At 34.5% G+C, this 576,716-nt stretch overlaps 1 protein-coding gene, 1 long non-coding RNA gene and 3 pseudogenes across 8 annotated transcripts, besides 4 other annotated features; 3 read left to right on the top strand and 2 right to left on the bottom strand.

The window, feature by feature from the left end:
• HNRNPA1P8 (heterogeneous nuclear ribonucleoprotein A1 pseudogene 8) lies at positions 15,987-17,331 on the top strand (annotated as a pseudogene).
• SEMA3D (semaphorin 3D) lies at positions 28,045-282,735 on the bottom strand. 7 transcript variants are annotated; one of them, NM_001384903.1, is made up of 21 exons: positions 282,607-282,650; positions 282,345-282,461; positions 224,139-224,280; positions 186,100-186,231; positions 154,233-154,423; positions 130,297-130,457; positions 114,009-114,071; positions 105,454-105,573; positions 100,683-100,776; positions 97,916-98,044; positions 88,209-88,351; positions 74,663-74,777; positions 73,165-73,234; positions 69,381-69,525; positions 54,883-55,105; positions 52,725-52,813; positions 50,744-50,785; positions 47,551-47,708; positions 45,274-45,338; positions 39,294-39,433; positions 28,045-32,357 (listed from the first exon to the last, which is right to left on the bottom strand). In NM_001384903.1, the coding sequence occupies exons 5-21, from the start codon at positions 154,381-154,383 to the stop codon at positions 31,932-31,934; spliced, it is 2,334 nt and encodes a 777-aa protein (NP_001371832.1). In that variant the 5' UTR covers positions 154,384-154,423; positions 186,100-186,231; positions 224,139-224,280; positions 282,345-282,461; positions 282,607-282,650; the 3' UTR covers positions 28,045-31,931. The 7 variants fall into 7 exon arrangements, with proteins under 7 accessions (NP_001371832.1, NP_001371831.1, NP_001371830.1 ...); NM_001384902.1 differs by adding an exon at positions 256,738-256,933 and having other exon boundaries at positions 282,345-282,650; NM_001384901.1 differs by lacking the exons at positions 186,100-186,231; positions 282,607-282,650 and adding an exon at positions 282,692-282,735.
• Positions 31,939-33,138: an enhancer, noted in NCBI's record as "BRD4-independent group 4 enhancer chr7:84628763-84629962 (GRCh37/hg19 assembly coordinates)". NCBI's record gives its function as "activates an origin of replication core promoter dependent on BRD2, P300/CBP, MED14 and CDK7 cofactors, and independent of BRD4, by STARR-seq in HCT116 cells {active_cell/tissue: HCT116}" and the evidence as "EXISTENCE:reporter gene assay evidence [ECO:0000049][PMID:35650434]".
• Positions 51,005-51,299: a silencer, noted in NCBI's record as "tiled region #13705; HepG2 Repressive non-DNase unmatched - State 24:Quies". NCBI's record gives its function as "represses a minimal TATA promoter and a strong SV40 promoter by Sharpr-MPRA in HepG2 cells {active_cell/tissue: HepG2}" and the evidence as "EXISTENCE:reporter gene assay evidence [ECO:0000049][PMID:27701403]".
• HSPA8P16 (heat shock protein family A (Hsp70) member 8 pseudogene 16) lies at positions 60,243-62,432 on the top strand (annotated as a pseudogene).
• Positions 219,360-219,419: a silencer, noted in NCBI's record as "silent region_18338". NCBI's record gives its function as "represses an Ori minimal core promoter by ATAC-STARR-seq in GM12878 lymphoblastoid cells {active_cell/tissue: GM12878}" and the evidence as "EXISTENCE:reporter gene assay evidence [ECO:0000049][PMID:35858748]".
• On the bottom strand, positions 413,597-413,963 carry DYNLL1P7 (dynein light chain LC8-type 1 pseudogene 7; annotated as a pseudogene).
• LINC00972 (long intergenic non-protein coding RNA 972) lies at positions 453,614-521,830 on the top strand. Its single transcript, NR_134240.1, has 4 exons — positions 453,614-453,750; positions 482,352-482,481; positions 507,744-507,852; positions 521,374-521,830. It is a non-coding gene; the product is annotated as a long intergenic non-protein coding RNA 972 (long non-coding RNA).
• Positions 456,391-457,249: an enhancer, noted in NCBI's record as "H3K27ac-H3K4me1 hESC enhancer chr7:85053215-85054073 (GRCh37/hg19 assembly coordinates)". NCBI's record gives its function as "activates a minimal SCP1, AML or CMV promoter by ChIP-STARR-seq in naive H9 embryonic stem cells {active_cell/tissue: H9 hESC(naive)}" and the evidence as "EXISTENCE:reporter gene assay evidence [ECO:0000049][PMID:30033119]".
• Positions 521,831-576,716: the final 54,886 nt, after the last annotated feature.

Consider the following 576,716-nt stretch of genomic DNA (forward strand, 5'->3'; position numbering starts at 1 on the left):
GTGGAGACAGGGTTTCTCCTTGTTGGCCAGGCTGGTCTCGAAATCCTGACCTAAAGTGATCCACCTGCCTTGGCCTCCCAAAGTGCTGGGATTACAGGTGTTAGTCACCGCACCCAGCCAAAAAATATTATTTTTTTAAGATAAAACAAAAAAGAACCAAGAAAAGCTCATTTCATAGAATTTGAAGGTGAAATTAGTTCAAGAAGGTCAGTCATCAGTGCTAGAAGTGGTACATCAATAAATAAAGAGAAAACTAAAATGTGTCTGTTGGAATTGAGACCTCCTAGGTCATTGGTAATCTTAGCAAAACTTAAGTTTTTCATGGTTTAAGAAATATAAGGAAAGATGCAATTTGTAGTACCTTTATCTTAAAACATTACTGTAAAAGAAAGGAGATTGGAAGGGATATAACAAAAGAGTATAGGCAAGGAAGAAGTGATGTTGAAAATAGAAAAAAAAATGATTGCAGCAGTAAGTTCTGGCGAAGGCTGAAGTGGATGAGATGAAGAGCACCATTAGAAAGTTATCTTCAAATTCTAAGGCACAGTTTAGAGATAATAAGGGCAGGTATAATATATATAAAGGAGAAAGTGAAAAACTTTGCACTAGATATTTTCTTTTCTTTGAAAAATAAAAAATAAAGCATATTTGTATTTTTAAAAAGAGATGAAATACTTTATCCTTAAAAAACAACTATACCCATTTCTAATAACAATGTTGTCAACCAGCATAACAGATGAGTAGGAGAGAAGGTTCTTTGGTCAAAGGGGATTTTATAGTACATCTTCATATCATGCTGTTGAGATGACTAAACTACACCTGACAAGCAGAATCTTGACTGAAAATTGAGTTATTTGGCAGAAAAAGAAAATTTAGTGCTAGGAAATTTTCTAGTGATGTTTCACTTTATTTATCTTAACAAAACCCAGAGTCCCAGGCTAACAGTGAAGAGCTACTCTTCTCTGGGTACTCCCATGTGTAAGCAAAATACACATAGGAATAAAGTCCCATTTGTTTTTGCCTGGGGCTTTGTAAATTAGACTGGCCAAACACCCTTAATCTGTGTTTGGCCAGTCTAATTTACAGAGCCCAGCTGGGGAATGTAAGATGGGTAGAGGAAAATATTTTTTCCTTTCCTACAGTTTTTATGATGAAAATGAGATAGCTGAGACACTTCGCTTGCTCCAGATGCAGTAGAAATCTAGGACCCTCTGACAACACCAGCCCAAGATGAATTCTTATTAAAGTCAGCGTCCCAGATTTCTGTCTGCAGGTTTCAATCAAGTAAGAGTGGGAAAAAGCCTCTGTCTTTTTTTTTTTTTTTTCAAATTTAGATTAACTGAAGAAAAAATAATTTGCTAAAATTTGTTCTTTGGATTGTGACTCCTGTGAATTTGTTCCCAGTATTTGTTGGTTATTGATCCTTTCTTTCCCTGGGACAGCTATTTCTATCCCAAGTTTCTCAGTTTGTGTCATGAGTACCTGGCTTGACTTTTTGCAAGGTTGTACATGCTGTCGGGCCTACACCTTAAGGCAGTCAAATGTCTGGTTGCAGATCCTGAGAATATGTAGATGGAGGGGCAGAAATGTGAGATGCACCTCCTTTGTGGCTGATATCCTACCAGTTGTTACCAGCTCAGAAGGTTGATCGAAGTCTTTGAGTCTATCTTTGGGAGTGAATCTGGATCAGAAAGGCTGCATCTTTTGAATACTCTTTGGAGACACCTCTTAGCTAAGCTACAAAGTGACTGATTGGTTTGGTGTTGGGTCACAATTAGAATAGGTATACTTTTCGCTTAAGAAAGAGTGAGGAGTGAACTAAATACTGCCAGGAATATTTACTGTTTGTCATGGCTGCATTTTTTCAGTACGCTATGGTCAGAAGTTGGCCTAATTCGGGGCAAATTTTCAGAGCCTAATATGAACTATGTTTAAGGCCTTTTCTCCTAAGCTAAAATATAATTGTGTACTTAGAATGAAAGAAAACATCCTAAAGTCTTTGTGGAATGATTTATTGAAACAGTTCAAAGGCACAAAGTTCTAAGTCTCTAACACGGGAATCTTTACATTTTCATCTTAGTTGGAACTCTTCTCCCTGATATAAAGAAGCAAACTCAAGGTAATATAACTGGATGGGTGGGTCCACCCTTTGATATCATTCAGGCTGCAACCGAGTTCTTTGAGGAATTAAAAACAACTGTCCAGTATAACAGCAACAAAGGAGAGAGGAATGAGTGCCTCCATCTGTCCACATGGCTGAAGCCCTGATCTTTGTTTCCTTTCTTGCCTTTAACACAGTTCTCCAACCCCTGTCATGTAGATGTGAGAAACACCATCATTTGACTTACATGTTGGCTTTCATCTCTGTTTTCCCTAGGGTTCTTCAAGCTGACAACCATTTCTTTCTCTGGATTAAAATCTCTATGCACCATAACTCCACAATAATTCATATAATTCTCCCCATATCACTGTCCAAAATACCAGATTCTGATGTTTATATTGTGCATGTGTCAGTCTCAGAAGTTGAGTATCATCATTCAAACCTCCCATTTGGCCTTCTTTCTGGTCTTTAATTTGGCTTCTTATCCAGGTTTTATTCCCTGTCCATTTTCTAGCTGTAATCTCTACTACTATTTGTTTTACCAATTCAATTTTCTTTTCTTTCTTATCCCAATCCCCTTGCTGTGTTTACTAGTCTTCCCTTCTACTTTTAATATTCTTATCAGATATACACAAGTTATGTGTGTATATATGGGCATAATGTGCAATTAAACATGTAATTGATACCCACTATTCAGTGCAGGTATTCATGTCTACCTAGCAAGGGCATGGGCCATAAACTGAAGATTTGCATCCCCCAAAAATTCCTATGTTGAGACCTAATATCTGATGTGATGGTATTTGGAGGTGGAGCTTTTGGGGGTGGGTTATGAGGGAGCAGCCCTCATAAATGGGATTAGTGTCTTTATACAAGAGGCCTTGAAAAATTCCCTTGCCCTTTGCCATGTTAGTTTATAGTGAGAAGATAGCTGTGTATGAGCCAGGAGGCAGGCCCTCACCAGAAACAAATCTGCTGGCACCTTGATTTTGGACTTTTTAGCCTCCAGAATTGTGAAAAATAAATTTATTTTATTTATAAGCCATCCATTCTATAGTATTTTGTTATAGCAGCCTGAATAAACTAAGATGGCATATGTAAGTAAGTTGTTGAACATTTGTGACTTGCTAATTTGTGGAGACATGGCCAGGAAATATATTGTATAATTTGACTAAGCTGGAAGGAACTATTGAAATCTTGTGGAAAGTTATGCCAGGAAGAGGTAGAGATAAACCTCTGCCAACCTCTTAGCATATCAAGATTCTCATAGAAAAGCATGGGATTTCCCATACACTTTTTGCTTTCTTTTCCCTGGCCAGATTCAATTCTTTCTTCCCATATCTTCAAAGCAGAAAAAGTCAGAATGATGAGTAAAGATTGCCTATGAACACACATACACACACAGAATCTGAAGAGTTTAGATTCTGCTTCTAAAAAGATTATTATTCTAATGGAAATATTTCTGATCCTGTTGCTTTAGGGATATCTCCACTTCAACAGTGATGTGAGAACTTTCCACAAAAAGGTCTAAGAGGGAAGTAAAGATACAGTTTGACAAGCCTCTCTGGGAAGCTTCAGTCTTTCTTGTAATATTGGATAATTGTGCAGTATGTATTAATCCACGGTTTGTTCACACAAGTCATTGTCAAATTTTAAGAAAAATGGACAGGAGATCATTTGGAATAAAGCATAAAATATTATTTATAACATTAATAACCATCTCATATCATGTCTTTTTCAATTTTTGTTCCTTGTAGGTCAGTCTTAGAACAAGATGTTCTCTCTAGTTCATTGTTTTTCTAAATACACATTGTATTAATTGCCTGTGATTCTCTTCTAGAATTCACTCTTTGGTGTGTAATCAATAGAATATAATCAGTCCTGCACTTTGGTCAGTTCAGACTATACAAATGCTGTTCTGGAAAAAAGTACAGCCTGCTCCCGCTAATAGTGTTACCTAACATATGTCCTGATTACAAACTTGGCTTCCTGGGGAGAAAGTGATCTATGCCAAAATGGAAAGTGTAATTTAGTCCTCTAAACCTCCAGGAGAGGTGGTTCTGTCTAATATGCCTCTTAGAAGGCAGTCATAATTTACTTAGCTTCTAGACACTATCACTCTTCACTTCTAGGCAGCAGAACAATATTTGACAAACAGACCCTCCTCAAACTTAGCAAAGAGCCTTTATTTGATATTTATTTGATACTCATTCCAAAAACAGCAATTGGTCTTAGCTGAAAGGCTAATGTTAAAACAGAAAAGTAACTAAATGTTTATGGAAATAAAAGGGCTTTGACTTCACAAATGAGAACGAAAAACTAAGTAGAGTACTATTAACAATTTCTTGACTGTGGTGAAATAACATAGATATTCTTATAACAGAGTTTAAGGGTTGGACTTGAAAGTCAGGGCTTGCTTTGTCAATTTGCAGCCTAAACCAATAGAGAATAAATGTCAGAATAACCCAATTTGGGTTCAAGTCCTATCTTTGTTCCCATGTGGCCTCAGACAAGATATTTAACCTCTCTGTGCCTCATTTTCCTCGTCTGTGAAATCTAGATCAAAATGGTACTGATTTCAAAGAGGTTGTAGGAATTAAATTTGCTAATATTCTTAACACACTTAGAACTGACACAAACTATGTTTTATATTAGTATGTGTAAAATAAAATATCCTTGGATAATTAATCTAATTTGGAATTCTAAGTTTTTTCATTAATAAATATAAATTAAAATTGTATTTACTTTATTAGATTATTAATGAATTAATATTTTACATTACATAAATACTAGCTTCTATAATTATAACCTATTAACAAAAACAAAATTAAATATCCATTTAGCAGTAGTAAGAATACTTATTACTGACATTTCCAATTTACTAATGGGCCAAAAGACAGTATTATTATTGTTAACAACTTGGAATTTAGATCAGACAGCCCAGATGTATATTTTCGTTCTGTTATTTACCAGCTTTGTGATAGCTGTAATAGTGTTAAGCCACACATTTACTCTCTGCCAGTCTTAGCTGCTGCTTCTGAAAAATGGGGCTAATAATTCCTATGTCTAAGGGTGGTTTTGAATACTAAATGAGATTATATCTGCAAAGTAGCTGGCACATAGTATGCATTCAATAATTGGTGGATATTAATAATTTCTTTAATTTTTATTATGTTCCCAGGTTTGAAAGTCATAACACATTGTTTTCCAAGAAGCTATATTTGAGATTGTTGCCAGTAAGTATCCTGGAACAGTCCATGTGAGACTATTTCACTCAAAAATTAACTAAAATGAAAATAACATTCCAATGGAAAATATAGTGGTCTAAGTAGTTACTTAGGAATTCTGGACTATGGGTACCCTCACTGGAAAGATCCCTCTTTGTGCAGTAGCATCTGTGGTGAGTTCTGTGTCCACAAGGGAGCAGATGCCCCCGTGAACAAGTAGCTCAGTAGCGGTCCTCTCTCCTGTGGATCTGCACAAACTGCATTGCTATTTCTCTCCCTTTAAAACCTCAGTTACAGAGTCTTGAGTTGAATATAGCCCACAGTTCATCACACATTATTATCATTGGTTTGTGCAAATCCACTCTCTTAGCCTAGCCCGCTATGTTTGTTGGGCTGGGGCAAGAGTATAAATGGAGACCTCAAGCTTCAGGTTCATAACTTACTTCTCTCTGCTCCCTGAACCACAACCAGCCTCAAGCAAATGCATGTGAATACCTCAGGCTACAACTCTGTATTCCATCCTCCATCACTGACTTCCTTTTTGGGCCTGGGAGTGCCACACTGAGGAAGACTCTCCTTGATCAAACTTTAATCAAGCTTTCTAATCTCTCCTCTCAACTAGGCTTTTACCTTGGGCTTTAGTGTCTATCCTTGTTGGGCCTGCATTGCCGAGTTTTAGCAATAATCCTATCTAGTCAATGTACCTAGGATCACTCACCCTTGATATTTTATCCCCCTAGATATCTAATCAAATTCCTCATTCCCAGCATCCCCCAGGTAATATCTGATCACCTGGCCTGCCTTCAGCAGGAATACTGTCAAGGCAGTTTAACCAGAACCTGCCACTTACCCTGATATTTCCTTAGTAATTTTCCATCCACTGGCCTCCCATGTAGCTCCTTGGCTACAAAACTCCACTTGTCCATGTCATATTCAGAATTGAGCCCAGCTCTATACTAAGGTCTCTTTTCTCCTATTGCAATAATTCCTTAATAAAATCTATTTTTACTGCTTTAACCATTTTCCAGGTCTGGGTTTTCTTTAATAACATCGTGGATTACTAGACTCAAGAAACAGAAATGCACAAGCCCTAGAAGTGTGCTTGAGTTTCAGGTACTGAGAAGAGGGGCAGAGCATGCTGCCCAATTCCTGGGGTCTTATGGCAGGTATTCCACTTTTAATTTCCTCTCTCTCCTTAAGCTATCATTTATTTATGTTAAATTTGTATATTTTGAAGTTTAACGAATATATTTGTGAACATGAGTGTTTCGGCTTTATAGGCATACATTGTTAATGTATAAAATGATAATAGTTTGGATATTTCAATCATTTCATTATTAAGTAAAAATATACTGTTCTTTTCCACTTACTTTTCATAGATTAGTTCTTTGTGAACCAATAAACCACAGTGTAAATATTCTATAATAATTTTGATTGGAATTACACTCAATTTATCTTCTGATTTGGAAAACTTAAAATCTTTTATTATAATATTAATAATAGCTTGTTCCATCCTAGCATATGATATCTCTACATCAATTTATCATCTGATTTGGAAAAACAAAATCTTTTATTATAATATTAATATTAGCTTGTTCCATCCTAGCACAGGATATCTCTACATTTGTTCAGATCATATTCCAGTTAAAGTTCTAATGTTTACTCCATAGAAACTGTATGCATTCTTGGCTAAATCCAAGATGTTTTATAATTTTTGTTATTTTTGCGTTTTAGTCCATTCTCACATTGCTATAAAGATGCTACCGGAGACTGGGTAATTTATAAAGGAGAGAGGTTTAATTGGCTCACAGTTCCACATGGCTGGGAGGCCTCAGGAAATTTACAATAATTGTGGAAGGTGAAGAGGAAGCAAGGCACATCTTACATGGTGACAGGAGAGAGAGAGAGGGAGAGGGGGGAAATGCCAAATACTTTTAAAACCATCAGCTCTCATGATAACTCCCTCACTATCATGAGAACAGCATGAGGGAAACCACCCCCCATGATCCAGTCACCTCCCACCAGGTCCCTTCCTTGACATGTGGGGATTACAATTGAGATGAGATTTGGGTGGGGACACTGAGCCAAACCATATTATGGTGTGATTAGAATTTATTTTTAATTTGGTATATAATTTTATTTGCTAATTCTGTTTTAAATAAATGCTATAGATTTTTAGGCTAATTTTGTATTTATATTAATAGATTTTGTTGACTAATTTTCCCCATTAGAAGATAAACATATAATCTATCAATAATGATGCATTTATCACTTCTTTTCCAATCCTTTTAATTATTGCCTACTTATCTTTCTTTTAATATTGAACAGGTCTCTCAGTACTATGTTAAACAGTAACGTTGATAATGGGCATCCCTGTTTTGTTCCTGAATCTAAAAGGAATGTAACAAAATTTTGTCCATATATTTGCTTTATATATTTGATTTATAACCTTTGCCGCTTTACAGGTTTTTTTTCTACTTAGAATTGGCTTAAAAATTAAGTAAAAAAATTATCGTTAATCTCTATCAAAAGTTTTTTTTTCCAGTTAGGATAATAGCTAGGTTTAATTCTATGTAGTCACTGGTAAATTGCATTTATCAATTCTTTTTTAAAAAATTTTATTGGGATATAATTCATGTACTATACAATTTACTTGTTTAAATTGTACAGTTCAATGGCTTTTAATATGTTCGCAGAGTTATAGATTCTTTTGTTATTTAACTATACTAGCTTTCTGGGATAAATCCTTACTTAATCAAGTTATTATCTGTCATTTTTAATGTATATTTTATTCAACTATTAAGTATTTATCAATTGATATGTAATGCAAAACTCAAAATTGTCATAAATTAAACTCACTTCTGCATCTGTCTTCCATATTGTGAAACAACATTCTTAGAATCCCAGAAGCCCTTATTCTCTTCCTGTTATTTCCCTTTCCCTGAGAGAAACCACTATGTTGACTAGAGATTACTTTTGCCTATTATTTCTTTATATAAATGGAATCATAAAGTGTTTATTTTTGTTCCTCACTTTTTTTTCAACCCTTATATTTTGAGATGGATCCATTTGTATGCAGTTAAAGTTTACTAATTCTCATTCCTGCCTGAAATTCCATTTGCATAAATGTACTATAATTTAATTACTCATTCAGCAGTAGAAAGAAATTTGGGATGTTTCCAACTTTTGACGATTAATAGTGCTGCTGTGAACATACTTGTCAGTGTATTTTTAAAAATGCAAGTATGCCTTTCTGTAGGGGCTGTGCTAGGAGTAGTATTGATGAGTTATAAGATATATCATGCTCAGCCTTTGCAGATTTTGCCAAACAGTTTTACAATATTTGCTTCTGTTGGCTATTTTTTTTTTTTTTGAGACAGACTCTTGCTCTGTTGCCCAGGCTAGAGTGCAGTGGCATGATCTTGGCTCACTGCAACCTCCACCTCTCAGGTTCAAGTGATTCTCACTTATAATTGGGAGGCAAATGATGAGAACACATGGACACATAGAGGGGAACAACAAACACTAGGGCATTTCAGAGGGTGGAGGGTGGGAGGAGGGAGAGGATCAGAAAAAAATAACTAATGGGTATTGGGCTTAATACCTGATGATGAAATAGTCTGTATGACAAACCCCCATGACACAAATTTAGCTATGTAACAAAACTGTACTTGTACCCCTGAACTTAAAATAAAAGTTAAAAAAATTAAAAAAAGAAATAGAAGCTATGTCTAGTGATGAGAGTGAAGGAGGAGTAGAGAAGAGCAGAGATTTAAAAAAATATTAATGGAATTCAGATCTCTCCTTCTAGTTATTTCTGGGGTCCAGCCACATCCTTGTCTTGTATCTTATTACGCATATAACAAATTCCCTTTTTAGCTTAAACTAAAAAATAAAAAATCTTCTTATAGGCTAATACTTGATCTATTTTTGTGAGTCTTTTATATTTGCTTCAAAATGCATATTATCTGTCTTATGAATGTGTTGTTACAGTATTATATATAGTTACTGTATTCTTCACTTATTCTTTTGCTACTTGTACTATCAGCTCCCAGGAATAATGTATTAAAATAGCCAACTAGGAGAAATAGGAACACTTTTACACCATTGGTGGGAGTGTAAATTAGTTCAACTATTGTGGAAGACAGTGTGGTGATTCCTCAAGGATCTAGAATCAGGAATACCATTGGACCCAGCAATCTCAGTACTGGGTATATACCCAAAGGATTATAAATCATTCTACCATAAAGACACATGCATACATATGTTTATTGCAGCACTAATTACAATAGCAAAGACTTGGAACCAACCCAAATGCCCATCAATGTTAGACTGGATAAAGAAAATGTAGCACATATACATCATGGAATACTGTGCAGCCATGAAAAATAATGAGTTCATGTCCTTTGCAGGGACATGGATGAAGCTGGAAAACACCATTCTCAGTAAACTAACACAGGAACAGAAAACCAAACACCACATGTTCTCACTCATAAATGGGAGTTGAACAATAAGAACACATGGACACAGGGAGGAGAACATCACACACCGGAGCCTGTTGGGAGGTGAGGTGCGAGGGGAGGGAGAGAATTAGGACAAATACCTAATGCACGTGGGGCTTAAAGCGTAGGTGATGGGTTGATGGGTGCAGCAAACCACCAGCGCACATGTATACCTATGTAACAAACCTGCATGTTCTGCACCTGTTTTGCAGAACTTAAAATAAATTTTAAAAATAGCCAGTTAAAGTTATTGATTCATTTAGTTTTTCCTAAATGAATCATCCAGTTATTGCTTAGATTTTGTGATATTCAATACATATGCATTTAAAGTGGATGTACTTTGTCTTTCTATTATGACTCTCCTCTGATTTTAATACCATTTTTTGCCCCTTTACATTTGCAAACTTATTACGCAAACCTTCAAAAATACATAGAAATAGGGAGAAAATAAGTTCCCTGCGTCCATCAGCTAGCTTCAGCAACTATTATTTCAAAAGTATATATTCTACTCTTTCTTTTTTTTTATTCTAAAAATTATTTCAACCTTTAATGTTTGGCTTAACAGATAAAAATGTCTTTAAATATAATCACTAAGCAGCTTATATTTCTTCACCTAGAACATATTTTGTCAGATATTAACTATTTTTTGCTCATTTTTGCTCTGCATTTTTTCCTTTAAATAATACTTTATTATTTAAAGCCATTTTAGGTTTGCAGCAAAATTTAGTAGGAAGTACGAAGATTTTCTACTATCCCCACACATGCATAGCCTTCTCCCACTATCAAGGTTCTCTACCACCATGGTACATTTATTACAATCAATAAGCCTACATTGACACATCATTATTACCCAAAGTCCATAGTTTACATTAGGGTTTACTCTTGGTGTTGTCTATTCTATGGGTTGGGACAAATGTATAATGGCATGGAGCCACTCTTACAGTATCATAAGAATAATTTCACTGGCCTAAAAATCCTCTGTGCTCTGCTTCAATTTCATTTAGTTCTGTTCTGATCTTAGTTATTTGCTTTCTTTTGCTGGGTTTGGGTTTGGCTTGTTCTTGTTGCTCTACTTCCTTGAGGTTTGACCTTAGATAGTCTGTGCTGTTTCAGACTTTTTAATGTAGGCGTTTAGGGCTATGAAATTTCCTCTTAGCACCACCTTTGCTGTGTCCCAGAGGTTTTGATAGGTTGTGTCACTATTGTCGTTCAGTTTGATGAATTTTTTAAATTTCCATCTTGACTTCATTTTTGGTCCAATGATCATTCAGGAGCAGGTTATTTAATTTCCGTGTATTTGTGTAGTTTTGAAGGTTCCTTTTGGAGTTGATTTTCAGTTTTTTTCCACTGTGGTCTGAGTGCTTGATATATTTTCAATTTTCTTATATTTATTGAGGCTCATTTTGTGGCCTATCATATGGTCCTATCTTGGAGAAAGTTCCATGCTTTGTTGAATAGAATGTGTATTCTGTGGTTGCTAGATGGAATGTTCTGTATATATTTGTTAAGCCCATTTGTTCCCAGGTATAGTTTAAATTGATTGTTTCTTTGTTGACTTTCTGTCTTGATGACCTGTCTAGTGCTATAAGTGAAGTATTGAAGTCCCCCACTATTGTTGTGTTGCTGTCTATCTCATTTCTTAGGTCTATTAGTAATTGTTATATAAATTTGGGAGCTCCAGTGTTAGGTGCATATATGTTTAGAATTGTGATACTTTCCTGTTGGACAAGGCCGTTTATCATTATATAATGTCCCTCTTTGTCTTTTTTAACTGCCATTGCTTTAAAGTTTGTTTTGTCTGATATAAGAATAGCTACTCCTGCTCACTTTTGGTGTCCATTTGCCTGAAAAGTCTTTTTCCACCCCTTTACCTTAAGTTTGTGCAAGTCCTTATGTTTTAGGTGAGTGTCTTGAAGGCAGCAGATGGTTGGTGAATTCTTATCTATTCTGCTATTCTGTATGTTTTAAGTGTCGCATTTAGGCCATTTACATTCAATGTCAGTATTGAGATGTGAAGTACCATTTAATTTATTGTGCTATTCATTGCCTGTGTACCTTGGTTTTTTGTTTTTTAAATTGTTTTTTTTTCTAGGTCCTGGGAAATTTATGCTTTAAAAAGCTTCTGTTTTGATGTGTTTCCAGGATTTGTTTCAAGATGTAGAGCTCCTTTTAGCAGTTCTTGTAGTAGTGGCTTGGTAGTGGCAAATTCTCTGAGCATTTGTTTGTCTGAAAAATACTGTATACTTCATATATGAAGCTTAGTTTCTCTAGATACAAAATTCTTGGCTAATTGTTTTGTTTGAGGATGCTAAAGATAGGGCTCCAATCCTTTCTAGCTTGTAGGGCTTCAACTGAGAAATCAGTTGTTTATCTAACAGGTTTTTTTTTTGTTTGTTTGTTTGTTTGTTTTTTTATAGGTTACCTGGTGCTTTTGTCTCACAGCTCTTAAGATTCTTTCCTTCATCTTAACTTTAGATAACCTGATGACAATGTGCCTAGATAATGATCTTTTTGCAATTAATTTCCCAGGTGTTCTTTGTGTTTCTTGTATTTGGATGTCTAGGTCTCCAGCAAGGCCAGGGAAGTTTTCCTTGATTATTTTCTCAAATATGTTTTCCTAACTTTTAGATTTCTCTTCTTCCTCAGGAACATCAATTATTCTTCGGTTTGATCGTTTAACATAATCCAAGACTTCTTGGAGGCTTCTTTCAATTTTCTTATTCTTTTTTCTTTGTCTTTGTTGGATTGGGTTAATTCAAAGACCTTGTCTTTGAGCTCTGAATTTCTTTCTTGTACTTATTCTATTGCTGAGACTTTCCAGAGAATTTTGCATTTCTATAAGTGTGTCCATTGTTTCCTGAAGTTTTTATTGTTTATTATTTATACTGTCTATTTCCTTGAATATTTCTCCCTTCACTTATTGTATCATTTTTTTGGATTTCGTTACATTGAGCTTTGCCTTTTTCTGGTGCCTCCTTGATTAGCTTAAAAACTAACCTCCTGAATTCTTTTTTAGGTAAATCAGGGATTTTTTTCTTGGTTTGGGTCCATTCCTGGTGAACTAGTGTGATTTTTTGGAGGTGTTAAAGAACCTTATTATAGTACCAGAGTTGGTTTCTGGCTCCTTCTCACTTGGGTAGGCTCTGTCAGAGGAGAGGTCTAGAGCTGAAGGCTGTTGTTCACATTCTTTCGTCCCACAGGGTGTCCCCTTGATGTAGTATTCTCCCCCTTTTCCTATGGATGTGGCTTCCTGAGAACTGAGCTGCAGAAATTCTCTCTTCTGGATCTAGCCACCCAGCAAGTCTACCAGGCTCTGTGCTGATACTGGGGATTGTCTGCATAGAGTTCTGTGATGTGATCTGTCTGTGGGTCTCTCTACCATGGATACCAGCAACTGTTCTGGTGGAGGTGGCAGGGGGGTGAAATGGACTCCATGAGGGTTCTTAACTTTGGTGGTTTAATGCACTATTTTTGTGCTGATTGTCCCCCTGCCAGGAGCTGCAGCTTTCTCAAAAGCATCAGCTGTGGTAGGATGGAGAGGAACCAGTGGTGGGCAGAGCCCTAGAACTCCCAAGAGTATATGCCCTTTGTTTCCAGTTACCAGGGTGGGTAGGGAAGGACCATCAGGTGGGAGCAGGGCTAGGCATATCTGAGCTCAGATTCTCCTTGGGCAGGTCTTGCTGCAGCTGCTGTGGGATATGGGGGTGAAGTTCCCAGGTCAATGGAGTTATGTTCCTAGGAGGATTATGACTGTTTCTACTGTGTCATGCTGGTTGTCAGGAAAGTGGGGGAAAGCCAGCAGTCACAGGCCTCACCCAGCTCCCATGCAATCTGAAGGTCCGGTCTCACTCCCACCATGCCCCGCCCCCAACAGCACCCAGTCTGTTTCCAGTCAGTGGGCGAGCTGTGCTGAGAACTTGCCCCAGGCTACCCACATCCCAGCTGCAAAACCAAATATGGCTTTCCTTCTTCCCCTGCCTGTGGAGTCTGTACACTGAATTCACTCCCTCCCCTGAGTTCTGGCCAGGAGGCTTCTTGATCAATTCAAACTGTTACAAAGCTCAGCTGGAGATTTCCTTCTCCCCGTGGCCTTTTTGCAGTGCCTCTGGCTGCCATCCCAAAGGACCCCTGTGAGGTCAGACAAAAACAGCTTACTAGGGAACCCAGGAAGCTCCCAGGGCTTTTTCTGCTGCTTCCTCTACCTCTGTATTTCACTCGGTTCTCTAAATTGACTCAGCTCCAAGTAAGGTCAAAATCTTCTCTCATAATCTAGGCCCTCAGTTTCCTCAGTGGAGGGGTGTGTTCGAGGATGGATGATCCCCCTTTCCCACTTCCACAGTTTGGGCACTCATGGTATTTGGGTTGTCTCCCAGGTCCTGCAGGAACAATCCACTTCCTTCAGGGGCTCTGTGAGTCCTCTCAGACTTGCTGATTTATATCTGCATTCATTCTGGAGCAAAAATTCATGATACAAGCCTCCACACACTGCTCTGCCCATCCCAGTTGGAGCTTCAATCTAGTCCTGCCTCCTGTCTGCCATGATCCCTGTGGACTCTTTGCTCAGTATTTTTAATATATATTTGTCTTCATTATTTCTGTATCTTTTTGCTTTATATTTATTTCTTATTCATAACTTGTTAGAATTTTTTAAGCCCATCTGAATTCTTTGTCTTTTAATTCATAAATTTAATGTTTTTTTTTTCCATTTGTTCTACATATCATATTAGGTCACATTTCCATTCCGTTGTTTCATATTTGATACATATGATCCACACTCATTCCTTTCTTTTGTTCTCCTGCTTTTTCCTGGATAAAAATAGTTCTCTTCCATTAGTTTAAATGACATTATTATTATTTTATTTCTATAGTGGTTGTCCTTAAGACATACATGTATTCACTGTTATGATTTCTTACACTTATTAGTATCTATGTTTCCTCACTTGTAAAATAAGAATTGAACACTTTTATTTTCCTTTGGTTCCTATCACCCTTCACACCATCCTGTTGACATTGTCTTTAGCATTTCTTTAGGGTTAAATCAGAACTTTATCTAATTTGCCATCTTGGCAAGAGATGCCACAAAATACTTCTCTATGTTATTCACTCCCTTGGTTAGAGTAAATGGAAAATAGAGAAGAATTGTCTAGGCAGTGTGATTTTCCTTCTTAGATTGCATAGATATACATCTATATCATATAAATCTCAGTTAACTCTCTACATACAGAAATATATTAATTTTTATATTTTTGTTAAATTATTTGTATACTTATATAAAATGATGCTGTATGAATATTAAATAACCAAAAGAGATGATTTTTGTTTGTTATTTGTTGTTTGTTGTTTTTATGTAATCACAAAGCAAAGAGCTCCAAGTTTTATTAATGACTAGAAATGTTTGTTTCTGAGGAGCTGGTCCAAAAGAGCTGTTTTCTGTTTATCAAGTTACATGTATCATTTTGGTTTCAAATTCAAATCAAAATTCTCATATATCAGTGTTTTATTTTTTAAAATACATAATGCATTTTATTGTTACTCTTTAAGTCAATGACAGAAATTAACTTTATTATTAAGTTGGTGTAAAAGTAATTGAGGTTGTTGCCATTACTTTTAATGGCAAAACCACAATTACATTTGCACCAACTTAATATTTTGCTGTTAACAGATCAAATATGTAAATATATCCAATATGCCTAATTCAACTACATTTTTGAGACAATAGATACTGGTAGAAAATGGATGAGAAACTGTTATAATTTTGGTTTGGTCTCATTTAGCACTGAGATTTAAAGTTCTAATAGAATTTTTTCAAGAAGACTGTATCTAAGACTTTGTGCTCTTTAATGTAAATAAAACAGAAAAATACTATGAAAAAAATAATTTAAAATATTTTTAACCAAAAGCTGTCAGAGAAATCTGTCACTATTTTACTGTGCCATGAATTTACATCTTTAAAGCCATCTTCAAAGACCTCTTCAAAGTCCCTGTGCTTAAAGAAACCATCTATTACAAATTCTATGGGCCCCCTGTCTATCAGATTGAAACTGTGTATTTTATGGCACTGAGTCCACCTAAGTCAAAGCAATTTGACAAAACAAAACAAAACAACAACAACAAAAAAACACATCAGTTTGTAATTGTTTTCTTTAAAACAGATGAACACCTTTCTGCCCGTGGACGCCGCCGAAGAAGCATCGTTAAAGTCTCTCTTCTCCCTGCCGTCATGTCTAAGTCAGAGTCTCCTAAAGAGCCCAAACAGCTGAGGAAGCTCTTCATTGGAGGGTTGAGCTTTGAAACAACCAATGAGAGTCTGAGGAGCCATTTTGAGCAATGGGGAACGCTCATGGACTGTGTGGTAATGAGAGATCCAAACACCAAGTGCTCCAGGGGCTTTGGGTTTGTCACATATGCCACTGTGGAGGAGGTGGATGCAGCTATGAATGCAAGGCCACACAAGGTGGATGGAAGAGTTGTGGAATCAAAGAGAGCTGTTTCAAGAGAAGATTCTCAAAGACCAGGTGCCCACTTAACTGTGAAAAAGATATTTGTTGGTGGCATTAAAGAAGACACCAAAGAACATCACCTAAGAGATTATTTTGAACAGTATGGAAAAATTGAAGTGATTGAAATCATGACTGACCGAGGCAGTGGCAAGAAAAGGGGCTTTGCCTTTGTAACCTTTGACGACCATGACTCTGTGGATAAGATTGTCATTCAGAAATACCATACTGTGAATGGCCACATCTGTGAAGTTAGGAAAGCCCTGTCAAAGCAAGAGATGGCGAGTACTTCATCCAGCCAAAGAGGTCAAAGTGGTTCTGGAAACTTTAGTGGTGGTCGTGGAGGTGGTTTCAGTGGGAATGACAACTTTGGTCATGGAGGAAACTTCAGTGGTCGTGGTGGCTTTGGTGGCAGCCGTGGTGCTGGTGGATATGGTGGCAGTGGGGATGGCTATAATGGATTTGGTAATGATGGAAGCAATTTTGGAGGTGGTGGAAGCTACAATGATTTTGGCAATTACAACAATCAGTCTTCAAATTTTAGACCCATGAAGGGAGGAAATTTTGGAGGCAGAAGCTCTGGCCCCTATGGCGGTGGAGGCAATACTTTGCAAAACCAAGGTGGCTATGGCAGTTCCAGCAGCAGCAGTAGCTATGGCAGTGGCAGAAGATTTTAATTAGGAAACAAAGCTTAGCAGGAGAGGAGAGCCAGAGAAGTGACAGGGAAGCTACAGGTTACAAGAGATTTGTGAACTCAGCCAAGCACAGTGGTGGCAGGGCCTAGCTGCTACAAAGAAGACGTGTTTTAGACACATACTCATGTGTATGGGCAAAAAACTCGAGGACTGTATTTGTGACTAGCTGTATAACAGGTTATTTTAATTTCTATTCTGCGGAAAGTGTAAAGCATTCCAACAAAGGGTTTTAATGTAGTTTTTTTTTTGCACCCATGCTGTTGATTATTAAATGTAATAGTCTGATTGTGACACTGAATAAATGTCTTTTTTAAAAAAAATAAAATAAAACCGATGAACATTCAAAATGAAAATAGAGCTTAATCAATTTACCAACTGTATTTAAAAATAGGTACGGGGGTATGAATTTTAGAAAATGCTTTCATGTGGTGGAATTTTTTCTTACTAGTTTTTATAATAACAAATCATAATTTAAGGAAAACTTGTTGTTTTGTAAAAGTTTTAACTTTTTAGTTGATACAGATTGCAGTAGATATTAAGAATAAAGATTTAGTCCTTAATAAATTTAGTTTCTGATAAATGGAAATTCATCAACTTTAAGCTCTTAAATACCTTAGAGACATCTCATTGGGATAGAGAGAAATTAATGTTGACTTACATCAAGATATACACTAATTTTAGCACCAAGTTGACCATCCCTTTCTGTTTATGTTCACTGCATTCCCTACTACATTGCTTCTGTCATCTCTAGGCCAGAAACCACAAAGTAACCCCAACTTTCATTTTGTCTGAACACCAAACCCATGTATAAAACTGCCTACCAGATACACCTCAAAACATCTCAGACTCATAGAGTTCAATGCTGAAACCATGTTCTCCCAATCCCATCCTGTTTCCCCCACTGTACTTCCTCTTATTTTTAAATGGCACTAACATCCACCCAGTTGCACACCGGGAACATCAAGGAGTCATTTTTAATTCTATGCTTATTTTTCACATGTGAAAATGCTGAAATCTCACTATGCCACTTCTCTGCTTAAAAATACCAAAATGTCTCCCCCTGCCTACAGGATTAAATTGCTACATAGTCTGAACAAGCAACTTTCTAATAATCAGACCCTTGTCTTGTCAAACTTTCTGTAATTTTCAACACATGAATAAAATGTGGTAATACTCACTCTTACTTTTGGCCATAGCTACTGAAACCGAAGGCTACTTCCAAATATCTTTAAAGACTAATTACAACAACACAAATTACCACAGGAGATTCAAAGTTTTTTGTTTATTTGTTTTTCAGTGGTAAAAATGACTTGCAAGAAAGAGCTAGAATTTAAACACAATTCAATAATTGGAGATAATTGCACAACAGTAATTTGTTTTAATGTATTAAAAGCTTAGAGAAATATCACCCATTAGACAACCATTTTCCTGATTCTAAATAACTTTTCATCTAGTAAATTAGTCTCATTTTCTCCTTATCTATGTTTTTATACTTTAAATTAATACTATCAGAATATGCTACCCTATACTTCTAAAATACTTGTTTAAATATTCTAGCTCCTCACTAGCAGAATCCAATAAAATTGAGAATTTGCAAAGGTCCAAAATGTTGGGCTAAATTTTGGCCTATGTCTACACATAAAATTTTCATAGCGAATTAAAAGTGAAAATTAAATTGATATAGAATCGTTCTTTAAGAAAATAACCATGTATGAGACTATGTAAAGACTTCTAACATGATGTAAATATTTCTCTTTATGCTTCTGGTTACATAAAGAGCATGAGTTGGTTTATAAACTTGATTTGTAAGCCAGGAAGAATAAACTTTATATTTTAAACATAAACCTTAAACAGTATTCAATCCAAGAAAAGGCCAGCTCAGCTGTTCAGAGTCTTCTGGAATATTAAGCAAATAGCTTGATATCCTAGATGTCTCAGGCATTTTCATAACAATATGCTGTTACTTTGAAGACTAGACATTATTCCTGGATCTCTGAGGTCAACCAAGGTCTTAGTTGACATATTTTTAAAATAATCAGGGCATCCAAGAAAGTCCATGTTGTAAGAGCAACTGGAACTGTATCTACTGTATAATAGCTGAATTTTTACTATTTCTGTTATTCTTTTTTCTCTTTACCTCTCTGTCTTCAGAATTTACTACTGAGTAATTTGTTCTTTTGTTGAGATAGAGATCCTTTATGTACTTTTTATTTGAACTATTTCAAGCACACAATTATGTTGACAGTAATATAGAGTACTAAAATTGTAATCTAGCACTCAACTTTTTAAAATTCAACATTTTACTATATTGGGTTTAGATTTAAAAAAAAAAAATTTTAGGTCAGGTGCAGTGGCTCACAACTGTAATCCCAGCACTTTGGGAGGCCGAGGCGGGCGGACCACAAAGTCAAGAGAGGGAGACCATCCTGGCTAACACGGGGAAACCCCGTCTCTACTAAAAATACAAAAAAATTAGCTGGGCATGGTGGCGGGTGCCTGTAGTCCCAACTACTCGGGAGGCTGAGGCAGGAGAATGGTGTTAGCCCAAATCGTGCCACTGCACTCCACCCTGGGTGACAGAGCAAAACTCTATCTCAAAAAAAAAAAAAAAAAAAAAGAAAAAAAAGAGGAATTTTAAAAGCTATTGAAACAATTGTAGCTCCCTATGTCCTCATCTTTTCCTTAGATACTTAGAGGAAAATTTATTTCCAATTTAGTACTTAACTTTTCCAGAAATTGTTTTTATATGTTTACTACTTACATATGAGCATATGTACCATAAGCAGTATCATTTGCTTCTTTAAACTTGATATACCCAGGACAATTTTTTTTTGTATCCCTAGACTCCTTGATTTTATTTGTTTAACATTATGTTTTTGAGATTTTTCTATGATAATACATACAACTTTTTTCTTTTATTATTATTATTATACAAGTTTTAGGGTACATGTACACAACATGCAGGTTTGTTACATATGTATACATGTGCCATGTTGGTGTGCTGCACCCATTAACTCGTCATTTAGCATTAGGTATATCTCCTAATGCTATCCCTCCCCACTCCCCCACCCCACAACAGTCCCCGGTGTGTGATGTTCCCCGTCCTGTGTCCATGTGTTCTCATTGTTCAATTCCCACCTATGAGTGAGAACATGCGGTGTTTGGTTTTTTGTCCTTGCAATAGTTTGCTGAGAATGATGGTTTCCAGCTTCATCCATGTCCCTACAAAGGACATGAACTCATCATTTTTTATGGTTGCATAGTATTCCACGGTGTATATGTGCCACATTTTCTTAATCCAGTCTATCATTGTTGGACATTTGGGTTGGTTCCAAGTCTTTGCTATTATGAATAGTGCCGCAATAAACATACGTGTGCATGTGTCTTTATAGCAGCATGATCTATAATCTTTTGGGTATATACCCAGTAATGGGATGGCTGGGTCAAATGGTATTTCTAGTTCTAGATCCCTGAGGAATCACCACACTGACTTCCACAATGGTTGAACTAGTTTACAGTCCCACCAACAGTGTAAAAGTGTTCCTATTTCTCCACATCCTCTCCAGCACCTGTTTTTTCCTGACTTTTTAATGATCGCCATTCTAACTGGTGTGAGATGGTATCTCATTGTGGTTTTGATTTGCATTTCTCTGATGCCCAGTTATGGTGAGCATTTTTTCATGTGGTTTTTGGCTACATAAATGTCTTCTTTTGAGAAGCGTCTGTTCATATCCTTCACCCACTTTTTGATGGGGTTGTTTGTTTTTTTCTTGTAAATTTGTTTGAGTTCATTGCAGATTCTGGGTATTAGCCCTTTGTCAGATGAGTAGGTTGCAAAAATTTTCTCCCATTCTGTAGGTAGCCTGTTCACTCTGATGGTGGTTTCTTTTGCTGTGCAGAAGCTCTTTAGTTTAATTAGATCCCATTTGTCAATTTTGTCTTTTGTTGCCATTGCTTTTGGTGTTTTAGACATGAAGTCCTTGCCCATGCCTATGTCCTGAATGGTATTGCGTAGGTTTTCTTCTAGGGTTTTTATGGTTTTAGGTCTAACATGTTAGTCTTTAATCCATCTTGAATTAATTTTTGTATAAGGTGTAAGGAAGGGATCCAGTTTCAGCTTTCTACATATGGCTAGCCAGTATTCCCAGCACCATTTATTAAATAGGGAATCCTTTCCCCATTGCTTGTTTTTCTCAGGTTTGTCAAAGATCAGATGGTTGTAGATATGTGGCATTATTTCTGAGGGCTCTGTTCTGTTCCATTGGTCTATATCTCTGTTTTGGTACCAGTACCATGCTGTTTTGTTACTGTAGCCTTGTAGCATAGTTTGAAGTCAGGTAGCATGATACCTCCAGCTTTGTTCTTTTGGCTTAGGATTGACTTGGCAATGTGGGCTCTTTTTTGGTTCTACATGAATTTTAAAGTAGTTTTTTCCAATTCTGTGAAGAAAGTCATTTGTAGCTTGATGGGGATGGCATTGAATCTATAAATTACCTTGGGCAGTATGGCCATTTTTACGATATTGATTCTTCCTATCCATGAGCATGGAATGTTCTTCCATTTGTTTGTATCCTCTTTTATTTCATTGAGCAGTGCTTTGTAGTTCTCCTTGAAGAGGTCCTTCGCATCCCTTGTAAGTTGAATTCCTAGGTATTTTATTCTCTTTGAAGCAATTGTGAATGGGAGTTCACTCATGATTTGGCTCTCTGTTTGTTATTGGTGTATAAGAATGCTTGTGATTTTTGCACATTGACTTTGTATCCTGAGACTTTGCTGAAGTTGCTTATCAGCTTAAGGAGATTTTGGGCTGAGACGATGGGGTTTTCTAGATCATGTCATCTGCAGACAGGACCAATTTGACTTCCTCTTTTCCTAATTGAATGCCCTTTATTTCCTTCTCCTGCCTGATTGCCCTGGCCAGAACTTCCAACACTATGTTGAATAGGAGTAGTGAGAGAGGGCATCCCTGTCTTGTGCCAGTTTTCAAAGGGAATGCTTCCAGTTTTTGTCCATTCAGTATGATATTGGCTGTGGGTTTGTCATAGATAGCTCTTATTATTTTGAGATATGTCCCATCAATACCTAATTTATTGAGCGTTTTTTGCATGAAGGTTGTTGAATTTTGTCAAAGGCCTTTTCTGCATCTATTGAGATAATCATGTGGTTTTTGTCTTTGATTCTGTTTATATGTTGGATTATTCTGTTTATATGCTGGAGCATTGATTTTCATAGGTTGAACCAGCCTTGCATCCCAGGGATGAAGCCCACTTGATCATGATGGATAAGCTTTTTGATGTGCTGCTGGATTCGGTTTGCCAGTATTTTATTGAGGATTTTTGCATCAATGTTCATCAAGGATATTGGTCTAAAATTCTGTTTTTGTTGTGTCTCTCCCAGGCTTTGGTATCAGGATGATGCTGGCCTCATAAAATGAGTTAGGGAGGATTCCCTCTTTTTCTATTGATTGGAATAGTTTCAGAAGGAATGGTACCAGCTCCTCCTTGTACCTGTGGTAGAATTTGGCTGTGACTTCATCTGGTCCTGGACTTTTTTTGGTTGGTAAGCTATTAATTATTGCCTCAATTTCAGAGCCTGTTATTGGCCTATTCAGAGATTCAACTTCTTCCTGGTTTAGTCTTGGGAGAGTGTATGTGTCGAGGAATTTATCCATTTCTTCTAGATTTTCTAGTTTATTTGCGTAGAGGTGTTTATACCATTCTCTGATGGTAGTTTGTATTTCTGTGGGATCGGTAGTGATATCCCCTTTGTCATTTTTTATTGCATCTATTTGATTCTTTTCTCTTTTCTTCTTTATTAGTCTTGCTAGTGTTCTATCAATTTTGTTGATCTTTTCAAAAAACCAGCTCCTGGATTCATTGATTTTTTGAAGGGTTTTTTTTTGTGTCTCTATTTCCTTCAGTTCTGCTCTGATCTTAGTTATTTCTTGCCTTCTGCTAGCTTTTGAATGTGTTTGCTCTTGCTTCTCTAGTTCTTTTAATTGTGATGTTAGGGTGTCAATTTTGGATCTTTCCTGCTTTCTCTTGTGGGCATTTAGTGCTATAAATTTCCCTCTACATACTGCTTTGAATGTGTCCCAGAGATTCTGGTATGTTGTGTCTTTGTTCTCACCGTTTTCAAAGAACATCTTTATTTCTGCCTTCATTTCGTTATGTACCCAGTAGTCATTCAGGAGCAGGTTGTTCAGTTTCCATGTAGTTGAGCGGTTTTGAGTGAGTTTCTTAATCCTGAGTTCTAGTTTGATTGCAGTGTGGTCTGAGAGACAGTTTGTTATAATTTCTGTTCTTTTACATTTTCTGAGGAGTGCTTTACTTCCAACTATGTGGTCAATTTTGGAATAGGTGTGGTGTGGTGCTGAAAAGAATGTATATTCTGTTGATTTGGGGTGGAGAGTTCTGTAGATGTCTATTAGGTCTGCTTGGTGCAGAGCTGAGTTCAATTCCTGGATATCCTTGTTAACTTTCTGTCTTCTTGATCTGTCTAATGTTGACAGTGGGGTGTTAAAGTCTCCCATTATTATTGTGTGGGAGTCTAAGTCTCTTTGTAGGTCACTCAGGACTTGCTTTATGAATCTGGGTGCTCCTGTATTGGGTGCATATATATTTAGGATGGTTAGTTCTTCTTGTTGAATTGATCCCTTTACCATTATGTAATGGACTTTTTTGTCTCTTTTGATCTTTGTTGTTTTAAAGTCTGTTTTCTCAGAGACTAGGATTGCAACCCCTGCCTTTTTTTGTTTTCCATTTGCTTGGTAGAACTTCCTCCATCCCTTTATTTTGAGCCTATGTGTGTCTATGCACGTGAGATGGGTTTCTGGAATACAGTACACTGATGGGTCTTGACTCTTTATCCAATTTGCCAGTCTGTGCCTATTAATTGGAGCATTTAGCCCATTTACATTTAAGGTTAGTATTGTTATGTGTGAATTTGATCCTGTCATTATGATGTTAGCTGGTTATTTTGCTCATTAGTTGATGCAGTTTCTTCCTAGCCTTGATGGTCTTTACAATTTGGCATGTTTTTGCAGCGGCTGGTACCGGTTGTTCCTTTCCATGTTTAGTGCTTCCTTCAGGAGCTCTTTTAGGGAAGGCCTGGTGGTGACAAAATCTCTCAGCATTTGCTTGTCTGTAAAGGATTTTATTTCTCCTTCACTTATGAAGCTTAGTTTGGCTGGATATGAAATTCTGGGTTGAAAATTCTTTTCTTTAAGAATGTTGAATATTGGCCCCCACTCTCTTCTGGCTTGTAGAGTTTCTGCCAAGAGATCAGCTGTTAGTCTGATGGGCTTCCCTTTTTGGGTAACCCGACCTTTCTCTCTGGCTGCTCTTAACATTTTTTCCTTCATTTCAACTTTGGTGAATCTGACAATTATGTGTCTTGGAGTTGCTCTTCTCGAGGAGTATCTTTGTGGCATTCTCTGTATTTCCTGAATTTGAATGTTGGCCTGCCTTGCTAGATTGGGGAAGTTCTCCTGGATAATATCCTGCAGAGTATTTTCCAACTTGGTTCCATTCTCCCCATCACATTCAGGTACACCAATTAGACGTAGATTTGGTCTTTTTACATAGTACCATATTTCTTGGAGGCTTTGTTCATTTCTTTTTATTCTTTTTTGTCTAAACTTCTCTTCACGCTTCATTTCATTCATTTTATCTTCCATCGCTGATACCCTTTCTTCCAGTTGATCACATTGGTTACTGAGGCTTGTGCATTCGTCAGGTAGTTCTCCTGCCGTGGTTTTCAGCACCATCAGGTCCTTTAAGGACTTCTCTGCATTGGTTATTCTAGTTATCAATTCGTCTAATTTTTTTTCAAAGTTTTTAACTTCTTTGCCATTGGTTCAAATTTCCTCCTTTAGCTCGGAGTAGTTTGATCTTCTGAAGCTTTCCTCTCTTAACTCGTCAAAGTCATTCTCCATCCAGCTTTGTTCCCTTGCTGGTGAGGAGCTGCGTTCCTTTGGAGGAGGAGAGGCGCTCTGATTTTTAGAGTTTCTGGTTTTTCTGCTCTGTTTTTTCCCCATCTTTGTGGTTTTATCTACCTTTGGTCTTTGATGATGGTGACGTACAGATGGGTTTTTGGTGTGGATATCCTTTCTGTTTGTTAGTTTTCCTTCTAACAGTCAGGACCCTCAGCTGCAGGTCTGTTGGAGTTTACTGGAGGTCCATTCCAGACCCTGTTTGCCTGGGTATCAGCAGTGGTGGCTGCAGAACATCGGATATTGGTGAACCACAAATGCTGCTGCCTGATCATTCCTCTGGAAGCTTTGTCTCAGAGGAGTACCCGGCTGTGTGAGGTGTCAGTCTGCCCCTACTGGGGGGTGCCTCCCAGTTAGGCTACTTCAGGGTCAGGGACCCACTTGAGGAGGCAGTCTGCCCGTTCTCAGATCTCAAGATGAGTGCTGGGAGAACCACTACTCTCTTCAAAGCTGTCAGACAGGGACATTTAAGTCTGCAGAGGTTATTGCTGTCTTTTGTTTGTCTGTGCCCTGCCCCCAGAGGTGGAGCCTACAGAGGCAGGCAGGCCTCCTTGAGCTGTGGTGGGCTCTACCAAGTTCGAGCTTCCCGGCTGCTTTGTTTACCTACTCAAGCCTGAGCAATGGTGGGCGCCCCTCCCCCAGCCTCACTGCCAACTTGCAGTTTGATCTCAGACTGCTGTGCTAGCAATGAGTGAGGCTCCATGGGCGTAGGACCCTCTGAGCCAGGTGCGGGACATAATTGGGTGTGCCGTTTGTTAAGCCCATTGGAAAAGCGCAGTATTAGGGTGGGAGTGACCCGATTTTCCAGGTGCCGTCTGTCACCCCTTTCTTTGACTAGGAAAGGGAATTGCCTGACCCCTCGTGCTTCCCGGGTTAGGCGATGCCTTGCCCTGCTTCGGCTCACGCACGGTGGGCTGCACCCACTGTCCTGCACCCACTGTCCGGCACTCCCCAGTGAGATGAACCTGGTACCTCAGTTGGAAATGCAGAATTCCACCAGTCTTCTGCGTTGCTCATGCTGGGAGCTGTAGACTGGAGCTGTTCCTATTTGGCCATCTTGGCTCCACCCCCAACTTTTTTTTTTTAAATTTAAACTTCTGTATCTATTTAGTAAGTATATTTCAAGTTATTTATTCTCCTTGTCTTGAACATATAGATTGTTTTGCTTTTCTATTATAATTATCCTGTAATAGAGTTTCAAAAATGTCTACTATTACACATGTGGAGAAGTTTCTCAAGGTTATATACTAATTGTGAAGAGCTTGTTCTTGAGATAATTATACTCTAATACAGCTAAACATATAGATGAGTATTTTTAAATAATCAGATGGCAATTGGAAACTTTTTTTTTTTTTTTTTTGAGATGGAGTCTTGCTGTGTCGCCCAGGCTGGAGTGCAGTGGCGCGATCTCGGCTCACTGCAAGCTCCGCCTCCCGGGTTCACGCCGTTCTCCTGCCTTAGCCTCCTGAGTAGCTGGGACTACAGGTGCCCGCCACCACGCCCGGCTAATTTTTTGTATTTTTAGTAGAGATGGGGTTTCACTGTGTTAGCCAGGATGGTCTCCATCTCCTGACTTCGTGATCCGCCCACCTCGGCCTCCCAAAGTCCTGCGATTACAGGCATCAGCCGCCGCACCCGGCCAGAAACTTTAAAAGAAGTAGTAACTTGTGGTAATAACGTTCATCTCAATCCACTAAAATCCAACTTCATTGGATATTGCCAAATCACTTTCCAAGGTGAGTGTTTATGCCAACATATATGTAATGTAAAAGTATATGAGCTTCTGAAACAAACAATAAATGTATTTTCAACTTCATCTTCTTTGCACAGGAGTTCTTTTGACTAGGAAAGCCAGGTTAGTAAAGACAGCAAGTTGTGTGGTCTTACATGCTTTCCATTCTCAACTAAACTGTTACATTCTTGTTTCTTCTGTCTTGAGAATTACTTAAGTGTCTTTATGTACTCAAATAAATATACCTGAAAATTTCTCAATTATTAATCTTGCATTTCATCTACAGTAAAAGCTTGGACATGATCTAGTACCTAAGAACTCTGCTATGGTCTGAATTTTTGTGTTCCCTCTTTCCTCAATTTAAGCATTGAAATCCTAACTCCCAAGATGATGGTGTCAGAAAATGGGGCCTTTTGGAAGTTGATTAGGTTATAAGAGTGGAACCCTGATGAGTGGGATCATTGCCTGTGTAGAACAGGCCAAAGAGAACTCATTCACCCCTTCCACTATGTGAGGACACACAAGAAGGCATCGTCTATGAATCAGAAAGTGGCCCTAACTAGACGCAGAATCTGCCAGTACCTAGATCGTGAACTTCTCTGGCTTCAGAACTGTGAGAAATACATTTCTGTGGTTTATGAGCCACCCAGTTTACTGTATTTTTGTAGTAGCCCAAAAGAAGTAATAATTTTTAGGTGTTTTATGTGAAAATTATTTGTTCTTTTAAAGACTATTACTGTAAACTTATGTTACAAGCTTGTCAGTGACAGTTCTCAACACGGTTTCTCTCTTTATTATTTGAGTACCACATTTGTAGGACATTATATTATTTATTTGCACATATAAAATATTCTTCACGTGTGCACCAAATTGGCAAGAAATATGTGTCTGTAAAATAAATTTTAAAAATGTTTTTATGAAGCAAAATTAAAGACAAAATCCATACCTTACTCTTTAATAAATTATACTCCAATACAGCTAAACATGTAGATGAGTATTTTTAAGTAATCAGATGGCAATTGAGAACTTTAAAAGAAGTAGTTATTTGTGGTAATAACATTTATCTCAATCCACTAAAACCTAAATTAAATCACAATAAAGCTTAGCAATATAATGGTATCAAATTGGGTGGGACACATTCTTTTCTTTCATAAATGAAATTACTGCATACTTACAGTGTAAAATACATCTACTGAACATTTCAGAAAATATTGCATCTTATATTTTCTTTAGTCCTATTTTATATATAAAATTTACTGTATTTGGGGTTTGAAAACAAAATTTGCACACAAACCAGTAGTTTTTATAATCATAGAACAGTCATGTTTGCATTTTATTATAATACAACCAAAATATACATTTAACAATTTTTAATTATTTCATACTACAAGACTACATTTCTTTTAAAATAGCAGAATTATAAATTCAAAATTGATTGCTAACCACTCACAATACCAGAATTAAATTACATGATTAACTAGGGCATCTGACACATTTTGCCCTTTCCCAAAAATCATCTATCTCAAACCCTTTCCATAAATACTTTATACTATAAAATATTTAAATGAGAGGTATAAGTCATGTGTATGATCCTGTCTTTGCACTCCTAATGTATGGAATCTGGGAATCGATTTTATTTTACCTGACTTGTAAGATGAATTATTTAAAATTGTGATCATTTACTATGATAAAAATACATCTCCTATAAAAACACTTCAAATATCTTTTTTTTTTTTTGGTTTGTTTCTAAATTATCCATTCCCAATAAGGTTAACCAATTCCAAAATGTTTTCTAAGAAAAATGTGACATTCTAAAGGGAGGCTATTTCAGTTTTGATTTCCATTTGTATTATATAAATAAATATGAAATACAACATTTAAGTTTAAGAAAATCAGTATTTAATGAATGCTCTTATTATTTTTTGGACAGCTGAATGATATCAAGTTGTTCTTGGAAATTCAATTATGATAATGAAAACAAGTGACTACTAATAACTTATTGTTTAGCTGAGTCTGTAAAATTCAGCAGGAACAAAACATACTAGAATATGAAGAACCAAAATATGAACCAAAAGCAAAATTCAAGAGTAAGACCATTTTGTAGCCAGCATATTGTAAAGAGCATTATTTTAGCCAACAGAATGATGAGACTTTATGAATTTTAATTCTTCCACTACTGTTGTGGCTTTTGCAAATTACTAAATTTCTCTGTGACTACTTTTCCATTTCTTAAGTAATTTGGTTGGTTTCCAAAAGTCAATAATGTGGATGTAGTGTTTTGAGCTCTTTGGAAAAAAGGACTCTACATAAATTAATTAGACAATTCATTTCTAAATAAAATCTCAAAATTTACAATAAGTTGAATGTAAATGAATGCAGACATGCGGGATTCTATTTAGCAGCATAAATTGCTGAAATGAAATTCAGAAAAGAACACACAAGGCAGACAAAGACAAAAGTATTAGAGACAAGAAAAATACGAAAACATGAGTAAACAGGCATTTTAAGATCCCCTCCGCAGAGTCAATTTCTTAGCATATTTGAAACCATTAACTATACTTTTCTTTTTCATTATTTTAAGGCAAATTTGATAAAATAGTCAGTGGTGAGGAAGTATATAGTGTGTTTGTGGATTTAATATATTCATACTCTTTCTCTAAATGTTCTAGACAACTAAAAAGCTAAGAAAAAAACACATTTTAGATATTCTTTATCTTTAAAAATACATATAAATATGTGTACTCTATGTTGTTTTTTATTGTGTGAAATTTTATTTTACTAATAATATTTTTAATATATTTTAACTAATTATCATAAATCAAGAGTATTGTATCCAAAGCAGCCAGAATATTAGATGTGGTCATAAAATAAGTTTCCAAATTTTGTCTGAATAACTAGGATTAGAAAGAAGTAACTAAAAAATGGTTTGGACATTCAAATTTGGATAGAAATAAAATTTATTTTCATAAGTCAATCCTAACACTTGAGCTTCATGTAAATTTTCCAAAGTCATTCATATTTTGATCATTACTGTCGGACCCACAAATATTTGGAAATTTTTTTTAAATTAAAAATGTTCCCACTTAATTGCTTTGAGCTCGCTATGAGTTCCTGGAATATTTTGTCCAAGCAAATCTATAATTACAAACACTGTTGTTACGCTATTCAATTAGAAGTCTGATCATGCCACACTGTTCTTCTGAATTACTTTTTAAATGAGTGATTTGTTCTGGTTCACTTTTATTAAAATTATTCCTTAGCTGTTCCTTATAGTGAAACACCTACAAATATTCATCAGTATAATATCAAAAGGGAGTACTCAATCTCATATATCAGTTTGACTACTTTGAGATAGGTAAGCAATGCAAATAAAATAAAAATAACAGAGAGAGAATGCTCTCAACATAGAGCCACAGATCTTGCATTAAGTTGCCCTCTAATCACAGGGTTTTCTCACAGACTTTTCTTTCAAGATATGTAGAATGCATGAGAAACGAGCAATGTCTGTTATTTTCTGAAAAGCTGCCTTCCATGTGAGGAAGTGACTAATTTTTCATTTCACACTATAAAGGGCGTGAAAAGGCAAAACAGAAGAAGGCTAAGGGTTCTGTGTTACAAGAAGGAAAGGTGAGTTCTGCTTAAACAGACAGGAAACACACCATGCATATTCAGAGGGAAAGTCAAATTGAAAACATTTGAAAGTACTAACAAAATATGAAAGATGTTTATGTTAATATTGTGAGTTTGGTTCTTTTTACATGTAGCAGGCTTATTTATTGTTAAATTACAAAAACAATACTACAATTACAACAGATTAACTCAGCAATGAGAAAAGGTTGAGTGAAGATGTCAAAGAGTTAATTTAACCCTTTCCGTTGTTAAAATTTTACACTCGTTCTGTTATTCAACAAATATATATCCCCACTCCCCAGAAATGTCATTTTCTTAATTCTCTGTGTGTTATATATTGTTTTCTCCTATTCACTCAAATATAATCACAAAATCCAATATACAGGAGAGAATAAAGGCAGTAAAAAGAAATAATATACAGAGTATGATAAATATTTTTTAAAAGAGAGAAAATATATACTGAAATATCATTGGTTATAAATAAAATGTCTACTCTTCCTATGATTCTTCAGAAGAATTTATGTTTCCTCAGATTTTGCTAGCAGTTTGTTATAATCTAGATTTTTTTTAACAGATGAATTACAAATTGGCAGCTACTTATACCCTAGTGAAAAGAGCTCCATTACATTACTCTCACTTTATTTGTGATTGTTCTTCCTTTTCATGGGGATATGAGTTTTCCCCAAAGCCAGAATTTATGGCTGTCTTTCCTTCTGTCTTCTAACAAATCCCATCTGCATGCCTTCCCATCAGGATGCATTATACATCATTATGTTTTCCTTGTTTTATTAAAATATTTTCCCATATCTTATTAAAGTATTTATTAAGCATTCTGTCCCTGTAGAGCTTAGTATATACTCTAAAAAACACATAACTAAGCACCAACTTCTCTCTGTGAACCTGTTACTCCTGACTAGTCAATAGAAATCCTGGGGGAAACATTAGTGCCCTTCAGTAAATCAATGTTGTAGTACACTAAATTTAACCCCAGTGGCCAGAAAGAAATAATGCACCTCTCCAAATTCCTATACCATTCTCCAGGAGTGAATGGCTCACTGAGAAAGTTCCTGTTGATAATGGGAGTTGTCTTAATTTGTGTCTGACCTCTTATTCCCTACCACAAGGTAGCTGGTTCTCAATAGGAATGATATATCTGTTCATAAGAACATAGCACAACTGCATGGTAAATTCCATGCTTAATGGACATTCGAGGGAATAAAGCACCTTATACACTATCAAATTCGGGGCTTGCTTAGCTCAACTATTTACATGACAATAAATTCCAAAACTCAAAACATAAAACATTTACAACTGTAAACCCCCTATTTTTAGGATAATTCTTATACTTTGCTTGTGCAAGATTTGTTCTTGGAAAACTGGTTCAAATGAATTTTTTGCCCTTTCTTATATTCATCACATATTGTCTTATTCAGATTATTGTCTTGTGCCTTAGCAAAACTCCATGGGAAGCATTTATGAATTACTATAAGGGATATACAAAACAGAAGGCAATGTTTTTATAGGTAAGGAATTCTTTTCTTTAAATTAAGTAGAAAACTACGTGGCTACAGCTCTAGGGAGCTCATCCAGGTCTCTGTGATGTCTTCGATTTCGTTTCTTCTTCATTTCCTGCATGTGCTTCCACTTTGGGCCCCCCTTGTTTCTCTGTCTCCGCTTCTCCCTGTGCCACATCTGTTCGCAGTACTGGTCGAGGCTGAAGTTTGGGCTGCTAAGGATTTGGATGTAGTCTTTGTATCTCAACCGTGACTCAGCCAATAGATCCTTGACCTTCCCCTCCTCATGCTCTGCCCTCTGGGTATTTTCCATCTGTTCATTCTCAATGACATTCAAAGTCAGCTTCACTATGGTGTGGATGAAAGTGTGCTCCTGGGCTTTGCAGTAATACATCCCAGAATCCTTCTTCTGCAAACTTCGAATCAGTAGCCCATATTCCGTTTTGATGATTCTTTCATCGGGCTTCAACTGCAGAATTGGAAAAATGTAGGTAATAAATTAAACACAGAGAGAGCTAAGAGCAAATGAAAACAGGCTACATAGTTTTACTTAGATGAATATGAAAGACATATTCATTGTCTCTCTGTCTCTGTCATCAAGCATAATATTGTCAGCCATAGTTAAAAAGAGTAAAAAAATTCAACAAAAGTAATAGCCCCCAAACTATATCCTTAATTTTTCACATTTGAATCTTAGTAAGTCTAACTGAACCTTTGGAATGCAGTTATTTTTTTTCTCTCAATATGCAGATAGGAATGAAAAACTGTGAAAAGTAATGAAAAACTGGAAACCATCAAGTGGCCTTCTTTACAGAGATTTCATATACAAATTACTGTATCAAGATCATAAATTAGCACCTGAAATGTGGAGCAAGAATGCAACATTTACAATTGTATAGAACACATTGTATAGAAAACGAGCTTCAGTACATGCTACTACCTATAATGTAGAATAGAACAATAATTCCAAGTGGAATTTACTGCTTTCCAGATATCACCAAATACGTTCTGTGAGTAGCATATGAAAGCCATAAATGATGACGTCTTTAAAGTCAAAGCCAAAGGTACGGGTATAGTCTTTTGGACGTTAGAGCTGTAATTGAGTAGGACCCTAGTCAGAAGATTAGCAACATTGAAAGCTGAATTTCTCTCTTTGCTGTGGATTGAATTTTCATACTGTATATATATGTGATACTTTATACTGTCATTTGTGGAAATATTTGCCATGCCTTTGTATGCTATGACATGGTAATGTGATTTCAAGTGTGAGAAAGCACAATGAACACAAAGAACTTCTACTGAAATGTGATGCTCTCCAGCCTTTGAAGCATTATTACTAAAAGACAATTCTAACATTAAGCTTGACTGGCTCATGATATGGTGTGAATAATGAACCTATCTTCAGTAAAACTAGAGGCATGTTTACCCACAAAAGAGCCCTGCTTAATGTGGAGTATTGTTGAGTGGTTCAGCATTAAGTGGAATAACAACAACAACAGCAACAAAGAAGTTCTGGAAGATTTCCCAGTTTACACATCTGCCCCTGTATTGTAGACTTTTAGATGATGGAAATCAAGGAGGCATAAAGATGGCTAAATTAAATTTATTCACAGTGGGTGGATTGTACTCTGCATCTTTATGTGAAAAATATGTAGGAAAAAATCTCCCCAATTCTGGAAATATGAGAAAAGGAAAAGAAACATCTCTGGCTACCAGCCCAGTTAACTAACAAGTATATGGCAAGCCACCCTCTGTGCCAGAGAAGTGCAGCTGGCGGGGAACCATTTGAGGCCAAAGGCAGGTCACAGCTCAGATCCCTGGTTAATGAGGCTGAATGGTCTCCAGGCCTGCCTTTGCTCTGCACTGAATCCACACCATCAGAGTTTTGTTTGTTTGTTTCTCTTATGTTGCCTATTTGGTAAGCTGGATGTGGTATTCTTTTTCTTATGGATTTATTCTTAAAGCCCAGACATTTAGAAATGCTATTGTAATACAAACTAACTTTGAATTAATTTACATTCTCAGAAACCATAGAAGTCTCATGCCTAAAATAAATGTGAATTTGAATTGGGAGAGTTCTAAATGGCCAATCTTAAACATAACTGACAATCTCAAATTTAATACACTACGTATAATTGTTTTTTTCCCTTAGATAATTTCATTGTAATTTTTTAAAATTTAATACACTTTAGGTCTCAAAATGCTAGCTTCATAACCTAACCTTCTGGTCTCTACTCTGTTTCCTATGATGACTCATTTTTCTTCCCCCATTGGTCTCCCATCTATCAAGTTGGTGGCACAGCATATGGTGTGTTTGGGGGATTAAAAGCAAAGCTCTTTGAAGGTTAAAATGTGAAGTATTATTAGCAACATTACATACTACTGCCATGCTGCTTGAGAGGTAATATTTTGAAGCCTTTATTACTGTAATTCTCTTAATAGAAAATGGCCTGAGGTTATTAGCATGACAATCAAAGTGGATATCTCCACTTCTAGTTCATCTCTAGATTTCCTTTACATAACTGGTACTCTTGCTTATGTTTAAATTACATTTAATGTGGCTTTTAGAGATTATCACAGCTCTGACTAGGACTTTTTATTGTTCTCTTTAATCTTCTGACAGGAAGAAATTATGACTTGATCTCACCCATATTGTGTAACACTTCATCATTACTTTTGCTATTATCTTTTTGTATCCTGTTTATGTTGTTGTACTTTGAGGTCTGGTTCCCTTCCATCCTTTCCCCTCTAGTTCTGTCCCCACAGGACTCAGGATTCCATAAACACCTGGCATTCCATTACACGGTCATGATCTTTCAACTTTCTTTTCTTCCGTGGAGTGCTGGATTTGTTCTGTGGTTTTTGACCTACAGATATCATACTTGATTTAATAAATTTTCAGCTTTCTAGGTCTAACTAATGTCTGTTAGATCATTTAACTATTATTTTTCTTGCTAAAATTTCAATAATATGCTTTCAGTAAACTGGCAGCTCTAATAAAAGACATTTTGAATAGATATATTTACAGAGAATTTTTGCAATTTAGAGATAAAAATCTGTGACCCAGAAACTAAGTAGTTGATTAACATTTGCCTACTTTCCAGTCTCTTTCTCTGTAATGCTTTCATTCTTTGCTGAAATAGGATGCATTATGCAGACTGTATCTCAACAGTGAAATGTCAGCACAGTCAATTTAGAAAATTCAGCTCCTCAACAAAGAGATAATGTAATCTCTGGCCATTGATTTAAACTCTTGGAATTTTCTCCACTCTAGAAGTGATAAGTAAAAACTGCTCAACTTTACAAATTAAAACCACGTTTGAGCTGGGGTCAACTATCCATTTGCCTAATGTGAACAAGGATAATATAACTGGCATTATTAAATGTAGATCTTCAGTGAAGGGCAATTCATCTAACATGAGAAGAGTAACATGGAAGGGACAAAGGACATTTAAGTATTAAGCAGCAGGTAAAGGTCAGGGACTTTATCTCTTATAATAGCAGCCTAATAGTAGTTCTTTTACAGATAATTCACCTGTCAGTTCTTTCATAGTAAAACCACTGCACGTGCCTTGGAAGAGATCAGGGCTTCAAAAATATCCCCTTTCTCTAACAAACACAAAATATTACTAGAGGGAAATTAGGATTAAAAAATAAAGAAAGCTCCTTGTGTGAGAAAACAAATGTCTGCAAAACTGTTGCAAAAATTTTTCTGTATTTAAGAAATAGACTGAAAAGTTTTCTTATTTAATTTGGAAGAAAGGAAAATGAACTGGAATGGAATCATTTGTATACATGTTTTTAAATTTATCAGAGTTTACTTACATGACACTGTATATCATCCATCTATTATACCACAAAACCGACAATTAATATTTTAAGTAAACATTAGAAAAGGGAAAACTTACTAAAGGGGATGCTGGAGCAATGAGCTCGTTATTAAAAAGAAAAAATCAAATATACACATACCTAAATAACTACTAGATTAATTTACTATCTTTGGGTACATGTAAATACAATATGCAAAATGTAAAAAAATCATAAAATAACTAGAAAAATATATAATTGCTGTCTCATTGGGGAAGGAGTCTTTAAGCATAACAGGTGAGATATCACAGAGCCATAAATCAACAGATTTGCCTATATAAAACATAAAATGTGTCAGAAAGTCAGAAATTGTCAGAAACAAAATAAATGTAAAATAAAATAAATGTATATGTATAACATTAAATTATTAATATCTGTAATATATAAATGACATTACAATTATTATTAAATAAACATGCCAATATAAAGTAAGCAATGACAGACAAGACAATTCACCAAATACAACCGAAGCCAACAACCAAGACACATAAGAAGGTAAGTTCACATTCACTAATATTCAAAGAAGTAGATATTAATGCAATACATTTTTTCATATTAAACTGATAAAGATTTTCTTAAATTGTGAACCATAATTTTGCCTCAGGGATTCATAACAGACACTAATACAGTGATTTTTATGTGAAATTAGCAATACGCTGTTGTTTATCAAAATCCATAAAGATAACAAATGTCTTTAACTTATTTATTTTACTTCTAAGATTTTTTTCCTAAGAAAATAGTTAGAAAGCAGAGAAAGACTCAGATATAACAAAGTTCATTATTATTATTTTAAGCAGGAACATGATCTAGTGAGAGAACACCTGGAATACCTATGGATAACTACGGCATCAGGGTAGGATGCGTGGGAGACAGAAAAAACATGGAAGTGACATTAAATGATAATGGAAAATGCTCACAGTGCAATGGTGAGTGAAAAAAAAGCTGGAATAGACATCAAAATATTATTTATGCTTATCTACACTTAGTGGCCTCATAGTTCTTTTATGTGTTACTGTAATTTTAAAATCATTTATATTGCTTTTAGAATAAAAAGAACAAAAATAAAATAAGGCTTACAAGTGGAATAATGCAAGTATTTGAAGATTTTTTAAAATGTTATTAAAATGCACAGAGAAAATATAGTATGGCCTTGTTTACTTATTCAGATCCCAAAAGTTCAACAGAAGCCTGGGGACTGCCAATTGACTTGCTAGTTATAGCATAAACATCATCAATTTTAAGAACAGTTTTATAAGAAAGTCAGCAGATAACTGACTCATGACCTCCCGTACAGCACCCAACTGTGAAACAGCTCAGTAAGGAAATGTTCTCCTCCTGGCAGAGAATAACCTGGTGACAGCCTCTGTGCCACAGGAGATCATGGTCCCTCCCGCAGGCTGTTTTTGAGTGGAGGAAAGATTCCAAACTGTGACCTTATGGGTAAGAAGCAGAAGGCATCCTGCTGGGAAAAATGCTTCAAGTATAATCTGGATATTGCCCTTTTCCTCAGCTCAGGAAGCAGTATTGCATACCCTGGACAATGTGAAACTCTCTATTTACAAAGATAAATGAAAATACCAGTTGAAATATTACAGCAAAGATACTTCTTTTAAGTAAAATTCGATAAGTATTTCTGCTCCATTGAAATTCATGGAGCATGGTACCATTATGAATATATAATATACTTTTAAAAGGTAAATTAAAGTAATGCACAGAATTTTCAAGAAAATGAAAGATGTGAGTGCAAACAACCACAGGCAAATGTAAGTATCTAGAGCTGAGAGCTGAACTCAAGCAGAGGACCACATATTTTTAAAAATCAGATTAAATTTCCCATGAAGAAAAAAGCCATTTATTAAAGAATTATATTTAACTGAAAAGCAATTATCCAACTTTATTCGCTATGAAATTCAAAATATTGGTTTGTGACACTTAAGATTAAAACATTGCAATGTAACAAAAAATCTGCAAGTTAAAAAATTTCAGTATCATTCTTTCAATATTTCTTGGATAGTAAATAAATGCCTTATATTTTGAAATTAAATAATCATTTCTGTATCAAATAATATTTCAATATATAGGTAAAAAATGGGACCCTTAAAATAAATATTCAGTGTAACTATGAATCTGCCATAATCTTAGGACTTATAGAAGTCAGGAATGATGACGAATCTAGTTTTATTGGCGAAATTTGACTTAACAAAGCATGAAATTATTCCTTTATTTTTGTATTAAGTATGTAAAGAGTTAACATTTAGAAAAAGTTATTCTTGTAGCTGTCAGATGAAGAGAATTATATTAAATTCTTCATGTAACAGTAGAGCTATATCTTTAAATTAATTTCTTATGATAAAATTTGATTTTTTTACTTGAAGGTTTCTTAACCTCTCAGCAGCATTCACGTTTGGAGTGAGATTTTTCTTTTACTGTGAGGGACTGTGCATTGTAGGATTTTTAGAATCATCTCTGACCTCTACCCAGTACACACCAGGGGCACCCACTTGGCCACCCACCCACCCAGCTGTGATGTTCAAAAATGTCTCCAGACATCGCCCAATATTGGCACTCTGGAAACAAAATTACTGGAGGTTGAGATCCACTGTTATGTACTAATGTTTGACTTAATTACATGTACTATTTTAAATGTTTATAGACTTTTCAATAAGGCTGATATTTTAGAGAAATTTGATTTATTTACATAAGAGAGAAACTCAGTTCTAGAGAAGTTATGATCTGCTCATGAATTCTCAGGAGTCAAGCCAAAGGTAGAACCAGTATTTTCCAAACACATGATTAGTACCCTTTCCTGATCCACATGTAAAATACCCTCACTAATAGGGTATCTGTAATTTTATATGCATATTTTACAGTTGTAAGAGCCTCTTTTTTGAAATTCTACATTCTCATATGCATTTTGCACTTAATTTTATAGTAACTTTTGAATTTATTTTGTTCACTTAGAAAATTGGGGGCTCAGGAACATTACCAAAGGTTTAAGGACCATGTTTCAACTCAAGATATGCAGTTCTGAATCCTGTGTTCATTCCATTATTCATTATAGTGTCCTTAGTTTAACATGTCTGGATACTTATCTAATTTGCTCATATAATTTGATAAACATAGATATTTCTGTTTTAATATAACCCTCAAAATGTTTCATTTCATGATCTAAATTAAACACAATGTGAACTAAAATGTAGTCACTGTGCTACTGTGGGAAGAAAAATACGGTGTTCTTGTTATTAGTCAGGGATTTGTTCCTAAATATAGGCAATCTATGAAATATGGAATTTGGAAAAAAAATGTAAATTTCTTTAAAAAAATCAGTCTGCTTTCAAATATATTTTACGAATACATTTGTGTGAAGTTGGCCTATTCTTATCTCAAAGCTATTGTTACCTTTGGTGTTAGTGAGTAAAACCTGTTATTTTTTTTAATCAAATAATGATGAGAGTAGCATACAGAATTAAAAGTTGAACATCTCTCAATCGTACACTATTTCCCTCAAAGTGAGTATTCTTTGATGACAACAGCTTACCTCCTCTCGATGCTCATCCCCTGACCTCTGGATATACCATTTAATAGTTGCTTGTTGGGATTTAGGTATACATTCCAGAAAGGTTGAGTTAAATTCAATGCCAAAAATCACCTTTTCATCAGCAGTTTCATGACTAATGCCTGGAAAGCAAACATGGAATAAGAGATTAACCTTGACCTGATTTTAAAAGCAATGGGAAAACAGACTGATTCAGAACAGATGCCATGGGGAAAGAATCATATACATTATTAAAGAGAAAGGAAATTCATGTTATAATATTGTTACCTGAGACAAATATTACACAACAGATTGATTTTTAAAATTTGATCCCTGTATTGTAATTTTTATTCTTTCATCAATATATTAGCTATTTGCACTTGATTTTAAAAAATAGTGTTCATAATATCAAACTCTATATATTGAGATTTTTTTCTTTGAGCTGAATAAATCTTTTGCATCTTTTAGTGCTTTAATACTTTTTTGTTAATATAAAATATAAACAATTTTGTAGATAGTTCTGGAGGGGCAGTTTGCTTTAATTTAAAGATAATTTCTATCATGAATTGGTCCACAGAGCTGATCAGATAACAGAAAATTTTGATATCAGAAAAGTAAGTTATAGTGATCTGCACCTGACAAAATTCTATGATGATGATGATGAGCCAGATGCACTAATACTCAATATCTGGGCCTTATCTGTATTAATCTACCATTTTTTTTCTTTTTTATACTGAGGGATTTTTTAAACCCAATATACATTTGCTATGAGATAGTTACTAGGATGCTTAAAGGAACAGTGTCTCAGACACCTTATTCTCATAAATCAATGCACCATCTGAAATACATTCCATCTAGAGTAGCCAAAGGCTGTGTCCCTTGTGTGATCTAAGAGCTCTAGCTCAAATTTGATCAAATAAAAAATGACAGCTGCTCAGCTTGGCCCAAATATGCACTATTTCATCATATATTCAGATATCTCAATTTTACAGATTGGCTTACTTAGCACTATAGACATCAACTAGAGTAAGGTTTAAGGGACCAAGTGAATCCTAAACCTAAGCATACAAATGAGCAGCAAATGGCATAATTGCACATATATTAGTTAGGCTTCTTTTCAAGAAACTAATTTTGAATTTATTTGTGTTTTATCAGCAAGGATTAAGTCAAGCATGCTGACACCATTATGAATTAACCTCATCTAACCTTCAAAATGTGTGGATTCCATTTAAAACCTGTAGTCTATCAACTATCTCCACCAATTCAACAGATTATAGCTGTGATTTTTACAGTTAATAAATTCCTAATGCACAGAAAGATCACTGGTGCCAGTCATGGAAAAGAAAGACATGCACCATCTTATAATAACAGATACAATTTTCCTGAGAAAGGGATTTTGTCAACAAAGTAGGGGACGATGTAGGTTGATTGTTGGGATATGGGGCAAGGGTTCAGGAGAAATGCAATTAGACTGACTTAACCAAAGAATTGGTCAATTTAGTAAAAGATAAATTGGTGAAATCAACTGGAAAAGTAATAGTGAGCTCATTATCTGAACTCTTTTTTCAAATTAATAGAAATAATGTCTGACATCTCTGCATCAGTTTCACTGAAAATGAAAATGAATTTATTGTTACTTCCAATAATGTTTGTTTCACTTTTGAATTTTAAGTTTTCCACTTTAAAAGTTTTTAAACGTACATAGATGTATGCATATTATATACACATACACACACACATACACACACTATCATACACAAAGGTTAAGCATCCTTAATTCAAAAATCTGAAATCCAAAATGCTCCAAAATCCAAGACATTTTCAGCACAGACATAAACCACAAGTGGAAAATTCTACTTGATAGTTGCAGTCAAAAGGCAGGGACACAACACACAGTTTATGTGTGAATAAGTGTAAGAAAATGATTGCTTATTGGTAACATATAAATTCAGAGTCAGGAATGATGGTGATGCCATGCAACCACAGATTGTCCACATTGGTGGCTGAGAAAATAACACCTTTACTTTCTTATGGTACAATGTACACAAACTTTGTTTCATGTACAATAATATTAAAAATACTATACAGAATTACCTGAAGGCTATGCGTATAAGGTGTATATGAAATATAAATAAATTTTGTGTTCAGATTTGGGTCCTATTCCAAGATATTTCATTATGTATATGCAAATATTCCAAAATCTGATAAAATGCGGAATCCAAAAACCTTTTGGTCCCAGGCATTTCAGATAAGGAATATTCAACTTGTTTTGTTCTATCATGACCTAAATTTTAAATGTGTAAAAGTTATATACCATAGTGTTTTGAAATAGTTAAAATAGCTTCTTATTACATGTAAGATAATTGTGGAGTTTTTTTTTCCTCTAGATTGCAGTCAAAAAAATTTTTATAGTAAAATGCCTAGAATACCTCTTTATAATAAATATATAGCTTGTCATTAAAGTGCAAGATTGATCTGTTTAATGTTGTTGAACTATTTTTCTGCATGTATTGCTGATTTTATGTCACTGATAATCATGCAATTTTGTAGCTTTTAACAATTAAAGCAATAATGAAAGAAAATAAAGAAGAAAAGAAACATCTTTGCCCATTATTCAAGACTTGACTTTCTAATAAAATGCAGCACACATTTATGGTGGATTAGAAACAAGTCATTTAATTTGTAAATATCATTACAATCTCTACTCTAACTCCCACAATTGATTATTTGCCTCTAGTGTTTCATACTCCAATCAATTTTCTATACAGGTGTCAATCACTTTTATTTAAAAAAAAAAACAACTTTTCTGAGCAATATGAAATAGCTCCTAGCACCTATAAAGTAAGAAATAAAATTAATAGAATCACATAGACCCTTTCACAAACTTTACCCAATCTATGTGAGGTCTTTCTGATTTTAATTATTGTTACTTCATTTACTTTATAAAATCTAACTTTCTCCTGAAGGTATAGCTCAAATGCTATCCATCTGAATATCCTTCCATTTACCTGTCTATTGCACAACTGTTATTGTGTGCCTAACACACTAACATCATTTTAGGTGCTAGGATAATATGACAGGACGAATATGAAATTCACTGCCCTCTAGAAATTTACATTCTAGTGACATAGACAAAGTAATCAAGTAAATGAATAAAAAAGGAATATCTGCTGCAAAACAATAAAGGAGATGAGAAAATACCAAGGGCAAAAAAAAAATGTATTTTAGATGAGATGATCAGGAAAGGTGTCTCTGAAGAATTAACATTTAACTATAAGATTAATTGATATAAAAAGATGGAGCTAAGTAAACATCTGAAAAACAAGTTCCTCAGGTACAGAGGACAATGAATGCAAACATACATAAGGCAGCAACCCATTGATGCTTTTGAAAAAGAGAAAGCTACTAAGTGAATCTAGCAACAGTGATGTGAGAGAGGGTCAGAGAATATACTAGCGATCAGGTCAAGAAGCATCTTACATGCCATAGGAAAGCTTTCCGGTTTTTCACCAATTGTTCTAAGAAGCTATTGAAAAATGTTGAGTAAGGGAGTGACATGCCCTGACTGAAGTTTTTAAAAAGATGACTCTGGCTAGTAAGTGGGGTATACAACTAAGTGGGGTACAGACAGAAGTGGTTCAAGTGTGGAGGCAGAGAGACCAGTGAAGTAGCTACTGAAGAGCTACTGTGGCCTCAGTTAGGCTGGCATCTGTGGGTATGATGAGAAGTAGGAAAGCTTGGCCATGAGCCAGAAGGACTAACTGAGAGGTTGGTGATAGGATGGGAAAGAAAGAAAATAATATAAAAGTGACTCCTAGCTGCTTTTTGACATAAGTAGCTGGGTGAATTGTGTGCAATTTATTAATATAGGAAAGTCTGCTGAACAAATAAGTCTTGAAGAAGATAATAAGAATTCTTTCTCAGACATAAGTTTGAAATGCTAATTAGGCTTTCAAGTGGAGCTCTTTAGTAGGCATACAAGTGTCTGTGTCTGGTACGTAAGGGTGAGTTCAGAATTGGACTATGAATTTGGGAGTGAAATAGCCTCTGATAGTGTTGAAATAGACAGTATTAGGGAGTCAGTAGACAGAGAATGGAAAAGTGGCTGGGGACACTCCAATATTTAAAAGGTGAGATGAAAAGGAAAGTTAAGAACACTCAGAAGGCAGTCTGAAAGGTAAGAGGTTAACCAGAAGGATATGGTACAAGGGCACATAGGTATGCTGGAATATCATTTCTCTGAAAACAAAACAAAACAACAAATAACGTAATTTGTAGCGCTTGCTGATTTTGCTGTTGTAAATACTCCCACCATGTCTGATTCAAGCTTTCAGTGGTTTAAAATCAGCTCACAAAATTTCAAAATTTTAAGCAATCAACTTATATGAGGCCACATGAACTGGCTCTAGCACACAAATGCATGGAAGGCAAAAGAAAGTGTTTCAAAAAAGAGGGAGTTAGAGCTTAAGTAAAAATGAGAACCGAAAATTGGCCGTTGGATTTGGCAAGGAGGAAATTGCCGGTGACCTTGACAAGAATAGATTGGATAGACTGATGATGATGATTATTAGAAAAGACTGTGTGCAGTGGGTTATAGCATGAATAGGGTATGGTAAAGTGAAGACAAAAATTGTGGGTGCCTAAGGCAGCAACTACGTTTTGTATCAGTTTCTTTGTAAAATTTATCATTTGACATAGCATTTATTTTACTTGTTTTGGTATTTATTGTCTGCTCTCTCCCCCAACACACTCTTGAATATAAATATCGTGAATGCACAGATTCTTTTGTTGTTTTCTTTGTTGTTCATTGCTGTATCCTCAATACCTATAATCATCCCCGATAAATTTCATATTCATATGTAGATAATTGCATATGTATCGCACAGTAATGATTGCTAACTAAAATAACGGACATCACAATGAATCACCTACACATTAGAACAAGAAGCCAAGCACACTAATCTGGACCAAGGCTTATTTTTCAGAAGAATTAAGTTATAAGTTAAAAATAACTGTTTTGTTTTTAAATCAAGCAAACACTACCAGACCACCAGTTATAGATTATGAAATTTGGGTTATTTACATCACTGGTAGGGTGTTTAGTAACATTGTGATAAATGTGTTCTTCTTCCACCTGTTCGTGTGTGTGTGCATGTGTGTGTGTTTGGTGTGTGTGTGTGCATATATTTTCGATCTTAAGGCAGAGCTTGAGAGTGTAAAGTAGCTGCAGCTCTGGAATACATACTTTTATAGATTTGTTTTCTCTGTTCTCAGACTCACTCACCAGGCCTCCTCTCTTTTCCCCCACACTGGCCTTCTCCTTCTTTCAAGATCTTCTATTCTGTGATTAATTTTTCTAAACAATACAGCCTTTTGGTGATCTCTCTTTCACTAAACTCCCCTATCACTAATTATGCCTTATGACACTTCCCAAAAGATTCATAAGCTCTCTAAGGAGTTTCTTAGTCACATAGTATACCCAGGACAATTACATGCACATGGAAGTCGCTTAATAAATATTTATTGATTAAGTGAATATATGATTTGATAGGTGAATATAAATAAAGTATAGACTACCTAAAAACTTTTTTCTAATAAGACCTACACTTTTACCAGACTTCTGGGAGGTCTATTTGAGTTTACTCTAAATGTCCAAATGTTTTCTGTTATATCCTGTTTTATCTCTAATAGCAGTTTTCAAACTTTATAAGGATGGATAAGGTAGTAAAAAAGAAACAAAAGCTACAGTTTAGGAATTTTAAAAGACATATGAAACAAATAATGATATAACAAAGGATTATTCAATTAGGCACGTAGACAGGGGTTGATTTATAAAATTTCCTGTTGCTCTTCCAGAACACATGCATTACACAAAATGGAGATATTCTTATATAATAGATGGTTTAAGTCATATAATAAAAAGATACAAAGAGTGGGCTTAGCATTTTAAATGGGAGAAAAAGCATATCAGAGCTGTACTTACTGTCTTCGATGTCCCAGCACTGGGTGATTGGGTCGCCATATTTTACATCTTGGCGTCTAGCTCTCCTGCGGAAAGGGGATTAAACTTATTAGAACTTCAAGCATGATTACCATCATATAGAAAGGCTACATCTAATACTAATAACAGTGGCAGATGCAGTACTATGCTTGTCTTACAGTTCAACTTAAATGCAAGTCAATATTCCAATCAATCTAACATTGATTTAAAAAACTACTGGTAATGAGGTCCAAATAGAAGAAATCCTTTTCAGACAATGAGATGACATGAATTTTATTTAACTACGCTTCTTTTTCTCTATTTTTTTCACAAATTATTCAACAAAAAAGGTTAAATAAAAATACAACCTAGGTTTTATATAATTAAAATGAGGATAGCTACTCTCTTTAGGAACTCTCTTTTTAGTCAGTCATTGAGAAATAATAATATATAAAAGCGTTCAGTCAGTGGCTAGGAACATATACACAAATACAAAACACCTTGTCATGTAAAGATTCATTATTGCATAGATTTAATTAAGCAACAAACTAAATACTGTAACTTGAAATAGAATTATAAATTCAGTGTGGTATAAAAGACTACCTGTTATTTCTATCTGCTGATGAGTAGCTCAAATTGTTTTTCTCATAGTTATGATCATAATAATAATAATAAACAATGGCTTTTGTATCACATCACATATTTTCCTTAAAAGAAAGGAGTAATTATTTTATTAAAAAAAATCCCTGCTACATCTAAGCAGGTCTTACACTCTTACAGCATACTTTCATTTGCTTTGGCTATTTTATTTTGTCACTTCAGAGATCAGAAAAGTACCAGTAAATGTTCTGTGATATCTATAGTGTTCCTTGAGGGTAATGCTGAACAGATGACAACAGATGACAAGATTCATCCATTATACACATCTTTTGGCTCACATGACATTATGTTAGGTAAGGGAAAACATCACAGTGGCATGTCTGAAAGATCAGAGATACAGTCTTGGGAAATACAAGAAGAAAAAATTATGATGGTATAAGGTACATAGGTCAAGAATGTTTTTAAATCTTAGCTTCTTAAGGAACAGGGTCAATTCATCAAACTGAAGGTTTATTACCAACTAATGAGCATTCTTGTTTTTCAGCTTCTAGGAAAGCATTCCCCAAAGACTATAATGAGCAAGTTCTTGGCCAAAAACCATAACAAAATGTGGGTGACTTTTAACTTTTAATTTCTAATAATCATATGTACCCATTTCAATTTAATTCATGGATTTCAGGGAATATAAAATGTTTTCTAATTTTAAGTAATATTTGCTGTTGAACTATACATTCAATTTGTAATTTCCTAGAATTTAGAATTTGAGAAATCAATAAAATTCCAAAAAGAAAAAAGTGTACTTGTGGTAATGAGACTAGCATGTGCCTGTTAGTTTAAAAACAGACCTAAAAATAAATTTGCTTACATTTCACCTAGAGGAAAATATACTTCGAATACTTTAGAAAATAATGTTACTATAATCAACATTTTAAAATAATTAACATAGTATATTTAGCTAGCATCAGGCATATCGATGGGCATTCATATTGTTTCCAGTTATTTTGCTATAAAAATAATGCTGAAATAAACATTCTTGAACATATAACTTTGTTGTACTTTTGCACATGTGTATATAGAACAAATTCCTAGCTTGGAATTGTTGGCTCAAAATAGCATTATTTCTAAGAGCACATAAAGCAATGAACTACAAACAGCAAGGAAACCGTTTGTTGTTTAATTATATGAGTGGCAGAAATTGACCAAGTTATAATTATTAGAGTAAAAATAAAATTATACCAAGTCACTAGGCTGCACTGTGGGTTTCATACAATCTGTGCTTGTACAATCATATATATTTATATATTATTTGCAAAACAGTGGGCATCAGTATATACATATTTAGAAATAAGAAATAAGGAAGGAACAATTATAAAAAAGGCAAAATAGTGAATAAAAACAAACCTTTAATAGTGCTTGACATAAATGAAAGAAAAGAATATATAGAATTTATTAAAATTGTTTGAAGTTCCATATTTCAGAATTTCAGAGCATCTGTTTTACCCTCCTTCAAAATTAAGTTTTATGTAAAAATATAAAACAACATTTTGATTTTAATATTCCTTCCATAGGACATGTTAGTAATATATTTTCTCTTTAACTTAAACTATAAGACAAAGCATTAATGTGAGATATTCAGCTTGTAGAAAGGAAGCCTTTATATTAACTCCATGTGCCTCTTACCTTTTAGAAGTAGGAGCATATCGAGAGCATGCATTTCCATCCCAGGCACAGTAGGGGTCTCTGGCAAGACAACAGTCTGCGCAAGCTTTCCCATAAGTGTCGCATCTGTGCAAGGAGAGCTGAACCAATCCATCTCGGGAACCAATGTACAATTGTTGCTGCAAATCGGGCAAAACAAATGAATTAGAAGCATCTTTCAGACTAGTCTTAAGAATTTCCTTTTCTTGAATATCACATAATACATATAAATCTGTTTCTCTGGGTGTCCTGCCCATTGTAAACACTTGTACAGAAACATAATGAGGAGTAAAATAAGTCAATCATTTCTATCCTGGTTAGATGGTAGTTTGAAGATTTTGATGCTGAAATGGACAGCATTCTACAAGCTTGGCAGTAATTTCAGAAGGTCAAAAACCAGCTGCTAGACAGGAATTAAGATGTCAAATTCTTTCTCAATACTAGAAAATGTACTTTGAGAGATTATGTCCAGCACAGATGCTATAGGCAAAGCTCACGGTCTTCCCAAGACTTCCCATGGCTCCTTATATAAGAGACGACTGAAAATAAATTTATAAAGCATTCCCCTGATTTCAATTAACCATTTCATTTGTTATTAAAGTACTGATCCTTGAAAGAATGTGAGTTATTAGTGGGAGAGAAAGTATTTGTTATCACTCTGAAGAAAGTATTAAACAGGCTTGAGGGATGCTATATCACAAATGAAAGGCTGCATGATACTGAAAAACCCAGCAAACAAAATCACATTTTCAATATAAGTCCTGAAAGTAATGCATTACTTCCCTTATACATTCTTTTGAGTATCTGTGGTAGTAGCGGTGGAGGGGGAGGGGTGATACAAGTGAATAAGCCACAATCTGTGCCTTCAAAGAACTCATGGTCCACTCTAGTGGACCATTTCAAGAGTTAGAGGGGGGATATCTATGTTAGAAATAGGTATTGGCATAATAACATAGTACTCAACTTACAGAAATGGGTCTTACACCTTTAGCACCCATTAAACTGTCAGTTAAGACTTCCTAGTTGTTAAATGCAATGAACACTGTTTAGTATTTGTTTTACTGAAATTCTCTATACTGTTTGACACTAATGACTATATGTTCCTTGAAACTTTCTCTGCTTTCTATTCTCCCTCTTCATTTCGGATTAAGACATTTGTCTCCTTTGTGATTCCTTTTTTTTTTTTTTTTGCATTAAATGTTGGGTTTCCGTCTTTTTGCTTTATTTATTTACCTTTTATATTGTACAAAAGACTTAGATATATCTTGAAAACAATATAAGTATAAATGTAATAACCCCCCCTAAATCTACTCCTCCTGCCCTACCTTGGAGAGTAGCACTCTCATCCACCAAGTCATCCAAGACAGAAATCTGGGAGTTGTCTTTGAATCTTCTTTCTCTCACATTCAGTCTGTCATCACTTCATTTCCATTCTCTCATACAGAATTTTCTAATCTATTTCCTCCCCTCCCTTGCTACAGCCACTAACTTTGTTTCAGTCCTTATCACTTCTTTCCTGGATTACTTGTAAGTGTCCTATTTCTGCTGGCTTTGATTTTGTTTTCCAACAACCCCCATCTCTACCCCAGTACCCAGTCTATCTTCCACACTGCCACACCAGACTAATCTTTCTAAAAAGAAAATCTTATTATAACACCCTCCTTCTTAATCATAAATGTATTTTTGTTTGTTTGTTTTCCTTTTCAATGGCTTTTTTTTTTTTTTTTGAGCCAGGTTCTCACTATGTTGCCCAGACTGGACTTGAGCTCCTGGGCTCAAGGTATCCTCCCATTCTAGGCTCCTGAGTAGCTGCACTACAGGTGAGCATTATCCAAGCATCCAGGGGCTTTCATTGTTTTTAAGATATGCTGCTAAACTTCTTAGGAGGATATATAAAGATATATAAAGTTGTGCCTAATCTTGTTCTGTCTTACTTCTCCAGATTCATTTCTAGCCTTCCTGCCCTTTGAACACACATATGATCCATACTCTAATTGTACACAAACTTATTACAATAAGCTATAGTCTCTCACTCTTCACACTTTTGCAAAGATTCTCCCCTTCTGGTTGGCATATACTCCTCCATTCCATTCTCCTTTTAATATATCTGGTTAACTATGACATCCTTCATAATTCAAGCTGTATGTCTCTTCTTTCAGTTATCTTTCCCTGTTCCTTCTGGCTCCCTTTAGGCCACTTTCTTGTCTCTGTCTTTCTAGACTCTATTATTACTGTGCAGTGTAAGTGTCTTCCTTTGACACTCAGCTATACTGTGAGCTTCTGGAGGTTAATGGCGAGCTATGTTATTCATTCATTCATGTACCCTCCAAGCACCTTAGGCCTTCAAGAAATAAATGATAAGTGAATGAACAAATAAATGACAAAGCCCTGAAGAAGAAAACTATTTAGATAATTTCCTAAAAAAATCACTCTGCCATAGGAACAGTAATAGATTAAGTCAATTTTAGCAACACCTTGATGTTGAACATGTCATATGGCTTTCTTATATCTTGGGGGTGCAAATAGAAATAATAGTGCAGTTTGAATCTCTTGAAACAATTGTAATTTGGAATATCATATCAGAGAGTTATGAAATAATGTTAAAGATTATTACTATTATTATAATTAGTTACCATTTACTTTACACTTATGTGCCTGCTCTCTGTTTAGAATGTTGCATGAAGCATCCTCTTTAAACTCCCAACAAACTCTGGAGGTGGATATTGTTTTTCTAACTTTACTGTTGAGGAAATTGATTCTGAGAGTTCGATATTATGTGATATGTGGAAGGTTGGCTGTTGGGCTGCCACCACAGTTCATATTCTAACTCCTAGACCCCCAGATTAAAAACCCTTTGTAATGGTTAGGGTTGATATTCTACATGAATGTCTAATGGGCTTGATAGAATGACATTCTCATGAGACTAGGAAAGTGAGTTCAGTTTTTAAGATCCAAAGGAAGGGGAGAATGCATCATTCAATTAATAAAATTTGGCTCAATTTCTCCCAAGGCAAGGCTGAAACAATGGTCTCTAATGAATTACAAGAGAAACAAATAATGTTTTAAATTTCTTAAAATTTAACTCCCAATTTCAATGGATTTTTTTTCAAATAAAGTTTGATTCAAGCAGCCCATTGCTTTTGTGATTAACTTTCATACAAAAGTTAAAAAGTACCTGCTTCAGAGACAATTCCATGTTCAAGATGATTGATGAGTGCTGAAAATAGAAGTTAAATGTCAATAAAGATAATCATTAACAGGTTTTTATATTAAACAATATGTTGTTTTATCTGATGCCATATATCACTGAAGTAAACATCAAGTCTCTGTTACATAAGGAAATAAAGTTCTTATTGTTTGCTATTTTCTTCCAAAATGTAGTGATTGTACCTTAACAGAAATGATAAAAAGTTATTTTGTAGTATCTTATTAAAGATAAGTGACTTAAATGTATAAGAAAATACTCTGCATTGAAAATTGTTCCCAGTTACTCACAAGTGTTCTTCTTCTAAATCTGCTTATCTTAACTGCTTCCATATAAGTCAAACTAGTGTTGACAAGAACATCTCCATAATTATTTATTACCTCTTTCTGCTCTTACTTAGATCAGTGGTTCAAAAAGTTGTTTAAGTAGCAGAGTTTTGAGAAGTTATAGTGCTCCTTGTGGATGATCATATTCTTTACGGAACACTACACAATACTGGTGCACATGATTTCACAATATGAACTAAGGCTAGTTTTGTTTGTAAAAAAATATGGCTCAATGCATGCAAGATAAAATCAGAAACATGAACACAAAAGCTAACAAACTAAAAAGGACAAGATGGCTTAAAAAATTTTCCATCTACCTATCATCTATCTACTATTTATTCATTTAGCACCAGCTCATATTTGCTAATTGACAAGCAGTATTAGATGTTAAAGATTTAAAGAAATATATGAAAAAAAATTTCAGTGAGAAAGTTCTATCAAATAGCATTTTTGTTATCAATTTTAAAAACATGGCCAAACTTATCAAATTATATACATACAATATGTTCAGTTTTTTGTTTGTATCTCAATTATACCTCAATAAAGCTGATTTTACAATAAGAAAAGAAAACAAAAGCTGGTCATTTATGTAATTTTAACAGCAGAATCCAAGTAATTCTTCTTGACCACTGTCTAACACCATTGAACGAGACTTGTTCTAATGTGCTTATGTGTGTTATAGGCACTGTATTTTTGGCCTCTGGGTTCACACTTATGTTTGACATCTGGCCTTCCCCTAGGAACCACCCAAGATTTTGTTTTGGTAGACACCAGATAGCAGGTCTTGTTCTTGTTAACTCCTTGACCACTATTATCATCACAACATAAACAGGATCCTGTGGAACTCAGCATGTTAATTAACTTGAGCCCCTCACAGAGGAAGGCTTTATTCTCTTTTAAAGCATTATTTACATGGAAACAATCCATTTTAATAAACTGTCTCAATAAAAATGTTATAATAAACAAAGCATATTTTTAAAAAAGTTTTTCTGAGAAAAAAAGTATTTCAAATGTTACAATCAGCAAATAATTGTAAACTTAATTTTACTGAGGATTTACAAAGCATGCCACAATTGAGAGTTATTGTTAAAAGTCAAAGACATTCTCCAAATCTGGAGAACTATTCTTCTAGATCTACTAACTCTTTTTGCCGGGTGAGAGGAGTTTAGCATACATGAAGACTTACTATGATGCAACCTATATATTTTTTTAATTTCCTTACAGAAAAGCAGGGACACATGATTTATACACTGGTCTATTTTTCTCAAATTCAATTGGGGAAAAATTGAAAAGTAAAATTTATAAAGTAGAAAAGCATCTGGATAGTAAAAGAGACCCCAGGCTTTCATTTAATGTGGCAATTTGTCTGACTATATGCTTAGAGAATGCAGTAATGAGAGGCAATCCCGGGAGCCCTGAATTCAGCGGTATTCTACAGAGGAAGGTGAGTCCCATTCCTAGTCGCTTATAAAACTTTTTCCACTGCTTTGGGAAAAGAAAACTAAGAAAGCTAATTTCAAAGGCTTCTTCAGGTAACCTGATGATGTATTAAAACAAGGGTGCCCTATAACAAGCGCTACTCAGTTTCAACATCTTTTCTCCTGGCACTCTGGACTGAGTCTTACCTTGAATATCTGCAACTCCTCCAGCACTACCTCTTCCATATTCCACTTTTCCTTTGAAATGCTGACAACTTTGAGGACAGTTCCAATGTCTGAAAAAATGCATAACCCATGATCCCATTGTTTCTATCTCAAAAATTAGTGGTAAGCATATCCCTAGAAACCTGCAAATCATTCCCCTCACTTCTCTTTAAATGCCTTTCAAAAAACAGATTAAATGAAACATGCATGAACTGAAGCTTAATGTTTAAGTTTTGTCCTCCCAAAATATAGCTTTTAGCTAGTAGAACACCCATTTATAGAGAGAATGTTAAAGGATGCATATTCAGAGTATATTCTTAACAAAAGTAATATATAGATATATATGTATAATTTAAATATTGTTTGAAACGTTAATAGAGCAAACGTTTTGGACCTTAACTGAAAAAGTTAAAAATATATTAAAATAACAAATTCTCTCTCTTCCTTCCATGTAATATATATTTATTAAGTAGTTATTATATCCAATTCACCATGAAAGACAGATATATATTCTTTTAATAATGTTGTCAAATGAACAAAAAAATCATTGAAGCTATCTGAGGGAAATTGTAGCTCACTCTTCAAATGTATTCTATCTTCAGAATCCTTATTAATAGATGAGAAATGGAAGGTTTGTTTAAAATTATTTAAGTTCAACTTAATACAAGGTTGATAATGCAAACCAAAAATTGACATTTAAAAGAGGTATCTTAAATACATCATCTTACATTGAAATTAAATGAAGTGTCAGGTTAGTACAGAAAGAAAATTAAAAGAACAGTTTAGAAAAAGAAAAAAAAAATCCCACTTTAATTTATATAATATAGGCATTTTTAAACTTCTGAGCACTGGGGTTGGAGTATAGTAACGTATATAATAATGATCCTGTTCGCACAAAATAGTCTGAATTATTTAATTGTTTTTAAATAACTCTGGGATCTTTAAAGAATATTAAATGTACATTTTTCCAAATGTCAAAATTAAAAACCTATCTTAGCAGTCTATAATTTTCTCAGTAAAGGTTAGATATTACCACCTAGTGGCTAAATGACATTCATTGCAGTGAACTGTTGAACACCTAGTTTTGGGTGGACAGTACAAATTAAGCGTCAAACTTGTGGGAATTAATAGCAACTAATTAATTCTACTTTTGACCCTTCAACAGCCATCTCTTTTGTCTTGGGAATATCCCTTATTTTTCTGGTTTGTGGAATTGCCATCTTCAAAATAATCAGGTTTGACAATCAATGACAAAGGTCCTCTGATTCCGTCACACACATACTTCCTAATAAACCTAACTTCTATAAGATCCATAATTTTTAAAAATAAAATTATTCTAAAATTGTTTTGAACTCTTAAATATCTATTCTAATAAAAAGTCTTGTTTGTTGAAAATTCTTAATTTTTAATTCTTTATGAAATGCTTGATCCATTAAGTTATATAATATGATATGGAATACAGTGCTTTTGTTTTAATGATACATGTTATCTTTACTGCCAGTAGAATTCCCATGACATTATTAGCTAATACTTTTACTTTTTTTGAGATTAAGTTTTTCTTTTTATAAAAACATTTTAATCATTTTATAGTTACTGAGTTGACAGACAAAGAAAAAATACAATGGGCTTAAAATCTGAGTCTAGGAAATACATTTTAATGCACAAAATTCAAGAAGAAAGATAATCTCCAAGAAGTTTCTATTTAAAGGTCTTTACAAAGTAATGTTTAATGTTTCTGAAAATCTATCTTAAGTCAACTAAGTCAGTGATTCTCAAAATCAGGTGAAGGAATCTTTTGGGAATATACTTGCAAAGAGAGGGAAAGGCAAAGTTTGAAAATAAACATTACTTTGCCCTACTTGTTTAATTGTAGTTCAAAATCATTCAACAAATATGTATTGAGCATGTAATGTAGAGTAGACACATTGCTGTCAAATACATTTTGAAATCTCAGATTTGAAGTTGGGAGATATTTATGATTATCAATTAAAAGCTACATAATTTTAAGAAATGCTGACAAGGTTTTATCTAATAATTACTCATTTTTATTTTGACCAATAAATATTTTTGAAGTTGTTCTTCTCTTTGTCTAATAATGAAAAATTCCTTTTGAAAAAATCCTAATCTAGTTTTAGCTTACCTGTTCCAAGAAACATTACATCGTACTGGCCATCTTCTGCAATGACATGATCCACCACTATCTGTGTCAGTCTGTAATCCACATTGATTCTCTTGAACGTTGGTCCTCCTGCAACTGGGTATACGGACTTATACATCACAGAGTGCCGCTTTATGAAACTGATGACATCATCTGGAAAATCTCGGGTGGACTTAATCAGTGGGTCATAGGTTTTGCTTGGACACTGAAAATAAATGTGGAGGAAAGTAAAGACATTGTTTATGCACCTGAGAAGTTCACACTTATTTCCAATAAAATTTGTATAGCTTATCATCAATAATATTAAATGAATGGACAACAGAGTCAATATGGAATCATGTGTACTTGTAAATAAATGCAGCGTGCCTCTAATAAATTTAAACCCAGTTTTCTCCTTCAAAAATTTTCTAAATTACCTCTGCATTTTATAATGTTTCCATAGTGAATTCTTTTCTTATGAAGATTATTTCTTCTGAAGATTGTTTCTAATGAAGATATTTGAAATCTAACTTGAAATAACTGTTAAGAAACTGATCTATAAACATGAGAACACGTGGAAAGCCATTATTTTCAATTTCCTTTGAGTAATTTATAATTTCAGTTCAAATGAAACCATGTTTAATTAAAAAATAAAAAAGGAACAAACAGTTCACAAAAATTAATTTCAAAGTATTTAATAGTTTGAAATTGTAATTATGTAGTTTCTTTTATGATTAGTGTGAAAATTACACTTTGAACAATTCAACAGCTCTTCTCCTAAAGAGTCTGCAAAGAAACTGTTAGGGAATTTTATACTTCTTTCTAAAATTGCCTTATGTGCCTTTCAGCATCCACTAAATCAATAGTTAGCATGACCTGCCCCCTGGTGGTAAGAGTAAAAAGTTCAAAATGGTTCAAATCAAATGAATTTTATGTGCCTTTATCCAAAAATAAAGGGGAAAAAACACCTTATAATTAGACTTTTTTTTTCCAGAAAATATCACCTCTCCCACATCCTAAATCTATTTTATGTTTAAACATATTGCAATTTAGGAAGGTACCTCGTATAGAACGATTCTTTTATCACATTTGAATTCTCAATGGACTAATGCATTCTTTTGGAGAGGAAAACTTTAGTCAATTGATGCAGTCATAGAGAATAAAATGATTGACAGTAAGGACAGATTTTTTTAATGGTGCTTTTCTTTGTTTCAGTTTTTAGAGAAGTTGGAAACAGTCTCCATGGAACTGAACCATTTAAACTTGGCACTAATTAGAATCATGACAAGGCTCCAAAAACATAATGTACTTCTCAAAATATTCAAGAGGGTCATTCTTAGGGAGCTGAAGATACTAGAACTAGTCCCAATATTTGACTTTGACCCCAAATTTTATACCAATAAAATCATAATGGCTTATTATGAATTAGAAGAAATATCAAAGAGGTTGTACTAAAAGTCTGTTAATGTTTTTCTATAAATAATTTAAGAATATCTTTATCTTTAACAAAAATTTTCAATGTCTGGTATTAAGAAACTGATACTTTCTGGATATTTAGTTATTTGTCCCAGGTCTGTACCAGAGAGATTAGAAACGTCCTAGAATATTATCCACTTTGCATTTACTTAACATATTCTTAACTGGATGTTGGTCTAAAGATCTAAGTCTGCACGTTCAGTCATTATTTCCAGCACTTAACCTTCAGCCAAGCGGAATCCGTCAACTCAATAATGGAAGAACCTTGCATTAAATAGATTAAGCAGGGACTCAAAATGGATATGGAGCTCAAATGATACAAAGCTCTTGTCCAATTATAGGCTGCATGTTTGAGGCTCAGTCAAAGACAATTCATAGTAGGCTTATAATGCCTATGGTTCAATCTGGTTGGTGTATCATTAAAATCAAACCCAGAGCAAGATTTTGCCTGCACACAGTTTTTAAAAAGCCCTCCAACTTAAGAAAAAATCACTTTTGACTTTGCAGCTGTAGTTGTGCAGTAGCCAAAGTTTTCAAAGAAATAATATCATGACATTCAAGCCGTAGTTTTTGATATCAAATTGTTAAATAATTAGAAATTTTAATGCAAGAAAGTATAGCTGAATGAAAATATGAACACTTAGAAAAAATAAATATGAATTTTCCTCATTGCTCCGACAAAAATGGTTTAAGTGTAATAAAATCTAAGGCGGAAAAAAAGGAAGGAAAACCTGGTTTCTATTGACTATAAAATGATCTTTGAAAATATATATTTTTTCTTATGGCAGCTTTTCCTCATGGCATGTTGCCAGTGTTTGGACAAGATCTTTATCCTCTCAATTGCTATGCATGATATCTCAGGTCTGCGTCTCCACTATGCTTGCACAAATGAAAATGATTTGGTAGAGTTACTCTCTGAGGTTTAGGATAGTACAGTTTGAATCAAATATTGTTATTTCAGTACATTCAAACCAGTGGAATTTTTGCGTTGATATCATATAGCTGTGCTGCACACAGATCTAAAAATAATGAGATGCCAAGCAATGTATGTAGGTAAGAGTAAAGTAGGAAAGAAAAATTTCGTAAAAGAAAAGAGAAAGTGTAGGGAAATGATACATCTAAAGCGGATGGTCATTCATATTCAGTTATTTTCCTTTAACAAATTCTAGAAAATTCTCCTATGGCAGCTATACATCTCAGGTATTAGAAATCTAGTGGGTTTTTCTCCGTATGTATGTACTTTTAATTTCTAGGTATTAACACAGCCCACCTGAACATACCATACGGGGACATTTATTTCTGCCTCCAGTTTTCTTAATTTGCCAGATTAGCTCCTAGGAGAGTAGGAAATAAATCAGGAAACTTATCTGTGTCTCTACCCGCTGTTGTAAAATACTCAAAGACAGTATTCTTCTCTTGTGCTGGAAATATTAATACCAGCACAAAAGAAGAAGAGAAAATAGAACCTGCCTAGACACACCCTGAGATGAAAGTGGAAACCCAACAGCAACCAGCCCTGGTTCAGGGCCTATCTCCCATGGCTGGCTGCCATAGCTGGCTAGGTGTGATCATGTTATGCTTGGCAAGTCTGCGTGTTTGTCTAGGGCCTTTAGTAGTGGAATGGGAAGCAATGGATAAGAGGAGAAAAATGGTTTTTATCCAAAGAGAGAACTTTTCCCCTTGGCAAAGCCCCAGACAGCTGTCAAAGGTTTTTTCTCCCCGCAGCTTCAGGCTATTCTCTACAGGTTGCAGTTTCCTTTGAAACAAGTCAGAGGAATGACTAATGTGAGGGAAGACATGGCAAAAGAAAGACTGAACTAGGCTTTCATTTTCAGAAGCCTGAGTTTTATTTATAGAGTAAAAATGCAAATGTAACAGTTGCCGTCTTATACCCCTGCTTATTCATCGAAGAGTCAACCTACAACAGATAAAGGCAAGGAAAGACCCTGTATTAAATATCAGAGACAAAGAGGCCGGGGCAAACATACAGAGGTAATTTCTCTCCTTCCCTCTCCCTCTCCTTTTCTTTAAGGTTCCCTTTCTCTTAAAGGAATTTCTATGCCAGAAAAAGCAAAACACTATTGAACATAGTAAATAGCCTGGGATTTGAAGAACTTCATTTTAAAAGCAAATTGTTTGCCCTCTGGAAAATAAAGCTGAAAGCCAGTTGGGAAGGTTAATTCCTTTTGGAAGCCCCTTGACTATCTCCATTTTAGGGAAACATGGCCTACACACAGTTAAAGGGAAATGATAGTGATATTTTGTGATACGTGTCCTTTAGTGTAATCTGTTTTAGGAATCTGGACTCAGGATATCCAGAGTCTAGTCCTGCCTCTGCTTCTCCCTTCTAGAACCAACACCAGGAATGAATGAACAGAACTAGAGATATCCTCAGTAATTTAGAGAGATGATAAAGTAATTGTTATCCAATAAGTGGAAGGTGATGGAGTGAGCAAATATTAAAGAGAAAATAAAACTGTGAATTCAATATGATAGAGAGACATGAGTGAGCCACTGATGCCTATAATGAGATATCCCCAAAAGTTTTCCACAGATTTTGAATTAATTAGGAAAGACTTGCTTAAATGAAACAAACAATAGCAATAAGATGTTAGCTACATTCCTCAGGTACACAAATGGGAAGATAGTGTGAGACATTATGAGAGAATTCCTGCATCATACTCTGTAGTTTTCAGTCTCCTTTGGTAAGACTATCATAGTCTAACACTAGACAAATTAATAGAAAGTTCTGGATATTATTTTTGAATTACATTTTTTTCTTTGGTCAGTTACACCTATGTTTGAAAGTCAACTATAAAACATGTCTTTTAAAACTCTTACTTAATGGGATCAGCATAGTTTACAATTAAAATCTAATGTATGAGGTTAAGAAATACATATATTCTGAGAACCATCAGCTCCTTAGGAAAAGAGTGTATTTAGAATCATGCTAAAGCTCAAGTAAAATAGTTTAGGTGGGGCAGAAAGAGAAAACAGGGTAGCTAAAAAGTTTTGAACTTGTGGAATCCATGGTTACCTCAAACCCCTGCTGTTGAGAAGATTAAGCAAGGTAAAAATTGGAATTTCTAAGCAATATTCCAGTTCTAGTTGAAGAACACATTACATACTTCAAGTCCACTATGGAAACCCAATTGTTGATATTATGTATTATTATCCTATGATCTATCTTCTCCAAGATTTACTTCTGTAAAGCAAAATCAGAAACCAAGCTCAGGCATGGCAGTGATGCCTTGATATGTTAGAGTAAAAAAGATCTTTCTACAACCGAACGGTATGCCAGGGCCCAGAGCTGGTTCAGGGTAGTGCATTTGTAAGACGAATTTTTCAGTGGACCCAGAATCAAAAGAACTTTATAATTTTTCAATGACTCTTACAATGTTAGAAAGTCTAATGATTTAGTGGGAAATAAATGACTGTCAGACACATCTACACGTATATCTCAAGTTTGGAGGTTTTATCTTATAGCAAAAAGGGGGAACAATAAAGGCCCTACAGCAAAGAGAGGAAATTTTTAGCATTTGCCATTGATTTTCTCCAGTGAAAACCAATGTGAGTTGTACATATGGGGCTTTTTGTTAGACAAAGATTTGAAATCTTGCAGAGGGAGAGATATTTCATTATTTTACATTGGTGGTAGTTGAAAATATTTTTTTCTTAATAAAGTTTTACAGAATATTCTTAGTCAAGTTTTGTTAACCAAGATTTATAGGATATTTTATTTTACTTTATTTTCTCACTAAAAGGACATATTATATTCAGAAGTAAAACCATGGAAGACAGGAAGAAGGAGGTTAGCTTAGTGTTTTTGATGTTTTATGCGGCTTAATGTTTGTTTTCCCAACATAAAAGGAATATTAAACAAGGGTCTCATTGAACACAGCAGCAGCTTTTGGGGTTCTGTGTCTCACTTTGAAATCTGAGCTGACCATGCACACAAACATCTGTGTCTAAGTGACCTGCAATTGGTATTGATCTTGGCACCACCTACTATTATATGGGTGTTTTCCAGCAAGGAAAAGTAGAGATAATTGCCAATGATCAGGGAAACCGAACCATGCCAAACTATGTCACCTTTACGGATACCAAACAATTGATTAGTGATACTCCAAATAATCAAGTTCCAATGAACCGTGCCAGCATGGCTTTTGATGCCAAATGTCTGACTGGATGCAGATTTGATGATGCCATTGTCCAGTTTGATATGACATATTGGCCTTTCACGGTGGTAAATGATGCTGGCAGGCCCAAGGTCCAAGTAGAGTATGAGAGAGACAAAAAGCTGCTACCCATAGGAGGTGTCTTCTATGGTTCTGACAAAGATGAAGGAAATTGCAAAAGTCTACCTTGGGAAGACTGTTACCAATGCTGTGGTCACAGTGCCAGCTTACTTGAATGACTCTCAGCATCAGGGCTATCAAAGATGCTGGAACTATTGCTGGTCTCAATGTACTTGGAATTATCAATGTGCCAATTGTCGCTGCTATTGCTTACAGTTTAGACAAAAAAAAAAAAAAAAAAAGGTTGGAGCTGAAAGAAATGTGCTAATCTTTGACCTGGGAGGTGGTGTTTTTGATCCTCACTATGGAGGATGGAATCTCTGAGGTGAAATCTACAGCCAGAGACACCTACTTAGGTGGAGAGGACTTTCACAACTGAAATGTCAACCATTTTACTGGTGAGTTATAGTGCACACATGGAAGGACACCGTGAGAACAAGAGAGCTGTCTGGCACCTCTATACTGCTTGTGAACTTGCTAAACATACTCTTCCAGCACTGAAACCAGTACTGAGGTCAATTCTCTTCATGAAGGAATCCACTTCTATATCTCCATTAATTGTGCCCAATTTGGAGAATTGAATGCTGAGCCTGTTCTGTGGCATTCTGGACCCCATAGAGAAATCCATTTGAGATGTCAAACTAGACAAACCACAGATTCCTGATATTGTCCTGGTTGGTGGTCCTAATTGTATCCCCAAGATTTAGTAGCTTCTCCAAGGCATCTTCAATGGAAAATAGCTGAATGAGAGCATCAACCCTCATGAAGCTGTTGCTTATGATGCAGCTGTCCAGGCAGCCGTCCTATCTAGAGACATCTCAAAATGTTCAAGATTTTCTGTTTTTGGATGTCACTCCTCTTTCCCTTGATATTAAAACTGCTGATGGAGTCATGGCTGTCCTCATCAAGTGTGATGCTACCATTCCTACCAGGCAGACACAGACCTTCACTACCTACTCTGACAAGCCTAGCATGTCATTGCCAAGGATAAAAACCTACTTCGCAAGTTTGAGCTCACAGGCGTACCTCCTGCACACCATGGTGCTCATCAGATTGAAGTCACCTTTGATATTAATGCCAAGGGCATCCTCAATGTCTACTCTCACTGATGACAAGGGCCATTTGAGCAAGGAAGACATTGAGCCTATGGTCCAGGAAACTGAGAAGTACAAAGCTGAAGATGAGAAGCAGAGGGACAAGGTGTCATCCAAGAATTCACTTGATCCCTATGTGTTCAACATGAAAGCAACTGCTGAAGATGAGAAACTTCAAGTCAAGATTAACAATGAGCACAAACAGAAGATTCTTAGCAAGTGCCATGAAATTATCAACTGGCTCGACAAGAATCAGACTGCAGAGAAGGAAGAATTTGAACATGCACAGCAAGAGCTGGAGAAGTCTTCAAGTCCATGATAACCAAACTGGACTAGAGTGCAGAAGGCATGCTAGGAGGAATGCCAGGGGGATTTCCTGGTGGTAGAGCTCCTGCATCTGGTGGTGCTTTTCAGGGCCCACCACTGAAGAGGTTGATTAAGACAACCCAACTATAGATGTAGCATTCTTCTACATAGTTAAAACACCGAAGAACCCAAATTTGTATCAAATTCTATGGCAGTTTTACGGTCGAGCTGCTATACTAAATTACTGGGCATTCTCAATACTTGAATATGGAACATGAGCACAAGGAAAGGAAATAACATTGCACTTTATAAACATTGTATTGTAAGTGGAAAATGCAATGTCTTAAATAAAACTGTATTTAAAGTTGGTATCAAAAAAAGATTAAACAAAAGAAAACTAACCACAACCTCCACCCCTGAATAAAAAAAAAGATTTTGAGCTGAAAATGAGCATTTATTTAATGTCTCTAGTGTTGGACAGTGGAAGAGGCAATGCTGGCGTGAGAAGTCCAGTCTCTAGGTACTCTACCCAGGATGCTTCTTACCATGTTATGATGTTCCTTAAATATGGCTTTGTTTCAAATTTTTGAACCAAAAAATTTTCAGGAATCCTTAGAATCACCATTTTTCACCACCTATTTTTTTTTTTTGAAACTACCTAGATAAAAAAAAGTAAAAAGAACAGGCTTTTCTGGTGTTTGAGCTATTAATAAAAATTATCATGCATTTATGTTCATCAGTGTCCACATAGTAAAATGAATTTATGAAATATTTAAAAAGTACCTATAACTACCTCCTTTTATTTCCCACCAAAAAATGGAGACTTAGTTGGGAAATCCACGTGTAAGCTTTCATCTGTAAAAGTAAAACTAAAACAACTAACATTTAACGCGGTAACAATTTGGGAGCAAATGGAATTTAAAAAGGAATCATTATTTTTACAAAATCAGACATTTAGTAGTTATTTAAAAATGGTGGCAAAATGATTCAAGCAAAGTAAAACATGCATTTTATATTTGAACTTCAAAAACAAGTATTTTCTCCTCACCTTTTTGATAAGGGAATGGTTTAAAACTGAAACTCACTTTTGAGGAAATATTTACTAATACTTTACACTTATGCATAAATCTTAAAAATCCCTTGGCTACACAGAATAAAACTGCAGAGTACATCAGTTATAAAAAACCAACTATCAAGTTGGAAATTTTCTGCCTTTACAAATCTTTCTTAGATTCTGGGTTTTCTAGCAGTCTGTTATTTTGGGCTGGATTCAATTTGGTTTCTATATCTGACCTGTATGATTGATTCACTGTATTATGGACTTTTTAATATTTTATTTCACTTGGAACTTCTTATTACCAAAACCTGGCAGGGCAATAATGATTGAAAAAATCCACCTGAACAAAATATGGCTTGTTCAAATATTCTATTTGGACACCAGAGGGCAGAAGAATCATTTGAAGTGAAGGAATTCTATAATATATCCTTTTGCATTCTTGCTTTTCTAGGCTTATTAACATTGCAGAGCAGTGATGTCATGGTTAAGCTAGGAGTTTAGGTTTGACTTTTTGTCAAAGAAGTACAGCATTCTGTCAAAACCAAAAACTTAAAGTAAGCTTGACACACTGAAAGTTGTAGTGTTTATTTAACTGAGTGATAATGTCAACAGAAGTCTCACCACTGGGAGAACAACTTAGAATTCAATCTTAATAGCAATACAGATGCAGAAAATGTAAAAACAATTTTTTAAAAAATAACCTACGTTAAAGCTTTAACTTAAGTGTAATATGGCTTTTAGTAAAGGTTCTAACAATTTCATAGAAAGCAAAGTATTCAGCAATACTTTTATTAAAGTAAGATGTGTTCCTCTGAATTGCAGTAAGAGAAATGGTAAGTGTAGTAAAGTTTCAAAATTCATTATTACTTGTGCAGAGAATAGACAAATCTCTGGAAAAATAGCATAAAGTTCTGTTTGGTTGCTCATTTGTTATCCCTTTGAAGGTAGAACAAAAGGTAGGTTAATGGCTTTTGATTTGGAGTTAAGTAGAGTAAGTTTCATTCCAGTCATAACAATTCATAAACTGTGAGAGCATGAACATATGTTTACCTTCGCTGGGCTTGTTTCTTATCTATAAAATTGGGATAATAATACCTACTCTGTGTGTTTATTTTAAGAATGTAGTGAGATAACGTATACGGGCTTATCAGAGTGTCTGGATCATAAGAAGTGTTCAGTAATGAGTTTGATCAAAATATTCTGGATATTTAGAGAGATAGAATCATAACTTTATATAAACAAAAATTACTGAAATTGGGCTGCTTTTAGAAAACAAATAAGAAAGAATGCCAGGAAATAATGTAAAATTCAATGCAGCTAATTTTAGGTGGGACATTCGGCAGTATATCAATCAGATAAATATTAGGAAATAAGTGCATATTACAGAATATTAACGAATAGAGAGAGAAGACTGATCAGAAAATTCAACATCCCTCTTCATTCCACTGTTTTTGGCAATATGATATTGGGAAAGTTATTTAATTATTCTGGGTATTCATTCCCTTCCCTGTAAAATGAGGGTGAATTACGTGGTCTTTATCATTCACTCCAGTTCTTACATTCTCAAATTTTACAGGCATAGTTTATCTGATACGCTGTGAAATATAATTTCAATGATTTAATGTGTAGTGTTATTAATGGTAAAGTGTATTTGTATAACAGATTTTCACATCACATATATGATGCTCCTAAATTCAACATCAGTATTCTAAATATAAAACATAATGTAGAAAAGCACACTAATAGCATTGAGTGCTAATAAGAAACAAGATGTTGTAAAAATGACTGAAGAAGCAATGAAGTAAAAGGCTACCTATCTATGCATGATTTCAGACATTTTCAAATTTGGTCACAGTGATTTCAAAGAGAATACATAAGTAGCTAGTTATTTGGAAATAGCTGATGTCCTTAGCTACCACGGATTTCTAGATAAAGCCTGCAAACATGTTAGTAGAAATGATTGTCACTATACTAACACAAAATCAATTGGATAGGGTTGATCAATAAAAATATTTAAAAATACCTCAACATTATTAGTCTCATACTAATAAATTTATATTATGTGGTTTCTGCTTATCTAAAGAGAGCATAGATATAACAGTTTAACTCAGTACAACCAAAAAGAAAATCCTCCTTCTTTAACCACAACTGTAAAAATAAATAAATTTTGACAGTAACTGGCATGTTTAAAATCTCTTTAAGTTCTATAAAAGGACATAATATTTGATGAAAGAGAGTTTTCTTGGTGGAGTCTTTCAGAAGGAGACTTGGTCTTTCTGTCTCTATTACTGATTACAGCCTTAATAGGGGCTACGGTGGAAAGATTCTTTATTAGGCATGGTTCTCAGAGCTCAACTTCAGGTGCAAATGTGTTTACATATTTTTAAAGGCATAAAAATTGTATGATAAATATTAATGTTGAGAAAAAATTGAGTAATAACTTCCTTAAATGACCCTTCTTTAGTCCTAATCATGCTTTTGTTTTCCCAAGTTGTTAGAAAGTAAAAATTAAGTATTTATTTGATGGTTTAGATGCAGGCTATTTGCTAAATAATTTTGAACTTTTCAAGACAATTTCTTACAGCATAAAGACTATATTCTGAGTAGTCGGCAGAAGAGACCAGTATGTTGAACATAATTTGGTGTTTATTTTCTCATTGATGAAAAACACTTCCCACTGACATTTTTATTTTCCTACTTTCGGGGAGTCTCTTACTCACGTTTCAGAGAAGTGTCTGTGTGCTTATGAGGACAGTCATGTAAAACGTGAGTTCTCTTTAAGCCTCGCATGACATTCACAGCTCTTTTAGGCAGCAGCAGGGAAGGCGGTGACAACCACCACTTGTAAAGCATCTTAACTTACACTCGAGTTGGAAAATAATGTAACCAGGATGCATCAGCATGTAGTCATTTCGATACTTATTTTCTATTTCTGAGTATTATAGGACTCAACTGCTGGGTCTACATATGCAAATAATTTGTTGTTGTTGTAATTAATGTGAATAGTCTCAGCTTCCAATTCATTCTCCTATAATATCTAGATAATTGAAAAATAATATGGCCTGAATGGTGACAGTCTTTATTAAAAACAAATAAAAACAAACAAAAAACCCCAAACCAAAAAACTCATGTAGTAAGAAAAGGCTCAGAATGTGACAGTCTATAATATTTAACCCCAAAGTATTAACAGAGTAAAATTGATCCTTCTAGAGCTGTTTTCCCAATTTTAATCACACACATACACACACACACACACACACACACACACACACACAATCTCCCAGGGAAGGTAAAAATATATAATTTAACATTTTTGTAGTGCAACATCATAGTGTAAGAACTAATAACTGGGAGTTATTGTAAGAACAATGACCTTGAATTTACAGTATGATAGTAAATAGCCAAGAATTTGGAGTTTGGGGTTGAAACCCAGCCCTATCACTAATTAGCTTTGTGACCTTGGGCAAGTTACTGTACCTGTCGGTGCCTGACATTCCTCATCTGTATAATGGAATTAATAATAATAGCATGTGTTTCATGGGATTATGATCAGTATTAAGTAAGTTAATGTTTGTAAAACCTTTAGAATAATATCCCCATATCCTAAGTGCTATATTACTATTAAAATATAAGTAAATGAAATGAGTAAGTACAGCTGTGATATTCAATGAATAAAAAATAGTTAAAAAAGCATTAGAATGACCTAGGCCGGGCATGGTGGCTCACACCTGTAATCCCAGGACTTTGGGAGGATGAGGTGGGCGGATCATCTGAGGTCAGGAGTTCGAGACCAGCCTGGTTAACCTGGTGAAACCCCGTCTCTATTAAAAATACAAAAATTAGCTGGGCATGGTTGTGCACACCTGTAATCCTAGCTACTCTGGAGGCTAAGGCAGGAGAAGTGCTTGAACTCGGGAGGCAGAGGTTGCAGTGAGCCAAGATTGCACCACTGCACTTTGGCCTGGGCAACAGAGCGAGACTCTGACAAAAAAACAAAAAACAAAACAAAACAAAACAAAATTAAAAAATGGGCTAAGTACTTCAATAGACATTTCTCCAAAGAAGACATACGAATGGCCAATGGGTACATGAAAATTATTCATCACTAATCAACAGAGAAGTTGAAAACAAAACCACAATCAGGTATCACTCCACATCTGTCAGGATGGATAATATGGATAACATCATAAAAACAAAAGATGAGTATTAAGGAGGATGTGGGGAAATTGGAAGCCTTGCACACTGCTAGTGGTAATGCAAAATGGTACTGCCACTATGGAAAACAGTGTGGCAGTTCCTCAAAAAATTAAAAATAGAACTACTACATGATGCAGCAATCCTACTTCAGGATATTTATCTAAAACAATTGAAATTAAGATATCAAAGATATATGAGATATTATCACTCTTAGATTCATTGCAGCACTATTCACAATAGTCAAGACATGGAAACAACCTAAATGTCTGTCAACAGATGAATGGATAAAGAAAATGTGTGTGTGTGTGTATGTGTGTGTGTTATATGTATACAATATATCTAGGATTATATATCATATATCCTATATACATATATATGAGACTTGTATCATATATAAATGTATATATGATATATGATACATTTATACATACATCATACATATATTTATATATGATATATGCATCATATATGTATATATCTATATACAGGTGATGCATATATAATATCTTTATATGTGCATATAGATATCATATATATGGGATGTGTGTATGTGTATATATATAAAATGGGACTGCATTCATCCTTGAAAAACAAGGAAATTCTGCATACACTATGCAACAACATGAATGAATCTTAAGGACGTTATGTTGAGTGAAATAAGCCATTTGCAGAGAAATAAACACTGCATGATTCCACTTATATAAGGTATCTATAATAGTCAAAATAATAGAATCAAAAAGCAGAATGGTGGTTTCCAAGGGCTAGGAGGGAGCAAAATGGGAAGTTACCAATCAATGCACACAAAGTTTCTGTTAGCTAAGAAGAATAAGCATTAGAGATCTGCTGTACAACATTGTACCTATACTCAACAATAATGGATGGTAAATTAAAAAATTTAAGGGGATAGGTCTCATGTTAAATGTTCTTATCACATTATTAAAAAGAGAGAAAATTAAAAAAATGAGTCCTGAAAATCATATTGTTTGAAAAAAAACATGTTTCCACAAACATCGTTATTACTTTATAATCAAGTTAGAAACCATCCTTGAAACAAATTTATATTGGGGAATTATTAAGGGGAAAATAGAGATGGTTGTATAGCATACTTCCCAAATTTAATTAAGTTATATAGCAGGAAGATGGAAACAGAATTCGGAAAGCATAGCTACCAGCTGGTTCTCCTTTAAGAATGAACATATGAAAAGATAATATTCAGTAAAACTTGAAGAGTTAAGTCAATATTTTCCTCAGATATTTTGGTAATTATTTTAAACCTCTTGGTAGTAATATTCAGAATAAATCCAAAATGAAAAAAAAATTTTTTTCCTCTTTAATATTAGGTCAATAAATAATCCTGATGTTAAAATAACTTAAACTGTCATAATAATATCAACAAATGTTTTAAAAATCCCTTCACTTAAAATGCATGTAACAGCATTTTGAACTGCAGTTGTTTTTTGTTTTAAACAATTGTATAAACTCTAAAATACATTCTTACTTACATCATTTGTGCTTTAAACATGATTCATACTATTTGAAAAAAATTTTTGACTGAGGGTTTTCTAAAATTCCTTTCCCATTTAAAAAGTGCATGTTATTCTAAGGTACAATTAAGTGAAGAAAAGATAAATGCATACCAAAAAAGAGATAAATTAAGTGAACCATTATGATGTGTTCTTTTCAAAGTAGAAGTGGGGATTAGAAGACTCGAGCTATCTGCAGAGCTGTATGTGAGAAATAATACTTCTTTGACATTTCCATCTAATTTAGAATAGCTGTCATTCTAGATAACTAAATCTTTCCAATGATTCTATAAACATAAACATGTTGGGGATAAGCTCCACATTGTCCCCGTGGTTAGATACTTATGACATAGTCCATTGTTTCTCAAAGTAACTAAAATTCTTACTGAAATGTTAAATTTCAATGAAGGATGAAAATGCTAATACTTCACTGCAAATAAATGTTATTACAGCACATGTGGCTCTGGTGAATAGCAGAATTTATTACAATTAAATTAAGAATTAAATATGAGCTTAAGAAAATAATTTGATTATTAAGTTGGATACATACTGTACCAGGCCGTGGATAAGGAATTCTCCCATCATACTGCACCCAACGATGGTCTGCACTTTCCTTATGAGCATATGGACCATTAAAAACTGCTCTGATGTCAGCCATGCTATACACACAAACAGCAGAGCCTTTGAAGATGGAGCTGGAAAAAAAAAGCATCATCATTCAATCATTCACTGATGAATTCAATAAACATTGACTGAGCACATACTATCAGCAGGTGCTGTGGACAAAATTTACTTAGCACATTAAATTTGATGGGTACTGTAGACACAATGTGCCTACGTCCTCAAGTGGCTTACAGCCAAGCAATTCTAAATAAAGTGTAATAATAACTTCATCGCCAGTAAATATAGTAAGCAAAGTAGAACATGCATGGGTACCCAGTATAGGGCTGCCAGGTAAGTTTTCAGGGAGGAGGTGTCATCTAAATTGGCACCTGATAGATAAACAGAAATTATATAAAACAAACCCTGGAGGATAAAGAGGAATATGCATGAAAGAGTGTTATATTTATTTACATGTTCTTCCATTTTATTTAAAGTTATTATGGCATAATGCCTTCCAAAGGCTTACAAAATAAAAAGTGACATTATTTACTTATTAAAAAGAATTATTTAAATATTTGAATAATAATCCTCTCGTTTGTTTTCTTACAATGAATGAATATCCATAAACATTAGTTGCTAAATGATATATTTATATGATTTTTATTAAACTGATTTTAAAATGTTGAAACAATCTTTTTCTTTTTGGTCCTCCTTGAATTTATGAGTTTATGTATTACAGTAGCTCATCTGATACTTAATTATAATTACACAGGATTAGAGAAAGTATTAAGAGGCAAAAAACTCCAAAGGAATTTTTTCAAATTTTTGCAAACTACTAAAAATTAACACTATTCAGATGTCTTTTTTTGCTTTATTTCTAGAAATTAAAAGATATTTTCTTTGAGTTGAAAACTTTTAATCATTCCCATTTTCAAAAATGAGATCAACCTTTATGATCTAAAAAATATATTAAAAATCTTAGCATTTCCCACCTATGAGTGAGAACATGCGGTATTTGGTTTTTTGTCCTTGCGAATAGGTGGGAATTGAACAATGAGAACACATAGACACAGGAAGGGGAACATCACACACCGGGGCCTGTTGTGGGGTGGGGGGGAGGGGGGAGGGACAGCATCTGGAGATACGTCTAATGTTAAATGACGAGTTACTGGGTGCAGCACACCAACATGGCACATGTATACGTATGTAACTAACCTGCACGTTGTGCACATGTACCCTAAAACTTAAAGTATAATAAAAATAATAATAATAATAACTTAGCATTAACAAATAAGCTAATGATTCTCTAGCATAGTAACTCAATTATTAATATTCTTGGAATGATATTAATGGGAACCTTTGAGAGGTAATGGTAAATAGGTAGGTGGAAGAAAACTAGCTCCTGAGAATGGAGGTGGCGTTGCCACAGAAATCACAGAATCTGCCTAGGATATTTTAAAGGTATGATGCCTCATGCTTAATGGCATTGCCATTATTGCAGGTTTATTATGTCTTCTTGTTGGACAAAGGATATGACATACATTCCAATGTCACCTTGGTCTTTAGGATGGCATTAAAAACAAAACAATAAAGTATAGGAAGAACAAAGAGCTAACTTGTAACTTCACACTCTGGGTGGGCAGAAACTTAATAGGAGAAAAAAACGAACTATCTTGGGGCTATATTTTCCTGGCACATATCCGTGCCTTGTGTGTGGAGCACAGTGACTTCAAAGAAAGTTCTGCAATTGGAAAGGTGCCAAGAGAACTAGGATTGAGATACTTGACCAGAGGCACTTCTTGTACCTTTTTATATTAGGATATAAATTAACAGGAAAATGGAGTCCAAAATAGCAGCTTCCTAGGATATCTTCTTTATTCTCATATTTGAACATTCATATTCTGTATCTTATAATTAACCAAACAGTATTTTGTTTTCTGATCTATTCTGAACCAATAGTGCATTTCAGTTTATGAATAAGGTATTGTGAACAAAATGAGGATTGTGCCACAGAAAAAAGTTAAACTATATTGTTCATATAAAATAGATTAAAAATTTATTCACTAGGAGGCAGTAAGACCTTTTCTTCAGTACCAATATCAGTATCTTCAATTCCTCCTATACTGATGTCAATATACATTGATAAAGTTTGAGAGCAGAGCTGTGGAAAATGTGAAAACTATTTCCAACAATATAGGCTGTAACAGGGAACAGGAGAAAGGGTGTGCTTTGAACATAGTCAAATTTAAGTTACTGAATATTAAATAAAATTAAGTCTGTGGGGCCCCCATATTCTTTGAGAAAGTTTCACAGATGCTAGTACAACTTGTTTTGTTTTGTTTGAGACAGAGTTTTGCTCTTGTTGCCGGGGCTGGAGTGCAATGGCACAACCTGCAACCTCCGCCTTTCAAGTTCAAGTGATTCTCCTGCCTCGGCCTCCTGAGTAGCTAGGATTACAGGCGCCCGCAACCACACCTGGCTAATTTTTTGTATTTTTAGTAGAGATGGAGTTTCACCATGCTGGGGAGGCTGGTCTCAAATTCCTGACCTCAGATGATCCACCCGCCTTGGTCTCCCAAAGTACTGGGATTTACAGGCATGAGCCATCGTGCCCACCGATGCTAGTACAACTTTTAAGGAAGTCGGAAGGTCTCAATGATAAGTACAGGAAAGCATTATGCAAAAAGAAGACAGAAATACAGGAGTAGAAAACATGAAATTGTCTTCACTTTCAGTTTTATTTTTACTACTAATAGTCCGCTCCTCTTTGAGCAAGTGATGAAAACATTCTTTGCCTAAATTAGTAAAGCAGTGAAATAGTCATAACAGCCACACCTGTCTTTGTAGGGTAACTGGGAAATGATAATAGGACAGCATGTGATGATGTTTTAAAGGTTAAGAGTGTCCCATCTCATGATTATAGCCTTACCAATGAACTTAACCATTTATCCACGTATTTCCTTAGTACTATCACTATGACAACACATATCATGTAAATACTTACTATGATTAATATATACGCAAACACTTTTTTTTTTTTTTTTTTTTTTTTGGTGACAGGGTCTCGCTGTGTCACCCAGGCTGGAGTGCAGTGGTACCATCATGGCTCACTGCAGCCTCTACCTTCCAGGCTTAAACAATCCTCTGACCTCAGCCTTCTGAGTAGCTGGGACTACAGGCATGTGCCTCCATGCCCAGCTATTTTTTTATTTACTTTTTGTAGAGACTGGGTCTCACTATGTTGTCCAGGCTGGTCTTGAACTCCTGGGCTCAAGCCATCCTCCCCTTGGACTCCCAAAGTGCTGGGATTATAGGAGTGAGCTGGTGAGCCCAGCCTGCATATGCCTTTTATACACAGAAAATTTATTTTGGGACTTTATCTCACAGATACGTTTGTTCCTATGGGGAAGGTATATGCACAAGTTTAGTCACTGAAGCATTATATGCAACAGTAGGCATTTGGAAATAACAGAAATGTCCATGTTCAGAGGAGTGGTTAAATAACTTGTGGTAATCATTATAGCTAATGCTATACTGGCTTAAAAAGAAAAAAAAGAATTTTTTACACTGATATTAAATGATTTTTAAGGAACACTAAGTGAAAAGGTAAAATGAAAAAAAAAGTTTACGATATGCTACTACAAACGCAGGGACAAAAAGATCCTATAACTATATTGGCTTGCATACATATACAATTCTCTGAAGCATTAAAAGCATTTTGTTGAACATACCTGGTTGTAGTAAAGACTCCATATACTACAGGATTTCTTTCATCTCTTGTGGGGAGTAAATAAATATCTTCTATTAAAGGGGAAAAATAAATATTTACTCTTATTTTTCAGTATTACATTGCTTTTTTGTTAATAACACAACTGAAACTCTGAAAATCTAAACAGTTTATACGATTAACAGAGGCACTATATTATGCCTTGAGAAATCAAATATAAGATTGTTTTTTCTCAATGACTATGTATGGTATGGTACAATTGATAATCTCCAAGGTAGTTTCCAATTGGAAATCTGATTTCATAGAAAATATAAACCAAAAAATAAGTAATTTTTACCCTCTAGTGTAAAAAAATTCTGTCCTATAATTGTGTCAACTTAGTAATTAATTTGCCTTTTTTTTTTTTTTTGATGGAGTCTTGCTGTGTCACCCAGGCTGGAATGCAGTGGCACAATCTCTGCCCACTGCAACCTCTCCCTCCTGGGTTCAAGCAATTCTCCTGCCTCAGCCTCCCTAGTATCTAGGATTACAGGTGCCCACCACCAGCCCGGCTAATTTTTTTTTTTATTTTTAGTAGAGATAGGGTTTCGCCATGTTGGCCAGGCTGGTCTTAAACTCCTGACCTCAAGTGGTCCAAACACCTCGGCCTCCCAAAGTGCTGGGATTTCAGGTGTGAGCCACCACACCTGACCTCATTTACCTATTTGGTAACAATAAGAAAATAGCTACCCCCAAATTAGTGCCGTATTGACAGTAAGTTATGTGCAAATAATATTCTTTAAAAGATTAAGATGTGAATGTGCTTACATACAATAGGAGAGGTCATCCACGATTACTCAATGTATACTTTAAGTTGGAAAATACACAATACTGATGAAATAATTCCATGATATAGATTATCATTTTTACATTACATGGCAAAAATAAGAACAAGTTCAAGAAGCTAAAAGCTAATGATGCTAACATTATACATAAACAAAAAAGAAAAAAATCATTGTAGGACTTGGAAGGAGTTTTTGAGGGAGTGAAGAGGAGAAGTGAAATAGAAGAAGCTGTCTACTGCTTCTGATTATTCTTTCATTAACAAGTCGGAGGGACAGTGTTCACCAAATCTCCTGTACTTGCCAGCAGAGGGCACCCGTGGAATAAGGAATCCAAGATTTTCCTACCTATAGAAGGTGGCTCCTTTCAAAATGAAAGACTGCATGGAGAATGGATGAACTGTGTAGTTCCAGAGCTCACACCTTTCTGTGTCTTGCTGTAGTTTTGTTTCCTTCACTTACTTTGAGGACTCTTACAAAGAGAAGAGTTACTGCATTATGACGTGTGCCCAGACCTAGAGCACTTCCGTGTACTTTGCGTGTGAATTTTAGTAAGAACCACTCCTGTAAGGTTTGCTCAGGTAAAATTAATCAGGCATTTGGAGCCAAAGGGAAATAAATGCCAAGTTACTTAATTAGGCAGTAAGGCCTTTCCAAGAAAGAAGGAAAGAAGGAACTTACGAAGCTCATCAAAGTAAGTATCTGCCCCATCACTTCCAGGAATTGAGCAAATCAGTCTGGCCTTAAGAAAAGTCGTCCACTTGTTTATCAGGCTGCGTTGTCCTCCTACATCATTCTGACATGAAAAAAAAAATAAAGATAAATATTTATCAACACAATTCTACCACTCACTAAAACTGGTGGCTATTACAGGTAGTGTCTTATTGATGTCATTGTTTACAAAGACACTGAACCCAGATATTGAGTCCTTGAACTTTAAAATAAGGAAAAAGACAGTATTAGCCCTCAATATTAAATGTTTTTCTCATAGTTAAATGAATTAAATACAAGCAGTTCAGCTCTATTGGATGAGTAGATGCATACAAGGCAATGGTAAAGGCAGCTTGAAATCAAATCCCACCTGCCAATTTTTTGCTTCATGACCTGCAAGAGACTATTTTTTTTAAGTCTCTGTTTTCTCACTGATAAAAATGATAAATCTCTTGAAATACGGTTAGTTAATTTTTGTTGTTGTTTTTCAGAGATGAAGTCTTTCTATGTTGTCCAAGCTGGAGCGCAGTAATTATTCACAGGCAAGATCATTGCCTCAAACTCCTGGGCTCAAGTAATCCTTCCACATTAGCCTCCTAAGTAGCTGATACTACAGGTGCATACCACTGAACCCAGCTGAAATATGGTTGGTTTGATGAGTAAATGGGGAAAAAAAGTCTATAAAATGCTTAGCATAGTCTCAGGCAACTTGAGTTCAATGAATGCTGGTACTGGCTTGTATATTATTTATAGGATTAAAAACAATATTTGCAACCTTTAGCAATATGTCTCTTTATAGGCTTAAAAGTCTTTTCCAAATTTAATGTCTTACTAATTAAACATCCATGCAACATAAACATATGCGTAATAATACACATATAAAAACCATCCTTTTGCCTATAATCACAGCACTTTGGGAGGCTGAGGCAGGAGGATCAGCTGAACCCAGTAGTTCGAGACCAGTATGGTCAACATAGTGGGATCTCATCTCTACAAAAATTTTAAAAATTCAGTCATGTGTGGTGGGGTGTCCCTGTAATCCCCGCTATTCAGGAGGCTGAAGGAGGAAGATCACTTAAGCCCAGGGGGTTGAGGCTGCAGTGAGCCATGTTTGTGCCACTGATTCCAGCCTGGGTGGCAGAGCAAAACCCTGTCTCAAAAGCAAACAAAACAAAAACAAAAACAAATCTTTTAAAGAATATTTATCTATATTTTCCATACTTTATTTTTACTCTGAAATGGTTCATTAAAAATGTTCTTTAAGCATTTAGTAAAACATAAACACTTAAATCAATTACACGATAAACAGAATTACACTATTCAATAATTCAGCATAAAAATTTATGTCCTCATTTTTAAATTAATATATACCTGTTGATATGGTTTGGCTCTGTGTCCCGACCCAAATCTCATCTTGTAGCTCCCATAATTCCCACATGTTGTGGGAGGGACTCTGTGGGAGATGATTGAATTATGGAGGCGGGTCTTTCCCATGCTGTTCTCGTGATAGTGAATGGGTCTCACGAGATCTGATGGTTTTAAAAACAGGAGTTGCCCTGCATAAGCTCTCCTTGCCTGCTGCCATCCAGGTAAGATGTGACTTGCTCCTCCTTGCCTTCCGCTATGAATGTGAGGCCTCCACAGGCATGTGAAACTGTGAGTCCAATTAAACCTATTTTTTTTAATAAATTCCCCAGTTTCTAGTATGTCTTTATCAGAAGCGTGAAAACAGACTAATACACCTGTGAACACTGAATAAGCATGATTTTTCATTCATTTAACCCAACTAGCTCTGCTGTGCTTATAATAAGACTAATTTATTTAAATTACTATTGAAGCCATCTTTTCCAATAATTTATTTATATTTAAGTATAAATTATATAAAATCATTTATCCTTCAATCTATGTTCTGTAAAGTTAATGAGAAGTTAACTGTTAAGTTTCAAGTCTGAATATCTAGAAACTTTCTTCTTTTATCTCTGAAATTAAACTAGAGAAAGGCATTTAAATGACTACAACAAACAAGAGAATTTGAAATCTTATAAATACTATGCTTGAAGAAAGGGGGAAGGGGAGAAAGAAAGGAAACCAGAGACCAGAGGTATCTTTATAGCCTTAGCACCTAACACCAAGGGCATCTATGGTATGTGATACCCAGAGTGAATTATTTTTTACATTCCTTTCTCACTAAACAAAAGATACATTTTCAGTAACAGTTCTGTAAAACTCAGGAATAATTATTATTTTCTTTATTTGTTCTTTAGGTTTATAACACACAATTTTAAAATAATAACTTTGAAATCTAAAAGCAACAACATTCAATAGAATATTTCATGTAAGAACTAAAAATTGGCACTTAAGGAACAAACTATCACACCTCCTAGTTTGCACTATGTCTCACTGTTTTAAATTTTAAATGATTCCAAATCATTATGAACTTACTCTTGGAACATGTGTGTAGCTGAGTTCATGTGTGCTGGAGGCTTACTATCCACACAAATATCCATATATACATATACATAATAGATACACAGTAGTAAACCACAGTTTAAAATCTAGACCAACAAGACTCTTTTATGATTAGCATATTGTCACTGACACTGTTTACAATTACTGGCATGTGGCAATAATAAAAAGCACAATAATTTTTAGTTGGTTTTTGAATAATTTTTAATTCTTGTAGACAATGCACTCCCTAAAATTCCCTCTACTCAACTCCCAATATGTCACTAAATCCCTATTGCTGTTGAATGAAGACATGATTAATAGTTAATAAATAACTAAGAATAAAACATAAAATTGAAAAAAATTTTCAGAATGGTATAGACTAAGGGCCAAGGATTTCATTATAGTGGGAAAAAGGCAAAAACTTCACTGAAGAGTTGGGTTTAATGTTAACTTTTTACAATAATAGATGGGACCAAACTACATATGTAGAGATTGGTTCAGGTAATACTGTCTGTGCTGGAAACTAGGGAAAAGGACAATGGGTGGAACAATCCAGGACATCTAGGAGAATCAGGATAAACTGTGTTTAGTTGAAGACTGAGATCAATTAAAATAGTGAAGGAAAAAGTTATGAAAGTAAATTGGGGTAAGATCAAGGAAAGCTTTAATGCCAGGCCAAAGTGTCTGTATGTTATTAAGTGCACATGAAGAACTACTAAAAAATTTAGTAATTGGCAAAGAAGTTAAATAATCAGTTTCCTTTTAAGAAAATGTATAATATATTCTATATAGTGGCTCTGTCATAAAAAGCCTGTCGGTAATTGCTCTTACATTTATATTTTATATACGATGCCTTTATTATGAGTATCATTGTTAAGAAATAAAGTATATTTCAGCCAGTTATTGGATGATTTCAGATGTCTGCAGATGCAGACAGATTTATCTAGATATGACCTGTTTTTAATGCCAATATCCTCAGAACATTTATGAATATATATCTGTACGTTAATAAGAATAAGCAAAAATATTGACGCTTTCTCCTAATGTAACAATGAGTTCTGTGTTCATGTATAGTAGGATTCCAGTGAGAAGATGTATATCTGGAATTATCAGAAACTAAGATAATTTTAAATGAATTTAAAAATGTAAGATATTTCCCCATCTTTCTCATGGCTCTTGATTTAGATCTGTTTAAAGTAACGTATCTAATCTTTACATTTTTTTATCAGCTTTCTAGTTGTGATAAGAAGAGCACTAGTAAAAACATTTTTATTTTAATGAATTCTTATATATTGATAGTATTTATTAAATTTTCTTTGCCTAAATTTGTATATTTTGAGAGGATCAGCAGTGAATACTAAAAATAATGTTGATTCAATAAATATAAACAAACATATCAGTGATCATGAATATAATGCCAGAGACTAAAGTTTGTCTTACCCATCACAGAATATATGCTGAAATTATTTTGTTATGTGAATACATATATAATCAGAATATCTGCTTAACGACATTCCTTTAATAGGCATATACAGTATTCATAAAAATGAGCAATCGTATCCTCTTTTAAACATTTTACTATGTAAAAGTGATAATAAATGTTCATTTTCAAACATTTCCTCCCTTTCTATTTACAATTATCACTGATATTTAAGGTAACCATGAGAACATTCTAACTAGCAGAATAATCCCATCTAGATTTGTAGGACAGAAAAGGGATTTATACTGTACTGCATTTCTTTTAACCTGACCAAAAAATAGAAATTTTTTGAACAAAATAATCTTACCTACCCATCCAACAGCCTTCTCTAGCCCCTCAGGAATAAAAAGATAAAAAACCAAGACAAAACAAAACAAAAAAATCCAAGCCAAAGATGAAAGCCACCTGCTGTCAGAAGGGAAGCAAATACAGTTCCTGGGATAATAGCACTCAGGAATGGATTATAAGCATTTAATGACTGGATAGTAACTCTTACAGACATCCAGAAGCATGACCTGAGATGGCAAAGTTCAATTCACAAGGAGTTGTATTTCTCCTGTAGGGAAATGTCAGTTGGGCTGACTTTGTTGACCAGTTTCTCAGTCCCTGGATTTGTTTGCATATCCACACAATCTCCTCTAAGAACTTTAAGCCCAGAAGAGGGCTGAAAGGGAGGTAACCACTTTTGTACTAAATTGTCACCTCCTTGCTTATTTTTGTGAAGTTCTAAAGAATATAACCATCTCACGAACACAATAGATTTATCATTAAGATGTCAAAATCAGCAGTTTTTAGTCACCAGGCACTTCTGTGGGTCTCTACACTATTTATCATTCACTTTTTGTAGTTAAGTGTTCCAAAAGCCTTGACACCCTCTACACAAAGATGCAGATGAAAGTAACAAAGAAAGTATATGTAAACAAGCCTGATCACATGTGTTCAATTTGGGTGGTAAGTACAGAGGGTGCCTGTTTTCCTGTACTTGTTATATGTTTGCAGTATTTCTTAATTTAAAATGATTAATTAAAAAAAGAAAAAAAAATTAAAGACAAAACAAACCACAATTTGCAATCCTTCAGCAGCTTTAAAATATAGTACATCTGAGTCATTTGATTGTATGATGGTTGCATGTTACGAATTACTAAGATCTTCTAATCATAGCATCTACTGATAGGTAGATCAGACCTAAAGCAGGGTAATATGGCATTATATTTTCCTTCTACTGTCCCAGCAAAACTTAAACCCTTATAAATCTTATATAGACATGTAAAGTAGCTAGCAGCTGTCACACATGAACTTTTATTGAGTGTGCCTTTTGAACTTTGGGTCACTATGCTGGGTTCCTCTGTTAAACGTGATTTTATCTGTATATACCATCCTCTTCAAGGATCCCTCAGTACTTTATAAACATTGTCATTTTAACCTATATATTAGATAACAGTGGCTTTTGGAAAATGTAATAATTGACTTTCGGCTCCTATGCTCTTAAATCCTGAAGATTTTGTAAAATCAGTTTACTCTCCAAGACATTTGAAAACAAGTATTTTGTTAAGCTACTAATTTGTGTGCAGAGATTTGTAACCCTATTCATGAGTTTAAGTTGAAGGACACCAGTTTCAAATCAATAGAAACTGGATAATGACAAAGTTTAAGAACTTTAAAAAATAGTTGATGCTGGAGTTAGAGGTTATAAATTATTCTCTGCTTAAAATTTAGTTATTTTGCCTAATACTGCTCTTCTGTATCTTTGTGCAAGCAAGAGAATGAAATTCTCAGACACTTTGAAACCATGATATATGCATTCTTTGTGTGCCCCACTCCCTGTTCTACCCATTAATAACACTTATGCTTATAGATTTTAGTTTGAATTAATACTACTCACCTTCTTTTGAAGTGTGATATAAATACTACAGTATTATAAATTAAGAAAAACCTATTCCATTACCCAAACTAACACTGAGGCAAACACACAGGCTTTCTGTTGGCCATTTTTACAAATTCAACAAATAAGATTAGGGAAATTTAATACTTTTGTCTTTTTGATTTAATGCCTGTTATATTTCAATCCATCATTCATATTCTTTGCTTGATTTGTCATTTATAATAGATCCCACAGCAACTGTCCAATCTACATCTATCTGTGTTGTCTCAATCTTCAGTGGGTTATTTCTAGAAACAGATTTTAGAATCTTTCTTTGAAAACTTAGTACAAATGATCTGCATGGGGCTGTATAAATAAATAATAATGATAAGGACAATCCAAACTCAGGGTGGTCTATTCAGAAGTTTGAAACTATGACCATGACATGGTAGAAACAAAAAGTGAAACCTGGCATAAGCCCCCAAGAGACTCATTAGAAGTGTATGCCTTATATTGAACTATATTACTATATTGTGAAGATCTTAAATGAGTATGTTTTGATACATTAAGTGAACTAATGGAAGATAGTGAAGTTATGCTCATTAAATCAAATGAAACAAACTTTGTTGAACTACCCTTTTTAGCCTGTGGGTTTTCTTTTGCAATACTTGCAATGCCATAACTATGTTTCATGTACCTGGTTCATTGGGATTTTTAAAAAAGGATCTGACCACTAAAAAATGAAGGCAAAAATAATAATATGAATTTTAAAAATACGGTTGAGAGTTTTCACATAACCATATTTGGCAGTCAACTCCGGTAAGTTAAGTTGTAGAAACAAATGTAGAAACAACTGTGTAACATAGAACATGTAGAAATATAACATGTAGAAACAAATATCTCTTCACTTACTTTCTTTGGCAACTTAAATTATAAGCATTTTTTAACATAAAGAGAAATTTATGGATACCGTTTCTCTTTACCAGAGGAAGGTCTATTGGCACTTGCTCTTTACTGTTTTCAAAAGTTTTTTTTTCCCACTTCTGATACTTAGGATTCCCCCCAAAATTCTTGACATATAATAACATAGAGTCCTTTACCTCACCTACTAATAATCTTGAAATACTTTAGATGAAATAAAAATATACAAACTCAAACATCTAAGGCAAAGGATAGAGGAGAAAAAAAAAGAACAACAAAAACTTTTGTGGCAGCTATTAAACACACTAACTTTTAAGGGATAAATTCTATAGAGGCTTTCAAGGCAATTTTTTTTTTCTGAAAAATACACCTAGTATTTAGAGACGACTATTTGTGATTTGCCGTTAATGACTAAGCAAATAGAAGTGGAGAACATGTTTTTCTAACTACTTCAGAAACTCATAAAAATTATTGGAAATACAGGACTGGTGTAATACACTATCCTGAACAACTCAGTTTCTAAGATTTAGCACATTCAGTTAGGTAAATCTAGGAATGTTAAGCAGTCCTTTTCAGGTAGAATCAGAGTTCATTCAATTAAAAAAAAAAAGCTGTAGCAAACAGTATAAACCCCTTCCTAGGAATTTCTCAGACAGGAAAACAGATGGAAGTGAAGCAAAAGCACATCTGTAACTCGTGGGCACTAAATCTCTCATTTAGGTTGTAAGTGACATGCTGAAAGTAAGCACAAAAACCACAGCTCAACAGAGATCAATAAATACGGAAAGTGTCATCGGCCTAAAAACACAAATCTTCAAAGGCAGTAATTGTCCAAATAGGACCATATATCAAAATAGACAATGCAAGTGGAATTGAAGCAAAGGGCTATTAATGAGACCCCCAGGCAAGTTATGTGAAAGGGCCATCCAAACTGAATTCCTGGCATGGGGAAAGGAAATACTGCAAAACAAAAAAGAGAACTGGCATAACCTACAGCTGGAATCTGGAGTAGACTTGCATAAGTATAATGGGCAGCTCTTCCAAAAATGAATAGAATTCAAAAGTAATGCAAAACAGCCTTGAGGTGAAAAATTGCAAGCAAGTCTCACCGAAAGAACTAGTATTTCCACCCATTGACTTAAAAGGTGGGTCTTGAAGGGAAACACACACACACACACACACACACACACACACACACACACACACACACAGAGACAGAGTAATAAACATCAGACAGACATAAATAATGTATTTTGAAAGTACTAACTTGCAAAGTAAATAGACACAAATCTTTTCAGTGGGTTTATTTCATGTGGTTTTGCCTATTCATTCAATTAGCATTTAATAGCTCATCAAGAAGATCTGTGTTATTTACCATCTACGAGAGCAGTTCTTTGGGGTGTAAGTTGCACCATTTCGTGCTTCAAGATATTAACTGTTTCACAAAATGAAAGAACTGTAGAGCTTGACAAGGACTTTAGAAATCCTTCAAGGTTAAACAATTTATTGGAAAAATAGAGTAAGTAGTTTGACTGGAAAGTAGGAACACTACTAAAAATAATTCATTAGGAAATGTGCTCTACCATGTATAATTATAAACATATTAAGTTTAAAAGATATTCTGTGGATGAAGGCACTTATTCGCCTCAGGCTCTCATTGATCAATATTGCCCAGTAAAATTATCTTTTAAGTCAGTTTATTTATTGTGTCTCTCTTCATTGATATCTCTTGACCAAAATTTGCATTGTTCAAATCATTTATGCAACTTTCTCCAAATACAGCTCCAAATTACTTTGACTATGTTCAGAAATAAGATCAATCTTCAAAGCACAAATTCTCCTAAAGATAAAGAAAAATAATAATGTAACTTCAGCCTTTAAAACTAATAAAATGACATATCTCTTTGATCACCTTTGGTAACTAACCTGCCCCTAACACTGCAAAATACACGCACCACTACCATCAACACCAACTTCTTCCATTCCTAAGCACAGGTACGCTGATCTGGCTCCAAATGTATGTGTGATGTGTGTGTATGTGTGCACATGCATGTGTGCATATGTGTGATTTTTGGGATTAAATTCACTGTAGTGTGACCAGATATTTACATTATTTACATGTCAATCTCTTATAGTAAATTGTTACATGCTTGTAAACTTAGATATCTAAGTTACCCTTGTTTTTGGCACCTTCCTCAGTTATCTGTCACATCCAAATTCATATGATCTTATTAAAGCCTTACATTTGCTTGGTAAAATAGTTATGGAAGCAATAGGTGCCTGCTGTCCTCATTTTTTAGGTTAAGAAACTGAGAGAATGGGAAGTAGAGCAAAATGTAAGCCTAGATCTGATTTTAAGTTGAACATTCACATCATCCAGGCAAAAGTCATTGATGATATCATTACTGCAAAATCTAATACCTAGTCTTTAATCATAATCTTACCTGACCTCTTTTTGATAAGCGACATTTTTGACAACTGCTTTCTTCTTGAAGCAATCTTTTCCCCTGACTTGTGACAACACTCTTCTCCAGTTTTCCCACTCAGCAATGACACCATTTCCTCTCAATTGCCTCTGCAGACACTTTTCTCTTCTATTTCCTAAATGTCATTGTCCCATTGGATTCTATCCTTGCCCTTTGATCTTGCACTACAAATCTTCCTGAGTAATGTCAGGCACTTCCATAACTTCAAGATCTGCCAGTGTACTGCTGATTTTCAAATTTATGAGTCCAGAGACTACTGAGCCTCAGGTTATATTTTCAACTGGCTATTGTGCCCCCATATCTCAGAACCACATCAAGTTCTTCATATCCAAATATAAAAATCTGTGCTCATAATTTTTTTTGTTATTTACCATCTCATATCAAAATATATCTCTTTGCACATGTTCCTGGTCCATGTTGTATCTTCCAGGAATCACAATTACCAAGGATAAAAGGGTACTTGTCTACAGGGTAGGTATCAAAATCTCTATGATAGGAGCAAGAGAATTAAAATGCATTAAAAATTTAGCTCATGAGTCATGCCAGTCATATTTGAACACTAACATCTACATGGCGATTGTATTGGATAGTGCAGGTGTAGAATATTACCGTCATTATAAGAGTGCTCTATTGGTCAGCCCTATGTATACCAGGCAAACAATAAAAGAGCAGTAATAAAGTGAGGACTTTATAGAAATCTACATATACACCTACATATACTTTCTATCTGAACTATCTCTTGAACTTACTCTTAGTGCTTATCTCTTTGTTCCTGTTATCTTTAGGGAACAACCTAACAGGTCTCCCAGTCACAAATATTTCTCGATCCAGATACATTCTTCAAATTGCTGCTAACTATATTTACCTATCTTGTCACTTCTCTGCTTAAAACATTTTATAATCCCTCATTGACTACAGGATAGAGTTCACACTGACTAACATGGAAACAAAACTTCTTATCAACCAACTTACCACTCTAATCTCAAAAGTCATTGCTCCCCAGACACATCCCTTGAATTCCAGTTACAACAAGATTTCACTGTTCTATAAACAAAAACTAAAACCAAAACTAAAACCAAAACCAAAACAAAAATAAAAACGAAAAACAAACAAACAAAAAACAACTGTCACAACGCTGCCTGAAATGCCTGGCCTCCATTCCTTAGCGTAGTCCCACTTCCTCATAGAACTCAACTAAAGCACCACTTCCTTCATACAATGTTTTTGGGCTTCACCAAATCCCTAGAGTTCTTAGCTCATAACTCTATCACATCACATTATGATTATTTGTTGATATATCTATTGCCCTCACTATACTAAAAGCTTTGAAAGAAAAGGGACAGTGGTTGATTATCTACACTAATTGTCTAGTATAGTGCATTTTGCGCAGAAATTATTTCATATTTTGTTGCTGTTGTTGAAATAATTAGATAATAAAATAATAAACAAAAGAGTTATAAAAGTGAAAAGATTCACACTTGTTGTGAGAATAATCCTTTACCCATTTTTATATAATGTTTCTCTATTGCCAAAATCTTTTCCCCACCAATCACAGTATACTACTTAGTCTAATAGTATCTTTGACCGGTCAATAAAACTAGTTTTACAAGTCAATAAAACAATTGTTTTTCAGTTAGTAGCTGAAGATGAAGGGAGCTCTTAAATTGTCAGCAGTTCTTTACTGTGCTAACTTATTCAGTGAAAAATGAGAACAAATGAACTATAACAGCAAGAACAACAAAACCTGAGTATTTCCAAATATGTTCTGTGGGAATATGCTGGTGGAACAAATAGAATAAAGGACTCTCATGTTACTAAAAAATCTTTGTAAAACTCAGTGAAGCATACACAGTTTACTCTTAGTTTCCTCTAACATGATCTGTTGCTTCTTAGATCTTTACTTGTATCTACTGAACTCAATTTTGTTTCATAGCATAGATGTGCATTCTGTTATTACTTGTCAAAAGAAAAAAACAGTATTATAATGACGCTGGGGGGAAGAAACAACAGAAAGGAATAATAAGTTTCAAATAATGTCAAAATAATCTTTTTTATGTGAAAATAAGATTACAGCAACAATGATGCTGAGGTCTTTTTTTGTTATTGCTAAAGTTGTTATTGTTTTGTAGGCCATCTTGTCATATTTTAAATAAAGATTTTAAGTCATTTTTCATGTTGTCAGTGAAATCTCCACTTGAAAATGTTCACTTTTTGCCACAACTTAATCTTAGATTATTAAGTTAGAAACATGGGCAGCATGTGATGCAACTGAGAAACTGCAAAGAAAGCATTTAGAACCAAAATATTGTAGACATTTGACCAATGGATCATATGTATAGTGAGAAATTCTGAAGATGTGCTCATTTAAAAATGTGATTGAGTGGAGATACACTAATTAATGAAGAACCTCTTTTTTTAAAAAATAAATTCATCCATCATATATTCTTTTTTGATCTCACAATTTGTTAGCTTTTTAACCAAGAACAATAGCATGACAGAATCTTGCTGTGTGGCCTCAGAGGTTTTGTGTGTGTGTATGTGTGTGTGTGTGTGATGAGAAAACTCATTTACGACAATTTTCTCTGCCTTTCCAGTTCTCTAGGTGTTTTTTCATAATATAAATAAAATATTACATGGTTGATGTTTAGAGAATAGGTTATAATTTTAATATAGGAATTTATATATGGGATAACTAGATTTTTCTTTAATACACTCTGAGATTAACTTTCAGTATATTTATACTAGGGTAAGACATTACTTTGTTACAAATACATTTCTATTAAATGGATTATATTTATCAAGAAATAAGCATTGAACTGGTGCACAAAATATATATTTACTTGCTATATATATTCATCAGAAAGTGACTCTTGAAATTCATTTAATTGATTGTAAATCCCTTATTCTTTATTTAACATAGCTCATTTATACAAATAATGTCAATCCACAACACAGCTTTTCAGGGTCAGGATACTGTTGCTATAAGGCATGCTTCAATACACTAACACATTAGGACTACTCCAAACAACAGGCATTCATCTCTAGGCAAGAGGCTTCAAGAGAAATTACTGTGAATTCTTAGAGTCTGAAAGAATGAGAATGCTTTTTAGAGAATCTGTCCCCTGGGGGTGAGGGGATCAGTGGGAGACAGCATTATTGGCTAGGACACTAGGTAAAGAATGATCTGGGCTCACAAGTTGGCCTCATTCAAAAGCCATGTTTTCATTAGCACTTTTAAGTGCAATGATGGTTTGTATTTCTGTCCCTGAAAGTGTTCAGAAGCCTGAGGGTACAGATTGAAAGAAAAACGTGATAGGTTCAGATAGAAGAAAATGAAAAGTTTGTACAAGACCAAAGAAAGCTTCCTGCTGAGAGTATTTATTAACAGCTCTTCCCCTTAATAACTGAGTTGATGCTAAAGGTGTCTTTTTAAGAAAAGTTATTTCAGTGGAGACAAATCTAAGCAGAAAAATAATATACTGAAGTTAAAGTATGATTCTAGTAGCAACATTATTCCATAAAGCTTGTATTCAGTCAAATGAGAGCTTTGATGGCACAAAATGGAAGCCTCTCATAGAGTATCTGTGTTTATTTATAATTTACATAAAATGGCAAGATTAAAAACTAATTGCAGTATTCTTCAAAATAAATATTTTGCATTGTGGTTGTTTGTTTTTTCCTCTTTACCTCATTTTCTCTCAGAACCTAAACTAGATTACAGGTCTAGAAAATATTTAATAGAGTAATAACGTAACAAAATTTCAACTGATTTGATGCATGTAATGATATATAATTTTACATATGTGATGTGCGTGATGATAAAAATGTAGAATATACATCTGATGATGCTTAAATTACTCTAGGGATTACGTTAAGTTACTTTCATTTAGATTATTTAACATTATATAAAAACATTTTAAGCTCCAGGGATCAGGACAATGCAGTGATGTTACTGGGAATAGCAATCACTGGCAAAAGAATAGACCTTCAATAAAAGAAATAAGCTGCCAAAGATGTGTAACTCACACCAGGGCAACAGTTCAGGCACTGTTGGAAAAATAAACTGTAATGTTTGAAAAATGTGAACTCTTTCCTTTTTCTTTCTTTTCTTCTTTTTCTTTTCTTTTCTTTTTCTTATTTTTTACATTTGGATCTCAAAAATTACACATCTAGGGTAGTATGAATCATACCATTTATGAATAATGAGCATTAACTTTGGCTTAAACCTTGCCAAAGTTTTTTCATATACATATATATATATATATATATATATATATATATATATATATGTTTTAAGTAAAATATATAAATATATCTTGCCTTACAAACTCTTCCAACTCGAGAAAGGATGGTTTTATCGGAGGTACTGCCTTCTTGAGATGATTCACGAAAGAAGAAATATATTTTATCATCATCTGGATTGTAGGTGTCTGGTATGAAGAAAGTTCCAATAAATTTTGCTCCTGTTTGAAAGAAAAGAAGCTATAAATTAAGATACTGAAACAATCCAGTCATCATAGTTTGATGATATTTCCACGTAAAAGCAATTAGCAGTAGAATTTTTAAAAAATGAACTATAAGCCAGATGTGGGAAATGAGATGTGTATACAAATGAAGATGACACAATGTAGAAATATGTATCAGCATAAAGAGGTACTGAACAAGTTCTCCAGGAATTCCAGAGAGCAGGTGAGAACATGACTAGACTAAATTGCTTGTAGATCTTTTCAGATATGGAGATGCTATCATTTTATATTCTCTTTCTATATAATGGAGTTTTCAACCACCATGTCTTTCATAAACGGCTTAGGAAATAGTAAAAATCTAGCACTGATTTTGACATACTGTGATGTATTAATACTTTGATGAATTTTGTGTAATTGCCCTAGGGGTATAAAAATGGAAACAACCAGTAGTGTTTGGTTCAAGTTCAATATGACAGTATAGGCTCTAGATAAACTTTCTGAATTTATCTCTTTCACTGCCACTCACTGGAATGGTGACCTTTGACACATTATTTATCTTTTCAATGACTCAATTTACTCATATGTAATATAAGACTACCAACGTCATCTACCTAATAAGATAATTTATATTATTATCAAGTGGATTTATATGTGTATATACATAGCATTTATATACATATAGCATATATAAGCATTAAATTCCTTTTTATATGTGTATATATGCTATATATATAGCATTTATATAACATTTTATATATATAGCATATATATAGCATTAAATTTCTTTATACAACAAACATTTAGCTTTAACACCTCCAGTATTCCTCCAAAACAATTTTTTACAGTACAAAAGCCAGTATTTATGACAGAGTTCTATAAAATCAATGACTGAATAAACAGAATAAGGCTATCCGTGGTATATATTAGTTGAAAGGTAAAATAAATAGCACTTGGAAAAATATCCATGCTTTTTCCTCCTCCCACCTCATTGATGTCATACTGAAATTTATATAGCATACATATACAGCATATATATATATATATATATATATGTATAGCATTTAGCATCAGGCAAAGGCTGGTTATATAATAAGTATTTAATAAGTGTGATTATTATTAAGATAGTTATGGGGCTGATAAGCATTATCATTACGATGACAATATACAGGGGTTAATAGAAAATTGAGTACATCCATGTACTTGTAAAAATAATATGTCATTATTAAAAATTTAGTAGATCTGTAGGTACTGACCTGGAAAGATGGCCATAATATATGTACAGTGTAAAAATGTTTGCAATATGATGAACCTCTTTTCACTGTATCACTGAAAAATTTATTTGGGTTTCTAAAACCTTGTTTAAGAGGTATTCGGCATTTTAAGTCTTGGTTTTAAATAATTGTGAATTAACCAGGTAACAGATGCGTAATAGGATGATACCAGTTCAGAAATAATTGGATTAAAGCAAAGAAGACAGAGAGTATGGTTATTGAGAAATGAAGGAAAGACTTCAATTAGAAAATATGTGGCACCTGGAAAGAAGAACAGAGCACTGACTTTTTAAGAAGCAGAAGCAAGAGAAAAGAGAAGCCAAAAAGTTTTAACAGAAAAATAAATTGGCGGGAGGTGAAAAAGATCAATATTGCCTTTTCTAGAGTTTTGCCTAGAGCTCTGATTGCTGTGCGCCCCAGGTGTTATGAAAATCACTCTCCTGCAAATGTACAGCAATTGGCCAATATCCCAATAAAGCTTCACAGTAGCCTTCTTTAATAGACAAGTTAATGTTGGGGCTGGGTGTGGTGGCTCACGCTTATAATCCCAGCACTTTGGGAGGCTGAGGCGGGTGGATCACTTGAGGTCAGTAGTTTGAGAACAGCCTGGCCAATATGGTGCAACCCTGTCTACTAAAAATACAAAAGTTAGCCGGGCATGGTGGTGCACATCTGTAATCCCAGCTACTTGGGAGGCTGAGGCACGAGAATCCCTTGAACCCAGAAGGCAGAGGTTGTAGAGAGCCGAGATCACACCAGGGCACTCCAGCCTAGGCGACAGAGACAGACTCCGTCTCAAAAAGAAAATAAGTAAATAAAAAGTTAACGTTGGATTCCGAGTGATGGGTATTCAGTCAATATCGTCTCAGCCTCTCTGGGTTGGCCCTGTGTCTCCCATCCAATCTCTTCTTTGCTTTAATGCAAAGCTTTGAAAGGAAAAGAAAGGAGGGAAATACATTCATGAACTTTCTTCTCCTTATTCTATATTATTTTCCTGTTTTCTTTTGTTTGTTTTGTCGGTAATTTAGAGCTTCAATGGACTTTTATATTCTTGATAATCTCACTTTGGTATGGTTTTTCAAAAATATATAAAAATAAAATTTTAGAAAACCACATAAAGTATTTAATTTTTTTCTAATTAATCTCAAATTGGCAAGGCCCATTAAAAATTCCATTCAATGTCTTCCCCAACCCCTGCCCCGGCCCTCTTTCAAATTGTTAGTAAATCACGAATACTTGGTTTTGATCACTGAGCAAAGTAAAAATCTCTTTTTTTTTAATCGCAAACCAACACTTCAGATTTTTTATTTAAACATGTTTTCTTTTAAAAAGCACCTCTTGGTGTGGCTCACGCCTATAATCCCAGCACTTTGGGAGGCCGAGGCCGGCAGATCACGAGGTAAAGAGATAGAGACCATCCTGGCTAACACGGTGAAAGCCCATCTCTACTAAAAATACAAAAAAATTAGCTGGGCGTGGTGGCGGGCGCCTGCAGTCCCAGCTACTCGGGAGGCTGAGGCAGGAGAATGGCCTGAACCCGGGAGGCGCAGCTTGCAGTGAGACAAGATTGTGCCACTGCACTCCAGCCTGGGCGACAGAGCGAGACTCCACTACAAAAAAAAAAAAAAAAAAAAGCAACTCTTTGTGGGATCAAATTGTTCTATAAATGTGAGATTCGGGTTTCTGAAATTCAAGAAAACAGAGAAATAATGTATTTCATTACTATTATATTCAAGGAATTTAGTGCAAAAAAAAAGAAAACTATTTGAATTAAATAATAAAAGAATGAATAAGAACTGACACTCTATATCAAACCAAGTATGATCTGGATTAAGGAAATATTGACAAATGGTCAAGACATGGCTAAAGAGAATGCATAGCCATGATTTTTCCACTGACTTGATATTACAACAATGAACAGAGAAAAACAACCAACAGTGGGCTCCCACAAACACAGACCAGGGATGAATAATAATCTTTAGAACTTTTTGAATTTACAGATGCTTAAATCCAGTGCTGCCAAACTGGATGGAATTCTCTAGCTGAACTGCCATGTGTATTTTAAACATATACAAATACAAAAATAAATAAAACCCTATCTATATACGGGATGGGAAAAAGATACATTTAGACTCATTAACTCAAGGTCAATAATATAGTTCTATGTATGTATATATGGGGGCGTGGGGAATTAATAATAAATTCTTAAGTAATTTGAATGGGAAAAATGTATAAAACTGAAACTATGCAGAAATTATAGGAAATGATTGGATTTCCTTATCTTCACAAATATGTGGGATTACATCGGTATTAACATGAGTAGAATTTATTGTAGCACTTGCATATAATTAATGTAGAACTTACACATGCAGCATGATGTCCCTTGAAATTTCAGTGTCCTGTCAAACCTACAAAATGATTGAATTGAATTTATAATTTAAAAAATAACATAGTGGTACAAAGTGTAGAGAATCTTCTCTCTAGAGAGAAAATGAGAACTCAGTGATTCGAAACCGAAAAGCAGAACAGTTAAAAGGAATACCAATATGAAGGAGAGAGTTGCTTATAAAGCTTTCCTCAATCACTCAAATGGGAGAAGGGGTTCCATGAGCTGATTGTTGTTCACTTGTTTACAGAGTTTAATTAAAAGAAAAAAGAGCAGAATAATAAAATAGAACATAATGATAAAAGAAGTGTAAAAGGGGTATAAATAAATATGGCAATTCATTGTCATAATGCAGAAATGCATAGGAAAACCCACTTCAGATATGAAAAACATCATCCAAGTGTTGACAGGTATGGCTATTTGAAATGGCCAATAGGTAGGCTATGATACTAGTCTACATTTCAGAAATTTCAGTATGACATCAATGAGGTGGGAGGAGGAAAGAGCATGGATATTTTTCCAAGTGATATTTATTTTACCTTTCAACTGATATATGCCATAGACAGTCTTATTCTGTTTATTCAGTCATTATTGATTTTATTGAACTCTCTCTTAAATATTGGCTCTCTTGCAAGTACTGTAAAAAATGTTTTGCAAGGGAATACTGGAGGTGTTAAAGCTAAATGTTTGTTGTATAAAGAAATTTAATTATGAGAAAAAGAGTTAGTGTCAAGTAGTGCTTTATTCTGTGATTTAAATAGTAAGCATACTTGAGAGTTAAAAATAAATACAAGTTGCAAGCACAGAGTTTATTTCTTGCAGATTCTGTTGAGGTCCGGTCTTAGAACTCTGATGTTAGTATTTTATGACAGAAACTCTTCCCTGATTTACTGCCAAATTTGGGTAAAAATAGGTATCATTTAATCAGTGCATACTTGATCAATTAAACAACTTAAAATTATACCATTAGGCACCTGGGCTTTATTATAGCACATTTTCTCCATTTGGCACTTGAGTACATGCCCCAGTAGGAATGCAGCTTGAAATCATGCATTTTCAGATGAACTTCTAGCATGACACCAAGAGGCACTGCCAAAAGAACATGGCATAAACTCATGTGGCCTGCAGCACACACTACTTCCCTTTCTCCCTATGAAACTCTTTTCACCCAGATGAGCACACTAGCATTATTTAATAGATAGTAAGTTCCTAACTTCCTTTTATTACTTCTTATAGTCTCATTTTCCTATTATCATTTTTTGATGTTCTCCTTTCATGTGGAAGGAGAGTTTACAGACAACAGATCATCCCAAGAGAAACTTCAAATGAAAACTGTCTCCATATGTTAGAAAAGAAAATTTAAAACAAAAGTTCTCATCTATTCCAAGAAAGAAAACAAAAACATCTGCATGCATCTGAGGCGTTATTGTTCGCTTTCATCTTCCAAGTGGTCACACTTCTTAGTTTTATCCTAAAATTGTAACAAAAGCTCAACTGCATTTGAGTAAACACCCTAGTTTGCATCTATATTCCTATTTCCTATATGTTTTAAGATTAAGTTGATAAATCAAAGTGTGGAACCATCAAAGACTTCATTTAGAAATGCCCATAAAAATACTGTAAAAAAAACACTTTTTACAACTTCAAATGAAAACTGCCTCAAAGATGAAAAAATTTCATCTTTGCCATTTTGTATCCTCCTCGTAAGGTATTTGCTAGATGGATTAGTATCTTAAGGAAGGAATCAGGATTCCTACTTTTTAAGTCTAAACTGGATTAAACAGTCCTAGAAAAATTCTGAGAAGGATCCTTGCACTGTTAAGTGGTTAGCTGATCTCACTCTGGTTAATGCCAAGTGGGGCACAGAACATAATATGCCATGCACACCTGTATCAAGAATTTTAAACCCCCTAAGTGCTTCGGTGATAAAAATGGATTTATAAAAGATTCATGTAGCATCATATGAAAAATGATAACTCTTTAGAATCTGCATCTTAACAGTTAAATACTCACTTGTCGCAGTTCATCTGTATTCTCTCCCCTCCCACTCCTGACTCCAGACAGATGACTCCATTGACTTTGGACCATAGGCTGACTGTATCTGGAAAATCGCCCATTTCTCATAAAGGACAGAAATGTTCTCTGAGCAAGCCAATATTTTGTCTTAGTCCATCAGATCCCTCTTCATTATAAGAATATCATCATTTCTACAATTTCTCCCCTTACTCTGCCCTAGTTTCTGTGGACTGGGGAACTCCTGAATGACTGAATCTCCTGAAGCATTGTGCTCTTCTAGCTCTGGCCTGCCTTTCCCTCAGCAAATATCTGAATGGCTGCTTGCACTTTCCCTGCTTTCCCTGGCTCCAGCCAGACTGCCTAGGTCTCCCTCATTGCTTGCGGAACTCCATCTTCTCTATCTGTCCCTGCTTCCTGCTACCAGACCCACATCCTTGATTTGCTGTTGCCCTACATGGCATGTCCATATGTCCCAGTTTGTAGTGAGGCTGCAAAGAGCAGGGGACATGCCATCAAAAGAGCAGATTTTGAGCCGATGAACTGTATTATACAATGGAAATGATACAATATCAGGGGCGAGATACACATATTCGAGCTTCAATCTCACCTCCGCTAGCTGTTTAACTATGAACTATTATCTGACATCAAATATATCATCAAATGTAAAATGTAAATAGTAATTCTCTCAGGTTTATAACAGTCAATAAAATAGCACTTTAAAAGTGCCAAAGATAGGACTAGCATGGATATTATATAAAATAATTTTGAATGGGAAGAGATGAGAGATGGGGAGATCAGTTAGTAAACAATAAAATGGTGGCAATAAACCAGAGATGAGGTAATGAAGACCTATAGGAAAATGGTAACCATAGAAAGAACAAGGTCAACAGATATTTTCAAGGAAGTAAAAGCTCTTAGAAATAGATTAGATAAAGGAGAGGAAGAAGAGGAAGGAATCAAAGATAACTCCAAGGTAACTGGGTGGATGAAGTTAGGAAAGTTAAAATAGATAAAAATCAGAAAATGGATATTGAAGGACAGGTTTGAAAGAAGAAACAAGATCTATAACATTCACAAGATTTTAGACTTTAAATCCAATTAAAACAAAGGGTCATTAAACCACTTGTAACAACCTTAAAGCAATTTAACAGCACAATCAAAACTAAGGCTTACATATCTTGATTTTTATATAAAACAATAATCTTTTTTCTTTTAATCTAGAATAAAAATGGAAGTCATCCAAATAAATTATTTTTGAGGCCACTTAGTTACAGGAAAAGGTTGGAAATACAATTTTAGGAAACACTGGAACACAGGAAACAGTTGAAACTATTCGGATGGATGAGCTCACAGAATTATGAAGTGTAGAGGGAGAGAATGAAAAGGCAGTCAATAATACAAAATGCTAAAGAGATAGTAGAGAATCACACAGCATTCAGGTTTTAGCCTCACTTCTACCTCCCACTGCTACCTTCATGGTACCACATGATACCTAATAATGATCATGATGATATTGATGCTAATTCAGCTCTTAAAATTGTCTTCTAATAGACTTCCCGATATGATTTAATTTTATCCTTATAACGCCCTGTGAATAGATTCTATTGTTAATAGATTCCATATTTACAGACAAAGAATTTGAATGGACATTAAAGTTTGACCAAAGTCACCATTCAGGAATTAAGCACAAATAAATAAGTTCCACAGAATCAATTTTAGTCTAAACAGGGACACTTTTAAGAGTAAAAGAACAGGAGCAAACTGAAAATGTCCTGGGCAAAGTAGGTCATATTATCACCCTGGCTTTTAACTGCTAAGCAGTCTGCCTTGAATCTCCTAGAACCATAAAAGTCAGTTTTTCTGCATCATAATTATTTGCTTGAAGTCAGTCAATTGAGACTTCCTCTACCATTTGTCTTTTCTCCTACCTTCAATTTATTTTATTCTACTGGCTTCTTTAATTGCAAAGTTTTCCCAGCATACAAATCTCTTGAGCTCTGTCTCATGTCCTTGGATTCTTCTATTTACAAAACAGTATATTCTCTCTCAAATATTCTTTGCAGTATATTCTCATATACTTCCACTACTTTTGTTGCTGTCCCTTTCTCATTTCCCTATTTTCATGCAGTGGCCTCTTGTCTCTCTGTCCTCGTCCTTCTTTAGTCTTCCATTCATGCTATTAAAAAACATGCTATTGTTTTTGTAAGTTACCTTTAGAAAAACAAAATTCTGACTCCTTGATTAAAAAGTAAGCCATCATGGTTTCAAGATAATATTTACAGCTTTGTAGCCTTGTCTCCTACTCCCGCTTTATGCTTCAGGCTGAGCAAGGCGTTCATCATCCCTGAGGTCGGTGACCCTCCCCTATCTATCTATGCAGGCCACAAGGGTAGAATAGCACCCAGTAGGCAATAGGGTCTCAGAAGTTGTTTATTAAGGAAATTGTTAAACCAATTCAAAGGCTTCCTAATCTCTAATCTTCTTCATACAGTACTAAAAATAGCATATCTAGGCAAATAATAATTGAATGCATATTTCCTACATTTATTGTATTGACAATGCTGCTGACTTATTAATGAATATGTTACAGTAATGGAAAAAATACTACTGTCTTTTAGAAGAGGAGAAACATGATATTTGCCATCCCAAGACAGAGATACAATCTTATACTTCATTTTAAGCCATAAAAATATCTTTTTACTCAAATAGGTATCTAAGCTATTCTATAGGTGACATTTAAGAAGTTACTCTCAAACCAAATAATTCCACAAAAATCTGACAATGCACAAAAAGATAGCTTTGCTTTGCATGTGTGTTAAGAAATTAATGGGTAATCACGTAGTCATGGATATTCTATATTTGTTTTCCCTTTTAAGACTACCTATTAAGGGTACTTTTTTTGGCTGATGAGAATCACATTGTTGTATAAACAAATAGATCTGGAGTTTTTGACTAAAGAAATGTTTTCAAAGTGTTTTTCCTTTTGTTTATGTTGTCACTGCTTAAAAGGCACTGAGAGATAGAGAGATAGACCCTAGGAAATCTCTACCCTCGCCTCCTTCACTAAGGCCCAATATTTATTATGGGAATGAAAAATGCCTGCCTGCTTAAATTACAGTGTTATGTCATTCTGCCATGCAATGGAATAAAATCACATGTTAGAGAATCATGATAAAATTTGATCTGTTGTAAGGCGGTGGTGGGGAGTGGGGTGGAGTTAGGTGCCTTGTAGTGTTCCTTGGATTAATTAAATAAACTCATTTATAATATTCTTATGTTTTTTAAAAAATTTGAAACTCAAAATATTGTATGATTCTTAAAATAGTAATCAGACAAAATTATGTCAATATTAATATGCTTAAAATTTTGAAGAGAAATGTCTTAACCCAAGTGTATATTATTTTTAAGCAACAGAAGTTACCATTACAATCTAACCCGAGTTCATTGGGCTAACAGACAGTACATGCCTTGGTCTTTACACAGACTGCAAGAGTAAGATTGCCTGCTTGAATTCTCACTCTGCATCTGACAAGTTATAAGACCTTGACCAAATTATTTCTCTGTACTTCAGTATTTTTATAGCATAATAGTTTATGCGTATTAAAGAATAAAATAATGATATATCCCAGATGTCATTGTGAATATTTAAAATATTAATTAGAGCACAGAAGAGTGTTGAGGAATAGCAGACACTCAATAAATATTATGTATTACTATATAAACAAAAGGTTTTGGAGATTTTCTTAGTGGGGAATTATTTCAAATGTATTTTATAATGTTGAGCTAAATTAATTATTCCAAAACACATTTGAATGAATAATAATACACTTCTTATCTATCTTAAACCAAAGCAAGACAATCAAAAGTAAACAAAAAAAAATCACAAACCATTGAGCCAGTAGTGCTCTGAAATGTCAGTTCTGATGTAGTGGTGGTCATGAGTAGGCCCAAGGGATCGAGTGAATGCAGTATCTTTGCCAAGGAAATCAGAAGCTGTTCCAGAGTAGAGGTACTCATCTGAGAGGGAGAAAAAAGTACACAGAACTTTTAAGAGTACAGCAGTAGATGCTATTTAACATGTACAAATTTCACAGCATGACACCAAAGATGTTTGTTTCTTAATATCAGAATGTATTGTTTCATAAATTTCACAGATTTTGAAAATTTATCTCAGTTGAAGAAAAGATAACTCAATTTACTTTGGTAAGCTGATGCTGAATACTTGAATATAAACAGGCCAAATTCTCTGAATTAATAATTGCACATGCATTAGCTTCCCTTTTGAATAAATAATAAGTGTTTCCTCTTTCTCTTCTCCCCACAAATAATTCAAATAAATGTCATAATTAAGAGTTCCTCTTTAGAATAAGACACAAAAAATATGAAAAGCTAAATGCCATAATGAGGAATGGATTGTGTGATTAGTATTTACTTAACTGACACAACCTCAATGACCACAAATTTTCTTTGCCTAACCTCTGGTGAAAGGGAGCTTTCAGCACTGAAGTCATTCTTTGTAATTATAACATGTTGCATTCCTTGTAGCTAATCATGTCTCTAATAGTTCTGATAAACAGGAATTCTTGAAAGGGGAAAGATGTTGCCATTACTGCATACCAAACTTCTTTGTTCTGCTATTTGTGTAAAGTACATGTTCTGTTTCACCAGAGACAGAAAGGAGCAAAAGAGAGAAGGGGAATGTCAAGGAGAAAAAGAGAGAGAAAGGAGAGAAGAACAAAGAAGACAGGAGAAGGAAAGGGAGGAGGAGAGAAGGGATGGTGAGAAGGAGGAAGAAGGGAAGTAAGAGGAAGAGGGGGAAAAGAGGAGGCAGGAGAAGGGGAGGACAAAGAGAAAAGAGAAAAGGCAGATTAGAGAGAGGAAGAGGATGGAAAGAAGGGGAGTGAGAAAAACATAAGGGAAGGAGAAGAAGGCAGCAGGGATCCATGTTCCCTAATGTTAGTCAGGGTGTTGGGAAGGGGTGGGGCGGAGGGGCAGGAAGAAGGCTGTTCCTGCAGGAGAATATGTTGTCTCTTTGAGAGCTAAACCTCTACTATTTCAAGAAACTTCTTAGTCAACCACTTTGCTTTACATTTAATAGAACAATGTAAAAAATGGCAAATCCCTACAGAGCATTTAGACTTTATAAATGCCTAAATATGAGAACAAATACATTGTTTTATCACTGAAATTTATTTTTGCTCAGAAACATATCTTTAAAATTCTGCCTTGTATAAGAAGGGATTAAGATACTTTCTGTAGTCCCTGTTTATATCCATCTAAATAAGCTTTCAATGAACGATCAGGGATAATTCAACCTTAAGAATGAGAATAGCTAACTTCTAAAGGAAATGTGCGCTCACACACACACACACACACACAGAGAGAGAGAGAGAGAGAGAGAGAGAGAGAGAACTCCAGCTATGTAAAGTAGACATAGATAAGGTACTGCTTCCATCCTCTTAGAGTATTTCCCTACAATGTATCAGATAAATGGCAATATTTCATTGTGGGCATATTTTTTAAAAAGAATAAAATAATAACAACAAAGACATTATTAAAAAGTTTGGTAAAAGAAGTGAACTGTCACTTTGAAACCTATAAAATTGCAAGTATTTGAATGTTTTGTTAGGAAAAAATATATTTCAACACAAAAATTAGATCTGAATATCCAGGCTTTCGAACTTCTTCCTTGTCCCTAAAATTACTTGGAGATTCATCAGGAGAGTAACAACTGCCGCCAATCTATTGTTTTGTTTTGTTTTTTTATTAAGGGTATGCCAACTCCATTTCACAGAGCAGAATCACAAACCATCTATCTCATTTTCTGAGAATAATGACTGATCATTAGTCACATAATTTTCAAAAAACACAAATACACACATGCTGTCACTTCAAAGCAAAATCACTAGTTCTCACTAAGTGAAAATTAAAATGTCATGGTGCTTCACTCTTATCGTCTATTCAAACATTTGACAGACAAGTTAAATAGAAAGAGACTGAAGTCATGACCAAACCAAGACAAAAGGAGTCCTTATAATGGTTGAAATTCAGAAGTCTTGCTGACATTCCTTGGAACAGACTTCAGACCACACAGTATTGCTTCTTTGAACAAGATAGTTGTCTCATAAGAGAATTTAAGATGTATACAAAGTGAGAGAAGACTAGCTATGCTAGCATAAATTTCATGTTTCCACTGATATAATCAGGTTATAGTGAAATTGCAAAGGAAGATGTTATAACATTCTATTATCTGTATTCTATAGCTTGATTAATTTGGTTTAATTTACCCACATATGGAATTGCCAAATTTAATTTCTATAATAAGTCAGATAGGGAGATATTACAACATAAGAAAATCCCCAGACATCTAAATATAAAATTATAAAACAAGTAATTATCTGTTCTTTGACATTATAAATATTCAATCAGAAGTTAATTTAAAAAGTAACTGTGCAGACACCATGGATTGCTGTGGCCTTCCTTTAGTGAGAAGGATGCTCAGTACAGACAAATTTGGCACTAAAATAATGGAAACAAATCGCTTGTGGAAGATTAGTAAAAAATTACCTTTAACTCAATAGGAAAATGCGGTTCAGTCAAAAAATAACTCTTAGAAAACCATTTAAGGATAAGAACTGCCTGTCATTGATCTTACCTGTCATTACTGAAGCAAAAGGCTGCTGAGGATCGAAAGGACATTTCAGTCTGCCAGACTCCAAATTATGTGTGTCTAGTTTGAATATAATATCCTGTTATGAGAAATATTAACACTAGTGAACTTTTTAAAAATATTACAAACAGTAAGAATGTGGGAGATACAAACTAAATTCCAACTCATGAATTTGATAAAACTAATTGAGCATATAGCATGTGCATAATGCTGAACTCCTTAACTTTTTAGCAAATATATCTGGCAAGACTTAATAACCATGTTTTGGTCTCCCTTGGCCCAAAGTGGCAATATAATACTGAGTGAATTTTTCAAATGGAAGTAGTAATGTACTCATCAATACATTTAGTCTCCACAATTATCAATATCGAAATCACCACTAAGAACACATATTTCTTGAGCTTTCATGACTAACTTATTGAGCCTAATAAAACCAACTTCATCTTTTAAGAAATAGATTTGCTATAATAATCATACTTTCAGGATAATGATTACAATTTATATAACTAAGCATCTTCAACTATGTCAAATGACTTAAACCCTGTAATAGTTTTTAAAATTATAGTAACATAAAAGTGTTCTAAGGCGGGCAGTTCATTTTCAAGTTGTTGATACATCTGGGTAACAAAAAAATCCTGTTGTAGTATTTCACTATGACGAAAACACTGTACACATTAAACCACATAGTTATTTTGGCTGAAACATCTATTTTTATAATAGTGACCACAGACAGAATGACATTGGCAGACTTTTAGTATTTGGGAAAATAAATAACATCTTAAGTTGAACTTTCCAAGAAAAAATATGAATGTATAATGAATATGGCCCCATGAGATTGAGTGTTTCATAACAATGACAACACTACCATCCAGCAGAAAGGATGATGACTCACTCTGTGTATGCACTAGTTAGAGAAATCCTGCACTTCAGACATTCTGTCTAGGTGATGTATCTATGAAGTTATATCAGAACACACATGTAATAAAAAAGGACCATTCAGTGCAACTTATGTAGAACACAAGCAATAAAGCAAAAGGGACAGAGAAAATTATGTGTTATGTTGCACTTCAGATCTTTGTTTTTCTTTTGAACAAGACCAATAGTAACTATTGCCTCATTTAAAAAAATACTAAACACTAATAGCAATTTAAATAGCCTGGTTAAAAATTTATGGTTCATAATTTTAAGTAAACACACTTTAATACAAATAATAATGGTACCTTTATAATCTACTGGAAATAGGAGATAACAAGAAAGCAAGTTTCCTTGAGCCAGTCAAGGACTCATACAAGAAAATAATATAAAAAATAATGGATGATTCCATGTGCTTCCTGAAATAAACTGACTGAATTAATGGTGCTCTGTATTTTGAGACTTCAACTTTATAAGATTGCTTCTATGAAGTTCCTTATTCTTGATTAATTATGCAAAAAGCACCTGTCTGAGCTACACAGATGGAAATATGGGCAGAGAAGTAAAGATGATACAAGTAGGTAGGAATGCTAGTAAGAAAACATTTATTTATCACAACTCAGCAACATTATTGTTAATATCACGCCTATTTAAAGATACGATCTGCAGCAGCACAGGGGAGGTCCCAGAGGAAATGATACCAAGCCAAGCATTAAACAGCTTTCAAGTTTTCCCAGCACTGTGGGATACAAATATTATTTTATAGAAATATGTAAAATATACATATTGTGTACATCCATGCCTCTTTACCTTTCTGTGTTTCTGTTATCTAGAAATGGATGAATGTTAAGTGACTAGAATGAAGCAAGTGCTATGCCAAATAGTATACAATCATTTTCTCATTTTATTCTCAAAATAACTCTGTGAAATAGTTACTATTATCATTATTTTACTGAATAAGCAGAAGCATAGAAAGTTTATACAGTATGCATACAGCCATGGAGTTAGTAAATGACTGGAACCATATTTCAAACTATGGCCATCTGTCCTCAACTTACTATTAGAAGTTGTTGACAGCAGCACTGACTTCCTTCCTAAATTCCAGCTCCAGTTGCCCACTTGGCATGACCTACTGAACATGCCACAAATGCAGAATGTGCAAAACTAACTCACCATATTTCCCTCAAACTTGCTACTACTCTCACCTCAATAAATAACACCACTCTTCAACTCACTGGCAAAGTCAGGAATCTGGGATTCATCTTAGCTTTCCCTGTTTCTTCCCATTGCCCCAGCCACACTGCATAGCAGTCCCTGAAGTATACCTTTTTCCGCTCCTTTTGTGTATTGCTATTCCCTCTTCCCAGCCACCTTAGGAGGAGCCTTATTTATTTGAAAATGGAAGGTCCTTCTAAACTCCCTCTAGAAGTACAATGATTTCTTGGGACTAATGATTCATTAAAAAAGTTAACAATTTTCAAGCAGGGCTGCCATACAATTACCTGTACGCCAGACCAGCTAAAAACTCAAGGTTCAATGCCCCTGTTTACCCATAATTCTCTTATTCATGGAACTTGTAAATTTGACTGCCCCAGGGCTTCTTGACAGTCCCAAGTTGCTAATTAGCTCCATCTAAATCTAAATTCCCTTTCAGCACTTGTGACTTTTTTTTGTTGTTGTTTGGAGACAGTCTTGCTCTGTCGCCCAGGCTGGAGTGCAGTGGCACAAGCTTGGCTCACTGCAACCTCCGCCTCCCGAGTTCAAACAATTTTCTTGCCTCAGCCTTCAGAGTAGCTGGGATTACAGGCGCATGCCACCACGCTCGGCTACATTTGTATTATTAGAAAAGACGGGGTTTCACCATGTTGGCAAGGCTGGTTTGGAACTGCTGAGCTCTGGTGATCTGCCCACCTCAGCCTCCCAAAGTGTGAGCCACTGCGTCCGGCCAGCACTTGTGACTTTTAAGGAGCTATAAAACACTATTTGCCCCCCTCAGCAGGTTGCGAGTTTGGCCTTTATCCTTAGGCCTCAAAACACACTCAAACTGTGGGGCTATATCAGATAATTACACCCTATGCTATGAGCTAATGTTATATATTACCCTTCATCAGAGTTAGACAAGAGAACATTACACCACCAACAAAGAATGATGGATTCAAGTTACCAAGTCTCCTAGTGGCTCAGAAATTTAACTGTCAGGGTTGCTTTATTTTGAAACAGTTGAGTCTGGGCTGGTTAGACAAGTTGGTTAGAAAGGAAAATCCATCCATCCATAGTTGTGGGTTTGATCTCTGTGTGAATCAGCTAAGTCAATGTAAAGAAACCTTTTCCATAAGCCCAGACTTTACTTTCAAAAACACAGCGAATTATCCTGCAAATATGTGTGGTTACTCACAAAAAGTACAGTCATGCATCACTTAAAGACAGGGTATGTTCTGAGAAGTACATCATTATGCAATGTCATCATTGTGTGAACATCACAGAGTGCACTTACACAAACCTAGATGGTATAACCTACTGCACACCTAGGGTATATGGCATAGCCTATTGCTCCTAGATTACAAACATGTACAGCTTGTTACCGTTGAATACTACAGGCAACTATAAGACAATGGTAAGCATTTGTGTATCTAAATATATGCAAACATAGAAAAGATACAGTAGAAATAGGGTAATGTAATCTCATGGAGCTACCATATTGTATGCAGCCTATTGTTGATGGAAACCTTGTTATGATGCACATGACTGTACTTACATAAACATGAGGATGACATTGCACATCACCAAGAAACAACTGGGGGCACTTGTCCTAAAGCTCAGTTGCTCATGCTTGCTCTAGAGATAGACTGCCTTGATTCAATTTGTTGCAAGACCATTTATTAGTTGGGTGATGTAGCATGTAATTTATTCCATTGAGACTTAATTTTTACTAACCTGTAAATTGGTAATTATAATGACACTGGCTTTATTAAGAGTGTTGTGAAATTCCAAAGCAATAATCCATGTGAAGTGGATGGCATGAAGTCCATAACACAAGGACAGTAAACTAAAGTACTGGTAAATAATTTAATTGCAAAAATATGCATGTTTTTCACTTATTAAAGCACTCATTGAGATCTGGAATACATGACTCCTAATTAATACATCCTTTATTTCCATTATGCCAATTTGGTCCAGCTGAAACAATAAAGTCATTGTGCCAATGACTATACACTTTTAAGAAAATTATTAAAATATTCTTTACTTAGTGTCCACTATTATACATAACAGGTCAACTTTATTAGATAGGAAAATGAAATTATTTATATAATGCAATTCCACTGCAAGATCTTATGGAAAATGAATTTTTACCAATAGCAACATACTATGTATATCTAGTTAAAAAGGAAAGTCAAGAGAATATAAAGACATACATGGAGCCCATAGAAAACAAACACTTTTAACATTTTACACTATTAATTTTGATCATCCTGCTAAAAACAACTTTTAATAGAAAAAACATTTTTAAACATTTTTATTTGGTAGATCAAGTATATGGTGAAAATGATAGTCCATAGAATGGCTAGGAACATGAGTTACTATATCGTTCATAAACTATTCATTTTTTGTTTTGTTTTGTTTTAAAACAGGATCTTACTATGCTGCTTAGGATAGATTTGAATTCCTTGGCTCAAGGGACCCTCTGACTTCATCCTCCTGAGTATTGGCATTACAGGCAGGCACCTCCATGCCTGGCCATATATGTTTCAGTCCTTATATTCAAATCTGCCTGTTTTATGTCATAGGAATTAAGTAGTAATGTATTACAATAAATTATGCTTTTCATGCTTTTTCATTATATTACCTCCTTGTAGACTCCAAGATCAATATACCCACATATTGGATGAAATGCTCCAGTTCCACACACATATATGTGAGTTTTGTTATAGGGCTGAAGTACTCTGATGAAATTTGCACATTCTGTCTGTTGGGCACAAAAATTAAAAGCATTAACACACAATTCAGGTTTTTGAAATATTATCATTTATGCCACCTGTTTTCCAAGTAGATCAATCTTCAAAAATAAGAGCACAAATGAAAAAAGATTTATGAGAAATTCTAGACATCTGTTGTAGCAAACGAGGCAAGACAAATATAGAAACCATGGTATAAAGGAGTAGCTTTTTAGATTTTTGAAGTTATAAAACCATTGAACTAATCAGAATTAGGTTAATTAGAATGCAAGTCTATAGTGGTACTCAGTGAGCCCTAGAGAACGGATATAAACAGAATATGAATTAGACGTCCATATTTAAAATTTTCTCTTTTTTTTTTTAGAGATGACACCTCTCTATGTTGTCCAGACTGGCCTCAAACTCCTGGACTCAAGAGATCCTCCTTACTCAGCCTCCTGAGTAGCTAGGACTACAAGCACCCACCACCACACACACCTGGTATCCTTACTTTCTACAAGAAATACATAGAACACAGAATTTATCATGATCTGTTGTTACCACATAATTTATACCATATAGTTACTACTGTTTGCAATGTCATCTGTCTCAGCTACACTGAACAAAACACTGAACACAAACGTGCATCTCTACCTATGTATTCAATTCTTATTGACCAGATGCCCTACCACTTATTGCCATTTATTTTCCAGTGTTACAGAGCCTCTAAGAATCAGATTATTTCTTGATAATTTCCATAATCTCTGTTTTTTCTCATGGACTTTTTTTACACCAAGTCAAATTTTTGAAGAAATTTTTGTTTCTTTCTGTTCTGCATATGCTTATGCCTAAAAATATTTCTTTATGTCATCATTATCTTTAGAACTTAATTATTTCATATGCTTCAGATAGCAGTAAATAGTGGCTCTCTCTCTTTTTAGAGTATTTATTCTTGTTATTGTATATTATTTTCAACCTATCTCCTGCAAGTGATACTCTATCTTTACATAAATGTTACATGCAATTTCTTAACCGTGGCTTCATGATTCTTGGATCCAATGACACCTAAGTAAACACTGGGCTGGAGCAGACTTTTATTCTAGGTTGGCTTTACCCAGGAGACAGGCAAGTGTTGGGTTATTAAGGAAGTTGGTAACCTGAGAAACCACTGGATTGCATAGAAAAAGTCCAGTTTCTTTCTGCCCAAGTGGCCATAGGTTACTCACCAGTCAGGCATGGACCTAATGGTCCACTGTTGCTGTTGGGGTTCCTAGGAGGAATATATTAAAAAACAAACAAATAAATAAAAAACCCAACAATAGACAATAACCTAACTGGTAGGGTGGTTCTTAGAATGAAATAAAATTTTTTAAAAAGGCAGACAATGACTTAATGATAGGATTGTTATGGCTGTTATGTAGATTAAGTGAAATAATATAAATTTAATATTTGTTTATTCCTTACCCTGATTTTGAGCTATACAAAATACTAATATCCTAGTGGTTGCTTTGATTTTAAAGTGAATAGCTATGTCTACAGATCTGAAGATCTGAGGTACAATGTTTCAACTGGCATATATATATATATATTTTTTTTTTTTCTTTGAGACAGGCTGCTGGAGTAGTGGTGCGATCTTGGCTCACTGCAGCCTCCGCTTCCCAGGCCCAAGCAATTCTTTAGCCTCAGCCTCTTGAGTAGCTGGAACTACAGGTGCAAGTCATCAACTCCCGGGTAATTTTCGTGTTTTTTTTGTAGAGACAGGGTCTCGCTTTGTTACCTAGTCTGGTCTTGAACTCCTGGCCTCAAGCAATCCTCTCTCCGTGGCCTTCCAAAGTGCTAGGATTACAGGCATGAGCCACCATGGCAGGCCGATACTAATAGTTTCGAACAAACAATTAAGACAAAGTAATATGAGAAAAGATAAGATAAAAGTATGAAAATGTACATGATCACCAGGTAAATTTTATTGATGACCTCATGGCTAGAGTAGGAGGTTTTATAATCCAGCCTTTGCGCACTCATGCTCACTTTTTGAAAAGATTTTTATTCCTTGGTTTTTCCTGCACAAAGACATTCGTACATAGGGGAGAGTATGCAGGGCAGGGAAGAGTAAAATCATATGGCTGGAGTGAGGGAGGACTGACTCACCACCAATTAGTTCACCATTTTTTCAAAAGCTCAGTTAGAATTTAGAAAGTAATTTTGCAAGATTCTGAAATAAATATTTGGATAAAGAAATATAACTCCCTTTCCAGATTTTAAATTATGGAGTCAAACAGATTAGAAGCTACCAGTGATGCAGCACTGTTTATAAAGACAAATATGGTCCAGGGCAACATTTTATACACAATGGGGATATAATTTTGGTGATTATTAAAAAAAAAAAAAACCTCTGAATCACACCTATTTTATTTCCTTTCACTTTTCTAGGAGTATTTTATTAAAATGGTGCTAGTCCTAGAAAGTAGCCTAATATGCCAATTTCCTGACTTGACAAGGCATACCTCAGATTAATTTATGAAATTCCTCCCTTCTGTCTGATTGGGCTGACATGGAATAAAAAAAAAGTATGTGTGAATCTTGAATTATCTGACACAGTTTACAAAAATGTCAGTTGTGCTCAGTCAAATTTTTCTGTAGGGAATTTGAGAGAGGATAGTTCTCTAAGCAGCCTAGAGGCAATAGAAAGGCCTTGGCTGCCTGGGCAAAAGAAATCTGTGAACAGAGATCGTAAAAGATAAGGTCTCCCACTTTAAATTTTACCTGAGGTTGACATTTAAGCCAAACAATACTTGTTGCAAAAAAACTTTACAATGACTTCCCTTTCAACTCATAACTTCATTTTTTAAGTCTCAGAAATCCTATGTTGTTTTATTCTTACACACAAAGTTTCAAAGATTTGTTTAAATAGCATGATCAATAATTAACTTGATTTAATTCACTTAGTGACCTGCAAGGCTATCAGTGGTAGTGTAATTCTGTGAGGCACGAAGAAAGATAACTTTGAGAAGCAGCCTTTGTAACTTTCCCTGAAAGCTAATTTGTCAGCTATTGCCCACAATGTTGATCATTGCATGTGACCAAACAATCCAGGGAGTAATGTATTCAACTTAGGACAAGTATTGAATTTCTCCTTCCTTCCTTTATTCCTCCTACCTACATGGCTTTCCGTAGGCCCTACCCTACCCCCACTGGAAGAGAAAGAAAAAGGGAAGAGGGGGAGAAGAAGAGAGAAAGAACCAAAGCAAATATCAACTTTTTAATTATCTTAAGTAATATTAGATGTTTCAATATTTCATCTCTCATATATATTCATACATATATAAATAACTAAATAGACAAGTATAAAACTGAATTCATACTTGCAGAGAAAAAAAGCAAAAATATATTAGTCTATGCATTAACACTTAGAATTTTAGTTTCTCCCCAGATACCTGGAAAGATAATAGCAAAATAGAAGTACTTGTAATTCTCAAGACATATGTAGGGTCCAATAAAATCCAAAACAGCTTTATATCTATTCTGATAACTGACTTACAGTAGCTAATTTTAATTTATTTATGTTAAATATTAGAAGATACTAATGATTTTGGAATCTTAACTGGTTTTATTTTTAATGTGTGTTGCAGAATATTGTGATCATCAAACATTTTTTGACTTTTCACCTATCTCTGTCTCTGAGCTACATGTTAGGCTTGTCTAGAAGTTCTCGGACAGGATCCAGGATGCAGAGATCAGTTTAGGTCTTAAAATCTTTAAAATAGGGCTGTGCGCGGTGGCTCACGCCTGTAATCCCAACACTTTGGGAGGCCGAGGTGGGTGGATCATGAGGTCAGGATTTCAAGACCAACCTGGCCAAGATAGTGAATTTTCTCTACTAAAAATACAAAAATACAAAGAAAAAGAAATAGCCTGGCGCTGTGGCAGTTGCCTGTAATCCCAGCTACTCAGGAGGCTGAGGCAGGAGAATCGCTTGAACCCGGGCAGCAGAGGTTGCAGTGAGCCGAGATTGCGCCACTGCACTCCAGCCTGGGCAACAGAGTGAGACTCCGTCTAAAAAAAAAAAAAAAAAACTTTAAAATATTTTAATAGATTGTTAATACTTCAAAATAAAAATAGAAAAACTCATATATCACATTTATATCTTAAAAATGAGAGATCTAACAGTGAAGATTTCTACAGAGCAATAATCAGTTACGGTAAAAGTGCAAAAGAAAACATTTTAAAGAAAAAGATAGAAATGACTATTTAAATAAAGTGTATACATCAAATAAGGTAACTGATAAAGTGATAAAGAATATGTTTTTCACGAGTGGAACACAAGGTATTATACTGTATGTATACTCTATACATATTTATGTTATACAAATATGTCTACCTATACGTGTGTGTGTATATATATTATATATGTTTTATAAGTCTGTAAATAATCAGCACGAAAAAGGCAAACAGGAAAATTAAAAAAATATGGGCCGCAGGGATATGCTATTTAAAAATTATATTTTGCAATCATATAAGATGTTTAGTGTTGAGAGTAATGAAAAAATTTCAAGCTAAAACAGCAAAAATAATTTTCTTTTTATTGGCAAAGAATAAATATACATATTTTATTCATTCATATGCATTTGTATTAAGCATTAAATGTATGTTGTATTCAATATTAACAATGGTATAATAGGTAAATACACCCTCCCTTGATCACATACTGCTGGTAAGAGCATATGAGGCATAAACTTTCTGGAGGGCAATTTGGCAATATGTTTATAAAAATTTTTATGTCCTTAACTAGTAAAAGTCTACTCAATAATCAAAGATATTCACAATATTTACATAAAATTTTTTCATGTACAGTGTCATTTTCAATAGTAAAACTGGATATGTACCAAACTTCTAACAATAGGGGATTGATTAAATAATACATAAAGAAATGCAGTGTAACTATTAAAAGTAGTGTTAAAGAATTTAATGACATGGGAAAATGCTCATGGCAGTCTGTGAAGTAAAAAAAAATAAGTGTTTTAAGTGACTATGTATACAATGATTTCATACTGAAAATTAGTAAATAGATAAGATAGAAAAATAAACATCAAAATGTCACCAGTTATCTCTGGTTAGTGTTCATGGGGGAGAGGTATTTATAAATGACTTGTTTTTCTTTTTTTGCTTGTATATAATTTGCAAACTTTCTACAATGAACATTCTATTTTAGTTTTAGACTTTCTTGAGAGAAAAAAAGGAAGAAAAAAAGAAAGTGAGAGGAAGGAAGGAAAGAAGGAAGGAGGGAAGGAAGGAAAGAAGGAAGGGAACGGAAGGAAGGAAGGAAGGATATAATAAAAAAACTGAAGTTCCGGAGGACGCTTTAACTTTGTGTAATGTCTGTGTGGACAGGCTGTGCCCCTCTGTGGTTGAGCTGACAAACAGAGCCCAGGCTACCCTCACCCTGTGGTTTCTTTTGCTTGGAGTAAGCTGTTTAACCCACAATTATATAGTCAGAACTAAAGACATTTCTTTAGTTACTTTCTTTTGAATAACTTTCCTCTAAATAGAAGCAAAATACTACCAAATATCTTTCTGTCATCTCTACCCTTCTTTGGATTAAACTGGGGACTATGTTCAACAAAGTGGAATAGTTCCCTTTTGTTTCCTCATCTTCTACTATCCCCACCCCAATTAGCTAACTTTCATTAGGGTAAATAATTCACTGTTTTGCAGTTACATAGTACCTTTGTGTAAAGGGACAGTCTTTCCAAACAGTTGTTAATCCTAAACACACTCTTGGGAAGTAGGTAAAAATTACTAGAGAGGAAGAAGGAGAAAGGGTAATGCCAAACGTAATAAAAGATGTCAATAAAACCACAGAGCTGTCTCAGTTTTCTGTCCGCCAAAATCTATGTAATGCTGTTAAAAATGAGGATCTATGTTCTGGTGATATTATAGAAAGAAATAACTTGAAGGATATAGTTTTTGGATCTTATATGGATATTTTATAATGTTATGTAAGAGCACAGACCTTGGAGCAAGCTTTTTGGATTCAATCCCCGGCTTTACTATTTACCAGATGCATGATATTGGGCAAGCCATTTAAGATTTTTTGCTTTAGTTTTCTCATCCAGAAAATAGAAAATAATAATAAAATCTAGCATATAGTGTTGTCATAAGGATTAAATGAGGTTATACATGTAAATCATTGAAAACAGTTCCTTGAACATGGTAACTGCTACAAAAATGTTAGCTATTATTAGAAGCTCTAAAATGAAACATTATTTTAAACGAACAAGTTAAAATGAGGCAAAAATTAAAAATTATCACTACATGATTCAACATCAAACTACAGACTTCAGCAAAAAGCAAAAAGCTCCTCATATATTTAATCCTGGGTTAGCAGCAAATGTGTTTAAAGGTTAGAGGTGGTTACTAGCTCACAATTATGACTGAATTGGAATAATATGTTCTATATACAGAATCCTACATGGTCAAGGATATCACCTCCAGAAAAGTTTATCACCATTTGCTTTAACTTAATAAGAGGGGCAATTAAGTTACTATGTAACTGGAATTAGTGAACATACCCAAGTGAGAGCACTGTCAGAATTTAAACCTTCACTGATTGTTTGACCTTGACTGTTTATCCCTGATCTGCTCCATGGGAAAACCATTTTACTGGAGTAAATTGAAAACATCCTTTTCCTTCTTGCCTCCTTATCGTATACTCAATACTGGTGAAACACAAATACAAAAATGTTCATGCTGGTTATGCCATGCTTATACTGTCCATTAAATGACATAATTTGAAAAACTCTCATAACCAAAGCATTTCATTCTCTGTGAGTGTTCAGTAAAGTATCGGTGCTTTTGCAGACCTTGGTACCTGTTTGGTGTTGGACTATTGAACTGGATGAAGATACCAAAGCCGTGGGAGGAGAAGAATACATTACAGAATAGTTTAATTCCTTTCATTTCTAGTGACCGAAATGTAAAAACTGTTTCCCACTGCATTTTATGTTAACACTCCCTGATATATTTCCGCTAATATAAATATGCCTGAAAGGATGACATTTAATTATGTTAATAACTGAATATAAAATCAGGGGTCACTACAAGTTTGTTTTGTTTCATTTCAACTATTTTGCTTTGTATTTACTATGTAGAAGTCATCATTTGAGCAGTATCTGTATCCCCCATTAGATTGAAAGCTCCATAAGGACAGATATGATGAGTTTCATATACATATTTAGGATCTCTAAAAATATTTTTTGAATAAATGAATAACAAATGAGTGAACTAACCTGTTGTCTGAGATTATTAGCCTTCTGAGCGTCCCCTCACAACCTTAGGCATTATATGTCATATTTTATTTCTATCACATTGATAGAGGATTCTTTAATCTATTCATCCTTTCATATAACAAAGACTATTTGTTATTATTAAATATGATGGCATAACTGAGCTTAATACCCCCGCATTATTGTGGTTAGAGGTACGATTAAAGGATGGTGCAAAAGAAGCCTCAAGATGTCTATGTTTCTGCCCCAGGTTACAACCTGTTTTCATCTTGGGTTACAATTTGAATGTGATTTATTTTGCCAAAAAAAGGAGCAATTCTCCCCATTACCATAATGCAAGAAGTCAGGACAGAAGACAGAATATCTGTCCTGAATCAGAGCACTCGGATGAGGAGAGGAGCCAGTCAGAGCCATAGCCCTCATTGCTGGAGATAAATCAGGTTACATGATTAGAGGGAGCATGCAGGACAACTTGGACAGTGCAGAAATCAAGACAGATAGGACCATACCAGAGACAAAAAGTCATACCTAAGTGTTTTCTCTGCTCTTCAAGGCAGCTTAAACTAAAAGTTTCATTAGTACCCTCTATTTGTCTTTTATGAGTTATTTTATATAATCATTATTACTAATACATAAATTTCAGAGGAAGTAGTTACTAGTTCTTACGCCAGAATGCTGTCATTCATTATTAACTAATTCTTATTGTTCTTTCCATTATGTCACCACATAAAGGAATTCTTATAGATATTTTAAGTTTAATTTGAACTCAGTTGAAATTATGTATCAATTCTGTTTGTGATGCTAAAATAACTGAAGGTTTTGTGTACACTTACAAAAACATGTATGCATAAATGAAAAATACATGTTCCTAGAACTACAATCTTTTGGATGGTTTATTTTTGAATACTTTAATGTGTTTCTAATCTTTTTTGTGACAAAAATAATATTCAGAATTAATACATTAGAAAGTAGAGTGTTTCTACATTTCTTAAATTTTATAAATAATATCATGGCTTTTGGTAAGATAGAGATATTTTATTCCACATTAATATTCACATAGAATATGTTAGTTTAGTCTGAAAAATAATACACTAATACCATTAATTCAGTAAAGCCCAATATAAATATTTGCTATCATATCAGTAGAAGTTTTACAAAGATAATTGTTACAGTTTCATACTTACATTGGCATCTTTCCCAGCTAATTTACATAATTCCACCCGTTCCTTTGCAGCAGGCCAATAAATCTGCAAAACATTTCAAAGTATGTTACAACCTGAATATCTGAAACACCCTAACACTCTGCAATTCTGCTCAGAGAGTGAATGTGTGAAATTGAAGAATGAGTATTAAGCATGTTGTTAGAGTCAATGTGGGAAATTTGAGATTTAAATATTTCCCAAAGCCACCCTGAAAGTTTCTAAAAGAAAAGTGTCTAGTACTATCCATTTTTGTGAATCTTCTGGTCTCTATTTTAATGTCTGTAACAGTAGATACATTATGTTCAGAGGTCCATAAGCTTTATCATGATGTCAACAGAATTTCACATGAGCATTTGCCTAAATAAGAGGCTGTATGTACCATGTTTTTCTGTGTTTACTCAGAGTAGTAGTACATTATAAACATGTGCCATGAAGTGTTAGAAACAACTCTCTGTCAGAGCATAACTTCTTTCTCCAAGCCAAGGACCAGTGTGAATTTGTTGACAATATTTAACATGCTTGGAGCTCAGATGCATCTGCCACTTAGCTAAATGTTTTATAAGCATTCTCTTACTTAAATTTCACAATGACCCTCTGAGATGGCTGTACTTATTCTTCCCATTTTGAGATCAGAAAACTTAGTCACATAGCCTTTAAATAACGTGTTGAGGACCACAAAACTTATGGCAGAGCCACAGTCTGACTCAAAGTCCATCTGACTCTTGAACTGGGGGGGTCTCAACCATTACATAAGTCAAGGGCTCCAAACTCATTGGTTGATAGCTTTCAATTATGCTTCACGATCTTGAGTTCAAGGCTTTTTTCTTTCTTTTAAATTCTGTCAGGAAGTTTTTGTAGGAATTCTGTAAGAAAGTTTTTGCAAAATAAATTTTAAGCAGTTATGTAACTCCATTAGCTTACAGAAAGAAATGCTCTCTGTTAAGCTATAAGCAAGAAGGAACAAGAAAAGCAAGCTCTAAAATACTTATAATATATGCTCCAGGAGTTCCCGATAGACTTTTATTATGTTTCTCACCAATGGTAGCAGAAAATATTTTAATAGGTGACAAAAAAAGAAAATATCCTGAGGGAATACACTGAAAGAGACTTGTTAAACCTGGAATTAACAAAGGATTTAGAAGTCATCAATGTTTATATGATATTATCTTTGTGGTGAAATTTTAGGGTTTTATGTCTCTAAATAAAGAACACAGTATAGCATTCAAAATAGACAAATACAATGAAATTATTGAGATTTTAAACCGGAGCAAGATTGTTTACTTAGAGAAGATCTTAACATTCACAAATTACAATCCAGATATGTATATAGGCAGGTGGTGGAGGCAGCAGAGGCTCAAGTGATCAGCTAACCTTGATAAGGTACACAATGCCGACTAGAAAATGCTATTTATTCAGAAATGGTTTGAATCACTGTAGTTCTACTATCACACAACTTTAAATAGTAGCCAGCAGTCAAATATCAGTGAGCTGCAGCAATGAAAAGCAATATGAATGGAAATTAGCAACTCATTATTAGGTCTAAAAAGAATATCTCCTCAAATTGCAAACCGCACATCTTGCTTTAGAATAAAGTTAAAAGCAACTAAAATAAAATGGTTACATTTCAGGTGTATAGGTGGGTGGATTTAGAAAAATGGCCAGCCAAAATGGGAAACGAGGGGAAGGATGACTTGGAGGTAAGAAACAGGTTATTTACCAGATTCTAGCATTTGTGCTTGAGGGTGCATTTTTCACGTGTTTAACAACATAATTAAGAAAAAGAGAATAATGTAAGTTAGTAAATAGATTAACTAAAGTGGGCAATGCATGGACCAATGGACAATGGTTAGTCATAAACCCAGAATCGTGAAGCCATAACTCAATAATCCAGATGGAACACTGCAGCTGGCCCAAAATTGGAACGTTTCTTCAAATGTTGTTTGTTTGTTATTTTTGTTCTGGTTGTTCCTTTGTTATTCATCATTGCTGGCAAAAATACTGGACTGAGTGCTTCTTAAAAATTGCATCGGCCGGGCGCGGTGGCTCACGCCTGTAATCCCAGCATTTTGGGAGGCCGAGGCGGGCGGATCACGAGGTCAGGAGATCGAGACCATCCTGGCTAACACGGTGAAACCCCGTCTCTACTAAAAATACAAAAAAAAATTAGCCGGGCGTGGTGGCGGGCGCCTGTAGTCCCAGCTACTCGGGAGGCTGAGGCAGGAGAATGGCGTGAACCCGGGAGGCGGAGCTTGCAGTGAGCCGAGATCGCGCCACTGCACTCCAGCCTGGGCGACAGAGCGAGACTCCGTCTCAAAAAAAAAAAATTGCATCGGCCGGGGGTGGTGGCTCACGCCTCTAATCCCAGCACTTTGGGAGGCTGAGGCAGGCAGATCACGAGGTCAGGAGATCGAGACGATCCTGGCCAACACAGTGAAACTCTGTCTCTATTAAAAATACAAAAAATTAGCCTGGCGTGGTGGCAGGTGCCTGTGGTCCCAGCTACTTGGGAGGCTGAGGCAGGAGAATGGCGTGAACCCGGGAGGTGGAGCTTGCAGTGAGAGGAGATCGCGCCACTGCACCCCAGCCTGGGCGACAGAGCGAGACTCCATCTCAAAAGAAAAAAAAAAAATTGCATCTTGAATTCAGAGTCTTTGCTTTAGATATGAGCTTATGAACTCTCAAGGTATCCTCTCACTTTTTCCCCCCTCCACTGGTCCAATTTTATTATTATTTTTAATTTTGGTTAAAAACGCATAACATAAAATTTACCATTTTAACAATTTTCAGTGTAGAATTCAGTAATGTTAAGTATATTTACATTGTTGTGCAGCCAATCTCTAGAACTTTTTCATCTTGCAAAAGTGAAATGCTGTACTTGCTGGTTCTTCAATAATACAGTGATTTTACAAAGGACAACTTTATATCATTGGACTGAAAATAGTACACAGAATACTTTTCCATAACCTGTCAATTGATTTAATATTTTTAATGCACTCAAAATATATTTATTGATGCAGACCTTGTGCCTAGGAAAGGTTTTTTTTTTCAATAATATTTTCTTTTTTTTTCCTTTCTTTTTAACTTTTACTTTTAAGTTCAGAGGTACAAGTGCAGGTTTGTTACACAGGTAAACTTGTGTCATGAGGCTTTCTTGTAAAGATTGTTTCTTCACCCAGGTATTAAGCCTAGTACACGTTAGTTATTTTTTCTGATTCTCTCCCACCTTCCACCCTCCACACTCCAAAATGTCCCACCGTGTGTTGTTCCCCTCTCTATATATCCATGTATTCTCATCAGTTAGCTCCTACTTATAAGTGATGAGAACACATGGACACATAGAAGTCCATTTTGTAAGTATTTGGCTTTCTGTTCCTGTGTTAGTTTGCTAAGGGTAATGGCCTCCAACTCCATTCATGTTTCTGCAAAGGACATGGTCTGTTTCTTTTTTTTATGGCTGGGTAGTATTCCATAGTGTACATGTACCACATTTTCTTTATCCAGTCTACCACTGATGGGCGTTTAGGTTGATTCCATGTCTTTGCTATGTTGCCAGATTAATATTTCTTTGAATCATTTCAGCATGTAAGATCCTGTTCTTTTTTTGTTTGTTTTAGATGATAATCAGGTTTAATCACATTTAAGGAATACATGTAGGGCAAATATCTATAGATTTTTTCAAAATTACATATCATACAAATAATAATGTAGGAAACAAAAAAATATATAACTCTTTCATATTAAGTAAATGAGTCTTAAAAAGGATAAAGGCCATCACAGGGTTTTATTTTTTACTTCAAATCATAGTATTGGGTGATTGAGTTAAATTAAATTATGAGATAAATGATGCCTCCAAAATTAAATGTGAATATATTCACTAGTGCTTCTAAGAGGAGGGGCTTATTTAAAGAATGACAAAATGTGGAAGCACTCTTTATATCGTTTTTGAAACCTAAATAAAAGTTTCAAAGTTAGCACCAAGTAGTTACTCTTCATTAACTATTTGTTCATTAGACATATAATTATGAAAGGCCTTCTGTATGTCAGCCAAGGCATCAAATTGAGGTGCTTGGGTCTGAGTTAGGATGGGAGATACAGAGTGACAAGAGAGTACACGGGATGAAATCACCGTGCCCAGGGAGCACTGTGGAGCGCTTACTGGCAGTCTCTACTTTTGATCCTCTGTTTTAAAGTACTTGCTCTTAATAGTTTCAACTCTAATATAATAGTTTGGTTTAGCTAGATGGTTTCAACTCTAATTTTGTCTCAGGGACTTGACACTAAAATAGCAATTGCACATATATTCTCTTTGTAAAGGAATACAAATCTGTAAAAGATGCTTTAATGTTTTTGTTGTACATTTTCAGTTATTGCTTATAAGTCACATAATTGTAATTTGAGTTGCACCATCCTAGTTGATGAAGCCATACAACTAATTACAAGCTTCAGAGAACTGACTTTTTGATTAGCAAGTAAATGTTATATACAAGCACAGGGATTATGAGCTAGGATCACAAAGAAAATTTTACTTCTTAAAGTAAAATTAAAACCTTCAAAAATAAGGATTTATTGAAATTATACATTGGCTTATTTTGACACAATGCTGCCAAGGTTTAGTCATCACTAACAGAATTACCTTAAGCAAAAACAACCTATGATATATCTGATTGTCTTTTAGACTCTAAACATTTACTTAGAAGGGAAAAATAGTCATTATAGCTGTGTCAATATTGAAAAGATGTCAGTTTAATTATGATTTGTGGTGGATTTTTTTTCTTACATACTACCTAGTCATTAAAGAGATTTTTTTTAAATATTCATTTTTATTCCTAATTGATAAAGAATTTAAAGAGACAGAATTTCCCTTAATTCAATCTAAAAACACGAAAAACAAGACAAAATCATTTTTAAAGATCCGCTCTTATTCTTACATAGAATTGGCAAAATTTTCAATAATCTTTTGAAGTGTTATATGTATATATATATCACATTATATATAATCTTTATATAATGCGATATATAATGTACAATATACGCACATATATAACAGCATTCCACTATTTTCATATTTTTCTAGTCTCTTTCTCTCTCTCTCTCTCCGTGTGTGTGTGTGTGTGTGTGTGTGTGTGTGTATAGATGCATGTGGAGGGGGAAAATAGTAAGAGAGAGAAAGACAGAGACACACGCAGTTATATAAAGGGAAAAATAGAGATGTCAACTATAGGGTCATTGGGTATAGAATAAGATATGTTTCACATACAGGCTGAAGTTCCAGCATTGTTGTACAAGAGCCCAAGAGGTACCTGTGTTCCTTGGATTATTTTAGTGGCCTAGTCAGTACACTTTGAGATTGCGTCACTATTAGACAAAAGTCACACCATATAGTTAAAAATATAATGTCCACATTATCTATTAAAAGTCAGCCCTCAGGATCAATAGTTAATATGAACAATTTTGAGACAGTGATTATTAATATTCTTACTGCCTTTTGAATTTATCAGCAATAAAATGCCACATAAATCTTCTTACACTGTAGTGTGTCTTGCACACAGTATCCTGACATATTAAAAGTTGCATGAAACAGCACACAACAAAGCACATGGCCCTGTTTCTAAAAGCTGATGCAACCGTATTTGTCCTTTAGAAAGTCATCCACAGATATTTTTCCTTCACTTATCAAAGAGAGTCATACCAGAAACAGAGATGCCATTGCCTAATGGCCAGATTTTAATTGCTCTGAAATATTCCCACAAAACACTAATTCTTAACTAACCTTGTGCTGATGCACCAGATACAGATTTTAAGGATATAATTTTGGTGGGTTGTGGTCTTTGGGACCTTAGAGCCTTGATATCAAGGACTGCAAATATGCAGAGAGCTTACTGTTGCTGTCTACCCACGTGCAGGAGACATCAGAAATCAAACGGAGATCTTTTCTGTGGATCCAGAAGAACCTAAGAATTCCTCTCAACTTACTTATTCAGGGTATAGCTAGTAATTGAACAATTATTAAACAATACTTGCAAATTGGTTTTAATTTGAGTGCTAATTCTTACAGATCTAGTTGATAACAGAAAACTGGCAAACAGAAGTAAATAAATTTATAAAATGTCTTCACTTGGAAATAAGAGTTTATGGGTCAACACTGTTAAACAAGTATGTCTCATAAGCCAGTCCTCATATTCTATAATTTACTGACCCATATTAGTATATTTATGTTGCCTTTATAGTATTTCACAATTGATTATTTCCAAAGGATTAATTTTTTCATGCTAACCTTGGAAGGCTCAAATATTATTATCTAAACATATATCTGTATATTTTCTTTTAGAGTTGTATAGCTTACTAGTATGAAAAGAGACCATATTATTGAAATAAAAATTGTCTTCAGTGCCTCCTTAAATAGGCTTTGTGCATAAAGTTATAGTTTAAACATATTCTTAAAAAGATTTAATAATACTTTTTTATGTAAATATAGTGTAAACTGTCTGAATTTATATTGATTTTATTTACTTTTCTCTGTCCAAAATCCAAAACAACTTTTTGTCCTTTTAATATTATTTTTACTTCATTTTGAAAAAATACTTAGAAGGGACTCATAAAATATTGCAGTATCCCTAACAATTGTTGTTTCACTTATCTTTTAGTAAGGTGAAAATGTCAGACAATTAATTTTTAATTATTCAGTGTTAGGCAAGTTACAGAAACATTCAAATAATGATAAGACTTTATAACAACATCCAAAGGAAATTCTAATTATATCTGCTCTTTGTTTCATCTTTGGAGAAGCAATTTAATTGACTCAAGTTAGCAAGTGCAAGGTCAGTCAAATGCCCCTCAGCCTAATTCAGAGATGTCAAAACAACTGAATGAGACACACAAAAGGAAGTTGAAACTTATTCATAAAAACCTAATTAAAGACAAAAATTCAGAACCCTTGAGATAGTGGCCATCTCTTTCAAAAAACAGGATACAAGTTTTTAAATGGCTTTAAAGAAAAAAATGTCACTCTGAATGCTATATGATACAAGGATTTGAACAACTAAAAGAGCAATGGTTACTCTGGGTTCCCAGGACAGGGAGGTGTTTTCCTGTTGCAAAACAAGAGCAACAGCGCCAAAGGTAAAGCTTGCGCAGTGGGTATTGGCCTGGCCTAGATAGAAATTGTTACAGAAGGGAAGTTTAATTCTCCATTTTTGTTTTGTTTTGTTTTGTTTTAGATTTTTATATAAGGGCAGGCCTACAAATTTTCCAAGAAAATGTGCTTCAATACAGAAGATGGAGTTCCAGGCAAAGTCTAAAGTGGTCTTTTCCATGATTTTTCTGCATGAAGCCTTGGGTGACAATTGTCTTTCCCTTTCCCTTTTCCCGACTCAGCTCAGAAGCCTCGCTTGCATTTTAGCTTTCTTCCACGAATCATCTCTGTCTTCTACTACACTTTTGCTTATCACATCCATTTGCACTTTCTTTTTCAAAAGTAAGTTTAGTTTGAGACCTTTTTCCAGGTGTAAAGATCAATTAAATGCAGTGCAATCAGAACACGTGAATGTGAGTCCCTACTGCATCGCCGCTTGGTTTGTGACCTTAGGTAGGTGTGAATCTCAGCAGCCCAGCCTTAAAACACAAATCATCTCCACCAAGTTAATACTCATTTGAAAGAAACTTGCAGTAAACATTTCTTGAGCTTTTTTGTGTATGCCAGCTAATGCTGCTCTTTAAAATAATACTTCATTATTATCTTCTAGGTAGAGCTTGTTCTACCTAAAATACATCTGACCTCTTCTAGATGATCCCTTCTTATAAATACCTGTCAATTTTATTATCATCTCCCCAGAAAGGTCTTTTCTAATAACCAATCTGAAGTAGTTTCCCAGGAACACCACACATTTTTTAACATAATACTTCGCAATAAGTGCTATTTTGTTTCCTTTTCTCCATTAACTCTCTATTCCCAAATTGAAGACACTATGAGCATGAATGTCTGACCTGTTTTATTTTTCACTATATTCTCAGCATCTAGAAGAGTATCAGGAATATAGTAGAACCTCAATAAATATGTATTGCAAGGCCGGGTGCCATGGCTCATGCCCTGTAATCCTAGCACTTTGGGATTACAAGTGAGGTGGGCAGATTTCATGAACCCAGAAGTTTGAGACCAGACTGGGCAACATGGCAACACTCTGTCTCTATGAAAAATAATAATAATAAAGTTAGCTGGGCATGGTGACAAGCACCTGTAGTCCCAACTACTCAGGAGGCTGAGGTGAGAGGATTGTTTGAGCCCAAGAAGTTAAGGCTGCAGTAAGCCGAGATCACATCACTGCAGTCCAGCCTGGGTGACAGGAGTGCGAACCTATCTCATAAAACAAACAAACAAAAAAACACCTACAAATATGTATTGCATGAAAGAGAGAGAAATGCTAATATACCATACAAATTAATATAAATCTAAGAAGTCCACAAATGGTCAGTAATTTAGAACCTGTGGTCCAATTACTCTTGCGGATGGACTTCAAACTTTTGTAGTGAATACTATTCAACACCTCTAATCCATGACTTACTGAAGTTTAGTAAGCACTGATGTCTGGTGTCAAGGAACATTGCTTTTTCTTCCTACCACCTTTAGCACCTGGCACAGAATCTGGCATGGTGAGCGCTCAATAATTATTCTTTGAAAAGTAATCTGCAGAGTTTCCCATAGAATTGGACACAGAGAAGGAGTTCTTGTGAGAGTTCTGGCGAGGTCTGAGCAGTCTGACAACATCCTGACAGTCCATTACAGTAACCAGATGGGACCTGCACATCAGCACCCGGGCTAGGGAGCCAGCACATCCATGAACGAGTCGATTGTTTTAGCTCTGTGATTACTAGACAGCATATGCTCGGCAGGCAATGGAAACAGATTAATCACATGAAACTAAGCAGGGTGTCTTATAGCAAAAGTTAATTTATTAGGATGTCCACATGCTTTCCAAGTATTTCTATTTTCTTAATTTCAAGTATTAAATAAGAATTAAAAGACTGATGATTTTGTTTTACAAATAATTTGATTTTAAGTGAGAAGGTTATTTATTCTTTTCTTTTCCCACTATGTAATAGACTTCTTAGAAGCTAAAGCATTAGACAGAAATGTCTTACTCAGCCATAGAGTAAGTTAATAGAACTGGAGTCAGAACATCATTCTGATTTATAATAGTATTTTTGCTTATACTTAATATCAAACAAGCAAGTGTAGAGTCCTCATGTATCAAAACTCTTGTTCTAGACTTCCTTAAAGAAAGGGAAATAACAAAGCTCTTTTTATGTTAGACAAAGAAGGGTGTTTAAATATTCCACTGGAAATTATTATATGTAAAATTATAAATTCATTTAGGTTAGTTATTTTCACAATATAAATGCTCAAACATAAAGGTGTAGCATTATGGATTTCAAGTAATCTTTACAATTACATGCAAAAAGAAAGAAGAAAGAGAAAGAAAGAAACGAAAAGAGAAAAGGAAAGAAAGAAAGAGAGAGAGAAAGGAAGGAAGGAAGGAGAGAAAGAGAAAGAGAGAGAAAGAGAGAGGGAGAGAGGGAGGGAGGGAAAGAAGGAAGGAAGGAGGGAAGGAAGGAAGGAAGGAGGGAAGGAAGGAAGGAAGGAAAGAAGGAAGGAAGGAAGAGAAGGAGGGAGGGAGGGAAGGAAGGGAAGGAAGGAGAAAGAGAGAAAGAAAGCCAACAAATAAATGCTTGAATAATATAGACACAAAAGCAGTACTCAGCTTGGTAAGCCATACGTCATTCTCTTTGTGACCCTTTGCTTGCATCCTGGTTTAGAGACTTGTTCCATCCCTGCAGGTTTGAACCGCTTCCAAAATAAGTAACATTTTCATATGGAAGGATCCCAACAATTCATTAACTCAAAAGTCCAACTAAGTAACATAACCAAACAGAGAGTATTGCATATTTTTTTTTACCATCAACTATGACTCCATTAAAAAAAAAAGAGTGAGAAAGAGGGAGGGGAAGACTTTCAGCTTGTATACATTATTCTTGAAGTTTACATAGAGAGGGCTCTGGATTTTATATGAATTATTACTAGGACTACTTAAGGCTGGCTGAAGTAGAGAATGTTCACTTGTAGTCAAACTGACAGTTACTATGTCGTTTCGAATAATTTGTTTAGAAACCGTGGGTCCTTAAACCATATTGTACAAATGTCAAACACATTCATTATTATAATGTCTACACTGAACAGGCTTCTAATGCATCACTTGTAAATGAATGATAAATAGATATAAATGTCTATTCACAGTTGGCCACCTTTCCGAAGGACTATTAAAGTTCTTCTTTTATATACTTTCTCTGACTCAGGAGATAGAGTAGGATGTTAAGGGCTGGGGCAGGAAAATGCAGCTCCCTTAATTTAAACTATGAGAAATCTACATACAATCACTTCTGGCCTTTTGGCTAAGATCAAGTGAAAAATCTGCATACAGAATAGACAATAGACTCTTTTCTGCTCCATTTCTCAAACATATTTTTCCCCATTCGAACTGAACAACAAGGAAACAACAAACCCCAAGTTCCAAATTTAAATGCAAACATTTTAGATTAACCAGTTAACATTAATCCAAATTTTACTCATCCGTCTTGTACTAGTTCAAAACCATGAACAACATGTAGTTGTTTTCCTCTCTCTGTATTTCTACCATATGTGATCTGTCTCATTATTTTGGACATTTAAAATTTTCTAACTTTCCTTGTAACTGTATTATGCCTTGTCTCCCTAACTAAGATTAGAGCAATGACAAGATCTGAGTTTTATATTCTATTACAATATGCTTAGTGCTAATAATAGATACTCAATGGATTTTTGTTGAACTAAATGAAAAAGAAATGCTGGCTCAAGTAGAAGGGCAAAAGAAAAAAATATTCAAAGTGTAGTCACTTATAAAGTATCCCAAGTTTTATTTCTATAATGCATATAAGTTGTTTCGGCTGCAGAGACTGACAAAACCAAACCAATAAAAGTGGCATTATTTTATGTATAATTACACTAAGATATATATTAAATGATGCTTAAGTCATATTTAGTTATTTGATTTTTTAAAAAATATGTTTTCTGTACATTAACTATTTAGTGAATAATGCTAAATACTATGACTATAGAATAACATATTATGTAAGTCTTTGAACCAAGTTATAAGACACTCTTTCTTATCAATGTCACACCCCTAAAACAGTCAAAATACTAAAGGGAGAAAACTTATATGTTTTCAACATAATTAAAGAGATTTGCAGCAGACCAGATTTCATGAAGTTTATATTAAATCATGAATCGAGAAAACTTTTGCAGAGGCAAATAAACTCTTGTACAAGCAAAATAATTATTTATGAGGATTAGCAGATTTTTCAATTTTTACTACACAAGATGAAAAAAATACTGGAAACAAATACTTTCCAAGGCTATCTACTGAAAGAAAAATAAATTCTTCCAGATAATTTTCTTGTAGAACTAGCTAATCTTTGTAAGTCTTTCCAAATAGGCAATATATATACCTCTTTTTGTTTGGCTGAGAAAACTTTTATGTTTCCCTTGGGTTACCTTTGTTAAATTGAAAAAGAAAAAATCAGTCTTCTAAGTCAATTAATTTTTAAAGAAAGTTTGTTTTCTGTTCCCTCTGTAAGTGTAGTATTCAAAGTGTTTCGTTCCTAAATATTCCTTCAACTTGAGGTGACTGATATCAGCAACTTATAGTTACCCTCCTTTCCTTGCAAGTTTGAGAGTTGAAACTAATATATTTCTGGCCAACGAGATGAAAGAGAGGGTTTTGCAAAGTTTTTTTGCTCCTAAAAAAGAGATATAAGTGATGATCTATTGTTCCATTTGTATTTCTTTGTCTGGATGTGACCCATGAAGACTGTGGCAGCCATCTTGCTACCAACCTAAAGATAATGCCAATCCCAAGAGTGGCCGACAGAGAAAGAACCGGGTCCTCGATAACATCATTAAGCAGATGATATTTTCATCTTTGTAGTCACTCAAACTCTGAACATATTCATATTATATAACAAATTTTCTTATTTTTAAGCCAAATTCAGGTGTCTTTTATTCTGTTAGCTATCTATTCCACGCTAATTGATAAAAGTAATATAGTGGTTTCTTACTCAAAAAAGGAAAACTAACAAAATCACAAATTCAAAATTTAAAGAAACACACTACTTAGTGTATTTTATGTATCAGACATTGTGCAATGCACTAAAAGAGAATCAGAAGTGCATAAAAATCATCCCCTTATTCAAGGAATGTATAATGTGGATGAAGGCATACTGACACAAATGAATACTGACAACACTATCAGCTAGGACATCTGACATTGGCATAAATATATAAAATGCTCCTGTAAACGTGAAGAACACTTAAATTTCCCGAGGGTGAGGTGAAGCCTTGGAGAGCAAAAGGTGAAAAAAATATAATTCGATAAAGCCTTTCAAGAATGAAGAGCAGTGAAATGAGCAAGAAAGTGAAATCCAGGAAGTTTTAGAAAAGACACAGAACTTGATAGTAAATTATCTATTTTATGAAGAATAAACAGGGTGCTTTGAGTAAAGGAGAAAGAGAGGGTGGGGAGAGAGAAGCAGAAAATAGAGTGCATGTGAGAGAACAATGAATAGTTAACAGTGAGACTGGAAACAGGGTTGCAATGGGCTAGGAAGAGCCTTAGAAGTCAATACTAAGAAGCCTGGAGTTTATTCAAGTTCCTAAGAAAAACTGCCAGAGTTGTACAAGTGAGTGAGATACATTCAGACTTTTAATTTTGTGACGATAACTCTTACCGTTGTGGTGAACAGATTAGATAGGAGAAAAGGATAAACTAAGTTAAAAATGGTATTATCACTCACACTAGAAAAATATATTGAAATATTTGCCACATTATCAGCTTGGCCTGTCAGCTGAGGCTTTTGCTGGGGCTACGTCACAGCTCAATTCTCCCTTTGCCTAATACTGCTTCCTAGCTTTCCTCCCACTGGGCTGATTCCAAGAACACTCACTTATGAGCTAATCTTCATCTCAGAGTTGGCTTCTGGAGAAACTGAACCTACAACAAAAGTGTCATAACTGGTAAATACAGTTCTTGATCCATGTCCTTCTCTTACAATGTGATCACTTCTGGTTCTGATTGTTCCATTTTGATCTAGTGTTGGGGGAATGGACTGTCAAATCAATGGGCATCATCTTTCCAGACCCCGTCCCAGAGAAGGAGTCCACGAGTATTCCCTAGCCGAAGAGAGGCCTTACGGACCAACTTTGGAATCGTTAAGCTTCGGGATAGTTAAGTTGTGAGGTGTCACATCCTTGCAATGTGTGCTTATACTTGCTTTTAAGTCTAAGTCCCTATAGAAATAGTCCTTCCTCTCAAAAAAATTTTCAAAAAAGACAAAAGGTCATAATATCATCCATCTTCTTTTAATACCAGAGAATTTAAAAAACAAAGAAATAAAAAACAACTCAGTCTACTTAATTTTTATTTTCTAGATAGTGGAAATGTTCCCCAAAAATCTAATTAATTTTGACTTTCTTCCTCTGCAATCATTTATTTGTCAAATATTTACTAATTATATACCTGCGCTATTCACTCTAGTAGACTCAAAATCTAGTCTAAACAAGAGTAAAGATAGTAAAAAGATATTATTAAATGATTATTACAAAATGAATTTTGTGAAGGATTTTGCTATAATTTCTGGTGATTCTGCACTAAATGCCCATGGCAAATATGAATGATAATGGCCTTTTTTTCAGTAGGCACAGCCTTGTTTGTACAAAACCTCCAAGTTCACATATATTGCAAATTTTGCTAACTTCAATTGAGTATTTTCTACAGATTTTTTTTTTAACTTTCCAAGGGAAAAAAAAATCCCAACCAGTCACTGATAACTCAATTATATGTTGTAGATTGCTTTAACCCTAAAGAGTACAAAGGACAGCCTTCAGCCCCTCAGAGTCCCAACATGTGTGGTTTCCTCCGCAAAAGAGTTTGGATCTTTGCCGAGGGGCACTGAGCCAATGAAAACCAAGTGGGTCTAAACCTAAAGTACTGCATTTTGACACTTATGTGCTACTGTGGAGTATCTTTAGCAATAGAGTGATTTATATAAATTGGAATGGTGGATACCTATATAACATAAATTATTACCTTTGCATACATAATCCCCTTATGAATTATACATTTTATAGAGATATAAAGAAATATCAGTTATGTAGATAACATCTAATTTCATAATGTATTCAAACAACTTTATTTTAATAATATCATAAGATAAATTGATACTTCATAAACATTTACTTTTTAAAATATTAGCACATTTCATGCATGGAACATCGCCAAAGAGAGATTTGCTTAAAATAGTCACAGCAGGAAGTTATAAGAATTTATTTTAAGCAATGATCTAATACACTCAGTTCAGATAAAGGGAATTTTTCTTCCAATCCCTGAAGGCAGAGAACAGAACAAGAACAAATTCCCTTAAAAGTATGAATTGCTTTTTGCTAGTATGGTAAAACTGAGACATATTTGGAAAAAATGCCTTTTAAGCTATGCAGCATCTCTTAAAGCAAAATTGCAAAGTTAGCTAAGATTTTTTTCCTTGGCCACTTTCATAAAACACGTCATCCCCTGCTAAGATATTTACTGAAAATTAAGATGTTACTTGATGCCATCAATTGGCTCGTACTAGGAGTATGAGTATTTTTAAAAGAAATTCCTGAAGAAAAAAATACAGCCTTAAGAAAAAAATGGAATGGAGCTATAATTTTAGATTAGAATGGAGGACAAACTTTCAAATTCTAGTACATAATCAACTGCTTATTTTATTTTATGTTAAACAATATCCAGGCTACCAGATACTTTAATTTTTTTAAAGATAATCATATGAGGTTTTTAGTGTGTTTGGATTAACAGAAGTCAAAAACAATTGCTAGCAGTATTTTAGCCCTCATTTTTTCATCCAAAAACACAGATTACATGAAATGTATGTGTATACATTTGCAGAAATAATTTCTTTATTAAGTATGAGCCTTTATAAGAAATAACTCCTTTTCCTTTGGTAGGCCTTAAAAATGTGTGAAAGAATTACTTAAAAGTTAATTGACTAAAAACCAAATATCATTGTTCTATTTCAGAAGTGAAGTAATATTACTACATATGAAGATAAATATTTTGTGTAGACTAAAGCCCTGAGAACAAATAATTCTAAAATAATTGAACAACTGATATTTGGCTATTAAATCTCACAATTAGAGGGTTAAAGTGGTCATTGTAGATTAATACTGTATGTAGCTTCAAAGTCCAAAGTCCTAGGATGGCCTATAAATAATTCTCTTTGAAGAAGAAGAACTCAATATTGGTAACTATTGGATTTAAACCGTGCAACTGCTCCTAATCTTTTTTTTCAATACTTCTGACAAAGATGGGTTAAAAAGACAATAGAAGATGTTTCAAAGATGCAGAAGAGATCTGATATTATGTAATCTTATCAGCCACTCGATCTCTGCCAGTCTTAGCATCTATCTCTGCTTGCATAGATATTGATATTTGCTAAAGTACTAGTTAATAGACAATGTCTAAAGTGTGGCACCCTTTCCTCCGGGTTTCACACTGGTGGTTGAAAATGTAGGACATAGTAGTAATTGCCTTAAGAATTTTAAAGTACTAGTGTATGTTTCTTTGTCATGGTGAGATTGTCTTAATGAACCCATAGTTGGGGAATTATTTATCTTTACTTGCTGAGAGTGATTGACTTGTAGGAGAAACCTGTTCAGATGTGAAATGAGAGTTTGGAAAAAGCAGTATGGTGTTTGTTATTATAGCCACATTATCATTTGAAAGTATGCTTATTTGTGAACTGAAAGTTAATAAAATTTAATTTTACAACTATTGTTAGGATATAAATATTCATTCTTGATGTATAACTAATTTGTCATTTCTTCAGTCTCAAACTTTCCATTTCTATTATATGGCCTAGTGTATATTAACTAATTTTTTATGTTTTCATTTATATTTTCAAAGCTTTTATTATATTTATTCACTCTAAATAAAGAACATGCATATGTACTTAAATCCATAAAAATCCAGAATGTGTATCAGAGGCAATATATTCTTTATGCTGCTTTTTGACATGTATGTGATGCACTGCATTTGACACTGTGTCCCTTAAAACAAAGCAAAACAAAACGGGAGAAGAAGAGAGATGAAAATAAATGAATTTAACCAAATGTATATATAAATATACTGACCTTCTTAAAATTTTTGTTTAAGTCAACCAGACTGAGTAGAAAGATGTGGTCTTTGGCTCCCAAGAGCAGCCTGCCTCTTTCCTCATCTAAGAGAAGAGTTTGAAAATCCAGTCCTTCTGATGAACCCAAAAAGGGAATACAGCTATTTGAAAGCAGCAAGTCTATGGAAAGCAAAAAAAGAAAAGAAAGGAGAAAGAAAAAAGAAAGAAAGAAAGAGAAAGAAAGGAGAGAAAGAAGAAAGAAAAAGAAAGGAAAGAGAGAAAAGGAAAGAAAAAGAAAGAAAGAAAAAAGAAAGAAAGAAAGAGAAAGAAAGAAAGAATTAGTAATAGGCAAAATATTTACTTGCCTAAATATACATATTGTCCCACTTTGTAAATGAATACATACAGCATAAAAGGGCCAATATAGCTATATGTAATTACAGTTTTCAACGTAATTATTTAGAAATAGATGTAATATATTATATTTGTACCTTAACACAATATTTATGTGTGAAAAACACACAGTATTAAAATGAATAAAAAACATGTAAATATACAAAAAATTAAATACGAAATATTTTACAACCCTGTGTTCACATTCTTAAATTATCATTTAAAGCATCTATATATATTAATATTTGCAAATCTATAAAATTAATTAATGTATACAAAGTAAACATCAAATCAAGTGTATCATAAATCTCTTAGCATTTTTTTCTACTTTTTAAAAAATACACTTTTTTTGGAGCGGTTTTAGGCTTATAGCAAAACTGAGAGGGAGATACAGAAATTTCCTGTATACTTCTTGCCCCACACATTCATAGCTTCTCCCATCATCAGCATCCCCCACCTCAGTGTTATAATTATTACAATCAATAAACCTACACTGGCACATATTAATCTTCCAAACTTTATAGTTTAGGGTTTAATTTTGGTGTTGTATATTTTATATATTTCAACAAAGGAATGATGACAAGTATCAACCATTGTAGTATCATATAGACTACTTCCACTGCCTTAAAAATTGTCTGTGCTCCACCTATTCATCCTTCTCCCCCACCCCTCCCCGTGGCAATCACTAATTTTTTTACTGTCTCCAAAGTTTAGCTTGTTATAGGATGTCACATAGTTTAAACCATACATATGTTGCCTTTGCAGATTGGCTTCTTTCACTTAGTAATATGCATTTAAGTTTGCTCCATGTTTTCATGGCTTGATAGCTCATCCTTTATTAGTGCTAATATTTTGTTGTCTGGATGTACCACAGTTTATTTAAATTTTCACCTACTGAAGGACATCTTCGTTGTTTCCAAGTTTTGGCAAGTATGAATAAAGCAGCCATAAACACCTGTGTGGAGGTTTTTGTGTGGACATAGTGATATGGTTTGGCTGTGTCCCCACCCAAATCTTATCTTGAACTGTAGCTTCCATGATTCCCAAATGTTGTGGGAGGGACCCGGTGGGAGATCATTGAATCATGGGGGTGGTTTCCCCATACTGTTCTCATGGTAGTGAATAAGTCTCATGAGAGCTGATGGTTTTATAAGGGGAAACCCCTTTCACTTGGCTCTCATTCTCTCTTGTCTGCCACCATGTAAGACAGGACTTTTGCCCTCTGCCATGATTGCGAGGCCTCAGCCATGTGGAACTGTGAGTCCATTATACTTCATTTTCTTTATAAATTACCTAATCTCAGGTATGTCTTTATCAGCAGTGTCAAAATGGACTAATACACATAGTTTTCAACTTTGTTGAGTAAATATTATACTAAGGAGCATGACTGTTGGGTCTTCTGTTTAGATTTGTGAGAAACTGCCAAATTGCCTTCCAAAGTGTCTATACCACTTTGCATTTCCACTAGCAATGAATCAGAATTTTTATTGCTCCCTATCTTCATTAGCATTTGGTGGTATCAGTGTTTTCGATTTTGGCCATTCCAATAGGTGTGTAGCAGTATCTTATTGTTTCAATTTGTATTTTGTTGATGCCATATGATATGGAGAATCTTTTCATACGCTTATTTGCCATCTGTATATCTTCCTTGGTGAGATGTCTGTTAAGGCCTTTTGTCCATTTTTAAAAATTAGGTTGTTAGTTTTCTTATCATTGAATTTCAATAGTTCTTTGTATATTTTGGATTATAGTCTTTCATCAGATATATCTTTTGCAAATATTATCTCCAGTCTGCAGCTTGTCTTTCGCCCATCCTAATTTTGATAGTATTTAGATTGATGCCTGTGTTTGGAGAATTGAAGTTTTTCTATTTCATATGTGCAGAAAGATGTAAAGAAAGAAACTGAATCCCAGAAAATGTACTCTGAAAGAGATATGACCCTGAACCAGTAATCCAGTAATGATATCAAAAATTTAATGCTAGAATAGACCTTGAAATTAAATTAATGCAAATGCATAGTTATACAAATGAAGCTCTTTAATCCTTTTCAGGTGAAGTCACATGCCCTAAAGTTACAAAACTACGTAGCAGCAAAGTTGATAATTGAATTGGAGTCTTCAGTGTTGATTTTTCTTTTTTTTTTTTTGACACTTCTCTTTAGGTCCCAATTCTTTGTTTTATTTATAATTGTGATATGCACAGACTCCTATAAGTTATCCAAATCCTTTCACTAGATTTTACCTCAAGTACTTACGATATTATCTTATTTTTTAAATCCTAGAATACTGAATGCTAATAAGGTAATAATATTCATCATTTTATTAAAGCCCATTATATGCTATCTGACTTTTAACCAATTCATTATTTAAAAGTAGCCTATTATTAATTGATGAGAAAGATAAAAAGAGATAATGTCTAGGATATAGGCACTAAGGTAATTCTAAAAAGTATCATGGCAGTTCTAACCTCTGTAAAAATGATATTTGAGTCCCTTAAATATAATGGCCATATATTCCGTCTATCAACAATGGGCTTTATTATTATTTCATATTTTTTAGCATTTCCTTCCTTCTTTTTTTCTACTTTATAACGGTTAAATGTTATTTCTCTTAGTTTCTAAGCTGGGTTTTATCTTAGTTTTTTACAAAGCAAAAGGCAGTATGCTGAAGAAGACATGATATTTGAAATCTCAAATGAGCGTGACTTTACTGAACATAAATGTCTTACTAACATTTATGGATCATGCTTTGTGTATTGGATAGAAGTCTGAAATTGATACTAATTATTTTTCTATTAAGCTAAATACAACTTCAATCATTTTTCAGACTAGAGACCCAATGGTGTAATATATTTTAGCAGTTCCGAATGCAGGGATAATATCCAACAAATACGCCATACTGATTGTAAAGTAGAACTGAGAAGAATGGAACCAAGATAAAAGGTAAACAAATATAATCTAAAGCCTTAACAAGATAATGCATTTCACACAAACCTTATTTCAATCAGGCAATTCTATGTCTTCCATGCAATTTCCCTTATTTAACTAAGACTGAAATCAGCAAAATCAAAAATATGTAAAAGCATTCCCAGGGGTTTATTTTGACCCAACTAGTAGAGTAAGTAGTTTATACAATCGAAATCCTTATTGTTTCAAGTGCCTATGAATAATATTCAATTATTTTGAACCATGCATTGCATTGTTAATTACAAAATGAAATATTACTTCTCATAATGAGTAAGAATATGAATTTTAGGTTCAGGCCACCAGGGCATTATCCTGCCTCCCAACTCACTGGCTATGCAATCTAGAATGAGTCACTTAACCTCTCTGTGTCTCAGTTTCCTCATCTGTAAAGTGAGGATAAAACCGGAAATGATGTGATAAGCCATGTTGGTGTGAGGAATAAACGAGTTAATGCATGATCAGCATTATGAATAGTGTCTGGCACATAGTAAGTGCTATGTATCTATCAGTCATTATAATAACAATGATGTATTTTTAAAAGTCTATACCAAATGTATAAAAAGGAAATCATAATATTTCCCAACTCATATAGTTCTCATGATGATTCAAGGAGGTAATTTATATAAAGTTCTTAGAACCATGCTTGGTAGATAGGAAAAGTCAATAAATATTGTTTTGAGTATGATTATTAAACTCTACTTTGGGCCAAATAAGATATATTTAAAAAGCATGTATCTTATCTTCCATTAAATCAGAATTAGTAAGATAAGAACATCTCTGCATTTTTTATGATAATGGAATAATATTAAAATGCTATTAAATCCACAAATATTTATAAGCATTTAGTGTGTATTAAGTGTTGAGTATGGGGTTAAGGTCGTGAGATTAGTGAGCCTTGTCTGCAAGGGGCTCACAGATCAGTGTGGAACCAGTTATGTATATAAAACACAACATACGTGAAATAAATTCTAATAGAAGTATATATAAAATGTTAAACCTTTCAAATAATTAATTATACATCACCTTCTAAAAGGAGGTGATATTTGAGCACAGCCTTGAAAGACAGATAGAATTTTGAGAGGAAACACATAAAGAAAAATTTGTTCCAGGCAGAATGAACACTAGGCTGTACAGGAACACATGTTACTCCAGGTTGCACGTACATACTGCACTTCTACTATGTCTCCTACTCTGGAGTGTGACCTGTGTCAGGGCAAAGACCATGGTGTAATTATTTTGGAATTCCCAGCACCTAGCTCAGAGTCTGAGACAAATTCAGTGCTTAATAATTGTTTGTATGACTGAGGAAATGTGCTCTGCTGAAATATAGGGACTATGTTGGGTGGAAATAAGTGAGACTAGACATAAAGCCAGCATCTAGATGATTACAGCCTATGATGGCAGGTTGAAGATTTTGGTTATTATGCAGGTGATTTGAAGCTACTAAAATGTTTTATTCAGAAAAGTGGCAACAACTATAGCTGAGTGTTACAAAGATAAGTCTGGCTAAATTATCCAAGTGGATGAGAATGGGGAAAGGTGGGGTCAGGAAGACTATCCAGAGGTTCTGAAACATGGTGAATCCCTGAATTACGGCAATGAGAGGAGGAAAATGTTTAAGAGCTGTTTATGTCATTTTTTTGTCTTTACTTACACAGTGAGAAAAATAAATATAAAGTTGATATAGCCACTTGCTTTATTTTCTTTCATCATAACCAATTCTATGGGGTTTAGTTTCAAACCAACTTTACAAGAAAAAACAGCTGAAAAAACAGTGACTAACCTGGGGTATTATCATTTCCAAATGATTTAACATTGCCCTGTGACAATGCTAGCAGCAAAACGATTAAACATCCTTCAACAATTCATTGTAGCCAAATTAAATAATTAGATTTAGGCATTACATATTAAAATTTCTTAGGCTGACACACACATTATGAAAAGACTTTGGGACAGGGATTGGAACAAGTTCCCTCTTTTCCAACCAGCTTATCTTTCTTGTATTTCTGCCAAACCAAGCAAAGTCATTTTTGTTTCCACAGGATTATCAACCAAAACAGAAAAAAAATTGGTAATTTTAGAGCCTGTATCTTAACACGTAAAGCTAAGACACTCAGTGGATTTCATAAATCAGAAATGGATGCTGGCTCTGCTGGGTTCAAACTCATCAAAGTTGAATAATAATAATTTGGCAATACACTTCAGAGCTTTTTAAAAAAAATTCTAAACTGGAAATTCTTGGGCATGCGATTTTTGAGATTGTCCATAGTTTTAAAGCTTTTTGGACAGGAACTTTGTTTTTTTATTTTTCCCCTTGGGTAAAAGGGTGAGTGTGTTGCTTCACACGTGCCATTGAGAGGAGGCCAGCTCTGTGCTTGGTTAAACAGCCCCACCCTTCCTCGGGATGTCAGCAGCACTTACCTCTAGGTCCTAAATGACTCCTTTGTTTTATCTCCCTAAACCTTTGACCTAATCCACCATAATTCTTCTTTTTCACTGTTCCTTTTAGCAGTGCATTCTCCTATTACCTTGTTCCCAGTTTCTAATCTTAATCACCCAGATGTTCAAATTCCCACTTTTGTTCTAGCAACACAGTTTTGGAAAAAACTACAATCTCATTATTTCCAAAATTAATGAAGCAAGGACACGATTTTTTATTTATCTACTTGCTTAAATATAGAAATCATTGCATATTACAAATTTTGATGGATGGATGACACAGAGAAGATGTTCTTGACCCAGTACCAGTAAACCACCATGGGACAATGAAATGGTTCCGAGGATCGAATTTCATATAAACAACATGAAATTTTCACGTTTGTATGTATGTGTGCATTTTTTGAAGAGTTTCTTCATTTGTCTTTATTAACACCTCTTGATATCTTACCAGAAGTCACAGGGAGAAATATATGTTTTCCACATGTAGTTAGTAATCATATTTAAAATAATTTCCAATTGCTAGCACAAGAAAGTGAGTCACTACCCTCCCAAAATGTGACTTTTGCAGGCAATGACTGACTCATCTAAGAATACCAGGTATCTGCACATGCTGGAAAGACATTGATTACAAGTTTGACACACTCCTGTCCTCATGGAACTCACAGCCTAGTGGAGAGAAAATGTTCATCCACAACAAAAATGAAAATATACTTGTGACAAAGGACAACCATATAACATAGTAGACCATTAAGTATCTCTAATAGTAAAATGGAAATATCTTTTTATCTATATTTCCTTTAGCAAGCCTAATAAAATGAATCTCCTAATTGATAGCCAGATGCTCTGCTATTTAAGGGGAAGGATAAGGATTAGGTAATCTCTGCTCTTATTTGAAATAGTTTTGTTCTAAAAATAATTCTTTGTATCTCCCTTTTAGTGTCCCTTAATACAATTGTTCATTCAGCCTGGGGAAACATTTGACCCGATGGTCTATATTCTTCCTCTTCACCCCAGAAAGGAAGGGAGTGGTGAGTCATATTGAATCTAATAAATTTAGGATTAAGCAACACAGACTTCCTCAGTATTTGAGTGTTAAATGAACAAGATCCTATAACCTTGAAATCTTGCATTTATTGCCAGAGATCCCGAACTGGGTGGAGTTGTCAGTTTCTCTCACGAGAAGACTACATAGATTAAAAAAAAAAGAAAAGAAAAGAAAAGAAAAAAAATGCTTCCCACATCCTTTAAAGAACATTTTATGAAAGACAGAAATTCATGGGGCTAAAAAGAAAATCAGCTTTGGAGAAGCTTAACTTCCAATGTATTCCAATCTAGGGAGTAAAATTCCTCAGCAGAGAAACTTCACAACTAAAAATAGATCCAGATCAAAATACAGTCACCTTTCCCTGCCATCTCAGGATATTCAGCACAAATTATTGCCCTGCCCACTTTTCTTTTTCCTTCAGGAAATAGCAGTTTTATCAGTAGGGCTATTCTCATGTTTCTTTAGTATAGTCAGATCTCCAATGTATTCTCTACAAAGCTGTGTAAGTAAAAACGTTTCTCTTTAAGCCTTTCAGCATCCTTTCTATTTCTGCCTTCCCCCTAAATTCAGCATTTCTCCTCTGATCTCTAAAGTTCCAGGGCTTTTTATGCTGAGTTAGTATCAGAGCATCATTTCTATGGAGTGCCTTCAAAGCTTCTGCCCATAACTTCCAGAAATACTACAGCTTTTTGTCCAAGGCAAGGCATGGATTCTCTCTTAGATTTAACATTGGGAAAATTAGCTCATCTTAACTTGGCATCAGCTGACCTCCAATATGCTTTCTGAGGCTTGAGATCATGTGAAAACGTTCTGTTTATCAAGATAACTCATAATTCCCCTTTAGCAACACAAAAATACCTATGATTCTCCACTGTGTACATTTAGTCTCTAAAGCTAATTGTTCAAAGCATATAAAGAAAAAATATTAGTCAAATCTAAAAGCCCTACAAAAGACTGCTTCAAAATTGCAGGTGAATATTATGTTATTATTATGCTCTCTTAGATATCATTAAGCTATCCACACTAACCATTATTTCCTTGCAAATGCAAGTCCAAATCAGAAAGAACACAAACAAATCAAATTCTCTTGCTTTTCTGTGATGGAATGTTATAGATCATTCTGTTCATTGGTCTTAGAACATTACCTATATCAATAATAAAACAGATGATATCACATAGGGAAACATAAATTAGAAACAAATTAAGCTTATTATGTCATGGGGTCTGTGTTCTTGCCAAGACAGGTTGTGGAGTAGGAGTGTGGCAATTACTCATGGTCACATTTCTATCACATCCATACTTTTAAATTACATTTTGTTCTTATTTGGCCAGCTTTCAATAGTGGATGCTTTATATAATCCATCATTGTGAGATTTATCATTTATAGTTACGGAGTAAATTCATACTTTGAATGAGTCCTTTTAAATTTTCAAAAGCTTTGCTGGGATCTTTTTTCCTATTGACCTGTAAAAAAGTTAGTATTATAAATATCTAGTACATTTCCAGAAAAGCAATGTCACGATGGAATAAACTTCCTGGAAAAAAGTTGAGAGTATCATTCTGAGCACGATTGATACTACTTTTACAATTGCTTCATAGCTTCCTTCAAGTTATTCAGAATTTCTCCTTCTTCAAGTTACAAAGAATGTTTAAAATTAAACGCCATGTCACACATATTTGGTATTTGTTTCAATCAAGTATATAAATTTAATGTAGAAAACATCGGAAGGTCTTAACTTAATACAACATCTATTATTGACTCCAAGTAATAGACAAATACGACAATATGACAAGACAAATAATTCCTCAAACTAAGATCACTATAAATTAAGGAATAAAGCAAAAAGTTATGTGTGTAATATAAAACAGATAACATTATTTTATAACAATATTGTTTTATAAAATTAATTCTATTAAAATCAAGTATATGTATATCAAAAAATAATGTTAAAAGGCATATGTGAAACTTCTCAATTGTGACAGTCACAGCTGAGATGTCTCATGCCATCTGTAGTAGTCTGTCCTCAAACTGCTGTGAAGAAATACCCGAGTCTGGGCAATTTATAAAGAAAAACTGGTTTAATTAACTCACAGTTCCGTATGGCTGGGGAGGCCTCAGGAAACTTACAATCATGGTGGAAGCCACCTCTTCACAGGGCAGCAGGATGAAAAATGAGTGCAAGCAGGGGAAATGCCAGATGCTTATAAAACCATCAGACCTCATGACAACTCACTCACTAAGAGGAGAAAAGCATGGGGGAAACCGCCCTCATGATTCAATTACCTCCCACCAGATCCCTCACAGGACACGTGGGGATTACGGGAACTACAATTCAAGGTGAGGTTTGGGTGGCAACACAGTCACACCATATCACCATTTGTATTTCCAAGACTTTGAATGTGTCTTCTCTTTTTCTTGGAAGCTGTTCAAATCACACCCTCTCTCGGTATTATGAAATTTAAAATAATTTGCCAGAATATATATATGTGTGTGTATATATGTGTAAAACTGATCATTGATCATTGCTCATACTGGGCACTCAGTGTGACATTTTATCTAAAATTCAATTTTCATAGATTCAAGAAAATTTCAGTTTGGCTTTTCATCTAAAACAAATAAATGTCAATCATCTGTGAGACTTTTCTCTAGGTTTTCTCCAGATGAAAGTTCTTAATCACTTGCCCAAGGAGCATCATCTGGTAAAGGTGTGCAGAGAATTTGCATCAGAACTTGCACATACACTTTCAAGAGGGAAATTTAAAAATATCATCATGTAATATTGTTCTCTTCGATTTCAGGTACTATTCAGCAGGTATAAGCAATGAGAAAATGCTTTCCATTTTTACATTATCTTCCTTAGTTTCTCTCCCATAAATTGTTAGTTCTCTGCTGATGACTTCAAAATACACACCCACAACCCCATCATCTCTCCCAAGTGTTGCAGTTTAGAATTTGCCACAGCTTGCTACGTATTGTCAATTTTTCCTCCAATCATCTGATCTCATTGATTTTAATGACTTCAATGAAATGATCTAATCCTCAGGCTCAACATTTCTGAATCACTTTTAGTTTTTCTTCCTTACTCTTCTTTCCTCTGTTTATATAATCCATCACTTTAAGTCTGTTTAACCCCCCTCACACAACATCCAGCTAAATTTAAAGCCTTATAGATTTTATCAAGCAAGTTTTCTATTCTCCGTTCTTGAATATATTTATTCCTACTGCCCGCCATATTACTACTTCTCTAAATTACTGTAACAGGTTCATAAATTATCTTTTGCTACACCTGCTCTCCCACCAGTCTCTCCCACGTGATGCTGCCTATTTCATTTTCCCCCAATCACAATTAAATTAGGTCAATTTCATGATGAAAATACTCCAATACCAACATATGCTTCATTGAATAAATTTTAAACTTCCTCCAGTGCTCAAAGTTCAATTTCATATCCAAATTCTTCTAAATAATTTTAAAATTTTGGTTTTATTTATACTATGGCACTGGTATTTTTGCAATTATTTTGTCTATTTATTTTGTCCCTTAAAAACACTAGAAGCCCTTGAAGATAAAAATAATGTCTAAATCATTTCTGTATTTCAACACCACCTCTTATACATAAGTCTAATAAAGCTTTAACTCACAGTATTTTAAACTACTGATTTTTGTTTGCCTTGGTTTATCTACCTTTGATCTAAATCAGGATTTATTGCCATCTTATTAATAATTTAGAGAAGTTAATGTGCTATTTAGAGACCCAATTGTGATAATGCTTTGCAGTCACAAGGGGTTCCTTTTCTAATCTTCATATTCTCACATGAATCATGGGAACCCTAGAACATTACTTTTCAGGGTGTAACATGCATTCGAGGATTCTTGTTGAAATACAGATGTTTTTGTTTAGAAGTCACAGAGTATGTCTGAGATTCTGCATTTCAAACAAGATTTCAGATTTTGCTGATACAACTGCAGCTTGAACCACACCTGGAGTAGAAAGGTTTAAAATACACTGTGCCCCTGTTATTCTCAGCTTGCCTGCATTAAAGAGCTGAATTCCTTCATTCTTCCTCACACTAGAATTTCTCTCAAACCTTTACCTCGTGGTGTGTGTTAATTTATGCAATGTGGCCACAGTATTTTTTTCTGTTACAATTCTAAATTGGTCAAATTTGTACATCTCTAACTAGCTTATTCCTTAATTGCTAGAAGTGATCAATGACCTGTTTAGTTTAAACCAATGATATATAAGCTTTTTCCCCTCAGCTTTTTTTTCATACAAAGAAGTGAAGTACAATAATTTAACATGCATTTACTTGAAAAAAAAAGGTGTCAAGATGAGGACGCATTGTAGACTTTCATTTCAAATATCTTTGCTGTTATCTGTGGTAGCAAAAATTCTACCCAAGATGCTCAACTACAATTATATTCTTAAATACCTTAAATTTTCTTCATATATTCCTTCAATTAATTAAAAACATGTATGGTCTGTCTTTGAAATCTGTCACAACCTCCATTTTGTGGTTTGTAACATCTGAGGAACTTTCCCATTTATTATTTAATTTGATCCCCAAGAAGAACTTAATTTCCAGATGAGAAAACCTAGACTCAGAAAGACAATTAATTATTCTAATGGTACATAGACTGTTCATGTGACAGAAAGAGCTCAAACCTATCTTTATCTTCTAATTCTAAGCCCCATCACCCATTACAGCTATATTTTATATTTTAATGTTTAGCATTACTTAGATAAACAAGATTCTTTTTCAAAAGGTCTCTACTTATATTTCCACTGAATATTCCGACAGGTTCACTTCTATTGCTTCTTCTACTTCACCACTCCATCGGGATTACTGAAGTATTTATCTTAATTTCCAAACTGTTTCTGGCTCACTGTGGCTTTAGTCAAATAAACCCCTTTATGACCATCTTTATAAATAAAAAGGACTTTCGTTCTAATTTATGCCTCTTTTGAATTAGTTGGATTAAAGCAGTATGTTTAAAGGATTATTACAAAAATGCAAACTGTATATTACTAGTTCTTAAGAAATCAGAGAAGTGTTTTTCAAATCTTCTGTTTAAAAAAGACCTAAGGACATTATTTTTAAAACTGTCATTGAATTTATATTCATACACATGTACGGAAAAATCTCACTGTGAAAATTCCTTTAATAAGGCTCAAGAAATTAGAGACAAATTTAGGGAAGTTGAATTATGAAATGAGCAGTTGCACATAAAAACTTTTGCTCCTCAATAGTTTATAGAATAGTAAACCAATTGCTTACAAGATCTATTCAAAAAGAGTTTTCCACCAAAACATAATTGACTGGATTTTATCCCAATAAAAATTGCCTTTAGACAAACCATGCCCTTTCTAAAATTATTTCCACATTTATGCAAAAACAAAGACACAACCCAAGTGCCTCAAGGCTGAGCTCTCTTTTACCCTGCTAGGAGAACATAGATGATCACTGTAGCCCTTAGTGATTTTTATGTATCTTCTTAATTCCAGGAAGGCTTCTTGTATGTTTGCATGGCAATAGTGCATCATATATTACCTTATATTATTTTGTCACTTCCACCACTCTGTGAAGCTCCATAGACCAATAATGTTTAGAGCAATGTTCCATATACAATGTTAAATGGATTGCAATTATTATCATATAAAGGGGTTGCATACAGGTAAGTTGTATTAATAATACAAACACAATTTTACTAAAAAAGAGTGGGCTTAGATCTGAACATCAGTTTTTTAAATTATCTACTTATGTGACCCTAGCATTATTATTTAATCTTTCTGGATTTCTGTTTCCAAATCTTTACATATTAATCTCCTAAACATATATAGTGCCTACAGCCTGTATCATATCATACTTAAACATTCCTCCTTGAAAACTTTTTTATGTTTAACCTAGCTTTCCTTCTAGATAACAGTTGCAACTGATAATGAACAAGATGCATTTATTATGCAAAATAAGCCACTTTTATTAATACATGTTCTAAATGTACCCTGTTTTTAGGAAAAATAATCTCATCAATACTGTCTTCAATAAGGTGTAGATTATCCGGCATGTCTCCTGTATTACCAATTATTCTTCTTCTAGATTATTTCAATTAAAATACAAATATGCTGTTATTTCTTGCATTAAAACAAGTCTCTTGATCTCTTTGCTTCTCCAGCTAATGCCTATATCACAATTGTCAAAAATTTCCTTAAGAGAATTATCTATAGTCAATGTCTCCAGTCCCATGCTCTCAAGAATCCATCTTAATCGGGCTTTGGCTGTCACACTCACATGCTGCTTTTATCAAAGTCAACAGTGAGGTCTGTTAAATTTAATGTTACTTTTTAGTTGTCATCTCTCTAGACATATTAGCTGACTTTGACACCACTGATTATCTCTTTCCTTTTACTTTTTTCATTTAACAACTTCTATACTAGAACTCCTAATTTTTCTCCTATATACCTGGGCATTCCTTTTCAGTTCACTTTGCAGTTAATTCTTCCTTTCTCTGATCTCCTGACTTGATAGTATACCAGAAGCCAATCTTTTGAATTCTGCTTCATCCCTTAATTATTTCACAGTCTTGTAGATTTAAAAATTTCTATATGTTAATGGCCAAACTCATATCTCCAATTGACATCTCCGTGAACTTCAGGGTTATATATGTACTCAAATGCCTTCTTGGCATCTCACTTAGGTGTCTAATACCCTTCTCAAATAAAATATGTCCACTTGATCTTCCCACAAAACGACTTCTTCCACAGTATTTCCCACTTTAATTAATGGTAGCTCCACCTGTAGACCACAACAAAACAAAACAAAACCACAAAAGCCATGGAGTCATCTTTGACTTCTCTCTCACTTTGTATTCAGCTCATCAGCAAATCCTGTTGGCTCTATCTTTGTGTATCCACTCCTATCACTTTGTGCCACAGACCATTAATTCTCACATGAATTATTACAATAGCCTCAAACTTGGCTCCCTATTTCTCGATCTCTTTCTTTCTGTGTATTGTCAACATAGAAATCAGAATGATTCTATTATTCTGAGAGTCAGATCATGTCAGACTGTGCTCAAAATTCTCCAGTGGATTCCCATAATACTCAGACTAAATGCCAGCAGTAGAAGATCTAATCCCTCCTCTCTCCTGTTAATTGTCTATTTAGTCAATTTTCTTCTTTCTCCCATCCCACTATTTGTTTAGCCATACCATCTTCTTTAGGATCCTTACACATGCCAGACACACTTTCACTCCAGGGCCTTTGCACTTGATGTTCTTTCTGCAAAAATATTCCTGATATCTGCATGACTAGCTTAAGCATTTGTGAAAATATTCTCTCAGTAAGCGCTTTCCTGACCACAATATTTGATTACTACATACCCACCACTACTGAGCTCCCTGTCTTGATTCATTTTTCTCCATAGTGTTGGTCACTTTCCATCTTGCTAAATAATTCACTGCTATATCATACTGAATCCAGATAAAATACATATTATTAGATGTATCAAAACAAATCAATACAAATCAAACAAATCAAACAAGTTTAGATGAGTTAATAACTGACATCTCTACTTGAGACACATGCTTAATTTCACAGCTAAATAATTTGTAAATTACAGAAAAAGATATAGCCTTACTTATTCATTTTTTAGAAAATTCTGATTAAACAAAGAACCATTCTATCAGATACATTAATCCCTAGTTATAAGATAGGCAAATAAAAATTCAAAAAGGAATTTTGAAGTTTTTCTTGTCAATGAATATACGTTTAAGAAATGTGGGAGGTTCAAAACATAATTACTGCTATTAGAAGTTATTGAAAATAGCTTGCTGCTAAAGAACTAATGGTAAAACCTTGTTATTTTTTATATCTTAATATTTATCCTCTTGAAAATGCAATGTTTTCCTCAAGGGCATGGCAAGTTGACAATAACATGGGCCTTGAACTAGATAAATAAAAGCACACAGCTTGGTTGTGCTATTTAATAGCTTTTTGCTTTTGGGCAAGAGATTCAGGGTCTGAGCCTCAAGTATCTTATCTATAAAATAGGTATGAAAACAATGGGTATAAAAACAATGTTGTGAGACTTATACATGATAAAGTCTGAATAGTGTACCTGGGCCCAGTCATTCTCTGGCTTTATAGCCTTGATAGCACTTAGCACTGTCTGAAATGATATTCACCTGTTTGTTTGCTTCTTCACTGTTTGTCTCCCTAACTGAAAAATAAGTTCAAATGAGACAATGACTTTTATCTAAAACAATGCCTGGTAAATAATGATTCCTTATTACATATTTGTAGAATGGGTGAATATATGGTAAATACTAGATGAGTTACTTTTCTTGCTGATGACTTATACCTATCTCATCTTCTGGAGTTTTCCAAACAAATAACATTACAGACACCAGTGATTCCTGAGTATAAATATCCCCAACACATTCAAAGTCCTTAGTGATGATGGCGAGATAGAAAATACATTATTGTGCAATTTAAGAAGATCATCTCTCAAAAATTATTTTTACAATTGCAGCGTAAACTGTAGAAGTCACTATGAGAAGCCCAATTTGTAGGACAATATTTATAGTAATAATCATATAATACGAAACCTGGAAATATAGAACATTCTGACCTCCATGATTCCTTACTTATTATTCAGGAAAAAAATTTGGTAGTCATAAATATGCGAGAATTCGCCACATGAACTGAAGGGAAATTTCTTTGCACAACAATAGAATCAAACAACCAAGCTCCTATGGATTCAGAGGTTCTAAGTTAAGTCTTCATTAAAGAGTATTATTTGGATAAAATGGTTATTACAACTCTATTGTTGTTTAAGAAATACTTTAAGAAATTCCTCAATGGGCCGGGCGCGGTGGTTCATGCCTGTAATCCCAGTACTTTGGGAGGCCGAGGTGGGCAGATCACGAGATCAAGAGATGGAGACCATCCTGACCAACATGGTAAAACGCCATCTCTACTAAAAATACAAAAATTAGCTGGGCTTGGTGGCACGCGCCAGTAGTCCCAGCTATTCGGGAGGCTGAGGCAGGAGAATCGCTTGAACCCAGGAGGTGGAGTTTGCAGTGAGCCGAGATCGTGCCACTGCACTCCAGCCTGGTGACAGAGTGATATTCTGTCTCAAAAAAAGAAAAAAAAGAAAGAAAGAGAAAAAAGGAAAGAAATCCGTTAATATTATCTTGCAGCTATTCCAAGTAGCTAACTACTACCAGAGATACTGCCTGCAACTTGGGTTTACACTGAGAAGGTATGAATTATGGAAAGCAAAGAAAACAAAGCTAATTTTATGCCCATAAAAGTTAATTATTTTTAAAACCAATATTATTTTTTATTTTGGCTGATTATTTTTAACCTCACATTCTACCAGTGTGTTAGTGCCCAAGAATAACCTTTCAGACTCTCAATACTATCTAAGCAAAGGTTAGTGCCAGCTGATCTCAAGTCAATAAGTTGTCATGAGAGACAAAATGAAAATGTCAAGGGAATGTTGTGATTCTTACTTCAGAAGCAGGAACGTGGTATATAAGCAATTTGCCCCACCATAACACAAAATTAATGGTAATTTTTGTGTCATAGCTTTTTAAAATTCAGGAAAAGAGTTTTAAAAGGTGGTATGGCAGGATTTGAGCTACTTTACTTCTAAAGTGCTTGATTTTATAAAGAAGAGGTAGATAGGAAAACTTGAAATTTTTGGAAGTGAATGGGAAATATACGCTTCATAGTGTTGAACAATTGTGATTTCCAAAATGAAGACTCTGCATTCTTTAAAATGGTTCAGCATTCCTTAAAATGGTGTGCTGTGAGCAGCAAAGGATTATCAATAATTCTCTTAACAAAGGTGACTACTCTATTATTAGCATACAACCTAGAAATGACTCATAGTAGCCCTGGAGAGCTGGTAGGGAAGTATGGGTGTGTGCTGAGGGTGTGTTGGAAGATATCTAGGATTTCTATCCTGCATTCAGTCTCTGCTTCTGATTACCAGCCTTTGACATGCAGACAACCTAAAACATCTGAAAAAATTATAAATTTGAAACGAATACTGAATATAAGAAGCATCAAAAGCGTAGAGCTTTTTGCGTTTAATCCAAGAAAAACATATCAATTCTCCTTATATATAAGAATAAGGGCTGAGATGAATGAAAATTTAGAGAAAGATAAATAAAACAAGATTTTTAATCCTTACAGAGTTGGCTCTAAGGCCAAAAACATACATTAATACAAGCTATTATTTTCAGATGATAATTTATATATTTGATTTAATATTAATAATCACTTTTCTATGAAATTTTGATTACAAAGACAATTTATCACAATTGACTTTAAAAAAATAAGTTTAGCAAAGGGCATAAAATCCTACAAAAATCAAATAATCTTTTTGGCTACCCAGTGATCTTAAAGAGTACATGTAATCTTCTTCAACTTCATTTAATGTTTACAGTTGAAAATCACATAATCAGTTTTGGTCAAATATCAGCATGATGATTCTGTATATTTATTCACTATGACAGGTAAATGCCTCAGGAAAGAAATACTTATGTCTACAGTGAGCAAGACAGGGCTAGCATCCTAGGCTGTAAGTAGACTGGGGTTGACTCAGGAGTTGAACCACGAATTAAATTTGTGATCCTGGCAAACTGCTCAATCTCTCAGTATCTCGGTATCCTCATACATAAGAAAGGGGTGATAATACTCATCTCACAGAGAGGTAATGAGATAATTCACACTCAGTCCTTATGCCAATGTTTTGCTCAATATGAATCTTCAGTGAATATTATCAGTTATTAAAATTTATTTGCAAGTGTGATGTTTGCATTACCCACGTTTGTCAATGCAGTGTTTCTGTGATATTCACTGTATTAAAGAAACCGGAGTTTCCCTTTTTATGTCTTCAATTCCTTTAGTTCAAACTTTCCATATCTTTTTTTATTCCTTGGATTTTAATATTTGTTTTCTATTCTTTTTCTTTTTAAGGCAGTATTATATATAGTCAAATGGACAGACCTTACATGTGCAATTTAATGAGTTGTGACAAATCTGTACACTTAGGCATTCAACATCCCTATCAGGATAGAAAACACTTCTATACTCTCAGAAAATTTCCTCTCATGCCCCTCTCAGTCAATCCTCTCTGCCCCCCAACAACAAAGGCAACTGTTATCATATTTTTAAACCGTTGATTAGTTTGGCCTGTTCTAGAACTTCAAATGAATGGTAAGTGCATGTTTAATAGTATAAGAAACTACCAAAAAAATTTTCCAACTTAACTCTTGCATTAGCAATGTTTCCAAGCTTAAATTTTTCCACAGATTCACAAATATTTGATATAGTCAGTGTTTCATGTTTTTAGCTATTCCAACAGATATATAGGAGTATTTCATTGTAATATTAATTTGTATTTACCCAATGACTCATGAGGTCCAGCATTTTTAAGTGTTTATTTGTCATGAATATGTTTGTGAAGTGTCTGAATAAGTACTTTACCCTATATAAACTTGTTTTCTATTATCAATTTGTTTCAGAGAGAGAGATATATAAAACTATATATGTATATATGCACATATACATATATAAATACATATATGTACATACCTATATAAATTGTATATATAATTGCATATGTATACAATTGTATACATATACAATTTATATATGTATATATTTATATATATTTATATAAATGTATATATTTATGTATATTTATATATTATAATATATTTATATATATTTATATAAATATATACATAAATATATACATATACAATTTATATAGGTATATATTTACATATGTATATACATATATAAATACATATATATACACCTATATAAATTGTTTTATATAGGTGTATATATGTATGTATGCATGTATGTATTCTGGATTCAAATCTTTGCTCAGATATATTTTGTGAATATTTTGTAGCTTGCCTATTCCTCTTATTGATGTCTTTGGTAAACAGAATTTTGTTTCACTTATGCTGATATCTAGTTTAAAAAGTATTTATGGTTATTGTTTTTGTGTCCTAAGACATTTTTGCTTACTCTGAGGTTCCAAAGATATTATTCCATGTTATATTCTAGAAGTTTTAGTATCTGAGCTTTGACTTTTTGGTCTATGATCCATCTTGAATCATTTTCTGTGTATGGTATAGAGTGAAGATTGAGGTTCATTTTTTTCCATGTTGATATCAAGTTGCTCCTGCACCATTTGCTTTCCACACTGATTTGCATAGGTGTCTTTTATAAAAAGTAAAAGATTGTATAAAAGTTAGTTGTGGCTGTTTGTGTTTTACAGTGATATACACAATACCTCCCATGCCACAGTTCCTTACATATGTGACTTCAACACTACTATCATTGAGAAATATAGTCTTTGTGCTCTCCTTTTAAAATTGAGTAAGGCTTTCTCATGTTGCAACCAATAGAATACTCTGGAACTAATACCATGTAACTTCTGAAGCTACGTATAAAAAGGCAATGAAACTTCCTCTTTGTTTGTTTAAATATACGCACTTGAGGCCCTGAGCAAGCCCAAACTACCGAAGTGAAAAGACTCCCTTGGAGAAACCTGAGGATACATGAAGGAAGAGATGCCAGCCAGATCCTTACTGCTACAACTGCAGCTGTCGTCTGATTACAACTCCATTAAAGAGTACAAACCAGAACCACCCAGCTAAGCCTTTCCAAATTCTTGACCCAGAGAAACTGAGGGATATAGTAATTGTTTTATTAAGGGAATGAGTTTTATGATGGCTTGTTATACAGCAATAGTTATCCAAATTACATTTTGGTTTTAGAAATGGGCACTGCCATAACAAAACCTAAAACCTTTGGCTTTAAAGATTATCTTTTGGCCAGGTAAGGTGGCTCACTCCTATAAGCCCAGCATTTTGGGAAACTAAGGCAGGCAGATTGCCTGAGCCCAGGAGACAAGCCTGGGCAACATGGTGAAACTCCGTCTCTACAAAAAATACAAAAATTAGCCATGCCTGATGGCTCATGCTTGTAGTCCCAGCTACTCAGGAGGCTGAGATGGGAGGATTACTTGAGCTTAGGAGGCCGAGGCTGCAGTGATCCAAGATCTTGCCACTGTACTTGAGCGTGGGAGACAGAGCAAGAGTATGTATGTATGTATGTATGTATGTATGTATGTATGTATGTATGTATCTATCTACCATATATATAGATACTATATATAGATACATATACATAATACATATAGATATAAAAATATATCTTTTTGTAGATATATATAGATATAAATATATAGATATCTTTTTAAAACAATAGAGCTTGTAAGAATTTAAAGATATAATCCCATGATAGTCACACAAAGAGCATAAGGAATACAAAAGAACTTTCTAGATATGGCTCCAGTTTAATGGAATATCTTATAAATTGACATGTAAAAACTCAGGTGTTCTTTTTATTGGATGATCCCTATTTCTCTGTCTTCAGGTTTACTGAATGTTGTTCTGCTATCTCCAATCTTTAATTCATGCAGTAAGTTTTTAATTTCAGATATAATTTTCATTACTGGAGTTTTCATTATTTTTGTTAATACATTTCACTTATCTATTGAGATTCCATATCTGCTTATTCCTTTTGATATCGTTTTCTTTTAAATTCTTGAACATATTTATGATAGCTATTTTAAAATCTTTGTCAGCTAATGTGAACATCTGCATCACTTCAATTTGCCTTCCATTAACTGCATGTTTTCCTTGTTATTAAATTTTCCTGTTTTTTTGTATGTCTAGTATGTTTTTATTGTATCTGGACATTATGGATATTAAATTGTTGAGAATATGGTTGATTTGGGTTTTCTTATTTTAAAAATTGTTGAGATTTTTTTCTGGCAGATATTGAGTTTACTGGAAGATCATTTCAATCCTTTTGAGACTTAGTTTCATGTTTTTTAAGGCAGGACTAAAGTATCCCTTACAGTAGGAATAGAACAGCTGAGCTCTTATAATGTGACCCTTGTAAATTTGTTTAAGTTCCTCATAGATGCTTTATATTAGATGTTTGTCAGGTGCATAGTTTGCAACAATTTTCTCTGATTCTGTAGGTTGTCTGTTGACTCAAGCCTGCTAACTCACTGTCAACTGTTGACAGTTTCTTTTGCTGTTCGGATGCTCCTTAGTTTAATGAGATCCAATTTGTCAATTTTTGCTTTTGTTGCAATTGCTTTTGGCAACTTCTTCATGAACTCTTTGCCCATGTGCTGAATGGTATTGCTTAGGTTGTCTTTCAGGGTTTTTATAGTTTTAAATAAACAACACCACTAAAAGGTGGGCAAAGGACATGAACAGACACTTTTCAAGAGAACACATACATGTGGGCAACAATCATGTGAAAAAAAAAACTCAACATCATTGATCATTACAGAAATACAAATCAAAACCACAACAAGATACCATCTCACACTATTCAGTCAGAATGGCTATTATATAAAAAGTCAAAAATAACAGATGCTGGCAAGGTTGTGGAGAAAACGGAATGCTTATACACTGTTTGTGGGAGTGTAAATTAGTTTAACCATTGTGGAAGACAGTGTGGCAATTTCTCAAAGATCTAAAGACAGAAATACCATTAGAACCTGCAATCCCATTACTGGGTATATACCCCCAAAATATAAATCTTTCTATTATAAAGACACATGCATTTGTATGTTCATTGCAGCACTATTCACATTAGCAAAGACATGGAATCAACCTAAATGCCCATCAATGATAGACTGGATAAAGAAAATGTGGTACATACATACCCTGGAATACTATGCAGCCATAAAAAAGAACGAGATCATGTTCTTTGCAGGGACATGGATAGAACTGGAGGCCATTATCCTTAACCTACTAATGGAGGGGAAAAAATACTGCATACTCTCACTTATAAGTGGGAACTAACCAATGACAACACGTGGACACCTAGAGGGGAATAATACACCCTGGGGACTATCAGAGCATGGAGGTAGGGAGCAGGGAGAGGATCAGGAAAAATAACTAATGGGTACAAGTTTTGATACCTGTTTGACGAAATAATCTGCACAACAAACCTCCACGACACAACTTGCCTATGTAACAAACCTGGGCATGCACCCTTGAACTTAAAATAAAAATTAAAAAACAAAATTACCCTTGCAGCATGTCACCTGAGTGCCCCAGGTTTGGTAAACTTTTAAAATTCTGGGTGGGCAGAACTGCTATATCATTCAGCACTCCTTGACCTCCAATATTTCAGCTCAATATCTTGGCTCAGCTCACAAATTCCCCGTTTGCCCCAAACCCTTTCCGAGTCGCACCATTAAGTGAATTTTTTTTTTTTTTTTTTAGAGACAGGGTCTTGCATACAATGATGCAGTCCTAGCTCACTGCAGTCAAACTCCTGGGCTCAAGCAATCCTCTCGCTTCAGCCTCTTGAATAGCTGGGATTATAGGCATGTACAACTGGTGGTTTATTTCTTTCATCTTTGCTGCCTATTGCTCAATATCTAAAAATAGTTGCTTCATGTAGTTTATCTAGTTGAAGAGTTGTTTATGGAAGAAGGTATAATTCAATACTATTTATACTGGCAAGGTTAAAAGCCTTGACTTTGTTTTTAATTTATAGCCTAAACCTTACCAAAACTGTTAATGTTCACTTGAAACTAAGATAATTTTAGGGGAATGACAGAAAATTGAATATATCTATGATTAAGAAATGGAAGACATTCAAATACAGGTTTTAGTTATCGATTGTGGCCAGGCGAGTTGGCTCACTCCTATAATCCTAGCACTTTGGGAGGCTGAGGTGGGCAGATCACTTGAGGTCAGGGGTTTGAGACCAGCCTGGCCAACACGGTGAAACCCCATCTCTACTAAAGATACAAAAATTAACCAAGCATGGTGGTGGGCACCTGTAATCCCAGCTACTCAGGAGGCTGAGGTGGGAGAGTCGCTTGAACCCAGGAGGCGGAGGTTGCAGTGAGCCGAGATCATGCCCTGCCCACCAGCCTGGGCAACAGAATGAGACTTCATCTCAAAAAAAAAAAAAAAAAGGTTTTAATTATTGATTAAATAAGACATCAATAAATGATATTTCATAATGTGATCAATTTTTCCAGATAAAAACGTCCTAGATTACCAAAAAATATACTTCCAATTTAAATGAGTTTGATACATATAAATACATAAGAACTCAAAAATACATAAATTATTGTTTAACTCTTTAATACATGACATATATTCTGTACAAATACCAACATATAAAATTTATAATGGATATAATGTGCTAATTCAACTTACTCTTAGATTTGACATCCAATTTGCTTTTATTATTGGTATTTCGTTTGTCTATAAAATGTGATCTTAAAGATATCAGAGGATATTCAAATTGCCAGCATAATTTTTGCCTATCACATTGAGAATAAAGAAGTTTTATTCTCCCTACATCCCTTTTATTTCTTGAGGTATTAATGAAGCCCGGAGTACATCAAAAAGGAAAACTAAAGTAAAAACTATTTGGGCGTGAAACTGGACACAGACACACACAAAGTTGACCAACCATAATTCATATAAACTTTGCTTTTATATCAAACATTTAAAAACAACTAGCTTAGCAGATTTCATTTCTTAGAAAATTGTTTCATCTTTTTTATATTTAAACCTTTCACATTGTCTTTTTCTATTACCAAGTACATATATAGTTGAGAACTTGAAGCTATCCTGCTGTCTTAAATTCTTTTTGAAGATACCTTACTGTGTTTTAAAAAAAATCCCCTCTAACTAGGAATAAACTAGTAAGAGTTATATGAAATGTGTTAACATTTTTCTATTTTTAGGAATTTATTTGTTTTAACACCAAACTGTTTACCACTTGCAGATCAAATTGAATATTATAAATACTGGGCTGAAAAGGGTACTTGAATAGCTTTAGCATCTTTTTCCTCACAAAAATGAGTAATTGGGCTTCGTGTTCTATAATTCTATTTTTATGAACTGATGCCAAAACATTTCACAGAAGTCAATATGCTTTTCTAAAAAGAAAAAATATAGCAATCAAAAAAGACATTTCAAAATCTTAATAAACAATTTAGAAAATATGTATATATTTACCTTTGTAGGTTAGCTTGAGTCTTGGAATATTTTGCTTCAAAGTGCCAGTGACTGGAAGAAACAACATGGTCATGCTTAGCATCATCAAAGCAGGAAAAAGGTGAAAATCTTGGCTTCTGGCTTTAAGTCTTTCATCTTTATTAGCATTCATGATGAAAACAATGTTCTCTTTCAAATGGTGTTAATTTAATCTAAAAAAGAGTAAAAAAAAAAAAACTATTAAGGTATCAGCAAACTGACACAGGAAGAGAAAACCAAATACCATATCATCTCACTCTTAAGTGGGAGTTGAACAATGAGAACACATGGACACAGGGAGGGGAACATAGCATACCAGGGCCTGTTGGGGGCTGGGGGCTGGGGGAGGGAGAGCATTAGGAGAAATACCTAATGTAGATGACAGGTTGATGGGTGCAGCAAACCACCATGGCACGTGTACACCTATGTAAGAAACCTGCACGTTTTGCACATGTATCCCAGAACTTAAAGTACAAAAAAAAAAAACTATTAAGATAACAATTGGTAGACTTTCCTCAACTTACTAAATTATAATGTTCTGAATGTATATAGATTTTTAAAAATAATTTTCCCATCGCTCTTGTTTTACTCTTATAGAAATGAATCAGAACTGGGGAATAAAATTAAGGACTGGCTTTGCTCAGATGTAGAAATAAATGCACCACAAGAATTTAAACTATTTTGTTATTTAACATTTTTTCCTTGACTAAAGTTGTTTTTGTGTTTTGTTTAAGCAAATATCTGAAGAACCAACTTTTGTCGAAACTTGAATTATTTGATCAGACGAGACCACTTTCACTGGTAGAAGCCTATACGTGCCCCATATCATCCCCAAATGAAAAGATCCACCAACTAAAACAGACAAAAGCTGTCATTTTGAGACAAGTTCTCTTGTTTCTGAGTTTAGAGACATCTAAAAATTACACTTAAATGTGAGAAACTAACTTTAATTAGGTCAGGGCCCCAGTATAGGTGTTAGGCCTGGAACAATGCAATGTTACCTGAAACCTGTATTATTCCACACAGGGAAGTAATGAATAGAAAAACAAATTCCAAAATATAAGGGTTTATAAGAGGGAGGAGGTGGTAATTAACTGGGTTGCCATAAAATAGGCTAACTTGGTTGTTTTCTGTAAGATGTAGAGTCAATCAAAACACGTATTCCAAACTAAGCCTGGTAACAAAAATTACAAATCATATTATCGAGCATTTATATGTTCCCAATACTTTTTTAAAAGTGCTTTACATAGATTAAATGATTTAATTTAAAAACAGCCATTAAGGGTGGGTAATTATTTATCTCACTTCACCGATGAAACAAAATTGAGGTACAGAGTTAAATAGTTCTTCCAGGGGTACACGGCAAGTAAGAGATGGATCAAATCAACACATCATCAGGACTTTAGCTAGAGTCTGCTTTCTTCACACCTAAGTCTTCCAGTGCTTTGCATTATGGTAGAATCTAGTGATCTTCAGCTCCTGCCAGAGTCTTCAACTTCTCTTCCATGTTAATTAACTTACTGCTGTTACTAGGAAATAGGCCACAGGACCAATAATTTATTTGATGATAGATTTATTGGTGATAGCTTTGATCATAATAAAAAAAGCATTAGACTTTAAGTAATTTTGTAATTAGTTAACATTCAAAATAAATATTTTATGCCTATATTGTTTAGTTTTAAGAGAAGGCCTAATAAGGGTTGAATTTTTCTTAAGTGAGATCAGCTCTTCAGTGTATTAAAATGTCTCCCAGACTTTGAATATCAAGATTTCAGTTACCTTAAATCTCAGTAGTTAAGTCAAGTCTTGGGAAGTAAAATAAAATCAAATTTTGATGTGTATTATGTTTATACATGATAAACATTTAAGGATAGACTTCAAATTTTATGCTGCATTTCTTCATGAAATGTTAAACATGAGTGCTTAATAAGTTGTTTCATCAATCATTACATTTCATTACATTCAAAGATACCTATAAGGAATACTAAATTATTCTTTGTATATAATCTGTCAACATTTAATTCTTCTTTTAGAAGGTTACTACATATGCATATAAGTTGGTTTAGATTCTCTTTCAATCATGTTGTATTAAATATAACAAATATTGCATATTTTATTTACATTTAATTGACATTTCCTGAACGTTTCACCTAAATTAAATAAAATTTGAGAGACAACAGGAATGTCTTTCTGACCAAAACCTACACCATCAGCAGCCCTTTATGAAAATTTTAGTTTTAAAAACTTCAATTATGCTAATTTTAATATATAACACTAATAAAGCCTTTTTTAAAAAATAACCTAAAGTCCTAAAAATTATATTATTTAACTGCCAGTAGGAACACATTAATGCCATTGCCACAAAACAGTCACTTTAACTGATCTACAGAAAAAAATTTATCAGATTAGATTTGAATATATGAGTTTTGAATCATTCAATCTCAATGCATTCTTGCAACTTGTTAGTTTTAAAAGTTAGTTTCAACTTGTTAGTTAGAATACCAGTATTCTTTGACTTACAGATTCTCCTTAAAAACTTGCTGCTTTTATACAAATTCCAATACAAGTTTTAAATATGTATATATTTATATGTTAATAAAGATATATTTATATAACTTGTGATGGTATTTGAATATATCTAACATATATTCACTTATATATATTCTTATCAGCCATTGGCATCATATCTAATCGCTGACCATTTATAAGGTGAGGAAATGAATAAGATTATTTTTCTGAAGGGAATGGTTGATTATACACAATAAAGTACCATAAAATAAATTTAAAATGGAGACATTTATGATACGCTATGCAAGATAACTCAAAGGAGTATCATATAGGCTTAAACAAGACAAGTATACTTTCATGGAGGACAGAGAAAAGAGACTGGAAAAGCAAACAGAGACAGTTCCAGAAAACAGTGAAACCTTGTTAAGGACTCCTGAACAGCAAGGCAGGTTGCATGATAGACTTGGTTATATGGCTATGAGAGGGAAGAGAATGTGGCATAATTCAGTGGCATAGAACAGAAGGACACCAAAGAGAATCTTGGGCTAACTCTTAAATTTGGCTCTGCGTATTCTGGTACCTAATACATTAGGACTCAAAACAATGCATATGGTCACTTCGTACTGCCTTTTGGTATTGATCAAGTGTGCTGTTCCACCCACATTCATCAGTGCTTCTCCAATCGCATTATCCTGTTCCTTCCATTATTTCTTGTATTCACATTATTAGCAAAGCGCTGATATCTGATTGCAGCAGACTCACAGCTGTGGCATACAAACATGTATTCTCCCTCCTACCCATACCCTCTAAAAAAAGTGAAAGGTAAAATGAATGCAGAGACTGAGTATATTGAATTTCTCATTACACTTTTTTTTTGAGCTTCTGGACATGTGAAATACCTTTTTATGACATGTAACAATGCATGTAACGTGAATGTATGTTTATATACATAGGCAAAAAAGAGGGAACTTTCCATATGTGCATTTTATTAGCAATAATGACCTCAGTGCAGGACATTTCCTGGGAATTAATGACTAGTTGGGGTTAATGGCCCTTGGCTATGCATTGAGATACCTACTCCTCCAACTGGTCATTAATCGCTAAGACATGCCCTGTGCCTCTAACATCGTAAGTTAAGAAGATTGATGTTTTGGTTTTCACTGAACAGTAGTAACACTGTTCCTTGTAACCAAACTCATTAATATTGTTAAATAAGTTAAAAATCAAAGCCCTGCTTTCCTTACTACTAAGACATTCTGAGAAGTGCCCACGTGTGCTGAACCTGTACTTGGAGGAACAAAATAAAGTAAAAATGGTGAAACTGCTGGAACTTAAAAGCCTTTATATATTTTTCTACTATAAAACAGTCAAGACCTACAATCTACTGGTCCTGATTCTTTGTTTTTCTTCCCAACAATCCTATAAATTCAATAGTTAATCCTTTAATTGAGATAATTTATGGGTTAAACGTCTTGCCAACAACCTCCTTCCTACTCTATTGATATTTTGCTGTCTTCGTGTGTGTGTGTGTGTGTGTGTTGTGTGCACATGTGTGTGTGTTGTGCATCTGGGATGAATTATGGAGAGAAGTAGGTGTGATTTAACCAAAAGTGGGTGGATTTAGTGAAATGCATAGGTTATACTGCATGCTACTGTCTGTAACAAGCTTGACCTGGAGCCAATTAACTGCATATAATCTATTCCAGATGCTCCCTGATAGAAACAGCACTCTTGGGAATCTTCAGATGTGGAGCCAATAGGGAGTTTTCTGATTATGAGAGACTTTTACACACTGTTCCACTAAATCAGAGATCCAAATGCATAATCTAACCTCAAGAAGGCCTTGTGCCATTTCCCTAAGGAACACAAAGAGTCCAGAACTTACTAGATGGATGGTAAAATTTATTTGAGGAGCAAGAAATATGAAATTTTACATGTGAACTTCATTGATTTGCTTTATTTATTCATATGCATTGGTTCCAAAAGTCATTAAGCCAGGATCAGGTACTATTAATGTGAAAAAGTAGCTTCTATGCACGGAACAATGATTAAAATATGTAAGTCTTCTTGCATGAAAATCTAGAACACTTAGATTTAGGATTCTTTCTCGTGTGTGTGTGTGTGTGTGTGTGTGTGTCGTGTGTGTGTGTGTGTGTGTGTGTGTGTGTGTGTAGGTTGGGGAAGGGAAGGAAAGAACCCCTGATTTTTTAATTTTATAAAGAGCTCTTTGTTCTTTATACCTTAGTGGTACATATAAGGTCACTTGAGAATGTTTTTTACCCAATTCAGAAAGCACAAGGAAATATGCCTATCTCAGCATTAAAAGCAATATCTGTATTAACTCACTTTTGCCAAATTGCTGCTCCTATTTTGAGCTATTGTTTGATTAGATGGTTTTCCTGTAGGGTGCACATGACTGATCAATTATTGGTAACATTACTTCCTGGCATGGCTGTGGACAGCACAACAAAGAGGGATTATAGAAAAAAACTCGAAAGCCAAAGGGGTAACATAGGCAAACACAGAGAAGCTTTATGTTACAGGGGGCTATTATTTATTCCATTGATCAAGTGCAATAATATCAAAGTAGGATTCAAGTGGTATGTGAAAAGGTCCACAGGAAAAGAGCTTGGAATGCTAGAACTTTCACATAAATTTATCCTATCCTTTCTAAGTTTCCTTCTGTGTATTTTCTAATAGGCATATAAAATATCCTACTACTTTAGTAAGATAGCAAGTATTTGTTGAAAGACTAATTGTCCATTGTCTTCAGATGCCATGAATTCTCCATCAAATGATATATTCTAAAGGAGTCTGGAAGGCCATCTGACTCCTCAGAGATCATGAAGAGTCTTATATTTGATTAAATGCTAATCTACTTCCAAACCTCTTTATGATGGCCAATGATATTTCTCCACACACCAAACAAATTACGATTATCATCAGAAATTAGTTGTAGAGCTGAGCTAAGCTATTTGTCAGTAAATATAAATTACAGTACCTACATTTTTATTTTGTAGCGGTTTAAACATTATGTTTGCATTGCTAAAATACACTGAGAGTATATAGTTTATAATCCCTGTTCAACAAAGCAACACTGTTAACATTTTACTTGGGTTTGCATGCCTTATAGCCATGTACTAAGAGCCAAATAAAATTCTGTAAGATCTTACCTCTAATGAATTCAACAGAAAATAATACAATTGTGAGATTTTAGAATATATGTGTGTAATCTCTTAGGTTTAAGCCTTGTGGGTTTCATTTTTTCCTGACCATAACAGTAACAACAAAATAATTTTTAAATTGTAAAGAGGTCCCAAAGAAACAAAGTGCCTCCAAGGTCTAAACTGTTGAAGTTAACACATTTATAAAAATTTAATAAAATATTACTGTGAATGACTTTATTGATATTCATTTTCCTCATCCTAAATCTCAAATCAATTTGCTCTTCAAAGCAGCAATTGATACTTATCAATTTGAAGGGTCAGAGAAAGTACTAACATCATCAGAGTTGACCTTTCTTCAAATCAGATTAATCGACAGCCCAAAGTTTCAATATTTTCCTTTTCAAATTCTTATACCCTCGGGAGCATTTTAACTCATACAACTTTTCATGACCCAGATAATCTTATAATATGCTTTTGGATAATTGTAGAACATTTTGTCAACTTTTAATGTCTGCACTCAAAACATAAATCGGTTGTTTTTTAAACTCAAAAGCATCAACCTCAAATATTCTGATATGTGCCTCTTAGGTATATCTGCTTTTTTTTTTATGAAGAGACTTGAATAAAGCAGAGTAGGAATTATTGAAAATATGAAAGGAAAATTATTATATTTTCTTGGAATAATGAACTAAGAATTAACTATGTTTTTATTTATTTTATTTTATTTTATTATTTTATTTTATTTTATTTTTGAGGCAGAGTCTCACTCTGTCAACCAGACAGGAGTGCAGTGGAGCAATATCTGCTCACTGCAAGTTCCACATCTCTGGTTCAAGTGATTCTCCTGCCTCAGCCTCCTGAGTAGCTGGGATTACAGGCGCACGCCACCATGCCTGGCTAAATTTTTTGTATTTTTTAGTAGAGATGGGGTTTCACCATGTTGATCAGGCTGGTCTCAAGTTCCTGACCTCGTGATCCACCTGCCTCAGGCTCCCAAAGTGTTGGGATTACAGGCATCAGCCACTGCACTGGGCCAACTATGTTTTTATTATTGAGATATGCTTATTTCTAATTTAGTCAAGCCCTTTTATTTTTTAGAAATGTCATTTTTATCAAAACTAAGCAATATTTTGGCAAATATCCAAAAATTTTAATTTATTCCTTTCTGAAATTCACATTCAGTTATTCATTCAGCTGTTGAATTATATGTCCATTTAATATTTCCCCAGAATTTATAATCTATATCTAATATTATAAATATTCTGCCTATGTGAATAAATGGATTTGAATTGTAAAAAATTGATTATTCATAATAAAATGTACAGAATATTCTATTTTATAACCAAGTTAGTGGCTCCATGGTCTCTGTATCAGCATAAATAATTGGGTAGTTGGAAACTTGTTTTTCAAAGCAATACAGATATTTTTATGATATATATATATTTTTTTCCTTTTTTTTTTTTTTTTTTTTAGAGATAGATAGGGTCTCACTCTGTAACTGAAGCTAGAGTGCAGTGGCATGACCACAGCTCATGGCAGCCTGGACTTCCTGGGCTCAAGTGATCCACCTGCCTTGGCTTCCTGAGGAGCTGGGATTATAGGCATGTGCCACTTGCCCAGCTAATTTTTTTTTGTAGAGATAGGGTCTCACTATTTTGACCAGGCTGGTCTGCTCTTGAACTCCTGGCCTCAAGTGATCATCCTGCTTCAACCTCCCAAAGTATTGGGATTACAGGCGTGAGCCACTGTGCCTCACCTACTTTATTATATTTTAAAATATTATCATGGTGTTTCTTTCAGCAGCACTTATTCTAAGGTAAGATCAATGCAAAGATGCATGAAGAGAAGAGCACAACACCTACATAGGAACGACAGATAAATTTGTAAAACAGAATTTCTTTTTATTTATTGACATGTGTGGTAGTCATGTTTTTCACAATCTTCATATGTATATTTTAATTTTCTAATTAAAAATATTTACTGAAAAAAATTAGTTATGTCAAAGGAGGAAAAATTGAAATTTTTTTGTTATTTAATACATATCTTATCAGACTGTGAGATGAGGATTTCATCTTATCATCAAAACAACATACAGAAGTTATAGTTGCCAACATGTAAAAATATGTAAGCCTGCTTATACACAACCACTTATGTATAGGAAATAGCATTTCAATAAATTCCTACACTAAGACTAAATGATAACATGGGGTTATACCTACTTAGTTTAGAATTTTAAGGTTGTAACTACTGGAAAGCAGTAAATAATTATGAAATAATTAAATTACGTTTTTGGATGTATGCTGTAGGACAATATAAGGATTCTTCATAAAAATCCTAACCTTTTATATAAACGGATAAAGAAATGCCATCAAATCTACCATCAATGCCCATATTTAACAGCAAACATTTAATCTAAAAAAACTGCACGTAGCAGGAAAACTATGACCTTGAGTTTCATATTCACATAAATTCTCCAGGAACACATGTACTGTTAAGATCAAAACACTTATAATGAGTTAAATGAATCCTATATAGCCTAATTTTATTTTTTTAAAAAAGATGTGCTAAATTTATTAACACTATTTGTTTCTTTCTTCACTATTTAATGAAACACCTTAGGGAAGTAAACACCCTAGGGAAATAGGATAAAAAATTTAAATAATTTTCATAAGCATAACGCTATCTGGGAACACAAATAGGCAGATGTGAAAGGAACTTAGCATCACATGTGGAATTTAGGAACCAAGTCTTCATATCGGATTTGAATTTCATGGTATTTGACCAAACTCAGCAACTATCAATAACTAACATTTTAAATTCAACAATTGATGATGACTTATGCAATCAAAAAGGGCAGCTTTTCTTTCAACAAATGAAAGAATTGTCCAGCACTCTTAGCAGTAATAGTTATTTAGTGAACATTTTTTATATTTCTAATGATAATGACATATGTTCATGCATTCCATCTTGTTTTAACATGCTTCAAATGCAACTGTTCCAACCCACTTGTATTTCTAATTGTGTCACTATAAGGTAAACATTATAGAATAAGTTTGCACATGCTCATTGTTGGGGCCTTCTGGCCCAGAAACGAGCTGGATGTCTGGAAAATCGTTATCCCTAGGAGAAATCTGAATTTTGCTATAAATAATTTACCAGCTTCTACCAGAAATTCAAAAGTTCTCGAATCCCTGACTCAGTAAATATTCCTATGTTCGGTTTAACTCTGCTATTGAGAAAGTTAAAAATAGCTTAAAACAAATATATAAGTTTTATAAATAAATTGATATCATAAGTTCCATTATTTGTACCTTATATGACTGCCTTGTCATACAAGGTAAAAGAAGTTTCTTTTAGCTACACCTCCACATATCCCAGGTCATATCTTCCGTAACTCTTCTGGGACATGTCAAAACACACTAGCACAGTGGTTAAGCGCACAGGCAAAAAGCCAAGGTCTGTCACTTGCTTTCTGTTTGTCCATGGGCCAGTTACTTAACCATACTGTGGCTCATGTTTCTCACCTGAAATTGTGGATAACAAGGGTATCTGATTCCTTCGTTGTAAGGACTAAGAAACCATGATGTAAAGCACCGCACCCTGCCCAGTACACAGTAAGTGATCCATGAGTGTTAGTCATTTAAAAATCATTATATTCAATTTGTCTTAATTTTCTATTAAAACTCGATTTAAGAACAAGAGAAAATTATGGTTTTAAAGACAATTCATGATTATCTGAAAGTACAAGTACAGTTTGTAAGGCCTGTAAAGCAGAGTTTTCAGGAAAATACTATATAACATCCAAGAGTATGAAAGCAAATGAAGAAAATAATTTTAATTCTTTGAGATCATAAACACAAAGAAACAAGCAAGCAAATAAATTCCATTTGTATAGTTTAAACGGGGAGAATGAAAGTGATGGTTTGAATCTGATTATGAAGGATATAACATAATTGTATTTGGAGCACCTCTAATGCTACTCATTTAAATTAAATCACATAATTTATCAAGAAAGAGAAAATAACTAAATACCCGATCAACAATAACCTCATATAAAACTTTAAAATCAAAGTAGAATAAACATTGGTGAATATGTGTAGTACTTGACTTTTAAGATTTTTACTTGGATTAAAAAGATTCAAAGAAGTGTGCTTCCTTTAATGCCTTCTCCAGAAAGGATACTAGTTTCTAAAGGGGAAAACAAATTTTAAAAATCTTGTGGATCTTGTGAAATACGAAGATATAGTACATTCAATGGTATTTTCAAAGTATAACAATAATGTATGTCTGCAATTCAATATATCCTTTGTATTGAATCTTAACAGGTGGTAATTTAAAAAAAATTTATGCATCTATGAGACTTAATTCAGTGTTCTAGTCTCCATTCCCACACCTAGTATTTAGTTTTACAACTAGTATAGTATGGTTTAAAGGTGTAAAGTTTTTTAACAAACTCTTTATTAATGTTTTCTGTTTTCAGCTTTCTTTAAAATTTATTCTTCCTAAATATGATGCCACTTAGGAACCTCACATAATTTATATTTTAGTAGTTGCTGACCATTTTTGAACATATGTCTGAAATTATTTTAGATAGTTAATTAAAATAATTTTTACATGAAAAAGAATCATGTTTAAAAACAGCTATATTTGTTTATGATCAATTTTTGAAACTATTTTTACTTACATTAAAATTGTCATGTTTTTACCAAGTATATTTAGACATCCATACCAGCTTATAAAACATAGTTTTGATCAAATTTCATTTATAATACCCTGTGATTATATATCAAACATAGCAAAACTTTCATAAATAGCAAGAAAACAAAAATTATTTTATTGACTATGGAAACTCGTAAAACAGTGAAGCAATGTCTCCTAACTTAAAACATGGCAAAATTGGATATCATATTGAGATTGAATTAGGTTTTGGTAGGTTAAACATAAAAAAATACTTTTAATAACATTTTAAACCATTTCAGATCTTGAACATGCCAGTATTATTTGTAACAGTTTTCAAAATTACTATATTTGTAGCATACCAAGAGTTGAAGTTGTCTCTGCCACAGATTCAAAGAGCTAGTATGTATCTTAGAACATCTTAATATTTCTGGTGGTTCTAACATGGACTATTAAAAGAACATATTAAAAAATACATATTTGCATAAGGATGAAATGTTTCTCTAGCATGAACATTACTGTCCTCAAATCAAAATTAATAAAATTAAAAATTAATGTCAATGTATTATATAATTCCAAATAACATAATAAAATGTAGAAATATCATCTTATAATTAATACAAGTTTTATACTATCTTTATATATGCCTTCACATGAATTTATTATATTTTAAAGTATGACCTCATAACACTGTTTTAGAAACATTATTTGATGTACTGGACATGCAATATAGAAGCATAATATGGATCTTATTAAAGAGCTTCTATCATTAATGCTGAATTCATCTCTTTTACATTCTCTTAATACGTATAAGGGAGTAGTTCCTGGACTAATATATTCGTGTTCAGAAAGTAACTTGCAGTTCCCCAGTGCATACGCAATATGTATAGAATGAGTTGGGGTATTGTCTTGTGACAGTGAGACTAATAAAGTGCCAGAAATTTCAGCTTCTTTATCAGGCAGCCACATATTTATAAAAAAAACCTCTCTGGTCTTCCTATGTAGATATGTTTTCTTTCTTTCTTCTTTTTGCATGACTGTTCTGTTGAAGTCATGTGTTGAATATTTGTGCTATCTAATTTCCCCTCCACCCTTATCGCCCTCCTTATCTAGTTCTCTATCAACATAGTAGTATCAGTTTCTGAGCTGTGTTTAGTCTCATCCTTATATCCTCAGCTACATCTTAAAAACTGGACTTACATGAATATTAAAAAGTGCCTCAGTCAGGATAAGCAGGGGATTCCTGGGTTGAGCATACATACAGCTGCCGATGGATATTTCTCCATTTTTATTTTTTACATCTTTCCCTCTTGGAGAAAATATAATACCTCTTACTACATGATCTCAGAAGTTGACTTGAAAGCTAGCACGATGTTCTAAAACTAGCGCAACGTTCTGAATTTTTAAATACAGAGTTCAATTCAGATAGTCTCTCAAAATCCTCAATAATTAAACTTATTTGTTTTTACCATGTGTTATAGCAACTGAGATAAAATTCTTGAATTTTCCAGGGATTGCTCAGCCTACTGGTTAAAAGTTCAGTCTCTGGCTATAAGATGGTTTGGTTGTAATTTCTATTTTGTTACTTATCAACTTTATCCTCTGAAAGAATTCACTTAATTTCTTTAAGTCCAGTTTCTGCATCTACGAAATAGGATTATCAGTTCTTATCAAATATGATTGTTGTGAGAATAAAATGAAATAATGCATGGAAAGCACTTAGTATCTTCTCTGGCACATAGCTAGCTCTAACAAATGTTAGCTTAATGGTCTTCCATTTTTACATGGACTATGATAGCAAGTATTTTCTAAAGATAGTAAGTAAATATGAAACTTAAAAGGAAGTCTGGAAACTCCCATATTCTCCTATCATATTTACAAATGTGTTTGTATAATTTGGCATTAAAATTCTCAACTCCCATTCCACAGTGTACATGTTTTTCAATGCACAATTAGATAAGGTCCCTATTGCAGTATTAACAATACATTATTTTCCTCCGAACTTCTAATTCATTGAGCCTCTATGCACTGCCAAACTGAAATCCTAATAAAAAGAACATACTTAATTGCTTTATTGGATGTGGAAATTGTTAGACTATACAAAATAAAAGGCAGAATGAAAAATATTTTTTTAGAATTTTCAACTAGAGACTACTAAATATGTTTGAAGAAAAGTCTATGAGGGAGGTCTTGGAGCTGATATAAATGCTTAGAAATGGTTTTGACAGAAAGCCAACCTAAAGTTATTTTTGAAGGCTTATTTGGATATTGTAATAACCAAAAATGTTTATGCATATCAAGAAATTTAGTTTTAATTACAACTTCTGTACTTTTTTAGAGTATTCAAAACATGAGTTGTTATAGCATAATAAAAATAACAGTTTAAAATATATTTCCAAGTGATAAGTAGATCATTCCCTAAATCTTGCAAGATTTTCATTTGTACCTTCCAGAACAAGCATAATCTCCAACTACCGAAACATGTACTTTTACTTCTTTTGAACCACATGAATTCGGGATATCTATTACATTTACCACGGTATCCCCAAAGCTTAACACAGTCTCTGGTATGGAGTCAGATGTGAGTATTTATTTATTAAATAAATGAAAGAAGAACTCAGTCTCATCTTTGCTTCACCAGCCCACTTCTTTGACATATGATGGAGAAGCTTTTCAAATCTCTTTACAGTATCATTGTGTATAATATCATAAAAACTCAAAAACTTTGTGTCTCCCCAAGTGTCCAAGGAACATATGGGAATGTGGGGACTAAACTAGAAAGAACTATAGATGTTATAAAGATTCATACCCTCCAAAACGGGAGGAATAACTGAGTGATTCAGGGACATTCTTTGTAATTCTGGGTATCTTTTTGCAAGTTTTTAGAACCACATTTTTTTTTTCTAACATCACTTGAGAATATCCTAGAAAACCCCTGTGTGTAGAGAAGGGCCACGAGATAATGGTGAGAATTTGAACTTTGGAGTCAGACAGGCTTGATTATGAATTCCAGTTTTACCATTTCCAGGATAAGATTTTCTTTGAAATTTAGCAGGTAACGGCAACTTTGCTATGTTTTTGCATTTGAATTAATGTACTTTAAAATCTGTATCTACATAGTACTTGCAAAATAAACAATGGCTATTATGACAATTATTTCTTTCTTTTTGATACAATTATTTCTTATTATAGACTAGGAGAGTTCCTTTCCCTCAACTGGTTATGGTTTGCACATGAATCATGTTGGTAGTTATAATTCAGAAGTGAGCAAATGCTCATTTAACTGTCGCAAGAACAAAAAACCAAACACGGCATGTTCTCACTCATAGGTGGGAACTGAACAATGAGAACACTTGAACACAGGAAGGGGAACATAACACACCGGGGCCTGTCGTGAGGTGGGGGTAGAGGGGGAGGGAAAGCATTAGGGGAGATAGCTAATGTAAATGATGAGTTAATGGGTGCAGCACACCAACATGGCACATGTATACATATGTAACAAACCTGCACATTGTGCACATGTACCCTAGAACTTTAAGTATAATAAAATAAATAAATAAATAAATAAATAAACATTAAAAAAGAAAAAATTAGAAAAAATTAATTAGAAAAAAATCAATTTGCAAAGTTTTGTCAAGTTTCTCCCTCTTCCTATCCCTGTTGGCTCAGTAAAAAAAAAAAAAAAATTATAATAAGAAAATGATATTTCAATGGGATTATTTACTATCACGTTTCTACTTCTCCTTCTCTCTTCCTGTGAATTGTTGAGTTGTATCCAGAAGACAAAGCATAAAATTAAGTAGAATTTAAAGACATATTTGAGAACTATCCATTAAGCATTTATCCTGTCTATACAATTCCCACATTTATAGAAAATTCACAGCACAGACCTTTTCCTAAATAAATGCAAACCCAGATTAAAAAGAGGATGAGAGAGCAATGTCTAATTGGTAAAATATGCAAGCTACTCAGAGGAAAAATGTAGAGATGTAGAGATTATTGCTATCTTGGGTAAGAAAGAATGTAGAGTTCAATTGTAATAGTGCATGCGTGTGTCCTTTGGAATGCCAATGAAGAGCAACGAATTCTTGATTATAAAACAATGAGAAAAAGATATCTTTCTATCCTTGGCACTTCAATAAATCAGTTTTTCAGACAATGCTTCAGCAAAATTCTTGTACTGCATTATCCTCATAAAATCAAGATTTCTCCTTTAAAAAGTTGACTTCTGTACTATTTTACTTAATCATTCAACAAGGGCTGCCAACTTCCAGGGATTATCATAAGCATCAGCATTAAGTATACACAGAACTTTGATTTTCCAAATATTGCATTTGATTTATTTAAAGCAAGCTTATATCATCTATCTATTGATCAATCAATGTAGCGCAATATGGTAAAGTAACATATTAAAAAACATTTTTATAATCTGTAAATGGTATTTCAAGATTATTTTAGTTTAAAACAATTGAATTATACAATTGTCTACAATATGTTTTTATTTAAAATATTAAAGGAAAGTAAAATCATTATGCATTGAAAGGCATATTATGCTTTCTCTTGCTAAAAAATATAATGTGTATCAACTGGGAAAATACATTTTTATTTTTTACTATTTACAGATTTTTATTATCATTTAACTTGAACAATTCAATTCTGATGTTTTATATAAGTGTCAGATTTTCCAGTTACTCTTTGATAAAGAATGCAAAGGGAACATGAACAGGGATCCACCATGCTTTAGCGGAAAGTGCTCTGAGTTAAGGGTCTAAAGACATGACTGTAGTCCTGGACATCTTATTTTCAGGAATTCAATTAGCCACTCAGGGTCAGGGTTTTTTAATGTAAATTTAGTATGTTGATATGTCATCAATATAACAGGAATGTGACTTATGTAGTTTTAGCCAAGCAAAGTGTCTATGAATATTTTTTAAATGATTAACAACATACATAGACTTTTTTCTTTAAAAAGAGATTAACCTTTTTGACTTAATTCAGTTTTACTTTTTCAGGGATCAATGTTATTAAATCTTATTTACAGCAGAGTCAGATATGAGAAACTCTGATTTCAGATATTATAATTTATTTTTATCAAATAGAGAAGTAACATGTATTACATATGGTATATATGATATACATAAAAGGCATATATGATGTGTATATATGTGATGTATATATATGACATAGATATGACATATATAGTATATACATAGGGTATATACAGGATATGATATATAAGACATATATATGGTACATACATAGGGGTGTGTGTGTGTATATATATAAATCTCATATATACTCACACACATAACACAGACACTACAGGGATATGGCAAGGGAATATCTGCTCTTTATCAAAGTTGTCATCAGTATTAATGATACCTTTAATAATGTACACGCTATTTTTTACCTACGATTAATTTTTCTACTCCATTTTCATGCCACTAATGTAGCACCGAGTTCCTCTGATTGAATGCCTGGGTTGCTACAATTGGTATTCTGGACTTGACCCATAGACTTCAATCCTGGAAATGGATAATTTGTTTTCTGTGCTTGTTTTCTTCAAATGTTTGCTTTCATAATGCCATCTCTAATTTGAAATATAAACTCCCTAGGTTGGTATCCAAATCCCTTCTTTAACTACACAAATTACTTTCCTTATTCCTCAATGTGCACTCCCTGTTCCAGGCAAAATAGTCAATGAACACATCCCATCTAAATTATATTCATTTCCTTCTTCCTCTGTGTGATGTTCTGCTGTCCTGATCCAACCTTATCCAAAAAACATTTCTGGGTAAGTTCGAGGTCAACACACTCACACACTTTCTACCAGGGTAACTACAGCAGATTTTTCTCAACTACATCGACTTACAGTCAAATTTTCTTGCATATGGCCTGAATTTTACATGCCTCTTACCTCTCCAAAAAATTTGGAAAGATGCTTAGGCACAGAAAATGTATACTCTCTTAAATCTACTTCAGATAGCCCATAGAAGCTGAATGGGCTCAAAGTAAAAGCATAATAAATGTTTAGTAGACAGATAAGAAGTCAAACAATTATACAGAGGAAACATAATAGTTATCTGCTGTTCTGACTCATTAAACAATTAATTAATTTTAGGAATAAAATGTTCTGTAAATTTTATAAGAGCAATAACTGATATTCTTTTTTAATTCATAATTTTATTGTTATTTTTTGAGACAGTCTCACTCTATCACCCTGGCTGGAGTACAGTGGCACGATCTCTGCTCACTGCAACCTCTGCCTCCCCGGTTCAAGGGATTCTCACGTCTCAGCCTCTAGAGCAGCTGGGATTACAGGTGTGCACCACCATGCCTGGCTAATTTTTGTGTACTTTAAGCTTTTTTTCTTATTTTTTTGTTTTGCTTTTTGATTATATAAAACATTTACATAACTCAAATATCATAATTATATTACATGTGTATTAACATGAATACCTTTCACCCCTTTCTTTCCATTTTGTGCCTCCCTTTTATAATATATAATTTATAATATATAAATTAAATTATATATATTTAATTTAATATATATATTAAATTAAATATATATAATTTAAGTTCTAGGATACTTGTGCAGAATGTGCAGGTGGGTTACATAGGTATACACGTGCCATGGTGGTTTGCTGTACCATCAACCCGTCATCTACATTAGGTATTTCTCCTAATGCTATCCCTCCCCTGCCCCCTACCTGCTGACAGGCCCCGATGTGTGATATTCCCCCCTGTCCATATGTTCTCATTGTTCAACTCCCATTTTGGAGGTTGCTGGAAGATCAAGATTTGGTTTTGGATATGCTCTGGCTTTCTATTGGACGTTCACCTGGCAACATTGAGAAGGCAGCTGAATTAAAGTCAAAAGGTGAAGGCAGTAGTCAAAGATAAATGTATAATTTTGGCAGTCATAAGTATAAGGGTGGCATTTATGAGAGGTGAGATTGCCAAGGGAAGAAATTCAGATAGAGGAAAAAATAGGTGCAAGGACTGATCCCTGGCACACTCCATTATTCAAAGGTCAGAGAGATGAGGCTGAACCAGCAACTGAGACTGGTAAAATCTACTTGTGGAGAAGGACAATGAGAAATATGTAAGACTCTGGATTCCTGTGAAATCTTCACAGGAATCAGAAATCAGAGGAAGATAAAGTGATCAGCAGAGCCACTGGGTTAAATGTTACTAATATGTCAATAAAGTAAGATCTGAGCACTGATTATTAGATTTAAACAGTACTAAAGAGTTATGCAATGTAGCAAAAATATCGTTATTCAAATAGATATATACATTTATATATACTATTTTATCTTCACAATGAAAACATCATTTTATATCAGCAAATGCTTTTAAGTTAAGATTTATAGCATCCTGAAATCCATGTAATAATATTTCTGTCTTTTTCACAAAGGGACTACAGATGAATGCTATTCTTTAAGAACAATGCTTTTGAACTTATAATGAAAATGTTTCTAAAGAAGTGAATAAATATTATTTATTATAACATTTAATCTAACCTAAGATGTCATTTTAATATACTTCATTATTTTATGTCTCACTAAGAAAACAATCTTGTCAATTTTAACTATGACATGGCATTGGTTGTAGGATGCCATTGATTTCAGAGATATTGAAGTGAGAAAAAATAACCATTTTAAAACTTATGAAATACTATTGTATTTTCTTCTTTTTGTGACTATATTAAGATGTACATTCTATTTCTCTATCAAAGAATTAGACAAATGATAAATACTGTTATTTACAGTGCTGTTGCAGAATAAACAACTATTCTCAGCACACAACAAACACACCTAATAAACACCTTTTACCTCCCTGAGTAGAGGGCAACATTGTAAACTATTATAACCACAGAAAAAGTGATCAAAACAAGTTAAATTAGATAAACTTGTTGCATGCTGTCATTAATTATTACACATGCTACTATTAATTACATTAATATATTAACAATATATTACTGCAGACTACTATTATCATATAATTTTCAAAATGTTTATATATTAGCATATTTACTAATATTAAAAAATTAAGTTTATAAGAGCATTTATTTAATGTTTTTTAACATCAATAAAAATGTTTTATTTTACTCAATATAAAATAATAATTCATTTATTAAATAAGACTTCTGCATTTTCTCTTTTCCTCAAATATGCAAAACTTTGATTGTGACAGAGTGAAAATGCACGGCATTAGAAATCATATAAGTTAAGGTCTGGTTTACATCCAGCCAGTAGATGTTGGTAAATTATTCTATTTTTGTGAATTACAGTTTTCTCATCTTTAAATGAAGGGACTAGTGATGATGGGATTTAAGGTGACTTACTGTTCTGATATGTACAGGATCACTTACATTAAAAAGAAAAATTGAGACACTGTTGATCATAGTCACTTCAAACATCAGCACAAATTTCTGTCCAACATTTTATAGCAGAGTTTTATCTATATCTATATCTATATATCTCTATATATAATAATCATATTATTTACTCCCTATAATCTATAGCCTACAACCTGCAAGACACGAACACATTATTAAGTGCTTCTGTTAAGGAGTCATTATTAAGAGATAAATCTATTTAATACAAGTTTCTTCTGGTTTCCCTGGGGATTGGCCTAATAATGAATGAATTAATGTATATTTTGCTGCTGCTTAATTATTCCATTAATAATAGACTGTGATTATTATAAAAGTAGTTTTTCACATTCTACCATTAAAAAAATGGTAGGTATACAAAAAGAAAATCAAAACACCATCTTCCTATCAACACCTCAGTTAGAGATGATCACTGTTAAAATCTTCTTTATTTTTCCCTATTTTCTATGCATATACATAAATGTATTTTACAACAATGAGATTATATCAATAATCTAGTTTATAAACTACTAATGAGTTAATTGTTTCCACTTTACTCATCACTATGTTTTCATTTTATTTAATATTCAGTTCACATTAAAAATTTCAGAGATGTTTCAAAACTGTTTTTATAGGTGATTTGTCCAATTTGACGTCTAATTCTAAGCACATTATAACTAGTTGCAGCACTATCATTTTTAATATAGCACACATATTAACCCCCTCTCTTATTTTTCATGACATTAACTTGTTGAAGAGGGACAAGTTCAAGTTATTCCTTTTAAAATGCTTTAACCTCTTCAGGAATTTTAACATTGTCAAAAACTTAATAATTTATTTCAAAACCATATGTCAACTAACTGCACAGTATGCCCTATTTCTCAGTTTTTATTGGAATCCAGAGAAAATTAATCATTGTACTATTGGGGATTCTGTGCTAATATTTAAAAAAAAGATTGGTGTCTTGATCTTTCTCCACTGGAAGAAGGACATGATGCATGTCCTCCCTAGCACAGGATCACTGCCCTACATGAATGACCACAAAGTCTTTCTAAGGATAGTCTTAACTATTACTGAAATTTAAATTACTTAAGTTCCCTTCTTTGTGATCTCTATAAATCATTTCTGGCACATATTCTTTCACCCATCAGAGCAAATCTAAATAAGAACATGTTCCTTTTGGGCTGAATAGTACCAGTTTACCTAAATTAATGTTTATTTAGTATCTAATAATGTTTTCTATTGAGAGAAACTGGGCTCTGTTTTCTCAAGGTTTTTGCCAAGTCTCATAAATCTGGGAAAAGGCGGTCAGTGTAACCCCTACTAATAACCAAAGTGGCCACACACAGAATAAACAAGGGCCCAGTTTATAAAGCCTTCACTGAAAGACCTTCTTGGAGTAAATTTAGATTTCTCAGTATTAATTTATGATGTGTGCAATGCACTTTGCACTCAAAAAAAGAGAATAGGAAAAAGAGTTAAAAAATGCATTAACCAAATCTTTAATGCATCAAGGTACTATTTAAATTTAATAGCCAGCAAAATAGAAGGTAAGAGAAAAAAAAAAACCAAGTTTCTGTGAACTATACAGAAGTTGGCAATGCATTTTAGTTTTGATGTATTAAAATTTCTAAGCAATTATTGACATATATCAACATTGCTGAAAAGGACAATTCGCTCAGTGTCTCTTACCAATTTCTAAATTACTCAATTGCTTATTTAATCAAGGTTTGAGATATCATCTCTCTACCAATATAATAAATTTTTGAACCAACAATATCTAGTAAAACACTGAGAAAGTACTTAGTTTTATCTACACCCTCAGTGTCAGCCAAAGTTAATTCCATATGAATTTTATTGCTTTAAAATCAAAATTTATTTCTCTAGACATGAAATTATAACCTTATTTAAAACTCAATAATAAAATCTTTCTAAAGATGTCATAATTTATTTATAAAAGACACAGATTACATCAGGGAAATAAGGCATCTAGCTCACGGTTGTCCTATTTTTATTTAATCATTCTCCATGGTAATATGGTATTTTCCCCAATTTGCATTGGATATGGATCTCAAGAGCAGAACGTAGACAAGTTTTAGGAAGAAGAATAAAGGCTTTGGATATTTGTTTTATTTCAGAGAGTCCAGAAAGAGATTCTTTAGAAGAAAGCAAAGAAGGATGGCATTTTTTTTTTTTTTTTTTTAGTGTCTAAAAACCCCATCAATGTTTTCTTTAATTTTATGGCTCCTCTTGCTTTTACACTAGAAAGATTCCCAGACTAACCACATGATGTGAATGGAATAACCTTTTCTCTCTTCGGCTGGGTGATGGTTTCTCAAAATAAATACAACCCATCTTATACTTTTTCTTTTCTGAATATGTCTTTCTTGAGCCATATCCATGAGTTGAAAAGACTTTCTCTGGGAATCCCAAATGCTGAGACAATGCCATCTTAGTTAGGAAAAGTAATGCCAAGAGCAATTCTACCTTAGACAACTTACTAAACTTTTTTATCTTTTCAATAAATATGGCTTTCATATGTTTACTCATAATGCAATAATTATTTCTAATAAGACAAACTTACAATTAGTTATTCACAATAATGACAATGAGTACCTATCACATAGCTATCATGGTACAACACACAATTAGGTATGAAACTGATATGACATGGTACCTGCATATAAAATCAGGTCATATGAGAAAAGTGATTAGCAGAATGTCTAACATATATGCACTAAAGTAAATGTTAATACTTTTATTATAATTCCAGTGATTTCAAAGTGATTAAAAATAAGAATAGCATAAAAATATACAGTCATGCTTTAACAATGAGAATATGTTCTGATAAATTTGTCATTAGGTGATTTCATCATTGTTCGAACATCATAGAGGGAACTTAAACAAACCTAGATGGTACAGCCTACTACACATCTAGACTATAGGGTATAGCCCATTGCTCCCAGGCAACAAATCTGTACAGCATGTTACTGTACTGAACACTATAACCAATTGTTACACAATGGGAAGTATTTATGTATTTAAACTTATCTAAACATAGAAGAGATACAACAAAAATAAAATATTATAATCTTAGGGGAACACCATCCTATGTGTAGTCTGTGAGTTGATGGAAAAGTTGTTATGCAGCACATGACTGTAATATATAGTAATATAATCCAGTTGTATAATATCGTCTAGTGCTCTCTAGTAAAAATATAATATGAGACATGTAATTTTTTTTTTTTTGAGATGGAGTCTTGCTCTATCACCCAGGCTGTAGTGCAGTAGCATGGTCTTGGCTCACTGCAATCTCTGCCTCCTGGGTTCAAGCTTCAGCCTCCCGAGTAGCTGGGACCACAGGCATGCGCCACCACACCTGGCGAATTTTTGTATTTTTAGTAGAGACGGGGTTTCACCATGTTGGCCAGGCTGGTCTCAAATGCCTGACCTCAAGTGATCCGCTCACCTCTGCCTCCCAAAGTACTGGGATTACAGGCATGAGGCACCGAGCCTGGCCCGAGACTTGTAATTTTAAATTTTCTTACAGTTATATATGAAAGTAAAAAGTAACAGATAAAACCAATTCTTATATATTTAATCCAATATATAATCATTTTAACATGTATACAATATAAAATTATTAATCAAAAAACCATTTTCATGCTAAGTCTTCAGATTCAGGTGTGCATTTTACATTTTCAGTTTTTCTCTATGTGGATGCTGAATTTTATTAGCAATAAAAATTGGTTTGTATTCTGATTTCATAAAATTTACAACTAAAAGAGGAGATTGAATTTACTCAAGTTGTTTCAAACAAATGTAAAAGTTTTCTGATAACTGAATCGAGTATCATTTATTAAATTTAAATTAATTAAATTAAATAACATAAAAGTTGAATTTAAAGCTAGCTTTGAAACTAAAGCAAGATGTAAATACCCACACACTTCATCCTCTTCCCCAGAGGTAGAAAATATATTTTATGTGAGATAGAGGGGAAAGATTCTCAGAATAGAGATATATTTTTTGCCTTATGCTTCATGTAATAGAAAAATGAACACAATTCTCACAACCATCAGGATTTCCGTGAGGATCTTTATCAGGGTTTCTAAGAATTTATACACATATATACATTTTTTCCTTTGGGAACTGGCCTGCAATATCCAACATTTAAGTCAGCCTGGAGCCCAAAATTAAAGCTGTGTTTGTTCTTATTTGTTCTCTTCCCCTTGCCTCTAGTATGATATGTCTGAATGGTGTAAAGCAAATAATAATATTTCATAGAATTTGATTAGGATTTATTATATATTCCTACTTTAATCCCAGCCCAATGATTAACATTTCAAAGATAGAGAAATTGTCATCATAAATTAATCTGGCTTTGGTGTCCACTGTATTTATCTAAGGAGAACAGATAAGTTTCAGAGAGAAATCCTGGAGCAGCTGGATGATATACACAATTCTAGCTTGGCTTTATTTGTGTTTGGTTTGGTTTAATTTTATTTGTTTATAAAGCACGGAGGAAAAATAAAATACTTGAAACCTCATTAGGAATGTTTCAAGGGCTCTGAATTATGAATAGAAATGAGAGCATCACAAAAATCTAATTCCAAATTTTTAAACTCTTTCTGGAATGATGCCATTCAAGTATGGGAATCATGTTGACAGTGTTTTTTTAACCCTTATTTTATGCCAGTCTGGCATAATACATGTCACAAAAGATGTGTTAAATTTATTATGTAAAACCAAAAAAAAAATGCGTGAATGAAAAAGTGAAGTCAAATATAAAGTGTAAGGTGACATACATATGATGGTCTGAACAATATATCAAAAAGCCTTTAATGTTTTATTGGTTTGGGGGGGATAGATAAAAGTACAATATTTAAATCAAATAATTATATAAGAAGCAGAAGCTGGCATATTTTTATGCTATCATTGTTAGTTATTTTTAGTTATTTGGTATTTAAGTACTATATAATAAATGGGGAAATGCCATTCTAAAAGCTATGTTGCTGGAATCTTGGAAGACTAAATCTACAACTCATAGATAAGAACTCCCATTAAAGGAACAGGAAATTATCAGGAATCACATCTTGTCACCAAGCAAGATGATAGAGTATGTTTAATAATACAAAAAGCCAAAAAAAAATCTGGTGGAAAGAAGGATCTTTATTGCAGAGAAATTATAAGGCATTTGCAAAGAGAAGTGATTTCTTATTCTCAAATACAAAAGTTTGAGATTAAAAACACACTGTCATCCCTCAAGATTCGTGGGATATTGATTCCAAGATCCTTCTTGGATACCAAAATCTGCTGATACTCAAGTCTCCTATATAATGTGATGTTGTATTTGCATATAACCTACTCACCTCTTCCCCTATACATTTTTTTCTTCTATAAACTTTAAATCATATCCAGATTACTTATAAAACCTAACACAATGCCTACACATAATTTCATTCCCTTGGATTCAGCATACAAATTAGTGGGCAGCAAATTTAAGTTTTGCTTTGTGAAACTTCAGATATTTTTTTTCCCAGATATTTTTGATCTATAGTTGGTTGAGTCCACAGGTGTGGAGCTCACGGATACAGAGGGCTAATTGTACATACAAAGAAAAACCAATTGGTATAAATAGATAATTCAATCTTTCTTATCCAATCGACTTTATATTTGTATGACATCTTACAGTTCTTTAATGAGATATATACACATATGTATACATATATGTATTTTTACACATACATACAATCACATTTCACTTTTACTAGTAAAAATCCTTAGCCAGGAGTGGCGTCTCACATGTGTAATCTCAGCACTTTGGGAGGCTGAGGCGGGTAGATTACTTGAAGTCAGGAGTTCCAGAGCAGCCTGGCCAACATGGTGAAACCCCATCTCTACTAAAAATACAAAAATTAGCTGGGTGTGGTGGCAGGACCTGTAACCCCAGCTACTCGGGAGGCTGAGGAAGGGGAATCCCTTGAACCTGGGAGGCGGAGGTTGCATTGAGCCAAGATTGGGCCACTGCACTCCAGCCTGGGTGACAGAGTGAGACTCCATCTAAAAAAAAATATATATATATATTTTTTACTTAACAATTCTGCATTTAAGATATGCAATTGTATTGGTAAAAAGAAATAAGTCATATTTTCGAAAGAAAATAAAAACTAGCCTAATAGCAGGTATCACAGATAAAAGAAATGGAGAAATAAGACACAAGCACCAGTCTTCCGTTTACAAATATATCTTTCAGGAAAAATGTACAATAAAATCTCCAGATATGTTTTGATGATGACAAAGCAGAAGACTCCAGTGAATGGATGCAGGCTACAAAAGGATGCTGCAGATTTGTGGGGATACTCAAAGGAGTAGCAAATTTAATATGAACAATTCAAGGGAGTAGCTTCAGGAATAGAAAGTCTAAAAGAAAGAATGTTGGTACAGCAATTAGGAGGAAGTAAGTGAACCGGAAAAACATAGTTCATTCCTCCAGAGAATGGGCTCATCTTTCCGTATACCACAGTATCAACATGAGATGGTCACAGTTCTAGTCACAGAAGTGGAATTTTCTGTCCATCTTTCTTTCTTTTCTTTTTCTTTTCTTTTTTTTTTTTTTTTTTTTTTTTTTTGAGACGGAGTTTTCCTCTTGTTGCCCAGGCTGGAGTGCAATGGCACAATCTTGGCTCACCGCAACCTCTGCCTCCCGGGTTCAAGTGTTGCTCTTGTCTCAGCCTCCTGAGTAGCTGGCATTACAAGCATGCACCACCATGCCCGGCTAATTTTGTATTTTTAGTAGAGACAGGTTTTCGCCATGTGGGCCAGGCAGGTCTCAAATGCCTGACCTCAAGTGATCTGCCCACCTGTTGGTCAGGCTGGTCTCAAAAACCAACCTCAGGTGATTCACCCACCTCAGCCTCCCAAAGTGCTGGGATTACAGGCTTGAGCCACCATGCCTGGCCTCTGTCAGTCTTTCTAATAATCCCTGTTTCTAACTATCTGTAAATATATCTATCTGTAGATGTGCTGTTAGCAACCTGGTTAAAAAGCAATTTAATACCAGTAATGCAAAATACAATGCCTTGATCAATTTAGAAGCAAAATCTTGTATCTATAAATATATTTTTCTGATATTTAGATAACAGAATTTCATGAAAATCTTAAGAATCAATTTTTTCAAGTACCTTATTATTTAAATATTATTTATTTATCCTAATGCTTTAGTGTCATTGATATTGTTTCACTTACCTATATATCTGCTAATTTATTGTTTTCTGATCTTGTAGTTATATATGAAATAACCAGGCTCAGTCCTGGATATACAACATAGGAGAAGTACCCTTCCTATTATTTCCTAACAGCCTAATTCATTTGACCAACTCCCTGCCTCATCTCCCTATCAATTTTCAGCAGTCTTTCAACTGGGAGTGCACCCTGTCCCTAACATGCCAGCCCACTCCACACTAGCTTTGGGTTTTATTCTCTCAAACACCCACTGCCTAGTAGGTGTAAACAATTTCAACCAATGAACAAAAGTTAATCAAATTATCTCTTCTATGGTCAGAGATCACAATGACAATCTATTTAAAGGTATGGAAACTTGATCAGCAAAGTAGGTTCTAGGAAATGAAGATTAAAAATAAACATGGAAAAAATGAATAAGTAAAAATTTGAATTTAAAATCACAAGTGTCAGAAACAGCTACTAAGTATCACTATTAATGATGATCATTAATTAACCCTCCCTGAGATCTGTGAGAATTCTCTGTCATCATATCTTGTTTTCCTTTTCACTTACAAAACAACTTATATTTTTTACTATTCATCTTAATATGACTTGTTTTAGTGTTCTGTTTTGAGCTTTCAGTGTGGACACTGATGGCACTCACAGTTTACTAAGCAGGAAATGGTTAACATCATCTAGTTCAAGGACTCTCATATTTGAGTTCTTCTAATAATCCAGATAAGATTTCTACTAACGTCCTTAGCTGAGAGTAAATACACATTTCTATAAGATACTTGTTTTTAAAAGGAAACAATGTTTATATAGTTAACTGGGTTACTGAAACACAAAAATGAGATAAAACGAAAAATTAGTTCAAACCTCCTTCCTTGGAGCACCCCCAGGTTTCTTTGCAGTTAGGGTAGACTCATGAGAAGATATAGTTATCTTCTCAGTACAATACATCTCACAGGAACTGTTAAAACAAGTAGCTCTTCTGAATATAGTTAGAAACTTTGAAAAAAATTAGTTAAATCAGTCGCGGTAACATCAGATAATGTCTCTAATTATATATGTGCGGTGTGTACATGTGTGTGTGCATGTATGTGTGTGTGTGTAGATTTTTTTTGTTGTGGGTAACAGTGCTATATAAACATTTATATTGCTTAGTATTTGAGAAACTTTCAGGTGATTTTAAGCTTTTAAACAGGTTAAGCTTTTAACTTAGTTAAATTTTTTTAGAACTTTAGAAACTTTTTAAAATAATATTTTATTTTTCTAACATTTACAATAAAATAAATGAACAGGAAACACAAAATGAAACCATTTGCACAATAAAAGGTATTAACAGGAAACACAAAATAACACCAAATCTTAAAATGTTATGTCAAAATTTAAAATGTCTTAATAAACAGTGATAATATTATTTTCTTAAAAATACAAAAGTAACACTTGGCCAGGCGTGGTGGCTCATGCCTGTAATCTCAGCACTTTGGGAGGCCAAGGCAGGTGGATCACCTGATGTCAGGAGTTCAAGACCAGCCTGGACAACATGGCGAAACCCTGCCTCCCCAAATAAATAAGTAAAAATACAAAAAGTTAGCCAGGCATGGTGGCACGTGCCTGTAATCTCAGCTACTTGGGAGGCTGAGACAGGATTGCTTGAACCCAGGAGGTTGCAGTGAGCCAAGATCGTGTCACTGCGTTCCAGCCTGGATGACAGAGCAAGACTCTGTCTCAAAAAATAAATAAACAGCAAAAAATGAAAACAAACAAACAAACAAAAACCAAAAGTAACACTTGCCTCAAACAATGATGATGGTCTCATTTATCATCACTGTAAGTGCTAACATCAAATTTTCAGTCACAGACTTTGTGATATTATAAATCGTAGGGAATATTTGCCATAATGGACTGAGAAAAATCAGAAAACAATGACATTAAAGAAGATACTGAGCTTTTATAGTAGACTTACAGTGCTTCCATTCACTTCCACCATGTCAGAGGCTATTGGACTTCTCAATTAAGATTCAGGGGCTACGATTAACATTAGCATCTAATAGTCTAACACTGTGATTCCAAAACTATGTGCAAGACACTCTGGAGTAATACAGTGAACTCATCAGGAATGCTGTAAGATATTTTAAAATTTCAAGATAAACACAACAATACTCACTATTTATCAGACACTGTATTAACCACTAGTCAAGCTATTTCTTAATTTTAACATTCAAGGGGGTTACATTCAAGGGGTCATAGCCATGTGAAGTTGGGTTCTTAGTAAAGCAAGTATCCCCAAAAGTCCTCATGGAACAGGTACTAAGGATCTCAGTGTTCAATCTGATTCCAAGGTTTGAGAAGTTGTACGGTGCCCAACACATACGCACTCACCATTAGTAAGTAATTCATATGTAATTTAAGAATATTTAAATTTAAAACATGTAAAACTTTTTTTTGTTTTAATTTATGTTGTCAGGACATAAATACTTATTTAGTTGTTTGGCCTTAACTGTAATAGTCAGAATTCTTGGTATTTGTTTGTTGGCCTAGAGGTGTGATGAAAAAAATTTTGAGCTGTTACGGTACTAAGAACTGAAAATCTTGGAAAGATATTTCTGTTCTAAATACTTTTCTAGAAATATATATATATATATATATATTATATATATATACACACACACATATATTTACAGGGATATATATATATACACACACACACATATATTTACAGGGATATATATATACACACACACATATATTTACAGGGATATATATATATACACACACACACACACATATATTTACAGGGATATATATATTATATATATAGAATATATATATATTCTGTAAATAGAATCACTTCCCAAATCAAACCTGAAACCTGAAGGAGAATTTGTGTATGCAATGTACTAATCAATTTACTGCTTACATCTTAATGTTCATTTTAACTCCTTTACTCTTCAGTATCTTCTAGCTTTTGCTACATTTATACCTAGAAGATTATAGTCATCGCAGCTTTTCTATATTTCAGTTCTCTGAGTTTATGTATAAAGTAATGAAGTAGGTAAGACCTGGCATAACAATGCCCTTATTGTGGTGCCACAATTAAGCCACACTGGAAAGGATCCAAAGATGACTTTCTTTACATTGAATTCCCTCTGTGGTGAATGGTGAATGGTGTTATTTTGTGTTTCCTGTTAATTCCTTTTATTGTAAATGTTAGACAAACAAAATAATATTTTAAAACAATGTTTCTAAAGTTCTAAAGCAATTTAACTCAGTTAAAAGCTTAACCTATTTAAAAGCTTAATATCACCTGAAAGTTTCTCAAATACTAAGCAATATAAATTTTAAACAGCACTGTTACCTACAATAAAAAAAATCCACACACACACACACACACACACACCGCACATATATAATTAGAGACGTTATCTGATATTACTGAGACTGAAAGTCTAGTAAAACTATGTAAAAAAAATTGCTGCAAAAACCCTATGTAAACCTGAATAGAGAAAGTGTTGTCAACCCAAGAAAATGGTCCATTTTCTCATTCCTTAATTTGGGCTTGTATAGTCTGTCCTCATTTCTTTTTTCATTCTTCACTTTGGAAATCTTCAAAATAAACCAGGTAAACATCTCCAAGTTTATACATGTATAGAAGATTTCTGGAAATTTTTCCCAACCCCAAATTAAAACAAAGCAAACAAAAACAGTGTGATACTCTTAAAAAACAGTAGCAGATTATTTTCAAAATCAGTTCCAGAAAGAATATAGTTCTTAATCAGAACTAGGGAGTTCTTAATCAGAACTAGGGATTAGACAATATATATTTCTATGCTGGTTAAAATAGAGCACCGTAGTTGATGTGTGTATGCATGTGTGTATGCGTGTGTGTGTGTGTGTGTGTGTGTGTGTGTGTGATCAAGGTATGCAATTCTCAGTATATTATAGTGTATTTAGTACTATTTCTTTCATATTCTCAAAGCATCTTGTACTGGTAGAGCTTTTTGTGGTAATATTTTCTGTTTAGTTCATCACATTGACCTGAAGTAGAACTTAAACTATTATATTAGAAGAAAATTTTAAATTCCTATTTTAAAATTCCAAATTTTAGACTGTCTGTAAAAAAAAGTTTTTTGACCTTACTTTGATAAAAATAATGAAAAAGTCCACAAAACTTTTTTGCAAAGAACATCTCTTACAATTGTATTATATACCTTGAGATGCTTTCTTTATTTTCTAATTATAGAATAGTTCATTATCTTATAGCTTCTTGACTGAATATATGAAAAAATTGTTTAAATTTCATAATCTTTGATTTCATAACCACTGTACAATTTTGTCTCCCTTTGATTTATTAACCATTTATCTCTTCCTTGTCTTGTTTTTATGTTTTATTTTATACCTATCTTTACTTGTAGGACAATATTTCTTTGTTCAGAGTGAGGGTTCTTTAATCTTTGGTTTTGATTATTTCAAGTACCTGTTAAACAAATTTTACGGTAATGTGTAAATAAGTAATGAATGAATTACCTCTTACTGATTGTTAGAATAAGCCAAAGATGCATGTAAAAGAATCACTGTGGGCCATAAGCAAATAAAAGAGGTATCAATATTTACAATTAAATTTGATCTCCGATCACCAAATTAAATTATATGGTAGTCAAAAGACATCATTGTTCTTGCCCTAAAATTAATAGTTTATAATCTGAGGACAACACTATGTCTGATTTGTGGAAGAAGACAAGTTAACTACGATGAAAGTGATCTCAGGCTAAGTGCCTAAAATGTTAATCACAATCTTATAGTAAAAGAAAAATGAGAGCTATTAATTATGCCTATCAAACAATGAAACAACACAACAATAACAGAATATGATGTTGATTTTTTGCATAGTAATAACTAAAAATAATAGAGCATTGCCAAGATTACATACAAGCAATGTGTCTTCAAACATAGATGAATAATCTCATCAAAATAATTTATATTGAAAGAGTATATTTTAGAAAACAAATAAAAACATGTATTAGGATTAGAAACTGATAAATTACTTGGTGCTTACATGGTGTATTTTGTTATTCTATACAACAAATAAAATAGTAGAAGGGACTACCATAATTGTTCATCTTTAGTTCTGGAGCTAAAGCAAAAGTAGTCACTGATGCAAGTCAAAGTCAAGTCTAGCAGCCTAAGGAACTGGGACACTGTGACATGTTCAAATCAAGCAATCACAAGAAAGCTATGCCTGCTAATTCTGAGAGAGGTAAATAACTATTTGCAGATGATTCCTAACCTAATGGCAATGTTATAATGTATATTCATCCCTTGATACACACCAAAGATTGGTTCCAGGAACTCTGCCATTCTCATATGCCAACGTGTGCAAAATTTCCCACAGTCCTCCCTGCAGAGCCCTACTATACAAAAAGACTGCCTTTGGTATAAGCAGGTTTTGCATCCTGAGAATACTGTATCTGTTTGTTTGAAAAAATAAACTCTAATATAAGTGAACCCACCCAGTTTAAACTCATGTTGTTAAAGGGTCAACTGTATATAACTAACAGGACTCAAAGAATTACAATTACTTTACGCTATTTTTGTTTCAAGAGTCATTAAGATGATACAGCAGAGACCCAATCATTATTTGAATTCCAACATCTTGGAGTGATCATGTCTAGAAATAACATTGTATGTAGTATGGACATAGATTATCCAAAGTTTGCCTTAACAAACTGTCATGTAGAGTGCTTCCTCTCCAATCACATCAGCCCAAGGACAGTGCATTAGAATTATTCAGAGAAACAGAACAAGTAGGAGAAATGCATCTATCTATCTATCTATCTATCTATCTATCTATCTATCTATCTATTGAGGTTTATTTAAGAGATTGGCTCACATAATTATTGAGGCTGATGAGTCCCAAGATCTGCAGTTGGTAAGGTGAAGATCCAGGAGAACCAACAGTGTATGTTCAAAAGCCTGGCAACCAGGACAGCAGATGTTACAGTTCTAGTCCAAGTGTAAAGACCTGAAAAACAGGAGAGATAATACTGTAGTTCCAGTCCAAACACCTTCAGGTTCCAGGACCAGGAAAGTCAGATGTTTCAGTTCAAGTCCAAAGGCAGAAAAATAAATATCCCAGCTCAAGACAGCCAGGCAAGAGGAAATTCCCTCCCACTTGTGGGAATGTCAAGCTTTTTGTTCTATTAGGTCTTCAACTGATTGGATGAGACCCACCAACATGACAGACGGCAATCTGCTTTACTCAGTCTACCAATTCACATGTTGATCTTATCCAAAAATGCCATCTCAGACAAATCCAGAATATTTGCCCAAATGTCTGGGCACCCCATGGCCCAGTCAAGTGGACACATAAAATCAACCATTACAGAAACCCTTATCTGCTCCTTACTGCTTACAGTGCCTTACTGCTTGCTTCTGCTTGCCTAACCTCCAAGCCATCATATTTCCTGTGCCTGCTAAACTAAGGAATGTTCAGACACTACAGAGAATTCCCAAGTTCCAAACTCTCCCCAAGCCCAGTTTTCTCAGGGCTGGCTAGGACATACATTTGTCAAAGCTCAGTTATTAATAACTCTTAGTGGTTGACAACATTTACCTTTCAATAGAAATCTTATTTTATTTTTTAGAAAGATGGAACAAACATGGATGTTCCCATGGAAGGGAGCCTCAGGGAAATGGGCAGCGAATCATACTCTTGGTATCCCATCAAGCCTCATGCAAATCCTACCATGTTGTGGGGCGGGGGTTGGGGGATGTCTGTTACTTTCTCTTTCTCTGTACCAAGGCTGACCAGACATTTACTTATTAACACCTTGGAAATGAACATGTATGAAATGCACTTGCACAGTTTGTGACTTTTATTGCAAATGAAGTAATGGTCAGGATGGCAGTGATTTGAAATACAGTAGAACAGATTGTCTCCTTGTTTATAGGAAACTAGAAGTGCAGTATAAAGTGCACTTTGTAAACGTACCAGAGAGAACCATAAAACTGAGTAAGTGCATTGACTAAAATACAACACAAGGTGATAAGTCTAGGTTGGCCCTAAATAATAGACAACCATAAAAGATAATTAGGTTTGAACACATAATCTAAAGAGAAAAGAGTAAAACCTTTTTACAAAAAATATGCATAAGTCTGAAAAGAATTTAGCTAAGCTCAGATGTCATTATTTTTAAAGGTATTCATTTAAAGATAAAGCATAACTTGTCTTTCTATATATAAAGAATTGTGTCATGTTATTACTGTCATCTCCACAGTTTTTCAAATTGATTGCTTTAAAAATAATGTAATCATCTTGCATTGCAAAGTTTTTTCAAACATCTTATTATAAAAAATTCACACATGCAGAAAAGTTGAAGTATACAGAAAGCATCTGTACACCCACACCTAGATTCTACACTTTTTTTTTTGACATTTGCTTTATTATCACACTATGCATTCCTGCCAGTCCATCTGACTTAAAAAAAGTTTTTCAAAGCAGGACAATGATATCCATATACGTTACCCCTAAACACTCTACCAGAATAAAAATTTTGTATTTTCTCTTGTAAGTTAAATATATATATTGCTAAGAGATAAAAATATATAACTAAATAGATGTCTTACTGTGCACTACATCTCTTGGATGCTAGTTACTTATCCATTAGAGTTTAGTGTTTATGAGGCTATCATCTTAGTTTTAATCTCCCTGATGGGTTCATTAGTTATTTTGTTTTCCACAGGTACATATTAAACCCCTTATAACATTTAGTCATACTGAAACTTAATGTATTTCCAACAGGGGTGTAACATGCAAAAGTACACAAATCTTAAATAGTAGACAAATCAGGGAACAGGCCCAATAGGTGGTGTTAATTAAAGACATTTTGCAAATGATTCACTTATACATTTAGGTACTATAAAACAGCTTATTTACCTTTTAGAGATGTCATACATACATATATTCATGTTTTATTTTAGTTATATATTTATTTCTAATGAGGGTTAGCTCTTCAACAGAATGCAAATTATAAAACATTTAATATTGCCAGAGATAATATTTGCATTTATCATAGAGCAACAAGTAATGAGCCCTTGATATCTCATGAAGTTGTGGCACCTCAGTCAACAACAATTAAATGCCGAGCTCTTGAAAATATGAATGAACAATATGACTTATGTCACACTTACACAATTCCCTTTATTTTAGCTGATGTGCTTTTAATTCCAAATGTGCACTGGCCTATCCAATTATTAATTATTTTCATTTTTCTTCTGATAATTGTTAGTTTTATCACCTATTTGTTACATATATACATATTAGCTTAGAAATGTAGACAAAATAATGTTTTAATTTATCTTGCATTATGCTGCAATATAAGTGATTTTTTTTTTTTTTTTTTTGAGATGGAGTCTCGCTCTGTCACCCAGGCTAGGGTGCAGTGGCAAGATCTCGGCTCACTGCAACCTCCACCTCCTGGGTTCAAGTGATTCTCTGGCCTCAGCCTCCTGAGTAGCTGGGACTACAAGCGCGTGCCACCACACCTGGCTAACTTTTGTATTTTCAGTAGAGATGGGGTTTCACCACATTGGCTAGGATGGTCTCTATCTCCTGAACTCATGATCCACCCCTTCGGCCTTCCAAAGTGCTGGGATTACAGGCGTGAGCCACCACACCTGGCCACAAGTGATTCTTAAGATAATAAAGCAATCTCCAACTTCAATGTATTGCCTAGAATTCTAGAGCTTGATTCTTCCAACTTAAAGGAATAATCGAATTTTCCAGAGTATAAAGTTATAAAAATCACATTTCAGAAAAATAATATCGCTTTAAGACCTATGGTCTTAACTACATTTTAATTTGGTATTGAAAAATTTTAAGAATTTATCCTAATTTATGAGCAAATTTCATCTCCTTATGAGTTGCTTACATTTTCCACCCAAGTCATCATCAATAGGCCATTTATATTCATGAAATACAGAGGACACACAAAGAAAGAGAGCTGACACAGATTAAAAAGTAATCTTTTAAACAGGCTCTTTATGAAGTAAATCAACCTGTTTACCAAAAACACCACAAAATACCATTAGCATAACAGACAGTAAGAAGAAAATAGTTATATCATGCAAATATCTTATAGCCCACAGACAGTTTATGGAAATCCCCACAAGAAAAATAAAACAAAAAGTAATGGTTCTAAACATGCTTTGTTTGGAATAATGATGCCATTAACACTTGGCACTACAGTGCCCAAATGGAAGTGTGTTTGCATAATGGTTTACTCTACTCTTTATAAAGATAAACACAGAAGGTCACTGTGCAGAGTCTGACGTGCTTCAGGAATAAATGGCACTTTGAAATACAGAATGTCTCACTGTTTCTGGCACAGCCTACCTTTTTAGTCTGTTTAAAAAAAAATAGACCTAGGGTTTTATTCTATTTCTTGTTTTTGTAATAATAAAATTTCATCCTTATTTGCTTAGATGGATAAAGAAAGTCAATACTAAAAATGTGGCAGTTAATAAATAAATTATGTTAACAATATCAAATATGGTAACAGTTTTGATATCAATGTTAAAATATTAGCATAGTATAATAAAAATAACATGTATGAAAGATTCTGGTTATATTCAAAATATTAACCAAAAGATTTTTGTTTCTCCAAGTGAGACTAAATTCCTGGAAAGATGCTTTTATAAGTTGACAATTTGGTATGCTTAACCAGCTCCCCATTGTACATTTTATGTGTCTTTTCTTCACAGTTTGACCCTTGCCTACACTTTATGTATACTGTCTAAAATGTGCTCCCTATAATACTCTGATGTCTGAGCTTTTCGCACCATGTCCCAATATGATCTCATATTTCTCTTGTTACTTGTATTTTGCAAGGCTTATAAGTAAATAAATTGCATCAGTTTATGCCGTACATACATCAACATTGTTTGGGGAGAACAAAGCAAAACAAAACAAGCCAACAAAGGCTCTGCTGGGCAGAGGTGTAGCTCTTCTCCTCAACAACACCCAACAGTCTTCACGTTTTCACTTCAGTCGCCCAAAGCACATGGATTAGTATCATTATTGCAGGAATTCAGGGACCCTGAACGTAGGGACCGGCTGAAGTCATGGCAGAAGAACATAAATTGTGAAGATTTCATGGACATTTATTAGTTCCCCAAATTAATACTTTTATAATTTCTTACGCTTGTCTTTACTGCAGTCTCTGAACATAAATTGTGAAGATTTCATGGACATTTATCACTTCCCCAATCAATACCCTTGTGATTTCCTATGCCTATCTTTACTTTAATCTCTTAATCCTATCATCTTCGCAAGCTGAGGAGGATGTATGTCACCTCAGGACCGTGTGATTATTGCGTTAACTGCACAAATTGTTTGTAAAGCATGTGTGTTTGAACAATATGAAATCTGGGCACCTTGAAAAAAGAACAGGATAACAGCAGTGTTCAGGGAACAAGAGAGATAACCTTAAACTCTGACTGCCAGTGATCTGGGCAGAACAGAGCCATATTTCTCTTCTTTCAAAAGCAAATAGGAGAAATATTGCTGAATTCTTTTTCTCAGCAAGGAACATCCCTGAGAAAGAGAATGCATCCCTGAGGGGAGGCCTCGAAAATGGCCGCTTTGGGGACGGCTGTCTTTTATGATCATAGCTGTGGAATGAAATAAGCCCCGGTCTCCTGTAGCGCTCCTAGGCTTATTAGGACGAGGAAATTCCTGCCTAATAAATTTTGGTCAGACCGATTGTCTGCTCTCAAACTCTAGTTCCTGATAAGATGTTATCAATGACAATGCCTGCCTGAAACTTCATTAGCAATTTTAATTTTGCCCTGGTCCTGTGGTCCTGTGATCTCACCCTGACTCTGTTTACCTTGTGATATCTTATTACCTTGTGACACATGTGATCTCTGTGACTCACACCCTATTCGTACAATCCCTCCCCTTTTGAAAATCACTAATAAAAACTTGCTGGTTTTGCGGCTTGCGGGGCATCACGGAACCTGCCCACATGTGATGTCTCCTCTGGACACTCAGCTTTAAAATTTCTGTCTTTTGTACTCTGTCCCTTTATTTCTCAGACCAGCCAACACTTAGGGAAAATAGAAAAGAACATACATGAAATATCAGAGGTGAATTTCACCTGATATATCATCAGAATTTTTTCTGTTTCACTAAGATCAGAAACTCAGAATTTCTGGCCCTTTCCACAAATTCCTCATTGTGACTTATTTCTCCCCTTCTCACTGACTGTGTCTATTGTGTCTAACTGCTTTGTTACCCACATCACTCTCTTTACCATCACCTCAGCTACTGGTGGGACCCAACACCTTTAGTTCCTCAACCCCTTTCGTCTGTTTTTTCCTCATACTTATCTTAGACCCTGATATTCTCTTATTTTGACAATGACTGGCTGCACTTTCAGCTAAAAATTTGTAACCTAGTATAAACACATAAATCAACTGTCAGTAAGGGTAGAGGAGGGTGTTAAATTGCAGTTTCCAGGCCATCATCTTCAAATTTTTCATTGCAGCAAGTCAAAGAGGGGTGATAAGGAATCTGGATTAATCATGAAAACACTCCAGGTGGTAGGACAGAATCTACCCCTTTTTAACAGTCATTGACTTTAAAATTGGTTCCCAAATCTAAAGTGCCAGACTCAAATTTTCCTCTAACTCTAGTCCTCATCTGTCTTTATTACCTAATTCATGAACCATTACATTATTTTCCATCTTCTGTCACTTCCATCCTCTGGTCATATACAAACCACATGTGTACTCTGAAGGTGTTTTGATGCAATTGATTTGGTAGGCAATGGGGAGCCATGTGTTGTTTTATAAACAAGAAAGACAAACTTTTCAAGTGGTCAAGGTTCTTCTCAATATTATCCAAAAATTTATTATGGCTTTATCTCTAACTAGGCTTCTAATTTGTGAATAAAATGATGTCTTATTCTCACTTAATCATCGTAGTGCTGAACTCCACTCCAGTTATGGGTGAGAACACAGTGACAGAATGTAAATGATTTGATGTAGCTGCAGAGCTATTCACTTTGACAGCAGGCTATCTAATACCAGTGCATACTCTTTCCTTCACACTGTCCTGCAGATAGTAGGATTTCAGTAACCATTATATGACTGGAGGAAGGAAGCAAGAAAGATAGGAAAGAAGGAAGTGAAGGAAGAGAGAATGACCAACTAGTGTTCAAGAAACACAAGCCATAAGTTCTACGGTAACTACTCCAGAGGTATCATATCTACCACATCTCTCCATGAACTATATCATTTGTGGATTAAAAACTGAACTGTTATTTTATTGAACTGCAAACAGTAATACTGAAAATAATATATATCTCAATTCCACTTTGATAAAATTGAGTTTTCAAGCCTAACAGGATAATGTCAAGCTACTTATTGATCTGATAGAAAACAAAAAGGTAAGGCATTATATAAATACAAGTAAATACGTGTTTTTTTTACCATTGAAGTGTGAACGAAATTGATATGGTTAAGAGATGGATGAACATGCAGTCAGAATGACAGAGATTACTATCAACCCAGCATGAAAGTATAGGACTGGGAAGATAATGGGTCTGATGAAATATAGAAAAAAAAATAAGGAAGTCAATAAACACATGAATAAGATCTGAGTCAGGCAGAATGAGTAAAATAAATACTATAAAGAACAAGAGAGACAGAGTCATAGTGAAAGAGAGAGAGAAATTGAAACTGAGATTTCCACGATGGAAAAAGAATTAGCCAGAAGGCAGCTTAGGCAAATGGGGGCGATGCGGTTTGCCTGACTCTCTGCCTGTAGAAACACGCATCATCATTCTAATGAGAACCTTGGGGAACAAGAAAACATCATAGCAGCACAGGAGGTAATGGGACCCTCCTAAACAGGACTGGTGGGACTGCACCTGGTGTTCAGACCCAGGCTTCTCATTATCCAAAAGGTGCAGGGAAGCTGGAAGGAGTTCAGAGACATGATGGAAAAATGATTAAGATACAAAGAAAGATGATTTCTGATGGAAGATTAAAGCACTAAAGAAGCTCAACTTGGATGAGCAACAAGTTGATAGACAAAGTACCTCTCTGCAAACCAGTAAAAGATATCAAAACTCTGGGGGAAGAAAGTATTATTTAATTTTTTACTAGGAGAAGAGGTTTATGAAGAATAATTGCAATGAAGCAGAAAAGAAGTCAACCCTAAAATTAGGAAGTGAAGTATAAAAATGCAAGCAATGACTACTTGCACGTATGGAGGAGGGGAATGGATAACATCAGTCGGACAATGTAAATAAAATACAGGCAACTTGACCACACAGAGGGTGACCATGATTCTGGAAGACAACACAATCAACATAAAATAAGGAAATATCAGAAAATTAATAATAATTCAAACTCAATTTCCAAAGGGACTAAAAATTTTAGCTTTATCTTCCATGTTTTGTTGTTACACTAGTCTTCACCTGAAATAGTAAATTAATTCAGCAGTTTCCAGAAGGGAACTAAATAAAATCAAATAATTGGTCCTTTTAACATGGCTTACAGTGATTCTTTGTGTTGGTTTGCAAATTAATATTTTAAAATATTAAAATGTGAATGAATCACTCACATAATTAGCAATAGGGGTAAATATAAAATATATAAATAACATATAGATAGATACAGAAATAAATCATAAATATTTTATAATGTTTTAATCATAAAATTGTTCCTCCCTCCCCTGCTGTAACTTTGCAGGGTATGAAAAACCCAGGCACCCATGGCCTCTGGAGGGGCAAAGAAGACAGGGCTGGAACTGAGGATGGTTGCGGGTGGAGTAGGCGGGGAGAGTTGCAAGAAGCAGGAAGAGAGGAAAACAACTACCATTCACGTAGGAGTGAGATGGCTCTTCACAGAAGGAAGCAAACAATTCTTAGGTGGGACTTACTTAACCATATGTTGCATGTACATATAGGCCAATCTGTGTTTTTTTCTATGAATCACTCTGTAATACCCATTATAGGAAGAAACTGAACTACCCACACAGGTATTATTTTTGGATTATGATATTTGAGTTAGCAAAACAGGTATGTCATCCACTATCTTACAACTTAAATATTCACAGTGCCGCATACAAATATATTTTTATTAAAACTCAAAGTGAAGATTTCTGCATTTTAAGAAACATCTGATGCACAATAGAAAACTCTGAAGAAATGAAATTCTCACTCTAGTCAGACTGTCCATTTGTTTTCATTTTATGTGTTTGCTTGTCTGATAAACACTCATCTCTGTGCTTTGAGAGTCAATATAATAATAATCTGTACCTGTTTCGTAGCTGTTCCCAATTTGTAAAACGTGTTTTTTTTTTTAATCTCATCTTAATTTCAGCTTTGGAGTTAGATATTCCTCATCCTCTGTTTCACAAGTAACAAAGCAAGAATCAGAGGGGTTTCTGAGCAGCCAAAGTCAAGTAGAAAGAAGGGCTAACAACAGCAAAGACCTGCATCCTCCAACTGCCCAACAAGTGATCCTTCCACTGCACTGTATGTCCTGCGCAATTCATGTACTAAGTCACAGCATCAGTAAACACAGAGTTAACAAAACAGTGATTATTGCATAAAACCACACCCTTATCATAAGTTTGTTGGGAATCATTAAAAGTGAAATTATTGTGAAAGAAAAATGAAAGAAGCAGGTGACGTAGATCAGGTAAAAATTAATAATAACAAAAGTTATTAGCTTAAGTTTCCAGAATGCATAGCCATTTGTTTTCATTGAATGACCTTTGTTTTCTAAGAATGACATGTCATAGTTGATTAAAATGCAACTCATGCCACAGTGAAAAAAAGCCAGAAATTTCAGGTAGGTTTCAGCATTTAGAACAAAAGGACACTCTAAAGATGCAGTGGAGTGGAGCAGTAAGTGGAAGGAAGAACAATATGGGAAACGTGTACTGGGAGGGTGAGGAAAACCTGAGGAAGAACGTGGAAAAAGACTGGAAGCTCTGTCAAGTTTCCAGAAACTGAAAACAAGCATATGCACAAAAAGAAACTTGACAACGTCTTCCTAAATGCACCAAGGAGCAATCTGCAGAACAGAAGGTTCCAGTAGCTGAGAGGAAATACACTTAGCAGAGGCAAACATCATCTTGGAACTGACTGAAAGGAAAATAACATTTAAAATGTTCAGACTCCTTGGAAGACAGAAGTAAAGGAACTGAGTCAGCGACTGAATGTCATAAGGCAGAGGTTTAGAGGCCGAGGACATCCAAGGAGGTGAGCTAACGAGAAGGAAAGACAAGGATGTGAAGTAAGAATATAAAAGAAGTATATACATATCCAAAATATACAGTAAGATTAGAAAGTAAAACAGAATACAAAGAAAAGAAAAAAAAAGGCACTTGGAAAGTGGCCTCTCCATGAAAGTGAGCCAATGCTTGTGCAGCAGTGAAGAACTTAAACTCTAAAATCAAACTGCCTGGTTCCACATTCTATCTTGACAGCTTAGTAGGAGGAAATTGGGGCAAGTTATTTAATCACTCTATACCTCAGTTTCTTCACTTGAAAAAGGAGAAAGTAATATCACCCACCACACAATAAATCAAGAGAATTCAGTAAGAAAATTGTTATAAAGCAAAGAATACAGTGCTTGTCACCAGAGTGAACAGTAAAACATAATCTTAATTTCCAAAGTCTTGAAAGATTTATAATACTTCAAAGATCAGAAATGGAATCTGGAAAAAAAAAGGCTATAAAAATGATCAGCATGATGGAAAAATAAGAAAAAAAGAATCAACTCTCCAACAGAAAGGATAACAGGACAGTAGGAAATAACTAGGTAATTTAAAGATGAATTTTTTAAAGTAATGAATAAAGTGAAAGATGTTACTTAAAATTTATCTGATCCAAGACAATTTACTATGAAAAATGTAAATTCATGGAAAATGGGCAAAGAAGCCCCTTATTTCTGAAAGACCCAATTCAGAAATCCAGCTTTAATCATTTAAAGTGGCTCACTTATTCTCATTCCCAGAATTGCTTTCAACCAGCCAAATGTTTCAATCCTGATTCAAGTAAATAACCAAGCATTTCGTATCTGAATGCTTTTCAGAAACAGTAAGGAAAGGTAATTTTTGCCAATCTTTCAAATATAACTTGAACTGAGTAAAGTTACAGACTCCCATTCTAACAAGAAAAGCTTCAATTTTCATGTTATAAATTTTTATTTTGTAAATGGAAACATCAATAATAAGTAATAATCACCAATCTTTTTTGAATGTTTACTATGAAATAAACTCTACACATCTTATTTCAGACTCTTTTGGAAAACTTTTCAAAATGCTAATTAGTTTGCAATAAAGTTGATGCTCAGAGAAGTGTAGTGAGTGCTTCAGGTCTTACAGTCAGTCAGTAGCAGAGCATGGATTTGAATAAAGGTCTATTTGAGCAAAAGTATGTCCTTTTCATAACGTTGCTACATGGGAGCCTTCACTGAATAATAACTTGAACTAAGTCACTACATAATATCACTGTATAATGATACCACCTATCACGGATTTAAACTAGTTATTTAAACTAGTTGTTATTGTTTGTTTTAACCCAAACCTATCTCTATCTGTATGTATCTATACATATACTTATTTATCTAAACTCCTATGAACTTGATAACAAAATTTCTTAAAATCTAAGCAGATAGAGAGCATTTTTGAGCTGCAAATCTTTAAAAAATATTTTTTTGGAAAGGAAAATTAGATTCCCTTAGTCATTATAAGTTCTCATAGTCTGAGCATCTCCGCAAGCTGCATTTGATTTTCATGCTTAAAGATGCATGGATTTCTTCATACAACACAGCCTCTAAAGACAAGCCAATTACTTCATCTGGTGCTGAAGTGAAGAAAGTGACTTGACACAGGAGGAAAACTTTCAGTGTTGTAGTTTATTGAAAGACTGAATGTCAGCCACTTTTGTGGCACACAAATTTTGTATAATACATTTTATATATTACATTAGGATTTGTCTGGATAATGTTGACAGTAGGAAATTTCAACTTTAAATATTGATTTTAGAACTTAGAACCTGTATAAAACTCAACTCCATTGTATTTGTAGCTGGTAAATAAAATGTGGCCTTTTATTCAAGGAAACAACAGGCACTTAGAGATATAAAACATGTATACAAAGAGCTGTAATTTAGGCAGAATGAAAGTGCTATACAAGAAATATAGAAGATGTCATTTAGCGTTAGGTATATCTCCTAATGCTATCCCTCCCCCTTCCCCCCACCCCACAACAGTCCCCAGTGTGTGATGTTCCCCTTCCTGTGTCCCTGTGTTCTCATTGTTCAATTCCCACCTATGAGTGAGAACATGCAGTGTTTGGTTTTTTGTCCTTGCGATAGACGAGTTAATGGGTGCAGCACACCAACATGGCACATGTATACATGTGTAACGAACCTGCACGTTGTGCACATGTACCCTAAAACTTAAAGTATAATAATAATAATAAAACTTTTTTATGTAAATTAAAAAAAGAAATATAGAAGATGAATTAAATGGTAAAAAAAAAAACTTCTAGAGTGAGATGGATAGGAGATGTAGTAGAATCAAAGAAAATTTCACAGTAGAGAAATCATTTAAACGAGAGTTTGTGAATAGATAATGTTTCAATAGACACATAAGATACGACGTGAGAAAGACGTGATGTAATAGTTTCATGTGACTAAGATAAACACGGGCTAAACTGCAAAGTTAGATTACAACCCAATCATGACAAGGGTATTGTGTTTACACTGGATTCTGCCATCACTTGTAGTAGGGAGTGAATGACACCAGAGGTGTCCAAACAGGCCAGTCACTTTATTTGAGTTTACCTTATCAGGAGAAAATCATGCTTCACCCACAATAGTTTCATCACCTGTGATTTTTCAATATCTGAGTACATATGCATACCATCTTTTAAAAAGTTCACAATATATTTCTTTAAAACCAATTCAGGTAATTCCCTTTAAACTAAGAAGGACATCAGTTATTCCTGACAATTATTCTCATATAAAATAGGAGCAAGTATGTGGCATAAGTCTCCTTTTATGGAGAAAATATGTGGTAGAGAAAGCAATCACGCATCTCAAACACTACAAAGTATTTCCAAAGGTCAGCCTTTTACAGAAATATTCAGAGAAGATGCTAAAAACAAGAGGCAAGGGAAAATGCAGATGGGTTCATATACCTTAAAAGGACATATATTATTCCTAACAAAATTATATAAATATGTACCTGAGTATATAATGCGCTTCATCAATTTTTTAATCAGTAGAGGAAGGTGCCAAGAATACGGTTAATGGCATAAACAGGTTTAATAATCATGAGAATCTAATTTGCTTGGAATGATACTGTTCTTACTTTATTTACTACTATATTTCATATACCTACACACATATACACATTCAAACATGCTATATATATACACGTCATACTTAATGTTGTTAGTTTTGCTTAAATTATGTATTTTTCTACACGATGTTGATCTTACCAAATAAAGTTTTACTAACAATGATAAAGGTTCTTAAATACAATATCCTAACTTGGTTAGGGCTTATGATAAAATGAGAAGAAAAATATGAGTTAGAAAACTAATAAAATAGTTCAGGCAAAAGAACATGAAAGTTTGAATCATGGTGTTGGCAGTGACGATGGAAAGGAGGCAAGTTTTAAGAAAACTTGCTGAAGTGATTGGAAAAAAAGAGCAAAGGAAAGTGATAATAATAGTAGCTAACATTTATGAGGTATTACTAAGGACCAGACATTATTCTAAGTTGTGAACACATATTAACTCAATCCACACAGTAATTTATTAAATACTCTTAACACTTCATTTGCAGATGTTGAATCTAAGGCATAGAGAGATAAAGCAAATTGCCCAAGGCTACAAGCTTGTTAGTGACAGAATTGGGATGGGAACCCAGGTGGGACTAGGTTCACAGGACCTTCTCTGTATTGCATTAGAGATGACTGATGTGTAAAGTTCAAATTACTAGCCGTATGGTGCTGATAAAAATAAAGAAAAGAGGTTCAGTGAGTCGGTAAGGGAAAAAATAAAAAATGAAAGCCCCGTTTTATTTTTGACATTTTATATCTGAAGGGCTGGAAGAACTTTAAAGTGGATAAGAAAACATGAGTTAGAGGTTTTGTACAAAGGTGATAATGGATTATAGCCAAAGCAACTGATCAGAACTATTATCTAAGTGATGGTGTACAGTGAATGTGAATGTAAATTACCAAATTAAACAAACTTTAATTGAAAAAATGTCCTGAAATCAATACAAACGTATTGGCCTTAGAGAAATATCCATTAGGATGGCTGGAGAAACAGCAGATATTTCATTAGACACAGGTAAACTGAGACCCGCCTGAAGATCATAAAAAGCCAAAACAATATTATGTTTCATCATGCAGGGAGCTATATCAACTACATTGAAATGTCAAGAGTTGAAATGTTATAATAGGCTGAAACATTTTGCTTGCAATGCCTCATCTGGAGGTCTTGGCTGGTTAAATAGAGAAGTGAGGCCAAGAGTATCTGGAAATATGCAGAACAGTCAAGGGTGGTGATGTTCTCATAGAAACATAAAGCATTTCAACGGGAATGAAGGAAAGTAATGAGAAAGCTAGAAGGATCGGTGGTTGTGTTATAAATTTTCACCTTTGAATGATATAATTTACTGTGAAGCTGATACTAATGTTGGACGTCTATTTGTGGTAGATTAGTAAGAATGTGACTTTGCCCATAAAATTATCTTAATTTATTGTTATAAATACACGAAATATCTTCAAGAAGCATTATAAGCATTCAAGGTCTACCTGTATAGAGGTATAATCAAAAGGCCAATATATTTAAGAAGGAAGGGTGTATTTTCATTGTCAAATCCCCAGTTTAAAAAAAATACATCTAAAACTTGGGGAATTATTATTCCAGGAAGGATGGAATTTCCCTCTACAGGAAAATATCTACAACTGAAAGATATAATGCAATAAATAAATACATGATTTAAAAGAAAAATAAGACTGCACATCTGCTTCCTGATAGAATTATGATGAATACATTGGGAAATGTTTCTTTTGGTTTCTATTATTAAAGGTGACCACATCAAGAAAGCATGATATTGTGTAAAAACATTATCTTTCTCTTTGTTCACATCCAGATAACAAATAGAAAATGGTAATACTTTAGATAAGTCTACCTCTCACAGACAAACAGCTATAAACAAAACACTAGTAGGGGTACTCTATACTGTTCCCATGCATATTTTTGATAACGACATATATTTTGGACTGGGGTGTATATAATAATTGAAAAGTTTGACAGAATTTTATACTTTTCTTATCATAGTCTAATGGCTGAAATAGATTAATCAACCTGTGGCTCTTATTATTTTTTAAAGACAACTATAAATATGTGGAAAATGGCCCATCTCTACCTACAGAGCCTACCCATTGCTTAATATTTGGGTGGCTTGGTGGAGAGAGGATGCAGTCAGACAGTAGTCCCAAGAAAGTTTCATCCTTTCTACAGGCTAGTCAGAACAAGTTTTCCAAGCAATATCTAACAGCAAATACTACTTAACTTTTTATCAATGTATGACCTATTTTTAATTCTTATTTTAAAACACTTCTGTGACTATTAGTTGTCACCATGCTTTGATGTAAATGTCAACAATTCTGGCAGTACAGGCTTCTTTCTAAATTAGTTGTCAACCTCACTAAGAAGCAAAAAGTTTACTCTTGTGGGAATGAAGAGGCTTCAGTTGTAATCTCAGCTCTGTGATAACTCAGTCATGTGCCTATGAGCACACTACAACTAGTGTCTCAGATTGGTGCAAAAGTAATTGCGGTTTCTGCAATTTTTTTTTTTTTTTTTTTTTTAATTTTAATTACTTTTGCACCAACCTAAGAATTGGATTATGAATTACTCAAGCCCAGAGCTATTCCCCTCTGAACACTTAGCACTTATCTTAAATTATATATATATCTGTGTGTCTGTATATATATAAATATATTCATGTTTAAGGAAGGAAAGGTGACAAAGAAAGAAAGAAAGAAAGATGAAAGAAAGAAAGAAAGAAAGAAAGAAAGAAAGAAAGAAAGAAAGAAAGAAAGAAAGAAAAGAAAGAAAGAAAAAGAGAAACAAGGAGGGCAGTAAAGTGTTGGGGCAGGGGAAGGAATTCAAACCAGCTTGTGCTCAGTTGTCCATGTAAAATTAAGAAATTTAGACAATATCTCAGTTTGCTTTTTTATTCTGAAATACTATGAGTTCATGAGATAAATTAGATAAAAAATATTTTATCATTATTTTCTTATACTATGAGTCCATGAGATACATTAGAAAAAAATTATTTTATCATTAGCTTATTAATTAGAAGGATTTTCAAATAAATATTCTGAAACTGACAGTTTGTCAAGGCTTATACTCCAATTATGTCCAAGACTGAAATTAAACAAAACAAAGAAACAAACAAAGAAAAACCTTCAGACACTAGTTCTGTTAAACAAGTTTTAACAAAATGCAGCTTGTTGGAGAAATTCAAAAATTATTTAGTGGATATGCACTAATTTAATATATTTAGAATAAAATTGAACTTTAGAGACACTGCTTTCTGAACACTAACAGGTTGTCTGCTACTTTCACATAGTATATTTTGCTCCTGACATTCTTTTGAATGAAGATAACCTAAAGCGAAATGGGCTGATAGTAAGGAGGCAAAATAGAGTACTTAGAACATTTTCATAGCTTATCAACTTAATGATACGGAGGTTAAAATGTCCATCCTTCCATCTAACACATGTTTTAAATTAAATCAATACTGCCACCTAAGAGACTGATTTTGGATATCTTTGATTGAGAAAAGGATAATCATTTTAAGTCTTTCTGATTCTAACAAAAATTGGAAAAGAAGAGCTGTGGTATCTGTTTCATTATTTATTTAAACAAAAATATTTTACTGATGCTACATACAACTCAGGATTTTAGATTCTTTTTTCAAAACTCTACTTACATTTTTTTTCATTTGCAGATACAAAACAACTATTGATCACTATGCTAGGTATCACACAGAATGAATATGAAATGTGGAACTATCAGTTCTTAAGAACTGATAGATTGCTAGTGAGACAAAGTGTCCATATAAAATAGTTTTAAATTTAAATTATTTATTTTGATGTGTGAATGTGTGTTTGTGAATGTGAAAATAAAAAAAAGTTCATTATATATGTGATCTGGTTTGGTATTCTGATGGACGGAGAAGGTGAGATGTGATTTGGTTTTTAAAAAATAGAATAGCAAAAGATTTAAAAAAAGAGAGAGCGAGAAAGAAGGAATTCCATTCAGGATGAACAGCATGAGCAATGCTGGGCCCTAAATATTAAACATACATGACAACAAAATAAGTGTTCACTACTTTATTTCACAAAATAAATATTAGTAAGATTACCATTGGTTTCTATTTCTAGTTCTATGATGTATGTTTGAAAGTTGATGCCTGTACAAACCTATTTTCTGTATCTCATTATTTTAGTAGTCTGAAACAGTCATCTTCCTTTAGCAGGAAAAAAGATCATGAGGTATTCTGTATACTGCTAGAATCCAGTCTGACCTCAGACTTCTATGTATGTGGAAAGATATTTCTTGTTCCATTGTGAATTTTGGGAACAACACAACAATCATTTCAAAAAGTGTAATATCAATGGGAAGGTTTGAATCTCAGGGAATCTAGGTCCTGAGAGATATATAAAAAGTTCTATGTCAGGCAGAGTGATTTGAATATAGAATAGGGCAAAATCATAAACCATGTGAATATCAGGCAGTTAAAGTCTGACATAATAGTCTAATAAATTATTTCTTATAATTTCTCTGGTATTCTTCTTTTATATTCTCATTACCATTGCAATAGTCTAGCCCATATCACATATGTGAAAGGGTTAATTAATCTCCTTGAAAATTATTCATAGGTTCATCTTCCCAAGACACTAACTCTTGGGTTATTTCATTGTTCAAAAATATTCAGTGGTTCCCTATCAACTATGGAATAAAATTCAAATTCCAAGTCCTAGCATTTCAAGTTTCTGCAACCAATAGAACATGCTTAATATATACTGGTGAGAAGACATCAAAACACTAGTGTTGACTTTTAAAATAACAATGGTGTCAGGCACCAGAATAGATTATTTCTTTATTTACTCTCTTTAAAACTCATTGCATTTTGGATGCAAAATTGTCATTTATCTCTATCTCAATATATAAGTATACTAAGGCGGATACAGTTAAATAACTCCAATTTTCTCAAATAATTAATAGAATAATTGTAATTGTGACTCAAAAGTGAGCTTCCTTTCCACCAAAAGACAGTGTACACACTTGTGCATACAAAGTCACAACCAGTAGGAGACGGCACGTGGTGAAATCATAAGAATGTAAACCCTTAAGTGGATGATCCATTGCTGTAGACTAGGGCCTACTGGAAAAGCAACAAGGCTGAGAGGTTAGAGTTAATAATTTATGTGTATTTCCCATTTAAATAATAACTGGAATGAGCAAAGTGAATGGGTCAGTGAACAAAGTCTATAGAGAGAAAAAGAACAGAACCGTGGACAAAGAGAATGTAGTGAGAGGAGGAGAAAGCAACCATGATGGAGCTAGAAAGGGAACAGTCAGGGGAAACCCGGGAATTATGGGGGCCTCAAAATAAGAACCCACATGATAGTCCTAGGATTGTTCCATCTTCCCTACCTGTGTTCATTCCTGGGCTATGGACCTGGAACAACCATTATTACCTTGATCAAGATCAACCTTTTTTTAGTGACCTGGAACTACTCAGAAAACCCACTGTTTGATAGGCAGGTCCCTTGAATAACACCTAAAGGTAATAATTTGAAAAAGGACACCCTTTATGTCGCCCACAAAATAATTAAAAATTAATATTGTTTATCTCATTTACTAAAAATCTCACAGAGAATCAAGCCAGCAAATTTATAATACGTATTCACTAAAGTAATAAATAAAATTACATAAGGAATGAGTGAATTTATATATAAAAAAGGAAAAATAAAACAAAAATGAACTTTGAATTGACTTGACTCAGTTTTAGTCTTTAAAATTGTTTCCTTCTCTTGATTTGCTCTAACAAAATTATCCTTAAGGACTCAGGGAATAGAAAATGACACATGCTAAAGCGGTGTGTGTGTGTGTGGGTGTGTGTGTGGGTGTGTGTGTGTATATGTTTATAATATATATAGAGAGAGACACACATACATATATAGACACACATATGTATGAGTAAAGGCTTCTTTTCCCTCTGCACTAGAAAGAGTACAAGAAACATTTTACAGCAATTTATCTGCAAACATAGGGCAATATTTAGTATTCCCAAGATGAACATTGTAGAGTGATTATTTAGAAATCACTAAATAATTATTTGTGATTACTTAGAAAATATTTAGAGTAATTCTTATGTATCCTATCTCTAAAACATTTCACTTTCTGTAGATAGGGTTTTGTAAATTATTAAAATCTGATATATTGATGAGGACCCAAAAGCAAAAGAGACAATTATGGGAATAGACTAATTTGAAACCATACCAAGAAAAGCATTCAACAAGTATTTTCTCATAAAATAATCAGAACATTATTCAGTTTCACTTCAACTTGCTCAGAAGCTGAAGTGACCTTTAAGTTCAATTTCTGGAAAACATTGATTAACATACTTTGCTGTTTCTATTAAACTGTATTCTGAGGAATGACCAAGCAGATAAAGCAGCATGGAACAAAGATGTACTTTGCACATTAGATTCCCTACAGATGCAGAAGTTACTCATTTATCTCTGGGTTCTCCCTAAACTTGCTTCTTGAGGGATGAATGCTTAGCTTCTGTTAGGCAACTTGATTGCACAAGTGCTGTACTGCAGGTTCCTACACGGTCCTCTGAAGCCCAAATTTAGGAAGCAAGCATTCTGGGCTCTCTTAGCAACTAGACAGCTCAAGTAGAGCAAGTTGAGCACTGGTGTGTGGTCTACAAACGATCCCGTCTCTGGGCATGAGACTGCACTATGGAGAATGTTACTGGGCTGAGTTCCAGATCCTTGAGTGAGTGGATGGTGAATTAGGTCATTTTGTTTCCCCTCACTTTCTTATGAGGGAGACTAAAATAGAATATTCTGAAACAGCAGAATAGTGAGAGCATTTAACAAAAGATCCCAAGAGCAATACCTTTTTAGAAAAGGCATAAGGAACAAGGCACAAAAGAAACAAGGTTGTAATCACACAGTGGAAGTAAACTGTGGGCAAGGAGATGGGAATGAGAGCAGACCCAACTTGGAAGGCTAAGTAAATAACTATGCATTGGGTTAAAAAGAGAGAAAGAGAGAGAGAAAGAGACAGAGAGAGAAAAGGGAGAGAATTGAACAAATATACATTGAACATTTGAGGGTAGATAAATGGAGTAAAAAAATATTTAATGTTATGAATCCAGTAGTAGATAGTTTAAAAGTAAACAGAAAGATGCTAGGAAATAAGTCTGGGAATTCAGAGGAGGGTGTTTAAGGCTTTTACTACTTGCTGATCAGCTTCTATAACTGGCTGACTCTTCTGTGGCAACTAGTATTAAGGGTTTACTCTGTCCTGGCTTCTTCCTCACATCACTGTAGCATGATCTATTGCACTGTGCCCCAAAATTATCCCTTTAAACACACTTCCGTGCCAAAACAGATGGGATACTCAATTCTAAAACACCATTCTCTTATGAAAGTATATACTTGAAGTAGGCCACCAAGGGGCTGTTCTTTGAATGAAATGGATGAAACTCAGTAGATAAAAAATACAAAAGCAGACGAATGGAGTGGGAATTCGATCTATTGTAATATGCATAGTCTGTTTAAGAAAAAGAAAAAGTAACATACAGCTATTGTAACACATCATATAGTATTTCGTTTCCCTGTATTAACCCATGTGTTCCTCACAATAACTCTGTGAGATTAGTGTTTTCATGAACTCCAATTAAAAAATGGGACACTGAGATGTAGAAAGTAACTTGCCTGAATCACACAACTAAGAGCTGACAGAGCTAGTATCTGGACCCAGGATGTCTGCTTTCACAACCCATAGTCTTAGCCACTGCACCACATTCATTTCCATATTTTAAAGCCCCCATTGAAAATTAAACCAATCAAGGACTCTGACACTTTTAGTTACTAAAGTGAGTGACTGCCTTTATAACTGAAATATTGAGTAATCAGGACTAATCTCAGGTGTCGAGCCAGGGCTCCTGGTGTGCTGAAATAGCTGGGACCCAAGAAAGAAAGGATGGAGATAATACTCTGAACATAACCTCCACATAGATAAAAGCAGGTGAGGAAGAAGGTGATGTAATTAAGCATAGGCTGTGAGAAAAAAGACCAAGACTACAAATAGGTCCTTTTGTTGATTTGTGTTTGATACTGTAAGGATATGTGATTTAACCCACGGTGATAAAGAATTCTTCTAAAATTGTCTACTTCAGGGCCAGCCATGTTTTTTCATCTGTGTTTCATCAGTGACTATTACAGTGCCTGGCATGCAGCGGGTGCACAATAAATACTCATTAAAGAAAAGACAAAAGGGGAGCTGGAGTTAGGAGGGCTTCAAGAGCAATATAAATATATGGGAAATATAGGAGTGACATAAGCTTTGTGATAAGATCCATAGTCCAAGTTGTCACAAGACAAAAAAACAGAGGCATTAGATTCTGAATGGATTAATTTCAGTCAAGTATTAGAAACTGCACTTATTTTGTGCAAGACTTGGCAATATGCTATAAGAATATGGAAAAAAGATACCTAGGTAACAACCATTTGGTTTGTATCCTTGAGAAACAATCTTGTGGCACTAGAAGTAAGGGAGAGGGCAAGAGCTACTGGGGACTGAAAGAGATCTTACAAACAAGTGGGTAGATTTTGAATGAAAAAATCTTTTCCAGGTAAGATTAAGTGGGTGTTTGTGGGGTAGGGAGTAGAGGCATCGGTTGACGGCTGGGAGAGTTGGTGGCAATAAAATATATAAAATTATTCCAGTTGAAAGGGAAAATCGTAGCCAGAGCCCCTTAGGGAAAGAGCACAGCAAAACTGTAGACCCATATGCCTGGTCCACATGGCTAATGCTGGTTTGCTCTGCTTATCAATTTAGGAAATTTACAGTAGATTTTTCTCATCCTAATACACTATCAAAGCACACATATACTTCAACACTGTCTGTACACAGTTAGTAAAGGAAAACTCAAAATCTTCATGTACGATTATTGAATGTAATAAAGGGTTGCAATTATACAAAAGAATGATTGTTCATTGACATGGAGATGATGGTTTTGTACTGCTAAATAGTAGGGGAAAGTAGGCCTGAATGCGATTGTGATTTTTAATAACTCGAGTGAAAGTGCACAGGATATGAAATGACTATTCACTGTACACTATTAACTTCTGAAATATGAATAAAAGTACTAGTTCCTGAAATATGAAAAGACACGTGATAGTGACACAACAAAAGAAGCCTTCTAAACAATCAACATCCAGAGACTGGGGCTGGGATAGGGTGAGGAATCCTGTAATATCTTAGCCCAGGCTCTCTGAAGGTTTATTGAGTACACATGTGTAAGCATAGCATTCCTTCTCTTTGCAAGTTATTCTGGCCAAAAACTTGCCCTTTTGAAAACCCGAACAATGAATGCTCTCTGCCAAACCTCATCATAGTGAAGTCTAAGTCAAAAATCCCCACAGTTCTGTGAAATGTGAATCAAGCCAAAGAAAGGGAAATGTTATTCACCCGTCTGTACATCCAGTATAGGTGCTTTTGAACAGCTACTTTACAGGTGATAGAAGTCAATTTCAAAATCTACTACTATAATTTCTTAATTTGTATTAACTTCCATTTCCAAATTAAAAATAATTTGTCTTACACTCTTTCATCATGCAGGTCATTTTTCAGACAGAATAATCTGGCTACTTTTATAATTGGCCAATCTGCTTGGGAAGAAACATATAACAATGAATTCGGTTATGATGGGGAACTATATAAATATATGAAGAGACAAGACCGGAGATAGTGTGGTCAAAACAATGAATTTTTAATTTTAAAATATGTCAAGGATAAAGTTAATATATATAAAACTGCAAAAATATATAAAGAATTCACTCTCTGGTGTGTAAAGTCAAACCTAAAATCTTGTTAACATTTGAGATGGTTATTTTCATTTACAAATAAATTTTTAAAACTAGTACTCTCATTATGATTAAGTATTCACAAGCCATCATGAAGATATATTGATAGAAGTTTAAAAAAAAGAGGTAGACAACATGAGTCTATACAAAAAAGTGAGTTGCACATACCTAGTGTGCAAATTGAGTATGCATTTAAAAAGTTTTAGTGAGAATATTATATTGCTTCATCCCTCTATTGGATTGAGCTAAGTTGTCAAGACAAGATCACTCCTTAAAACATTTTTAAATTTATTTTGTGTAACAGAAATTAAAACCCAAAATCCAAGATTCTAGTAAGAGTCCAAAGCATATTAGTCATATTGATCTTAGTCTTTTCAGACACTTCTATTGTTTCAGAAAATTCAGTAGGTTATCACCCTTTAGTCACACATTCTGGGATCAGGTTCCATGACTTTTTCCAAACAAGTTCTTGAAATGTGTTTTGTATGCTACGACTCATACAAACTAAAACCAGAAATAAAAAAGCATGCCTAAACTTTCAGCTGTTGCCCCAGTATAACACAAATTCAGCAGAAACTCCAGTTAACTGTGAAGCACAGAATCAGGTCATTATTAAATAAGTATAAATATAAGGTAAAAATAGTATGACTTTGGTATATATAAAATTATATAGAAAAGTGAAAACAACTTTGGGTCTGACTGAAGGAAAGCTTCCTGAGAGACACTAAAACTCAATTAAAAAAAATTCAGCAATTTGGAACATAAGGAAGAGAAGGAATAATGTGTAAAGTAACATGTATATATGTGTGTGTGTGTGTATTTGTATACATATATATATATAGAGAGAGAGAGAGAGAGAGAGAATTGACATTTAGAGATATATCTGTACAATCATGTGATGTGTACAATGTTTTATTCAAAAATGGATCACATATATCAAGGTGGTCCCAGAAGTATAATATGTTTTTACCATATCTTTTCTATGTTTAGTTATGTTCAGAAACACAAATACTTCACACTGTGTCATAGTTGCCTACAATATTCAGTATAGTAGCATGCTGTATAGATTTGTAGCCTAGGAGCAATAGGCTATACCATCTAGGTTTGCGTAGGTTCATTCTATGATGTTTGCACAATGACAAAATTGCCTAACAACATATTCCTCAGAACATATCCCTGTCATTAAATGATACATGACTGTATAGTGCATGTATTCAGACATGGATGTATCTGTGTATAGATATGCATATATATGTGTAAAATATAATAGGGAGATAGTAAGATGGTAGCCATATTTGCTGGCCACTCTATATTGTGGAACACATGTAAGTTTTAGCTTCTAAAAGTTATTTTGGGGGGAGGTAGAAGCCTCTTGGGTATAATTTAATATTCAAAATAGTCATGGTATATATATTATACATATAACATTTGTTGGAGAGTGATTCTTCAGGCACTTAATGTGGTAGATGTTATTGAGATTGAAAGAGAAAAAAAGAGTAAGTAGTCACACAGTAATTTTGGCAAGAATCTTGGAAGCATAATCATCATCTGGAATTGAAAACATCTGGCACTGATGTTGTGTCTTGTCAATATCATTAAAATAGCAAAGACAGATGTAAAAAATGCACATATTTTTTAAGTGCTTAAGATTGATTTATAGAGATGACTAATAAATAGCATTTTTTGCATGAGAGCCTATAATTACAATCATAATTTGAAATCTGAATGTTTTTAGTAATTCAAATGTGTTATTTTATTAGAAAAATAAGTAATTACAAGAACAGCTAATTTACAGTATTTATTTATTATGATAGTATTTATTATAAACAGAAAAAATGGCAGCAAGGTGGTAAATGGAAGTAGAGGAAAACATAAGCATTAAGTTGAAAGGCACTGATATGGTCTGGTTCTGTGTTCCACCCAAATTTCATCTTGAATTGTAATCCAAATTGTAATACCCATGCATTGTGCAAGGGATCTCATGGGAGGTGATTAGGTCATGAGGGCAGTTCCCCCATGCTGTTCTCGTGATAGTGAGTGAGTTCTCATGAGACCTGATGGTATTATAAGGGGCTTTCCCCCACTTCTCTCTGCACTTCTATCTCCTGCTGCCATGTGAAGAAGGACAGGTTTGCTTCCCCTTCTGCCATGATTGTAAGTTTCCTGAGGCCTACCCAGCCATGTGGAACTGTGAATCAATTAAACCTCTTTCCTTAGAAATTACCCAGTCTCAGGTATTTCTTCACAGCAGCATGAAAACAAGCTAACACAGTAAATCAGTACTGGATAGTGTGGTGCTGCTGTAAAGATACCTGAAAATGTGGAAGCGACTTTGGAACTGGGTAACAGGCAGAGGTTGGAATGGTGTGAAGGGCTCAGAAGAAGACAGGAAGATGTGAGAAAGTCTGAAACTTCTGAGACTTGTTGAATGGTTTTGACCAAAATGCTTATAATGATATGAACAATGAAGTGCAGGCTGAGGTGGTTTTAGATGGAGATGAGAAATGTGTTGGGAACTGGATAAAGGTGTCTCTTGCTATGTTTTAGCAAAGAGACTGGTGGCATTTTGCCTCAGCCCCAGAGATCTGTGGAGCTTTGAACTTGAGAGAGATGATTTAGGGTATCTGGCAGAAAAAATTTCTAACTGGCAAAGGGCTCAAGAGTAAACAGAGCAAAAAAATTTGGAAAATTTGCCTCCTGATGATGTAACAGAAAAGAAAAACCCATTTTCTGAGGAAAAATTTAAGCCTGTGGCAGAAATTTGCATAAGTAACTAGGAGCCAAATGTTAAACATGAAGACAATGGGGAAATGTCTCCAGGGCATGTCAGAGACTTCACAGCAGCCCTTCCTGTCACAGGCCTGGAGGCCTAGAAGAAAAACGTTTCATGGGCTGGATCCAGGGCCTCCCTGCTGTGTGCAGCCTTGGACTTGGTGCCCTGTGTTCCAGGTGCTCCAGCCGTGGCTAAAAGGGGCCAAGTTACAGCTCAGGCCATTGCTTAAGAGGGTGCAACCTAAGTCTTGGCAGCTTCCATGTGGTGTTGGTCCTGCAGGTGCAAAGAAGTCAAGAATGAGATTTGGGAAACTCTGCCTAGATTTCACAGGATGTATGGAAATGCATGGATGTCCTGGCAGAAGTCTGCTGCAGGAGAAGAGCCCTCATGGAGAACCTCTGCTAGGGAAGTACAGAAGGGAAATGTGGGGTGAGAGCCCTCACAAAGTAATGGAGTAGTGGCCAGAGCCTCCTGTAGGGGCACTGCATAGTGGAGCTGTGAGAAGAGGGCCACCATCCTCAAGACTCCAGAATGGTAGATCCACTGACAGCTTGCACTGTGCTGGAAAAGCCGCAGACACTCAATGCTGACCTGTGAAAGCAGCCAGGAGTGGGGCTGTACCTTGCAAAGCCACAGGAGCAGAGCTTCCCCAGGCTTTGAGAGCACACCTCTTGTATCAGCATAACCTGGATATGAGACATGGAGTCAAAGGAGATCATTTTGGAACTTTAAGGTTTAATGACTACTTTATTGAATTTTAGACTTGCATGGGGCCTGTAGCTTCTTCGTTTTGGCCAATTTCCCCTTTTGGAATGGGTGCATTTCCCCAATGCCTGTACCCCAATTATATTTTGAAGTAACTAACTTGCTTTTGATTTTCCAGGTGCATATCTGGAAGAGACTTGCTTTGTCTCAGATGAGACTATGGACTTGAACTTTTTTTTTTTTTTTTTGAGACGGAATCTCGCTCTTTTGCCCAGGCCGGACTGCAGTGGTGCTATCTCGGCTCACTGCAAGCTCCGCCTCCTGGGCTCACACCATTCTCCTGCCTCAGCCTCCTGAGTAGCTGGGATTACAGGCGCCCGCCACTGTGCCTGGCTAATTTTTTGTATTTTTAGTAGAGATGGGGTTTCACCGTGTTAGCCAAGATGGTCTTGATCTCCTGACCTCGTGATCCACCTGCCTCAGCCTCCCAAAGTGCTGGGATTACAGGCATGAGCCATCGCACCCAGCCGGACTTGGACTTTTGAGTTAATGCTGAAATGAGTTAAGACTTTGGGGAACTGTTGGAAAAGCATAATTGTGTTTTGAAATTTGATAAAGATGACATTTGAGAGGGGTCAGGGTCAGAATGATATGATTTGGCTCTGTGTCCCCACCTAAATCTTATGTTGAATTGTAATCTGAATTATAATCCCTATGTGTTGGGAGAGGGACCTCATGTGAGGTGACTAGGTCATGGGAGCAGTTTTCCCATGCTGTTCTTATGATAGTGAGTGAGTTCTCACAAGACATAAGGGTTTTATAAGTGTTTTTTCCCTCTTTCCCCTGCACTTCTCTCTCCTGCTGCCATGTGAAGAAGGACATGTTTGCTTCCCCTTCCACTATGATTATAAGTTTCCTGAGGCCTCCCCAGCCATGTGGAACTGTCAGTCAACTAAACCTCTTTCCTTTATAAATTACTCAATCTTGGATATGTCTTCATAGCAGTGTGAAAATGACTAATACATGCATTAATCTTATTGACACCAGAGAATGGTTCACTATTAGTAAAGTTTTCCACTATATAATTTAAATATAACATTTAAGATAGACTTCATTTTTTTGAATACTTTTAAATTTACAGAAACATTGAGCAAATAGTACAGATAAGTCTGCCATAAACCACATCCTATTTTTCTTATTATTTATATTTTACATGGTATGGACATTTTTTACAATTAATGAATCAATAATGACAGATTTTCAATAATCAAAGTCCATACATTATTCAGATTCTCTTTGTTTTAATCTGACATTTTTTATCTCTGTTCCAGGGTCCCATGCAGATACTATATTACATTTAGTTCTCATATCTCTTTAGGCTTAGGCTTCTCATGCTGTAACAGTTTCTCAGACTTTCCTTGCTTATTTTGAGGCTTTTGTTTGTTTGGTTTCGTTCATTTGCGCGGAGAAGTGATGACTTTCTTTGTTTTTGAAGACAGGTGTGAAGATTACTGATCAGGTATTTTGTAGAATGCTACTCTAGTGTAAGTTATCTGATGTTTTTCTTGTGCTTAGATTGAAGATATGAGTTTGGGAAGAAAGATCACAGAGGTAAATTGTCATTTTAATGCAATAATATCAAAAGCATAAACTATCAACATGATTTACAACCCACTGTTGATATTGACCTTGATTACCTGGCTAAGATCGTGAGATAGGGATCCTCAGGCTTATCCACTGTGAAATGCTACCCCACGCCAATCTTGCTTTCTAATGCTGTTATCCAATAGAAAGAACCAGACACCTTTGGAGAAATGGCTCATTCCAGGACTGGATCAGGGTGAGCCTACAGCATCTTGAAATGACAAAGAATAAAGACATGCTCACAACACACACACACACACACACACACACACACACACACACACACATGCACTGCTAGAGTTGTATTGAAAAGACAGAGGAGCCAATTGAAAGAGCTCCCAGAGGCCAAAGCTGGAAAAATTTGAGTAACAAATAAATAAATTAAATTAAGTAGTATTGATTATAACACAAGTATAAAATAAATAACCATGATAGTATGCTAGTATAAATAAGAGATTGAATAAATTAATAAGTAGGGAGGAAAAGACAATTCTTCCATGCACAATAATTTCAAGTAATGTATGTAGCTATTCTGCCCACAAGGAAGAGAAGCCTAACTCTCTACTCCTGAAGTGTGGGCTAAGCATGCTGACCTCCTTCCAAAGAGTACAGCATGGAAAAAGGAGGGGAGAAAAAGAAGGTAATCTTTGTAGCTTATTGAGCTTTGCAAATGAGTGAGCAAACTGAATAAACTGACCAGTGAAAGATTAGCATGCTAGTTAAAGATGACCTGGTTGATGGCTGTTAAAATTATGAAACATGAACATGGAACTAAAGCATCCAATATTAATAATGATGGATTGAAAATCATCAAAATTATTAAAATGCAAACATAAACAGTATACTTCATTATAATGTCAGCTTTTTAACATGACTTACCTATGTATAGGTGTTTACCTATGTATAAATGTCTACTAATCTTAATATCACTCAAGTTTCAAAATAATCTCAAAAGTGTTGCAATTGTTTATCAGCGTATTTCTTGGTTATGGTGAATTCTTCTTTTCTTTTATCTTTTTTTTAGTTATTATTTAGGTATTTAAATTTAGGATGAATTAACATGGACATAGATTGTGTATACATATCTTTATTAATTGGGCCTTTCCAAAAATTACAAACAATTTTTAAATAATTTTTAATTAGTATTCTTATATACTCTATCTGATCTGATCATTACACTATTCCTGTATGTTATGCATTATCATAAAACTCCCAGTCTCTCACAATTTTTTATGAGGGGTAAAGCCCTAATATTAGAAATAACACTTTTTGCTAAAATCTCAGGGAAAGTAAATTATAAACTCCAAAATCTTTAATTTGACTTTACAGTCAATAAAAAGATTCAAGATCACTATTACCTACTTAAACAATTGGTTATACTTCAATAGTATTTAGAATTTGTTCAGCATTGAACAACATGAAGGTATAAAAAATTAGGGAAGACAAATTCCTACCCTCAAGATTCTTATTACCTAGTAAGAGATCATAACAACAGAAAAAGTAAAGAATACAAATGTTTGAAAATAGACTATTAGCTTGACAGGTATGGCAAATGTATAAAAATTAAAAAGGATTTTGGCCATGTTTCCTGGAGAAAGGGAATTGCTTTAAAACCACATTTTGAGGTGGGAAGGAATGTGATCAATGTTATTGCCCATAGTAAATCATCATTATTATTATTGTTATTATGACTTATTCCACAAATGTGAATATTTGTTTCTCCTTTCAAGGATTATGTTATGGAGTGTTGAAATGCTACTTTACTTAAGTACTCTGTACCACTCCAGATGTTTAGAGGAAGAATAATAATAACTTTTCAAAACAAGCCTATGGCTACTCTTGTTCATGAAGAAAATTATTTATTAATTGACAAGGATGATTCTGAAGGAACATGTGTCAGCAATGTATTGAACCGCCCAGACAGAACAGCAAAGTTCAGAGTCAACATTTGCTTTTCCAAAATAATGAAGTTATAACAAACAACCCGAAGACATAATATTCATTAAACTAGCACCAGTCAGAATGTCTTCCCCTTGAGATTGAGAATTTGATATTACACAGGCATAATAAAAATAGTAATGAGTTAGCCCAGTAGCTTTGTTAACACAGTAAACAGACACTGAGACACAGAGATGCTTGCCAACCCCCGAAGTTATCTTCAGAGACACCTCTGGTTTATGATAACCCTTTTGATAGTTAACAAATATCCATGCAATGGATTGAGAGCACAGTATGAAGAATAACTGGAGACTATGAAACTTCTTGAATTAATTTAACTTCAACCCCAAGCAATATCCTTTTTAGTTTTGGAAAAGAAAAATATGTGAGAGTAAATCAGCTTGGTGACTCAAGTTCAAACCTGAAGTCCGGTCTGTTAGCCTGTCGGAAACAGTAGAAGATATGCTTCCTCTGCCTTTCTAGTTGTTCATATTCCTGACCTTCCCTGCCACCAAAAATAATTCCCATTCCCACGCTTACTAGTCTTCCCCACACATAAAAGAGAGATTACAAATTCAGTTTTTCTTTGTGTATTTTTCCTCTGCAAAATATAAAGCAAATCATTAGTAAAGACTTACCTATGAAGGCAATTCTGGTGAAAGGCAAAAGAAAGCCACAGCAATTACTTTTCTATCTTTTATCGTTAGTTTCTGCTAGTGTTGATGATAGTTTCCCGATAATTCCAAAACATTTTACATTGCCAGATACTTTTTCTTAACCTCCCATCTCAGAACATCAACAGGAAAGTAACCAGAGTGAACTACAAAAGTGAACCAATGGTACTGAAATACGAAGTAAATTTTTAGGTATTCAGGTCATGAGGACAATAAGTAGACTGAGGAAAACCTAACTAATCTCAGGAAATGTTCTTAATACAACCATGGGATTTCTGTTTGATAAATTCTTTTTCTTTTTTTTTTCCTTTACGGACATTGTTAAAGAAACTAATAATTCCTACAAAGGAAAATGAAACCTGTAGGTATGAATAGATCATTAATATCACATACATACGATTCTGGGCTTATCGATTTGATGTGGTTCATTCTCATTCTCAACCATGAATTGCATTTAAAATTTTGAGTGTTCTCCACATGTAAATGATAACAGATACAGATACAGCATCATAACTGACCTTAGAAAGCCCTCCCATTAAGTGGGGTCATGACAACTTTCTTGAAGTTTCTGAAAGGAGACCCACACCCAGGTAAAACAGTTCGTATCTCAGTTCGTGCCCTTACTAGCTTATATTTGGGCACATCAAGCAACATTTTTGCATCTCATTTATTATCATCTCTAAAATAATAACTACCTAGCTTATTCCCCCAGCAATACAATTTTTTTTTAAGAATTACGGTTCTTCATTAAGAACATAAAAGCCAAAATGGGACAATACCCATTTATAAATCTTTATGTCTTTGTTTTTTTTTTCTTTTCTGTTCAAAAAGAAAAGAATAAGAGAATAATGACACTTGTATCATATTGTTGAGGATATTAATTGTGATAAAGTTCACAGCACCTGAAACACAATAGGTGTTTGATAAATGTTTCTTCCCTTCTCTAGGAACTTTCCATTTCACAATTGGGCAAATTCCATTGGAAATTTTGGCAATTCGAATCAGTACTGTTTTACTGTCTGTCAGCCCTTGACCCTACTCTTATCTCGTCCCACATCACCTTCCTGTATTTCCTGGCCTTTCCCTTCCAAGAGCCAAGGTCATTGCCCATCTCCCTGACCAGGGCCATCACTTTGCGCCTGTCAGCGATGGCACCCCTGACCCGTCTTATCCGCTGGGGCGAGTCTCAGAGACTCTAAGACCCGACTGGGTTAAAGCAGTGGCCAGCTGGGGCTGATCACTCCCAACCCCGATCTTCTTGCTCATCCTCCTTGCTGTCTGGCCTCGGAGAAGGAAAAGGAGAAGGGAGGGCATCATTGGAGTGATGACATGTGTGTCTTCTTGCTCATCCTCCTTGCTATCTGGCCTCAGAGAAGAAGGAAAAGGAGAAGGAAAAGGAGAAGGAAAAGGAGAACAAAAAGGAGAAGGCAAGGCATCACTGGAGTGATGACATGTGGCTCTCTCCCTTCTCTGCCCTTCACATTTTTCTTTCCACGTGCAGAACTGGGAAGGCTCTGACCACCCCTGCCCCCGCGGTTGCCATGGTTACACAATAGCAGCAGCACCAGACCCAGGAGATGTCTCAGACCTCTCCTCTACCTCCGCCTCAACCCTTCCCTCTCTGTTAGGAGATCCTCCCCCTCGTCTCTGCGCGCCCCCACCCCGCCATCCCCCGCTAGCGCACACATGCAGGAGAACCCTTTTTAGGCTAAACCGGAAAGTTTAGGTCTTCTCCCCTCTTCTTTTGCTTGTGCAAATAGCACTAAGCTAAACGGAAAGTGGTGGGGTTTTGGTGATGAAATAAGAGTCCACGCACAGAAGCTTGCCTTTTATTACCGCTTCGCTCGAGGCGAAATCGCTGAAAGTTCGGCTATTTAACTCCTGTCCCCATAACTCGGAATCCCGGACACCAGCGGCCCCAGCTGCTGGCGCGCGGCTCTCTTCCAGTCCCCTGGATCCCAAAGCTCCCTGCCACAGCGCGGCGTCTCCTCCTCCTGTCAACTTCCCTCCTTGCACTGTGACGGAGGCAAAGCAACTCAGCCCAGGAGGTTGAACTCGAGTCATCAGAGAAGGAGAAACAGTGCCGAAAACGGCCCGTGCGCTACCAGGGTAGCCCATTAACGCATTAACTCCAGGCTCGTTGGGCAGAAGCCGGGAGGAAACACCCTGGGGACCGCACTCCTGGTTAAATGCCCAGCACGAGTCAAATCCGGCCTTTCCAAAGCGAGCCAAGCCCACTACTACAAAGAGATCCCCCGAGTGTTTTGCCTTAACCACATTTCAGACAGCCAGCTTTGTGGCTGCTGTTTGACTCCAACTTTCCCTCTAAATCTAAAAGGATGCACACTTCCATCAGACGGAACGTCGCGATTCCCCGGCGAAGAAAAAGGCGTCGCCCATTCCTCTTCCAAAACGCTACAACAAAAACCACCACGCTTCCCTTCCTTCTTCCTTGCCCCTTTCCCTTCTCCCAGACCAACAAGGAAAGGAGCGAGCGAGGGCGCAGATGCCCTTTGGTCAAGTACTCCCCGGATGTTCCCGACTAAAGCGTCTCCAAATGAACCTGCAGCCTGCGGAAGCCGGGGACACATTCATAGACGCTCTCTGCTGCCCAGACCAGGAGGGGTGGTGGGGGAACCAGGAAGCCAGGGAGAGAGCAAAGTTCCTGGACGCGTCTCAGGAGGAAAACTTTGTGCAGTGCTGCCAGGCGGAGGCTCGTCAGAAGGCTCCGCAGCTGCTGAGGCGGGGTGGGACTGCGCCCCAGGGGCCGCGCTGAAGCTGGCGCCGCGATTACTGCGCACCGATTTCGCCCACTCTCTGTCCGCTCCCGGGAGCCTTCTCTGTCTCAGGACGGTTCCTTATCTCCCAAACCATGCTCGTCCTCCACTTCGGACCCACAGCCACCCCCAAATCCCGGCTATCCCCGCTTAGCACCGCGGTCTCCAGCACACCCTCCCACTGGAGTAGCAGGTGACCCAAACCAGACTTACCTGCTGTGAACTCTTCTCTCCCTCTCTCTTTTCCTGGTGCCTTTTCAGGGAGAGGGGAACGGGATGCAGGCTGAGGTCCAGCGGCGCGGCAACCCGGGGCACCGGCGCGCGTTCCTCTGAGCCGCAGCCCTGGCTGAGCAAGCGGAGCCGCCGGCAGCCCTGGCAGAGCCGGGAAGCTGCGGCCGCAGGGGCCAGGCCGGGAGGCAGGGGGCGCTGCTGCCTCCCCCGAGAGCCGCGCTAGGACAGGCGGAGAGCAAGGCACCAGCTGGAGCTTTGGGGAGGAGAGGGTGGCGAGGAAAGGCACGCTCCAAACAGGAGGGCGGCTTTTAAGTTTGTGGTGTGACCGCAGCAGCTGTCCTGGGAGAGACTCAGTCTTTCTAAAAAGAGGATGCTGAAAACGCCGGGGATTACCTTTCCCCTTCCGATCTCCTCCCCCAGCCCTCGCCCCCTCCTTCCACTGCGCACGCCAGAACTCCCAAGCGTGCAGAAGTTCATCCCTGCTGCGCGGAGGCTGCCAGCAGCGTGGATTTAGAGGTAGCCCTGGCCAAGCGCTGACGGATGTTTATCAGGACAGGGCACCCTATGTGTAAAGCAACCTCTAACGTCTGATCTTCCTTCTGGGTGACTTGGGGACTTCTTTAGTTCCTTCTCTATACCATAAAACCTGTTAAGGGACCCCATGAGGAAGAAACAGGGAGAGTGACCACAAACACCGTCCTAAAAATGCTAATCCCACAAAACAGTACCTGCGTTCCACTATGTAAAACCTCAATCCACGGTTAATGGCCTTGACAAGGCAGGCATAGGGATGAGGAACAGGGATCAACCCTCCGTTAAGGGGCTGGCACCCGATTAAGACCAAACAGGGAGAGATAAAAACGAGTAGAATGTAATCCTTTCTTCCTCTTTCCCTTACGCCAGACCTACAAAGAGGTGTGCCTCATATCCTTGTCTTCGGGAGTTTTTTAGATTTTTGCACCCCTTATTCACACAGTAGGAACTTAGAAGTATATAATGACGAGAAGATCTAAGTTTTGATGAACCTGGATCCTATGCAATTGGAATAGAGGATCCTCTTTAAGCAAAAGTAATGCAGAAATATCTCACTTCTACAGATTCTGCAAAAATATATGACAATGAGAGTTCATGAGGCCACCGTCAGGGACATTAAAAAGGCCTGTGCATTTGGTGAGCCCTGTACGTTAGGCATTTTTAGCTGCATGGTAAATCCTTTGTGATGGGATATCCAGGTTTATAGTCACACACCTTGCCCTTAGTCCCAAACATAAATCTGACATGAGGTAGAGACATGGAAAGCAAGCAGCCACGGGATCCTGCATTTGTCAGCTTGATTTAAGAGCACAAGGTGTAGGGTCCCAAAGCTTCCTTAGCAAGTAACAAGAGATATCTTGATTTGGAGATGGTGAACAGACAAATGCAGTAATGGAATAACTGAAAGGGGTGGAAGACATTCTTCATTTGACCTTTTATCTGTGGCAGAGGGCTGAGGGCCACAGAAGCTAAAGGAGTCATTTTAAGTTATAAATGGTTGATGGCAGAGTCAGGCTAAGGAAAGGCTCAGGTTTCTCAAATCTGACCAAGGCTCTTTCTTGTGTCTCATGCTGCCCCATCTCTATAACCTTGGTTTGGACTCACAACCAATCAACCCCATAAATACCCTCTTTGGATAGAGAAAAAAATTTTAAATCCTCGTAGACTATTTCAAACTATAGCAACTTTTATTTTTTTTCTGAATGCTTTATATTTAATGTTATACCACTCATTCTGTACATAGTCATGCAATTGTTTATTGTATGTTTCTATGTGTTTATATTATTTTCATTTGTATATGTCATTGCACTTCCATGCAAATTGCAATGTCATTGTGCAAATAAAATATCTCTTTTTTTCTCCCGTATATGGTGGGTTTATAGTAAGTAGTTTTTGATTTTTAGAAAATCTCTATTTTTAAACTTTTAAATAATTTTGTCAGTTTATTGGCCAGAATTTTGTGTTTAACTAGAATTGTGGTTAACTTTGGATTTCCCATTTTCCTCCTTTCTCTTTTAAGTTGTAGCTTAATATGCTTAAACCAAATGACACCTTCCTTTGCTACCATTCAATACTTTCCATAAAGCCCTTACAGAATTAATCACTCCCTCCTGTTTTCCCAAAGCACTTTGATTTCACTACTATAATAAGCTCTTTTCACTTTATATTATAATTAGTTATGCATGTGTCTGCATCCCATACAAAAGTGTTGGCTGTTTTGTGTCTTTGTTTCTTCAGCCTCTAATACAATGCCTGTGACATTGTATTGTACTGATTTAGTTTGAGATGCTCAGACTTCAAATTTAGACAGAATTTACCAGAGTATCCTGAACATATCATGAGAAAACAACATCTGGAACGTGAATTCTGTGCTTTCCTTCCTTTTAATGACTCTGAGCACAAAGCAGATGGAATCAACTGTTAATATGTTGCCCAATGTGATGAATGGCCTCAGCTGTGTCCATGGCTCCGTAATCTTCAGGCTGCTTCCCTGAATGTCTTGAATGTGTTAGGTGCTTAACAAATATTTGTGTGTTAAACGAGTTAATAAAAACAGTAGAAATAATGTTAATATTCAGTCACTGGATTTATTTCTGAATTTCTAATAACTGTATAGGGTCCCACCAAGATAGTTTTAACAACCCTTTCTAAGAGTTTGAGATCTACTTTCATCAAAAGCAATTTGGTATTCTGTCCTATAGGGCTAATACCCTATCTAAATTCTTAAAATAAAACCCAGTGGGAAAAAAAGTATATTTTACAAAAAGTTTTGCTAAAATACAAGGTGTATTGTGCAGTTTAGTTTGTCTTCAAGGGTGACTATTCAAGATTTAACGAGTGAGCCTTAATTTCACTGAAAGCGATGTGTATATCATCAGTTAAAACCACCTAATTGTTGCTTGTATGCCTGTTTCAGTCCAAGGGGAAAAATACAAACAAAAAGAAAAAGGAAAGAAAACAAATAACTTTCATGTTCTTGGAAACATTATTGAATAAATAAATTGTGTGCCTTGAGAATCTAGGCTATTCTGAGACATACTACTCCTCACCCATCTCTATTTGGGCTCACAAATATAATATGAGTAAGTAATTTTCATTTTATGGTAGTAATATGTGTTAGGCAATATGAAATACACTATTTCTCAAAGGATCACATTTAATGCCAAACAAATCCAAAGAATAAAATTCTAATTGTAGAATTTCAGTAATCATCCATCTATGTTGAGAGCCATGGGAGAAGGCAGCAGGGATGGGTTAGGGTAGAATAGACATATTGTAGGCTTCTCCAATTCCACATATAGCTACCTCTGAACAGAAGACAGGAGAAAGGTAATTACTGGGTCCAGAGCTTAAATCTAGCAGAAGATTTGGCTGTCCTCTCAGCAGAAGATACTAAAACCAACAAAATCTACAATCCTAGTTCTCTCTGAACAGTTTTATATTCACAAATCAAATGAAAATTTGGTGAATTTGAAAGAAAATTATTGATGAAGGAGACCTCAAAGTTTATACACAGAGGCAAACAAGAAAAATTGTGTTAAAAAGCATGTCATTTTAATGTTTACTTCTCTAAAACTAGTCATACCTTAGTCATTCAGAAAACCTCTCTGTCTTATAATAAATATCACCTTATAAACGTTTTCTCATATATCACCTTATCAGCACTGACTGATAAGAAATGTTGTTATCCTCATCCAAGAAAATCGGCGTGTATGTTAAGTTACATCTAGTTGGAACAAGTGAGTGCATGAGTTTAAAGCAGCTCACCCAGCCCCTTATCTTCTATTAGCTATTTTCTTCTTATAAACTCCAGGTATTTTTTTCCATCTATTTCATTTGATCGTAGCAATACACTCATCACTGGATCATTAGATATTTACATTATAAAATCATCTGATGTGTTTAATGGTGGGGAAAAAAACACACCTGACTTTCATCTTTTATTTCTGTATTAATTATAATACATAGAACTCTCAGAAGTAAATGCATCCCTGCTTCTCATCATCAGATAAAGACAGAAAACAGTTTATCTTTAGTTAATTGGTATGTAAAACTGTCCAAACTTTGCTTCATACTTTTAAGTTTTAAACTCTTATAAAATCATAAATAATCATAAACATTCATAGTCAGAAGACACCTCAAAACCTTCTATCCCTCATGTTAGACACAAGGAAACCAGGGCCAAGGAAGACATAGTTATCACTCAGCTCCTTATGACTTCTGACTTGATGCCCTCTGTAGAATATTTCACCCTGCTATAGAGACTTTTCTTAAAAAAAGAAAAGAAAAAAAAATCAGCTATTTTTCAAAACTGTCCAAGCCAGAATCTTAAGGCTATATTTACTTAGCTGGGTTGGGGTGTGGTGAATAATTAAGTTCAGCAGGAATGTGCTTCAAAATAAAAATAAAAACACAGTCCAGCCTCTTTGGCCCAAATCCTGAGACTTCAGAAAAGAAAATCCTTCTTGACTACCAACATTCACTAGAATTTGGAACGGTTTTCCACGCCTGATATAGGAGTCTATATGGTTGTTGCAGATTGGGATAATTTAGTCAGATAAATGGCTTTTTGTGTTTGATTTGTAACAATGTACTTATATCAATAAACAATCCCCAAGGAAGGATTTTAAGGAAAAATAAACAACTTTCCTATGCACAATATAAAAAATCATCTTTAAGTTTTCTTTTTAAAAATACTTTCATACTACCACCATTCTACCCTTACAGCATGTTTTAGATACAGTGTATTCTTCTAAGAAAATGAGGTTGAGGAGGGAATTCCTGTGATACCCAGCTGAGGCAAGCCTTATTTGTGTATGAGTGACGAAATAAAGAAAAATATGCCCTCTTGTGGCTTATTTGTTCTGGTTCACAATTAATCAACAGTACTCTATTATTTCCTGAAACCCAGACATACCTGTATTCCAAGTGGAATTAAACTATTTCTTTGTGCAGTAACTGGCAAGAGCAGGTCCATACAGACAGCAGGAAGGCATTCCAACACTTCTGCTTTGTTCAAGGTCATAAGCAGCTGCTTAGCCACAGTGAAATCAGTATCCCTGAAAAGGAAGATTTTCCAAAATAACCCATAAATTTATATAGATATTATCAAAATCCCTTCCAAATAAATGCATTAGATAGAGTTTCTTTGCTAAATATTGAGGTTTGTTTTGGATAGACTTAAACCATCAGTTTCCACAAATGGGAGAAAATTCATGATTTGCTTTTCTACTATATTTGTGCCTCTACTATTTCTTTGACTGTAAGACATGTTTATTTTTCCACTATGAAAAGTGAAGTGTATAATAAAGCATTTAAGATAATAGTGATTTTCATTCTTGCATATTTTTATCTCCTTTTGCCCTACTTTACTCAGAAATTAGGATGTAAAAAGTGTGTTACATATTGTGGGCTGCAGATATAATTAATTTTATAATATTACAAAAAATGCCCAACATGTTTTTCTAAAACAACAAAAATGAAAATGGGTTTAGTGGGGAACAGTTTCTGATCAAGAAAATGACTTTCATACAAAATGTCATTTAAGTAACTTAGTAACTAAGTGAATGTCAAAGGCTTAAAACAAGCCAGGTGGCTAAATTTTTAGTTCAACTCTATAATAATAACTATTATTATTTTTAGTATTATTATTATACAGACAATGAAACTTAAAGTTAAGCGACTTAAAAATAAAATATTTACCATCTGACTGTAATTCCTTTGTTCATTAAGTGAGCTAGTAGGGCACTTCTAATCTTCACCCTTAATTTAGCAAGTTACTACCGAACTAGACCAAATTCTATCTTACTAATCAGAAAGAATAAATGCAACTTCTCAAAGTGCCCAATTTAACGTCGGAGCTACTGCTTTTCTAAGGCACACAGTAACATAGAATCATGTTGCTTTAAGCCTATTTAGTATAGTGAACATTTTGACCTTTGATGCACTGATGTACTTTCATTAGAATTATTTGGAAATAATATTCACGAAAGAGTTTAGGACTTTTAATTTCATTTTAATGTAGTGAATAATATTGTGTCATCATAATACCATTAACAAATTGTATTCTTTTTCTATTTGCCACTTCAATAAAATTACTTTTCCTTATATCAAGCAAAGTTTTACTTTCCAACTTTTATTCTTGAGTTTGTCAAAAAGAAAGTCTACATTAGGAGTCTATGATAACCCATTTATTTTTAAAAATCTCTACTTTTACTACATTTAAAACTTACAATTCTAAGAAAAGAAGATAATTACAAAAGATGATAACATAGCCGTTAACTTCTGGGTTTCAGTCCAGCATGTAAGGAGCTTAGCGGCCAGCACTTCATCCCAACAAGAAGTAAAAAAACTGAACAAAATGATGAATCAACAGTTCTTCTTGGATCGCTCAGAGAAATAAGCTCATGGGGCAAATTCTGTCCACCAAATGGGAGAGACAGACAGGGGGACACAGAATCACAATTTACCAGGACAAAAATCACAGGAACTTTCTTCAGGTGGGAAAACCTGCATGGAAATTCACAAGTTAATGGAGGCTTGGAGTGGACAAGTCTGAGATTAAAACACTCCAGGGAGACCCAAACAAAGGATGATCCCTACATTTTTGTGAGCTTTACATCCTGGAGCTGTAACTGGTCCTCACAAGAAGTATCAAGAAAAAAATGTCCCCTCTGCCTTTAGCAGGGAGAGAGAAAGAAAATAATCATTTAAAAATACTGTGGAATATTCTGTTCTCGTTGGCAAAGCTACCTTCAGCAGAAACTATATGACCAGCGTCTAACCTGCTGGGATTTTATCAGAGCCTAAGTAACATGGGAGAAGGGATATACTCAAAGCCAGCCTGCTTTAGCCTACCACTTTGCAAGTAGAAAATATTCAACTCCAGCCCTTTCTGGTCATCCTATCCCACATAATGGAGGGGGAAACAAAACAAAACAAAACTGAGAAGCAATGATGAAGTTCACAGTTCAGGGGCACAAGTTTAACAAAAGACTGGGACCTAACCATAGCACTGAAGGATACTTCCTCTTCTTCTGGATCTTACCACTACATTGCTAAAATTTTATGGCTGCAGTTCTTTTTATATAGTATATCATGCCCATCTTTCAACAATAACAACAAAAATTATAAACCATACTAAAGGAAAAAAAAAAAAACGCAGTTTAAAGAGACAGAGCAAGCATCAGAACCAGAGTCAGATATGGCAGGAATGTTGGAATTATCAGACTAGGTACTTTAAAAACCTGTGATCAGTATGCCAAGGGTTTAATGGAAAAAGTAGAAAGCCTGGTAGAGTGATTAATTTTTGTAGATAAGCTTTATACCATGCAACCTTGCTATAATGCTCATTAGTTCCAAGATAGTTTTTTTGTTGATTCCTTCAGATTTTCTAAGTAGATGATTATGTTATCTGCAAACAAAGATAGTTTTATTTCTTCTTTACCTATCAGTCTGTCTCTTATTTCTTGTTCCCATCTTGTTGCACTAGCTAGGAGTTTCAGTACTTTTTTAAAAAGTAGTGGTGAGAGGAGATAGCATTGCTTGTTTCTGATCTTAGTGATAAAGCTTTGAATTTCTCACCATTAAGTATGAAGTTAGCACTAGGATTTTTGCAGATGTGCTCTATCAAGTTGAGGAAGTTTGCTCTATTCTCGTTTGTTGACAGTTTTCATCATGAATGGGTGTTGGATTTCGTCTAATCCATTTTCTGTATTTATTGATAAAATTTTATGTGTTTTTTCCTTTTCTTTTGACTGTTGATATGCAAACAGAAAAAAAAATAGCTTCATTGTTTTCAGGTAAACTCAGTCAATGATTTTTCAGCCATTTAACGTTTTAATCATATTTCAATCCAGGGTTCTACAGTTTTTTGCTTTCTCCCAATGGTAGCATTTAAATTCAAAGAGGGCTTAAATAAATCTAGGAGTGGAAGGGAGGTATATTGGTTTTCTAGAGCTGCCATAATAACTAACACAGAGCAGGTAGCTTAACAAGAGAAATTTATTTTCTCACATTTCTGGAGGCTATAAGTCAAAGATCAAGGTATCATCAGGGTTAGTTTATTCTAAGTTCTTTCTAATTAGTGTGTAGATGGCCATCTTTTCTGGTGTTTTTCCATCATCTTTCGTGTGTGTGTGTCCTAATCTCCTCTTCTTATAAGGACATCAGTTATATTGGATTAGGTTCCACCCATATGATCTATTTTACCTGACTTACTTTTTTAAAGACCCTATATCCAAATACAGTCACATTTTGAGGTGCTAGGGTTTAGGACTTCAATACATATGAATTGGTGGAGGTCACAATTCATCCCACAAAAGGAATGAAGGGCATTTTTTGTTTAGAGACATTTTCTTTCTTCCATTGGCATACATTAAGATGAATACAAAGCCGCCTGCTAGGATTTATCTTGTTTTCCCATTGTATCTGTGAAATACCTACAGTTTAGTTATGGCATCCAGTTAAAAATCCCCCTTATTCTGCCCCTTATTTTAAACACTAGGTTCCTTTGGTTAAATGATAGTAAAGGACATTAGTACCTTGCTTCTGGGCCTCTGTAGCTAGCAGCCTCACAGTTGTACCCCATAAATACAGTGGGGTAGGCTTGACCAAAGGTACAGGATATTCTATAATCCCCAGACTTTGCCAAACATTGGGAAACTGAAGAAAACCCATATTTTAATCTAACTTTTTCTTTCTCCTTTTTTTCTTTTTTTTTGAGACAGTGTCACCCAGAATCTGAGTCGCTCTCTCATCCAGGCTAGAGCTAGAGTGCAGTGTCATGGTCACAGATCACTGTAGCCTCGACCTCCCATGCTCAAGCACTCTTCTCACCTCAGTCTCCTGAGTAGCTGGGGCTATAGGCATGGGACACCTCACCCAGCTAATTTTCAACTAATTATTTTACTTCTTCAACTCAGCGCTGATTTTTCCCAGAATGGTCAAACTTCATATAGCCCTGAGTAGGGATAGTCTGGTTTTTCACCTATTGTCCTTCTTAACTCTTTTTTTATGGCATATACTATATTTTTTAGAATTTACAAAGTTGAAAACAAACAAAGAGACTTTTTGGGAAAATACTAACCCTTGAATTTTGAGATACTGCTAGGCATTTAAAAAAGTCTATTCAGAAATCTTAAAGTTGAAAGTTGGCTTTGTTTTATTCAATTCCTTCGTCTTCCTTTCAGTAAGTGATCACATAGTTCATGGAACACTTAGTTACACAAAGCATGATGAGTCCTGAGGTAATCAGGAATTGCTGAGATAAAATATTTGTACCTCAAAAATGTTATTCCAAAATGTATGGCATATATAACCAAAGATGCTATTTAAAATTTGTGAGACAAAGATACATAATCAATAGTTTTAGAATAGAATGATGAATGAAATATTAAGAAAATTTAGCAGCTTTTTCCCCCGCAACATTTCTCCAAATAGAATGCATGCATTAACGTTTTGAATGTAAAAATGAACTGACATGCTCAAGGAAAATTGGAGACCCGTAATACAAATATAATAAAAGTGAATCTAGAATCCTACCTCACACCCAAACAAAATAATTCCAGAGGGATTTGATCTAACAGTGAAAGGAAAAACAATATCATTTAGAAAACAAACAAACAAACAAACAAACAAACATGGAAGAATATCTTCATGAGCTTAGAGTAGAAAAAGGTAGTTTGAACAGTACACAGAAATGTTAACCATAAAGAAAGAGCTTCATAAATTGGACTGTATTAGATTAATAACTCTGGTCATCAAAAGAAACAATTAAGAAAGTAAAAAATCAAGCCACAGAGTGAGCGAAGTTATTGTCAATCCATATATCTTCACATCCTTTACATATGCAGAATATGTAAAGGATTTACTTGAATCAATGAGAAAAAGGCAACCTAGTAGAAACAGGGAATAAAGACTAGAAAAGACTTTTCATCTAAGGGGTATTCAACAGCTATTAGAGATCCATAAAAATATTTTTTAAATTTTATAAAAGGATATTCAAAAGTCCAATAACTTTTGTAGTGATCAAGGAAATGCAAATAAAAACCACAATGTGATTCTACTACATTCCCACAAAAATGACTAAAATGAAAAAGACAAAATGCCAATAGTTACTGAGGATGGAAGTATCAGAATTCTCATGTACTGTGGGTGGAAATATTTGTAAAACCACTTTGGAAAACCCTGAGGACTAAACTCTGATTTTTTTATCTTGCCCAAATTCCTGTTTAAGAGGTCTGGGGAGTCATGCCCTACAAATCATAAATTCTCATCAGATTTTTTTTTTAATTTAATCCTGTATATTGTGACTTACTTCCCAACCTGACTCTGTCATAACATTACAAGACAAGGAAAAAAATGAACATGTTTTATCCAAAAACATGTTTCTTTGCCATATCTTGAAATGGCCCTGCAAAGCTGTCCTTTGTGGGGGAAAATTTGCAACTGGAAAGAATCTCTATTAACATAGCTAGATCTTTTTCTTCCAGGCCCTCCCAATCCTAAAGAGATTAACTAAAAGCCTAGCACCTTTTAAATATCTGAATAGGAAACAGTTGGCATCTATTGCCTCTAAGGGCAGCCACTATAAGACTTCAAAAGAACCTTGGTCTCCACAAATCTTAACCTGAATGTTTCCTTTCTGTGATCCCAGGTTTTTAGATAAACCCAACCAATTTTCAACCAGAAAATGTTTAAATTTACCTGTATTACCTATAGCCTGGAAACCCCCACCACCCCCACCACCCCTGCTTTGAGTTGTCCCGCCTTTCTGGACCAAACCAGTATATTTCTTAAATGAATTTGATTGATGTCTCATGTGTCCCTAAAATGTATAAAACCAAGCTGCACCCCGACCACCTTGGGCAGATGTTCTGAGGACCTCCTGAGGGCTGTGTCATGGGCCATGGTCACTCATATTTGGCTCAGAATAAATCTCTTAAAATATTTTACAGACTTGGACTCTTTTCATTGGCAACCCTTTGGCAGTATAGATTAAAAACTAAATGTTTTAATAACCTATAACCCTGCAATTCTACTCATAGAGCCCAAGAAATATATTTCCAACAAAGAAATGGACAATAATGTTCATGGCAACACTCTCTGAAATAGCCTCACATTAGAAATCACTCAAATTATTCTCAACAGTAGAATGGATGAATATATTGTGCAAAATCCAATAATCAAAAGAAGGTTATACAGCAACAAAAATAGATGTAACTACACCAACAATGTACATGTCTTTAAGAAAATTAGTAGTCCTTAAAAGCAGACACATTCACAGTATGATTTATGGTTTTCACCATACAAAGCCTTCTCATTTATAGGAATAAACAAATTGATGCTAAGATTCATATAAAAAATAACCCCACAAGATTAGGAGAATTGACTCTTTTTGATATGACTCTTCCAAACCAATAGTAACAACTTCACTCCATTTCTTCAAGTTTCCTTTTTGTCTTTCAAAAATGTTTTAAAGCTTTTTCCCGTACAGGTTTTGTCTGTTTCTTAATGATATCATTACTAGGTATTTTAACTTTATCACTGATACTGATAAGTAAGGCTTTTCTTTCATTATATTGTCTCACTAAATATTGTTTTTGTATATAAAGCTTATTGATTCTTGTGTGTTAGTTTTATATTCTGCAAACTTTTGGAATTACTTTATTGTTTTCCTACCTTTATCATGGATCCTTTGGGATTATTCAGGAATACTATTATATAATTGAGATTAGCTTGGTTTTAAAGGTTTGGTGAAAATTTTTAATAACTATTTCTTCTGTAGAAGTATAACCTTCTATCTCTACTGGGATAAATTTGGATAAATTATATTTTCCTTTGAATGTTATCTATTTTGTTTAGGTTCATCATTTTATTTGCATACTGTTGGGCAGAGTCACTTAATGTTTTAATTTTTTCTTTCCATAATTATTACCACTTGTAATTTATTAGGTTTATGTTTTCTTTCTTTTATGTTTTAATTTGGTTATCTAATAATTATTTTAATTGTTTTTAAAGTTTTTTATTAACTGGTTTAACTGTTTTTCTTTTTTAAAATTTATTAACATTTTGCTTGTCCACTAATTATTTTCTTTTTGCTCCTTTTTTTTTTTCAAGGGTTTTCTATTTGTTCTTTAACTTTTTTGGGAAAATTTACTTCAATCCTATTCCTTCTTTTATTTGTATTACTAAAAATGTAAATAGCCATACATTTTCTTACGATTACTACTTTATACCAATAGTGTCTCAAATGTAGTGTTTTCGTTAACATTAGTTTTCAGATTTTTATTTCCTAATTCCTCTTTCTCCTGTATATTAATAGAAGTTCTTTTTTAAATTTCCGGATAAAGAGACATCATTATTATTTTTAATGTCTAGTTTTTAATTGTGTTATTTTCTAAATCTATTGTAGCTCTGTGAGAAAATATTGCTTGTAATATTCATGGTAATTTTGGGGATTTGAAGGGCCAAATATATGTTTAATTTTCATGACTATTTCTTGTGCACTTGAGATTAAGGCATTTTTCTGTTACCATGTATATTTGCATAAGATTATGTTGCTTAAGTCTTCTTTAACATTATCGTTATTATCATTATTTGCTCTACTTGATTTTTGTATGGAGAATGGTGTGTTCAAGTATTCTGCATTTAGTGTTTTTCAGTTTCCTTTGCATCACTTGTAGTTTCTACTATATAAAGCTAGTTGTTTTGTTAGTTGTTTAGCTATTCATAATATTGTGTATTGTGGTCTTTAGCATTATAAAGTATACCTTTTAATGCCTTTTGACCTACTGTACCTTGTCTGTTATCAGAAATCCAATCTATCTTCTCTTATTTACTTTTTCAAATACACCTTCACCCATTCCTTTATTTTTAGCCTTTTAGAATCACACCATTTTAAATTTGTCCCATGCATTCAGCATATAATTGAGTTCTAGATTATGAGCCAGTTTGAAAATGTTTATCTTTTGTTTTATCCTTCACTTTTTTCTTGTTGATACTGTTAATTTTGAATAGATATGATTTTCATCAGCTAAAATTGTTCATTCTCATTTTCTGCTTTTTTTCCCACTGAGTTTGATATGGTTTGGCTGTGTCCCCACAATTCCCATGTGTCATGGTAGGAACTCAATGGGAGGTGTTTGAATTATGGAGGCAGGTGCGCTGTTCTCATGACAGTGTATGAGTCTTACGAGATCTGATGGTTTTAGAAGAGAAGTTCCCCTGCACAAACTCTCTCTTTTTCTCCACTGCCATCCACGTAAGATGTGATTTACTTCTCCTTGCCTTTGGCCATGATTGTAAGGCTTTCCCACCCATGTGGAACTGTATGTCCATTAAACCTGTTTCTTTTGTAAATTGCTCAGTCTCAGGTATGTCTTTATCAGCAGCATGGAAGTGGATTAACACAGTAAGTTGCTAAAAGTAGAGTGGGGTGTTTCTGAAAAGATACTAAAAAATGTGGGAGTGACTTTGGAACTGGGTAACATGCTGGGGATGGAACAGTTTGGAGGGCTCAGAAGAAAACAGGAAAATGTGGGAAAGTTTGGAACTTCCTAGAGACTTGTTGAATGGCTTTGCCCAAAACGTTGTTAGGGATATGGACAATAAAGTCCAGGCTGAGGTGGTCTCAGATGGAGATGAGCAACTTGTTGGAACTGGAGCAAAGGTGACTCTTGTTATGTTTTAGCAAAGAGCCTGGTAGTATTTTGCCCCTGCCCTAGAGATTTATGGAACTTTGAACTTGAGAGAGATAATTTAGGGTATCTGGCAGAAGAAATTTTCTGCAACAAAGCATTCAAGAGGAGACTTGGGTGCTGTTAAAGACATTCAGTTTTATAAGGGAAGCAGAGCATAAAAGTTTGGAAAATTTGCATCCTGACAATGCAATAGAAAAGAAAATCCAATTTTCTGAAGAGAAATTGAAGCCAACTGGATAAATTTGCATAAGTAACAAGGAGCTGAATGTTAATTGCCCAAACAATGGGGAAAATGTCTCCAGGGCATGATAGAGGTCTTCAGGGCAGCCCCTCCCATCACAGGCCAGGAGGCTTGGGGGAAAAAATGGTTTAGTGGGCCAGGCCCAGTGTCTCCATGCTGTGTGCAGCCTAGGGACTTGGGGCCCTGCATCCCAGCCACTTCAGCTGTGGCTGAAAGGGGCCACAGTAGAGCTCAGGCCATGAAAATGGACTAATACACAGTTGTATATGGATTTTATTTTATTCTATCTTTGCTAATTTCTCTTCTCTTTGAATTGTCTCATATTTGCCTAGACCAGCAATAATAGGTAATTTTGTAAGAGAAGTTTGGGTATGTGGATTCTCAAGTTTCTTTGTTCCACAGTATCCTCTTCTTTTGATATACCAAAAGACAGTTTTATTCATAAATGTCTGTCTTCATTTCAGGGGAGGAAAACGATTAATGGGTCTTCTGATTTTGCAGTTCTCTTTTGTTTTCATAGGATGCTTGGTTTCCACCATTTGCTCTCTTCTCTTTTGCCAGCCCCAATTTCCAAGGAATGCCTCCTCCCTAGAAGCTGTGCTTTCTGAAAACTACTAGCTTTGATCGCCTACACTTTTAAGCCCCTTCATTACAATTCCCCAGTAGTCCATGCTGTGACTCTTCTCAGTAACTTCCACTAAGTGTGGAACTCTTTCTCTTGAGTCATTTAACGTTTCCTGCTATTGCTAGGCTTCACCACCATCTCCTTTCTACTCAATCTCCTTTTTAATCTTAACCTCAGCTTGGGTTCCAGATCTGACCCTACTCATTTTGGGATGTTTATTTTATTATTTATATGTAAATTAGAGATTTTAGTAATTTATATCTACTAGTTAAGCTCTAGATCTCAGTTAAGAGTGGTTTTGTGTGTGCTCCCTCTTGTTCTTTGGGAGTTTTTAGAGGCTGTGAGGAAAGCTTTCAATTGCCACTATTCTATGGAAACCCAGAACTGAGTAGGATTTCCTTTTTCATTTCCATTATTTATTTATCTATTTATTTTTTCAGAGAGGGTCTCTCTCTCTCTGTCTCCCAGGCTGGAGCTGGAGAGCGGTGATGCAATCAGGGCTCACTGCAGCCTTGATCTCCAGGACTCAACCATCCTCCTGCCTTAGCTTCCTGAGTAGCTGGGACTACAGGTTTGTGCCACCAGGAATAGCTAATATTTTTTGTAGAGAAGGGGTCTCACTGTGTTGCCCAGACTGGTCTAGAATGCCTAGGCTCAAGTGACCCTCTCACCTCATCATCTCAATATGCTAGGATTACAGGCATGAGCTATCACACTAGTCTCTGTCTCTCTCTCTCTTTTTATTTATTTATTTATTATTATTATTTTTTATTATTATACTTTAAGTTTTAGGGTACATGTGCACATTGTGCAGGTTAGTTACATACATATACATGTGCCATGCTGGTGTGCTGCACCCACTAACTCGTCATCTAGCATTAGGTATATCTCCCAGTGCTATCCCTCCCCCCTCCCCCCACCCCACAACAGTCCGCAGAATGTGATGTTCCCTTTCCTGTGTCCATGTGATCTCATTGTTCAATTCCCACCTATGAGTGAGAATATGAGGTGTTTGGTTTTTTGTTCCTGCGATAGCTTACTGAGAATGATGATTTCCAATTTCATCCATGTCCCTACAAAGGAAATGAACTCATCATTTTTTATGGCTGCATAGTATTCCATGGTGTATATGTGCCACATTTTCTTAATCCAGTCTATCATTGTTGGACATTTGGGTTGGTTCCAAGTCTTTGCTATCGTGAATAAACTAAAGAGCTTCTGCACCGCAAAAGAAACTACCATCAGAGTGAACAGGCAACCTACAAAATGGGAGAAAATTTTCGCAACCTACTCATCTGACAAAGGGCTGATATCCAGAATCTACAATGAACTCAAACAAGTTTACAAGAAAAAAGCAAACAACCCCATCAAAAAGTGGGCGAAAGACATGAACAGACACTTCTCAAAAGAAGACATTTATGCAGCCAAAAAACACATGAAAAAATGCTCAACATCACTGGCCATCAGAGAAATGCAAACCAAAACCACAGTGAGATACCATCTCACACCAATTAGAATGGCAATCTCTTTTTTTTTAAACACAATTGCACTAAGTTGTTTTTTACTGATGAAAACTATATAGTAGAACAAAAGATACTATATGATTCTAAAGAACTGGGAAATAACTTCTGGATGATATTCTTGCATAGGTAAGAGAGGGTGAGGTCTAATACCAAATTGAAACGTTTTCATAGTAACAGGAAAGACAGTTCATCTGTGGTAAAATGAGGTAGGACAGAATTACGTGCCTGCAAAGCAGGTTGGAAGTAGATGATTTGTCATGAGATTTCAGCAGTTCTCCTCATATTGTCTCTCTTTTCTCAAAAATATGGGATTAAGCTCAGTAGCTGAAGATTGGAGAGGATGTAATGAGCAGAGAGCAGAAATATGCGATAGATATCCAGAAGAGTGTGGGTGTGGTAGTCAGCAAGTTAGCATCTTGTGTGTTTCTGTCTTAATTTATTGTAAAAATGTAAATATATTCTTACAACATGTTATATGCTTAGCTGCATGTGTTTATAGACTGATTAGAGGCAGTGTTAGATTTAACTAGAATTGAAGTTTTTCCATTTCTTTTGAATACAAAAATAATATTTTAAAAGAGACTAAAGATAAAGTTTTATTGGAGTTCAGAAGAAAAACATGCAACCGAACATTGTGCAGAATAGAGTACAGGCTTAACTATATGAATAGAATATTGTTAACAGGGCTTTTGAGCAAGATCTTGCAGGATGAACAAAATATAAGCACCTGGAAACTGTGTGGGTAGAAGAGGTTGCAAGGCGAGGCTATTTCCTGAAAAATATTTCATGTGAAGCAACTCCTGATGTGAGAATGTCAGCAGTGTTAAAGGGAATCTGAAAATTTGCAATTTTTCTGGAATGAGGATCTATCAAAGTGAACAGTAGGAAACAAGTTTGTAAAAGTAGATGTGGAAGATGTTATGGAAGGTTGTGGATGCCTGACAAAGAAGCAAGGACTTTACAGATTGAGCTAGAGAAATACAGGGGGAAAACAAAAACAAAAACAAAAACTTTGAACCTAGTAGTAATATCAATGCTTTTCTCTTTCAGAAGGCTAATCTGCCAATACCATATGTTAGAAGTGGGAGATATTGGAATAAAAAAATGCTTCTTAGAGATTATTCCATATTCCAAGGTAACAAAGATCTGAACACAAGCAATGACCCATGGAATGAGGGGAAGATTCAAGTATGAGAAATATTTAAAAATTACATGTCCTATATATTCTAGATTAAAATGTGAAAGCAGATTTTAAAATAACTACTTTTTATATTACTAATTTATAAGAAAAAAAAACACTTTTAAAAAGCTTTGAGCTCTTAAAAATGAATATATAGTGTAACACTGGAAAGGAAGAGACTCTTGCTCGACCAGAATAGACTATTACTTAATTGACCTTTTCTGCCTTAGTCATATGAGAGCAGGACTTTTCCAACTTGCAAAAGGCATTTGAAATCAAAGGAGCATTACACCAAAGAACTTGAATGAATAGACCTTTTAAACTGCAGCTATTGATCTAATACAGTTAAAAAAAAAAAAAAGCACCAGACTGTTGCCACTTAAAAATAGCCTTCCAATGTCATTTATTGATTTAGATAGACTTAAACAATAATATTTCGTAGAATCAGCTTTTAACTGGCAGTTAGTCCTCCAGGCCCAACCCAGTGTAAATCAGCTTAAACTTAAGTACTAAGTAATAACAATTTTAGTGAGGAACCATCTTAATTTTCAGTGTAGGATGATGAGAAACGGGCTCATGATAGGTACGGGAACTTACTCCCTTCCATATTGTTGATTACTATGTTCATCAACAAGGAGAGTCTTCTTGCACAGTGGTCAAGCTAAAAGGGAGCTGAGGGTACTGAATAGAGGCTTTTAGAAGTACAGAGATCTTTGGAACCAGTGTTTCCCAGTCTGACTCATTTTCTTCCTCTAGCCTTAGGAACCAGCCTTCTTGCATCCTATTTTTCCTATTATCACTCTGACTTCCATTCTTTCCAAATATAGTAAGAACTCCAACACACCATTACAGTTTTCCTTAGAACTCTCTATATCTTGAAATAAACTCAGATATATTTCAAATATCCTAATAAATAGTAACATCAGGAGCTAGAGAAAAAATTAAAGCATATAAGTTTTCTTTTTGGTAAAAGTCATTCTAATATACGTGAGATGCTATCTCAATGTGGTTTTGATTTGCATTTCCCTAATGATTAGATATTTTAAGCATTTTTTTCACAAATATGCTAGTCATTCATATGTCTTCTTTTGAGAAATGTCTATTTAGATTATTTCTCCATTTTTTACTTGAACTATTTGCTTTCTCATTATTGACGTGTTTGAGTTCCTTGTATACACTAATTAGTCCATTAGAAATATGGTTTACAGATATTACCTCCCACTCCATGTGTTGTTTCTTCACTTTATTAACAGCTTGGTGACCGTAGTTAATAAGAATACATTTGTCTATTTCAAAATTGTTTAAAAAGTAGATTTTAAATGTTCTCACCACAAAATAATGGTAAGTAGATGAGGTGATGGATACGCTAATTAGCTTAATTTAATCATTATACAAATATCAAACATCATTCTACCACATAACACTTGTAGAATTATTATTTGTCAATTTAAAAAGTGTCCTTTAATTTTTTTCTGTTTCCCTTTTTACTTTCTATTTTTCCTTCTTCTTGACCCCACCATTTTCTGTGTTCCTTTCCCTTGACATCCCTTAGTTAGAATCAATAATTTAAAATATTCCTTTAAGAAGTGTTCAGTCTCTTGGATTAAAAAAAATCAAACCCTGGGACAATTTGTCCTTCTTTTGCCTCTTTCCCCTAAATCATGACCTAGTGCTTATGTAGCCTCACAGCAGCAGTTAAGTACCAAAGCCCTGGAGTGTGATGTCTTCAGCTTCTTCTGTCCTCCAGAACAATATGCATTATCCATGTAGGTGCTGCTTGCCCTGTTAGCTTCTTCATTAAAGTCTGTAATTGGAACTAGTGATATTTTGATTTCATAAGGCCCAGCAGTGTTTCAAAACTGTCTCAGGCTTGTCTCAGCCCTCACTGTTTCTATGAAACTGTCTGAGATCTGCCTGCTATGCCCATATAGTCACAGGTCAGGCAGTTTCCTCTGCATGTATCAAAACAGTTTCCTGCTGTGACATTCTGACCTCCCTGGCAGTCTCTCCAAACTGGTAGCTAGGTCTCTTTAGCTGAGTTCCGTGAAAACTAATGTTTCTGAGGAAAATGACGTATCAGGACCTCCCTTACAGAGATCACTGAGTTGATGTGAATGTGCCAGGTTGGTGCATGGTTAGGGGCATAGCCTTCTTCCACCCTAACTTATGTAATAAACTTTCTCCTCATCAGGTTTAAATTGGGATACATTTGACAACATCATGACTCTGCTTTCATTCCTTCTCCCTTCTATTCTCCATGAACTGGAAATTACAAATATTTTTCTTCTTTTTACTATTTCCAAATATGTGAACTTACCATACATAAAATTCTTTGGCCCAGCAGGCCAAGCTTGACTCTGAACATATTAAAGGATGAAGGGGGGAAATAGACAATTTTCTTTCAGGACAATCCTGAATCACAGTACTACTGCTTGCTGTAAAATCTTATTGTTGAACATCATATGCCTATTGTAGTTCTTTTCCTAGAAATTATTTCGAAAACACTCCAGGGCTCTAGGAAACAGACACTGCTGACAGACCAAGAGACAGCCAAGGCATTTGGCAAGTGAGAAGCACATGAAGAACTTTTAAAATTTCAACCAGTTACATGTTCTTAGGTATTAATGGACTGTCTTGGAGATCTAAAGATTAAAGAAAAATACTCAAATGCTTAAAATGCTCAATTTGGAGAAGATGGCCAGATGATTATCTAGATCACTTTTCTCCACCAAAATGTGGGTGCATCTTGACATGGGCCTGGAGAGGAGGAGGAAAAGAATGGGTATGTTGCACAGTCATTAAAGTGTGTCTTCAGGCTCATTGTTTGATGAAAACATGCTGTTTTTCAAATACATATATCCACATGATTGTTATTGTTTCTGAACTTTTGCATAATCAATAATCCTATAATTAATACATTTTCATCATATCCAATACATTCTGCTTCTGCTTTAATTCCTCATTAACAGATTTAATAAGGAATTTGATAAGGATTTGATCTCAGAAAACTAACACCATAGAGTCTATTTAAAGAGATTTATGGCATGGAAAATCAGTAATTGTTACATACTTATCAACTTGTCCTAGACAAGAGAACAAATAGTGAAAGCTATGATTCATTTATAAATTAAAAGCTTATAAGATTTTTTTACATCCTTTATTTGTATATTTAGAAAGTGGTTAATGTGACATGTGACAGAATTACTGGTCATAAGTAGAAAGATATCGGGGTGTTTTCATCTCCTTCAGCCAAACACCGTAAAAGAGGACAGGCTTTATAACTGCCTTCTCGTCTGTTTATGCAAGATGTTTCAATGGGGTAGAATACCAATTTTCATACATTGACAAGGAGGTTTCAATAAATATCTAAATACTGTGTTTTTAGATAATAAATACTTAATAACATCCAATGGTTGATTGCAGAGAAAACAGTTTGCCAAAAACCAGCTGTAGAAGAAATTAAAATGATATTTTTTCAAAGTGCAAATGTTTCCCATGATATTTACTGTGAAGGCCCTGCTAATCTTTCCATTTCAGGAAATGTGTGGAACAAAAGGTGTATTAAAGGAAAGTTAAGACCTGGGTGAAAATTCAGAATTTTAAAAAATTTTAAATGTCAATTACATTGCTCTGTTGCCATATATCTAGATTGACGGATTGAGAATTTTTTCCATCGTGATTTTGTGAAGCAGCAGGTATTTGTAAATATAAACAAACATATAAATTAGAGCAATCATGTTACCTTCATGAAAATATTCACAAAGATTTTCTTTAATCATTAAAAAATTAATCTGTGGATTGCTTCAATGAAATTCATCCTTGCCACTCTTCAAGTTATAGAGCTTACATGGAGATAGGTCTTTATCTTGGTCATTTATTATAGGAAAAAAATCATTTAATACATTAGTCACAGCCTTACTATCTGTAATGCACGCTGTCAGTTAGACGAAAATATCTTGTTGCTTTTACTGACTTCAGATGATATTGAACATGTCTTTCAAAATTTTAATTTCATTTGTTTAAATAATATGCTAAATCACTCCCAATTTACTCACATTCAATTTTAAAACTTGAATGTGGTAATTAACAAAAGAAAGTTCAGCAGCCATTAATTACAACATATCATATACATATTAATTTACATAATTGCATTTATCAAGTAACTACCCTAAGTGTAAAATATTGCTTAAACATTTAAAATATTTTGATATATAATGTCAAAACAAATTGAGACATTGCTTACCTTATTTAACCATTGTATAATAAATAAAATTTAAACGTCTCTGAATGCCTGAGATTGACAGCAACAAACAGATATAATATTTCATCATCCATAAGATATTGTAAATTTACAATACAATAACTGCAGGAATAAAGAAGCTCTAGTGTTCAGAAATTAGTGCACCATAATGCCAAATTTGAAACAAAATTAACCATTTGATTTTTAGCAAAATAATTAATTTTAAATACTTTAATTTTTTTCTTGTTTTCTAGAAATTCATTCTATGCTTGTGAAATTTGGATTTGGTTTCACGTTTGGTCAAATTTTGATTTTGCTACCTGCTTATTTGGTATTTGTCAAAATATAAATTCAGCAGATCCTTTGTACAAAATCCAGACATTGGGAATTTGAGCCTGGAGAAGCAGCACTAGTAACTTTGAGGAAATGATAAGCTTCTCTGCACTCACCTGCTCCATCGGATCTCTCCCTGCACTGCCACTGGAAATGTGAGAAAGGTGGGGTGGCAAAGACAGTAGGTAAGTTAAGGCAGGTATGAGCTGTATCCTTCTCTCACACACATTTATGTTTGTTTATTTATATATAGCTTTATATAGAAAAGAAAATACACGCAATACTACAAATAATCTAGATATGTTCATTGAAAGAGGGTAACTTAGTTTTAGATTTGAAAGGATCAGGACCACTGAAGGAAGATAAGTATAAGGCCTGTGTCCATCCCAGTCAAGTGTAGCTAAGGACACTTTTATGCCTCGTTAGCCTTATTTAACCAGAGATTAAAGCTACAACACTGCGTATGACCAGCTTTCCAAGTTAATAAGTAGAAATGACAAAATATGTTAATTAAAATCAGTTTATAGCATATAGCATAGTATATAGTATGAAATTTGACAGAATGAACTCAAAATTTAACTACTGATATGATTTATGGTAAAACCAAGTCTGGTATAAATGGTAAACTACCATTTCTTTTTGTAGTGCATATAGTGTAGAATTTTCAAATATATATACATATGTATGTGAATATATATATACGTGTGTGTATATATATGTATATGTGTGTATATATGTATATGTATACACACACGTACAACCGGTGCTATAGAACTAAAACTTTGTGCAAATTATTGTCATTATAGTTTACATACACAATCTGGTCCACTGGGTAAATACTAATTAGGCAATTGGGAATCAGGAAAAGGCCTCTGAAGGGATGATGGGGAGGAAGAAGGACAGTGGGGACAGACTGAACCATCATAATGCATCACCACTGATTAGATGCTCTGTTTCTCACTAATCGATTACTTAAAAGCTTTGAAGAGCAAAAAGAATTATTATTCTTTATTGATTACTTCCTTTCTTATCCTCTGATTCCTCTGTTTGCTTTGACATTTTGTAGTGATTCACTTCTTTCTTCCCAAATACAGTTTTTATACCAAACTATCAACCTGTAGAAACTAGAAAACTCAAGCTGTCCAGTGCAATACATTAAGACATTTTCAACAATAAATAATGAAATAGTTGTTCAGCTCTTAAGCTTGAAACACTTTATGTGCAACATGTGTGCACATATTTAATTCCCACAAGGTCAATTAAAACACATTTTTTTAAAACGATGACAAAATCTAGTCTTCACTGCAGTTGTCAGTCTTTGTCTTGGTTATTATTAAACCTTGAAAACTATTTATAATGCCTTCAAAAATTTCCAAGAACACCAGTAGTGGAGTGATAACTCCTGGGACTACCACAGAAAACAGTGGAACTCTAGGTTTGGAATGTATTGATCCAACCTCCTCATTTACTGATGAATAAACTAAGGGTCAGATCTGTTTGACCAAGGTCACACCATTAACTAATGGGAGGCTCTAAACAACACCCATGTTTTGAAGATTCTATTATAGACCACAGCCTCTCTCAGCAGATGCTAATTAAGTAAAACCATTGCAAATCTTCCTTTGGTCACAAAACCTGGGTCTCTACATTAGGGAAGATAACCTATTAGTTATTCTTTCCTTTGTTTTTCCTATTAAAACATGGTTAATCATTATGTAGTCATAACACAAATAATTTTTAAAGTGAAAGGTTATTGTTAAATTTTGATGACTACATAAGATACATTTTCTTCTTTTAATTTAATTTATGCTTTTAGGGAATTCCTTAAATCATTATTTGACATTCCATAGTTAATTGGAAATTATCCATATGTGCATAAACATTTTAGGATTATTAGGAGATTTCACATAGGAAAGGAACAATGATGAAGGATTCTATGTAACTAGAGTCAAAGCATAGGTCTGAAATGAATAAAATTATATCAAAGTCTATACTTTGTCCTACATTAGAAACATTTAAAAAGTTACTTAAGACATCTACAATAGATATACAAACATTCAGCAGGATTAAAGATGATAAAGCATTCACTAGAATTAAAGATTGAAGATACCATATTCAGAAATGGAAACTGGTTTATCTATTGTAGAGTAACAGAAGGCAATAAATTCAAAGTTGCTATGTTAGGCTATCCCAATTATTATTGTCTAATTTGTGTGATCCTCAACACCATTAGATGTAAGTAATATACAATATTCAGGCTATTTGACTTATTACTTACTATGGTCTTTAGTAGGATTAGGCTAAAGTATTCTACTATAACCTCCTCTGTTTTTATTCATGTATTAATGTATCAAATATACTTTGAAAGTCTACTAAGAGACAGACAATATTGTAGATGCTGGAGAGAAAATGGTAAATAAAAATCATCTTTCACTTTATGATTAAGTTGGGGAGACAGATCTACTGTCAAATTAACTACAAAATAAATGTAAAAGGATTCCCTGATTCTCTACAGTTCCAATTTAGTGTCTTATACGGAGCAATTATCAATCCTCTTTAACCAAAGAGGATGAATGGGCTTAAATGCAAACAACAATTTCTGAAAAATTAATTTAATAAGGTAAACGGGTTCCCAAAAGTAGATGTAAATATAAAGAAAGATGAGACCCAATTCTAAACATTTGTTAATTCTGTTTCTGTTCTTCAATTTTCCTCTACTACTTGCTAGTCTCTGTGAGGACATTTTCCACATTGAGTTCCCAGTTTTCCCTCTCTCTTTCCTTTTGTTGATATGTATTTTAGAGAGGACTCAGGCAGCCCACACTGTTAGGTGAAGATAGAAAGCCTGAATATTTTCTTTTATATTGATACTTGAATTATGAACATAAGAGCAGTTCAACAGAACAGAATTATGTTTGCTGTTGAAATTCTTTCTTCACTCATTGCTAGGTTTGGGGCATCTATAGCAAAATGCAAACTAACAATAGAAAGACATACAAATGTATTTAATATAAATTACAAATGCATGAAAGGCTTCAGAAATAAAAGCCTAAATAGACAAGAAAACTGTGTACTGTTGATGCTTGAACAACACAAGTTTGAACTGTGTGCGTGTGCTCTTCTGCCTCTGTTTCCCCTAAGACAGCAACACCAACCCCTCATCTTCCTCCTCCTCAGCCTACTCATCATGAAGATGAGAATGAAGATCGTTGTGATGATCTACTTCCAGTAAATGAATAACTATATTTTATCTTCCTTATAATTTTAAAAATAACATTATCTTTTCTCTAGCTTATTTTATTATAGGAATATAGTATATAATACATAAAACACACAAAAATATATGTGTTAATCAATTGTTTATGTTATCTGTAAGACTTATGGTCAACAATAGGCTGTAGTGATTAAGTTTTTGGAGAGTCAAAAGTTATCAGTGAATTTTTGACCATGCCTGATGCCATCACTAATCTCCTACTTGTTCAATGGTAAACTATTTTTTTACTTAGGCTTAATAAATACTTGGATAGTCATGGAGAAGCATGCTTGGACAAATGAAGTATGATCTAATAGTACAAATGGTATAGGGGAATTTAGCAAGGCCTGTTTGTTCAGATTCTTCTGTGTTTCTCTGTTCAGAAAATGTTCCTTTCCTTCCAGTATAGGGAGGGCACCTCTCAAACGAGGGTCTTATGATTTATTTCAGGGGAGAAGGGCAGGAAAAATTCAAAGTGACTTTCCTAGATTTTGTTACCTGCTTCTGATGCTTTCTCAAATGCGGACATGCCATATTTTAGAGTAACTTGTCTTGAACCCCATCAATGGAAAACCCTTCAGCCTTAGAATAGCAATGTGTACCTGTTAAACTTGTATTTTTCCTGAAACAAATTGCAGGGCTGATCAGTTCTTCTTCAGAGAAATATAGTGCCTATGTGGTTTCTTCCACTTATCAACTTTGATATCGACTCAGATTAAAAAACAAGTCTGTAAATGCATGTGCATGCACCTGTGTGTGTGTTGCGTGTTTGTATCATTAGATGTGAGAAAAATGCTTCTTTTTAATATTAAAATTTTATAATGCTGAAATAAATTAAGCTTTGTTTAATGATTTACTACAGATAAATTTTTGATATTAAAACTTCAGCTCTGGTAGCAAGATTTTCTTTTAAAATCTAATTTATAGATTTATATTAGTGTCTTCAAATAATGAACTATTTACTCTTTATTTTTAGGTATTTTATTTCCACTCAATTTATAGCAGTTTTATGCCAAATGATTACATTTCAGGCAAAATATCTGCTAAACGAAACTTCATGCAATAATGACTTGTACAGTGCATTAGATTGAATGGTACACTTAGCTAAAATATTGCCCAGAAGAAAGCTTATTTTGTCAAATATTAAAAGAACAATTTTCTATTCATTCAGGTTTATTCTAGAATTTATAAATTATCAGTTTATAAAAAGTATATTAGAATACATTTAGGAATTGTTACTGCTAGTACTATTGGACGATTAGTTTTCCCAGGTGTTAAGCAATGTATAGTGCTGATTTTCATCAATCACAATCATTATATGTTGAACACACTGCTTATGGTCATTGCCTTTCTCACTACCTATTTTATCAGCAGCTAACAAATAGAGATAGTGTGCTTAATTGATAAGCACACACACAGAATTAAAAATTGTCTCTATTTGCAATAGTATAATTTAAAAGACTTTACTAGATTTTTGAATAGTTTCTACAAATGCTAAAAGTACCTAAAACGATACTAAGCTTTAATAGTTGAAATGTATTAAAAAGTATAGTCTTTTAAAATCCAAAATGGTATTCTTCACATCATTTATATGTTATCAGATGAGCTAAATATTAATTGCAAGAAAAAAACTACTTTCCAATAAGTTTTAAGTAAGGCCTTTATTGTTATTGATTGATTACTTACTTGTTTTTACACACTTATCTCTTAAATTCTGTATCTCCAGGGAATGATTTTCTAATTATTCAGTGTGTTGATGGTTGTCATGCATCTGCCAGTGTCTGTATTTCTTCACAGATGGATAAAGGGAATTCTCTTCAGTTCTGTGTGATCCTTTAAGGGGACAAGAGGGGACAGTTTCCTAGGGCATTAAACAGAAACTGCTATCTCTTTAATCACTTAGTGTAAGTGCATGAGGTCTTTCACCTCTGTGACCCACGGTATTTGATTAGTACTAAAACTGCATTTGATAAGTGTGTTTTATTTTTAATTTTCATTTTGTTTGTGCATTATTATGCTAAATTTAATTTAGTTTACATCAGCAACATTTCTAGATGTGGCTCTCTTTGGCTGCCTTTCAGTCTCATGGGCTATATAAAAAAGTACATAAATTATTAAGTTTAGCATCATTGAAAACATGTGCATCTATGTAAAAATGTCATACATTCAGTGTGGCTACCATCTGTGGTTATGGTAATATAAACCCATAAACGTGCACAATCCTATATATTGATTCAAATAAACAAAATCCACTTGGATCCATAACCTGATATTGTGGTTTGGGTAGGTACCATTTTATTCTGTCAAACATCAAATGGGAAGAGTAATAAAATACACATATTGTTTTGGTTAGTTGACACTTCCCTTCTCTAACAACTGGGATCCACTCTTTAGAGTGAAATAACTAATTCAACATTGTGGATCAATAGCACCAAGGACTTTTCTTTGGTACTAACACTAGTCATCATTGGAAAATATGCTTTAGTTGTACACATATTGTAATAAAGTGTTTGCACTATATTACTAATTGTACCTAGAGTGACATCTCTATACCATTTAAATTAGGGTAGAAGATAGAGAAGAAACATACGACACCCAGAGAGAAAGATATGTAATTTTAGCTGGAAGGAGGGAATGAGATGTGTATCTCTTTATTAAATTATTTTAATTAATTAATTAATTTTTTTGAGACAGAGTTTCCCTCTTGTTGCCCAGGCTGGAGTGCAATGGTGTGATCTCGGCTTCCTGCAACCTCTACCTCCCGGGTTCAAGCAATTTTACTGCCTCAGCCTCCCGAGTAGCTGGGATTATAGGCACGTGACACCACACCAGGCTAATTTTGTATTTTTAGTAGAGTTGGGGTTTCACCATGTTGGTCAGGCTAGTCTCGAACTCCCAACCTCAGGTGATCCACCTTCCTCGGCCTCCCAAAGTGCTGGGATTACAGGCGTGAGCCACCGTGCCCGGCCTGTTTTTGGCTCTTATAATGATGATTTCAATGGTTATTTCTACATATAAACCCAATATCAAGCATTCTAAGGACTGATCAAACTATGTACGTATGTACATTTCACTTGGGTTCTTTTTGGCCTCTTCATATGGCAATGATTTTGCAATATTTTTCCTATAGAAAGAGTAGGAAAAATATTGTTTCCCTATCAAGGTTATTTAATATTTATATTTTATCACTGATAGTTTAGGAGAGGTCCCTTTAGCTTGTATTATAAAATTTAGGATTGTTGTCAAATTTGCAGTAAATTCTACCAAGTGTTCTTCTTCTTTCTTTCTTTCTTTTTTTTTTTTTTTCATAAAAGCTTTAAGGTTTCTGGACATTTCAGATTTTCTTGGACTGTGAAGACTGACTAATCTCAATTGCCCTGCACTCATTAACTAGGGCTTTAGAAGTTGTCTGTGCAAATCACAGGGCTTGAAAAGTAAATTTCATTAGTTTCATGTTGCATTCACCTCTGGAAAGACCCTATGAAGTAGGTGTTATTGTTGTTCTCATATTAGAAATAATGAAACTAAGACTTGGAAGCATCAAGAGATTGTCTCTTAGTATGACAGAGCTAGTTATCTGGAGCAGCTTGAATTCTCGGCCAATTTATTCAATCTGATTTCAAGTCATTTGTATTAAACTACTTTGTTCTATGCCCTCCCCAAAACAAGATCTGGGATCAGAGCAAGAGACGGAGAACTGCAATCTTTTTTCTCCCTCACCTTCTTCTTTGAGTAATAGTTCTCAAACTGTTAATCTCAGGATACTTTTATACTCAAAAAATTCATTAAAGGCCCTAAGTTTTTGTTTCTGCGGATTATAACTACTATAACAGAAATTAAAATGGAAAAAATTAAATATACATTTATTAATTCATTTGAAAATAACAATAGTAAACTTACTACATGTAAATATATATTACACTTTTTATGAAAAACATATATTTTCCCAACAAACAAGACATTTCGGGAGAAGAGTAGAACCATTTTACATTTTTGCAAATTACTTTCATAGCCTTTTCAGATAATTATAGATAATTTTCTTCAAGATTACACTCAAACCTGAAAAATAATAATTTCATAAAAGCTAGTTGTAATGAGAAATTTAAAACAATTGGCCTATTTTGCACTTTTAAGGTTCTTTTTCATAATATAAAACTTTTCATCTGGAAAATATTGGTTCTTTGAGTTATGCAGACCTTCCAAATGTTAACATAGTTTATTATATAATGGCAAACTATCACATTCATTAATATTATCATTGATTTCATCAGAGATGTCTTAAAATTACTGTGAAGCTCACACTGTGGATGTAATTTTTCCAAAGTCCTAATTTTTGCCTGAAAGCTCACTTTATCAAAGACAACACATTTTTATTGAGGATACAGGTTTACTTCATTCATTTTGGAGAAAGTTTCAGCCAAATATTTAACTCTAAATTATAGGGGTTTTTTGTCAGTTGTTCTTTCAAGTAAAAATAATTTTACATGAAAAAACAAGTGACCAGTTCAACTTGTAACACAAATAAGAGTGTTGTGTGTGTGTGTGTGTGTGTGTGTGTGTGTGAAAAAATCATTGTAGTTTGTTGTGTGGCAGAATTGTTTTGGGCAAATTTCCCACTTTACTACACACAATATTTAAAAGCATGTATACAATTGTTGAAATTTAGTAAAATTAATATTTTTTACTGTCTCACCAAGGAAATTCTGAAATTAAACTGGCTTTTTTTTTAAGTGCAAGATGGCAAAGAACACAATGATTGCTCTTAGAATTTGACACCACTGTTTTCATTGGTGCTAATGTGCTGGTAGTTTTTCCCACCATTGCTTTTGTGTTATCAGTGCTAATAATGTTAACTAAGTAGGACAGATAAAAATGCAAGAAAAAAATGGAGTAGTGTTAATTAATAAAATATGTTATTTTTATGGGTTTTACAATGTCTATGAAATTTGTTGTTTTCTGTAATTGTAATTTATTGAATTTTTTCTCATTCTAAATAAATATTTAGTTTTGTACTTAATTTAATATTCTTAATACTGAATTCTTAAGATCTCCCACCCCCAAATTATATAAGCTTCAGGCTCCAAAAAACTTGGATTTGCCCTTGAGTCTCCGTGGTCATTAAATTAAATAATCTATTTAAGATTTTAGTGTGTTTTCTAATACAAAGCATTTTATATAAATGTTAACTATTTTATTATTCCTAATGCAAAATAGAGCCACATGATTATTTAATGTTGAAAGTTTAATAGCTTCATATAATTGCACATCATATATAAAGACATAATACAAAGCATTATAGTTCTGTACACAACATCTTTATTATTTTCTACTTATCTGCACTTCTCTAGCTATAATGCTGTGACTGCTTATTACATAGAGGCCTTCAAACCTTAGGCCAAACTTGTGCTTATTTGTGTTCTGTTTAGCATCGCCCTCAGTGATAGCTGCATATGCCTGTTTCCAAGCCAGACTAATATATTAGTCACATATTCATCGAATATTTATTTGGCACTGGCTACATGCTTCAGTAATACTCCTGGCCTCAAAAAAGATAAAGGTGAGTGATAGAAATAGGGCCCTTGTCCTCACAGATCTTATAGTTTAACAAAAACAGAGATGGGAGAGTATAAACAAATAATTAAGCAACTAAGATATGTATTCTGGACACTTAATTCAAGGGACAATGAAGAAGGATAAGTGAAGAAAAGTTGGCATCATAAAAAAGTGCAAGATTTAGCCAATGGACTGGAGGATAAGAGAGTGTTCTAATTCCCAGGAACCAGTAGATAAGGGCCCTTTTGTTGTCATGTTTCTTTGCTCAAGAATGCCCTTTGCCAATAAGTGCCAGCAAACACCCATTTGTTTATGAAAGGCCAATACTAATGTTCTTTTTTATGAAGCCCATTATGACTCTACCAAGTAATTTGTTTCTTTGATATAGGTGTTTTCCTCATTTATACATGGAGATAATCGCCTTTGATAAATGTTTAGTGCAATGCCTGTCACAAAGCTGTCATTAAATTATTGTTGTTATCATTTATATCACTGTCATTTACATCAATATAGTTTAACAATCTCAAGTACTCTCTGGTGTCATCATTTTCAATTATCAATTGCAACATTCACAGCATTGTATGCTTCAATAATTGTTATTAGTTAAATAATCATTTTGCTATTTACAGATTTGTCGACAAAAGTGAAAGTTACTCCTGGTCATGGCCGAGTGCCTGAGTAATGCCAGGAGTGTAGGAGTCTCAAAGAAGCATAAATTGTTCATTTGAGATGAAAGGATATTCAATTATTCTGCACTGATTGGGTTTCTGAGATAAGAAACATATCATTTCTGAAGAAAGATGTCCTTTAATTGGATAAAAAAGGCAGGAAACTATATGGTCTACAGACCTTTCTAACTGTATACTTCTTTGAATAAAAACTATCAAAATGTATTCTTAATATATATGTATTTATTTAAGTGATGGACATGTACCAGTACATTGTACACATTATAAAACATTCATACAATAGGAATACATAAAAAATAATTTTTAAGCCATATTTTGATGTACTGCCTTTTTAACTTTATTATTAAAAGTGTACAATTATTTATCTTTGATGCGACTCTATATTTCAAATGGTCTTGAAAATTTTGGGTATTTTTATATAATTTCTCACTATATCTCATGAGATTATAATTGACTTTACATTACAATGTGCAGTTTGAAGAGTTTATAATTGAAGAAGGTAAATCAGCTCTTTTTGTGTCTGTTTTATTTGTGTTTGCATTATGTAGTAGTATACACATCAGTCTGAGCTTTAACAGATAATTTATTTAATTGGCCATTTACTTTAAAGAAAAATTAATACATACAAATTGTAATATTGTATTTCTATCATGAGCAAGCCAATGATGCCTACCTTTTATGGAGACCAATGTCTTAGAATTTTATTTGTCATCTAAAATTAGAAACTATATTACAAGATTTCAAAGCAACTTTTAACACTCAGCAGGCTTGTTTAAAATGTGGGTATTCCCAGGTTCCAACTGTCACAGATCCTGATTCAATAAGCCCTCAGTTAGCTAAGGGATATGCATATTTAATGTATCACTCAAGTTATTCTGATACCCAATTAAAACTAAGAAGTAGAAGATCAAGCTTCTAGAAATGAGCTACGCACTTATTTTGAAAACTCTCCCCTTTGTTTCTTAACCATGATTAGTTGTAGAACTTTTAAATAAAAAAGTGGCCCATGTTCTCCTCTTGGATGGCAGCAAACAATGGGTGTACAGCTTAGATTTCCACATCCTCTGTATGCCCAGGCTTGTGGGTGAAGAACCCTAGGTGAAAGAGTTTGTGGTGGCATCTGCCAGAGGAAGAGAATGTAGATTGTTCTCCAGAGCCCACAGAGGGAAAAAAAAGTAAAGAAAAAGAAATAAAACCAGGAGTCCTTGGGGAAAGAAGAGGTACCTATGACTAAAATATCAGAATTGGTTATGTTGGCTTCACTGCCAGTGCCCTTAATGTATTACAGCTATAAGTGAACACCAATTATATTTTACTCATGTTTGTATATCAGACACAATTTTTACCTGATTTATGTTATTAGTACATTAATATAAAATGAAAGACATTTTTTTTAGCAATACATTACCAATTCTATGGTTACTCTTTATCATATGGTAAATATATGTGATTTCAACTTACTTTATAAATGGAATATATATAGTAAAATTAATTAGATTATAACATCTATTTTAAAATAAGATTTCTAACAGAAGGATACAGAGTCATAACAGATGGAACCACATACAGGCACACACTCACAGGAGAGCTACTCTAGGTCCTGTAGGAGTCTTTCAAGGATACAGTTATGATCAAAATATATGCTTGCCATTGAAGAGACAGTGGTGCTGGTGAAAGATTTTCCATAATTCTAAAATTATACACGCAAAGTATGTTATTTTACTCCCAGCAATATGGTTTAACAATCTCAAACTTTATGAAAGAAAAATCAATAAAAAGTTATTGTGTGAAGTGTTTTGAGTTATAGATTATTCACACGGAAATATAGAACCTATTTAAGTCACCTACAACAGGCTCATAGAATGTTTTCATTAATATTATTCCAAGTTTGTTGGTAGGAAATGTTAAATAAGCAAGGCTTAAATATGCTATCTGATATTAGCAAATTGTCAGTCAATTTGGAAATTGTCAGTAATCCCCTCCACAAATGTTTGTTTGCTCCTAACTGTAATAATAAAAAAATCAGTACTTTAAAATATTTTACTTTAGTTTGCCTTATTCTTCAAGGTATCATATTCAAATACAACTGGTATTCTGTCCTAGATGTTCTGAGTCAGATCTGGATACCATGTGTTGTCGCTGTGTCTCTAAACAATTCATTCTGTCACTGACACTTTGGTTTGGTTTCTTGGGCTATGTCAACAAGCCAGCCTAGAAAAATTTCCATAAAAAATACATATGGGTGGCAGAGTTTCAGGTTCCTTTTTTTTTTTTTTTTTATCTCTACACAAATTTCTATTTACCGATTTATGTTAAAATTCTAGGCAAACCTCTTCCCCAGGGGGAAACAAAAAATGTTTATTGGCACTCTGTCCTCTCCCATTTCAATTCACAACTTATGAATGGGTCAGTCATATGATTATCGGGAGAACTGATAGTGGTCTCTGATTAAAAAAAGTCTGAGATTATAATGTCAGTTCTGCACCTTGCTTACTGTGTAATTTTGGGCAGCTAATTAAACTTCTCTGGATTTAGCTTTCTAGTGTGTAAAGTTAGGAAAGTAGTAACACCAGTCTTTAAAAGATAATATATATGTTATGGGCTTTATCAACTCTGAAAAAGACTACAAATTTAAAAATAATACATTACTCTTGCCTGATAAAGAAACAGTGCTATTTAAAAGACAGCTATCTAGACAGTGTTGACAGAGAAGGAAAGGAGCTCTCATTGTTTCTTTGATCCAAACAGAGTTATCTCTTAAACTGATGGTACAATCAGTTGGTTCAGGTCAGAGGGGCCTGGCCTGGGCCCAACTACATAGAATCATGTTGCACAAAATGCAGGACAAAGAGTTCAACACAAAAGTGGATCAGAGCAGTGAATAACTCAGAGCAGTAAACTGAACTTTATTTTTTATAGGGTTGGGGTCAGGTATAACAGTGATGAGGGAGTCCAAAGGACCTTGGCCTCAGATCTTTTCAAGCAGGCATGTGCTCCAATGTCATGACCCCAGAACAGAAACAGACAAAACTAGCATAGATCCCATTGAACCACTAGGAAAGGAATGAAGAGTCCATGTGTAAACTATCCATTGTTCAACTAGGCAATTTTATTTTGGACAGTGTTTGCCTAAACAAGGGAGAGAGAATAAGGAAAATATAAGTAAAAAGCAACTCAGTAAAGAATATGATTAAAAGGCACACCAAGATGCAAAAGTAGGGGAAATAGAGATTTAGGTAACACTCTATTGTTTGAAGTAGAAACTGCATCTTTTTAAAGGTTAAGACTTCAATATATCCTCACTTTACCACTGAGAAAACCAAACTGTAAAAGAATAGATCAGATACTAAAGTTCACATACTGACCAGTGTTCAAATCCATATATTCTTTTCTGGTGTCAAACACTGTGTTCCTGAAACCTGTGTTATCGTATCTGAGATGATTGTCAAGATGTTCTCATTTGGTGGTCACCAGTGATAGCGTTTATTATGTTTAGTGTTCTCAAAACACAAGTAAATATAAAACAGATAGCTAAGTGTGTAATAGATTATATTATAGTCACTCACATGAATCATACACACAGACACTTAATAGACAAACAAGATGTCTCAGGTATAATGTCAAATAATGTTATGAGTATCTTTAGGAGAAAGAAAAGGAAAAATCTCTCTTAAAATAAACTTAACAATCAATGCTATGAATAGAACAAAAACTGTGAAGGATTAATAGCATTGACTTAAATGTCAAATTCTCCTTTGATTAAAAAAACATAGTGTATAATTATAGAATTTCAATCTAGATTGTTTTATGACACTCAAATTTATCACACATAGGTTAATATGTATATTAACCTAACTTGCTATTGAGCAAGTCTTTTAGGAAGGCAAGAAACACATAATAATCATTGCAGATAATAAAATTGCTGAAGGCTGCAGTGAGGTTTAGAAATCCCCAATCAAATTTAGCTGTCTATTCTCAAGATGTGTACATTACTAGACCAATTTTCTTAATACATATTTTTACTTCTAGAATATATGCCCTAAAAATTAGCAAAACATCTGAAAGTCTTTATCTCTTGCAAACTTATTTTGCTACCATTTACTAACCCTGAGAAGTTAAACATTTCTTTGTACGTATGTTTTTGAAGGTGATTTGATATTTTATTTAAATAAAGCTGTTTTCAAAGTAGCTAAAGGTAAAATTGGAATTTTGCATTTAAATTTCAAATTAACATGAAAAAAAAATCCAAGCTGGGTGTCTGGTAATATGCAGAAAACTAATCATTCCAATGCAATGGCAATGAATATAAGCATAAAAGACTATAAAACACTATACATATATTACATATATTTGTGTATGTACGTAAATATATGTATATAGTCTGTTATTTTCCATGTTTGTTTTGTTTCCCACTATGGTTTTTGTTTTAAAGATGGATTCAGGTAGTTTATTTTTCTGTGTGTGGAGTATATTCACTGTTCTAAAAGTATGGCCAGAATTAATTGATTTATTTAAAGTTAACTTAAGAAAATATTAACCTCCCCAACCTCAACTGGTCAAGGCATAAGCAACCCTCTGTGTCTGCTTCACAGAAACGAAGGCATTGCCCTGCACTTCAGTCTTTAGCAGAGATACTATACTGTACTAGGAGTTCATCATCAACAAAGAATGCGACCCTCAGCCAGGACCTAGGAGATAACTATGAATTTGTACTTCTGCTGTCTCCACCATGCTATTTAGTGGAGATGAGGAAAGGACTTATGAAAATATCAAGGTCTCTTGAAAATTATTTAAGTGTCACACAGAGTGGGAGAAAATTTTCGCAAACCATGCATCGGACAAAGGACTAATATCCAGAATCTGCAAGGAAAACAAACGAATTGGTAAGCAAAAAACAAGTAATCCCATCAAAAAGTGGGCTGGGGACATGAATAGATGATTCCCAAAAGAAGATATACAAATGGCCAACAAACATGAACAAATGCCCAACAGCCCAACATCACTAATTGTCAGAGAAACGCAAATCAAAACCATAAGGCAATACCATCTTATTCCTGCAAGAATGGCCACAATTAAAAAAAAATAGATGTTGGTGTGAATGTGCTGAAAAGGGAACCCTTTTACACTGCCAGTGGGAATGTAAGCTAGCACAACCACTGTGGAAAACAGTATGGAGATTCCTTAAAGCACTATTAGGTTGGTGTGAATGTAATTGCAGTTTTGGCCATTTTAATGACAATACCACAATTACTTTTGCACCAACCTCATAAAATTAGAACTACCATTCAATCCAGCACTCCCACTACTGGGTATTTATCCAGAGGAAAATAAGTCATTACATGAAAAACAGACTTGTACAGGCATGTTTATACCAGGACAATTTGCTATTGCAAAAATATGGAACTAGCTCAAAAGCCGATCAATCAATGAGAAGATAAATAAAATATGATATATATATATATCATATATTTGTGTGTGTGTGTGTGTGTGTATACACCATGGAATACTACTCAGCCATAAAAAGGACAAAATAATGGCATTAACAGCAAGTTGGACGGACTTGGAGATGGTTATTCTAAATACAATAACTCATAACTGGAAAACCAAACATTGTATGTCCTCACTTATCAGTGGGAACTAAACTATGAGGATGCAAAGGCATAAGAATAATACAATGAACTTTGGGGACTCTGGGAGGGGTGAGGGGGGTGCAGGATAAAAGACTACACATTGGGTACAGTGTGCACTGCTCAGGTGATGGGTGCATCAAAATCTCAGAAATCACCACTAATGAACTTATCCGTGTAACCCCCATTCCAAAAAAGCTGTTGAAAAAAAAAAGTCTCTAAGAAATAATGCAAAGAAAAGAACCACACACTACAATTCCAAAGCTGGCAGGCAAAGGCAGACAGACACAGGAAAAACAAACTGGAAACAATTTTTATTATATGTTGTCACATGGCAATACTACAAATATATCAATTTTCAAATGAAAAAAATTATTTAAGGGTCAACAGTTTATTTGTGTAACTTCTTGATAACACTTTATAAAGAAAGCTACATTATTTACTTAGAAGAGCACTGGGATTATTTTTGTAATTCCCATAACACACACACAGGTCTACTTATAAAATTGCCGAATATTAGAGCTTGAAGGAAACTTAGAGATTATTTTACCTTTGTTTGTATTTGTAGGTGAGAAAACTGAAGTCCAGAGAATTTAAATAACTCTTCTGAATGCCTGCAGCAAATCTTGAAGTCCTGAGGCCAACTCCCAGTGCTGTATTCTGCATTCCAGAGCACAATTCGTCGTCTTGGATAAATGGTAGTCCAACTTGCAACATAGACTGCATCACATCATTTGTTAATGGAACTATGTAATAGGAAAGTTATGGCTGAAATTAATTTTGGAATTCACCTAATGGAATTTATTACTTTGTAGGTAAAAAAAGTGAGGTCAAAAAAAGTTGTGTAAAATGAAAAGGAAACTGCCTAAAGTAACAGTGTTAGATGAATGTGCATATTTTATCAACTAGTTCAGCATTAGCTAGATCATGTAACAACCTTGTCATATCTAGGCTCATCTTTTTGTTTTGAGTTATTTAAGTGTCATCTTCTTAACTTTCACTAGAAATGGTCCTGTAATTATCTTTCACCCTACAATACTAATAAACATATAGTCAAATAAAGTTGGCAAAACAGGCAGCCTTTAAAAGCAGAGATGCCTATTCTCTATTGCAATATTTTTAAAGCCTTGCTTTATACTGATAAGCATGAAAATCTCATTTTCTTTCTTCCTTACCACAAGATGCATATATTTATCCAAGAAGATTTTGTCCAGTTTCATTCTGAGCAGTTTGTATCATGAAAACAATACATTTGTTTCATTTTCGAAATACAAAATTATTATGTTGTCTATGCTTTTCAAACCATACAATCTGTGGAGTTTCCTTTTTGAGAATCACTGCTCCTGATTTTCTTTTATATATATATATATATATATATATATATATATATATATATATATATATATATATACATACATATATACATATATATAATAAATATATATATAAAATACATATATATAATAAATATATATATAAAATACATATATAATACATATATGTAATATATATTATACATATATATATTATACTTTTAGTGCTATTTTCTAGTGAAAATCAGAATAAGCTGTGTTCTTCTAATCTGTGATCCTCTTATCTTTCCTCTTTTCCTGTTTTCTTTTCCCCTTCTCCTTCCTCTCTCTCTCTTCATGAACAATTCAGATCTCCAGCCTTTAGGTGATATGGGGCACAGTAAGAAAGGTACACACTCACTTGGAGATGCAGCCTGGTGAGGGATGTTAGAAGCCTATGTTTAATGAGGAGGTCTTCCAGGTGGAGTGGCTGGAGTGGCCTGGTGTGTGGGGCATCAGTATAAAGTTTGCTGAACTGGCTATTAAGAAATCATACTTAACCAGATTGAAAGGTTAAAAGATTTTCTAGATAACTATCAGCAATTTTGATTTAGGTACATATCCTATCTTAATTGACAGAAAAATTGTGATGAGCCACCTACAGACTGCTAAACTAAAAGAGCACCCTGTAACACACGCCCACTGGGGCTTTAGCTGTAAACATTCACCCCTAGACACTGCTGTGGGGTCAGAGCCCCACAGGTCCCTGCCTGTATGCTCCCCTAGAGGTATGAGCAGTGGGGTACTGAGGAGGCGAGCCACACTCCCCATTGCATCCGGCCAGGGGGACAAGGGAATCTTTCCCATTTCAATTTCATGTTACAAACATCATTTCTTAGGAAAGATTATATTACCTTGAAAGTTTTACATACTATACTTTACAAATACAATAATATAAAAATCTAGTATATAGGATTATAAAGCCTCCACATTGCACTAATTTTCTAAATTACACTTATGACTTCTCTTTCACTAATCCATCATTAAGCTATCAAAATCCTTGTTTAGCTCCTCCCCATCAAATTCCCATATTTTTAAACAAACACATTATTAGTACATTTTCTTATAGTATTAAGGCTGTTTAACATTCCAGGGCTTTCACATGTTTTATTCACTCTCTCCACTGTAAATAGTCTTTACCAGCTTGAATTTATATGACACTTCGTTAAAAAAAAACTCTTTTTTTCTTTTGCTAGTGTGCTCATGAGTTTAGTTTCAAATGAATCTAACACATACTCCTTTCATCCTTGTTTTTGAGGTTTGACAAAATAAAATTGCAACTTCATGCTGCAGGTAAAAATACTAATAACTTCAATGTTTTTTCAACTTCAATCCAGAGATAATGCAGTATCCATATTTTTTATAAAACTAGCATATATGCATTCTTATTAAATGACATACTCATTGTATGGTTGGTAAGCCCCCTTTTTCACTTAAATATGGAATTAAACTATGAAAGATAGCAAATTTTACTTTGATTTTTGTGGTTGTGGAAACACATTAGATAACATATTTGCAGGTTTTGTGGTACTTGTGGTAACAACAGGATTGTGAACTCATAGTTTGTTTTGGTGGATAGTCACATTCAAGAGAAAGGCAGTTTTCCAGTTTCAACACTGAAAAGTAAGATGAGGATTTTTTTTTTTGTTAGTCTTCATATATAAGAAATGTCTTTGTTGCAACAAGTCAAAGTTGCATAAAAATAATTAGTATTGTTTAAAGTGAGGGTTAAACACAGCCTGCTTTATGGAATAGAAACTTTACTGATTACAAGGCAGATATCTTCAAAGTGCATGCCACGTACTTCTTTATTGAGTTTATATTGTGGAAATTTATGGTACTATAAAGATTTATCTATACATCAGTGGATAACTGATGGTAAATGAAAAGCCCTGTGGTTTCTTTTAAAGTATGTGCATTAAGCGCAATGACCTTTATGTGCTTTCAAATAAAAATAAGATTGAATTGTAAAAGCAGTAATTGAGATCCCTTTCCACGGTTTATTTTCTTGAAAAATGATATTGAGTTAATTGACTCTTTTTGTCCTTTGTATTTATATTTTTTGCTGAATAGTATTTATTCTGCTGGAAAGTATTTCTGTAAATATTATCAATGTACTCTCTATGAAATATAAGGATTAGGGCTAAACTGTAAGAACATAATAAAAATATTCACATCATTATTCTTTGAAACATTGTAAACCTACATGATGCCATGGTCTCAATGTTTGGGTCTCCCAAAATTTCTATGTGGAAAGGTAACCACCAATGTCATGTTAGGAGATGGGAACATTGGGAGGTTATTGGATCATGAGGGCAGATTGCTCATGACTGGGATTAGTGCCAGTATAAAGGACACCCCAAAGAGCTGCTTTGCTTTTTCTAACATGTGAGGGCACAGACAGAAGCCACCATCTATGAACCAGGAAACAGGCCCTCACTAGATGTTGAATATGCCAGTACCTTAATCTTGAATTTCTCAGCATCCAGAACTACAAAAAATAAATTTCAGTTGTTTATAAGCTACCCAGTTAATAGTATTTTGTTATAGCAGCACAAACAGACTGAAATACATGGCATCTAATTTGAAAACATGCATGACAAATATATAAAATATATGTAATATATGTATGAATATATTTAATATCAGGTCTGCAGAAAAAATTACATTCTTTTAGTAGAAAACAAATGTATGATGAATTTCATAAGTTAGAATTCTGTGTACTATTTCATTTTGAAGAAATTTTCTAAGTTGGACCTTATTAATCATAGTGCAATTTCTTCCAGATTGTTCGTACAATATTATAAAAATCTCTCACTCCTTGTGGTCAATCATATTTTCCATGGCGAATCACAATGGAACAAAGATTAACACTGGCAATAATTATATGACTCAAGTAATTTAGAAAATAATAAATTGTTCTTGCTTCCTCTGTTAATTTTTATATTGATCAACTTGGTATAGAGACTAAGAAAATCTTAGTTTCTAATATTTGTTATCAAAGTATATGACATTGGCCAAAAGCACAATGTTAGACTGTACTTTTTATAAATTTTATGATGAAAAATGACACATCTCTCTTAAAACTGTGACTTGTGTATCTTTTACTTTTTATGTGTTTGTCATACTGACAGATATTTTGAGGTTTTCTATTCTTGTTTTTCTTGTCAAACATCTGCATGAAAAGCCAGTAAGTATTCTGCACACTACAAAGTCATGGTTAAATAATTTCAAACTGTGCAGATAAAAATCGCGAAAGAAACACAACCATTCAGATATTTTCTACACTATGCCAATTTTCCGAATGGTAATTTCATTTTCATTTTTTAAAAAATATTTTATCATTCACTAAGCGGTATGGTATGTTTATTAAAAAACAGAACAAATCAGAGATAGGAAGAGAGATATGTAAGACTTCACAAATATCTACTGGTACACAGTGGTCTAATATTTACTTCCAATGTCAGATCTGGAAATCTCATCAGATAACCTATGTTGTTGCCCTCCAGGCCATAGAGTCAAAATTCTGTTCTTTCTTTGTGTAATCTCTTGATCGTATTCCTTCCTTGATCACACACATTTTCTGTATTTTTTTTAACAAAAGAGTTGGTAATCCATAATTTTTCTCATCCTTTATCTTATCTCATCTGTTTTTCTTATTGTTTTATGCCATCTTAAAACTGCTATTTTGTGATTTCATTGCTCATGAAAGTCATAAGAGAATTATGAAAAAGACATAGAGAGAAGAAATCATGAACACATTTTTAATTCATTGCTCTGGGATAAGAAAGAAACAACAACAAATAAAACCCGTTTAATGTCTCTGTCTTGTGGCCTGTTTTTTAACAATGTTGGTAATCCCAAAGGACAATTAAGTAGCCCAGTTTATAAAATGCTTTACCTAGCACAGCATACTCTGTAAGTTTCCATAAAGTGAAAGAACTTCTAGACATTGTTTCAATGATTTTTTTTCTTTCAGTCCTAAGTAAAATAAAACCTCAGTTTATCACCTTGTCTCTGAAAACTGCTTTTCTTATTTTCATTGTATTTATTTACCATAAGAAGATATACTAAGTTGTAAAATGGAGCCTTTGCATGTTTAATAAAAAGAAAATATATGACACCATATTTTAGAAATCTTGAAACTACATGTAATTGTAAGCCTTCAGAAGATAAACAACTTCAAAAAATTATGAGACAAAATTTTTGTCTTAGATTCTGATATCATCTCGCTCAGAGTACTGCAAATGCTTTTAAAAATATAATTGAAAGATTACATTAATAAAAAACTGTCTTGGTCCATTGCTATTTTTTTAAAAATACCCTCCAATAACTGAATATTTTAGTTCAATAAAATTATTTTAAAAATTCTACATATTCAATAAGAGCATTTCATGAAATTAGGGTTTCTACACCATTGGATTTTATCTACAAAAATGGTCATGGCTCTAGTAACTATTTTTTATAAAAACATTATGGCTAAACTCCAAAAATTACATATACTGTTTGTTAACAAGTGTCTAAATTTAATATGAGTGTAACTTTAAGTGCCCTTGATGAAAAACCAAAGAAAATGAATAAAATTTCAGTCTCATTTTATCTTAGCAGCATTCAAAATGAAACACTGGAAATGATTAGATACAAATTCCCTTCTAATAATAGAACTTTGCACATTTTGCATATTTTGCATTTTCCCCTCTACTAACATGTCTGATCCAATTTATTTCTAATCCCTTGCTTCTGTTTTTCCTGTTCTTCATTCTTCATTCTGTCTCAACTACCCACTTTGCCAGCCTTCTACTTACTTTTCATTCCATCTTTTTGAACCTATTTTTAAATGTAAGTAAGCTCCAATGTACTTCTGCTTTTCAAAATAAAAGAAAAAAACTCTTCTTAACTGCTTTAAATAAAACTAAGTTTTCTTGAATGGTAAAACTCTCACACATTTTTCTTCTGCAGTTTATTTAATGACATCCAATTAGAATGAATATTTTGTGCCTTGTCAATCTCTTACTACTTCCAGATAAATGTGCAGCAAAATAGCTTTGATTATATCCATATTTCTACATCTTAATCAATACTCTCCTTTTCACATTGTTCACTTCTTCCATTCTCTTGAATCAGATTTTTGCTACCATGACATTTCTCTGTGTCTCATTCAGCCACTCTTCACTCAGCTTTTTAGAGGCTTTCCAGAATCACATGCCTCTGCTTATGACCAGCCTTTTCAATAATGGCATTGCTTGAACACTTACTATAACCTTAACCAACTTTACCAATATCCAACTTGGGATATCTCTACAGCATGTTTCTGTGTTGTTGATTTTGAGCTGCACTTTGGATTCAGTGCATATACATGGGATCAATCCTTCAAGGATCCTCAGTGTTTACAGTTCCAGGAGTGTTTCACATAATTTTTATATTCTACAATTATTCCTCACCCTCACTAAAACAGTCAACGTATCTCATAACCTACATTGTAGAGCTTGAAGTCGTCCAGTATGAAGTGTTTTCATTTCCCTTTTCCTCGATATCTTTCCAGTTTTACTTATTAAAAGTATATCTCCTATTAATGTGTTGAATCCTCCTTGCTCATTTACTTTGAATTTTAATTTGTTAATATCTATACTTCTTCCATGGTCTTTAGATCTCCTCTCTTACTTGGCTGTTTGCTCATTTCCTGAATGTATGCTTAGTTCATCCATGCATTAAAATGTCGTCTACTTTCTCAAACCTTCTACTTCCTCATGCAACCGTTAAACTAGTCTGCTTCCTCTCCATGTCGAAGAACATAATGGAGTAATTTCTACCTGCTTATTGCATTTTATAGTCCCATTTGGCTTGCCTTTCATACTCAGTTGCCAAACCAACAAACTCAACAAGAACACCAACTTCCCTCTAATAGTGGGCTTTACTCCCAGTTCTTGAACACTTGGGGCTCAGTTTCTGTAATAGTTTACACTTTCTTGTCTTTGAGGAATGTGTTTTCTTGGTATGTAGATGTTGTTTTCTTAAAACGTTCTTTTCTAGTTCTCTCAGTGTGACTGTTTTTTGTTTTTATTTTTCATTTGTGTCTTCTCAGGTCTCTTCCTTTCTCTGTCTTAAAAGTAGACAGTGCCAGGATTCTATCTTTGGCTTTCTCTTCCTTTCTATCCAACCCTTTTACTATGCTGTAGCGTCTACTTTATCGTACGTATCCATCTTGATATATTATGATTATTGACAAATCAACATCCACAATGACAAATTAATCATTAATTTTCCTGAAATGGATATTCCATTCTTTATTTTTTTAAACTGCTGTATGTTTTTTAGAAAGCATCCAAGTGTTGAAATCTCCAAATCATCATTGAATTATTCCAACCCTTCTCGTAAAACCAATCTTTCCCTTTTTTTTTTTTTTTTTTTTTTTTTTTTTGAGACGGAGTCTCGCTCTGTCACCCAGGCTGGAGTGCAGTAGTGGGGCGATCTCGGCTCACTGCAAGCTCCGCCTCCCGGGTTCACGCCATTCTCCTGCCTCAGCCTCCCCAGTGGCTGGGACTACAGGCGTCTGCCACCACACCCGGCTAATTTTTTGTACTTTTAGTAGAGACAGGGTTTCACTGTGTTAGCCAGGATGGTCTCGATCTCCTGACTTTGTGATCCGCCCCCCTCAGCCTCCCAAAGTGCTGGGATTATAGGCGTGAGCCACTGCGCCAGGCCTGGGGTTTCTTATACAGTAAGAACATGTGTTAAGATTGTATTCTTTGCATTTTTCCATCTTTTTTTTCATACAAACTTTCTTCAAGTCAGTTAGAGGCATTCACATTGGCTAAGGGAAAAGTGGTACTGTTTTAGGCAGAGTAAAAAGAGGAAAAACATTTTTTTCTTAAAAAATATGGTCACTGTATATCAAAAAGAATGTTAGAGGAAAGTAGAAAATAAAGTTTATGCAAAAATTGTCGAATTCCAGTGAAAACGAAAAAGATTCACCCACTCTATTTAATGGACTAGGAAATAAGTGGATGATTACCAGGGTTGGGACAGAAAACAGATATAGGAATATGATCTGGAGGCAGGAGTGTTGGCTACGAAAAATGAGTGCATTTGGCATTGGGAGGAGGAGTGAGTTGGCCTCAGAAATTAACTGTCCCTCAGCCTATCAGTGCTGGGGAATCACATGGAAGCTAGGCCAATATTTTTTTGTGCCATTATGTCATTGCTTGTTAGCTTTGTAAGACTAATTGTTGTGGGGTGTGAGCTCAGGATTGAAAGTTGTCTGCAAATCACCATTACATCATCCAGAAGAACAATCACTTAGTCTGGAACACTTGGCTAACCCTCATCTGAATTGCTCTGTTTTTCTAATAATTCAGGATATTTGTAAGAACCTCTAACAAATGATTGAAAGATTTCCGTAAAAAAGGTGGTGGCAGTGTAGAAAGAAAATCTTAGTATTTATGCTTGGGCAAGTTGGGATAATATCCTCCTGCACATGGACTGTGAAACAAGCATCATTAGCTTGTGAATCTTGTGCAACTAAGTTTTATTGCGGACAAAATAGCACCCCTAAACGAGAAGCAATAATCTCTTTTTCTCTTTTATTGTCGTATCATTTTTTTCAGGGGATCCTGAAAGACTTAGGCTTCTCCTGAAATATTGATAGTAGGAATAACTACTAGCTAAGAGTGTACAGGTGGAGGTTAGAGACTTCCTTAAAATCAAACTAGATAAATGTGAAACTTTTCTAAAAAGTGAAATCTATTGAAACAAATAAACAAGCAAGTAAACTAGCTCTCTTGGGAATATCTGCTGTGCTATGTGTGCCAAATAAATTGTGGTTCTAATGCAACTTCATGCGTTTATATGCCTGGCCATTAACCCTTTATGAGTCCTTATTTCTGAATGGAGAGGGAGAGACATAGAAAATCATCCTTAAACTTGTCCCTACCCTCTAGCAACATCACACAATCCTCTTTAAATCCTCTTCATTCCCTGAGAAGGGAAAGAAAATCTACATTTAACTTATTAAATTTAACGGTAGACCTCTGCTCAGTGTCAAACATATTTTCTGACCAAGGAGTAAATATGATTTCATCATGAGGACATTATTTTGAGGAAATCATTTTTCCTATTACTGAAAAAAATGTGTTGATGTTAGAAAAAACTCTTCAATGCCAGGTGAAATGGTTTTGAACAACGGCTAGCGCGAATGAAAAAAAAAAAAGATGTTACTTGAATGAAAAGTCAATTTAAGAAACAGAGTACACTGTTGAAATGCTAGAATGGCTCAGCCTTTGAGATGATTAGTACCCTCAAATGAAACTGGTTTCCAGTGATCAAGTTCGAATGTGTGAGTAGCCTTGAGTAAGTTTCCATGTATAGAATTAGAGAGTAATACTGCCTTACTTCTAAATCCTTACCAGAAGGCAAGGAAACTGCACATATGTGATTAGGCTAGATAATCTCATGAGAAAGCACAGAGCAGAAGATGAGTAGACAGATAAGTACTCTGGAACTTCAGTTTAGTCTGGCCTTCACATTATGTTTACCTGGACAGCAAGTCTCCTTGTGGAACTCCTGCCCTCCCGTACTTTGTTGTTATTAATAGTGGTGTTGAAAGTGAATAAAGATGGTGCTTGTAATCATTTTGCATGTGGAGATCAGTCTGGTTTTACTAGTTTTATCTGATTGCTAACGTTGAATAAGAGATACCAATACAAGCAAGAATAAAAACAGTAATAGAAGCTTCTCCTACAAAACAATATGCCAAACTTCAAAAATGTTTTCGTTGTGAAAGACAAAGGAAGGTTTTGGAGCTCTTCCAGATTAAAAGAGACCAAAATGACATGGCAACTCATAGCAACATAAGAGCCTGAACTGGGTCTAGATCAGGGGAAAATGCCATTAATGATGTTATCAGGATAACTGTCTATAACCTGAATGAAGAAAGCATATTAGACAATATAATTTTATCAATGTTTAGTTTCCTTAGTTTGATAATGTTAGAGAATGTATTCTTGACTTTTAAGGTTACAAACTGAAGTTTTTGGTGGTAAAGAGGAATGCAGTCTACAATGTTTCTCTTTATTGTTTCCAGCATAAAAACAAAACAGCTTCCACTGAAGCTTTTCAGGGTTTTGGAAGCAGAGTGGGTGTGCTCCCTGAGACCCCCAGAAAGGCCACCTGCCAAGATGAAGGGCTTAATAACTAATTTTTATCTGTTATCTTTGTAGTGTCCCTGGGCAATACTTGAAGACTGCGAGAAAGAGATCAGAACTGGATGCACCTTCAGTAAAGTGCTGGAAGAGATAAAAGACACTAAACTTCCTGAGAGAAACTAAAGTAGTTTCCTATCATACTGTCCACTAGAATATTTTTTCCTCGGGCCAGACTGAAGGCAGCTGTGAAGCAGAGCCATTGAGAGAGAAATGAGAGATTGAGAGATCAGTGGTCCTATTGCAAATGACCACTGTACTGGAGTTGCTCACCAGCAAACATCTGAGCCATCTCCACTAGCAGTTGCTTGAGGGCTGCACCTACAGAGCTTTTAAGCTCAGAAAAGCTCAATAAAAGCTCAGAAAAATTTATGAAAGGATTATAAAGTGAAAACTTTTTACTCTCAATCTTGCATAGAGAGAAAAAGATATCCAGTGTAAAATTAGTTTTCCAAAGAATAATGATAAAAGAAAATAACAGGTGTGTTAAAGGAACTAAAATGATCTTGACAGTTTGCAAGAAATAATGAAGCAAATAGTATTATTCACTTTAATTATTCCATTTAGGATTTATAGCTTGGCAAAACAAACTGAAAAATAAGGAAAAGGAGGAAGAGTCCCTTTGCATCGCTGCCCAGATTTCTGTCAGATATGTCTAAGCACAGGCTTTCTCAACCAGGGCTGGCTAGCGGCCCTCGGGCTTTCAGATAAACACTGATTCTTAAGGAATTTCTCAGCAGCTTGGGGAGTGAGCAGTTTGCACTGGAGCTGACACAGGTGTGTATGTCATTAACCCCAACAAGATCTTCAGACAGAGAAGCCATATATAACTGTCCTAGCACTGCTCAGTAGCACCTCTGGGCATAGTAAGGAAGAGAATAATAGTGTTGGTGTATGGTATTATTTTCCCTTTCTAGAAAAATTTTCTGTCTGGGATTATCACAACTCTGCTACTATTAGAAAACATATATATACTTATATACACATTATTTCTCTTCCAAATTTTCTTATAGTGGTATGTTCTGAATGTGTAAAAACAATTCTTGTCTAACAGAATTTGAGTGTCTTACCAAGTATGTTGTCGGGGGTATTTATAAGGCAAATATTGGGTGCTCTTGTCTTATTCATCAGTAATTTAAAAATCTAATTTTTCAGAAAAAGATCTAGAACACTGATTAGTGGACATTACAAAAAAGATCATTAGTTTGCTGATTTCACCATATAACTAAGTCTTATCAACTGAATTATTATTTCTCAGAGGGAAAAGGAAGGTAATGTTTAAAGGAGGATCTCTGTTCAAGGGAATAATTTTTCTTTATTCTTGATATCTGAACAGAACCCAGCTAAGGATTTGGAGCTAATTGAAATGGTAAAATGTATAATATGGGTGAAAGATAAAGCAATTTATATTCATAAAAATATTTTAGAAGAAATAGAAGTCATGATTTTTAAGCATAAGTGAAGGAATTATCCTAGAATAATGTGTGTGTCAGAAGGTGAAAATGGTGACTATGTAGGTACAATTTCATGCCAAATATCTGTTTTCTCCATAAGTAGGAAGGGAATACCACCGCAGGTCTGAGTGAAGCCAGTCTTAGGAGCATGGCAGGTTGGAGTTGAAGGGAATAGGAGAGGTGGCTGGCATTTTATTTACAGAAACATCCTAATTTCTTCAATCTCTAAGCTTAAAAATAACAATTTCTCTTTATTAAAAATTTCTTAGTATATGAGTTACTTCTGTACAACTAAAATTTTGTAAGGCCCCCTTTGAGACCTTATGCCATTCTACTTTATTTATCCCCAATTTTCATATGTAACTTCAGACATCCCAGTAGTTAGGTATAAGGCAATTACACATTGACCCCTCTAACTGGCTTTCAGATACCAAATGAGCTACCATGAGCAGAATTATGACCATTTCAAGCTGTTTCCTAGTGACACTACCTGCAACCCAAGAACTCCTTTTTGTAGGTCATTATATTTATTAAAACACTTGCATTTGTTGGCTAGATGATTTAGTATTTTATTTTATTTTATTTTATTTATTTATTTATTTATTTATTTATTTATTTATTTATTTAGAGATGGGGTCTTGCTCTGTTGCCCAGGCTGGAGTGCAGTGGCATGATCTCGGCTCACTGCAACCTCCAACTTCCCATTTCAAGCAATGCTCCTGTCTCAGCCTTCTGAGTAGCTGGGACTACAGGCACGAGCCACCATGCCCAGCTAATTTTTGTATTTTTAGTAGAGATGGGGTTTCACCATGTTGGCCAGGATGGTCTTGATCTCTTGATTTCATGATCTGCCCACCTTGGCCTCCCAAAGTGCTGGGATTACAGGCATGAGCCACCGCACCCAGACAATATTTTAATTTTTAATGCTTTGTTTTGAATTTTTATAAAATTATTGGTATACAGAAAAATAAAAATAATGCCACTAGTTTTAAAAATCATCTCATAAACTTAATATGATAAGATAAAGCAGAAATAATGAAACAAATATTTGGTGTTTTAAATAGTGAACCTTTAACTATCAATTGCATTCTAATTTGAATTAAGCCAGATAATGTATCAATTTTGAGTAAAGTACATAAGCTAAAGAACAGGCACAGGATGCTAGAGCTAAAGAATTTTAAAAAATGTGTAAAGGAGGAGGCAGTGTTAATAAATTTTAATTTTTATGTAATTGTGTATTAACATGCATTTGAAATAGTACAGAGATTTGTTGTATTTTTTTACCCAGTTTCTTCAATAACTTTTTGTAATAATATACTAAAAAATCAAACCAAGAAATTGACATTGGTGAAATTCATTGGAATTATTCAGATTTCAACAGTATTCATGCACTCATAATTAAGGGATTGAATAATTCTTTTTTAAATTAATAAACTTTTTTAGAGCAGTTTTAGGTTCACAGCAGTGTTCAGCAGAACATACAGTTAGAATTCCCATATACCTCTGTTTCTAAACACCACAACCTTCCTCACTATCAACATCCCAAACCATAGTGATAAATTTGTTACAATCAATGGAAGTACATCTACAAATTGTTGTCAAAGCCCATAGTTTACATTAGGATTTACTTGAGGTGGCGTACATTCTATGGATTTAGATCAATGTTATAATGACTCCTATCCACTGCTGTAGTATCATACAGAACAGTTTCTCTGCCTTACAAATTTTCTGTGATCTGCATACTCATACCTTCCTGTCTGCTAACCTGTGGCAACCACTAATATTGTCATCATAATTTTGCTTTTTCCAGAATGTCATATAGTTGAAATCATGCCGTATGTAGACTTTTAAGATGGTTTATTTCATTTAGTAAAAGGCATTTAAATTTCCTTCTTGTCTCTTCATGGCTTGATAGCTAATTTCTTTTCATTGCTGAAAAATATTCTATTGCCTGATGTACCCCAATTTTTTATCTATTCATCCTATTGAAGGCCTTCTTGGTTGCATCCAACTTTTGACAATTGAGGATAACGCTCCAATAATAAACATCCATGTAATAGCTTTTGTGTGAGCGTAAGTTTTCAGTTCATTTGGGTAAACGCTAAAGAATGCAATGACTGGATCTTATATTTATTTTGTAAGAAACCACAATTCCAAGGGAGCTGCACCATCTTTCATTCTCATCCCCAATGAATGAGAGTTTCTGTTGTTCCACATCCTCACCACCATTTGGTGTTGTCAGTGTTTTGGATTTTGGCCATTCTAAAATATGTGTAGTGGGATACCAGTACTGTTTTAATTTGAAATTCCTAATTGCATACAATGTTGAACATCTTTTCAAATGCTTGCCATCTGTACATTTTTTGATGATGTATCTGTTCAGGTATTTTGCACGTTTCTTTTATCCATTGGTTTGTTTTCTTATTGTTGAATTTTAAGAGTTCTTTGTGTACTTTAGATAACTTCCTTTATCAGATGTACCTTATGCAAATATTTTCTTTCAGTCTATGGTAAAGTACAGCTTATCACTTCTTTCTTTTATGCATTGTACCTTTAGTGTCATATCTAAAAAGTTATTGCCATACCCAATGTCACCTATATTTTTTCCCATTTTATTTTCTAGAGGTTTTATAGTTTTCATTTTACATATAGATCTATGATCCACTTAAAATTAGTTCTTATGAAGGGTGTAAAATCTGCAGGTAAATTCATTTTATTGCATGTGGATGTCCAGTTGTTCCATCATCATTTGTTGCAAATGTCTTTATTCCTGGATTGCCTTTGCTCTTTCGTCAAAAATCAATGGGCTACAATTATTGTGTCAATTTCTGGGCTATCTATTCTATTCTACCAATCTGTCTCTTCTTCCTCCAATACAACACTGTCACTATTACTGGAGCCTTCTAGTAGTTCTGGAAGTCAAGTAGTGTCAATACTCCTACTTTGCTTTCCTCATTCAATGTTAATTTGGCCATTTGGGGTTGGATTTTCCATACAGACTTTAGATTTAGGTTGTCAATATCCACAAACTAACTTTCTGAGCTATTGTTTGGGATTGCATTTAATCTGTAGATCACGTTGGGAAGAATTGGAAACCTGACAATATTGAGTCTTCCTGCACATGAATATAGAATTTCTCTTCATTTATTTTGTCCTTCTTTTGTTTCATCAGAGTTTTGTAGTTTTTCTTTTATAGATCTTGTACATAGTTTTTTAGATTTATACCTCAGTATTTTATTTGGGCAGTACTAATGTAAATAGTACTGCATTTTAAAAAACTTTAAATTTTCTAAATTGTATTTATTATTTTTATAAATGTACTTAAAATTATTTATTGCATTCTCGTTGCCATCAGGTAAAATATACACACCTTATTAAGGTTTATCAATTGTATTATTTCTATTTCAGTGCTTCTCAAATGTTAAAGTGTGTTAGGAATCACCTGGGGATCTTGCTAAATGCAGATTCAAATTTAGTATGTGTTACGGTTTAAATGTATCCCCTCCCAAATTCATGTTGAAACTTAATCTCCATTGTGGTAGTATTAAGAGTGAGGCCTTTTGGGAAGTGATTAAGTTGTAATGTCTCCACCCTTGTAAATGGATTAGTGCCTTCTAAAAGCTAAGGAACTAGCTTAGGCCTGTTTTTGTTCCTCTTCCACTGCCACGTGAGGAAACAGTGGGGCATCGTCTCGAAGCAGACAGTAGCCTTTAACTGATGCTAGACCTGCTGGTGCTTTGCTTTTGGACCTCCCAGCTTCCAAAATGATGAGAAATTCATTTCTGTTGTTTGTAAATTATCCAATCTGTGGCACAGTGTCATAGCAGCACAAATTAACTGACACAGAAAGTCTGCAGAGACACCTGAGAGTCGACATTTCTATGAGCTCCTAGGTGATGCTGACCACTTCTGAACTCTCAATATATGCTTCATAATAAACTAAGGAAAATTATGCTGGAACTGTACTCACAAACGTTAACATTCAGTTGGACTGAAGTTTTTTCACAAGTTCACTGAATGGTTTGAGCCAGTTGTAGTCGATAGCTACTACCTGTTTCACTTTTTGCTTCTTTTAACTCACATTGTGCACTCTGGTGTTGTATCTTTAATTTCAAATTCCACTTTCTCATTACTGTTATAAAGGAAAGCGATTGTCTTTTGTATATTAACTTCGTATTCTGTAACCAACCTGTAACTATTTATTTTCCAGAAGTTATTTTCTGGATTCTTTTTAATTTTCTACATAATCATGTTTTCTACAAAGATAGTTTTATTTCTTTTTTCCTGTTAGGTCTAACATTCATTTGTTTTTCTTATCCTATTTGATTAGCTAAGACTTCCAACAAAATGTTGAAAAGCTCTGGTGGGAGGGGACATCCTTGTCTTTTTCTTGATCTTAGGAAAAATGCTTTAAGTTTCTTATTAAGTATGATGTTCACTATAGGCTTTTTGTAGATGATCTTATTCAAGATGTGAAAGTCCCCTTCTATTCTTAGTTTGCTGAGGGTGAGTGTTAGATTTTTGTCAAGTGCATTTTCTGCATTGATTGATATGATCATACGATTTTTTTTCTTTTTAGATTGTTGATATGATGGATTACATTACTTGATTTTCCAATGTTGAACCAGCCTTGCATGGCTGAGATAAATCTCATTTGTATGTGATGTATTATTTTTTGTATGTATTATTGGATTTGATTTGCTAATATTTTGTTGATGATTTTTGCAACCATGTCATGATAGACATTTGTCTGTAGTTTAATAATTTCTTCTTCTGGTTTTAATAGTAGAGCGATGGTTACCTCATACAATGAGTTTGGAAGTATTCCCCTCTGCTTATACTTTGTAGATTAGACTGCAAAGAATTGGCATAATTTCTTCCCTAAATATTTGGTAGAATTCACTAGTGAACATATCTGGGCCTGGTGTTTCCTCTCTTTAAAAGTTGTTAATTATTGATTAAATGTTTTAAAAGATATAGACCAATTAATATCTATATCTTCTTATGTGAACTTTGGCAGATAATTATGTCTTTCAAGGAATTGATTCATTTCACCCAGTCTATCAAATATGTGTGCATAATTTTGCTCATAGCATCCCTTTATTATCACTTAAATGCCTGTGGGATTTTAATGCTGTCTTTCTGTCATTTCTCTTATTAGAAATTTGTGTCATCTTTCCAACCCACAGAGTAGGAGAAAATCTTCACAATCTATTCATCTGACAAAGGACTAATATCTAGAATCTACAAGGAACTCACAAAATTATCAAGAAAAAAACAAACAATCCCATCAAATAGTGTGCTAAGAATATGAATAGATGATTCTCAAAAGAAGATATACAAATGGCCAACAGACATATGAAAAAATGCTCAACATCACTAATTATCAGGGAAATGCAAATCAAAACCACAACGAAATACCACCTTACTCCTGCAAGAATGGCCATAATAAAAAAATCAAAAAATAACTGATGTTGACATGGATGCAGTGAAAAGGGAACACATCTATACGGCTAGTGGGAATGTAAACTAGTACAACCACTATGGAAAACAGTATAGTTTCCTTGAAGAACTAAAAGTAGAACTACCATTTGATCCAGCATACCATTTGATCCAGATAGTGGGTATCTACCCAGAGGAAAAGAAGTTATTATACAAAAAAGATACTTGCACAAGCTTGTTTATAGTAGCACAGTTCACAATTGCAAAAATATGGAACCAACCCAAATGCCCATCAATCAATGAGTGAATAAAGAAACTGTGTGTGTGTATATATATATATATATATATATATGAATACTACTCAGCAATAAAAGAAATGAATTAATGGCATTTGCAGCAACCTGGATGGGATTGGAGGCTTGTTTTAAGTGAAGAAACTCAGGAATGGAGAATCAAACATCTTTATGTTCTCACTCATAAGTGGGAGCTAAGCTATGAGGATGATACGATGGACTTTGGGGACTCAGTGGGGAAAGGGTAGGAAGGGTGTGAGGGATAAAAAACTAAAAATTGGGTTCAGTATATAATGTTCAGGTGATGGGTGCACCAAAATCTCACAAAATCACCACCAAATAACTTACTCAGGTAACCAAATACCACTGTTTTCCAAAAACCTATGGAAATAAAAATAAATAAGTAAATAAATAAATAAACTACAATAAGATATCATCTTTCCTCATTTAAAGTGGATTTTATCCAAAAGTAAGGCAATAACAAATGCCTGCCAGGATGTGGAGAAAAGGGAACCGCTGTACAGTGTTGGTGGGAATGTAAATTCATACAACCACTATGGAGAACAGTTTGGAGGTTCCTCAAAAACTAAAAATAGAGCTACCATAAAAAAAAAAGAAATTTGTGTCACCTTTGTTTTCTGCTTTGTTAATCTGACAAGCAAGTAATCCATCTTATGGACCTTCTCAAAGAATCAGCCTTTGGTTTTGTTGATTTTCTGTATTGATTCCTTGTTTTCATTTTCATACATTTCTAACTTTTATTATTTATCTTCTTCGGCTTACATTGAATTTAATTTGCTTTTCTTTTTGTAGCTTCCTGGGTGGACACTTAGATTAATAATTTTACATTTTTTTCTAATATAATTATTCAGTGCTATAAATTGTACTCTCATCACTGCTTTTACTGCATTTCACAAATTTTGATAAGTTGTATTTTCATTTCAACTTACTTCTATACATTTTTTAAATGTCTCTGAGATATTTTTTATTGACCTATATGCTCTGTGTGCTATAGAAAGGTATGTCATTTAATCTCCAAGCATTTTGAGATTTTTCTGGCTATCTTTCTGTTATTTGTCTCTAGTTTAATTTCATTGTGGCCTTAGAGCAAACATTGTTGTTTAGTGGTACTGTTGACTTAAACTCTGTTCCTACTGATTTACTGCTTGCTGGTTCTGTCTATTTCAGATACAGGGGTGTCATTGTCTCCAACAATAATATTGGATTTATCTACTTCTCCTTATGGCTATACCAGTTTTTGCCTCAAATATTTTGATGAAGCTCTGTTTTTGGGTGTATAAACATTAAGAATTAACTCTTCTTTGATTATTAACCAAATTATCATTATGTAGTACTGTCTTTATCCATGACATTTTTCTTTCTCTGAAGTATGCTTTTCTATCTGAAATTAAAAAAATGAAACAAAACCTGATTTTTTACCTTTAGTAAGGCTTGTAATTTTGTCATCAAACATAGACATGATGTAGTAGAGAAAAGGAACTGTGGTATAAGGCTTTAGTAATGTCATAGTAAGGTTTGCGGGGAGAGAAAATATTATATAGTTTTACGGATAGGTCTGAGGCTTTGTTGAGCCTGTGACTCTGGACTGTTATCACCAACCAGTTCTGCTTCAGTCCCCCACACCACCAAGTGAGGTGAGACAGATAGAGTGGGCTTCTGTTGGGTATTTCCTTTCTCCTAAGTAAGTCTCTGATGGAACCTCAGCAGGTTAAGTTCTAGTAAAATAATTTATCCTGAAGGCAAGCCTTGTTTATGGGGACAGGATGTAATGGCATATTTCAAAATGGTTTGCTTTTCCTTCCCTTTGCTGGAACCACAAAACTTTTTTTTCTCTGTTATTCTCTGTGAGGTCCTGTAAGAGCTCCTGGAGGTAAAGTTCACAAAAGTGTAGGGCTCCCCATGAGTGGAGTTTTTCTCTCACATATTTGTTCACACTAATTCTCCAGCAACTTGTCGATTCCGGTACTGGTTTTTCTACCCCAAGACTGGTTCGTCTAGAGGTGTCCGTTTGTGGGTTTCTGCTCTGTAAATTGTGATTCTTGTATTTGCCTGTCTGTCTCAAATTTTTGGTGCAAAGTTTGCCCTATGACTTCATTTCTCTGACAAATTTAAAAAGACTTGCTGATTTTTTAGTTTGTTCAGCTTTTTACTTGTTGTTAAGATGGAATAGCAAATTCTAAGCCCCTTATCTGCTGGACCAGAACCCAGAAATCTGTACTTTATTTTTTAACTACAAAAAAAATGGAATCTTCCACGTGAAATGTGAAGTCTACGGAATGTTTTTAATATTTGACTTGCAGTTCTTTTCAGGAACTCATTATATTGGAAAGTATAAGAATAGCTTTATTCTGAATTTATTTTAACATTTTCCTATTGAAGATGTTGCAATTTCAGAATTTATTTTATAAATCACGTCCATACTATCTCATATTGACAATAAGAATATTCAGCAACACTAGTGTTGTTTACTGCATTCAAGAAATTAATTACTAGGTATGTTATGGGGATGTGATCAAGTTACAGTATATATCTTGTTTAAGTATCTGATATACTCAATGTATGTTGTCTTAGTCCATTTAGTATTGTTATAAGAGAATACCCAAGGCTAGGTAACTTATAAAGAAAAGAGGCATATTTGGCTGAAGATTCTCATGGATGATAAGTCTAAGGGCATGGAACTGGCATCTGCTTAGCTTCTGATGAGGAGCTGGTGCTGCTTCATAACAGCAGAGAAGAAGAAAGATAAGTGGACATGAGCAAAGAGAGATGCACTAGAAGCTGCACTCACCTATAACAACTTGCTCTCAGAAAAACTAATCCCTTTCCACAAAAGTGAGGACTCGCTCACTCCTGAGAAGTGGCATTAATCTATTCATGAGGGTGGTACCCTCATCATCTAAACATCTCCCACTAGTAATCCCCACTTCCACCAACACTGCCATATTGGGAGTCAAATCTTAATATGATTTTCAGAGGGGCATAATCAAACTGCTGCATATATTTTCTCCATTCTTTGTGATTATTTTGTTTATATACTTATCCTTATAAAACATTATTTGCAATGGTGCAAGCCACATATCATTGAATATAAAATAAACTGCAAATCTCTAGGTTGCGATAGTCCAGGAGGTATGTGTCAGTCTAAAGTAGGAAGCAAAAAATAATGACAGGAGTTAGAGGGGTAATATTTTTATGTAGTGTTAAAATCTAAATTATTCTTCTTCCAGGCAAAATCCCGGATGTACTGCACAATCTTTTTTTTTTTTTTTTTTTTTGAGACTTTGTCTCACTCTGTTGTCAGGCTGGAGTGCAGTGGTGCGATCTTGGCTCACTGCAACTTCTGAGTCCTGGGTTCAAGTGATTCTCTTGCTTCAGCCTCCTGAGTAGCTGGGACTATAGGCACCCACCACCACTCCCGGCTAATTTTTTTGTATTTTAGTGGAGACTGGGATTCACCACGTTGGCCAGGATGTTCTTGATCTCCTGACCTTGTGATCTGCCCACCTTGGCCTCCCAAAGTGTTGGGATTTACAGGCGTGAGCCACTGCGCCCGGCCAGAATCTATTTTGTTACTGAAGTGAAACATGAAGTGACAAGTCCTTTCTTTTTGAGGGATGTAGCAGCAATTTATAATTTATAGAGTATGTTAATGGTATATGTATGGCACATTAAGATCCTGAATCTAATGTGTGAACTTTCAAAAAATACAAAACCTCGAAACAAAAGCATTAAAATTCAAAATCGTAAGGTTGGGAAACGGAAGGATGTGAAGTTAAAAAGAAGATCATTGGACAATATAGAACGGGAATGATTTAAGAACAAGAGAACCTGCAGAGGCTGAGAATAGAGATTCAGTACATAGATTGTGAAGTACAAAATAAGAAAAATTCTTTACAGAATTGTGCCTGAATAAAGACTGGTGGAAATTTAAGCATAGCACAGTATTCAGACAACTATATGCCTGTTTTTAAGAACTAGCACTATGAAAACAAATATTCTAAAAGCTTTACTCAGCTATAATGTTCGACTTTCTCAAAAAACTTTCCTCAGTAACATATCTTTACTCCTTTGTATTTACTTCACATTAAATCAAGTTGAAATTTTTATACCCTTTGGTTTCCCATCCTCAGTATACACATGAAACTTCAACATTTATCTTACTTAGGATGCAGTTAAGCTTAAATGAACTAGAACTAACAAAGATAAGCCGATTAAATATGTGAGTAATTATCAATCTTTCACATAGCATTTTTTTTCTTTCATAAGATTAAATGGGTACAACAAAAACGCTAGTTTAAAAGCTACAGATTATTTCTCATTATATCTTCTCTTAGTAAGATTTCTCTATTAGAGTTACAATTAAGGTATTTCTCACATAGTAACAAAACATGTATTACTTTCTAGACTTATTATCTTGCCTTTGGCTATATCATAGTTTAAGCAACTAGGTGAGATTGGAAGAATAAAAGATAAACAAGTAAATCTGCTGGAAAATAATTTGGTAACATAATAGAAATGGCAAAACAAACAAATAAAAAATCTAAGATGTAGAACATATGGATAAAAACCACAAAATTTGAGTAGATGTTAATGAATATATTTATTATTTGTCTCCATGACAATGTGCATGATTTAATGTCGACATGTATTTATTCATTATGCAAATATATTCATTTAGGCTATGCCATTTTAATTTCAGTCATTAAAACTTTATGTAAGAGCCTTCTTTATGTTTACAATTTGTGCTTTCAGTTTGGGGAAAGCTTCTCCAATAGTATATCTTTAAGCACAGCAAAGATAAGATTATTTAAGGCAGACTGAGTTATTCATTCAGATGAGTTGTAATTTTCACAAATGACAACAGAAGTGTATTTGGAAGTACTTCATACAAAAAGCTATAGAAAACTTTCTCATAACTTTCCAAAAGTTGTAAGAGGCCCTCAATAACTTCATCTTCCTTCAGATTTTTTTTTCTGTGGAGCTGTGAATCATTTCCTTCAACTGCAAATGTAAATGTGCCATTTTAATGAGTGAACTAATTGGTGAAAAATGAATGACACAGATATATGTGAAACGCTTAATTGTCAATATTAGAGAAATAAAAATTAAAACCTCAAGGAGATAAATCATAGTAGATACATTTCTACTAGTTTGTGTAAATTAGATGTGTGAAAATACCAAGTTTGGGTGATGATATGTAATAATGGGAATATAGGGTGTATTGTTACCAGCACTGAAAAAAACCTGATAATATCTAGTAAATTTGAAGATAATAATTCCCTATGACCTGGAATTCCACTCTTTGGTAGGTAACCTAAAGAAATTCTTTTATTCAGGACCCAGGAGACATGTATAAGGATGCTCATAAGCTTGTTGAGATGAGCCTCCGTATAGTAGCATCTTAATTTTCTTGCCACACAAAATGTATAAATAAAATTTGATACAATATAACAGTGAAAAAAACTACAACTACCTGCAACAAAATATAAAAAGCTAAAAAAAAAATAATGCTGAAAGTATACGTAAGTCGCTGAAAAATTTGGTAAAATAATTTCATTTACTTAAAAGTCAAATATATATCAATACAGTGGTGGCCTCTGGGAATAAATGTAAGGAGCATGAGACCAGGAAGGAGCTCATAGAGAAATTCAAACTTACTAAAAATTTTCTGTTTCTTAAGTTACATCCTGCCTATATTGATTAATCTTTAAATGGCAAGAAATAACACAGAGAATAATCACTGACAGAAGAGATGCACACAAGGTAAGTCTCACATTCACCTAAGCTTTTCCCCAGAAGTAAATCCACACACAGAAACATTTGAAAATTAAGAAAAGTGGAAAAAATAGATTGCTGTCTCATTATATAAAAAATAAATTTCAGGGTAATTCAAACTTACATGTGAAGAGCAAAACTTTAAGTGCTGTAGAAGAACAATAAGAGGTCATTTTGTGGTCTTAGAGTGAGGAAGATTTCTTAACTAAGACATCATGTGCACAAACTAAAAATCCTTGAATATATTAACAGTTAAGTATATATGCATCTCAAAAAATCATTTAAAAAAGAAGTTATTTTGTGAATACCTACAAATGATTTCAAGTTTACATGGAGAGGCATAAGAGCCAGAGTAACTAAATCAACATTGAATAGGAAAAACAAAGTAGAAGGAGTGATACTACCTGACTTCCAGACTTCTTATAAAACTGTAGTAATCAAGGCAACGTAACATTGGCTAAAGAATAGACAGGTAGATTTACAGAACTGAATAGGGAGCCAAGAAATAAACCCACAGATATAGTCAACTGGTCTTTGACAAATAAACAGGGGAAACACAATGGAGAAAAGATATATTTTTCCAACAAATTATGCAAGAACAGCTGGATATCTGGAAACAAGAAAATGAATCTAGACACAGACCTTACCATGCAAATTACCTCAAAGTGCATTATAGGCATAAAGGTAAAACCAAACCATAAAACTTTTAGAAGATAATTGAAGAGAAAATTTAGGTGACATTGAGTATGGCAATGACATAGATACCATGCAAAAGGCATAATTCATGAAAGAAAAAATGTGAAAAGTTTGAAAAGACAAGCCACAGACTGGACAAAATATTTGCAAAAGACATATGAGATACAGGACTGAAATATGTGAAGAACTCTTAAAATTCAACAAAAAGAAAACAATCTGATAACAAAAAAAGGGGCCAAGAACTGAACAGACACCTCCCCAAGAAGATATACACAGAGCAAATAAGCTTGTGAAAAGACATTGTAGGCCAGATGTCATCAGTGAAATTCACTTTAAAACAACAATGAGATACTACTACACACTACCAGAATGCCCAAAACTTAGAACAGTGACACCACCAAATGCTGTTGAGAATGTGGAGTAACTGTCACACTCATTTATTGATACTGGGAATGGAAATTGGCATGATCACTTTGGAATATAGTTTGGTGGTTCCTTACAAAACTAAAAATATTCTTACCATATGATCCAGCAGTTGTGGTCCCTGGTATTTACTCATAGGAACTGATAACGCATAGCCACACAAAAGCTTGCACATAGATGTTTATAACAATTTGATTCATAATTGCCAAAACTTGAAAGCAACCAAGGTGTCCTTTAGTAGGTGAATATAGAAATAAAACGTGATACATCTAGACAATGGAATATTATTCAGCACTGAAAAGCCATGAGCTATCCAGTCATGAAAAGACATGGAGGAAACTTAAATGCACTTCACTAAGTGAAAGAAATCAACCTGAAAAACCTAAATACTGTATGATTCTAATAAATCATATTCTGGAAAGGGCATAACTATGGAAACGGTAAAAAAAAAAGTCAGTGGTTCTCAGGATTTAGCAGAGAGGTTATAGATGAATAGGCAGGGCATAGATGATTTTTAGAGGAGTAAAACTTCTGTGTGATACTACAATTGTGGATATAAGACATTACACATTTGTCAAAACCCATAGAATATACAACACCAAGAGTGAACCCAAATGTAAACTATGGACATTGGGTAAAAATAATCTGTCAATGTAGTTTAATTAGTTGTAACAAATGTACCACTCTGATAGGGGATGTTGACAATGGGAGAGGTTATGCATGTGTGGGAACAGGCAGGGGCATATGGTATCTCTTCCTCTCAACTTTGCTGTTATCCTAAAATCACTCTAAACTATAGTCTTTTTAAGTGTTCTAAAAACAAACAAACAAAAAACCTATTGAATGATGAGATGAGAATGTCACTTTACTGCTGTGTTCTTCCTCCCCAAAACATATAATCCCAGTCTACAAAACATCTGACCAATTATCTTCACAGCAATCAAGGTAATCAAAAACAAGGAAAGCCTCAAAAACTGACACAGGAAAGAAGAGCCGAAGGATACCTGACAATTAAAGGTAATATGGTATCATGCATGGGATCCTGGAATAGAAAAAAGGACAGTAGGAAAAACTAAGAAAATCTGGATAAAGAATGGGCTTTAGTTAATACTAATGTATCAATATTGGGTTACCAATTACACCCAGTCTACCATATTGACATACAACTCGAACAGTAGACCTCTTCTGAGCCAACTATCCCTTGAAACTACCTTATCCCTTGAAAATATCACACTTTCTTTAACTGATGATCAATTAAAAAACAATTGAGGACCTACCAATTTTCCATTTAAAATAAATCTGTTTACTCATATTAGTGAACACGTGTTATATGTGGTGTTAATCAGAACCTGAACTATATAACTGAAAGAACTGGAAGACAAAAATATAATTTTCCCTATTGTATTCTTAAGATTCAGAACTCCATTTTCTCCCCCAGAAAAAATTCTCTAAAACTGCATCTAGAAGTCTGTAGTAAGTTATATAAAAATTAAATTTTCGATACCTGAGGGAGGAGCCAAGATGGCCGAATAGGAACAGCTCCAGTCTACAGCTCCCAGCGTGAGCGACGCAGAAGACGGGTGATTTCTGCATTTCCATCTGAGGTACCGGGTTCATCTCACTAGGAAGTGCCAGAGAGTGGGCCCAGGTCAGCGGGTGCACGCACCGTGCACGAGCCAAAGCAGGGCGAGGCATTGCCTCACTTGGGAAGCACAAGGGGTCAGGGAGTTCCCTTTCCTAGTCAAAGAAAGGGGTGAAGGACGCACCTGGAGAATCGGGTCACTCCCACCCGAATACTGCGCTTTTCCGACAGGCTTAAAAAATGGCGCACCACGAGATTATAACCCGCACCTGGCTCGGAGGGTCCTACGTCCACGGAGTCTTGCTGATTGCCAGCACAGCAGTCTGAGATCAAACTGCAAGGCGGCAGCCAGGCCGGGGGGGGGGGGCGCCCGCCATTGCCCAGGCTTGATTAGGTAAACAAAGCAGCCAGGAAGCTCAAACTGGGTGGAGCCCACCACAGCTCCAGGAGGCCTGCCTGCCTCTGTAGGCTCCACCTCTGGGGGCAGGGCACAGACAAACAAAAAGACAGCAGTAACCTCTGCAGACTTAAATGTCCCTGTCTGACAGCTTTGAAGAGAGCAGTGGTTCTCCCAGCACGCAGCTGGAGATCTGAGAATGGGCAGACTGCCTCCTCAAGTGGGTCCCTGACCCCTGACCCCCGAGCAGCCTAACTGGGAGGCACCCCCCAGCAGGGGCACACTGACATCTCACACGGCAGGGTATTCCAGCAGACCTGCAGCTGAGGGTCCTGTCTGTTAGAAGGAAAACTAACAAACAGAAAGGACATCCACACCAAAAACCCATCTGTACATCACCATCATCAAAGACCAAAAGTAGATAAAACCACAAAGATGGGGAAAAAACAGAACAGAAAAACTGGAAACTCTAAAAAGCAGAGCGCCTCTCCTCCTCCAAAGGAACACAGTTCCTCACCAGCAACGGAACAAAGCTGGATGGAGAATGACTTTGACGAGCTGAGAGAAGAAGGCTTCAGACGATCAAATTACTCTGAGCTACGGGAGGACATTCAAACCAAAGGCAAAGAAGTTGAAAACTTTGAAAAAAATTTAGAAGAATGTATAACTAGAATAACCAATACAGAGAAGTGCTTAAAGGAGCTGATGGAGCTGAAAACCAAGGCTCGAGAACTACGTGAAGAATGCAGAAGCCTCAGGAGCCAATGCGATCAACTGGAAGAAAGGGTATCAGCAATGGAAGATGAAATGAATGAAATGAAGCGAGATGGTAAGTTTAGAGAAAAAAGAATAAAAAGAAATGAGCAAAGCCTCCAAGAAATATGGGACTATGTGAAAAGACCAAATCTGTGTCTGATTGGTGTACCTGAAAGTGATGGGGAGAATGGAACCAAGTTGGAAAACACTCTGCAGGATATTATCCAGGAGAACCTCCCCAATCTAGCAAGGCAGGCCAACGTTCAGATTCAGGAAATACAGAGAATGCCACAAAGATACTCCTCGAGAAGAGCAACTCCAAGACACATAATTGTCAGATTCACCAAAGTTGAAATGAAGGAAAAAATGTTAAGGGCAGCCAGAGAGGAAGGTCGGGTTACCCTCAAAGGGAAGCCCATCAGACTAACAGCTGATCTCTCGGCAGAAACCCTACAAGCCAGGAGAGAGTGGGGGCCAATATTCAACATTCTTAAGGAAAAGAATTTTCAACCCAGAATTTCATATCCAGCCAAACTAAGCTTCATAAGTGAAGGAGAAATAAAATACTTTACAGACAAGCAAATGCTGAGAGATTTTGTCACCACCAGGCCTGCCCTAAAAGAGCTCCTGAAGGAAGCGCTAAACATGGAAAGGAACAACGGGTACCAGCCGCTGCAAAATCATGCCAAAGTGTAAAGACCATCGAGACTAGGAAGAAACTGCATCAACTAACGAGAAAAATAACCAGCTGACAGCATAATGACAGGATCAAATTCACACATAACAATATTAACTTTAAATGTAAATGGACTAAATGCTCCAATTAAAAGACACAGACTGGCAAATTGGATAGTCAAGACCCATCAGTGTGCTGTATTCAGGAAACCCATCTCACGTGCAGAGACACACATAGGCTCAAAATAAAAGGATGGAGGAAGATCTACCAAGCAAATGGAAAACAAAAAAAGGCAGGGGTTGCAATCCTAGTCTCTGATAAAACAGACTTTAAACCTACAAAGATCAAAAGAGACAAAGAAGGCCATTACATAATGGTAAAGGGATCAATTCAACAAGAAGAGCTAACTATCCTAAATATATATGCACCCAATACAGGAGCACTCAGATTCCTAAAGCAAGTCCTGAGTGACCTACAAAGAGACTTAGACTCCCACACATTAATAATGGGAGACTTTAACACCCCACTGTCAACATTAGACAGATCAACAAGACAGAAAGTCAACAAGGATACCCAGGAATTGAACTCAGCTCTGCACCAAGTGGACCTAATAGACATCTACAGAATTCTCCACCCCAAATCAACAGAATATACATTTTTTTCAGCACCACACCACACCTATTCCAAAATTGACCACATACTTGGAAGTAAAGCTCTCCTCAGCAAATGTGAAAGAACAGAGATTATAACAAACTATCTCTCAGACCACAGTGCAATCAAACTAGAACTCAGGATTAAGAATCTCACTCAACACTGCTCAACTTCATGGAAACTGAACAAACTGCTCCTGAATGACTACTGGGTACATAACGAAATGAAGGCAGAGATAAAGATGTTCTTTGAAACCAATGAGAACAAAGACACAACATACCAGAATCTCTGGGATGCATTCAAAGCAGTGTGTAGAGGGAAATTTATAGCACTAAACGCCCACAAGAGAAAGCAGGAAAGATCCAAAATTGACACCCTAACATCACAATTAAAAGAACTAGAAAAGCAAGAGCAAACACATTCAAAAGCTAGCAGAAGTCAACAAATAACTAAAATCAGAGCAGAACTGAAGGAAATAGAGACACAAAAAACCCTTCAAAAAATTAATGAATCCAGGAGCTTGTTTTTTGAAAGGATCAACAAAATTGATAGACTGCTAGCAAGACTAATAAAGAAAAAAAGAGAGAAGAATCTAATAGACGCAATAAAAAATGATAAAGGGGATATCACCACCGATCCCACAGAAATACAAACTGCCATCAGAGAATATTACAAACACCTCTACGCAAATAAACTAGAAAATCTAGAAGAAATGGATAAATTCCTTGACACATACACCCTCCCAAGACTAAACCAGGAAGAAGTTGAATCTCTGAATAGACCAATAACAGGATCTGAAATTGTGGCAATAATCAATAGCTTACCAACCAAAAAGAATCCAGGACCAGATGGATTCACAGCCGAATTCTACCAGAGGTTCAAGGAGGAACTGGTACCATTCCTTCTGAAACTATTCCAATCAATAGAAAAAGAGGGAATCCTCCCTAACTCATTTTATGAGGCCAGCATCATTCTGATACCAAAGCTGGGCAGAGACACAACCAAAAAAGAGAATTTTAGACCAATATCCTTGATGAACATTGATGCAAAAATCCTCAATAAAATACTGGCAAACTGAATCCAGCAGCACATCAAAAAGCCTATCCACCATGATAAGTGGGCTTCATCCCTGGGATGCAAGGCTGATGCAATATACGCAAATCAATAAATGTAATCCAGCATATAAAGAGAGCCAAAGACAGAAACCACATGATTATCTCAATAGATGCAGAAAAAGCCTTTGACAAAATTCAACAACCCTTCATGCTAAAAACTCTCAATAAATTAGGTATTGATGGGACATATTTCAAAATAATAAGAGCTATCTATGACAAACCCACAGCCAATATCATACTGAATGGGCAAAAACTGGAAGCATTCCCTTTGAAAACTGGCACAAGACAGGGATGCCCTCTCTCACCACTCTTATTCAATATAGTGTTTGAAGTTCTGGCCAGGGCAATTAGGCAGGAGAAGGAAATAAAGGGTATTCAATTAGGAAAAGAGGAAATCAAATTGTCTCTGTTTGCCGATGACATGATTGTATATCTAGAAAACCCCATTGTCTCAGCCCAAAATCTCCTTAAGCTGATAAGCAACTTCAGCAAAGTCTCAGGATACAAAATCAATGTACAAAAATCACAAGCATTCTTATACACCAACAACAGACAAACAGAGAGCCAAATCATGAGTGAACTCCCATTCACAATTGCTTCAAAGAGAATAAAATACCTAGGAATCCAACTTACAAGGGATGTGAAGGACCTCTTCAAGGAGAACTACAAACCACTGCTCAAGGAAATAAAAGAGGATACAAACAAATGGAAGAACATTCCATGCTCATGGGTAGGAAGAATCAATATCGTGAAAATGGCCATACTGCCCAAGGTAATTTACAGATTCAATGCCATCCCCATCAGCTACCAATGCCTTTCTTCACAGAATTGGAAAAAACTACTTTAAAGTTCATATGGAACCAAAAAAGAGCCTGCATCACCAAGTCAATCCTAAGCCAAAAGAACAAAGCTGAAGGCATCACACTACCTGACTTCAAACTATACTACAAGGCTACAGTAACCAAAACAGCATGGTACTGGTACCAAAACAGAGATATAGATCAATGGAACAGAACAGAGCCCTCAGAAATAATGCCACATATCTACAGCTATCTGATATTTGACAAACCTGAGAAAAACAAGCAATGGGGAAAGGATTCCCTATTTAATAAATGGTGCTGGGAAAACTGGCTAGCCATATTTAGAAAGCTGAAACTGGATCCCTTCCTTACACCTTATACAAAAATCAATTCAAGATGGATTAAAGACTTAAACGTTAGACCTAAAACCATAAAAACCCTAGAAGAAAACCTAGGCATTACCATTCAGGACATAGGCATGGGCAAGGACTTCATGTCTAAAACACCAAAAGCAATGGCAACAAAAGCCAAAATTGACAAATGGGATCTAATTAAACTAAAGAGCTTCTGCACAGCCAAAGAAACTACCATCAGAGTGAACAGGCAACCTACAAAATGGGAGAAAATTTTCGCAACTTACTCATCTGACAAAGGGCTAATATCCAGAATCTACAATGAACTCAAAGAAATTTACAAGAAAAAAACAAACAACCCCATCAAAAAGTGGGCAAAGGACATGAACAGACACTTCTCAAAAGAAGACATTTATGGAGCCAAAAAACACATGAAAAAATGCTCATCATCACTGGCCATCAGAGAAATGCAAATCAAAACCACAATGAGATATCATCTCACACTAGTTAGAATGGCAATCATTAAAAAGTCAGGAAACAAAAGGTGCTGGTGAGGATGTGGAGAAATAGGAACACTTTTACACTGTTGGTGGGACTGTAAACTAGTTCAACCATTGTGGAAGTCAGTGTGGCGATTCCTCAGGGATCTAGAACTAGAAATACCATTTGACCCAGCCATCCCATTACTGGGTATATACCCAAAGGACTATAAATCATGCTGCTATAAAGACACATGCACACGTATGTTTATTGCGGCATTATTCACTACAGCAAAGACTTGGAACCAACCCAAATGTCCAACAATGATAGACTGGATTAAGAAAATGTGGCACATATACACCCTGGAATACTATGCAGCCATAAAAAATGATGAGTTCATGTCCTTTGTAGGGACATGGATGAAATTGGAAATCATTATTGTCAGTAAACTATTGCAAGAACAAAAAACCAAACACCGCGTATTCTCACTCATAGGTGGGAATTGAACAATGAGATCACATGGACACAGGAAGGGGAATATCACACTCTGGGGACTGTTGTGGAGTGGGGGCAGGGGGGAGGGATAGCATTGGGAGATACACCTAATGCTAGATGACGAGTTAGTGGGTGCAGCGCACCAACATGGCACATGTATACGTATGTAACTAACCTGCACAATGTGCACATGTACCCTAAAACTTAAAATATAATAAAAAATAAATAAAAATAAAAAAAATTAAATTTTCCAGGGGATTATATAAAGAATTGATTAATTTAACTGAAAGCTTAGTGAACTTGGTTAACTGTCTCTTAGAGTTATGCTAATTTTTACATAATGTTTATTATTTAGTATAAAGCTAGAGGCAAAAATAATTTCAGAGAATTATTAACTCATAATTTAATAACTTAGTCATGCCACATGCGCCTGTTTTTTATACGTGACCGAGATGCCTATGTGAACTCAGAGATGTAGTAAGCTCCTATATTTCAAGCATAGGGTAGGAAAGGACCTCATTTTTATTTGCTACATCTGAGGTTTATGCAGTATTTGTTGTGGCTATTACTACAATTTTAAATCAAAATTTGGTGTCAAAATTTATGATGTCATGTTTCTCCTTCTGCATTGTGTTGTCATCTTCACCTAAGATGAAAGAAACCAAGAAGTAGCCAATAAAAACAGATTTCAGGTATACACTACTGAGTATCTCAGCAACCTCTTTTAATACAATATCAGTAGCTTTAAGAAATATATCATCTAGCTTAAGATCTAGAATAGCAAAGCATCATTTTTTTAAAAAAGAACAAATTTTATTTTTAAAGCAGTTCTACTTTTACAGCAAAATTGAGCAGGAAGTACATATACACACTGTCCCCACAGATTCTCCCACAATCAACATTTAGCTCCACACTGGTGCGTTTGTTACACCAATAAGTCTACACTGACACCATGATCAACCAACGTTCATAGTGTAGACCCAGGTTCACTCTTGGTGTTGTACAATCTATGGATTTAACAAATGGATAATGAAATTATTTGCTAAAATAGTATCATAAAAAATAGTTTCACTGTCCTGAAAACCTTCTATGCTCCACCTACTCATCCCTCCCTACTTGCTAATTCCTAAGAAATACTGATTTTTTACTGTCTCCATAATTTTATTTTTTCTAGAATGTCATATAGTTGGAATCATATAGCATTAATATTGCCTGTTTAGATTGGCTTATCTCACTTAGTAAAATGCATTTAAGTATTGATAGAATTGATATTTTGAAAATAATTAAGAAAAAATGTAATATAAGAGAAGCAAAGTAAAGGAATTCAGTTTCAAATTTTACCCAAAACCATCCCTACTCTTCTTGCTTCTTTAAATACTGCTCACAAAATGAGACCCAGGACATAACAATATGAAGCTTAAAGGAAGGTCAGTTCACATTTTATTTTTATTTACTTTCTTTAACCGAGGATTGTAAAAAGCCAGTCATCGGTATTAGACACCTGGGAATTATATTTGGTGCTTCTGTGCTCTCCCTTCCGTTATCAAATTGTCACCAAATCCTGTCTCTTCTACTTATCTAGCAGTTCCCATTCTCTGTAGACTAACTTTTCCTCCTGCAGTTTATTTTCTCATTTTTTCTCATATAAGGGACATAATTTCATTACTCTAAATATTCTTTCTTTCTGCATGTATTTTCCCCTTCTATCTTTGGCATTGCTCTTATAGTTAGCTAGCTAAAAATCAAAGCCAATATTGCCACTAACTTAATGAAAATAGCAAAAAATCAGCATAATGTACAATGTTCTTAATAATTTGACTGTTTTGCCCTTCATTGTTTATATCCAACCCTTACCTATAGACATATTAAATTGCCTGAGGTTTTAGGATATTCCATGTTCATGAGTTTATATTTGATGTTTAATTTTAAAATGCAAACTTCATTCCCTTTATCCACTTAGTGTACTCTTATTTATCAAATATACATTCATTCAATTAGTCAACAAGTACTTACTGAAAACTTGCTCTGTGCCAATCACTGTCCTTATCCTGGGGCTATCAAGATGGAACAAGACAGCACAAGATTTAAAAAAAACCAACAGCAACAACATTAAAATAATGGTGCTTACATTCTAGTGTGGGAAACAAAAATAAATAACAGTAAAAATAATCATATAATTATATAGTTTCATATAATACTAGAAAGTCACTAAATCCTATGATAGAGAATATCTGTGAGCATCTGAGAGACTATATTTGATAGAATGTTTGGGAAAAAGTTTACTGTTAATTGAGCTTACAACTAAATAATAAAAAAATAGCCCCGAAGAATTGAGGGCCAAACCATATAGGCAGACAGAAATATATAGACAACCCCAATACATAGGCCCTTGATGCATGAGGGGGTCAAACTTGTGCTAGAATTGAAGACAGGCTGTGATTGGGTATAGCTATGGAGGGGGAGTGGTATGGGATAAGATTATAAAAGAAAACAAAAGACAGATTATGCAAAATCCTGTGGAACATCATAAGGGATTTACATTTTGCTCCAACTGCAAATGAAAGCCTTTGGAGACCTTTAGGGACAAGATGATCTGATTTATATGTTAGTGGATATTCAAACTGATTTATAGAGAATGAATGGAAGGTGAAAAAAAAGAAATGAGGAAATCAGTTTGTAAGTGATTAAAAGTAGCTTAAGAAAGAGATGGAAATGACTGGAGCCAAGCTAGTGGCAGCCAAGATAGAAATGCATAGATATGAAATATATTACAAAGGTAGATATTAAAAATCCTCATGGTGCCATAAATCTGAAAGATAATACAGAAGGTATGCGGTGTCAAAAGGCGAATTATATCAAAAATAACTCTCAGTTTTATGGGTATGGTAAGTGGGTAAACTATACATTATTATTATTATTATTATAGTTATTATTATTATTACTATTATTATTTTGAGACGGAGTCTCACTTTTTCGCCCAGGCTGGGGTGCAGTGGCGCCATCTCGTCTCACTGCAAGCTCCGCCTCCCGGGTTCACGCCATTCTCCTGCCTCAACCTCCCGAGGAGCTGGGACTACAAGCACCTGCCGCCACGCCCGGCTAATTTTTGGTATTTTTAGTAGAGACAAGGTTTCACCGTGTTAGCCAGGATGGTCTCGATCTCCTGACCTCGTGATCCGCCCCTCTCGGCCTCTGAAAGTGCTGGGATTACAGGCATGAGCCACTGCACCCAGCCGATCATACATTATTTTTTAAATGAGGAATAATGGGGGAAAATCAGGTTGAGCTTTAATCAAGAGTTTTGTTTTGGATAATTTAACTTTTAATTTCCCTTAAGGTATTCTACTCAAAGTATCCAAACAGCAGTTAATTCTATAAATTTGGGTTTCTCAAATGAGGTCTTTGTCAGAGAAGGAAAATTGCAAGATAGCAGCATGTAGCTTTATTTAAAGATGTGGGAATCTCTCCCAGTTAGAGAATGCAAATAAATATGACAGGAGGTCAAGACCATATTTCAAGGAGATTTAATATGTATAATTTGGAGGCAAATCAAAAGAGTAAACTATAAGAGAGAAGATAATCTCAAGAAAGAACAGAATGTCAAACTCTGTTATGTATTCACAACGTCAAAGAGGATGATGACCAAATAATGTCATTTGAATTTGTGAATAAGGACATCATCAGAGGCTGTCATCCCAGTGAAGTTATATAAACTGAAAGTAGACTTGGTTGTGTTGAAGAACAAAGGAGAAGTTTTAAAATGTGTTAAAGAATAAATGAGAATTTGTTAAAAGGAGTCAAGATGTATGAGGCACTTTTAAGAGAATTTCTTTTTGAGAAGGAGATAAAAATCAGCACTATCTGGAGGATGATACAGATAGAAAGAAATATTTATAGAAGGTGTATTCTGACATAATAGAATTTATGGTGTATGCTAATGGTATTGCCTCATTAGAAAGGATAAATGTGAAGATTCTGGGAAATGTTAGTAAAAACACATGGCCTGCACTTTCCTTTGTTGGATGGTGGGGTATTTCCCACTTGGGAAACAGGTAGCTGCATGTTGACTTACAGGTTTGGTTTTAAAAAGATGAAGGAATTCATGTTTGAAGTATAAAGCCATTAGCCACAAGGTTGAGTGAGAAAAGGGAGTGTTCAAGGTTCAGAGACATCATTTTGATTATTAAAGAAGCTCTTGAAATTGTTTAAGGTGTCGATCTTGAGTGTAGAAGAGGTATGAGGAGAAGAAAGAAAATATAATCTATTTACCTTAGAGGGTGGGAATGTAAAAGCTTACTAAAAAGATACAGTAGGACCTCTGTCTGGTATTGTTGACCATAGGCCCTGGCAATGACCTCCGAATTTCATGAATAAAATTTATGATCATGAATTTAAAGTAAAGTCAATTATATCAGCTTCTTACAAGAATTATTTAAAGTCTAAGATGTAAGCCCAGAAGAGATGGATAATTGGGTTCAGGCTCAATTGGGTTTCTGTTACATAAAAGGAGACAAGGGCATTAAGGCTATTTTCAATGTTGTGATTATATTAACAGATCATGGAATTTTAAGCTGGTCAAGAAAAAGAGAGGAAGTTGATGAATAGTGAAAAAAATTGTGAGCTCAAGATCGTGAATATCTGAACAACTATGGTACTCCGGAGTGCAAGAATATGTGAACTGCAAAATAAAATTACTGGGTCAAATAATAAGATGAACAATTGGAGATCATAGATGTGATATAATTTCTGATAATAATGGTTTTATTAGATATAATGATTAAGTGTTTATGGCATAGAAACTAATGTAACACACGGTTACTTATTGTCCCCTTATTTCTTTTGATAATAAGCCCTCCACTTTTCTTCAGAACACATGGAAGCAAAGCTAAAAACCTATGCTCTTCAGCATCCTTTATGTCATCCTTTGATCTTGAGAATGATTTGTGCAAGGTACAATGAGTAGAATTTATGTGGACAATTTCAAAGTAATGTCTTATAAAAAGAAAACTCTCTGCCCTCTATGTACTAAGTTTCTCCTTCACTATGGACTAGTATGGGGACAAGGTGCTAGCGATTAAGCTTTGACCATGCCAAGTAGGGCAAAACCTAAGGCATGAGAGGACAAAATTTAAAGAAATTTGGGTTCTCATATGGTATTGCATAACTGAGCCATAGTGTCAGCTGTAACTCTTATATGGAGCAAAAAGCTTCAAACTTTTTTGAGCTGTTGTATAGTATGGAGGAATGAGGCAGCTTACTCACTCAGGATTTACCTTTTGCAATGAAAGTGGCATCTTGATCAGATTAATGGATTAGCCAAAAAAAAAAGAAAAAAAAAAAGAAGGAGAAGAAAAATAAGAAAGAAAAGAAAGGGACATCTCGAGGTAGCAGTCTGATGGGGTCTTGCATAGTAAAGTCAGCCTAAGAACACTCACTCAGTCCTACTCTGCATGATCCATTCAATGGCTACTTATTCCTTGCTCTTGTGGTCCTTCCAATATTACAGGTGTCAAGAGTAGTAATTATATGTTTGCCTGTTTGTACAGTGATGTTGTATGCCATTCAGGGGCAGAGACCCTGCTTGTTTTTCATCTTTGTAACCTCAATGTCTAGCAAATGAAAAGAGTGATTCAATATATGTTTAAGTGCCAGAAATAACATAAAATTGTGCTAATTGTCAAAATAAACGTGAATGAGACACTTTCTATCCTCACAGACTTTACAGTGTAACTGCAAAACCATGAGTAAGGGCAGCCAGGAAGTGGTGTAGAAGTCCAGCTCAGAAAAAGGTTTATAATTATGTATGAATAAAAAATGAAGCAGCTATTAATACTGAGGAACCATGGGATCCATACTCACATCCCATTCATTGCCTAATGTTGTGGTTTCCCATGACATCGCACATGCAGTATATCACTCCCAGTTGTGTTTCCCCTATTCAGATGATGCTTGCACCATCCCACTTTCTTCCAAAAGAACTTGGCAATTACATTGGATTCCTCCAACTCTTCCATCTGTAGCCACATGATTGGTTACTGAGTTCTGTAGTTCTTACCTTACAGATATTTTATAGGTCTGTGTGTGCCCTCATGCTTCATTTCCAACACCACTTGTTTATTTCAGGCCCCTAATCTTTCTCCTGTAGATTATTTCATGTCTCTAGTTTCTGGACTCTATTATTTGTCCTCCAATCACCTCCCCAAATTAATTTTTCACATTATTCCAGAATATCATATCTAAAATGTAAATATGACCATGTTAATCATCTGCCTCACAACTATAACAAGTTCTTGGTCAAATGACATATGACATTTATGATCCTCTCTGATTTAGCCCCCAATTCAGCTTCATCTACTCCCAGTATCTCTGGCCAATTTTTACATTTCAACATTACTGAACTACCCCTAATTACCCATCATTATGTCCATGTTACTGTCTCTTTTGTTCTACGTCTTCCTGGAACTTCTTATAGTTCCCAGCAGGCTTCCCCACTACTCCCATTCTTGGCCTGCCTTACTCCTTATTAAAGCATTTCATTTTCCTGAAAGACTTCTATGTTCTTCTACAATACCCTGTGTATCTCACTACCTATTGAAATATATATGAAACTATTTGATTACCTAGATGTCTTCTCTTCTAGAAAAGCTATTCAAAGTGTGTATGTAGCTTATTCATTGCTTAAATATAACAAATAAAATGTTTTCAAGGAATTCAATGAAAATATTTAAAATTCTTCATATAGCAACTATGAATTACAACATTAGATAAGAATTTATGTAGGCTCATTAAATTTCAATGAAGACTTTTTATAAGGCATTTTCTAATGAGACTTTAGAAAATCTGGTTAGGATTGTTTCTGTGGTATTTTGTGTTGTTATTGTTGTTAAGTTCTACATTCATCAGAATTTGTTTAGAAAGAATCTTAAATCACATAGTTTTAGAATGCTAGTATGCAAGTATATTAAACTGTGATTTCTAGCATGAAAATTCCCAAAGAAACTTATATGTCTATTTTAGGAATTTTTGTCATCAGATTTCATAACACAAGGAGAAAAAATTTTGTTGAAAATATTTTTTGACAGTGTGTTTTGGATGGGTAAGGTTGCCAGTACAATACTGAGCAGAGGTAAAATTAAATAATGTCATTATGCTAAATGAAGCAAGTTGATCCATGAATAAGAATACATAAATAGATTTTCCTCTCTATGCATAAGGGGGTAGGAGGAATGAATTAAAACTTTCAGGAGATGGGATTGGCTTGGGGGCAACACCCTGCATACCAGACATTATTTTACAACGAAATCTTTATTTATGCTTTACCCTTGAAAATGTAAAATCCTCCTGCACGTTTTGGGTACAGAATGGCATGCCAGTCGAGCCCTGCGACACTGCTAAAAACACATTAGTAAAACAAGTTCTTGCTTGTTACGCTGATAAAATAACAACTTTGAGTGATGACTAAATGTTTCATTTTCCTTTCAAATATTTTGCTACTAACACATCCTTTTCTGAACTATGCCACAACACAACAGCACTGCGGAGCAACAGCATAGTTTTGTGTCTCTTAAATGGGGAGAGTGACCCCTTGTCCTCATTCTTAAAGAATCAACAGCACCTATTGAAATGATAAACTTTATCACTGACTGACAAGCTTCCACTTAAAAAATCTGTCTTCTTCAAAGGTAAATATGACAACATATGCCCACTGTCCTGCCTGTCTCATAGTCCTGTTGTGTGAAGCTTTCTTTATTCAAAAGAAATTAAAATATGAACCCAAACATAAAGAACTATACTCACATATATGATCAACATTTCTGTGTATACTTATAAATTATTAGATTAGAAGTGAAGTGGAATTATCTCCTGCAATGCATATTTACAAAGAGCTATATCTATATGAATTTTTATAGAGACTTTTTTTCATTGAGATAATCAAATAAGAATTTGAGATAACTGTTTTGCCTCATGGATCTCTAAATGTCCCCAAGTCATCCAAAGTACTCCTTAGATATACAGAGAAATATCATAAAGCAATGATTCACAAAACAGAGAAAATACTCAGTATCAAATTAAAACCTATAAGGAGCAAATGGTTCCTTAGAAATATGTTAATTAAGACAATAATAATTAAACAACCATGAGGTAACAATTTTTCATTAATGAAATTGCCAAAGGAAACAAAATTCCATACTGTTGGTGAGAGTCTAATTAGACAGCCCTTGTAAAAAGCAATTTGCTAATATGAAACAGACATTAAAATATTTGTATTCTTAACCAAGTGATTCCAAAAGTGGTAGCTCCATCCTAAAAAAAGAGAAAAAGCTACACTATCATAATATTAATTACAATGTTAATTATTTTATGAGGGAAATGGAAATTAAACTAGGCATGATGGCTTACACCTGTAATTTCAGTACTTTGAGAGGCTGAGGTAGGAGGATCCCTTGAGCCCAGGAGTTTGAGACCAGCCTGGGCAATATAGTGAGACCCCATCTCACAAAAATAGAAAGAAAATAAAAATTAACTTTAAGGCCCAAGATTGAAGGTGACTAAGTATGTTGCCCAGGAGTTTGAGACTAGTCTGGGCAATATAATGGGCAATATAATGGGACCTAATCTCTAAAATTATATAGATATTTAAAAATTAGCCCAGCAAGTTGGTGTGCACCTGTAGTCTCAGCTACTTGGGAGGCCAAGGTGGGAGGATCACTTGAGCCCAGGAGGCAGATGTTGCAGTAAGATGAGATTATACCCCTGCACTCCAGCCTGGGGGCAGAGCCACACCCTGTCTCAAAAAATAAAATAAAACAAAATAAAAGTAATGCAATGAATCAATTCTTTACTTTCTCAAAGTTATGACAGGTGGTAATGGTACATGTTTAATAAGAATAAATATTAAACAAAACAAAATATAAGCATAATTAGTAGAATGCAAATTTAAGGAATTAATTAACAGCATTTAATACTCAGTCATAAATGAATAATGACTATGATTAAGTAAAACATATCTATGATGATGTGATAGCATTTAATCATCACTTATTTGATTTAACAAATTTTACATCCTTTTGTCAAATTCTGAAAATAGCTAATTTTACAATGTATTCCTTTGTTTTGAATTGAATGGGGAGAATAGAGCTAAACAGACTTCATCATCAACTTTTAAATTATATGTCCCTTTTATTTTTAATTATTTCTATTCAATCTCTCACTTTTTCTCTTCCTCTGCCTTTACTTGTTTATTCTCTGTAGTCTGTAGTATAGTTCTGAAAGACTGTTACCTTCACACTACACAGGTAAAGAAATTATTATACTCCTTTAGACAATACTCAAATACCACCAAATATTGTCAATAAAATATTACTTAAGAGCTTAAGTGTGTTTCTATTTTTGTTAATTAGTTTCTTTGTCTTGTAGTTTAGCTGGAAATGTTAGCTTTCTTACAAAGGTGAATAATGAGAATCAATAATATGTTCTACTAAAATACATATTCTAATCCATAATCTATTATATCTTCACTTATAAGACTTGATATTTTGCAAACATGCATGAGGGAATATTTTTACCAAAAAAAATGCTTACTGCTGGGAAATACAGTAAATGCTATCCCTGTTGTTAATGTCTGCATTTTAATTTTGTATATATACATCAGATTTATGTTTTTGTTTCATAGGGATCTCTAGCAAGATGGAAAACAGCAACAATAATCAGATAATATCAATAATTGTGTTTATATTCACTAATATCAAGATATCTAACTGCTCTTTCAAAGTCCTTTGAGAACTCCCTCAAGGCTTCAGAAAGTTCACATTTTTTTGCTTTGTTGAACTGTGGCAGGTTACTGGCCATAATAAGGACCCAGTGTAGAATTCAGGGATCTACTCCTAATTCTCAGGAGTACATTTCACATCATACCCTATTTACCTAAGTCTCATCTCTCTGGATCACAAGCCAAAGTATCAAAGAGTGAGATTTAGTTTATAAGCATCTTTGAAATACATACTCGTGTTGAGTCATTATCTTCACAGACCTACAGAATGTAGGAGTTAAAGATTATCGAGATCAATCTACCATTCAACAGACAAAAAAATTAAAACTCAGAAGAGGTGAAGCTTGCTGCTTTTTTAATTAAAAGCTATAAATTTTTTTTGAAAAGAAATGTTTTATTTTTAAAAGAAAACATTAGTATTGTTCTCCAAATATTTTTTCCTAAATATACATATATATATGTATCTAAATAAGTGATATAAACCACTTGAAAGATAACTATTTCTCACATAAATAATTTAAAAGGGAGCACAAGGGTCAACCATCTATTTTTTTTAGTTCTCAGAGTTAATGGCTTAATGGGTTATCATATTTATGATTGTAGTCAGCATCTTTTTGTTTTTTTTTTTTAGATCTATCCATTATCTATTATCCATCCATTCTCCAAACTTATTCATCCCAGTTAGATTCAGTCTTGGCAGAGGGTTTGTCATGCCTCTAAAGCTAAGCCAATTTGACTCTTTTTGGAATTTAATTCTCATGTTATTATCTTGGTAAGAGGCCATAATTTTTTTCTCCTCAGGTGCTGACTTCTTTACCTCACCACAACTTTATATTGAGTAGTAAGTAAGTCATGCATTACTTTCTGTGGAGTGTCACTTCTCAATTCCCTAGGAAATCTCTTTCTATGGTACTTTAAACATCTCACTTTAGCCCCAGCTATTAACAGTAACTGTTAATTTGTAGTTATTGTAACTGTGATGTTTCTTCACATTTTCATGAGTCAACGCAAATTTTCACTAAATAATATATTTATGTTAATACATCTCAATTCATTGATTTTTTTCAATTTTCAGAAATGTTTTCTCCAATGTGAGACTTAAATATTCACTTCAGGTGTGAATTTACTAACACCTGCTTATGATGCTTATGTTTAGTTAATTCAGAAAATGTTAATGATTCATAAACTGGCATAATTTTAAATACTTGTAAGGTGTTGATAAAAATAATCTTTATTAAGTATTTTAATATTCAGCTCCTCAAAAGTAAATACGTGAAAGGAAGTCAAGATGGTTAAATAGATGGAGCTAGTAATACCCTCTTCCACAAAAAGGGAACAAAATAGCAAGTATATAACCATACTTAGAATAGATCATATCAGAGAGAACACTGGAACTCAACAGAGAAGTGACCAGAAGCAACAAAAGCCAGGGAGGAGAGGAAAACAAAGCAGCCTGTTTGGCCAGGATCAGCTGGGAGTCTGAGCATCTTCCTAAATTGGGAAACAAGTATGTGAGTGATCCCCAGAAGCCCATATTCCCACCCTATAGATATAAACGGTGAGATAGATTTCAATACCATAATACTTGGTGTCTTTAACACCCCACTGTCAGCATTAGACAGATCATCTAGACAGAAAATGTACAAAGAAACATTGGATATAAACTGCACATTAGACCTAACAAACATTTGTATAAGATTTCATCCCACAGCTACCGAATAGACATTCTTCTCATCAGCAAATGGAACATTCTCCAGGACAGACCATATATTAGGACACAAAACAATTCTCAACATATTCTTTTAAAAATCAAAATTGTATCAAATGTCTTCTTAGACCACAATGCAATAAAACTATAAATCAATAACAAGGGGACCTTTGAAAACTTTATAAATACATAGAAATTAAATAACATGCCCCTTAACAACCACTGTGTCAAGAAAGAAATTAAGAAAGAAATAAAAAAAACTTAAATGAAAATTGAAATACAACATACTAAAACCTATGCAAAGCAGCCAAAGCAGTATTAAAAAGGTAGTTTATAGCCATAAATGACTACATCAAAGAAGAAGAAAGATTTCAAGTCAGCAATGTAATTATGAACCTCAAGGAAATAGAAAAGGAAAAACCAACTAAACCTAAAATTATTAGAATAAAAAAAATTGGAGTAGAACCAAATGAAATTGAGACAAAATAATACAAAGAATCAACAAAATGAAAAGATTTTATTTTGCTTTTTAAATTTCAACTTTTGTTATAGATTAAAGGGTACACATGCAACTTTGTTACATAGGTAAAACACATAATGAAGAGATGTTTTTCTGAATAAATAAAATTGATAAGCTGCTTTCTGGACAAATGAGAGAGAGAGAGACAGAGAGAGAATATCCAAATAAACAATATCAAAAATGAAAATGAGACATTAAAACTTAAACCTCTACAACACAAAATATAGTCAAATGCTATTAAGAACTATATATGCATAAACTGGAAAAACTAGAGAAAATGGGTAAAATGAATTAGGATGATTACGTCAGGAAGAAATAAAAATCCTGAACAGACCAAAAATGAGATAGATTCAAAAATTCTCAACAAATAGTAGCAAACAAAATCCAACATCACATCAAAAAACAATACACCATGATCAAGTGGGATTTATCCCAGAGATGGAAAAATGGTTGAAATCAATAAATGTGATACAACACATCAACAGAATGAAGGACCAAAATCATATGATCATCTTAATAGAGCAGAAAAAAAACATTTAATGAGATTCAACATCCTTTCATAATAAAAACTCTCAGCAAACTAGGCATAGAGGGAACATACCTCAACATAATAAACACTATATATGATAAACCCACAGCTAACCTCACATTGAATGGGTAAAAGTGGAAAGCCTTTTCCCTAAGAACTGGAACAAGACAAGGATGCCCACTTACACCACTCCTACTCCACAGGGTATTGGGACTCCTAGCCAAAGTAGCCAGGCAAGAGAAATAAATAAAAGACATCCAAATTGGAAAAGGGAGACATCAGATTGTCCCTCTTTACTGATGACATAATCTTATATCTAGAATAGCCTAACAGTTCCACCAAAGGAACTCTTAGATCTGAAAAATAAATACAGTAAAGCTGTGAGATACAAAATCAGCATATAAAAACTGGTAGTTTTCTATACATCAGTAATGAACTAGCTGAGAAGAAAATCATGAAGAAAATCCCATTTACAATAGTTACAAAAAATAAAATAACATATCTAGGAATAAATGAATAAATTTAACTAAAGAAGTGAAAGATCTTTACAAAGGAAACTACAAAACACTAATTTAAAAATTGAAAAAGACACAAAGAAACAAAAGGACATCCCATGCTAATGGACTGGAAGAATTAATATTGTTAGAATGACCATACTTTGGTTGTATTGGTAGAAGTGGAAAAAAAAAAGAAAAAACATACTATTCTAAGCAATCTACATATTTATTGCAATCCCTATCAAATCACCAATGTTATTTTTTACAGAAATAGAAAAAAAAAATACTGAAATGTATATGGAAACAAAAAACAGCCCAAATAACCAAAGCAATCTTGAGCAAACAGAACAAAAGCTGAAGGCATCACACTACCTGATTTCAAAATACATAAAAAGTCTATAGTAAGCAAAACAGCATGGCATTGGGATAAAAACAGATGCAGAGGCCAATGGAACAGAATAGACAATCCAAAAATTGATCCATATATTTAAAGCCAACTAATTTTTAATAAAGATGCTAAAAACATACATTGAGGGGACAATCTCTTCAATAAATTGAGCTAAGTAAATTGGATATCCACATGAAGAAGAATGAAACTGGACCCCTATCTATCACTGAATTAAAAAACATCTTCTCAAGAGGAATTAAATATATAAACATATGACTTGAAACTATAAAGTTACCGAAAGAAAACATAGGGGGAAAAAAAAACAAGGGAAAACCTTGGTCTAGGAAAATGTTTTATGGCTAAGACTTCAAAAGTATAGACAATCAACACAAAAATGGAAAAACGGGTCTGTGTTAAACTAAAAAGCTCATAGTAAAGGAAGCAATCAATAGAGTGAAGAGACAACCTATAGAATAGGAAAATAGTATTTGTAAACTATTCATCCGGCAAGGGACTAATATCCAGAATATCAAAGAACTCCAGACAAGGATATTCAACATGACTCAAAAGTAAAAGAACCTAATAATCTCACTAAAAGGTAGGCAAAGAACATTGATAGATATTTTTTCAGAAAAAAAAGACGTACAAATGGCCAACAAATCTATTAAAAAATGCTCAACATCACTAATCATTAAGGAAATTCATATCACATCCAAAATGAAAGATTATCTTACCCCTCTTATAACAGCTACTATTAAAAACCGGCGGGGTTGGGGGAGGTGGAAAGAGACAGCATGCTAGCAGGGATTCAGAAAATAGGGAACTCTTATGCACTGTTGGTTGAAATGTAAATTAGTACAGCCACTATAGAAAGCAGTATGGAGGTTTTTCCAAAAAACTAAAAGTAGAAATACTATACAATCTAGCAATCCGCTACTGATATTTATCCACAGAAAAATAAATCAGTATACCAAAGGGATATCTGCACTCGCCTATACTTGTGCATTTGTTGCATCACTATTCCCACTAACAAAGATTGGAATCAGCCTATGTGGCCATCAAAGGAGAGATGGATAAAGAAAATGTGGTATATATACACAATAGAATACTATTTGGAGATAGAAAAGAATGAAATTCTGCCTCTAATAGCAACATTGATGGAACTGGAGGTCATAATGTGAAGACAAATAAGCCAGATACAGAAAGACAAACTTTGCATGTTCTCACTCATATGTAGGAGCTAAAATGTTTATCTCGTGGAGTTAGAGTTGAATGATAAGATATTAGAGATTGGGAAGTATGTGAATATTGGAGGGGTAAATATTGTGTAAAGAGGCTGGTCAATGGTTACAAACATACAGTTTGATAATAGGTATAAGTTTTAGTGTTTGATAGCAGAGTAGGATGATTATAGTTAGCAAGAAGATATTATATATTTCAAAGTAGCTAGAAGAGAGAACTTGTAATGACCCCAAAATATAGAAATGATAAAAACCCCACATACCCTTGATCATTACACACTCTATGTGTGCAACGAAATATCACACGTATCCCACATATATATCCCATAATATATCCCATAATATATCCCACATACATATATTCCAAAATATATCACATATTTATATATATGAGATATATATACACCATACATGTTAAAAAATTTAAAAAATAAAAAATAAATATAAAAAAATAAAATTTAATTTAAAAATTAGATTTATTTAATTAAAACATTAAAAAAAAAAAAAATAAAAACTCAGTCCACAGGAAATTTGTAATATAGGGACATAATATGGTAATTTCTATAATAACAATAATTGTAAAATAGTCAGCATACTTTTGTTTACTATATTTCAAGGTTTTGAAAATCATTTTAGATGTATAGTATATGTTTCTATCTTCATGCTGCCAAAAAAGGTATTCTATGATATTATAATTATTCTCATATTATGGGTGGGGGAACTACAATGTTTAAAAATTCTTCTAGAGATTGGTGGCAATTTTAAAGCTTTAACCCACACTTGCCTGACAGCAAATCTATGGACTTTGTCTCTAGTCAAAGAAGATATAAATTTGAGATAACGGAAATAAGATGAACTTCAGACTGTTAAATTTAAAACAATCCACATAGTACTTATATGATTAGACATATGAAACAGTAAATAAATTAATCTCTGCAAACTCTAATCAAGACCATCAGGGAGTCAGGATTTGCATGAATGTAGTTAGTCCTAAACATTCTCTTTTTGAAAGTGACTCTGGGCAGGGGGAATGAAAAAGAGGTACTCAGCCTGGAATAATACAAAGAATTCCCAAGTGGATAGAAATTAGAAGTGCCCAAAGGAGCATTGCCAAGATTAGAGGGTGTCACATCAAGGACACAACCTGTGGAGACAGGTGTATAAAAACATTCAAGCCTGCTGCCTTTAAACATGTGATACATAACTGTTAACTGATTCCAGGATCACACAGAAACTTAATTATGTTTTCCATGTACCATGACAAAAAAAATTCTCAACTGTTTCTCTTATAAATGACTAAAATGTAATTGAAATTGGCTTAGGGAAAAAGAGAGTTAATGGATTCGTGGAACCAAAACATCCAGATGAGTAGAATATCTATAAATCTGGATGAGTTCAATCACTCGAAAGAAGTTATCAAGACTTATCTGTCCACCCCGGGGCTTTGCTTTTATCTATATTGGCCTCATCTCAGGCTGCCTTTTCTTTATTGTGGCAATAATGTCCTTTGACAGCTTCAGAAAGTCTTAGGATCGAAGATGCCTTCATCTATTTTAGGTCATGTGTCTAATTATGAAGGCTTTGTCTCTGTCTCATCCAAAGAACTATTAGGCTTAATTTTCTAAAGTGGAACTGAAGTGCTTTAACTAAAACCAGGATGAAAGGAATAAATGTAGACAAAGGCAAAATATGTCTGCTACAGCATGACAATTTTATTTTTCATTATGATTAATAAAACACTATTATGCAATATGACCATCCATTTCAATGAGCAAGATTAGCATGATTATCTGAAAAATGAAGTGCATTTAAGATATCACCAAGATCAAGTTGGCTACTGTGTCAAACACTTATTATACCCCATCCCCTATCTTCTTAGATCCCTGTTTACTCAAATCATTGGTTCTTCTGCTCATTCTGCATCATTTGCTTTCTGTTCTGGGGCTTCATTGACGTAAGGTCCGTGAGATCCCACTGGTCACTTTACATACGTGAGCCTGGAAGTGTAAAGAACGTGACTCCCCGTAGGGCATCCCTGAGCAATGGAGCAGGGAAGCCTGTAGATAAACACTCCCCTCTTTTGTCCCTCACGTGGACAATTCTTAAGATCCCTGTGGGACTCAGCCCAATTACCACCATGGTGACAAGTTTTTTAGCATACCCTTGTTTTGATTGGCGTTCCCTCCAGTTTCATTTTTCCCATTTTCCCCACTCTTGTTCCCTGGAATGACTTCCCAAAATAAACTACCTTCACAAAAGCCATTGTTTCAAGTTGTTCTCTTTGAGGGAAGCCGAGACTGAAAGAGCCAAATGTTAAATTTTGCAATAAGCCTTCACAGACTAAACATAGGTAACATTTCTTTAGGACATACATGGTACCAGACTCTTACTAAACACTTTGTATATTGTATAATCACTTTTAAACTTAAAAAAAAAACACCCTTCAAAACAGATATCGTGATTCCCATGGTGAAGATGAAGTACCATAGTTGAGGAAATATTATACTCACTAGCAGGTGCTGTTGTCAACATTTCCAGTTTTTCTCCTACCAAACCAATGACAGGATTTATTTCCCTGCACTTTGTGAAACTGGGCGTGGTCATACTAAGGATGGAAGACATTAAAAACCAATTTCTGAGTCTCCATATTTGCTTTCCTCTGCCACATTGCAGAGGTGAAGACTCTATTATTCTGAGTGTCACTGAGATGAAAGAAACAGATCAGACCCTCTAGACGATCTGCTATGGGCATAAAGTATGAGATAACAAATGTTTATTTTTTACGGCCACTAATATCTGCAGATTATTTCCTTAACTTAGATTCTCTTGAATGGGGTAGGAGTTCGAACTCCAATAATCTGAATCTAGAAATTATTACACCAACTTAAAAACCACATAATGTAATAACTATATAATTATTGTAAACCTTGAAATAAACACAGCAATGTAAATAAAATTTAAGTAGCTAAAAAAAAGAGACTTGAAAATGTTCCCAAAAGATGGAATAGTACAGTGCTAGACCAGAATCAAGAATGTGGCAAGATTAGCATTTAGAAAGCTGATTATACAGGTGGAGCTAAAGGTTTGTTTAGGGGAGTAACTAAATTACCCTTGGTGAGCTTGGTGAGATAGGATTGGAGCCAAAACAGGAAGGAAATTGGATGTCAGACTAAAAATTTTTTTTAATTTAGGAGTTCACGTGAAGCTATTAAAATACATTATGCAAAAAACTAAGTATTGTGAAAATACTGAATCTGTGTGAGACATGATTGAAGAGTGCCTGAAGAAAATTCACTTGACTCTAATGCATAAAATGCACCAAAGAAAGTAAGAGCAAATACAAGGAGGAAGAGAAGGAAGAGATGAAAAAGAAAAGAAGAGCAGATACAATGAGGACATGTAGGAATAAAGTCTGAAATATGCTTCTAGCAATTAGAGCAGAATTATTTAAAAGGGAAACATGATGGTGCTTTTCTATTGAGTGACTACGGGAGAAGAAAGGTGGTCACAAATTATAGATGACTCAAGAGTTAAAGCTAAGTGGTTAGAAGTCAAGGGTGTTATCATTACAAATATTAGGATCCTAGAAGGAGGATAATAGAGGATTAGAAATGAAATAGCTTGAAAATTCTCAATTGAAGCTCAGGACGATAGTTAAGACTAGAAGTATAGAATTATTTTTTTTCACACATTGTCTGACACAGTGCCTGGATTTTGGGACTGTAAATCTTATTTGAATGAGGGAAGTAAGAATAAATAAAAGTAGGTAATTTTTTTGAAGAAAGAACTATTTTGCTTCCCATAAACTCTGAAGGTATGAAATATGATGTACGCTGTTAACAGGTAGAAATGGTTTTCCTGATTTGCTCATGGTGGTCTCTAATTTCTAATTTCAGGTTAGCATATATATTGGTCTCAATCACTGAAGACTGAGAAAACCAAAAAGCAGCTCTATTTTTTTTTTTACTACTGCAGCAACCATAAACCATCTAAAATTGTAAGAATTCTTCATATTAAAAACTATATCTTAATTGTGTAAATGTCATAGCTATTTCTTGGCTATTTTGTATTTAAATAACATTTTCTGTTTCAAATTTTATGTGAGGAAAAATCCTGCTAATACTTAAATACTTTTGTAGTTAGAGTCAGTCTTAAATGCTTGAAAATTATATTAGTAAAAAAGAAAAGGATAACAGAGAATGTCAATACTAGTGGACTGTGGAAAGAGGGATTAAAACAACACAAACCCATATAGGAAACCCTCAACTGAAGCTCAACATACACTCCTTTGTTTTCCCTTTGTCCTATGGAGGGCCAGAAACCTCACCTCCCATTAAACAGCGAATTGCACATGTCTGGAGACAGCCTACATAGATCTCCCCAGGCTCCTTTCACATTTGTCCCTAGAGAGAAAAACAATAATTAGGCCCTGCTCAAACAGGCACCCATTAATCTTTTCTGGAAAACAGCAATTTGCAATCATCAGGTGCACATTGAAATCTTATATAAGCAGTTTTAAAACATATTTCTGGAATCCCTGAAAAAATACTATCATTTGGATCTTCCTTACTCTAATTAGGTATTTACTTGAGTAGTCATTTAAAAAGATAAGGTGCAGAGGCAGTTGTATTTTAGAAAAATGGGACTATTTTGCCTCTTTAAAATTACTTAGTTATATCTAAAAGGCAAGAAAAAAATTTATGTCTAATCTTTCATATCCCAAATCATAGAGAAATTTGATCAATAATTCTCAATAATTTCTATTATTGAGACAAGAAATGGGATTGCAGGGGCCAAGGAAAAACTCTCCCTTCACTCACTGAAGATTCACTGAAAAATCAACTCAGAAAAGGTAGATTAATAAGAAAAAAATGAATACTATTTATCAATGCATACATGGGGAGTATCACAAAGTCATTACTCAATCCCCCAACGTGGTGCAGAAGCTTATGTACCATCCTGAGGTTACAGAAAAGGTGGAGTTCAGAACATGACCCAAAATAGATTATGATGATAAATCAGGTCATAGTGGCAAGACCGGAAGGGAGAGAAGAGGAGCACCTTGGCTAGCAAAGGAGGTGTTATTATGTAGATGAAACCTCACAGGTAGCAGCCCTCAGAGAGAATAGACAGCAAATGTTTCTTTCAGATTTTAAGGTGTCAGACTCTCTGATCGTCTCTCCCACATCTGCCCAAGAAAAGGCCTAGCCGCATCAATACAAATTCTGTACAGATGCAAATTTTCTCCCCAAAACAACAGCTTTGCAGGGCTATTTCTGTTCGCTGGTCTTAAACTGCCATCTCAAAATATATATGTAAAAGAAATATATTTTGGGGTAAAATATTTTCATTTCCTTCAGGATAATTGTACAAGGTGCTAATAATACTGAGATGAGAGAGGATGATACTCTCAAACTCTAAGACTTCACAATGAAGAAATGTAAGGTCAGGGCTAAGAGGCTACCAAAACTCACTCAGGGGAATTTATGTCACTGTTCTAATATGTTTCATCTTCAGTTTTACAATAAAATTGGAGGAGGAAAGGATTCACTGAATAAACTTTTATATCTTTTAGTGCATCAACTAGTACCTACAGTTCAAATTTAACATAATTATGCCAAAGTTACATGGCAAAAGAAACAAAAATATTTGACCCTAAAATATGTCTTTTTTTTTTTTTTTTTTTTTTTTTTTACATATTTTGAGATGCCCATTCAGAGAACTTGCAGACAACAGTAGCCTAGTGAATCTGCCTTTCGCGGAGGAAAATTGCATCTGTAGAGGAAATATAGTGAAGTAAACAGACACAATTGAGCTTTCTCTGAGGCCATCCTGCGTCTGGATATAGGAAAGATTAAGTGAAAGCTTGACATCTCTAAAAATCTGACAGAGAAAGATTAAGCAGAGATCACTATCTATTGTTTCTGAGGGCTGCTATCTATGAGGTTTTATGTTCCTAACAAGATCACCTTTACTACCCAAGCCTCCTCTTCTCTTCCTCCAGTAACGTGTCTGGCCACTATAACCTGTCAGGCTTCTCTCTAATCCCCTATTCTTTCTGTAACCTCTGGATAGTATAAAAGTATCAACCATTTGCCTTTCTTTGAGTTTTTGTATTTTGTATGACTCCCTTGCATATGTGTGCACATAAAATATGTGTGCCTTTTTTCTATTAATACGTTTATTATCAGTTTGTTCTATAGACTCACCTTATCAAACTTTCAGGGGAAAAATTGGAACTTCCCTATAAATGGTCAAGTAGGAGACACACCAGAGTGGAGGCGTGAGATCTTCGTTCTAGGTGCCATCCAAAAGACCATCAGGATAGCTAAATCATAGAAAGAAGAGCTTTTTTGGTGATATTCGTTTACAAATCACAAAGAAAAAGTCTTTGATATGGGCTGAAGGTGCTCTCTCTTCAAAAAGGGCCTCATAGGGCCTATATCACACAATAGAGTCATACATATTTAGCAAGTTTGGGGGAAAAGTTTTATGTCTTTCTGAGGGAAACCAAGCACATGCACAATGAGTAAACATAACTATGACATACTTTCCATGTTCACTTTGGAGCAGAGTGCTGGCATAAAAATGGATGAAATTTGTCTCTTTACGTCAAAAGGTGAGCTATAGGACACCAAGACCATTTGTGCACAGCCCCTATAAGCTTGCTGAAACTGGTTTAAGGTCTGTTATTGCTTATCAGCAAAGATTGTAAGGCCAGTCCTCTGTCTAGTCAGGGTTGTAGTAGTGGTCTGGTTTATAAATTAGAGTTAGGAAGAATCTGATATCTCCTATTGTTAAAGAGTTTACAACTGTAGAAATTTAGGAATTTTCCAAGCCAACTAGGCCCTAATTTTGATCTCAACTCACGTAAGTTTCCCTCTGCCATATCTCACTATGTCTGTCACCTTAAGCAAGACATTTAAAATAATCTCACCTTCCTGGGAGTGAATTTCTTCACTGGAAAATTTATATATATATACACACACACACATAAATATATTATAGATAATATAATAATGTGTATATAATATATATATAGACACATATATATGTGCATATATCTATGTGTCTGTGTGCATGTCTGTGTGTGTGTATATATATATGTGTGTGTGTGTATATATATATATATATATTTTTTTTTTTTTTTTGAGACGGGGTCTCGCTTCATCACCAAGACTGGAGTGCAGTGGCCTGAATAGGTCTCACTGCAGCCTTGACCTGCTGGGCTCAAGAGGTCTCTTACCTCAGTCCCTCAAGTAGCTGGGAGTACAGCCGTGTGCCACCACACCCAGCTAAATTTTGTATTTTTAGTAAAGACGGGATTTAGACATGTTGCCCAGGCTGGTCTCCAACTTCTGAGCTCAAGCGATCTGCCCGTCTTCGCCTCCCAAAGTGTTAAAATTATAGGCTTGAGTCATGGCGCCTGGCCCAGAGATTTATATTAAAGTGATCACATATTTTTTTTTCTCAAAGGGCCAAATATTATATTATTGATTTTTTGTCGATGTGTAATATTTGGGATAATTTTGGCTCCCTAATCAAGTTGCAAATTATTAAACAATGAAAATAGGACCAAAAAAAACTTAGTAGTTTTTTAGTACAAAATGGAAATCTTTTCTTAAATATCTACAAAAGGGATGTCCAGTCTTTTGGCTTCCCTGGGCCACATTGGTAGAAGAAGAATTGTTTTGGGCCACACATAAAATATACTGATAGCTGATGAGCTAAAAAGAAATATCTCAAAAAAAAAATCTCATAGCATTTTTAGAAAGTTTATGAAGTTATGTTGGGCTGCATTCAGAGCTGTCCTGGGCCATATGTATGTCGCCCATGGGCCATGGGATAGACAAGCTTGATCTACTTGAAGAAAAAAGATGATTCCAGTAGCTCTTACTAAACACTTCACAAATAAGAGAGTATTTACCTGCAAGAGACAAACCACAAAAAAAAAAAAAAAAAAAAAAAAAAAAATCAAGGAAATTATGTGAAGTTCTCTTGCCCTAGTGATTTATTTTTATTTTATTTTATTTTTATTTTTTTTGAAATGGCATCTCACTCTGTCACCCAGGCTGGAGTGCACCCAGGCTGCTCACTCTGTCACCCAGGCTGGTGTGATCTCAGCTCACTGTAACCTCCACCTGCCAGGTTCAAGAGATTCTCATGCCTCAGGCTCCTGAGTAGCTAGGATTACTGGCACCCGCCACCACTACCAGCTATTTTTTTTTAAATTTATTTTTTATTTTTTATTTTATTTTATTTTTTTTCAGTAGAGATGGAGTTTCACCATGTTGGCCAGGCTGGCCTCAAACTCCTGAACTCAAGTGATCCGCCCACCTTGGCATCCCAAAGTGCTGGGATAACAGGCATGAGCCACTGCACCCTGCCCACCCTAGTGATTATTAAAATGACACATTAGCAAGAACAAATATAGACTTCCTGTAGGAAAAAAGAGAGATATTTGTCAGACCTAACTTAATGTGTGATTATTTGATGGGTTTCTTACTAAGCTAAACCACAGGAAGAAAAAAGAGGGTATTAAGGAAATTAATGCACCTCTCATATTATTCTCCTAGTGTTTCATTCTATGTTGACAAATCTACTGTGAAATTTAGAACAGAATATATCCAAGTTTAATGCAGAATTTTAGGTAGCAATACAAAATTTGATAGCAATGGAAAGTTAATATAAGCATTTTTAAAGGAGTCTGATTTGTTATGATAGTCATGGTACAACTCAGTGAGGTTTACCATATGAAAATTCTGCATTTGCCATTTGAATTTTGACAAGTGCCTAAAAATATGATTTTATTATGACTACAATTCTCATCACTTCTGGGTATTTTAACCTTGCATTTCATTATTTCTAATGACATGGGTGGCTACATAAACCAGAAACATATGAGAACCATGAGCTCCAAAAGAAACTACAAATCTTAACATAGGGTTATTTACTTCTATTGGAACTAAGTCGCAAGCAAGCCCTAGCTTGGTGGTCTCCAAAAAAGGGTTTTGGAGCCCTGCATTTGTTTTATGGAACTCATATAGAATGTCAGACAAAATTACCAAACTAAAATATTAGAGTCTTTAAGCAAAAGTTAGAGTTAAAGAAGGCCAATTTGGAAATTAGGGTCTAATGGGACTAATTATATAGCCTGGTCTTTTTGCCCTAGTTACAAAGGCTTATAGAAAAGGTACTCACCAATGTATCAAAACACAGAGGTCAGTTAAGCTACAATAACATATTTAATCTGAGCAGATGCGTTATCATTTAAATATTGGAAAATAAGATACCTGGGGAAAGAATTATCTGTATCTATCTATCTATCTATCTATCTATCTATCTATCTATCTATCTGTAGTATTTAGGCAAAGATTATATATATATATATATATATACACACACTGTCATATATAGAGAGTATATATACTCATATATACATATATACACTTATATATACATGTGTGTATATATATACGTGCATATATATACACACACTCATATATATGTGTGTATATATACGCCTGCATATATATACATATATACACACACACACACACACACACACATATACATATATATATATATATACACGCACACACACATATATATTAGTTAGGCTTACTTGAAGTTTCTTCAGGCAGTCATCCTAATAAAAAAAGTCATGTATGAACTAACATTGCACTTTTCTTAACATTGTAGAACTACCAGTAAGATGGAATTTGGTATAAGGCAGTTATAACTGGGATATAGATTAGTTTTAAAGTTAACTTAATGCTAGAATAGTAGCCGCATAGCTATGGTGAAATTGTACAGGAAAATGGTTGCTCAAATTATAAAGTAGAAACTGAAAAGTTAATAGTGTAACCACTCAGATAATTTACCATGACACTCAAAGGCATCATTAACTGGACTGAATAATGAACAAAGAATATGCCAAAGTTTGCTAGATGACTATTTAAATTTTCATGGTAAAATAACTTCAAAGGTAAAATGCCTATTATAACTAAGATATGTATTGATAAAAGCAAGTAAAATGAAATATAATATGATTAATCAATGAATTTTTTAAATCTTCATACCTTAATTATTCATTCAACAAATATTCATAGAATAACTCTTGTGTGTCAAGGTTCTATACTAGGTTCTGGGGATAGGTACAATTTATATTAATAACTTTTTTTTTCAGAGAAACAGTAGCATTTGTGAAAAAAATCTTAAAGCTTTCTACATGGGTAGAAAGACTAGTCTGAAATAAAGAGTGTAGTCATAAGATTGAGCACAGTTAGAAACAACGCAACAATCTATCCCTTAAATGCCAAATCATGTTCCCAAAATAGAAACAGGACTAGATAGCCCCTCAGAACAATGAAGACTGACATTTAATACTTTTTGAGTTCCAGCCCTGTAGCAGCTTGGAAAGTTATATTAAAAATGGCTTTAGATGAACGAATAGTACAGCCAAGACATGGTATTACTGATCTCAGTCACGCACAATCATCGTCAGCCAAAATTTCTTTCCTTTTTCTGAATGAATGAAAATGAACAGAAGGAGGAGAAGGAGTAGATAGTGGAAGGAAACAATAGACTCTGAGAAAGTTTATGTCTGCCCTACAATAAAAAGTGAAATACTTTGCTCTAAATTAATTGTAAATGATTATATATATATATATATAACATTTTTTGTATATGTGTATATGTGTATGTATATTCAGATGAGTATGTTTATTTCTATAATAAAGACTTCCTAATGTGAGAGATATGATTTCAACTCCTAAAATTCTTATCAATCTTATTTTTAAAGCACTGAAAAATTACATTACTATTTTATTTTCAGATAAAGACTACAAACTAATGGTTTACTGACATGATTCTATCAGATTTACTTTTTCTTTCCAGACTTCTATGTATATACAAGACATAAGTAGAAAAGGTCCTGAACCAAACTAAATAGTAAGTCAGAAGGCTTTCCTGTAGGAAGACACAACTACGGTTTGTTTCACTGAAAGCCTTACTACTCAACAGTATATATTTTTTAAACCAGAATTCTTTGTTTATTAATAACAGCCTCTTTTCAAAAATATTTTTTTTCCTTCTATGTCAATTCTAATGCTTTGTTATGGTCAAGGGTCAGTCAAGCACGTGCTGAGCTGTGAAAATACTGAATAACATGTTTTTTTTTAATGTTGAAGATTTCTGTGTTGTTATAAAGAAAACTAATCCCTTTGAAAGGTTGATTCTATGCCCCATCTCCTGTCACCCCAATACTCTGAAGAAGGGAATGGAAGTAGTTAAAAAGCACTGGAAGTTTTTTTTTTTTTAATAGAAATTTGGTCCTTGTTGGGTGGAAAAACTTTCCACTGAAAGTCAAATATTTTCATAATGAAGGAATAAAAAGGTGATTATTTTACTGAAGGGGTGTTTTATTTGATGGTCAGGAAGACACCCTTGATATTTACTTTATTCTTGTAGCCACATCCACTGAAGTCAAGGTTCTTATTTAAAAGCTCATTACTACTACTGAAACCAAATAGAAATAATGAACAGAAAGCACAGCCCATCAGAAATTCCATGTTCTGTTCACAGAAAACACTCTTTTGTCACTATTTCCCCATATGGAAAATGAAGTAAATACTTAATGGTAAAATCACATTTATAGTCTCAAATGCAGGTACTGGAATCCAGAGGAACTGATTACAGATCCACGTCCCTAAATGACAGTGCCTTGTAACTACTAGCTGATTATGTTGTGCTGATTTATTTACAATTAGAGGAATAATTTGACTCCCCAAAGAACACATTATCTAATAAGTAATAGTAAATGACCACTGGAAAAATCTCCCCCTGCAACTGTCCCAGTCACTACCATAAAGTGTTGTCTTATAAATTCAGAAAGATTAATAAAACATGTCTTTCATAAAAAGACTTGCTATGTTTCATGTGGAAAACCCTGTATGCCTTGGGGAAAGGCTAGAGTTGTAGCTTGGGATTTGTCTAGGACAATGATGCAAAGCTGAAACTTTAAATTAGAAATTCCTAACGTCTCAGACAAGTTAAAACATTCTCCTGACAACCACCACCCCTTAAAAAAATTTCTTAACAATACTATCACCTGTCCCTGGCCCAGAGTGTCACAGAGAATGGGACATCTAACGTTTTCTGTCATTCTTTGCTCTAAATTCTAGCAGTAGAAATGAATGGGGAATCTATATCTTTTATTAGGGTGGGAGAATGTACCAATTTGTAAATAGTGTCCAAAAATCATGATTCACTCCAAATACACAAAAACTACATCATTTTAAGAGTAGGAAAGTTAAGTCTGGCATACTGAAAGGCTAAATAAATAACTTCAACAATCTGAGAGCATAGCTTAAATTTGTGTGTTGAATTCACTTATAAAGAAATACACTGATGTCTAAAGCCTATTTTTGGACTGAAAATATACTAATTGGTTTATACACCCAATTTGGACTAAAAATTTTATTATATATACATTAGTTTATATATTTTAATATACATTAAAAGGCTGTGTTGAATACATTGCCTCCATGTATAATATGCAATACATGAAGTGTTATGAATATATTTATTATATGTATTATATATTGGTGTTACATTACCTAATGCTACATATATGTAAACAATTTAAAATTATAATTTTTTTCCTTATGCTAGTAATAACATAAATAAAATACAAATACATTTAAACAAACTTTTATGGCTACTGAGAAAAATCTTACATGTTTTTTTGATAATCTTTTGCAGTAAGATGAAAATATCACTTTAGAAAAAGAAAAAAGTACCATTAAATTTCTATACTATTGTAATATTACACAGAGAAGTCTAATACACTTTAAAATTTTAATTCAATATTTGCTATATTGACAATGCAAATAAACATGGCATTAACTACTGTACTTCAGAAATTGCCGAAAATTTATCAATGAATTATGAGAGTAGGCTTAATTTGAATATTCTTTAAGATAGAAAACCAAAGCCTTATTTGTCTTATTTAAATTTTATCTTAGTCCATACCTCTATCTTTTCTAGAAGATACTATCATGGAAAATCACCAAGAGAATTTCACTACTCATTGAAAAGTAATTAAGATAAGTCTCTACAAGTACAACTGAAAACAATGTAAACTTTTCTGATATACAAATCCCATTTAAATTTTTTTTGTATATTAAATCAAAATTCTGTGGTGTAGGTGACAAATTGCTATCTTGACATGAGTGGCCATGCTGGAGTGCAATGGTGTGATCTCAGCTCACTGCAACCTCCACCTCCGGGGTTCTAGCAACTCTTATGCCTCAGTCTCAGTAGCTGGGCTTACAGGCGCCCGCCACCACGCCCAGCTAATTTTTGTATTTTTAGTAGAGACAGGGTTTCACCATATTAACCAGACTGGTCTCAAACTCCTGACCTCAAGTGATCCTCCTGCCTCAGCCTCCCAAAGTGCTGGAATTACAGGCGTCAGCCACTTCCCCTGGCCGAATAAACATAAGTTTTAAAAAACTTTTCATTCCTGAAGTTAAGGAGCCAAATCAACTTGTTATAAGCTGATTTTATAAAGCAATTAGAAAAGCTAAACTTTGGATTCTCGAGGTTGACTAATTCAATAATTCAACTACGTTTTGTAATAGTTAAAAATTAGATGAAACAAAAAATTTGAAGTATGTCTAATACCATATGTGGTATGTAGTAAACAGTAAATATTAGTTTCAATAGAAAAATGGGTCTTAAATCTGGCTGCACATTAGAATAAAGGGAGCTTTTAAAAAATACTCACATCTTTTAAAAAACACTGAAACCTGGGACTCATCCTCACAAATTGACTGCCTGATCTTAAATGAGAGAAGTATCTTTCTCCAAAAAATTCTGATGCATAACTGGAGAATTAAGAACCATTGACCTTGCAATGTTAGAAATCTACTTTTAATGTAAATATGTACTAAATATCTTCCAGAGCATATACAGTTAATTAAGCAATATAGTGCATAATATTTATTTTTTTCCCAACTTTTGATTTAATGTTTCCTTAAGAAATGCAGTATGGGCCGGGCGCGGTGGCTCAGGGCTATAATCCCAGTACTCTGGGAGGCCGAGGCAGGCAGATCACTAGGTCAGGAGATCAAGACCATCCTGGCCAACAAGGTGAAACCTCATCTCTACTAATAATACAAAAGTTAGCTGGGCATAGTAGTGTGTGCCTGTAATCCCAGCTACTCGGGAGACTGAGTCAGGAGAATCGCTTGAACCAGGGAGTCAGAGGTAGCAGTGAGCCGAGATCGCGCCACTGCACTCCAGCCTGGTGACAGAGCAAGACTCCATCTAAAACAAACAAACAAACAAACAAACAAACAAACAAAGCCAATATGGCAGAAAACTAAATAAAAGAGTCTAGGGAAATTCAATAGTTCTAGCAAAAAAGATGGGATGGAATTCATAAATACAGTCACTAAAAGAAATATATAGAAGAAATAAATATTTTTAAGTGTTTCCATTAAGCAGTTTTTACTAAGTTTATGTCTAATGTTTGCTGTGGAATCTATTGCTTCCCCAGGCTGTGAGAAAAAGACAAGTTCTGGGATGTTGATGTGCTATCCACAATGTGTTAGAGGAAAGTAAATTGTTTAGTAAACATTAAAGTACATTTCCCAAATAATTTTGGTTGCTCTTTTGTTGTCACAATCATGTTCATAAAACTATTTGTATCAGACATAGTGACATTTTTTCCAGTTTATAGACAGATTTAAAAGTGATACATAATTAGTTCCTTCAAAATATTCTATTAAATATAGATTAAAAATTTGAAAATTATTTCCCCTACAATATCCTTTCTTAAAAGTATACGTAAAAATATATTTAGAAGATATCATAGACCTCTCTTTCTAAGATTTATGAAAATAGGTATTCGTGCATGAGTCTTAATGCATTATTTGGAAAATACTTCTTTTGTCATGAAAATCTTTTTCCTCCTTAGCTCCACATTCTTTCCATGAAAAACAAACAAACAAATAAACAAAGTACATCAGATATATAAACTTCTGCAGTTGATAAATTTCAGTCAGGAGAGCCAAATCCTCTGTGTCAATTGGATACTCTTAGTTGCTTATATTCAAGGCCCTCTATGCGGGCATAAAAATGCATGAGGTGACTAGTCAATTAGTCTTTCCTCTCAGGAGGTCTGGTTTTGGCCAAGCATACAATAAAAGGACTCTATTAACTTAATTCTATCTGCAATTTGTGTACATGACCCAAATCACCTCAGAGTAAATTATGATTAGTTGTTCCAATTCATGAAAGAACTAGGACTAGAGTCACACTTGAGGTCCACAGGGGGATGGTGAAACTATGAAGGAATTGTGTGCAGCACCTGCCCATACCATGCCCTGCTTAATCAACTGCCTCTCCATGGGGCACTGGAAAGAAGGCTGGAAGATCACCAAGAGCTGTTTATACAACTGGAACCATTCCATCTCAACTCCAGTGAAGCAAACAACAGTGAAAGGGTCCTCTATTCCAATCACCCAATGAAAACAATATGAAGTGGACATCTTGGGAAGTAAATCACCAGGAACATTAAGACATCAGGGAGTGAACGTTTTTTAAGTAGTTCAATTAATCAATTTTTACTGTTTATCTCTAGTGTTTGCTGTGGGATCCATTGCTTTCCTAGCCTATGTTAGCCAAAATGTTGATGTGCTATCCATAAGAAAGTGAGAGAAAATCGTATGTAGGTTACAACACAGTAAAATCTTCTTTTTCTTATTACATGCTTCATTGAGTAGGCTCTTCTTTACCTGTTTTCATAGCCTTCTAAAGTTCTGTGTGTCTAAAGTTTCCAAACACACAAATTATGTAATCAATATTTCCTATATAAAAATAGCTTATATAACATCTGAAATGGATATATTTTCTAAATAAAAAATCAGTTAAAATGAGGATTTTGGACTGTTTTTCAATTCTACTTCTAACTTAATTTTCCATGATATTTGTGTCATTTGGATCTTTATAATTCTTATTATAAGCATATTCTTTGTTAATAATGTTATTTTTTAACTGGACTGGGAATAATGAAAGGATTTTATGTTTGTCTACTTGGGAAAACTGCACCTTGACAAACAGAAAACAAAGGCAAAATTGTACTGTACTAAATATTAAGCTTTATATCCAACATACTATTTCAAAAATGGAAAAATAGTTAAAAGTTAGCTATTTCCAAGTAGATTATATATGCCAAGGATGAAGAAAGCAGTTGGAAACTCTGCAGCTCTGAAATGTTGTTGTGATTAGCAGGAAAACACAACAAAGTGCTCACATCAGTGTTCCTTAATCAGTGACTCAGAACAAACACGTTGGCCATCAGATTAACAGACTTTTCCACAGGCAGATCCAGTAAATACAGAAGACTGAAACGATCCAAAGATAAACTATAAAACTAAAAATTGCTGTATGTGGCCTCCAGTTATTTTATTCTCTATGCTCGCTAGACTATTTACCAGGATTTTTTTTCTTATTAAGGGAAGAGTAAGCAATACATCTCTGAAACATGTGTCAGTAGTTTAAAAATGTGCAAAGCAAGGCAAAGGTGTGATTCCACTTCCACAGCGAAAAAGCATGCATTTCAAACTTATGAAAAAAATTTCAGCCATGTATGAAACTTGTCACCCAGACATTGATTCGTTCCTTCTTATTCCTCATATATGCATGCATAACATCATCAAGATTTTTTAATGATAGACGTATACCTTATGATTGTTTTCATAATGTATTCTGCAAAACATGTTTTTTACTCTCATATGATTCCTCAAGCAACAGTACAAATAGGGATACTAGGAAATCTTAACATAACACAGATTGCTGCCAAATTGTCAGCTGTTGCTGGATGAATGGTGAGACTGAGACACATTTTTACCGCCTCGGGCTAACCGTTTTAGATGACACATCTGTATACAGTTGTCCAGTTAATACTAGTATAAGTCTTCACTGTTGTCATAAATAATATAACTAAGAAAACTAGAGGTGCAGTGATGCCTTTCCTCTGGAATGTAATGTGAGGATTATAACCAGGATAGTTACCCTGTTGATCAGTCACAACCCTAAGCTCGTCCCTGGGGACTGCTGAAAGCATTTCCAATTCTTCATGTCTTAAGTATGTAATCATATCCTAGAGACTTCAGTTACATACTGATAACAATTGCTTCTTTTCTAGAAGGCAAACCACACCAACCATAGAAGAGGAGAATTAAAACTTCTATCCATAAATTTCACATGCAAACACATGACAATGATTGTATTGAAGGTTGTCATCTGCTGTCATTGTCAGTAGTCTCATCAAGGGACAACTGCTAGTCTTGCACTCCAGAGGCCTTTTAACTTTTAAATTTGTGATTTCACACTTGAGACAAATCTGCTGTCATTTAAAAAGACAAATGCAAATTCTAAAGAATTAATTTCCCTGTAAATACAAATGAAGAGGTGTCCTTAGCCTCATTATTTTGTAGACTTTTAAAGAGGATCTCCTACGATTACTGGAAAATTGCAAGTAAACGTGATGGTAGAATACATAAAAATTCCAATTTTTTTGAAATATAAGTTAAATGAGAAACAAATAGTCTTATAAATTATATTTTCTAGTACCTTTGCAAATGCCACTGTATGACATTTTCATTCATGTACATTTCTTATAAAATAAAATTGAAAGCCTAGCCCTCATAGAAAATTGGAGTGAAAACTTCCAGTCTATTATCAGAAAAAATAATTAGTTAAGGAGTTTAGGTAATTGTGATTTGATTCTGGATGATTTCTATAATTGTATCAAGTTATTTTTTTTAACTCAAAATGTATGTTGAACTAGTTTCTATAAAACATCAGCTGTTCTTGGTAAAATAATTCATAATAAAGACAAATTACCATATTTTTCAGTGACGTGCCCGTAACTCTGCAAACTAATTTAAAATGTATTTAATACTGGTAGGAACCAAACAAAATAGCATAATTTATGAGTTTCTGATTTTTATATTAAAAAGTTTATTTAATTTATTGTATCATTATTGTTATATGTGAACATGACTTTTAGAGATTTTAGGCTCATTTTTAAACTTAGGAATAAAGAAGGCTATATAATAGCCATATTTTGAAAATGCAGAGATTAGGAATTCTAATCTCATCCCTTCTTTGAAAAAGTCTATTTTTTAGTCTTTACCTCAGTTTTTACATCAGTACTATATATAAGGCATTAATAATTTAACTTGGTATTTTTTAGCATATTCACTTACCTGATTTACAGACATTTTAAATACAGAATTTCTTTATAATAACCTACTCATTCTTTATGAACGAATAACCAATGTAAAATAAAAACAGATCCATTAGGAACAATTCTTATTTGAACTATCATGCTACATAAATCCAGTAATAAACAGCCCTTAGAAAGGCTAAGTAGGGACTGAAACTCTACTTCCAGATGGGCAGACATTTATTTCTGTTGATTCCTCACTTTTTCCGGGCAGTTCCTTTTACCTATCACTCCTCTTATCAATGTCACCGGACCTACTTCTTGATTTTTTACTTTGCTCTAAGCCTGGTGGAAGAGGAGTACTTTTGTAGCCAATATGGAAATAGCATCCTCAAGTACACGTCACTGTCTTTGTATTAAGTGTATCCTCAGCCCCTAGCCTCTCCCTCACTGTCCATCCTCCAGCTTTTCTCAGCTTTTCATATCCAGATCTCTAACTACTGCCCCTTTGGGGGAAATGTCCATGTTAACTGCAGTTGGTTTTCCACATATGTGCAGATGAAAGTCCTTTAGCATTTTGTGTACAAGACAAACAGCACCAATGTGTAACCTTCTATTTTCTTTTATTCCTAGAAGGCTTACAGGAAAATAAAGTTGGGAAGGCAGGAGGGCAGGCAAAGTTTTACGTTTATTTCTTTACTTTTAGTTGTTATTTACTCTGAGAGAACAAATTCTTTTTTGTTTGCTTCAAACATCAAAGTGCAAGAGAGTAAGCAAAAGTGTGTTTGAATTCTTTGTTAGAGCAGGGAAGTACATATTTTTTTTTTTTTTTTTTTTTTGCACGTGGGTGATGAGCTATAGAGAAAGGGGATTCCTGTGGTTCATAAAAAGGAATAAAAGAGTCATTAGCATTCTGGTAAGCACTGCTGTCTCCCGGGTACATGAGATAAAGGGCAGATAGGCATTAAAATACAAGAATGAATCAGCTACCTCCGTTTCTTCCCCATCTGTGTGTCCCACATCAACCTGTTATGTGACTACTGAAGCTTTCTATTCTTCAAATACCCAAAAGTCATTCTTTTTCCTGAGCATTGGCTACCAGCACCTCAATACGTCTCCTAGGCTTGCCTGGCTGGAGCTCCCATGCAAAGGATTTGAGGACCTTGATTAGTGGTTTTTAGTGGGGCTCTTCTATGTTCTGTTGCTCAGAAATGGAGGTGGTGGGAATGAGTTCCAGGTTCAGTCATAATCAGTGGTTCATGTGTTCTCATTTTCCAAATAGGTATTCAGTTTCTGATAGGAAAAGTGGTAGAAAAGAAGGTCAATGAATGGAATTTGCTTACAACAGCAGGCAGGATATGTACTAAGTTAAATAGCTTATTTCAGGCTGAACGTCTAGACCATTCACTACCTGTAAGTTCGTTTTATGACAGCTTAAAATTTCTGATATAAAGACCTTTAAAACCTAAATATCTTGTTCATTCATGCTTCATTTACCTAGAAAATACACAGTTTTTCCATGTACTTTATTCGTCATCTGACATAAAATTTTCCAAGTGGTAGAAAAAATACATTTTAATTAATTCACTCATTAATGTGTTTCATAAACATTGAATATCTTCTGGATTAGGCACTCTTTAACTTTATTTAAATAGATAAAGGACTTCCATGAAACTGCAAATATTTAATATATCAGTTATATATATTGGTACTTTTTAGCATACATTTCTTTTCACCTTTATAGGCTCTCAAAGAAGATGACATTCTCCACAAAAGGTAATAGTTGGAGTTAGAAATAGACATCTTGATATTTTTCCTTTTTTCACCTGGCCTTTCAGAGCTGAAAGGTCATTGAAAAGGAGGAAGTACTTTTAAGTGTATCCTGTGTCTTGTGATCTAAGGTTATTTAAATAAGAAAGCACAAGAAATGGAGAAGTTGCCTCCAAGAACAAGGATGTTTTTCTTTCATATTGCATTACACAGAGACAGGTTTTCTGGGGCCTGAAAACTGCACAGCTGTGTGCATTTGTGTTTAAGATTAGGTTTATTGTGTTTAGCTTGCCTCTTCTTTTACGGTTACTCTTCCTCAGCTGTCCATCTTTCCATCTCACTTTCACGTTTCAACTCTCAAAAAAATGTGGAAGATAATGAAATGTCTGGAATTTCTTTGGTGTATGGATTCAAAGTAATAGTGAAATAGCCGTGCTCTACTGGACACTGTCATTCATGAAATTGTGTAAAATCTGAAAATAAGCATTCGATTAACTGCTCAGACCATTAAAAAAAAACATTTTAAGGAAAGTCTAGGAATTAAGAACATAGGAAGGATTAAAATTTGAATTGTTTAATGAGGTGAATTTCTGACAAAAAAAACTTACAACTTTGAATACAGACTATTTCTTATAAGAAATAAACTTTTCCCCTTTCTTCCCCCCATCTCCCGATCTCAAGTTTTCTGAAATCAACTCAAATGACAAAATAACACAATCCTCACATTGCTATCTTTTGTTTACTTTTTCTTATCTGATTAATAATTAAATTTTATTTGTCTCATTTTTATTAATAATACATATTTACACAAATGTGCATATTAAATACGTGTATTTAGTATCTTATGAATTTTGAAGAAAAAAAACCAGAACATCTTTGGATGTGCTGTGTTGGGTGATTTTAGCTTCCTTTTTGGTTTTCCCCCACAAAAAAGGAAAGGGAAAATTCTACTTAGTCTCTTGTTTTTACAGACACTGAAAATCTACTTGCTTTCTCATTCTTAAAGAAATTACATTTTCTGTCAAGCAAGGATGTCCTATTATCAAATAATGTAACTCATGCAAGATTTGAAAACTAATATGTGATATTTCCCAGAAATATTTTGGTTTTTATCAGACACATTTACTAATAGATTTCCAAGCTTTAAAAAGTTAAGGTTAATAGTTATTTCTGGAAGATCAAGGAACTCCCTGTTGGATCCATGCTCTTGGATCACAGTATGAAACAGTTTATTTTTGCTTTTACGACCAGACTTTGGGGTTCTTTTTAACTTGATTTGTTCATCTCAAAGTCTGAAAAACCAAGATGTATGAAAACTGTAGTATGAAAATTATAAAGCTGTATAAACTCTTCTTATTGTGTATTTCATTAATATTCCTATCATCTTAAATACTATTATTTTGTATTTTGCAAATGTGGTACTCTTAGTTTTCACTATTCTGTAACAACCAAAGTAGTTCAGAAAAAAAAATAGCTAAATGTTCAGAATTAATAAAACTGCCACTGTATACCAAGCATAAAAAATTGTTGCTTTTATGAAGTTCAAAGAAGTTATGGCTACTTGAAGTCTCCTAAATATTGATTTGTGAATTTTGTGTGTGTTATGGAGTAAATTGTGTTCCCGCTTCTAAAAATTTCATTTTGAAGTGCTAACTTCCCCCAAACATGACTGAATTTGGAGACAGGATCTTTACAAAGGTGATTAAGTTAAAATGAGATCATTAGGGTTTGCCTGAGTTCAGCTGGATGGGTGCCCTTGTGAGAAGAGGAAATTTGGACAAAGATTTGTATAGAGAGAAGGCATGTGAAGACACAGGGAGAAGATGGCCATCTCCAAACCAAATATAGAGGCCTGTAATCAATTCTTCCTGTGGCCTTCAGAAGGAACCAATTCTACCTATACCTTATCTTAGACTTTTAGTCTCCAGAATGGTGAGAGAATAAATACTTGTGGTTTAATTTATCTAATCTGTGGTACTTTGTTATGGCAGTCCTAGCAAACTAATATGGTATGAAAATTATCAATTTCTTATGAGAAAATAAAACACATAATTTGAAAATAAATTAAAATTAGTAATATGCATAACTATATATATTTAATTGCTATATTATCCAATTAATGTTAACTCAGTATGAATGTAGTACTGATATTCAAGCATATATGGTAGTAAAATAATAAGGTAGCCTATTCAAGCATATATGGTAGTAAAACAATAGAGTAAATAATCACTAACAGAGCTTGATTAATCTGTGTTTTTGAGCCTGGTTTACTATAGTACCTTTTCATTACAGCAACTATAACTTTTATTTATTATAACCCATTAACATATCTTTAAAATTTCATTTTTTTGGAAAAGTATTTAGCTAGAAGTTTTTAAAAGGAATATTTCCAATAAAATATTTTAGTCTAACTATAAAATTAAGAAATGCAAATTCCTTCTCTAATTTTAATTTTATGTATTAACATGGAACAGAAATGGATTTAGTCCTATCATTTTATAAATAAGTAGTTTTTCTTTGTACTTAGACATTCTTTTTAAATCAATGCAATGCCGGTGTGAAAGGTGAATTTACAAAGCATTTTAATCATTGATGTGTGACTAACTCTATGGATTGCTTGGGTTGCTAAGGTGGCATTAACAATAATTGCAGGAACTACTCACTGCCTTAATGATATTGCTAACTTTGACAGGGACATATGCCTTTTCACAAATGAAAAACAAGACTTGAGTACAAGACATTTAACAAAGCAGTTAATGATTAATTGCTAAACAAATCATATACAATAAATGCTAGTTAGAAGGAGTGAATACTGGGGATATAGTGGTTTTGAAAGATACTTCATAGCATTGCTGCTGCTGTTTTTAATCAACTTTACATTAAATACTAATATTCAGAGGTAGTTACAAAGCCATTTTTTTGTCAAAATGAAAGTTTGAGAAAATTTTGAATTAAAAAAAGGAAGTTGATTTTGAGGTTAAGCTGCCAATTGTTAGTTTCAATTTTGATGAAATGCATCAATGCCTCTAATTTTTCATCAAAACATAACTTACTTTTTTTTTTTCACTAGAACAGAACTCATGTGTGTTAAGGCAGAGTATTTGACATGTCCTTTCACTTGGTTTCCCTCTTGAATGGTACTGTAAGGCTTACATAGGCAGTTCATTAACACATGAGTGAAATCATCTGTTTGTGTGTTCATTCTTTGGCTTGCTGCAAACTCAAAATTTTGGGTGTTTTAATCTGTGCTGTGCTAACTGTAGCAATTGCTACAACAACATGAATAACACATTAAAACAAATTTTCGTAAGTTATCATGAGAGATTTTTAAAGACAAGTTTGTTGAACAGCCAATGGCACTCTGAAATTAGAAATTCAGGCAGATGGGGACTTGTATTCATTTCCCTGAGGGTGCTGTAATAAATCACAAACTGAGTAACTAACAAAGATAAATTTATTGTGTTACAATTCTGGAGGTTAGAAGTCTGAAATAAAGATGTCGTCTTGGCCATAAACCCTCTGGAATCTATAGAGAAGATGTAGAGAAGACTTCTTCCTTGCCTCTTCCAGCTTCTGGTGTTTGCCAGCAATTCTTGGAGTTCCTTGACTTGTAGATGCATCATTCTTCTATTGTCACATGGCTGCTTTCTCTCTTTTCTCTTCTTATAAGGACACCAGTCACACTGGAATAAAGACTCATCCTTGTCCAGTATGACTTCATCTTAACTAATCACATCAACAACAGTAGTATTTCCAAGAAAGGACACAGTCTGAGGTACTGAGATTTAGGACTTCAACATAGTTTTTTTGGGGAAGACACAATTCAACACATTGAAAATGATCTCAAATGTGAGTAAAAGTTTACCAAGCTGAGAGGGTTAGAGCCAGGAAGCCAAGAAGTATAAGTTTCCTCAGAAACCAGTGGGGCTTTTTCAGAGTGGAAACTCAATAAATATTTATAGATTGAAGGAATGAATACAGGCATGGAGAAGAGCCCGTAGAAATGCAGAAAGATATATATTAGGTTTCTATTGCTGCTGTAACAAATTACCACAAATTTAGTGGCTTAAAACAACATTTATGTATAATTTTATAGTCCGGAAGTCAGGAGTCTGAAATACGTCTTGCTGGACAAAATTCAAAGTCTAAGCAGAGCTGTAACCTTTTCTGGAACTCTAGAGGAAAATGTGTTTTCTTGCCTTTTCCAGCTTCTAGAAGCCCCCTGAATTCCTTGGCTCCTTACTACTTCCTCCATCTTCAAGGCAAATAATGGCTAGTTGAGTCTTTGTCTTAGTGCCACCTCTCTGGTTCTGACTCTTCTGTTTCTCCCTTCTTCATTTAAAGTTCATTGTAATTACATTTGGCCCACCTGGATAATCCAGGATAATCTCCATATTGTAAGGTCAGCTGATTGACAGCCTTAATTCCGTCTACAATTTAACACCCTGTTGCCATTTAATAGAACTATTCTCATGTTCAAGGGATTGGGACACAAACATCTTTGAAGAGCTGACTATTGAGGCCCATTAAAATTTCACTGTTCTTGATAGAAAATTGGTTTCTTCATAAACTGATAACAGAAATTTTTTTTTTTTACCCAGACTGCCTCTGGGTTTACCTGTATATTAATTTATGCATGGATTCATTTAGAAATGTCTGCTATGCGACTGGAAACTAGGCAAAACTAAATTATTCCACTCCATGACCTCCCGGTCTAGATAGGAAACTATACACACACACACACACACACACACACACACACACACACACACACACAATAATTGCAGTACAATGTGAATTGATTTAATTCAGGTTCATTTATAGTTGAATGACAGCACAATGGAAGAACACAAACATTTTTGTAAAAAACAACAGGATTATGTAAATTTCATTAAAAAAAGCTGGCAATTGAAAATGTTCTCAAGCTTGGGTAAAAGTTTACCAAGTATAAAAGGTAAGATCCAGGAATCCAGGAAGAAGTTTCCTCAGAAACTAGTGGAACTGGAGAGACTTTTTCAGGGTGGAAACTCAATAAATATTTACAGATGGGAGAAATGAATATAGCCAGGGAGAAGAGCCTGTAAAAATTCAGAAAGACAAATAGTAGAAGAGTATTTTCTGGGCATTATAAATGGTACTTATCTCTTGGAGCAAATGACACAAAAAGGGAGGAGATAAGTTGGTATTGGGAAGAGTTTAAATTCAGGTAGGTGGGCTTGTATGTCAGCCAAGGGAACTGAGACTACAGACGGAATGATGTTTCTTACCCTTTACAGGAAACTAGACCGTTTTAGAATCTAATGAAACCCTAAAATCTCTCTCCTCATATATATGCATATATGAACCTTCTATATGTAATTGGAAAGGTTATGAAGATGCTAATTGAAATCTATAAATCTTATCTATAGCCTGTAGAACCTAGGGTAAAAACCAAATGAGGGAGACAATGAAAAAGGAAAAAAGAAAATATCTGCTATAGGCAATAGGTATAGGAAGTTACTACCAAACCATGAAGAAGTTTGTAACCTAACGGGAATTATGTTCATAAAAATCACATTGTCCTGTTAATAAAATTGAGGAGGATAAGATTGGAAACAGGGGAATAGGAGACTAATTCTCATATGTCTGGATGAGAAATCCAATGGGCCTGGGCTAAAGCAACAGCACTCTATTTTGCTGTCTGAAGGCAAACATTTTAAGAAAGTTCTTAGTTATTTGGTATATGATTTAAGAAACTGGGGTATAGGAGAAAATAATAAAAAATGGATGAGGAGGAATAATACCAGTAAGTATTACAATTCTTGAGTGTTTTAATAATATTAAGCTGGGTTCACTATTTCCAATAGATTTTAATGGATTAAATATAGGTTTCCTGAAAGCAAACTATAAAGAGGCATAGAGGGAAAACACTATGGCATCAACAAGACAAGCAAGACGTATATCAAGCAATTATCTTTAATAGTTTTACTGAAGTATTATATAATATACCTACCATAAAATTCACCTATTGCAAACGTAAAATGACTTTTAGTAAATGGGTAGAGCTGCACAAGCACCACCACAATCCAGTTTAGAACCTTCCTATCACCTCTCAAAAGTTCTTCCATGTTGTGCTGACACCTCCACATAGCTAACCCCTGCTTCTAATAGTGTCGTTAGAATCACAGTAATGTTTCTACCTCTAAGAGTCTACCTTTCCTGGATATTTTATATAAATAGAATAATGTAGTATGTAGTCTTTTGCATTTGGCTTCTTTCAATTAGCATGTTTTTGAGATTCAATGCTGTTGCAGCACGTATCGGTAGTTCATCCTTTTATTAACACATAGTGATTCATTTTATGGACATGTCATATTAGTCTTATTCATAGATCTGCTGATAGAAACTTGGATTATTTCCATGTCTTGGCTATTATAAATAATGCTGCTATGAACATCTCATGTACATGTCTGTGTAGACATTTAACAAATAATTTGCATTTATTTTTATTATTATATTTTTAGAGCCAGGATCTCACTCTGTAACCTAGGCTGGAGTGCAGTGGTGTGATCATAGCTCACGGCAACCTTGAACTTCTAGGCTTAAGTGATCCTCCTGCCTCAGTCTGCTGAGTAGCTGGGAGTACAAATGTTCGCCATTATGCCCAGCTAATTTTTTCATTTTTTGACAGAGTTTTGGGGCATCTCACTTTGCTTCCAGGCTTGTCTCAAACTCTTGGCCTCAAGAAATTCTCTTGCCTCAGCCTCCAAAATTGCTGGGATTACAGGCACGAGCCACCACACTTGGCCTACATAGCCCTTTAAAAATTTACTTTGGTGAAGTCCTAGGAGTGAAATTGTTGGGTCATGTAGTCACTTAATGTTTAAAAGTTTAAGACACTATCAAACTGTTTTCAAAAGTGGCTGTGAAATTTTATATTTCCACAAACAATGAATGAAGTTTCCCGTGTCTTCACGTCCTCGCCACATTTGCTACTGGTACAGTGATCCCAGACTGTTTGTGATGGTATCTCATTATAGTTTTAATTAGCATTTTCTTGATTATTAATGGTGTCGAACATTCCTTAATTTGATTATTACCCATCTGAGTATCTGCTTTAGTGAAATGCCTATTTAAATATTTTACAAATCTGTAATTGATTTTTTTTGCCTTATTGAGATGAAAGTGTTCTTTATATATCCAGTATAAAAGTATTATTTCAGTTTTTAGTAAGATATTTCTTCCCAGTCTGTGGTTTATCTTTACATTTTATTAATGGTATCTATTAAAACATGGTTTTTAGTTTTGATAAAATCCATTTTATCAATTATACCTTTCTGTGCATCATGTCTTTGGTGTCATTAAAGAACTTTGCCTACTCCAAAGTAGTAAATATTTTCTCTTATTTTTTTCTTCTAGATGTTTTATAATTTTTAGCTCTTATGTTTCGGTCTATGACCCATTTTGAGTTAATTTTTGATGTATCAAAATTTTCTCTTTAATATCAATGTTCTCTTCAGCCATTCGACCATTTGTTGAAATTATCATTTCCTCATTAAATTGTTTGGGAAACTGTCAAAATCAATTAACCATAAATACAAGGATTTACTTCTGGAGTTTCAATTCTCTTACATTAATCAATAGTCTTATTGCTCCACCAATAGTTCACTGTCTTCATTACTATGGCTCTATAGGATAGTTTGAATCAGGTAGTATAACTCTTCTATCTTTGTTCTTTCTCAAAACTGTGTAGCTATTTTAGGTCCTTCGCATTTCCATCAGGTTCTGGAGTCTGTTTATTTTTCATCCCTTTTCTTTGGTCTTCAGATGAGATCGTTGTAATTGATCAGTTTCAGTGGTTCTCTCTTCTGCACCTTGAAACTGCTTTTGAGGACTTTTTCATTTAAGTGGAAAAATATTTCATCTCTAGAATTTTTATTTTTAAAAATAATTTCTATGTTCTTATTGAGAAATTTTATCTGTTGGTTTATTTTTTATTATACCTTCCATTAATTCTTTAAATGTGGTTGCCTTTTCTTTATTTAATGTATTTGTAATACCTGTTTTAAATATTTTTTCTGCTAAATCCAACATTTGACAATGCTCAATTTCTATTATTTCTTTTTTTCCCAGAGTATGGGTGACACTTTTCTATTTTTGTGCATATCTCATAATTTTAAAAATAATATAGATAATATAATGTAGCCACTCTAATTCAGATTCTGCCAGCCACCCTTCCCCAGCAAGGTTGTTATTGCTGGTTTGTTTCTTAGTTTGTCTGTTTCATTGTTCAGTAACTTGTTTTGGATAAATCTATCTCCTCCTTGGTGTGTGGCCACTGATGTTTTCATTTAACGTTTTGTTTTTAAATCTAGCTTTCCAGGATTTGCCCCCTGTCTCTATATAGCAAAATTGTCAGTCAATAATTAGAAAAATTTTGTACCAAACATCTGGAGCCAATAAGACTTTTTCATTCTGTTGAATGGTCTATATGTGGGTAGGAGGGTGTATTCAAGTTCAGACTATGTTTGTCTGCCCTAGCTTCTGCGCCACTGTAATCTTTTATGCCTCCTCTACATATGTGTGCAGCCTCAAGGTTGGCTGAGAGTGTGTGGCTGGTTTGAGTCCTCTTAGGTCTCTGCTTTGCATGTACACAGACTCAAGCAAGAATATACTTGCTTTGATCATAACCAAAATGTCATTTCTGCTGATAATATCATTGAATTTGGTCATTGCTCACCATTCCAATTTGAGTGGCTTCCTTTGACCGCAGAAGCAAAACAGCCAGTTCTCATGGACTATCTCATGATATCAGAACCTCCATGGCTACTCAGCCAGGACTGAGAATGGGAGCAAACCCAGGCCAGAAAGCTATGGACTCCTACTGTTCTTATCTCAGTTTTAGCAGTTTAGCAGTTATAAAGGTGTCTCTGATAACTGTATGCCTGTTTTCATTTCCAGAACATGGACATAGTTGGTTTTGTCTCTTATGTTCAGCTTTGCAATTGATTTATGGGGAGGAAAATTGCCAATCTCCTCCCTTAGCCAAAGCTGAAATTCCTACTATATGCCATGAACTGTGCCCAGTACAAAGAAATCAGAATGCAAGGTTGAATTCTAGTAATTTTCCAAATTTCTGATAGATTTCCCATTTTTCTTCTTTATGAAAATACAATGATCACTTTTAACTCTTCTTTTATTAGTCCATACAATACTATTTTGTACTATGTTAAAAATAATAGCTCTTTCTTTATTGAAAGCTTATTATGTATCAAGAAAAATGCTGACTACTTCACTTGCATTAGATCTTAATAAACCTATAGCTATTAATATTTTTGTCTTCATTTAATAGATGAGATATTGTGGCAACAAGTTGCTTATGCTCACAGGTCTAAGAAATGGTTAGATAGCTTGGTTAAGACCACTAAGTACTATTCAGCCATAAAAATGAATGAGATCCAGTAATTTGCAACAACATGGAAAGAACCAGAGATTATGTTAAGTGAAATAAGCCAGGCACAGAAAGACAAACATTGCATATTCTCACTTATTTGTGGGATATAAAAATCAAAGCAATTGTACTTATGGAAATAGAGAGTAGAAAGATACTCACTAAAGGTTAGGAAGGGTAGTTGGGGATTGGGTAAAAAAGAAAGAATGAATAAGACCTACTATTTGATAGCACAACAGAGTGACTATAATAAATAATAACTTAATTATACATTTTTAAATAACTTAAAGAGTATAATTGGATTGTTTGTAACTCAATGGATAAATGCTTGAGTGGATGGATATCTAATTCTCCATGATGTGCTTATTTCGCATTGCATGCCTGTATCAAAACATCTCATGTACCACATAAAAATATGCACTACTATCTAGCCACAAAAATTAAAAAGAGGAAAAGACCACAAAGCAAGTAAGTAGCTGAGTCCAAAACTTAACAGAAGCCCTTCTGATTATAAGTCTTTGCTTTTTTCTTTCTTTATTTCCAAATGTACATGTGTTAATGTAATATGTAAATTTCATTAAGCTGTAATAAAACATCAAAAAGTAACTTTGACATCTCATGAAGTAGAACAACATCTAACAGACAACACACATCAATGTAAATTTAACGGAAATACATTGCCTTTGGGTCAATGTACAGATCCAAAGTTAACAGTTCATATATTTTGATGTGGTAATTTATATGGCTTCTGGTCCTTTACAGATAGGGTACAGCATTTATAAGGGGAGAGTATTATAAAACATTAATTTTTTGTTTAGTTTATATTTATTGAAATTATTTTAGAAGCTAATATTATCAGAACTTTCTTTCCACTCTCTCTTCTCCACAAATAACCTATTAAGATCTCAAGTTACATTAGTACTCTATGAAACACACCTTGGAGAAATGGAAATACATGAATATGAAAAACAAGAGAAAGATCAGGTTTGGAATAATGAGTCAAGTTATGGGATATGAGAGCATTAGGGCAGACAAAGTGCAGAACACTGTAGTCTTAGCTAAGAGAAGCTTTTAAACTCACCCTGAGGTTTTCTTAACTTATAAGAATATTATAAATTCAAGAAGGTATTGAGAAATGTGGCTGTCTGAGGAACAAAAAAATATTTCTTAAATTGTGGTCCTAGTAATGTGGTCTAGCAGTTGATTCATGAAAGGTCATGCTAAGACCAGAATTAAGGGAATGAATCAGAAATTTAGCTAGATCACATAAGACATTCATCAAAAATCAACAGAAGTTCATTTGAGAACCTTCCTCTCTTTCTGCCCCTTTAGTCCCCTCCTCATTCAGTAACACACACATTTGCACTGTTCTCAAAGCTTGTTTTCTAGTCTGTTTCTCCATAGTTACTAGACAGGAAGAAGGGGGACTTTAGAACAGAAGAAATAAAATTAAAATGTGTTTGTGTGCTTTTTACAGAGATGGCAGCTTAAGCAAGAAATTGGGATAAAAGAAAAAAAAACATTCTAATCTGTATTCAGCCAAGCAGAAGATAAATACAGGTGAGATAAAGGAACTATGGAAATCAGAAAAGAAAATATGTGCATCAAATAGCAACACCTGTTGGAGAAAATGGGCAGGAATTGGGAACAAGCTTATAAACATTATTTGCATGGAGATGGAAAATTTCCCTTAAGATGCTCTTCTCTTTGTAGGAAAGTCCTAATTTATCAGATGCTATCTCAATTCAAGGCATCTCATTTCCACCTCTCCTTTAAGTGTTCCCAATACATCATTTTTTTTAAAAAAATAAGATAATTCTTTTATTTAGTCTCATGACACTTTTCCTTTGAATCTCTTGGCTTCAGACATTTAGGAATTTCCAAACAGAAATTGCTGATACAATCCACAACAGATGTGAAGAGATTGTAAAATCTGTGAACAAGAAATACCTTTTCTATGAAATTTTATTGCGTTGTATACTAAATACTCCATGCCACAAAGGCTAGCTTTATTTTGTTTTCTCTTTTAAATCCAGAATGGAGGAAGAATATGTCAGTGTCTGCTCTAACCACAATAAAAGTAATATTTTTTTCATCTCTCCAAGACAGATACAAAGCAAATTGAAGGTAAAGAATTGTGGAGACATTGACAAGATGAAAGGAATTCATATCGCTTTAATCAAAATTTAAAGCAGAAGCACAGGGTAGTAGCCATGGGCAATCCCCAGCTGTCTCTGGGGATTGAGGAATGTGTATGGTTTGTGTACCTCTTTCTGTCTAGGGTTCTTCAGCACATCCATGTGTATCTGGAACAAGTCAATGTTACTTCTTTATTTAGTTTATGTTATATAAGTCCCCATAATATTAATTTTATCCACACATTTTATTCACTTAGTACTCCTGTATTCTACATAGCCACATTCTGTTTTGATTCATTTTTGTATTATGCCTTTCTTTTCTTCTGCTGAGAGTCCATAAACAGAATTTAACAAAAGTCTGATTTCTTGTGTCATGTCTCTGAGGAGCTATTTGTGATTGTAAAGGAATGTTTTCCTGCAGTAATTCTTATGCTTTCTCCATCAACTAATTGGATTAGCTTTGGGCTCATATATTTTTGATAAGAATGTCCCTGGTGAATGGGCAGGTTCTGTTAAAAAGCTTTCACATATTGACATTTGCTTGAATCCAACTTTGGTTTGTGTTTTTCAAATGTGCTTTCAAAACATTTTTTATCAGCATATTTTACTAGTTTTTGACTCTACTATATAAATAAAATTGAAACAATTGAAGAGAAGGGCAGAAACAAATATGTTAAAGAATCACATCTACTAAAAGAGGTTTCTGACATAAGAATTACATTGGCAGCATTGAAAACCCCGTTATGTGAGATGTGTTCCATTTGATTTCAGTTTAGTACTAAAACCAACATTTTTAAATGTTAAGATATTTGGCAAGGGTAAGGTTTTATATCTCTCTATAAACCAATACTGATATATCCTTTACTGTTGACTACACTTGCTTTTTATTTGGCAACCAAAAATATGTATTCTTTAGAAAATTATAAAAGGCAAAATAAAAACTGGGGTAAATGCTTGTTCACTATAAGATTTTCTACTAAGACTTTTTTGTGAAATATAAATAAAATAAATTTACTAAACAGCAAGTGTTGGATCAAATAACATTAAAATATTTATTGTCTTCTTTATGAAATAGTTGATCCAACGTCAAGTTTTACTTAATTTCATGGGGCTTACCCTGGGACAAATGGAGAACCTGAAACCACATATGATCCTTGAATATTCATACACTTCCCTCTTTTCTGAAAATTAACCATCAATTGTAATGCACAAACTTTTTAAAGAACACATTTTATTTACTGTCAATTATGTGGCATACATTAAAAAATCTATTATTCTATTTTTCTTTATTTGAAAAAGAAAATACTTCACAAATGTTGAAATTGATTTTAAAAATCCTAATTCAATTATTAACTATATTTCTTACAGTTCTTCTCAATACCACTTTGGACATAGTCAGTATTCACTAACTTATGCTGTCGAAACAATAAATGGAATGAAAAATTGCGTATCTTTCAGAAGTGTCCCCAGAGTACATATTAATTCTGTTCCTTTATGTGATGAAACTAATTTGTTGCCCACATCGTATTATCTTAGCTATGAAACAGTATGAAGTATCTTCTCATGTCTGCTATTTGTGAAATAAAATGTTAGCTATAGAACTGATTACTTATCTAAGCTTAAAGTTCCTTTCTGTGAAATGTGTGGTGGTGTGTGTGGGTGTGTGTAGTAGCAGGAGGTGGGGGAAGTAGCAATTTTGGTACCAACTTTACATGTTCGTTAAGAGGATTAAATGAGATAATGTATAAAGAGCGCTTACAACTTATAGCACAATGCCTGCACATATTTTTTAAATCTCCTTACAAAGATTAGTCAGAGAGAGAGAGAAAGAGAGAGAGAGAAGCTCAATTGTTTTAGAATGGGCAGTTTAATACATTTGAGTTACCTTACTGTGGTTAAGGATCAATATAATGCCTAATGTGGTTCATCAACTTTCATTCTTCTCTGGTCCATTTTTTCCAGTTTTACCAGCCGTCAGCCTTTCAAGGTACAGTCCATTCTTACCTCTTCGTCTCATAACCATACCAATTGGAAGAGTAATTGCTTTTTGAACTCATATTCCTTTATATTCTCTGGTTTATACTTCTATCATGCATTGCAATGACTCTTGCTAATACCCCTTACTCCAAACTGCTACATCACAATCAAAAAAGCATATCTGAATTCAAATGAGGTGACATTATCATTTAGAAAACTTTGAATATATATATATATATATATATATATATATATATATATATATATAGCCTGGAATGTATTTGACTCTCAAATGTGGATTGAATCAAAATGAAAGTTTTGCTGAATAACTGAGTTAATGAAATAATTACATACGGTATGAAAATGTAGTAAGTGCTAATCATTAATATTTTACTAAGAAATAAATAGTGATGAACAAATTTCTCCATTATTTAGCTATAGTACTTACTGGCTTAAACATAACTTTTCTTTTTTTTTTCTCCCTTGATTGTATGTCAAATGATACAGAGGTTCTAATCCAAAATCACAGATGTTATCAGGCTGATACATATCCTGAAGAGACAGCAAAGGCTTACATAGTTACCTGGACAACCTCATGACCCAGGCAACTGAAGGAAAAAGGCCTGGAATAGTAGGCAGTTTTCATGACCTCGTTTTAATGGTATGGGCCATGTAGGTTGTAATTCCTTTATGACATGCTGCAGAGGTTGTTAAATTTTTTGAAAACTACACCTGTGTTTCAGGTGCTTGGTGAGCTTAACAGTTGTAATTGTTTATATCTATTTGCTGTATTGTCAACCTCTTGCTTATAACTTAAAGGCACTTCTCCATTAAAGTACTCAGGATGTCAAGGGCTCATTTTCCATCTCCTCTACTCTATCAGAAGTTTCCAACAGGGGAGAGCCCTATCTTATTCACCTTTCTTAACAGCCTGTCATTCAGCCTGTTTCTTAGAAGATGGAAGGAGATCAATAAAATGTGTTAAATAAGTAAGTAAATGAGGACATCACTAGTGTGTTTGTCCTTTCCTACTCAGCTGTCAGGAGATTCCACGACCTCCTTCTTCTGCATCTTGTCTACCATTATTGACAAGTACTATTTCTTGCTGGAAGATTAAGAAAAATATTGGGCTTTTTGCCTTATTTTTAATGTGGATTATAGGCAACAACTACTACAGTTTGACAATTACTACACTAGATTGACTTTCCTTGGACATATTATCATTAACCTAGGCCCTGGGAAGTAGTGGAAAACATACAACTGAGCTAGTAAAGAATATTCAGAAGAAGCGTGGTGCAAATGCCCCCAGCCCTGTTCCTTCTTCCAAATAGGTCTGAAAAGTTTTGAAATTCATAGAAAGATTAAGGACAGGTATAAACTGTCCAAAGTTTGCAAAACTTTGTCACCCAAAAGTAACTATTAACAGAATTAAAAGCACATCATATTAAGTAGCCAGGACTTAAAGACCTATTTATAGTATCAGTTTGGTGGAAAAAATCCATCCCAAGCTTTAATCTTCAATAAACAGCTCTAAAATCAGCACGCAACCTGATATGAAGCCAACTGTATGTCTTTAAATTAGGTGTCATATTTATCCTGAATTACCTTTTAAAATGTGGGTTCTTTGAAACTACAGTTCAAATTTGAGCTTCTAAGAAACTTACCAAGAAGGAAACACTTGTTCCCTTGATTTTCCTTAAAAAAAATAAATAAATAAAAATAAAAAAAAATAAAAGAGTTGAAAATGATGGAGCTTATTAAATCTGAAACCAAGCTTTTAACAAGTTACTACCAACCTTCAAAGCATTCTTTGGAATGTGCAGTTTCTTTTTGGACATGGTGGTTATTATTGACCTAAAGTAGTGTTTTCTTAATCCACCATCCATCATTACCTTCTTCTTGACACTTATGTTAGTGTACCCGAATATTCCTTTGAGATTTGATGAGGGATTTTAAAAGTGTATGGTCAACACTGGAAATATATATAGTTTTCTCTTTAGGGAATAGAGATAGTGGACTTTGAAATATGTAAGTGACAAGCTCTTAACGTTTTAGAAATATGTGGCTGTCATTAAATACTAGTATTAAGTAAATCATACTTTAAGTAATATACAAATTTATTTTTACTAAAACTTCAAACTTAGAGTTATGTAGGATAATGTAAATGAGAGAATTAATTAGGTAAAACTTAAACAGCTGGCACATGAACTGTACTTAATGAAGCATTGACTTAAAAAAAATCACAGAATGAACTTAAAGGGAGTCATTTCCTTAATTCATTTGTATAGTGTTTCCTTTGTTGAAATAAAGGCACAAAATTACTAAGGCACTATTCAAATATTAAATAAGCAAAACCATTACAATTTTATTCCAAACATTTGAGTAACCCTTGTGATGGGTCAGTTCCCTGCTCCGTACTCAGATATCAGCCTGTGCCATGCCCCACTTAGGTTATGCATAGTTCTTTATTCAAAGTGTTTTTAGGAGTTGGTGTTCATTACAATATTTATATACGGTAGAATCAGCCTCCCAAGGGACTTACAATTACTTTTTTAATGCAATCTGCTACTTAGCAAAGGATTATTTTCCAAGTTTAGTAACTTTTTTCCCATTAAGAATATTTATCTTTCAACAAATTAGCTATGGGGTGTTGGCTTTGGTAGTGTTGCAGAAAAGATCAAATTGTTTCCTGCCGACCAGGCAGCCATCCTAAAGTAACAACTTGGACCAGCCTGATTCAGGCAGCACTTTGTTAAGTGTTATGAATTCTCTTATTTTAAGCATATTCCAGGCAACTTAATTGTTTACATTTATATTTGTATTATTATTAAACTTACCATTTAAATTACAAGTCATACTTCATAGAATTTTAGAATTGGGAAGGACCTCCAAAATGCATATACTCATCTCCTTATAATTTTTAATTCTTATTAATAAAAACCATAATATATGATTGCTCAGAATCTCAATCATCTAAAACTATATGGGTATAGTCCATTGCAAATGCGATAATTTGCCCTGGATAATTAAATTGACTTTGTGTTCATAATTTTTTTCTTTTCTTTTTAAATCTAGACTATGTTCTACATTATTGAAATACATCAGACCACTGTAATGGACAAACACCACAGCAATTTTGAAATTCATATTAAAGATATCTAAATAATGATACTCAAATAATAATGTTATCAAAATATAATCATTAAGTAGAAAGTTATATATCAGAAGCCCTCTTTTGTATATAATTTTTAATCATTCATTTTCTTCACAATATTTTGAGAACAGGGATTTGGGGTTTCTTTTGTTTACCATGTTGTGTTTTTGTTTTTTTTTTTTTTTTTTGAGATAGAGTCTCGCTCTGTCGCCCAGGCTGGAGTGTAGTGGCACGATCTCGGCTCCCTGCAAGCTCCGCCTCCCGGGTTCACGCCATTCTCCTGCCTCAGCCTCCCGAGTAGCTGGGACTACAGGCGCCTGCCACCACGCCAGGCTAATTTTTTTGTATTTTTAGTAGAGACGGGGTTTCACTGTATTAGCCAGGATGGTCTAGATCTCCTGACCTCGTGATCCACTGGCCTCGGCCTCCCAAAGTGCTGGGATTACAGGCGTGAGCCACCGCGCTCGGCCTTGTTTACCATCTTAAGCACAGTGCCTTTGACAGTGCCTGGCTCACAGTAAGCGTTCCTAAATATGTTATTTGTATTTTCAGTGGCTTCAAGATACAACCCAGCTTAATAAACTATTCAACTTGTTTTTAATAAGCTAGAATAATAAATGAAAAATCTTGAGCAGCTTCAGATAAGAATAATCTTAAAATAAAGTTGGAAGTGGGGAAGATAATTAACAATTACTAAAAATTTACTTTGTGTTAAATATCATCTTAGAAATATCCTCCCCTTACTTAGTATGCTCATTTTTTTTTACCATAAAAGAGTTAATATAACCTCATTACACTTCTCTAAACTTAATATGCTCATTTTTTACCATAAAAGAGTTAATAAAACCTCATTACACTTCTCTAAACTTAGAGAAGTGATGTGCTCAAAGAAATGCCAGGATTTAAACATTCTAGGTTTTCTAATTCTAAATGTATATTTCTTTTTACTATAATTCAAACTATGCTGGCATTAGAGTTATATTTGCACTGAATGTTAAAAATTTATTTCAATTTGTTCTCCACTTAATATTAATTTATACTGAAATTGGTAGTTTACACAGTATTTTGCTATAGAGTAGTTTATTTGGTCTTAATGATTAGTTGTGGCAGACACTGTTGATGTCCCACCTAAAACTACTTGGACATCACAGTTCTTGAAAGTTTCACTGTAGGATCTGTAGCTCTATCCCTGAGGGTTTTCTTTGGCTACCAGAACCACGTAATCGGTATATATAGGACAGGGCAGAAGAGGCAGGATGGTAATGTCCCTGGAAATAGCTCTCAAGCAGTAACTAATAGGAATTAGTAGATAACTAGTCCAGTTTCCTATCTGTGAGCAATACAGCAGCTCTGCACATGTTCTACAGGGTTTCCTAGAGTTCCTCAACTGCCCACAGCAGTCATCTGCTCCATAATACAGCCTTTATTGACTCATTCCCTTTCCTTTCTCACCTCCTATTCCAAACCAGTGCTTCCTGGGATTATCTCTGAAATTAGCTTTCATTTAAATGCTTACCTCTAGTTTAGAATACAACCTCCCCTACAAATGAGGAGAGACGAGGTAAGGTTAAGAGATTATTTATCCTTACTCATTAATGGGGAATCAACTATCAAGTTTAACCTGTGTTTTTTGTCTCTACATGCATCTTACTTTCTGTGGCAATTTTCCAGTTTATTTTCTGGGCCTTCCTAGTATGGGTGGGGGTGGTGGAGATCGGCTCTCTGTTACTGCAGCTGTGTAATAGCTTCTTCCTCTATTCCACATGCACAAAAGCAGAGAGGCCAAATCAGTGGTGTTGGTCTCAGCTTGGGACAAATGTACATTCCATGTGGACTTTATGTTCCACTTGAATTAAAGCAGTTTGGTTACAGATAATATCAGTTTGGGGATTTTAAATTTAGACTTTAAACAAAGCAGAATTTTTCTGATTAGCATGCTAAAACTATACTCACTTGTAATAAACAATTACTAAGGGTAAAATATACAAATTGTGAATTGTATTTTAAGCAAAATATCTCACTCATTCAAAAGCACATTGTGGGTCTAAAGGGATTAGGTTTATGCCAGTCATTGTTTTGTCTCCATTTTTGCTCCATGGCCCTCTGTTTGCAATGGCTGCAGTTCCCTCTTTCTGTCTGCACTAACAGAAGACACCTTTTGACTCTCCCCTCACGTAACGCAATATCAACTTCACAATCATGATTATTCCTAGACATGATGCTTTGGTTTTGCTGCTTCTTTTCAAAGTTTTAGTCTTCTACCTGTGTGTGTGTGTGTGTGTGTGTGTGTGTGTGTGTGTGTGTGTGTGTGCTCCCTCAATTTATCTCACCTGCTCTTTGGGCTTTTTTATATTCTTTATACTCCACGAAGTGGGTTACCTTGGCCTGCTGCTTCCTCTACTGAACATCCAATTGAATCATGTGATCCCTCTCTCAAAACATCACCAACATCCAAAATCAGGCTGTACTCATGATTTTAATTTTTTAATTTTTTATTTATTTATTTATTTTTATTTTTTATTTTATGAGTGGAGTCTTGCTCTGTTGCACAGGCTGGAGTGCAGTGCTGCGATCTTGGCTCACTGCAACCTCGGCCCCCTGGGTTCACGTGATTCTCCTGCCTCAGCCTCCCAAGTAGCTGGGATTACAGGCACCTGCCACCACAACTGGCTTATTTATTTATTTATTTATTTATTTATTTATTTATTTATTTATTGAGATGGAGTCCCCCTCTGTCGCCCAGGCTGGAGTGCAGTGGTGCAATCTCAGCTCACTGCAAGCTCCACCTCCCGGGTTCACGCCATTCTCCTGCCTCAGCCTCCCGAGTAGCTGAGACTACAGGCACTCGCCACCACGCTGGCTAATTTTTTGTATTTTTAGTTGAGACAGGGTTTTGCCATGTTGGCCAGGCTGGTCTTGAACTTTTGACCTAAGCCTCTCAAAGTGCTGGGATTACAGGCATGAGCCACCGTGCCCAGCCAACTTTTCAATTTTTCATGTTTAATTTTTGTGTACACTCTCTCTCTCTCTCTCTATATATATATGGTGCATGAGATGTTTTGATACATGCATGCAATGCATAAAAAACACATCTTGGGAAAGGGGGTCTCCATCCTCTCAGGCATTTATCCTTTGTGTTAATTTGAAGGGTTTTTTGTTTGTTTGTTTCTGTCTCTAATTTGTTTATTCCAGTATCCAGCTTGCTCTCTAATCATATCCCTCAGGATTCATGTTGATCATTGTACTTATCATTAGTTGACATTAAATTGTTTATTCACCAATTTATTTATTTTTTCTTTCCTCCTGTATGTGAATCTAAGTTCCAAGAGAGCAGGAATGAGATGAGATGTTTTGTTTATTGTTTTCGATTATATCCTGAGGTCTTGGCACATGTTCTGCCTCAAAGTAAATACTTGAATATTATTTGAACAAAAATGCCTCTTGCTTGGGAAAAATTAAATAAAATTTTAATTTTAACATTTAAATATTAATATTAATATATTTAATTTTAATATTAAAAATCTTCTTCTTAGAAAATATTACCCTTTGTATTTGAGCATTAAAATACTGACTTCCTAGGCTGAGGTGGCAGATCTCTTGAGCTCAGGAGTTTGAGACCAGCCTGGGCAACATACTGAAACCCTGTCTCTACAAAAAATACAAAAGTTAGCAAGCATGGTGTCGCATGCCTGTAGTCCCAACTACTTGGGAGGCTGAGGAGGGAGGATCACTTGAGCCCCAGAAGCAGAGGTTGCAGTGAGCCATGATTGCTCCATTGCACTCCAGCACAGAGTTGGAGTGCTCTACACAGAGTGAGACTCTGTCTTAAAAACAACAAAAACAAAACAAAAAGAAAAATGAATTAAAAAAAAGAAAGCCAGTGACTAAGAGGACAAAGCAAGATCTGATCAATTGCAGCTCACTATAGATAACTGTTAAAATTTACTTTTTATAATGTGAAATTATTTTTGCAAAGAATGAACAGAAAAGATTCTTATTTTACAAGGTGATTCCCTGGTTTTACCAAGAAGACAAGGGTTTATGAAAGCATTCCACAGAAACAGAGCTATGTTTTTTTTTTCCGATGCACATTTATCTGCAGTTAATATAACTAATAAATTGAACAAGCGTAATCTTGCATATGTTATTATAAAGCAGTGTATTTTTTATAAGTATTTGAACATTGCTCAGTGGCTATTTATCCCTTGCACCTAAATGAAGACAGAAACAAAACTAAAATAGCTCATGATTTCTCTAATCACTATTAAGTTTAAAAAAGTATTTTAATCAATTTCAGTTCCAAGATATGGTTTCATTTCAGGATTAGAATGTTCACTTGCATGTGATCTCAAACTATCCAACTATTTTAAGTTACAATTACTTTCTCTTGTTTAGAGTCTATTTCTGTCTAGATACCTGTTGCAGAGAAGGGAACAAGGTCTGCTTCTTTCTCAATTATCTTGTTCCCCATCTCCTATGGGTTTTAACCTCCTCAGAGTTTGAGGACAGTTTGGAGAGGAAAGCGGTGGAGAGTAGGAAAGATCTCACCTGACTTATACTGTCATATATTGACTGCACATTGACTCTAATGGGGCATGTTCATGGGCTCTTTGGAGAAAGCCCTTCTACCATTACTCACAGCTGGGCCACTCTCCTGTAGTTACCCTGATGGAAGTGATACACTCTCCCCTAGCTTTTTACTGATTCCTTTCAAAGTTCCAAGTAACCTTCAGTGCCCTTTGCTGAGTCCTGCTCACTCTTCAGTCTAAGACAGCTCCACTGGCTCTCTCTCGCACCTAACTTGCATCTGGTTTGTGGATAACTTTCAGGCATCATTTCACCGGACTAAGGACAGTCCTAAGGAGGCAACCACTCCTTTCTTCGTTCATCAGCAGCTAACCAGTCCATCCCTTGCTTTTTATATTAATCGAGGGAGAGTCTGATATCAGCCTCTTTCACTAGACTTGAGGTACAGAGAAGCTTTGGGTAAGTTTAAGTTTGAGATTCATAGCAAAGCCATCTGCAAAGGCACCCACGATTTCCTATATTTTCTTGCTCACTTTTTAAAGCTCTCAATGTGAGATGTTTTGAGTATTGTAACTAGTATTTGTACAATCACATTTTTCACAACTTTTATATTAATAACCTGTTACACACACATAAAAAATGCTCTATTTCTTCTTTGTCTTGTATTCTCATAGTAAAAGCATATTAAAATATAATGGCTGCATAACAAACCAAATAATCGTTTACTAAAAATGTGTCTAGTGCATTCAAATAAAGCACGTGATCTTGAGTTTGGTTATTAACACAGAGGCCCAATTCTGTGTTTCCATAATGGACTATAACACTAGCTAATGTTTACTGAGATTTTCTTAAGTGCCTGACACCTTGCTAACTGTTTATATAAATTATGATTTGAGGAGAATCAATAAATAACATTTATAGAGTGATTTTGTATACCAAGCACTCTTCTTAGTACTTTATGTGTATTAACTAATTTAAACCTAACAACAAACCCATGAAGTAGGTGTTACTATTACCATCCCAATTTTAGAGACAAGGGAATGAAGGCACCAATATTTAAGCAATTTGTGTAAAAATACATAGCTATGAAAGGTCATCTTTCCTATACTTTACAGTACAATTTAGGACTCAAAATATCTTATTAAAATATCTGTTTGTGTCAGTTCTACTCTCAAGGTTATCAGTTTCTCAAAGGAACCCACCAAGTGCTATTTAATCTTCTAGTCCAAGTACTTAGTTCACAATAGAGATTATTTTTTTCTCTTGCAGTTGAATAATACTTTCAGTCTTGGGCTTTCTAATTTAAATATTTTCAAAAGTATTCTTAATTACATAAAATTAAGAAAATAATCATTAGATATCCTTCCAAATTTTTGGTCGAACAAGTTATAAACCAAAAATATAAAAGAAATTACAAGTATTCTAGTTGTTTTATACTAATAAATTACTCCTCTCTAAACAATTGTCAGTGATGAATATTTTTTTAGATCCTTACAGATTCCATTTTAAGCAAAATAATAAAGACTTCATCTTCACAGTTCTTGCTCCGTCTTTACTTTTGAGCAAAATTGGGATCTGTCTTTTCTAAGATGTATACATTGTCCAGATCCCTGGGCTTCTTGGTATTCTCAATAAAACTGCAGTTCTTTAAGGAATAACTATTGAATTCCATATTTTTTTCTGATACTAATCATAACTACACGAGGAAACAAGAAATTTAATTTGTGCTCCTTCTATTACTCTACTCTCAAATTAAAGGTGTTACATTTCTATGAGAAATTTACTTCTTATTAAAAGCCATTAGTCTACAAAAGAGTTTTACATTCAGAACCTCAAATTGGAATTATTAAATTATTTTATATAAGTCCTATAATTATGGTAGAATGCCTTAATAAATTACTTGGCTTTGAGAATGTAAGAGGATTGAAAGGTAAAATATACTAACTCTACTTTGAACATTAATTGGATTTGGGGCTCTAGCTTTAACATATTATTTGGTAGCTAATGTTAAAACCTTTCTCACCACCCCACCTCCCCATTCTGTCCTCCCAAGCAAGAAAACACAATGTTCATGTTTGTATAATTATACAGATGTCTATTTATGCTTATAAATAACTGATGTTAGAAAAATAATTCTATAGTCACATATTCTCAAGTTTTAATCATAAGAAACATTGACTGAAGAGAGTCCATCTAACATCAGAAGCATATATAAAGGAGAGAGTTGTTTTTCCTTCTAAGGAACTAAACTTTGTTTACATGTATAAATGTTCTAGATTTCTTAAATAATGTAATAATCTTAGTTATAATTGCCACAAAAACTACATTCAATTTTTAAGCTTATGTGTATAGGAGTTTATACATTAAGCCTGGTAATAGGAGCTCAGATTTTTTAAAAAAACACAAAACTTGTAATGTTATAGAATGTAGAGTATTAGATTTGAAAGTGATCATAGGGATCATTAGTGAAATATCTCATGTTTCAAATAGGAAAATGAAAATCCATCATAGTATATCTTTATAAGGTGTCACACTCATTAATAACAAACTGAGACTGGATTACAAACATCACTGTTTTGCGTGAAAATTAGAATAGATAACCAGTGCTCAATAAATGTTCTTTCAGTCAACTAATCTATCAAGTTCTAGTACTCATTTTTAAATGCTAAATTTGCAAATTACGATGAAGACAGACAAAAATATTTTTCTCCAAGAAGAAAGAACTACACATAAATGTTCTTGTGAAATGGGAACTTCTTTGGTTTAAATGGAAAACATGCCTGACAAAAGTGATAATAGACCAAAGAAAATTGAGTTTTCCAGTGGTGTAATTCTAGGATTAAATAGAAAAGAGCAATTCATTAGCTTAAATTTAGCCAAATTGGGACCAGAATTGGCAATTTCCTCTGCCCTATTATTTTGAGGGGAACATCAAGATTCTATTTTGCCTGAAATATTCCCCATAAGCCTTTGTATTTCCTGAAGCTAATTTTTGTCATCACTTTTAAAGAATTAAGCCATTGCTAACAAGGAGTTAGCAAATCACATCATTGACTAAAATTCTTATCACCACCACCAGGAGCAAAGGAGGGAATAAGACTACAGTTTGTTGATGAAGTCAGAAGTACGAACTCATATTCAGGTCCCTTGTAGCACCAGGATGGGAAGCTATGAGTAGCAGACACATTGGTTTCTAGAAGAAAGCGCAGGAAACCACCGAAAAGGGGAATAGAGGAATGCAAAAGAAAAAAAGTTGCCTAAGATAAAATTGCACTGAGTCAATTCGTAACAACATCAATAGGAGGTATGTGGTGATGTAACTTCGGATGTACACAGGTTTAAATGAGATCTTATAATCTTTCATTGTACATTTTACTTTTCTTCCACAGTGCTTGCCAAGGCTTATAATGATATATTGTAAATGTGATAATTTAACTCTTGCCACTCCGAAGTTTCTCTCTCTCTCGCTCTCGCTCTCTCTCTCTCTCACACACACACAGACACACACACACACACACACCCTACATACCCATACACACAAATGCATGATTTATTATGGGTATTGAGGGCAAAGGATGTATTTCTTTACTACTTTGTCACCAACGTCTAACTTGGGGCTTGACACACAGAAGTTGCTAAATAAATATTTGTTAAATGAACATATGTGAAGGAATAAAAAAACAGATAGAGATAGTTCCATATTGTCTTTAAGAGAGTTGTTTGATGTTATCTAATGTCACTTAAATTATTTAAGTCTGACTAGAAAAATCAAGCAGCCATTATGGAAGGAATGGAGCAAGAGCCAAGCTATAACAAACTTTATACCCACTGGTAAATGCCACAGACTTAAATGTCAACAGTTGCCAAGGGCTGAGGTAGTTTGTGATGGTTTGGGTAAGTTTAACTATGTAAAACCATAAGATATTTTAAGTAATTATTGCTTAGGAGATTCTATGGCTTTTATGAAAACAAGGTTCTGTAAAATATAGAAGTGATTTTTAGTCATTTTTAGTATTATCGTGTGAGCAGTAAGCAGTGGCCACTGGATCAAAATCCAGAACCACAGAGGTGTTGGCTTGACTGCTGAGGGCTACACCATGCTTTCTTTCACGTGCTCTTCATTATATGTGTATATATGTTGAAAGCCAGCAATATGTGGAAAAGAAACTTCTGCTCAATGATTATTTACTTTGGGTTAAAAATGAATACCGCAGCCGGATTCTTTTTCCAATTTTTTTTTTCTCATTTTGACCACTGCCTCGGAGAATAAAGACCTTGGATTGTTAAAGAATGTTGAAGAAATTTAAATTTGACCTCTCTCTACTTTGAAAGGCCAGAGAATTTCCCTTACTTCCCTTTCCTTCCTTCCTCCCCATTTATCCCCTCATTTTAGGAACTCTTTTACCTATGACAGGATCATGTTTTATTTCTGGAGAAGGGACATCCTTAGGTTTCACGCCATCCATGACCAAACACATTCTCTCATGTCCTCTGTCACTGTACCGGTGGAAGCATAATTCACTTTGTAACTCAAATTAGAATTCTACAAAAGCAAGTGCAGGAATGGCTGGCACACTGAATAAACCTTAGGCAAATTTAAGCTTTGACTTCTAGGCTCCATGATCTAAAGTTACCATCCTCATTAATGGAGTGATTATTTTTTCACCAAAACACATGTTTTACATCCATTGAAACATTATTTCTCCTTAGGAAGCTCAGAAAGCCAGCCTGCTTAAATCTGTGTTAAATGGCCTCAGCTGACAAACGCTTTGAAACTTAAAAGTCTCCAGATATTTTCAGTGTCTCTAAGACTAAAAATCCTCTATTATTGACTTATTCATAAATTGATTTTAATATCAGAAATAAAAATCATATCGATAATAAGTGTAAATTGAGATTTTTACTTTAAGGCAATCTTCTGTTTTTTATAAAAGAGTTTTTTTTCTTTTCCAGGCTGTTCAAGGATAGGAAAATAATTACAATTTGAAACAGAAGCTACAATTACTCTTCAGTAAATATCTGAGCAACCGGTAGTTCTATTTTATTACAATCTAAAAAGGAGCCAAGTTATGTTTCAGGATTTCTGTCACTTTTAATGTCCTTTGAAAAAATAGACAGTGAGCTATTCCAGCCATCCTCTTAATATGTTCCAGTGCTAGAAATTATTGTCTAGTATGTAAAACTATTCAGTATGTTTAATTTAATTATGCTTCTGTAGTTGAAGATTTTGAATCCTTCTGCATCGGTAAATGATTTCCACCAACATGACTCCATTTGTTTTCATAAGCACTTATTGATACCAGATACTTTCCATCATAAAATGCTTAGGTTATAATTAAATTTCCCAATGGCTATGAAATAATGATAAATGACAGTTTTTGAAATTAAAGTTTAAAACATATCTGAAGAGTATATATATATATATATATATATATATATGAAGGAATACAAATATGATGAGCCATATGATTTCTATCTGTCGATAAACCACCTCTCAATCACTTAGTAGCTCTTAGCATGGGAGTACACATATGTAAATTACAAAATAATTTAATGTCAATCACAGATTTAGTTTGAGGGCTTAGCTATATATTTATAAATAGCAATATAGGCCAGATCATATATATATTAGTATGTTAGACACTCATAGAATCAGAATAGAATTTGTCAATTATTTCAGTCACCAAAAGATCCTGAGAAACAGAATAGAAACCCCTATTTTTTTTTTCTCATGGTCTATTGTATTTCTTTATTTTAAATGCAGTATTATGGATAGTTGAGCTCCTAATAATATTTGACATTTATAAATTTTGTGTCGAAGGCTATGAAGAAAATAAATAAAATCAAAATTTATGTAGTGTTCTAAAAGTGCTATTACTACTCAAAAGGTAAGGTAAATTTCTCTTCAACTATCATTCCCCTTTTGTGAATTATTGTAATTAGAGTGTCTTAGTCCATTTGGGCTGCCGTAACAGAATAGCATAAATTGGGTGCCTTAAACATCAGACATTTATTTCTCACAGTTCTGGAGGTTGGAAGCATGAAGTCAGGGTTCCAGCATGATTTGACTCTTGCAGAAGGAGCTCTTTCTGTTTCGTGGATGGCTGTTCTCTCATTGTACCCTCACATGTTGGATAGCAGAAAAAGGGAGAGCAAGCTCTCTTGCATGTGCCCTTCTAAGGGCAATAATCCCACTCCTAAGGGTTTCACACTCATGACCTAATTACCCCCCAAAAGATTCCATCTCCATATACCATCACACTTGGAAACAGGCTTCAACATATGAATTTCAAGATGACACAATCAGTTCATAGCAGAGAGTTCTCTTCTTTGTGCCTATTTGACAGATGGAGTAAGTCTGGTCCTTGTATTTGCATATTGTATAAATTGTGACTCACTATACATGGAGATCATTAAAATAAGAAGACAATAGGGATCACAAAAAGTTAAGATCTGAAATATTGACAGCACACACAAAAAAGTAGAAGTGTATACCACACCGTTTTTTAAAGACTGAAGGAAGATGACAAAAAGTAAATCTTGCTTAGATTTGCAAATTTGTGACATTTGTGAGACAGACATATGTAGGTGGATATGGTGGAAGGTGCAAAGAAGGGAAGCAGGAACTTATACATCTGATTCATAAAATCAGAAAGCCATTGAATTTATTGATAGACATTAAGCCATGGAATAAAATATGTGTTTACTTTGACAAAAATATGAGACTATATGTAGCTTGTCAAAATTGTAGAACAGGTGAATTTTAAAATTTTATTTTGAATAAAAGTGATACATTGAAATTGAATATTTTAATATAAGTTGAGTAAAATGTAATTTATCCTTATTCTTTTTTATTTTAGTTATTATTTTTAGTTCTGGGGTACCTGTGGAGGATGTGCAGGTTTGTTACATAGGTAAACATGTGCCATGGAGGTTTGCTGCACCTATCAACCCATCACCTAAGTATTAAGCCCTGTATGCATTAGCTATTTTTCCTAATGCTTTCCCTCCCCCAGCCCTACCCACTGACAGGCCCCAGTGTGTGTTGTTCCCCTCCCTGTGTCCAGGATAAATAAAATGTTGTATATATACACCATGGAATATTATGTAGACTTAAAAGGATTTGAGATCATGTCATTTGCAGGGACGTGGATGAAACTGGAAGCCATTATCCTCAGCAAACTGACACAGGAACAGAAAACCAAACACTGCTTGTTCTCACTTATTCAGACTTTAATTTTGTATGCTAGTGCTCTTGTTTTGTCTTAAAGCATTTATAGAATTTTTAGTGGGTAGTAATGTTTGGACAAATCATATTGTGACATATTTATAAAGTTGATAAAGATGTAAGATTTAGCAATTCTAGTCAATCTTTTCAAAGGTGATTTTTCTTACCTTGAATTTTGTAGGAACCCCTTGCAATTGGGAGATATTTGTTTAATTATCCTTTCACTTTCCTGCCAGCAATTTATATTCCAAGAATAAATGGAATGTGGATGCATATTATATTATCTACTTATCTACTTTTTTTGTGGTAGGCATCATGTTAAACACATGGGGTATTAGATAACATCAAGCTTAAAAGAACAGTAGGCATTATGAGAAAGGTCAGTAGTCTTAAACCTGATTTATGAATATACATCTCTAACATGTATAGCCTACTAATTTACATTTCCCCCAAATCAACAAAATACCATAGTGAATGCTACGTGTGACAGTCGTTCTGATGATAGCATGGAGATGCTTTATATGAAAAATAATCCAAACCATATATAAAGGAAGCAAAAGTTAATTGTTATAAATGTGGCAAATATGTGAAACTCTGAAATTTTACTGTGAGCTTTTTAGGGGTTCTTGTAAACCAGATTTTAAGGACCATTTTCTTCTGTCTTCTCCTTCCTATAAGTCTTAGAGTCATTAGACTAGAGAGTGACAAAAAACCTAAAAATATGTGATCTAATTTCTTCATGTTGCATATTTAGAAACTTCAGAAGTAATACAGCTTATATGTTGAAAGTACATTTAAATTCCCCTTAAAAATATCAAAGGAAATATCTCACTTATGTGAGTTCTATATATGTAAGTTGACACGTGAGTTATCAGAGTCTCAATTGAAGTTTATTTTTCATGTGTAACTTAAGTAAGTCTGTGTCTCCCAAATGATCTGTGGAGCAGGTTCTTGGTTGTTGTTGCTGTTTTAACTTTTGTAAAACATGATAAAAATTAACTACTAGATAAATGATTAGGCAGATTTGGGGGTAATGTCTCATTGCTATAAACATTTACAGTATATAACTACCATTTTGGCTTATCTTGTGATAGATCAATAAAAGTTGGCGGGCCACATACCGTAATTTGTAAACCACTGACTTAAGAAAATAAAATTTTGAAGGGTGTTATGAAAAATAATTTTTAAAATCTGCTCCTGAAGCTTATAACACATGAAAATATTGGGGACTTTTGTCAAATACACTAACTGTGCAGGCATAATACCAATGCTACTATACTTTAATAAAAATTCATCAAATAATTAGTACTATTATTCCATTCTAAGCCTCAGCTTGTCCTTGTTAAATGGTCATAATAATTTTTCTAGACCCATAAGGATGTTTTGAGGTTTGAATGAGGTAATCTATATACAGTTGAGTGCTATGGGTAGGAATAGTTGCTATTATTTTTATTGCTGAATATTTGGTGTTTGTTTGCTTGTTGTTTGTTTGTTTGTTTTGGGACAGAGTCTTGCTGTGTCACCCAGGCTGGAGTGCATGAACTTGGCTCACTGCAATCTCTACTTCCTGGGTTCAAGCAATCCTCCTGCCTCAACCTCCCGAGTAGCTGGGATTACAGAGGCCTGCCACCACACCTGGCTAGTTCTTTTGCATTTTTAGTAGAGACTGTGTTGGCCAGGCTAGTCTTGGAATGCCTGGCTGCAAGTGATCTACCAGCTTTGGCCTCCCAAAGTGCTGGAATCACAGGCGTGAGCCACTGTGCCAACCTATTGTTGAATATTTGATTAGTGCTCTATTGCTTTCTATCTCATCTTCAATTTCGTTCTTAGTACTTTCTGAGAAGCATTAATATTGATATGTTTTTATTTGAAAAGCAGCATTTTAGCAAATGTTTAGTCAGTATTTGCTTCCATAGAGAATCCCAAATTCTCTATGTAATCCACATTTCCATCTACCACACACAATTGGTAAAGGTTCTTGAATTCTTGGGGCTCAGCTTTTGAAAGATTCAGTTGTGGGGATTGGATTTCACAGAGCATGAAGATAAGTGGCACTCTCTGTGATTTATTTTTTTCAGTTGAGTGTGTTGCAACACAATTATCAGAAATCCCTTGAGACTATGAGAATTCACTTTATGTCAAGGGCACAAGGAGTGATATTTAAGGTGAATTATTCAAATGTGACTGTGTGATTCTATAGTGCTGTGCTTCCCTAATGCTATGTTGTGCTTTAAATCAGTGCTTAAGAAACTCTTCTTCAGAAGAGCCGATTAAGACCATAGTTGCCACTTAAAGGGTCAGCAAGAATTGAATTCTGCCATAGGCTGTTCTATAGAAGATAATTTTGGATTAATCCAGTGATGAAGGTTAGCAAGTCATGGGAAACGTTTCTGTGAGTATCAAAGTTATTGTTGTAAGCCACTGCTGATGGAAAGACTGACCACTAAAAGCTCACTTAGTAACCATCCCCACTAACAGAGCTATCACCACTGACTGCTATCTGGATCCTGCCAGATAGCTGCAAATGCTAAGTGGAACTGGCAAGCAGTACTGCTAAAAATTCCCCTCTCATGTGCTCTTCCTTGTATGACAGTCCCTGTCCAATCTTACCTCATAGCCTGTAATCTCTGCTGAATTTCTCAGATATGGGACTTCAGAGTCTTCATTTCTATATCACCAGCGCTTAGCCTAGAGGCTAAAACATAGTAGAAGATAAACATTTAATAAGGAGAGAAGGAAGGAAGAAAGGTAAGAAGAAAGGAAGACAAGGAGAGAGGGAGGGAGAAAAATGAATTAAAAAGAGAGATAAATCAATAGATGGGAACCATCAATGAGATCAGAAAATTATCAATTGGGGTGAAACTGAATGTCAAAGAATCCTTTCCCTCTCACTATGAATTACCCTGTTTATGGAGAGTGGGCTGGAATATATATAGATTGTCAAAGATGATGGGTTGAGATGGAAGAAAAATAGTAATTGTTGACTTTTTAAATAAGTATCTCAATGAGAGGAAAAATAATGTTACTCACTAGTAAATCTCATGGTGTTGAAAGTCCAGAATTTCTGGAATAAATAATGAAAATGTAAATTGTAGTTTTTTCTTATATTCTTAGTAGATGGCTTTAAGTGGGAAGTATTAAAGAAACTTTCTTAAAAATTTGGAAAGAAAGCAAACACCAGGATCAGATACCTGGTATTAGTTACCTTTTTTTCATGTAGAAGAGAAATATGCTGGCACTAAGTTGTCAAGCCTATCTTAAAGGAAGAAAAAATTGAGGCTTATACTCTATAAATTTCAATGCGGACACAAAGTGTGGGAAGATCAAAGCGAAATCATACTTGTGAGAGAAACCAACAAAAATAAAAAGATGCAGTAAAACAGTGATAAATGAAGAATTTATTTCAAAGTTCAGCCAAGGTACATGTCATTCTGAGAGCCTGAAGGAACCAAAGTCTTCAATAATATTCTTAAGATACTTCAGAGCATTACAAAGTATGTACTTCACTAAAACGAACAAACCTTGACTTCATGATACTGATAGTGTTGTGATAACACACTTAAAGTCACTTTAAAGTATGTAGGAGAAAAAGCAACTTTTTAGGACTCTCAGCATGCCCAGACAGTCACTGGAGAAGTTGTAAAATTGTGTTGATTGGGATGTTGACTCACCTCCCAACTGATTTGATGTCCGATTGTGACCTAGGGCCATCTATCAGGAGAAAGCAAGACAGAGGTAATGAGTAATGCATCTAAGAGAAGGATGGAGCTTGTAAAATGTTCATTTTGTCGGAGAGTAAAGCTTGTGGGTGTCAAATGCGTTGGCTGAGAAAATATGGAATTCTGCTTTTTACCTTTAAAATATGGAGAGTGTCTTGGGACTCTATGATATATACATTTCCCAGTTTATGAGACAACTGTGATTGCTCATTAATCAAAATATGTGTACATAATCAAAAGAGCTATATGCCAGATTTTTATTCTTTTGGATTATATGAAGGTGGGGTTTTTTGCAAAGAACTAACCATGGCTCCCTAATTTTCCATTTAAAAATAAATTTAGTAGTCTCAGAGGCAGAAAATATTAATAAAATAACTATAGAAAGCTGTTACATTTCTTATGGTATAAATTTTTATAATTTCTATTACATTTCATACATTCAAGCAATATTTTAAAAAGCAGATGGTTTGGAGTAATAAACATATTTAACTTTAATTAAAATTTTTAATCCTCCATTTCACTTTCCTTTCTTATTTATTTATTTATTTATTTATTTATTTATTTATTTATTTATTTATTTTGAGATGGAGTCTCGCTCTGTTGCCCAGGCTGGAGTGCAGTGGTGCCATCTCGGCTCACTGCAAGCTCCGCCTCCCGGGTTCACGCCATTCTCCTGCCTCAGCCTCCCGAGTAGTTGGGACTACAGCCGCCCGCCACAATGCCCGGCTCATTTTTGTATTTTTAGTGGAGACGGGGTTTCACCGTGTGAGCCAGGATGGTCTCAATCTCCTGACCTCGTGATCTGCCCGCCTCAGCCTCCCAAAGTGCTGGCATTACAGGCGTGAGCTACCGCGCCGGGCCCACTTTCCCTTCTTTATGGTTTCTCCTTTCTCGCATGCATAGGTTCTTTCATCATACTATCCCACTATTACCATCTGTTTTCCAAAGAATTTATTTTTGTTATCTTTGCCTTCAGCCATGCATCTTTTGGGACCCAAGCAGCTTGGCCTGTATGTCTCATATCACCTAGTATGGCAGAGTACTTTCACATCTATTTAGTTCCTTTTCACACACACATTGTTAACTAAAGAGACATTTTTTTTCATAGGCCCTTGACAATTTTGACAAAAGTAAAATGTGTCCTTTTCATACTCTCCACACACTTACACTAATGGAATTGACTTTTTTTCAGCTCTCAATCTCTTCTTGAGACCTCAATGTAAGTGAAAATTTGAGATATCTTTCTGTATCTTTCTTTTTAGTACGTGACCTAGTTATATTCCATACTTTCTCCTCAAACTCCACCTGCCAATAATTTCAAAACTTCTTGATTTGAGCCTGTGCTCTTTTTCAGATTCATGAATTTCATGTTCTTCAATACCACACGGCCTGTACTACATCATCAGATCTTATCTCCCAGTGGAAGGGGAAGTAGTACATTTCTTCATGGAAAGGGACTAGTGACAAATAATAATCAACTTTCTCTGCAGTCTCTTGCTTTTGCATTCCTTGGCTTCTTTAAACTAGATTAATCCATTCACGTGTCCCGTATCAATCAGGTGGAGCCTAATCAAGCTCCAGTCCCTAGACAGTCCTGCTTTAAGTCAGGAATTGATTTCTATTTTCTGTGCCAAGCCAATTGAGAGCTAACATTTGTTGAATGCCATCGAATAGTCTGCACTGAGACTTAAAATACAATTCTTTTTTACTCTTTTATATTTGTTGAAGGAAAGGTAGGACTTACAGAGATTATTTAACTTGCCATGAAACACTATAGCTGGCATTTTTATACCTGTTGATTTAGATATAATACACCACAACACATGAGATCCGGTGCCCTACTTGTAGCAGATGAGTTACGCTATGACTCATTAGAACTGAAGCACAAACATTCATATTGTCACAAATTATATATCTCTCTCTTAATACCCTTGACTACCACGTTTGTGCAAGTCATAAAATTGAACTCCCACTTTATGCTAAACTCTTTAATTTTAGCTAGAAACTCTGCTTTCTGTAGTGCAGTGTTAGAGCTGAGGCTCAAATTTAGTAGTTGGGCAGCTCTATTTCCTAGCTGATCTTATCAGTCAACCATAAAACTCTATCCCACTATTCAAGTCTTATAGCCCAGGCTGGTGGCTGAGAACATGTTGCCTATGGATAAATGACAATTACATTTACCAGCCTGAGTATCAACTGTCACAGCAGTTCTGATCTTCTGTACCTTATCTATTTAATTGAATGTCCACATGGCCCCCTATCAGCCACTCCAGAGAATGCTTCTTTGGCCAGGGGAGCCCACTGATCTCTTTCATGGGACACAAACTTACACCAGAACCTGATTTCTCTTCTCTTTTTATGAGAATCCTTAAATCCCTCTTACTCTAATATTAAGCTACAGCTGTACTGGCTTAATGTAGTATCTGGGTAAATAAAATTATACTAGGGAGATTTTCAGTAATGACAATAGTTTACTGGGGTGTTCGTTTTGGGGCTGAGTCAGTTGCTATTAGTTAGTTACTGTTAGTCACACACATATTAGTATGGTCTGAATTTTGGTGCTACTATGAGTGATCTTAAAGATTACTTTTTTGCTCCTTTGTCCTTTTAAATTTGGAGACTAAATTGATGTCACCTGATACCTGGGAATGCTAGTGGCAAGTTGACAGAGAACTCTTTTCCTTGGACTTTTAATTTTCTTAAGGTCTTATAAATTGATTTTATAGTACCCTTATAGTACAATCAAATGACAGTTTTCTAGACAAATAATCTTATGATTTAGTGTTGAAAGTAATTTTTATAATTCACATTTATTCTATTATTATTTAGGATTTTGGTGAAGAATAAGAGTTCATTTATTTTTATGTATAAATGAATGAAATATAGAAATTATTTTTTAAAAAACTTGTAGAATAAACATTTTTATTAAAATAGCATTTCTTGTGAAAAGGAAAAATAACGGTCAGGTGTTTGTTGGTATTTTTCATATACAAATGTAAAGACAAATACTCCATAAAAATTGTTTTCCTAATTCTCAAACTAAGTTGTCTTTTTCCTTTGATGATGCACAGTCTATTACTTACATCTCTTACTTGAGACAATTAAAGGAACTCATCCACAAGTGCAGCTCTAGCTTGGTTAACTGCGTTTTTAGCATGTATACAGCCGCAGTGGCTTCCTTGCATGGTGCCTATAAATTTAGTTGTTTTTCTGCTAAAATGTATATTTCAAATATGTGCTCTTTAAAAGAAAAAAATTTGCTGTTTTATTTCTGCAGTTAAAAAATCAAAATGTACAGCACATGCAATATGAAAGTTAGGCTTATGAGATAACATTTCAAATTATGATGCCTTTTCCCATGGCAAATGCATAACATGCTTTCCAGGACTTTTTTTACTATTTAAACAAGATTCAAATGTGAGATTGTTTCTCTGTCCCCACCACCTTATTTTATTTGCTGCAATTATTTGTGTGTGATCAAAGTACTAGTACATAAAGCACATTCATTTTAAAAAATATACAAACAAGTATCTACTTAATTCAAAATGTACCCTGAACAAGATTAATTGAGAACATTTCAAACTCCAAAATTAAATGTAAGTCTTGGAAAGGAAAACTACAAATACATTAGAAAATATTTCAAATCCTCAGAGAATACTTGTATAATATTTGCACACAGAAAACGGGGAATTGGCTATATATCGTTTGAAAAGTCTTGATTTCACTCAAGGTCCTTACATCAGTCATGGAGATACATCATCTTAGAAAAGGATAACAACTGTAGTTTATGAATATTAAAGATGTTAAAAAATGATGAATTATAAGATTTTATTAAAATGAATATCACTCACGTTCACAGTAATTTAAAAAAAAATGTTGTTTTTCCCTAGGGAGAAAAAGTTTATGTATACATGCAAATACAACGTTATAAGAGCATATCTCAAGAAATGTATTTTAAGGTTTTCAATGGTCAACTCCTCTGGCACGAATTATACCCTCTAATGATGTGCACTTCCTATGACAGAAGCCTATGTTCCGAGTATCATCTCTCTGTAATAATGTACATATTAAGGAAAGTATATTTTATATAAAGCACAAGATGTATCAGTAGAGAAAAGCTATTTAAGTAATGTCTCTTGATAAAACTACTCATAGTTAAGATATAAACACACATGTCCTCTATCCAGAGATGTAGTTCCTACAATTCCATGATGTCATGAAGGCATCTTCTCATAGAGAAAATACCTCTCTCTGGAAGAACTTTTATGATTCACCCTGTCTTACATAGCAATTAATTTGTAAACGCTGAATTTATATCTCATTATTTTTTAATTTGGCTGTTGTTTTTTACCATTTGGGCTCTTTGCTCCAGAAAAGCCCCAATCCCATCATTGTCTTGATCCCCACATGACAGTTTGACTTTAATCTTAGATTTCCAGGCCACAGATCTCCTCAGGTTTGACAAAGATCATGCCAAAATTAGTCTATTTCACCAAGCAATACGCATAATACCACTGTCACTTTTTAATTCACCTTAATATTCCTTGACCCGGGCTCAGTAAAACAACAATTAAGAAAAACAAATGAAACACTCAAAGTAACTGATGAATCAGAAGCAATGCAATGAGGAAATACCATGATGAGTTTGAGGCTACAGGATTGGATTGTTTCTAGACTATCATTTCAATGTTTATTCATTTTATCAATGTTCTGGTGTTGGCTATACATAGAGGTAAAGTAAATACAATAACAGATTTTGCACTCAACAAGCTTATACTTTGGTAAAACAGACATCTAAACAGACAATGAGTGAATACAAGAAAACAAATAGATTTCAAGAGAAAGAATTTTTGAGTTCAGCATGAGACATGTTGAGATTTGAGTGCCTAGGAGACATTGCAACAAGTATTGTAATTCATAAATGTTGAACATTATGGATTAATACGATCAGAGATTCGTATAGTCATTCATATGTGTATTTAGCAGCTTAAATGATTGGAATGTACAAATAACTTAGTGAGGGTTTATAAAGTGAAAAAAAATGAGACTCAATGACAGACTCTAAATAATCTCAACATTTTATTGAGTTAAGATACCAACAGTGTCTTAACAATGTATCGATCAATTCATCTATTAATCAAACATGGTTATTTGCAGGTTTTTTTCTGTTCATATTCTTTGCAAGACAGTAATATATTCTCTTTTAGCAGTTCGCATTCCATTTAACCTTTTCAATTGGCAAAACTGAGGCAATTCAGAAGTTGAAAGATATTTCAGAAGTTACTCTCATAATGAAGGATAATTGAACTAAAATTCAGGAAAGACTTTTAATATATTATGACTTCTAACCTTCTTAATCTTATCATAATTGAAAAGACAGAGCTTGATTGACAAACATAAATGTAGAAAAAAATCAGCATAATACTTTAATGGCTAATATTTGCCACAGTTCTTATCAAAATCATATTACTAAAAATTATAAAAAGTTGATAAAATATTTGGCTTATTACAAAGTGAAAAAAAGTAAAGTTTTTGCTTTTTTTACTTGCTAATATTCACCACTCTTCTGGCCTGAACCCCATTTATCTCCATTGGCTTTACATGAAGACATGTGAAGTCTTACTCTGTCAATAACATCATCCTAACATTTTTTTCCTACTAAATTTATAGAAAATCAGTTCCTAAAGAAAATTAGAGGGATTACCTTTACGCCAGTGTAAAGCAATGTTATTTCAGGTGTTTTCCTTAAGGAGCAGCATATTTGTTAACAAATTTTTTTCCCAATATGACATATGGCACTTGGAACAAGTACTACATCTGAGCTTTCACAAAAGAAAATAATGTCATTTTATATCTGATTGAACTTACCTCCTTTTTATGTTCAAGAAGACTAAAGGAACCAATTTCAACTGTTTTATTTGTGGCATTTTTTTTAACAGAATAACTCTCACTAAGAGGATATTTTTAAAATATATTGTTAGAGTAATTATTTAAAACACTTTCTAACTTACAAGCAAAATTTGCGCAACAAATAAAAAACACTTCTAAAAAAATTCTTTTGGCATATGCTTGGATGGAGTAATTTCATGGCTGCCTTAAATAAATAATGGAAAATAATAATATGGTTCTGAGAAGCTTACCACTTAGTGGGTCAGACTAAAAAGTAAACAAATAATGACGATATGTAAAGTGACAATTATACAAAAAATTATATACAGTGATAGGATAAACACAGCCAGCCTGCATCACTTGTTCAAGTGGGGAAGTCTGAGTTTAGATAGGACTATGTGAAAACAAGTATTTCCTATTTGTTTACAAGGATCATGGGCACAGCATCCGTGATTTCACCTACAGTGGTTAAACACACATAAATTATTTTTATCCAAAATGACTTTGTTTGCCTAGAATGATTTTATGTGGTTGATTCAAATGTTTATATTCCATGCATATGTTTCATAAATAATTATCTCAGGAATGCTGGAAGTAGGTCAAAGAGATATGTACTGTGATAGAGGATATAGGGCAATCATAGCAATCAGTTTTGGAATTTTATAATAATTGTGTAGTTGATTTTGCATTCTTCTCATTTTAAATCTATGCTTAAGTCTCAATGAATGTTGTCTCTATAAAAAATTCAAGAGATGTTTGCCATAATAAAATTAATTTGTCATGCCAACTTTCATCCAACTTCCCACAGATGCTGGGGACTCCATCTCACCATCATCATGAAAAATGTCCAGCATATTTATTTTACAGATGTGGAAATTAAGACCTACAGTTAATGACTTTTCTAGATTTCTATAAATGATAAATATATAATCTTCATTAAAAGTTAAAATACTAATTCCATATTTATAAAATAAGGAACCAATGTGAACAGGGTGATAGTTGTCCAAAAATTGAGTGCAAGGTAAACTCTTTTTTTTTTTTTTTGGGTTATTTATCATTGTATATTTTGATTGTTACCCCAAATTTAAGAAATTATTAATGAAGAGCATAACTTTTTACATATTAATTATGATAGTTAATGATAGTTATTCATTTAAAAAGTGCTTGCAAAAAATAATTGTGGATGATTATTTCTTCCTGATTTTATTTTCAAATGTTTGTGTATGGAACATTGTTTTGGAAGGAAAGATTTAGCAGCATCACTCAGCTTATAATTAGTGTCAGATTTTTTTTTTTCCAATAAAACTTTTTATTTTTATTTTTATTTTTTATTTTTTTTATTTTTTTAATTATACTTTAAGTTTTAGGGTACATGTGCACATTGTGCAGGTTAGTTACATATGTATACATGTGCCATGCTGGTGCACTGCACCCACTAACTCGTCATCTAGCATTAGGTATATCTCCCAATGCTATCCCTCCACCCTCCCCCCACCCACCACAGTCCCCAGAGTGTGATATTCCCCTTCCTGTGTCCATGTGATCTCATTGTTCAATTCCCACCTATGAGTGAGAATACGCGGTGTTTGGTTTTTTGTTCTTGCAATAGTTTACTGAGAATGATGATTTCCAATTTCATCCATGTCCCTACAAAGGACATGAACTCATCATTTTTTATGGCTGCATAGTATTCCAGGGTGTATATGTGCCACATTTTCTTAATCCAGTCTATCATTGTTGGACATTTGGGTTGGTTCCAAGTCTTTGCTGTAGTGAATAATGCCGCAATAAACATACGTGTGCATGTGTCTTTATAGCAGCATGATTTAGAGTCCTTTGGGTATATACCCAGTAATGGGATGGCTGGGTCAAATGGTATTTCTAGTTCTAGATCCCTGAGGAATCGCCACACTGACTTCCACAATGGTTGAACTAGTTTACAGTCCCACCAACAGTGTAAAAGTGTTCCTATTTCTCCATATCCTCTCCAGCACCTGTTGTTTCCTGACTTTTTAATGATTGCCATTCTAACTGGTGTGAGATGGTATCTCATTGTGGTTTTGATTTGCATTTCTCTGATGGCTAGTGATGATGAGCATTTTTTCATGTGTTTTTTTGCTGCATAAATGTCTTCTTTTGAGAAGTGTCTGTTCATGTCCTTCGCCCACTTTTTGATGGGGTTGTTTGTTTTTATCTTGTAAATTTGTTTGAGTTCATTGTAGATTCTGGATATTAGCCCTTTGTCAGATGAATAGGTTGCGAAAATTTTCTCCCATTTTGTAGGTTGCCTGTTCACTCTGATGGTAGTTTCTTTGGCTGTGCAGAAGCTCTTTAGTTTAATTAGATCCCATTTGTCAATTTTGGCTTTTGTTGCCATGACTTTTGGTGTTTTCGACATGAAGTCCTTGCCCATGCCTATGTCCTGAATGGTAATGCCTAGGTTTTCTTCTAGGGTTTTTATCATTTTAGGTCTAACGTTTAAGTCTTTAATCCATCTTGAATTGATTTTTGTATAAGGTGTAAGGAAGGGATCCAGTTTCAGCTTTCTAAATATGGCTAGTCAGTTTTCCCAGCACCATTTATTAAATAGGGAATCCTTTCCCCATTGCTTGTTTTTCTCAGGTTTGTCAAAGATCAGATAGTTGCAGATATGCAGCGTTATTTCTGAGGGCTCTGTTCTGTTGCATTGATCTATATCTCTGTTTTGGTACCAGTACCATGCTGTTTTGGTTACTGTAGCCTTGTAGTATAGTTTGAAGTCAGGTAGTGTGATGCCTCCAGCTTTGTTCTTTTGGCTTAGGATTGCCTTGGCGATGCAGGCTCTTTTTTGGTTCCATATGAACCTTAAAGTAGTTTTTTCCAATTCTGTGAAGAAAGGCATTGGTAACTTGATGGGGATGGCATTGAATCTATAAATTACCTTGGGCAGTATGGCCATTTTCACGATATTGATTCTTCCTACCCATGAGCATGGAATGTTCTTCCATTTGTTTGTATCCTCTTTTATTTCCTTGAGCAGTGGTTTGTAGTTCTCCTTGAAGAGGTCCTTCACATCCCTTGTAAGTTGGATTCCTAGGTATTTTATTCTCTTTGAAGCAATTGTGAATGGGAGTTCACTCATGATTTGGCTCTCTGTTTGTCTGTTGTTGGTGTATAAGAATGCTTGTGATTTTTGTACATTGATTTTGTATCCTGAGACTTTGCTGAAGTTGCTTATCAGCTTAAGGAGATTTTGGGCTGAGACAATGGGGTTTTCTAGATATACAATCATGTGGTCTGCAAACAGGGACAATTTGACTTCCTCTTTTCCTAATTGAATACCCTTTATTTCCTTCTCTTGCCTAATTGCCCTGGCCAGAACTTCCAACACTATGTTGAACAGGAGTGGTGAGGGAGGGCATCCCTGTCTTGTGCCAGTTTTCAAAGGGAATGCTTCCAGTTGTTGCCCATTTAGTATGATATTGGCTGTGGGTTTGTCATAGATAACTCTTATTATTTTGAAATACGTCCCATCAATACCTAATTTATTGAGAGTTTTTAGCATGAAGGGTTGTTGAATTTTGTCAAAGGCTTTTTCTGCATCTATTGAGATAATCATGTGGTTTCTGTCTTTGGCTCTCTTTATATGCTGGATTACATTTATTGATTTGCGTATATTGAACCAGCTTTGCATCCCAGGGATGAAGCCCACTTGATCATAGTGGATAAGCTTTTTGACGTGCTGCTGGATTCGTTTTGCCAGTATTTTATTGAGGATTTTTGCATCAATGTTCACCAAGGATATTGTTCTAAAATTCTCTTTTTTGGTTGTGTCTCTGCCCAGCTTTGGTATCAGAATGATGCTGGCCTCATAAAATGAGTTAGGGAGGATTCCCTCTTTTTCTATTCATTGGAATAGTTTCAGAAGGAATGGTACCAGTTCCTCCTTGTACCTCTGGTAGAATTCGGCTGTGAATCCATCTGGTCCTGGACTCTTTTTGGTTAGTAAACTATTGATTATTGCCACAATTTCAGATCCTGTTATTGGTCTATTCAGAGATTCAACTTCTTCCTGGTTTAGTCTTGGGAGGGTGTTTGTGTCGAGGAATTTATCCATTTCTTCTAGATTTTCTAGTTTATTTGCGTAGAGGTGTTTGTAATATTCTCTGATGGTAGTTTGTATTTCTGTGGGATTGGTGGTGATATCCCCTTTATCATTTTTTATTGTGTCTATTTGATTCTTCTCTCTTTTTTTCTTTATTAGTCTTGCTAGCGGTCTATCAATTTTGTTGATCCTTTCAAAAAACCAGCTCCTGGATTCATTAATTTTTTGAAAGGTTTTTTGTGTCTCTATTTCCTTCAGTTCTGCTCTGATTTTAGTTATTTCTTGCCTTCTGCTAGCTTTTGAATGTGTTTGCTCTTGCTTTTCTAGTTCTTTTAATTGTGATGTTAGGGTGTCAATTTTGGATCTTTCCTGCTTTCTCTTGTGGGCATTTAGTGCTATAAATTTCCCTCTACACACTGCTTTGAATGCATCCCAGAGATTCTGGTATGTTGTGTCTTTGTTCTCATTGGTTTCAAAGAACATCTTTATTTCTGCCTTCATTTCGTTATGTACCCAGTAGTCATTCAGGAGCAGGTTGTTCAGTTTCCATGTAGTTGAGCGGTTTTGAGTGAGATTCTTAATCCTGAGTTCTAGTTTGATTGCACTGTGGTCTGAGAGATAGTTTGTTATAATCTCTGTTCTTTCACATTTGCTGAGGAGAGCTTTACTTCCAAGTATGTGGTCAATTTTGGAATAGGTGTGGTGTGGTGCTGAAAAAAATGTATATTCTGTTGATTTGGGGTGGAGAGTTCTGTAGATGTCTATTAGGTCTGCTTGGTGCAGAGCTGAGTTCAATTCCTGGGTATCCTTGTTGACTTTCTGTCTCGTTGATCTGTCTAATGTTGACAGTGGGGTGTTGAAGTCTCCCATTATTAATGTGTGGGAGTCTAAGTCTCTTTGTAGGTCACTCAGGACTTGCTTTACGAATCTGGGTGCTCCTGTATTGGGTGCATATATATTTAGGATAGTTAGCTCTTCTTGTTGAATTGATCCCTTTACCATTATGTAATGGCCTTCTTTGTCTCTTTTGATCTTTGTAGGTTTAAAGTCTGTTTTATCAGAGACTAGGATTGCAACCCCTGCCTTTTTTTGTTTTCCATTTGTTTGGTAGATCTTCTTCCATCCTTTTATTTTGAGCCTATGTGTGTCTCTGCACGTGAGATGGGTTTCCTGAATACAGCACACTGATGGGTCTTGACTCTTTATCCAATTTGCCAGTCTGTGTCTTTTAATTGGAGCGTTTAGTCCATTTACATTTAAAGTTAATATTGTTATGTGTGAATTTGATCCTGTCATTATGATGTTAGCTGGTTATTTTGCTCGTTAGTTGATGCAGTTTCTTCCTAGTCTTGATGGTGTTTACATTTTGGCATGATTTTGCAGTGGCTGGTACCGGTTGTTCCTTTCCATGTTTAGCGCTTCCTTCAGGAGCTCTTTTAGGGCAGGCCTGGTGGTGACAAAATCTCTCAGCATTTGCTTGTCTGTAAAGTATTTTGTTTCTCCTTCACTTATGAAGCTTAGTTTGGCTGGATATGAAATTCTGGGTTGAAAATTGTTTTCTTTAAGCATGTTGAATATTGGCCCCCACTCTCTCCTGGCTTGTAGGGTTTCTGCCGAGAGATCCGCTGTTAGTCTGATGGGCTTCCCTTTGAGGGTAACCTGACCTTTCTCTCTGGCTGCCTATAATATTTTTTCCTTCATTTCAACTTTGGTGAATCTGACAATTATGTGTCTTGGAGTTGCTCTTCTCGAGGAGTATCTTTGTGGCATTCTCTGTATTTCCTGAATCTGAACGTTGGCCTGCCTTGCTAGATTGGGGAAGTTCTCCTGGATAATATCCTGCAGAGTGTTTTCCAACTTGGTTCCATTCTCCCCATCACTTTCAGGTACACCAATCAGATGTAGATTTGGTCTTTTCACATAGTCCCATATTTCTTGGAGGCTTTGCTCGTTTCTTTTTATTCTTTTTTCTCTAAACTTCCCTTCTCCCTTCATTTCATTCATTTCATCTTCCATTGCTGATACCCTTTCTTCCAGTTGATCACATCGGCTCCTGAGGCTTCTGCATTCTTCATGTAGTTCTCGAGCCTTGGTTTTCAGCTCCATCAGCTCCTTTAAGCACTTCTCTGTATTGGTTATTCTAGTTATACATTCTTCTAAATTTTTTTCAAAGTTTTCAACTTCTTTGCCTTTGGTTTGAATGTCCTCCCATAGCTCAGAGTAATTTGATCGTCTGAAGCCTTCTTCTCTCAGCTCGTCAAAGTCATTCTCCATCCAGCTTTGTTACGTTGCTGGTGAGGAACTGCGTTCCTTTGGAGGAGGAGAGGCACTCTGCCTTTTAGAGTTTCCAGTTTATCTGTTCTGTTTTTTCCCCCATCTTTGTGGTTTTATCTACTTTTGGTCTTTGATGATGGTGATGTACAGATGGGTTTTTGGTGTGGATGTCCTTTCTGTTTGTTAGTTTTCCTTCTAACAGACAGGACCCTCAGCTGCAGGTCTGTTGGAATACCCTGCCATGTGAGGTGTCAGTGTGCCCCTCCTGGGGGGTGCCTCCCAGTTAGGCTGCTCAGGGGTCAGGGGTCAGGGACCCACTTGAGGAGGCAGTCTGCCCGTTCTCAGATCTCCAGCTGCATGCTGGGAGAACCACTGCTCTCTTCAAAGCTGTCAGACAGGGACATTTAAGTCTGCAGAGGTTACTGCTTTTTGTTTGTCTGTGCCCTGCCCCCAGAGGTGGAGCCTACAGAGGCAGGCAGGCTCCTGGAGCTGTGGTGGGCTCCACCCAGTTCGAGCTTCCCTGCTGCTTTGTTTACCTAATCAAGCCTGGGCAATGGCGGGCGCCCCTCCCCCAGCCTGGCTGCTTCCTTGCAGTTTGATCTCAGACTGCTGTGCTAGCAATCAGCGAGACTCCGTGGGCGTAGGACCCTCCGAGCCAGGTGCGGGATATAATCTTGTGGTGCGCCGTTTTTTAAGCCTGTTGGAAAAGCGCAGTATTTGGGTGAGAGTGACCCGATTTTCCAGGTGCGTCCGTCACCCCTTTCTTTGACTCGGAAAGGGAACTCCCTGACCCCTTGCGCTTCCCAAGTGAGGCAATGCCTCGTCCTGCTTCGGCTTGCACACGGTGCGCGCACCCACTGACCTGCGCCCACTGTCTGGCACTCCCTAGTGAGATAAACCCGGTACCTCAGATGGAAATGCAGAAATCACCCGTCTTCTGCGTCGCTCACTCTGGGAGCTGTAGACCGGAGCTGTTCCTATTTGGCCATCTTGGCTCCTCAGTGTCCGGTAATCTCTTTCTTGATAGACCTTCCCTCTGAGAGCTGACTTAACTGCACATGTAAAAATATATGTTCTTTATAGGAGAAAAGGCATACAAATTTATTTGATCATAGTTTTATGTGGCACGGGAGCCTTTAAAATGAGGACCCCACACAAAATCTGTCATTTAAAATGTTTAGTTTGTGTATTTCTTTATTCTTCCTAGTCTTCAACATAAGCACTACAGCCCCAACCTCTCACACATCTCTACTTACATCATGATAAGTAATTATAATTAGCCTTAGATGTCACCTGCCATCTTACTTTTTTGATGGCTCAGAATAATTTGTCTCAATTGTGTGAAGACAACTTTTTGAGTTCAGGTATGAAGCCTGGGTCATTATCTTATTTCCTGGGTGGGTCGTTATCTTAATTCCTGGCATGCTCCTTTTGTTTAGAAAAATCATGTTAAAAACTTTTAGTGACCTTGTGCATGGTATTATGATTCTCTGAATTCTTGGCCTAGAACATGACAAATTATACATCAGAAACTCAAAGAAGTTGTACAGCTGTTTTTCTTTGCCATTCCACACCATCCACAGTTCATCAACATAATGGTGAAGCAACACACTCAGAGATGTTCCTTTTTTTAAAAAATTGTTTTCCAGCTGTGATAAGAATACAATCATATGTGAACAACAAACTGAAAGGAATACTGAAATGAATTGTAGAGTTGAAAGCAAAATATAGAACAAAATGATATTGATAAATGTTTAATTTTATTGTTCATTGCAGTATTAAGTATTGTAAGCTATTCAAAATATGAAGAACACTTTTCTACATCTAAGCCAACATTTCTGTTACAATTGATAAAGGAAGTGATTCTAGAAGAGTGAATTGAAGTGTACCTCATCTCCTTCCCAGTTGAATTAGTTACTGTTTCACAAGTTTCCTCCAGACCAAATATTATTTTGAAGAATGTGTCAGCCCACATTAAGCCTTATTGGACCATGTGGTGAAACTCTTTCCAATTCAATGGTTGAGGGTTACTGAAACTCTTGGCAAGAGTGGATGAGGGTAGGGGAAGGGTCACATAATATCAGTGAATATTTTCCTATGTCTTCTGAGAAACAAAACAAGACAAATGGGCACCATTTGTTCAGAACATTGCATGAGTCCAAATTAATGTTAATGGAAATAAAGCCTTCTGTGTCTTCTTTTGTTTTAGTAACATTTCTTCTTGAATAATGTCATCTCTACCAATTGATTTACCTTGTCTCTGCATGTTGACTATATTTCCTAACTCTAAACTCCAAAATTTCAAAATCTTCTGCCTAGACATATCTCCAAAACCCAGGCATCTAAAAGTGAAAGATATCACGAACTCACCATTTCAAAACTGCAGTAGCTTTTAAAGTTACCTGCTGATAGCCACTTCTTCCACCTATGTAGATGACCATATAATTTATTTTTCAATCTAGGGCACTTTTGTGAATTCAAAGTGCTTCTATTAATAATTACCGAGTCTGAATGCATATAGAGGAAGAGTCCTGGGGAAATCAGTATGTATGATCATCCCATATATGCTGCATTTAGTTAAATCCTCCATGGAGTCTAAAACTTTGAAAATAGTAATCAGCTTTTTTTCCCTTATCTCACCCCTTTTAAGGAATCATTAGGTCTTATCAAGATTACCACCATTAAAAAAAATAGCTTTTGTGACCAGTCATGTACTTACTCCTTATTTAAAATACTCATATATTTTTTTTCCTGAACATGAAAAGATCCTAACTGGCTCCTGTGATTTCAGCGTCTTCTCTTTACAATATTCTCATTGCTTATCAGGAGGATTTTTCAAAAATAAAAATCTAGCCAAGTTATTTTTCTCTCGGCACATTTTCATTACTCTCTTACGCCGCTTAAATGCCTCTTGGGATGTAGAGCCTTTTAGTTTTACGCTTCAGCTGATATAGCTCACCTCCCTGCCACCTGTTGTTAGAGCCATGTGCAACCATTCCTTGTTTCCCTAATTCAGCGTACTTTTGACTGCATGATGTCTTTATACAAGTCGTACCCTACTCATGAAAAATCCCTGTCATGTCTTATGATTAAGGAAAGCTTAGAGTTTCTTGATTATCTTTGAATATGATTTTATTTGAACAATATAAAGCACATAATATTTTCCTCTTTCCTTCATTTCTTCCTTTATTTTCTTGGAATTCACCTGGAAAGGCTGGCTGTGAGGTAAATGTTGTCTATTTATCACCCAAACAACTACATAGAACATTTTCATTTTAAAGGCAGATCAGTAGACAGAGTCAAAATGCAGGGACAAAATTTGCACACAATATTCAAGTGTTTAAAAATATGTTTACTTTTGCATTTTATTACTAATTTTATCTGCAAAATACGAATTACTGTTAGTGAGTAAAAAACAAAATACCCACTTTGTCTAGGATTAATGAAAGTTATATTAATTGTTTCCTGATACGTATGTTTGCTGACAAAAAGTCTAACTTTCTGGGAGGGAGTTGAGCCTTTATTTTTCTTAGGATTTGATTTGTTAGTTAAATAGGATGATTCAAGTTTTACTTATGTTTTATAAGCTCTTAGGAATCACTTTATAAACAGCACCTCTTTCCAATTTTCTATATCCTTTTCTTCTGGAACTCATATTAAATCCAATTTGGAGAGGTTTAGTCTTGCTTCTTTATCTGTTAACGATTTCTTCTTTGTGCTAAATTGTATGTGATTTCCTTATTAACTATATTCCAATACAATAATTCTGTTGTTAGTTTTATCTTAGAAATTGTTCAATTTTTCTATTGATGTATTTATTTCAATAACACATTTTTCATTTCTGTAAGTTTTTGACAGTTTGCACATGTAGATGTTTCTAAATCTTGTTTTTTTATTGCCTATATTGCTTACTTCATTTATTTGAACTTTTTAACATATTTGCCTTTCTTTCAGATCAATTTCATAAGTTGTATGATTATAATTCTCTTATTGTTTTTACTGGCACACTTTCCTAACATTTGGTTTCTTTTCATGCTTTATAATGTCGAACAGTGACCTTATTGGAATGGGTTGTTTTCCAGATGAATTGGATGTACCCCGAGTTACAGAGATTCCTTATCTGACTTCTTCGCATTTGACTTAACTAGTTTTGGGTAAATTTTCATGGTAATTTCTTGCCTTATTTCTGAACCCTGCACTTACAGGCATGAGGTTCAAAATTTCACAAGTGATTATCTTTACCTATGTCTAGTGCTTACTTCTGTTCTAATTGGGCTAGTGGGAGGATTTTTTTTTTTATTCTTCATTTTACAGATGGTTCCTAGCTTTAGGTTGAGAGATTAGTTCCAGATTCACATATTGCTTAGACCTGTGGCCTCAATTTCAGTTCTTGCATGGGTTTTAACACTGCGGCCCCTTAGGCACATTTCATTATGATGCTCCATGTGCTATTTGCTTTACTTCTCATTTATCTTTATGGCTACTTCTTCCTCTTTTTTCTACTGTCATTAAAAAACAAAACAGAATAAAAACTTTCTTGCTTTAAAATTTAACTAAGTTAAAAAATTCAAAATAAAACTAAACAAAAAAATGTTTGTTTAGCATTTCTATTCAGTGTGAACTGAGAGAAGAGCTTCCCATATTTCCTCTCTGTTTTTGACAAATACAAATATTTTGTAATTTTTTTCTAACTTAGATCACATCTTGATCTTCTCTTTGCTCAGATCTTACCTCAACCATTTCTAATATTCTACTTTGTGAAGTTACATGCAGTTCTTCTCTAAATACACTTGCAATTTTTCAGCTTATAACCTGGGAAGTAAGTAAGAACCCATTCCTCCAAGATTCTCTTAAGCATATTTGAACTTTTCCTTAGCACCCTCTTCCCCCAGGAACTCTTCCTAAGACTAAAGAGGCTTTCCATTCTATGTTGTACCAGTAAAAGTCTGCATGATAACTGATGGCTAGTAAGCACTAAATAAATATTGTTAAATGAATAAATTCATAAGTGAAAAGAATAAACCAGGCAACTGTATCTAATTCTAGCCTATGTTCTCTTTTCCTCAGTCCTCTGGGTTTAGGAAAAGCTTCCCTCTTACATTTCCTGTCATACACAGTCTAAATTCTCTCTACCCAAGGTTTACATCAACACTTTAGCTTATGTTAGCCAGGCTTCCTTTTAACTGTATGCATATATATATATATATACACACACACATATATATAGAGAGAGAGAGGTTTTGGAATACATAAAAATATATAAAAATATATGCAAATATATATGTATAAATATATCCAAATATATATTTATACATAATATATAAAATATATAAATATATAAAATTATATATAATATTAAAATATATAAAAATATACATTAAAAATATAAAAAACTTAACCATCCCTGTTTTTCAGAACAGTAGTCTGCAAATTACAACTATTCATTTACTTTTTTGTTCTAGGTAGTTGATACTACTTAGCTCTTGGGGCAATCAACTTTCTTTCCTAGTCTTAGTACTAGAACTTCCAGGAAGCTCTGACTTACTGAACAATGAAAACTCCACAGTTAAATATTTTCAAAATCTTATACATATTTCCATGGAGAAGTTACAAAATTACAAAGTTGTTTAAGTGAATTTACAGAGGTTCCCTATTTCACAAATAGTGATAACCTTGAAGAGATTAAAAACTGTAAATTGGACATTTTAATCTTGATAGTAGAATTCACTATGTGTCCTAAAGGAGGTATAGAAGACATAAAAACAAGTGTGCCTGGGATCCAGCAGATAACTACATCTCTGTGGACCCTCTCACTTGTTATACTGGCTATACATATTCACTCCTGCCTTTTGCATACATAATCCCCTTTGGTTACTCTTCACACTTCAATCATTTTTTTAAGATACATCAAATTTCACCTCTTAGACATGGACATTCTTGACAACTTCCTTCTTGTAAAGTCTAGTCTATCCTCCTTCACTATTTCTTCCATTTGTATTTTCTGCATGTTTATCCCTGAGCACTAATGAAACATATCATTATGATTATTTACTTAAATGCCTTTCTTCTCTTTTATATTTGAGTTCTTCAGTGTTCTGTTTCATAAGAATTTTGTGGTGTAATTCTTGTAATATAGTAGTGCTTTATTATGTTTGAATGGATAAATCAAGATGTAAGTTTAATGTTTTGCTCTCCTTTTCTCTTCTTGTTCCATCTCCATGACTCTGATTCCTCACTTCTTTCTAGTGCATTAAACCATGAACTTAAAGTGAATGACCACTGAGCTTGCATCTACTGAAAGCTAGCCTTCAGTGGATCTCCACTGGGTAGAAGGAGTGGAGAAGAATGATTTGTGGACTGATAGATTTTTACATGGGCTCTCTCTATTGTCTCTGGCCTGTGTCTTGGATTGCTCTTGAGCTGCCACATACAGAATCTTCAGATTGGCAGCAGGAATAAAGAACAAATATTCTTTAAAATATGCAATCGTTTCCCATTAACCAACCCTTTCTTTATGTTGCAAGATACATTTAATCCCTTGGGGATGCATAAAAACAAAAATTCATTCTTTTATTTCTAGAGAGGGAGAGAGCATGTTTTGGCATGCCAAGAATACACAAACAATGAAGGACTGTCTGAATCACCAGAGTTTAAATTTTGATAAACTCAACTTTTAGGGCTGAATGTACTTTATCACATTGCATTTTGAAATTCAGTAATCCATGTATGGCATATGTATCCTTGAATTGCCTACAATTTTCAATTAAGCAAACCATGGCATTCATCAGACATTACAAATAAACATAGGTTATTATATTTTTCAATCATGGTGTTTTCAAACATTTTTTTGCCTCCTTCCTGTAACATCAAATCTCTTTTCATTTTCAATTTGCCTTCTTCAAACCAGTGCCCCATAGGATGTGCCATGCAAAAATGGCAAGTCTCTATTTCTGCCAAGCCTAATTTAGATATCACTAAAGGTTTCAACAAACATATGTGGGAGAATGAATTTGGGAGGAATTGTTAAAGCAAAATGGCTTATATCTGCCGCAGTTTGAGAAAACGGTAAAGGTTATTAAGAAATAAACTTCCACTAAACCAAAAATAAGAATAAAGATGCTAAAAGTATGTAATTACCCTGAGTGGCAAATGAGTTTGGATAGCTATCTAAAATCTATAGGTTAACTGAAAAACAGTGTTTCTTTATGAGCATGATATGGCCTTGAGTTAACGAACCACAGTATCCATGATATGCATTTGTACTATAGGTTAAATTTTAAATGAAGCTTAAACAAATAAGGACTCCACATATCGCCCCAAGCAAAACTAAATTGTTATTAGGTTTTACACAGCAGGAGGTAAACATTCTTGAAATAATTGAACGTGATAGGATATTATTCTTACTTTTTTTTTGAAAGTCTTACACAAGACATATCTCATTTCCTCTAAATTGGTTCTGTAGACTGAAAAAGGACAATGATCTGATTTGTGGGATGGAACAGAGCCACCTCTTTGTAAAGGATATTAATTATCATAATAAAATACTATTGAAGTAGAGGCAGAGGAAATTACAATGGATTTTTAACTTGATAAAGGTAGAACTTACTCTTTTGAATTATTCATGAATATTAACTTAATCAGTAAATGTTATAATGCATGTACCAATAAGAAAAACATTTTAAATTAAAAAATATATCACATACAGATACTCCTAAACCAAAGTAAAATTTTCATTATTTTTTTAATTGATTTTTTTTTTTATTTGTAAAGGGAGACATGGAGGTGGGGCAGGGCCAGGGAAATAATGCAGTGTGTCTTTAAATATATATACTTGAATAAATTATCTTCACATATTTATAGTGTTCTAAAACAAAGTCTTTAAAATTTACAGCATCCAATTTCTCATTCTAGAAACTGAGACCTAGATAGTGAAAATTATTATGTGTTTTTAACATTAGATAATATATTTTTGAAATTGAAAACCCTCATTAATACAAGTCAATTTTAACTTTCAGAAAAATGCATAAACTAATTAAATAGGAGCTAATCAATATTTCAAAAGCAATGTCATAAAAACCACCTTGAATCTTGTATAATAAAATACATGGTTTGGCTTTACAATAATCCATCCACATTGGTGCTTAAGGTAATGTTTCTCCAGAGCAAATTTTTTTACACAGTAAGAGAAAGCAAATATATAAGAACAAAGTGCATATAACCACATTGCCAATTTCTGAAATCTTAAGATCAGGTGACCTGTAACTTAATAAACTCAGCAACACCTTTAACCCTTCCCATAACCTTTCTCCTGTTTCATTAGGATAGCTGTTGGCATCAGCATTAGCATTAGGGAATGGCAGTAATACTTTAGGACACTGTGTTCTGACTACAGAGAAAACAGGTTAGATGTTAAAGGGGCAGCACAAAGTTAAGTTAGAGAAATGGAAATGGCAGGAAATCCAGCAGGATTGTGGAGCACCATTGAGGCAAAGGGACCCACTCAGGGAAAGAGTCATGGTAGGGATCAAATCCACAGAAGGCCATGTAGAATTCAGTTCAGTCCTAGGCAGCTTAGTATTAACAGTTAATATGGAGAACCCAGCCATCTTTACTTGAGAATATTTAGAGATGTCTTCAAAGATTTAGGATGCTAAAAGTGGAAAAAAATTATTAGATAAACCTGTAAGAGCAAGAAATAAACAAACAAAAACAAAAATGCTGAAAGGAAAGGATGCAGGAAACAACCAGTGAGAAAACAGTGACAACAGGAATCAGACAGGGAACAAGGCTGTGGTGGTGGTGGTGGTGGTGGTGGTGGTGGTGGTGGTGCTGGTGGTGGTAGTTAGCTATTCTGGGGAAAGGAAGCAGATATTACATTAGTACAAAAGACACAGACAAAAGATTAACCTCATAGGAGGCACTGACTTTTCCCAGAATTACTCATTAGGACTGTCCCTCCATTAGATTAGGTTCTTTTCTTCTGGGGCATAGGAGTCCTAAATATACTTTTGTAAACTTACTGGCCTTCAGAATGGTAGCTACTCCTCTGCTACACTTCTGGTTCACTGGGTTTCCCAGAGGAAATGGTGAATAAGGGAAAGCTTTTTAGAATTATCTCTTTTTTTTTTAATCAGATCTTAGTCTAATTGTTTGCCACATTCTATTGATTCTACATCTACAATAATTTTTCTCATCTAAGTCTCACTTCTGTTTCTACTTCTAGTGTCTTAATTCCTTCTCTTTTCTTCTATACTGATCTCCACTCCTTTGTGTCATCCTTTTTAATGCATTCTGCGTGGTGCTATCAGAATCTTTCTGAAATATCAATCTAATGGAATCTTCCCTAGTCAAACTCATCTGATGACTACCTGCTGGAGAGAAAATAAACACAAGTTCCTCAATATAGAAATATGACTATTGCATAAAAGATTCTCCACTTAGATTTTATAATCTGTCACACAGAGTGACATGTTCTTAGATTATACTCTTCCTTCATTGTTTCTCCATTGTTTTCTTAGGAAATCTTACCTATTCCCTTTACAGTGCCATCTCCAATCAGCATGATCAGAATCACCTGCTTAAAATATTCTCTCCTCCTGAAACCATTGCATAATGTTGAGATCTCTATCATACTGTATATTACAACATATTTTAATATTATTTATCTTTCTCTTCACATGAAGAACTTACCTGGAAAAGAGAAAACTGAGATCAGGATCTATACCAATTCCTGGGCAAAAGGCTAATGATCAATGGGATGTGTAGTGATATTGAAGGGGTAAGAAAGAAATATTGAAGATAATTTAGTTTAGAGAAATGTATATGATAAAATTCTTAAAATGGGCTCAGGTCAAGAGAATAGTTGTATTTTATTTGAATACTTATTTGTAATAAGTTTGTATGTAATAATATGTAATACATATTATTTGTATGTATTACATATAATTTGTATGTAATACATATTATTTGTAATAGTATGTAGGAAAGCACTTTGATGTAGGAGAGCACTTCATATTGTGAATATGATGACCTACTATATAAATATTGATCGGCCTCTGTCTCTAAGTAACTCATTGTTTTTAAATAGGTTCCTAAGGAAAGTGGTTCCAGCATTAGGGATGGAGGTTATACACATGTTTTCAACAGGTTGGATTCCTCTGTATCAAAAAGACATGGCTTTTACCATGGCCAAGAGACTAGTTTTCAATTGGCTAAAATGAATCATTGATCTCCAGAGTGTTTCCATAATTCACAGACTAGACAATTATGTGGCAGTAAATTGATTGCACTGAATTCCTCACATTATTAAAAGAAATGTGCTGAATGGAAACGATCTCAGTACATTTTGTGCTGCTATAACAAAATATCTAAGACTGCATACTTTATGAAGAACAGAAATTTATTTTCTCACAGTTCTGGAGACTGAGAGGTCCAAGATCAATGTACCAGTATCTGGTGTCTGGTATGGGCCCAGTCTCTGCTTTCAAGATGATGCCTTGAACACTGCTTCCTTTAGTGGGGAGGAAGGCTGTTCATTAAAAAGGGGCAGAAGATAGAGAACCCACACCAAATAGCCCTTTTGAGAGCAGCATCAATCCCTTCATGAGGGTGGATACTATATAGCCCGAACACCTTTCAAAAAATTTCCTCTCCCAATTATCTTGCATTGGGAATTAATTTTCCATACATGAATTTTAAGAAACACATTTAAACCACAGAAGGTATCTATTCTGAAATTAGATTTTGTTTCCTTGTCTTTTATGTCTCTGCTAGTACCATAGGCTTAGCTGAGCTCTCTTTTATATAGTTTTGTATTTCTCACACCATTATTACTAAGAGAGTAACTTCAAATAAAAATGAGAAAATTCCCATAAGATTTACTGGCCTTATCTTAAACTCAGAAGCAGTTGGCTGCACAAAGCAGTGAAATATCTATTTGAGGCTAATGTTTTAACTGGGAGAAAATAAGTTTTTAGGTAAGGATTTTATAAGAGCCAATGTATGCTAGAAATAACAAATAATATACATATGGTCCTGCTTCATTTAAACCTTATAGCCCAAATTCATTGGTTCGTCAAGCAGCCAAAAGTAGAGACTATGTGTGTATGTATGTTTGAGTGTGTTTTGTGTGTGTGTGTGTTTGGGGGAGTGGGGTGGAATAGACATCACAGCTCTATTGGTTATAACTAAAAATGTTGGCTTCTCATCTTCATTATTTGCTTTCTGCTAATTTTAAGGTTTTATTATACATAATATGGGTTTATTGAGTTGAAATCTGAGACTGTCTTTTGATGATTAGGAGCTTCTTATGCCACCAGGAAAATGGTAAAATAAATGGGAGAGGTGTCAGCACTAGTGGAGGTGATGAGTTGGATGATGTGTACTGTCACAAAATAGGGACAGGGAGAGGTAAGACTGGAATTCTTTCAGTGGAAAGAGAGATGTGTTTTTTTGGCTATCCAAGGACATGCATTATAATTCACATCCATTTTGCTTTATGCTTGACTTCCTTTTTTTTGTCTAAAGTGATGTACTTTATATGGTTTGTGTTGAGGTATAATTTACATAAAATAAAGTGCACAGATCAAGATTGTACAGTTTGATAAGTTTTGACAATTTTATATATCCATGTAACCACCACCCAAGATATAAAGCTTTTCCATCATTCCGGAAAGTTCCCTCATGCCCCTTTTTAGTAAATCCCCCCACCTCCCATGCATAATAAGAAATCATTATGTAATTTCTATTAGTACAGATGAGTCTTCTATATTCTTGGATTTTGTCTAAATGAAATCATGCAGCATATATTCTTTTGTGTTTTGTTGCTTTTGCTCAAAATTCGGTTTTTAAGATCCATTCATTTACCAGTAAATTTTTATTTTAGTTTAGTTCTCTGAGTATTAGTTCATTGTGTAAATATACTATGATTTGTTTATGAATTCTTCTATTGATGAACATCTGGGTTAAGTTTTAGGCTTTTATGAATAAAGCTTCTATATACAATGTATATTCTTTCTTTTCAGTAAATTTTAGCAGTGGAACTGACACCAATACTTGATTCTGCTTTGAGGACTTTGAATGTAGTTTTAGTTTTAAGACATGTCAGTGGGTTAGCGTTTGAAATTCACCTGGAAGAATGTTACTTGATTGAAGAGTCTCAAGGGTAGAAAGTCTCAAGGATAGAAAATGAAATGGCATTTAATGAAGAGACAGTGTTTTAAAGACTATAGCTTCATAATATGTTTTAATATCTGGTAGTGTTAGTCCCATGTCAATGCATTTTTCCATTTTGGGAAGCAGAATTTCTAAAGAAGTATTTTTGCCTGTTCATTTATTTTTCATGTGAACTTTATAATCTGCTAATTTAGTTAAGGAGAACTCTTACTGATAAATTATAAAAATTGCATTGAATTTTTAGATTAAATTCAAGAGAATTGGTATAATACTGGGTCTGAGTCTTCCGATCCACACAAAGGAAAGTTTTCCTTTTTAGCTCTCATTAGTATTTGAAAATTATCTTAATGTAGATATTACCCATTGCTTCTTAAGCTTAAATCTAGCTGTTAGTAAGTTCTTTTTGTGTGTGTAAATTAGCCAGGCCTGGTTTCTGTCACCTGTACTGAAACAGGTGAAATATAAATTAAGAAGGTCTCTATTTATCGATGGTGGATGGGGGGGGCAAGTCTCTAACGTGATTTTTTTTACACATGGATAAATGCAGCACTCTTTAAATTTACAGTTTCAAAGTTGTTGGTTGAATAATAGCAAATTTGCATTGCAGACAATAAGCCTTTTCTTGGGAAACTGGATCAAGAACTAGGTTATATTCTTTTTGATACTTAATATTAGACAATTCAGATAAATTTTGGAGGCCCCAAATTAGATCAAATGGCAGAAAAAATGCCCAGATATTTAGAAGCAAGATATTTTAACTAGTGAGCCAGGACCAGTGCCAAGACCAGAATTATTTTGGGGATGGGCTGTTGTCAGACAACTGAATTCCTTCTCAACTGTCCCTTTGGCATAGTGTGTATGTTCTTGGAGGAAAATTTGGTATGTAAGTGTGTTTTATGGGCATCTGTGAAAATCAGAGGGAGAAACAGAGCTAGGGAGAGAGAAAAAGACAGACAGAGATAGGCAGCTAATTCATAAAGCTGTAACATGGAGCGTACAGGAGAATTTTGACAAATAGTAGTTGCAGGGTTTTTCCACCCTTATCCCTAAGGACATATGTTGCTAAGGGCACATGAAAATTTTACATGTGATCATGAGAATATTATGTAAATTCAAACTGAAAAACTGAGGGAAGAACAATCCAGACTGAACTTATAAATAATAGTAATCTATATAATTTTTAAAAGTAAGATATTTTATATCTGAAGATGAAGTTTTAAGATATATTGATAGCAACTGCATATGGAAGTTTCCTATTTTATTAATATCAAATAATTTATTAAGTAATATATTTTGATTTATTATATTTTTTAAGTTAGTATATTATTAAAAAGTGATTTATACAATAAAAATATAAGAAATAAAATATGTATGAAGTAAAAAAAACCCATTCTTAGTGACTCAAACTAATGCTATTAAAGGTACCCAATGTTAACAATTTTGTGAATATCTTTTTAATATTTATTTCCTCTATATATTATATTTAATAAACATATAATCTTATATATGATATCTTGAACATCATATTTTTTACTCAACCTCTCATGAAAATTTCCACTTCAGCATACATACATCAATCTCTTTCTAATGATGTTTCATATTGTATCACATTCTACATGTATTGCACCATATGTTTAGTGCTTTTATTGAACTAAGTACTGAAATACAAAATTTCTAGACAAAATATTAGTTAACTTAGTAGAGTAATGTTCATTACAGAAACTATGAGAAGATCATAAAATGTTGGTAGTGTTTAGTTTTCAAAAACTCTGAGTCTCTCATGTCTTTGATTCCATAATCAAGTCTCTAGTCCCATGTCCAATCTATAAGACCAAAGTGCAAATATACAGAATTTCTGGCAATCGGTCAGAGGTTTTACTCTTCATGTTTCCATAACTACTTGATTCTATTCCTAACTAATATGAATCTTATGTTCTGTGGATCTTAGTCTCATTCCTGCATCTTGCCCGTTATATTTAAGATGTGTATGTGGTATCTCCAGTATTTGACACTTTCTAGAAGAATATGACTTAAATATTTGGATCAAGGCTCCATGCTACAGTGGGAAGAGTAGCAATCACTGACACTTTATTATTCAGGAATCTTTACTGGACCAGTGCTTATATCACCATGGGGGAGGGCGAGTGAGTTTGGAATTTCATATGGGCCATATACAATTGAGCAAATGGAGAGTGAAGCTGGGTTTGGGGCTTTGAAAACAAGGGTTAATATAAGGCGCATTCATGTATAAAAGTAATAAGCCTATTTTTAAGTCTTTATTTAATAAGTGATTTTTGCTTAAGGATATTGATAAAATATTTTCGTTAGGTTCAAAATATAAATATAACTGTGTTGGATTCTAGCAAGATAATCTTGCTGGAGTGAATTAAATTACTTTGGTTATTCTGTCAAAGTTTCTTTGAAGAGATAAATCCTGAGCTATGTTTTAATGCTGAAGGAATGGTTCCAGGTTATAGTGGAAGTTCCTCGCATGGACAAGGTATGGCATGTGTGATGATATTAAGACTTGTGTGTTTATTAGCATCTGCTTTCCAAAATGTTTTTATATGCATATTTGTAGGGAAGAGAGAGGCTGAACAAAGACAAAGAAGGAGCCAAAGCTGGAATGAGTTTAGAAGACAAAGAAAGAGGTGCTGCAAATAGTTTTATTGGTTTAAATTTATATAACCTTTGTGAGGTTTTTCATTGCTTCACAATGTGGAAATGTATGTTTCTGCCATACATGCATGTGTAACTTGCCATGCATATTTATTTCTGTATGAAATCATCATTTTGGTAACTCCTTCAGGACTCAAAATGAATTTGAGATGCATTTATAGCACTATTTTGTAAGCTTCAAAAATAGTCTAGCTGAAATGTCTTAAGCCACAAACAATATTTTTCTTCAAAGTAAATCCATCACTGAATAAAACTCAATATAAGTATTTCCAGGTAATTTTTGAAAGTTCTGCATGAGTAGTTGTAATATTTTGTATCTATAATTTCTGTATTTGAAACATTTAAGAGCCTCCTTGAGTTGGGATGGCTGCTATATATATATATATATATATATATATGTGTGTGTGTGTGTGTGTGTGTGTGTGTGTGTGTGTGTATATATATGTATGTATATATGTAGTTGGACTTAAATTAGTAAATACTTCAATATGAGATTCCATTTTTATCCCAAAGGCAGAGAAGTAGTAAACAGTTAAGAGATATGTCCTAAATAAACTAAAGTCATATTATGACCTAAATGAAATAAAATATTGATTTATATCCAATAAGCCTCTAATTTATTTTCAAGATTGAATACTAGAATTTACATCCTAGCTATGGATGCCAGAGATTAAGAAAATGTGTGTATTTGATATTTTACTTTCTCCTAAAAGTCTGCTCCAGGTTTTGTTTGTTTGCTTGCTTTATTGTCAAAAGAAGGCCAGAGGGAATTTATACTGTGGATAAAGTCTCATGCGTCAAGCACATTCTAGCCACATGTTTAGGGAACATTTTTAAAAATGAAATTTAACTGATATTTTTCAAGTTGCAGGTTACACAGTGTTCAATATATTCGTCAGAATACTTAAATTGATTAAAACACTAGCTTTTTTTTTTTACAAAGTAGACAGCAGTTAATATTATAGGTAAATATCTTTCAAGAAAAAACAGTTCTACAAACAGCCAAGTATGAATATGATCTCTAACCTGTTTCTGACATAATATATTCACGAAAAAAACTCCTGAAACTAGATATATAGCTTGCAAACTATTCAGAACCTTTCTATTTTCATAAATATTCCTAATGGCATTCTGCACTATCTTTTTGCCTGAATACTTTCCAATCAAGTGATCTCATGAAAGAATATAGAAATTTAGCACTTAGAAGGCTCCTGTTTTTCACAGTATATTTATGTGTCATCAATTGAATGTCAATTACTAACTTCAGTTCTTATGAGAACTTTTGAGCCCAAGCAGTTTTGAAAGATTCATTGTCATTGCTGTTGTTGAGGTACACACTTATCTATAGATACTTTCCTGAAAGGCTTGAAACCAGAGCAAAGAAAAGCATTTGCAATTTTCAGTAGGCTCAGAAATAATAACAGATTCTGAATTTTCACTGAAAATTGCTCTCTTACCATTTGTTTGACATATTATTGGTTCAAGGCAAATTGTTACATGAAAAAAATAGAACTAATATTTCCTTTGTGAAATGCTGATAATTAATGGTTATTATATCTAAGCTTACAGCTATATAAGAACAGTATAAAAATTGTCTTAAATCAAATGGCCAATTTGCCAACATTGTATGTCATTAACACTTTATCATTTCACAATTACAGAAGAGCTCTCTTAATCTCCCTCCACTTAACTGAGTTTCAAGATGAACCAACATCGTTTACAATGACTGGTGTGGTTTATGCACATAGGCTCAGGGTTCCCTAACTATATTCCAGAACACATCACTTACTTGTTCCCTCAACAATCAGGATGTATCAAGAAGGGATTGTGGGATGGGCGTGGTGGTTCATGCCTATAATCCCAGCGCGTTAGGAGGGAGGCCATGGTGGAAGGATCACCTGAGTCAGGAGTTCGAGACCAGCCTGGCCAACATGGTGAAACCCCGTCTCTACTAAAAATACAAGAAAATAAGCGGGCATGGTGATGCATGCCTGTAATCCCAGCTACTCAGGAGACTGAGGCAGGAGAAGCCCTTGAACCCAGAGCAGAGGTTGAAGTGAGCTGAGATGGCACCACTGCACTCCAGCCTGGAAGACAGAGTGAGACTTTTGTTTGGAGTATTTCTATAAGCGTCACATGTTCAGATGTCACATAAAGAAAACTTATTATTAAAATTTGACTTTCCCAGTTTCTTTCATATTTAAGAACAGCTCTAGTTACATGTGACTACCTCTTCCAGAGACTAACTATAATAGGGGAGTAAATATCTGGTAATGTTTGTACTTATTTGAAAAAAAAAATTCCATTCTAGAACTTTAAGACCTTGAGTTATTTGAAAAATTACTGTGAAAAAAAGAAAAAGATGACCTTATCTTACATGTTAGATTCCTGATTCCTTGCTAAAACATTTATGAAATACAAATTAGGTACCTCAGAAAAGGAAATGTCAAATAAAGAAGAAATCTGTGGGATCAGAGATGATGGTATGTTTAAATTTTTTCCATTAATTTTTCACAAAAATTTCATTACTTATTTGTCTCACAGGTACAATAAGTTTTTCTCTTTTCAAATTAGCCATTTATAGCTTTTCACCCTATGGGCAGAGTGCTTTTACAATCCTTAGTCATGACTGTTTTAAGATTTGAGGTTTGGCTCTACTGTTTTAACTATAGTGTTTGGTGTATTATAAAACAGGAAACAATGGATGAAGTTGATTATTATTGCTATTTTATTATAAATGAGCTTTTATTTAAAGAGAGATTCTGGCATCAAACTAAGTAAGTTATATTTTATAAATGCTAAGTTTAGTTATAATGTTCAATACTGCCAGCATACATTGTCTTTCAGGGTAGTATAAAAATAAGACCCTCTTGTTAGAAGTTTTTCAAGGGCCTGAACTTTACACCTTTTATACCATTTCCACATGAGGACAGTCTTTCCACTTTATAGTGCTAATAAATTTTCTCTGAGGAAAAAGTAATAGGTTTTAGTCATGCTTTCAGGAAAAATCTTGTAGGTTCAGATAAAATTTAACCTTTGACTAAACTTGATTTGTACTCTAAAAGTTAAAAAGACAGAATCCAGATAAATGAAAACAATATACATTTAAAATATTTCTTTAAAAATAACTAATATTGAAGTAATAAAGAATGTGTAATTGTAGCGCTAAATGCCACTCATTATTTTAAAACCTAAGAGATGAAGAGGGTCATGTAAACATACAAATAATACAGTCAGAAAACATTGCCATTGAGAAAATTTACAGATTAAATACAGGCATTTAATCAATCACATGAGACCAACTTCATAAATACAGTTTTGGGTTGCCCATTGCAAACATAGGAACTACAAATTTTAGAATTGGAAGTGGAATCAGAGATTTACCAGTAGAACATTCTCCACCCAACATATAAATCATTCAATGTAAAAATAAATTGAATAATGTACTTAAGTAATGCCATCCCTAATTCTTCTTGAGTTTTCCAATGACTGAAAGAGTCTCTTCAGAAAATATTCATGTATTATTTATAATTTTATAATATTCTCTCATTCCTGTGAAAATTTTTTGGATGCAACTTCTACCCACTGATTATAGTTTAATTTCTACATATCTTATTCAACAAAATTTTGAGTGACTAATTTTTATTAGGCAACATATTTCTTTTTATATACATCTGATGAAAAGAAGGCAAATAGCTCAGAAGACTCATTGAGGCAGCATTCATAGGAAAGAAATAATAAAGACAGGAAAAGAGGTGTTAGAGTTATGCATTGTCTACCATTATCTGAAGCAGTGCAAAGCAAAGCATCAGGGACGGATGTCAGATTCCAGAAAGGTGATCTTTACAACTCTTCGCTCCTTTCCTAGAATGATTAGGGGATGGAATATAATAATACCAAGTGCTCTCTTGTCAATTCAGTGTTCAGAGAAAGTGACGGTACAACGGGTACCACTATTCCTCTGAAGAGAGGGCAGTCAAGCTCCAAGCCAAAGATTACAGTAAGATTTGCCATGTTTGTGTTTATGATTAGGGGGCTGGAAGTTCTTGACTAAGGTGAATGATTATTTTAAGTACCTTACTGGGAGCATAACAATTTCTCACCAGTTCTGTAGGAGGCCAGTTTCTTTTCTCTGAAACCAGCCTTAATGGAACCAGGCTTGGAAAAGTTAAACCTTACCTATCAAAATATTTTCAAATATTTGAAGGCAACTTGCATTTTCCTGTAAGCTTTCCTCTTTACTTAAATGCACAGATAGTCTGCTGCAAGCCTTGAACTCCTTGAGTGCAAGGATCATTTTTTCATCCCATTATCAAGCACAGTTTTGTTTTATAGTGTGCACTTCAATGTTTGTAGAATGCATGGATAATCATAGCCCTAATCCAGGGTATTGGTTCAGCATTCTTTCCATAACACTGAAGTTTATGGAGGTTCCTCTTTAAGTTGGTGCCCAAAACCAGGAACCATCTTCCAGATCTGTGCGTTTAACTTTCTTTTATATTGCCATATGTAAATTAGCACAGTCCAAAAGTAGATTTCTTTTAAGTATCAGAGTAACACTGTTGGCTCATTTTGAGATTGTGGTCATATAAAATCTTGGACCTTTCCATGAACTCTTGTCATTCCAGAAGACCAACCCATATATTACATTCAGAAGAAAAATGGTCTCATCTTGTAGCAGTCACATCCTGTACTTAGAAAATTATCTTTTGAACTTAAAATCAGGGCCACATGTTTTCTCCTTTATACTTCATCTTGCTGCTCTAAGTTTATTTCATTCTAACAAGCTCATTTTGCATTCTAAATATATCACCCTACATATCAGCAACCCCACATTGCCTTCTGAAGACTTGACAAACATATCTTAATAGTAAACAAAATCAATCATTTACAAAAGAACAAGTTCCTGTGGCTGGTACAATCAACTAGGTTTGACATATATGCACTCATCACAATTAATTTGATTTTTTTTTGTTTAGCAACTATGAGTTAGAGCAACCCACGTAAAACAAAACAATATGAAAAATGTGCAGCTATTCTATTTTCTTAATCTTGCAATCTACCATCATATGAAGGAGTGTGGAGTGAAGAACTAAGAATGAGTTTGCAACTTAGATTCAGATTTCCACTCCAACACTCTATAACTGTGTATGTTCAGCATTAGCCACTCTGAGTTTAACTTTTCCTTATTTACCAGAACGATGTTGGCGTGAGCTTTGAGATGGTGTGTGTATTGCACCATTGCAGTTCTGGGACTTGCAATAGAAATGAATTAAATATTGAATTCCTCCTCTATATAGAAAGGACACAAGAACATTTTGAACTATGGATATTATAAACCTGTTTGCTATTTGTTGATCGCCTTGTCTTTACATTTTATTTGATCTCAATACATCTGAAGTTTATGGTTTTTTAGAGTCTGTATTTTAGTTTTTAAATATTGAGATAGCTGTACACCTCTATTATTTTGGGCCTGTGTTTGTCCAGGACTTCTGAGAAGCAGATGCCAAGATAGGATTAAATGTGCAAGGGTATTATTAGAGAACCAACTGTGTGGAGGAAAACGAAGAGGGAACAGAGAATTTCTGAAAGAGCCTTGGGACCTAAGTGAAGGAGAGGGAGAAAAAGTTGTATAGAAGCCCTCTAGACAGTTGAGCAGGCTAAGGAAGTATTAGTAAAACCATCCGAGAGTCCTTCAGCCAAAGTCAAAGTCCTCAGAGCAGTCTGTGTCTGCTGGCGGCAGTGCTGTCTTTGTATGCTTTCCATGCTTGGTCATTGGCTGGGGGCACTCTGTGGGAAGCATGGCTTCAAAGCAAACGCTAAGATAGAATAGAGAGCACTGTAGCATCAGTCTTAATCAATTAAACCTCCTGTTGTTGGAGGTCTATGAGGCAGGGCCTCTTTGAAAAGTCTGGGTCTTTATTAAAGAAAAGTGTAAATAATGTATAGTATAGATCATGATGAACTGTATCCTAATAAGGATTTTTTTTAAGTAACGTTAAAAACATGACTTTTTGGAGGTCTTGTTATAAATGAGCATCTGCAAAATACAAAGATAATAACTCATATTAATGTTTTGACGTCATGTAATATAAATAGGCATAAGCACGATTAAAAAGAATAAGAAGAGAAGAAGAAAATGGAAAGGAAGGAGGAGAAGTAAGAGGTAGAAAATGCTCCCACAAACAACACTGATACAAAATACCACCAAAAGCTATGAAACATATGGTGCATTATAAGGGACCTTGGATATTGCCCAATACAAACTTCTCATCTTAAAAATTAGGAGACAGAAGCAGAGATTTAAGTAATTTTGTCAAGGCTACGCAAATCCTTGACTTTGTTCTTTACATTGTATCACTTTAGTAGCTTAGTTACCAAATGGTAATTATAAAAGGTTCTAAAACATAGTAGGTAAATGACCTGGCAGTGTAGGATTGAATCTTATTACCAACACATGGTCACATAAAGCAAATTGATTTAATGTCACCTATAATATTCATAGTCTAGAAAAGCAGACATTGTTGCTGTTTTCTAAAGAGCTAAAGCAGAATCTCAAGTACAGTTCGGCAGAGACTGGCAAGCCATTTTCTGTCCTAAACACAGGGAATAATTGTGAATAATAAAGCTCCTTGATTACAAAAGAGTTCATTGTTAAAGCTATGATATCACATTGATAATGCAAGTGCAGTTCTCCAAACAGGTGAGTGGAAGATGAATGGAAGAACTTCACAGTTGACATGGGACCCAGGGAGAACTAGCACTGTTTTTTGATATTTTTGCAGGGTTACTTAAGTGTGTGCTGTAAAGAGGGTAAGGCTAGTTGGAACATCAGAGCATCATCTAAACTGCCAGTTTTGGATGGCAGATAACTTCACAAAGGTCCACTTTCAAACTCTGTTAATTATAAATATTTTTAACGCAAATGTGCTTCCAGTGAAAAAATTTTTCATTAATCCAATGTCCTCCTTAGAATTTAAGCATGAAATAAGCAAAACAAAGAAGCAATAATAGTCACTTATACTTTGGAAACTCACCAAACAAGATATAATCTTTTTTTATTACAAATTTTGAAATAGTGAAGAGTCAAAATCATTCAGATACAAGATTATGGAGTTTGCTTGTTTATTGTTTTTTTTACAGAATAACTCTATCTATAGTTACATAGTTTTAAATTTCTAATGTCTACAAGTGGAATTTTTCTTTTCTTCTAATTTCTGAGAATGAGCAAATGGAAATAATGCTGATTATACTTAATGAGAATAAATATAATGTCATAAAGATATTATTATGTAAAATGTATAAACGGAAAGTATGAAATAAAAACAGTGAAAACTTGACTCACAAATTGTTTCTGACAAAGTTATTCAATTGGTGTTGCAGAGACCACACCTCCATTCCCTTCCACACCTGTCCCCATCCCCCATTTCTGTGCTCCACTGCAAGGCAATTCAGTCTTCCGAGGTTTATACTCCACAGTTCTTGACAACAGGAGATAAATCCTGTAATTTTGTTAATCCCCACTGAAATGCTGGGATTATTGCCATATGACTCTTAATGTAAAAAACTAAGCAACAAAAATATGTTTAGCAAATATAGCCATGAATTATTTCAGTAAAACTGTTAACTATGGTTTGTGTTTAAAAAGATAAATAAATGTAGAAATACAAGAACACAACAGCCTCTGTAAACTGAGATTAGTGTTCCATTACAAAACTAGAAGGTACTATGAGTTTTGGTATAAATTGAGGGAAGAGGGGCTTTAGTTGTTATGCTTTCTAGTAAAAATTTTAGCTTCAACCTAAACCATTATAATAATAAGCATTGAATTCTATGTTTTCTTGTCACTAACAAGCAAAGAATAATATCTCATTATATTATGTATTGAAAGATTCTTCTTTGAACTCAAAAAGAAGAGAAAGGCTGTCAACATATCCATCTTTAAAGAATATAAGATATTAAGAATGAGAAATTTCCACCATTCATTCAGTTTTTAACACCATTAATTAGGAATTTTATCACTCAGTATTATGGACATTTAACAATTTGCCTAAGGCCATGGTGACAAATCTACAGAAGGACAAATAATCTACAAATTCTTGATTTTTACTTCATAACCCACAACAATAGGCCACCCAGTTGCTGAATATTTGTAAACATTAAGAGAAACACCTAAGGGTCAGTTTTAGAAGACAAATGCCATCACACAGTTTAAATTACCAGGAAACAAAAGAAAATAATAAATAAAATCAACAAGGCCTTCATAAAGGAGGCAGTTTTCCATTTCTAGACACAATTATTTATTTATAAATAAACTTATTTTTAGTTGAGTTTCAGGTGCTTTTACAGCTACAAGCTGATGACTGAAAGTGACCATTGATATCACTTACTCTATTCCCTGTTTCCCTAAGTGGCACTTAAATACTCCTATCCAATTGATGACTGTACTTCAAGTGACTGCCAAAGAAGGGGATCCCTAATCTCTCAGTTGGAAATTCAAAGTTGTCTTGTGTACAGGGAGTTATAATAAAGTAACTTAAATTATTCTGAAGTATTTAGATTTAGAGAAGAATTAGTCATTATCCTTCTTCATAATAGCATTAATATTTTTGAAGTGAATCTCTGTATTTGATCTTCCATACTCTAAGAAAGCTGGTAGTGTTTCCCCAGTTCTAGCATTCCCACTTGACAGTCTAGTTCCTTTTGAATTTTTAAGATTGATTTGGTGACTTTTGATTTTTGAATTGATGTACATTGTCCTTTTCTAGCCTTTCCACAGCATTATAGCACAGAAGCAAAATATCACTTAATAGGATTAAGTTACAGATTTAGGTAATGGTAGGCATTGCTCCTCCTACCGGCTAGGTACCAGCTATCTGCAATGTCTGCACATCACTACCTTAGAAATTAGACACCTATAGTTGACCTATTATCAGATTGATGGTTGTAAGGTAAAAATAGACATGAAGACAGATAAAAAAGTTATGTATTTCTTCTTTAACAAAATGAACATCTTGCCTTATGGCTTTAAACCTGTAAAAATGCCAAGGGAGTTTTATTCTTTTCCTTATCTAGCAAACCAAAACTTTAGTGCTTACAAAAATCTGCCCAAGGACATAAAGTCTGGCTCAATTTATTGTAATTTCTTTTAATGAGAGGAAGCCAGAAAATGTGCTAGTTTGGGTCAGGTTGCTAGATTTGCTACAAGAAAAATCAGACCACATTACAAAGATTTATCAGATAATTATGTTTTATTTAACAATAAACTAAAAACTGAGGACTTATAAAGGATTGAAGACAGAGACAGAAAAAAATTGAAATTCTGAATCTGTTGCTTTTCTCAAAATCATATTCACACATCCAAATAAGTAAATAAATGTCTTCTCCATTTCAAGCTATGCAAGGCTCAGGGAAATGTGCAATGGGGCAAGGAAGATCATTGCTTCAAGAAGAGGGTTATAATTATAGTTCTGCCATAGATTTATTCAAACAAATCACTTATATTTGATAAGTGGGATTGATAAATCACTTACATGGGATACATTCAGATCAGCTGGTTTTCCTCTTTGATACTAAAACATAGTTTCTTCTGTAAACTGCAAAACAAAATTTATTAAAAGAAAGAAGACAAATGTCTTTATCAACTGATGACACTTTCTTAAATATAATATGCTTACTAACAGTACATTATTTGGTCCAAACGAGAGTTAATTCTAGCATAGTTAAGAATTTTCATACTGGCAAATGTCCTGTTGGTTTCACATGAGTACCTGAATGTCTTTCACAACGTATATTTATGCATCTGGTCAAATGTTATTGAAGTATCTCTGTTCTTTGTCATTTCTTTGTTAGTAGATAGGGGATAGGGCTCATTGAAGAGATTATCTATCTATCTATCTATCTATCTATCTATCATCTATCTATGTATCTATCCCTTCTCCAGTTTCTTGAAGGATAATTTCTTATACATGGGGAAATATTCTTGAAAATATTTGGATGTGGTTTCCATATGTGTATATGATTTCATAACAACATTAATTTGTATATGGATTATATATATATATTACTTACCTGATATGATTTGGCTGTGTCCCTACCCAAATCAATTCTTGAATTGTAGTTCCCATAATCCCCATGTGTCATGGGAGGGACTCAGAGGAAGACAATTGAATCTTGGGGTCGGTTACCCTCATGCTACTGTTCTCATGTGAGTGAGTGAGATCTCAAGAGGTCTGATGGTTTTATAAGGGGCTTCCCCCTTCACTTCACTCTCATTCTCTCTCCTGACACCGTATGAAGAGGTGTCTTTTGCAGTAAGTTTCCTGAGGCCTCCCAAGCCATGCAGAGCTGTGAGTTGATTAAACTTATTTCCTTTATCAATTACCAACTGTCAGGTATTTCTTTATACCAGTGTGAGAATGGACTAATACAGTAAACTGGTACTAGTAGAGTGAGGTATTGCTATAAAGATACCCCAAAATGTGGAAGTGACTTTGGAACTGGATAACAAGCAGAGGTTGGAACAGTTCAGAGGACTCAGAAGAAGACAGGCAAATATGTGAAAATTTGGACCTTCCTAGAGATGTGTTGAATGGTTTTGACCAAAATGCTGATATGGACGATGAAGTCCAGGCTGAGATGCTTAGATGGACATGAGAAACTTATTTGGGACTGGAGCACAGGTGACTCCTGCTATGCTTTAGCAAAGCAACTGGTGGCATTTCACCCCTTCCCTAGAGATCTGTGGAATTTTGAACTTGAGAAACATGATTTAGGGTATCTGGCAGAAGAAATTTCTAAGAAGCAAAGTTTGACTTTGGTGCTTGTAAAAACATTCAATTTTATTCATTCACAAATACATGCTTTGGAATTGCAACTTATATTTAAAAGGGAAGCAGAGCATAAAATTTCAGAAAATTTGCAGTCTGATGATACAATAGCAAAGAAAAATCCATTTTCTGAGGAGAAAGATAAGCCAGCTGCAAAAATTTGCATAAATAATGAGGAGCCAAGTGTTAATTGCCAATACAGTGGGGAAAATGTCTCCAGGGCATGTCAGAGGTACTCACAGCAGCCTCTCCCATCACAAGCCTGGAGGCCTAGGGGGAAAAATGGTTTTGTGAGCCAGCAGTCTTGGGACTTGGAACCCTGCTTCCCAGCTGTGGCTAAAAGGGGCCAATGTACAGCTCAGGCCATTGCTTCAGAGGGTGCAAGCCCCAAGCCTTATCAGCTTACTCATGGTGTTGGGCCTGTGGGTGTACAGAAGTCAAGAACTGAGGTTTGGGAGTCTCCTCCTAGATTCAGAGGATATATGGAAATGCCTGGATATCCAGGCGGAAGTATGCTGCATATATGCAGTCCTCATGGAGATCCTTTACTAGGACAGTACAGAAGGGAAATGTGGGGTTGGAGCCCCCACAGAGAGTCCTCACTAAGGCACTGCCTATTGGAGCTGTGAGAAGAGGGCCACTGTCCTTTATACCCCAGAATTCTTGATCCACTGAGAGCTCGCATTGTGCATCTGGAAAAGCCAAAGCCACTCAACACCAGCTTGTGAAAGTAGCCAGGAAGGGGGATGTACCCTGCAAAGCTACAGAAGTGGAGATGCCCAAGACTATGGGAACCCAACTCTTGTGTCAGTGTGACTTGGATGTGAGATAAGGAGTCAAAGGTGATCATTTTGGAACTTTGAGATTTGAATGCCCCACTGGACTTCAGACTTACATGGGGGCCTGTAGCCTCTTAATTTTGGCCAATTTTTTCCCATTTAGAATGGGTATATTTACCCAATACCTGTACCCCCATTGTATCTAGGAATTTGCTTTTGATTTTACAGGCTCATAGGTGAAAGGGACTTGCCTTGATGAGACTTTGGACTTGGATTTTTGAGTTAACACTGGCATGAGTTAAGACTCCAGTGGACTGTTGGAAGGGTGGGATTGTGTTTTGAAATGTGAGGACGGTGAGGACATGATGTTTGGAGGGGCCAGGGGTGGAATGATCTTGTTTGGCTGTGTCCCCACCCAAATTTCATCTTGAAATGTAATTCCCATAATCCCCATGTGTTATGGGACAGAGCTGGTGGGAGGTAATTGAATCATGGGGGCAGTTACTCCCATGCTGTTCTTCTCCAGGAGTGTGTTCTCAAGAGAGCTGATGGTTTTATAAGCGGCTTCCCCCTTTGCTCTCATTGTCTTTCCTGCCAGCCTGTGAAGAGGTGCCTTCCACCATTATTGTAAGTTTCCTGAGGTCTCCCCAGCCATATGGAACTGTGAATCAATTAATCCTTTTTTCCTTCATAAATTATCCCGTCTCAGGTATTTCTTCATAGCAGCATGAGAACAAACTAATTCATTTCCTAACATACAATGATAATTTTTGCTGATTAAGTTTTAATTATTCATCACTACATGTCATCCTTACTTGGCATTATAGAATACTCTTCATGTGGTCCATGATGTGAAAGTGATTACAATTTTGAAGAGAGAACATTTATATATTATTAGATCAGTACTTGCATGTATATTAGAGAATAAATATTTCTTGTCTTGTTATTACCATCTATATTGTTTTGTGACTAGGCTTGGAATATATCACAAAATCAAATCAATGGTTATGCACACAACTTTGGTCACACTATAACTTTGGTGCATGCTTCTCTTGACAAGGTTTCATGCCATTCATCCTTGTTTCTGGGTTATACATGTGTTCATCTCAAATCCCTGTTAATGGAAGCCTTCTAAATAAAACTAATTATGTGAGCCTCTATGAACTATACAAATGGACATAGTTTAAACTACCCAGATGAATAATGAAGTTAATAATGCTATAAATATTATCTGAAGATTAGTGAATATGGTTGCTTTTAATTAAAAAATAAAACAAAAAACATTAATCAGATTAAGATCTGAATTGTCAAGTTTTACATTCTTTTAGAATCTGTATTAGAAGTGTTTTCATAAAATACATCCCTGAAGTAAATTTACTTCTCTGTGAGCAAAATTTAGTTTTTTAAATCAGTTATAAATTGTTAGTACTTATTCTCCAGTATCTACTTTTAGATTAAATAGCTGTTTGTTGTTTATATGAAAGAGTAAGGAGATGAATGGTATCTTTATAAGGAAGAAAAACATCTGGAACCACAGAGTAAACTCTACATATCATTACAGCCTTGTCCTGTGGAAAAGGCAGATCTTTTCAAATGTCTTGAAAACATTATGGTGAGGCTGGTTGTTCTAGAGCTATCTTCTTGTCTTCCTGGTCACTGGCTCATGGTCACGTCTGTTTTTCTGATTTCCTGATGGACTTTCTCACTACATTGCTACATAAACCACTAGACTGCACTGTCAATCACATTTGGAAATGTTTTCTGGGATGTGGTTTTTGCATTTTTTTTTCTTTTCTCTCTGGCAGCAAATTCAATTCCAGCTAATCTTGCTTCTTTTGTTGTTGTCGTTGTTGTTGTTGTTGTTGTTGTTGTTGTTTCTGGAATAGATTTCTTGGATCGGCTCTCTCCTTTGGTCTTGGTTTGCTTAAATTTAAACATAGCTGGCACTTATTAAATAGAAAATACTGAACAAACTTTTGTTTAAGTTTCCAAAATAATTTCTAAAATTATCTCTTATTTTGACTTAACTGTAATACGGATGAAAGCAAGTTAATACTTTCTCATCATTCAATGCTATTGTAGATTTTCTTTTCTTCTTTAACAAGCACGTAAGATTCAAATTTTGCTTGTCATTGCTCTTCTATAAGCATGTAATTTTTATAAAGAAAATATATTGTGATTAATGTAAAAATGATACTTAAAATATTCTTACAGTATTTGCCTAAGCATTTTGCACAATGTGGTCATGTTTTGCCAAAATTTCTTTTGTATGTTTATTTATTTTACAAATACAATTGTACATAATAAATGTGTATAACATGTTGTTTCAAAATATGTATACATTGTGGAATGACTACATTCATCTAATTAACATATGTAGTAGTTCACATACTTAAAATGTTTTTGTGGTGAGAACACATAAAATCTACCCTCTTAGCAATTTTCAAGTATATAATATTTTGTTATTACCTACAGTCATCATGTTGTACAATAGATAGCTTGAACTTATTTCTCCTATCTGACTGAAATTTTGTTTCCTTAACCAACATCTCTTAACCCTTTTTCCCCCCACCCTCATCCTCTGATAACCATCTTTCTATCCTCCACTTTTATGAGGGCAACATTTTTCAATTTCACATTTAAGTGACATCCTGTAGAATTTATCTTGCCCTGCCTAGTGTGGTTCACTAAACATAATGTCCTCAAAGTTTATCTATGTCAAAAATGACATGATTTCCTTTTTAGAGGCTGAATAGTATTCCATCGTGTATATAACGCATATTCTTTATCCATTTATTCTTTGACAGACACTTTGGTTGGTTCCAATCTTTGCTATTGTGAATAATGCTGCAATGAACATGGAAGTGCAGATATCTCTTTGATATGCTGATTTCATTTCTTTTGGAAATATGCCTAGTGGTGGGATTGTTGGATCATGTGGTAGTTCTGTTTTTGATTTTTGGAGGAACCTCAATTCTGTTTTTCATAATGGCTATACTAATTTACACTCTCACCAACTGGGTTCAGTGTTCCCTTTTCTCCATGTCTCACTAACACTTGTTATCTTTTGTCTTTTTGATAATAACCATTCTAACATTAGTATAGTGCTAACTCATTGTGGATTTGATTTGCATTTCTCTGATTATTAGTTATATTGAGCATTTTTTTTTCAGATTGCTGTTGACCATTTGTAAATTTTAAGAAATATCTATTCAGATTTTTTGACCAATGTTTAATTGGGTTGTTGTCTTACTGTTGAATTATTTGAGTTTCTTGTATATTTTGGATATTAATCCCCTTTAGCACATACATGATTTACAGATATTTTTTTCCCATTCTGTAGGTTGTCTGCTTATATTGATGTTTTCCTTGGCTGTGCAGAAGCTTTTTAATTTAACAAAATCCCATGTATCTCTTTTTGATTTTGTTTCCTATGCTTTTGAGTTCATATCCAAAAAATTATCACCCAAACAAATGTTATTGAGTTTTGTCCCTATATTCTCTTCCAGTAGTTTTACAATTTCAGGATTTACATTTATGTATTTAATCTATTTTAATTTGATTGACATGCATATATGGTATATGATGAGGGTCTACTTTCATTTTTCTGTATGTGGATATTCAGTTGTTCCAGCACCCTTTATTGAACAGACAGTTTTTTCCCCATTGTAAGGTCTTGGCACCTTTCCTGAAAATCAATTTACCATAAAAGCATGGACTTATTTCTGGGCTCTCTATTCTGTTTCATCAGTCTGTGTGCTGATTTTATACCAGTACTATGCTGTTTTGATTACTATATCTTTGTATTATATTTTGAAGTTAGGGAATGCTTTGCTTCCAGTTTTGTCTTTTTTGTTCCTGATTGCTTTAGATATTCAGGGTCATTTGTGACTGTTTACAAATTTTATTTTTTATTCATATGGAAAATGTTATCAGTATTTTGATAAGTATTGCATTGAACCTGTAGATCACTTTGAGTAACAGAGATATTTTAATAACATGATTTCTCACAATTTGTGAACATAGAATATCTTTTCATTTATTTGCCTTCTTCAGTTTCTTTCATCAATGTTTTATAGTTTCCAGTGTAGAAGTTTTTCACCTCCTTGATTATTTTTTCCTAAGAATTTCCTTTGATAACTATTGTAAATAGAACTGTTTTCTTTACTTCTATTTCAGATAGTTTGTTGTTAGTATATAGAAATGCTACTGATTTTTGTATGTTGATTTTATATATTGTAACTTTACTACATTTGTTTATTAGTTTTATCTCTTTTGTCAGTTTTTAAGGTTTTCTATATATAAGATCATATTATGTGCAAATAGGGACAATTTAACTTCTTCCTTTCTAATTTGCATACCTTTTATTTCTTTATTTTGCCTAAATATTCTGGCTACAACTTCCCATGCTACACTGAATAGAAGTGGTGAGAATGGGCATCCTTGTCTTCTTTCTAATAACAGAGGAAAAGCTTTTAAATTTTCACCCTTAAGTATGATGTTAGCTGTGGGTTTGTCATATATAGCTCTAATTGTGTTGAGGTATTGTCTTTCTATATCTAATTTATGGAGAGGTTTTATCATGAAAAGACACAGGATTTAATCAATTATTTTTCTGAATCTATAGAGATAATCATATGGTTTTCTGTCCTAAAATTTGTTAATGTGGCATATCACATTTATAGATTTGCATATGTTGAACCATTCATATATTTCTGAGATCAATCCTACTTTATTGTGGTTAATGATTCTTTTGATATTCTGTTCAATTAAATTTGCTAATATTCTGATGAGGATTTTTGCATCTATGTTCATCAGAGATATTGGCCTGTATTTTTTTTCCTGTAATGTCTTTTTCTGGCTTTGGTATCAGGGTAATGCTGGCATATTAAAATGAATTTAGAAGTATTCTCTGTTCTTCAATTTTTTGCAAGAGATTGAGAAAAATTGATGTTAGTCTTTTTTGAAATGTTTGGTATAATAAAGCAGTGAAGTCATAGGTTCTGAGCTTTTATTTGATAGAAGGTGTTTTATTACTAATTCCATCTCCTAACTAATAGTTTGTCTGTTCAAATTTTCTATTTATTTATAATTCAATCTTGGTAGTTGCATGTGTCTAGGAAATTATTCATTTCTTCTAGGTTATCCAATTTTTGGTGTATAGTTGCTCATGGTAGTCTCTTATAATTGTCTGTATTTCTATGTGAATTGTTGTAATATCTTCTCTTTTATTTATAATTTTATTTGAGTCTTCTTTTTTTTAGTAGTTAGTCTAGCCACAGGTTTGCTGATTTTGTTCTTTTCAAAAATAAAAAAAACTCTGAGTTTTGTTGATCCTTTATATTATTTTTTCTCTCTTATTTATTTCTGTCATGATCTTTATTATTTTCTTTACTAATTTTGAGCTTAGTATATTCTTGTTTTTCTACTTTAAGTGTACTAAAGATTGTTTATTTGGAGTCTTTCTTCTTTTGGGATATAAGTATTTATTACTATAAATTTTTTTGTTAGAACTGCCCTTGCTGCATCTCATAAGTTGTGGTATATTGTGTTTCCATTGTCATTTGTCTCAATATATATATTAATTTTTTAATTGCTTCTTTGACTCATTGTTTTTCCAGAAACATGTTGTTTAACTTCCAAGTACTTTTTAACTTTCTGAAATTGCTTCCATTATTGATTTCTAGTTTTACACCTTTGTGGTCAGAAAAGATACTTGATATAATTTCAATCTTCTTAATTTTTTTTAAGATTTGTTTTGTGGACTAGCATATCATCTATCCTGGAGAACAGTTCACCTGCAGTTGAGAGGAATATGTATTCTGTAGCTGGATGGACAGCTCTGTATATGTCTGTTAGATTCATTTGGTCTAAAGTGTAGCTCACATTTGATGTTTTTATAACGATTTTCTCCCTGGAGAATCTCTTCATTGTTAAGAGTAAAGCCTTGAAGTCATTTACTATTATTGCATTACAGTCCAATTCTCCTTTTATTAGTATTTGCTTTATATATTTAGGTGCTCCAATGTTGGGTGTATATTTATAATTGTTGTATCTTCTTCCAGAATAGACCCCTTTTTCAGTATATTTAGCTGGACCTAAAGCTTATTTTATCTCATAGAAGTGTAGTTACTGCTCTCTTTTGGTTTCCATTTGCTTAGAATATCTTTTTTTCATCCCTTGATTTTTAGTGTATGTGTGTCCTTACAGGTAAAACAAGTCTCCTGTAGACAGCATAAAGTTGGGTCTTGTTTTTCCATCTAGTCAGCACTCTATGCCTTTAGATTGAATAATTTAATCCATTTACAAATAAGGTGATTATTGGTAGGTAAGTAATTACTACTGCCATTTAAAAAAATTGTTTCCTGGCTTTTTTGTACATCCTTTGTTTCAGTCTTTCTCTTTTGTTGTCTTACTATGTGGCTAAGTAATTTTCTCTAGTGAAATGTTTTGATTCCTTTATTTTTATCTTTTGTGTATTTACTATAGGTTTATGCTTTGTGGTTATGATGAGGCTTACAAAAAACAACTAATAGTTATAAAAAGCTATGTTAAACTGAATTTATACTGATTTCATTTAAAAACTACATTTTTACTCCAGCATCAGTTCTGATATTTTAACTTTTTGATTTCACAACTTAAATGTTTCTATATTGTATGTCACTTGCCAAATTATTGTACCTATTATTTTTAATAATTTTATCTTTTAACCTTCATACTAAAGAGATACGTGATTTATGTAATATCATTACAGTATTAGAGTGTGTGATTACTTTTTCCAGTGAGTTTCATACTTTCATGTTTTTGTGTTACTATTTAGCATCTTCTCTTTCAGTTTGAAGAACTTCCTTTCTCATTTTTTTGTAATATGCTAATAATGAAATCCCTCAGTTTTTGTCTGGGAAATGTCTTATCGCTTCTTAATTTCTGAAGAAGAGTTTGTAGATACAATATTCTTAGTTAACAGTTATTTTTTTCTCTTTAGCACTTTCAATATATTATCCCATTTTCTTTTTGCCTGTAAAAATTGCTTCTGAGAAATCTGCTGCTAGTCTTATTAGAACTCCCTTATATTTAATTTGCTTCTTTTCTCTGAATGTTTTCAAGATCCTTTGTTTGTCTTTAATTTTTGACAGTTTTGTTATATCTTGGCGTAATCTTGTTCCAATTGAATCTGATTTCAGACTTTTAAGCTTTTTGTATTTGGATATGTATATCTTTCTCCAAATTTGGAAAGGTTTCTGCTGTTATTTCTTTAAATAACCTTTCTAATAATTTGTTTCTCTTCTTCACACAACCCTATAACTCAAGCATTTGTTTCTTCGTATAAACAATGATAACTTGAATATTTGCTCTTTTAATGCTGTCTTATAAATCCAGTAAGCTTTCTTTAGTCCCTTTTATTCTTTTTTATCTTTTGTCCTCTGACTGTATTTTTAAATAACCTGTTTTCAAGTTCACAGGTCTTTCCTTCTGCTTGATCAATTTTGATGTTGATATTCTCCTGCATTTTTAATTTTAATTGTGGAGTTTTTTTCAGCTCTAGAATTGTTTTTGGAGTTTTATTTTAATTTAATTTATCTGTTAAATTTCCAAGTTTCATATTTTAGTACTTTCTTGATTTCATTGAATTGTTTCCCTCTATTTTATTGAAGTTTCCTGAACTTTAAAATAATTATGTCCATGGTGACTGTGAGGTCTCCTGCTGCAGGATTCCAGGGATCCATGGTGAGAGCAGGCCAATCCTTGCCTGCTCAACTCACCCCTTCCCCAGGAGTTACCGGAGGCCAAGAATGTATTCCAGTGTGACACAGCCCCATGCAGGGATCCCAGCTTCTTCCTCTTTCAGACCAGAATCTGTTTCCTCCTTCCATCCACTCTCAATGTCTTCCTTCCAAAGATGTGCTCAGAGTTTGTCAGTCTTCCTTGTGTCCCATTCCGTCAGTGGCAGATGTTCCCCCAGCTGCATCTAGTTGGACACCTTCCTTCTCTGCTTTTTTGAATATACTTTAAAGGTAAAGTCCAGAATATTTTCAGATGGATAGGATATTGGTATAAAAGACAGCTACTCAAATATTGTAAACTGCAAGGCTACATAAATTCACCAAAGGATTAATCACAGATTGAGAAGAGGACTATGTTAGTCTATTTTGCATCACTATAAAGGAATGTCTAAGACTGGGTAATTTATAAACAAATATATATATTTGGCTCGTGGTTCTGCAGGCTGTAAAAGCAAGGTGCCATCATCTTCTGAATTTCTGGTGAGGACTCAGGAAGCTTACAGTCATGGCAGAAGGCAAAGGGGGTGCTGGCATATACACGGTGAGAGCAGGAGCAAGACAGGGAGGTGGAAGTACCAGATTCTTTTAAACAACCAGATCTCATGTAAACTCATAGAGTGAGAACTCATTCATTATTACAGAGATAGCAACAAGCCATTAATGAGGAATCTACCCCCATGTCCCAAACACCTCATAGCAGGCCTCACCTCCAACATTGGGGATTACATTTCAACATGAGATTTGAAGAGAACAAAAATCCAAACAGTATCAAGGACCAAGATTGAGCACTAGAATATTCTAATATTAAAGGGTCAAGGAAAAAAAGAGAAAGAGCAGAGGAGACACAGATAAGCAAGAGGAAAATGAAAAGGACGTGGTAACTTGGAAACCAAGGCAGGAAAATTATATAAAAACAGCAATAATAATCAAGTGTTTTAAAATCAACTATTAATCTACCATGGCTCAATCAAGAAAGTCGAATCTCTTTAAATATTGTACAATAAGAAATGTATTGCTTATACAATTGCAGGAGGAGCTGAAAGCAAGTTCTAAAGGAAGTTAAGAGTTCAGGGAAGAGCTGCTAACCAGCCTGCTGAAAGCATTGGTATGAATGGATAATTTAGAGTTTGCAGGGAAATTGTGAGGAAGCCTGGTCATTCCAGCTGATATCGTAAGACTGCAAAGAACAGCTAAAGCAGAAATCTATGGAAGGCTATTCTCTCTGCATATGGTGGTGGACTTGGCTTGAAGAACTGGTATTTGCAAAGCAAAGCTTCAAGCAGGGAAAGGAAGAGGAAGGAAAAGCTGAAACCCACTGGCATCTTGTGTCTACTTCAATTCTGCCTTCTTAAACGTGTGAATATTTCCTTTTTGGGCAACTCTAACCCAACAGAAGTATAAAGGGTAATATATTCTAGGAATTGTAGTTACAGCTTAGCCACATTGACATGAAATAAAATTATCACAGTCCATCAGTTTTCAACCTGAGAGCTATATACATAGGTTTAAAGCATATTTTACTTTCATATAATGACAATAGCAAAATCTTGTTTTAGCCTAACCTGATAAAACTGTCTCTCATACAAATTAAAACAATATGTCTTTTCAAAAGAAGATATAAAGTTCACATACCACAGTGTCTCTATATATTTGGGTAATGTTCAGTACTTTTCTAGCCAAGCACTGCTCCTCCCTGATATCCTATAACTTATGCACAGAGCTATGACTTCCATCATTATATTAATGTGATATAATTATAACATCTTACCTTAAATATTAAGAATATAAGAAACAGAAAGAAATACAACAAAATTACCAGAACACAAACATATATATGTCAATGTAAAGAATAAATACTCATAACTACTTCAGTCTTCATTTCTACATGTGGTCACATGGTCATAGTTGCAATTTGTATTTTCCTTTTTCCTTTACCTACAATCCATATTCCCTTTGCCCTTAGCAAGAGCTTCAACTAACTGATTTCTTGGTGGTGACCCAAGCCTTCATTTCTAAAGAATCTGTCCCAATAGCAATTTTGGCTGTATTCGCTGTTGTACTTTTTAAATTAAATTTACTTCAGAATATGAAATAACTAAAAGATATCTCGGGGGATCTTCTGCATTCTAGTTTCACCCCTCCTTATCCAGTCCTATCAACATGATTTTTTCCTGATAGAATCGATTCTCCAATCTGTACAGTTACCTTCCTTCCCATTAGTACACTGGCATAAGAAGCCCAAGTGGCCAGGTGGCAGACTCAATTTATAACATATTGTAACCACTGCTGGGTATCCTAATTCTAGCTTTCCACCCTCAGGAACAAAAACCTCTATACCAGAAAAGCACAGTGTTGCAGGAAAAAGAAACAAACATTTGTAGTACATAATAAGGGGTAAAAGTGATGTGATAGAGACTACTGTCATATTCACCCCTTGATTCCCAGGTCAGGGACTCCTGGATATGGGAGAAACAGCCCCATATATTGATTACTGATCCAGAAGATACACCATGTTCTAAAGAACTTTACTCCGTCTCGCAATAGCAACGAATTGTTATCCAGTGGCCGCCATTTCCAAGTCTTCCAAAGGCCATTCTACTTCAGGAAAATTTGGGAAAATCTTGCCTTTTTTCCTGTATATGGTATCTCCTCACAGATCCCATTTGGTACCTTAAATCCTAGAGCTTTCAGGGACTTGAATATTGTTATATGTTTGGGAGAAATGTGATGGGATAGTGATAGGCCTTTAGGAGGATCACCCTTCTCCTGAAAAGCAACCACATTAATAGATGCCATTATAGGTTTTTTTAGGGCAAGGAGATAGTGATTTGCTTTTACTGATGAAGCTCAACAGCATTTAGGGATCTAAGATAGACAGCATCATTGAAATCTGTACACATTTCATCATACTAAATTTTAAAGTTTCACTTCTCCTAATAAATGATATAACTTTAAGATGAAAGTGCAATATTGCAAATTCAATTTACATTGAAATTTAGCTACCCACAGAATTAGACTTTGGATTTGGTTTTCAGAAATTTAAACACTGCTTTATGAGATAAGTCTTGTAGGGTAACTCTGGGAAGCCAAGTATATCGAGATAACAGAGTAGAACTACGAAGAATATCTGGCGGACAAGTCTATTGAACACTGCTGTTGCTTTTGATAAAATGGATCAGCTTGCAATCAAATCTCCCAATTTGGTAAAAGAAAGAAGAGAAACAGCACTTAATGAGCACGAGTCTAAGCATCATACAATATTCAACGAAGTAATAACATCCAGATTTCCTTTTCTGGTAGTAGTGTGAGTTCTATGCTCAGCTGATCTCATTCTGCTTTCTATGAAGATCTCCTGTTATTTACACGATAGGGTCACGTCTGAAAGGGTTTACTGAGGAGGAACTCTGTTTCTGAAAAATGCTTACTTTTTTTTTTTTTTTTTTTGACAGAGGGTTCCTCTATTGCTCAGGCTGGAGTGCAATGGTGTCCTCCTAGCTCACTGCAGCCACGAATTCCTGGGCTCAAGCGATCCTCCTGCCTTATCCTCCCCAGTAGATAGGATTATAGGTGTGTGCCACCAGGACTGGAGGATTTTTAAATTTTTTTTAAATGGGATCTAGATATGTAAAATGCTCATTATTTCATTCAAGAGTGTGAGTTTGTGAACCCAGAGACTGGGGAATGGGTGAAGCTATTCCAGGTCTAATAGCCTCCTTTAGGATTTCTGAGAAAAAGAAAATGCATCCCTTAAAATATTAGCTGGGTATCAAATCCCAAACACTAGTAGGCAGAGTTCAAAATCAATGAAGAACCATACATCATTCAAGGTTCTGGCACTGGGATTTCCATAGAAAAATCTTTGTATCTCCCTTAACTGCAGATAACAGCTTAGGCACCTTTCTCAACAGATTTTGAATTACTAACCAGAGATAAAGGTGTAGAAATAATCAGCCCTTATACAAAGACTGTGGTTCTAGTGGATACTGCATACAGTGGGAGCAATTACTACCTCTGCCTAGATGAAAGGGTATGGCAGACAGATGTCTGGAGAAGGGATCTGAAGGCAGGGATTATCTCTCAAGTTGTCATATTACTTTCAGCTTTGTTTCTATCCTTTATTCTTCTGCTGAACAAACTTTAGCTTAAAGCAGAAAACACAACTAGTTGAAACATGTGAAGCTCAAAATTATTTAACTCTTACTCAGTTTAGACTTCTGTTCTCAGGAAAAAAAGAGCTTTTCTTGACAAAGTGGTGTTTTGCCTTCTTTTATGCTTCTATGTAGTCCTGTTTTAAATACAATGGAAATATGACTTTAGTGAGGGTCACAGAAATAAACTTACACAACACACATATTTTTCTGTTTCTTGACTTTGTAATTTACAGTTTAAATCCTAAGGTAAATAGGATGCATTTCAAACAACTGTTTTACATCCATACAAAGACAGTCACTTTCCTAGCTAAGGAAGAAAGACCCACATTTTTCTTCAGTCAATTCTACATTGTAAAGTTTCAACTTTACACTGTTCCACCTCTTTCGCCATGTTTCATATACTCTCCACTTTTAGTCCAGCTATCGTTTTAGCAAATAATTTGTGAAGGTATAAGATAATAGTACCTCATATGTAACACACCTCATATGTAACACACCTCATGTCTCCACTTTTTGGCATGAGTCACTTCGGTAAAATCCATCTTGCAACTAAGCTTGGGAAATCTAGAAATATAAGGGAGTTAACACATTCTGGAGAAACATCTGGATTGATGGAGATAAGAGCTGGTGGATGAATATTCCCCTTTTTCGTCCTTTGGACAGACGATTCTGAGCATATATATATACACCTTAGTGTTCTTTAGGAGGTCCTTGTAAAATCAAGATCACATTGCCCTGCTTTAAACAACTTGGGAATGTACCCTTGTGTTAATTTTCTCTCTTTCTTGGTTCTTTTTTCCCAATCTCCAATCCTAATTCTGGGGATAAATTCGCAAAATACTCCACCTGTCCTTATATACTTGTCCCAGGCAATTCTTTCTGGAGAACTCAGGCTGAGGCAACTCCACTCCTGTATATAATTACTGTTTGATTTGGAATATTGTTAGTAGTCAGCAAGTCCACAATGCTTCAGCCTAGCTGAATTCAAAACTTCAAATAAAGGCCATGAGTGGTGGCTCACGCCTGTAATCCTAGCATCTTGGGAGGCCAAGGTGGGTGGATCACCTGAGGTTGGGAGTTTGAAACCAGCCTGACCAACATGCAGAAACCCCGTCTCTACTAAAAATACAAAAAGTTAGCCAGGTGTGATGACACGCTCCTGTAATCCCAGCTACTAGGGAGGCTGAAGCAGGAGAATTGCTTGAATCCAGGATGCGGACGTTTCAGTGAGCAGAGATCGCGCCATTGCACTCCAGCCTGGGAAATGAGAGAAACTCCATCTCAAAAAAGGAAAAACAAAACAAAACAAAAAAAAATTCGAATAATCTATAAGGATTCTAGCTCCATGCATCTGCTTCCACTTATATAATTTCATTCAGGCAGACAATTTCACACAGTGGTACAGTTACCACCAGCAGCTCTTAGTTCTTATCTTCTATTCTAAGGGAGTTTAATTAGAAATAAAATGCCTGCATGTTTTCATCCAAAATTGCAATATTGTGTCCAGTTGGCCTGGCTTACATCACATCCCAGGCTCAATTAGTCACTGGCCAGGGTATGGAAGGCTTTGACCTCTGGAATAATTGAAAGAGGAGAGGGAGGTATAGTTCCTCAAAGAAAAATCAGTTTACCATTCCAAAATAACAACAAATATTTAATATTCATTACTTCTCTTTATTGTGTTCCTCTTATTGCTCTCTCCATGCTATTTTAGCAATATAGACTTTTACAAACGATTATTATTACCATACAGTAAATTGGCTTCCTTGTTTATTATGGTTTACCTTATCTTGTCTAGAACAAAGAATTTTTTAAGAAAAAGAATGAAGTAAAATATGTTAAAGAAATTAAAATAAATAAAAAATAAAAGAATGTGAAAAAATATGAAACCAGGAGTTAGAATAGGTACTGAAGATATCCTCAACTCACATTAGAGGGTATCTATAAACTTGACTGTAAGCTTTCTAGTGGTTACTGTGATCAAGGAAATGCAATTAGTGAGAAAAGTATGTGGTTTCTCCATGCCAAAACAATATAATTATTCAGAAAAGGGAAGATACTCCTTTTATCAAGACCAGAAATTCCTGCAGTAAGCCTCACCAACAAAATCCTGTACCATTAACAAGATACACATTCAGCCACTTATTTGTAGTAAATATGTTGATGTTATTTCATAGAACTGTCCTTCTAAAGCCTCTTGGTATAAGCTTAGGACATTATACTGAACTGTAATTTAAAATAAACAGTTATATGGATGTTAATATAGTTTGGATCTGTGTCCCCACCCAAATCTCATGTTGAAACGTAATCCCCAATTCTGGAGGTGGGGCCTGGTAGGAGGTGATTGGATAATGGGGGTTGTTTTTCATGAATGGTTTGGCACCATTTCCTTTGATACTCTCCTCTCTAGTGATAGTGAGTGTGTTCTCATGAGATCTGATTGTTTATAAGCATGTGGCACCCCCTCTTTCTCCTGCTGTGGCCATGTAAGTGCTCATTCCCCCTTTGCCTTCTGCCATGATTATAGCTTTCCTGAGGCCTCCCCAGAAGCTGAGCAGATGACAGTATTATGCTTCCTGTACAGCCTGCAGAATTGTAAGCCAATTTCTTTATAAATTACCCAGTCTCTGGTATTTCCTTACAGCAATGAGAGAACAGACTAATACAAATGTCAATATACTGTAATCTGAGTATGTGGTTCTCTAAGAATCTGACTTAATTTAGGAATAAAATGTCAAATATGGAGACCAGATTTTTCTTAGGTCTGGTACAGTAGACATTAATCCCTAGCAGCCCTTTGATGAAACGAGACAAAATGAAAGTCATATAAACTCAGAAGGCACTAAATATTATCTTAGAATTAAAAAAAATCACATTGAGGTATTAAATATTTTGAGAGAATTTATAGTACATAAACATTTATATTTATTACTTTTCATTTATTCAGCAAATAGTACCCACTGTGTTCAATATGTGCTCAATGTTACGAATGTGATGGTGAGCAAGTCTAAATAAAGTGGATGCTCTCATAAAGCTGAGAGTCTAGTGGAATAAATTGACATTAACAATCACACTTAAAAAGATATAATTACAAACTCACGTAAGTACTCTGAAGAAAATAACTTGGCCCTGGTGTCTGCGAGGACTCTTCTAAATATTCATGCATATGAATCCATTTAACACTTTAGATAACCCTATGAATTAGGCATTATGACTGTCCCCAAATTACATATCAGCAATCTAAGACACACAAAACAAAAGCACATGGCTACTAATGATACTTCCAGGAGGTGAACGTAGGCAAGTCTAACTCCAGAGCCAGCCATTTTGTTCCTATAACATGGATTATGGTTTTATAAGACCATATAAAAACAAATTGTGAAGAGTCCAAACTATCCTTATTTTCAGGTGATATAATGTGAAAAAATAGAGTTGGATGCAATTGATAAGTCATCCCCAGCAGGATGACATTGGCCAAATGATTACACTTGCCAGGGCATCAGCTATGCTTCTTCTGCTAAGTCACCTGGATAAGTGCTTACCTCAGGCAGCCAGTCCTGCTCCCTGTGCCCTCAATCTCCTCGCCAAAGGCTGGATTTGGGTCCAACCACAGGATTATTCACAAATTACACAGACACTCAGGGCTAGGTTTGCTCTACCTGCCCCAAAGTCAGAGTTCCCCCAGCAGTGGTCACTCTGCCAGCAATGTGCTTATGCCAGAGTGAGTAATACATCTTCAAGTTCTTTGTTACTGGCTTTAGTGGTGTGTTTTTAAATCCCAGTACTATAAATGGGAGATAATGATAAAACACGCAACAAGTTAGGTCCTACCTTAACATAACTGTTATTAACAAATTACCTACTGGTTCCAATAAAAGAAACAAGAACTATCTCACATAATACCAACTTAACAGTAAATGGTGTTCCTGTATACCATCAGTAACTAAAAGGAAAGGAAACTAAGATAGATTAATTTTCAAGATGGCAAAACAAAATATTCCTCCAAAACAATCAAACAAAAGAAAGCAAGGAAGTAAATAAAAACAACCTGGCTGGGTGCAGTGGCTCACGCCCGTAATCGCACTTTGGGAGGCCGAGGTGGGCTGATCACGAGGTCAGGAGATCGAGACCATCCTGGCTAACATGGTGAAACCCTGTCTCTAATAAAAAAATAGAAAAAGTTAGCCAGGCGTGGTGGTGGAGGCCTGTAGTCCCAGCTACTCGGGAGGCTGAGGCAGGAGAATGGCCTGAACCAGGGAGGTGGAGCTTGCAGTGAGCCAAGATCGCACCACTGCATTCCAGCCTTGGTGACAGAGCAAGATTCTATCTCAAAAAATAAATAAATAAATAAATAAATAAATAAATAAATAAATACAACCTACAGACCATCTAGAAATTACATGTAAGTAATTTAGAAGGCTGTCATAAAGCAGGTTGTAGCACAAGATTTAAATAAATGGAAACTAATACCATATTTCTGAATGAGATGACTTAATATTGTAAAGGTTTTAATTTTTTGTAAATGTATCTATAATTGCAAAATAATTCCAATAAAACTCAAACAGAGTTTTGGAAAAACATGAGGAGGCTATTTTAAAAATTTACGTAAAAGAGGCTGGGCATAATGGCTCATGCCTATAATCCCAGCACTTTGGGAGGGTGAGACAAAAGGATTGCTTAAGCCCAGGAGTTTGAGACCAGCCTCGGCAACAGAACAGGACCTTATATCTACAAAAATTTTAAAAAATCAGCTGGATGTGGTGGCAGATGCCTGTAGGCCTGTAGTCCTAGCTACTCGAGAGGTTTAAGCAGAAAGATTGCTTGATCCCAGGAGTTTGAGGTTGCATTGAGCTATGATCACACCACTGCATTCCAGCCCGAGTGACACAGTTAGGCCCTTTCTCTAAAACAAATACATAAAAAAGAATAAAAATTTATATAAAGAAGTAAAATTCTGTTGCTTACTAATAGTATCTTTAAAAGATAAAACAGAGAAGAGGCCTCATGCTACTAGACATTAATCCATGTAATCCATGTTAGAGAACATTATGATGGAAACAGTGCATTCCTTATATATGAACAGAAAGATTCACTAACAGTCTTGTATACAAAGACACTGAGCATAGATTTAAGGAGGTCTCAAACTTTAGGGGAGAAAAGATGGATTATTTAGTAGAAGGCATTGCAAAAATGGCTCATTTTTGATGTGAAAAAAAATTGCCTCATTTTATATAAAAGGTAAATTTGATATGAAATAAAGACTTGAATATAAAAGGCAAAATATAAAAGCTAAGAAAAATATTAATAATAAAATATAAATTTAAATGCCTAAATATTCAAGTTTTTTCTTAAATAAAATGTATTAGAAACTTGGAGAAAATATTTGCAATGCTTAAAACAAAGAATTTACAAGAAACTCTGCAAATCAAAAGGAAACCTAAAAAACACAAGTGAAAATGGGCAAAAAGCATAAACAGGCAGTTCACAGCAAGGTTGAAAAGTTGCTCTATTACATTACTAACATATTAATTTATACAGAAACAATACCAAGATTCTATAAGACTGGAATTAGAACTCAGAAAAAATGCCAAGTATTTGCAAATATGTATGAAATGAAAACTCTTGTGCTTTGTGCACTGTTGTTAGAAGTTTAGACAGCTGCAGATGTCCAACAGTATTTAGGGAAATTAAGCATGCTTGTTTTTTTTGTGAATATATCTTTGAACTAGTAATTTCACTCCTTATTGTGTACTCCTTATTACATATTTGTTAGTTCATATTAGAGTATTATTTTAAGAAGGGAGGAGTTATAGTTTACCCAGGTATTCAGCCCAAGACAATTGGATAATAAAACTAGGATGAGTGCACACCGTGGAGTAGCATGAAGCATTCAAAAGCAGAGAACATGAGATTCATATACCACCCTAGAATGACTGTGAAACAGTTTGGAGTGGAAAAAGTCAGGCAGAAATTTTTCGCATAAGATCATTTATTTTAATGAAAATAGATACATATAAAAAAAAACTGTTAATGTTCCTTATGGATATATACTTATCCAAAGACACATGTTAAACAGACTTGTGTAGCTGGAAAGAGAAAGAAAAATAGAGTGGCAATTATGGCTCAAAGAGTAAAAATAATAAATCATGAGATAAACCAAATGAACCTTTGTCTTGGTTATTATTATTGCTGTGAAACAAATCTTTCCAAAGTTTAATAACATAAAACAATAGCAAAGACTTGGAACCAACCCTAATGTCCATCAGTGATAGACTGGATTAAGAAAGTGTGGCACATATACACCATGGAATACTATGCAGCCATAAAAAAGGATGAGTTCATGTCCTTTGTAGGAACATGGATGAAGCTGAAAATCATCAGTCTGAGCAAACTGTCACAAGGACAGAAAATCAAACACCGCATGTTCTCACTCATAGGTGGGAATTGAACAATGAGAACATTTGGACATAAGGCAGGGAACATCACACACTGGGGCCTGTCATGGGGTGGGGGGACTGGGGAGGGATAGCATTAGGAGAAATACTTAATGTAAATGACGAGTTAATGGGTGCAGCAAACCAACTTGGCACAGGTATACATATGTAACAAAACTGCATGTTGTGCACATGTACCCTAGAACTTAAAGTATAATAATAAAAAAATAGTATTTATCATACTCATAGATCTATGAGTTAGGGCCTCAGAATGACTATGTCTGAGGCCTCTGCTTAGAAGATTCAGATGGCTGGGGACAAAAACACCTGGGGCTGTATGATCTACTTCCAAGATGATGTCTGCACTCACGTGTTTAAAACCTAAGTTGAGATCATTTAAAGACTGACCCAACTGGGACTGGTCAACAGAACACTTATACATGGCTTCTCTATGTGGCTGAGGCTTGTCACAGCCCAATGGCTTGGTTCTGAGGGGGCATCCTAAGAGGGTCCTTCATTGAATAGGTGTTCCAAGAAAACCAAGTAGAGGTTCCATGATTTTCAATAACCTACTCTCAGAAGTCAGTGTCAATGCTACCATACTCATTGGTTGAAGAAGTCACAACCTCACTGTACTATAAGAAGTGGAGATGCAGTCCCCACCTCTCGGTAGGAGGGGTGGCAAAAGAAGCATAATGAAGGACTGGAGATATTGTCAAGGTCATCTTTAGAAAATGTAACCTGTCACATTTGTCCACAAAAAGAAAGTGATAATGTCTCCTGAGCTGAGCAATATATTAATCACTCCACATCTCAGGTCTCCTCCACAACACCCCCCAACACATGAAAGGGAAGAAAAGACGTCTGATCTAAATGGCAGGTGGGTGTGATCAGTAAAAGCTTTAGCCCTTGAAGTTAAAGCTAAAATTTGTGTAGGAAATAGATATAAAAAAGGGAAAAGTATTTCAAGTGTAGGAGGCAGCCTGTGTTAATGCACTGCAGCAGCAAGAAGCCAGGGTTATGGCGTACACTAGGGACTGAAACATGGTCATTATGACTGGGGCACTGTCTCAGTCTGTCCATGCTGAATTTACCCTGCTATAATAAAATACCTGACATTGAGTAATTGATAAATAATAAAGATTTAATTCTCACAGTTCTGGAGAGAAAGTCCAAGACTAAACTGTTGGCATTCAGTGTCTGGTGAGGGCTTTTTTTGCATTCTCTGGATGGGAGGAACTCTGTGTCCTCACATAGCAGAAGTTCCTTCAGCCCTTTTGTAAGATTACTAATCTCACGAGAGCTCTGCCTTCATGACTTAATCACCTCCTAAATGCCTCACTTCTTAATACTATCACACTGTTATTTAAGTTTCAACATATGAATTTTGGGGGACACATTTAGATCAAAACAGGAACCAAGAGAGAGAGAGAGAATAGGGAGGTAGGTAGAGTCCAAATAATGTAGGTAACATAAAAAATGTTGCAGCTCATTTTAATGGGAAAAGGGAGCAATGGATTTTTTTTTTTTAATGACATGATTTTAACTAGATTTGAACAGAAGAATGGCCACTTGGCCCAGGTAGAAGTAGATGAAGTGTTTGGTTTCATGTGTCAGGTAACTACCGAAGTTCCTCCCCATGATGCAACTCCAGGTGGGATTGTACTTCTTGTCAAATTCTTTCTTGATATGAGCCGCAGTGTCCTCTATGTTGTATTTCTCCAGCGCCTGAGCAGCGCACTCCACTGAGTCCTGTTGCATCTCTTCCGACATGTCCGTATTTTTGATCACGGCCTTTTGGTCGCACTTGGTTACCACGGAGAACTGCAAGGGTCTCCTGGGGAAGGTGCTAGCACGGCTCAGGCCCGGCTGGAGCTGCCTTCGCTACCGAAGCCGTGGCGCCACACACCCAGTGATCCATCCAAAAACAAGGACTGAAGCCTAAATTCTAAATACCAGAGACTGAAATTTTCAGGCTTCCTAAGGGAACACCTCGTTTGAACCTTTGTCGTGTTTTGTACAGGGCATTCTCTGTACTAGTTTGTTGTGGTTATAAAACAATTAGTAGAATAGCCTACGTTTGTATTTATTTTCTGTTCCATACTTCTGCCCCACGTTGTTTTCTCTCAAAATCCATTCCTTTAAAAAATAAATCTGTTGCAGATGAAAAAAATTTTTTTTAAATGACATGATTGAATGTATGTTTTGAAAACAGTCCTATTTCTGTAGTGTGGCAAATAAATAGGAGGAAAGCCAGAGTCAATATAGGAAAACCCAAATTTAGACTAATAAAGCGATCTAAAGAAGAGATCAAGTTTGCTTGAAATAAATGAAAACAGTAGAAGTGGAAAGATGTATACTTATTCAGAGCAGGAATCGCAATGAAAATGCTAATGATTTGGATATGGTAGAGGAAGAAGTAAGAATTATCCTAAACTGAGCAATTGGATAGACCCAACATTTTCTGGGAGAGAGAAAGTTGGTTAGGGTTATGCTTATAAATTAAGGCTTGATCATGAATTTTGAACATAATATCTGTGCTCAGATTAGAATTTTCATCTGAAGTAAAATTTTGGAGACTATTTTGCATGTTTAATTTGCTGTGAATATGGAAAAAATTATTTATGAAGATTGTAAAGTTCAATCAAACAAATGTTTTCTAAAAATATTTGTTCAGAGTCCTTTTTAAAATCATTTATAAAATCATATTGAGAAACTGAAATGAACAAATATTATAAAATATTCTTTGAAAGAAGATGGATGAATACGTATCTTTCAAGAAACCCAGCATGGTTTCTTTTAACCCCTATTTTAAGTTGTTTGAAAAGGCAATGGATCTGAGGTGAAAAACAGTACAGATACTTAGAATACAATTAAGGTACAGAGAACGATAAATTTGGGGTCACATTTTAACAAGCCAGCAAAACTGGGAGAGAGACTAATGTCATGTTGAAAACATTGAGCTAACTGATATTAATTTCTATAGCTAATTTTATTGAATCTGTTTATGTGCTTAGCACTTTACATGTTTAACTAATATATTCATAACAATCTGATGAATTAAGAAATAGTATTATTTTTACATCAAAGACCATGAAACAGACTCAGGAGAGTTATATTTCTTAAAAAAGATTACCTGCAAGTGCAAAAACTAGAATATAAATTTGTGTAGTTTCTATCCACCTCAAAGACAACACAAATCTCCATGAAAGGGAGACACAAAGATATTCATGAGAAACACTGCCTTGTATTTTACGTTGCTGTTCTATAAAATGAGATGTATACAATAAGATTTAATAAAATATAAAAACCTAGAAAACTGCAAAGTCTAATAACTTTGGATCAGACTTTAAAAATTAATCAAGTAGAATATTTCAGATGATTTTTCTCTATCTCATCTGGCATAAGGTGTGGAGGATTGGCAAACTGTGAATTATTTGGCTATGACATGATGAGTAATATCTGAGTGAAAAATATCTAGACATGAGACCCTAGCATGTGCTTCCTAACCACTCTTTGGCAGAATTGAAGCTTCTCATCTGTCTGCTAGCCAAGACTCTTAAGATTAGGTATGGCATCATTAGGTATTAAAATGCTTTTATAGCGTATTTCTTAGAAGGAATTTTTGGGAAGCCTTACATCTTAGCAAATGGGAACATAGATCTTTTAAGGTAGTGTCCAGAAATGAACTCAATGTAATTTTCCATGTTTTAACAGCTGCTATTCAAGGAGATCATATTTTTTTGCAAACAAATAGCACTTTATAATGTTTACAGGTAGATTTTTTGCCATATTTATTAAAAAGTAAAATCAAAATGCTAAATGATAGATATTAATTAGATGCAAAATAATGCATAGGTCCCACATGTATGAGTTGGTTTTGATGTCATGAAAGAAAGTACATTTAACTGCTTTGATTAACTGACATAACTAAGAAAAACTCAACTTTATGACCGATTGGGAATCATCTTTGGTAGAAAGTTGGCCTATAATTACTTGTTTCTTATTTGTCTCTGGCTCTTTTTCTTTGGCTTTTACACTGCTGGTAGCATTTTTTAGCCTGCAGGGACATCAAGTTTTCAACATTCTACCAGTAAGGAGAAAAAATGCTCTTAAAGAGTCCTGATATTCAAAGGCTCTTATATAGAGTCCTTGGGATACTTTATGAGGTCACTGGTCCATACAATTGAGCTTCTAGTGAGACTAATAATAGAATTATAAGTAAAAATTGAGTATGAATACACTTTCTTTTCTTGGCTCTGTCTTGTGAGATATATATTTGGTATCCCTTTCTCCTATGTGGTTTCTATGGAAAAATAAGGTCTGAGGTTTTATTATTATTATTTTATTATTTTCTTAATAATGTAAGCATTCACCTCTCCCCTGAATGATCAGCAAAAACCGAGTGGAGGCCAACGACAACACCAAAATTCCTAAGCTGGCTTAGAGATTCTCTACTTATTTCTATCTTACATGCTGTTATTCATCATTTATCAGTAGAATTTGTATGGTCTAGAAGAAAAGGATTATGGTATAATCCCAGGGAAAATACACAAAAAGCTACCACTGTGTCTGTCTCTCTCTAGTTAGCATCCTAAGGTAAAACTTCAAGAAAGGCCCTAAAGAATAATATGTAATTTGGCCCAGCTTACAAAGGTAGAAACCCAAGTATGATTTAGAATCAAGTGCTGGGTAGAAACAAATATTTGCCTTGAGCATTGTCTTCAATGAAGGCAAAAACAATTCGGATTTTCATACTTTTCGATAATAGAATAAGTCTAAGACAGTGAGTCCCATAAGATATTGGATTACAAATCTTAGAATCACATTCCATGAGTACATTTTCCTCCCTCAATAAAATTCCATCAATCTATATTAAACCATTAAGACTCAAATGGTTTTAAAAATTGGCAAGTAAATAAAAGAGTCATAGGGTTTTATTGGACTTTAAGTCCACGCATTCCTTAAATTATACCATGGGCAAACATAAATTTACAATGTATCTGTCTTAACTTTGCCCCTATATTTTGTGAAGTGAAAACATTTCAATTTCAGGAGCTAAGCAATTACAGTGTCCAGTCACTTTGCAAATAAGTCTGCTTTGTCTGACCACCTGAATACACAAGTCCATCATTCTTAAAACGAAATCTTTGCCTCAACATTTCTTTTGTTGGCTTTATACTAGTTAGTTACTTTTTGTCAGCTCTTGTCTTGATATTCTCCTTTACTTTGGACACTTATTGCTTCCTCTAAGATTTGAATCTTACCCTGTCCTTATCAGTATTTCTTAAAACCTTAAAAATGTACCCTCAAAATCCTGTCGCATCACTGGAATCTTGATGCCTGCTGTTGGGCCCACTGACACTATTCACTTGTCTGGATCTTTGAAGCTTATTGGTCCTATGTCAGTGTTCCCTACTCATCTGTTAAAATGCTCACTAGTTGTCTTTGGCTGAATTTTGCCTATTATTACCAGTTGCTATTCTATCCAAATTCAGATCCTATTTGTCCAGCTGGACTGGCTATGGTGTATGAAATCACGAATCTTGGTTCAATGTTTAGTTCTGATACTGACCTAGCTGAATTTGTTAATGGTATTGAGCTTTATTTTCTTCACCTTCAATATGGGGACAGAGTTAAGCATCTATGATTTTATATCTAATTAATATAGAGAAAGGTGGTTATTGATATATAGAAATTATATAGATAAGTAGGTAACATTGATTCAACACTTACTGTATGAATAAGCACTGTAACAAGCTCTTTATTGAAATGATAATAATCTAGGGATTGCTATGATTTCCATCTAAGTGACTTGCTAAGATCTCAGACTTTCTTCTGAATCCAAGACATAATGACTATTATGACTTAGTTTATACTATTATTGTAAGAAATAGAGATAAAGCCCTTGGCATTGTCCCTGATATTTAAGCGGCAACTCCACCTGTCCTTGTGGCTGAGTTTAAAACAGACAGGAGTCCTGATATGGTTTGGCTGTGTCCCCACCCAAATCTCATCCTGAATTGTACTCCCATAATTCTCACATATTGTGGGAAGGAACTGGTGGGAGATAACTGAATCATGGGGGCGGTTTTCCTCACACTGTTCTCCTGGTAGTGAATATGTCTCATGAGATCTGATGGTTTTATCAGGGGTTTCTGCTTTTGCATCTTCCTTATTCTCTCTGCTTGCTGCCATCCATGTAAGATGGAACTTGCCCCTCCTTGCCTTTCACCATAATTGTGAGGCTTCCCCAGACACATGGAACTGTAAGTCCAATTAAATCTCTTTCTATTGTAAATTGCCCAGTCTTGCATATGTCTTTATCAGCAGCATGAAAATGGACTAATACAAGTCCTGTCATTCTCTGAGTGTGTAATATTCACGCCTAGTCTCTCTGGCCTAAGTTAACATACGTGCTGCAAAGCTATCACCAACTAATGTTGCTTCCCTTGTGCTGCAGCTGTAACTTCTTTACATTTTATTTATATCCCAGTTGATTACTTCCTATTTTGTACCCAATTATTTCTTTAACAAATCGTAAAGATATTTTTTGAAAATCCACTACAATATGTATATTGCAGACACAATTCTGTTTTGGGTAATTGTTTTAACCAATAGTAAATTTTTTAAACTGAAGTAAAACATAATGTAACTGAACTAAAATTAATGTGAACTATAAGATAAATTAAATGAATTGACTGTATCTTGCCTGAGCTACGTGACTGTCTATAGAATACCTACTACATGGAATGATGTTTGTTGCTAACAATTAGTACATAGAAAGTTCTTAAATTGTTTTTGAAAGTCAATTTGTCTGAAGACCTTGGAACAAAATGACATATAATTGACTGACCACCCTAGTTGGTGCTTTTGGAACTTAATTCTATCACTATTAGATATAGAGGAAGCAATTTGCTTAAATTCTTACTAAATAGAAATATTGGTACCGAAAACTGTAAAGCATCTGAGCATTTACCCTAAGTCATTGTTGACAAGTTAGTTTCATGGATGCTGGCAAAAGGCATAAGACTCCTGGTCACATATTACTCATTGCACAGCAAATAGTATGAACTTTATGTTTGTTTTGGCTCCCACCACTCTGCATGTCCTACAGGGGTGACACAAATAGGTGTAGGTGGATGTCTCATAGGTAGTAGGTTGGTGTCACAGTTGAGAAATGCCAAGCTTAGAGAACCTGAGTCTTTTATAATGAATTGCAAACCTGACTGATCTTGGCCTTTGAAGGGGATGTTACCTTCATTATATTTGACAATACAATAAAAGAAAAGGGGGGAAACACTCTTGGCTCGAGAGAGAGACACTTTTTCTCCCTTCCAAGGGAGTATAAGGCTCTTCACAGTATAAATATCTTTGACAAGATAGTCCAGGATACAGGCTATCAGTGCTTCTTGCAAGATGTATAGAAATGCAAAAGATTCGTGTAGAATTGTTGACACATTCTTTGATTTGATTCTAAGTTATGCTTTAATTAGAATTCAACAGTTCTAGCTGGTAACATCAAAAGTGAAGAAATTGATTCATCCTGGTTTTGGGGGCTCAACTCACATGGCTATTTCTCTGTATCCACAATAATATTTTATACTATTCTGAATAATTGATTCCAGAAAATATAATCATGCTTTGGTACTGTGAAGAGTCAATTTCATTTATAAAATAGTGGTGACGGTGCTACCAGATGAAGTCTGTGGCGATAACTACACCAGAATATTTCTGGTGATAGATATACCAAAATAGATAGAGAAAGAATCTATAGAACAAGACAAAATTTCAGTTTTTGTAGTTTTCATCCTTCGCATTAGTTCATTCACTCAACCTATATGCCAATTCTATATTTAAGATATGGCCAGCATAATTGTATGTATGCTAGAAATATTGTGGTGAATAAAACAGAAAAAAAGTTTCCATATTTTGGAATTTAGAACTTAGTGGCACAATCCATCTTTACCAGGTAAGTCATGACTATTTAAGAGAAACACAATGAGCAACTGCCTGGTAACTACCAATTAATGTTATATCCCCATTACTATGCAATTAATAATTAAGAAAGTCAATATTACGACCTTTGACACCCCAAAAAGATGAAAAAGGTAGTTTTTTTTTCCTACGAACTGATTCTCTTTCCTATTTTATACTTTACTTTTCTTCATAGTTGCTAATAGCCTATGTGTGGGTGTTTATCTTGTAAGTAAAACTTATTTATTTGCAAATGTTTATTTTCTACTATAATATAAGATGCACTAGAATATAAGAAATCAGGGATTTCTGTCTGTTTCATTCAGTGTTACATATAATATAAAAAGTTCTGACACAGAGTAAGTACTCAATAAATATTTGTTGACTAAATTAAATTGATGAATAAAATAGATTCCCAGGGAGCAAAGGGCTCCATAGATATTCCCAAAGGTAACTGGAGTTGAAGAAGAAAAGGTCTCCATTTGGTGTTAGATGTAGCATATCTTTGTATTAACAGAAAAAAAAAATCCTATGTGAAACTTTGTTGGAGGCTGGAATTAAAGTATAATCGGGGTTGGAATTAAAGTATAATTCCTTTAATACTGAATATATATGAAAACAAGAAAGTATAGTTTATTACTTTTAATGGAAATATGTTTATACCCTCCATTCTAATGTGGTCTGGTGAAAAATGGTTTCATATATAAAAGTGATCATGAAACTTCTTTTGAACAGAAAACAGATCTAAAATTCAGCCAGACATAAAGAAACAAGATATTTTCTTGAAATATGACTTGGGATGAAAAGACCAGGGCAATCTCTCCATATTTAGTTTTAAATCTCAATGGAAGGCAATTAATTTAAGGTGTATGAAAGGATAATTCTATAAACATGTTTAATGAAGACTTTCCTATGCCAAGGATGGTGATTATACCAATTGCAAATGATAGATTTATGTTTTTAGCTTTTCCCTCACATATGCCAGCTGGCCTGGAATAGAAGAATTTGAGTTAAAATACATTTCACTATTGTGCTAAAAATATCATTTTGACTTGAAACTTAGGCCTGAGATAATAGTCTTACTTGTAATGCGTACCTTTAGAGATAATATTTTAGACAGTTGCAAAATAGGACAAAAGAGATGACCCTTTAAAAAACATATAATGAATTCTTGACATTTCTGTAGTTTGGCTAAATCCAGTGTAAAAATGGTTTCAGGAAGTGAGATGTTTTATATAGTTTCATTTTATAAATAAGAATATGTGTGTTCTTTTAGTTTAAAGAGCCCCAAATGCAATGACTATCTTTCAGACTGCTTTTGCCTGAGGAGGAAAACAATTATCATCTTGTTTTATTTTTTGTTTCAATAATTTTCAATTCAGAAAATCAAGTTTTAACAATTATGTTTATGCCTTGTGAATATTCTAAAGTGTTTTTTTAGAAAGCAGCTGTAATGAAGTAAAAAATAAGTATGAGGAACAAGCTAAAAAAGAATTTTATTCATAAGCAATAAAAATCTCTATGTGATGATTCTAAGAATTTTTCAAACTCAAGGGAAAAAGTGGCCCAAATCATTTCACAGGTGTCACAGTTTTCAGATTTAGAGATGAGATAGCATCATTTATTATCGAAGTATTACTAAATCAGTAAAAAAGACATTTTAAAATATCTAAGCCCTCTATAAGTTGTAGACAATATTTATATTTCAATCTACAAAATAGTTAAGTATTAATATTTGGAAAGCACAGGAACCCATGACCTGACGGGACTTCATTCTATAATTCTAATCGCTAAATTTAATTCATAAGATAAATAAGTTGTAATTCTAAGGTGGTTCAATTTATAAGTGAATGATGTAAAAGAATCAATGCTGCTTTTACTAAGTTATACAAAAGAACTACTGACAGAGAAAAAATTCGTAAGCCAATATATTTCGCAACGTATTTTTAATCAAAGAAAGATTAAAATACCTAACAATAGCCTTTCAGACTAACCTTTTATTCATTAGTAGATTATACCATTAATCGACATCACAGTTTTCTTATTTTGTCTCTGATACTTCTAGAATTTTTGTCTCTTATTAGTATTTAATATTTACTTGTGATTAAAAGAAATTCTTCAATTTGGTGAGACATTCACAAAAACACACACCTGTGGCTGGTCTTTTTAAGAGAATGCTGCTTGACTGAATCCATCTTCATCAGGTAAACTACGACTCTCCCAGAGAGCCACAACTAGCAACTGCCTAAAAACTACAACCACTCATTTGCCTTCATTCCTGTGTATATAATTTCTACCCTCTTACCAATGAATATAGTTCTCTTTTTAAATTTGGGATAATGCTGGGGAATGGGGATGGGATAGGGAAAAGAAAGAAGCATGGGCTTTGGAAAAATTTGACCCTGTAGCTACGTTCATGCCTAACAGAATTTTTAAAAAATGAAATAAAATAAAATAAGTCTTCAGATGGTAGAAAACCCAAGAGCTGTCTTGCCACACAATGATCAGAATAAACACTAAGATTCTGGTAACTTCTTATAACACCTGTTTATAAATATCATTTAATCCTCATAGAGCTCTTTGAGGCAGATACTTTATCAGGACCTCTTTAAATATACAAGAGATTAATATAACTCAACTCTGTTTTATATATTTTAGCTAAAATATTCTGACTCAAGATCACGAAGTGCAGTGGTTTGCAGTTTGAGGAATAGTGACAAGGACGCTTCACCCACATACCATCAGAAGTCATGCTCAAATTGCATTTGGGCTACTTTAAACTACATACACCACAAGCCTGCTCAGAGTTTGACAGAGAGGCTACTCCATCTAATTATATATTATTTATATTAAATTTTCCCTTGCCCGAATTAGAAAAATTATTTTATACATTTATTATACAGTTGGAGTTTTTTTGTCACCACCAGAATTATTTTCTGGGATACCCTGACTTCCTGAATGATTTTTAAAATTTGCAAATATTACAGTTTATCTTATAAAATTCTAGATTTTCAAAAATGTATAATGTCATGTATTTACCATTACAGTATCATACAGAAGAATTTGATCATCCTAAATCTCCCCATGCTTCACATTTTCATTCTTCTGTCCATGAACACCTGCAATCATTGATATTTTACAGCCTCTATAATTTTGCTTTTTGCAGAATGTCATACAATTGAAATCACACAATATGTAGCCTTTTCAGACCAGCTTTCTTATCTTGGCATTATGCATTTGAGTTTCCTCCATATCTTTTCATCGCTTGATAGCTCATTTTTTAAATCACTGAATCCATTGGATGATGTAACACAGTTTGTTTATCCTTTCACCTGTTTAAAACATTCTAGTTGTTTCCAATTTGATTGTGAGTATGAATAAAGCTAAACATTCCTCTGCATGTTTTTGTGTGATCATAGTTTTTAACTCAATTAGATAAATACCTAGGAGAGCTACATCATATGGTAAACCTATTTTCCTTCTTTGTAAGAAACAGTCAAATTATCTTCCAAAATGGCTGCACAATTTCACATTCCTATCAGCAATAAGTAAGAGTTACTGTTCTTCCACATTCTCATCAGCATTTGGTATTGTTAATGTTTTGAATCTCAGCCATTCTACCAAGTCTATAGTGGCATCTCATTACTGTTTTAGCTCAAAATTCCCTAATTGCAAATGATATCAAGTATCTTTGCATATTCTTGTTGCAGTTTGCCTTATTTAGTGAGATGTTTACTGTAATCTTTTACCCATTTTTCAACTGCGATTTTTATTTATAGTATTCTATTCTATAAATTTCTCTCTAAGCACTGCTTTTACTTTATCCCACCAATTTTGTATTTTTATTCACTTTTAGTACAAAATACTTGTTAATTTCTCTTGAAACTTCTTTTTTGACCCATGTTTTACTAGAAGTATGTTGTCTAATCTCTGTTTTTAAAATTTTCAGCCCTATTTCTGTTATTGACTTCTTGTTTAATTCCTTGTAGTCTGTGAAGATACATTCTATGAGTGTTATTCTTCAATTTTTCTGCCTGCTTTATCTGGCCATTACTGAAAGAGATGATTGAATTCTTCATCCGTAATAGTGAATTTGTCTATTTCTTCTTATACTTCTATCAGTTTTGCATCATATATTTTGGCACTGTGTTGTTAGGGGCATATACAGTAAATTTTGTTTTGTACTTTTGGAAAATTAACCTCTGTAACATTACGTAATGACTCTCTTTATTCTTGTCTATTTATTTGCTCTGAAGTTTATTTTGTCTGAAATTAATATAGCTACTCCAGCTTTCTTTCACTTAGAATTAGCATAATATATGTTTCCATTCCTTTACCATTAGCCTGTTTCTTTATATCTAAAGGGAAATTTTGAAGACAATGCATAGATTTTTTTTTAAATATACTCTGATATTCACTGTTATTTAATTGGTACGTTTAGGCCACTCAAAAAGTGCTTATCAACCACTTTTTAAAGTGCTTTTTTATATAGCTGAAATTATATCTACTGTATTTGTAACTATTTATTTTGTGCATTTTTCTTTGTCTTTTTCAGTTTTCACATTTTTCTAATTTTTCTGGTTTTATTTAGAATCTTACATTTTTCAATTTTGTCTCCCCTCAGTAAAATAAATTTTATTTCCTTAAAAAATGTTTTAGTGATTGCCCTAGATTTTGAAATGTACATTTTACAACTATCTGAATTCATTTTCAAGTAACCCTATACTTTTTTTGAGTAGTGTAAGTAACTTCTAACAGAGTAGTTAGTCCTAATTTCTCCCTACTGTTGTTAGTGGTGGCAAATCTGTACACATATGCAGCAACCTCAATTCTTGCTGCTCACTCAGACGAAAGAATTGGACTAGGAGGCATAGGGCAGAAGGGGAGACCCAGGCACGTTTGCGAGCAGGAGTGACATTTTATTAAAAAGCTTTAGAGCAGAAATGAAAAGAAGTAAAGTACACTTGGAAGAGGGCCAAGCATGTGACTTGAGAAATCAAGTGTGTGGTTTGACCTTTGACTTAGAATTTTATATGTTGGCATGCTTCTGTGGTCTTGGGTCTCTTCTCCCCTGATTCTTCCCTTTGGGTGGGCTGTCCGAATGCCCAGTGGCCTGCCAGCACTTGGAGGGGACTGCATGTGCAGTGTATTTACTGCAGTTGTATGCATGCTCACTTGAGGCATTCTTCCCTTACCAGTCAAGTGTTCCTATAAAGTCATATACCAGTTAAACTCTGCCATTTTGCCTCCTAGCATGCATGCTTGAGCCCACTTGCCCAGCTCCTGAGATCTTATTGGGAAGCTGATCAACAGTTTCAGGTTTTTCTAGCTATTGGTGCCTTTCTCTGGCACAGGCTATTGCCAATTGTTATTTAAGAGAGACAGTTAAGTGCCTGACCATCATCTGATGGTCACCTGACTTTCCTGCTGGTAGAGGTGGCCCTCTCGTGTCCTCTTCATGTCTGACTAGCTACCTATGCAGCACCTCTCTTATAATATTGATGCCACTTATTTACTTATTTGTATAACATTACAACTTTGAACAAATAGTTATCTATTAGATAACAATTATACATCTATTATAGATCTATTTGATCTGTAATGATAATTATTTATACATCTATTAGATCTATAATAATAATTTATAGATCTAATAGATCTATAATAATAATTATTATTATCTATTAATAATAGATCTATAATTATTATTATAGATCTATTTTATATAACTATAATAATAACTATTTACAGATCTATTACATAACTAGCTAGATCTATTCCTTTTGACAATTTCTCATTAAACAGAAGAAAACAAAATTTTATTTTACCGATATTCATTGCTTCTCAGATGCTCTTTATGGAGCTCCAATTTTGTATATAATTTTCCTTCTTTCTGAAGAACTTCTTGTAATGTTTCTTTCAGGTAGCGTTTACTAAACCTAGTAGTAAAAAATGTTTCCTCAGTTTTTGATTTTCTGAGAAAGTATTTATTTCTGCTTCACTTTTGAATGATCATTTTGGTGGATAAATTATTCTTAGTTGGAATTTTTTTTTCAGCATGTGAATATTTCACTCTACTCTTTTCTTGCTTCTATTGTTTCCAAAGAGATGTTTGATGTAGTTCTTATCCTTGTTCCTTGAAGGTGGTTTTCCTCTCTTCTGTCTATCTTGTTTCTTTTTCTTTATATGAATGCCAAGGTGTATATTTTTTGGTCTTTATTTGCTTAGTGTTTTCTGGGTCTGTGTTTTAGTATCTGTCAATAATTTAAAAAAATTATCAGTTATTACTATTTCAAACATTTCTTGTGCTCCTTTTCTCTCTTTCTTCCCTAGTATTTCAATTACACATATATTAATCATTTGTAATTATCCTACAGTGCTGGGATATTCTATTATGTCATTAAATTTTTTTTTCTGTTCATTTCAGTTTGAAAAGTTTCTATTGACATAATTTCAAGCTCATTGACTCTTTTTCTCAGATGTGTCCAGTCTACTTATAAACCCATCAAAAGTCATTTTACATTTCTGTTACTATGCTTTTGATTTTTGGCATTTCATTTTGACAATTTCCCAATGTTTCTATTTCTCTGCTTACATTACCCATACCTTCTTATATCTTGTCCACTTTTCTCATTAGAGCCCATACATCATTGATGAAAACTGTATCAGTCTGTTCTCACACTGCTGATAAAGACATACCTGAGACTGAGTAGTTTATAAAGGAAAGAGATTTAATTGACTCACAGTTCCACTTGGCTGGGGAGGCCTCACAATCATAATGGAAGGCAAAGGAGGAGCAAAGTAACATCTTACATGCTGGCAAGCAAGAAAGAGAGCATGGGCAGGGGAACTACTCTTTGTAAAACCATCAGATCTTTTAAGACTTATTCACTATCATGAGAACAGCATGGGAAAGACCTATCTCCATGATTCAATTAATCCCACCAGCTCCCTTCTACAATATGGGGGAATTATGGAAGGTACAATTAGAAATTTGGGTGGGAACACAGCCAAGCCATATCATTCTGCCCCTGGCCCCTTCCAAATCTAATGTCCTTTTCACATTATAAAACCAATTATGCCTTCCCAACAGTCTCCAGAAGTCTTAACTCATTTCAGCATTAATTCAAAAGCCCACAGTCCAAAGTCTCATCTGAGACAAGGCAAGACCCTTCTGCCTATGAGCCTGTAAAGTCAAAAGCTAGTTACTTCCTACACACAATGGGGGTATAAGCATTGGGTAAACACACCCATTCTAAATGGGATAAATTGGCCTAAACAAAGGGGCTACAAGCCCTATGCAAGCTCAAAAATCCAACAGGGCAGTCAAATATTAAAGCTCGGAAATGATCTCCTTTGACTCTAGGTCCCACATCCAGGTCACACTGATGCAAGATGTGGGTTGGCTCCCATGGCCTTGGGCAGCTCTGCCCCTGTGACTTTGAATGGTATAGCTCTGCTCCTGGCTACTTTCATGGGCTGGCATTGAGTGCCTGCAGCTTTTCCAGGAACATGGTGCAAGCTGTTGGTGGATCTACCATCCTGGGGTCTAGAGGACAGCAGCCCTCTTCCCAGAGCTCCACTAAGTAGTGCCCCAGTGGGGACTCTGTGTGGGGGTTTGCATCCCTTCTGCACTACCCTAGCAGAGGTTTTCCAGGAGGGCTCTGCACCTGCAGCACACCTCTGTCTGTACATCCAGGCATTTCCATACATTCTCTGAAATCTAGGCAGAGGTTCTGAAATCCCAATTCTTGACTTCTGTGTACCAGCAGGCCCAATGCCATGTGTTAGCTGCTAAGGCTTGGGGCTTGCACCCTCTGAATCAACGACCTGAGCTGTACATTGGTCTCTTTCAGTCAGGGCTGGGAAGCAGGGCACCAAGTCCCTAGGCTGCACAGAGCAGGAGGGCCCTGGGCCCAGACCAGGAAACTGTTTTTCCCTCCTAGGCCTCTGGGCCTATGAATGGAGGGGCTGTTGTGAAGTTCTCTGCCATGCCCTGGACACATTTTTCCCATTGTCTTGGCGATTAGCATTTGGCTCCTTGTTACTTATGCAAATTTCTATAGCCAGCTTGAATTTCTCCCTAGAAAATCATTTTTTATTTACTACTGCATTATCAGGCTGCAATTTTTTTAACTTTTATGCTTTGTCGCCTTTTGAATGCTTTGCTGCTTAAACATTTCTTCCACCAGATACCCTAAATCATCTCTCTTAAGTTCAAAGTTCCACAGATCTCTAGATAAGGGGCAAAATGTCGTGTCTCTTTGTATAGCAAGAGTGACCTTTACTTCAGTTTCCAACAAGTTTCTCATCTCCATCTGACACCAGCTCAGCCAAGACCTTATTGTCCATATCACTATCAGCATTTTGGTTAAAGACATTCAACAAGTCTCTAGGAAGTTCCAAACTTTCCCACATCTTCTTGTCTTCTGAGTCCTACAAGTCTTTAGGAAGTTCCAAACTTTCCCACATTTTTCTATCTTCTTCTGAGCCCTCCAAACTGCTCTAACTTCTGACTGTTACCCAGTTCCAAATTCATTTCCACATTTTCAGGTATCTTTACAGCAGCTCCCTACTATCTGGTACCAAGTTACTGTATTAGTCTGTTCTCATACTGCTAATAAAGACATAGCCAAGACTGGGTAATTTATAAAGGAACGAGGTTTAATTGACTGACAGTTCCACATTGCTGGAGAGGACTCAAAACCATGGTGGAAGGCAAATAAGGAGTAAGGTCACATCTTCCATGGCTGTAGGCAAGAAAGAGATCATGTGTAGGGGAACTTCCCTTTATATAACCATCAGATCTCATGAGACTTATTCACTATCATGAAAACAGCATGGGAAAGACCTGCCCTCATGATTGAATTACCTCTTACCAGGTCCCTCCCAAGACAAGTGGGAATTATGGGAGCTACAATTTAAGATTTGGGTGGGGACAAAGCCAAAACATATAAACATCCAAACCCTGTAAAAGATTTAAAGAGTTATATTCTGAGCAAATATGAGAAATCATGGCAGAGGACAGTCTCAAAAGGTCCTGAGACAGTGTGCCTGAGGCAGTGAGGTTACCATTTGTTTCCATATACTTTAGGAAGACAGAAATTATAGGCAAATACTTAAATTAATACATATATGATATACATTGGTTCAGCCTATAGAGGCAGGATATCTTGAAGTTGACAGGAGTGGTGGGGGGGAAGACTGAATTAAAACTCACAGGGGGATTCAAACATTTTCAGATTGCTAATTGGTTGAAAGAGTTAAGATTTCTAAAGACTTGTCAGTAGAAAGAATGCTTGAGTTAAGGAGGGCTGTGGAGGCCAAGGTTCTTGTTATGCAGATGAAGGCTTCGGGTAGCAGTCTTCAGAGAGAATAGACATAAGCATCTCTTCAGATCTTAAAGGTCTCTGATGTATCTCTCTTAGATCCAGGAAAGAACTAGAAAAAGAAAGCCTGGCTGCATTAATGAAGATTCTCTACAGATATATATTTCCCTCACAATAGACAGCTTTGCAGGAACATTTCAAAATATGTCAAAAAATATGTTTTGGGGTAAAATGTTTTTATTTTCTTCAGGGTCTGCTATCTGTTATGTGATGCTATACCAGAGTCAGGTTGTAAGCTGGTATCTTATTGCCACAGAAATTCTGTTTTGTCAGTTTTATGATCTTTATTTTAGTGTTAATGCTGGCAAGTTGTGCATAAACTCCAAAATGGAGGGGATATATCAAAGTGTGTCCAACCTCCCTTCCCATCATGGCCAGGAATTTAGATTTATAGGTTTCTGTGGGGTCTCCTTGGCCAAGAGGGGGTCCATTTAGTCAGTTGAGGGGCTTAGGATTCTATATTTAGTTTGCATTCTTAATTATAGTAATTTTAGATTCCTTATATGACAATTCTAAAGTCCATGTCAAATCTGAGTTTATGCTTGATTTTTGTATTTTCTCTTGCCTTTAGCATGCCTTGTAATTTTTTGTTGAAAGCCATACAAGATGTATCAGTTACAGAAAATGTCCTTTAGTATGGCTTTTATGATAATCTTGCTAGAAGGTAGTCTGTGTATAATGTTTGCTGTATTCTGTTGGTACTAGTGCTAGAGGCTTCAGTGTCCTTTAGTGTTCTTGTTATTGGCCCCTCCTCCTCCCTGCACACCCACCCCCAACTTTGGAAAGTTGGAAAGGTTTCCAAGGTTGGAAGTTGGTATCTTATTGCCACACAGAGTCTGTTTTGTCAGTCTTATAATCTTTCTTAAGAAAGATCCTTATGATTCTAAAGATCATAAGACTGGCAAATAAATAGATGGAAGTTTCAGCTTTTACAACTGTAATTCATTGTGATTTTATTGGTTTCCTGTTGATGTGATGGTAAGGTGTGGGGAAAAAAAGTGTTTAATAATCTTGTGATTAAATCTCAGTATTTTACTGGGACTGAGTTGTTGGACTGTGACCTTCACAACTTTTTATTTTTATTATTTGCCTTTTTCTATCTCTCAGTAGAAAGAAAGAAGAAAGGCTGGGAGGATTTAGGGACTGGAGTTTGTTAATTGTCCTCCCCCCAGGTCAGATAAGTTTCTGGGAAAATATTTTTCCTTGCAGTGCTGTCTTCGTTATGGAGAAAATGATTTAGCTGTATTTCAAAAGGGTTACTTTTTTCCCTGTCCTGCCAAAAATATAAGGGTATTTTTCTTTGATCTTCACCATGAGAACCTGATGTTGTTCTTGGAGGTAAAACTCACCAAAGTATGCTCCTACCACCCCAACCCTATGACTGGGTGACTAGGAGTTTCTCACTCTCAAGCTAGTCCACACTTAGCTTCCAGCAATTCATCAAAATTATCATTTGAGTATTCTTATCATCATATGGCTCCAGCAGCTTCTGGCCCAAATAATCTGATGGCAAGTATGCTCATCTTTATTCACCTGTCTCTAGCTTTTAGGTTGGTGGTTTTGCACTGTGACCTCAATTCTCTGATGCTTCTCCATTAAGTCATTAATTATTGGTTTGTCAAGCATTTTCCTTGTTTAATTATTTATTAGTTATTTATTTATTACTGCTTTCTCTTGAAATTGTTTTCTATGATCTTAGTAGCACACTATAAACATCATTTTCTCCCTGGTTTTCCCTGTAATTCACAATAATTGAATACTACTTCTATGTGTTTTATTATTATAATAAACACTAACTCTCTATTCTACATTGTCCTTTTTGTTCACTTAGCAAACTTTACCTGGAAAGCTCATTCATGCTACCGTCTTCAATGATCACCTATAGAATTATGCCATGGAACTATTTTGTTTGGTCTAGACATCTTCCAAAGTTCTAGATGTGTGGGTCCATCTATTTACTGAGCATCCTGACACTGAGGCATAAAATTACTGAAAACTGATTACTGAGGAGTACTCTCAAGAGACAACCTGGTTAAGGGTACCTCTTACTCAGTGATCTTCCCCTCTTGCAGGAGTGATCTCCTCTCCAGTTTCTGCCTGCTTTTGTTATTCTCCAATGTCTTTAAGAAGGTATCATCATTATAATTATAGCTTATCTTGGTATCAATGGAAGGTTAATCTGACATAATGTTTTCTTTCATTATCAGAACCATACCTATTCTGAATGAAATTAAACCCTCAAAATGATTCAAACTTATCTCTGTAGTTCACTACCTAAACCACTGTGAAACTGACACTGAGCACAATACATTTAGTGTCTAGGGAACAGTTTCCTGAGTAAAGCTCTTTCTTTTTACAACAGCATATCTAATTCAATATCGCAACAAATGTACATAATTGCTAAAGAGACAAATTATTTTCTGAATTCTATTCCTGACCTTATAACCCAAGTTGAGTGAAATAAATTTTAACAATACAAATGTCAGTGTGCCTATTTGATAGATTTATATGAGAAAAGAAAAAAATGTTATGAATAGACATAAGTACACTTGACCATATATTAATATATTTTAAATTAATTTTTGAAACTAAGTAGGCTCTAAAGCACTCAGCTTAAAAAAAAAACAAAAATAAAAACAAACCTAAGAAAAGATTCTATAGATACAATTTTTCAACATCACATTCTGGCTATTTGAGATTAAGAGATTCTGTTTTAGGTAGCCCATATTTTAGACGGATAAGAAGAGTGGCAAGAACCGCATTCCTTTATAGCAGGTACCGTCCTGTACCTGCTATAAGTATTCAGTGGTTTGTTTTTTCAATATTTGCTTCGACATAGTATTTTTTTTCTTTTATCAGGGAAGGAGGTTTGCATTGGCTTCATATATTGATCTAATTTTAACTTTTTTTTTTTTTTTTCAGTCTTTACCCTTCTGTCTTACTGGGTATCTAGGCTTTCTGGAAAGTCAATACCATAGCACTAAACATGAAAAACTAGGGGAGGATGACAGGACAAACACAGGTTTTAATATTTAACAACACATTGACCAACACGTTGACCAAATACACTGATTATTTTAAAATGAATTGCCTTAATTAGGAGAGAAATATGGTTATGTGTCTCATATTTGGTTTTCTGGTACATAAGAAATATTAATATAGTTGCTAAATTGCTTTGCTCTTTAAAAGTGTTTTTGGAGCTCAATGTAATTAAAACACTTTTTTTTTTTTTTTTTTTTTTTGACAGGTTCTCACTCTGTAGTCCTGGCTGGAATGCAGTGGCAGGATCACGGCTCACTGCAGCCTCAGCCTCCTCAGGCTCAGGCGATCTTCACACCTCAGCCTCCTGAGTAGCTAAGGCTCCAGGCATGCACCAATCACACCTGACTAATTTTTATATTTTTAGTAGAGACAGGGTTTTGTCATGTTGCCCAGGCTGATCTCAAACTCTGGGGCTCAAGAGATCTGCCCGCCTTGGCCTCCCAAAGTGTCAGAATTACAGGCGTGAGCCACTTCATCTGGCCCAATTAAAACTATTAACATCAATTCCAATATTAGTATTATTGCTTTAGTATCAGATATTAGAGACAGAAATAAACTAATAGTTTAAACGTCACCATTTTGATGTTCAGTTTATCAGCATGGGAAAAGATAACTATGCTAATCCTCTACTACATCCTCATCCCCACGTTACCTGTTATTGGAAGGTTGAAATGTATGTAATTAGACAAAACTTTTATTCTTCAAACAGTGATGAGTCTAAAATACATGAATATTTCCTCAAGAGATAAAATATTGATTTAAATTCACAATATACACTTTAACAATATTAATTTCCTAAAAAGAGTTTTTTTATTAAAATACAAAGGAACAAGGCTACTAGCTACCTATAATTATGAAAATCATAAGCAAATAAAAAACTTGGAGATCTGTTAATATTTTACCTAAAATTGTAAAGATCTAATATTTTTGACTCCATTATCTTATTTAATTATTAGAGTAATCATAAAAGACAGGAATTCATTTTCCTATTTTTACATTTGAGAACATGGAAACCTGGATGAGTTAAGAATTATTTCAAAGGCAGTGAAGCAGAGGTTGAACTCATGAGATTCTGAAGGTTATGCTCTTTCCATGATATATTCTGAAGGCTTTTAGTATAGTCCGTAATAATTAAAAAATTATTAATAATCTTTAATTATAAATATTAACTAATTATCTAGGTTATTCCGCTGGGATATTTATTTTAGAAATTCTTTTTGTGCCTTTAATAAGGTCTGAAAACTATTAAATTTATTATTATACTGTGTTTGTTTACAGCTTTGCAATGCTGATGAATATTCTCACCATATATAGGCTACTGTCTTTCCTTTTTAATTAACTTTTTATTTCGGAAGAATTTTAGATTTACAGAAAGGTTGTAAAGAACACAAAAAATTCCTATATACCCTACATGCAGTTTTTTGTATTGTTAACAGGTAACATTAATATGGTACATTTGTCAAAATTATCGAGGCAATATTGATATATTTTTACAGCAATTGCTTTATTTATATTTTCTTAATTTTTACCTAATACTCTCCTTTTTGTTCTAACATCCCGTCTGTTAAACCACAGTATACTTGTCATGTCTTAAGCTACTCTTGGATGTGACTGTTTCTCAGACTTTTTTTTTTTTTTTCTGTAGATAAATTGGCTGGTACAGACTTTCTTTGTTTTTGATGACCTAAAAAGTTTGAAGGAGAATTGATCAGGTATTTTGTAGACTATCTATCAATTTGTTATTGTCTGATTACTAGTAGAATGGAGTTAAATATTGTGTGGAGGGAGACTACAGAGGCGAAATAATATCTTCTTCACATCATATCAAGGGCACACACTGTCAACATGACTTATTACTGTTGATGCGAATCTTGATCTCCTGGCTGAGGTAGTGTTTGTCAGGTTTATGCATTGTGAAGTTATTTTCTTTGCCTGCCTTCCATACCGTACCCTTTGGAAAAAAGTCACTATTCACAGCTGACAGTTAAGGGTTGGAGGGCTGTGCTCAGTCTTTTTCAGGGTAAAGAATCCACATAAGTTATTTGATATCCTTCTGTACAGGAAAGTTTTTTTTTTCTATTCTCCCTTATTTATTTATTCATGTATTAATTTTTCTATCAGTATGGACTCATATATATTTATTATATGTTGAGTTATAATCCAAAATTCCATCATTTATTTTGTTGCTCAAATTATTCCAACTTTGGACATTAGGAGCTTGTTTAGTTGGCTTCTGTAACCTTTGACATTCCATCATTGTGGTTTTTTATGGAGCATTTTCTTATTTTCCAGCACTGCAAGGTGTTATACACTCATTTTTCTTTCTGTTTTCCTTTTTTAGATTTGGGTTTAGCAATGTGCTAGGATAAAAGAAATAAAGCAAGGGAGGAGGGAATAAGGGAAGGAAATCTACATTCATCTTTCATATTCCCTGTTCCAGTCCTGGAAACAACAATTTATCCAAAGGGCTGTGGTTCTATCTAATGCAGAATGGTATTAGAAACTAAGACCTGGTATAAAAATAAGATCTGGTATAAAAAATAACAGCTTTCAAACTGAAAAATAATAAAAAAGCAAAATTGAAAAATCAATTTAGAGATAGAATATGCCAGAATTGTTTTGTTATTATTTGGTTAAAAGTAAATATTTACAGTTTAAAGGGATTTTATGATATTATTAGCATAAACTAAAAAGCATTCATATTATTACATTTGTATAAAGAGATGTAATATATCTGTTAACCAAAAATATGTCACATGTCAAGTACTCTTCTAGATGTTTGGAATTTTTCTCTCTCCTTCATGTCTTAGTTTGACTCTGCCTGTCTCTGTTTTTCTGTCTCTCTCTCTCTCTCTCTCATATACACACACATGCACACACACATACACATGCACAATCACGTATACACAAAAAAACTTTAAAGAGAAAAGGAATGTTTACAAAGCTTTTATAATCTATTCAAGGATGTGAGCATAATTTTAATATATTTATTACATAGCAAGTAAAGAGTGGTGGCAATCTGATTTACATTGTGAGAAGTGACGTGAAGGGTCACAACAATGGTACAAAGGACACTCAGCTGACAGGTGCATGTATGTCAATCTTATGGCTTAAAACAACAGTAACCATAAGTATACCTGAAGATCTTTTTAGCAATAATGCTAGTTTCTAATAACTGCATTGGCACATGATGACACACACTTAATTCTTCTAAATTATGAGTTGATATTCTTAAATGATCAGGTGAACTATTTAGGGGAAATGTTAATGATAAAATGGAATAAAATTTCCAGGTAAAAAGGATTATGCAAACCTTGATCCAAATACTGCATTTTATTTTAATTAGTGAAATAACCTGAAATGGTGTTTAATTTAAACTTTTTATAACACAGATAACTCATCTAAAATAAGTATTTTTTAAATTGTGGTGTTTTAATGATCAAATATTGGTCATAAAGCTATATTAATTTATAAAATGGTCAAATTCAAACATCAGGCCAATATCCTTGAGGAATATAGATGCAAAAATCCTCAACAAAATACTGACAAACCAAACCCAGTAGCACATTCAAAAAGCTAATCCATCACAATCAGGTATGCTTTATTCCTGGGAGGCAAATTTGGTGCAACATATGCAAATCAATAAGTGTGAGTCATCATATAAACAGAACTAAAACCAAAAACCACACAATTAGCTCAATAGATAAGGAAAAGTCTTGCTATAACATTCAACATCTTTCTGTAGTAAAAACCGTCAATAGCTAGGCACGTAAGGATCATACTTCAAAATAATAAGAGCCACCTATGAAAAAACTCACAGCTAACATCATACTGAATGGGCAAAGACTAGAAGCATTCCCCTTGAAAACCAGAACAAAATAAGAATGTCCTTTATCACCACTCCTGTTCAACATAGTACTGGAAGTCCTGGCCAGATCAATCAGGCAAGAGAAATAAATAAAAGGCATCAAATAGGAAGAGAGGAAGTCAGACTATCCCTGTTTGCAGATGACACAATTCTATATGTAGACAAACCTATATTCTCTACCCAAAAGTGCTTTGATCTGAAAAAAAAAAACCTTCAGCAAAGTTTCAGAATACAAAACCAATAAACAAAAATCAGTAGTATTCCTATAAACCAATGACATCCACACTGAGACCAAATCAGGAACTGGATTAATTCACAATTGTCAGGAAAAGAGTGAAATATGTAGGAATACAGCTACCAAGAGAGGTGAAAGATCTCTACAATGAGAATTATAAACCACTGCTGAAAGAAATCAGAGACAATAATATAAATGGAAAAACTTTCCATGCTCATTCATAGGAAGAATCAATATTGTTAAAATGGCCATATGGCCCAAAGCAGTTTATGGATCCAATGCTATTCCTATCAAACTAAAGATGATATTATTCACAGAATTAGAAAAAAAAAACTATTTTAAAATTCATATGGAACCAAAAAAGAGCCCAAATAGCCAAGACAATGCCAAGTGAAAAGAATACAGTGGGAGGCATCATGTTAACTGACTTCAAACTATATTACAAGGCTACAGTAATCAAAAGAGCATGGACTTGTACAAAAACAGACAAATAGAGCAATGGAACAGACTAGAGAGTTCAGAAATATTGCTGTCCACCTATAACTAATTGATCTCTGACGAAGCCAACAAAAACCAGCAATGGGGAAAGGACTTACATTTCAATAAATGGTGCTGAAATAACTTGCTAGCCATATGCAGAAGTTTGAAATTGAACCCCTTCCTTACACCATACAAAAAAAATCAACTCAAGATGTATAAAAGACTTAAATGTAAAACTTAAAACTGTAAAAACCCTGGAAGATAACCTAGGAAACACCATTCTGGATACAGGACTGGGCAAAGATTTCATGACAAAGGTGCCAAAAGTAATTGCAACAAAAACAAAAATTGAAAAATGATACCTAATTAAACTAAAGAACTTCTGAACAAGCACACCCTAAACTATCAATAGAGTAATTGGACAACCTACAGAAGGGAAGAAAATATTTGCAAACTACCAGTCCCACAAATGTCTAGTATCCAGAAGCTATATGCAACAAATAGGTTCACAAGCAAAAAACAACTCCATTAGAAAGTAGGCAAAGGACATGAACAGATGTTTTTCAAAAGAAGACACACATGCAGCCAGTAAGCATATGAAAACAATGCTCAACATTATGCATCATTCAGGAAATGCAGATCAAAACCACATTGAGATACCATTTCACACCAGTCAGAATGGCTATTATCCAAGAGTCAACAGCAACAACAAAAACAAGTGCTGGTGGAGTTGCAGAGGAAAGGGAACACATACAGTGCTCATGGTAGTGTAAATTAGGGTAGCCATTGTGGAATTCAGCATGATGTTTCCTCAAAGAACCTGAAACTTGATCCAGCAATCCCATTATTGGGTGTTATGATGGTTAATATTGAGTGTCAATTTGATTGGATTGAAGGATGCAAAGTATTGTTCCTGAGTGTGTCTATGAAAGTGTTGCCAAAGGAGATTAACATTTGAGTCAGCAGACTGGAAGAGGCAGACCCACCCTCAACCTGGGTGGGCACCATCTAGTCAACTACCAGCACAGCTGATATACAAGCAGGCAGAGAAACATGGAAGGACTAGACTGGCTAAGTCTTCTGGCCTCCATTTTTCTCCTGCGTTGGATGCTTCCTGCCTTCAAACAGCTTTTGGACTCTTGGACCTATACCAGAGGTTTGCCAGGGGTTCTCAGGCCTTCAGCCACTAACTGAAGGTTGCACTGTTGGCTTCCCTACTTTTGAGGATTTGGGACTAGGACTGATTTCCTTGCTCCTCAGCTTGCAGACGGCCTACTGTGGGACTTCACTTTGTGATTGTGTGAGTCAATATTCCTTAATAAACTCCCTTTCATATATGTGTCTATCCTATTATTCCTGTCTCTCTACAGAACGCTAATACAGGTATATACCCAAAATAATATAAATTCCTCTACCACAAAGACAGATGCTCACATATGTTAATTGCAGCACTATTTGCAACAGCAAAAACATGGAATCAACCTAAATGCCCATTAATGATAAAGTGGATAAAGAGAATGTGGTACCTATGCATCACAGAATACTATGTAGTCATAAAAATGAACAAGATCATGTCTTTTGTAGCAACATGGCTGGAGCTGGAGGCCATTATCCTTAGCAACTATGCTTATTAACTGGGTATTAATTAATCTGTACACCAAACTCCCATGACACACCGTTTGTCTATAAAACAAACCTACAAATGTACCCCTGAACCTAAAATAAAAATTATGATTTAAAAAACTAAAAATAACAAAACTGTCAAATTCTACTTTAATTTCTTTACCTCTCACTTTTTATTACACAATTTTTTCCTGAAATTTAATATGCTTAGTATTTTTTCAGTTATGTTAGAGGAAAATAAAATGTAATTAATAAAACAATCTTGATAAAGGAATTTTTAGACATTTCTCAATTTTACAAAAGGAAATAATAACTTCAATATTAAAATTGATTTAAAATTATAAAACAAGTTTTTATATTTAAATATTTAAAAAACTATAATTAGATTACTGATTTGTAATTAAAATTTAGTAAAACCACAATGACCATAAAACAAAATGACAAAAATCTTTGAGCAAAGAATTACTAATCTATTTATAAACTTTTGTTTTTCATACTGTGGTATTGGATTATTGTTACTGGGTATACAATAATTTCCATTTTTTGTGTTTGCTTTTGCTTTAGCCAATGGTAATAAAATACTTGGTACTATTTGGTTGTTTTTCTTCTGTTTCGACTGAAAATATTATTATATAGAGACCTCATGTAGCCAACTAACTTAAAACATTCATTTCTCTATTTATTTCTTCTTTTATGTTGGTCTTATACCAGCATTTGAAATGAAATTTTCTGGTTTGCTATCTTTTACAAACCATGTTTCCACCATCTACATATTATTTTACTAAGGGAAATAAGTATAGAAAATAGAAGTAAATATTTCCTTATGAACTATGATTTCTACTCTATTTATAGAGACTATATGTGAGATTTTATAGATGTCAGGGAAATGCTTGACTTAAATAGGGACTATATATTATGTGTAAATGAATTGTAAAGCCACTTTGAAGGAAATATACACATTATTAGGTTAGGTGAATAGGTAATTCAAAATGGAATTTATTTCTAATTTCAACTTTATTAATAGATTGTTAAATAGAGGAATGTTAAAGCTAAAATGATATCAGGGATCACTTAGTTCAATCTCCGCAAATTGGAAATTTAAGAACTATAAATGTCCTAATTTACAGAAAGCCGTACAACCAGTAAGTGACAGATGTAACATGAGACCTAGGCCTCCTGAGTTTCAGGGAAATTTAGTTTCCATTGAAATATGCTGTATTCTCAATTGTTGTTACATGCGTGTAAGGCATTGACTGTGTCTAATGCTTTATTTATAAAATGTTTAAGAAGTTTTTAGTCCTATTCAAATGTTAGTTTATTTAATTGGATTCTAGTGTAAAACGTGCGTCTAGGGACTATGACAAATTGTAGTCCTTGGAACCAGGCAAATCTACTTTATTTTGAGCTAGTTTCTAGCCAGCTGTGTACTTTTGTCAAAACTCTTAGCTTCTACTGCCACTGTACAAGACTGCTGTGGGGATTATATGTCATCTAATGTGTTTCCTGGCCTGTTTTAAGTCATTGACAATAACAATCAGTGGCAGTGATATTGTTTGTGAAATTTTAAGATTTATTCTCAAGATTTAAGTCCATTTATAATCCATAGCAGGACAACAATTATTTTAAATTAAATAGTATTAGAAAAATGCAGAGCAATTAAAAATAATTCATCTAGGGATTTAAGTCAAGGCTTAGGTGTAACAATAACAACACTTTCTTCCACAAAGTAGTCTTTTTATCTGTAAACTAAACAAATGGATGACTACTGAGATTTTTATCTCAAAAAACTCATAATTCCATAAATAAGCTTAAGCATATATCATTAAAAGAACAAAAACAGCCAGAATATTTAAAATACAGTATATGGTTTGGAAAAGTAATAATTTAAATCAGACTTTTGTATACAAAGTAAAAGATTTCAAACTAATGGTAAAATAAATCATTTTAATTTTTAAAGTTATTATACATTATTTTACTCAAGACAATTTAATTGATGGGAAAATTAAAATTGATACTGAAAAATAAAAATCGTACCAATTATTTTAATGTATTTGCATACTTATATTTATAATAAAATCAGCAATATAATTATAATCCTTGTGATCTTGGGCATGTCACTAGTACTTTTAGGTATTAGAAAATGAAAATAACAACTGTGTTGTAGAAGCTCTAGGGAAACTGTCATCATACATGCATAATGGAAGTCTAAATTGAAATTAAAATTTAAAACATTAAAATTTTTATTTGCCTAATACTAAACGTAAATTGGTGGATAGCAAGTTGGCCATATTTGTCTACAACATTACTAGTTAGTAGCCTTACCTTATGTCCAAATGATAATTCTATTTCTAGAGAATTTCATGGAGGAAGAAATGAATACATATATACTAGGATAACTATCATATTTTTATTGATTATAGTAAAAAATTGGAAATAACAAACATTCAAAGTAGGAAATCTGTCAAATAATTTATGGTACATTATTATAATTAAATATAGTAACCATTTTAGAGAAATATGTTATAGCATAAAAAAATGAGGAGGAATATATTACTATATAAATGATAAAAAACTTAACCGCCAAGTTAAAAGTTGTATTAAACAATTCTATCTCTATATATTACATGCACTTATATAATAATTTATGTGGAATACATATTGCAGTGTTCTTACAAACCATCCCTGGCATATTGGGATACAGATTATCGGTATTTTTCTGAATTTCTTAAAAATGTGTTCATATTAATAATAACAAAAAGTTTATTACCTTTTCAATGAGTCAGGTTGGGCTAGATGTCTCCTGGGGTTTTCCTAAGCCTGAAACTCTTATGGTTTTAAACTAAATGGATCATTTCAGGCTCACTACCATGTAGTTGTTAATAAATTGATTGGCAATTTAATGGTCAAAATATGCAGACATTATAGAATGGAAGCCAATTGTTTTATTTATAATAATACTAAATATTTATAAAAGAAATATACAAACAAACTCTCAAGCAAATTATTTTACATAAGCAGAACTAATATTCAACTGATAGCTACCTGTGCAGTTTTAGTGCTTGTTTATGGCTGGTTCTCATTCTGATGGATAAGGGCCTGTTCAGTTCTAGTTGCTAAACATTTAAAATTTTTATTTGCCTATTACTAAATGTAAATTGGTGGACAGTGATTTCAGTAACCAAATTTGAAAGGCAGGAATAAGTCTGTATATTGAGGAGGGGGAAATATATGGGGACATAATCAGTGAAAGTTCTAACTCAGTTGATTTGGAGGTATCTAAGTTACCTGTGGCAAATTATACTTTACAAAATGGCTGCAGAGTATTTCTTTCTAGTCCCTCCTGTTCATCAAGATCCTTTCCATTGCCCCAACAGAAGATGAAGTCCATGTCCCTTCACCTTAAACATAGGTGGGTCTTTGTGATTTCCTTGACTAAAAGGATATGGTAGAGGTAATGCAATATAACATCTGAGATTAGGTCATAAAAGGCAATACAGCTTCTTCCTGACTGTCTTGGAACACTAACTCTTAGGATTCATCCACAATGCTGTGAAGAAGCCCAGTACAAATGCAGAGGCACAATTAGAAAGCACCTGTGGCCTCAGTTGGGTTCCAAATCAATAGCTGGTATTAACTTGCCAGCCATGTGAATGAACTATCTTTGAATAAGATCTTTCAGACCTCAGAGCCAGCCTAAGTGATGCTACATGGACCAGAAATTAGACTATTCTGGAGTCTTGCTATAATCGCAGATTAATTAACAAAATAAATGAATGTTGTTTTCAACCACTAAGTTTTTATGGTCTGTTTCACAGCAACTAATAACTGATATAGGACCTTACTGGTTGTTATTTGACTTTCAATAAAAATATTTCAGTAATATATTACACAAGAAAAATGCAGAAAATTAAGCTCAACTGAATCAAATAAGTGCAAAGGCTTTTAAATGTGTTGGCTTGAAGGCAGAAACATTTTAATCTGGCTAAAGGAAAAGAGAGACATGAAAAGCCACATCTCCATTGTTATGATACTTAATTTTTTTCATACACGGAATTGTATTAATATAGTTGTCTCACATTTACATCTCATAAATGTCCAAGTTTTTTTTTATTATATTTTCCTCTTTGTAAACCACATCATCCTTCTTTTCATCCCTTTAATTGATAAAATATTTTGTAGGCCAAGTCATAATCTAAAGATTTATTTCAGCTGAGCATGAAATAAATGGTGGCTCATGCCTGTAATCCTAGCACTTTGGGAGACTCAGGCAAGCAGACTGCTTGAGTCCAGGAGTTCAAAGCCAGCCTGGGCAACATGATGAAACACTGTCTGTACAAAAAATACAAAAATTACCCTGGTGTGGTAGAGTGCACCTGTAGTCCCAGCTACTGGGGAGGCTGAGATGGGAAGATTTCTTGAACCTGGGAGGTCAAGACCGCAGTGAGCTGTGATTGCAACACCACACTCCAGCCTGGGTGACAGAGTGAGACCCTGTCAGAAGGAAAGAGGGAGAGGGAGAGAGAGAGAGAGAGAGAGAGAGAGAAAGAAAGAGAGAGAGAGAGAGAGAGAGAGGAAAGGAAAGGAAAGGAGAAAGAAAGAAAGAAAGAAAGAAAGAAAGAAAGAAAGAAAGAAAGAAAGAGAAAAGAAAGAAAGAAAGGAAAAGAAAAGAAAGAAAGAAAAATAAGGGGAGAAAGAAGAAAAAGAAAGAAAGAAAAGAAAAGAAAGAAAGGAAGAAAGAAAGAGAGGAAGGAAGGTTGGAAGGAAGGAAGAGAAAGAAAGAAAGAAAGAAAGAAAGAAAGAAAGAAAGAAAGAAAGAAAGAAAGAAAGACAGAAAGAAAGAAAAAGAATTTTCAGCAACCATCCAGAAACTACAGCAGATGGTAAGAGTTAAATTCCCAGGAGTTTAAAAAGCTGGGAAATCTTATTATAAAATTTATTTATCATAGAAATCACTACTTTGTCAATATTGCTGAAGTTCGGGTCCCTTAAAGCCAAGTTTGCTCCCTGTGAACCTCTGAGCAGCACCTGATTCTCCTGCTGCTGTGACTACTTGGCAAACAAGTTCAATACTCTGTTTATTGAGAGGCAGTAGAGCATGGTATTTAATGGTACAGACTTTGAAGCCAGACTAGCTGTGTTTGAAGCCCACCACAATCCATGTAACCTTGAGAACTTCATTTAACCTCTCCTTGCTGCAGTTTTTTCATCTATAAAGTGAAAATTGTATAATAGTGTCTAACACATTGGAATAGTATTGTGCTGTTGAGGAAACTAAATAAGCTAAAGTAAGGTTCTTAAAACCGTACCTGATACTGAAGAAATACTATCTGCCAAAGTAGTTGGAAGGCTTTCTCAAATGCTTTTTAACTTGCTGCTTTTGCTATGGAGCTTGAAAATCCAAAAATCCATATTCAGTCTTCCTTGCATTTAGAGGCATCCATTGATTTAAAGGGGATTTCAGGAAATCACTTGCTGTCCTTATTAAAGGAACAGTTGAAGTTAGTACTGGCATTCTTTCTCCCCTCCTGTCATCTTATAAAGCTGCCACATTGGCTACAGCTGCAGCAGGGAAAAGTTGAGATAAAAGCACGACCCTAAACTCTAACATCTGTCAGATGTTAAGCCCACAGCAGCAAATACTTATGAAATAAAAAAAAATAAATCAGTATTGGAGACACAGCTAGTTCAATCACAACAAATATAATGGTACAATTGCTGCAAATAATTCCACTCCTGTCTAAAATGCCTAGCTAGGACTTATAATACCAGGTACTCTCTATACATTTCATACATGTAATGTATAATTCTAATAGACCTGCTGGCATGGGTATCATTATCCCAATTCAAAGGTGAGGAAATTGAGGTTTAGGGAGATTACATAAAATTACCTAAGTTGTACAGTTAGTAAATAGAGGAATAGAAATCTGAACCAAAGTCTGTAAGAGACCATGCTCTTAACAATTATGCTTTTCAGCTACACTATAGGCATAGGAAGTAACCTAGGTGCAGAGAAGGAGAGTATCTGAAATCGCTTTTATAAAATTAAATACAAAAGTGTTCAGCAATTAAGAAATAAAGACACATTTCACTTAAATTACTTTTATAGGTATCTAAATTGATCAAATTGATCGACATTTATTCAACTTCCTATTTCTCTTTGCCCATAATAAAATAGAAAAAGAGCTATTTAAATTCTAAATTATACATTCAGTTTTTGGTGGGGAAAACTAATGGTTTGTGTCTGGAGGCATTTTCTGTATCATTTGTGAATGGGTTAGTGGTTGAAATCCACTTCCTAATTGTCATGTGTCCACCCACCACTATTGTTACAGATTTAGTGGTGATTTCAAGATCTGGTATGGTAGGAAGAGGCACTGTTTTCTAGGGCTTGGTATTTGTCCTTTCACTAAAAACAGGATAGTTACAGATTAATTCCTTTGTAACATAATCCATTTCCATCATCACTGCTCATGTCAAACTTGCTATCCTATTTTGTGATTGACCCCACAAGATTATAAATTCTTACCTTCAGAGGATATAACCTTTCTAAAAGTAGTCTGAAACTTGAAGAGATCTGTAAACATTTATGTAGGAATCATAACCACAATCCAAAATAAACAAACATAGGAAACCATTGGGGTGTCTGGTGAAGTTTAGAACAATAATAAATATGCTCACTTTGCTACTAGGAGATAAAATAATAACAAAACCAACTACACACTTAAATATGATGTTTCTTCACATGGTTATTTATTTTCCCTTCAGAAATAAATTTAACTCTTTTGTTGTTAAGATACCTAAACAGTTTTAAATCAAAAACCAAAAAAAAACCCATCGTGAAAATGAAAATGATAATTTATACGATGTTATGCATTGTGATCTTGGGCAACAGAGGCCATAAGAATGATTTAGATCAATCTGGTTTTGTTCCTTTTGAAGAGTTAAGCATTAACATATTCCAAACACATAGACATAAATTAAAATGCAAAAGGAACACAGATTTTTGTGCATTTGTTCTACATTTTTCTCATTCCTTTTACTCATTCATCCTACAATTATTTCTATAGCCTATTATCTTATAGGAAGTAAGGGAACTGAAAAGCCACAATCAAAACTTACGTTTTCCATGGACACTTAATAATCTAAAATGAAAAATAAAATGTAACAACTAGAAAGTATAACACATAATGCTGTGTTAAATATCCTAATGGTAATACAAATAGTAGCTGCAGGGTTTCAAGGAATAGAGTTCAATGAGAAAATGAAGGCAGAGAATGAAGGATGAATATGTAGAGGATGAAGACTGAGATGGGCTTGATTTTTATTTGATTTTGTAGGAAAAAAAATGGGGCACTTCTACTTTTAGGGAATCAACTTCTACACTTCTGAATGTCCTTCTCTCTGACGCTCGGTCCCATCCCTATCTCAGCAGCTGTGCTTCAGAAAAAAAAAACCTTACCATAGCAGGCCTGTAGCAGTTACCTATAGAACGTTTTCTTGTGGGTTGGGCTTTTGGCTGGCATTGGAACATTCAACCTTCAGAAAGTCTGATCCACTGATAAAGTTGGTTTGCCCGCCTGTGTCACTGCACATCTACCTTCTTTCTGGGAGTCTGGAATTTCATCAGCTACAGCTGATTGTTTGTGCCTATGCAACCATCCTCAAGTAAAAACCTCGAACTCCCAAACAGGGCTCCCTTGGCGTGGCCTCTCCCAAGAGGGAGAACATAGGGAGCCTATGCACGGACCCCTCCAGATTCTGCCTGCCCTGTTTCCTTTTCTTTTAACTAACGATCCTGCTGTGCATGCTTGCGGTGTTGAAGTTCTGTGAGTCTTTCCAGTGAATCACTGTGTTTGGATGGTCCCTGGGACCTTAAAACATCAGTCTATCAGCCCCTTTCATTTTTCACAACTCTTTCCTACCTAGAATAGATGCCATACTGAATCATTTTAGTACAGCTTACTAATCACTCTAAAGTAAAAAGAGGTTACTTAAAATAACCCTACCAATATATCTCAGCTATCTTGTATGCATCTCTCTTTTGATAGCCATACCCTAGTCATCCTTAACTCTTCCTAATTTCTCAAAAAAACTGTCTTTTTTTTTTTTTTCTTATTTGGGGTCTATTAACACTGTCTGTATGATTCTTCACCAACCTCTTCTCCCCAAATACCCACTATACACACATTTGAATGGGTGGATTTGTTTCATCTCTGAGGTCTTAGTTTAAATGTAATGTTTTGTTTGTCTTTTTCTTTTGAGACAGAGTTTCAATCTTGTTGCCCAGGCTGGAGTGCAATGGTGGGATCTCAGCTCACTGCAACCTCTGCCTCCCAGGTTCAAGCGATTCTCCTGCCTCAGCCTCCCAAGTAGCTGAGATTACAGGCATGCACCACCATGCCTGGCTAATTTTGTATTTTTAGTGGAGACAGGGTTTCACCATGTTGACCAGGCTGGTCTCAAACTCCTGACCTCAGGTGATCCACCTGTCTTGGCCTCCCAAAGTGCTGGGATTATAGGCATGAGCCACTGCGACCGACCCTAAATGTAATCTTCTTAAAGGGGGATATTTTGACTACATAACTTTAAATAGTACCTTCCCCTCTCTATTATTTGCTTATATAACACTCTGATTATTTGTTTCTCTAGCCATTTATCAGAGTTTCTAATTATACATTCAATTTTCTTTTTCCTTTTTGTTTGTCTTTGCTATTAGTCTGTAAGTTCGATAAAGACAGAGACCACTGTAGTTTTTTAATCAATGTATACTCGGTCCCTAACCCAGTAGCCTAACAAAGAGAAGGCAATTAAAAATTATCTAATAAAATTTTTTTATTCAAATATAGGAGCTAGATGTAGCTGACATTACTTAAAGCAAAAACTCCAGGAAGGAGAAGATACTGGATAAACTAGTATACATAGAAGAAAGCACATACAATACATAGAAGAAAACACATCAGATTATTTTTTAAATGTTTGTCATTCTGATAATTTTTGGATTATGTGAATTTTACTTTTAGAAATAAAATAGGATCTGTGCAATATACTGGGTATTCTTGGGTCAAAGAAATGGTACTTAAGTATTTACTGTAGTATTAAATAACGTGCAGGAAAGCTAAGTATAAGCTGAAAAAAGTAACAATTCTTCCCTGGAGCAATGTGTGCAAGGCTTACCTGGAACTAAAATGACCACTATCCAGTATGCTCAGGTATGTCTAAGACACTGGGGATTTCATCAAAAAGCAAATGTATCTGTAGGCTAAGTTTAAACTGTTGCCTAAGGATAGATCTAAATGGTCTAACAAGAAAATTGATTCCAGTTTGTCATTGCCTATAAAAGCTTGAAAATCAGTTGATAATATTTATTTATGAACTTCTATAAAAATCTTCCCAGTACCATATGTTTTAATTTTAACCATTGGCCCCAAGATCATTATAAGTACCTTTATCTACAAGTCATTTCCCTCAAGGACAAGTTTCAAAAAGACCTTTGTCAGTAAAAAAGCTGATTATGGGAAATAGTTGAAATTTCAACAACTTTAATATTTATACCCCAAGACATAATAAAGTTCTGAAATAGAACTTTTGAGGTTATGTTTTCTAACAATAACAACTGTTATCAAAATCTTTCCAAATACATAAATATATATAATCTGCTCATGTAAATCTTAATGGAATGTATTTAAAGAACAGCCTTATATGGCTCCAAAGTTCAGGTGTAAGTATGGTCAAATTTAGCAACCTTGACTCACTTTGTGGATTTTTAGCCAAGGTAAGATAAGAAACTACATCAAGCCAATATTTAGAAAACTCTGTTTAAATATTTTGTTTGAAACAGTTGGTTTTGCAAGGCATACCAACTGTATCGAAGGATCTTGAAAAATAGTTTTAAAATGTTGGAAGCAAGTTGCTGCCCTTCCTAAAAAAATGCTTTGAAAAGAATAATATTTATGTAATATGCACCATACATATATTAGATGATTCACTAGACACAAAGTGGGCACTCTAATACTTGCTGATTATTTAATTTACCTAACATAATCAAAAATATATTTTGGGAGGACAGAGGATGTTTTTTAGGGGAATGAAATATTGCTCCTCCATGTTTGACATTAAAAAATAACATCAGAACTCCAGGATATTTCATATTCATGTTGAAAAATTGGTTCAATTGTGTTCATTATAGTGACTTCTGGCAAATTCCATGTCAGTTTCTTTTCGTGAAAAATCCCTTCTACTCCTTACAAACGAATTGCACATTCAATAGAAGAAAATTACATGAAGCAAATTGTTTACCTCTTCTTTCAATGAAAGCAAAAAGAGAGGCACATAATAGGGAATCACAAATTGATTTTTAAAGTAGCTTCAAGGAGAGAAGACTGAATTAAAGTAGCTTAAAGGAAGGAAGACTGAATTAAAATTGTTGCCAGCAGGTATGAAGAAACTAGTAAACTCCCGGGATGCTAGGGTGCAGTGGGGAAAACATTTCGAGGCCAAGCTCCACACATTCCAAATTCAACTACCCAATTTCTAACTGAGTGTTCTTTAATTCCCAACCCCTTGGACCCTAGTTTCTTCCTCCATAAAGTTAGATAATCCTACATGTGTAAAAATGTTCCCAGAAATATATATATATAAGATAAAATAGAGGGTTTCATACACTCATCAATTTTTACTCCGAGTGTATCAGAGCTCAGTTTTATCTATTGCTTCTTATTTCTTATTTCTTCTTATTATTATGATTTGAGATGGGAGTCTTTCTATGTTGCCCAGACTGGAAGGAGTGACTCAATATACAATGTTCTCACCATCACAATGAAATACCTGACCCCTTCCTTTTTATGAAAAGGGCTAGAAAGTCAGTTACAAAGGAGTGACTGGATTTATAGTAGTCTCACCATAACAGTGATAACTATATGGAGTAATGCATGTGTCAATTAGCCTGATCCAGTCATTCCTCTCTCTCTCTCTCTCTCTCTCTCTATATATATATATATATGAATTGAAGTATATATATATGAAGTATATATATATATATTTCAATACATTGTGTTCTACATGATGAATATATACAATTTTATCCTTTTTTCTTTTTCTTTTTTAAACAGATGGGGTCTCACTATGTTGCCTGGAATGGACTCACACTGTTGAGCTCAAGCTATCCTCCTGCCTCAGCCTCCCTAGTAGCTGGACCTACAGGCACATACCACAACACCTGGCCCTATTTTATCTTTTAACTTAAAAATAAATACAAATTTTAAAAAAGGAGTTAGAAAAACATAGTAAACATAGCTGTATTTAAACTATATATAATGTAATTATTATTTTAACATAATGCTTGGCATATTTAAATGAATGTAACTAATTAGTGAACCTTAGGCTAATTTCTCTTAACTATCAAATTGTGTATCTACCCTCTCAGTAACCCCACATGAATATATGAAGGATATCTCTAAGTTAATATGGTCAAAACTGAAACCCCAAACATGGTCTCCCTGACTCTTCCTTATTTCAGTAAAAAGCATCATCGTCTATATATTTGCTAAAGCCAAAGTACAAGAGATCGTCTTTTTTTTCTTATCTCCTCTCAGCTTCAGCAAACTAACCTCAAAATCCAAACAAGTATCATCAAACTCACCCACAAAATATATCCCTGAATCTGTTTATTATACTTCAGCTCCTTTAACAATCTCCAAAGCCATCATAATTTCACCCTAGTTTCGCCACCCTAATTCCATTACGTGTCATTATTTTTTTCTAGTTTACCAAAGAAACCACCAAACAGATATGTTTACTGTCAATCCATTCTCCACAGGAAAGTCTGAGTGATATTTTAAAAAGAAAAAAAGTCATGACAATCACCTACTTAAATATCTCCAGTGGTTTTTCTCAGTGTTTAAAATACAATCCAGATATTTTATGTGTGGAAATCTCTACCAGATCTGTCCCCAGCCTACCTTCTCAGTGTCAACTCATATCACAAGAACACTGATCATCTAACTGTTCCTCAGACAGGTAAAGCCTTCTAAAATTTCAGGTTCTTTGCAAGAGATTTTGGTATATCTCAAAAGCATCCTTCTTGTTTTTCAAAAAACTGTTTTTCTTTTGGCATTCAGTCCAAGGGTAAACGATACCTCTTTTTGTTGAGCTTTGTTTGAACTGACCATGTAGAGAAATCAATCTGAGTTTGGATTATCTGCCTGGCATTTTTCATATTAGGTTAATAATCTGTGGTCTGTTCTTTGCCTGCTAGCCCTAGATTGCAAGCTCAATGGGCAATAGTAAATAATAAATCAATAAATCTTGAATAAATAAATGGATGAAGAAGAAACTGATAAATGCTTGGCTTATTCTATCTATCTTTCTTTTTTTTTTTTTTTGATGGTTCTTTTTTTTTTTTTTAATTATACTTTAAGTTTTAGGGTACATGTGCACATTGTGCAGGTTAGTTACATATGTATACATGTGCCGTGCTGGTGCGCTGCACCCACTAACTCGTCATCTAGCATTAGGTATATCTCCCAATGCTATCCCTCCCCCCTCCCCCCACCCCACAACAGTCCCCAGAGTGTGATATTCCCCTTCCTGTGTCCATGTGATCTCATTGTTCAGTTCCCACCTATGAGTGAGAATATGCGGTGTTTGGTTTTTTGTTCTTGCGATAGTTTACTGAGAATGATGATTTCCAATTTCATCCATGTCCCTACAAAGGACGTGAACTCATCATTTTTTATGGCTGCATAGTATTCCATGGTGTATATGTGCTACATTTTCTTAATCCAGTCTATCATTGTTGTTTCTTTCTTTCTTTTTCTTTTTTTTTTTTTTTGAAATGGAGTCTCACTCTATCGCCCAAGCTGGAGTGCAGTGGCATGACGTCGGCTCACTGCACCCTCTGCCTCCCAGGTTCAAGCGAGTCTCCTGTCTCAGCCTGCCAAGTAGCTGAGACAACAGGCGCATGCCACCATGCCTGGCTAATTTTTTGTATTTTTAGTAGAGACGGGGTTTCACCATGTTAGCCAGGATGGTCTCGACCTCCTGACCTTGTGATCCGCCCGCCTTGGCCACCTAAAGTGCTGGGATTACAGGCATGAGCCACTGAGCCCGGCCAATTCTATCAATTTTAAAGTCAGTTGAAGGCTAGGCTGTGTACTGCTTCCTGTGGCACTCAGCAAAATATTTTGTACAGATTTAGTAATCAATGAATATTTTTGATTAAATAAAATGTACCACGTCTCTTCCCCCCCCTCCCCCCCGGAGAAGGAATTTCAGCACAGCAGTTTTCTTACACCATGTAACAGGTGTGTTGTTTCTGATTTTACCTTTTTTGCTGAATTGAGAACAGGTGTGCCATTTCAGACATTTCTCCAGTTGCATATTTAGTAGTAAAATAAATACAATGAGTATTTTATATTAATGTAAAAAATAGTTTTATGTTAAATGACATATGAACATATCTACAGTGACTTAGAGATTGTGAATCATTTCACTACAGTCTTAATTTCTAAGTTAAATCCAGCAGCTTGCATGTGCTAGCTCAAGATTAATTAAGAAAGACGTATGAAAATAAGATTATTTGGTTAGCAAAAAGTCATAGAATTTTAGAGCTAGAAGAGAATTTAGAGATTGCTAAGATTTGTGATTTCTTATATTAATAAATTGAAGGCCATAAATGTTATTGGCTTGCCAAGTTTCTTACAAATATATTTAGTAATCTCTTACCAGTCTTGATAGTTACACTTCTAAAAATTCTGTGTTTACCAAAGTCATTATTAGAAAATCAAATAGTTAATTTTAAAAGGAAATCGAGAAAAAAAGTAATAAGACTGCATAATTCACAACAGCTTATGATGTCTTCATTTAAAAATTAATCAGATTCATGGTAGGAAAGAGCCACTCAAGTAGCTACCCTTTCTTAAGCATTATCTCTTCAGAGTATTCATGAATACAGTCCCATGATCTCCTGAGGCAGATTGCAATACAACTTTTCAGGTAAAAGTTGGACCAATTTTTGAATTTTATAAACCAGATCCTACTACTTTGAACTGAATGACTTTTGGATTTGTATATGCTTTGTTTTTTGTCATTTTTCCTGATCTGGATAAATTACATGTGTAATCCTCCAGTGTTTGAAAAATATTAGCAGTTAATATTGATATATTTAAGTGTACCATATATTCTTTTCTAGGCCTTAATTTCTATCATGTAAAGAGAGGTTTTTTTGCCTTCTTTAGAAATTTCAAAAATATATCTACATGGACAAATGAGCAGAAATTATCACTGTGGTTTGTTAGTAAGGGAATTAGAGAAAATCACTGTAAAAAGACCATATGTTTTAGCATTATGGTCAACAGGCATAAAACCAAGTTTTCTCAAAACTTCATTGAAGAGAAATAACAGTACATGGACAAGTAGGTCATAGCATACATTTCTTCACTCAGTCCAATGTTCTCAAATTGCACCTTTATATTTTAGCTTATGAAAGTGTTTTTAATAGATACTAGTTATAGTATATAATACATCTATAGTAGATACTGTATAATAGATATACTATTATATACTAGCTATATAAGTTATATAACTATATAAGTTATAGTACATAGTATATAATAGATACTTAGTTCAGAGAAGATAAGGTCTGCCTTCCTCTCTTGTTCTCTCTCTCTTCTTCTTCTTCTTTTTTTTTTTGTACAAAAGATTGGTCCAAAAAGATTAGCTAAGACATTTATTAATATGGAGTGTTATTTACTCAAACTAGGGCTCTCATAGGCGTTGAGTGGATAGATAGTTTTGTGTGTGCTAGATACATCAGTTTACTTGAAAAGATTGGAAATAAATAACAGGAAATTGGTTGGTGCTTAGATAATTATTGGAAAGCAAAAAATAAAACTAAGCTAGGAAAATAATAAGAATCCTTTATTCTCTGCTTCCACTCAGGGTGAATCAGGACCAGTGCAATAAATCACCCTCAATACTTCCTGTGAATGGCAACTGCTGAAGGGAAGCTTCTGCCTCTCATCATACACTGCCTCAGGGGGGAACAAAATAGATCATTACAATGGAGGCCAAAGAGTGGTAAGAAAGTTCTACTTATTTTTATACCTACTTATTTTTATTTTATACCTCTAAATAATTTGTACATGTTGGTTAAGTATGGAGAATTGAATGGGGTTAAAACTAATTGTTGTTTCTAATTTCATAAAAATATTCCAATTATGGCAACATCTAGCTGTGTGTTAAAAATTATTTAAAATAAATTCCAAGATATTCTTTTATTGCTTGAATGGAAAATGTTCAGGGCCTTATCTGCTATCCAGTATAATCTTGTCATTTTTGTGGCCACTTATGCTACAACTTTAAGTTTTTAGGATTTCCATTAAAAAAAAAACTGCTTTTCAAGAATGGGAGTAAACTTTTCATTTTGCCTTGAGCCATGGCCAACTGACAAAGTATTTATTTTTGTTCTTAAAAATATATACATTGACTTATTTTGGAAAATAACCAACTTTCATGTTTTGGCTTGAAAAAGTTTCTTTTTTTCCTAATTTAAACCCATACACGTAAATACACACCTTCTCTGATTGAGAATAAAAAACATTGGAAAAAGAAGTTATTTATGTCTCACTGCAAAAAGTTATATCCATATTGGTTTTTAGACTTGAAAATGAAGAATGAGAACAGTCAAAACAACAACAAAACAGCTTAATGTTTAGTTAGCTCCTTCATTTTACAACTGAAGAAACAGGTTACAGAAAGGTTATTGGTGCTGGAAAGGAATCAGTGGCTATTCACCTCCAGACCTATGGAAAATAAAAGACACAAAGGATCCTTGCCATCAGCTATATTGTGGTGTCTTTAGACAATAGGACCAGAATTATGTAATAGCTTCATTATATTTTATGTCATTTAGGATTATTTTAAAAATGTGAAGACAAAATAAATCTGTAACTTAGAGAAAATGTGCTTACATAATATATTTTAGAACATCCAAATACAGCAATAAAAAAATAAAGTAAAATGACTTAAGAAGGAAAATGGCTTAAAAATACAATGAAATAAATTGAAATGGCTTAGTGACTACGTGAGGTTGTCACTCTTTACATTAAAAAATTTGTTTTAACCTTGCGGAACAACTTTTAAAATAGTAGCTACATAACTTAATTTGGGCACACATTTATAGATTACAAACTTATTAGCAAGGAGTTTTGGGGAGAAAAGATTAGAATTTATTGTCAAGTATGTCCAAAAGAAAAAAAATAGAAAAAAAACCTCCTGAAATTATACCAGCACAAAAATAGAATTAGATTTAAATAAAAATTTAAGCAGTACATCTGTTAAGGAAAGTGAAATATGATGGCACTTAACTATTGATTCTTTTGTGGGAACCATGAATTGTGTTTACAATAATGTTATGTTTCAATTACACTTTTTAAAAATAAAAGGTTTATGCCTTTAAAAAGGAAGAAGACTCTCAAGAGCAAGATGTCAAATTACAGGAGCAGAACTACACGAAAGAAAGATCCCCTGCAAGGTGGATAATCACCTGATTATAGAAATTAGGAAAATAAATTAAACATGTTTTACTAAATTAACTTTTTAAATTAAAAAGTTACAAAGGATATAGGTTTTAATAGAGTGAAGTAAAGCACATACGACATGGTATTTTAGGCTTTCCTTTTTCTTTTGTTATCTTTTAGTGGCAGGTCTAGTTAATTGTTATAAATATATACAGGCCCTGTATGAGAAGGCAATACTATAGGTGAAAATAATTAAAGCAGTCCCTGGTTACAAACAGAATACTTTTTTTTTCAGTTTATCACTAGCATTTCATAAGGCTATTAATGATTCAGGAGCCCAAAGATTTTAAAATCTTTCAACATTATGTATAGATGAAAGTAAGTTACGTTTTGAAAGTATAAAGGGAAACCTAAGACAAATGACTGATAACAAAGAATTCCAGTGGCTTTGGGTTCTTTGTATTTTCTTAGATCTTCAACTGTAGTATATACTGAAAGATTACAAATTATGAATGTTAATAATCATGGCAGCGGCAGCCCGTCCGGGATGGCCACTGAGAAGATGTCGGCTAATATGGGGGCGGTACAGAGGGGCTGCGTGCTCCGCGGAGCCAGTGGGGGCCTCTCCCACTTCCAGGTCCTCTGGGCCGGAGCCCCGTGTTTCCCCGCACAGCTATAGCTGCCCAGCTGTGGTTCCAGACCCTGGCATACCTGGGCTACTGGGGGCTGGGAGCTGGCAGGAGCCCCGCCTCCTACCTAGTTGGTGGAATGGGAGCCCCTCACTCCCTGGTGCAGCTGCAGTTGCATAGCCAAGGCTACAAACCTGGGCACCTCTGCACCCTTGGGGTCCTGGGAAGCCACCCGTATCCCGCAGGTTCCCTGCTTCCATTACCTGGGTTCCTCTGCTCCCAGCACCTGCTCTGATTTCAGATCAAAGTTGAGGATGAGCTCAGGCGCTTTGGCGACCTGGCCGGTTGCGCGCACACTCAGGGCAGCACTGATATGCCAGCCCCCTGCTGCCTCAGCCCCCTCCAGACTTTGGGTGCTGACTAGCATGGGAGGGAGGCTGCTGGAGATGCCGAAGGCAGCTCAGGGTGGGCCTGCAGGCACCCGTAGACATGAACAGTCTGGGTGCCCTGGATGACATGTAGATGGCAGCAGGAGGCAGACAGGCTCCTGGGCAGAAAGGGGTGGATCCCTGGTGAAGCCTCACCTTCAGGCGAGAAATGGCCTATGGCATGGGGACCAGGCTGTAAGTTCCAGGTGGAGTCTGTGGCTTGAAGTGAAAACTTCTGGTGCTTTTTCCAGGCCTTCCCATGGCCACCCATAGACCAATTAGCATGCACGGCCTCCTATCTGAAACCTATAAAGCCACCCCCACCCCCGACTCAGCCAGACTCACAAAGACGTCCGAACGACCTGCCTGCAGATAGGAGCTACACACTCACTCAGGATCTCCTCTTTGCTAAGAACTGCATATTCCTTCGGATGACCTGCCAGTGGAAAGGAGCTACCCACTTCAGGCCTCCTGAGAGCTGTGCTGTTGCTTTATAAAGCACCTCTTGCCTTTGCTCACCCTCCAGTTTTCTGTGTACCTCAGTCTTCCTAGATGCGGGACAAGAACTTGGAATCTGCTGAATGGTGGGAATGAAAGAGTTGTAACACAAACAGGGCTGAAACAGACACCCCCCTCCCCTACCGCTGACTCGCCATATTGCAAATGACAAAGAGAGCAGAGCTGCAGCCCTTCGGAAAGCCCAGACCTAGCTCATGCACCCCTTGCCACTCCACACCTGGCTCACCCTTGTAGATCCGGGCTGGCAGCATGAGCCAGGCACAGCCTGCCAGGCCGAGTGGATGGTGGAAGGAGCCCAGCAGGCCTGAGCAAAACTTAGGCAAAGGTGCCACTGGCCGTAGAGACTTCAGGCTGGAAAAGTGACACCCTAAGGATCCTAGGACAATAATTTATTATCTTAAATAATGGGATATATTTTGTATGACACATATATGATATCCTATGAATTTCAGTCAGGGTTGTGCTGGTTAATGTTCAAAAACCTATTTTTCAGGAGAAAAGCATCCACGATTTTTTGTTGATTTCTATGGTGTAAATACTCCCAGCAAAGCCACTTTTTAACTGTCAGCAAGGCATCTTCAAATACTGAGTTGGAAGTAGATATGGAACATACCATGGGCTCTCAAAAGCAGGCGTAAGTCTACTCCAGCAACCCCTGATCTTAACTCACCATCCATGCTTTTCTGTACCTAGATTATCTTACCATTAGGTCTGGGCACAAAAACTTAATTCACCTATGTAATTTCTACATGATTTTGTTAATTACATTTTTGCTTAAGATGAAATGATCAGTACCTATGGCACCTTAATAACTTCACAAAGTCATTGAGCTAGAAAATTGTATACATGATTGAGATGCAGAGTGGCCTTTTGAAATTTTAATATAACATACTCATTTGCTTGAGAAAAAAAATTATTTTGTAATAAGACTTCATCTATTACACAGAGATGTGGTACACAGTAAAGAAGTAAACAGCTAATTTTTGGTGCAACTAACTTCATTTGTATGTTATCATTGTTCCCACTTCTTCACTATCAGTGTTTTCCAGGCTCTGTGTTTGACCCTTAAATCATATAATTCTACACACCCAGAACATTAAAATAAAATTAGGAAACTGGCTTTAATCACTACATGAAATCCTTTGGTATCAATATGTTCTGATTTTATCCTTAGCCTTAATTTTTTTGCCTCTTCTGCTGTTATATTTTTTCTAGTTTTATATGTTGTATCCAAAATCCCTTAAAATCACTTTGTAACTTATAAGGAGAGGTATAAGTATACAAATTAAGTTAAAAACCTTTCTCATACAGATGATCCTCATTACTTATGGATCGTATATTTGCAAAATTTGCCTATTCACTAAAAGTTGTTTGTAACCTTCATGTCAACACTCATGTTTTCACAGTTATTTGTGAAATGCACAGAACTGTGACAAATTTGAGTCACCTGATGCAAATGTTCCCAGATGACATCAAATAAGGTGACACCATGCCTTTCTTGCTTCAGGTCTCAGACTATAGAACAAGTATCTTTTTCAAGATGTACTTAATGCCAGGTTTTCACATTTTAATGCTTCTTGGGGCAATTTTGTTGTTTAAAATGGCCAACAAGAGTAGTACTGAAGTACTCTCTGGTGTTCCTAAATATAGGAAGACTGTGCTGTGTCCTAATGAGAAAATACATGCGCCACATAAACTGTTCAGGCATGAGTTATGTGCAGTTGGCTGTGAGCTCAATGTGAATTAATTGATAATAGAGTACATATAAGAATGTGTTTGGCCCTGTACTCACAAGGTTTATTATTTACTCATAAGGTTTATAATCTATTTGTTGAATTTCTATTTAAATGAGATACTTAGGGTTATTTTAAATTATATTTTCACTATTGCTTAAGCTGATCATTTTAAAATTATAATCTTCCTAGTTAGGAAAATGGAAATTAGAGCAAGAGTTAGTGGAAAAATCATAAAAAAAAGTCTTCATTCCATTTCTGCAACATCATACAACAAGAATTGGCCCAGAGACAGTGGAGCAAGATAGTGGAATAGAAGCCAGCACCGTTCATAACCTGTGCTGTAACACCAAATTTTAACAACTATCTGCACACAGAAAAGTACAATCATGAGAACCAAAAATTAGGTGAGCAATCACAGTACTGGTTTTAACTTCGTATCATTGAAAGAGGCATTGAGGAGGTTCTGAGAGACAGTCTTGAACCACAGATGCCACCACAGAGTATGTACATTTGGCGGAAAAATAGCACAGTGAATGGGGGTTATTACCTTGAACTCAGTTTTGCCATGTCATAGCAGAGAACAAAGCTGAACTGAGCTCAGCCAGTGACCACACACAGAGGGAGCATTTAGACCATATCTAGCCAGAGGAGAGTCATCCATTCCATTGGTCAGAACTTGAGTTTCTTGGAAAGTCTCACAACCACAGGTCAAAGGGCTCTGGGTCACTAAACAAACTGAAAAGGCACTCTAGCACTCAGGGACTGATTCCTAGGCAACTCCTTGTGCTGGGCTGAAAGCCAGAGGACTAGGGTGGCATGTGACCTAGGGAGACACTAGCTGAGGTAGCTAAAGAAGGGCTTGCATCACTCTAACCCAACTCCAAGCTGTGGAGCTCGCAACAACAAAAGTGTCTCCTTCCTTCTGCTTAAGTGGAAGAAAGCAAAGACTGGAAAGGATTTTGTCTTGCATCTTGGATACCAGCTCAGTCACGGTAGGACAGGGCATCTGGCAGAGTCGTGAGACCCTTATTCCAGGCCCTAGGGATTCATCACTGTTGACTAAACAGCCCCTGGGCCCTGAGTAACCACCAGTGATACCCAGGAAGTATGCCATGGGCCTTGTGCTCTAAGGCATGCTGGCTACAGGTGTGATCCAGCATGTTACTGGTTGTGATGGCTACAGTGAAAGACTCCTTCTGTTTGAGAAAAGCAGAGGAAAAATTAAATGGGACTTTGTCTTGCACTTTTGCTACCAGCTTGGCTACAGTGGGGTAGAGCAACATGGAGGTTTTGGGGTCCTTGAGTTTAGGGCCAGATTCTTGGACAGCACTTCTAGACCTGACCTGGGCCAGTGGTTAGCCCACTACCCTGAAGGGTGAGTCCCAGACCTGACAGTATTCACCACAAGCTGATTGAAGAGCCCTTGAGCTTTAAGTGAACTTCGGTGGTGGCTTGGAAGAACTTCCTTGTGGGCCTATGGTGGTGGTGCCCACAGGAGAGGCTCCTCTGTCTGTGGAAAGGGGAAGGAAAAGCTGGAAAGACTTTATATTGTGGTTTGAGTGGCAGCTTAGCCACGGTACAATATAACATCAAACAAATTTTTAAAGTTTTTGACTCTAATACCTGGCTTCCCGAGAGCATATGTGGACCCACCTGGGCCTGGGAGAACTCACTGCCCTGAAGGAAGGGCACAAACACGGATGGCTTAGACACCTACTGATTGTAAAGCCCTAGGGCCTTCAGTGAACACAGGTGGTAGCAAGTAGTAGTTACAACAGGTCTTGGGCAAGTTCCAGTGCTGTCCTGGCTCAGGTCTGACCCAGTGCAGTGTCAGTGGTGGTGGCCACATGTGTCCTTGAATCACTACACCCCCAGTTCCATGTGGCTCAGCAGAGAGAGAGAGAGAGAGACTCTGTTTGGGGAAATTAGGATGGAAGAATAAGTGTCTCTGTCTGGCAATCTAGAGAATCCTGGAATTTATCCAAGACCACAAAGGCAGTACCTCTACCAGCATGAAAAACCACAGCAATATTGAGGCCTAATTCTCTTTGAATACCTGGAAAGCCTTCTCAAGGAAAATGGTGACAAACAAGCCCAGACAGTGAAGACTACAATAGATACCTAACTCTTCAATTCCCAGACATCTACAAACATCAAGATTATCCAGGAAAACATGACTTCACAAAACAAACTAAATAAGGCATCAGGGACTAATCCTAGAGAAACGGAGACATGCAACCTTTCAGAGAGAATTCACATTAGCGGTTTTGAGGACACTCGAATAAATTCAAGATAACACAGAGAAGAAATTCAGAATTCTATCAGGTAAGTTTAACAAAGATATTAAAATAATTTAAAAGAATCAACAGAAATTCTAGAGTTGAAAAATCCAGTTGACATACTGAAGAATGCAGATGTCTTTTAATAGCATAATTCATTGAGAAGAACAAAGATTTAGTGAGTTTGGAGACAGGCTATATGAAAATAGTCAGAGGAGATAAAAGAAAAAGAGAATAAAATACAATGAGGCATGCCTACGAGATCTAGAAAATAGCCTCAACAGGGCAAATCTAGGAGCTATTGACCTTAAAGAGGTGGTAGAAAAAGAGATAGGGGTAGAAAGTTCATTAAAAGGAATAAGATCAGCGAATTTCCCAATCCTAGAGAAAAATATGAATATCCACGTACGAGAAGTTTATAGAACACCAAGCAGTTTTAACCCAAAGAAGACTATCTCAAGGCATTTAATAATCAAACTCCCAAAGATCAAGTATAAAGAAAGGAACACAAAATCAGCAAGAGAAACTAATAACATAAAATGGAGCTCCAATATGTCTGGCAGCAGACTTTTCAGTGGAAATATTACAGACCAGGACAGTTGCATGACATATTTAAAGTGCTGAAGTAAAAAAAAAAAAAAAAACAAAAAAAAAAACAAAAAAAAAACTTTTACCCTATAATAGTATACCAAGTCTAGTTATCCTTCAAGCATGAAGAAGAAATAAGTACTTTCCAAGACAAATAACACGAGACTTATCCTACAAGAAATGCTAAAGGGAGTTCTTCAATCTGAATGAAAGGGATGTTAATGAACAAGAAAAAAAATATCATCTGAAGGTAAATAACTCACTGGAAATAGTAAGCAATTGGAAAACACAGATTATGATAACACTGTAATTGTGGTGTATAACCTTCTCTTATCTTAACCCTTTTCCTGTTTGCCCCAAGAATACTCACTGGCAGCACTTGTGGCTGCAGTGGTTATCCTGAGATAACTGCCATGAAATATCTCACTTTTATTATTATTTTCACATGGCTTTAGTACATTAACCTTGAAAACCCTATTTATATCATTCTCTGTTTTCAGTAGTGGTCTTTCCATTTACAAAATATAGTAATTCTCAATCACTAAAAATGTCAAATCTTAGAAAATGTAGCATTCCTATGTGTGATGTTAACATCATTCTTGAATAGTTGTTGGCTGAAGATTCATTTGATGAATTTGATTTTTTTCTGAAATAGACGATTCTGATGATTCAGATAATTCTAATGTTAGTTCTGTTTAGGAAATAGTTTTTTAATACTTTATTTTCACATTTAAGGAAGGAAAGAAGGAAGAGAAGACTACCAAACAACCAGAAAAAAAAAATAACAAAATAGCAGGAGTAAGTCCTTACTTATCAATGATACCATTGAACATAAATGGGACTAAACTCTCCAATCAAAAGTCATAGAGTAGGGGAACGGATTTTTAAAAAGACTCATTGATGTGTTGCCTACAAGAAACACACTTCCCCTATAAAGAAACACAGAGACTGAAAATAAAGGGATGGAAAAACATAATCCATGCCAATGGAAACAAACAACAAAAAAAGCAGAAGTAGCTATACTTATATCAGACAAAATAGGTTTGGGAAAAAAACTACAATAAAAGACAAAGAAGGACATTATGTAATGATAAAGAAGTCCATTTAGCAACAGGATATAACCACTATAACTATATATGTAGTCAACACTAGAACACTCACATATAAAGAAAATATTATGAGAGAGAGAGAAAGAGAGAGAGAGAAAAAGAGAGAGACCTGAATACAATAACGGCTGGAGACTTCAACATTCCACTTTTGGTTTTAGACAGATGTCCCAGACAGAAACTCAAGTAAGAAATATCAGACTTAATCTGCAGTATAGAAAACATAAACCTAATAGATATTTACAGAAAATTTCATTCAATAGCTGCAGAATGCACATTCTTCTCCTCAGCACATAGATCATGCTCGAGAATAGACCATGTTAGTTCACAAAACAAGTATTAAAACATTCAAAAATATAGAATTTTTTTTTTTTGAGAGGAGTCTCCGCTCACTGCAAGCTCCACCTCCCAGGTTCTCCTGCCTCAGCCTCCTGAGTAGCTGGGACTACAGGCGCCCGCCACCATGCCCAGCTAATTTTTTGTATTTTTAGTAGAGACGGGGTTTCACTGTATTAGCCATGATGGTCTCGATCTCCTGAGCTCGTAATCCGCCCGCCTCAGCCTCCCAAAGTGCTAGGATTACAGGCATGAGCCACCACGCCCTGACAAAAATATTGAAATTTTATCAAGCATCTTCTGACCACAATGGAATAAAACTAGATATAAACAGCTAGAGGAATTTTGGGAACTATACTAACACATGGAAATTAAACAATATGAGCCTGAATGACTAGTGGGTCAATAACAAAGTAAAAAATAATTGAAAAATTTCTTGAAACGAGTGATAATGAAAACACAACATATCCAAACCTATGAGATACAGCAAAAGCAGTACTAAGAGGGAGATTTATAGCTATAATGGCCTGTATCAGAAAAGAAGTAAAACGTCCAATAAATAACCTAAGAATGCATCTTAAAGAACTAGAAAAAGAAGAGCAAATTGAACCCAGAATTATTAGAGGAAAAGAACTGACAAAGATTAGAGCAGAAGTAAATGAATTTGAAATGAAGAAAATAATACAAAAGGTCAACAAAACAAAAAGCTGATTTTTTTGAAAGAAAACAAAATTGACAAACCTTTCGGTAGACTAAGAAAGAAAAAAGAGAGAAGACAGAAATAAATAAAATCAGAGTTGAAAAATGAGACATTAAAACTGATACCACAGGAATTCAAAGGATCATTAGTGGCTACTATGAGCAACTATGGCAAATAATTTGAAAAATCTAACTTTAATTGATAAATTTCAAATGGATGAATTCCTAGACACATATAATCTACCAAGATTGAACCGTGAAGTAATCCAAAACATGAACAGACTAATAACACTTAATGAGATGGAAGCTGTAATAAAAAGTCTCCCAGCAAACAAAACCTGGGACCCAATGGCTTCACTACTAAATTCTACAAAACATTTAAAGAAGAACTAATACCAATCCTACTCAAACTATTAAAAAAAAAATAGAGGAGGAGGGAATACTTCCAAACTCATTTTATAAAGCCAATATTACTTTGATACCAAAACCAGAAAAAGACACACACACACAAAACCAAAACTGAAGGCCAGTATCTCTCAGGAATATCAATGCAAAATCTTCAATAAAACACTAGCAAAACAAATTGAACAACACAGTGAAAAGATCATTCATAGCAACCGAATGGGATTTATCCCAGAGATGTGATAAAGGTTCAAAACACTCATATTAGTCAATGTAATACATTATACCAACAGAAAAAAGGAGAAAAACCATATGACTGTTTCAACTGATGCTCAAAAATCATTAAAATTCAACATCCTTTCATAATGTAAATTCTCAAAAAGCTGGGTATAGAAAGAACATACTTCAACATAATAGCCATATTCCACAGATCCACAGCTAGTATAGTAGTCGATGGGGAAAAACTGAAAGCCTTTTCTCTAATATCTGAAACAAAAAGATGCCCACTGTCACCACTGTTGTTGAACATAGTCCTAAAAGTCCTAGCTAGAGCAATCAGAGAACAGAAAGATATAAATGGGATCCAAATTGAGAAGAACAGTTGAATTATCCTTGTTTTCAGATTATATAATGTTATATTTAGAAAACCTAAAGACTCAACCAAAAAACTATTAGAACTGATAAATGAATTCAGTAACACTGTAGGATACAAGATAAACATACAAAAATCAGTAGCATATTTATACACCAACGGTGAACAATCTGAAATATAAATAAAGAAGTAATAAAGTAATCTAATTTACAATAGCCAAAAATAAAATTAAATACTTAGGAATTAACCAAAACAAAGTGAAAGATCTCTATAATAAAAATTATATAATACTGATAAAAGAAATTGAAAAGAACACCAAAAAATGGAAAGATATTCTATGTTCATGGACTGAATGAATCAATATTGTTAAAATGTCCACACTATCCAAAGCAATCTACAGACTCAGTGCAATCCCTATCAACATATCAATGACATTCTCCCCAAAAACAGAAAAAAAAAATTCTAAAATTATTTGGAACCACAAAAGACCCAGAAGAGCCAAAGCTCTCCTGAGCAAAAAGAGGACAACTAGAGAAATTACATTACCTGACTTCAAATTATACTACAGAGCTATAGTAAACAAAACACCATGCTATTGGCATAAAGACAGACATATAGACCAATGGAATACAATATAGAACCCAGAAACAAATCCACACACCTATAGTGAGCTCATTTTTGACAAAGGTGCCAAGAATATAGATTGTAGAAAGGACAGTCTCTTTATTATAATAAATGTTGTGGATAAAACTTTATATCCACATGAAATTGAATGAAACTAGGCCCCTAACTCTCAGTGTAAACAAAAATCAAATAAAAGTGAATAAAGGCCTTAAAGCTAAGACATCAAACTATAAAACTGCTACAAGAAAACATTGGGGAAACTCCAGGATGTTGGTCTTGGCAAAAATATCTTGAATAATACCCCACAACCATAGGCAACCAAAGCAAAAATGTGCAAATGGGATCACATCAAATTTAAAGGCTTCTGCACATTGAAGGAAACAATCAAAAAAATGAAGAGGCAAAAGAGGCAAATGACAGAACGGAAGAAAATACTTTCAGACTACCCATCTCATATGGCTTGGCTCTATGTCCCCATCCAGATCTCAATTTGTACCTCCCATAATTCCCTTGTGTTGTGGGAAAGACCTGGTGAGAGATAATTGAATCATGGGAGTGGATCTTTCCCATAGTGTCCTTGTGATAGTGAAAAAGCCTCATGAGATCTGATGGTTGTAAAAATGGGAGTTTTCCTGCACAAGCTCTCTCTTTGCTTTCTGCCATCCACGTAGGATGTGACTGGCTCCTCCTTTCCTTCTGCCATGATTGTGAGGCCTCCCCACCCATGTGAAACTGTAAGTCCACTAAGCTTCTTTCTTTTGTAAATTGCCCAGTCTTGGGTATGTCTTTATCAGCAGTGTGAAAACAGACTAATACAGTAAATTGGTACCAGTAGAATAGGGTGTTGCTGAAAAGATACCCAAAAATGTGGAAGCCATTTTGGAACTGGGTAACAGGCAGGGGTAGGAACAGTTTGAAGGGCTCAGAAGAAGAGAGGAAAATGTGGGAAAGTTTGGAACTCCCTAGAAACTTGTTGAATGGCATTGACCAAAATGCTGATAATGATATGGACAGTAGGGTCCAGGCTGAGGTGGTCTCAATTGGAGATGAGAAACTTGTTGGTAACTGGTGCAAAAGTGACTCATTATGTTTTAGCAAAGAGACTGGAGACATTTTGCCCCTGACCTACAGATTTGTAGAACTTTGAACTTGAGGGAGATGGTTTTGTAGAACTTTGAACTTGAGGGAGATGGTTTAGGATATCTGGTGGAAGAAATTTCTAAGCACCAGAGCATTCAAGAGGTGACTTGGGTGCTGTTTAAAGGTATTCAGTTTTAAAATGGAAACAGATCATAAAAGTTCAGAAATTTTGCAGCCTGACAATGCAATAGAAAAGAAAATCCCAGTCGGGCACCATGGCTCACACCTGTAATCCCATCACTTTGGGAGGCCGAGATGGGCAGTTCACAAGGTCAGGAGTTTGAGACCAGCCTGGCCAATATGGTAAAACTCTGTCTCTACTAAAAATACATAAATTAGCCAGGCGTGATGATGGGTGCCTTTAGTCCCAGCCACTCAGGAGGCTGGGGCAGGAGAATTGCTTGTAGCTGGGAAGTGGAGGTTGCAGTGAACCAAGATCACGCCACTGCCCTCCACCCCGGGTGATAGAGTAAGACTCCATTAAAAGAAAAAAAAAAGTAAAGTAAATTCCATTTTCTGAGGAGAAATTCAAGCTGGCTGCAGAAATTTGCATAAGTAATGAGGATCCTAATGTTAATCACCAAGACAATGAAGAAAATGTCCCAAGGCATGTCAGAGACCTTTGCAGCAGCCCTTACCATCGCAGGCCCAGAGGTTTAGGAGGAATAATGGTTTCATGGCCCAGGCCCAGGGTCTCTCTGCTGTGTGCAGTCTAGGGACTTGGTGCCCTGTGTCCAAGACACCCTAGCCATGACTGAAAGGGGCCAAGGTTATAAATAATTATAACAGCTTGGGCTGTTGCTTCAGAGGGTGGAAGCTCCAAGCCTTGTCAGCTTCCATGTGGCGTCTAGCCTGCCAGTGAATAGGAGTCAAGAATTGAGGTTTGAGAACCTCCACCTGGATTTCAGAAGATATATGGAAATGCCTGGATGCCCAGGTATAAATTTGTTGCAGGGGCAGGGCCCTCATGGAAAACCTCTGCTAGGGCAGTGCAGAAGGGAAATGTGGGGTCGGAGACCCCACACAGAGTCACTACTAGGGCACCATGTAGTGGAGCTGTGAGAAGAGGCCACTGTCCTCCAGGCACCAGAATAGTAGATCCACTGACAGCTTGCACCATGCATCTGGAAAAGCCACAGACACTCAATGCCAGCCCATGAAGCAGCTGGGAGGGAGGCTCCACTCCTGCAAAGCAACAGGAGTGGAGCTGCTGAAGGCCATGAGAACCTACCTCTTGCATCAGTGTGACCTGGATGTAAGCGAGGAGATCATTTTGGAGCTTTAATATTTGACTGCCCCACTGGATTTTGGACTTGCATTGGGCCTGCAGCCTCTTTGTTTTGGCCAATTTCTCCCATTTTGAATGCCTGTATTTACCCAATGCCTGCACCCTCATTGTATCTAGGAAGTAACTACCTTGCTTTTGATTTTATGGCTTATAGGAGGAACGGACTTGCCTTGTCTCAGATTAGATGTTGGACTGTGGACTTTTGAGTTAATGCTGAAATGAGTTGAGACTTTGGGGGACTGTCAGGAAGGCATGATTGGTTTTGAAATGTGAAGACATGAGATTTGGGAGAAGCCAGAGGTGGAATGATATGGCTTGGCTCTATGTCCCCACACAAATCTCATCTTGTTGCTCCCATAGTTGTGGTAGAGACCCAGTGGGAGTTAATTGAATCATGGGGGTGGGTCTTTCCTGTACTGTTCTTATGATAGTGAATAAGTTGCATGAGATCTGATGGTTTTAAAAATGTGAGTTTCCCTGCACAAGCTCTCTCATTGCCTGCCATGTAATATGTGGCTTGCTCCTCCTTGCCTTCTGTCATAATTGTGAGGCCTCCCCAGCCATGTGGAACTGTAAATCTATTAAGCCTCTTTCTTTTGTAAACTGCCCAGTCTTGGGTATGTCTTTATCAGCAGAGGGAAAATGGACAAATATACCACCTGACAAAGGATTAATAACCAAGATATATAAGGAGCTCAAACAACTTTATAGGAAAATAATTTAATAATTCAATTAAAAAATGGGCAAAGTATTTGAATGGACATTTCTGAAAGAAGACATACAAATAAATGGAAGCAGATGTAAGAAAAGGTGCTCAGAGTAATGTGAATCAAGCTACAATAAAATATCATGTCACTCTAGTTAAAATGGATTATAGACAAAAGAGGCAATACCGAATGCTGGAAATTATGTGGAGAAAAAGGAACCCTTGTACACTGTTGGTGGGAATGTAAATTAATACAACCACTGTGAAGAACAGTTTGGAGGTTCTTCAAAAATTAAAAATAGAGCTACCATACAATTCAGCAATCCCACTGCTGGGTGTATACCCAAAATAAAGGAAATCACTATATCAAAGAGATATCTGCACTCCCATGTTTGTTGCAGCACTGTTGACAATAGTGAAGATTTGGAAGCAACCTAAGTATCATCAACGGATGACTGAATAAAGAAAATGTGGTATTTATACACAATACAGTACTATTCCGACATAAAAAGGAATGATATCCTTTCATTTGCAGCAACATAGATGGATCTGGAGGTCATTATGTTAAAGGAAATAAGCCAGGCACAGAAAGACAAACATCACATGTTCTCACTTATTTGTGGGATCTAAAAATCAAAACAGTTTAACTCATGGAGATAGTAGAAGAATCATTACTACAGGCTGGGAATGGTAGTGTGGGGGTTGGGGGGGAAGGTGAGGATGGTTAATGGGTACAAAAAATAGAAAGAACATGTAAGATCTAGTATTTGATAGCACAACAGAGTGACTATAGTAAAAAATAATTTAACTTTACATTAATAAAAACTAAGAATATGACTGCATTGTTTGAAATACGAAGGGTAATTCCTTGAGCGGATGGACACCCCATTTTCCATCATATGATTATTATGCATTGCACGCCTGTGTCAAGATATCTGATGTACTCCATTAATATATACACCTGCTAGGTACCCACAAAAATAAAAACAAAGAATTGTCCCAAATCATTTTTAGCAAATGCAGTTATCAATTGGTTAGTTTTCTTTCTCCATTGATGTTCACATTCTCCACAAGACTGAAGCTATTCCATTTGTTTCTTATTTTTGTCAACACACTGTAACTATGCTGACGAACTATCCTGTGTCTAATTATTGTGCTTTGTACCCGAGAGAGACTGCAAGGACATAGACACCACCATCACCAGGACAAAGCAATTCAGGGAAGAATGTCTTTGAATTCAAATTTCAATCACATTATTTTTTAATCATGAGATTAAAGATATGGACAAACAAGACCTAATGTGGGACCTGGAGACAGTGAGAGTGGGGTGTTTTGCAGATGTTTAAAAGTTACTGAGAATTACGTGTATATACAAAGAAACTGTGCCTATTATCTCTCTGTGAATGCCTCCAAAGCAGCATTACCCAGACATATGGAACAGGTTTTTCTCTTCCCAGAAAGAAACTAAAATTTAAGAAGAAATAGAACAAGCAGACAGAGAATTCATTTATTGTATGGCTCCTGTGGACCATATTGCACAGGGAATGACACTGGGTAAAACCCCCATGCAAAAGTGGCTTTTATAACTAACCAACTCAACCATATGTTTAAAGCATTTTAAATTTCCCTAGAGTTGACTCTCAGAAATAAAACCAAGGACTCTTTAGTTAGTCCAAAGAAGTTTAATGTAACTTTGAACAAATTTCTTACAGTCAAACATTTTCAAGGAGCCCAACGATCTACTAAAGAATTGAGATTACACTGCAACTCCTAAATCAGCAGAGACTATAATTATGCTTTAATTTTTTTATATCACCTAGCACTCTAGGGGAAAATTCTGGGTTTGTTTCAAAGGTTAGAAGGTAAGGATCAGAAAGCCTTTTCAACGGAATATTTTTTGTTTCTTAAATAGAAGGCACACATACACACAGATCGATTATTTTTCATGTGATTCAACAGCAACATATGATTTCCAGCGAACATCAATTTTTTAATAAAGGATGAGTGCAATATAAAGAGCAAAACTATTAAGTATTGCACAACAAAAGAAAAACAAAAGATATTTAGTACTTCTTTATGTACTCCAAAAGAAAGACTAGAACCATACCTGCTTTTCAGTTGTTTGATTGCCCCCACTGTATATATTTGCCCTTGTTTATAGTCTCCAAAATTTTCCTTCTTGGCAAACTTCATTTTCAGCAGCAGAAGGCAAATTAGACATGTAAAGGAGTCTCAGAGCAAAGCATGACAGAATGTCTTTGAATTCAAATTTCTCATTGTTGTTTTAATCATGAGATTAAGGATGTGCACAAATAAGACCTAGTGTGGAGCCCAGAGACAGTGAGAATGGGGTTTTTTGCAGATGTGTAAAAGTTACTGAGAATTACTAGTGGACAAACCAAGATTGTTCCTGTTATCTCCAATAGAATGGACAAAAAATAGAAAGCTAACTTATTAATAACTATATTTATTATAAGTGATTTGGATGTATACTATATTTTTGCTGAAATTAAACAAAGGTAATTTATAAATTGATACATAAATTATCATGTTTTTTATTTTCTCAAAAAAGAAGAAAACCCCTCTGGGATAAAGGGGAGGGTTGAAAATATTTTATAAAATGAAACTGTCTGGGTTTTTATGGTTCTGTGTTTTACGTTTAAGTCTTTAACCCATCTCGAGTTAATTTTTGTGTAAGGTATAATGAAGGGTTTCCATTTCAGTTTTCTGCATACGGCTAGCCAATTTTCCCAGCAACATTTATTAAATAGGGAATCCTTCCCCCATTTCTTGTTTTTGTCAGGTTTTTCAAAGACCATATGGTTGTAGATGTTATTTCTGAGGTCTCTGTTCTGTTCCGTTGGTCTATATGTCTGTTTTGGTACCAGTACCATGCCGTTTTGGTTACTGTAGCCTTGTGGTATATAGTTTGAAGTCAGGTAGCATGATGTTTCCAGCCTTGGTCTTTTTGCTTAGGATTGTCTTGGTCATACGGGCTCTTTTTTGATTCCATATGAAATTTAAAGTAGGTTTTTCTAATTCTGTGAAGACAGTTGATGGTAATCTGATGGGAATAGCATTGAATTGATAAATTACATAGGGTAATATGGCCATTTTCACGATATTTATTCTTCCTATCCATGACCATGGAATATTTTCCATTTGTTTGTGTCCTCTCTTACTTCCTTCAGCAGTGGTTTGTAGTTATCCTTGAAGAGGTCCTTCACTTTCCTTGTAAGCTATATTCCTAGATATTTTGTTCTCTTCGTGGCAATTGTAAATGGGAATTCATTCACATAAGCATGGGCAAAGACTTCATGAGGAAAACACCAAAAGCAATTGCAACAAAAGCCAAAACTGACAAATGGGATCTAACTAAACTAAAGAGCTTCTGCATAGCTAAAGAAACTAGCATCAGAGTGAACAGGCAACCTACAGAATGGGAGAAAATTTTTGCAATCTACCCGTCTGACAAAGGTCTAATATCCAGAATCTACAAGGAACTTAAACAAATTTACAAGAAAAAAAAAAAACAAACAACCCCTTCAAAAAGTGGGCAAATGATATATACAGCCACTTCTCAAAAGAAGACATTTATGTGGCCAACAAACACATTTAAAAAAAAGCTTATCGACGATCATTAGAGAAATGCAAATCAAAACCACAATGAGATAACATCAGTCAGAATGGAGATTATTTAAAAGCCAGAAAACAATAGATGTTGGTGAAGCTATGGAAAAATAGGAATGCTTTTACACCATTGGTGGGAATGTAAATTAGTTCAACTATTGTGGAAGACAGTGTGGCGATTCCTCAAGGATCTAGAACCAGAAGTACCATTTGACCCAGCATTCCTATGACCAAGTATATACCCAAAGGATTATAAATCATTCTACAATAAAGACACATGTACCCATATGTTTATTGCAGCACTATTTACAAGAGCAAAGACATGGAACCAACCCAATGTTCATCAATAATAGACTGGATAAAGAAAACGTACATATATGCCATGGAATACTATGCAGCCATAAAAGAGATTGAGATCTTATCCTTTGCAGGGACATGGATGAAGCTGGAAACCATCATTCTCAGCAAACTAACACAGGAACAGAAAACCAAACACCACGTGTTCACACCCATAAGTGGAAGTTGAACAATGAGAACACATGGACACAGGGAGGGGAACAACACACACCAGGGCCTGTTTGGGGGTGTGGGGCAAGGGGAGGGAGAGCATTAGGACAAATACCTAATGCATGTGGGGCTTCAAACCTACATGACAGGTTGATAGGTGTGCAATAAATGACCATGGCCCATGTATACCTATGTAACAAATCTGCATATTCTGCAAGTGTATCCTGGAACTTAAAGATAAATAAAAAATAAATAAAATGAAACTGTCTGGAGTTGTTACTGCCTTTAAAAGGGATAGCACAGCTTATGTTGATAAAAATTGACATATATAGCCTTTCCTTACAATGTATAGAAATTGGTAGGAAGGAAGGAAAGGGAAAACTATTTTTAAAGCCTTTCTTATTCCCTCTGTGTTGCAAAAATGAAAAGATCACCTACTCTAGGACTCTATTCTTAGAAGGAAGGAAAATCTTGGGGTAGTGGTCTTTCATTTTAGTAAGAATATTAATGATTACAGTTATCCTGTAAATCTCCTCCCCCATTTTTAAGGCAAGATAATAATAATTTTTAAGTCACAAAAATTTTGTGAGAAATAAATAATATTTTGTATACTAAACAAATTTGTATAAGTTAAACAAGGTATATAATTATTTGTTATCAATAGAAACAGATAATTACAGAAATGATCATAGCACAGTTCCCTGGGAATTGTTGCCCAAATGATATTTCTCCAGAATATCTGAAAATGATCTGTGAAAGACCTATTCAGTGATTCTTTTTATCTTTTAGTTTTGAGGATAATACCAATCTTTTGGGTTAGAAATGGGGTTAAACTATAAAGTATTTCACAAAGTTGTAAGCAGAAAGCTAGAAGAAATATGTTTATACTGTATGGGCTAATGTCCTAAATTTATAGAGAAAAAAATTATTCTGAACATATAAATTATAAACTCTAGATATTTATAATACAGATTCAGGGTTGGTAAACACTTTCAGAAAAAGGTCAGATAGTAAATATTTCAGGCTTTGTGGGTCCCATATTCTCTGTGGCAACTACTCAACTGTGCCATTATGGTATGAAAGTAGCCATTGAGAATGTATTGAATAATGACTGTGGCAGCTTTTCAGTAAAACTTAATTTATAAAATCAGGCAGTTGTCCAGATATAGCCTATGGGCCATAGTTTATCAATCCTTGCTATCGAGTAAAACTAATAGTGTAATTCTGGACAGTTTCCTGACATCAGACCAATATAAGACAATGGGATCTAATAGTCCATCATGGGCTAGCATAATCAGGAATTCTATTAGAAACGAATTCCTTATTTATTTATTTATTTAACAGGTGTTGAACACTGCTTAGTGGCAGATACTCTGCTATTACCTAGGTAAAACAGACTTCCAGGGCGTGGGCTCTGCCTTCCAAGAAACATGAATTGCATGATGACTGCTTGTTATACTTCAACAAAACTATAATGGAGGATAAAAAAGTATTTAAAGGCCCAATTAGAATGATCGAAGGATTATAAAGGCTTCTTTATGAAGATACACTTATATAATTAAGACCCTATAATCTGGAAAGAATAATTAAGAGGTGATGTGTCTGATTTTATTAGAATTAACTTTATAGATGCTAATAGGTTACATGTGCTAATTTGTAGTCAAGATAGCTTGGGGAGTCTCTTGTTGAATGTTTTTGTGACTGCTAATTAAAAGACACAAACAATAATATGTCAGAAACAGAAATCAAAATTATAAGAAAAGTTCAATATTCAAAAAATCACATTTTTTGTGTGTCTTACAGAATTCTTTTATACACATATAATACTTTTTGCATTGCTATTATCCTAGATAAGATGTAATCCTTTCTCAATTAACATTGTAGCATATATTCTCATGTTGTCAGTCATTACAATGATCATTTCATTCAATTTTGGAATTCTCTTCTGATGTCTTTGACTTTTCACTGTAGAGTATATATTACCCTTTGATGTATTTCTATGTCATTTTTTTTTTTAGCACAGACTTCTATCCACTGATATTCAAATCTTTATCTCAACTATCTTTTGCATTTTCATAGGTCACATATACCACAAACTCAACATGTCCTGGAAATAAACTATCATAATCGCTGTTCAAAGCTGTAAATTCCTTCTTTATTCCTCATCTTTCCAAATAGTGATATCATAAACCAAATTCTCAAGACAAGATTCAAAGGATTACTTTAGACTCTTTGTTTTCCCTCTCCTCTGATTCTGCAAATAATTGCATATTAAATTCTGTCATTTTACCCCCTAGGAATCAGTGCCTTAGTGTAGACAGTAACATTGCTTGCAGTGATTATTGCAAAAATCTCCTTTCTAGCCTCCTGTCTTCAATTCATCTTCCTCTCTGCTGCAGAATTATCATTCTAAATGTACATTTGATTATGTAATACCTAATTAAAATCCCCCATTGACTGTGAATAATAATCCAGACTATTTAATCACAAGTAAAATAAATCTTACCAAAACTGGATTAAAATTATTGGGGCTTTACCAATTTAGAAAGATGTTATGGAGATGACATAATCCCTGGCTTGAATGATGTTTTAAAATTTATTATCTCTGATTCTTTGTCATGGTTTTCTCTGTCTGAGTCTCTCTCTCTCCCTTTTCTCTATTTTTTCCTTCAAAAAACTTTAAAACACTTGATTTTTAGTTAAAGAATTAAAAGATTCAAAAAACACCTAAAAGTAATAGGTTTCAATACACAATTTGGAAATTATTGGAAAATTCTGCTTGGTTTTGTTCTCTGTCTCTTTCTCTGCTTTCTATCTTTCTCCCCTTTCATTATTAAAACATCCTAACCAATTCAATAAATGAGTATTTAAAAAGCTAAAAATACATCTAAGTATCTAGGGACAAAAGTTTATATAAGAAAGAAAATAATATGTTTAATGTTAGGAAAAGGAAGGTAACAGTCTTAAGATTGCTCAAGCTAAGATCACAGATATGTCTAGACTGAGCTAATTCCCACTGGAGGCTCCGCATTGTTAGACACTTAAGTGATTTTGATTATTTTTAGACATAATTTGTGTAAATTGATGTATATAATTTATATCGCCATTTGAGTTATTCTAGTTTCTTTTGATTATTTCTTTTTGTTGTTGCTGTTTAGCAAGTTAGTTAACATGCACCACAACTTCCTTCAATCATATGCTGTTAGATAAGAATATTAATAACAACACATGAAAAGTGACTTGGATATTAAAAATATATACATAGACCAATATAAAAATTCAGAAAATGAAAGTTGTATATACACATATATACACAAACACACACACCGCTAACTTATTATTTCATGTATCTCAAACTATTTATTAGTGTTATATTCATGATTGCTAAGTTACTATTCTTAAAAGAAGTATACTTGAGAGTGCTAATTATTATGGGAATTCAATTCTCTGAAAATGAAGAAAAAGACCATTTTTAATTATAAAATGCAATTCCAAAGAGTTGTTTGTTAATTTTTTTGCGCCTCACACTGAGTTCTGAAGACATCTCTTACATAAAAGGAAGGGATTAATTCCAGTCTTGGGGCAGTCTTCAGGGAGAGACAAGAAATATCAACTTACATTTAAAAAATGATGTTTCAGGGCCCTTTTGTTGAGGCCTCCACGCACCAGCTGATATAAGATGTTGAGTTACATATAAACACAGGGAAGAAGGGCCTGCACATATCTCTGTAGTAGATCTCTGCCTGATTGATCCACTAGACAAATAAGTAATACTGTGTTAGTGGATAGCATTCATTGGTTCCCACAGTAATTCAAGTATTTATAGACATGCTTTTTCATTTTCCTTCATACCGAATCTTGAACCACTTAAATCCAGATTATACTAATTATCAAGTACAACTGTTTGAAATCAGGGTTCTTTGACAATACTTTAAAAGTTTTCTTTTAAACTATCATACGCATAGATGCTCAAAGACACCAGACTTGAATTTTCCCATGTAAAAATTATGTGAAAGACCCCTCTAATGGTCTACCTCTTCATATGTATAAAAATGTTATTATAGTTACAAAAAGAGACACAATCTGTTGCTTAAACAGTATTGTCTCCTTTTTAAAAATGGTTATTTTGAAATAGAATTGCAGCTGAATCATTAATAAATATCGCTACATAAAAATTTTACCACAATAAGCAAGCACCATGAGCATTTACCTGTGATTATTATGTTAGTACTTTACAATCCCTTAACTGAATAATTGAATAGGGATAAGAATACATCAATATATTTAATTTATTAGTCATCGTATTTGTCTGATTAGGCTTTATTTTTAACATTATAATACAGGGAGATCTTTGTGGAAATAACAATGAATATTTGCTACAACTGGGTATGACAGAGGTATGCTAAACTGGACCATATAGCTATAAATAAAAAAGAAAGGTAAGGTCATGTGAGCATCAGATTCATTTATATGGCATTAATTAACTGAATAATTACTACATTTATTTTAAAAATTCCTATGAGATAAAAAGTCATAGTAGATACAAGGTAGGTCTAAAACATTAACTCTGAACCTGAGAAATTAAAAATGAATAGCAACAGAATTAACAAAAACTTGGGTAATGCTATTAATTACCCAGGCGTGGTGGCACATGCCTGTAATCCCAGCTACTCGGGAGGCTGAGGCAGGAGAATCCCTTGATCCTGGGAAGCAGAGGTTGCAGTGAGCAGAGATCACACCATAGAACTCCAGCCTGGGCGGCAAGAGCAAAACTCTGTTTCAAAAAAAAAAAAAAAAAAAAAAAAAAAAAATAATGGTGAAGCATAGTGTTTTCAAACCAAATTATTGGAAAACTATGGTTATCAGGAGCAATACAAGGATTTTAAGACTTCGCTTTGAATTTTATGAATACTACATATGTGTGTGTGTGTATAACTTAAAATTATATGAAAACATTCAAATTTATAATTTACTGCATATTAATACATTAGAGACCAGTAATATGTTAACTCATGCTTCAAATTTAATTGGCAAAGGACTTCTCATTTTTCTCCAGACCTTAAAATAAACGTCTCCAACTGTAAACCACATTAAAACGTATTTGAATTTATTATAATGTGTCATGGGTCTTCATGTGAATTTACATCTTCACATGGGCACCCATGTATTAATAAAATGTATGCATGTGTTCACGACCTGAACACACATACACCATGTTTCATTAAATGCTCAACGAGTCTCAGCCATGTATGCTGAGAGAACACTCATGTCAGGGAATAATAGTTTTTCAGTAAGAAGTAAACATCTAATATACTATGTTATCATAGACTTGTATCATTTCAACATTTAGAAATTCTATTTATTGTGTATTACTTACATTATTTTAATATTTAGGGTATAACGTTTGAGAGCAATTGATTAAATTTGCACTTAGAACTTATTATTTCACTTTAGTGTTTCTAAATCAAGTTAGCTCAAAATCACGTGATTTTGTTTTTTTTTTTTTTTTTTTTGAGACAGAGTCTTACTCTGTTGCCCAGGCTGGAGTGCAGTGGCGTGATCTTGGCTCACTGCAACATCTGCTTCCCAGGTTCAAGTGATTCTCCTGCCTCAGCCTCTTGAGTAGCTGGGATTACAGGTGCCTGCCACCACTTCCAGCTAATTTTGTATTTTGTAGAGATGGGTTTCACCATGTTGGCCAGACTGGTCTCAAACTCCTGACCTCATGTGATCTGCCTGCCTCAGCCTCCCAAAATGCTGGGATTACAGGTGTGAGCCAACATGCCCAGCTAAAAGTAGGTGATAATGCCAAGAGATCTTAAACAAGATCCAGTTACTATGTTTTAAATATACAGAATTTTGCTGGATGATATATATAAGAAACTTATAGGATTGCTCTATGTAAGGAGTCCTTAGTTCTGGAAGGGATAGAAGTTCAATTTACTTTTGGTTGTATTGTATTGCATTGCATACTCATTTACAACATAGTTATTGTTTAAAATTATTACCATGTGCCTCCTGTAACAAATTAATTGTCTAGTGCAATGTGGCAAATGTTATAATTATGGATTTTTTTAATGTAATCTGAAATGACTTCATCGTAAGACTCCAAGGGTTCTTGAATCTAAACAACCAATATAAAGTAAATTTGAATCTGACATGCAAATGTTATTATCATTAACCATTTATATAGGAAAAAATATATTTTTTGTCAGGAAATACATTTATAAAATGCATTTGAATATTTTCTTTCATATATGTCATCTGAGAAAATAACTTTTAACAGCCATTTCCCATAACTGCTATAAGGCTTAACTTTGTAACATACTTTCACTTGTATTGGATCATTTAATTCTTCCAAGAAAAAAAAAATGTGAGGTGGGAATTATACTCATTTTACAGTGAAGAAAACTGAGGCTCAGAGAAGTTGAGAACTTCTGGTAAGACCAAAATATACTGTTCTGTTTTTCACAATATTTCCAGGGATGGAAGATGTACATATGAAAAAGAAATAGCACAAAATTGAAAGTACAAGACAAGCAAGCACAGTACTTTCCACATAAGAAATTGAGAATTCTAAAAATAATAAAGGAATGGAAGTTTTATTCCAGGAGCATCATGAGATGGACGTATGGCCTCAGCGCTCTGAACAGCAGCACTGACACCTGTTAGAACCTCTGCCTTAGTGCCACTAGATGTTTTTTGGGTTCCTTGTGTCTAAGTCCATGTCTTGGGATTCTTTCTACTATCCCTGTTCTGTTAGGATCAAAACCTTACCTGTCTTTGCTACTTACTGCCTAAAACACAATATGTATTCATTAATAAGTATCTGATAAATAAATTTCTGTTTTCTGTCATCAACCTAGAGATTGGTTTTATTTTCCTGAACCCTAAACAGATTATTGAGTTGTAGTTACGGATGCCATAATTGTTCTAATGCCAATAACTTATCTGCCCTCTTATATTATACATTGTTTTCTCTTCACCGGTCCCCCACTGTCATGTTAAACTAACTGATGAAAATATAATCTATTCCTTTATGTATGTAACCTTCTTCACCTCTGCAATGCCCACCAATTTTTATTTGCCTTTTCTGAACTATTTAGGATATCGCATTCTCTCTGCTGCTCATGACTTCCTGAAGAGATTACAGCTTACTTCATTTACCAAATATCCATTGTGCTCATTTTATAAGTTCAATGCCAGGCCAGCTGTACCCCTAATGTCTCATCTGTGCTTATTTAAATAGACTGTGTCCAGGCCTGTCCTCAATCATGACACAGAGTATAATTTACCACACTGATTTGTGCAAAGGCATTCCTCCAAGTGATATTTGACAAGAACATAAACATTATAGACAGCATTTTTTCAAACCTTTAGTATTCATGATGACACCTGACATTCTTGAGAATCACAAAGAAAAAAATGAATAATTTATCTTTGAATATCATTTCAGTAGAAGGATCATCTTGCAATGCTATATTTAGTAAATTAATATCAGCATATTCTCACAAAAGTGTATATTCTGATAATTATGCTTTTCCTATATTCCGCCTGAAATATAGGTAATGTATGATGCTGTTAATACATACACAATAGCCTGCAATGGATAAAAGTTGTTTAAATTCCTCTAGAATTCCCCACCCCTACCCCCCTGCCAACCAATTCTACTCCAAGAGGAATCTCTGCCTCTTTTTTTTTTTTTTTTTTTTGAGATGGGATCTCACTCTGTAGCTAAGTCTGTAGTGCAGTGGTGCAATCAGAGCTCACTGCAGCATTGATCTACTGAGTTCAAGTGTTCCTCCCGCCTCACCCCTCTGGCCCCAGCCTGTAGCTGGGACTATAGGCACTTACCACCATTCCAAGCTAATTTTTAATGTTTTTATGTGGAGATGAAGTCTCATTATGTTGCCCTGGCAAGTCTTGAACTCCTGGGTTCAAGGAATCCTCCCACCATGGCCTCCCAAAGTGTGCGATTACAGGCCTCAGCCACCTGGTCCTGCCAAGAGTAATCTCTACCCCACATTTTATGTTTGCATGTCCCTTATTTTTATTTATGTATTTATTTTTGAGACAGGGTCTCAGTCTTTTGTCTGGGCTGGAGTACAGTTTCATGATCTTGGTTCACTGCAACCTCTGCCTCCCTAACTCTAGCTATCCTCCTGCCTCAGCCTCCTGAGTAGCTGGGACTACAGGCACATGCAACCATGCCTGGCTAAGTTTTGTATTTTCGGTAGAGGCAGGGTTTAAGCTTGTCCCTTATTTTTAGAGTGTTTTATGATATAAATAATATAATATTTTAAGTCTTGCATGTTTTTGAAGTTAAATAGTATATTGTGTGTAATCTTACATTAACAAATTAATTTTCATTTAAAAAAATATTTAATTCTAAATACACTAAAATTTATTCATCCACTCTATCGATGGATTTTTGGGTATTTTCAAGGTTTTATTGTCTTAATGAAATGGTAATATAAATATTCTTATGGTCTTCTGGTGCACATATGTTCCCTTAGGTACCAATCTAGGAGACATATTGCTTGTTTCAGAATATACAAATATTAAAATTTACAAGATAATGCCAAATTGTTCTTCAAAGTAGTTGTAGCAATTTACACTCACACTAGTAATATACAATTAATACCAATGTTTTTTTCCAACATTTTTTATTGTTGAACTTCTTAACTTACGAAAATTAAACAGTAGCACATTGTTGTCTTGATTTAAATTTCTCTAATCTCTAATATTGGTTATACGCATTTACTTTCAGAATACATATTCCTATCTTTTCCCCACCCCAAAAAACACACAAAAATGAATTCCTCTAGAATATCTGTAATTAAATACTGTGCTATATAGGTTTGGAGTTGTAGCTGAGTACGGGTCAACTTTATGAAAAGATACTCACAAGGCTATTGCTTCTTATTGTATGTTTATTATAAATCAGTAGAGGAATAGTAAAAACAACATTATAGTAAAATTTTTGGTAATGGTCTTTCTTTAGGATTTTAAAGAATCAAAATAAAAATAAAGCAAGTAAAGATGGAAGTAGATAAAATACAAATGGGGACCATTTACTCCATTATAATATTAAGACATTGACTAATGGAAAATCATATTAATTTTTTTGCATGGTACTAAAAGAGGAAAAAATGTAAACATATTTCACCCTTTAATGAATCAAGCTGCATGTTCTACTTTCAAAAATATGTAATTTTCATTATGGTGCCAGAAAGAAGTTAGCGTTATCATCTATACTTCTATTGTCTTTTTAAATATATGTAGCCAGTGAACATTGAGTTAAGACTTTTCTTGTATTTAACCAGGACCAACGAGTAGAACATAAAACATGAATTCGATCACCAGACATTATTTTAAGACCATCTTTAAATAGCCTATATGAGTTAATTGTATTTAAAATGAATGGCTTGGTTAATTCACTGAAATCAACGGTTTTATCTCTCCGTAAAGCAACAGTATCCCAAACTTGTACCTAATGAAAATGTACATGAGGAACTTACTTAAAATATTTATTCTTCTACCCTCTCTTAGTGAGTCTAATTTGACAGATTTGGGGCTTGGCTCAGAAATTTGTACTTTCGACATGAGCTCCAGAATAATGGTGTATCAGCTACACTTTAAAAACGATTTGGGGGAAATACTATCAGAACAGACTTTCTCCCTTTGGTAGAGTTCCTAACAAGAACCCTGAGAGAATCATGTCACTGTATTACAACCTGGGCTACAGAGCAAGAGGCCATCTGAAAACAAAACAAAACAAAACAAAACAAAAACAACTCTGAGAATTCAGAGTTGACTAGAACCTGGGGAAGCCTTCTAGATTGTTCTCTACATTTGTAAAAGAAATAAATGTAAGAACTGCTCTAGAATGTACATTCTCAACCAGAGTGCCAGCTTCATGAATGCTGAGATTTGTGTTGGTTTTACAGCTTGAATGTCTCTGCCGAAGGCTTTCAATAAATATTTGTTGAAAAAGAAAGGAAGAAAGAAAATGAAGAAGGAACGAAGGAGGAAAGGAAAGAAGGAAAGAAGGAAGGAAGGAGTTAATGAAGACTCAAGGTGATTCTTAACTTTCTAATACAGAATTCTCTTTTCGTTTCCTCCTTCAATCCAGATAAATGACATGCCGTGATGGAAAATCTGAAATATGTTTTGTGATGCCTTTTTGCTGCTACTACCAACAGTAAACTCAAACTCTTGAAACTGGTTTTTTTTCCTCTTTTTCTGCCATGCCCCATAGTAATCTTCCTTGCTTGCATGTTCCACTACAACTCAGTGATGCTTCAGATATGCAACTAAACTACTGCACAATAAATATAAAGCTAGGACAAGTCACTTAATTCAGGTTTAAATATACAAATTTTCCTTGCAGTAACTTAAAATTGATACTTCTCATCCACTGATTTCCTGTCAGGATCTTGCCTACTAAGGGCCATGATTATTGTGGCTGGCATATCTCATTTTTTCCCTTTAGTTAGGCAAATTACTTTAGTGACACTCTTGGTAGAGACTCTTTTGTTTGGTGTCTGGAAGACGGTCTTTTTTTTTTTTTCTTTTTCCTTTCCCAGTGTTTTCTTTATAATTTTTGTAGTCTACTGTAATGGGTAAGCTTGGACTATAAACTCAGTTTTGAGTTCTGAGACTGACTTATACTCTTAAAACTTAGATGATTTATTTTATTTCGGAGACTTTAATTTCATCATCAGAAAAATGAGAGCACTGCCAGAGAAGACCTCTAGGATCTCTGCTATTGAATGATTGTGTGATTCTCTGCAGAAAGGTAATTTTGCTTGTAATGCTGACCCTGATTCTTCAGACTCACTCTCTTACACTGTACCCTCGACTATTTGTTTTCTTGTTCTCTATTAAGTACAAATAAATCCACAGATTTTCTGAAGGTAGAAATCATAATTCTCTACCATTTTTGGGGAGGGATGATATTTTGTCACCACTCTGTAGGAAACAAATAGTTTAGGATTCAGAGGGGTTTTGACTTTATGAACTTGAGAATAGCTCATGTTGAACATAAAAATTTGTATATTCTCTGACGCTCTTTACGATCTTCTAAAATGTTCAGCAACAGTGAAATTATCCAGCCTTGTTATCTGAAAAAAAAAACTCTGAGAAAACAATTACACAAACTTTTGTTTGTTGACAGATGGCTGACAGACACAGTTATAGGCCCCTTGTTCTTTTGTTACTTCTTTTGGAGCAGTTTAATCATGTTAAATAGTAAAGTTTTCACTCTGCCAGCCCAGCCCCCAGTACATCAAGGTTTTACATGTTGATGAACAACATCACCTTAATGCCTTAAAAATGCAAGATATTTAAGCCAATTCCCCCATGTATAAAATAAATATGTGTATACATGTTTCTTAGCTCCTAGCTCCTTCCTGTCAGCACTTAGGTTTCCAGAATTCATGGTCCTCGTATATTCTTTCTCTGCCTCTGATTTCTCTCCTTTCAAGCAATCTTAGCACTGTTTCCGTTCCTATAATACCTATGTCCTATAATTCTATATTTCCCTGCTATACTTTACCTTTAACATATATGCCTTATGTTTAATTCAACAAATATTTATTGAATAGATATGTATAAGGTATAAATGTTCAAAGATGACTTAGATACAGCTTTTACACTCTAGGAGTTTTGCTAAGAAAGAGAGAATATATAAACAATTGTAATAAAGAATTAGTAGGATATATGTAGATAGATAGTTAAAGAAAAGATTAAAGTTTGACCAGGTTATTTCCTATTAGCTCTATTTTAATCAACTAATTTATTTTCAAGTATGATAAAGACTAGAAATTGATTCACACACAGATTTTAACAGTGGATTTATGCATTTGTATTGCCTTCCCCAAAAATCAGGCCTCTAATTTTTAATTTTTTTTTAATGTTTGATATGGTAAAACTGCAAAAATGACTTGGTGGCAAACTGGCCTTTCACATTAGCCCCTTAAATTACACTAAGTAGGCAAGAGAAGAGTATAATTACATATGAAGTCAGCAGTGCTTAAAAGATAAGCAATGGAAATGTTTTATGTCAATGATAACAAATATATCAAACACTTACTACAGGCCAGGCACTATTCTTAATTTATTCATGTAAATTAAGACTTAATTAAACTCCCTTATGTAGAGACTATTATAATAAACATTTTATAAATGAAGAAAAAGACATAGAAAGTTGAAGTGAGTTGCCTAGCTAGGAATAATTATGCAAGTTTGTTCAGCTCAAGAGCCCGTGTTCTTAGTCTTTACCTCTGTGTCTCTGTGGAGTAAGAATGCTGTTTGAAGGGCAAATGGCTAGGGAATCAAAGAAGTTGGGATCAGAATATTTCTGATACTTTGTATGAATCAATTCCATTAGTCTCAGATGCTTTAGAAAATAAATATAAGCTATTCTATCTAAAATGCCTAATAAACTTCCTTGAGTATGGACACTTGCATCTGTCTAGTTTCCTACCCTTGCGCAAAACGTATCAAGATTTGCATTCATGAGCTTCTATCTTTTGAAGAGCACATGCATCTTATTGGCATCTTTTTAGAGTGTACATGTGGGGTGCATCGCATCAAAAGATAAATGCATACCACAATTGCTGAAACATGGCTAGCAAAATAGTTGTGTTGAAAATTTGTTCTGACTCTTACCATCATCTAACCATCAAAAATAGCTGACATGATAACAATATCAGAACAGCTGTGCTATTTTAAAGTGTTTTGTTTCCTAAACAACCTCCCACTATTACTCCCTGTCAAGATTTGCTGTTTTTATCCACTTGTGCAAATAAATTATTACTTGAATATGGAATAGATCAGGAGAAAATATGAAATAAATATGCTTAAGTAGATATATTTCCAGACCCAACAGTAATGGATGCAACTGATTTGCCAACTACATTCAGTTTATACATTGTAAAAATGAATCTGCTACCAGAAAGCCTGAGTTGAGAAAGTCCAGACTGGTTTATAACAATCTCCTGCTGGTGTTTTTTGACATAATTTAACTCTGAGTCAACAAAAAAGTTTTTTCTATATCATGTAGCTTGACAATATTAATTGAATACTTCCCTTAGAATTTGAACCATTGACAAAAAAGCCAAAATTTTTATCATGTTTCCAGAGGTCAAAGCTTAATTAGCAGGCAATAGTTTCCTGGGCAGGTACAGTTGTTATGTCTAAAAAAGACCTCAATGAAATATACCATCACTCAGTTTAATGCTCAGTTTTCTGAATAAGAAAGAAAATGGATCCACTGGAGGGTGAACGTAGTGTCATGATAACTAAAGTCAATTTGTTTGTTTGGGAATCCGCTTAGAATTTTAGTTATTCAGCTGTGTTTACTAATAAACTGTGCAGGCATGTAAACAAGCAGTCTCAAGAGACACAATGGCTAGACTCTCTGTTTCCAAAATATTGGCCCCAATTGTAAAGTTCATTTACAAAACTACACTTCCATTGGTTAACCAGTGGATAGCTGAGCAAAAGAGAAGCTGTTGTTCTAACTTTGTGATATTTTTGAACATTATGAAATATCAAGGTACATACTACGTAATACTACCAAAGAATAAAAATAGAATAAGAGCAAAATTTCATATAAATACACACAAGCACCACACAATTCTTTTAAATTAAAAAAAGAGATGGAAATGAAAAGGAGATGAAGATCAGTGTTATCTTCAGGCTTTTTATGTAGGGTATACTAACAGACCATGACCAAATGGCTCTGCCATTGTGGGTAGTTCCTGACCTGCCATTTCCCACAGTCCAAATTTTTCAGGTCAGAAGAATGGGTTAATTGCTTTACAGTCTCTAAGATTGTTTTATAAAATTGTTAGGTCACATCAATAAGATCTGCCAAATTAAATACTTGACTTTTATCTGATATTCTAGATCTGGTAAGAAAAAACATATATATGTATATGTCTAACATTCTATAAGCAACTCAAGTCAATGTTTTATGAGTTATAAATATTATACATATATCCCTTTAAGTAATAGTTCATAAAATACATTTAGCTTTAGCTTTCTACTCAACATATATTTATAAACTTTAACATTACTGAAATATCTTGGATCTCAATATACAGGTAGTCTATAATTCCCACAGAGTTTAAATTAAAGCTACTTTTAAAGAGTTAATAAAGTTTCTTATTTAGTTTTTAAATGAAGGAAATAAAAGTTGAGCTTGTAATATTAAGACTGACTCTTCATGGGAACTGAATGAATTGTTCAGAAGCATTCAGAAAAATATCATGTTGCCATATTTTTTTCTAGTATAAAAGGTGGATACTCTATTCACTCTGAGTATTTCCTAAAATTTCATGGATTCTGTGTTTTGATCCCAACATAAATATTTTGGAAGTCAAATATTAGAAAAACGTTGCAGAAGATTCTTGAATCCCACCTTTATATCCCTCTCCCTCTGTAGCTGAAGTAGAAGTTTTCAGCCTTGTCCTAACAAAACTTCACTGCAAATACCTGCATCACTTTGTTTCCCCATCTTAGTCTTTCTTCAGCTCTGCAACCAAAAATGCACTAAACTTAATATACCCAGGGTAAATCCTTAACAGATGAAAAACTAGGTGGATAAACCCCCAGCCTTCCTATTGTTCAGTGGGACAGTTTGAAGGTATGGTCCACACAATAGCTTAGAGGCGATCCAATAGAGTGGAGCATCAATTATCTGTAGCAGTAACCCTCTCATTAATGTACCATTTATTGGCTTTTCTCCTTTTCCCATCTCACTTATCTCATCTGTCCCTCATTCATATCTCCTAAGATCACCTCCCAAACAAATTATATGTTTGTTTGTCTTTGTCTCGTATTGGCTTTTGGAGAAAAATGAACTAAAATAGTTTGACCTCCAGTTTCTATAAAGAGATACTTAAACCTTTCCAATACCAATAAACAAAAATTCAGTGAACCTCTTGAAGTAAAACTCACAAAACAATGTTCTGATGAATTAATCTACATGATTCAAAAACTTGTGTGTTCCATTGCCCTGACTGCACAGAGAATCTACACATCAAAAAGAAACCAAAGTTATCCTCAATTGTCCCTAATTTTTGGTTTTGCTGATGCATGAAACTTAGATGTTGCTATGTTGTTCAGTATTTGGCCAGCAAAAAGCTTGGCTAATTCTCTTATCATTAACCACAACCTACATCATCATTGTTGCCAAGAATGTGAAGATAAACTCCTCAATGTAATACATGCCAAAAAATATTGTGTCCTTTGTGTCTAATTGAACATTTTTTCCATTTTTTAAAAGTGAGCACTTTTTTCAATTACATTTGTTTTTAAAAAGACTGTATTTTTAACTGGATGAACTGCTTACTAATTCTTTCTTCTTTTTCTGTTTTTCCTGTGGAGTACTCCCTATTTACTTTTCTTACCTAAGGTGAACAACATAATGTTTATACATATATACACACCATATATATTAAAACATATACAGTTTTATATGTGGTTTTATGTATATATACATACACACACACACACACACACAAACACATAGTTAAATGGTTAGTTTAAACACATGAACAAGGTAAGGCTATTATTCTTTGGTTGGTAAGTAACTAAATGAAAATGCTTTACTACTAAGTATTTTTATTAAATACTAGTACCACTAAATTAGAAAATTCTCAGGCCCTAGATTTAGGAATTTATTTAGCTGTAGTGCAAACATGTAGAATATAATTCATAGGGAAACAGTTTTTCCAGTTAAGAATCTTGAGGACTACATTAGCAAAAAAATACTTAAATTTGATTTTTGAGACTAATAAAATAAATGTAATTAATAATAATGCAAAAACATAACTACAATTGTTAAAATATATTAGTTTGATATTTTGTCTAGTTAATTTAACAAAAGAAAATGAGAGGGAGCAGAGAAAAGGAAAGAACATAAATTGTCAGAAAGTTGGTCTACTTTGTAAAATTCTTAATTGACTTAGATGTAACTAACTTAATAATATGTTACTTGAAAATATAAATAGTGAAATTTGTTATAATTTTAATTGTTATCTCATGGCCAAATGAGATGTAAACTGTAGAAAACCTCTGTTTTTCTAAGTTGTAATGAGGAAAACTTATCTTTCTGTCTACCTGTAACTTTTCAGAGCCAAAATATCTCTGAAAAAAATTTGTCTCTTTGAAACACTTTTCCTTTTCTGATAAGCAATAATTATATAGTTTTTCAAGTGACAACTCATTCTTAAGAGCCATAAATGACATTGAGAGAGTTATAAAAGATTTTAATTTTATATATTGACAAGTATAATCCAAATTTCCTATTTCACCAGATAAAAGTAAATTTTCATAATTACATAAAAATATGTACTAGTATGTCTTGAAGTTGATTATTCTATTAGTGTTTTTTTTTCCTGCTTTTGTATGGATAGAATCAACCTTTTGTAGGCTGTTACTTTTGCCCTATCTTTATATTTCCTGGGTACCAATCTCCTTACCTGCAAAGAAAGAGATTTGAAAATGTGGTCTCTAGTGTCCTCTCCTGACATAGCCTATAGATTCTAAATCCTATCCACAATTCCCAATTCAAGACCACATGGCCATTTTCAGTTCCCCCACCCATGTTATCGAGATAGGCTGACTTCTCTTTGCCAAGTTTGTTCATGGGACCAATGTGGTATATCCAAAGTGTATCTAATCTTGAAAAAATGATGACATCCTTGAGGATAGACTATGTATTATACTTTCCTATCCTCATCACAGAATAGGTGTTTAATAAATACCTATACTATCATCACAAAATCACTTATATCTTGTATGATATTGTACTAAAAAGAAAAGAAAGTGACTGTCACTTGATTAAGTTTCTTATCTTTTGGGGGGCACAAACTCTGCTTTTTACAACTTTTACTCAGGAAACTGATTTAACACAGAGAGAACCATTAAGTATCACTATTTTTGTTGTATCACTTCCCCCTGCATATCCTGATTTAGAAGTATTCTTTAATTACCAAAGAAATAATGCATCACTGAATCAGGAAATGTTTAATTATGGTCTGGTAGGAGCTTTGCTCACACATAGGTAAACCGTGTAACTTCTGGAGTCATTGAAAAATAATATTTCTTAATATCTGACAAGTCGTCAGCTATGCACTTAAGACAAGCCTCAAAAACACTTGTTTGACTATAGGTGGATAGGTGGACATTGGGTCAGAGTCAGACATGTGTTTGAAATATAGCTTTGCCATTTATTGAGTAAACTTAGAGAAGTTGATTAACTCTTCTGAGCTTCAGTTTCTCTGTTACAGTAAAATAGAGAATGGTAGTAACTATCTTACATTTTTGTTGAAAAGATTCCTTAGGATGACATATATAAACCACTTAGCATTCCTTGGCCTAAAGAAAGAAGTTTAATAAGTAATTTTCTTACTATTTAAATTATTGTGTGGAAACTATTATAGAGTGTATTTTTGTTTATCTTTAAAAACAGTTTGCTTTGGTTTGTCAGATTAATTTGTGAGAACATGAATAGCACAGTTGTGTAAGAAGTTTAGAACCTGTTTAGCTTAAGATCATGGAATCATCGAATATTAGAGCAGTGGAACACTGAGACATGAAACGTTTCATTTCACTTCCATCATTCACAACACATAATACATATACATCATACAGACGAAGAAAAGGAGACCCTGGAAATTGGAATATATTTTCTTTGTTTGCACATATAGAAAACTTGGGGGCTAGTCCTAATTCTCTCTTTTTCTAGCCAGCATTGCTTTATCCACACAATTCAGTCCTCTCAGATAATGAGAGATCAACATGAAGAAAATTGGAAGAAAGTAACAAAACATGACATAGATTTGGAATGTATGTGTTATCTAGTAACAAAATAATGCTATAAGACAACCATAATGCTCAGTAACACACAATAATAAACATTATTCAAATCTATAGGTGGGTTACTTATGCCGGACTTAGCTGGCCTGATTTTCTGATCTGACTGGGCACCCTCAGGCATCTGTGGTCTGTTTCTGAGGAAAGACGGCTATTGGCTGAGGCACTCAGCACTTCTCATAGTCTATTATCTTCAAGGTAGCTTGGGCTTGGGCTCACAGAATGGTAGGAATCCAAGAGAGAGAGAGAGCAGAGGCATTCACATTTCTTGAGGCTTAGGCTTATCCCTGCTACCGTATCACCTCTGCCAAAGTCTACTAATCAAATACATCATGAAACCAATCCAGAACTAAGTGGTGGGGAAAGTGGGGAAACAGACTCCACTTCATGATGGGAAAAACGTCAAAGTGCTGTTGCTAAGATGTAAACACGAATAGGGGTGAAGACTTGGGGCCAATTTTTTAAGCCTTCAAAGGAGATTGCACAATTTTGTAATAAAATTAACCTTTCCATCCTCTGTCTTAATAATATTTCTCCAAAATATTTGATATGTTGGTGTCTAGTTGCTGTCTAATTGACATTATAAGAAAACTTCAACATTTAATATGAAAAAAATGCCAAAATAAAATATTTTAAATGTTAATAAACTCAGTTGGATTGCAAAATGTAAATATCAACGTTATCTCTTCTTTAACCATAAGCAGCCTTCCATACCCTTAGTCAGAGTGCATGTGGGCTGCTCTTTATCATGAATTAAAACCAGCTTTGAAATCTCTTTGTCACTTTCTGAAATCAAGATTAGAATTAAGCGTTAATGCTACCAAATATATCAATCATCTTAACACAACCATTTAGGCACTCATACAGAAGACTTATCATCCTATTACAATACAATATATCAGAAAATCTTGAAAATTATTGTTGTGATATATATGCATTTATGCATTTTCATTTTATTTATATTTTAACATAGATAAGAGTAAAAATAATTACTAAAATAATCAGTTTATTTTATTATTTTTAATGGCAAATCAAGTAGATTTTAGGTGAAAAGATTTAGAGTTGAAGTCATCTATCTTATGTATAAGGTAGAAATATTTGCCCGTTTTCTAAATCATTATTGTTAGTTAACAAGAAGCTAATTTGAAAGGCTGTTTATAAAACAATTTATAGTTACTGTTTGAAATATTAGTAATATTTTTGAAGGATATTAGTAAGTTATTGGAACTGATTAAGAAGATAAATCTCTGAAATTAATTTTCTATCATAAACACAAACATTTTTTAAAAATTGAGCTTATCTTAATAGAATAATATTAAAATAAGCTTATTCCCTACTTCAACACTTAATACTCTTGTGTTAAAATAAATTACTTTCATAACAAATATATTATGAACAATGCATATGATTTTTCTATTCCACTGGAAATAAAGCTAAACTTTAAAGTAAGATGATTGTTCTATAAATTTCAAGACAATTGTAAGTAAAAATGTGCTAATTTCATCTTAATGGTGGTACCTTAAACTCAAGCCAAATCATGATTATAAGAAATCAGACTAGGACAGAATGAAATATAAGTCCCTGAGCTTTAATAAAGAGTAATTATTTTAACTGAGGGTTTTTTCAGGACTTGATGCTTTTTTACATCACTGACATTATGGGAGACATTATCAAAATTATTAACAAGTATTTTTGAAGATGTTAATATTTGAAGAATTATAAATGCAAGACTATAGTTACAAATGCTGTAATCAAACTTTTCTCTTATACATTTATGAAAAATAACATTATAAATATAAAGATTTTCTGTTTTTCATCTTTCATCGACGATGTATGGCTTTCAAATTCTTCTGTTAGCATAGGAGGAATAATGTTTCAAAATGTATTTTTTTGAGCATATATATTGGCAATATAATGTGCTAGTTGAACTTCTAACACTTGGCTGATATTAAGTCTTGGTTAATGTGCTTTTTCTCTGGTATTTCTAAAAGTGCTGTACTGCAATATTTTTCATTTGTTGATTTACCTGGTTAGACAGAATAGGTGTCTAATTTAGAAAAGGTAGCTCTTGTTTATTGTGACTTTTATATTTATTTACAATGTTCAGTAGTACTTTACATTCTCTTTAACGAAATCAGCTAAATTCCAACAACAACAACAAAACTCTGAGGCATTCATGTAGAGTAGGGTGCAATAACCTTTGCTGTTTTTCCAATAAATCATTTGGCACTTATAGCTTATAATAAACAGTTCTCTTCATGCGCTCTGAAGGAATCTGATCTTTCGCTAAGGTAAGTGTTATCCCAAGGGTTCAGAGAGGATGGAAAGAATTTAGAAACCTCAAAGTTGGCTTCTGTGAACACCTGGTTAATTATGTGAGACAATAAATGGGAAGTATGGCAACTTTAAGCATACTTATTTATTTCCAGACTACCAGGGTGTGTATATATGTGTGTGTGTGTGTGTTTGTGTGTATATATACGTATATATACGTATATATACATATATATATGTATATATACATATATACGTATATATACGTATATATACGTATATATACGTATATATGTATATATACATATATACATACATATACGTATATATACGTATATATACATATATACATACATATACGTATATGTATGTATATATACATATATACATATATACATACATATACGTATATATATGTATATATACATATATACATATATATACGTATATATACATATATATACGTATATATATATGTGTGTGTGTATATATATATATATATATATATATATATATATATACTTGTTTTCCTACTTCCCTATGTAGAATACATATAAAATAAATAACTTTATAATAAACCTTATGAAAGATAACCCTCCAGACTCTGGCTCATCTAATTTTACCTTGGAAGGAATAGTATTATTTACCAATCTTAATAACAAATACCTGAAAAGCTACCAGATCATTAGGACTGGAAATCAAAGCACATGTCCATTTAGGAAGGGTCTTCTGAAATTGGTCTTCTGAATTATTTTAAATGTTAGGGATATTTGTGATATTTTAGTATATGGAAATATATTTTGCATTGAGTCTCATCTCAGTGTTTACATGTATGGACGATATACATGTAATAATGTTTATGTTCAGTTGTTGTTTATGGTCAATGAGGGGTAAGAATAACTCTCCCATTGTCTTCCAGAGTAAAATTAACAACCATAATAATACAAATAATAGCTAATAAAATATGCTATTATGTTACATATGTTAATCTTTCCCAAACCATGCTGATTTTACTATTATTATTACAACTTTACTGATTAGAAAGTTGATTTTAAGTAGTTAAACACTTAGTTGCCCACAATGATCCAGTTCACAAGGGGCGAAACTAGAATTCAGATAGAGGAGATGACTCTAGATTTTGAGCTGTTATTAGCTGCTACACTGTACACTGTGAGCATTTGACTGTATTAGGAGGTCCAATCTCACACTTATATTTGTACTTACGCAAAGCCCAAAACACTCCATTGAAAATGAATATGGGTATGACAGAGGCCTCCTTTTCTATCACAGGTTTCTTCCCTTTATGCTCATTAGAGCTAACCTAATAAATAAAAAGGTTTATTTTTATGAGAATGTTTCTAACATATCAAGATTTGCACATGCCATATCATTACCAATAAAGTTCGCTAATGAGCATGGCTTTGTACATCAAGAACTGTAAACTGTAAATGGTCCAAAGTGCATCTTATCCTCAGGCAAAATAAGTAACTTCCCACATATATATGTAATTTTGGAGGTGCCTACAGAGCTCTTCTGTACCATCCTATCTCCACTCCCCAAATCCCAAACACCATCAAACACCTAATTTACTCATCACCAAACTCTGAATTGTCAGGATGCGTTATAAATGGAAAAAGCTCCAACGTGGGAAGAGTTGATAGGTGAAGGAAACTGCAGGCTTGGGATTTGAACTAATGCTCTCTCCATCCCTATTTCAGTAAGAAAAGGCAGTGTCTTGCCAAAGAAAAGTCACAGTAAAAGGGAAAATGAAACCGCTATGTTTTTGTTATATTCTAAATGATGTCATGACCTAGAAAATGTTATCCTTTCATAAATACCATTGTCAAATATCAAAATGTTAGTGGTATAATAGTAGAAATTAAAAATCTAGTTAGATCAAGATACTAATTTAGTAGTGAGGTCCCACTTCCTACTTCAGATTTGGCTTCAATTCAAAAGAAGTCAGAAAAGAATATTTTTAGTGCTGTTGTAATAGCATTACAGTTCTCTATTTTTGTTTTGCCTCTGTTTCAAAAATTATATCTATGCAATTTATTTTATAAATAACAAAAATGGCCATAAATTTTACCCTCTTATGCAAACTTACTTTTGCAATGTAACTTTTTGTATCTCCTCCAACTTGCAATTCTTCCATCAAGAAGTAGAATCTATCTTCCACCCTTTGATTTGTGGCTTATCCATATGACTTGCTTTGACCAATGGAATATTAACAAGTGTGATGCTAATAGAGATTTAAAGCATTTATGCACTAGATCTTGCTCTCTTATGGCTCATTGAATCTTGATGCTCCATGTGCAGACACCTGAGTATCCCTGGAGGATGACAAAACTTTTTAAATGAGGACTTTACAGACTAATCAACTTGCCAACTGTCAGATATGATTGAGATGATTCTAGACCATTTAGCCTTGGCTGAGCCTGTATAGACAGAAAAAAAAAACTGTCTAAGCAATCTAAAGAATTGTGAAAATAATAAATACTTGTTGTTTTAAGCCAATAAGTTTTGGGGTGGTCTGTTGCACAGCAAAAGATAATTGATACATTCCCTAGCTTTTTTTTATTGTTGTTGCTGTTATTGTAGATACAGATATTTAAGAAAACATAACTAGCACTTTCTGGCATGGGAAAAATACATATGGAAATGTAAAAATATGAATGTTCACACTCTTCAGTAATTCTAAGAGAGCATCTAATTGCTAGGTTCCGAAATAGAATGAAATACCACTGCTCAGTTTACACGACGCAAAACTGGCTCCCGTTGTGTTGCCAGTATTACATGTGAGGAAAATGAGAAGTACAGTTATGTTTATGTTGACACGTCTTCATTTCAAGTTTAAGCATTTGATTTGTTTATACTTTCCCCCATTTCCTTGGTTCAGCTGCACTGTCTGGGTTTTAACAAGCTTCAGTTTTACCTCATTCGGTGAGACAGTGTCTGAGTTTAGGATTAACATTTGTACAGTGAAACATAAATGCTCATGAATTGTATATAATATTTTAGCAAAAGCTTATTTAGTTTTACTGCTTTCACAAATTTTTGGTTTAACCAGCAGCCTTCTATTACTCCCTTACAAATTCAATTTAATGGATGGTAAGAATATAATAGTTGGAATGTCTTCTTTCTAGGTTAATAAGTTTAGTAGGTAGCTGCTCTCTGCTGTGGATTAAATAAAAGTTTCAAATTTTGCTTTATCTTTTTCTGTTTCCCTTTATTCAAAAATCTAACTGCTTCTCTTAACAAATAAATCTAAAAAGTTTAAGTTACTCTGAAATAAGTGCATATCCTGATCGGATTAACTAAAAACAATGCTTGAAAAGTTTTTAAAAAACTACACACAAAGTTCTATGTCACTATAACACCATTTTTCTATCTTGTGTATGTAGGATATTTTTGAAATCTTCTGCTTTCCCTATTTTTGCCCTTCTTCCAGTCTCCTGAAATAAGCTCTCCCTGTCCTCAGGAATTCAGTGATCTAAACAACATAGAGTTAGAAGAAAACTTAGAGGCTTTCTTGAGTCTATATTTAAAATATATTTTACTCCTATTATCAATAAGAAATGTTTTAATAGATATACATATAATATTGATAAAATATTATCATAAATTAATTTTTATTTTCATATTTTCATCAGTGCATGATGATAGTTTTTAATTCTATTTTATTTCATTTCCATTTACTTCTATTATATTATCTTTTTATTTGTTGGGTTTTTTCTTGTTTTGTTTTTGTTTTTAAGTGTTGGTCACTCACTACTAAATTGATTTTGCATTTTAGTATTGGATTTTGACCTATAGGTGGAAATATACTGTCCTACCTTAGAAGGAATAAAATAATTTACATCTTAAGATGCCTGTTATGATAACTATTTCATTCCTTCTCATCTTTCTCTGCTTTTCTCCTAGTAAAGTAGATATCTCTATTCTAACCTCCTTTCGAAGGAGAGGAAATGTTATCTCCACAGACCTCAGGCCCATGGCAGAGCCATCCCATGAATCTTCTATCCTTGGATCTCCTTTTCTTTGATTTCCTGATAATCATAATGACTCTCAAATTGGCTTATAGTTCATTTCATCTTTTTAAAAAAATGTCTTGCCACCTGTCCTTCTTAAGCCACCCTACACACATATACCCTGCTTCCAGCTACTTTTCGGTTTTCTTTTTTAGTTTCATTTTTCTATCCCAGTGGCTCCTGCCCCAAGACTTTGTCTTAGATACTCCTCCTTTTGATCATAGCCCTTATCATCATCATTTTTGTAGAGCCCCAAACACCACTAGGGATAATTTAAAATGGCTGGAATCAAGTATGGTTAGCAAAAATGACTTCCAAAGATGGAGAAATAAAAAATTATTTTGATGAGAAATGGGTCCCTCTACTGGTTTAAAAAATAATGAAGATTTAATTAACTAATTTATGTCCCTTGAATCTTTCTGTCACTTTTCTAGCTAAGCATTGGACAATGATATCAAGTAAATAAATTAAAGTTTGAGAATATATGTCCTTGTTTAGAATTATATCAGGTAATCTCTCATATATGAGCTGAATCCCAGTCTGCTCTACTTCCCAGAATCACTCAGAACTCACTGGAGGGAAGCTCTTGCTTTTCTGCCTCTGGTATCTGCTCAAATGCAGGCACTCTTATGGTTACAAACTTTCCCAGCTTCCACTCTCTCTTATGTTTCTCACCCCAAACCTTTCAATCTATTTTCCCCCTTTCAATCTATTTTCCCCCTGCTTACCTATGTCCATCTTTATGAGAAATGAAGTATGTTATTTTCAAACCCAAAAGTATCCATCCTTGCAGGCACATGCAATTAAAGTGGGGTAGGCGCATTCCTATCATGACTTTCCAGACTTTCAGCTGTAAGATGGGGATGCATTTATACTGTTCAGAGAATCTCACTGTGCTGAGAACCTATATTCTTCTCTTGGGAATCAAATCACTTCCCTTCCTTTTTCCTCACTAACCTCAATTCCCAGTTACTCAGTGTTTATTGATCTCAGCTAGATGTAGATAGAAAAGCAAAGTTCAGGTCATAGGTCTCTGCTAGAGAGCTTTTGCAGTTTTGAAGGTTATCAGATTCACTATATTGCTAATTGGTGGATTTCAACAGGGAGGAAAAAAAAATCAGTCAATGTAGGCTGAGAAAATAGTTAAGTGCCAATAATCTTACTTCACGTTTAATAGTCACCACTTGCCTTCTCTATCTCATCCTTTATTTATCAATATTTATTGATTGATTCATTTTCTAATGGTTATACAATTTATTACTAGAGTCTAATTTTGATTTGATAATTTTTATCACTTATTTATAGCAATATAAATCACATAGTAATCTGCCGTTTTTCACTAAAGCCAACATATGAATTGTATTTGATCCTTTTTATCTGGAGGGCCAGCTGAAATTTTTAATTTTAGAAAACAAAAGCAAAAAGTAGAATCTTTTCTTAAAAAGAAGAGCAGATATATGTCCTTAATTCTGTAAAAACTCAATCAATAGAAGCCAGAAAGTGGTAAGAGCAAACTAATGACAACTGTTGCCAGACAATGTCTCCTTGACAGAATTAGCTACATAAATAATTTGTAAGGTCCCAGTGCAAAATAAAAAGTGGGGCTTCATGTTGAAAAATTACTAAGAATTTCATTATGCCAATAGCAAAACATTGAACTATTCTCAGGGCCCCTCTAGGTATATAGTACTCTTTCCAACTGCACAGGTCATGTATATCCATGAAGAAGACCTTGATTCTAGAACATGTTTTGCAAATGTATACTGAAAGCTACAATCTCCTCCTCATCTGTATCTGTATCTATTGTATTGAGTCTTTTTTTTTTTCTTCACAAGAAGAACTTTTTGGAAGAGTAGTCTAGTTGACTGCTAACAAATTCATTGGGAAACTGCTTATATGTGTGGAAAATAACACAATTAGATTTCTATTTCATACTATTAAGCAAATAATCAGTTCTAGGTGGATTTAAGACTGAAATGTAAAAATTGAAAGTTTTTTTTAATTTGAAAACGATAGATTATGGCTTTAGGCCAGGGAAATGCACTTTAAAGAAGTACAAAAATGTACAAAAACACAAAAGTTGAGATTGATATATTTAACTATATTAAACATTTTAGAAACTAAATTAAAAGACAAATTAAATACATTAAAAAAAGTCAAGGCTATAATGTGAGAAAGTTATCTGTCATACAGATAGCTGGTAATAGGTTACCATCAGAATGTATAAAAAATCCTTTAAAATAGGCAATGACACATTTTAAAAATACTATAAAAAATGAATATACTTGAATGACCGATATATCTATAAAAACATGCTCATTATCAGAACACTTCCAGGTACCATTTTACACCTCATCCTCATCTCCATCAATAGCCTTGGATGTAGTCACAGAACTTCTGAGTCACTAGGGGTAGGGTGGGGCCTTGGAAAGTTAATTTTGAAGAAGCTCTCTGAGGGATTCTGATGAGTACCATGGTTGAAAAATGTTTTCTTGAATTTTAACAGATCCTGGTCCAAAGGAATCAATCATCATAGCCTAAAATTGTAACTTCCACACAGTTTTTCAATCTGTCACTTCCTTTCCATTGCTGTGGTTCAGAGAGGTTTAGAGAGGGACTTTGCTACGTGTAAAGAGGTTGGTCTTAAATGCCAGACAGCAGTATACTCCAGCTGTGCAGGAGGTGCAAGGACCATTAACCCACAACTACATGGAAAGCAAGGAGAATAGTGTTCATGAGTCTCCACCAATGTCTTCTATATTAGGTGACAATCATTTCCTCCAAACCCTTTCTCTCTAAACCCACAGCTCATAGAGAAACTGTATTTCCTGATGTCCACAAGAACCTGTCTCACTTCTTCTTTCATCCTTGATTGATGGAGGGAATAAATCATTCTTCACTTCTAGTGAAAAAGGAGGGAAGAAGTGCTCAGGGAAGGATGCAGCCAGGACATGGATTTTTATTGGACCTGAAAAGATGATTAGTTGCCCTGTAATAGAGCACAGGCGTGTTCTGATAACAGTAACTTCTACATCATTTGAGGCAGAAACAGAAAAACAAACCTTATATAGTGTCTCACAAAAGTACCCTTTAGCTAATCTCTCTAATATATAAAAATCTGTTAATCTGAAGAAATAAGAGATTAAAAGTATATATAAAAATGGGTAAAAGAATGGATAGAACTTACACAGAAAAAATAAATGTACATAAAATATACAAAAATATGCACCATATTATTCTTTATAAAAATGCAGAGATTACTATTACTGGGAAACCGGAAAATTTCAAAAGTTTTACGGTTTATTCTGTAGCTGTGGCTTTTGGAAAGCAGTAACTCTCATGTCTTGCAAAATGGTCAATCTCTATCAAGGAAAATTCCCTTTGATCTATAATCTCACTTTTAGAAATCCACCCTGACAATAGGCCTTCCAGAATACAAAACAACATATTATGATGAATTGTTATAATTTTGTGTTGCCTCGGCATTCATTTTGAATACAAGTTAAACTTTCTGATACCAGAAGCGGGGCTTAGTCATTTTTGACACAATTTCCAGTTCTACACCACACTTACATGACTCAACCTAGCCAAAAAACTTAGATCCATCTCTCCCGCTTCTTTTAAAAGGACAGTCAGGCTTTGCGTGGGAATGTAAAGTGACCCACACCATATTCACTTACATATACCGCTAGTTGCCATGTGCTCTTCTCCCTCTCTGTCTGACTCTTCATTCCTGCCTCCTGTGACCTGGGGACAGAGGACTGCCCTCTTGACTCATTGTGCCTCCCTGCCCAGGATCTGTAAGTGAAAATCTTTGAACTTGTTTCTTATTGTGGTAGTATATTAAATTTGCGTCTTCCATCTGAAAAACCAGGGGCTTCCCCAGGCTGGGTTTTTTCCTGGAAATGCAGGCAAGAGCACATAGTCAGGCTTCCAGTGCCAGAGCAATGGTCAGTCATAATCTGGACACAGGTCAGACAAAGACAACGTAGGTATCTGCCAGTATAAAGAAGTTTCCCATGTGACAGATACCCCAACTCCACCCCAACATCACGAGTTAGACAACCAGACATTAAGCCATCCTCCGAGTAAAAGAAATAAATATCCTGTGAAAGGCATACTGTAAACACCCATATCCAGCCCCAGTCCTTTTCCTTTAGGGCAGGGTTACTAGGTGCTCTGGTACTGGAACCCCAGTTTAGCTGGGGACTCTCAAAACACATATGCAAATGGTATTTTTTATGATGCTATTTCGTAATAGCAAAATTTTAAAACAAATTCTCATCTATAAAAAACTGCTTTAATAAAGCATCATAAAAAAACAAAAAGAAATACGAAGTAGCCATTAGAAAGAATGAGAAAAATCTCTATAAATTGATAGAGGAGTAATTTCTAGAATATAATTTTATGGAAAAAAGGAAGGTCAAAGATTGCATTCAATACTTTAATAGGTTATTATTTGTGCAAAAAGAAGACAGATTTTCCCCCAAAAAGAACTAGGGGAAAGATAAACCAAAAGGCAATAAAAATGATTATATATAATGGATAGGAGGGAAAGGGTGGAGCTGGATATAGTGAAAGGAAGATTTCCTTGAGTAAAATTTTTAATATAGTTAAAAGTCTAAATAAGATAAAAAATCTGAAGTTATCTAATAACTGAGTCTATAATTATTACTATTAGTGGCAGTATCCCTATTTATGATGTTATTTTATGGGCACTGTAGAATAAAGCCAATAAATTAATACATTAATTTTATGAAAAGAAAACATGCCAGTAATCCCAGTGCTTTGGCAGGCAAAGGAAGGAGGATTGCTTGAGGTCAGCCTGAGTAACATAGCGAGACACCATCCCTACAAAAAATGTTTAAAAATTAGCTGGGCATGGTGGCACAAGCTTGTAGTCCTGGTTACTCAGGAGTCTAAGGCAGGAGGATTGCTTGAGCCTACTAATTTGAGGCTGCAGTGAGCTATGATCATGCCATTGCACACCAGCCTGGGTGGCGGAGCGAGACCTTGTCTAAATCATACATACGTGCATATTTTTACTGAGAGAAAAACAGGTACCAATATAAAATACAAGGTAAAAAAATCCTGTTAATGTTAAAATTTTATTAGAAATATTAGTTTGAATTCTTGATTAAAAACACCAAAAGACATTTCCTGTGTCTGTCCACTATAAAGGTCTAGAAATAACAATAACCTAGTAGCAATGAGACACCAAATGACCAGATATTGGTTTCTAAGTACAATTGCTGATTACAAGTAATTAATACCTATTATGCCTGAAGGAAAAAAAAAATACTAAAAGGCTCATGAAGTAAAAGGGAGGGGGCAACACTGACCTAAAGGGGCCCCTTCAATTCTGGTTAAGTTGAGAATCTCCTAGAATAATGAAAAAATTTGATTATAATCTCCTAAAACTGTGAGTCCAAAACCACAAAATGTAAAAAATAAAAAGCAAAAGTCTCCTTTTACAGAAGACTACCAATAGAGCATAGAATAAATGATGAAATCAGATGAAATGTGAGAACTAATGAGTTTGTAGCTCCCAATGTAAAAACTCCTTTAGGCACTTACTATAAATAGATGTTTAAACCATTGGGTTAAAGATCATTGGGGAAGAGAATTTTTTTGCATCAGTTGTAAATGATTACCCACAGATTACCAGCTAATTACAGAGGAAAAAGTTACAAGGAAGAGATATGATAATCACTGCTCATATCCAAGTGATCCAGCAGTTACACACACAGTTGGGCAGCCTGATATTATGTACCTCCTACATGTGATGCTGTAGAGTACACAGCGTTATCTATGTGGTGTCATTGCTAAATGACAGATTTTCCCTTAAGGTAATTATGATGAAATAAAATAAAGCAAATTCAGAAAGTGGAATGTTCTCAAAGAAAAATGGCCTGACTCTTCAAAACAAAATGTAAAAATATAAATAAAAAACAGTAAAGTCTTTAAAAGTAAGACACAAAAGGAGTGTGTTGGGGGGAACTCTTGTAGATTAAAATAGACTAAATAATCATAACAAATGCCATGATGAAACCTCACTGGATCCTATATCAGGGAACAAACCTAAAAGTTACTTCTAGGAAAACTGGGAACATATGATTGTGGACTGTATACTCAATAATCTTATAAAATTATTGTTAACATATATTTTATGTCGGATAATGATATCGTGGTTATGCTGGATAATGTCTTTCTTTTAGAGGTGTATGCAGCGTATTTATGAGAAATTATTGTATCTGCAACCTACTTTTCAAATGGTTAAAAATTGTATGCAGAGAGAAAGAGAGAGAGAGCAATGATGGAGGATAGAAACACTGATGAAGCTAGGTGAAGGGTTTAGAGTTAGTCATTGCATCTTTAAAAAGTTCTCTATAGAGTGGGATTTTTTAATAATACGAAGTTGGGGAAGGGGAAGGTGTTTGTCTCATATTTACTTTCTGCAGCTCATATTCTGCAAGTAATATTCTTGCTCCTTTCAAACTGTACCAAAACACCCTCATTAAGCAGTCAAGCTATAACCACAACAGCATCACCACACCCTCAAGAACAGTTGAGTTTTATACATTGTTCTCTCATTTTAAACAGCAAATGGCTGTTTCTTGCCCTCCGTGTCCATCCCCACACTGCCTCTAAAGGGCAAAAGCCCAGATAAGCAATTTAACAATTTACATTAACACATAATACTTAGTATCTGATTTCAGGTTAAGGTGATTTCATAATTGCTATTGCTGTTGTTTTTGCCCATTTATATAATTTTTCCCAGAACAAAGAATTCTATGACACAACTGGGGATTATACATTACAGCTTTAGGAAAAACCTAATTACCTAAAAATTTTAAATGACTCCCATATATGCACATGCTACATTACATGGATTTGTAGGGTATCCTCACAAAATTTTCCATTAGGTAAAAATGCATTTCCTGAAATATTTATCATACCTGTATTTATGCAATGTTAGTTTTCTCATTTATATTAGGTCTGTATAGTGCTAAAACCTAGTAATTGCTTAACAAATACTTGCTGAGTAAATCACGGAATGTATGGTACTGGAGACTTGAGGTTCAATAGAAATAATCAATAAATAAATCTTTGAATATAAAGGAGATGTCTGAGGGAGATGTGTAGAGTTTAAGGGAAATAAGTCAAAGAAGAAAAATAAACTGAAAAGGGAAGAGGAAGAGTAAAAGAATGGCAATAGCTGCAAACATCAAGAGGGATGTTTCATTCATATTGTTTAATTTTTCTCTTAGTCACATTTTAAATGAGTACTCATTACCTCATAGCTAGAGAGGCTACCATATTGGAGAGTGAAGCTTATAAAAATTTTCCATCTATTGCATAAAGTTCTATGAGGCAGCACTGCTGGAGAAAGTATTAGAGTAAAAAAAGAGGTAAGAAGTAAAAACTTGAAGAAAAGAGGCAATAAATAAAACTGCAACATCTGTAACAGTGACATCTGTTGGTTAAAAATGAATCAGGAGACTTTCAAAAATATTTATACTTTTGATTTTATATTCTATTAACATAGTTGGTTTGATTTCTCATGGACCCTTACATTAGTATTTCCAATTAAAACCACACTCTTTAAAATTGTGTTTGCTGCATATAAAATAATCATTGTTGTAGCAAATTTTTCAAAAACTAAAGCCAAGGCAGTTTAAAGATGTGTGATGGAAAAGAGAGGGGGAGTTAAGTCAAGAAGCAACAATTAAGGAAGTGTCTTAAACACCAACTCTATTTTGGTTTTCTTGAGCATTTCCACTCTTTCCACTTGTGTTAGTCACCATCCCGCAGTTTCCTTTCATGTCACTGAAAGTGAGTTAACTCAGAAAATAAAGAGGCATCTGTCTCCATGCTTTCACTATTCTATAAACAACTTACATTGCTCGCTACTGCGGCATAGAAGTTTAGTCAGACTCATTTGTTTTTCAAGTACCTTCCACTGTCTTCTCAGAATAAACACTATTGGAAAAAATTTACTATAGTAATCTTATGTGAGTTGTTTCCCTCTCTCTGAACTCAAAACATTCTTTCAGTATGTGAGAATGGCAAACTCAATTATTTTATGCTCAACAGAATTTTATTGAATCCCCTGACAGTTCAGATAAACTACTAAATGAATGTTTATTATAAGCATGCAGACAAATGATACATTATAGGGAGGAAACTACTCGAAGCAGTTATTCTACCTGTAAACAAAGTTTGCCTCGGAAGATTTTATTTTATTCCTAGAAAAATGCCATGGATTAGATTGAAAACTGGAGGATATGTCATTGTAATTTTGTTTGTCTGACTCTGCATCTTGTGTAACCAGGAATGTCTATTCTCATAGATTTTGAATTTAGACCAAGTGAAAACTTGACAACAGACTGTGTCTGCTTTTCCCAAACATCATTAACTTTTGAAAAACCCAAACCATCAGATGTGGTGAAGACAGGAGATGAGGGAGACTGATAGATAGATAGATAGATGATAGATGATAGATAGATAGATAGATAGTTAGAGAGCAGACATAGATGATAGATGATAGATAGATAGATAGATAGATAGATAGCAGATATAGATAAGTAATTTTAGTGTCAATTCTAAAGTCTCCTATGAATATTTGCACCACTCTTTAACAGATTTTAAGGTTTATTTTGTCATCATTGTGAAACCAAAGAATAGGTAGAACTTGCTTATGTTTTCAACAATGCTTTTAACACAAAGTATAAAAGCAACATATATTGTATATATGTTCTATCAACATATATGTTCTATCAACATATATTGTATATAATACCCTTAACTACTTTGCCATTAGTTATCTTTTCATTATTAGGATTCTAATCAATAGAATAATTGAAGCATATATGTTAAAAATCTGTTAAGTTAAAAATCTTAGTTTATAATATTTTAAGGAATAGTATATCTGAGTAGAAATCCATAGTCATAGAATCACAAGGAATGAGAATAACAATGGAACTTATGTTAGATTAGTCTTGGGACATCATCAGATGATTCCAGGCATGACCTCAATTGCTCTCCATAATATTATATGTATCATGCATATATGAGATAGTAAATATGGAAGTGTGCTTCTAAACAATTTCCTGATAGTGAATGCTTCAAAACTTATCTGTGACTCTATTTAATAAGTCTGATAAAATTGTAACTAAAAGAAGGACAAATAAGATGCAAAAAAGAGGAAGAAGAAGGAAAATAAGAGAGAGAAGGACAAAGATACAGAGAGAGGGAGGGCGCAAACCACCACCACCATTATCACCACCACTATCACAACAACAACTGGGATAGCAATGTTTTAATAGGGTAGTATTATTATCATTATTATTGCTTAATCTTTATTTCCATTAGCACTCTAAGTGCGGCGTATGTAAAAAATAAAATGTGCAGCTTCCTAAGGAAATAGATTTGAGAAAGCCAACTCGCAAATCTAGTGCTTCATTATATCAGCTGCATAAATTGTTTCCTAATTGGACACTTACTCATCTTTTAAACATACTAGCAGGTATAAAATGTTCAGGTGGAAAACCAGTTTAGGTTAATATATCATGTTATCTATTAGCACTGTAGCTGATTACTAAGTAATGCAAATGTTTAAATTACCAAAAAAACTATATCCTAATAAAATTGGAAATTTTTAATAATGACATTTTGTTTAACATTAATTCTCTAGAAAATGCACAAAACAATGTATATTTTCTGGCATCATGGAGCATTTAGACTAACATTTTCCTTCATATTGATGTCAAAGAGAAAGAATCAAAGTGACTTATGTCACCAAAAGAAACAGGAAAGAAATATTCTTTTAAACACCTACTCACAGCTGTTACCAAAAATCGTAGTAGATTTACTATCACATCAAATAAAAAAAATCAAAATGCTGTTTGTCTTTATTATTTCCTCTCCTCTGGGAAAGTAAGTGACCCATGCTAGTTGGTGAATGTTTTTCCTTTCTAGTGCAGGTGACAAGAGTAGGTTTTGGCATTTGTTTTGCATTACTGTCATTCTAAAAAGAAACTAGAAAATATATAACATTTGTATATATTAATTTCAGAAGCCAAATTACATAATATTTGTAATGAAAATTAAATGCAACAAATTCAAAGTCATAAAGAATTAGATATACTTTTATGTTAAGATGGCTTTTCTGTTAGGCTCATCTTTCAAAATTACAGCATTGAAAAATACATTTATCTGGTTTCGATCTGAATACCTACATTCTCACATGTGCATCTTCATACGAGTCAGACAGTGCCCACAAATATGCTCCTTTAGTAGTCTGAGCAGTTTTGCTGGCCTGTACCAAAATAGAAAGAAAATTATTAAGTAGAAATCCCCCAAGGGGAATCAAGTTGAGGTAATTTAAATGACAATCTTGTTTAACTTTGCATTTTTCTATAGGAAGTCATCTCCTGATCTTGTCAGAAAGAATTTTTTTCCTTTGCAACTCAATAACCCCCACATATGCCATTGTTATAGTAGTCATTTCATTTTCAGTTTATTTTCCTTATTTCTCTCTATTACACCTAGAACATAGAATTTTTATTAGTACTCAATCACACATTACACGTAGAACATTGTTTAGTACTCAATAACAGATAAATTAATGAACAAAAATTATTATTTAAATTCTATTAGGTTTCACATATAGCAATTCTACAAAAGAGTGCAAGGGAATAATTAAGACACAGAGCCAATAGTTTATCAGCACAGAATTTCGTTCCTTTAAATTAGGTGCTTAATATTAATTTGTCAAGTGGATTTATATCTAAAATATGCAAAAATTAAATGATAATATTATAGATTATGGTCTGTAAAATAGTAAGAAAGCATCTTGCACATGTTACAAAAACAGTAAATATCCACTGTTTTGAGTTGACTTACTTAGAAAAAGCCTCAGTTAATTCCAGTTAAGTTAAAAGTTCTGTTTAGGAAAGATTTCCCCCCAACCCCGGCTAATAAGCATTAATGACAGCTTAATCCTATCACATCTTTTCATGAGAATACCATGTTTTGGCAATGACCTCAATTATAATGCTAGTTTATTCTTTTCTGAAAGATATACCATGAAACTTCTAACTACTCCACTCCCACAACAGGATGTTCTGCTCTGATTGGCAGGGAGAGTTTGAAGGTGGGTTGGCAGAGACTGTGACCGCAACTGACTGCGTTCTGCAGAATTATGGTAATGAAATTGGAAGCCAACTTTCGTGAAGCAGAAAGCCTCAAGGTAATTGCCATGTACTATAACTTTTCCTTCCATTCGGAAAACAGAAATAAACAGCACATTTTCCCCATGAATCTACTGTATTTACCAGTATTGTTTGTGGGGTATACTTTGCCAGTTGACATTACTTTAGTAAACTTATTATTATACGGTGAACACCTGCCCCATAAATATAGAATAGAAAAGCTATATTATATTTGTGTTTGGTGAAATGAAGTGTTACCCAAACTCAGATGTGGTGAAGACCTTTTGTGTTCTCTATATTTATGGAAGCTACATGCCACTTAACATATACCAAATTTGGTAAGCAAACAACCTTGACTCAAAGTTCAACTTTACATGATCTTTGTGACCGGAGATTGGGTCATTCAGTTTCTAATGTATAGTTTCAACTAAGTTAGAATTCTAAGTATGTTTTAAATTTTAAAAATAAAATGTTAAGTTTCTTATTGAATAGCTAAATATTGAATTGAAAGACTACTTCCACACTTGATTGATGGAGTTTTCTCTTATTAGTATAGAAACCCATCAGAAGTTTATTTAGATTAGGTATTACTTAGGAAGATAGCATTAGAAAGTACAACCTTATCTTTTCCTATAGCAACAGGATGTAATGGTAAGAAAGAACAGAAGCCAGAGAGATCTGGACTTGTATTTCTGCTACTTTCTGTGTTCTTAGATAACTCACTTCAACTCTCTGAATCCTAATTCCTTGTTTAAACATGCAACTCTATTCTGTAAGTCTGTTTTTTAAGTACTTAGAAATAACATATATAAAGACCAAAAACAATCTCTGGTATAGAAAATTTTAAAAAAAAATGTTGTACTGAATGCTGTTAATACTACTACTCTTGTACTTTTAGTAAAATATCTTATAACTTAATTATTCTAATATTATACTTTCCATTTGTCTTATTGTGAAGACAGAAATAAAGTTATAATTGCACCCCTCAACAACAAAGACATTGTTGAATGTCTACTATGTCCAATTGTAGTTGGATAACAGGACTGTAGGAAATGTAAAACCAACACAACGCCCCAACCACTTTCCTCAAGTCAGTTGGTATTGCCACTGAAAAGGAATTTGCTGTGAAACCCCTGGAAGAAGGTATAGCACTAGAACTGAGGGTCAAATACTTTGAATTAATTATCAAGAATTTCTTGATTTTTCAAATAAAAACTGTGACCTATGAAAGTAAAGTGAACTGAGAAACAGTTATTGATTTATATATAATATATAATATATTATATATATATATATATATATATATTCCAGATAAATGTAATCTTGGTATTGCTAGTTTCACCTTTACTGCCAAGTTACAAAACAAAACAAACCAATCTAGTACGCCCATAAATAGAGTCTGGCCATAATTCTCTGCTCTCCTCAGACTGGAGAAAATAATGTTACCAGATAAAAATATAGTGAATGACTATCTTAACAAGGAAACTGAGGAACTTGTTTCTCCAGTTAAATTCAGTGTGAATTTCCTTACTATTTATTTCATTTAGAAGCAGAACTCATGAAGAATGAAGTAGGGAGAATGTCTTTATATTATACTCACATTATTAGTCATACTCATGTGCAATGGAATATTCTACAATTTTTTTTTAATCTGAGGTAACTTTACATGAACTAATATGAGCAAATCTCAAGACATGTTAGGGGAATAAAATAAGATTTTATAACAATGAGTATATAATTCTATTATTTTTTTCTTGTTCTGAAACTTAGCATGTTTAATTTAATTTTACTTTTTATTATTGTGAAAACCACATAACGTAAAGTTTACCATTTTAACCATTTCTAAGTTTGTGGTTCTGTAGTGTGGAGTATATTCACATTGTTGTGAACTAGATCTCCATAACTCATTCATATTGCAAATCTGAAACTCTATACCCATTAAACAATAATTCCCCTTTTCTCCCAAGCCCTGATAACCACCATTCTACTTTTTGTTTCTATGAATTTGACTACTTTAGATATCTCATGTAAGTGGAATCATACAGTATTTGTCTTTTAGTGACTGATTTATTAAACTTAGCATAATGTCCTCAAAGTTCATCCATACTGCAATGTGTGACAGGATTTCCTTCCTTTTTAAGACTGAATAAAATTCAATTTTATGTATATGCCATGCTTTGTTTATTCATTCATCCATTGATGGACATTTGGGCTGCTTCCATCTCTTGGCTAGTTTCATTTTTTAATTGAAAACATATGAGATATGTAATGTCTACATCCATGTATAGTTGGATATTTACGATATAACATATATATATGTATATATATATATATGTATATATATAAACATTTTACCAAAAAATAAGCTTTGAGAGTAGAGGAAGATATCATCTTAATTTATTACCAATATTATTTCTCTAGAGGTATAACCACTTTTATCAGTTCATTGTATATCAGAAAAATATTTTAAATAAATGTATGCATATATATACATTTAAAATTGAATTATGTATGCTATGCTATTGTATTTATTATTCTATTTTTTAAAGCTAGCACTCCTTTAGAGTTATATTTGCATCAGTAAATAGAACTTTACCTCATTTATTTTAACTGTTTATTAAATATATGATTATTCATGATTATGTGGACTGCTTTCACTATTGTGATATCATTTAGCTATTTGTGAAGTATAATACATATACAGAAAAGTATACACACCAGTTAATATGCTTTCACAAAATAAATTCACCTAGATTCGCAAATAGATGATTACCAGCCCCAGAAACTTCCCAGTCACTGTTAACTCTGAGTGGCAACCACTCTCCTGAGTTATAACAACATAAATTAGTGTTGTCTCTTTTTGTACTTCATGTAAATTGAACCATATCCATAACATTCTTTTTTGTGTTTTATTCCTTTCATTCAACATTATGTTTGTGATCCTTATTCCTACTGCTGCAAATACTGGCAGTTAATTTTTTTCGTTCTTATTTCTATACATGCCATTGTATGAATATAAAACAATTTGTTTATTCATTCTGCTTTTGATAATCATTCAGAAAATTTTGACGTGGGCTACTACAAATAGTGCTGTTGTGAGCAATATCATTCATGTATTCTGGTCTACCCATTGCTGTTAGTTCTATAACACGCAGTGAAATTGTTGAGACAACAGAGAATTTATAGATTTAGCTTTAGCAGATCCTGACAAATAATTTTCCAAAGAATATGTACTAATTTGAATTCCAATCACAGGGTGTAAATAAATAGTTTTATCAGAGGTGTGTGAACCAGAGCAACTCCATCTTAAACAGGAGCTAAGTAAAATGAGGCTAAAACCTACTGGGCTGCATTCCCAGACCGTTAAGGCATTCTAAGTCACAGGATGAGATAGGATGTCAGCATAAAATACAGGTCTTAAAGACCTTGCTGATAAAACAGGTTGCAATGAAGGAGCCGGCCAAAACCCACCAAATCCAAAGTGGCAACAAGAGTGACCTGTGGTCGTCCCTCACTGCTACACTCCCACCAGCGCTACGGCATGAATAATCCACCCTTTGTTTAGTGTATAATCAAGAACTAACCATAAAAATGGGCAACCAGCAGCCCTTAGGGCTGCTTTGTCTATGGAGTAGCCATCATTTATTCCTTTACTTTCTTAATAAACTTGCTTTCACTTTGCACTGCGGACTGGCCCTGAATCTTTCCTTGCCCAAGAACCCCTCTTGGGGTCTGGATAGGGACCCCTGTCCTGTAACAGTTTCTTCATTTTATTGTCACATTTAGTATTTTCTACCTTTTTTATTATAGTCATTGGTGGATCTACAGTGGTATCACATTGTGACAGATATACGTGTGCTATAATATGCATGGACCATTTCTAGGAATGCATGCAGTGCTTCAATGATTGCCTATGGTCAGGGAACTAGAATTTGGGTGTCAAGTATATAGAAAAAGTCACTTCTCACTTTACAGTTTTTGATGCTATTTGAAATATTTTAACATGTGCTGTATTACCTTTTTGTGTTCCTTTCTTTCATTTCCTTTTTAATTTCTAAGAGAAAAGTAATATAAGCCTTTAGTATTAGTCTAAAAACCAATTCACTTTTGATCCCAAGGCCACTGGGAGTTGGACAATCACATGGGAAGTGTAAAGCTCAAATTCTCTTGCCAGCCCTTAAGTTTTTGTGGACAGAGCAAGGAGATGGGAAACAGAAAAGGAAATGAGACTGAAACTCCAGAGAAATGTGAAGATCCAGATATTCATGGCCCTCCCAAATATCACTTACTGTTCTCTTTACTATCTGATTATTACAGATGTTGAAAGTTTCTTTTTTTAAATACACACACACGCACACATATATACACACATACATGTATGTATATATACATACACATATATGTATATGTATTTATATACATATATGTATTTATACATATATGTATAAGCATATATGTGTACACACACACACACAAACACACACACATATATATATAAATATTTATTCCACAGGGGTCCAGCCTACAGGTGTGGAAGCAGCTGTCTCTGCCTCCCTGATACTGGCCTATGTTTTCATACTGGCCTGACCTGAACTGGAAATCAACAGAAAAGTCATCAAGCTGACATATAGGTACATGACCAAAATTTCTTGTGCTATTAAAAGAGAAAAAAAAATAAAGCAAAGAGAAAGTATAGAATTAAGAAGTATGATGTCAAGATTTATTCTTTGATTGAATAAAGGTACCCTCAAATGACTCAACTAACAGATGACTAAGGTTTTATGAGTTGTATTGTTAGGGAACTCATACTTGGAAATCAGGTACCTGTGATTCCCTCAAGAACCTACTGGGCCAAAGCTCATATGATTCTTAAGTACTGTTCAGGTTGCAGAGTCTTGTGCGGTGTGATAGTGTGTTCCCTTGTGAGTGTGACAATAAAGATCAATGGACACAGGAGAATAGGTCAAAGCAATGAATTTATGCCAACAGTAGAGAAGAGCTCACCATTAATTCTTTTTGCTTTATTGGACTGTTTCTGTTTTCCCTAACATTGTTTGTTGTGTAAGATCGAATGGTTACGTTTATAATTAGAATTTGGCAGTGGTGCTGTGAGGACTCACATCTGAATTTGATTAAGGGAAATGCATTTTACCCAGAGATGCTGGCCGTAGAACAGGGCGACTTAACAGCATGTCTTTGGATTGTTCCTGTTGGAGAGAGGATGAGTGTATGTTTATTAAGTAAAATAATTATATTAGGTGGAGCTATTCATGGAATTATACACAAATGTGTTAACTAGACAGCTAAAAAATAAAATGAGGAAGATGTAATTTAAGCCCTTTGTTTCCTCACATTTTGTTTATTAACAGCAAGTGTCATTATTTCTGGGGATCCAAGCCTCTCTCTTACTCCATGAGATTCTGGGTGGGACCAGTGTAATAAGTGCCATCCTGTTTTCCTTTTCTAACCTGTATCCAAAAAAATATATCTCCTAGGTCTGACTTATTATATTAGCCATTAGTTTGATCACAGTCATCGGCTTATTTAGGTGATGTCAGCATAAATTATTCTCTGGGATTTAACATGTGGGTGCCAAAGGGGAGAATAGCACATGTGGGTGCTAAAGGGGAGAAAAATATGTATTTATAATTAGCAAAGCATACTAAGCTCAGAGGTAACCTGGCCTTTGAACAGGATTGTTACATCTCAGGTTACCTCTGAGCTTAGTATGCTTTGCTAATTATATGTGTGTGTGTGTGTGTGTGTGTGTGTGTGTGTGTGTGTATACCTTACTTTCCTCTGACCTTAGTAAGCTTTGCTAAGAACAGTCTAGAGTCTTGTGTGGACATATTATTACTACTTTTTCCAACATGGAGGAATCTTACCTGCAATAAGCCAAATGACCAACAACAACAAAAAAGGAAAGCTGATGAAGACAAGAGACAGAGTGACTGACTAGTATGTGTCCCTAAGTTACTAAAGCTTATGTAGCCTCTAAGTAACCTCTGAGGTGGACTTTTCTACAGTCCTATAACTAAGGAAGAACTAATCAAATATAGAAACCATGGCTGAGAGACAAGGTAAAAGTGATGGAAACCTAAGTCTCTGAATCAGTTGGAGGCACATGGATTTTGAGTTTGTCATGGGTATTTGGAAAGTCATAGTCACAATGTAATTGTACATTTTTATGTAAAGAAAAATGTTTCAGCTTGTCACACTCTAAAATTTGTGTCACTATTATATAAAGATGGACTTTTATATAGGTAGATATATAACTTTATGTATAGATTGATACATGGTTTTCTACAGTTTGTCTTTGACTTAAGAACCAACCATAATTTAAGAGGATAATGGATTGTTCAATGGTTAGCAAACATTAAATAGTAGTAAGATATAATATGTTAAACATACTATTGCTTTTATAATCAAAATATGTGCTTACATTAAGTGAATGGAATATCAATATTATGCACAATATGTGGTTATGATTGTCACAGGCAGAACAGAAGCTTTCTCTCTTGACAGGCAATTAACACAGCCTAATAACATGGATAGAGAGATAAACACTCAAGAGGAATAATAAATTTATGTTCTGTTGCTATAAGAGGATAATTTTATGTTTTATTTAAGATTGAAGCTTACATTGATATTAAAAACTGTGCTTAATGGTAGGAGTTTGAATTAAATTCTTACTGTTAAGCCTGTTTAGCAAGTAAAAATAATTCAGTATATTCAACACATAATGTTTTATAAATGCTGTATTGAGGAGATGGATACTTTGCCACCTTAATAGTGGTGTGTAATATGAAGCACACCAAAGGCCTAATACCTTCATTTTATAGCTTTTTACCATTTTCTCAGCTGAAATGACAAAATAAATCTTCCTGGCCCATGTTTTGAGTGAGTTACAGTCAGTAGCATCCTGTGCTCAAAAAAAACAGACTTCACTCAAGGCAAACAGGCGTGTGAGGAAGAACATGTGACTCAGAATTAATCTGAACTTAAAAGACTGTCTTTTCCCTCATGCAGCATCAAAATTGGATGTGTTATATCATAAAGCTTTACCTTCTTACTAAAACTGTGTTTTAAACTGCTTAATTTTGTTGACCAGAGGTAGAGTGGCAGAAAGGAAAGCATATGCATTGATTATTTTTTAGTACACTGAAAGACTGCATGTTTAAGCAATATAAGTTGTAGGTTTTAGGATTATTTGATAAAAGATAAATGCTCATGGGCTTCAAAAACAGTAAACCTATTAAGAGATCTAAGATGACTTGAAATCATTTTAAATACAGTATGCACATTTCCAATGCTTGACTAATAAACTGCTTGAAGTTACTTACCTATTAGCTCATCAAATTGTCTATAATAAGGAGCCTTTATATATAACTTAATACATGTTTTTAAATGGATTATTTAAGGAATTTGATTTTAATATTCTTTCATTCTTTTCTTTTTAACAATAAATGGTTAAATAATTGATTCTTAATTATCAATTTCTCATAATAAAAATGTATATTAACCAAATATGGGTTTTATAATTTTTTTGAGTGCCACTTTAAACTTTTTTCAAGAATTTAAGTCTCTCATAGTTTGCAGCCATGAAGAATACATAGTTTATGCTGTTTGTGTATTGGATATAATGTAGAATGGAATATTATTCAATGACACAGTTCACGCTAGTGCTGATCTCTTTCACTGTAGTGAGGCCACAAATGAATTTGCTAAAATGCATTAAGGTGATTTTAGCAGAATAAAATAATAAAGAGTTTTAAATTGTTTTTCTACTCACTGAAAAATTATACTTTTTAATGATACAAAAAGTATTTGGAATATTCTTGCATATGACTTTGTAAAGAAATATTAGTTTCTCTGCAAAATATTTTAAGTAAAACTCTGCTTGGAAAGAGGTTAGATAAACTTTGGAGGACCCTTCAGGTTCTTGAGTCAGTGATTCTGTGATGTAAGCAAATAAGACAGTATGGATTTGAAGTGGACATGTTTCAGCCAAGTCCTTCTACGAGCCAAGCCAGTCATCTGGTTTTAATGAACCTCCTTTGGAATGCAAAAATTTTAATGTTTTGCTTGGGCCCACTATAGTTTTAATTACTTGTATTTGACATGTGTTGAGCAATAGCTAAGCAGTAGTGATTACCCAACACAACATTTTATGCAGTGCTTGCTTACTTTAGGCTGAAGTGTAAAATATAAGCATTTTTCAGATAGGGTAAAGGGAAATAATTATAAAGATAGGCCATTTGTATTTCTGATTGACGCTTAAGAACATTCAGAATAGTTTAAGGTTAATATGACCTATTGCCCATATTTTTGTACATATTCAGTTATCTCCAAAATATATATTAAAAAATTGTGAATCATGTAACTTTAAATTAGGAGATTATGAATACTTGATCATAACCAGATGTTTTGAATCTCTACTAACTAAAGACAAAAAGGGAAGTAGATTAAATTGCATTAGTTAAGAACAGTTACTGCATTGAAATGGAGTGAATTAGTACCTAAATTTTTAAGTCCAAGGACCTGGTTTTTAATGTCAAAATGTTTTGCAGATATCCACATGGTAGTTATGATAATTTTTGTAAGCTCTGATTAGGAAATTATGTAACAACTAAAAGTATCATGAGGTCAGTGACATTTTAAAATAAATTTATATGTTTTAACTTAGAAAATATTTAGTCATTTAAAAAATATGTGGATATGAGAAATACTATTTACTAAATCTACAAAAATGTACATAATGAATTTTAGGATACCTTACTGTAACTAAGAACCCCCTGAAGCGTCTTTCATCTTGAGTACCAACCTTGTTATTAGAAATTAATCAAACATATTTAATATCAAATTATTATTTAAATAAAGAAGTTCTCAACATCTAACCTATTTTAAAAACATGTATAAAACCATATAAATATAAATAAGCAAATAAATTGATAACTACAAAACAACGCATATACTTTGAAATATATTGAATGCAGATCATTAAAATATTTTTTCTTTATCTGTTGTGAAAAGCCAGCATATGCATTGCTAACCTACATTAGAAGAAAATGTAGACTCTGTTAAATCTCATGGACAGATAGTTTTAAAAATTTGTATTTTAGACATGAAAATATCCTTCATCATTTTTATTAGGTATAATATAAGGTATTCTTTTATTTAAATTTTTATCATTTTATGGTGCTAATCAGAAATACTTTAACGCTTTTAAGCATGCTTATAAGAGTTTGGGTTTGAGCCTACTTCCTTTTGCATAAATTTATTTTGTAGTGAAAAACATGTTTTAAATATATAGACTGTACTTCTCACTGGTTTTACCAACATTATAAATTATATGCAAAAGTGAATGGAATTAACAAGTGTAAATCTGTCATTACTATTATAAAAATCACTTGCTTCTTAACACAGGGGTAATACTCTAATATTAGCATCTAGAAAAAAGATGAATATAGTACCATGAAGTATAGTGCTCATCCTAAAACCCAAAAGGCACAGTGTTCCAATTTTTTGTATTCTATAAACTCAAGTCAATCGGTATTCATAGCATTCTGCTTCGTTACCAGCAGTATTCTAAGTTCTGATATGGTGGCTACAAAAGAGGAAATGTAAATGGTTGCTGAATTCACATAAGTTAAAGTATATGTACTGAGACTGCACTCATTTACTGTAGTTTCATCTACAGTAGTCTCCCCTTATACACAGTGGATACTTCAAAAATCCCCAGTGGATGCCTACACCATGGATAGTGTCAAGCTCTATATAGTATATACTATGTTTTTCCTGTTCATACGCACCCATAATAAAGTTTAATTCAAACATTAAGCACAATTAGAGATCAATAATAACTAACAATTGAATAGAATACTGTAATAATAGTTATGTAAATGTAGTTTTTCTCACTATCCCTCTCTCTCTTAAAATTTCTTATTATACTATACAACTGGTAGCTGAAACCTTGGAGAGTGAAACAACTGATAAGGGAAGACTACTGTAGAAAAGGAGTAATTTTTCTATGCCAGTTGGCCAGTGATAAGAACTTTACAAGTCTGACTGTATTATCATCACAAACAAGATTGTAATTCGATACATCTTTATATTAACAGGGGCTGGTGGGATTTCCACTGACCTTTTTTTTTTTTCTTTTTTAGTCCAACCAAATCAATTTCTTTGGCTTGTTTATGAAAATCATATTAGACTTCTTGTTCACAAGTGTCAATTGCACTAACCAAATAGAGTTGGCTGATTTTTCTTTGCTCATAAAGGTGAGAGTTAACATGATTAATACCAGACTGTTCAATGTTGATAGAAGAATCTGAATAATTATGATGATAGGCTTTAGTATATTCATGAGGGTTTCTTGGGATTACAGAGGGTGAATAACAAGAACAAATTTCTGTTCACAATACATTCATAGATTTTTATCAACAAAATTAAATAATTATTTTCTAATCATCCCTAGCTTAGTAAGTTACAACTTCATTCTCCCAATTTTGAAAGCCAAAACTTTGAAGTCATTTTTGATGGCAATTTTTCTCTTATAGCACACATCAATTAATTAGCAAATTCTGCCATCTCTGTAGTCAAAGTTTGTGCAAAATCCATGTACTCTCACAGTCTTGACAATTACCACCTAGTCGATGCACTCAAAGTATAAAAATAAACTCCTAATACATGAATAAAGCATTGAATAAAGTACATTCCCAGCATGTAAGAAAATTAGTGGGTGACTGAGACAAAGAAAAAAATGATTAAGGTAGTGTAAAACTATATACGTTTTTTAATATGTTAATAAACATGCATGCTTATTGTGTATGTTTATACACATTAAATGTAGCCTTACAAAATCTAGAATAAAATGAAATATTCTAATATAATGCAATCAATTCATAGAATTAAAGTGTTTTTTAATATGATATCCATTAGTGATCTTCAGTAATGCTATATTTCCCAGGATCTGCAGTGATTCAGCATATTTCTCCAAGTTTGCAACATTTCATGACCAGAGCTTCTTAAATTTAAATGCTAGGATGCTTTAGGTATAACTCTCTAAAACTGACTATGATAGATCATAAATGCTGCTTCTTATTTTTTGGAACAAATTATATTATTTAATATAATTAAATATAAGTTAAAATGACTATTATTAGAAAAATATATCCATCAAACAATTTTAGGCTTTTATTTTATAATTTACCATTAAAAACAAAGAAAATCATCTTATAGGACTAATAATGTTGGCCAAATAAGAAATCCACTAGAATTGTTACACATTTAAATCTGGTAGATGAAATTTTTCTTTTTTTGTCTCCATCTTTTTTCTTTTTCTTTTTCTTTTTTTTAAACGAAGTTTCGCTCACATTGCCCAGGCTGCAGCGCAATGGATTGATCTCAGCCTGCTGCAACCTCAGTCTCCCAGACTCAAGCAATTTTCTTGACTCAGCCACCTGAGTAGCTGGGATTACAGGCGCCTGCCACCATGCCCAGCTAATTTTTGTATTTTTAGTAGAGACGGGGTTTCACCACGTTGGCTGGTCTCGAACTCCTGACCTCAGGTGATCCTCCCACCCTGGCCTCCCAAAGTGCTGGGATTACAGGCATGAGCCACCACGCCTGGCTGTCTCCATCGTTTTTTATACTTTATTAAGGTATAATTGACAAATAAAAGTTATATATATTTATGGTGTAAAAAGTGACATTTTGATACATGTATGCATTATAAATTGATTAAATCAAGCTACTTAACATATTCATCACCTCACATACTTTTTTTTGTAGTGATAACATTTAAGATCTGGTCTCTTAGCAATTTTATGTATTAAAAACTTTATTATTAACTATAGTCAGCAAGTTATATATTAGATATTCATAATTTATTCATGTAATTGTAACTTTATATGCTTTGACCAACATTTTTCCATCCCCCACACGCAGCCGCTGTCAACCATCGTTCTACTCTCTGCTTCTATAAATTCAGGTTTTTAGCTTCTACATGCAAGTGTGATCATGCAGTACACATCTTTCTGTTCCTGGCTTATTTTACTTAACAATGTTCTCCATGTTCATCCATGATGTGTAAATGAGAACATTTTATTACTTTTATGGCTAAATAGTATTTCATTTTGTATATAACCACATTTATGGATCCATTCATCTGATGATGGACACAGGTTAATTTCATATCTTGTTTATTGTGAATAATGCTGCCATGCACATGAGAGTGCAGCTATCTCTTTGATATACTGATTTCATTTTTGGGGGATATATACCTACAAGTGGGATTGCTGGACAATAGAGTAATTCTATTTTTAATTTTTTGAGGAACCCCCATTCTGTATTACATAATGGCTGTACTAATTTGCATTCTCACCCAAACGGTACAAAAGTTTTCTTTTCTCCACATCTTCCTCAATACATGTTATGTTTGGTATAATAGCTAATCTAACAGATATCTCACTGTGGTTTTAATTCTCATTTCTCTGATAACTAGTGATGTTGAACATTTTTTTCATATATCTGTTGGCCATTTTTATGTCTTTTAGTTATTAAGTCTTTATAAGATGTATAGTTTGCAGGTATTTTCTCCGATTTTTAGTTTTTTTCTTCACTCTATTGATTGTTTTCTTTGCTATGCATTAAACATTCAGTTCGATGCAGTCTCTTTTGTCTATAATTGCTTTTGTTGCCTGTGTTTTTGGGTTCATGTACAACAAAATATTGTCCAGACCAATGTCAAGAAAATTTTCTCATAGTAGTTTGGCAATTTCGGGTCTTATGTTTAAGTCATGAATTCTTTTTTTTTAACTTTTGCATATGGAGTGAAATGAGGTTCTAATTTCATTCTTCTGCAAGTGGATATCTTGTTTTCCAACACCATTTATTGAAGAGACTATTTTTTTTCCTGTTTGTGTTCTTGGCAAATTTGTTGAAGATTAATTAACTGTAAATGTGAAGATTTACTCTTAGGCTTTCTGTTTTGTTTCATTTGTCTCTATTTCTGTTATTAGTGTTAGTACCATCTGTTTTGATTACCATGGTTTTGCAGTAAATTTTGAGATAAGGAAGTGTGATGCCAGTACTTTTGCTCTGTTTTGCTCAAGGTTGCTTTGTCTCTTTGGCATCTTTTTTGGATTTTACAAATTTTAGATTTTTTTTTCTATTTCTGTAAAAATTGTTACTGTAATTTTGATAAGGATCGCATTGATCTGCATATTTCTTTGGGCAGTATCAGCATTTTAATAATATTAATTATTTCAATCCATGAACATGGGATATCTTTCCATTTATATGTGTTGTCTTCAATTTCTTTCATACATGCTTTATAGTTTTCAGTGTATAGATCTTTCACCTTCTTGGTTATATTTATTCCTAAGTGTCTTTTTAAAATGTCATTATAAATGAGACTCTTTTCTTTATTTTTTTAATTGAATAATGTATAGAAACACTAATGATTTTTGTATGTTGATTATGTATCCTGCTACTTTATTTAATTTGTTTATTAGTTCTAACAGTTTTTCATTTAAATGGTATTTATTATCTTTCAGTTTCCAGGTGCTGTGCTCAGTCCAGGAATACAATGATGAATACGATCAAGGCCCTTTCAGAGCTGACACACACTATACATAATGCATCAAAAATTGCGTTCTCGCTATATTTCTGTTTATTTGGTTTTATCTGCAAGAATATAGATAGCATCTGCTTTGATATAAAACTTTTATGTGTCTTATGTAGTTGATTTGTAAATGTCCTATCTATAAATATAAAACAATAAATTACTAGTTACAGTTAACTTAGGAAAACTTTTAATCATGTCCTACATTTTACACCTTGTAATTTCTACCAAATGTTTGTATTTTTATGTCTTATTAAATATAATAAATATTTGTCTTAACATATTTTAATAGAATTCCTCATATGTTTTGCAGAAAGCTAATTATGGTTTTCCATGTGATTTTTCTTTCATATATACAGTATTATTTAAAATAAATTTGTATAAAATAAGCCAAGTGTTTTTTATTGTAATGTGTATATTACATTAAGAAATACTATACATTCTCTAATGCCATTTTATATGCAATCTTCTAAGCACTAAGTTTATATTTACCAGGAAAAGGTTCAATTTGGTGACTTAGGTCATGGCTTTTTTATTCTTTATTTAGAGTTGACAGTAGTGTAGGCGTATGTCTGGGCCATTCGCCCAACTATACCAATGGTTCCCTTTCATTTTCTTTCCCTGATTCAGCATCAAGCATGAGTTACATATGGTCACCAATCTTCCAGACAAAAAATAGCTAAAGAATAGTAAATTTTTCCACTACATTAGTCATCTGGGACTCCTCTCTGTGGTCAGTACCTGCATGGAAAAAGGATTAAAAAAGCATTTTCACTGATAACAGTCCTTCAAATATATTATTTTTTCAAAGATCATCAAACCACAAAGATAGTTCCAGTCAGACATCCAGATGTTTACTCTGAGTCACAGAGTAGCTATCAAACACTGTGGTAAGGGATTCCCTAAGTAGGTAACCGAGTTTTCTGTAGACAGCAAAGGCTCTTAGACATGGATTTGAGTAATCAAGTTTTATTTAGTTTGCTGACTTTCAAGTTTCATTCCATGGCTTTTTTGACTACTCTGTATAAAATTTGGAGCTATGTTTTATAATAAATACAATGCAGAATAGAGCAGAGTTCCCACAATGAGGTAGTTCATAGATGCATCAGATGTGCTTAAGAAACTATAAAAATAGCTAAACACCTAGACACATTATAATTAGCACTGTCAAATATCATTGGAACAATTTAGAGGATAAGGGTATCACATCTGTTTGGAAATATCAAGAAGTCTTCACAAAATTGATTCTACACTTTATGAGACTGAAGGATTTCAACACACAGAAAGAGGGTGACATTTTAGGGAGAAGCAAAGTTATGAGCTTGTATTAGACTTTTGTGACCATAGGAAATTATTGGGATTAAATCGTGAAAACTATGCAGAGCTTTAATTTTGGATGCTGACTTGGGCAATTTTTATTAAATTTGGTAGCTTTTTTTTTAGTATAATTACATTTTCTAAGTGTGATCTAGAAAATTTAATCTGAAGTCTTGAGTAGAATGAAATAACATAGGGCAAGAATAAAGAAATGAAACCAATGAGGAGATAACGACACCAATGAAGAGATAAGAGAACAATGAGGATGCCATACAAAGTACAAAAAAAAAAAAAAAGAGAGAGACAGAAAAGAAAGGAAAGGAGAAATGTATTGACAAAGTAGAAATTATACTGCCTAACTAGCTAAGAAATACATTTGACAAACTATGCTAAACATTTCTGTTATTTTGAATTGGGACTTGTATATTGCAGACATTTTTATTAGATTGAGAGGTAGGTTAGTAGACTTGGCTTTCACCCTATTAAATTTGTAGTTCCATGAATTCTTCTGGGCAGTTTATCTAGTAGACAATTAAAATTAGAGAACTGAAAGTCCAGAGAAATCTAGACATAATTCAACTGGTGGTAATTGTGAAATTTGTTAATTATTGAAATCAAAGTCTTATATTTTATTGACAATGTTATAGGGTATTCCATGTGTAGTATGATTAGCTTTATGCTACAATCGTTTTCAGCAAATTTATCTCAATTTTGCTTTATGCGTTGGCTGTAATTGACAAGCTTGGGTGTGCAATGACTGGGACAGATGGTCTCATTATCCATACCCATTTATCTTTTCTTTCTTAATTTCATTCATTACTCAAATAACAGTAAATGATTACTATGTGCTCAACAGTATGTAAATTACAGTGCTGTATAAAATTGAGAGATACACAGGTTTTTTTTTCCCTCAAGATACTAAGGTTGGTTGAGGAGTAGGATATCATTGCTAATTGAAGTATGGTTTTAGAATCATGAATTCAAAAATTCCATTACATTAACTGATTTGTCATACAAGGCTCAATTAGAAATCAGGAATAATTAAATATGTTTACCTAAAAATATCTGAGTGTCATTTGACAAATACATAAAGAAAGAGTGATTCAGCAATCTGTATTCATGACAAGTAAGAATCAGATTTTGGCAATACTTGCCCTTCTTTGAAAAGTTGTCTTTTGCAGTTTGCCTTAGAAAACAATTTGGAGAATATTGCTTGTTGTTCATAATATGATTGAAGTTTCATACTATTACAGCTAATATTTTTGATTCATGAACTTCACTTACTCCTCTCCAAATTTGTTTTAATAAGCCACATCTAGATTTTTAAAATTTGGAATGTGAAGGCAGACTTCTATGCCACCAATTATTTTCCTAACCATTTTCCCTTTTCCTTTCCTTTCTTTTTTCTTTTCTCTTTTAAAAATTTTTCTTCTCCTTTTTCCTTTTCTGAATAAATCAGAGACCAAGATTCTGTGTTTGCATATATCAGCACGTATGGCCCTAAAATACATGTAATGTTTCATTTAATTCAAAACAGTCTTGGTGGATAACAATAATTGGGTGAACTATACAGATAGGCTCCTCCTTGGTTCTTCACCAAATAAGCCTAGTTCTCACAAGCTTTGCTCTCTATAATCCTGGCACCTGAACAACATTAGAAACATTGCAATCCATCTAAAATAAGGAAGGTTTTCTAATAGTTTTAGAACTACAAAACTATAGCTACTTTCAAATTACCTTTTAAGTTTTGAAAACTTTAATTTCAGAATTTTATCTTGACTTATACCATGTATACTTGAATATATTACCCGTTATTGTTAACATTTAATTTCCTTTTTGTTATAGTTAAGGAAAAAATACATATTAATAAGAATAGCAATATCTATACAATAGTTTTTTGGGTGTGCCATCTATGCCTGGAAAAATATTAGATTAGACATAAAACACAGGTAGTTTTATGAAAAATTTAGTTTTCATTTTCTATTTGGTCACCTTTACTTTTCTGAATTACCTATAAAAATGGGCACATGAGCAAAACATTGATGTCTTATAGAGGACAGTACTAACAACATTAAAAAAGAAAAAAATTACCCCCAGCGATTTATGCTACTTTTAAGATAGGTTTATTCAGGAGGTTAGGGCTTACCAGTACCTCTCTACCTCCACTATGAACTTCACTAAGAAGATTGTGTGGGAATTATCACTAAATTGGTGGTGTTTTCATTAGTTATGGCATCTAACCAAAGACATCTGAGGGGCCATATCACAAATTTGAAACAGCAGAGAAAACTTGCCTTTTGTTTTCCTTGTGGAGTAATTAACTGAAGGTGCAGAGTATCATTTCTCTGTAAATTACTTGGGATATATTTTTAAATTAACCATCTCCAAACATTTTATGTATAAATAGCATTTTATAATTCCATGCTGTAATTACTTCCTCATGCTAAAATCAAAGTTGGTAAAAATATATCAGCCTCTTTTATTGGACTTATTTTTTATACTCTTCCCAGTTTACCCATTGGGGATACACTCTCCAAAGTTTTTTTTTCCATAAAACAAAACAAACAAACAAACAAACAAAACCTTTAGATGTTTGGGTTTCCATATTTAGCCAAAGAAAACATTGGATGTAGACATCCAATGTTTCTTTATTAAATTTTTAATTCTTTATTAAACTCCTGTCTTTTATTTGAATTTTCTTTTTACCATTTCTTGTTTAAATCTATACAAGACCATGGTCCTCTAAAAGCCATCAATTTTACTTTAAACCAAAATTTTAATTTACATATTTTTTCAGAATTCTAAATTGAGCCCCAATGATTACTCTTACAGTACAATAGCGGTGTTAATATAAGAGTCTCAAAACTTATACAGGAAAATAGTAACAGGTTTTGATAGAAATTTCAAATGTTTACCTACAAAACCATATATAATGAGATTAACATATGGCTGAAACACAACACTCATATCTTATTAAAATGATAACTCCATGGAAGTGGAATATTTTATATCCTTATTTTAAAAGCTAGCTGTGTTAGTTTGGCTGGGCTGCCATAACAAAGTACCACAGACTGGATGACATAAACAACAGGAATTTATTTCATACAATTCTGAAAGGCAAAATGTCCGAGATCAAGGTGTCAGCCAGGTTAATTTCTTCCGAGGCCTGTCTTGTTGGTTTGCAGATGGTCATCTTCTCTGCGTATGTTCATATGGGCTTTCTTCTGTGTGTGTCTGTATCCAAATTTCCTCCTCATGTAAGGACACAACATATACTAGATTATGGCCCATTTTAATGATTCCATTTAAACTTAATTACCTCTTTAATTACCCTATCTCCAAGTACAGTCACATTCTGAGGCACTCTGGGTTAAGGCTTCAACATGTAAATTTTGGGAAGAAATAATTCACCATAATATAAGCTGTTAAATTTAAAATGCTGTATTTAAAACACTATCTACATGCTCTATTTTAGAAGTAAGCACAGGTTAAGAGTTGAAAAATTGTTAATTATATATAAAGCCAGAATTAGTAATTCTTCCAGAAGCAAAACTTATTTTCTTCTTTGAATAATATCCTTAGTATTTTGACTGGAAAATGTTCATTAACTAGAATTTTAAGCACCTAATATCTAAATTCATTGGTAGATTTTACTGCCAATTCATTTGTGGTAACTTTGTTACTTTGTCTTGGAGAAGACAAAGATCAATAAGATACTGGTTCTGTCCTTAAAATATCCACTCAAGATTCAAGGGGGAAGGCATATTATTCCAAGAAAGAAATGGCTATTTTTCCTGAACAAATTATCATGGACATAATATAAACAATTTTCTACTGTTCTTTATTTTTTTCATTATAATTTCGCTAGCACTGTCAAATTTAGGTAATGCCTTCATTATATAGAAATTAAATACTTATTACTTTTAAATGTTAATACATTTTGTTGCAATTCAGTTCTGGAACAATGAAATGCTTAACAGGAAGAGGAAAAAGATTCAATTCTATGGGTCTGCATAGCAACCAAATTAAAAATAGTCTAAAAATACCTAGAATAAGGCAAGGGAAAAACTGCATGATTCATTTTTCATTTTGATACTTCAATGTTTTTGACACTCTTTACACTGATGTAGGATTTTTCTTCTTGGTCATTTTGTAAGCCAGGACCCACAGCTGGCAATGCTCTGCCTGGGCCTCACTTGGCCATGCTGGTGTGCCCCAGGTTGCCTGTGTTGTAGCTTGCACTCACATTTGGTGGTTCCTGAGCTCTTGCACCATGTCCAAGAAGAATGAAGATACACAGGACATTGAAGGAAGGGGAAGATGGAGAAGAATTTTATTGAGTGAAGGAAATGGCTTTCAGAGAAGAGGGGATCTAGGATTGGTCCCCCTACTTGAAGGCAGGAAAGGTCCCCCACCTCATGTGGCTGGGTCTGGGGCCTTTTGTTGATACAGAATGGGGAGTGCGTGCTGATTGGTTTGTGAGTATGAAAAAAAAGATTAAAGCAAAGACACCACTCAAAGGTGGGCACCACAGTGTAGAAAATCAATTAGGAGAGGGTAGACATATGTAAAATAGGTGAAGAGTGGGGAACTATCAGAGGAAAGCATGCCAAATGGGAAGACAAGTTCTCAATCCAGTGCAAGGATATAAGTTGTAGCTTGGCTTTCAGGCTTTAAACTGTCTTTGGCTTGAGGTGGGGTTTCACCAGCAATTCCCCATCCGCCTAGGCATTTAGCTGCCTCCTGCCACTCTCAGTACTACTAATAAATAAGCACTGAGTTAATTTAGCTTATTTTCTGTTAAAACGTTTTATATTGTAAAGTATGGAATACTGATCTTTAGTAAAGATAGCCATACAATTGGAAAAAAATCAATGTAAAGATAATGAGTACGTATTTAGTTTTGTCCAATATCAATCATTGCTTCTAGTATACATATGTAACTAACCTGCACAATGTGCACATGTACCCTAAAACTTAAAGTATAATAAAAAAATAAAAAAAAAGAAAAAAGAAAATAATCTCTCACTATCTCTTAATTTTATAGTTCATTTGAATATTTTCTAACACAGGATTTTGCTAATTCACATTTTAAACTGTTTTTGGGAAACTAATTTATGTTAACACAACTTCGTAAACATTCATGCCCATGTTCCCTCTTCTCTGCAGATTAAAATTTTTCATCATAGCCATTATATCTCGTTCTGATACTGCTAAGGCAAAGTAAAGGTAAAAAGAGGTAAGTGCTCAGAAGAGCTAGAAATGTAGCTTTTTTTTAATGATAGCATGTACTGGTAACCTTATATCAAATTCCATCACCGTATAACTGAATATTAAACTAAAAAGTATATAATAATATGTGTCCTGTATGTATCCCTAAAGTGCATTTTATTATGGCCAATGTATCAGAATACGTTAAGCTGGATATACTCACCTGAAAGAGGAAATAAATATTTTTTTTAAAAAATCAGTCTGAAGGAGGATTGTCCATCTTTTTATATATTAAAAAAACTGAGCCAGGGGCAGTGGCTCATGCCTGTAATCCCAGCGCTTTGGGAGGCCAAGGCAGGCAGATCAAGAGGTCAGGAGATCAAGACCATCCTGGCCAGCATGGTGAAACCCAGTCTCTACTAAAACTATAAAAATTAGCTGAGTGTGGTGGCGCATGCCTGTAGTCCCAGCTACTCAGGAGGATGATGCAGGAGAATCTCTGGAACCCAGGAGGCAGAGGTTGCAGTGAGCAGAGATGGTGCCTCTAAACTCCAGCCTGGTGACAGAGCGAGACTCCATCTCAATAATTTATAAATGAATAAATAAAAATTAAAAATTAAAAAAACTGAAAAGAGAATTCTCTAGTCTATCGCTTTGCTGTTTTTATTTAATGAATACAAACTTCCCATCATTTCTCCTTTTTTTCTTGCTATTAACATGGAAAGAAATACATAATTTTGTATTTGTATTTAGTAGCTCTTTAGCTACAGTTTCCCTTTCCCTTTCTCTTTCTTTCTTTCTTTTATTAGAACAAATTATGTAAGGACATTATATAAATTTTCTTAGATATTATGTTTTCCTCTTCTAAAATTTTCATTTGGTTCCTTTAAATTGTTTTCATTTCCCTTAAGATTTCTTACTCGTTCATTACAAGCACATTTTCCTTTATACCCATGCACATAAATATAACAACTGTTTTATCTAGTAATTTCAACATTTTTGTTATCTCATGTTGGTTCCTTTCTTACTGAATACAGGTCACATTGCCTTTCTTCTTAAATACAGATCACATTTTCTATGTGTCCTGAGTATTGTGGATGAGAATATTGCAGACATTCCAATTTTGGTTATATTCCACCAAAGTTTAATGAGTTTTGTTTGTAATAAAATACTGTTAAATTGGCTAAGTCAAACACAGCTTTCCTGAAGTGGTTAGCAGCAGAAATTTGTTTAACTCTTTCAGCCTTAGCTGGGCTGTTTGAAATCTGTCACATGCATCCATCATTCAGCAGTTGGCTAGAGATTTGAAAAGAGCTCATGTGCAGGATTTGAGGATGTTTCCCCCCAAGGATCCCCCCTTTTGTGGAATTCTTTCCAGTTGTAATAGCTCTCCTTTCCTATGGCTCTTCATGCCATTAAGCTGTAAGATTCTAAGTTTTTGTCATTTTGTATGCCACCAACTGGGGCCTGCTTTTAAGGTAAAAGCTACTAAAAACAAAAACAAAAACAAAAACAAAAACAAAAAACATGAGAAAGTCCTCTAGCTTCTGCTTGCTTTTGGTCATTCTCCAGTACCTCTAGATAATTTACCTATATTATTTATTTATTTTTCTCCTAAGATCATAATTGTTATTTCTTGGAGAAAAGGTCTGACAACATCTACTCTATCACTATCAGGGCAGAACTTTCTATATAAATTAACATATCTAATCTTCCAAACTTATCTCTAACACAGAATAGTTATTTCATTAAATTTCATGACACATATGTAGCTCTTTTAAGAATGGTGCTATTCAACATATCCTCATCTTGCTCCCCAATCAGATGAAGAGCAAAACTATTTGTTTTACTAATATTATGTTTAAAATATGTCTACAACATAGACATATTTGTATAGACATATTGTCCTACAACAATATTCAGTAACCAATATTTTCTGATCTCCATTCAACTTCCTCCACATAAAACAGTACACATACAATAATTTTACCTCAGGAATGTAATAAAAATGTGAGTGAGACTGTAACACATAATAAAAAATTACTTATGAAAAAGTCTATATGTTTTCATTTTAATATAAAATGTGTCTGGCTTATAATTCATGCTGTTTTATAATAACCGGCAGCATTTTGAAAAGGTTGGTGGCACATTATAACATGATGCATCCTATGACTGAAAGTGTCTTTGATTTGAGGGATTAATGTAAACATTTTTGCATATATGCATATAATGTTGAAGGAATCACAATAAACTTGTGGAAAATATACTATACCGTTTGGATTCACTTGGATTTAAAGTAATGTACTTCACTAATTATAAACCAAAATCAGCATACACTTGTTTCATTCATTTTACTGTAATCTTAAAATGTGCCAATAAAAATTGCACATAAAAGTGTAATTTTTTTCCTAGTTGCTTTCATGTATATGTGAGTGTGCCCCTGTATGTGTGGAATCAGACAATAAATTGAACATTAATCAGTAAAACACCATCTTCTACAAAAATCAAAGTGAGCGCTTTACTATAAAATCAAAGTCTCAGCATATTAAGAGTAAAAACCCAAGGGATAGATATGAATCTCATATGGATTATAGAATAAGGAATAAAAGTCACTGTGTTTCCTGTCTAACATAGAAACTTCAGCTGAAAAATATTAATGACAAAGCAAAAAGTTTATAAAATACATAAAAGAAATGTGTTTTCAAAACTAGGCATTTGGCCAACTGTGACTGTGTCTGATTCTATATATAGTTTTTAAAGCCAAGACTGTCAAAATGAACTTGAACTAAATTACTAGAATTATGAAATTCCCTATAGAGACAATAGCCATTAAATAGCTGTGGCCAAAAAGAGTTAAACATTCTCTATTTGATTTCCTTCTTTTGATCTTCTCACCATGATTTAAATGTTAGAAGAATGTTAATAGTGATGCCACAAATTCTAAGCAGTTATTTATTTACATAATTCCAGTTATGTGCTAGAGGAGGAGATTGAACCTACTGACATGCTTCTCTAGGAAGAGGTTGGTCTTAAAAACAGGGAAAGAAAAGAAATATATGAGATTAACAATAAGTAAAGAAACTTAGACTTAACTTTAACAACATCAATAAAAATTAGAGTTGGAATTGGAGACTGATTTGTAATAACTCTGTCTCCTGTGTGGCTGACCTCATGTTAATTAAACTCTTTGCTGCAATATCATGGTATTAGTGTTTTGGTTTTGTCTGTGCAGCAGGTAGGAAGAACCTGCCAGGCAATTATAAATTTGGGAGCTCACCCAGGATGTACCCTTGCAGATGCCTGTCTGAGGTTTGTCAGCCCACTACCGGTACACAGACCTGGAGGTGAAATCTGGTGGCCACTTGTTTCTCTTGAACTGACGGCCATCTGTGGTGCTGTCCCTGTTGGGGGCAGTATTACTGACCTATAGTGCCTGGACCTAATTGCAGTGGAGAAATAGTTCTTGGAAGACATCTTTAAACTGGTCTGGTGAGTATTTTAAGCGCAGCCAACAACTCCTTCCCTCTCTGAATTGGTTGACTCCTTCGAGGGTCATGGTTGGCACCTTCTGGGATCTTGACCCGCTCTCTCTAAATGATAAGAAGCGTCTTTGTTTGGGGAGATTTATCCCCAGTTAGATGGAAAATAGGAGGTTCCTTTGGAAAAATACTCTTAGAAAATTTTTGTTAGAAATCTTGGTTTTGAAGGCCTTTTTTCCTTTACCGTGTTGTGTGTGTTTGTAAGTGTGGAGAGGATTTCCCAAAAAAATTGCTGGCAGAAGTTCTGTAGGCTCTCCTAGTTTGATTGACTATTCACATTTGGTGAGCCCTGAAGGAAGCTCATTAGGCCTAACTCAGAGTGACTATCCACTCTTCTACCTTGACTGGAGACCATCCGTATAACTTTTGGTCAAAGATCATTCCATCCCATTTTGAGTGGATAAAATATAACAGGGCCAATGGAGGCAAGTTTGAGCTTTGTCATGTCAATACTTGGGTGCTGAGTGGGTAAATGGTGCACAGACAAAACCAATTTATTAAGACTATGATATTGCAGTAAAGAAATAATTTAATTTACATGAGGTCAGCCACATGGGAGACAGAGTTATTATAAATCAGTCTCCAACCCTAGCTGTAATCTTTATTGATGATATTGAAGATATTGAAGTTACTTGTTTCTTTACTTATTGTTAAGCAAAATTGTGGTCTCTTGCCTATGGTGCCATTAAATAGAAAAGGATAATTTTCTTTTGTAACACAGCTTGGCCCCTACTGCTATGGTGCTGTGAGCAGGATCATCAAAACCTGCTGTGTTCTTCCAGAAGCTGCAGACAAGGGAACCCAGAAACCTCTCAAGCTGGCAAAAGCATACTAATTCCTTAGCAGCCAGGCTACTAGTCTCTCTCTCTCTGCCTCAACCAGTGGACTGAATGGTAAAAATCACTGTTTTTCTTCTCTGCAAGATTCTGATTAATGGGAAAAATGATTTGTGAGACTAGTATTAGGCTCTAGTAAATCTGATGTACTTTGTGCTATAAATGTGTCTTGTTGTGTTATTCAGTCATAAAGAGGGCTACCATAGGATACAATGCAGGCCTGGGACTCCTATAACCTTGTGTTCAAACTGAACTTGCAGATTGGTCAATTAAAAATTTAGAGGCATTTCCCTTAGGCAAAAAATCCGGATATGGTTTCCCTCTTGTTTTAACCCTCAAGAGCTTGACTTTGTGATCATGTAGGGATTCTCTCCCTTGGTCTCTGCCATCCAGAGGGTGGGAATTTTCAGGTTCATATTAGGTTACTGGTCTGAAAGGACTAAGAGTCTGAGATGCATTAGCACATTGTTCATCCCAAATGTGTCAAGCCCTCTGATGAGTTTTGTTTTAAAATGTCCCATACTATGGGGTTTTTGTCCTCTTTTGCTATATTAAGCCCCTTTCTGGGGGTGAATATTTGGGGATCGTGAGGATGCCTCCTCTATCATCTCTCCAGGAATACCTCTTCTGTAGTTGATAAGAACCTGGAAAATTACCATCTGAGTTTGAAAAGGGCTTTTGGATTGAGTTGCTATTTGAACTAAGTATGCCATTGAAAGAAAAATATTTTTATAGCTATTTTATTCTCAACAATTGAATAAAAAGCTTTAAACTTAGAAAATGATATATAATAATGTCATGGATTCTCCTGGGCAGTGAAAATTCTTTGCAAGCTTGATGGCTGTTCTAGACTTCTTTTCAGAAAAGTTCTGGCAACTGCCCAATGCTGTAGCTTGGTAGCTAAGGCTTTGCCCTTTCATGATGGTGGCCTGGGTTCATATTTCTGGTTTAGGAAATTAGAATTTTTTGGCTTAATACCTGGGGGAATTTTGCTACTTATTGATTATTTTTTCCCTCCATGGACAGCTTCTGATGTTCAGTCTTGCACCATCTCATCTTACAGTGGTTCCCTCCTTTGGGGGATTCAGGATTTGATGTAAAAATTGGATCCTTGACTTTTGGGGATCTAGTCTGCCTTCCACCTATCCCTCCCCATTAGACCTAGAAACTGCATGCTTTCTTGGTGCTGCTCCTTATAAGATTCCACCCTTAAGCCAGTAATACAATTAAGAAACTTACATCTAAGAAAATCACCACACGTAAGGATGTCCTTCTTTTGGCCATTTGAACTTCTACTCATACCATTTTCTCAGAGTTTGAGTAAAACATTAATTATCTGTTTTGTTTCACTTAAGAATTACTCCTTTAGAAATGCAAATTTAGAATTGTCTAGCTGTTTAGGACAGGGAACAGGTAATCAAGAGACTAGTGGCCATTAAATTCTAGGAAACACCTGGGTACCTGTAGAGTTAGCAATGTCCCTTGGCTGTGCTGGGAAAAGTCAGACATGGTCAGGAGTTCTATTTTTGTCCTTGGTTCTGCAATCTAATAGATAAATTAAGTTACTTACTTGGCTGATGGGTGGAGCAAGATGGCAGATAGAAGGCTCCACTGATTGTCCCTCCATCAACGACACCAATTTAACAACTAACTATACAAATAAAGCACATTCATAAGAAACAAAAATCAGGTAGGCACTCACAGTACCTGGTTTTAACTTCATATTGCTGAAATAGGTACTGCAGAGGAAAGAAAAATAGTCTTGAATAGTCAATGCCACTCCTTTCCCATCCCCCTAGCAGGGGTGCTGTGGTGATGAGAGCATTTCTGTTCCCTGTGGAGAAGGAGAGCCAATAATTGTGATGCATTGAACTCAGTGTTGCCCTCATTATAGCAGAAAGCAAAACTAGACCAAACTCAGTCTCACCCATGAAGGGTGCATTTAAACCAGTCATAGCCAGAGAGGAATCACAAATCCCAGTGGTTGGAAATTAGGTTCCTATACTCCTTGCTACCACAGGCTAAAGTACTCTGGGGTGGCAAATTAATCTCAAACATAGATGAAGCCACTAGAACTGCAAAGCCTAAGCAAGTTTTTGTTCTGAGCTGTGCCTAGGTACTACATTGAGGGCCTTGGGTGAGATGCTGAGACTTGCTGGACTCAGGTGAGACCCAGCACATTCCCAGCTATGGTGGCTGTGGGGCAATACTCCTGATTAAAAATAATAGAGGAAAAAGTAAAGGGGCTTTGTCTTGCACCTTAAGAACCAGCTCAGCCACAGTGGGGGTAGAGCACCAAGGAGGCTCCTGGTGTCCCAAATTCTAGGACTTCACTCTTGGATAGAATTTCTGGACCTACCCAGGGCTGACCTACCCTCACCTGTAAGGTGAGCCCCAGGCTGGACAACATTTACTAGAAGCTGACTAAAGAGCCTGTGAGCCTTAAGGAAACCTTGGCAATAATCTGGTAATACCCCCCACTGGACTAAGGTGGCAGTGATTACAAGGTAAGGTACCTCTGCCTTTGGAATGGGGAGGGAAGAATGGGAAGGACTGTGCCTTGTCATTTGAGTGCCAGCTTAGCTGCAGTACAGTAGAACCCTAGGTGGACATCTAGTTTTTGATGCTAGGCCTTGGCTCCTGGACAGCATCCCTGGACCTACCCCAGGCCTGATGGAACTTGCCACCACCCAAAGGGAAGGAAATAGACCTGGGCTGGCTTTGCCAACCGCTGGTTGTAGCCCAGCCCTCTCCCAGGGCTTTGAGCAAAAACATAGGTGGTAGCCAGGAATTGGTTACAGCAGGCCTTGGATGAGATCCAGCACTGTACTGGATTCAGGTCTGACACAGCACAGTCCTAGGTGTCCTAGGGGTGGTGGACACAGGGGTGCTTGTGTCACTCCAACCCCAGTTTCAGGTGGCTCAGAACAGAGGTACAGATTTTGTTTGGGAAAAAGTAAGGGGAGAGTACAAGACTCTCTGCCTGGTAATTCAGAGACTTCTTCCAGAACTTGTCCAAGACTATCAAGGTGGTATCTCTACGAGACTGAAAGAACAACAGCACTAGTGGCCTTGGGGTCCCCCTAAAGCAGATAAAGCTTAGATTACAACATTCAAGTCTTTTCAAATATCTGGAAAGCCTTCCAAAGAAGGATGGGTACAAACAAGCCCAGACTGCAAGAACTACAATAAATAGCTAACTCTTCAATGCCCACACATAGACGAACATCTACAAGTATCAAGATGATCCAGAAAAACATGACCTCACCATGGGAACTAAATCAGGCACAAGGAACCAGTCCTGAAGAAATAGAGATACGTGACCTTTCATACACAGAATTCAAAATAGCTTTGTTAAGCAAACTAAAAGAAATTCAAGATAACACAGAGAATGAATTCAGAAATCTATCAGATAAATTTGACAGAGATTAAAATAATTAAAAATAATTAAGCAGAAATTCTGGAGTTGAAAAATGCAATTGTCATACTGAAGAATGCATCAGAGACTTTTAATAGCAGAATTGATCAAGCAGAAGAAAAAAATAGTGATCTTGAAGACAGGCTATTTGAAAATATAGTCAGAGGAAACAAAAGAAAAAATATAAAACAATAATACATTTCTACAGGAGCTAGAGAATAGACTCAAAAGAGCAAATCTAAGAGTTATTGGCTTTAAAGAGGAGATAGAAAAAGAGATAGGAGTAGAAAGATTAAAGAAATAATATCAGAGAACTTCACGAACCTAGAGAAAGATATCAATATCCAAGTACAAGAAGGTTATAAAACACCAACAAGTTTATCCTAAAGAAGACTACATCAAGGCATCTAATAATAAAACTCCCCAAAGGACAATAAAAAAAAAGAATTCTTAAAGCAACAGAAGAAAATAAACAAATAACATAAAACAGAGTTCCAATATGTCTGGTAGCACACTTTTCAGTGGAAAACTTATAGGCCAGGAGAGTGTAGCATGACATATTTAAAGTGCTGAAGGGGGAAAAAAATCCCTTTTACCATAGAAGAGTATATCTGGTTAAATAAACTTCAAACATGAAGGAGGAAAAAAAGACCTTCCAAGATAAAGAAAAGCTGAGGAATTTAACCAACACCAGACATGTCTTTCAAGAAATGCTAAAAGGAGTACTTAAATCAGAAAGAAAACAATGTTAATGGGCAATAAGAACTCATCGAAGGTACAAAACTCACTGGTAATAATAAGTACACAAAAATACATAGAATATTATAACACTATAACTGTGGTGTGAAAACTATTCTTAAATGGAAAGACAAAATGATGAACTAATCAAAAATAACAACTACAACAACTTTTCAAGACATATTCAGTACAACAAGGTATAAATATTAACAACAAGAAGTTAAAAAGCAAGGGAATGAAGTTATGGCATAGAGTCATTATTAGTTTTTCTTGTTCCTTGTTTGTGTCTTTGTTTATGCAAACAGTGTTATGTTGTTATCAGCTTAAAATAATGACTTATAAAATAGTATTGCCACATGGTAACCTCAAATCAAAGAAGATACAAAAGATACCTAAAAACAAAAGGAAGAAAATAAGTCAATCACTTCACTAAAAGACAGAAAAGAAAAAAAAAGAGAGAGAGAGAGAAAAAAAAAGACCACAAAAAAACCAGAAAACAAATAACACAATGGCAGGAGTAAGTCCTCACTTAGCAACAATAACATTGATTATAAATGAACTAAAGCTTCCAACAGAAAGACATATAGTGGCTGAATGGATGAAAAAACCAAAACCCTTTGATCTGTTGCCTACACAAAAGACACTTTACCTATAATGGCACACATAGAGTGAAAATAAAGGTATGAAAAAAGATATTCTATGCCAATGGAAACCAAAAAAGAGCAAGAGTAGCTATACTTATGTCAAACAAAATAGATTTTAAGACAAAAACTGTAAGAAGAAACAAACAAGTAAGGTCTGATAAAGCTAGAATATATAAAAAATTTAAAATATATATGCTCCAATAGTCTTTAACATCTAACTTTCAGCATTGAAAAAATCTTCCTGACACAAAATCAACAAAGAAATATTGGACTTAATCTGCATTATAGAACAAACAGATCTAACAGATATTTACAGAATATTCTATCCAGTACTTGCAGAATACACGTTTTCTTCAGCACATGGATTATTCTCACAGAATGGAAGAAAATATTTGCAAACTACCCATCGAACAAGGGGTTAATTACCAAAATACATAAGGAGCTGAAACAGCTCTGTAAGAAAAAAAATCTAATAATCCAACTAAAAATTGGCAAATATTTGAATAGACATTTCTGAAAAGAAGATATACAAATGGCAAACAGAAATATGATTAGGTGTTTAACATCATTTATCATCAGAGAAATAAATGCAACTCAAAACTACAATGAGATATCATCTCACCATGGTTAAAATAGCTTATACCCCAAAGACAGGCAATAACAAATACTGGTGAGGATGTGTAGGAAAGGGAACCCTTGTACACTCTTGTTGGGAATGTAAATTAGTGTAACACCATGCAGAATAGTTTGAGGGATCCTCAAAAAGCTAAAAATATAGCTACCATACATACCAACAATTCCACAGCTAGGTATATACCCAAAAGAAAATCAATTTATTGAAGAAATGTTTGCACTCCTGTGTTTGTTGTAGCTCTGTTCACACTAGCCAAGATTTGGAAGCAACCTAACATTCCATCAATAGATGAATGGATAAAGAAAATATGGTATTTATACACAATGGAGCACTACTGAGACATGAAAAAAAATGAGTTCCTGCCATTTGCAATAACATGAATGGAACTGGATGTCATTATGTTAAGCAAAATAAGCCAGGCACAGAGAGACAACGTTCACATGTTCTCACTTATTTGTGGGATCTAAAAACCAAAACAATTGAACTCATTAATATAGATAATAGAAGGATGGTTATCAGAGTTTGGGAGGGGTAGTGGGGAAATGACGGGGAGCTGCGGATAGTTAATGGAAACAAAATATAGTTACAATGAATGAATGAGACCTGGTATTTGATAGCACAACATGGTGACTGTAATTAGTTATAATGTGTTAATTTTGAAATAATTAAAAGAGTATAATTGGATTGTTTTTAACAGAAAGGATAAATTCTTGAGGGGATAGATACTCTGTCTTCCATGATATGATTATTACACATTGTATACCTATATCAAAACATCTCATGTACTCCATAGAATATGCACTTAAAAAAATAAAGAAATTGCTTATCAGTTTTTTCACTAAAAATAAAAGTTTGTTAAGAGTTAACATTGTAACATAAGTAATTTGGACTGCTGAAGAAACAGTTTTACATTCGAGGCATATAAGGAAAGTAGAATGTGTTCTTGGCGAAAGGTTATAAGACATGGAAATATGCTTTTTGTTAAAGGAAAAGTAGTTTTGTATATATTAGAGGGGTTTTATTGTATTGTACTGTTAAAAGAATGATAAAACAAAACTGAATATTCATGCAAGTTGTAAAACATTCATAAGAGATTGATTTATAAAGGATTTTCTATGTGTGTAAGCAAATTTGCCCAAATTTAAATGGGATTATTCAATATGCAATATTCAAAATTATTCAATTTGTTTTTCAATGAATTATACATTAAAGCACATTGACGCAGGGCTAGCATCAGTTATTTCAGAATAACAAGATTTTCTTGTAGCATTGATTTGCTCTATAATAGAAAATTACAAAAGTTATAAGAGGTTTATGAATATCTCACTTTATGGTCAAACTGATTAAAACTAGATTTATTTACAAAATCTTCTTAAAAGTAGCTTTAGCATGAATGATACACTAATACAAAGGTCAAATTTGGTTTTCTCTTTTAAACTTTTTTTTTAGAATATTGAGATATAATGAAAGTTTGTTTAAGCGCCTTTTGATTAAACTGCAGGAAAAAGTGAAAAAATAGGGAAGATGGAAGAAACAGATTCAGTTGGCCTCATCCCATCTTTACTGGGTCTTGTTGTTTGGAAAGCTGAGTCTCCCTTCTAACAACAAGAAAGGTTTTTTCATATTTGAAATCTTTGAGCTATAACTTCTGCTAAATGAATAATTTGTGATCCTATTCTGTGATATCCAGTGTTTTAAATCTTTGATATTTGACAAAGCTTTCAAAATCGAAATTTCAAGTTATAAACTAAGTCCTTTTGATCTCATTTACCTTTTAGATACTAAGTTCCCAAGAGCCTGAAAGAGACATTTGGCTTATTTGTTATGTTACAGTCACAAGGAAGCATTGTCAGGTATAAAATGGTGTTTGTCTTTCTTTGGGCTGTCTTTGTATAAATGGGTCCTTGGTGTGTATTTCAGAATTGTGTGAGACTTCTATAATTCTGATATGACAGTGTATACTATTAGTAAAAATTGATTGTTATGTTAAATTCTTGTGTGCCACACAAATGACCCAATTTCTCTGTCAATTTTGTCTTTAACTGTGGTTATTCTAAGACTTTTGTCATCCACAATTGTTATACTTTGATTCTTTTCAAAAGGTGCTTTTAAAATCAACTATAAGACTCTGTCGGGTGCTGTTAAATGCAGGTTCCCCCAAAATTTGGAAATAATGTCATTGAAATAAAGAAAAAAACTTTCCAGGACTCTCATGGAGAGCCCAATATAAAGTAAAACAGAAGTTAATTGCATGAACTGACTTAATAGAAGACTACGATAATCTTGTTATGATGTTTTGCTTAAAACATTGCTAATTATTTTTGTTTTGTATTTCAGAGTCAAGAAAACATATTTTCTTTTGAGCCATTTACAACATTTAATAGTTGAGTAAAGTATACTACCGTGAGAAAAAATAGAACATATCTATATGTCTCTACATGATTTCTCCAGAATTTTGAAAAAATTGTGAGTATTCTTAGTTTATGGCAATATAGTTATTTGCATAAGTTCAATAAGAATCTGTTTTCTTTTGTAACACAACAGAATTGGAGACACTGGTTATTTTACCAAGACTTTGAATCAAATGGCATGTTTTCAGACTGCTTTAAGAAATTGAAGTTGACCTATAGAGCTGATAAAAGCCTTTTGGAAAAACTGTCCTCATATCTTGTTCTGTACAGAGTTTCTAACCCTGTAAAATATCTCACTTTCTGGCAGGCCCAGGAACCCCAAGTTATTTTTGGACTTCAAGAAGAGAGAAATTCACTCAATTTATACAGGTATCTGCAGGCACAAATAAATCCTTGGCTGGATTCAAGAGGCTTTTAAAAGACCTAATTTGAGATTCCTTATGAAAAACTTCCAGCAAAGCCATAAAAAAAAAAAAAAAAAAAAAGCCTATCTGGCTACAAATTAGGTCAACTGTGATAAGACTAAAGCTTATTTTGCAAATAAATTGGTCCTACTCTGATGTGTCTTTGGCAGAAATGTAGAGAGAAAAATTATGTTTCACAAAAACTATAGTACACTTATTAGATTGCAGCCCTGTTCATTGTTTTTGAGTCTCTCTGATGACCCAACATTTGATAGGTTCTCGGGGTTATTCACATAGATCTCTCAAGGCTTCGAATTAGCTCTCTATGGACTCCTGAAGCTAGGGCTTTCACTCCTGTGATAGCGCTTACTAAAACTGTGGATAAGAGTGCCTGAAGCAGCTACATTGCCTGGGTATATACTCTGGGGTTCGTTGTCTCACGCCAGGAAAATTTAGGACATGGACACACAGTAGGAGCTTAGGAATGGAGGTTTAGTAGGCAGAAGAGAAGAGGAAGAGAAACAGCTTTCTTTATATATAGAGAGAGGGGTCTCTGAGCAGAAAGGACCAGCTGGCAGTGGATGTGCTGGAATTTATAGTCCAGTTTGAGGAGGTAGTGTCTGATTTATGTAGGGCTCACAGATTGGTTTGATCAGATATGACACTTACATCTTTCGTGAAGAAGGCTGGTGGCCTCACCCTAATCTTATTATGCAAATGAATTCTCCTTGGCTGGCACCATCTTGTCTGTTCCTTACTGTACATGTGGCTGGCAGAGAAGGGAAAATGGAGCCACCATCTTGAACATGTCTGGTCCCTAGCTCCTGCTGGCATTCACCTGTGCAAGCTCCCAGCTTGCTTGTCTGTGTCTGAAGTTTGACTTTACAGGATGCTCTTTGTTAGAAAATAATTTGGGGCTGCTTTTCATCAAAAAGAAAAGCCTTACCAAGGACTCCTGTACCCCCACTGTCTGCCTAAGTGATTTCTTCTTAATTCCTGTATCAGTACTAATGTTTTTGCTATGTGGATGTCGAAATTTAAAGCAGACACCAGTGAATATATACAGACAACTGCAAGATGATTTCACTCCTTTTACCCTAAGAGCAACCCTTACCACAACTATGCATCCTGTCAGCAAGAAGAAGTTAGAGTAGTTGCCAGTCTTTCTCATCTCCATGGCTCACACCTCGGAACTGAGTCAATCTGAAGCCCAAGTTGGGTGCTTAAATAACCTTTACAGAAATTTTAACACAGAGAAATCTAAAGTAACTACGTCTTGCTTCTAGTTTCAAAGGTTGGCTGTCTTCACTCGTTCCTTGGCATAAGGCAAAACTAACCATGCAGAAATTTAGTTTATAATTTAGCTTTGAAGCAAAGGTGATAATAGGCCTTCTTGAAACTGATCCCTTCCTTGTTCAGTGACTGAAATCACCTTTGTAAAACTAATGAAAGGCCACAAGATTAGGATCATGGGCGGGTCCTGAATTCTGCTAAAATGTAGGCGTCCTTTGCTGCTTTGAAGTCATGTGTCCAGAGATCATAAGATTTATGACATCCCTAATTGCTCCTACAGATAGCATCACTATTGTAGAGCCTAAGATTGGTCTTTGGAGATGTTTTTGACTACTTTTGAATTCTCAGGACTGACTGACCCCACCCAGACTCATGACTCCTGGCTCAACTGGTTCTGTGGTCTCCCTCCCTAAAGGCAGCCTCAGTGTATGAAGACCATTTTCCCTGCCCCTATGATTGCATCCCCAACCAATCAGCAGCACCCATCTCCTAGTACGCTACCCACTAAACTATGCTTCAAAAACCCAAAACTTCAAGCCTTTAGGGAGATTGATTTGAGTAATAAATTTATCTCTTGTATGGCTAATCTTGTGTTAAACTCTTTCTTCAATACACTAATAATAATAAAAAAATGGTGTTGGAGATCAGGAAATAACTACATTGCAAGGTAATTTATTGTAAATTATAGCTTGGAGTATTATGTTTTAGCAGACTATTTCCTCTCAAAAGAGACTGGAATCCTTTCCTACAAGTAGAATCTGAGAGACATTTTTCTTAACTAGAGATAGATTTATGCCTAAGTATTTTATGCGTTTGAAATGTTCTTGTTTTCTAACATGCTTTTATTAAGATAAATAACCATATTAGTCAAAAATTTTAGATATATTACTACTTACCTGGTTTGATTTGCACAGACTTTTTTGGTAATAATTTCTCTTAAACTAGGTTGTGAGTACCTAGAGCTGAGGCATTGTGATGTGTTCATCTATATAATTCAGGAACTGTGCACTTAAAATTGAATTAGCCCCAACTGGAACTGAATTAGCCCCACATGTAAGTCCTCAAGTATCCTAGATTCATTATTACTTTGAATGAGGGAGCACTTCAGAAGACTTAGCCTGACAAGTGATCATCAGATAACGAGTCATCAAGTGTGCTATGCTGGCATTAATCGAGCTTCACAAATTGAATTTATTTCTATTTCCTGCTTGTTATTGCTAGAAATGGAATTCTTGTGGGAAAAAATTCATCTATTGATCTCCCTATCATTTCTACTTTGCTACACTTGGCTCATTTCAGCAAAAGTCCCAGTCCTTTTATTCAATAAACAAATATTTATGGCTACATTTTATGTTCCAGGCACTGTTCTAAGTGCTTGGCATATGTCATTGAAGGAAACACTGATCGCTTTCCTAATACAATTCACATTTAAGTAGGGTTGGGGAGGCAGATACAGAAAACGCATGAAATGGATAATATGCCAAAAGAAGAAAAGTGGTAAAGGAAAAAACAGAACAGGGTAAGGAATATCTGGAGTAAGAAAAGTAGGAGTGTTTCACATTGCATTTTATGGAGGTGGTCATTGAGATGGTGATGTCTGAGCAAATAAAAGAATTAATCTCAGAAAAAATCCTTTTATGTACAGAGCAGTCAGTGCAAAGGCTCTAAGTTGGAGGTACATGTAGTATTTATAAATGATGAGTCCAAGAGCTGGAGCAGTCAAAGTAAGAGGGAGAGCAAAGTAAGAGGGAGAGACAAGGTTACAAAACTAGTAAAGGGGTCAATTCAAGCACTGTCTGGTCATTATAAAGACTTATTTTTGCTCTGAATAAAAATGGGAGCCAAGGCAGGGTTCTGTTCAAATCTCCTATGTTTTTATAGCCTTTATCTTTATTTCCTCTATTAATAATAGGAGTACATCAAAATATCCCATTATAGTAGTAGATTTGTCTATTTCCCTGTAGTCTTAAAAGTTTTGCTTTAAATGTTTTATTAGGTGAATATAAGTTAAGAACTGTCATAAATCCATGGTGAATTTGATGTTTTAAAATCATTATATAGAGGCTACTACTAATAAAGCTGTTTTTGTACAAAAAATTATTTTGTCTGAGAGTAATATATAACTATTACAATGCCTTTTGGCTATTATTTGTCTGATGGATTTCTTTTTTTCATTTTATTACTTTCTACTTTTCTTTAGCTTATGGATATATTTTAGAGAAGAAGCATACAGCTTGATGATGGTTTTGCTTGTTTCCTTGTTTTCTTTTTATCTTTTCCAATTCTATCTGATATTCTTTACATTTTCACTGACCCATATTTTATTATTTTTACATTTTTAGTTATTGTGCTTTCTACATCTTCTGTATTTTTATGTTCTTTCATTATTTTTTGTCTTATTTTATGAATTGATTACTTGCATTGTTTTTAGATTTATTTTATTGATTATATATGTTAATTTGAGAAGTATAAACATAATTTCACTTTATAAAGCATATGCTTTGAAAATTTACTGTGCACATTTAACTGGATATTAAATTAAATAATACCTTAGTTGTTACTGGATAAACATAAGAATCTTAGGAAATTCCAGTTTGATTATTTTAAATGCTAATATTGTCCAGTAGTTTATCTTCTTTTTAAAAAGAGTAAAACCAAATAAAAACATCATTATTATAAGGATTACTTTTATATATTATCTATTAAGTTGTATTTATTTCCCCAGAGGGAGTGTTACAGCACTCTTTTAGCTCTGCCATCTGCAGACAGTTTAAGTGTTAACAGCTCAGTGGGCCCTCTGTCATTTTGCATAAAGTGGTTGCTTTCCATCAGTGTGGGCAAAGGGGAAGTGTGATAGCCTTTTGTATTCATACTCGTGGCACCTGAGCTCTTGTATGGCTTCCAGGAGAAATGGTGTCCCACAAGCAAATTGAAGGATGGCAAATGCAGGCAATTTTATTGCTGATGTAGGTGGCTCTCAGTGGGAAGGGGAGCTGAAAAGGGGATAGTTCAGGAAGGTAATTTTGCCCTGCAGTCCGGTCAAGGGACCCACTACGTTCCACTCCTCACTGGACGAATTTTATATATGTGTGTGTGTGTGTGTGTGTGTGTGTGTGTGTGTGTACATATATAATTATAATTTTATTTATATAATTATATAATATAGAATTATATTACATATATATTTCTTTTTGCATTTTTTTCTTAGCATTTCAGTTGAAAGTTTTTCTTGATTTGGCTTCACGTTCACTTCAGCTGTGTCACATTTACAGACGAATCATTTGAAGTCATACATCATTTCTATTTTTGTGTTTCGTACTTCTAGGATTTCCTTCTGATTATTTTATAGTGTTCATCTCTCTGCTTACATCATCCATCTGTACTTTTATTGTGTCTCTTCATTTCATTAGAACCTATAATATATTATAACCTATAATTTATTAATCATAGTTATTTTAAATTCTCTGCCTGATAATTCCTACATCTGTGTCACATTTGAGTCTGGTTCTGATGATTGCATTTTCTCTTCAGAGAGTGTTATATTTCATAGCTTTTAGCATGCCTTCTCAATATATGGTGACAGCTGGACATGATATATTGGGTAATAAGAACTGAGGTAAATAGGCTCTTACTGTGAGGATTTATGCTAATATGCCTGGGAGCTGTGAAGTTTTTAAGGTTTGTTGTAGATGTAGGTGCCAGAAGCTTCCATGTCTTTTAGTATCCTTGATTTCTCTCCTCTCTTGACCTTGGGCTTCTGGAAGTACTCCTTCTTAGATAGTGTCTGTGTCTTACACCTCTTTACCTGTTATCTTTATTACTGCACCACAACCCTGGTGTTAAGTTGTAAGAGAAGGTAAATGTTGTACAGTCATACAACTAAACTTTATTCTTTAAATGGGTTTGTGTCTCAGGACTGTGACATCATATTTTAAAATGTTATCATACTTAAAACAAATATGATAGCCCCTCCCCAAGACTACCTATCTATCTATCTATCTAGATAGAAATATATATATAGATAGAAATATATTTCTTTTTGCATTTTTTTCTTTTGGCATTTCAGTTGAAAATTTTTCTTGATCTGGCTTCCAGTTCACTTCAGCTGTGTCAAATTTAGAGATTAATCCTTTGAAGACATATTTTATTTCTATTATTATGTTTTGTACTTCTAGAATTTCCTTCTGATTCTTTTATAGTTGTCATCTCTCTCCTTATATCACCCATGTGTACTTTCACTTTGTCTCTTCATTTCATTAGAACCTATATTAACCATAGTTATTTTAAATTCCCTGCCCGATAATTCCCCCTTATTCCCCATCCTCTTCCTGTTTACAGCATTTTGTTTGTAACTTTAGTCCCTTAAACATTATTTATCATACTCCCCCTCCCTTAGATGAGATAAAAAAGGTGGAGGGAACTACAGTTCCGAGGGATTACCTATCCCCAGCTGTTATAAAGGTTCAGAATTATCCATTGGCAAAGTATTTTCTCCTAAAGAATAGACATTTTTACAGAGAAGGCTCTGGATATGCCTATTCCCCAATGCACTGAGCATCTTCATTCCTACCTCCACACAAGGAAGAGAGAATTCTTCAGAGATCCTAACAAAGAAAACCTGGTGAGGTTTCTAGAGGAAAGGATGAAAATGTGGGAGGTCTTCCTAAGACTACAGCCTCCAAGAGTTTTCTCATTTTTGTGCTAGCTCACACTCAACCTCAAGTAAATCAAAATTAGTATTTAAATGTTCCCAGCAGTTATGGCTTCAATGGCTGTTCTAAATAAAGTAGACCTTAGTTGCTCTATCTCCCTGGATGAATTTGTTTCTCCAGCTTTTCGAGTATTAGTTTGTCCTTAAAGTTGATTTTTTGATGGACCCAAAAAAAGTAACTGATTCTAAGTTTTTCCAACTATTTTTTGCTGCAAGGATAGATGAGATGACATTCAAGAACATTACGTGGTGAATTTGATACCAGAATTCCCCAAGTGGTCTTGTCTAAATCAGTAAAGACAGTGTAATTGCCATCCCCTGCTAAATGTGATATATTCTGTTCTGTTCTTTCTTCACCTTGACCCTCTCTGCACTTTTTGATTACTAATTCCCAATCCAGGGTTCTCTTTTCTTGCTGTGGCATAAATGATGAATATCAGAATCTGATTCATACTTCTAAATTTTTGGATCCAGAACTTTCTGGGTCCAGATCATCTTTTCAACTTTCTACTATCATTCTTTTACACACTCTTCTCTATTCAGCGTACACATAAAACAATTTCTGAAACTGTCTTTGCAAAGATTATAGCAATAAGAGGGAGATAATATCACTGAGTCCATCTTGCTTCTAAAGCTAACTACCCTTTCTTATTCTTGCAAGTAGGCCAAGTTAACTATGGAAGGAATTTAGTCTATAGTTTAAAACAAATATGGTAACAGCCCTTCCCCTAGACTAACTTCCTCCTCACTCAGAGACAAAAACTATAGCATTAATGAAAGGCCACAAGGTTAGAATTGTGGTAAAGGCCTGAAATCTGTTAAGACATAGACAGAAGTTAAATGGTAACTAGCCATTGTTCCTTAGCTTGCTTTTCTATAATTGTTTACTTACTGCTAAGAGAGTCATATAACTGGGGTCCAGAAGACTTATAACTTCCCAAAATTGCTCCTGTAGATAATACCTCTATTATGAACCTCAGGACTAGTCTTTTAAGATATTTTTCAGTTTGCATTCTTGTGGACCAACTGATGCCCACTGAACTCACGACCCATACCAAGGAACTGACTCAACTTGTCCTGCAACCTCCACCCAGAAACTGCCTCAGAGTATGAAGATAGTTTCTATACCCCTATAGTTTCATTCCTAAGCAATCAGCAGCCTCCATTCCCTACCCTCTTGCCCAGCAAATTATCCTTAAAAGCCTTAGCCTCTGAGTTCTTCGGGAGGCAGTCTTGAGAAATTTCTCCCATCTTCCTCTCTCAGCTGCCTTGTGATAATTAGACTCTTTCTTTGATGCAACACCTGCTGTTCTCAGTGTATCAGCTGTTTTTGGACAGCAGGCAAGAAGAACATGGTTGGGCAATAATATTTTCTGCCAGAATTTCAAATAACTGGTATGAAAATAACTACACTTTGGCACAATGTTTTGACCACTCTTCCTTTTTGAATGTAACTTTTCCTGAAATTTACTTTTTGTTTCTATTTGCTCAACCCAAGTTTATATTTATAGTATGCTACTGGCTGTGCTTTCACCCTCCATTTCTCCTCACCCCAAATCCTAGAACTTCCAAAATACATTATTATAACTTTAGCACTTTAGCCTCTTTTGGAGTTGATTGCAATTTCCAGTTCAATCAATTTTATATGCTACCATTCTGAACTCCATACTATAACCCCAATATGATTGTGTGTAATTACAGAGGGATTCTGAAAAATTCCTGTAAATATTACTTCTATCTAGATTATAACATCATATTGATCAACTTCTTGTTTTGTTTTACTCAGAGCTTTAGAGAAAATGTGCATGGCTTTAGAGACAAACCTCTTCATGTAAAATCTAGCAGCTATATAATTTTGAATGGCCAAATTCCTCAACTCTTTGGAGCTTTTAAAGAGTTGCCATATTGTACAACCTCACAGAGCACCGTTTACATGGACTCCAGTATAAATGACACTTTCCAGAGGGGCTACATGGTGGTTATAATATTTGTATCAACTATAAGTAACAAGACATTTAACAGGGTATATCCTGTTGTCTAAAAATCTTATACAAATTCCTGCAACTGAGAATAATAGCTGATAACTGCTTGACGTCTACTAAACTCACCCATTCAGAACATATTAGATAGCAGTACTAGTGTGCCTATCATCAACCTCCAATTCAAATTCAAACTATGTCAAAGAAGACTAGAAATTAGGAGATCATTTTATCACAGTAAGAGTGTTTTAGATTTCTTCTCTCCCCATGAGGTTGTAGGAGTATATTCTACAGTTGCATAAAGTCAAAAGGTATGGTACAAGAGAATTTCTTATAAGTATGGGCTTTCAAGAAGGGAACACTCTTATCTTACTGCCTGCCTTAGTACAGAAACCAGAGACAAATGCTATGAAAGGTCTTTTTGGCAAAATGGACATGCATTCCATAAAAACATTGAGCTAACCAAGAATACAGAGACTGCTGGCTGCTTTCTACCTGAGAAGTTCTTTAAATAGAGGTTGCTTGGAGCTGCGTCTAACAGCATGGCAAAGAGAAAGGGCACTGGCAGCAGCAACCTTCACAGCCATCTTCTGGCGTGGCAAGGATGAATGAGTATTCCATGGAGCCAAGTGAAAACAAAAAGGTCATTTCAAGCCATATTTATCTAAGAAGGTTTCTGTTGAACTGCAAAGACTTTAGCATTAGAGGCCGTAGTTCTGCTAGGGACAGAAAGTGAGTAGTTTCAAGAACTGAGCCAAGGAATGACACATCCATGTTAGAAAAGACAGCAGTGAGGAAATCCTTGATGGCCTTATAAGGACCTAAACATTTACTATATAAGAGTTAGTATTTGGACACTTCTTTTAGTAGAACACAGAGTAGCTAGGTAATGTTAACTAGGAGACCAGAGCAGCATAAGTAAAAATATCTGAATCTCTAGGTCTCCAGATTCTCCTTATTTTTGCTCTGACTCTGGAAGTAGAGTGGGGCATGGGGGCCTGAGTCTAGAAGAGTGAGAGACAATTTTATGTCCCTCCTTTTCTTATAGGAGGGTGTCTATAAACAGGAGTCAGACTTGGACTGAAGGAATCAAATTTGTTTTTACTAGATATAAAGTTGAAGTTTTAAATTCATATTAGATTAAATATTTTAGTTCTTTAAAAAATGAGTTCATGAATCAAACTATATCGCTGAATGATATCTTTATAAAATAAATGCTGAACCATATCATTATTAAACGTCTATTTTCACTGAAATAAGTATGATGTAAATCTGGGTGGACTCCCAAGTCGATTTCAACTTACTAGAATGATATTATATATTTATGAGATAGAGACGCCATCCCTATCTGGCTTGTCATTAGTTCTTTATTATTTCCTAATAAAATTTCTGGAAGTTTCTAAATAAACATATATTAAAAATAAGTAGTTTATTAAATATCTTTTTTGTACTTATCAGTCTCATATGTATACAAAATAAAGTACCTAAAAGAATAAGAGACTATTCACAAGTAATTTACATTTGATTAACAGAAAAAAGCAGATACAATTTAATAAATGTGTCAATAATTTAACATATACTTTAAAATATACGATTTAAAATATATGATTTAATAAACTAGTATAGGTCATAAGATACTTTCTTTTTCAAAGTAAATTAGTTATGCATGAACAATCAACCAAAAATATTAAGGATAATGTAACACTAAAAATCTGAGAAGCCCATATGAATATTCTTGTAGTCATATCTCTGCCCTTGAAAAAGCAAGTAAAGCATCTTAAGATAATAAATATTCTTTTAGGTTTTGCATAGAAAATATTTATGTTTTCTTTCTGATTCTCTTTTGCTTCATTTTTTGTCATGATATCATTCTCCATTAAACAGAAGATCCACGGTATACTTGAGGTCAGTTTCCTCTAAAGATTTCTTTTTTTTTTTGAAATGTTTTTAAAATGATCTATCATGCAAAGACATTTTAAGAGTTTACTATTAATCAGATTGAATTTTAGAAAATATAAACCTTTATGCTCATATTATAAAAAAATTTCACAGTAAATCAAAAGTGAACATACTTTCTTTTAGAAAGTAAAATAAAGATAGAATCCAAATTTCAAACTCAACTACTAGAAAAAAACCAACAAATTCTAATTTCGGGGGAACACTTAGAATATTTTATATTTAAACAATGAACAAATAAGATAGCTTTCCAACTCTAGCAGGAGTTACATATCTAAATTATTTATAGAAAAATTAAATATGATTTCTAAGCAAAATAATCTATCCACAAGGGATGGCACAAAAATAATTAATCTTTATTTCAGAATTTTACTCATATTTTTGAATATACAATTTGTTCCATTTGGAGTAGAAATGTTTGGATGGGCCACCTTGGCAGCAAGAAAACAGTTGCATATATTCCCTTCTGGAAGAAATTACAAATGGAATAACTTCCTTTTAAGAAAAAGCAAAACTATAATTCTTTATAAGATGATAGAAAATTATTTAAAAAATCAAAGTAACTTATCATTTGCCTGTGCTATATGTGTGATATTTGTAGTTGGTATTTGAAAAAGAACATGAGAAGGGAGAGGAAGAGAGAGAGACAGAATGAGGGAGAAAGTTCGGGGAGAAGGAAGGAGGGAGGCAGACAGAGATAGAAGGAGGAAGAAAAGCAGGAGAAAGGATAGAAGAAGGAAGGAAACTGAGTAATTTATATTACAAGGGAACAACAACAACAACAAAACACTATGCCAAATCCAATGGCTAAGCATGTGATATAAAATTTTGGTACAAAATATGTGGTATAGAGGTTACATGCTTCTTTAGAATGTAAGTACCTCAATGGCATAGACCATAAACGGCACAATTTTTGTTTGTTTGTTTGTTTGTTTGTTTGTTTGAGATGGAGTCTCGCTCTTTCACGCAGGCTGGAGTCCAGTGGCGCGATCTCAGCTCACTGCAAGCTCCGCCTCCCGGGTTCACGCCATTCTCCTGCGTCAGCCTCCCCAGTAGCTGGGACTACAGGGGCCCAACACCACGCCTGGCTAATTTTTTTGTATTTTTAGTAGAGACGGGGTTTCACCGTGTTAGCCAGGATGGTCTTGATCTCCTGACCTCGTGACCCTCCCGCCTTGGCCTCCCAAAGTGCTGGGATTACAGGAGTGAGCCACCGCGCCCGGCCGGCACAATTCTTAAGAATGTTTATTCCTAATAATGTTTTGCAGCATAGTGGAAAGAACTACAATAAGCTAGTGTCCGGGAGTATTTGATTTGGATCTGGCTGCATAACCAGTTTACTACTAAGGAGATATGGATAAATTCTGTTAATATCACTAGACTTCAGCTGCTTCACACGTTGTTCTGCTAAAAATAAAATATCTAACAAAAATACCATTGAGGTATTAAAAGTAGCTACCAATTGATTGACAATATTTATTCATAGTGTTTAAAAGGGAAGTACATGGTTGAATTTAGGTCATATTTGCATTTTTCAAGCACATCTATTTAATGGAAATAAAGACTTAGAGCTTCACTGGAGTAGGTATGTTTAGGCTCAAATCTAATCAAGGATCTGTAGCCATATTTGCCAAAAGAATCCAGAATGTCATGGACCCAGGAGTACTTGTGTTACAATTTTGAAACCATATTTGGAAAATTGTTCCTAAAATTAAGCTAACTTTTATAAATTTGGCAAAATAATATACATGTGATTAGACAAAATAATTTAGATACAATGCAGTGAAATGTATTATTGATTTTACTACACATAGTAAATTTAAAAAAAAAAAAATAAGCCCAAACAATTATCCAGAGATACCATTTGACATCTACAGGCTATATGTAATTCATATGATCTTAGTGCATTAATTTGCCTCAGCAGAAAAGAAAAATTAAGTAGTCAGTATTTAATGAAACTGTGGCTCACATATTGAGCTAGAGATACATGACTGCATATTTTTGAAGCTCAAACATTTGTGTGACATGTTACTGCCTTTATTTATTAAAGAATAATGAATAATGTTCTATTTAATGACACTCTGTTTTTTAAAATGTGTATACTGTACTGCCAGAATTTATAAGCAAGAAAAAAATGATTCTTTATTACTATTTTATACTAGATTATGTTGGCACAAAGAGCATTGTGGAGAAATGGGGCTAATTTCCATCAGTGAAAAAAGCCTATTGCACTTACAATTGCTTGTATTACACTAAGATTTTCTACTTTTTCAAAAACAAAACACATCACTATATAATTTTATGTTCTGCAATAAAACTATCAAGTGAGCTGGATTCTTAGCTTGTAAAGCAACACATTATTTCACTATAAATGAATCTGCAGGAGATGCCAAGTTGTAAGGGGATTTGAAGAGTTTGAAGTAAGAGACAACATACTTACTGTAAAAGTGAACCAATTGATTATGCAATTCCATTGTAGCTGATATTACCTTATAATTAGATATAAATGTATATTTATCTATTTACATCCTTTTTAATTTACTGAACTATACATTTCATGAGGGAAATATCTACTTTTTTTCACTCAGTATTTAGGAGAGTGCTCAAATTTGGGCAACAAATATTTGTGAAATGAGTGAATACACAAATGACTGGCTAGTGATATCTAGTTATTCCATCAGAGATTTTTTAAATACCTGTTTAAACTTTAACCGCCAAATGAAAACAAATCATTTCATTTTGAAGAGTATTATCAAGTTAGTAGAAAAAACAGGAAGGCAAATCTGACTCTCAGCCTCTTTTTTCTCTGAAATTAGTTAAATATCTTTTCATTTTAAGGTTGATTGTGGTTGCAACTTTGGCTGAGATGCGTGTGTGTATATGTATAATTTTATTAAATATATAAAATATACACGTATAATTATATGTGTAATTTTCCAAAAATAAATTGTTATAAAAACAAATAAAAACCCCAGACAGTGAGAATATAAATATTTCTTGAGCATTTATTTACAGCACATTTCAATAAAACATTCTGCATTATTAATACACAAGTCCCTTTTTCTCTTTTTTGTAAAGAAAAAATGAATTTAGCTATCAACAATGGGCCTGAAACTTATCTAAGTTCTGCATGGTTGGAATGTTTTGCCAACTTACAGTGGACTGAATTACATGGGATTTTTAAAAGCAAATAAATGAATGTAATCTTACACTAAGAGAAAGGGGAAGGCTGGAAAGAATTCTCTTATGTAAGCACTGAGTCTATTTTCTATGTGGCATGTTTCCAAAGTGATAAACGAGAAAACCAAATCCGAAACTGATATAAATATGCTGTATATACATGCAGCAGATTTCTGTACTAGCACTCAGGAGTGCAGTTAGATTCAAAGAAGGAAGGGACAATGAGAGTGTGGGTATAAAATCCCAAATCACTATTATCAGGAGAATTTTTGCCTTGTCAGCAGTATTCTCTTCAGTTGGAAAAAATACTCTTTGTGTATTTGCATATGTTTGTGGGTATGTTCGCACATAGATTTACCATGTGTACTACCAGGGCCAGACAGAGGCATGTGGATGCCCCAGGCAGACTAATAAACTGGCACTCCCTGAAACCAGTATGTTTTCAGTGTTTCTTCTATATTCATGTAGAAGAAGGTTGACCTCTATATGGCAGAAAAGGAGGGAAAGTGGTGTATTGGGAAGAGTGATTAGCCTCTTCCTATGTTCTCAGACAGTTTATCTCTAGCATCATAACCTACTTGGCAAAACAATCTTGTAGTTAATGAGGTCTATGTTTAAGAAGGCAGTTTAAAGTTGCTCTGTTGATACTTGATGCCTTTCCTGTGTTTTACTCATTTGCTTAATCAAAGAATTTTCCCACTTCATGTAATTCTTCTAAAAATGATCTTGCAAACATAATATTCTCTCTATATTTACATTTTAGTGATTTTAGAACCTGTTTTGGATTTTGTTCCTGAGCAATTACCTAGGTGGCCTGACACCTGAACCATTTTATTAAACCACAAACCTGTTCAGCCGAACCTGTCAAAGCAAGATGGAAGCAACCCACTGAGCTTCTGTCATGAAAAGCCTCCTTACGGTGGAAACGTCTGCACCAACTTTTATTTATTTAGACTCTTTAAAAACCTCTTGACCTCATTTTTCTCCTTTAAAATTCTACTCTCAGAAAAAAAAAAGATTATACTGCCAATGTATACACTTTGGAGTGTGTGAATAGTTAATCTCTCCTCAAACACTATCCCTATTCAGATATTCTAAAGACTTTAAAAGCTTCTTTTCTTTTAAAATATATTGTAAAGTCCAAAAGACAATTAAGAAAAGGACTTTGTAAGTGGTATAGAATATCTTAATGGAGTCACACCACGTAATATACTTAGGTATTTAGGGGATTTACTTTTACTTTTTGGAAGTCAGTATATTTAATTTTATGAGTTGGAAGTTTTAGACTGATATGGTTAACTTACTTTTCTAACACAAGTAAATGATTGCTAGTCTTTATATATTTCTGGTAAAGGCCAGATGTGGAGTAATTGTTGTATGTGTATATAAATTAATGTACATTCAGGAACACACATGCACATGTACACACACACACACTCACTACCAATAGCCTCTCTCTGTAGAGTAAAAAGGGATAGCAGACTTTGGTAAATGTTATTTGTTTGTCACTTCCCCTGAAGTTCATAAACATGCAAACACAAACACATGGCACATGTATACATATGTAACTAACCTGCACAATGTGCACATGTACCCTAAAACTTAAAGTATAATAAAAAAATCATGCAATAATAAATATTCTAGGCTATTATAATGGCGTTTAAAAAGATTTATTTTAAAATATAGACTGAAAGGAAGTTGCAAAACTAGTACAAAGAATTCTGTCTACTCTTCACTGAGCTATCCTAAATGGAGATATGACAAACTCAGGAAATTGGCTTGTTACTGCTAACTAAACTACAGTGTTTTCACCATTTTAAAATCTGCATTTATTTGAGAGTATATACAATTCTGTGCAATTTTGTACCATGTATAAAGATATATATCCACCACCGAAATAAAAATACAGAAGAGTTCCATCAGCACAAAACAACTCTGGCATGTTACCTCTGTGTATCTGTATCCACGACATCACCACACACATATCCTGTCACCTGGCAACCATTAATATGTTCTCTGCTTTTATATTTTTCTGATTTCAAGAACGTTATGTAAATAGGACTACACAGTATGTAACATTTTGAGACTGACTTTTTCCATGAAGCATAAAGCTCTTGAGGTCCATTCAGATTGTTGGATATATCCTATAGTACATTCCTTTTAATCGATGAATAGTATTCCATTGCATGGATGTATGGGAATGTATGAATATTCATATATTCACCAAAGAAAGAATATGTGGACTGTTGTTAGAATTTTTCTATTAAAAATAAAGTTGATATGAACATTCATGTACAAATTTTGTGTTTTTTTAATTTTATTTTTTTGATGTGAACACAACTTTTCATTTCTCTGGGATAAGTGCACAAGAGATAACCCATGTTTAGATTTGTAAGAAACTGCCATACTCTGCAAGAGCGGTCGTACCATTTCACATTACCACCAGTGATATAAAAGACATCTAGTTTCTCTGCATCCTCTCCTCCTTTTAATATTATCACCATGTTTTATTTTATCTCTTAAAATAGATACATAGTAATATATCATTGTGATTTTCATTTGCATTTCTCTAATGACCAAAGATGTTAGAAATATTTTCATGTGTTTATTTTGTGTTCGTATCATAGTCATGTCTTTTGCCTGCTTTCTGATTGGATAGTTTGTTTTTCTACTTTTGAGTTTTGAGAATTCTTTATATATTCTAGATATAAGACCTTTTTTGTTAGTTATGTGAGATTACCTCCTCAAAAATGATTGAATTCTACGGCAGCAGGAAACAAGGGCCTTCTTTGGTACCAGCAAAGTAATACTTTTTAATCTATGTTTGTTATACAGGTAGTTATTGTATTACTAATAATTTAACTGTACTTATATATTGTTTTTATATGTTGTATATTTTCAAATAAAATATAATAAAATAGCAAACCAAAAAATGGTATTGCTTGTTTTGTTTTGTTTTTGAGATGGGATCTCAGTCTGTCACCCAAGCTGGAGTGCAGTGAGTGACCTTGGCTGGCTGCAACCTCTGCCTCCCAGGCTCAAGTGGTTCTTGTGCCTTAGCCTCCCGAGTAGCTGAGATCACAGGCCTGTACCTCCATGCCCAGATGGGGTTTCACCTTGTTGCACAGGCTGGTCTTGAACTCCTGGTCTCAAGCTATCCGCCTGATTCGGCCTCCCAAAGAGCTGGGATTATAGGCTTACACCACTGCATCCAGCCTCCATTATTTTTTAACTTTATTTACTTACTCTAGTCCTTTTTCTCTGACATGGATCCATGGATGATACACACACACACCCTTCGACTTTGCTTTTGCTTCTTATTCTTCATAACTTAACCTGGTGTCTGATCAGCTCATAAATTAAATGAAGAGAGTAATGTATTTTCTTTCCCTGTACAGTTCTTTCAACATTGATGTATTTTAATCATATTTCTTGTACTCCACATATAATTAATATATGTAAATATTGTCAGTACTTCCTGTGGGGCTGGGGGAGTGGAGGTACAACCTAATGCTTCTGTAAATTAGTTTTCATTTTTGAAAGAGCTTCTGGAAATTTTATGAAATCTGGAATTTATTATAATTAGGTAAAGCCTTTTACTATCTGTTTTGAAAGATCAAGTAGTCAGCAGAAAAAAGAAATAAGTTTAACTGCTCTATATATTAACCAGGGAAAGTGAATGAAATCTTCATTCATTTGATAAGTGAACAAATAAAATTTAATTTTAATTTTTTCCACAGGGAAATAAATCCAGACAGACATGTAACTTAATGACATTACTTAAGAAAAGCTTATGGTATTAATAATTTTCTTTAAAAATTGAGTTTATTAATGTAGGCACATAAAAATTATAATTCTGTTAAAAGATGATATACGTATAGGGCCGGGTGCGGTGGCTCATGCCTGTAATCCCAGCACTTTGGGAGGCCGAGGCGGGTGGATCACGATGTCAGGAGATCGAGACCATCCTTGAAACCGAGTTTCTACTAAAAATACAAAAAATTAGCTGGGCGTGGTGGCGGGCACCTGTAATCCCGGCTACTCTGGAGGCTGAGGCAGGAGAATGGCGTGATCCCGGGAGGCGGAGGTTGCAGTGAGCCGAGATCGCGCCACTGCACTCCAGCCTGGGCAACAGAGGGAGACTCTGTCTCAAAAAAAAAAAAAAAAAAAATTAAATAACTAAATAAATAAAATGATATAGGTATAAACGTTTATTCACCAAATATGTGGAACAATATATTAAATAGTGTCTTATTTTTGCAGTTTAATTAATTAGAATAATTAAGCCGTGTTTTTCACATTAAATCAGACTTTTAAAGTTATTAGTAAGACCTCTTTTATTCAGGAATAAAAATCAGCTGGGGTGGTTTTTATTCATGAAGGTCATCTTTGTATCACCAAATGTGTGTTAAGCTTTTTCAAAATATCATTGTAACTTGTATGAACTACGTGACCTGATACTAATAATACACAGGCATTTATCATGAAAAAAATATGTTCTGTTCTCCCTTCAGGAATTAGATTTCTTTTTCTATTTGTGAATAACAACTTGCCTTGTAATTCATTGAATTTATTTTTAAAATACTCTAATTTGTGTTCCAGTTTGCAATACATTACTCAGACTTAGCTATTAATAGAACTATGCTCCAAGTAAACATATAGCATATTTCCAACATTAATAACCACCCAATTTATCATGTACTTGCTGATGATAGAAAAGTGCTTTTTTACATGATTTTAAGGATGATAGGAATAGCAATTATAATATTTTTACAGAGTATTTTGCAGTTCACAATGCACTCTAAACTGATTGACTGTTGTACAGTCAATTTTACAGATTGAGAAAGGAGAGTCAGAAAGCCTAAGAAATGTACCAAAGTTCCATAACTTTCAAATTTGGGTGACGAATCTTTGTGGTTCTGCAACAATTGTGTTTGTCTTATAAACAAACACAGATGGCTCTAGACTATTATTTCAAGAATATTTGTAGGTAGAATAACCACTAAGATAGACCAAATGTAGGCAACTTTGCTTGAAGCCCATTAAAAAAGATCAAGACTCCTTCAGCTTGATGGTTCCTAGCTGTGATGCAAACCTACTGTGTCAGCTGCATCCACAGTGACTGTTCCACATCGGTCCCTTGGGAATTACGGACAAAAGAAATAGGCATAAAAATGAAGCCACGAATAATAAAGTTATTCGTCTCTGATTCAAGAGTTTTGTGTCTTTTATCGGCACCTATAAAACTGTAGCCAACTTGTTAGTATGAAGTTATTTCAAAATCTCAAACCGTTAATAGTTCTTGGCAATAAATTGTGCAGCAGAAGAGCAAAAGATTTCCTTTGTTTCATGGTTCAGTACACATTTTACATACTGTGATGGGTCCTAAGCAAATTAACATATTCAGATTCCCAGGATATATTTTCTACATAAAAATGAAGGATGTATGCTATTGTATCCTAATCGGGCTAAGTATCTCATGTACAGTCATTTTGATTTTACGTATATGTTTGGATATAGGATGTCTCTGGAATGATATGAACAACTGACAACAATGGTAGCATCTGGCAAAGGAAACTACATAGTACAACAATGGGAGTAAGATTTCCTTTTCAACACCATACATGTTTGCTCTTACTGAACGCTATTCGATGTGAAAGGCAGTATATTATAACGGTCAATAAAATCAAGCTCTCCAGGTTCACAGACTTAACTGACTGTGTTATATTGATTCAATTTATTTACAATTAACTTGTGTATGCTTCAATTTCCTTATTTATAAAATTGTGGAGTTATAATATTTCCCAACAGGTTGTAAAAATTGAATAAGTTTTTACTTTAAAGGCTTTAATACACTGCCTTAGAGTAAGAGTTCAGCAAGAGTTAGCAATAATTATTCAAAATAATTTTAAAAAATTTTCAAATAATTTTCACTTGTTCATATATTTCTAAATTAATTCTGAATGACAGAGTATTTCATTATGTGCATACAAGGTACAACAGTAGTTGAAAAGACTGACAGAGTACAGTGTGTGTGTGTGTGTCTGTGTGTGTGTGTGTGTGTGTGTGTGTGTGTGAAGTCTTCAGTTCAGACTGAGACTGAGATGTAAATTACTGATGCCAGAACATACATTTTGAATATGTTTTATTGAGGGGATGTAAGAGAACACTGGCTGTACTAAGAAAAGGCTAATGATGCTACAGATACTGTAAGAAAATGACACAAGGAATTTTCAAGAGTGAAAACACAATCTGTTCATGACAAATCTGTCCCTTAAATGAGCACTACTTCAGTAAATGGTTACCAATTAATTATTTTCCCTTGCTTTTCTTATGCATTTATTTATCCATCAATTCAACAGTTATTTATTCAGCACCTTCAATCTGCCAGGCCAGTTAATAATGAAGAAAAATGCTAATCAAATAATGCACTATTAATAGTACTTAATAGGTACTCTTATAGCCCTTTAACAAGCGTGGGATTGAGGTTTAAAAAATTCACAAAATGTGCTGAAAGCCACATGGCTCAGTTTAAATTTCCCAAATGTTGATAAAAATTTTATCAATTTTTGAGGCTTAAGCAATATAATCACTGAAAATAACTTATTTCAGTGCTTATAATTCTGATCGCAGACATACCATCCTTTGGAACAATCTGTGATAGTTCTGAAATTGACACACTCTGGTACTGATACTTTTTTGTAAGTATAAATCTCACTTACACAGATAATACATCTCACTTCTATCTGATAGTATACCCTCTAGCCATCTTCTACTCCCCGAAAGGGGAATAGATGGGTGCAGTGCACCAGCATGGCACATGTATACATATGTAACTAACCTGCACAATGTGCACATGTACCCTAAAACTTAAAGTATAATAAAAAAAAAAAAAGAAAAGTAAAACATGTTCAAAACAACAAAAAAAAAGAAACTAAAGTTCTAGAAGTTCAGCCTTTTGGCTCTAGCCCTGAGGACCTCAAGTTAAAATGAATTGGAAAAATACCCCTTTGTTTTGTAATAACTGGTTGACTATACATATTGGGTCTTAACATATGTACCAGAAACCTAAGTAACATCTGCTCACTTGTTTGCTTTCAGCCAGACCATGTTAACCCTGGGATGAAGCCATTGTTGTCTCAAATTAACACAAGTATTTTAGTCACATCCACAGGGTCAAGTCGCATCACTGCAGTAATGCCCACTACTTTTCTCATTTTCACAATTTCTTCTAGGAATTCTAGCTCATGAAAATGTAGTCCACATATAATCCCTAGTCAAATTAGGACTTGCAAAGAAATATGGACAAAGTATGAATAACTAGAAAAAAAAACGCTACTGGCTTCAGATGAAATCCATTACCCAGCATGGTTTTTCTGCTACCAGTACTTAAGCATCCCTCTCTGATTATAACAATTCTGTGGACACGACCAAGGCAGTGATGTTGTAAGTCAGGCCAGATCTTAAAGGGAAGTCCCATTCTTGACTAGCGTTGTGTCTTTCTTATCTATGGTGCCATGTGTTAACAAGATGTATCAATCAGATAGTCAGGATAGTTGGGAAGTGTACATCAAGACCTAACTCAGTTAAAAATGTGAGGCAACTCCATAGAATTGTGAAAGTGAACTCTGTCAAGACATTTATATGAGAAAGATCTTGGAATTTCACAATCTGCATCCTCTTTAGAAAAGCTGCCTAAATTTTCATATGCCTAAATATTATTACATCTGATTGTGATAGTCAGAACTCTAAGATAGTGCTCCCCAAATTTCCAGCCTCTGGAGTATACATATCTTTTCCCAGTCAATTACACCCTGACCTGGGTGCTGCTATAAAGGAATTTTTCAGATGTAATTAAGTTCCTAGATAAATTGACTTTAGCAATGGGAGAATATCCTACCTGAGACTGATCGAATCATGTTAGCCCTTAAAGGGATCTAGCTTTTCCCAGTTAGAGAGATTTGAGGTATGAGAGGAATTTTAGATAAAGATTTTCTGTTGCTGAGTTTGAAGATGGAAGGGGTCTCATGGCCTCTGGGAGATGTAGGAGATTCCATCTGAAAGCCAGAAAGGAAGCGGGGACCTCAGTCTAACGGCTACAGTGAACTGAAAGAGGACTTCAACCTCCTGATGAAAATGCAGTTGCTTGACACGTTGATTTTAGCTTGTGAGACCTTGGACAAGATCCCAGCCACACTGTGCCCAGATTTCTGACCTACAGAACTATGAGCTAATAAATGGGTGTGGTTTTAAGCCATTATGTGGCAATTTACTATGAAGGAATAGATAAACAATATACAGTTTGGCTGTGCTCTGAATGCAGCTTTATTGCACTATTATTTGATTTTTAGAACTTTTTCTATTTTCTAGTCTACTCTTTTACCTGGGTAACTGTATTAGTATTTAAAAAGTTTAGTAGTCTATCCAATATATTACAAAAGTGAGGGAGAGTTCGAAGAGCTTGCATATAAATGTACAAATGAATAAATGTCTCCTGCCAACATTCGATAGAATTATTCCTGAAATTTTGTTTAAGTACACATGTTTCCATAACATTGAACAGACATTTGTCTAATTGCAACAGAAAGTCAGTTTTTTAAGCCTCTTTCTATTAGGGGCTGAGGAGCATTGCTTGATTTTCTTTGGCACTTTCCACCATATGGAAGACTTGAAGGTCCAAAGACAGTTATACTGAGGCTGAAGTATTTAGCCCATGTACCACTTCAAGGGAAGTCAAACTTTCCATAACAATCTTTCATTTATTTCATAGTTTCCAAGACTTTTCATTTCTGTGGCATTTCCTTAGTGTGGCTAAACCACACTTCAACTCTTATCCTGGCAACAACTCTGCTTCCTGGCAAGTGCTCAGTCATTTAGAGTCGACTGTGGGTTACATAGCCTGCTTTATAGTCGACCCCAAAACATCATGGTCTGAAGCTGTTTCAGCATTCCAACGTCCTGTCTTTGCTCTCCTGAAGCAATCTATCGCCACTTAGAAGCTCTGAGATAGACAATGAGACCTTGTACACTACCAGAGGGATTAGCCTGATTTCTTACAGGAATGTTTACGTAATCTGTCATTTGTTCATTTAACTTTATATTCCCAGCAAAATAATAAATGTTAAGAACTCATAAATATTCACTGAGTGAATTAATGACTCTTTGTATTCTAATTATCTATTACAGTTAGCAAGGTACATGCTTTTTAGCCATAAACACCTGTATTCAAGTTTCACTTCTCTGCTATGTCCTATACATTCTATAGATGTGATATAGGAGACTGCTTGAGAACAAAGGAACAAAATTAAACAGGTTAAACTTCTAGTCCCCACCCCTACCTCCATAAGATAAGGCCCAATTAAATTCACTTCTTATACTGGGCTTTCCTGTATAATATCATTCATACTAATGAAAGTTTGAAAACCACTGTGATATGAAATGAATGTTTATATCCCCGAAACATTCATATATTGAAGCCCTAATCCCCAGTGGGACTACATTTGGAGACAGGGCCTTTAGAGAAGTAATTAGGGTTGATGAGGTCATGAGGAAGAGACTATTACAAAGTTAGTATTTTTGTAAGAAGAGACACCAGAGCTTGTGCTTTCTCTCTCTCAGCCATGTACGGACACAGTGAGATGGTGGCAGTCTATAAACCAGGAAGAGAGACCTCTCCAGAAACTGACTATGCTGGCACCTTGATCTAGCATAGCTGGCACTATGCTAGATTCCAGAACTAAGAGAAATGAATTTCTGTTGTCATGGAATCCTGAACTGACTTAGACACACTGATGAAAGGAGTTCACATGTATTGAATGCACACAGTTTTAAAATTATATTAAAGAATGAAATTCCCCAATAACCATATGAGATGGCGTTTTTATTATTATCCACATTTTACAGATGAAGGGAATAGGAAAGAGACAGTACAAATATCTTACCCAGGATTTCCTGGCTGCTAAGCGAAGGAGTGTATTAGTTTCCTATTGCTGTCATAACGAATTACCACAAACTTGGTGGCATAAACAACAGAAATTTATTTTCTCACAGTTCTGCAGAACACCAGTCCAAAATCAAGGCACTGGCAGTGCTACATTCCCTCTAGGGGTGCTAGGAGAGAATTAATTTCCTTGTCCTTCCAGCTTCTGGTGGCTGAAAGAGGTTTGTGCCCACACTGCTCCAGTCTCAGCCTCTGTCTTCATATTGCCTTCTCCTCTGTATTGGTCTCAAACATCCTTCTGCTTTTGTCTTAAAAGGACTATTTGTCACGGTTTTATTCCCCATCTGAATAATCCAGAATGATCTCCTCATCTCAGAATCCGTAACTTGCTTACATCTGCAAAGATATTTTATTCCAAAAAAGGTAACATTCATAGGTTCCAGGAATTAAAATATGAATATATTGTGCTGGGGTCATCACTCAACCTAGTATAAGAAGCCACAATTTAGACCAGGTAATCTTGTTCCAATAAGTATAAGGTATAACAAATGAATTAAGGCAACATTTTAAAACCTAAATTTAAAGCAATTTGGTCCTATTTTTATATTTAGCCTTATACCTTTCACAGAGTACATATGAAGACCTTCTGGATAATAAAATCTCACATATATGTGAGTTAAATTGCAATAAGCAAAGCATCATAACCCCAAATTATGCTACATGCATAAGAATGACTGAATTCTTCTGATATAAGTTCCTCTTAGACCAACATTGACTCTTTCTTATAAACACTATCTAAAAATACCAATATCTAAAACACTATCTAAAAATACCCATCATGCCAATGTGTCTCAAAAAATTTGTTGATTGTTTTGTTAAAAGAAATCTAAGTACACCTCCCAATTAAAATAGTTTTCTCTAATTACCCAATATTATTAAGAACTAAGTTTATTGCTGGAGATAGCATCTGGAGATTTTGCTGGAGATATTTTACTGGGGTGAATGATATTTTAGACTCAATACAAATACTTCCTCTAGGCCTCTCAGTGATGTTCTTTTGGGGAAGTCACATTGGATCCCCTGTGATATATTTCGCTGGAAATACCCAATTAGATTGCCTGATTGGTATATATAAAATATGGCATGTAGAACAAAAGATGTTGAAAATCTTTGATAAATATATGCAATGGCAAAAGTATTCTTGTATCAAAAGTTGGATATGAATGCCAGAAAAAAATAAACTTTTAAAATACCATTTTCTTTCAACAAACAGAATTGAAAATATGTTGAGTGTTCTGCCAGCCATTTTCATTTTGTTACATTTATTCTATCATTTTTAGGACTGATATTATATCCTCTCTTTATTATCTTACCAAATATACCAGAGGTTTTGAACTAAATTTCTCTCCCTTAATTCTGTTTCAATAGTATAAACATTTCTTTGGCATATAACCTCATTTAAATATTTTCTTACTTTAATTTTATCCTGAAAACCCCATGCTAATTTTTAAAGGCAATTCTTAAATGAAAAATTTATAATAATGACTTAGTATTTTGGTGTAAATCAAATAGTACTGATGGGGAATTAATTCTTGTGGTTATATTCTGCAAAAAAAAATCACAAATGCAGAAACACATTTTGCATTTCATATAACTTTGAGTGCCCCATTTCGAATCCCAAGATGACTGCTATAAAAAGGGAAACAAGTGCAATATATGCCAAAAAATGAAAGAAACATAGAGAGACACTTTAAAAATATTAGGAAATATGTGACAAATCTTGGTGTTATATTATTTTTCATTCTTAAGAGTTTGAACATTAATTTAGAAACCAACTGACCTGTTGTTTTCTAAAATAGCATTTTGCTATCACTTTTATTTTAGGTTTCCTGGATTATAATGCATAAATTATGAAGTTTTTAAGTAGGAAAAATGGAACAAACTAATCATACAAGTGCTCAGATTCTCTTTCCTAAGCCCTTAGTGGAGAGTCAACAATTTACTTCAATCTCCAGAAATAGAGTAGGCATTAAGGACATATAAACCTTTTATCTAGCCGAGAATGGTATAGTAAGGAGGAAGGCATATTATCCAAGGTACACATTAGAAGATGTAATATTTAAAAGAACACTCTTTTTAAATAGGAAACTACATGAAGATCTCTCACAGGTTTAGAAGAAGAGTTTGCAGACTATAAGATATTTAAATGTTTTAATGCTAAAACAATGTTATCCATATTAATACTACGTTAAATATTAGACAAGAGTCTGTGGACTAAATAACAGCATTTTTTCAGTGTTTATTTTGTAATTTTTCAGGTAATATTGTGGTAACATAGAGAATTTATCATTTACAGGAAATGTACTCAAGTATCTATGGGTTATCATGCATTATGCCTGCACCTTATTTTCCTACAGTTTAGTAAAAATGTTCTTTGCATTATTATTGTAACTTTTCAATAATTTTGAAATTATTTCTTGGTATAAAGAAAAAAATATATTTCCAGGACAATTTTTGGGTTAGATGTAGCTCAACTAACAAGGCTACACATAAAACAAAATGCGGTAAAATATGATCCTGAGTAACCTATAGTATTAACTTATAAAGAAACAATACATGGAAACTATAAGAAATAATAATATAAATTATTTTTAGTTCCTTATTTTTTCCTTTAATACTAACAGTGACTTTCTAAAATTTCAAATAAGTTTATAATTATAGGGGAAAATTGCAAAAATTGTGAAAAGACCTTCATGTTGATTACCCTTCATTTAGGCTATCCCAATTGTAACCTGTTATTATATTGCTTTGTCATGTCTCTATTTTATATACTTATCATTATTACTATTGTTATTCTGAATCATATGGGAGTAAGTTGCTGAATTACTCCTAAATACCTGAGTGCCTTTTTCTACTTTACCACTCATACTAATGATGCTAATAATGTCCTTTAGAGCATAAGGAAAAAAAAAGTTGTAGTCCAGGATCCAATGCAGAGTTACACTGCATTTACAATCTGGAAGAATTCTTCAGTCTTGTTTTCTTGTCTTCCTTGATCTTTACATTTTTGAAGATTACAATTTGGCTTTGGAGGTATCTATTACTAAAATATCCTGATATAAGCAAGAAAGTCTCTTTCTGGGTATTTGTCCTAGATAAACCACATATAAATATATCTGAGCTTAGAGAAGCAAAGTAAATAATAGCTAGTTTTAGAGTTATTTAATATTTTTAAATATGTATGTATACAGCTTTAATAAAGACTAAAATTTAAAAAAATTAAAAAGTGAGTAAATTTAATCACATAACTGGAAAGCCCCGTCTTACCAATTATTAGTAAGGAGAAAGACAATTTGATTTTAGTGTTTAAATACAAGGGCTGAGCCCCAACCTGACCAGGTTGCCAGATTACTATGTCTGCTCTCAGGCTTCCTTTCACAAATACTCCTTGGATCATAATGACCAAGACTGCTCAGGAAATCAAATTTATCCTTTAAGGTTGGTTTTCATATATATATATATATATATATATATATATATATATATATTTTTTTTTTTTTTTTCGCCTCGCAGAACCCTACTTCTAATTCATGGTTTCTTATCTGGCAAGTTTCCAGCAGATGGGGCCTTTTGTTTCCAAGAACTCTACTATTGTACAGTATAAGACTCTTTTCTCCTCAGAAATCATCCACTATCTGAGAAATGGCATTCTGCTTAAGGCAATGAAACATAAAGGTCCAACATAGGTTCTTGCTCACCACATAAAAGTTATGGAGACCAAGATATAGAAATCAGGGTGGACCAACATTCTAGAGTAAGGCTCCCAGAATTGTAACCTTGGATCTGTGAATAGATTTCAGAGGGTTCATGAAACTGTATGGGCAAAAACTGTATACTTATTTCACTAATTTCTAAGAAAACTGAGCACTCTCTTCACTTACAAAGTAGTCAACAAAGTTTAATAAGTTTAGCAGTACCTGCAATTTTTCAGATATCACATGTTTTCACACAAGTTTAATGACTCTTGGCCTGCTGAAGTTGTTCATGCCTGTAATCCCAGCACACTGGGAGGCTGAGAAAGGAGAATCACAACATAGGGAGACCGCATCTCTACAAAAAATAAAAACAATTTAAAAAGTCCAGGCACGGTGGTGCATGCCTGTGGTCCCAGCCACTCCAGAGGCTGAGGTGGGTGGAAAGATTGAGCCTGGGAGGTCAAGGCTGCAGTGAGCCTTGATTGCACCACTCCACTCCAGCCTGGGCAACAGAGTGAGACCTTGTCTCTCACACACCCACACACACACACACACCCCCCCAAGATTCTTAATGGAAGATCTTTGAGTCCTTGCATATAAAGTTGTCTTCACAAAAGCAAGTCATGGTACACATGTAACTGAATTAAAAAATAGTTTCATGTGAGAAATAGACATTTTTGTAGATAAATTTGCAGAAAGCCAATTTAATAAAAGCCAATTTGCCACAAAGAATCAACTTACCTAATCAACTTAATACATTTTTAAACTGGTTTTAAAATCTTTCAAAATTATTATGCAAATATAGGTGATCAATTACTGTGTTAAAAGTGCTTTTCCATTTTATGGAATATAAAATGTTCATAAACTGAAGAGCCAAAGAGTGTTTAGTTGATACATGCAATCAACATAAATATGTATTTGATTAGGAGTAATAAAAATATCATCATGATCATGTTGGTGTCATTTGTTCTTCAAGAAGAATTATACATGATCTTCTGAATGGAGACAGAAAAAAATTTGATATGATTCAACACCCTATAAAAGTCTGGAAAATAAACCAAGTGAAAGATAACAGCGAGAGGAATAGAGAGTGAAGGCGACCTATTTAGAGTGTGGCAGCAAGAACTCAGATACTTACAGTCAGTAGATCAGTTATAAATGTTTGAATCCCAGGTGAGATGGTTGTATTTCAAAATAAGAGCCAAAGCTACTACTAAGCTGTATGCACAGACTGCTCTTGCTTTACCAGGCACTGGCTAGGTGCTCTCCCTCTGTAATGGTAGCTATCTAGGGCAATCTCCCACAGTGTCTGCTTCTAGTGTTTAAAAAAGTTGATATCCCAATATTTAACTTCCTGTCCTCCTAAAAAGTTCTTTAACTAATTTGCAACATAAATACTAATAATTTTTTAAAAACCTGAAACTCATAATTCAGATATTTATTAGTTGTTCTACAAAATTTAGACTCTGAGAAACAAAAAGAATAATATTTATGTGGCATTTTGCAATGATTTTGAACCGGTTAGTGGTAAAAAATGTCAAATATTTTTACAATGTAAATAAATTTCTGGGGGAATAATTGTACTAGAGATGTGAAAGCACTTATATCTAAACCATGTGCTGTGTGTAGTTGAGGTAGATGATGTTGTAAGAACCAGTCCTAAGCACAACCATTTAAGTCATTGTGCCCATGTACAAATTAGGATCATTATGAGAACTCTTCACAGTTGTAAAACCCTGAGAAATTTTCTCAAATTCAATAGGTAGATCAAATCCTTCTGTCATTTTAAAACTCTAAGTATAACAATGTGAAAAGTCACATAAGAAGTGTCAGAGAAGCCCAGCCCATTAATCCATTTCTCACCACAACATTATAGTTCCTCTGGCTTCAATAAAATGAAAAAAATATATAGTGTATAGTTTTGTTATCTGTTCCCCTGTGTGAATGCTCTCCTTTTCTTTCTCGAAAATCTCTTATTTTCATTTGTGAATCCATGAGGTTTTGGGGGAAATGACACTATTCATATAAAACTGAGGTATCTTACCTGTTCTAGGGTAATCAGCATATGAAATAACCTAGAGAGAGTGATTAATTTAGAAATAGGCATGTGCCTCAAGCCAGTCAAACGGAGCAAAAGTCAAGATTTGTGAGGCAAATTATGCCTATATAGTAAGGATTGTATTTGAAAAATATTTAGAACCATTTTTGCTACATTAAAAAACTAATTTTAATGAAACTAACACACAGAGGAAGGGAATAATGAGGAAATCTTAGATAAATGGAGCTTTATGTCATTGTACATCTCTGAAATAAGACTCAGCTTTATTCACAAATAATTCAGTTTGGATTAGTATTTCTGTTACTATTGTCTGTAAAGTAGTCTAACTGGGCAAAAACTGTTCACTTTAAATATGATTTTGATGCAGTAACAAATCACAGGGTACATTATGTTAGTAACTTTTTTATAAAATATAAAAGATCAAAAGCAAAATGTGATATACTTTCTTAAGCAGGATATAAATTTCATTAGAATGTATATATATTAGTTATTTGTCTTTATTAGGAATATGACTGACTGTGGCTATTTGTCACACCAGTAGCTAAAATGTGGATTACCTCAGAAAAAAAGCCAAGTAGGAAGAACAATATTTGAGGGACTTGCTTAGGAAGAGAAAATGTGAATTAAATACTTCAATTAATTATTTCATCAATCTTTAGAATGGTTGAGAAATTCAGTCAATAAAACTCTATTCACGACACCATACAATCATGTCATAAATATGCTAAAATAATAGCTTATAAATTGTGAAGGACAGATTTGCATTTCCATTAAGCTGTCTCTCTTAAAGGACTTTGTAGCAGTAATTGATTTATATGTCTTATCTTAGCCATAGCCCTTTTTACACGAATCTAATTCTTTCTGTCTCCAAAAATATTTCGTATAAAGTTTGATTGCCTCAAGACGTACAATCTCATCAAAGAAAAGTGGTTTTTTTTTCCAATACTATTTTGTATTATCGTTTATGGGGCTCAAGGAACCTATCACAGTAAAATTATTACTTTATGTTTTGGTGAGCTAGTCTTTATTTGGTGAGCTAGTTTTCCATACTGTATAGATATTCAACTCATTAACTCTTATTTTATAAAATGAATATACTTTATTCTCAGAAATTTTTTCTTGCAAGCATCTTTTAACCTTTCTACAGGAGATAATTTATATATTTATAAAAATACCATAAATATTATCACAATATCTACAAATCTCTAAGCAAATAAGAGAACTGGAGAAAAGTGTTGATATTCTTTCTTTTTTATGCTATTTTATAATAATTTCTTTTTCATTAAAGAGTTGAAGTTTTACAATATAGCTAGAGATTTTCTAGAAATTTTTGTCTGTTTTGTATAAGGTGTAAGGAAGAGATCCAGTTTCAGCTTTCTACATATGGCTAGCCAGTTTTCCCAGCACCATTTATTAAATAGGGAATCATTTCCCCATTTTTTGTTTTTGTCAGGTTTGTCAAAGATCAGATGGTTGTAATTGTGTGGTGTTATTTCTGAGGACTCTGTTCTGTTCCATTGGTCTATATCTCTGTTTTGGTACCAGTACCATGCTGTTTTGGTACTGTAGCCTTGTAGTATAGTTTGAAGTCAGGTAGTGTGATGCCTCCAGATTTGTTCTTTTGGCTTAGGGTTTGTCTTGGCAATGCAGGCTCTTTTTTGGTTCCATGTGAACTTCAAAGTAGTTTTTTTCCAATTCTGTGAAGAAAGTTATTGGTAGCTTGATGGGGATGGCATTGAATCTATAAATTACCTTGGGCAATATGGCCATTTTCATGATATTGATTCTTTCTATCCATGAGCATGGAATGGTCTTCCATTTGTTTGTGTCTTCTTTTATTTCATTGAGCAGAGGTTTGTAGTTCTCCTTGAAGAGGTCCTTCACATCCCTTGTAAGTTGGATTCCTAGGTATTTTATTCTATTTGTAGCAATTGTGAATGGAAGTTCACTCATAATTTGGTTCTCTGTTTGTCTGTTATTGGCATATAGGAATGCCTGTAATTTTTGCACATTGATTTTGTATCCTGAGACTTTGCTGAAGTTGCTTATCAGCTTAAGGAGATTTTGGGCTGAGACAGTGGGGTTTTCTAGATATACAATCATGTCATCTGCAAACAGGAACAATTTGACTTCCTCTTTTCCTAATTGAATACCCTTTATTTCTTTTTCTTGCCTGATTGCCCTGGCCAGAACTTCCAACACTATGTTGAATAGGAGTGGTGAGAGAGGGCATCCCTGTCTTGTGCCAGTTTTCAAAGGGAATGCTTCCAGTTTTTGCCTATTCAGTATGATATTGGCTGTGGATTTGTCATAAATAGCTCTTATTATTTTGAGATACATTCCATCAATACTTAGTTTATTGAGAGTTTTTGGCATGAAGGGCTGTTGAATTTTGTAGAAGGCCTTTTCTGCACCTATTGAGATAATCATGTGGTTTTTGTAGTTGGTTCTGTTTATGTATTGGATTATGTTTATTGATTTGTGTATGTGGAACCAGCCTTCCATCCCAGGGATGAAGCCAACTTGATTGTGGTGGATAAGCTTTTTGATATGCTGCTGAATTTGGTTTGCCAGTATTTTATTGAGGATTTTCGCATCGATGTTCATCACGGATATTGGTCTAAAATTCTCTTTTTTTGTTGTGTCTCTGCCAGGCTTTGGTATCAGGATGATGCTGGCCTCATAAAATGAGTTAGGGAGGATTCCCTCTGTTACTATTGATTGGAATAGTTTCAGAAGGAATGGTATCAGCTCCTCTTAGTACCTCTGGTAGAATTCGGCTGTGAATCCATCTGGTCCTGGACTTTTTTTGGTTGGTAGGCTATTAATTATTGCCTCAATTTCAGAACCTGTTATTGGTCTATTCAGAGATTCAACTTCTTCCTGGTTTAGTCTTGAGAGGGTGTATATGTCTAGGAATTTATCCATTTCTTCTAGAATTTCTAGTTTATTTGGGAAGAGGTGTTTATAGTATTCTCTGATGGTAGTTTGTATTTCTGTGGGATTGGTGGTGATATCCCCTTTATCATTTTTTATTGCATCTATTTGATTCTTCTCTATTTTCTTCTTTATTAGTCTTGTTAGCAGTTTATCTATTTTGTTTATCTTTTCAAAAAACCAGCTCCTGGATTCATTGATTTTTTGAAGGTTTTTTGTGTCTCTATCTCTTTCAGTTCTGCTCTGATCTTAGTTATTTCTTGCCTTCTGCTAGCTTTTGAATTTGTTTGCTCTTGCTTCTCTATTTCTTTTAGTTGTGATGTTAGGGTGTCAATTTTAGATCTTTTCTGCTTTCTCTTGTGGGCATTCAGTGCTATAAGTTTCCCTCTACGCACTGCTTTAAATGTGTCCCAGAGATTCTGGTATGTTGTGTCTTTGTTCTCACTGGTTTCAAAGAACATCTTTATTTCTGCCTTCAATTCGTTATTTACCCAGTAGTCATTCAGGAGCAGGATTCAGTTTCCATGTAGTTGTGTGGTTTTGAGTGAGTTTCTTAATCCTGAGTTCTAATTTGATTGCACTGTGGTCTGAGAGACAGTTTGTTGTGATTTCTGTTCTTTTACATTTGCTGAGGAGTGCTTTACTTCCAACTATGTGGTCAATTTTGGAATAAGTGTGATGTGGTGCTGAGAAGTATGTATATTCTGTTGATTTGGGGTGGAGAGTTCTGTAGATGTCTATTAGGTTGGCTTGGTGCAGAGCTGAGTTCAAGTCCCGGCTACCCTTGTTAACCTTCTGTCTCATTGATCTGTCTAATATTGACAGTGGAGTATTAAAATCTCACATTGTTATTGTGTGGGAGTCCAGGTCTCTTTGTAAGTCTCTAAGGACTTGCTTTATGAATCTGGGTGCTCCTGTATTGTATGAATATATATTTAGGATAATTAGCTCTTCTTTTTGAATTGATCCCTTTACCATTATGTAGTGGCCTTCTTTGTCTCTTTTGATCTTTATTGGTTTAAAGTCTGTTTTATCAGAAACTAGGATTGCAACCCCTGCTTTTTTTTTTCTTTCCATTTGCTTGTTAGATCTCCCTCCATCCCTTTATTTTGAGCCTACATGTGTCTCTGCACGTGAGATGTGTCTCCTGAATATAGCACACTGATAGGTCTTGACTCTTTACCCATTTTGACAGTCTGTGTCTTTTAATTGGGGCATTTAGCCCATTTACATTTAAGGTTAATATTGTTATGTGTGAATTTGATCCTGTCATTATGAAGTTAGCAGGTTATTTTGCCCGTTAGTTGATGCAGTTCTTTCCTAGCATTGATGGTTCTTTACAATTTGGCATGTTTTTGCAGTGGCTGGTACCGGTTGTTCCCTTCCATGTTTAGTGCTTCCTTCAGGAACTCTGTAAAGCATGCCTGGTGGTGACAAAATTTCTCAGAGTTTGCTTCTCTGTAAAGGATTTTATTTCTCCTTCACTTATGAAGCTTAGTTTGGCTGGATATGAAATTCTGGGTTGAAAATTCTTTTCTTTAAGAATGTTCAATATTGACCCCCCACTCTTCTGGCTTGCAGAGTTTTTGCTGAGAGATCCACTGTTAGTCTGATGGGCTTCCCTTTCTGGGTAACCCAACCTTTCTCTCTGGCTGCCCTTAACATTTTTTTCTTCATTTCAGCCTTGGTGAATCTGACAATTATGTGTCTTGGGGTTGCTCTTCTCGAGGAGTATCTTTGTGGTGTTCTCTGTATTTCCTGAATTTGAATGTTGGCTTGCCTTGCTAGGTTGGGGAAGTTCTCCTGGTTAATATCCTGAAGAGTGTTTTCCAACTTGGTTCCATTCTGCCAGTCACTTTCATGTACACCAATTAAATGTAGATTTGGTCTTTTCACATAGTCCCATATTTCTTGGAGGCTTTGTTCGTTCATTTTAACTCTTTTTTCTCTAAAATTCTCTTCTTGCTTCATTTCGTTTATTTGATCTTCAATTACTGATACCCTTTCTTCCACTTGATCAAATCAGCTACTGAAGCTTTTGCATGCATCACGTAATTTTTGTGCTATGGTTTTTAGCTCCATCAGGCCATTTAAGGTCTTCTCTACACTGTTTATTGTAGTTAGCCATTTGTTTAATCTTTTTTTCAAGGTTTTTAGCTTCCTTGTGATGGGTTTGAACATCCTCCTTTTGCTCGGAGAAGTTTGTTATTACCGACCTTCTGAAGCCTAATTCTGTCAGCTCATCAAAGTCATTCTCCATCCAGGTTTGTTCCGTTGCTGGTGAGGAGTTGCAATCCTTTGGAGGAGAAGAGGCACTCTGGTTTTTAGAATTTTCAGCTTTTCTGCTCTGGTTTCTCCCCATCTTTGTGGTTTTGTCTACTTTTGGTCTTTGATGTTGGTGACCTACAGATGGGGCTTTGGTGTGGATATCCTTTTGTTGATGTTGATGCTATTCCTTTCTGTTTGTTAGTTTTCCTTCTAACAGTCAAGTCTCTCAGCTGCAGGTCTGCTGGAGTTTCCTGCAGATCCACTCCAGACCCTGTTTGTCTGGATATCACCCGCAGAGACTGCAGAACAGCAGATATTGCAGAACAGTAAATATTGCTGCCTGATCCTTCCTCTGGAAGCTTTGTGCCAGAGGGGCACCTAGCTGTACGAGGTGTCAGTTGGCCCCTACTGGGAGGTGTCTCCCAGTTAGGCTACACGGGGGTCAGTGACCCACTTGAGGAGGCAGTCTGTCCATTCTCTGAGCTGAAACACTGTGCTGGGAGAACCACTTGTCTATTCTTTTACCAATACCACACTATTTTAATTACTGTAGCTTTATAGTAAGTAAATTTTACAGTCAGGTAGTGTTAGACTTAACTTTGTTCTTCAATATTGTGGTGGGTAGTCTGGGACTTTTGCTGTATACTTAAACTTCAGAATAATTGTGCCTATTTCTGCAAAGTAACTTAAGATTGCATTGAATCTATATATCAAGTTGGGTGGAACTGATATCTTGACAATATTGAGCCTTTATCCATGAACATGGAATATCTTTCCATTTAGTTCTTTTGGATTTTTTTCATCAGAGTTTTGTAGTTTTACACATATACATTTTGCACATTTTTCTTATATTTATAAGTGATGCTTTTTGGTGCTAATGTAAATAATATATGTTTTAAATTTTGAATTCTAATTTTGTTTATTGTTGATATATGGGAATGATTGATTTTGTGTATATCCTTATATCCTGTAATCTTGCTGTAATTGCTTATTAGTGATATTGGGATGTTTTTGGTCTATTCTTTCACATTTTCTACATAGACAATCATGTCATCTGTGAACAAAGACAGTTTTATTTCTTCTTTCCCCTTATGTATACCTTTTGTTTCCTTTTCTAATCTTATTGCATTAGCTTGTACTTTCATTATAATGTTGAAAACTAGTGGTGAGAGGGGACATCAATGCTTTGTAGTAAATATTAGCATGAAAGCTCTTAGTTTCTGAACATTTAGCTTAATGTTTACTGTAGGAATTTTATAGATATTCTTGATTAAGTTGAAGAAGTTTTCTTCTATTCCTAGTTTACTGAGACTTCTATTTATCATAAACAGGTGTTAGATTATGTCAAATGCTTTTGAAATTATCGTGTGACTTTTCTTCTTTACATCAGTTGATTTCCAAGTGTTGTATCTGCCTTGATATCTAAGATAAATTCCACTTGGTTATTGTGTATAATGTTTTATACATTGTTGGATATGATTGGTCATATTTTGTTGAGGATTTTGCATTTATTTTTATTTGAGATATTAGTCTGTTGTTTTCTTGTCTTGTGATGTTTTTGCCCGGTTTTGGTAGCAGGGCATTAGCCTCATAGAATGATTTAGAAAATATTACTTCTACCTTGTGAAGTAGCATATAGAGAATTGCTATAATTTCTTTATTGGAAGTTTGGTAGAAATCAGCAGTGAAAGCATCTGTGCCTGTGCTTTCTGCTTTAGATCTTTAATTATGGATTCAATTTCTTTAATAAATACAAGCCACTTAAAATTGTATGTTTTTTCTTGTGTGAGTTTTGGCAGATTATGCCTTTCAAGGAAATTTTTTTATTTCTTATAACTTATCAAATTTGTGGGAATCATGTTGTTCACAGTATTCCTTTATAATCTTGTTAATATACATGAGTTATATAGTGATGTCTTTTCTTTCATTTCTGATATGAGTATTACAGCTACGTTTTTCTACCCTAGCTAGAGGCGTACTGACTTTATTCATCTTTTCTAATAAGTAGCTTTGGTTTTCTTGATTTTCTGTTTTTAATCTTATTG

This window comes from Homo sapiens, chromosome 7, assembly GCF_000001405.40.
Source record: "Homo sapiens chromosome 7, GRCh38.p14 Primary Assembly".
NCBI classification, from domain to species: domain Eukaryota; kingdom Metazoa; phylum Chordata; class Mammalia; order Primates; family Hominidae; genus Homo; species Homo sapiens.

Excerpts from the sequence above, each read along its gene's own strand:
- SEMA3D (NM_001384901.1), bottom strand. The coding sequence starts at position 154,383 with ATGAATGCTAATAAAGATGAAAGACTTAAAGCCAGAAGCCAAGATTTT. Across the intron at positions 52,814-54,882 it reads TGTAATGTTTCTTGGAACAG|ACATTGGAACTGTCCTCAAA; the intron begins GTAAGCTAAAAC and ends GCATTTTTTCAG. Across the intron at positions 32,358-39,293 it reads GGGATGAGCATCGAGAGGAG|TTGAAGCCCGATGAAAGAAT; the intron begins GTAAGCTGTTGT and ends CCAATTCTGCAG.